The sequence below is a fragment of the Homo sapiens genome, chromosome 14, assembly GCF_000001405.40.
Source record: "Homo sapiens chromosome 14, GRCh38.p14 Primary Assembly".
NCBI lineage: Eukaryota > Metazoa > Chordata > Mammalia > Primates > Hominidae > Homo > Homo sapiens.
In genome coordinates this window covers 30,856,639-31,264,239 of record NC_000014.9, presented here as the reverse complement: position 1 = coordinate 31,264,239, position 407,601 = coordinate 30,856,639, and the positions used below count along the sequence as shown (strand labels likewise).

General features: G+C 40.5%; 4 protein-coding genes, 1 long non-coding RNA gene, 1 other non-coding gene and 4 pseudogenes across 46 annotated transcripts, besides 21 other annotated features; 5 read left to right on the top strand and 5 right to left on the bottom strand.

The window, feature by feature from the left end:
• Nucleotides 11,038-11,537: an enhancer, noted in NCBI's record as "H3K4me1 hESC enhancer chr14:31721909-31722408 (GRCh37/hg19 assembly coordinates)". NCBI's record gives its function as "activates a minimal SCP1, AML or CMV promoter by ChIP-STARR-seq in primed H9 embryonic stem cells {active_cell/tissue: H9 hESC(primed)}" and the evidence as "EXISTENCE:reporter gene assay evidence [ECO:0000049][PMID:30033119]".
• Nucleotides 55,506-56,017: an enhancer, noted in NCBI's record as "H3K27ac hESC enhancer chr14:31677429-31677940 (GRCh37/hg19 assembly coordinates)". NCBI's record gives its function as "activates a minimal SCP1, AML or CMV promoter by ChIP-STARR-seq in naive and primed H9 embryonic stem cells {active_cell/tissue: H9 hESC(naive and primed)}" and the evidence as "EXISTENCE:reporter gene assay evidence [ECO:0000049][PMID:30033119]".
• Nucleotides 55,506-56,040: a biological region, named in NCBI's record as "H3K27ac hESC enhancer GRCh37_chr14:31677429-31677940".
• Nucleotides 55,871-56,040: an enhancer, noted in NCBI's record as "active region_8230". NCBI's record gives its function as "activates an Ori minimal core promoter by ATAC-STARR-seq in GM12878 lymphoblastoid cells {active_cell/tissue: GM12878}" and the evidence as "EXISTENCE:reporter gene assay evidence [ECO:0000049][PMID:35858748]".
• Nucleotides 56,018-56,529: an enhancer, noted in NCBI's record as "H3K27ac hESC enhancer chr14:31676917-31677428 (GRCh37/hg19 assembly coordinates)". NCBI's record gives its function as "activates a minimal SCP1, AML or CMV promoter by ChIP-STARR-seq in primed H9 embryonic stem cells {active_cell/tissue: H9 hESC(primed)}" and the evidence as "EXISTENCE:reporter gene assay evidence [ECO:0000049][PMID:30033119]".
• Nucleotides 56,018-56,560: a biological region, named in NCBI's record as "H3K27ac hESC enhancer GRCh37_chr14:31676917-31677428".
• Nucleotides 56,221-56,560: a silencer, noted in NCBI's record as "silent region_5655". NCBI's record gives its function as "represses an Ori minimal core promoter by ATAC-STARR-seq in GM12878 lymphoblastoid cells {active_cell/tissue: GM12878}" and the evidence as "EXISTENCE:reporter gene assay evidence [ECO:0000049][PMID:35858748]".
• HECTD1 (HECT domain E3 ubiquitin protein ligase 1) lies at nt 56,447-164,123 on the top strand. 22 transcript variants are annotated; one of them, NM_001439060.1, is made up of 43 exons: nt 56,447-56,849; nt 58,283-58,443; nt 85,986-86,220; nt 89,102-89,329; nt 90,434-90,715; nt 90,814-91,084; nt 92,118-92,194; nt 92,281-92,379; nt 94,772-94,886; nt 95,768-95,942; nt 106,937-107,075; nt 107,230-107,400; nt 114,019-114,241; nt 115,080-115,343; nt 115,443-115,519; nt 119,299-119,433; nt 119,983-120,129; nt 122,288-122,382; nt 124,243-124,348; nt 127,575-127,709; nt 128,625-128,764; nt 129,045-129,368; nt 130,565-130,731; nt 130,826-131,002; nt 134,933-135,628; nt 136,234-136,455; nt 141,193-141,320; nt 142,735-142,857; nt 144,374-144,530; nt 147,782-148,004; nt 149,900-149,954; nt 150,181-150,363; nt 150,756-150,963; nt 151,051-151,136; nt 151,697-151,824; nt 154,642-154,843; nt 156,536-156,673; nt 156,987-157,594; nt 158,572-158,650; nt 158,764-158,857; nt 161,174-161,324; nt 162,916-163,060; nt 163,173-164,123. In NM_001439060.1, exons 2-43 carry the CDS (start codon nt 58,304-58,306, stop codon nt 163,308-163,310), a joined length of 7,686 nt encoding a protein of 2,561 aa, NP_001425989.1. In that variant the 5' UTR covers nt 56,447-56,849; nt 58,283-58,303; the 3' UTR covers nt 163,311-164,123. The 22 variants fall into 22 exon arrangements, 21 of the variants coding, with proteins under 21 accessions (NP_001425989.1, NP_001397939.1, XP_011534921.1 ...); NM_001411010.1 differs by having other exon boundaries at nt 141,193-141,326; XM_011536619.3 differs by having other exon boundaries at nt 134,792-135,628.
• Nucleotides 56,861-57,070: a silencer, noted in NCBI's record as "silent region_5654". NCBI's record gives its function as "represses an Ori minimal core promoter by ATAC-STARR-seq in GM12878 lymphoblastoid cells {active_cell/tissue: GM12878}" and the evidence as "EXISTENCE:reporter gene assay evidence [ECO:0000049][PMID:35858748]".
• Nucleotides 57,042-57,555: an enhancer, noted in NCBI's record as "H3K27ac hESC enhancer chr14:31675891-31676404 (GRCh37/hg19 assembly coordinates)". NCBI's record gives its function as "activates a minimal SCP1, AML or CMV promoter by ChIP-STARR-seq in primed H9 embryonic stem cells {active_cell/tissue: H9 hESC(primed)}" and the evidence as "EXISTENCE:reporter gene assay evidence [ECO:0000049][PMID:30033119]".
• Nucleotides 57,191-57,400: a silencer, noted in NCBI's record as "silent region_5653". NCBI's record gives its function as "represses an Ori minimal core promoter by ATAC-STARR-seq in GM12878 lymphoblastoid cells {active_cell/tissue: GM12878}" and the evidence as "EXISTENCE:reporter gene assay evidence [ECO:0000049][PMID:35858748]".
• Nucleotides 98,143-98,437: a silencer, noted in NCBI's record as "tiled region #7641; K562 Repressive non-DNase unmatched - State 16:ElonW". NCBI's record gives its function as "represses a minimal TATA promoter and a strong SV40 promoter by Sharpr-MPRA in K562 cells {active_cell/tissue: K562}" and the evidence as "EXISTENCE:reporter gene assay evidence [ECO:0000049][PMID:27701403]".
• On the bottom strand, nt 121,192-121,301 carry RNU6-541P (RNA, U6 small nuclear 541, pseudogene; annotated as a pseudogene).
• Nucleotides 140,704-141,541: an enhancer, noted in NCBI's record as "OCT4-NANOG-H3K27ac-H3K4me1 hESC enhancer chr14:31591905-31592742 (GRCh37/hg19 assembly coordinates)". NCBI's record gives its function as "activates a minimal SCP1, AML or CMV promoter by ChIP-STARR-seq in primed H9 embryonic stem cells {active_cell/tissue: H9 hESC(primed)}" and the evidence as "EXISTENCE:reporter gene assay evidence [ECO:0000049][PMID:30033119]".
• Nucleotides 151,957-152,687, top strand: RPL21P5 (ribosomal protein L21 pseudogene 5; annotated as a pseudogene).
• AP4S1 (adaptor related protein complex 4 subunit sigma 1) lies at nt 167,790-239,134 on the bottom strand. Of its 9 annotated transcripts, none has more exons than XM_011536371.4 (7): nt 238,453-238,591; nt 231,234-231,269; nt 197,906-198,114; nt 194,311-194,397; nt 191,267-191,335; nt 183,596-183,667; nt 178,438-179,471 (listed from the first exon to the last, which is right to left on the bottom strand). In XM_011536371.4, the coding sequence occupies exons 3-7, from the start codon at nt 198,041-198,043 to the stop codon at nt 179,358-179,360; spliced, it is 480 nt and encodes a 159-aa protein (XP_011534673.1). In that variant the 5' UTR covers nt 198,044-198,114; nt 231,234-231,269; nt 238,453-238,591; the 3' UTR covers nt 178,438-179,357. The 9 variants fall into 9 exon arrangements, with proteins under 9 accessions (NP_001241658.1, NP_001121598.1, NP_001241657.1 ...); NM_001254727.2 differs by lacking the exon at nt 231,234-231,269 and adding an exon at nt 180,593-180,714; XM_005267293.6 differs by lacking the exon at nt 238,453-238,591 and adding an exon at nt 236,923-237,597.
• Nucleotides 181,983-182,062: a silencer, noted in NCBI's record as "silent region_5652". NCBI's record gives its function as "represses an Ori minimal core promoter by ATAC-STARR-seq in GM12878 lymphoblastoid cells {active_cell/tissue: GM12878}" and the evidence as "EXISTENCE:reporter gene assay evidence [ECO:0000049][PMID:35858748]".
• Nucleotides 216,424-216,949: an enhancer, noted in NCBI's record as "H3K27ac-H3K4me1 hESC enhancer chr14:31516497-31517022 (GRCh37/hg19 assembly coordinates)". NCBI's record gives its function as "activates a minimal SCP1, AML or CMV promoter by ChIP-STARR-seq in naive H9 embryonic stem cells {active_cell/tissue: H9 hESC(naive)}" and the evidence as "EXISTENCE:reporter gene assay evidence [ECO:0000049][PMID:30033119]".
• Nucleotides 237,363-237,522: an enhancer, noted in NCBI's record as "active region_8229". NCBI's record gives its function as "activates an Ori minimal core promoter by ATAC-STARR-seq in GM12878 lymphoblastoid cells {active_cell/tissue: GM12878}" and the evidence as "EXISTENCE:reporter gene assay evidence [ECO:0000049][PMID:35858748]".
• Nucleotides 237,653-237,972: a silencer, noted in NCBI's record as "silent region_5651". NCBI's record gives its function as "represses an Ori minimal core promoter by ATAC-STARR-seq in GM12878 lymphoblastoid cells {active_cell/tissue: GM12878}" and the evidence as "EXISTENCE:reporter gene assay evidence [ECO:0000049][PMID:35858748]".
• Nucleotides 237,861-370,436, top strand: STRN3 (striatin 3). 5 transcript variants are annotated; one of them, NM_001083893.2, is made up of 18 exons: nt 237,861-238,336; nt 307,998-308,101; nt 308,547-308,620; nt 313,296-313,377; nt 316,977-317,150; nt 327,616-327,745; nt 328,936-329,077; nt 334,929-335,039; nt 345,134-345,274; nt 350,583-350,716; nt 352,058-352,233; nt 352,416-352,463; nt 353,078-353,199; nt 357,196-357,363; nt 358,682-358,822; nt 361,597-361,704; nt 368,492-368,578; nt 368,660-370,436. In NM_001083893.2, exons 1-18 carry the CDS (start codon nt 238,055-238,057, stop codon nt 368,827-368,829), a joined length of 2,394 nt encoding a protein of 797 aa, NP_001077362.1. In that variant the 5' UTR covers nt 237,861-238,054; the 3' UTR covers nt 368,830-370,436. The 5 variants fall into 5 exon arrangements, with proteins under 5 accessions (NP_001077362.1, XP_005267626.1, XP_005267627.1 ...); XM_047431321.1 differs by lacking the exon at nt 237,861-238,336 and adding an exon at nt 303,343-305,173; XM_005267569.5 differs by lacking the exon at nt 334,929-335,039.
• Nucleotides 238,063-238,322: a silencer, noted in NCBI's record as "silent region_5650". NCBI's record gives its function as "represses an Ori minimal core promoter by ATAC-STARR-seq in GM12878 lymphoblastoid cells {active_cell/tissue: GM12878}" and the evidence as "EXISTENCE:reporter gene assay evidence [ECO:0000049][PMID:35858748]".
• Nucleotides 238,462-238,643: a silencer, noted in NCBI's record as "fragment chr14:31494803-31494984 (GRCh37/hg19 assembly coordinates)". NCBI's record gives its function as "represses an EF-1alpha promoter that drives an FKBP-Casp9 reporter gene in an ReSE screen in phorbol 12-myristate 13-acetate-treated (for megakaryocytic differentiation) K562 erythroleukemia cells {active_cell/tissue: K562(+PMA)}" and the evidence as "EXISTENCE:reporter gene assay evidence [ECO:0000049][PMID:32094911]".
• Nucleotides 238,633-238,742: an enhancer, noted in NCBI's record as "active region_8228". NCBI's record gives its function as "activates an Ori minimal core promoter by ATAC-STARR-seq in GM12878 lymphoblastoid cells {active_cell/tissue: GM12878}" and the evidence as "EXISTENCE:reporter gene assay evidence [ECO:0000049][PMID:35858748]".
• Nucleotides 238,813-238,912: an enhancer, noted in NCBI's record as "active region_8227". NCBI's record gives its function as "activates an Ori minimal core promoter by ATAC-STARR-seq in GM12878 lymphoblastoid cells {active_cell/tissue: GM12878}" and the evidence as "EXISTENCE:reporter gene assay evidence [ECO:0000049][PMID:35858748]".
• Nucleotides 245,403-246,068, bottom strand: LOC100913082 (intraflagellar transport 20 homolog (Chlamydomonas) pseudogene; annotated as a pseudogene).
• Nucleotides 249,498-249,594, top strand: MIR624 (microRNA 624). Its single transcript, NR_030354.1, has one exon. It is a non-coding gene; the product is annotated as a microRNA 624 (primary transcript).
• On the bottom strand, nt 299,596-299,961 carry HIGD1AP17 (HIG1 hypoxia inducible domain family member 1A pseudogene 17; annotated as a pseudogene).
• On the bottom strand, nt 368,625-389,681 carry COCH (cochlin). Of its 8 annotated transcripts, XM_047431062.1 has the most exons (14): nt 389,649-389,681; nt 389,268-389,324; nt 388,942-389,184; nt 386,512-386,668; nt 385,296-385,429; nt 384,755-384,817; nt 383,744-383,788; nt 383,506-383,653; nt 379,584-379,687; nt 379,199-379,255; nt 378,620-378,846; nt 377,928-378,444; nt 374,447-374,624; nt 368,625-369,327 (listed from the first exon to the last, which is right to left on the bottom strand). In XM_047431062.1, exons 2-13 carry the CDS (start codon nt 389,299-389,301, stop codon nt 374,449-374,451), a joined length of 1,905 nt encoding a protein of 634 aa, XP_047287018.1. In that variant the 5' UTR covers nt 389,302-389,324; nt 389,649-389,681; the 3' UTR covers nt 368,625-369,327; nt 374,447-374,448. The 8 variants fall into 8 exon arrangements, with proteins under 8 accessions (XP_047287018.1, XP_047287020.1, XP_047287019.1 ...); XM_047431064.1 differs by lacking the exon at nt 379,199-379,255 and having other exon boundaries at nt 389,137-389,184; XM_024449506.1 differs by lacking the exon at nt 368,625-369,327 and having other exon boundaries at nt 373,622-374,624; nt 389,137-389,184.
• On the top strand, nt 374,432-388,061 carry COCH-AS1 (COCH antisense RNA 1). The gene is made up of 5 exons (NR_038356.1): nt 374,432-374,856; nt 374,985-375,097; nt 377,914-378,827; nt 379,566-379,730; nt 387,688-388,061. It is a non-coding gene; the product is annotated as a COCH antisense RNA 1 (long non-coding RNA).
• Nucleotides 389,600-390,119: a silencer, noted in NCBI's record as "silent region_5649". NCBI's record gives its function as "represses an Ori minimal core promoter by ATAC-STARR-seq in GM12878 lymphoblastoid cells {active_cell/tissue: GM12878}" and the evidence as "EXISTENCE:reporter gene assay evidence [ECO:0000049][PMID:35858748]".

Below are 407,601 nucleotides of genomic sequence, written 5' to 3'. Positions count from 1 at the left end.
GCACCTATTGTGTGCAATGCACTGTGGCAATACAAGAAAATTCCAGCTTCGAAAGAGCACTACACTTTAGCGCCATTAGATCTGGATTCTAATCCTAGACCTGCCACTGACAGATTTTGTTAGCTTGGGCAAGTCGGCCTCCTTGGCCTCAGTTTCTTCTCTGAAGAGTAGTTGGGCACATTGCAACCACCTGCTTCAGCTGGCACAAGATCCACAGTTTTACCAGTGAAAGTTCTGTGCCATGTGAAACTTCTCAGTACCAGGTAAGCCACATGGTCAGACCCCCCACTGGACAGGCTATCTGAGATCCTTTCTGGCTCTGATTCTTTTGGGTCTATGCTTCAGGTTCTACTCAAGGCATGCTGTGTATGCTCTCGGAGAGTGTGGACTGAGTCACAGGGAGGGAGTGGAGTGGCTGTATGCAAAGAAGCTGGAGGCATCCTGCCTCCTGACCTGTGACTCACATGGGATGCTGCAGGACCTCATTCCTAACATCTCACAGGAAGAGATCAGCTGAGAATGGTACATTCAGGCAGGAGACATTCTTGGGTTTTCCAGTGTAAAAGACATTTAAAAACAATTGACTAATGAGAGGAATGTGTAGCAAATGTTGAAGCTGCCAGTATTCTTGCAAGTGAGCCAATGACCTTTTAAGCTACATCTACAACTGACTAGTTTCTTGGCCATCATCCCAATGAAGGCTCCTTTCCCAGTTTAGACTGTATTGAGATCTGGCTTGGCAGTAAGACTTTTAGCATCCTCAGATACAGATTTATTTCAGCATGAAATCACATTAAATCAGCTTTCTAATAAAGGCCTCAAAAAACAAAAAACATTGCTGGGTGTGGTGGCTCATGCCTGTAATCCCGACATTTTGGGAGGCCGAGGCAGGTAGATCACCTGAGGTCAGGAGTTCCAGACCAACCTAAAACCCCACCTCTACTAAAAAAAAAACCCGCAAAAATTAGCCGGGCATGGTGGCACGCACCTGTAATTTCAGCTACTTGGGAGGCTGAGGCAGGAGAATCGCTTGAACCTAGGAGGCAGAAGTTGCAGTGAGCCGAGATCACACCATTGCACTCCAGCCTGGGTGACTGAGCAAGACTCCATCTCAAAAAAAAAAAAAAAAAAAAGACAGAGTGAGTGACTGTCATGGCTGGTGTTGACAATGAATCTGTTGTCCTATTTTTATGACTTTCAAGAAAAGGATCCTAGGATGACTTGGATCAAGTGGGAGACAGCTTGACACAAGGTCTTGAGCAGATCTGCAAGGGAGTGCAGTTGCTGCCAGCTGACCCAGAACTGACTCTGCAAGAGATGCAGTTTGTCACAGATTTCTGTTTAATTTAGAGGCAAACTTCATAATCACCTTGTACATTTTCTGTGTGACTGGTTTCATTTTGGCTTTATGCTTAAGTCAACTCATTTCAATCTCACCTCCTAGAATAATTTTGGCCCAATTGACTTCTCCTCAGTCATTCCTTCTTAAGCAGCTGGATCCAAAACACAGCCCAAATCATTGTTGAGAGGAGATAGAGTGTTCATGGACGGAGTCGAAAGAGCTGGATGAACACAAGCTATTTAAGGAATTAAGGAACAAATCAAGGAACTTCTCCAATTCAGCAAATTAAGAAGACAGCAGTTATTCAAGGGCTACAGCACAAATCAAGTTCAACTGGTTTAAGAAGTATTGTGTCAAATACTAACAATTTCCCCAACCGAATTTACTCCTAACCCTTTTCTGCTAGCTCAACTTTAGTACAACCTGAGAATATTAGCAAAGGAAACTTAGCCAAAAGCTCATGAGTTAATTATCTGGAGACTAATTATGACTCAAATGAAAATTCCTGTTTACATATAACCAAGATCTAGTCACATGAATATCTACAGAAGATATTTTTGGTGCTGCATGGTCACCATGGGAGAGACACCCTAAATAAGAAGGCTCTAGGCACGTGACTTGAAATTCTTTCAGTTGAAGGGTATTACATGTTACCTAATGGACTGTGAAGAAATTTAAAAATGTCGTTTGCTTTGTGCACCCAGGCAGGCAGCCAAGATTCTCATAATAGGCAAGATTGAGCCACCTGCCCTATCCCCTGGCCTTTGAATTTGTTAAGTCCTCATTCATGGGGCAGGGGGGAGACTTTGACTTCTTTAAATCCTTCCTGAGACAGTTTCTGACTAAAGGTCAGATGACACCAAAGAGATCCAATCAAAGCTGTCAATCAGAATCACCAAACTCTTGGTTGGGCTTGCCCTGTGCGAGCCAGCCAGCAGTGCTGCCCACACAAGACCCATTCTCTGGGCACCCACTGTGTGCTGGGGACCATCAGCTCTGACCCTGAACAAACCCCTCCCCACTGTTTTTTCCTGTAAGACAAGATGGAGAGTTTGTAGATGTAGTGAGTTCATGTGAAAGGCTTGCTTTTGTCAGGGATGGTCTTGTGTTTTGTGTTTCATTTTACTCTTCCTCTCATCTCCCCACCACCCCCACTTTTTTGTTGTTAATTAGTGTGGGGGTTTTTTTGTTTTTGTTTTTGTTTTTGAGACAGGGCTTGCTCTGGCGCCTAGGCTGGAGTGCAGTGGCGTGATCATAGCTCACTGCAGCTTGAACTCCTGGGCTCAAGCGATCCTCCTGCCTCAGCTTCCTGAGTAGCTGGTACTACAGGCACAAGCCCCCATGCCTGGCTAATTTCTTGTGTGTTTTGTAGATACAGGATCTCACTATGTTGTTCCAATTGGTCTCAACCTCCTGGGCTCGAGTTGTGTTTTAATGGTAAAGCTAGGTATTTTAAACCGATCCTGGTCCTCAGGGGTTCTGTTTGCTATCTCATTCTAGTTCTCTGAAAGCAGGAATTTTTGTTTCCTTAAGTTATTCATCCTGATATTAATTTGCACCCCCTACTTTGTTCCACTCTAAATCTAATGAAAATCTAAGGCACCATTCTGTAGAGAGAAAAAAAAATAAGATTCAAGGTTATGCCGACTAGGGGCAAGGAAGTCGGGATCTATCCAGACTAGAAAAATGGCATTTGCACAGAGTGTATGGGACCCACACATTCTAGGACATGTCATGTGGAATTTCTGTTGCCACCAAAAACCTTAGAGCGCCAGTTCAAGAAGAGGAAAGATGTCCCCACTTAAGCTTCCATTGTGGGCAGCATAGCATTGCATTTCACCTACATGATAAACAATAAAACGTTTATCCTCTATAGGGAGAAGAAATGGAAATTACACAACCAAAAAAATGACAGGCCATGCATGGTGGCTCATGCCTGTAATCCCAGCACTTTGGGAGGCTGAGGCAGGAACATCACTTGAGGCCAGACTGAACAACATAGTGAGACCTCATCTCTACAAAAAAAAATTTTTTTATTAGCTGGATGTGGTGGTGGTCCTAGCTACTTGGGAGGCTGAGGTGGGAGGATCACTTGAGCTTGGGAGGTAAAGACTGCAGTGAGCCATGACTGTGCCGCTGCACTCCAGCCTGGGGTGACAGAAATAGACCCAATTTCAAAACAAAAACCCAGTTGACACATACACACACACACACACACACACACGCACACACACACACACACATACACACAAAATGGCAAAAGCCCGCAATAATTGTTTCCCTTTGTATGCTTTTTACCACTTTACCAATCATCTTTGAAGACCTTTTTTTTTTTTTTCTGTCACATGGGAAGGAGACAGGGTCTCATTTTGTTGCCCAGGCTGGAGTGCAATGGTGCAATCTCAGCTCACTGCAACTGCCACCTCCTGGGCTCAAGCGATCCTCTCACCTCATCCTCTTGAGTAGCTGGGACTATAGGCATGTGCCACCATGCTCGGTTAATGTTTTAATTTTTCGTAGAGACAAGGTCTCACTGTATTGTCCAGGCTGGTCTTGATCTTCTGGGCTGAAGTGATCCTCTGGCCTCGGCCTCCCAAAGTGCTGGAATTGCAAGCGTGAGCCACTATGCCCAGTTTCAAAGAACTTATATGTCCTAATCTGTGTTGCCATAAAGGAATATCTGAGGCTAGGTACTTATTTTTAAAAAGAGGTTTATTTTGTTCACAGTTCTGTAGGCTGTACAAGAAGCACGGTGCCAGCATCTGCCTCTGGTGAGGGCCTCAGGCAGAAGTCAAGGGGGAGCTTTTGCAATAACTAATAGAGTGAGAACTCAGTCATTACCATGAGGACAGCAGTAAGCCATTCATGAGGGATCCACTCCATGACCCAAACACCTCCCACTAAGCCCCACCCACCACTATCACTGGGATCAAATTGCACATGAGGTACGGAGGGTCAAATATCCAAAATACAGTATTATAGTACATATGGATCTGATAACGATAACATTTTCCTTTATTATAGCACTGTTAAATTATAGTGATATGTTTCCAATCTTTAAAAGAATGTGTCTACAAAGTTGGTATAAAATCTTTAGCAAACTGAAGAACCTCCATCCTACTCTAAGTTTGCTGAGAGTTCTTGCTTTTTTTTTTTTTTTTGAGACGGAGTCTCACTCTGTCACGCAGGCTGGAGTGCAGTGCCACGATCTCAGCTCACTGCAACGTTTGCCTCTCAGGTTCAAGCGATTCTCCTGCCTCAGCCTCCTGAGTAGCTGGGATTACAGGCCCATGCCACCATGTCTGGCTAATTTTTCTATTTTTCTTTAGTAGAGTTGGGGTTTCGGACAGGTGCGGTGGCTTATGCCTGTAATCCCAGCACTTTGGGAGGCTGAGGTAGGCAGACCGTGAGATCAGGAGTTCGAGATCAGCCTGACCAACAAGGTGAAACCCCATCTCTACTAAAAATACAAAAATTAGCCGAGTGTGGTGGTACATTCCTGTAATCCCAGCTACTCAGGAGGCTGAGACAGGAGAATCTCTTGAACCCAGGAGGCAGAGGTTGCAGTGAGCCAAGATTGCGCCACTTTACTCCAGCCTGGGTGACAGAGCAAGACTCTATCTCAAAAAAAAAAAAAAAAGAAAAAATAGAAATGGGGTTTCACCATGTTGGCCAGGCTGGTCTTGAACTCCCAACCTCAGGTAATCCGCCCACCTCGGCCTCCCAAAGTGCTGGGATTACAGGCTTGAGCCACCACACCCAGCCTCTGAATTTCTTTAATACTTAGCTTTAATTCATTAATTTTTTTGAAAACCTGCAACAAAAAGTTGTGATTTTATTTTATTTTATTAATTTATTTATTTTTTCCAGACAAGGTCTGGTTTTATTGTCCAAGCTGGAGTAAAGTGGCATGATCTCAGCTCACTGCAACCTCCACCTCCCAGGCTGAGGCCATCCTCCCACCTCAGTCTCCCGTAGTAGCTGGGACCACAAGCATGTGCCACCACCTCTGGCTAATTTTTGTATTTTTTTGTAGAGACAGGGTTTCGCCATGTTACCCAGGCTGGTCTCTAACTCAAGAGCTCAAGCAGTCCACCCACCTCAGCCTCCCAAAGTGCTAGGATTACAGGTGTGAGCCACCACGCCTGGCCCAAAAGTTGTGATTTCAAGTTTTAAAAACAGCTAATAGGCTGGTCTGAGTGCAGTGGTGTTTACAACTAATTGATCACAACTAGTTACAGATTTCTTTGTTCCTTCTCAACTCCCACTGCTTCACTTGACTAGCCTTTAAAATAAGTTATGGCTTCTCTACAAAAAATTTAAAAATTAGCCAAAAAATAAAATAAATAAGTTAATTAATGAAAAACCAAACACACAGAAAAACAGTTAATACTGTTTTAATACTGTTAAACATTAAAACAGAAAGTCTTAAGGTAAAAATTTGTAGAAAACAATAACCATTGTACAAGAACGAAGTGTCTCTGGATTCATTGAATGCTGTTTCTAAGTGCCAGAAATAAATACTGTTGCACACATAGGGATGAGAGTGTACGCTGCGTTTTGTGCACCCAAGCATCCTGAATGCTGAAGTGGACTGTGTTTACTTGTGCTAAAGCAAACTAAATATGCCCTGGAAAGGACTTCGTACTTCTATATTTGAGTCCTTGTGGATGAACTGTAACCTAGCTTAATAATTAGACAAGATTGAAAACCTAATTTAGGAGTATGCACCTGTAACAATAGCTAAGTCTTGGCCAATCCCAGCGGCGGTACTTCTACCATTCATACACTACTGAGTGTTCAAATTGTGTTCAAATATGGCAAACGCCAAGCTGTAACCAATCCAGCCATTCTGTACCTCACTTCCAATTTCTGGAGTCATTTCCCTTTTTTTGGTCTATAAATCCTCTTCCACCACGTGGCTGCGCCAGAGTCTCTGTGAATCTGCTGTGATTCTGGGGGCTGCCCAATTAGGGAATGTGTTCGTTGCTCAATTAAATTCCTTTAGCCGGGCACAGTGGCTCACGCCTGTAATCCCAGCACTTTGGGAAAAGGAGATGGGCGGATAACTTGAGGTCAAGAGTTTGAGACCAGCCTGGCCAACATGGTGAAACACTGTCTCTACTGAAAATACAAAAATTAACTGGGCATGGTGGTGCGTACCTGTAATCTCAGCTACTTGGGAGGCTGAGGCACAAGAATTGCTTGAACCCATGAGACAGAGGTTGCGGTGAGCTGAGATCACGCCATTGCACTCCAGCCTGGGTGACGGAGTGAAACTGTGTCAAGTATCAATTAACTGGAAAAATGCCTTGCCTTTGGCATTCCAGTTGATGGCTGAGAGAAGTCACTGGAGACCTCATAAGCTAGAAGTTTTTCTGATCAATCTCACAAGTCTGGTATGCCCTGCCAGGATCACATTTTGAGTCTGTTCATGGGGCTCCACCCTCTCTTTGCTTCCCATAAGAGAACTGAAACCTTCTGCCTTTCCTCCACAGCCAAAGGGGATTTTTATCACCTCTCTCCCACTGCTCTTTCCCCTTCTCCCATTGAGTAGTCTCTGCTTCTAAGCTTGCCTTTTATTCATTCAAGGGCAATGTGTAAAGTAGAGTGACCTCCTGCCAAGATCCAAGACTTCGGAGAAGACTGGTCTCCAACGTGAGGAAGGTTGGAGAGCTGAGATGGTGGGTGCACCCTGTAGCACTGCAATAGAGAGAACACATGTTTCTGGCCTCCCAAGTTGGATGTGTCCATGTCTTTTCCCAGAAAATATGCTTACACACAATAATTAGTCTCAAACTATCAGTACAGCTTTATACTTTGGGGATGTTAAGTGCAAGTATTAATATACCAGAAGCTGGAAGCACATGCCTAACACAGTCTATAGTGCAGCATTGCGGTCCAGCTTGTGAACCCACTTAAAACCCAACCACAACTTGGAAGACTGTCTAAGAAAATGCTTTCCAAACCCTAAATCTTAGAAAAGTAAAGCAGAGAATCACAAATAAATGACTCCCTAGTACCTTTACTCTTTTTTTTTCTTTTTTGGAGACAGGGTCTCACTCTGTCTCCCAGGCTGGAGCACAGTGACAAAATGGCTCACTGCAGCCTTGCAAGGAGATCCTCCTGGCTCAGCCTCCCAAGTAGCTGGGACTACAGGCATGCACCACAATGCCCAGCTAAGTTTAATTTTTTGTTGTTGTTGTGACAAGGTCTTGCTATGTCACCCTGGCTGTTCTCAGACTCCTGGCCTCAAGTGATCCGCCAGCCTCGGCCTCCCAAAGTGCTCTGATTACATGCATGAAACACCGCACCCAACCTGGCCCCTACCCTTACTCTTAAACTGACCTGAGAATCTACAGTTTGTTTGCTGAGGTAAATGTGCTCACTTTATGCACTGTCCACTATATATACATTTCTACCTCAAAGGATTAATTTACATAAATTTCAAAATTTATTTAGAAAAGTTTCGATAGGCCGGGTGCGGTGGCTCACGCCTGTAATCCCAGCACTTTGGGAAGCCAAGGCAGGCAGATCACAAGGTCAGGAGTTCGAGACCAGCTTGACCAATATGGTGAAATCTCGTCTCTACTAAAAATACAAAAATTAGCCGGGCATGGTGGCAAGTGCCTGTAATCCCAGCTACTCAGGAGGCTGAGGCAGGAGAATCGTCTGAACCCAGGAGGCAGAGGTTGCAGTGAGCTGAGATCACACCACTGTACTCCAGCCTGGGTGACAGAGTGAGACTCCATTTCAAAAAAAAAAAAAAGAGAAAAAGAAAAAGAAAAGTTTTGATAATCCTCAGCGACAGTGAAGGTGTTCAGAAACTGGCACTCATATATGCCACTGGTAAGAGTGTAAATTGCTACAACATAATGGAAGCCAATTAAGTAATACCAAAAAAAAGGCCTATAAGCAAGCTAAATATACACTGTTATGGCTCTGGTTAAATCAGTAATCCAGGGCCAGGCACAGTGGCTCATGCCTGTAATCCCAGCACTTTGGGAAGCTGGGGCAGGCAGATCGCTTGAGCTTGCAAATTTGAGACCAGCCTGGGCAATGGGGCAAGACCTCATCTCTACCAAAAATACAAAAATCATCTGGGCGTGGTGGTGCCCACCTGTGGTCCCAATTACTTGGGAGGCTAAGGTGGGGGCTAATTGCTTGAGCCCAGGAGGTGGAGGCTGCAGTGAGCCCAGATCATGCTACTACACCCCAGCCTGGGTGACAAAGCAAGACTCTTTTCTCAAAAAAAAAAAAAAAAAAAAAGAGTAATGCAAACATTGGAATAATATGCAATTCCTTTTTAAAAGGTAGCAGATTGATTGTACGGATATGTGAAAATGCCCAACATACACTTAATTGTATTTTTGTTTTATTTTATTTATTTATTTTTGAGATGGAGTCTTGCTCTGTATCCCAGGCTGGAGTGCAGTGGCTCAGTCTCAGCTCACTGCAACCTCTGCCTTCTGAGTTCAAATGATTCTCCTGTCTCAGCTTCCCGAGTAGCTGGGATTATAGGTGCAAGCCACCATGCCTGGCTAATGTTTGTATTTTTAGTAGAGATGGGGCTTTGCCATGCTAGCCAGGCTAGTCTCAAACTCCTGACCTCAAGTGATCCACCCACCACGGCCTCCCAAAGTGCTGGGATTACAGCAGTGAGCCACTGCGCCTGACCCATTTTTTTTATTTTTTGAGACGGATTCTTACTCTGTTGTCCAGGCTGGAGTGCAGTGGCACAATCTCAGCTTACTGCAACCTACTCCCGGCTAATTTTTGTATTTTTAGTAGAGATGGGGTTTCAACATGTTGGCCAGGCTGGTCTCGAACTCCTGACCTCAAGTGATCCACCCGCCTTGGTGGATTACAGGCGAGAGCCACCACGCCTGGTCTTAATTGTATTTTTTAAAGTTGCAGAATAGAATGCATATTATACTCTTATTTATGATTTTTAAAAACAGATTATACATATATATTTATTTGTATGTTGAAGCATATGCTTTTCTAAACATAGGAATTTTCTAGAAGAATATATCTGAAATTATTAATGGTGGTTAAGAACAGGGACCAAGAAATCACCTTATTATTGAATTTCCTTACATAAGCAGAAATGTCATCACTTAATATACCAATTAGGCTGGGCGAGGTGGCTCATGCCTGTAATCCCAGCACTTTGAGAAGCCAAGGCAGGCAGATCACTTGAGCCCAGGAGCTCGAGACCATCCTGGGTGACACAGTAAGACCTCGTCTCTACTAAAAATAAAAATAAAAAAATTAGCTGGGCATGGTGGCATGTGCCTGTGGTCCCAGCTAATTGGGAGGCTGAGGAGGGAGGATGGCTTGAGCCCAAAAGGTCAAGGCTGCAGTGAGCTGTGATCGTGCCACTGCACTCCAGCTTGGGTGATAGAGTGAGACCCTATCTCAGAAAAATAAAATAAAATACTAACAAAAAAAATTTCATGTACTTGAAAGTCTACATTATCCATTAGTTCAGTCTGGAAACATAATCAGGCTTCCTAATATTGAAAATCAAGAATCCCAGAGCTGGATGTATTTAATAAAACTGAGGCCAGGTGTGGTGGTACACGCCTGTAATCCCAGCACGTTGGAAGGCTGAGGCCCGTGGATCACCTGAGGTCAGGAGTTCGCGACCAGCCTGACTAACATGGTGAAACCCCATCTCTACTAAATACAAAACAATCAGCCAGGCATGGTGGTGCATGCCTGTAATCCAAACTACTTGGGAGGCTGAGACAGGAGAATCGCTTGTACCTGGGAGGCAGAGGTTGCAGTGAGCTGAGATCGCACCATTGCACTCCAGCTTGGGCAACAGGAGCAAAACTCCACCTCAAAAAAAAAAAAAAAAAAAAAAAACTCTGCCTTGTGATGGCAACTTTTGAATCCGGATTAGTCTTTCAGGCTACTGAACCCCCAACAAGAAGCATTAGCGCATTAAGCCTTTCTACTAGCTTCTGTATTTGAGTAAATCAGTGTAATCCTCATGTCTGGAAATGAGAATGTGTCTGTGGTGCTGTATAAACCACCATATACATACCCAACACTGTACTTTAGTTTAGATGTTTTCAAGGCCTGGGATAATCAAGTCAGAAGATCCTTCTGGGTCTCTGTTTCTTACAGGAAAGAGGGCAGTTAGGTCCCTAGGTGACTCTAGCATCTTCTTTTCTTTTTTTTTTTCTTTTTTTGAGATGGAGTCTTGCTCTGTCGCCCAGGCTAGATTGCGGTGGCGCAATCTTGGCTCACTGCAACCTCCACCTCCCTGGTTCGAGCAATTCTTCTGCCTCAGCCTCCCAAGTAGCTGGGATTACAGGTGCCTGCCACCGCACCTGGCTAATGTTTGTATTTTTAGTAGAGATGGGGTTTCACCATCTTGGCCAGGCTGGTCTCAAACTCCTGACCTCGTGATCCACCTCCCAAAATGCTGGGATTACAGGTGTGAGCCACCGTGCCCAGCCGGCTCTAGCATTTTCTAATTACCCCATTTGCTTTCAGCTAACCACTGAGAGACTGAATCAGAAGGACTGGGGACTACTGGGGAAGTTTTTCCACTTTGTTGAATCCTTTTAAATATATCTTCTTATTTCTAAGGCATCAATTTCTTCTGTCCTAGAATTATGTTTTCATCATTGGTTATTTATATAATGATAACAGTTATTTGCATTATGTAAGTGTGTTCACTGGGCCCTGGGAACCCTACTGATTTAAGTGCCACCATCAGGGGAAGAGGCTCAAGCTCTGTCCTCCAGCTGCCAGTGAACACAAGCTCAGAGCCAGGCTCATGTTTGCAGAGAGTAGGCACTGGCATCCAGAAAGCCAAGGAGCACAAACTCATAACTCAGAGAAGTTTGGGTGAGGGAGGAAAGCTCAGCACAGACAGCTAAATCTGCCCCTACCTTGGATCCTGGAGGCTACTGGGCAAAGCCACCCAATAGGATGTAACAAAACCACACACCTGTCCATGGAGCCACTGAGCCGTGGTCATGAACCAAGCCCCTCTGCACCAAGCTCAAAGTTGGCACCAGGCCACTGTCCACCCATCAGACTGGCTTTTTTTTTTTTTTTTTTTTTTTTTTTGAGATGGAGTCTCGCTCTGTCGCCCAGGCTGGAGTGTAGTGGCAGGATCTCGGCTCACTGCAACCTCCACCTCCCGGGTTCAAGCCATTCTCCTGCCTCAGCCTCCTGAGTAGCTGGGACCACAGGCACCCACCACCACACCCAGCTAATTTTTGTTTTTTTAGTAGAGATGGGGTTTCACCATGTTGGTCAGGCTGGTCTCGAACCCCTGACCTCATGATCCACCCGCCTCGGCCTCCCAAAGTGCTGGGATTACAGGCGTGAGCCACCATGCCCGGCCTCAGACTGGCTTTTTTAAATCTATCTTTTGAGGATACCAGAGAATCCTAACCTGGATCTTATTTTTGAACAGAGTTGTTATTTTGGGTAACAAGAAAAGTAACTGGGACCCTCATCTGGAGGTCTCACAGTGCTGCCTCTATTATTTAAGTCAGGATATCCTTTTCTTTTAAGCATATGTGAGGGGCTGAGTCTTATGCACACACTCAAAAGTCAGAAGGAGGGAGTGCCCCCAAAGGGTTTCTCTCTCTCTGGCATCCCCACTGGCTTTAGACACAACATCCCCCAAATCTGTTGGATTTTGACTATGAAATTTAGAATTTTTTTTCTTTCCCAAAGAACAACTTTCTCACCACTCTTGTTATACATACTATTCCAAAAATAAGTGTAACAAGAAACAGACAAATACAGGACAGTTCAGGAAACCAGTGAGTTTGAAAAATATATATATATTTTCCCTCTAAAGAATGTGTGTGGCCAGGAGTGGTGGCTCATGCCTGTAATCCCAGCACCTTGGGAGGCCGAGGGGGGAGGATCACCTGAGGCTGGGAGTTCAAGACCAGCCTGAACAACATGGAGAAACCTGGTCTCTACTGGCTATCTCCTGTTGCTGTCATAGTCCTGTCTTCCCATTCTTCATTTCTTCCTCCTATACGCTTCCTTTTCCTCTTTTCCTTCTTCTTCCTGTTGTTATAAATTCTCCTGCATCTCTTCCTTAAGTATCTATTCTTTTGCCATTTCCTGCAGCAGCCACTATCGACATAACAAGGCATGAGCCTCACCCTTACCCAAAGCCACTGCCACACCCTGGGCCTGCTGCCATTTCAACGAGCCCAGCTCAGGCTCCCAGTCAAATCACCTCCTCAGCTGGAGAAGCACTGTCATGGCGGCACATGGCTCAGCAGTCCCAGAAATGACTTACACCGGAGTGTGGGAGACTTACTCTTAAGCTCCTGAGTAATTGCCAGTCTGGGGACACTACAGGGATTGAAGCACTATTATACCTTTATGGCAGTTTGCGTTTGTTTTTCAGTACTTAACTCCATCCTCAAGCCTCAGAACAAAATCACTGGCATTAGGGAAAGGAAGAGAAATATGGTAGGACTGTCAAGGTACAAAGAAGATGCTATATAAATGTTTATCAAGTTAATGAATGGGTTCAGGCACAGTGGCTCACGCCTATAATCCTAACACTTTGGGAGGTGGAGGTGGGAGGCTCACTTGAGCTCAGGAGTTCTAGACAAGCCTGGGCAACATAGCAAGACCTTGTCTCTACTAAAAAGTTTAAAAATTAGCCAGGCATGGTGGCATGTACCTGTAGTCCCAGCTACTCAGGAGGCTGAGGGGGAGGATCACTTGAGCCCCAGAGGTCAAGGCTGCAGTGAGCCTGTCAGGCCTCTGAGCCCAGGCCAGGCCATCGCACCCCCTGTGACTTGCACGTATACATCCAGACGGCCTGAAGTAACTGAAGATCCACAAAAGAAGTAAAAACAGCCTTAACTGATGACATTCCACCATTGTGATTTGTTCCTGCCCCACCCTAACTGATCAATGTACTTTGTAATATCCCCCACCCTTAAGGTACTTTGTAGTCTCCCCCACCCTTAAGAAGGTTCTTTGTAATTCTCCCCACCCTTGAGAATGTACTTTGTGAGATCCACCCCTGCCCACCAGAGAACAACCCCCTTTGACTGTAATTTTCCATTACCTTCCCAAATCCTATAAAATGGCCCCACCCCTATCTCCCTTCGCTGACTGTCTTTTCGGACTCAGCCTGCCTGCACCCAGGTGAAATAAACAGCCATGTTGCTCACACAAAGCCTGTTTGGTGGTCTCTTCACAGGGACACGCATGAAATTTGGTGCCGTGACTCGGATCGGGGGACCTCCCTTGGGAGATCAATCCCCCGTCCTCCTGCTCTTTGCTCCATGAGAAAGATCCACCTACGACCTCAGGTCCTCAGACCGACCAGCCCAAGAAACATCTCACCAATTTCAAATCCGGTAAGCGGCCTCTACTCTTCTCCAACCTCCCTCACTATCCCTCAACCTCTTTCTCCTTTCAATCTTGGAGCCACACTTCAATCTCTCCCTTCTCTTAATTTCAATTCCTTTCATTTTCTGGTAGAGACAAAAGAGACATGTTTTATCCGTGAACCCAAAACTCTGGCGCCGGTCACGGACTGGGAAGGCAGCCTTCCCTTGGTGTTTAATCATTGCAGGGATGCCTCTCTGATTATACACTCACGTTTCAAGGGTGTCAGACCACGCAGGGACGCCTGCCTTGGTCCTTCACCCTTAGCGGCAAGTCCCACTTTCCTGGGGCAGGGGCAAGTACCCCTCAACCCCTTCCCCTTCACCCTCAGCGGCAAGTCCTGCTTTCCTGGGGCAGGGGCAAGTACCCCTCAACCCCTTCCCCTTCACCCTCAGCGGCAAGTCCTGCTTTCCTGGGGCAGGGGCAAGTACCCCTTCCCCTTCACCCTCAGCGGCAAGTCCTGCTTTCCTGGGGCAGGGGCAAGTACCCCTCAACCCCTTCTCCTTCATCCTTAGCAGCAAGTCCCGCTTTCCTAGGGGGCAAGAACCCCCCAATCACTTATTTCCACACCCCAACCTCTTATCTCTGTGCCCCAATCCCTTATTTCCGCACCCTGACCTCTTATTTCCATGCCCCAACCCCTTCTCTGCTTTTCTGGAGGGCAAGAACCCCCCACCCCTTCTCTGTGTTGCTACTCTTTTCTCTGGGCTTGCCTCCTTCACTATGGGTAAGCTTCCACCTTCCATTCCTCCTTCTTCTCCCTTAGCCTGTGTTCTCAAAAACTTAAAACCTCTTCAACTCACACCTGACCTAAAACCTAAATGCCTTACTTTCTTCTGCAATGCCGCTTGACTCCAATACAAGCTCGACAGTAGTTCCAAATAGCCGGAAAACGGCACTTTCAATTTTTCCATCCTACAAGATCTAAATAATTCTTGTCGTAAAATGGGCAAATGGTCTGAGGTACCTGAAGTCCAGGCATTCCTTTACACATCAGTCCCTTCCTAGTCTCTGTGCCCAGTGCAACTCGTCCCAAATCTTTCTTCTTTCCCTCCCGCCTGTCCCCTCAGTCCCAACCCCAAGTGTCGCTGAGTCTTTCTGATCTTCCTTTTCTACAGACCCATCTGACCTCTCCCCTCCTCGCCAGCCCAAGCTAGGTCCCAATTCTTCCTCAGCCTCTGCTCCTGCACCCTGTAATCTTTTTATCGCCTCCCCTCCTCACACCTGGTCGGGCTTACAGTTTCGTTCCGTGACTAGCCCTCCCCCACCTGCCCAGCAATTTACTCTTAAAAAGGTGGCTGGAGCCAAAGGCATAGTCAAGGTTAATGCTCCTTTTTCTTTATCCCAAATCAGATAGCGTTTAGGCTCTTTTTCATCAAATATAACCCTGAGATGCTTCACAGCCCTAGACCCTAAAAGGTCAAAAGGCAATATTATTCTCAATATACATTTTATTACCCAATCTGCTCCCGACATTAAATCTCCAAAAATTAAATTCCGGCCCTCAAACCCCACAACAGAATTTAATTAACTTCACCTTCAAGGTGTACAATAATAGAAAAAGTTGCAATTCCTTGCCTCCACTGTGAGACAAACCCCAGCCACATCTCCAGCACACAAGAACTTCCAAACGCCTGAACCACAGCGGCCAGGCGTTCCTCCAGAACCTCCTTCCCCAGGAGCTTGCTACAAGTGCCAGAAATCTGACCACCAGGCCAAGGAATGCATGCAGCCCAGGATTCCTCCTAAGCCGTGTCCCATCTGTGCGGGACCCCACTGGAAATTGGACTGTTCAACTCACCTGGCAGCCACTCCCAGAGTCCCTGGAACTCTGGCCCAAGGCTCTCTGACTGACTCCTTCTCGGCTTAGCGGCTGAAGACTGATGCTGCCCGATCGCCTCGGAAGCCCCGTAGACCATCACGGACGCCGAGCTTCCGGTAACTCTCACAGTGGAAGGTAAGCCCGTCCCCTTCTTAATCAATACGGAGGCTACCCGCTCCACATTACCTTCTTTTCAAGGGCCTGTTTCCCTTGCCTCCATAACTGTGGGTATTGACAGCCAGGCTTCTAAACCTCTTAAAACTCCCCCACTCTGGTGCCAACTTGGACAACACTCCTTTATGCACTCTTTTTTAGTTATTCCCACCTGCCCAGTTCCCTTATTAGGCCGAGATATTTTAACCAAATTATCTGCTTCCCTGACTATTCCTGGACTACAGCCGCATCTCATTGCCGACCTTCTCCCCAACTCAAAGCCTCCTTCGCGTCTTCCTCTTATATCCCCCCACCTTAACCCACAAGTATGGGACATCTCTACTCCTTCCATCACCCTTACCCCGCTCAACGCCAATATCCCATCCCACAGCATGCTTTAAAAGGATTAAAGCCTGTTATCACTCGCCTGCTACAGCATGGGCTTCTAAAACCTATAAACTCTTACAATTCCCCCATTTTACCTGTCCAAAAACCGGATAAGTCTTACAGATTAGTTCAGGATCTGCGTCTTATCAACCAAATTGTTTTGCCTATCCACCCTGTGGTGCCCAACCCGTACACTCTTTTGTCCTCAATACGTTCCTCCACAACTCACTATTCTGTTCTCCATCTTAAAGATGCTTTTTTCACTATTCCCCTGCACCCCTCGTCCCAGCCTCTCTTTGCTTTCACTTAGACTGACCCTGACACCCCATTAGGCTCAGCAAATTACCTGGGCTGTACTGCTGCAAAGCTTCACAGACAGCCCCCATTACTTCAGTCAAGCCCAGATTTCTTCCTCATCTGTTACCTATCTCGGCGTAATTCTCGTAAAAGCACACGTGCTTTCCCTGCCAATCGTGTCCGACTGATCTCTCAAACCCCAGCACCTTCTACAAAACAACAACTCTTTTCCTTCCTAGGCATGGTTAGCGTGGTCGGAATTCTTACACAAGAGCCAGGACCACACCCTGTAGCCTTTCTGTCCAAACAACTTGACCTTACTGTTTTAGCCTAGCCCTCATGTCTGCGTGCAGCAGCTGCTGCTGCTTTAATACTTTTAGAGGCCCTCAAAATCACAAACTTTATCAGTCCTCCAGGCCCAAGTTGACTCTTTAGCTGCAGTTGTCCTCCAAAACCGCCGAGGCCTTGACTTACTTACTGCTGAAAAAGGAGGACTCTGCATATTCTTAAATGAGGAGTGTTGTTTTTACCTAAATCAGTCTGGCCTGGTGTATGACAACATAAAAAAACTCAAGGATAGAGCCCAAAAACTTGCCAACCAAGCAAGTAATTACGCTGAACCCCCTTGGGCACTCTCTAATTGGATGTCCTGGGTCCTCCCAATTCTTAGTCCTTTAATACCCATTTTTCTCCTCCTTTTATTCAGACCTTGTATCTTCCATTTAGCTTCTCAGTTCATCCAAAACTGTATCCAGGCCATCACCAATCATTCTATATGACAAATGTTTCTTCTAACATCCCCACAATATCATCCCTTACCACAAGACTTCCCTTCAGCTTAATCTCTCCCACTTTATGTTCCCACGCCGCCCCAATCCCACTTGAAGCAGCCCTGAGAAACATCGCCCATTCTCTCTCCATACCACCCCCCAAAAATTTTCGCCGCTCCAACACTTCAACACTATTTTGTTTTATTTGTCTTATTAATATAAGAAGGCAGGAATGTCAGGCCTCTGAGCCCAGGCCAGGCCATCGCATCCCCTGTGACTTGCACGTATACATCCAGATGGCCTGAAGTAACTGAAGATCCATAAAAGAAGTAAAAACAGCCTTAACTGATGACATTCCACCATTGTGATTTGTTCCTGCCCCACCCTAACTGATCAATGTACTTTGTAATATCCCCCACCCTTAAGGTACTTTGTAGTCTCCCCCACCCTTAAGAAGGTTCTTTGTAATTCTCCCCACCCTTGAGAATGTACTTTGTGAGATCCACCCCTGCCCACCAGAGAACAACCCCCTTTGACTGTAATTTTCCATTACCTTCCCAAATCCTATAAAATGGCCCCACCCCTATCTCCCTTCGCTGACTGTCTTTTCGGACTCAGCCTGCCTGCACCCAGGTGAAATAAACAGCCATGTTGCTCACACAAAGCCTGTTTGGTGGTCTCTTCACACGGACGCACATGAAAGAGCCATGATCGTGCCACCTCACTCCAGACTGGGTGACAGAGTGAGACCCTGTCTCCAAAAAAAAAAAAAAATTGCCCTTCATGAAGCAGTAAAAAGTATGTTTTAATAAATCTTTAATTTTGTTTATTTGTTTGTTTATTTTTGAGACAGAGTCTTGCTTTGTTGCCCAGGCTGGAGTGCAGTGGCGCCATCTCAGCTCACGGTAACCTCTGCCTCCCAGGTTCACGCAATTCTCCTGCCTCAGTCTCCCAAGTAGCTGGGATTACAGGCGCCCACCACCACACTTGGCTAATTTTTGTATTTTCTGTAGAGACACGGTTTCACTATGTTGGCCAGGCTGGTCTTGAACTCCTAACCTCAGGTGATCTGCCCGCCTCGGCCTCCCAAAGTGCTGGGATTACAGGTATAAGCCACTGCACCTGGCCTGTTTTAATAAATCGTGATCCCTGTGTACACATCTTTTAAGTACTCTGTGTGGTGAAATGGGAAATGCAGTACAAAGCAGTTGAGCTACTGAATTGTGAGCTGAACTAGCTGCTTTTTTTCAAGGAATACCACTTAAATTTATCTATCTATTTTTAGAGACAAGGTCTTGTTCTATTGCTCAGGCTGGAGGGCAATAGTGCAATCATAGCTCACTGCAGCCTCAACCTCCCAGGATCAAGTGATCCTCCACCTCAGCTTCCTGAGTAGCTGGGGCTACAGGCACACACCACCATACCCAGCTGTTTTTTTTTTTGAGATAGAGTCTCGCTCTGTCGCCCAGGCTGGAGTGCAATGGCACGATCTCACCTCACTGCAAACTCCACCTCCCAGGTTCAAGCGATTCTCCTGCCTCAGCCTCCCGAGTAGCTGGGATTACAGGTGCCTGCCATGAAGCCCAGCTAATTTTTTGTTTGTTTGTTTGTTTGTTTTGAGACGGAGTCTCACTCTGTCACCCAGGCTGGAGTGCAATGGCGCAGTCTCTGCTCACTGCATCCTCTGCCTCCCAGGTTCAAGTGATTCTCCTGCCTCAGCCTCCTGAGTAGCTGGGACTACAGGTGTGTGCCACCACACCTGGTTAATTTTTGTATTTTTAGTAGAGACAGGTATTCACCAGGTTGGCCAGGCTGATCTCGAACTCCTGACCTCAGGTGATCCACCCACCTCAGCCTCCCAAACTGCTGGGATTACAGGCATAAGTCACCACGCCCGGTCCATACCCAGCTCATTTTTAAATTTTTTGTAGAGATGGGGTCTCACCATGTTGCCCAGGCTGGTCTCTAACTCCTGGGCTCAAGTGATCCTCCCACCTCAGCCTCCAAGAGTGTTAGGATTACAGGCGTGAGCCACTGCGCCCAGGAAGACTTATTTTTTCTTCCTATACGAGTCTTTTCTCCTTGTTACCTTTCCCCTATTAAGTTAGGTGTATAAGCCCCAAATTCTAACTATTCTTTTGAGTTACCACTGAGCACTCCCATGTGTATGCATGTAAATAAACTCTTTGTTTTGTTTTCTTTAAAAGGCTAGTCAAGCGAAGCAGTGGGAGTGGAGAAGGAACAAAAATATCTGTAACTGGTTGTTATCCATTGTTGTAAACACCACTGCATTCGAACCAGCCAATAAAATCTTGCCTTTTTCTTGCTAATTTGTCTTTTGTCAGTTTAATTCACAGGTCTCAGATACTGAATTTAAGAGGGTAAAGGAAAAGTTTCTCCATTACTACAATAACAGGACAAGGAAAGGGTTCAATGAACAACCTTTCATGTTTCCTACTGAGAAATAAAAATAAAAATTTGTCCTTGACAGGCGTGGTGGTTCATGCCAGTAATCCCAGCACTATGGGAGGCCGAGGTGGGTAGATCACCTGATGCCAAGAGTTTGAGACAAGCATGGCCAACACGGTGAAACCCCCTCTCCACTAAACATACAAAAATTAGCTGGGCATCGTGGTAGGCACCTGTAATCCCAGCTACTCAGAAGGCTGAGGCAGGAGAATCGCTTGAACCTGGGAGGCAGAGGTTGCAGTGGGCCGGGATCGCGCTGTTAGATATGAGTTCTAAATTTCTTTTCAAAGAATCAATATGTCAGTATGTTCAATTCTTTGCCTTCTGCTTTTAAACCTCACTTCCTCATAAAGCAGCCTTTTTCCATTACCTGCTCCACCCTGACTCATTTCAATCACCTGCTCCAACCTGATTCATTTCAATCACCTCCACCCTGACTCATTCCGATTACCTGCTACCTGCTCCGCCCCGACTCATTCTCCACGCTGAATCACCATTTTTTCCTGCCAAACCACTCACCCCGTCACTCTCTTTAAATTAGCCAATTGCAATTAGTTTAGCCTGTGAGGTCTAACCCTAGCCAACAGGGGAATGACACAGCAGCAAGGGGCCACGTGTGTCAGGGATAAGAACCCCTTCTTCCTTGTCTTGGTGTGCGCTCACCATTGTTCCATCTCTAAGGACGCACCCTTCTATAGAAGTACCTTGCCTTGCTGAGAATTAAAAAGAAAATTTTATATTCGAGTGCTGTTTCTTTTGCAGCACTGAAACTTTGTTTATAACAGTGCTATTGCACTCCAGCCTAGGCAACAAGAGTGAAACTCCCATCTCAAAAAGAAGGAAAAAAAAGTCCAGGCACAGTGACTTACGTGTGTAATCTCAGCACTTTGGGAGGCCGAGGCAGGCAGATCACCTGAAGTCAGGAGTTCGACACTAAGCTGGCCAACATGGTGAAACCCGGTATCTACTAAAGATATAAAAAATTAGTCGGGCGTGGTGGCATGTGCTTGTGATCCCAGCTACTCAGGAAGCTGAGGCAGGAGAATTGCTTGAACCCAGGAGGTAGAGGTTGCAGTCAGCCAAGATCATGCCACTGCACTGCAGCCTGGGTAACAAAGTGAGACCCCGTATATATATATATAAAAAAAAATTATCCTAAGTGGATTAATGCAGGAACAGAAAACCAAATACTGCATGTTCTCACTTATAAGTGGGAGCTAAACATTGGGTACTCAGGGATATAAAAATGGCAACAATAGAAAGTGGGGACTACCAGAGGGGGAAGGTAGAAGGAGGGCAAGGGTTGAAAAACTATTGGATGCTATGCTCAGACATGGGTGGTTCATTTGTACCCCAAACCTCAGCATCACGCTATATGCCCAGGTAACAAGCCTGCACATGTACCCCCTGAATCTAAAATAAAGTTGAGGGCCGGGCACAGTGGCTCATGCTTGTAACCCAACACTTTGGGAGGCCAGGCAGGTGGATCACCTCAGGTTAGGAGTTCAAGACCAGCCTGGCCAACACGGTGAAACCCCATCTCTGCTAAAAATACAAAATAAAATTAGCCGGGTATGGTGCATGCCTGTGATCCCAGCTACTGGGGCGGCTGAGGCAGGAGAATCACTTGAACCTGGGAGGCAGAGTTTGCAGTGAGCCAAGATTGTAACACTGCACTCCAGCCTGGGCAACAAAGCGAGACTGTCTCAAAAATAAATTAATAAATTAAAATAAAGTTGAAAAATAAAATAAAATTTTAAGCCCCCAACTGACTGAACGGACTTCGTCTTGGACAAGGGGACCTCAGAGAAACCTTGGAAGTGGGTTCCGGCCAAAACAGATGGGAGGTAGTGTCAGAGGCCTGTGAACCAGAGCAACTCCATCTTAAATAGGGGCTGGGTAAAATGAGGCTGAAACCTACTGGGCTGCATTCCCAGATGGCTAAGGCATTCTAAGTCACAGGATGAGATATGAGGTCAGCACAAACTACAGATCATAAAGACCTTGCTGATAAAACATGTTGCAGTAAAGGAGCCAGCCCAAACCCACCAAAACCAAAATGACCACGACAGTGACCTCTGGTCGTCCTCACTGCTACACTCCCACCAGCTCCATGACAGTTTACAAATGCCATAGCAACGCCAGGAAGTTACCCTATATGGTCTAAAAAGGGGATGCATAAATAATCCACCCCTTGTTTAGCATATCATCAATAAATAACCATAAAAAAGGGCAACCAGCAGACCTTGGGGCTTCTCTGCCCATATATGGAGTAGACATTCTTTTATTCCTTTACTTTCTTATTAAACTTGCTTTCACTTTGCACAGCAGACTCGCTCTGAATTCTTTCCTGTACGAGATCCAAGAACCCTCTCTTGGGATCTGGATCCGGATCCCTGTCCTATAGCAGTAGGACCTGCCTGGTTATAACTGCGCCCCAGCCCCCCAACTTGCTAATTACCATTAGGCTTTCTCTCCTAAGGGCTAAATAGAAATTAGCCCTTTCAAAAGACTCCACTCCTGATCTCAATCAACCACATGATTGCTGTCCCTCGTTTTTGGGGTTTGACACAACACACATTAGACCAGCATTCTTTCCTGAAAAGAGACCAGACCATGCAGTGGTTCTGACCACTCTACAGAGGATGCACAGAGAGGGTTCTTCCTGTCCTCTGCCTCACCTTTTGAGGTCAGAGGGATGAAAACTCCACCCTCAAGTTATGCTGCCCTTTTTTGTACATGAGGCCCAGTTGCATATGCACATGTTTCTCCTTTCATAAATATTCGTGACTCTTCTTGTAGCTTATTGAACATGTATATTTGGCCACCCTGCTAAGTATAAATTTCTGTTCCCTCTGCCCCTCCCTTGAAGTGCCTGTTTCTGGCCTTTGGCCAGAGGCTACACTTCCCAGCCTGTCAAAATGACCACACTGCAGGCTGAAACCCTTTAGAAGAGATAAAGCTCTGCTTTCCAAATATATGAACCTCATCATTCTTCAGCTGGTAAGTAGAAAGCTAAATCAAGCCTGGAGACAGGAAGACCAGTTTGAAGTTTGCAATTGTTCAAGTTGACTTGAAAGGATCTGAACTAGGAAATGAGAGAACAAATGAATGGGAGAGACACTGGGGAGGTGGAATGGATTAAATAAAGATGGAAAGTGGAAAAGAAGAGGGAGCTGAGTTTCAGGTTTAGAGTCTTGGTTTGAGAAAGGTCTGGAGAAAGAACTAGTTGGAAATATGATAATAAGTTTGAGGAACCAGCAGAACACAAACTTCTACTGCCCAACCATTTATGTGAGGAGGCCCTGAACAGGTCCTAGATATAATCAAAATGAGTCCTGTGCTGCCTTGACTATATGCTAGAAATGCAAATCTGTATCTTAGTTCTTTAATTTGTAGGATAAGAAAGGCAACACTCACCTAGCTCCTAGAAATTTGAATGCCACGTAGAGATAGAGGGACTCTTGAGATCTTGACAAGAAGCCCCAGAGATTTCTAATGGGTCGTGAATCCTTTTTGGATTTTGCCTGTGTGGCAGACAAAGGTTTTGGCCCCTAAAGATTCACTGAAAAATCACTGACACAAGCCAGACTGATTAATAGGAGAAAAGGTATGCAAATGTAATCAATGTGTATACATGGAAGCTTTCAGAATGAAGATGCTACCCCCTTGATGAGGAGCTTATATACCATCTTAAGGTTACAAAAAGAAAGGGGGATTGGGCCGGGTGCAGTGGCCCACATCTGTAATCCCAACACTTTGGGAGGCCATGGCAGGTGGATCACCTGAGGTCAGGAGTTCAAGACCAGCCTGGTCAACATGGTGAAACCCCGTCTCTACTAAAAATAAAAAATTATCTGGGCGTGGTGGCGGGCGCCTGTAGTCCCAGCTACTCAGGAGGCTGAGGCAGGAGAATCACTTGAACCCGGGAGATGGAGGTTTCAGTGAGCTGAGATCGCGCCACTGCACTCCAGCCTGGGCGACAGAGTGAGACTCCGTCTCAAAAAAAAGAAAAAAAAAAAAGAAGAATGGGGCTTGGATCCTGGCCAAACAGGTTATGAGATGGGGAGTGGATTCTACTGAGGGGATTACTAGGGAGAATCAATGGATCTGGGAATAGAGATTTACTTGTAAACAGTTCTCTTGGACAGCAAAAGGGTCTGCTCAGGTATGGTTACAATCTTGGTCTCACAGGGAGAGGAAGTAAAAACAATTGTTCGCTTTGGTGCATCTGGATTTTAGGCAGATAAAGAAATTTCAACTTCCTTGGGAGAGATGGTGGGGAGGGGCGAGGAGGGCAGAGATACCTTGAGGCTTCTTCAGTTCAACATGTCAAAATGCCATGTTTTGGGGTCCTTGGTTTCTGAGCCCCAACACCTGTATAGATTGATGCATTGGTGTTACAGTAGGTAGCTAGTCAGACATGAGCAGGGCAGGAGAGAGGCCCCCCAACCCCCACCAGGTGACCATCAGGTTATGGTCAGGCAGTTGTTAAACTGTCTCTCTAAAACAATAATTGGTTGCAGCCAGCACCAAGGAAAGGCAGTCTCCCAATAGAAAAAACTTAAAACTGGTGATCAGCAGCCTCCTGATAAGATTTCAAGAGCCGGGAGAGTGGGCTCAAGCATGCACACTAAGAGGCAAAATGGCAGAGTTTAAACACTCTACTGGTAAGGGAAAAACGCCTCAAATGAGCATGTGCACAACTTCAGTAACACACTGCGCATGCGGCCCCTCCCAAGTGCGGACAGGCCACTGCACATGTGGACAGCCCACCCCACGGGAAGAATCAGGGAGAAGAGACCAGAAGCAACCAGAGGCATGCCAATGTATAAGACCCTGAGTCAAAAGTCAAACAGGGTACTTAATCTCTCAAGTCACTCACTTGGGCCTCTTTCAAGTATACTTTACTTCCTTTCCTTTCTGCTTAATGCTTTTTCATAAACTTTCACTTCTGATCTGAAACTTGTCTCAGTCTTTTCCTCTGCCTTATGCCCCTCGGTCGAATTCTTCCTTCCAAGTAGGCAAGGACTGAGGTTGCTGCAGTCCCCCTAGGGATCCTCTGCCACTAACATTAGTATTAATTGAATCATCTGGAATTGATGATTTCTTACCATTTTGATGTATTAAGAAGGGCAATTCCTCAATTTGCTTGAACTGTGCTGTGTGATGCAGAATACTTTAAAAGAAGATTTTCTGAAGATGACTACATTATTTTCCAAATCAGTTGAGGTGGTCATTAGTCCCAGAAGGTTATTAACTATTTATTTTTATTTATTTATTTATTTTTTGAGATGGAGTCTCACTCTGTCACTCAGGCTGGAGTGCAGTGGCACGATCTCGGCTCACTGCAACCTCTGCCTCCGGGGTTCAAGCGATTCTTGCTTCAGCCTCTTGAGTAGCTGGGATTATAGGTGTGCACCACCACGCCTGGCTAATTTTTTTGTATTTTTAGTACAGACCGGGTTTCATCATGTTGGTTAGGCTGGTCTCAAACTCCTGACCTCGTGATCCTCCCCCATCAGCCTCCCAAAGTGCTGGGATTACAGGCGTGAGCCAACGCGCCTGGCCAGTTATTACCTAATTTTAACCACGAAGCTCAAAGAGGTAGAGATAGTTTAAGACTTCATTTGCATTTTAATAAGTATAATGATTAGAAACAATGATTTAATATTTTTTGTCTACACTTTTAATAACACATTCATATTGCATTTTACAATTTACAGATAGTTTCTATCTATACTTTCTCATCTTACATTTACAACTACTCTGTGAGATAGATTACGCCAATCTAATTACTCCTGCTTTATAGATAAGGAAATAGGCTCAGATAAATTAATTGATTTGCCAAAGATCATATAGATTTTAAGTAGCAGGGTCAGTACTTGAAGCCAGGGCTAGAAATCTACATAGAAATCTACATAGACAAATAGAAATGATGATAAACATACATGTAAGAATTTTTTATGAGACACTAACTATTTAATACTGATCTGGGGCAGGTGAGGTCGCTCACGCCTGTAATCCCTGCACTTTGGGAGGTCGAAGTGGGCGGATCACGAGGTCAGGAGATCGAGACAAGCCTGGCTAACACGGTGAAACCCCATCTCTACTAAAAATACAAAATTAGCCGGGCGCGGTGGCACATGCCTATAATCCCAGCTACGCGGGAGGCTGAGGCAGGAGAATCGTTTGAACCTGGGAGGCGGAGGTTGCAGTGAGCCGAGATCGTGCCATTACACTCCAGCCTGGGCGACAGAGCAATATTCCGTCTAAAAAAATAAAAAAGAAAAATTGGAAGTGGTAGGAGAAAACAGGGTTGCCAATTTTTAATTTTGACAAATAAGAACTTTAAAAATTATACAAACGCTTATTATCACCATTATTTCATAAGAGACATAGTAATTCCAAAAAAATGACAGTTGTGAAGCTTACTCAGACGTTTTCCCTAGAGACCAGAGAAAACTTGGTTATAGACTGGCATCTATGTATCCAATGAATATATATTATAATATATTTAATCACAGTGAAAATCAAGGCACCAAAATCCCTCCTACATTTCTTCTATTTCTTTATTACTGAATCTGTCAAAAGACAAAATTTCAAAAAATTTAAAATTATCGAACTGGCTTTTATTCATGAATTAGACAACATTTCATCTAAAAATAGAGGAGTGCTATGCTGGGCATGTTAGGATAGTTGGTTTTTATAAAGTACCTTGAACAGTAACAAGGAAACAGTATAATATAAAAAGTGGATTGGTTAACATGAGGTTTACTTCAGGTTACTTTCTTTGTAGGGGTTAAAGCAGAGGGGACTTCCTAACCATGCAGGCTGAAACTGGCCTGTTTGGGGATTTGGCTATTTTCTCTCTCCTTCTTGATTTCTAAGGAAGTCAGATCAACAAGATCATTTGAGTTTGGTGATGTGGAACTTTAGTTCGAGTAACTCCATTTTGGTTTTCTCTGTTGGATCTAGTGCAGGAGCTCAGTCCAAGTCAATGGCCTCCCATAAATTTTATTTAATAAGTCTAACGCATCCTGGTCACATTGTCAGAGGTGTTTGAACCAGAGCAACTCCATATTGAATAGGAGCTGGGTAAAATGAGGCTGCAACCTACTGGACTGCATTCCCAGATGGTTAAGGCATTCTAAGTCACTGGATGAGATAGGATGTCGGCACAAGATACAGGTCATAAAGACCTTGCTGATGAAACAGATTGCAGTAAAGAAGCCAGCTAAAACTCACCATAATCCAGGTGGCCACAAGAGTGATCTCTGGTCATCCTCACTGATACACTCCCACCAGCTCCATGACAGTTTACAAATGCCATGGCAACATCAGGAAGTTACCCTGTATGGAGGTCTAAAAAGGGAAGGCATGAATAATCCACCCCTTGTTTATCATATCATCAAGAAATAACCATAAAAATGGGCAACCAGCAGCCCTTGTGGCTGCTCTGCCTATGGAGTAGCCAGTTTCTTTCTTTCTTTCTTTTTCTTTTTCTTTCTTTCTTTTCCTTTCTTTCTTTTGATTCCTTCCTTCCTTCCTTTTTCTTTCCTCTCTCTCTCTCTCTTTCTTTCTGGCGAAGTCTCACTCTTGTCCCCCAGGCTGGAATGCAATGGAGCGAGCTCGGCTCACTGCAACCTCAGCCTCCTGGGTTCAAGCAATTCTCCTGCTTCAGCCTCCTGAGTAGCTGGGACTACAGGTGTGCACCATCACTCCCAGCTAATTTTTGTATTTTTAGTAGAGACAGGGTTTCACCATGCTGGCCAGGCTGGTCTCGAACTCCTGACCTCAGGTGATCCACCCGCCTCAGCCTCCCAAAGTGCTGGGATTACAGGTGTGAGCCGCCTCGCCTGGCCTAACTTAAAATGTTTTGCTTATGATTTAAAAAGTTATATGTGTTGGCCGGGTGCGGTGGCTCATGCCTGTAATCCCAGCACTTTGGGAGACCACGGTGGGTGGATCATGAGGTCAGGCGTTTGAGACCAGCCTGGCCAACATGGTGAAACCCTGTCTCTACTAAAGATACAAAACTTAGCAGATCGTGGTGGTGGGTGCCTGTAATCCCAGCTACTCAAGAGCCTGAGGCAGGAGAACAGCTTGAACCCGGGAGGTGGGGGTTGCAGTGAGCCGAGATGGCGCCATTGCACTCCAGCCTGGGCGACAGGGTGAGACTCTGTTTCAGAAAAAAGAAAAAAAACAAAAAAGTTATATGTGTTTGTTGTAGGAAATTTAGAAAAACATAAAATAAAAATAACCTATAATTTTACCACCTCAAGAAAACGTTAACATTTTAGTGTATAGTCTTCCAAATTTTTTTCTATGGATATCTAAATACTTTTCAAAATTGAGATTTACTTACTATTTTAATGTGCTTTTCCTACTTTTATTTATATTTATTATTGTTATTTGAGACAGGGTCTCCCTCTGTCGCCAGGCTGGAGTGCAGTGGCATGCTGCAATCTCTGCCTCCCTGGGTTCAAGAAAGCCTTCCACCTCAGCCTTCCAGGTAGCTGGAATTACAGGCATGAGCCACTATGCCCGGCTAATTTTTGTATTTTTTGTAGAGATGGGGTTTTGTAGTGTTGCCTAGGCTGGTCTCAAACTCCTGGCCTCAAGAAATCCTCCCACCTTGGCCTCCCAAAGTGCTGGGATTGCAGGCGTGAGCCAATGCACCGAGATGTGTTCCCACTTTTAACATTTTGTAAGCAAAACATGATTTTTGACAGTTATTCAGTATACTAGCCTATGAATATACATACTATATTTAATCATCGTCTTAATTTTGGTTATTTAAATTTTTCAGTATTGTATGAAAAGCTGTCATGAGCACTCCTGTATACCTTTGTTCATGTCCCCAATTTTTCATTAGAATAAATGTCAGTGGAGAGATGATTAAATCAAAGATATGTATATTAGTCAGTATTTTGTTACAAATTGCTCACCAAAGAGTGCATTCCCATAAATAATATGCAAAAGTTTCCATTTCATTGTAGTAATCCAATGCTGACGTAATTATCTTTTTTCTTTCTTTTTCTTTTCTTTTTTTTTTTTTTTGAGACAGGATCTGTCCTGTTCTGTCGCTTAGGCTGGAGTGCAGTGGCATCATTATGGCTCACTAGCAGCTGTGACCCCCAGGCTCAAACAATCCTCCTGTCTCAGGCTCCCAAGTAGCTGGGACCACAGAAGCGTGCCACCAAACCTGGCTAACTTTTTCTCTTTTTTTTTTGTAAAGACAGGGTTTCCCCATGTTGCCTGGGCTGGTCCTGGTCTTGAACTCCTGGCCTCTAGGGATCCTTCCGCTTTAGCCTCCCAAAGTGCTGGGATTACAGATGTGAGCCACTGTACCCGGCCTAAAAATATATCTTGACTATGCAATTTTGATTTAAAATGTTATTTTCACAGCCTCCATAAAATGCCAAGATACAGATTGTTTATTATACGGTTCTTTCTCCTTATTCATATTGTTACTATTATTCTTTTTTTTTTTTTTTGAGACGGAATTTCACTCTTGTTACCCAGGCTGGAGTGCAGTGGCGCGATCTCGGCTCGCCATAACCTCTGCCTCCCGGGTTCAAGCGATTCTCCTGCCTCAGCCTCCTGAGGAGCTGGGATTACAGGCATGCACCACCACACCCGGCTAATTTTGTATTTTTAGTAGAGACAGTGTTTCTCCATGTTGGTCAGGCTGGTCTCGAACTCCCAACCTCAGGTGATTCGCCCACCTCAGCCTCCCAAAGTGTTGGGATTACAGGCATGAGCCACCATGCCTGGCCCTCACTATTATTCTTATTGCTACATTGAACGATTGAACATTCAATTGTATTTGCAATCCTAGTTCAATTGTATTTGCAACTATTTTGACATTTTGCCAATTAGCTCATCTTCACTTCGTTTTCTCTGGGTTAAATATCATGTTCAAATTGTGAGAGAATATAAACATTAATTATTGAAATGTATAATATTTCTAATTATCACTGCTTGGTTCTTAAACATTGCACATTTCTGATAGCTGGGTAGAAAAAGGAGATGAAAGAAGCCAGAAAAACTCTGTCAAATATCATGTAGCTTCAGCAATACTTTTTTTTTGTTTGTTTTTTGAGAGGGAGTCTTGCCCTATCACTCAGGCTGGAGTGTAGTGGTGCTATCTCGGCTCACTGCAACCTCTGCCTCCCGGGTTCAAGCGATTCCTCTGCCTCAGCCTCCCAAGTAGCTGGGATTACAGGGGCCTGCCATTATGTCCAGCTAATTGTTTGTATTTTTAGTACAGATGGGGTTTCACCATGTTGGTCAGGCTGGTCTCGAACTCCTGACGATGTCAGGTGATCCACCCATCTCGGCCTCCCAAAGGGTTGGAATTTCAGGAGTGAGCCACTGTGCCCTGCCAGCAATACTATTTTAGTAACGATTGTTTTCATTGAGCAATTGATTTCACCTAGAGGGAATTCCTTCACTCTTCCAGACAGCAGGCTAGCATCAATCAGGGTCTCAGGTTCATTTTTCAGAAGGGTGGTTTTGCTTAGCAATCTCCCAAGTGATATTAATCGAGGGTGAATTTGAATAAGGGCAGTATCTCCCAGACTACTTGGGCTATATCTTTCGTGACTCCACTTGGCTTTCTATTTCTACCTTTTTATTGTTTCTCCAATCCTCATCTTTCAGCTTTTCTTTTCAACCAATCATTTCCCCCTACTTTTATTCTTTATGAACAGCTCTAGGCTTGGTGAGATTGCTGCTTCAAAGATAATTATTGTAAAGTCTGTGCTATGCAGGCCAATAGTTGCACGCAAAACAATTTTGAGTATGAAGGTCACAGACAAGGGCACTACTCAAAACTGAGAAGAAAACAGTCTACACTTGGCACAAACCATAACCGAACCCCAGTGTGCTGAAGGCATTTTGCCTTCACCTGCACCCGTTACATATCTAATTTTTGCTTTTAGTCAATAATCAGTGAAAATTTACTGCTAGTTTAATACAGATAATTGAGGTGGTCCCTAGACCCCACTTTAAGTGTGACTTCTTCCTCAAGTATTACCATTTTAAAGTAGTAGTGAAGTAAAGAACTTGGTCTTTCTATTGTCTTCCAGCAATACACATCACAGTGGGTCCCATACACAGGATCAGTAAGTGGATGTCTGCCCCACACTTCAAAGCTACCTAAATATAAACACACTAAAGAATACAGGAATATTTGCTGTATCATTTCTCTTAGGTTGCTGTTCCTGCTTTACCATAATGCTTCCCAAGTTTAGGATACTGAGGAGTTATCTGGGCTTCTTATTAAACTGCAGATTCCTGGACCTCACATCCAGAGGATCTGATTCAGTAGATCTCAAGTGGGGTCCAGGAATCTCTGAGTTTTGGAAACATCAGAACTGATTCTGATGCAGGTGGTCAGAAACCCTAGTGAGGTGGTTTTACTAGTACTTGGAAGCCGACCATCCTTATTGGTTCTCTTATTGGCCAATTATTTTTAAACTGTTTTAGTTTCTCCATTTTCAAAACTAAACAAATAAATCTGGTCAATCTGGTCAGACACCCTAGTGAGGTGGTTTTACTAGTACTTGGAAGCCGACCATCCTTATTGGTTCTATTATTGGCCAATTATTTTTAAACTGTTTTAGTTTCTCCATTTTCAAAACTAAACAAATAAATCTGGTCAATCTGATTCTTTGGGGTTAGGTAAAGATGAAAATGATTATGTTGACATTTGTTCCAGAGACAGACATCAATATGCTCAGTAAAGAGAATTGCCCATTTTTATTTTTATTATATATATATATATATATATATATATTTTTTTTTTTTTTTTTTTGAGACAGAATCTCATTCTGTCGCCCAGGCTGGAGTGCAGTGGCACAATCTCAGCTCACTGCAACCTCCGCCTACCCAGTTCAAGCGATTCTCTTGTCTCTGCCTCCAGAGTAGCTGGTATTACAGATGCATGCCACCAGGCCCGGCTAATTTTTGTATTTTTAGTAGAGATGGGGTTTCATCATATTAGTCAGGCTGGTCTCGAACTCCTGACCTCAGGTGATCCACCCGCCTTGGCCTCCCAAAGTGCTGGGATTATAGGCATGATCCACCACACCCGGCCAATTGCCCATTTTTAAATGAACGAGTGATTAAAACAACAATAACACACAAACAACAAACCAAAAACCAAATAACTGGGGAGAAGGAGGGAGGACTATGAAGTGGGAGGGTAACCCTTACATAGGTAAACCAGAGTCATCCCTCTTCAGGGTAAAGATTCTCTTGCCTAACCCCTAATACCATCATGCTGCAGAAAGCCATCAGAGTATAACTCCTCACTAAGCAAATGTTTCTCTGGTCTGTGGGCCAGCCCTGCCCAGTTGGGTGTGTCAAGCCTGATAATTTCTGGAGTAGAAACATAAGCTGAACATCAGAAACTAGCCTTGATAACACCGCAACTCACCTTAATTATTAAATTTTCCCAGAAAGGGCCAGGTGTAGTGGCCCCTGGCCACTTTGGGAGGCCGAGGTGGGAGGACTGCTTGAGCCCAGGATCTCAAGACCAGCCTGGGCGACATAGCAAGACTCCATTTCTACAAAAAAATAAAAAAATTATCCAGGCATAGTGGTTCATGCCTATAGTCCCAGCTACTTACGAGGCTGAGGTAGGAGGATCGCTTGTACCTGGGAGGCTGCTGTGAGACATGATCGCACCACTGCACTCCAGCCTGGGTGACAAAGTGAGACCTTGTCTCAAAATTAAAATGTTTTTTTTCCTAGGAAGAATCTATCCTTAGAAAAAATTTAAAACATGAAAAAATGCAATAAACAAAATATTTAGGCTAGTGATTATTCCTGTGAGGGAAGAGAGCTGGCTGCAACCAAAGAGAAGCACAGAGGGGACTTCTAAATTACAAGCAATATGTTATATTTCAAGTTGGAAGTGGGTACTCAGCTGTTCATTTTATTTACCTATTTCTTATTTTTTCTTCTTGTTATTATTATTATTTTTTTGAGACAGTCTTGCTCTGTCACCCAAGAGTGCAGTACAGTCACTGCTGGAGTGCAGTGGCATTGATCACAGCTCACTGCAGCCTCAAATTCCCAGGCTCAAGTAATACTCCTACGTCAGCCTCCTGAGTAGCTGGGACTACAGGCGCATGCCACCATGCTCAGCTAATTTTTAAAATTTTTTGTAGAGATGAGGTCTCACTATTTTGCCCAGGCTGGTCTTGGAACTCCTGGGCTCCAGCAATCCTGTCTCAGCCTCCCAAAGTGCTGGGATTACAGGCATTAGCCACTGCACCTGGACCATTTTATTATTTTTCTTTCTTTCTTCTTTCTTTCTTTTTTTTTTTTTTTTTTTTTTTTTTGAGATGGAGACTCACTCCGTTGCCCAGGCTGGAGTGCAGTGGTGCAATCTCAGCTCACTGCAACCTCCGCCTCCCAGGTTCAAGCCATTGTCGTGCTTCAGCCTTCCGAGTAGCTGGGACTACAAGTGTGTGCCACAATGCCTGGCTAATTTTTGTATTTATAGTAGAGATGAGGTTTCACCATTTTATTATTTTTCTTTAAGCTTTTCTTATATGCTTTATGCAAGCTTTATACTTAATATAAATCACCTTAAATTAAAACAATTTTTCGTAAGAAAAGCTGTATTTCAAGTTATGTTTATGTCAGTGTTATTTATAATAAAAACATAAAATGGAAATAGCCTATTTGTTGGAATAAAGTGAATGTTAGTTCAACCATATGGTGAATGGAATATTATTCAGTTATTTAAAATATTGTTAGGTAGCACCCTATAGAAAGAAATAATCTTACAAGTTACCAAAAATGATCACATGACAAAAATAACCATGTGATTACAACCATGAAAAACAGTTCAGATAATAAGAATGTATGCTACTGTGATATAGTTGGGTTTTAGCAAAAGGGATTATGAGTGTTTTTCTCCTTGCTTTGTTTTTCTAATTTCCTATAGTCTGTTTATGTTGTTTTTAATAATTAAAATTTTTGGGCCAGACACGGTTGCTCACGCCTGTATTCCCAGAACTTTGGGAGGTCAAGGTGGGTAGATCACTTGAGGTCAGGAGTTCGAGACCAGCCTGCCAACATGGTGAAACCCCGTCTCTACTAAAAATAAAAAAAATTAGCTGGGCGTGGTGGTGCACACCTGTAATCCCAGCTACTCAGAAGGCTGAGACAGGAGAATCACTTGAACCTGGGAGGTGGAGGTGGCAGTGAGCCGAGATAGTGCCACTGCACTCCAGCCTGGGCGACAGATCGAGGCTCTGTCTTAAAAAAATAATAATTACAACTTTTATTACGAAAAGAAAAAAAAGATTTCCCCAGAAACATGTTTTGATTTCACTATAAATTTAAATGGCCAGAAATCGTACCAGTTTATAAAGTTTTGTATAGGAGGGGAAGTTTTCACAGAGAACGTCCTTTTCTTGGATGTTTCTCAGTAACCTCTCAGCCTCTGCACCTCAGAGAACAAAGGTCTTTTGCTAAGATTCAAATTGTTTGCCAAAAAATTGAGTTTCCCCTCCTTTTGGTTCTTGCCATTGGCCAGCGTGCTTTTCTATCACCAGAGACCTCCAGTATCTCGCTCACACACATCTCACAGCAAGGAGCTGACTAATCCTAAGGCTGGCGGCTTGTTAGGCAACCTTTCACACAGTGCCTATTGCTACCCCATTGCACAATATATTTGACTGGGAATGATAAACCCGTGGTTTACATTTGACTCCAGTCACCTTGTTAGTGCCAGCAGCTTACGTGTGTAAATATCACCCACTGCCTTTAGAAAGACGTTGACAGTTGACATTGTGTTCCTGGCTCCGTAGTGTTGTGTAACACTGGGGAGGAGCAGAGGGGTGGGGAGAAAGAGCCTATAAGGAAGCATCAATCAGAAGCAAATGAGGATATGAACTTATAATCACTTCCAGCTTTATTTATGAAAGAAATGAAAAGCTGGACACTTATGGGTTGTAGCTTCAAATAAACTTAATATTAGAATTAAAGAACTAGAAGAAACAAATTAATCAACATTCAATATATTTCTATTAATCCATTGGTAATATATAAGTAAATCTTTGACAGAGGCACCACACTTTTTTCAGTGACTAAAATAGTTCAAATGGAGAACAGCCATTGCTGTATTATTACAAATTCTGTTGTAATTTCATGAATGTGACAATATAGAATGTATATGATAGAAGAAATCACTATGCAAAGAAGGTTCTGTGCTTAGTTTTTTGAGACTACAAGTCATTTCTTTACACACACACACACACACACACACACACACAAACCCTGTAGCTATGCCCAGGTTAGGGGGAAAGAGGAAGTGGGGAACCCTAAAAGAGAAGAGAATAAAGATTTCAATTATCATTTGTTCTAGGAATGAATACTATCTTACTCAGAGCTTTAAGTCTGTGAGAATATTCAGCCCATATAGTGCAGTACATTTACTGAGGTTAGATTAGTTATTTTTAGTGTCTTCCATGTCCCCTCTGTACACAGTGTGATACTAACAGTAACATAAAAGCCACCTGCAAATTTTGTTTGCTAATAAGATTCCAGACCATTAATGAAAGGACATAGGTTGATTTTGCTAAACAAAACAAAAACTCCAAGAATATCAAAAGCTTGTTTTGAGTGTGAAAGAAGAATAAAACAGATTTCATTTTTATTTGGTTACAAAGAATGTGTTTTTAAAAAGCTGGAAGAGAGTAAGGCAAAGGCTAACCACCCCTTGATAAAGTAGGATATCATAAGGAAAATTATGCAATGGTTAGTGAGATTGCAGAACACTCAATATAGCTAACTTTCCTCAAGATTGAGAAGGACAAAGTAAGTTCCTTAGAATGAGTATCTTTGTATAGTAAGTTTGAATCATACCAGTACATATTAACCAGGTCATTTACTACTTTGACTCACTCTTTTCATTAATATTCAGGAATTACTGTGGTCAAAACTTTATTAACCAACAAAACCTGAGTGTGGAAGGTGTTTCCAACTTGGACAGGAGCAAAAGGCCAAAACTCACCTATAATGAATCACCAACAACTACTTTAGTGTTCTAAGTGTAACTGATAGCCCTGCTAATATTCAATCCTTAAATGTTTATGATGAAGAATTTCACCTTTGGCACCTAGGTATACAGAAATCTTTTTCAACCTCATTTTACCAGGTGGTTGTTTTTTTTTAATGGGACCAGGGAAAATGGGTAAAATAGACTGTATAGATCATTGAGTTACATACTATTTATTGATTGATTGATTGAGAGGGAGTCTCGCTCTGTCACCCAGGCTGGAGTGCAGTGGCACCATCTCGGCTCACTACAACCTCTGCCTCCCAGGTTCAAGTGATTCTCCTGCCTTAGCCTCCCGAGTAGCTGGGACTACAGGCGTGCGCTACCACACCCATCTAATTTTTGTATTTTTAGCAGAGATGGGGATTCACCATGTTGGCCAGGCTGGTCTTGAACTCCTGAACTCAAGTGATCCGCCCACCTTGGCCTCCCAAAGTGCTGGGATTACAGGTGTGAGCCACTGTGCCTGGCTGAGTTACATACTTTAAATGATGGTGGTCCTGTCTCTTAAAAATGTATATCCAGGGCTGGGTGTGGTGGCTTACACCTGTAATCCCAGCACTTTGGGAGGCCGAGGTGGGCAGACTAAATAAATGGGAACACATTCTATGTTTATAAATTAGAAAATCTGATATTATTAAAACCTTAATACTTTTGAAATTGATCTATAAACTGAATGCAAGCCCTATAAAAATCAGCTGTCTTGTTTTATAACTAACATGCTAATCTTAAAATTTATTTTATTTTTATTTTATTTTATTTATTTATTTATTTATTTTGATACCGTGTCTCACTCTGTTGCCCAGGCTGGAGTGCAGTGGCGCCATCTCGGCTCACTGCAAGCTCCGCCTCCCAGGTTCACACCATTCTCCTGCCTCAGCCTCCCCAGTAGCTGGGACTACAGGCACCCGCCACCACGCCTGGCTAATTTTTTTTTTTTTTTTTTGTATTTTTAGAAGAGATGGGGTTTCACCGTGTTTGTCAGGATAGTCTCGATCTCCTGACCTCATGATCCGCCCGCCTCGGCCTCCCAAAGTGCTGGGATTACAGGTGTGAGCCACTGCGCCTGGCCTATTTATTTATTTTTTAAGACAGAGTCTTGCTGTGTCACCCAGGCTGGAATGCACTGGCGCAATCTCAGTTCACTACAACCTCTGCCTCCTGGGTTCAAGCAATTCTCCTGCCTCAGCCTCCCAAAGTGCTGGGATTACAGGCGTGAACCACTGCGCCCGGCCTAATCTTAAAATTTATATAGAAACGTAAGAAACCCAGAATGGCCACAGTAATTTTTATTTTATTTTATTTTTTGAGATGCAGTTTTGCTCTTGTTGCCCAGGTTGGAGTGCAATGGTGTGAACTCGGCTCACTGCAACTTCCATCTCCCGGGTTCAAGTGATTCTCCTGCCTCAGCCTCCCGAGTAGCTGGGATTACAGGTGCCTGCTACCATGCCTGGCTAATTTTTGTATTTTTGGCAGAGTCGGGTTTTCACCATGTCGACCAGGCTGGTCTCAAACTCCTGACCTCAGGTGATCCACACTCCTCAGCCTCTCAAATTGCTGGGATTACAGGCATGAGCCACCACGCCTGGCCATATTTTTTTTTTTTTTGAGATGGAGTCTTGCTCTGTTGCCCAGGTTGGAGTGCAGTGGCTCACTGCAACCTCTGCCTCCCAGGTTCAAGCAATTCTCCTGACTCAGCCTCCTGAATAGCTGGGATTACAGGCACCTGCCACCACACCCGGCTAATTTTTTGTATTTTTAGTCGAGCCGGGGTTTCACCATGTTGGCCAGGGTGGTCTCGAACTCCTGACCTCGTGATCTGCCTGCCTCAGCCTCCCAAAGTGCTGGGATTACAGGCATGAACCACCACGCCCAGCCCATGATAATTTTTAAAAGGAGAAAAAAAGAAAAAATGTTGGAGGATTCACACTGCCTGATTTCAAAACACACTACAAAGCCACAGTAATCAAGTCATGGAGCTACTGGCATATGGATGGAAATACAGATCAATGAAACCAAATTGAGAATCCTGATAAACCTTTACATTTATGGGCACCTGAGTTTCAACAAGAGCGCCATGGAAATTCATGAGGTAAGAAGAGTCATTTCAACAAATGGTGCTGAAATGATCAGGTATCCATTTATTCATTTCTTTAATCCAAAAAAGGATAATAAAGTTGGATTCCTGCCTTACAACATAAACAAAAATTAATTCAAAATGGATCCTAAGCCTAAATGTACAATCTAAAATGATAAAACTCAGAAGAAAACACAGATGTATTTTTTGAGATGGAGTCTCACTCTGTCACCCAGGCTGGAGTGCGGTGGCATGATCTCGGCTCACTGCAACCTCCGGCTCCTGGGTTCAAGCGATTTTTCTGCCTCAGCTTCCCGAGTAGCTGGGATTACAGGCACGTGCCACCATGCCTGGCCAATTTTTCTATTTTTAGTAGAGATGGGGTTTGGCCATGTTGACCAGGCTGGTCGCGAACTCCTGGCCTCAGGTGATCCACCCGCCTCAGACTTCCGAAGTGCTAGGATTACAGGTGTGAGCCACCACACTCGGCAGAAAACACAGATGTAAATTTCCATGCTCTTGGATGAGGCAGTGGTTCCTTACATGCCAAAAGCACATGTGACAAAATAAAAAATAAAACTTCAATAAAACTTCAATTTAATAAAAAATTAAAATTCAAAGTTAAAAACTTTTGTGCTTCAAAGGACACTATGAAGAAATTAAAAGGGCGGCCAGGTGCAGTGGCTCACGCCTGTAATCCCAGCACTTTGGGAGGCTAAGGTGGGTGGATCACCTGAGGTTGGGAGTTCAAGACCAGCCTGAACAACATGGAGAAACCTGGTCTCTACTAAAAATACAAAATTAGCTGGGTGTGGTGGTGCATGCCTGTAATCCCAGCTACCCGGGAGGCTGAGGCAGGAGAATTGCTTGAACCTGGGAGGCTGAGGTTGCAGTGAGCTGAGATCACGCCATTTCACTCCAGCCTGGGCAACAAGAGTGAAACTCCGTCTCAGAAAAAAAAAAAAAAAAGGAGAAAATCCATTTTTTCATTTGCAAATTGTTTATCTCACAAGAGACATGTATCCAGGATACAATATATAAAGAATAGTTACAACTCAACAATGGAAAGACAAATATTAGGGGAGCATAGTGGCGCATGCCTATAGTTCCAGCTACTCAGGAGGCTGAGGTGGGAAGATTGCTTGGCCCAGGAGTTTGAGGCTGCAGTGAGCTATGATTGTATCACTGCACTGCAACCTGGGTGATAGAGTGAGACCCTGTTTAAAAAAAAAAAAAAAAAAGAAACCCAACAAGTTAGTTTAAAAATAAAGGGTTTGAAGTTTGAATAGACATTTCTCTAAAGATGATATATGAATAGCCAAATAAGCACATAAAAGATGCTCAACGATTAGTCCTTAGAGAAATGCAAATCAAAATCACAACAAGATGCTACTTCATACACACTAGGATGGCTATAATTAAAAAGTCAGATAATAACAAGTGTTGGTGAGTATATGGAGAAATTAGAACACTTGTAAACTGTTGGTGGGAATGTAAAATGGTCCAGCCACTTTGGAAAACATTTGATAATTCCTCAAAAAGCTAAATATATTGTTACTATATGGCTCAGCAATTCCCCTCCTATGTATGTATCAAAAATAATTGAAAACATAAATATCTACCCAAAAACTTATACTTGAATGTTTTTACCAGCATTATTCATAATAACAAAAAAATGGAAACACCCAAATGTCCACTAATACACAAAGAAAATGTAGTATATAAATGCAATGGACTATTATTCAGCTATAAAAAGGAATGAAGCTCTGATATAAACTACAATACGGATGAACCTTGAATATACGCTAAATGAAAGAAGCCAGATATGAAAGGTCACATGTTGTATCATCCCATTTATATGAAATATCCTGAGTAGGCAAATCCATAAAGACAGAAAATAAATCAGTGGTTTACAGGAACTGAGGGTTGAGGAGAATGTGGGGTGACTGCTAATGAGCATGAGTTTTTAAAATTTTTTTTTTTTTTTTTGAGACGAAGTTTCCCTCTTGTCGCCCAAGCTGCAATGGTGTGATCTCGGCTTATTGCAACCTTCGCATCCTGGGTTCAAGCAATTCTCCTGCCTCAGTCTCCTGAGTAGCTAGGATTACAGGCACGTGCCACCATGCCCGGCTAATTTTTGTATGTTTAGTAGAGATGGGGTTTCACCATATTGGCCAGGTTTGTCTCGAACTCCTGACCTCAGGTGATCCACCCGCCTCGGTCTCCCAAAGTGCTGGTCTTACAGGTGTGAGCCACTGCGCCCATTCTAGTTTTTAAATTTTTTTTGTAGGGTGATGAAAATGTCCTAGAATTTCATAGTGGTTACTGATGCACAAGTTTGCTAATATACTAAAAACCCCTGGAATGTATACTTTCAAAGTATAAACTTCATGTAATGTGAGTTATATTTCAATAAAGCACTTATTAAAAGTGTATTTATCTATATATCATGTACCTATTAGAAAACTGAATATAAACTTAAAGAAATTTCGGGATAATTTTCAAAGAAAAATTAGTTTAGATAGTTCCTTGAAAGTTTGGTGGCTAATTTCCTTGGTCGTGAAGCACCCTGCCTTAATCTGTAAAATTTTCACCTCAGCACATCCACATGCCCACATTAATAATAGGTATATATAGACTTCAGGTGTTATCAAGACATTGATATTTACCTAGTAAATATAATACTATTCCCCAGGCTCTAATTTATCTCAGGATAAATTAGAATTTTTCTAATTTATCCACCTTGGTTTTATAGACAAGTGTTCAGGTAATGTATGGCAAATGACCTCCAGGGAAGTAAAAGATAATTTGGATTTTGAATGACCTAGATGGATTTTTTTTTTCCTAAGCAGCTTTGCTGGATAACTGCTCACTGCTTTAACTCTGCTTCTGCAGACGGGGGCTCTCGGAGCATAGACGTGTAATCCTCATGGCTGAAATAAAGCAGCTACTTTTCCTGGCTCAGCTAAAAAAGCCCAGCTCTCAGGCTTCTTTAGTTAGCTGATAAAAGGGATAAAACAACTTGTTGAATAACAGATACATTTGGATGGTTATGGATAGATGAATTTTGCACTTTGTTGATATAAAATGTCCAAGAAAAAGGCTTAAGACTTGTTTAACTTCATATTGTTTAACAATATGATCAGTCTGTTAAATATATTTTATATTTTTATATATATGTCTAGAAAAAAGACCATAGAAATGTTATCAAAATGTTAATAATAATAATCTTAAAATGGAAGGTGATTATTGTTTTCTTTCTTTTTTCTTTTGTGAATTTTCCAATTTTTCCACTCTCTGTATGCATTACACTATTTTTTTTTTCTAGAGATAGGGTCTCACTCTGTTGTCCAGGCTTGAGTGCATAGCATGATCATAGCTCACTGTAACCTTGAACTCTTGGGCTGAAGCGATCCTCCTGCCTCAGCCTCTAGAGTAGCTGGAACTACAGTCATGTGCCACCATACCTGGCTCCATTAAATTTGTTTTTATTGCAAAAATGATTGTAAAAGAATTCAAACACTAAAGAGGAATATTTAAAAAAGATCAAAGTCCTCTCCCTTTCTTCCAATCTGCCTTTCAGAGATAATCACTTAATAGTTTGATGCATGTTCTTTTTTTTTTTCTTCTTTATGAGACAAAGTCTCACTCTGTCACCCAGGCTGGAGTGCAGTGACACCATTTTGGCTCACCGCAACCTCCACCTCCCAGGTTCAAGCAATTCTCCTGCCTCAGCCTCCTGAGTAACTGGGATTACAGGCACCTGCCACCATGCTCGGCTAATTTTGTATTTTTGGTAGAGACAACGTTTCACCATGTTGGCCAAGCTGGTCTCAAACTCCTAACCTCAAGTGATCCACCTGCCTTGCCCTCCCAAAGTGCTGGGATTACAGGCTTGAACCACGTGCTTGGCCTAACTTTTTTAAAATGAGATCTTAATGTGTTCATGATTCTGCAACTTTCTATTCCAGTTTAAAATATTTGTCATTTCTCTAAGTCAGTCTTCTTTTTTTTCCCGAGACAGTCTTGCTCTGTGGCCCAGGCTAGAGTGTAGTGGTGCTATCTTGGCTCACTGCAACCTCTGCCTCAGGCTCAAGCAATTCTCCTGCCTCAGCCTCCCAAGTAGCTAGGATAACAGGTGCATGCCACCACACGGACTAATTTTTTTTTTCTTTTTTGAGATGGAGTCTCACTCTGTCACCCAGGCTGGAGTGCAATGGTGAGATCTCGGCTCACTGCAACCTCCGCCTCCTGGGTTCAAGCAATTCTCCTGCCTTAGTCTCCTGAGTAGCTGGGATTATAGGCGCGTACTACCATGCCCGGCTAATGTTTGTATTTTTAGTAGAGACAGGGTTTCACCATGTTCGTCAGGCTGGTCTCGAACTCCTGACCTTGTGATCCGCCTGCCTCGGCCTCCCAAAGTGCTGGGATTACAGGCATGAGCCACCGTGCCTGGCCCACACCAACTAATTTTTGTATTTTTAGTAGAGACAGGGTTTCACCATGTTGGCCAGGCTGGTCTTGAACTAGCTGGTCGCAAACTCCTGACCTCGTGATCCACTGCTCCCCCCGACCCCAGCACCACCCCCAACTCAGCCTCCCAAAGTTCTGGGATTACAGGCGTGAGCCACCGTGCCCAGCCAGTCAGTCTTCTTTTTAACATCTTCACAGATTAGATGAATGTCTCATATTTTATTTGTTCACTCTGCCATTGACAGGACATATAGGCTGTTTTCAATATTTAACAAATACAAAAATTCTACAGTAAACATCCTGGTATATTTCTTTTTCTGCAATCACTATAATTTCTATAGGCTTGATTCCTCAAGGTGTATTACTTCTTGTCATCAGGGAAAAAAAATCATTTAACCTAGAGAGACAGCTAGGAGCTTCTGCACCGACTTTTTAAATTCAAAATCTGCCCTGTCATTTACCAGATGTGTAATCTTACACAAATTAATCTCTGCAGGTCTTGGTTTCCCTATCTGTAAAATGGACATAGTAACATTATCTCCTTTTAAGGATTGTTAGGAGGATTAAATGAGTTAGTACAAGTACTTGAGGCTGGGCACAGTGGCTCATGTCTGTAATCCCAGCACTTTGGGAGGCTGAGGCAGGTGGATCATCTGAGGTTAGGAGATCGAGACCAGCCTAACCAATATGGTGAAACCCTGTCTCTACTAAAAATACAAAAATTAGCCAGGCGTGGTAGCAGGTACCTGTCGTCCCAGCTACTCGGGAGGTTGAGACAGGAGAATTGCTTGAACCCGGGAGGCAGAGGCTGCAGTGAGCCAAGATGGTGCCACTGCACTCCAGCCTGGGCAACACAGCGAGACTCCGTCTCCAAAAAAAAAAAAAAAGTACTTGAAGTGGTGACTGGGTACATAATGAGCCCTGTACAAGTATTTTTTAAGTTAATTTTTAAAATAGTCATTCCTTTTGTTTTTTCCTAGAATAATGGTACCTGTTTAATTTTTTATGTAACAAAGTAAATACAGGAACACATTTACTTAAACTATTTTAAGTTTTATAAAGCTTCAGTAAGCTGGATGCAGTAGCTCATGCCTGTAATCCTAGCACTTTAAGAGGCTGAGGTGGGCTGACTGCTTGAGCCCAGGTGTTTGAGACCAGCCTGGGCAACACAGCAAGACCCTGTCTCTTATTTAAAAGTAATTAAAAATTTTTTAATTATAAAAAAATTAAAAAGCGTAAGCATATAACTATAGCTGTCTCCCTTTCCATAGATACTAATTTGGTTAAATGATACGTTTATTAAGAAATATTTCTCTCAGATTGCCTAGAAATACTGTGTCAGTATTGCTTCCTTTATCCTCCTAGTCCTCCCATATTTAAAAAAAATTACAAAATTTCATTACATACAAAAAGTATAAACACTAGTATAATTATGTACTATAATATACCCATTATTAATATTCAATGGATCTACTCAGTATATGGCCAATTGTGTTCATCTGTACTCTACTCACTGTCCACTCAAATGACCTTGAAGTAATCCTAATTACCATATCATTTTACCTATAAATAATTTTGCATGAATTTCTAAGCAATTAGGACATTTTTGTTGTTGTCGTTGAGATGGAGTCTCGCTCTGTTGCCCAGACTGGAGTGCAGTGGCACAATCTTGGCTCACTGCAACTTCCACCTCCCTGGTTCAAACGATTCTCCTGCCTCAGCCTCCTGAGTAGCTGGGATTACAGGCATAGGCCACCACGCCCGGCTAATTTTGTATTTTTAGTAGAGATGGGGTTTCACCATGTTGGTCAGGCTGGTCTCGAACTCCTGACCTCAGGTAATCCACCCACCTCGGTGGCCTCCCACAGTGCTGGGATTACAGGCATGAGCCACCCCTGGCCCCAGTTTTCAAAATCATACAACAATTATATAACTTTTTCCCCTAATGTGCACATTTTGCAATCTATAATAAGAAAATATAATTATCTACAGAATTTAGGTTCTTGAAAGTTTTCTTTAAAAAAAAAAAACTTTAGATTAAAAATAAAAATTTATTTTTCTTAAAGAGATGGGGTCTCTCTACCTTGCCCAGGCTGGTCGCTAACTCCTGGGCTCAAGTGATCCACCCTCCTGCCTCAGCCTACCAAAGTGCTAGGATTACAGGAGTGAGCCATCTTGCCTGGCCCTGGGTTCTTGAAAGTTTTCTATTGAATACATTTTTACAAATTAGATCCCACTTTTCTTTTAACTGGGCTTATAAAGTAATTATTATGTATCCAAGTATGTTTATGCAGAGTAATATTATGTATACAAGTAAAGTTTATGCAGAGTAATACATATTTTATTTATTGGCAAGAATAATTTTCCTTAAGATAAAAGGGACAGGATGTTTACAAAGAGCATATTATAGAAAGATTTTTTTAGCCATGGAACAACTAACTAGAAACATAAAGCACACGAATTTTACAACTATTATTTTTTTTTTCTTCACTACCAAGGGACATGGTAAGATATAGTGAATCATGTAACAAATTGTCCAAATTCCAGAATTTATTTTTAAATAATCATTTTTGAAATCTTTAGAAAATAAGCAGTGATTCTTAGAAGACAGCATTACTAAGAATTAGTCATCTCAAGCTAAACTTACTTCTTATTTAACTTTTTATTTTGAAATAAGTTTGGGGTTATAAAAGTTGCAAAGGTAATTAAAAATTTTCTTTTTTTTTTTTTAGTTTTTGAGATGGAGTCTCCCTCTGTCGCCAAGGCTGGAGTGCAGTGGGGCGATCTTGGCTCACTGCAACCTCCACCTCCCGGGTTCAAGCGATTGTCCTGCCTCAGCCTCCCGAGTAGCTGGGACTACAGGTGAATGCCACCACGCCCAGCTAATTTTTGTATTTTTAGTAGAGACGGGGTTTCATCATATCGGTCAGGCTGGTCTTGAACTCCTGACCTCGTGATCCACTCGCCTTGGCCTCCCAAAGTGCTGGGATTACAGGCATGAGCCACTGTGCCTGGCCTAAAATTTTCTATATGCCCTTAACCCAGCTTCCCCGAATGTTATTGAGATGATATAATTGATGTAACTGAATTTCGAGACGGCATTGGCAAGATTTTCTTTAAAGTTTTATTAGAGACAAGCTGGGTGCAGTGGCTCACACTCATAATCTCAGCACTTTGGGAGGCAGAGGCAGGCAGATCATTTGAGGCCAATATGTTATTATTATTATATTGACCTAGGTCAGTGGTTCTCAGCCTTGGCTACACATTGGTGACCTAGAGCTCTTTAAGAAGTACTGATGCCGCCGGGCGCAGTGGCTCACACCTGTAATCCCAGCACTTTGGGAGGCCGAGGCAGGCGGTTCACGAGGTCAGGAGATTGAGACTATCCTGGCTAACACTGTGAAACCCCGTCTCTACTAAAAATACAAAAAAATTAGTCGGGCATGGTGGTGGGCACCTGTAGTTCCAGCTACTCGGGAGGCTGAGGCAGGAGAATGGCGTCAAGCCAGGAGGCGGAGCTTGCAGTGAGCCAAGATCGTGCCACTGCACTCCAGCCTAGTTGACAGAGCAAGACTCCGTCTCAAAAAAAAAAAAAAAAAAAAAAAAAAAATATATATATATATATATATATATATATATATATACCGATGTCTTATGTCTACAGACTGACAACAACCAGTAAGCCTGAGACAATGGGCGTGATGTCAAGAGATGAGAATGGAAGAATGGAAAGGCAGCATATTGTGAAGGGCACTGAATGTAATGTTGAGGTGTTTTAATTTCTTTCTTTTTTTTTTTTTTTTTGAGACGGAGTCTTGTTCTGTCACCCAGGCTGGAGTGCAGTGGTGCAATCTTGGCTCACTGCAACCTCCACCTCTCAGGTTCAAGTGATTCTCCTGCCTCAGCCTCCCGAGTAGCTGGGATTACAGGCACCTAACACCACGCCCAGATAATTCTTGTATTTTTAGTAGAGACGGGGTTTCACCATGTTGACCAAGCTGGTCTTGAACTCCTGACCTCAGGTGATCCACCTGCCTCGGCCTCCCAAAGTGCTGGGATTACAGGCATTAGCCAACATGCCCGGCTTTTTCTTTTTTTTTTTTTGAGACGAAGTTTTACTCTTGTCGCCCAGGCTGGAGTGCAATGGCATGATCTCGGCTCACTGCAACCTCTGCCTCCCTGAGTCAAGTGATTCTCCTGCCTCAGCCTCCCGAGTAGCTGGGATTACAGGCACCCACCACAACGCCCAGATAATTTTTGTATTTTTAGTAGAGATGGGGTTTTGCCATGTTGGCCTAGCTGGTCTTGAACTCCTGACCTCAGGTGATCCATCCACCTCAGCCTCCCAAAGTGCTGGGATTACAGGCATGAGCTACTGCACCTGGCCTTGATTTCATTCTTGAAGTGGAAGAGCTATCACAGATATGGGAAGAGATAGTGAAGCAGGGAAACAACATTATTCAATTATTCGAAGTTTTTCAAATATAATTAAAATTATATGAAAGATACATTAAATGTAGAAAGTCTGGCCAGGTACGGTGGCTCATGCCTATAATCCCAGCACTTTGGGAGGTCAAGGCGGGCAGATCACCTGAGGTCCGGAGTTTGAGACCATCCTGACCAACATGGAGAAACCCCGTCTCTACTAAAAATGCAAAATTAGCTGGGTGTGCTGGCGCATGCCCCTAAATCCAGCTACTCGGGAGGCTGAGGCAGAATTACCTGAACCTGAGAGGCAAAGGTTGCAGTGAGCCGAGATCACGCCATTGCACTCCAGTCTGGGCAACAAGAGTGAAACTACATCTCAAAAAAAAAGAAAGTCAAATATTTTTCAATGCTAATACTGATTAAAAGAATATTTAAAGAAAAAAATATGGGCCAGGCACAGTGGCTTGCCTGTAATCCCAACACTTTGGGAGGTCAAGCTGGGCAAATCACTTCAGCTCAAGAGTTTAAGACCAGCGTGGGCAACATAGCAAAATCCCCGTCTCTACAAAACATACAAAAATTAACCAGGTGTGCTGGTGAGTACCTGTAGTCCTAGCTACCCAGGAGGCTGAGGTGAAAGGAGTGCTTGAACCCGGGAGGCGGAGGTTGCAGTGAGCGGAGACCGTGCCACTGCACTCCAGCCTGGGTGACAGAGCAAGACTCTGTCTCAAATAAAAAAGAAAAAAGCCGGGTGTGGTGGCTCATGCCTGTAATCTCAGCACTTTGGGAGGCCAAGGTGGGCAGATCACCTGAGGCCAGGAGCTCAAGAGCAGCCTGGGCAACACGGTGAAAACCCATCTCTACTAAAAACACAAAAATTATCTGGGCATGGTGGCAGGTGCCTGTTATCCCAGCTATACAGGAGGCTGAGGCAGGATAATTGCTTGAACCCGGGAGGTAGAGATTACAGTTTGCTGAGATTGCACCACTGCACTCCACCCTGGGCGAGAGTGAGACTACGCTTAAAAAAAAAAAAAAAAAGAAAAAAGGTTGGGCGCAGTGGCTCACGCCTGTAATCCAACACTTTGGGAGGCCGAGGCAAGCAGATCACGAGGTCAGAAGTTTGAGACCAGTCTTGCCAACATTGCGTAAACCCCCTCTCTAATAAAAATACAAAATTAGCCAGGTGTGGTGGCACACACCTGTAGTCCCAGCTACTCAGAAGGCTGTGGCAGGAGAATTACTTGTACCTGGAAGGTGGAGGTTGCAGTGGGCCAAGACTGTGTCATTGCACTCCAGCCTGGTCAGTGGAGCAAGACTCCATCTCAGAAAAAGAAACAAAACAAAACAAAACAAAAAAACTGATGCCTGGATCCTATTTTCAGAGATCCTGATTGAAGTGGCCTGAGGTATATCTTGGACACTCAGAATTTTAAAAGTTCCCCAGGTGGAGAAAATATTTGCGAAAGACATATTGGATAAAGGACTTTTATCATCAAATAACCTTTTTTTTTTGAGATAGGTTGTTGATCCGTTGCCCAGGCTAGAGTGCAGTGGTGTGATCATGGCTCACTGCTGTCTCAGACCCACTGGACTCAAGACATCCTTCTACCTCAGCCTCCCAAGTAGCTGGAACCACAAGTGTGCACCACTGCACTCAGCTAATTAAAAAAATTTTTTTTTTTGTAGAGATGCGGTCTTAGTATATTACCCAGGCTTACAAAGAACTCTTAAAACTTATAAGAAGAAAATGAATGCCATGATTTTAAAAATGGGCAAAAGACCTGAACAGACATCTCACTAAAGAAGACATATGGATGACAAATAAGCATATGAAAAGATGTTTGAGATCATATATCATTAAGGAATTACAAATTAAAACAACAATAAGATAACACTAAACACCTATTAGAACGGCAAAAATCCAAAACACTGACAATACCAAATGCCGGCAAGAATATGGAGCAAGAACTCTCATTCCTTGATGGTGAGAATGTGAAATGGTAGAGCCACTTTGGGAGACAGTTTGACAGTTTCTTATAAAACTAAAAATACTCCAGGAGGCTGAAGCAGGAGAACTGCTTGAACCTGGGAGGCGGAGGTTGCAGTGAGCTGAGATCATGTCACTGCACTCCAGCTGGGGGGACAGCGCAAGATGCCATCTCAAAAAAAAAAAATATTCCTACTTTACAATCCAGCAGTCATACTGCTTGGTATTTACCCAAAAGAGCAGAAGACTAATGTCCACACAAAAACCTGCATATATATGCTTATAGCTGCTTTATTCATAATTGCCAAAACCTGGAAGCAACAAAAGATGTCCTTTGGCAGGTGAATAGATAAACTGTAGTATATCTATACAGTGGGATATTATTTAGCACTAAAAATATATGAGCAGCAGAGAAAGGTGGCATGTGGTTGTAGTTGCAGCTACTTGGGAGGCTCAAGTGAGAAGATCACTGGAGTCCAGGAGTTTGAGGCCTGGCCTGGAATGTGGGTTGGTTTCGGGCCAGCCTGGTCTCAGTATTGAGACCTTGTCTGAAAAAAAAAAAAAAAAAAAAGGCCAGGCGTGACGGCTCACACCTGTAATCCCAGCACTTTAGGAGGCCAAGGCGGGTGGATTTTGAGGTCAAGAGATCGAGACCATCCTGGCCAACATGGTGAAACCTTGTCTCTACTAAAACTATAAAAATTAGCTGGGTGTGGTGGCATTCGCCTGTAGTCCCAGCTACCCTGGAGGCTGAGGCAGAAGAGTCGCTTGAACCTGGGAGGTGGAGGTTGCAGTGTGCTGAGATTGCGCCACTGCACTCCAGCTTGGTGACAGAGCAAGACTCCGTCTTGAAAAAAAAAAAAGAAAAAAAGGAAGAAGATCTATTTTAAAACCTAGAAGCAATAATATTTCAGGTATTCCAGGTCTCAATATGGAGACCCTGTCTCAAAAAAAAAAAAAAAAAAAGAAGAAGACATGAAAGGAAGAAAAGTCTATTTTTTTAAAAAGTTCCCCAGGTGAATCTAATGTGCAATTAAGGTGGAGAACTATTGACCTTCTTTGAACACATAATCTCCTTCAGTTTTTATAATATCCATCAAATTATGTAGCTATTGTTATCCCATTTGATATATAAGGAAACTAAGGTTTTTTTGTTTTTTGGGTTTTTTTTTTTTTTTTTTTTTTTGAGACGGAGTCTCGCTGTGTCGCCCAGGCTGGAGTGCAGTGGCGGGATCTCGGCTCACTGCAAGCTCCGCCTCCCGGGTTCACGCCATTCTCCTGCCTCAGCCTCCCGAGTAGCTGGGACTACAGGCGCCCGCCACTACGCCCGGCTAATTTTTTGTATTTTTAGTAGAGACGGGGTTTCACCGTTTTAGCCGGGATGGTCTCGATCTCCTGACCTCGTGATCCGCCCGCCTCGGCCTCCCAAAGTGCTGGGATTACAGGCGTGAGCCACCGCGCCCGGCCTGGGTTTTTTTTTTTTTTTTTTTTGAGACAGAGTCTCGCTCTGTTGCCCAAACTGGAGTGCAATGGCACAATCTCTGCTCACCGCAACCTCCACCTCCTAGGTTCAAGCGATTCTTATGCCTCAGCCTTCCCAGTAGCTGGGACTACAGTCATACACCACCATGCCCGGCTAATTTTTGTATTTTTCGTAGAGACGGAGTTTTACCATGTTGCCCAGGCTGGTCTTGAACTCCTGACTTCACATGATCCACCCGCCTTGGTCTCCCAAAGTGCTGGGATTACAGGAGTGAGCCACTGCTCTTGGCCAGGTATTACCTTTATTTTACATAAGAGGAAAAACTCAGAGGTTAGATGACTTCCTCGGAGTCTCACAACTAGTAAGGGACAGGTTTCATTCTCAAATCCATGTCTTCAACTCTATGGCTCTTAGAATCTGAAGGAAGATTAAAGATAATCTACTCTACTTTCTCTCATGCTAAAGTACTGTGCACCTGAGTAGTACTGTGCACCATCCCTGACTAGTGTGTGTATGTGTGTGTGTGTGTGAGAGAGAGAGAGAGAGACAGAGAGACAGAGACAGAGACACAGAAAGAGGGGGAGGGGAGATAGGATCTCACTCTGTCATCCAGGCTGGGATGGAGTCGCATGATCTTGGTTTACTGTAATCTCAGTCTTCTAAGATGAAGTGATCCTCCTACCTCAGCCTCTGGACTAGCTGGGACTGTAGGCTAAGTTTTAAAAACTTTTTATAGTGATGAGGTCTCACTATGTTACCCAGGCTGGTCTTGAACTCCTGGACTCAGGCGAGCCTCCCACCTCAGCCTTCCAAAATGCAAGGATTACAGGTGTATGCCACAGCCCCTGAGCCATTCCTGACTTGTTATCCAGTCTCTTCTGTCATATTTCCAGTGTTGGGAAATTATTACTTCATGAAGCAATGCATTTTACTTTGATCTACTAGCTCCAATGATTACAAAATGGTATGACCAAGTATACATATGAGAGTTGGCAGATGGATGTTTGAAACCCAGTTCCCCATTTTATTAGGTAGGTGAATTTGGGAAAGTTATTTAACATCTCCAAACCACAGTTTCCTGGCTGGGTGCAGTGGTTCATGCCTGTAATCCCTGCACTTTGGGAGGCTGAAGAGGGTGGATCACTTGAGGCCAGGAGTTCGAAACCAGTCTGGCCAACATGGAGAAGCCCTGTCTCTACTAAAAATACAAAAATTAGCCAGGCTTGGTGGTGTGCGCCTGTAGTCCCAGCTATTCGTGAGGCACAAGAATCGCTTGAACCCAGGAGGTGGAGGCTGCAGTGAGCTGAGATCGTGCCACTGCACTCCAGCTGGGTGACAGAGTAAGACTCTGTCTCAAATAAATAAATAAATAAAAACACGGAAAATACCTATTTTAAGTGTTAATCATTTTATATATATAATAAACTAATGTATAAAGACTAAATAATAATATATATTAAAGTATCTTTCTAACTGTAGCCAGGCGCTGGGGCTCATCCCTGTAATCTCAGCACTTTGGGAGGCTGAGGTGGATGGATCCCTTGAGTCCAGGAGGTGGAGATCAACTTGGGCAACATGGTGAAACCCTGTGTCTACTAAAAATACAAAAATTAGTCAGGCATGGTGGCGCAGGCCTGTAATCCCAGCTACTCAGGACGCTGAGGTACGAGAATCGCTTGAACCTGGGAGGCAGAGGTTGCAGTGTGCTGAGATTGTGCCACTGCACTCCATCCTGGATGACAGAGCGAGTCTCTGTCTCAAAAACAAAAAAAAAACCCCAAAAAACAAAAAATAAAATAAAATAACATATCTTGCTAACTGTAAAGCATAATAGAAACAGATTTTAACTTTAAAGTGGTTAATAATCCTAAAACCTACATGCCATCTCAGTACTTTCTTGTTTTAAATATCCAAAGGCTCCCCTTGCCCAAAGAACAAAGTTCAAACTCATTACGGTGTTCAAGACCCTTAAGAAATTGTCTCCAATTAACTTCAATGATCTCTTCCAGCCACTAACACCACTCTAGGTACCAACCAAACTTAGTTTCCCACTCTTTCCAATTGCAGACCACATTCTTTCATACCCAGAACTTCACAGAAGTTGAGGATAGCCAGGGACACTTACATTTGTAGTTCAAACTTGAAGACATGTCCAAACATTTTCTGTAGCATATTTTATAGGTTTTCATCTACCAATTATGCCTCTGATACACAAAAAACATAATGGTTTATTGTTGTGCTATTCATAACTATAAGGTTAACTCTAGAAAATTAATTCATAGGCCGGGCGTGGTGGCTCACACCTGTAATCCCAGCACTTTGGGAGGCTGAGGTGGGTGGATTACCTGAGGTCGGGAGTTTGAGACCAGCTGACCAACATGGAGAAACCCCGTCTCTACTAAAAACACAAAAAAATTAGCCAGGCATGGTGGTGCATGCCTGTAATCTCAGCTACTCGGGAGGCTGAGGCAGGAGAATCACTTGAACCCAGGAGGCGGAGGTTGCGGTGAGCCAAGATCGCACCATTGCACTCCAGCCTGGGCAACAAGAGTGAAACTCCGTCACAAAAAAAAAAAAAAAAAAAAAGGAAAGAAAAGAAAATTAATTCATAGTACATACCAGTTGATGAAATGAGTTTAGATTTGTATGATGAATATCTTCCTTTTTATTAATAGTCCTGTGAGTTGATCCCAGCGACTGTGTACACATCGAAGTTCCTTCGCCAATGTGGAGCCTCAGTCAAAAGGCAGCCTGTTGCTTCATTCTGCCAAGAGGGACCCTCTTCGTACCTCTGTGCCTGTCCATATGCTTTTCCTAATTATCTGGCCAGCTGTGACTCATTATCTGAGATTTAATTCACACTTCATTCCTGAAGCTTTCCAAGATGCCATCTCCTACCTCCTTAATGTTCCCAGCATGTACCTGACAATATCACCTAATAAGCGGTATGATAGAGGAGACTCAGAGGAGTGTGTTTACATCTACCTTTATTGAGGAAGAGGTCTGTGACTACTGAGCCTTACACTGAGCCTGGCACAGAGCAGTTCTCGATGGTCTATGATTCTTGGATTTTGGAAGCAATGGGAAATACCAACATGTAAACAGTTCCTGGTTTCTTGGGATAAGTATTCAAGTCTGGTCAGTTGCCTTTATCCGGATATTTTGTTGTCTTCATGACTTCATTTCTCTCCTTTAATGCTCTTGTTCTGGGATCTCATGCTTGAATTCTTTTTTTCTGTTTGAGTTTAAAATAATAACATGGGCCGGGCATGTGGCTCATTCCTATAATCCCAGCACTTCTGGCGGCCAAGGCTGGAGCATTGCTTGAGCCCAGGAGTTGGAGACCAGCCTGGGCAACATAGTTAGATCCTGTCTCTACAAAAAAATAAAAATAGCTGGGTGTAGTGGCATGGGCCTGTAGTCCCAGCTACTCCGGAGGCTGAGGCAGGAGAATCGCCTTGAGCCCACGAGTTGGAAGCTGCAGTCATTTAGGATCACACTGCTGCACTCCAGCCTGAGCCACAGAGCAAGACCCTGCCTCTAAATAAAAATCAAAATAAATATGATAATAACATCTTTAAAAAGTGCAATAAGTGTCACAGCATTCTTTTGATAAGGTTTCTTTAAAGCACACTAGACATTAATCTTGCGGGCAGGAAGTGGGTGGGTGGTACATGTAGAGATAGTGCAGGATAAAAAAATATATATCTTAAAAACTTGGTAAAGGTGGCCAGGCGCAGTGGCTCATGCCTGTAATCCCAGCACTTTGGGAGGCCAAGGCGGACGGATCACAAGGTCAGGAGATCGAGACCATCCTGGCTAACATGGTGAAACCCCATCTCCACTAAAAAATACAAAAAATTAGCCAGGCGTGGTGGTGGGTGCCAGTACCTGTAGTCCCAGCTACTCGGGAGGCTGAGGCAGCAGAATGGCATGAACCCGGGATGCAGAGCTTGCAGTGAGCCGAGATTATGCCACTGCACTCCAGCCTGGGCAACAGAACGAGACTCCGTCTCAAAAAAAAAAAAAAAAAAACAACAAAAAACTTGGTAAAGGTATAATCCCTTTTTCTAACTTTTCTATTTTTTGTTAATAGCATCACCATTTTCCTAGCTTCCAAGTCCTCTTTCTACGTTAAGGGTTTTTGTTTTTTGTTTTGGCAGGGTCTTGCTCTATTGCCCAGGCTGTAGTGCAGTGGCATGATCATGGCTCACTGCAGCTTCGACCTCGAGGGCTCAGGTGATCCTCCTGCCTTTGACTCCTGAGTAGCTGGGACTACAGGTGTGCACCACCACACCCAGCTAATTTTAAAAATTATTTGTAGAGACAGGGTCTCCCTATGTTGCCTAGGCTGGTCTCCTACTCCTGGGCTCAAGTGATCCCCCTGCCTCTGCCTCCCAAAGTGCTGGGATTACGGGTGTGAGCCATGGAGCCTGGACGGAAATTTTTAAGTTAATCATTTAAATTCTGATATATCTTCTTTCAAAAATTATTTTTAGATTTCTTCCCCATTCATATTGCCAATAACTAGACTTTTCTTTCCTCCATTATTGCAGCATTTCGACAACCTCCAGCTAGTCTCGTCTAGATAGATCCTTTTAGTCGTTCTAGACACTTTCCATAATTAGTCTTCTTAAGACTAGTTTTTCCAGTGTTGTAGTCCAGAACTTGCTACTTAGCTCAGCCTAATTTCTGCATTCCTCATTCAAGGCCTTCCCCACTTTAGCTCCAAATTTCTCTCTCTGTTGCTTACTGTTGGTTCTTTGCTGGGGGCACAGGTGACCTTTCCTATGTCTAGGAACATATCAGGCTTTATGTTCTTCCCTTTCCTTTCAGTGTCTACATTGTACCCATTCTTCAAGGTCCAGAGGGAATGCCACTTCCTTCTTGAAGTTTCCTGGCAGCTCCAATTCACACTCATGACATCTAAATAATTATCCTCATGTGTTGTACTTGGGACAAAATAGTTGAATCCTCTTTTTCCTCTTGTTTCGTTAACAGGATACCTAAACGGACCATTACCTGCGACAACGGGACATGCGCGGATAGCTATCTGAAGTACAAATTTGTCATTTCCAAAATACTGGTTCTTTTTCTAAAGAAGTAGTAAAAAAGAAAGAAAAAAAAGAACCAGTATTTTGGAAATGACAAATTTGCTTAGTCGCCCAGGCTGGAGTGAGGTGGCATTATCAAAGCTCACTGCAGCCTCAATTTCTTGGGCTCGAGGGATCATCCCATCTCAACCGCTCCAGTAGCTGGGACCATAGGTGTGCGTCACCGCATCTGGGTAATTATTTTTTAAATTTTAATTTTTTTGCAGAGACCAGGTCTATGTTGCTCAGGCTGGTCTCGAACTCCGGGCCTCAAGAGAGTAAAATCATAAAGTGCTGGGATTACAGGAAACGCAGCGGACCCAAATTCTGTTCTTTACTCATACCTAGCAGCTCCTCTGGTTGCCTGAGGGACCATGTCTCAAACACTATCATGTCGTATTAATTTTTCTTTTTGTTTAAAAGCTGAAAGTGAGAGTACAGTAGGACGTCTCCGGGCTCCAACTACGTCCTATAAGCATGCATCCTTTATTCTGAATGCGTGTGAAATAAAGTTTGAAAAGAATAACCACAGACATACTTGTGACCACAAGCCACAAGAAACGTAGTCAAAAGTGCACTCTCAGTGCTGCTGCCGACCGGGCACGGCGCTGGGCCTGCATTTGCGCTTTCCTGGAGCCTCAGTGTCTCATCTGTACAACGTTGATAATCGTCGGCAGCACCTCTTTCCCAGGGTTGCTCTGAAGGGTTTTCTTTGGGGTGAACCGCCAGGCGGTCGGCCTCCCAGGAGCGGGGGGAGACGCCTTCCTTACGCGACGCACTTCCGTGCGCGAGGAGGGAAGATCGTGGCTGAGTGCGGGTGGCCTGGGCGGAAGGCTCAGCGGGGACAGGTTGGGCCGCAGCTTTGCTGTGCTGTGCCGTGCGACGCCCTCCGCAGGAGCGCGCAAAGTGTTAGCCACGGCGCCAAGCAAGCTGGACGTGCGTGCATGAGCGCGCTCGGACTGACAGGGAAGCGAAAAGGGGGCCAGGGCGCACCATAGAAAAGCCGCGGCAGAAACGTACGACACAGCCCGAGGCGGCGGGGGCGAGAGCTCCGGGGCAGGGACGGCGACGCGGCGTACCCGGTTTGGCGCCCCTGCGCGGCGGTCGGCCGTCCCGCAGCGCCCCAGGTGGCCGCCGGCGGGGTCGCCGCCGGGGGAGTGGATTTGCTCCGCCTCCGCCGGGCTCGGCTGCCCTCGGCAGCTTCCCCGCCTGGCTCTCCCTCGACCCTCCTCCCCTCCCCCTCCCGGTTCGCGATGGACTGGGCCTCCCCGCCGCGCCGCCGCCGCCGTCGCCCGCAGCACCGCGCGGGCCTCTGAGTTGCAGGGCCTGAGGAGCCGCGTGCTGGGGACTGGACGTCCGCTGGCTGCTGCCGCACGCGAGAACCTCTCGCTTCCCTGTCACCAGGTCCTCGCGGAGGAAGGGGAGGGACGAGGCGCGGCTTTTCCTGTGCCGCCTGCCCGGTTCGACCTGCGCGGCCTGCGGCTTCTTGGGAACTCTAGGGCCGCGGCCGGGCCTGGCTCTGCCGGCGGCCTGTTGGGAGCTGGATCGGAGCGGTTTGGAACGACAAGCCCGAGTAAGAGCCTGCGGGAAGGGGAGGCGGGAGCGCCTCGGACCGTCGGAAGGGCCCTGCGTGGGGGCGCGGATCCCGGACGCCCGGCGAGTGGCGGAAAGCGAGACCCCGGCGCCGAGTGAGGTCGGCCAGGCTGCTGCCGACTTCCCCGCTGGCCCCTTTGTTCCCCTCCCGGGGCCCTGCCGGCGGCGGGGCCCGGTTGCCCGCGCCAGAGCCTCAGGCCGGCTCCTTTTGCCCTTGAGAAGGGTTCGCTGCCAGGCCTTCGAGTTCCGGGCGCAGCTCCCGGGAGAGCCGGCGCCCTGCCTGGCCCGGCGGCCTCCTCTCGGGCACGAAGGCTTGCTGCTGCTTCTCCAGAACTTCCCTTCCTCGTAGACACAGGTAGTTAACTTAGCGGGGTTTGGTGCTGGGGAACCACAGCGCGGGGGCCAGCGCCTCTCAGCGCCCGGCTCGGCCGGGCCCCGGGTGTGGGGTCAACCCCGCTGGTCGCCGCCGTTGGGTGCCCACCGCGCCCCGCCGCCGGCTTCCCACACTTGCGGCTGCGTTACGTGGGACCCAAAGCTGTCCTCCAGTCAGGGCGCTTACGGGGCGCTTTTGTAATGACTTACCTGTTGGGGTTGCTTCTCGGTTTTGTTTTTGTTTTTTTAACCAACTGCCCTATCTTGTGAAGCTGGGGAAAGAGGGCCCTAGGTTGGCCTACATTCGTTCGGATCCGTAACCTGCTGGTCCATTGCATTTACTTTTAGCCTTTCCTTTTTTAATTTTTTTATTTTTTTAACTTTTAAGAATAGTTGCCAAGACTGCCAAAATTCCTAACCAACTCTTTATTCATAGATAAATCTTGTATATAATTGTCGTTTGTATTTGGATATCTTTAAAATAGAAGTAAATTGAGAAGTCAGCAGAATATGTGAAATTGGAGGTAATTTTGAAGGAGAAACAATTTGGAGGGGGATTGGATCAAGGTGTTTAGAGTTTCCTCAAAATACTGAATCTAACCCTTATCTGAAGATCAGTTTTGGGTAGAGAAGGAGGGGGATGAAGTTTGCTGGAAAAAACAGAACCTTTAGTTAGGTGTTCTTTGCCTTTTGGCATAGACTTTAGTGATAGCAGTAGTGGGACCTGAAGCTTGACTGACTGTCTTTGACACAGACAGCTCTGGTTTCTAGTTAAGCAGCAACCTAATCAGCTTATATACTCTTGTGCAAAACTGGTTTTCATTTGGTATGATATCTGTACGTTAAACCTGGCGGATAAGGAAAGTTGAAAAACTGCATTAAGCACTCTTACGTCCAAACGTACTTAGGAGTCTTTTTTAATTGCTAGGAGGACACTATGAAAATTTGGTTCTAGCAGATGTAAAGGAAGAAAAATTTAAGCCCAAGCTGTTCAGTCCCGGAATTTAAAGGACTTTTCTCCCTTTACTTTTCAAATTTAAGCAAAGAGACTTTTAAAAAACCATGGCAGATGTGGACCCAGATACATTGCTGGAATGGCTACAGATGGGACAGGGAGATGAAAGGGACATGCAACTAATAGCCCTTGAACAGCTATGCATGCTGCTTTTGATGTCTGACAACGTGGATCGTTGTTTTGAAACGTAAGTACATTCCTTCATCATGTTCCTTTGGGTTACTGTAGTGACATCTGTTTTCAACCATTTGCTGACTTCAGTTTGTGTAGAAATTTCTCTAGTGAATTTTAACACGTATCTTTAAAAATATTCCTGAAGAGTTTTGTGTTTACACTTTTCCAAGAAATAAAAATTGGTAGGTGAAGAAACTCTAGGACTGATGATTACGATGACACAAATACATATTTGTTGAATGAATGGGAATTAGTAGGAATATTAATTTTAACCCATAGCTTGGTTGGTTCATTTTCAAAATATGTCATGAACTGGGGAAAATACAAATATTTATTTTCTTAAAGGTATCTATTTCTGTACCATGAAATTGATTTATGGAATAAGAGATGATAATAAACATATGTTTTGAACTGCCCATTTCTTCATTGATGTTGTCATATGACAGTACTTTTGTTAAAGCCGATTATTGGTTTGTAAATTTCAGTTTGGGAAGGTATAAATTGGATCTTAACCGTGTAGCAGAAGAGTAGAAAATTTGGAGTAGTAGAAACATTTTGAAGTTTGGGGAGTTTAAACAGTTTTATTGGGAGGTTATAACTTAGTATATATGCAAAAATATAAAAGAGAATTCTTACTAGATAGACCTTACAGCCATTTTTTTCCCTCTTATATAAGTCATAACTTGTCCAGTCAGAATAACCATTCTTCTGAGTGTTGAACATGTGTTTCGTTTTTACTGTTTATTTTACATTTGTATTTACAGTTTTGAACTCCAGTAATAAGTAATTGAAAACTCTGATGTTTCTTTATTCATTTTAATGCTATTTTAAGGTAATTAGTAGAAAATGTTTGAGATGTTGACCTAAAAAATTTGGTATAATTATCCTAATGTGTTTTAGGTGGGAATAAAGTTTATATTACTCAGTTGGCAAAATTTTTAAAGTACCTTCATTTTTGATTATTGAATAACTTTCAGTTGTAACTCTTGTTAAAACAGTACTAAGATAAAAATCCTTACTAATAAAATTTCCAAATTACAATTAGTTAGTGGTCCATTTATTTCCATTAGTTTTTGTCATTGGCAGAATTTTGAGTATGTAAGAATAACTTAGCCCTTAGTTGACACTTGTTTTAGCAGGATTTATAGTAAAGTAGATTTTTTAAAATTTATTTTTATTTTTTATTTTTTTCCTCATCCTGACTCTCAAGTTAAAAATTGCGTTCATAGATTTCATTAGAGGTAACCTGAAAGTTACTTTTGGTATTTTAAAAATCATACTTGTCAGTCAAGTCAATTGTCATTTCGTAGCTTCTGTTTAGTACTAATATGTAGTAGAAGTATTTGTTATGACATTTAAAAAAGTGTTGCCCGATCATTAAAAAGTCAGGAAACAACAGGTGCTGGAGAGGATGTGGAGAAATAGGAACACTTTTACACTGTTGGTGGGACTGACTGTAAACTAGTTCAACCATTGTGGAAAACAGTGTGGCGATTCCTCAAGGATCTAGAACTAGAAATACCGTTTGACCCAGCAATCCCATTACTGGGTATATACCCAAAGGATTATAATAATCATGCTGCTATAAAGACACATGCACACGTATGTTTATTGTGTCACTATTCACAATAGCAAAGACTTGGAACCAACCCAAATGTCGATCGATGATAGACTGGATTAAGCAAACGTGGCACATATACACCATGGAATACTATGCAGCCATAAAAAATGATGAGTTCATGTCCTTTGTAGGGACATGGATGGAGCTGGAAACCATCATTCTCAGCAAGCTATCGCAAGGACAAAACACCAAATGCATGTTCTCACTCATAGGTGGGAATTGAACAATGAGAACACTTGGACACAGGAAGGGGAACATCACACACCGGGGGCTGTTGTGGGGTAGGGGGAGGGGGGAGGGATAGCATTAGGAGATATACCTAATGTAAATGACAAGTTAATGGGTGCAGCACACCAATATGGCACATGTATACATATGTAACAAACCTGCACGTTGAGCACATGTACCCTAAAACTTAAAGTATAATAAAAAAAAAAAGTGTTGCCATGTTAAAACAATTTAAATGAAATTTTTAAAACATAAAATTTATCTCTATGTAAAATCCTTCCATCCTAACATAACAGCTGTTATTTTTTCCATTTTCCTTTCTAGGCTTTATTCATATATAGTATGATGTAATTTTTAAGAGACTGGGGCCTCACTATGTTGCCCAGTCTGGCCTCGAGCTCCTGGGTTCAAGCGATTCTCCTGCCTCGGCCTCTTCAGTAGCTGGGACTATAGGCTGTGCCACCACACCTGGCTTTATAATGTAATTTTAAGGAAATGAACCTAAAGTTAAGTCAGATATGATTTACTATATGAAGATACAAGAGTATTTCAAGTTGAAGGGGTTAGCCGTGTTTGGGGTAGTGTACCAGTAACCTCCAAAAACTAGACATTTGGTTTAATTTTGTGACTGTTTTGTTTTTAAACATTAGTTTGCTTTTCATTCTATAGCCAGATTTTCTTGTTGTTACAAGGGAAAATTGTCCTGGTTCCTTCTTGAAACTAGTGAGGGAGGCATAGTGAGATGGAAAGAATGGGCTGTGGCATCAGAGACTTGGGTTCAGATTCTTGGTCTGTTGTGTTCATTAGCCTCTGAGAGCCTTACTTTCTTCCCCTGTAAAATGGCAGTAGTCTTTTTTTCTTTTCTGTTTTTTCATATGAAGTCTTGCTCTGTTGCCCAGGCTGGAGTGCAGTGGTGCGATCTTGGTTCACTGCAACCTCCGCCTCCCAGGTTCAAGTGATTCTCCTGCTTCAGCCTCCCGAGTAGCTGGGACAACAGGTGCGTGCCACCATACCTGGCTAATTTTTGTATTTTTAGTAGAGATGGGGTTTCACCATGTTGACCAGGATGGTCTCCATCTCTTGATCTCCTGATCCACCTGCCTTAGCCTCCCAAAGTGCTGGGGTTACAGGTGTGAGCCACCATGCCCAGCCAGTAGTCTTTTTTCCAGTGGGCCTTCTTGTGAGGATTAAAGGAGAGAATGTATGTTAAGTGTTTTGAGTAAAGTGGGCTACCCACTGATGCCATCATTAATAAATATCTAATTTTGAATTTTATTTTAGCACTTTATTCCATGAATAAAGTGATTGATTTGGAAAGGTCTTTTAAAATTCTTTTAAACAATCAACTCCCAGCAGGCAAAAAAAGCAAGATGATGTGCATATTTTGAATATTGGTAAAAATCTTTCATACTACCTTGATTTCATAAAGTAGTAGCAAATAGGACTTAGTTCTGTCTAATAAACCAAAACATGCCTGTATGTCCTGATAATATGTTTGCTTAATTAGCTTGTCTTAATAGTTTCACATCTGTTTAGTCAGGAAAGGCAGGTGGTGTGGTAGAAACAGTGGCCTCTGCAATGGGATAGACTTGGGTTCAGATACCTGCCTTTTCCACTGAATAGTTGTGTGATAGCCTTTGAAGTCTGTTTCCTCATCCTTGCAGGATTTTTCTGAAAATAAATGGGATAATAGTCAAGGATTTCTTTTTCCTTTAACTTAGTATTGTACATGGCTCTCCACTTTTTTTTTTTTTTTTTTTTGAGGCAGAGTCTCGCTCTGTCACCCAGGCTGGAGCGCAGTGCTATTTTAGCCATGCCCAGCTAATTTTTGTATTTTTAGTAGAAACGAGGTTTCACTGTGTTAGCCAGGATGGTCTCAATCTCCTGACCTTGTGATCCACCCATCTCAGCCTCCCAAAGTGCCGGAATTACAGGCGTGAGCCACCGCGCCCGGCCGGCTCTCCACTGTTTGTACCCATTTTGACAGTGTCTTTCTGAAGTTCAACGAATATAACTTCTTCTATGATGTGTCAGTGCTTCTTATTAATGCCTGAACTTATCAAGGTAATGCTCCAGAAAGTAAAACACGTTCAAGATTCGTTTTTGCTTTTACCTGATGTATCGAGTTCTAAAATGTAGTAATGTAAACATGGCCGGGTGCGGTGGCTCATGCCTGTAATCCCAGCACTTTGGGAGGCTGAAGTGGGCAGATCACTTGAGGTCAGGAGTTCAAGACCAGCCTGGCAAACATGGTGAAACCCCATCTCAACTAAAAATACAAAATTTAGCTGAGCACTGTGGCATGTGCCTGTAATCCCAGCTACTTGGGAGGCTGAGGCAGGAGAATCTCTTGAACCTGGGAGCCGGAGGTTGCAGTGAACCAAGATTGTGCCATTGCACTCCAGCCTCGGTGACAGAGTGAGACCGTGCCTCCAAAAAAAAAAAAAAAAGTAAGTAATAGTAATATGAGTTATTAGCTAATGAGCATTTTGTATTCACATCAAAATAGGTGATCATCATATGTATTAATGTTATAAATATGTATTATGGGCATTTCTAGATCTTGCTACTAAATCTGAATATAATTTGAAAGTTATGTCCTCTGGAAATTGAGCATCTCAGAAGATGCTTTTAGGTGCTAGTAGGCTTTATTTAAAAAATAATGATGTCACTTAATTTTGAGGGCACAAAAGGATATACAGTAAAAAGTCCGTTGTCTTCCCTTTCCTGTCTCCTGGTTACTTGGTTCCTCTTCCCAGAGGAAACCACTGTTAATCATTTCCTAGTGTATCCTTCAAGAGATATCCAAGGAACATTGTTTTGAGTCTGGATTCCAAAGTTATTGAACACAGTGGTAAAAAAATCTTTTTTGATATGTTTACACTAAAAGGTAAAAAAATACCTGTACAGGAACAAGTTTTTTAACTTTAAATTGTCTACTTTATGTTAGGTCTTGGAAAGATATGGTGATGACCAAAACAAATACAGCACCTTATGTGCCTAATAGTCTAATAGGGAAAACAGATAATTGTGGGGAAAAAATGTGGTTACAAACTGTGTTAAATGTCATGAAGGAAAAGCTCAGGGTACTGTGACAGCATGAAGCAGGGACAAGACCTGGAGAGGTGGGGATGGGCAGAGTGGTCTTTGGGGAAGTGGTTTTTCTTTTTTTTTTTTTCAAGACAAGAGTCTTGCTCTGTCACCCATGCTGGAGTGTAATAGCGTGATCTGAGCTCACTGCAACCTCCACCTCCCAGGTTCAAGTGATTCTCCTGCCTCAGCCGCCCCAGTAACTGGAATTACATGCACACGCCACCATGCCTGGCTACTTTTTGTATTTTTAAGTAGAGATCGGGTTTCACTATGTTGGCCAGGCTGGTCTCGAATTCCTGACCTCAAGTGATCCGCCCGCCTTGGCCTCCCAAAGTGCTGGGATTACAGGTGTGACCTTTTTTTTTTTTTTTTTTTTTTAAATTAGATGGAGACAAGGTCTCACTAGGTTCCCCAGGCTGATCTAGAACTCCTGAGCTTAAGTGATCCTCCCGCCTTGGCCTTCCAGAGTGCTGGGATTACAGGCGTGAGCCACCGTGCCTGGCCAAGAAAGGGGAAGTGGTTTTTCCTAGAGCTAGGAAGGATGAGTAAGGAGAGATAGGAAGTGGGAACAAAACAAACAAATGCTTGTAGACTTGATAGGAGGCTATGATCCAGAGAGATAGAGGGTTTTGTGATAAAAGTAGAAAGTTGAATATATTTGAGAGAGATTTGGAAGGCAAGATAGTCAGGATTTGTCGAATGATTAAATATGAGAGAGGGAGAAGGAAGTGTCGTGGATGACTCAGGTTACAATGGATGATGATGCCACTCACTGAGAGAGAACACTGGAAAGAGGACCATGTTTGAGAGATTGAGATCATGAGTTTGGGTTTGGATATGTTGAGTATGAGGTACTTTTGAGACATCTCAGTGGAGATATTAAGTAAGCAGTTGTATAAATGGAAATTGGAGGTGAAGCCTGGATTAGAGAAAAATTTTAGAGTCAAGCACCTGTGGAGGTTAATTGTGGCCATGGGATGTGATTGAGATCTAGGGCAGTGATGCTTAAACTCTATGGTCTCAGGACTTCCTTAAGCTCTTAAAAATTATTGTGGATCCTGAAGAACTTTTGTTTATGTTAGTATGCTTACTGCTATTTGCCATATTCAGAATGAAACTGGGAAGTTGTTTTTTTTTTTTTTTTTTTTTTTTTGAGATGGAGTCTTGCTCTGTCACCCAGGCTGGAGTGCAGTGGCACAATCTTGGCTCACTGCAACCTCTGCCTCCTGGGTTCAAGTGATTCTCCAGCATCAGCCTCCCTAGTAGCTGGGATTACAGGTGTGCGCCACCGTGTCCAGCTAATTTTTGTAGTTTTAGTAGAGACGGAGTTTCACCATGTTGGCCAGGCTGATCTTGAACTCCTGACCTCAGGTCAGAACCCAGGAGGCGGAGCTTGCAGTGAGCCGAGATCGCCCCACTGCACTCCAGCCTGGGCGACAGAGCAAGACTCTGTCTCAAAAAAAAAAAAAAAAATTATAATAATAAACCCCTTACATGTTAAAATTTTTTTGTGAAAAATAACTTTTTTAAAAGAAAACATTTTGGGAGAATAGAGGCATTAATTTACATTTTTGCAAATCTCCTTAAAGTCTGCCTTAATGGAAGATAGCTGGATTCTCATATCTGCTTCTGCATTCAGTTTGTTGCATTATGTTATTTTGATTGAAATATATGAAAAAATCATCCACAGATGTATTTGGGAAAGGGAAGAAGAATATTATATTTTTTAACGTAATCATGGATATGCTTCTTTGATAACATGTCAAAATTCAACAAGTGATAGTTTCTTAAGGATTAGTTATAATGTGGATTCTGTTTTTTTTTTTTTTTTTTTCTTCGAGGCAGATTCTCGCACCCAGGTTGGAGTGTAGTGGTGCGATCTTGGCTCACTGCAACCTCCACCTCCTAGATTCAAGCAGTTCTCCCGCCTTAGCCTCCTGAGTAGCTGGGACTACAGGCGCAGACAACCACACTGGAATAATTTTTTTTATTTTTAGTATTTTATGTTGGTCAGGCTGGCCTCGAACTCCTTACCTCAAGTGATGCACCTGCCTTGGCCTCCCAAAGTACTGGATTACAGGCATGAGCCACTGCACCCTACCAGGATTAGTTATAATGTGGATTCTGATATCATATCAGTGAACTTATACTCACTCTGTTACATTAAAATCTGATGGTCTGTCTTATACTTTGAGTGACTGTTTTACCCATGTTTACTTTTGCAAAAATTATGCATTGGTCATGTGGAAAATATCAGTCCACTGAGTTACACAGATTTTCCAAATGTGGACATATCTCATTCCACAGTGCCAAAAAGTCTTATTTGTCAATATGACTACCACTCTCATCAGACAAGTTTTTAAATATTCAGAAGCTTTCAAGCTCATGGTGTCAAATACAAGTTTTCCAAAAATGTCATTTTTGCTTGTAAAGTTGAGTGTTATGATTGGCAACAAATACAGTTGATCGTTTTCCTTGAAATGAAAGGCATACGTGATTAAATTTTGAAAAAATGTTTGCCAGATAGCCAAGTCTGAATGATCAGTTTGTCTGATAGTCCTTCAAGTAAAAATGGTGTTGCAAGAAAAAAGTGGCTAGTTCAGTCCTCAAGTATGTACTTTGCCATTATTCTTCCGTATGCAGTGCTTTATAATTAATTCCCATTTCCTTTAAGTAGAATATTGAAAAGATGTATCTTCAGGGGTTGAGATTTAGTAAATTTAATAATTTTGCTTCATCTAGTTTATTCTTTAGTGAAACTGGCTTTTTTCTTAATACCAGTGCTTGGCAGTGAAGAATACAGTTATCTAGTACAGGTTAGGGCTACTGCCTTGATTCATGTTAAAGCACCTGCAGTTTTATCCACTATTGCTTTTGCATCATTAGTGCGCATGTCAACACAGGAAAGAAAGTGATTCAAGAAGAGAAAGGGCAATTGTTTTGAATACTAGTGAGAGGTCAAGTAGGGGTTAGATGAAAAGATGTCCTTTAGATTTAGCAACATTCTCAAGGTCATTGATCTTAATGAGAGCTGAGTGGAGTGGTGGTGAGGGGCAGATCTGAATGGGTTGAGGAGTGAGTGGAACATGAAATGGAGGACATGTGGAAACTTTTTTGAAGAATTGAATTGGAAAAGGAGTGTGGGGTTTTTTCTTTTAAAGGTCAAAGAGATAAGAAAGAGAGTGAATAATCCCTAGGGTAAGGATTCTGAAAAACTGGGAGAGAATTGGCTTTTGTATAGAAGCAGTGCTTCTTAAATTTTAATGTGCATAATGAGAGTCACCTGGGGATCATGTTAAAATGCATATTCTGATTCAGTTGGTCTTATATGAAGCTTGATATTCTGCATTTCTAATATGGTCCTAGATTATGCAGAAACTGTTGGTCAGAAAATCCCACCTTGAGTAGCAAAACCCTGATCCACTGGTGGAGAGATTGGTTTTAGGCAGAAAGAAGTTGTGTACTGCCGTTGTAACAGAGAAGATAGAGACGTTAGATGCACATGTTTTGGGTTTGATGGTAAAAAGTTAAGGGCTGGGACTGGGCGTGGTGGCTCATGCCTATCTGCAGTCCCAGCACTTTGGGAGGCCGAGGTGGGTGGATCAGTTGAGGTCAGGAGTTCGAGACCAGCCACGGTGCCTGGCCCTGAGTTATAGTCTTAAAAATTGATTTGCCTGTGCTACTCCCTTTTACAGAATCTGTTGGGTTCTTCACCTACAGGATCAAATTTAAATGTCTTCAAAGACCCCTCCTGCATATTCTCACATGTATACACTACTTCCACTTTACTATACTTTCAGTTCTCCACTGGACTACGAGCTCGTCTTTGTTTTCCCATTGCTAAGCATAGTGCCTGGCACACAAATAGCTAATATCCAGATACTGAAGGAGTGAATTGAAGAGATTGCTTATATTGGACCTGTTTTCCACCTAATGCCTAAAATGCCCATGGAAGGTATTTGTGGAGTTGAGAAACTTGTTGTTAGTATGCAGGAGGAAGAGTATTGTATTCTTTTTTGTTTTTTTTTTTAGCAGATACAGTATCAATAAGTACTTTCCTTACTTTCTACCATTAATATACCTGCCTTTTCTTTCTTTTTTTTTTTTTTGTTTTGAGACGGAGTCTTGCTCTGTCGTGTAGGCTGGAGTGCAGTGGCGCAATCTCGGCTCACTGTAACCTCTGCCTCCCGGGTTCAAGCAATGCTTCTGCCTTAGCCTTCTGAGTAGCTGGGACTACAGGCGCACACCACCATGCCCAGCCAATTTTTGTATTTTTTAGTAGAGACAGGGTTTCACCATATAGGCCAGGCTGGTCTCGAACTCCTGACCTCGTGATCCTCCCGCCTCGGCCTCCCAAAGTGCTGGGATTACAGGTGTGAGCCACTGCGCCCGACCTGTACCTGCCTTTTCTATATTGACCTGTTTTCTTCTACCCAATGGCAGAGTAATAGGGAAATGAATTACTTTTGTTGATCAGCCCTGACCCTTTACTGGAGAAGGAATGTTCATTGATATATCAAATATGTATAATCCTCAAGAGTTAAATAAATGAGCTGAACACGGTGGCTCATGCTTGTAATCCCGATACTTTGGGAGGCTGAGTCAGGTGGATGACTTAAATTCCGGAGTACAAGTCCAACCTGGCCAACATGGCGAAGAAACCCCCTCCCTACTAAAAATAGAAAAATTAGCAGGGTGTGGTGGCACATTCCTGTAATCCCAGCTTCTCAGGAGGCTGAGGCACGAGAATCGCTTGAACTCGGGAGGTGTAGGTTGCAGTGAGCCCAGATTGCACTACCACACTCCAGCCTGGGAGACAGAGTGAGACTCCGTCTCAAAAAAAAAAAAAAAGTTAAATGAATTCCTGTAAACAGACAGCAACTGTGTATGTGCTTCTTTTCAGTGGACAGCAGAGAGAAGTGCTGGAATGAGAAACACTGTCTGTGAGGGTTTACCTGGGACTCCAGGGGGTCCATAGGTGATTAAATTCAGGGAGCTTTTGTGACGATTACCAGAGTTTCTGTCAGCTAAAAAAATGTAGAGGCCAGGCTCCACTGGTGGCTCATGCCTGTAATCCCAGCACTATGGGAGGCCAGGGCGGGTGGATCACCTGATGTCGCGAGTTTGAGACCAGTCTGGCCAATATGGTGAAACCCCATCTCTACTAAAAATACAAAAATTAGCAGAGGTCTGGTGGCATGCGCCTGTAATCTCAGCTACTTGGGAGTCTGAGGCAGGAGAATTGCTTGACCCTGGGAGGCGGAGGTTGCAGTGAGCCGAAATTGCACCACTGTGCTGCAGCCTGGGCTACAGAGTGAGACCTTGTCTCAAAAAAAAAAAAAGTTAAAAACCACTCTTAATAGTTTCAACAGGAAAAATACAAGGAAAATTTATCAGAGATAGATTTTTATCATTTTTATTTATGGGTATGACATTGTGTTTTATAACGCTTTGTAAGTGTACTTTGCATAGTTCTTGACTGTATCATTAGATTGAATTCTTCAGAGTCAGTGAACTCTTTCTTACTCATCTTTGTGTCCCACCCCCAACACTTAGCATAGCACTTGGTGTAGAAAGGCATTCAATAGATGTGTTGAATGAATTGCAGTCAAATTTGTATGTGTATTTTAATTGGAGAAAAGCAAACTTACATCTTATAATTGGACTTTACCCCCTTTTTCTTTGCAAGGGAAAACCACAATTTTCAGCTGCTGTACCAGGAGTTATTTTTAGCTCAGCAATACCAAGAAAGTCAAGGCTGGGAGCAGAGGCAAAAATGGAATATGAAATGGATCAAAAGATGTTGCGTTATTTATTGTCTTTAAGAAACCAGATGTGTTCAGGTTTTTCAGTTAAAATATTTCATTTTTTTAAAATGAAGTGCCTGATTTACAGACTATTTTATAAAATATCTCTACTACAGATAATGCCCTTTATTTTTTTTAAAAACAGTTATATTCTTTCATGTCTTTGCCAATCTTCTGAAATCTTGGCCCAAGTTCAAGTGAAAAAAGCATATGGTAGTTATAATACAGAAAATATTACAGTTCCCAGGGAAATTCTTTCTCTTTGGAACCTCATGTAACCTTTTTTTATTGCTTCCATCAGGGAAAGATTCTGATGTCTTTACAGGTAGCATTTTGGAAACCAGTGCCTAATTTGGAGTCATCTGAAGATTCTTCATAATCTCACTTGTGTGGTTGACTACTCTGACAGGAGTTCTGTATAGACTGATTGATCCTAAAGTTTCCTAAATAGGCTTCCTAATCTATTGGTATTATATTAATAATATAGTACTCACGTTAAGATAATAAAAAAGAAGAATTTCTACCTGTAATGTAAGAGGTAAATACTTGGCAAGCTTAAAATTTTGAGCAACTGTAATTATATATAAAATTTTGTGCCTAGAAGTATCATTTTAGCATTATTCAGGGAGGGCTGTGATTATTCTATGAATGATAGTTAACTTTTTCTTAAATTTGTTTAAATTACATACGGGGAAGTTAGCTTTTTATTATTGTACATTGCTATGAGTCATGTAACCACCACTATAATTGAAATGCAGAACATTTCCATCACTTTGAAACATCATCTAGTGCTGTCCCTTTGAACTCAAACCCTTTCCCCATCCCAATGCCTGGCACTTGGTGGCCTGTTTTCTGTTGATATAGTTTTGACTTTTCTAGAATGTCATGTAAATGGAATCATATATACAATACGTAGTTTTTTGAGTCTGATTTCTTTCACTTAGCATATCGCATTTGAGATTCATCTGTGTTGCTATTGTGTCAATAGTTCATTCTCTTTAGTTGCTAAGTAATATTCCTTTTCATGGATGTTTTGGTGATTATGACCTAAACTGCTATAAACAGTAGTGTATAGATTTTGTGTGTGTGTGAGAACATAAGCTTTTAAAAAATATTTATTTATTTATTTGTTTTTTGAGACAGAGTTTTGCTCTTGTTGCCCAGGCTGGAGTGCAGTGGCGTGATCTTGGCTCACTGCAACCTCCACCTCCCGGGTTCAACCGATTCTTCTGCCTCAGCCTCCCAAGTTGCTGGGATTACAGGTGCCCGCCACCATGCCCGGCTAATTTTTGTATTTTTAGTAGGAACAGGATTTTACCATGTTGGCCAGGCTGGTCTCGAACTCCTGACCTCAGGTGATCTGCCTGCCTCAGCCTCCCAAAGTGCTGGGATTACAGGCGTGAGCTACCACGTCCAGCCATAAGTTTTTATTCTGAAATTCTTGGAGATAAATTCAACAAGATGTAGAAATTGAAAAACGTATTTCAAAATTTATATGGAAATGCAAAGGACTTATGCTTGCCAAAACAACTTTTATGAAGAACAAAGTTGGGAACTAACACTAGTCTATATTTCAATATTTATTATACAGCTACAGTAATAAAGACAATGTGGTATTGATATAAACATAGACAAATAGTACTGTGGAACAGAATATAGAGTTCAGAAATAGACTTCCACATATATGGAAAACTTATTTTGACAAAGGTACAAAGGCAGTTCAGTAGAAAAAGGATAGTTTTTTTTGTGATGCTGAAACAATTGGATATCCATATGCAGTAAGTTTAACTTTGATACTATCTCACACTATATATATTTTTAAAAACCCAGATGAATCATAGATCTAGTTGTAAAACCTAAAACTATAAAACTTCTAGAAGAAAACATAGGAGAAATTCATTGTGACCTTGCGTTATGCAAATATTTCTTTAGATAAGCACCAAAAGCACAATTCATAAGAGAATAAATTTTTATGTTCGAAGGTTTTTACTTCTAATTTAGTTTATGTGATAGATATAGGATTATCCAGGTTATCTAATGCTGCTTGCGTGAGTTTTGGTAGCATGTCTTACTTTATTTTTTTTTGAGGTGGAGTCTCGCTCTGCCGCCAGGCTGGAGTGCAGTGGTGTGATCTTGGCTCACTGCAACCTCCGCCTCCTGGGTTCAAGTGATTCTCCTGCCTCGGTCTCCTGAGTAGCTGGGATTACAGGCGCCTGTCACCACACCCGGCTAATTTTTTGCGTTTTTAGTAGAAACGGAATTTCACCATGTTAGCCAGGCTGGTCTTGAACTCCTGACCTCAGGTGATCTGCCTGCCTTGGCCTCCCAAAGTGCTGAGATTATAGGCATGAACCACCACGCTCGGCCAGTAGAATGTCTTGTAAGGAATTTGTCTGTTTAATCTGAATTTAAATTTATGGGCATAGAGTTGTTTGTGATATTCCCTTTTATCCTTTTGATATCTGTAGGGTCTTTAGTGATAAACCCCTTTTTCATCCTGATACTGGTTATTTTTATCCTTTTTATTTTGGTTAATCTGACTAGAGATTTAGCCATTGTCCAAGAACCTTTTCCAAGAACCAGCTTTTGGCTTCATTCATTTTCCCTATTTTTCTGTTTAAAGTTTTATTGATTTCTGTTCTTTATTATTGCTTTCTGCTTTGGTTTTGGGTTTAATTTGCTCTTTTTCCCTCTGTTTTCTTTCTTTCTTTTTTTTTTTTTTTTTGAGACAGAGTCTCGCTCTGTCACCCAGGCTGGAGTGCAGTGACAGGGATGTTGGCTCACTGCAAGCTCCAGGTCCTGGGTTCAAGCGATTGTCCTCCTACCTCAGCGGATTACAGGCGCTCAAGACCACACCCGGCTAATTTTTGTATTTTTAGTAGAGATGGGATTTCACCAACTTGTCCAGGCTGATCTTGAACTCCTGACCTGAGGTGATCCACCTACCTCAGGTGATCCACCTGTCTCAGTGTCCCAAAGTGCTGGGATTACACACGTGAGCCACCACACCTGGCCTTTTTCTCTGTTTTTCTTTCTTTCTTTCTTTTTTTTGAGATGGAGTTTTGCTTTTGTTGCCCAGGCTGGAGTGCAATGGTGTGATCTCGGCTCACTGCAACCTCTGCCTCCCGAGTTCAATCGATTCTCCTACCTCAGCTTCCTGAGTAGCTGGGATTACAGGCATGCACCACCACATCTGGCTAATTTTTTTTTTTTTTGTATTTTTAGCAGAGACGGGGTTTTCTCCATGTTGGTCAGGCTGGTCTCTAACTCCCAACCTCAGGTGATCCGCCTGCCTCGACCTCCCAAAGTGCTGGGATTACATGCGTGAGCCACCACGCCAGCCCTTCTCTGTTTTCTTAAGTGAAAGCTGGGGTTTGATTTTTGAAAGCTGGGGTTTGAGGCCTGAAGCATTTAATGCCATAAATTTTTCTTTATATACTACTTTAGTTGTATCCTACAAAGTTTGATGTTATATATGTATTTCAATCAGTTAGTAATTTTTTTTTTTTTTTTTTGAGACAGGGTCTGGTCCATACGGAGAAACCCCATCTCCAGCCCAGGCTGGAGTGCAGTGGTGTCATCTTGGCTCACTGCAGCCTTGACCTCCCAGGCTCAAGCCATTTTTCCCTGCCTCAGCCTCCTGACTAGCTGGGATTACAGGCATGTGCCACCATACCCGGCTTATTTTTGTATTTATTGTAGAGACAGAGTTTTGCTGTGTTGCCCAGGCTGGTCTGGAACTCCTGAGCTAAAGCCATCTGCCTGCCTCGGCCTCCCAAAGTGCTAGGATTACAGGCGTGAGCCACTGCACCTGGCCGGTCATAACATACTAAGGAAATAAGCAAATTATGGGATAGTATTTATAGTATGGTTCTACTTGTGAATTACGAAAACATAAAATGTTTAAGTATATGGAAAAATGAGGCCAGGCGCAGTGACTCAGGTCTGTAACCCCAGTGCTTTGGGAGGCTGAGGCAGGAGGATTGCTTGAGCCCAGGAGTTTGGAGCTCCTGAAACATCCGGGTAGCAGGGAGTTATGATTGCACAACTGTACTCCAGCCTAAGTGACAGAGTGAGACACTGTCTTTTTAAAAAACAAAACCAAAAAAGGTGGGGTGCAGTGGGGCATGTCTGTAATCGCAGCACTTTGGGAGGCTGAAGTGGGAGGATCATTTGAGGCCAGGAGTCGGAGACCAGTCTGGGCAACAGAGAGAGAACTTATCTCTTAAAAAAATCAATGTATAAAAAATAGGGCCTGGCGCAGCGACTCCCCACACTTGGGAGGCCAAGGTGGGAGGATTGCTTGAGCCCAGGAGTTTGAGACCAGCCTGGGCAACATAGTGAGACCCCCATCTCTACAAAAAATAAAAAAAAAGTTAGCCAAGCATATGGTGTTTAAGGCTGCAGTGAGCTGTAATTGTGCCATCCTACTCCAGTCTGGCCTACAGAGTAGGACTGACTCTCTTAGAATTCAAAACAAAACAAGAAAAGGACTAACACTCATCAATCTTTAGATACAGTATTACCTCTTTGGTTGAAATTATGGGGACTTTCACTTTGTACATTATATGTTTCTATGGTATTTTCATTTTATTGCTTTGTACTCAGAAAAAAGCTAAGACACAATCTGGACTCGGTGAGTTCATCCTGATCTTTTGCCCTTTGGCTCTGATTTCCAGCCGCACCACAATACTTGTGGATCATTTATATCAGTTACTTATTGCTGTGTGACAGATCACCCCAAAGTTAGTAGTATTAAACAAGAATTATGCTAACAGATTATCTGGATTTTGGAAACTGGAAAGGGTAGAGTGGAGATGGCTTGTCTCTGTTCTGCGATATCTGGGACCTCAGCTAGGAAATCTCAAAGATGGGAAGTGACTTGACACTTAGGCACTAGAATCACCAGATGATTTGTTCTGTTGCATGTGGTCGAGCCTGGCTTCTAGCTGGGACCTTGCCTAGATTTTTTAGTTGAAACACCTACATGTGGACTCTCAATGTGGCTGCTTAGGCTTCCTCACAGGATGGTGACTGGGTTCTAAGAGCATGAGTCCCAAAAGAATGCAGCAGAAGCTGTATCATCTTGTTCATTGAGTTAGCATTTGAAGTCACACAGTGGTCACTTTCACTATAATCATAAGCCTGCTCGGATTCAAGAGGAAAGAACTCAGGCCCTCTCATAGGGAAGACTATCAAAGTCACATTTTAAAAAAGATTATGTGGGGTGGGAGGTAGATAATGTTGTGGACATCATTGGAAAATACTAGCTGCCTTATCATGTAATTCCTCAAGCATCTTTTCTAAGACAGGGTCTCACTCTCATCCAGGCTGGAATGCAGCTCACTGCAGCCTCTACCTCCTGGGCTCGAGTGATCCTCCTACCTCAGCCCTCTAACCCCCATCCGGTAGCTGGGACTATAGGCATACACCACCATGCCCAGCTAATTATTTAAAATTTTTGTAGAGATGGGATCTCGCTATGTTGCCCAGGCTGGTCTTGAACTCCTGGGCTCAAGCAATCCCACCTTGGCCTCCCAAAGTGCTGGGATTAATGGTGTGAGCCACTGTGCCTGGCTGATGCATTTGGATTTTATCCTCAGGGTACTGAAGGATATGAAATTAACAGATTTGTGTTTTAAAAATATATCTTTGGTAATAGGTAATAGAATGGTGAATGGACTGGAGAATCTAGTGAGAGATTCTGGTTAGGAAGCTGTGGTAGTAATACAAAAAAGAAGTGAGGAGGGTTGGAATTCTAAGGACAGATACTAAACCGAGTTAGGAGGTAGAACCAACAAGATTAAGTCTTAGATTTTGTATTTTAGAAACAAGAGTTCTGGAAAACTTTTATGAATTTTACTTGAGTGACTAGGCATATGGTAGGTTAGAGGATATGCGTAATATGGCTTTTGGTAGAGAAGCGTCTTTTAGTTTTGGGCAAGTTATGTTTGAAGGCTCCTGAAACATATCCAGGTGGCAGTAGATGAGTAGGGGAGGCAGTTGTGTCTGCAGTTCTGTTATTTAGAAGAGCAGTTTGGGCTAGAGGCTAGAGTTGACATTTTGCTTTACTATGGGAAATGAGAGATGGAAGTGGATTCAGTTGTTTGTGTTGTGGGAAAGTTGGGGGCAGGTGGGTAGAGTGAGGTGGGTGACCCTGTGGGAATTGGGCCAGGATGAAGTTGTGTATGGAGGGATGGGGGTATATTTGTGAGGGATTGGGCATGTGTGGTGGAGTTCATTAAGGGAGCTGAAGGAATTCTTTTCATTTGGCTTCTCATTCTGGATGCAGAAAAAAGTTATTCAGCATGTAAAAGGCTAGTGTCACTTCTGTGCAGGAAACTCTGCTGTGTGCTGTATGAAATAAATCCCTAGTCCTGAGGAGCTTTTAGGAGAGAGTTACAATGGATAAGAAGAAATAAAATATAAATTCTAAAGAGAAAAAAACAGGTCTGTTTGGGGTAGTTAGGGAATGTAGTCTAAAAGTCTAGGAGGTGACATTTAGGCTGAGATAGAAAGAATAACAAGGCCGGGCGCGGTTTCTCACGCCTGTAATCCCAGTACCTTGGGAGGCCGTGGCGGGTGTATCACAAGGTCAGGAGATTGAGACCACCCTGGCCAATATGGTGAAACCTCGTCTCTACTAAAAATACAAAAATTAGCCAGGTGTGGTGGCAGGCGCCTGTAATCCTAGCTACTTGGGAGGCTGAGGCAAGAGAATCGCTTGAACGCAGGAGGCAGAGGTTGAAGTGAGCTGAGATTGTGTCACTGCACTCCAGCCTGGGCGACAGAGCAAGACTCTGTCTCAAAAAAAAAAAAAAAAGGAAGAATAACAAAGAGCTAGCTTTGGAAAGAGTTAGGGGAAAAGGATTTTAGACAGATGGAACAGCACACACATTAGCTTTTATCTGTCTGTCTATCTATCTATCTATCTATCTATCTATCTATCTATCTATCTATCTATCTATCTACAGCTGTCTCTATATTTTGAAACCCATGTGTTCAGGCCAGGTGTGGTGACTCACGCCTGTAATACCATCTCTTTGGGAGGCCAAGGTGGGCAGATCACCTGAGGTCTGGAGTTTGAGACCAGCCTAGCCAACATGGTGAAACCCCGTCTCTACTAAAAAATACAAAAATAAAATTAGCCAGGCCCAGTGGCTTGTGCCTGTAGTCCCATCTCCTTGGGAGGCTGAGGCAGGAGAATTGCTTGAACCCAGAAGGCAGTGAGATGAGATTGTGCCACTGCACTCCGGTGATAGAGTGAGACTCCGTTTCAAAAATCAACAACAACAAAGAAAAACAAAAAACCATGAGTTCATACAAGTATCTCTAGTTCTAATCTAACACCACAGGGCTCATGCTAGTTTTCTCTTTCTGTATTTTCAGTTCTCTTTTCCTTCAGTGAGAAACATTATCCTTCCCATTATCCTTCATATATTTATTTGATCAATTCTTCTGTATGTATCAATTGCCCATCACTGGGACATTCCATTGCACAAATGTCCTGTTCACTTTGCTCATGCTGTAATATCCTATACCAGAATGATCTCCTCTTCTTTCCAGATATGCTGCTCCTCAGTGCCAGTGCTGGACATAGCTCTTATGTAGATGTATAAGAGGTTATTTCAGTAGTGCAAACCAGACTTTGAAGTTGGCTTAGATTAGAGGTTATTTTAATTTAATTTACTTTTATTTTATTTTTGAGAAAGTCTCACTCTGTCGTCCAGGCTGAAATGCAGTGGCGTGATCTTGGCTCACTGCCCCTTCCACCTCCAGGGTTCAAGCAATTCTCCTGCCTCAGCCTCCCAGCAGGGAGCTGGGACTACAGGCACAAGCCACTGCCCCTTGCTAATTTGATTTTTTGTGTTTTTTAGTAGAGACGAGGTTTTGCCACATTGGCGAGGCTGGTCTCGAACTCTGTAAGCCAGGTGATCTGCCCACGTTGGCCTCCCAAAGTGCTGGGATTACAGGCGTGAGCCACCACGCCAGGCCTGTTTTTTGGGTGTTTTTTTTTTTTTTTTTTTTTTTTTGGAGACAGAGTCTCTCTCGCTCTTTCGCCTAGGCTGGAGTGCAGTAGTGCGATCTCGGCTCACTGCAACCTCCACCTCCCAGGTTCAAGTGATTCTCCTGCCTCAGCCTCCCGAGTAGCTGGGATTACAGGCATGTGCCACCACGTCCGGCTGATTTTTGTATTTTTAATAGAGACGGGGTTTCGCATGTTGGCCAGGCTGGTCTCGAATTTGCCTCAAGTGATCTGCCCACCTCAGCCTCCCAAAGTGCTAGGATTACAGACATGAGCCACTGTGCCTGGCCCATAGGATATATTTTGGAGGGCTTAATTGGTGGGATTTTTTTTTTTTTTTTTTTTTGAGACCGAGTTTCGTTCTTGTTGCCCAGGCTGGAGTGCAGTGGCGTGATGTCAGCTCACTACAACCTCTGCCTCCTGGGTTCAGGCAGTTCTCATGCCTCAGCCTCCCCAGTAGCTGGGATAACAGACACGTGCCACCACGCCTATCTAATTTTTGTATTTTTAGTAGAGATGGGGTTTCACCATGTTGGTCAGGCTGGTCACGTACTCCTGACCTCAGGTGATCCACCCGGCTCGGCCTCCCAAAGTGCTGGGATTACAAGTGTGAGCCACCATGCCTGGCCTAATTGGTGGGATTTAACTGATGGGTTGGGTGTGAAATGGGGGGAAATCAAGAATGATTCTCAGCTTTTTGGCTTTCTGGATGGTTGACATTTACTATGATGGAGATTTGGGAATAGAGGCACACATCAGGAGTTTTGTTTTGAATATACTCATTTTAAGATGCCTGTGATATTTCTAAATGGAGATAGTGATATTGAGTCAGTCTAGGGTGGAGAAAATACTTAGGGAGTTTTTGTGATATGTGGATGAGATTTATATTTGTGGTGTATGAACTAAGAGAATGGATGAAATCCATTAAAAAGGTAATTAAAGAGATAGGAAAGATGACGAGGGAATCTAGGAAGGAAGCTAGAGTGGAAAACCAGGGGAGTCATAAATCGAGAGAAAATTGAAGAAAATACTCATTCCAGACCGTGAAAGAAATGTAGCAGAATTATTAGGTATTGTGCTCATTTAAGGTTGGTGATCGTAAATTTATAGCAAGGTCAAATTTCCTGATAATGTGAATATTTTTTCTTTGTCAATCCCTGTTGACATAGATTCAGACCTAGGGAATGTGGGGGGTCGTTCATTTAGCCAGAAATGGGGCAAGGGATTTGAGAGTTTTGCTCATAGAAGGTAGTCGAGTGCTTGTCCAATAACCACAAAGGTCAAGTTGAATTATCTTCTTTTTTTTTTTAAACAGGGTCTCACTTTGTTGCCCAGGCTGGAGTACAATGTACAATTATGGCTCACTGCAGCCTGGACCTCCCTGGGCTCATGTGATCTTCCCATCTCAGCCTCCTGAGTAGCTGGGACCTCAGGCACGTGTCCCCACACCTGCTAAATTTTGTGTTTTTTGTAGAGACCAGGTTTTACCATGTTGCCCAGGATGGTCTCGAACTCCTGGGCTCAAGTGACCTGCCCACATCAGCCTCCCAAAGTGCTGGGATTACAGGCATCAGCCACCATGCCTGGCCTCAAGTTGAATTATCTGTCAACACAGGGTTTCTCTGAAAATGATGCTATGAAATTCCCTAACAGTGGAAGCATCAGGTTTTTTTTTTTTCTGTTTTTTGTTTTGAGACTGAGTCTCTCTTTGTCTGTCGCCCAGGCTAGAGTGCAGTGGTGCGATCTCGGCTCACTGCAAGCTTCGCCTCCTAGGTTCACACCATTCTGCCTCAGCCTCCCAAGTAGCTGGAACTACAGGCGCCTGCCACCACACCCAGCTAATTTTTTGTATTTTTAGTGGAGATGGGGTTTCACCGTGTTAGCCAGGATGGTCTCGATCTCCTGACCTCATGATCCGTCCTCCTTGGCCTCCCAAAATGCTGGTATTACAGGCGTGAGCCACCGCGCCCGGCCAGAAGCATCAGTTTTTAAATCTTATCTGTTTAAATTACAATGGCTGTATTAAAGCAGAATATCCAGCCAAGTATCTATTAGGAAATGACACTTGTTATTTTTTTTAGTTTCAATGTGAACTTTCAGGTAATACAATTCTCTCAACTATCTGTATTTTTTAGAATTCAGTAATTAATGTTGGCATTTTCTTCCCAATGTCTTTGCTTGATTTATAGTTAGATTTTTGAGATTTTGTAATTGGCTTTTCAGTTGTGAATAAATACTATTAACCTATATGCATATGTGTGTGTATGTGTATGTCTGTGTATACATATATTTTTTAAGAGAATCTTACTCTGTTGCCCAGGCTAAAGTGCATTGTGCGTGATCATGGCTCACTGCAGCCTTGAACTCCTGGGCTCAAGTGATCCTCTTGCCTCAGCCTCCCAAATAGCTGCGACTGCAGGCATGCGCCACTATGCCAGCTAATTTTTTTTTGAGACAGGGTGTGGCTTACCCAGGCTAGAGTGCAGTGGCGTGATCTTGGCTCACTGCAACCTCTGCCTCTCAGACTCAAGCCATCCTCCCACCTCAGCCTCCCAAGTAGCTGGGACCACAGGTGCACGCCTCCATGCCTGGCTTTTTGTATTTTTTGTAGTGACAGGGTCTCACTTTGTTGTCCAGCCTGGTCTCAAACTCTTAGGAGCTCAAGAGATCCACCTGGCTCGGCCTCCCAAAGTGCTGGGATTACAGGTGTGAGCCACTGCACCCAGCTGGCTAATTTTTTAATCTTTTTTTTAGAGACGGGTCTCCCTATCTTGCCTAGGCTGGTCTAGAAATCCTGGGCTCAAGTGATCATCCTGCCTCAGCCTTCTGAGTAGCTAGGATTACAGCAGTGAGCTACTGTGCATGGCTTAACCTGTATTTTAATTGAGTACTTTTGTTAGGAATCTTCTAATAGTGTTTTAAAGTTGTTTTAAAGAAAAGTTTTTAGAATTATGTGTAAGATAATGATTACATCTATTTTCACTTGAATAATATGTCTTTATAACCACTTAAAATTTTATTATTTTGGGCAAGGTGTGGTGGCTCACACCTGTAATCCCAGCACTTTAGGAGTCCGAGATGGGAAGATTGCTGGAGCCCAGGAGTTCAAGACTAGCCTGGGCAACATAGCAAGAACTTGTCTCTACCAAAAATAAAAAAATTAACTGGGTATGGTGGTGCATGCCTGTGGTCCCAGCTACTTGGGAGGCTGATTTGAGAGGATTGCTTGAGCCTGGGAGGTCAAGGATACAGTGAGCCAAGATCGCGCCACTGCACTTTAGCTTGGGTGACAGAGTGGGACCCTGTCTTAAAAAAAAAAAAAAAGACAAAATTTTACTATTTCAAGAATTCTCATAAGTTTTAAGTTGAGTAGTGATGACACAAAATTATTGGAATAGTTTTTGACTTAAAAGGCCCTCCACTGAGTTCAGCAGAATTTCTCTTCTCTGAAGACTGAATTTAACATTGTTCACTTCAGATAATTTTGACCCATCTTGAGTTTCATACACTATAATTTCATGTGTTGCAAATTTTATTTGCTATGCTAGTCTATTATAAATTAACAGATAAAGGGGAAATAATATACACTTGAATCCCTTAAGAAAAAAACCTGTTATTTTTAAAACCTCACTTATGAGCAACTGAATTTATAACAGAATAAACTTTAGAGCAAATTTACCTGTTCTGTTAGGTAAGTATTGTTAGCATGAGAGGTATCCAAGTATATTAACTTTGAGTTAACTTTCAAAAATTTGTTACTCATGTAAACCTTTTTGCTAATACATTTCACATAAATACAGTATAATTATATTTATGTATATTTTAAATAAAATATAACAAATTCTATATAATTTATTTTTTTTAATGTATATGTTTTCACATACTGATTGCTAGAGGGTTACTGAGTTTTACATCAAATTTCTTGCTTTATTTTTAGGAATCTGGGATTTTTTTTTACCTTTTTTGTGTGTAAAGTAAATTTTAGTTAAGTTTTCGTATTAAAGAGATAATTTTCAAGAATTTGGCTGTATTTGCCGTAAATCAGTGGCTGTATTACAGGAAATACCACGTAAATGAAAGGAGTCTGCCTAATCCAGCTGATTTCCTTTTGCATTGGCAATTAATGTATTCATAATAGTAGCTTATAGTAATGTGAGTTTTTTTTTTTTTAATTATTAATTTCTGAGACAGAGTCTCACTCTATTGCCCAGGCTGGAGTGCAGTGTCTTGATCTTGGCTCACTGCAAGCTCTGCCTCCCGGGTTCATGCCATTCTTCTGCCTCAGCCTCTCAAGTAGCTGGGACTACAGGCGCACACCACCATGCTGGCTAATTTTTATATTCTTAGTAGAGATGAGACTTCACCATGTTGGCCAGGCTGGGCTCGAACTCCTTAGCTCAAGTGATCTGCCCGCCTCGGCCTCCCAAAGTGCTGGGATTACAGGCGTGAGCCATTGCGCCTGGCCAGTAATGTGAGTTTTTATTAGCAAAACTCACAGAAAGAAAAATCTCATTATCATGTAACTAGTTTAATAGGAATATTGGCTGGACACAGTGGCTCATGCCTGTAATCCCAGCACTTTGGGAGGCTGAGGTGGACAGATTGCTTGAGCTCAGGAGTTCGAGACCAGCCTGGGCAACATGGCAAAACTGCATCTCTACAAAAAAATTTTTAAAAACTAGCTCGGCGTGTTGGCATACACCTGTGGTCCCAGCTACTTGGGAGGCTGAGGTGGGAGGAAGGTTGAGCCTAGAAGGTTGAGGCTGCAGTAAGCCATGATTACACCACTGCACTCCAGCCTGGGCGACAGAGCAAGACCCTGTCTGGAAAAAAAAAAAAGAGGCTGGGCGCAGTGGCTCACATCTGTAACCCCAGCACTTTGGGAGGCCTAGATGGGTAGATCATTTGAGGTCAGAAGTTCTAGATCAGCCTGGCCAACATGGTGAAACCCCATTCTCTACTAAAAATACAAAAATTAGCCGGGCATGTGTTAGGTGCCTGTAGTCCCAACTACTCAGGAGGCTGAGGCAGGAGAATTACTTGACCCCAGGAAGCGGAGGTTGCAGTGAGCCGAAATGGTGTCACTGCACTCCAGCCTGGGTGACAGAGCGAGACTGTCAAAAAAAAAAAAAAGAAAAAGACATTCTTTGATTTTCCTTGAAACCTTGATATAAAAAAAAGTGCATTTTACGTATGTAGGAATATGCCCCGGATACCTTGTTACTGTTGAAAAAGTAACTCAACAGCTAAAAAAACAAATTGGTTTTTCTGTCCAATAGCCAAGGCACAACAGATATTTCTTAGGAACACAGTTGATCACAATTAAAATCTGATACCCTATGAGGTTAGAGCTTTCTGGGTTTTGACCTTTTTGAAACTGGCTCTGTTTTTTTGTTGTTGTTTTTTTTTTTTTTTCTTTTGAGACAGGGTCTTGCTCTGTCACCCAGGCTGGAGTGCACAGGTGCGATCATGGCTCACTGTAGCCTTGATTTCCTGGATTCACATGAGCTTCCTGCCTCAGCCTCCCGAGTAGCTGGGACCACAGGTGCACACTACCAGCCTGGCTTGGTTTTTCATTTTTTTGTAGAGATGAAGTCTCCTTGTGATGCCCAGGCTGTTCTTGAAGTCCTGGACTCAAGCACTCAAGATGGGAGCATCTTGGCTTCCCAAAGTGATGGGATTACAGAGTGATCCACTGCACCCAGCCTAAACTGGCTCTTTAACTATACTTGTTCAGGAAATGCATCGCATTTTAGGGAACACAGCAGGAACTATTATTCCCCAAATTAGCAAATACTACATTCCCCCATGAAATGTATTAAGTTTATACTAAGCATTGCTCTTAAATTTTATTTTTTTTTTGATGTACAGTTTTTACCCTGGGTAAGAAAAATGGATGAATAATTGTATTACTATAAAGCATATGGTAAATCTATTCTTGTCATTTGATACTTGGACTATCAACTTCATTTTATTCTTTATTCAAAAAACTACTATTTTCTAAAGAAAACACATTACTCTTTTAGACTGTGTTTTTTCTTTAGTATTAACACTTTAACAGTCTCTTTTCATTTCTTCCATCTACTACATATGCATATATAGAGCATATGTAGTATGCTCTAACAAGGCTTAAGATTCTGATATGCTAGGCAGTTTTGTGACCTTACCTGAGAACTGCTGGACTAGCTCTTACAACCTAGCCTCAAGGCATTTAATTCCTGACTTAGAAATATTACAAATGACTATATGTCATAGGTTGCCAGTGTTGCTGGCTAGTAAAAAACACCTCTGGCTGGGTGGAGTGGCTCATGCCTGTAATCCCAGCACTTTTGGAGGTTGAGGTGGGTAGATCACTTGAGGCCAGGAGTTCAATACCAGCCTGGCCAACATGGTGAAACCCCATCTCTAGTAAAAATACAAAAATTAGCTGTGTGTGGTGGCGTGTGCCTGTAATCCTAGCTACCCTGGAGGTTGAGGCACAAGAATTGCTTGAACATGGGAGACAGAGGCTGCAGTGAGCCAAGATTATGCCACTGCACTGGTCAACAGAACGAGACTATCAAAAAACAAACAAAAACCTGTGTTTAATCAATGATTACTCAGTCATTGCATGAAAGATGTCTTCTAAAATTTTTTTATTTTTATGTATTTTTTTAATAGTGAGTCTTGCCATGTTGCCAAGCTGATCTTGAACTGCCTCAGCCTCCCAAAGTGCTGAGACTGCAAGTGTGAGCCGCCATACGGGCCCTAAAATTTTTTTAACAGTATTCTTTCTTCTGGACCCTTTAAGTTAAGAATCATCTAAGCAGATATTAAACCATAGAATTAGATATACTTTAACATTCATACAGATTTTTTTTTTTTAAGACGGAGTTTTGCTCTTGTTGCCCAGGCAGTGGCATGATCTCAGCTCACTGCAACCTCCACCTCCCAGGTTCAAGCAATTCTCCTGCCTTAGCCTCCTGAGTAGCTGGGATTACAGGTGCTTGCCACTATACCCGGCTAATTATTTTGTATTTTTAGTAGAGACGGGATTTCATCATGTTGGCCAGGCTGGTCTTGAACTCCTGACCTCAGGTGATCCACCTGCCTCAGCCTCCCAAAGTGCAAGGATTACAGGCGTGAGCCACCGGGCCTGGCCTCATACAGATATTTCTTAAAGGCTACTAAAGGTATGGGAAGTACTCATTTGCATACACTAAGAATAGGAAGATAAATTATTCCATTAAAATGTTGAGGGTATTACCCTTTGTGTTGTCTGTAGCTGTAGTTTAGTCTGTCTAGAGAAACTAGAATAATGTATTTGATGTCACATAGCTGAGATTTCTACTAAATGTAAATTATGATCTTTTCATATTTTAAGTGTTGATAAAATATAGGGAGTATTAATGATATCTCAAAAATTCTGTTTTTGATGGAACTATCTTGGACAGGTTTGTGTAATAAGCATTAGACTGTTAAAGGGAGAGGATGGGGGCTAAAGTTTAGTTTAATATGCTAGGCACTGAGCTGTTTTTAATGTGTATGATTTCATTTAATCTTCATAACCATATAAAGTATTATTATTTATTTTATTTTGTTTTATTTTATTTTATTTTATTTTATGTATTTATTTTGAGATGTAGTCTTGCTCTGTCACCCAGGCTGGAGTGCAGTGGCGCAATATCAGCTCACTTCAACCTCCCTGTCCTGGGCTTGAGTGATTTTCCTGCCTCAGCCTCCCAAGTAGCTGGGACTACAGGCATGTGCCACCATGCCCAGCTAATTTTTGTATTTTTAGTAGAGACGGGGTTTTACTGTGTTGGCCAGTCTGTTCTTGAACTCCTGACCTCAAGTGATCTGCCTGCCTCGGCCTCCCAAAGTGCAAGGATTACAGGCATGAGCCACTGTGCCTGACCTAAAGTAGGTGTTATTTAGCTATTACTTATGCTTTATAAGTAAGGAAACAGACGCAGAAAAGTCACACAGTTGCTGTTCTTTTTTTCACCCCAGTCTTTTAGACCCCAAATCAGTGCTTCTTTCTGAAAAATATGAATTGAGCAGTGTTCCTGGCCTTCTGGGATTTTAAGTGAATAAGGAAATAAAGTGATACATTAAACAGTGTATGTGCTGCTTTTATGAGGGTTAAGGAACATGAAAGTACCACTTAAGTATTTGGGAGCTTAAGGAGGGTTTCATAGAGCAGTTCATGTTTGAGGTGAGCGCTGAATTTTTTTTTTTTTTTTTTCTTTGAAACAGAGTTTGTTTTGCTCTCGTTGCCCAGGCTGGAGTACAGTGGCGTAATCTCGGCTCACTGCAACCTCCATCTCCCGGAAGGGATTCTCCTGCCTCAGCCTCCTGAGTAGCTGGGACTACAGGTGCCTGTCACCACGCCCGGCTGATTTTTTGCATTTTTAGTACAGATGAGGTTTCGCCATGTTGGGCAGGCTGGTCTTGAACTCCTGACCTCAGGTGATCTGCCCGCCTCGGCCTCCCAAAGTGCTGGGATTATAGGCATGGGCCACCATGCCTGGCCATTTTTTTTTTTTTTAAACATGCTTTCAAGTTAATGCTGCTGTTTTAAACCATTTACACCTTGGTATTCTCAGCAGCGATGAAATTAGCATGTGAGTATTGTTATGGAAGCAAAAACAATGTGAGAAATATTACCTAATAAACATTCAGACACAGTATTGAGCACAGTGTGTTACATTATAACTTTTTATTTTCTATTATTTTGTTAATATTTTGCTGTTAAGAATTTAATAACCCTAGATGTAATATGATTTCTTTCACTACAGATGTCCTCCTCGCACTTTCTTACCAGCCCTTTGCAAAATTTTTCTTGATGAAAGTGCTCCAGACAATGTATTAGAGGTGACAGCCCGTGCCATAACATACTACCTGGATGTATCTGCGGAATGTACCCGAAGGATTGTTGGGGTAGATGGAGCTATAAAAGCACTTTGTAATCGTTTGGTTGTAGTTGAACTTAACAACAGGACTAGCAGAGACTTAGCCGAACAGTGTGTAAAGGTAAGTATTACTTATTGGCTCATTACTTATTTTTCTCAGACCTCTCAGGGATGAGTATTGGCTCATTTAAACATCACTTAGAGACTGAAAAATGTATTTACTAAAAAAAAAAAATTTCTAAAAAAAAAAATTCTTCCTATCTTCAGTCTTACTTTATTGAGAGTAGTTGAGAACAGTGGAAATCACAACACTTGTGGCACCAAAGGAGGTTCCATGGGACTTGCGAAAAGAAATCTTATCTTAGAAGGAAAACTGTAGGTGATTGCTATGTTATGTGCTGCTTCAGTGCACTTCAGTTCCTGGTAGTCACTTAGAGATAGGTTATCCCTGTTCTTACCCAAATCATTTTGTATTATAATAGTAACAATCACCACCACAACAAACACCACCCACCAGTGCTAGACATTATTCTAAGCACTTTAAGGTATTAACTCATTTAATCTTCACAGCAACCCTATATGGGATAGGTTGGTGCCAGGAATAGTATTATTATTATTATTATTATTATTGTTTTTGAGACAGTTGCTGTGTCTCCCAGGCTGGGGTGTAGTGGCACGATGTTGACTCACTGCAACCTCCACCTCCCAGTTCCAGCGGTTCTCCTGCCTCAGTCTCCCAAGTAGCTGGGACTACAGGTGCCCACCACCACGCCCGGCTAATTTGTTTTGTATTTTTAGTAGAGATGGAGTTTCACTGTGTTGGCCGGGCTGGTCCTGAACTCCTGACCTTGTGATCCCCCTGCCTTGGCCTCCCAAAGTGCTGGGATTGTAGGTGTCAGCCACCACCCCCAGCCGAATATTATCATTTCTCTGTTACAGATGAAAGAAATTCAAGTATGCTGAGGTTAAGGAACATACTTGGGAGTAGTGAGCAGAAGAGTCAAGACTTGAAGTTTAGGAATTTGAAGATTAGGAAGTTTGGTTCTAGGGCCCAGGGATTTAACTATTTTGCTATATTCCCTGTAAAGTAAGCTGTTGTCTTTATGTAACTCTAAAAGCATTAGTGCTAGATCCATACTTTTTTGGAACTATTTGTGGTGAATACATTGAGATTTTACATGATTTTTTTTTTTTTTTTTTTTTTGAGAGATAGTCTTGCTCTGTCTCCCAGGCTGGAGTGCAGTGGTGCAGTCTCAGCTCACTGCAACCTCTGCCTCCTGGGTTCAAGCGGTTCTCCTGCCTTAGCCTCCTGAGTAGGTGGGACTACAGGCGCGTGCCACCATGCGCGGCTAATTTTTTGTATTTTTAGTAGAGATGGGGTTTCACCATGTTGGCCAGGCTGGTCTCGAACTCCTGACCTCAGGTGATCTACCTGCCTCGGCTTCCCAAAGTGCTGCTGGGATTACAGGCTTGAGTCACTGTGACTGGCCCCTGATTCTTTTTTCTTTTCTTGTTTTTTTTTTTTTTTAATGATTTCTGCTTCATTCTTTTTATAATTTTTGCTGCTTTAGGTCAGCAGTTCTCAAATTTTTTGTCTCAGGATCCCCTTACAAGTCTTAAATAATTGAGGATACCCAAAGAGCTTTTGTTCATATAGGTTTTGTCTATTTATTTACCATATTAGATACTGAAACTGATAAATTTAAAGTATTTATTTATCTTAAAATAAATTAATTACATGTTATACATAACAGGTTAATGAAAAATAACCTTTTTAAATAAACAAAGTTAGTGAGAAGACTGGAATTGTTAGGCATTTTTGCAAGTCTCTTAAGAACACTCTGTTTTTACAGTAGACAGCTGGATCCTCCTGTCTGCTTTTGCATTCAGTCTTGTACAGTATCACATCATGCTTAGCTTCTGGAAAATGCTACCCTAGACTCATGAGAATGATAATGAAAAAGACAAATAGTGTTAGAGTATTATTATGAGCTTTTGCTAAATTACTTGTAGTTCTTTACCTTGCCATACAGATGTCACTTTCTAAACCTGCACTGTCCAATATGGTAGCCAAATAAGTCTATTGAACACTTCAAATGTGGCCACTCCAAATAGAGATGCATTATAAGTATAAAGTATACATGCATTTTTAAAGACTATACATAAAAGACTATAATATATATCAGTAATTTTCTATATTGATTTCATGTTGAAATGATGATGCCTGGATATATTGGGTTAAATAAAAAATATTATTATTATTATTTTTTTTTTTTGAGACAGAGTTTCACTCTTGTTGCCCAGGCTGGAGTGCAGTGGCGCGATCTCGGCTCACGACAACCTCCGCCTCCCAGGTTCAAATGATTCTCCTGCCTCAGCCTCCCGAGTAGCTGGGATTAGAGGCATGCGCCACCATGCCCGGCTAATTTGATATTTTTTAGTAGAGACAGGTTTTCTCCATGTTGGTCAGGCTGGTCTTGGACTCCTGACCTCAAGTGATCCACCCGCCTCGGCCTCCCAACGTGTTGGGATTACAGGCGTGAGCCACCATGCCCAGCTGTTACTATTATTTTTTGAGACAGAGTCTCACTCTCTTGCCCAGGATGGGAATGCAATGGGCGATAATGGCTCACTGCAGCCTTGACCTCCTGGGCTCAAGTGATCCTCTCACCTCAACCTCCTGAGTAGCTGGGACTATAGCACATGCCACTACTATGCCTGGCTAATTTTTTGTATGTTTTGTAGACATCAGGTTTTGCCGTGTTGCCCAGGTTAGTCTTGAACTTCTGGGCTCAAGCGAACTGCCAACCTTGGCCTCCCAAAGTGCTGGGATCACAGGTGTGAGCTACCACACCCATCTAAAATGTATTATTAAAATTAATTTCATTTGTTTCACTTTTCTGTTTTTAATGTGTCACTAATAAATTTGGAGAGCGCATTGTTTCTGTGATTCTTGAAAATCAGGCTTGCATTCTTTCGTTACATTTGTTTTACTATTATAGGTATTAGAACTGATATGTACTCGTGAGTCAGGAGCAGTCTTTGAGGCTGGTGGTTTGAATTGTGTGCTTACCTTCATTCGTGACAGTGGACATCTAGTTCATAAAGACACCTTGCACTCTGCTATGGCTGTGGTATCAAGACTCTGTGGCAAAATGGAGCCTCAAGATTCTTCTTTAGAAATTTGTGTAGAATCTCTGTCTAGTTTATTAAAGCATGAAGATCATCAGGTAAATAAGTTGCTGTTACATACTTTCCATTTTCAGAAAGTGATTTTTTTAGTGTTCCCCTGTTTATAATTATGATAGACTGTAATTTGTGCTTTTCACTTGATGAAATCGAGGTAATTCCATCCTCTTTCTCTAATTTTATCTCTGCATGTGGTAATCTCCATTTTGGGAATGAAACTTTTAAGATTATAAGTGTGATATATGTTTATTCTTAAAATTTAAATATCATAAAAATGTTTTTACAGCTGTACTTGTACTGAGTGTAATTTTGCTGACTTGGTGCAATTTTGTTGACCTGATTTTGTTGACTTAAGATAGATCTCATTTAAATAAGACGGTATTTTTTATTTTTATTATTTTTTTTTTGAGATGGAGTCTTGATCTGTCACCCAGGGTGGAGTGCAGTGGCATGATCTTGGCTCACTGGAACCTCTGCCTCCCGGGTTCAAGCGATTGTCCTGCCTCAGCCTCCCAAGTAGCTGGTACGACAGGTGCCCACCACCACGCCTGGTTAATTTTTGTATTTTTAGTAGAGACAGGGTTTCACCATATTGGCCAGGCTGTTCTTGAACTCCTGACCTTGTGATCTGTCCACCTCAGTCTCCCCAAGTGCTGGGATTACAGGCGTGAGCCACTGTGCCAGGCATAAGACAGTATTTATAATCTTATCTGTAAATCCTTATTGAATTAGCATACTTTAGAAAATAAAACTTGGCTTTTAATGACTTTTTATTGTTCAGATGTTATTTTCAGTTGATATCATAGATTATCATGACAAAGGTACACATAATAATAGTTAATATTTTTGAGCTTTTATTATCCATCTAGATTCTTTATATGTGTTACCTCATTTAAGCTAACACAATGAGATATAGGTACCATTAATATCCCCATTTTACAAATGAGGGAACTGAGGCCTTAAGCAGTTTAAGTAACTTCCTCGGATTACACAGTTAGCAGTATATGGAGCCACGATTCAATAGGCAGATCACATGCTTAATCACTTTGCTGCAGTTGCCTTTCTTATAGTGTCAGTATTGAAATGATCATTACTAACCCTTTTTAGGTGGATTTTATCTGTGGGCATTTTCTTCACATTGTTAGGTTTCAGATGGAGCTCTGCGATGCTTTGCATCACTGGCTGACCGATTTACCCGTCGTGGTGTTGACCCAGCTCCATTAGCCAAGCATGGATTAACTGAGGAGCTGTTATCTCGAATGGCTGCTGCTGGTGGTACTGTTTCAGGACCATCATCAGCATGCAAACCAGGTCGCAGCACCACAGGAGCTCCATCCACCACTGCAGATTCCAAATTGAGTAATCAGGTGTCAACAATTGTAAGTCTGCTCTCAACACTTTGCAGAGGCTCTCCGGTAGTAACACATGTAAGAATGTTTTTGAATCTTTGCTTTTTAATCTTCAGAAAAAGTGTTTTTGTATAATGCTAATATATTAAACATCTTTCTTCCCATTCTCTTTCTAGGATCTTCTGAGGTCGGAGCTTCCAGATTCAATTGAAAGTGCATTGCAGGGTGATGAAAGATGTGTGCTTGATACTATGCGTTTGGTTGACCTTCTCTTGGTGCTATTATTTGAAGGACGAAAAGCTTTGCCAAAGTCTAGTGCTGGATCTACAGGCAGAATCCCAGGACTCCGGAGATTAGATAGTTCTGGGGAGCGCTCACATCGGCAGCTTATAGATTGTATTCGAAGTAAAGATACCGATGCACTTATAGATGCAATTGACACAGGAGGTCAGAAAATATTTTTTTAAATATAAAAAGAAAGTTGTGAGATAACCATATAGGCAGTTTCTAGTTTTCGGACAGTACTCTTAGAAATCCAGATAACAAAGTGGCACCCCTTCGATATTCTCCCCTATCCCTGTGCATAATTATGTAATTATCAGCTTGGTTCTTGGTGAAACCTGAATAAATGCTTGTTGAATGGGTAAAACTTCTATAAAGTTTGAAATTTCTGTTTTATTACCTGAAGGAGATCTTATAAATTCTAAGGTTTTCTCAAGATTGATAGGAACTGATGTGAATGAATTATAATAATGCAGATTTTTTTTGACTGCTACATGAGGTGATGAGCAAATATAATTCCTGAAAGATGCTTCTGGGTCATCAGATTTGTTCTTCTGTGTTCTTTGGATTATGGATGTGGATTAGCCTCTTTTAGCAACTACTACCTTATTTAGTTGTGTATTTAGTATTTTCCTTTGTTATTTCATGTTTATTTTTAAGACTTAAAGCCTTGTGAATCTCCAGTGGTTTAAACATTTTCAAATGTTTTTTCTTTTTTTAGTAGGGGGACAGAGTCTCGCTCTGTTGTGCGGGCTGGAGTGCAGTGGTACAATCTTGGCTCACTGCGTCCTCTGCCTCCTGGGTTTGAGCGATTCTCCTGTCTCAGCCTCCCAAGTAGTTGGGATTACAGGCATGTGCCACCACACCCGCCTAATTTTTGTGTTTTTAGTAGGGATGGGGTTTCACCATGTTGGCCATGCTGGTCTCAAACTCCTGACCTCCTCCCACCTCGGCCTCCCAGAGTGCTGGGATTACAGGCGTGAGCCACGGTGCCTGGACTTAAATACTTTTTCTTAGCTGATCTCAAGTTTGCTGATTATGTACTGCTCTATAGTTGACCTAAATATTTAAAACACTCTCTTGGCTCTTTATTTAGATGATGACTAATGACGATCTTAAAATGGTTCAGTCTTTAGAAAAGTTTAGTATTTTATTGGCTTTAAAAATACGTTTCTTTTTTTTTCCTTCAAAATTTCAGCCTTTGAAGTAAATTTTATGGATGATGTAGGTCAGACTCTATTAAACTGGGCCTCTGCTTTTGGAACTCAGGAAATGGTAAGCTAATAAATAAAAGCTGGTATTTAAATTAAGGATAGAAATATTAATAAAAAGCAGCTTTATGATTCGTTATCATTTTACAGGTAGAATTTCTTTGTGAGAGAGGTGCAGATGTTAATAGAGGTCAAAGGTCATCATCATTACATTATGCTGCATGTTTTGGAAGACCTCAAGTAGCAAAGGTAAAGTCTAGGTTTTAAAATTACTAATTTTTAACATTTACATGGTTTAAAAATTAGAATGATATAAAACCTTTTATTTCCATGCCATCTCCATCCACTTCATTCCCCCTTACTCACTGTAAGTGTTTTTAATTAGTTTTTTCTTTTTAGTGTTTCCTAATACAGATTCAATAAAAACAAATATATATATATGTGTTCCCTCCTTTTCTTATACACTCACCTGTACTTTGTTTTTTTACTTAATAATATAAATTAGAGATCTCTCCCTGTTAGCATGTAGAGAACTTTTTTATATCTGTATGCATATCCTGTACTACAAGTTTATTCAACTAGTCACCTAGTGTTGAACGTGTGATTGTTTCCAATTTGTTACTCTTGGCAATGAATAACTTTGCCTATATTTTCTCTTGTTTGTATTCATCAATAAAATATTCCTTTTCTTTTTTTTTTGAGACAGGGTTTTGCTCTGTCACCCAGGCTGGAGGGCAGTGGCACAGTAGCGACTCACTGCAGCCTTGAATTCCTGTGTTCAAACGATCTCGTGCCTCAGCCTCCCAAGTGGCTGGGATTATAGGCGTGTGCCATCATGCTTGGCTAGTTTTTGTACTTATAGTAGAGACAGGGTTTTGCCATGTTGGCCAGGCTGGTCTCAAACTCCTAGCCTCAAGTGATCCACCTGCTTTGTCCTCCCAAAGTGCTGGGATTATAGGTGTGAGCCACTGCACCCAGCCAAATACTCTGTTTGTAGAAGAATCACTAGACTCAGACTAGCAAAGGACTTTGGGGAGTTATTTTTACAGTTAGAGAAATTGAGGTCCAAAGAGGTTAAATGGAAAGGTTTACATCAAATGTATGAACTAGGTGTCTGTAATCTGCCAATCGTGAAGTTATTTGGTATAGTACGAGGTTAGTCCACTCTGAAGTTGTGCATGCCTGGATTCGAGTCTCAGCTTATGCACAAAAAAGGCTATATGATCTTGGACAATTTATTAAGTTTGTCTATAAAATAAGTATATATTCTTAGCAAGATTATTGTGAGAATTAGAAAAATATATTGTATAGATTTACTGTAGTAATCAGCATATTGCAGGTGCTCAAATGGTAGCTGCTATTATTGTCATCTTTACACTACAACAACATTTTCAATAACAGGTTCGTAGCTTTCTAGCCTGTGAAGGATGGTCTCTTCAAGCCTGAATTCTATTTGTTTGAATTGGTTAGTTTTTAGAGAGAATGATGCTTCTAAGGGTGACTAATACTGAGTGAGCAAAGAAGGTTTTAGAGTTTCCCTTTCAAGTACTTTTAAAGTCAGCTGTTAGCAAAAAAGTTTTTATTGAGCCATTGTGATTAATTAGTCTGGGTATGAAATTATGAAAGGTTTAAGGTGTTAGTGGGTATAGAGGTGGATATATTGATGACTTTTTATTTTTGAAATAGGGTATTGCTCTGTCTCACAGGCTGGAGTGCAGTGGTACAATGATAGCTCATGTAACCTTGAATTCCTGGGCTCAAGTGATCCTCCTGCCTCAGCCTCCGGAGTCACTATAGAACTATAGGCGTGTGCCACCATACTGGCTAATTTTTATTTTTATTTTGTTATTTATGTATTATTTGTAGAGACGAGCTCTCACCATGTTGCCTAGGCTGATCTTGAACTCCTGGCCTCCAGTGATCCTCCGGTGTAGCCTCCCAAAGTGCTGGGATTATAGGCGTGAGCTACCACACCTGGTTGACTTTTTGGTCTAAAATTTAATTTGACTTAACTTGGTAATTGGCAGTATATAGGAGGCGATGTCATTGATTGCCAGATCATAAATTAAACAGTACCTCTCTTTAAAGAAATTGGGAGGCAGAGTTTGATGGAGAAGGTGACATGTTAAGATGGAATATACTTAATTTGAGATGATGATAAATAACCAAGTACAATTAATTCATAAGTTTTTCAAGTTACGATAGGCTGCTTTGTATTGTTTTTTGAGATGGAGTTTCACTCTTGTAGACCAGGCTGGAGTGCAATGGTTCAAGCGATCTTGGCTCACTGTAACCTCTGCCTCCTGGGTTCAAGCGATTCTCCTGCCTCAGCCTCCCAAGTAGCTGGGATTACAGGCATGCGCCACCACACCCGGCTAATTTTGTATTTTTAGTAGAGACGGGGTTTCTCCAGGTTGGTCAGGCTGGCCTTGAACTTCCGTCCTCAGGTGACCCACCCACCTCGGCCTCCCAAAGTGCTGAGATTACAGAATAGGCTGCTTTTAAGGTACTAAGTGCAAAGGCAGAGATATGGATTGCCACCTGCTTGATTAAGTAATTCTGGAAAATCTTTAGTTTACATAGTTGGATGTCAAAGAAATAAAGTATTGTTATATTCAAATTAAATGCTTTTCTTCTCTAGACTCTGTTACGGCATGGTGCAAATCCAGATCTGAGAGATGAAGATGGGAAAACTCCATTAGATAAAGCTCGAGAAAGGGGCCATAGTGAAGTGGTAGCTATTCTTCAGTCTCCAGGTGAGAGCTACATTCTTTCTTTTGAAGCCATCTACTGTTATTTTTCAGCTTTCACTTCCATAGCTTTCTGTAGACACATTAACCTTATATAAATGAACTATTCCTATGAAGTCAAATAATTATATATGTATATCCTTATATTTAATAAACCTGTTTAACAGCTTAATTTTCTATGTTCTTTGAGATTGTGACTGCCTGATTCCAGAATAACCAAAATCTAAAGTTCAAGGAATATGGGAATGTCAGATAAAGAATACTTTGGTATTGTTTAGATAGGTAGTTTGACCAAAAAAAATTTTTTTTTTTTTTTGAGGTGGAATCTTGCTCTGTCGCCCAGGCTGGAGTGCAATGGCGCTATCTCGGCTCACTGCAAGCTCCGCCTCCCGGGTTTACGTCATTCTTCTGCCTCAGCCTCCCTAGTAGCTGGGACTACAGGCACCCGCCACCGTGCCCAGCTAATTTTTTTTGTATTTTTAGTAGAGACGGGGTTTCACCGTGTTAGCCAGGATGGTCTCGATCTCCTGACCTCGTGATCCGCCCGTCTCGGCCTCCCAAAGTGCTGGGATTACAGGCGTGAGCCACTGCTCCCGGCTGACCAAAGTTTTAAGTTTTCAGAGGGTTGATGAATCCAGAAGCTCTGTGAAATAATTTTTGGAACGAAGTGGAGTATCCAAAATTATCTTCTTAATTTGTTATTGAGCACATTGAAGTTACTAGTGCTCTTTAGTATTCTTATAAGCATCATTGAAACAATGTTCTAATTTCAGTGTATTTGTTAATTAGAGATAATTATTATTTGAAGTTGGATATATCTTAAGGTTTTTTTCCTTGAAAGCAAAAGTTTCCAAAAAAGTATTTCTTTAAAAAATATTTGTCTGTAGGTGATTGGATGTGTCCAGTTAATAAAGGAGATGATAAGAAAAAGAAAGATACAAACAAAGATGAAGAAGAATGTAATGAGCCCAAAGGAGATCCGGAAATGGCACCCATATACTTGAAAAGGTTATTGCCAGTGTTTGCACAAACATTTCAGCAAACTATGCTGCCTTCAATAAGGTAGTTATTCATACTATTTGATGTGTTAGTCAAATTACACCAATTATATGGTTTTATTTATCTCCCTTTTCCAGAAGTATTTGAGGTTTATTTTAATGTTAAAAAGGTGTGGTAAGAATAAAATTTAGATGAGAAGTGGGAAAGCCCTATCTTTTCTTCTGACGATCTGAACGAAGAGAAGTTTTAGAAAAGATTACTAGATTCTTAACAAATTTTAGGTAGCTCTCTGAATATTAAATCTCTGTTTGATAAGTATTGCAACCACTTATTGAGCTTTTTAGAAGCCTGTTGGTAGGGACGGTATGAGATGGCCACTGGAGGAGTTATACAGATAAATGAGATTTGGCTCTTGCTTACTCTTCCCCTTGCGGGCTAGTAAGGATGTATGTGGGTAAAACATAGAGTGGTAAATGGTAGATTAGGCACATATTCAGGGTTCTCTGGGAATATAGATAATTTAACAACTAATTGGGCTGGGCAGATTGGAGACAGTTTTATGCAGAGGTGAGATTTAAATTGTGGTTTAAAGGATACTTAGGAGTTTTCTAGGCAGACAGATTTGGAAGCATGAGTGAAGAACAGTATGTGCAAATGCATGAAGGTATGAATCCATCCATCAGGAACTCCTTGTGGCTCTCCCTCTACAGTGTATCCATAGCTTGCTATTTCTTTTCATCTTTTGCTAGTCAGTACTCTGATCCAAACTACCAAAGGGTTTGACCACTGCAGTAGCCTCCTTAGTTAATCATTCTGCTTTTTCTCTCTTGCTCCTTTACAATGTTTGTACATATTAGGCTGAATTATATATGTAGATGTGTGCGTGTATATATATTTTTAATTAACTAATTTTTGAGACAGGGTATCGCTGTCACCTGGGCTGGAGTGCAGTGGCTGGATCACTGCAGCCTTGACTTCCTGGGCTCCAGTGATTCTCCCACCTTAGCCTCCCGAATAGCTGAGACTACAAGTATGCCACCATGACCAGATTGTACTTTTAGTGTAGATGGGGATGCACCACGTTGCCCAGGCTGGTCTCAAACTCCTGGGCTCAAGTGATCGCCCACCTCAGCCTCCCAAGTGCTGGGATTACAGACATGGGCCACTACACCTGACCATATTTATTTTTAGAGACAGGTCTTGCTCTGTCACCCAAGTTGGAGTGTAGTGGCACAATCATAGCTCACTGTAACCTTGAACTCCTGGGCTCCAGCGATCCCCCACCTCAGCCTCTCAAGTAGCTAGGACTACAGATGTATACCGCCTTGCCTGGCTAATTCTTAAATTTTTTGTAGAGACATGGTGTTGCTCTGTTGCCCAGGCTGGTCTTGAACTCTTAGCCTCAAGGGATTTTTCTGCTTTGGCCTCCCAAAGTGTTGGGATTGTAAGTGTGAGCTTCTGCATGCACCTGTCCTGAGAATTATATACATTTTTTTAAAAATTTTTTTTAGAGACAAAGTCTTGCTCTCTTGTCCAGGCTGGAGTGCAGTGGCACAATCACAGCTTACTGCATACTTGAACTCCTGGGCTCAAGGAATCCTCCCACCTCAGCCTGCTGAGTATCTAGGACTACAGGCATGCACTACCACACCAGCTAATGTTTTCATTTTTTTGTGGAGATGAGGTCTGGCCATCTTGCCCAGGCTGGTCTTTAACTCCAGGGCTCAAGCAATCCTCTGGCCTCAGCTTCCTGAAGTGCTGGAATTACAGGCATGAGCTACCGCACTTGGCTTGAGAATTATATCTTTAAATCGTAATTATATCACACGACTGCCTAGTTTGAACCCTTCATAGCTTCTAATTGGCTTTAACAAAAACTCAGCTCCTTAACCCTTAGGCTTGCAAGTTCTTACATAATCCCAACCCAGCTCTCCAACAGAGTACTACCTAACATTTGGCCCATTACACTTACGCTAGCCTTCTTTCTGTTGTGGAACCCTCCAAGTACATCCTTGCCTTAGGGCTTTTGTACTTGTTTGTCATCTGCTTGAAACTTTCTGTCCCTAGATCTTCTGAATGGGTGTTTGCTTCATACCATTCACCTCTCAGTTCAAATGTTACATCCATTGAAGTCTGTCTCCCTGATTTAAATTTACCCCGTTACACTTTTTATATCAATAATGTTTTACTGACTTTACAAAGCTTATGCTATCTTGGCTGGGTGCGGTGGCTCACGCCTGTTATCCCAGCACTTTGGGAGGCCGAGGCAGGTGGATCACTTGAGGCCAGGAGTTTGAGACCAGCCTGGCTAACGTGGCGAAACCCTGTCTCTATGAAAAATAAAAAAATTAGCTGGGTATGGTAGCACTTGGCTGTAGTCCCAGCTACTCGGGAGGGTGAGTCAGGAGAATTGCTTGAACCCATGAGGCGGAGGTTGCAGTGAGCCAAGATTGCGCCACTGCATTCCAGCCTAGGCAACAGAGCAAGACTCCATCTAAAAAAAAAAAGGTTTCACTCTCTGAAATACTGGTTTTTGGGGGGTTTTGTTTGTTTTATTGTCTTGTCTCTTTAAAGTAAGCACCACGAGAGCTGGTCTTATGTACTGCTATATTCCTACAAAGGCAAGGAGATACAGAATAGGGCCTGATCCTTAGGTCCTCAGTAGATATTTACTGAATGATTGAATGAGTGTGTTTTGTTAGCAGTTGCAAGTATTTCAATATTAATGGAGTACAGGATACATTTGGAAAGCTCCGAGAATAATGTTAAGAAAGTAGAGAGGAGCTTTTTATAACCTATGATGGCTTTTGTAGGCCATGTGAAAGAGCGTGGACTCTACCTCACATTTAAGAAGGATTATTAAAGACCTGTAAGGAAAATTTGACACATCTGGATTTCTGTTGATCAAGATCACTTTGACACCCTGGCAGAGAGAAGAACTGGAGGAAGGAGAGAATAGAAACAGACAAGTGTTGATTGAGATAGGAACTTCAGGGCAACTGGATTAGTGAGAACAAATTTAAGAGTTTGGCAGATGGGTTGTATAGGGATTGGTGACCAGTTAGATGGTGGATTGAAGGAAGAAAGGGTGAAAGATGACTGCAGGTTTTTGGCTGAGTAGGAATCTGATTTTGGTCGTTTTCAGTTCAGGAGGTCTGTAGAGCAGGCAGTTTTATAAGATTCAAGTACCTCAAATACCAGTATTATGAGCTGACATTAAAATACAAGCAGTCTGCTTTAAATAGGAGAGAACTGGCCGCAAAATAATTCACTGTGAACATTTAATAGCTTGGTTTTTAATTCTTCCCCAAATAGCTACAGAGGTGTAGGTGTTAGTGGGGTCACTTTTTTTTTTTTTTTTAATTACACAAGACTTGAATCATCTTAAATGAGCAAGTTCAGTTTTGAACAAGATAATTTGGTCTGAAAATTTTAGAGGACCATCTGTTATGCCAGTGCAAGAATCATTCTGGAGTATAAGTGCTTCATGATAAGGCCATCAGAAAATTATAAAGTATGCTACCATGTAACAGAGTTCCCTTATTGGATGGTTATTTTCTTTTATCATTTTAAATGTTTGGAGATATTAGTGTTAGAAAATTTGATGCTAAATTTTCCCAGGTAGTTATTAGCAGACACATTTAATTGTAGCTAGGAAAATAATATATGTCTTAGTTTAAGAACTCATACTCTGGAATCAACTCATTGCACTTTCCTATATGTTTGGCCATGGGCAAAGCACATAACCTCTTAATCAATTGGCTCGTCTCCAAGGTGAGGATAGTTATACTTAATCCTCTTTAGGAGTGAGAATAAAAATTAAATATGTGTGTAGCATAGTGTCTACAATGTTAGAGGTATTTGAAAAGTGATAGTTTATTTTTTGGAATTATTTAGCATTATTAAAAACAAGGGGGAGCACACGGTGGCACGTTTCTGGTCCCAGCTACTTGGGAAGCTGAGGTAGTAGGATCGCTTGAGACCAGCTTAGGCAACATAATGTGACCCTGTCTCGAAAAAACAAGGTGGATTGGTTACAACCTGATATTTTACCAGTTTTTTTGAAGTTTTATCAGATAAGTAAACATAACACTGATTCAGACAGTTAAGAGTGTCCATGTATATTGACATTAGCTATTACCTGTGTAGGCCTGTGCACAGTATCTGTTCAGGAAATAAAAGGCAGACAGCAGATCAGTGAAGGCTTCAAAACAGAGATTGGTAGTATCAGTGGTGGAGTAGTTTGTAAAAGCCTGGTTATTTTCTCTGTAAGATAATTAGACTGAGTACTTCTCCACTTTGTTTTAGAAGAAAGCTACATAGAATTTTGAACAGGTCTGATAAGTAAACATCTTAGGAGTTAGTATAAATAACTGGACAAAGATTGAGTCTCCTTTGCAGCAAACTAGATCTTTATGAGGACCTTTTGAAAAAAAAATTTTTTTTTTGAGACAGAGTCTTGCTCTGTCACCCAGGCTGCAGTGAAGTGGCGTGATCTTGGCTTACTGCAGCCTCCGCCTCCTGGGTTCAAGTGATTATCCTGCCTCAGCCTCCCAGGGGTTTACAGGGATTACAGGCACGCACCACCATGCCCGGCTAATTTTTGTAGTTTTAGTAGAGACGGGGTTTTGCCATGTTGGCCAGCCTGGCCTTAAACTCCTGACCTCAAGTGATCCGCCTGCCTCTGCCTCCTAAAGTGCTGGGATTACAGGAGTGAGCCACTGCGCCTGGCCCTTTAAAAATTAAAAAAAAAGGTTTTAGCTACAGGGTCTCACTGTCGCACAGGCTGGAGTATAGTGGAGTGCTCATAGCTTACGGCAACTTCAAACTCCTGGGCTCAAGGGATTTTCCCAACTCAGCCTCCCAACCACTTGCGACCACAGTTGTGCACCACCACGCCCAGCTAATTCTTTGGGGGAGGAAAGGGGCTCACTCTGTCACCTAGGCTAGAGTGCAGTGGCACAATCTTGGCTCACTGCAGGCTCTGCCTCCCAGGCTCAAGTGATCCTCTCACCTTAGTCTCCCAAGTAGCTGAGACTACAGATGCATGCCACCATGCCTGGCTAAACACCTGGCTAATTAAAATAGTTTTTTTTTTTTTGTAGAGATGAAGTCTTGCTGTGTTGCCCAGACTGGTCTCAAACTCCTGGGCTCAAGCGATCTTCCGACGTCAGCCTCCCAAAGTGTTGGGTTTACAGGCGTGAGCCACCGTGTGTGGTCTGGTTTTCTTTTCTTGCTTTCCGTGTGTGTGTGTGCGCATGTGTGCGTGTGTGTGTGTGTGCGTGTGTGTGTGTGTGTGTCAGGATCTTACCCTGCTGCTCAGGCTGGAGTGCAGTGGCGTGATCTCAGCTCACTGCAGCCTCAGCCTCCTGGGCTCAAGCAGTTCTCTAGCCTCCCAAGTTGCTGATACTACAGGCGAGCACCACCACACCTGACTAATTTTTTTATTTTTTTGTGTGTAAACAAGGTCTTACTATGTTGCCCAGACTGGTCTTGAACTCTTAAGCTCTAGTGATCCTCCCAAAGTGCTAGGTTTACAGGTGTGAGCCACTGCGACTGGCCCAATTTTTTTTTTAAAACAATTTGAGAGAAAAAAGTAGACTTGGTGGGATATAGTGGGAAATTGTTCTTGGGTGAAAACATTAAATAATCTAAAGACATAAATTCTTCTAAAATTAATTTGTAGGTTATGCAGTTCTAAAGGAAATAACTACAGAATTTGTTTTAGAACTTGACAGATCCCAAAGTTCATCTGGAAGAATAAATAGGTGAGATTATTAAAGAAAAATCTGAAATGTTAGTGTAACCCTTTAGCAATGAAATTTTTATGATAACTAGCAGAGTAGTGTGTAAATCAATGGAATAAAATAGTCCCCCCAATAGAGCCAGTTATATATAGGTATTGAATGTATTATAATGGATGTTTCTCAGATCATTCAGGGGAGGGGGTACTATTTATTAAGTGGTACTGGAGTATCTGCTTTGTAGTTTGATTTTAAAAATCACCCTAATCTTTTATCTTATATTTTAAATCTAAACAAATTCTAAGACTTAAAAACTAAAATATTAGGAAAACAAAAAGATAAGATACTTTTTTTCCCTATCCTCCAAAACTTTTTTTTTTTTTTTTGAGACAGTCTTGCTCTGTCACTCAGGTTGGAGTGCAGTAGCATGATCTTGGCTCACTGCAAACCTCTGACTCCCAGGTTCAAGCGATTCTCGTGCCTCAGCCTCCCGAGGAGCTGGGATTAAGGACATGCACCACCATGCCCAGCTAATTTTTGTATTTTGTTAGTAGAGACAGGGTTTCACCATATTGGCCAGGCTGGTCTTGAACTCCTGGCCTCATGTGATCCACCCTTCTCAGCCTCCCAAAGTGTTGGAATTACAGGTGTGAGCCCCTCCAGAACCTCTGAGCAAAAGAAAATATACTTGAATGTTTATCAGACCTTGATAGGAAGAATGGCTTTTTCTTTTTCTTTTTTTTTTTGAGACAGAGTCCTGCTCTGTTGCACAGGCTGGAGTGAAGTGGCGCCATCTCAGCTCCTGAGTAGCTGGGATTACAGGCACACACCACCATGCCCGGCTAATTTTTTTGTGTTTTTAGTAAAAATGGGGTTTTGCCATGTTGGCTGGGCTGGTCTCGAACTCCTCATCTCGGGTGATCTGCCTGCCTTGGCCTCCCAAAGTGCTGGGATTACAGGCGTGATCCACCACACCCAGCCTGGCTTTTTGTTTTTCTTTTTCCTTTCTTTCTTTCTTTTTTTTCTTTTTTTTTTTCTTTTTTTTTGAGACGGGGTGTTGCTGTGTCACCCAGACTGGAGTGCATAGTATGATCACAGCTCACTGCAACCTTGAATTCCATGGCACAGTGTATCCTCTTGCCTCAGCCTCTTGAGTAGCTAGAACTGCAGGCACACACCACCAGGTCCAGCTAATTTTTATTTTTAGAGATAGTTTTGCTTTGCTGCCCAAGGCTGGTCTTGAACTCCCGGGCTTAAGCAGTTCCCCTGCCTTGACCTCCCAAACTGCGGGATTACAGGCGTGAGCCACTATGCCTGGCTTACTTTAGAAACCTATTTGCATTAGCCAAATGTGTCCTTTTAAATTTATTTTATGTAAAAAACATAAAACTACTACATAACAGAAACAATATTACCTGCAGCCACAAATGTCTCAGAATAGAAACTTTTAATCTAAAAAAATTTGCCAGCAGGTGGGTATTTGTTAGCAAATATGACAAAGGGATACTGTCTTTATTATATACAAAGGGTATTTACAAATTGATCGTAAAAATTTCAGAGCCATTTGAGTAAATTAGTCAATGAAATTAAGGCACAGTGTTCAAGAGGAAACACGGCAAAAAATTAATATGGAAAAATGTATTTCCTAGCTGGGTGTGTTAGCTCATGCATGTAATCCCAGCACTTTGGGAGGCTGAGGTGGGAGGATTGCTTGAGTCCAGGAGTTTGAGACCAGCCTGGGCAACTAGTGAAACCCTGTCTCTACAAAACACACAAAAATTAGCTGAGTATGGTGGCGCATACCTGTAGTCCTGGCTACTCGAGAGGCTGAGGTGGGAGGATTGTTTGAGCCTGGGCGGTCGAGGCTGCAGTGAGCTGAGATTGTGCTGCTGCACTCCAGTCTAGATGACAAAGTGAGATGCTGTCTCAAAAAAAAAAAGTATTTCCTTACTAGTAAAAAGCAAAACATTTTAGAAATAAGTAAAATTTGGTATCATTTTTACCTATTAGACAGTTAAGAAACTTAAAAAATGAGAATTTTTTTTAAGTAAAAAGGAATATTGTAGATATTCATATTTAGTGATAATTTAAGGTGTTAACAACCTTTTTTGAATCAGTTTGCCAATATGAATGCAGTACTCATACACATTCAATACTTAATGAAAGTGTTTAGGCTGTTAGATCCAAGAATCCCTCTGTACTGAAGGAATATGAAGAAACTGTTTACACAAAAATAAATAGTGCTATTTTTAATAGAAAAGACTGTAAACTAAATGTTCAAAATTTATATAATAGTGTTAAACAGGAAAATTTTATGTTGTGAGTATTATGTATCATCTAATTAAGAGATAGAATTTGAATACAGGCTCTGTAATTTATTAGCTTGGTGATCTTAGTAGACTGACTTAACTATCGCTCAGTATCTTCACTTGTAAATTTGAGATAATAAAACCCACCTCATAGGTTTTGTTGTGTGGGTTAAATGAATTATGTTTTTAAAGTACATAAAAAGGTTACTGCTCATGATGGCTCAGTATACGAGAGAGAGATAGATAAATAACATATAAACATTCTAATACATTGTTAATTGAAATAAGTCATGATATAAAACTAATAGTTAAATTCTGGTATTTACAGTGGAATATAAATAAAAACTGGGGCCAGTAATAAAAACCGGCGCCAGGCACAGTGACTCATGGCTGTAATCCCAGCACTTCGGGAGGCCGAGTAGGGTGGATCTCCTGAGCACAGGATTTCGAGACCAGCCTGGGCAACGTGGTAAAACCCTGTCTCTACAAAAAATAGAAAAATTAGCTGGGCACGGTGGCAGGAGCCTGTAGTCCGAGCTATTTGGGAGGCTGAGGCACGAGAATCACTTGAACCTGGGAGTCGGAGGTTGCAGTGAGTCAAAATCCTGCCACGCACTCCAGCCTGGGGGACAGAGCAAGACCCTGTCTCAAAAAAAAAAAAAAAATTATGGCCAGGTGCGGTGGCTCACGCCTGTAATCCCAGCGCTTTGGAGGCTGAGGCAGGCAGATCACCTGAGGTCAGGAGTTCAAGATCAGCCTGGCCAACATGATGAAACTCCGTCTCTACTAAAACTACAAAAATTAGCTGGGTGTGGTGGTGCACACCTGTAATCACAACTACTCTGGAGACTGAGACAGGAGAATCACTTGAACCCAGGAGGTGGAGGTTGCAGTGAGCCGAGATCACACCACTGCACTCCAGCCTGGGTGACAGAGCGAGTCTCTGTCCCAAAAAAAATAAATAAATTAAATTAAATTAAAAACAACAAAACAAAAACTGGAAAGAACCAATCCTGTTAGAACAGTTTGTCCTCTGTCCACCTATCATTTTCTGTACTGTACTTGAATTTGTAATAAAGCATATTCCTTCATTAAAGAAATATAATGTTATAACTTCAGCTAGAGAGAGTTATAAAATATGTAGAGACCCTATGCTGTAGAAATACAGCTGTGTCACATGCCTCTCTAGGACATCAGTTGAAAATTTTGCCTCTTTATCCTTCTATCATTCACCTCAAGGGTAATGATATCTGCAGCTTAGTGCCTAGAACATTGTTAGATACTTAGAAAATATTTGTTAAATGAATTGATTATTGGCTCTTACATAATAGACAAGCCTTTTTTTTGTTTGTTTGTTTTTGTTTAAGACAGAGTCTGGCTCTGTCGTCCAGGCTGGAGTGCAGTGGCACGATCTTGGCCTGCTGCAACCTCTGCCTCTAGGGTTCAAGCAATTCTTCTGTCTCAGCCTCCTGAGTAGCTGGGACTACAGATGCCCACCACCATGCCCGGCTAATTTTTGTATTTTTAGTAGAGACGGGGTTTCACCATATTGGTCAGGCTGGTCTCGAACTCCTGACCTCAGGTGATCCACCTGCCTCAGCCTCCCAAAGTGCTGGGATTACAGGTGTGAACCACCTCACCCAGCCAAGCCTCATCTTATTAGTAGTTTATTATCATTTAAATGTATGTGAATATGTGTTTTTTATTTTAAAAGATCAGGTTACATGTTATAAAGTTGAGGTTAATTTGGCCGGGCGTGGTGGCTCACGCCTGTAATCCCAGCACTCTGGGAGGCAGAGGCAGGCGGATCACGAGGTCAGGAGATCAAGACCATCTTGGCTAACACAGTGAAACCCCATCTTTACTAAAAATACAAAAAATACAAAAAGCTGAGCGTGGCGGTGTGCGCCTGTAGTCCCAGCTACTCGGGAGGCTGAGGCAGGAGAATGGCGTGAACCCGGGAGGCGGAGGTTGCAGTGAGCCGAGATTGTGCCACTACACTCCAGCCGAGACAACAGAGCGAGACTCTGTCTCCAAAAAAAAAAAAAAAAAAAAAAAATTGAGGTTAATTTATGTGACTTTATTGAGTGTCTGCTACGGTCTAAGCAAAGCAGTAAGTGAATAAAAGGGAAAGGAGGCATACTAATTTGTTAATGATGGGAATATTTTGGGGGCATGGGATTATTAGGATCTCTTATTTTCATTTATATGAGTCCATAGTTGCAGTGAACGTGGATTTTAAATTTGATGAAGGACAAATTAAATCAAAATTTTGTTTTTCATATAAATTACCTAGTATCTTAAGTTCTTAGAGCATTGTATTTTGGATTATAGGAAATTTTAGGTATAATTTGTATCATTTCTTTTCTTTTTTTAATTTTATTTTGTGTTTTGAGATGGAGTCTCCTTCAGTCTCCCAGGATGGAGTACAGTGGCACCATCTCCTAGGTTCAAGTGATTATTCCGCCTCAGGCTCCTGAGTAGCTGAGATTACAGGTGCCTGCCACCACGTCTAGCTAGTTTTTGTATTTTTAGTAGAGACGGGGTTTCTCCATGTTGGCCAAGCTAGTCTTGAACTCCTGACCTCAAGCGATCCGCCTCCCTCAGCCTCCCAAAATGCAGGGATTACACGCGTGAGCCGCTGCACTGGGCCCCATTTATTTTCTTAGTAGTTGTAGTACTTTTTACTTGATTTTCTAAAATTATCATGACATGTTAACATTCATGCTAGTAAAGTGTAGAATATAGAATAGAAAAGTGCATTTAAGAAAATTATAAGTCATTTTTGGTGAGCTCAATATATTTATAATAGAAAATAAATGGAATTATTTCAAAAATGAACATATAGTGCTGAGTCCCAATTTTTTGTATTTTTTTATTAAGTGTATTTTTTTAGCAGAGTGTATAAAATGTAACATTGGATATTTTACTGTTCATTAATGCATGCATTTTGATTTATTTTAACTTCATTTGGCTTCATATAATTCTATTTTTACTTTTCAAGGAAAGCAAGTCTTGCTCTAATTCGAAAAATGATTCATTTTTGCTCTGAAGCACTGTTAAAAGAAGTTTGTGATTCTGATGTTGGTCACAATTTGCCTACAATACTAGTGGAAATCACTGCAACTGTCCTGGATCAAGAGGTCCGTTTCTTTTTCAAAACTCTTTAGCATTAATTTCCTTTAGCTAGTAGTCTGAAATAAAATTTTTGTTTTAATTTCAGTAAATCATGTTGTGCAAATTACTGCATTTCTCTACTCCTGGCAACTAAACTTATTTTTATTTTTTATTTTTCAGGATGATGATGATGGCCACTTGCTGGCTTTGCAGATCATAAGGGATTTAGTAGATAAAGGTGGTGATATATTTTTGGATCAGCTAGCCAGACTTGGTGTAATTAGCAAAGTGTCAACGTTGGCAGGTCCTTCCTCTGATGATGAGAATGAAGAGGAATCAAAACCAGAAAAAGTGAGTGGTCTTAATTATAGAGGTATCAGGAAGAGTTTTTTTTTTTTTTTTGAGGAAAATCTAGTTTCAATTTTTGATGGTTTTTGACAGGATAATGACAATATGAAATAATTCTGTATATTTTTTAAATTGGTCAATTTTCTTTTAAAACATTTTGATCAACAATTTTAAACATATAGAAATGTTGCAAATATAGTTAAAGAATATCAGAATACTCTCTATCCAAATTCACTAGTTATTAACATTTTGCCCCATTTCCTTTAACATTTTTTCAGACACATGTATCTGTTTGTGTGTGTGTGTGTGTGTGTGTGTGTGTGTGTACTTTTTTTTTGAGATGGAGTTTCGCTCTTGTTGTCCAGGCTGGAGTGCAATGTTGTGATCTCAGCTCACTGCAACCTTCACCTCCCTGGCTAATTTTGTATTTTTAGTAGAGACGGGGTTTCTCCATGTTGGTCAGGCTGGTCTCAAACTCCTGACCTCAGGTAATCTGCCTGCCCTGACCTCCCAAAGGCTGAGGTTGCAGTGAGCCGAGATCGCACCACCGCATTCCAGCCTGGGCGACAGAGTGAGACTCCAGCTTTTTTTTTTTTGAGACAGAGTCTCGCTCTGTCACCCAGGCTGGAGTGCAGTGGCGCGATCTCGGCTCACTGCCAGCTCCGCCTCCTGGGTTCACGCCATTCTCCTGCCTCAGCCTCCCCAGTAGCTGGGACTGCAGACGCCTGCCACCATGCCTGGCTAATTTTTTGTACTTTTAATAGAGACAGGGTTTCACCATGCTAGCCAGGATGGTCTCGATCTCCTGACCTCGTGATCCGCCCGCCTCTGCCTCCCAGAGTGCTGGGATTACAGGCGTGAGCCACCGCACCCGGCCTGAGACTCCATCTTAAAAAAAAAAAAATTGATGGTAAGGTGAATACAGAGTTTTACCTTTTAACCTAAATATTTCACCAGAAAAAAGCCAGGACATAGTTGTAGTATAATTATCAAAATCGTACTAATCAGAAAATTTAATATTTATGTAACACTAATATATTCTCTGGAGACATATTTAGATTTTGCCATTGTCTTTAATGTCCTTCATAGTAATTTTTTTTTCTGGTCCACAATGAAATCCAGGAGCACACATTACATTGCTTATCATATTCCTGAGAACCTGCGATAGTTTGTCCTGAGAACCTACAGCAGTCTGTCAGCCTTCCTTTTATTTTCATAGCTTTGGTGTTTATGAAGAGAATAGAACAGTTAATTTGAACAAAGAGCCTAACTTTGTGTCATGTTTCTTTGTGATTAAATTCAGCTTATGTGTTTTAGCAAAAGTCCTATAGAGGTGATACTATGCTCTTCTAGGTGCATAATGTTCCTTCTTGGAGGCACATTTGTGTCTGTTTACCCTGTTGGTTATGATAACTTGGATCACTTGCTTAAGTTTTTCTCTTCCAGGTTTCTCTACTGTAAAGTTGTAAAGTTGCTCTTTTCCTTTTTTTTTTTTTTTGAGACGGTATCTTGCTCTGTTGCTGAGGCTGGAGTGCAATGGCATGATCTCGGCTCACCGCCCCCTCCACCTTCTGGGTTAAAGCGACTCTCATGCCTCAGCCTCCGGCGTAGCTGGGATTACAGGCACGTACCACCACGCCCAGCTAATTTTTGAATTTTTAGTAGAGACAGGGTTTCATCATATTGGCCAGGCCAGTCTCGAACTTCTGACCTAGGTGATCCACCCACCTCGGCCTCCCAAACTGTCGGTATTACAGGCGTGAGTCACTGCTCCTGGCCTCTTTTTCCTTTTGTAATAAGTAATTTGTAGGGACATAATTCCAGACTGTGTAAATATGCTGTTCCTCAGTAAATTTAACCCACCAATTTCTGTATTCATTGGTAACTCTTGCCTTAGACTGCAAATTTAAATATACCTTTTCTGTGTCTAGTGGTTCCCAGCAAGATTTATTTCTAATATTTAGTGAATGCTTACTGTGTGTTAATAACAGGGTAGTAATATTTTTGAAAAAAATGGTGGTATATGAGTTAATAATTGTAGAATCCCGAGGGTGGTGAAAGAGAGAGTGTGTATGTGTTACCCAAATCTGTTTAATCGTCAGAATTACTGGGGGATTTAAGGAAAAACAAAACAAAAATATTATCCGAGTTTATTTTCTGGAACTCTCTCTCTCAAGAAATAGGTTACAGCAATCCCAACCAAGATCCCAGCAGTCTTTTTGTAGAAATTGACAAGGAGATTCTAGGCTGAGTGCAGTGGCTCATGCCTGTAATCCCAGCACTTTGGGAGGCCGAGGCAGGGAGATCACCTGAGATCAGAAGTTCGAAACCAGCCTGGCCAACATTGTGAAACCCCATCTCTACAAAAAATACAAAAATGAGCCAGGCATGGTAGCACTTGGCTGTCGTCCCAGCTACTCCGGAGGCTGAGGCAGGAGAATCACTTGAACCTGGGAGGCGGAGGTTGCAGTGAGCTGAGATCGCGCCACTGTACTCCAGCCTGGGCGACAGAGCAAGACTCCATCTCAAAAAAAGAAAAAAAAAATTAGCTGGGCGTGGTGGCACACACCTGTAATCCCAGCTACTTGGGAGGGTGAGACAGGAGAATTGCTTGAACCTGGGAGGCAGAGGTTGCAGTGAGCCGAGATCGGATCGTGCCATTGCACTCCAGTCTGGTTGACAGAACAGAACTCCATCTCAAAAAAAAAAAAAACAAGGAGAGTCTAACATTTGTATATAAATGTAATAGCCAAAGCAACCTGGAAAAGGAGCAGCGTAGAAGGATATACATCAATTTCAACTCTTTTATAAAACTTTGGTAATCAAGAAAGTGTGACAATAGTGTAAAGATAGATGAATGACCCACTACACATATGGCCAATTGATTTTCAACAAAAGTGCTAAGACCACCAAGAAAGGATGATCTTTTCAAAAAATGAACAAGCCAATAGCATATGCAAAATAATTAAACCTCAACCCTTACCACATATATATATATTTGTATCATTTCTTTTTTTGTTTTGTTTTTTGAGATTGAGTCTCCCTTAGTCTCAACCCTTACTACCCATGTATATATATAGCATTATATATATACATTATATATATACATGGTTAGGGTCCCATATACAAAAATTAACAAAATGAACCATAGACTAAAATGTATACACTAAAATTATGACACTTCTAGAGGAAAAGAGAAAATCTTAGTGACCTTGGACTTGGGAAAGATTTTGTAAATTAAACTTCAAAAGGTTATACTGTAAAAGAACAAATAATTGGTAAGTTGTACTTCATCATTACACACTTACGCTCTTCAAAATACGTTGAAATGGTCGGCTGGGCATGATGCCTCATGCCTGTAATCCCAGCACTTTGGGGAGGCTCAGGTAGGAGAATTACTTGAGCCCAGGAGTTCGAGACCAGTCTGGGCAACATGGTGAGGTGAGACCCAGTCTCTATTTTTTTTTTTTTTTGAGATGGAGTCTCGCTCTGTCGTGATCTCAGCTCACTGCTAGCTCTGCCTCCCGGATTCAAGCCATTCTCCTACCTCAGCCTCCCGAGTAGCTGGGACTACAGGCGCCCGCCACAATGCCCGGCTAATTTTTTGTATTTTTAGCAGAGACAGGGTTTTACCGTGTTAGCCAGGATGGTCTCGATCTCCTGACCTCGTGATCCGCCCGCCTTGGCCTCCCAAAGTGCTGGGATTACAGGCATGAGCCACCACGCCTGGCCGACCCATCTCTATTTTTATTAAAAAAAAAAAAAAAAAGAAAAAAAAGAAAAGGCAAGCCAGATAATTCTCTCAGATTTTATGTATCTGAAAATTATTTGGCCTTCTTTCTAATTTTTTCTTTTTTGAGACAGGGTCTCGCTTTGTCACCCAGGCTAGAGTGCAGTGGCGTGATCTCGGCTCACTGCAACCTCTGCCTCCCGGGTTCAAGCAATTCTCCTGCCTCAGCCTCCCAAGTAGCTGGAATTACAGGTGCACACCACCATGCTCAGCTAAGTTTTGTATTTTTAGTAGAGACAAGGTTTTACCATGTTGGCCAGGGTGGTCTCGAACTCGTGACCTCAAAGTGATCCACCGCACCTGGCCTCTTTATTTTTTTATTGTTTAATTAAAAAAATATTTATTTTATTTTTGTAGAGATGCGGGTCTCACAATGTTGCCAAGGCTAGGTTGGTTTTTGGCCTCAAGTTATCCTCCTGCCTTGGCCTTCCAAAGTGCTGAGATTACAGGTGTGAGCCACTGTGCTTCTTTGTCTAGTAAGTTTTGATTTGCTACTGGATATTGTAAATGTGATGATGTTGGGCTCTGGGCTTTGTGGTCTTTTGTAAAGAATATTGGGTTTTGGCCAGGTACCTTGGCTCATGCCTGTAACTCCAGCACTTTGGGAGGCCGAGGCGGACAGGTCGCTTGAGCCCACGAATTCGAGCCTAGCCTAGGTAACATGGCAAAACTCTGTCTCTACAAAGAGTACAAAATTGTCATTGCATGGTGGCAGAATAGCTTTTACTCTAGGGAACTTCACCCCTATGATCCCAAATTTGTGATTTCTTTGAATTCACTGAATATCCTGGTGATCTATGAGGATTTTCTACTCTGGCTGTTTGGAATGCAAATGTCTGGCTACTTGTATGATCTCTTATAACTTTCCAGTTGTTCTTTGCCCAATCTTATGCAGTATCACCCCGTATATAAGTGTAGTACTCAGTGGAAACTACTTTGCAGATTTCTGGAGAGGCTTTTTCTCTTTAGTTCCGTAATAGTGAACTCAGCCTCCACATATTCCAGTTGCCTCAAACTTTTCAAACTCTGATCTCTATTTTCTTAACTTGTACTGCTAGGATCTGTGTTCCCCTTCCACATGAGCTTAGCCAGAAAATGGTCTCTGGTTCTAAGAGACTCGCTTTGTTTGCTTTCATTTTCTTGGGGATCATAGTCCTGCATTGACTGTTCTTTAGTGTTTGAAAACACATTTTTCGTATATCTTGTCTATATTTTAGTTGTTTATGATGGACGTATTTAGATAATTTAATATCTTTTTTTATGTGAATATTTTCCATTTTTAAATGTGTCCAAAAAAAGTTTTAGGAACACAGGCTGAGCTACAAAATGTTTATACATTTTTTTTAAAAAAAAAAACATGCTGAGTCAGGCGCGGTGGCTCATGCCTGTAATCCCAGCACTTTGAGATGGAGGAGGGCAGATCGTGAGGTCAGAAGATAGAGACCATCCTGGCTAACACAGTGAAACACCATCTCTACTAAAAATACAAAAAATTAGTCCGGCGTAGTGGCGGGCCCCTGTAGTCCCAGCTACTTGGGAGGCTGAGGCAGGAGAATGGCGTGAACCCGGGAGGTGGAGCTTGCAGTAAGTGGAGATTGTGCCACTGCACTCCAGCCTGGGTGACAGAGCGAGACTCTGTCTCAAAAAAAAAAAAAAAAAAAAGCTCTAACTAAAATACTTGTATGATCATGGGAATGAGTATATTTGATTCACTTGGCTAAGGGTGGGGTCTTGGAATGAATGAATGAATTTTATTTACTTATAATAGATAATATATATTATATATAAATTATAAATATATATATTTATAGAGAGACACTGTCTCTATTATCTTTATAGAGGTTGTAGATAATGTCTCTATTATTATAGAGTGAGACCCTGTCTCTATTATCTATATAGAGATTATAGATAGTGTCTTTATTATCTAGATAGATAGATAGATAGATAGATATAGATAATAGAGACAGAGTCCCGATCTGTTACCCAGGCTGGAGTTCTGTGGCACAGTCCTTCACTATAACCTCAAATTCCAGGGCCCAGGCAGTCTTCGTGCTTCAACTTCTCCAGTAGCTAGGACTACAGGTGCGCACTACCACCCTCAGCTAATTTTTAATTTTTTTTTTTGTGGAGACAGACTCGCTACGTTGCCCAGGCTGATCTTGAACTCATGGCCTAAGCACTCCTCCTGCCTTGGCCTCCCAAAGTGTTGGGGTTATAGGCATGAGCCATCACTGTCAGCCAAAATTTATCTTTAAAAAGCTTCTTTGGTGATTCTGTTACACACTTCACTTTGGATACCATTGAGCCTCTCTAAATCATCATTGTTTACAAATAGGCCCAGAGATGTAATGAGTTCACCAAGGTTTTAGGTTATTATGTTGTTGTGTGTAGTGCTCTAATCCATTAGTCTTTACCCCACTACACCTGGACATGATATAATATAGGTCATTATTTACATGAATTTCTTAATATTTTTAACACTTATTTGTAAGATTTAGTTATAGGTAATTAATTAGTCAGAATTGAGAGCCAGGTGCCGTGGCTTGGACCTGTAATCCCAGCTACTTGGGAGGTTGAGGTGGAAGGATTGCCTGAGGCCAGGAGTTAGAGGCTGCAGTAAGCTATGATGACACTATTGCACACCAGCCTGGATGACAGAGTTGAGACCATGTTTCTAAAAGGGGGGAAAAAGATTAAGCTACAGGCAATTGAGTATTATGTTCAGAGTATTTAAATTTGAAATTAAATTAGATTCATGTTTTTAAAATATGTATGAATATTTGAAATTGAAATTATTTTCCATGTTTAATTGAATAATTCTACACATTTAGGAAGATGAACCACAGGAAGATGCTAAAGAATTGCAACAAGGTAAACCATATCATTGGAGAGACTGGTCAATCATTAGGGGAAGGGACTGCTTATATATTTGGAGTGATGCAGCAGCCTTGGAATTATCTAATGGCAGTAATGGATGGTTCAGATTTATCTTGGATGGAAAACTTGCCACCATGTATTCAAGTGGTAGTCCGGAAGGTGGATCTGACAGTTCAGGTAATATTTTGTTTCAATTAAAATATTTTCCTAGTTTCTACAGTTTGGTTTTTTTCTCATATTTTTGCTACCATTGTCAAGGTATTTTATTTTTTTGAGACGGAGTCTCACTCTGTCACCCAGGCTGGAGTGCAGTGGTGCGATCTCGGCTCACTGCAACCTCCACCTCTCAGGTTCAAGCAGTTCTCCTGTCTCACTCTCCTGAGTAGCTGGGACTACAGGCACCTGTCACCATGCCCGGCTTATTTTTCTATTTTTAGTAGAGATGGGGTTTCACCTTGTTGGTCAGGCTAGTCTCGAACTCCTGACCTCAGGTGATCCCCCTACCTCGGCCTCCCAACGTGCTGGAGTTACAGGTGTGAGCCACTGTAGAAACAAAAATATTTGTTTCTTTATTTTTTAATATCAATTTCTTTTGTATCAGTAGAGAAAAATTATTATACCATGAAAATATTTCCTAAATGTCTTTTTACTGCATGGGACAAGGAACAACACTGTATCTACTTTTTAAAAAATATCTTTACAAATATAGCTCCTTTTTTTTTTTTTTTTTTTGTTTTGGAGACAGTGTCTTACTCTGTCTCCCAGGCTAGAGAGCGGTGGTGTGATCATAGCTCATGGCAGCCTCAAACTCGTGAGCTCAAGTGATCATCTCGCCTTAGCTTCCCAAGTAGCTGGGACTACAGATGCGTACCACCATGCCTGGCTAATATTTCCAGTTTCTAATTTAGTTTTATTGTTTAAAATTTATATTTTAATAGGTCTTTTTTTCCTAAGAGAAAATACATGTCATACTTGAAAGAAATAAGATTTTGAAACAAGTATTTTGTCTTTATAGAAAGCCGAAGTGAATTCTTAGAGAAGTTACAAAGAGCTCGAGGCCAAGTAAAGCCATCTACTTCAAGTCAACCTATACTGTCAGCACCAGGACCCACTAAACTTACTGTAGGAAATTGGTCACTGACATGTTTGAAAGAAGGAGAAATTGCTATTCATAATTCAGATGGTCAGCAAGCTACAATATTGAAAGAAGATTTACCTGGTTTTGTATTTGAATCTAATAGAGGAACCAAACATTCATTTACTGCAGAAACTTCCCTGGGTAAGTATGTAGATATGTAAGTTTATTGGGTACAAATAAATGAATATGTTAAATTGTAACAAAGTAAGCTCTGTGAATATTCTTTTTTTTCCCCCCAAGGTTCAGAATTTGTGACTGGCTGGACTGGCAAAAGAGGCAGAAAACTGAAATCTAAGTTAGAAAAAACAAAGCAAAAGGTATATCTGTTGGATGTGCTTTATTCTTGTCTTTTATACTGATTTGTTAAATTTTCAGTGGTAAAGTATAAGCACTGAAAAAAATTGAGCCATAGAACATAAGCAGCCCTAATATAATATATTTTTAGTTTTTCTATTTTCTGTGTTTTCTTAAATATTTATTTACATATAATTTTTATACCTATACTAAATACCAACATTAAAACAGAATCAAAATGGATGTTAATATGAAACAAAATGTAAATTACTTGACTTATTAATTGCACAAAAAAATTCAACTCATTGAGATTATTAATGATACTAGGATATTTTTAGTGTTGTAGTGGGATTGAAAATGACTTGTATTTTACAATCTGGGTTAATACCTTGTGATACAGCAAACTTAACTGCCTGGTTCTAAATTCAGATTATTTTGATACTTAGTTTAATGGCCATCTCAGCTGAAATTATTACTTCAAGAAGATACAGTAGCAGATGCATAATTGACTAATTTTTTTATGCTTCCATCAGGTTTGCATTATTACTTTAAAATATGGCCAGTATATTTCCATGTTTATTGTTCTTGCATTTTTTTTTTCATTTTTAAAAAAAAGTAAGATAATCTCATAGTTAGAGTCAACATTTTCTGGTGACTAGTATGTTTATTTTACCTATAATGGTAATATAAAATAGGATTTTTTTAATTTGCTTTGTTTTGAAACAGTCTCTCTGTATTGTCCAGGCTGGTCTAAAATACCTGAGTGCAAGTAATCCTCCTGCCTCAGCCTCCCAAGTAGCTGGGACTACAGGCGCTATGCCTGGTTCTAAGATAGTTTTTAAATACAGTATGCAAAGAATACTTGTATATGATTAGGATTAGGGGAGAGTTCTTGTGTTTTTATGGCTTTGACCAGAGAAATTGTAATAATGATGTTTCTGTTTTTTTTTTTAAACAAACTTAGTGAAACCCTTGTAATGTTTTTTTTGAGACTCGGTTTCGCTCTTGATGCCCAAACTGTAGAATGGTGCAGTCTCAGCTCACTGTAACCTCTGCCTCCTGGGTTCAGGCTATTCTCCTGCCTCAGCCTCCTGAGTAGCTGGGATTACAGGTGCCTGCCACCATGCCCAGCTAATTTTTTGTATTTTTAGTAGAGACGGGGTTTCACCATGTTGGCCAGGCTGGTCTGAAACTCCTGACCTCAGGTGATCCACCCTCCTTAGCCTTCCAAAGTGCTGGGATTACAGGCATTTGCCACTGTGCCAGTCCTGTGATAGTGGTTTTCATTTGAAGCGGATGTTTTATATAAAGATGTTCACATCTTTATTTCCTGTTTGAATGTGCTAGGTTATCCCAAAGATATTTGCAGGTGGTATACTTTGGAAAGAACATAGCTTTTTTATTTATTTATTTTTATTTTTATTTTTTTTGAGATGGATTCTCACTCTGTCACCCAGACTGGAGTGCAGCGGTGCGATCTCGGCTGACTGCAACCTCTGCCTCCCCAGGTTCAAGTGATTCTCCTGCCTCAGCCTTCCGAGTAGCTGGGACTACAAGCACGTACCACCATGCCCAGTTACTTTTTTGTATTTTTAGTAGAGACAGGGTTTCACTGTGTTAGCCAGGATAGTCTCCATCTCCTGACCTCAAGTGATCCACCTGCCTCGGCCTCCCAAAGTAGTGGGATTACAGGCATGAGCCACCACATCCGGCCAACAGTAGTTACATTTTATAAAGTTATTGTGAATACTGAACCATTGCTTGTGGGAGAAATACTGGGTTAGATTTCTTCTAGGCCTAAGGCCTGTTGTGACAACATTTTTTCACCTTGTTTTTTAGTATGTTTTTGTTTAAAGACACCTTATTTGCTATGTATTGTTTTTTGTTTTTTGAGACAGAGTCTCACTCTGTTTCCTATGTTGGAGGGCAGTGGCACAGTCTCAGCTCCCTGCAACCTCCGCCTTCCAGGTTCAACCGATTCACCTGCCTCAGCCTCCCAAATACCTGGGATTACAGGTGCGCGCCACCATGCCCGGCTCATTTTTGCATTTTTAGTAGAGACGGGGTTTCACCATGTTGGCCAGGCTGGTCTCAAACTCCTACCTCAAGTGATCTGCCCGCCTTGGCCTCCCAAAAGCCACTGCGCCCAGCCTGATATGTATTGTTGATTTATTAATATTGAACTGGCCAACAGCACTGCTATGCTTGAACAAAGCTTATTTTAGCACACACTTTTTTTTTTTTTTTCTTGCAAGGTACGTCACAGTCTCCTTGTGCTTAGAAACACTGGATAGCACTTAAGCACTATGTTTGGGGGCCATTTTAAACAATGAAATCAGGAAGAAAAAGCCCCAAAATTCAAAATATGTGACACTAAGTAGATTGTGAATAGGGCACTTGTTTATAGTATGAGACCTGAAGCAAGAAAGAGTGTCACCTTTTTGAATTCTGCTGGGAACATGCATATTGGGCACCTTAAATTTATTGCTGCACTGTGCATGTCTGTCAATGAATGTGAAAGCTCTGCAATGATTGATTTTGAGGTTACAAATTTTAATGAATACTCATATTTGCAAGCATGGAACCGTTGAATAATCTGACTATAAATCACCTACCTCAAGAGTTTTTTGGAATATCTAATATGTCGTATTAACCAACCAAATCTAGACTACAGGATACTGAAATTTCATAACACAAACTAAAAAAAATCAGTGAGGACATTGTCTCAATCCTGTATTCTCATTAAAAAAAAAAAAATTATGGAGGGTGTGGAGTGAGGGTGGCAAGGGTTCCAGAACTGTTGGGTACTATGCTCACTACCTGGGTGTTGAGATCATTTGTATTGCAAACCTTAACATCACACAGTATACCCATGTAACCTGCACATGTACCCCGAATCTAAAATAAAAGTTGAAATTGTAAGAAAAAAATTTTAAAAATTACTGCTTCACTTTCTTGATTTGAAATCAGTAGCAACTCAGTGAGTAGGTGGCTATCCTTTTGCATATATAAACAAGTATGCATCAAAATATTTTAGGCAAAAATAATTTTAACTAATTTATTTATTTTTTTTTATTTTTTGAGGCAAAGTCTTGCTCTGTCACCCAGGCACTGGCACAATCTTGGCTCACTGCAGCCTCCACCTCCCGGGTTCAAATGATTGTCCCGCCTCAGTCTCCTGAGTAGCTGGGACTATAGGCATGCACAACCATGCCCAGCTAATTTTATTTTTAATTTTTAGTAGAGACGAGGTTTCACCATGTTGGCCAGGCTGGTCTTGAACTCCTGACTGACCTCAAGTGATCTGCCTGCCTTGGCCTCCCAAAGTGCTAGGATTACAAGCATGAGCCACCACACCAGTATTAATTATTAATACTGTTTTATAAAGAGATAGTTTCTTCAAACTTGTCTTATATCCATGATTGCCATCTTTTAATTCTGAAGGGCATACCAAAATAGAATAGAAAGTATTATTAAGTAGTTTAGAGAGATACGTTTTTTTCTGTTGCATTAGAGTTATGCTGGGTTTGTTTGGGATTAAAATGGCATTAGGTGAATCCTAAATTTACATTACTTAAGCATATATTTTTAAATAATATCATGTACTAAATTTCATCAGACCCAGAACATACATAGGTTGTTTCCTCAAATAACTGTAACTTCGAGAGCTCATTTGTGCCCAAATGACAGTACATACGTACCTTTTCGTGGTGAAATATGTAAATACGAGTGTCTATAAAAGTGAAGATTTGGTAAAATTATTAATTGTAAAAATTCACATTTGTTGTGTTTATTTTGGTAGGTACGAACTATGGCTCGAGATTTATACGATGACCATTTTAAAGCTGTTGAAAGCATGCCTCGTGGAGTAGTGGTAACACTCAGAAACATAGCAACTCAGTTAGAGTCATCTTGGGAACTTCATACAAATAGACAAGTATGTCATCCTCTAGATTTTAATGATATGTAGTGAATTTTAGTTTGATGTCTTCCCCTCTATCCTTTATGTCATGGGTATTGAGTAGGGGGTCAGCAAATTATGGCCCAGGAGCCAAATCTGGCCTGCTCCCCATTTTCGTATGGCTTTATGAGGTAAGAATGGTTTTTATACTTTTAAATGATTGAAAACAAACCAGAAGGACAATTTCAAGACACATGAAAATCAGATTTCGGTATCCATATAATTTAATCACACATAGCCATGCTTATTCATTTACATATTGTCTATGACTACTTTGGTGCTACAGGGGCGTGGTTGAATAGCTGTGATGTAGACTATATGGCCTGCAAAGCCTAAACTGTTTGCACTGGGCCCTTTACGAAAACGTTTGCTGACCTCTGGTAGACATAATTTGTGTTAATAATTTGAACTTTTAATTTTGCTTAATATCTAAATTATTGTCATGATAATTGATGTTCTGATAAGTTATTTTAAGAGCTATGTTTATGTTTTTGATTGCCTTCATTAAATTTTTTTTTCTTTTAGTGTATTGAGAGTGAGAACACTTGGAGAGATTTAATGAAGACAGCTTTAGAAAACCTAATTGTACTTTTGAAGGATGAAAACACAATTTCACCATATGAAATGTGTAGCAGTGGCTTGGTACAAGCACTTCTTACTGTGTTAAACAATGTAAGTTTATCAAGTAGTAAAGAACAAAAATACAGTTTTAAAAATTATTTGTAGTTACTCCTTCGGTAGAGTGGTTTTTAGTTTGTTTTGTCAAGAAATATTTAAAAGCTGAATGATGTTAATATTTCTAATTTCTTCAGCCTTTAGGTTTTATGATTAGTTTGAGCCAAATGAATTAAATAATTGTTTATTTTGATTTCTAAGTTCCCAGTTATAATTTGCTAAAGGTTTTGTTGACTAAAAACACTTCAGCTTGATTTGTTATTATTCACTCCTCTGATTTTTACATAAGTTATATAAAATAGAATATGTCTGTAGACCTTAAGTACCCAAGTTATATGCATAATGTGTGAACAATGAAAGTTTAGGAAGTTTATGATGGAAGGAACTCTCCACAGGGCTTGTTTTCCAAAGAAAAGTGTTGTTTGGAGGAGCAAAGTTATAAGCCTACCTAAGCATATCATAAAGCTGTTCAAAAATAACTCAGACTCAGTCTTGTGGATGGAAATGTAGCGCTCGAGTCACATTCTGCTTAAAGTTACAACAAATACAGATGAGTTAAAAGGAAAAAAGTTTAGGAAGTTTATGTGAAAATTTGATAAATATTTGCTAATAACCTTATATATTTTTTCGATTTAAGAATGTCTCTTTATTGTGGTAAAACTTTTTTCCTTTGTTTATATATTTATTTATTTTTGACACAGAGTCTCGCTTTGTCGCCCAGGCTTGAGTGCAGTGGCGCAGTCCTGACTCACTGCAGCCTCTGCCTCCTGGGCTCAAGTGATTCTCCTGCCTTAGCCTCCTGAGTAGTTGGGATTACAGGCACCTGCCACCACGCCCGGCTAATTTTTGTATTTTTAGTAGAGACGAGGTTTTGTCATGTTGGCCAGGCTGGTTTCGCACTCCTGACCTCAAGTGACCCGCCCGCCTTTGCCTCCCAAGTGCTGGGATTACAGGCATGAGCCACTGCACCTGGCTCTTTTTTCCTTTATTTTAATAAAAGAATTATATTCATTTCAGTTCTACTTAGTTTTATTTAATTAATTAATTAATTATATTTTTAAAAATTTGGAATGCTTCACGAATTTGTGTGTCATCCTTGTGCAAGGGCCATACTAATCTTCTCTGTATCATTTCAGTTTTGGTATATGTACTGCTGAAACGTGGACTACTCAGTTCTTTTTAGTGTGTGTGCATGTGTGTATGTGCATCTGTGTGTTCGCCATGATGCCTAGGCTGGGCTCAAGCGATCTGCCTTCCTTGGCCTCCCAAGGTGCTGGGATTACAGGTGTGAGCCACTGTGCCTGGCCAGAGTTGATTTCTTGATCTTAATCATTGTATGTGCTGATGCACTCTTAAGATTTACTTTAGGCTGGGCGCGGTGGCTCGTGCCTGTAATCCTAGCACTCTAGGAGGCTGAGGTGGGCAGAACACTTGAGGTCAGGAATGCAAGACCAGCCTGGCCAACATGGTGAAACCCTATCTCTATTAAAAATACAAAACAAAATTAGCCAGGCGTGTTGGCATGCACCTGTAGTCCCACCTACTCTTCTGTAATTCTGAGGCGGGAGAATTGCTTGAGCCTGGGAGGCGAGGTTGCAGTGAGCCAAGATAGCACCACTGTACTCCAGCCTGGGTGACAGAGCGAGACTCTGTCTCAAAAAAAAAAAAAAAAAATTCACTGGAACTTCAATGAGTCCCATAGTCCCTTCATAAACTTTACTATTTGCATTTATTCTCATTTATTATAGTGATATATCACATTATATCACTTAGTAATCTATGAAATAGTTTTGATGTACCAGTTTTTTCCTAATACTTATTAAAGTAAATAGTACTGTTAAAATGGAAAATGTTCATTCCTATATTAATATAGTCTGAAACCATCTTGTATACTTGGGGAAACACTGATTTTGCAGCATAATTGGTGAGTATATTATAACATTGAAGAAGGAAAAAATTTTGTATGTTAGCCATGGCCTACTAGTCACATACTAAAAATAATTTTAATTGAAACATGAAATGATGAATGATTTTATTCACATTGTAGTGATCATTGTATAACAATATGTTAACATTTGTCTCTTAGTTTTTGATGAATTTCAGTAAGATCCTTAAATTATTTTTTTTTGGACTTTATACTTTTTGTTTTCTTTAGAGCATGGATTTGGATATGAAACAAGATTGTAGTCAACTGGTAGAAAGAATAAATGTTTTTAAAACTGCCTTTAGTGAAAATGAAGATGATGAAAGGTAAAATCTCAAATTTCTTTGAATTTGATGTTTGTAATGTTCACACAGTTGGTATACTTCCTCTAAAATAAGTCTAGTGTAACATTTATGCACACAAAAGAAACTCTTAATAAGAAAGTAACATATTATACATGTATAATAAGAGGAAAATTTTTGAAGTTTTTTTTAATCTAATGGAATAAAAAGAAACATTGAAATTACATGTCTGGTATGAATGCAGCTGATCACTTAGTTTACTTATTCATGATAATTATTATTTTGTAAATTCAGACAAGATTTTGCTCTGTTGCCCAGGCTGGAGTACAGTGATGTCATCTTGGCTCACTGCAGCCTCAACCTCCTGGGCTCAAGCATTTCTCCTGTCTTCGCTGCCCAACGTGTTGGGATTATAGGCATGAACCACCGTTCCTAGCCTGATCACTTAGTTTAAATTACATGCCTGTTTAAGATAGTTGAAAATTTGAACACTGATGAAATGTTTGATAATATTAAGTAATAATTGTTCTTTTTAAAAGTGTAATACTGTTTTTTTTTAAAAAATAATTCTTTTGTTAGATTTATGTACAAAGACTATCTCTGGATGAAATGATAAGCTCTTTAGTATTTTTTCAAAATATATAAGAAGAAGTAGGCCAGGCACGGTGGCTCACGCCTGTAATCCCAGGACTTTGGGAGGCTGAGGTGGGTGGATCACTTCAGGTCAGGAGTTCGAGACCAGCCTGGCCAACATGGCAAAAACCCATCTCTACTAAAAATACAAAAGTTAGTTGGGCCTGGTGGTGGGCGTCTTTAATCCCAGCTACTCGGGAGGCTGAGGCAGGAGAATCCCTTGAACCCTGGAGGCAGAAGTTGCAGTGAGCTGAGATTGAGCCACCGTACTCCAGCCTAGGTGACAGAGTGAGACTCTATAACAAAAAAAAAAAAAGAAAAAAACCTGGATGGAGATTGGCCATTAGTAGCTAATTGCTAAAGCTGGGTTGATAAAGGTTCATTATATTATTCTGTGTACATTTGAATGGGATTGCACTTGTCAAATAACAAGTTATACAATTTATTCAGATAATTGTGTTAATTTCAAATTTCATTTTTAATGAATGCATATTATATCTTTATGGATGTATAATGTTTTGAAGTATTACTGTGTTTTAGCTCTTTGCAAACTATTACTAATACTTAAATATACTAGTCTCAATGGAAGCATCTTTTTACATAAATTCCGTAAGTGGTAATACTGTGTTATAGGTTATAGATGATTTCTTTTTTTTTTAAGAGATGGAGTCTTGCTGTGTTGCTGAGGCTGGAGTCCAGTGGCTATTTACGGGTGCCAGAATTTTGCACTACAGCCTTAAACTCCTGGGCTCAAGCAATTCTCTTTTCTCAGCTTCCCTTGTAGCTGGGACTCCAGCATATACCACCTTGCCCAGCTCTGCAAGACGATTTTTGAAAGTTCTTGATTCAAATTTTCACATTGTTTTCCGGAAGTGTCATTGCAGTTTACACTAATAATGAGAAAGTATATGTTGTGATACCCTAGCCATCAAATATTTTTTCAAAACTTTGTTGCTTTATATTCTTTTTTATTTATCAAATATTATCCAGTAAAATTATTTAAACTTTAAAAATAAATCATACATCTGCTTTAAATATAATTAAGTTTTTATTAGAAAAATGAAATGTTTTATTCTTAAGTAAAGGAAATTGAGTTGTGAGAGTATTTCTACTCAGACATAATCTAATACAAAAATTAAACTGTAGTCATGAAAAAGTAGGGGTATATATTGAAGTTGATTACCATATTTTCTGCATGAACATTTACATGTAGTTATACAAAACCTCTTAATAATAATTATTTCTTCGCAGTCGACCAGCAGTTGCGTTAATTCGAAAGTTAATAGCTGTACTAGAATCTATTGAACGTCTACCTCTCCATTTGTATGATACACCAGGATCCACATATAACCTCCAGGTAACCATAAAAAATGTAGTAGCTAGTATTGCTGAATGCATCTAGGAACAGTGTGACACTTTTCTTTAAAAAAAATTATTTTCTTTCACATCGGATTAAAATAAAAATGATTCTACTTAATCTTTAAAGATTTTAGCTTATATGCCATTTGATTGATCTTAATGACTTGAAGTCTGTTTTGTTTGATCAAATCACTGGAAAATGATGCATTCATTTAATATTTGTTAAAAGCATTATATTTCGTAGATCATAAGTGGCAAAAGGTATCAGTGGAAAAAGCTGAGAAAAGGGTTCCTCTTATTCTACAATTATGAGTCAGTTCTGTCTTAGTCCATTTGGGCTGCTGTAACAAAATTCCTGCGAACTTAATAAACAGAAATTCATTGCTCACAATTCTGGTGGCTGGGAAGTCCAAGATCAAGGTGCTAGCAGATTTGGTGTCTCGTGAGGGCCTATTCCTCTTAGATGGAACCTTCTAACTGTGTTCTCACATTGTAGAAGGGATGAACAAGATCTCTCAGGCCTCTTTTATAAGGACACTAATCCCATTCATGAGGGCAGAGCCCCCCCAGAAGTTCCACCATCCAACACCACTGCACTGGGGATTAAGTTTTAACACATGAATTTTGCGGGGACACAAACATTCAGACCATGGCAAGTCCCTTCCTTATCACTATATTGTAAACATAAGAAAAAAAGTCAAGATATTTTAAGCACAATTTTTTTCGGGTCTTTATGTCAGTGGTTAGAGTCAGATTGCCCAAGTCTTCACTATTCCTATCAATCACATGGTTTCATAGCCTCTTTTCCTTCCCTCCTCCTCCCCATACAGATATATATATATATATATCTGTATATAATATGTAACTTCCTATTTACATTCTCATTCATTCAATTATTCTTTTCTTTAGTAGCTGGGATCTAGATGCAAACAAACAATACATTTTACTAATGTCCTAGCCCAGAACTTTATCACTTTTTTTGTGGGTTTTTTAGTGTTTCCTAGCAAGGCCTTCTGCTTTGAATTTTGCCTTTATCTAAACTGTTCTGCATTCTACTGCATGGAATAGTTTCTTTTGAATAATAGCCTTTAATGAGTGATTGAGGATCTATATATGCCAAAGCAATGCAAAGCTAACAAAACTTGCCATACCTCTGAGAACCCAATACTGTTATCAGTGCCACTAGACTCCCAAACTAGAGTACTTATTTAGGGAGTTTTACAGTGCAGTAGTTGCACCTGATATTCTATATGTAAAAGATGTGGAGGGCTACTTTGTGTTTTGTTTCAGACAGAATAACAGGAGTAATGGGGACTGTTTGGTCCATTGTTTTTAAGCTTTATTCCTGGTAAGTGGATGAGTTGGAGATAAGTCTCAAAGACAGTGCACCGATGCCTTTTATTATGCATTTTTCACTTCAGGAGATTGTGCAAGATCCAAAGAGAGGAAGGCCAGGAATGTGCTCTCTGGTAATTTTGCTGTCTAAAACTACCGAAATGCACATATAAATCTTTAATTGTTTTTATAGGAATTAGTTAAGATTTATACAGAAATGAATCTACCTAAAATTGCTAGTCCTGTGCTTGTTGCTTACTAAAATGTATTGGATTAAAAACTATTTTGCATCTTTTAAAGTTTATTAGCCTTTGATTATACAGGTTGAGTATTCCTTATCCAAAATGCTTGGAACCAGAAGTGTTTTGGATTTTATAATATTTGTTACCGATTCAGCATTCCTAGTCCAAAATCTGAAATGCTCCAGTGAGCATTTGAGCATCATGTCAGTGCTCAGAAAGTTTCAGATTTTGGAGCATTTCAAGATTCCAGATTTGTAGATTAGGGATGCTTATCCTGTAGAATATATTCTAGCGGAGTAAGCTAATTAGCTACTTTTCAAAAACTTACCTGGAAAATTGTGAGTTATAAGTCACTTTGATTAAGAAGTTTTATAAGTTTATTTAAACTGTGTATATTTAGAAGTTAAGAAGTTTTGTAAGTTTATTTAAACTGTGTATATTTAGAAGTTGTTTAGAAATTCTAGGAAGTTAAGTTTGTCTTTTACTTGATAGCCACTGTAACTTACTTAGTGTCCCTTTTATAAAAGAATCTTTCCTGTTGGATTGTTTTCTTTTTTTTCTTTTTTTCTTTTCAAGACTGGGTCTAGCTCTGTTGCACAGGCTGGAGTGCAGTGTCGTGATCTCAGCTCGCTGCACTCTCCGTGTCCCAGGCTCAGCTGATCCTCCCGCCTTAGCCTCTCCAATACCTGGGACTACAGGCATGCATGCCTGGCTAATTTTTTGTTGGTTTGTTTGTTTTAATATGTAGAGATGAGGTCTCACTGTGTTGCCCAGGCCGGTCTTGAACTCCTAGGCACAAGCAATTGATCCTCTTGCCTCAGACTCCTGAAGTGCTAGGATTACAGGTCTGAGTCACTGTGCCTGGCCTAAAGAATGTTTAATAGGCTGGGCGTGGTGTCTCACGCCTGTAATCCCAGCAGTTTGGGAGACCAAGGTAGGCGGGTCACCTGAGGTCAGGAGTTTGAGACCAGCCTGGCCAACATAGTGAAACCCATCTCTACTAAAAATACAAAAAGTAGCCGGGCGTGGTGGCACGCACCTGTAATCCCAACTACTCAGGAGGCTGAGGTAGGAGAATTGCTTGAAGCCGGGAGGCAGAGGTTGCAGTAAACCGAGATCACTCCACTGCACTCTAGCCTGGGCAACAGGAACAAGACTCCCATCTCAAAAAAAAAAAAAAAAAAAAAAAAAGGCCGGGTGTGGTGGCTCACGCCTGTAATCCCAGCACTTTGAGAGGCCAAGAAGGGTGGATCACGAGGTCAGGAGATCAAGACCATCCTGGCTAACAAGGTGAAACCCCGTCTCTACTAAAAAATACAAAAAATTAGCCGGGCGTGGTGGTGGGCGCCTGTAGTCCCAGCTACTCAGGAGGCTGAGGCAGGAGAATGGCATGAACCCGGGAGGTGAAGCTTGCAGTGAACCGAGATCGCGCCACTGCACTCCAGCCTGGGCAACAGAGTGAGACTCCGTCTCAGAAAAAAAGAAAAAAAAAAAGAATCTTTGATAGAAAACAGACATTTGTTCATAGTTCTATTATGTTTATAGTTAATAAATCCAAATCTCAGTTGTTTTAGGGTATATCATTTTTTACAATTCTGAGACAGAAACCAAGACGTTTTCCAGAGTATTTTGATCGTTTTTGTGTAGATACTTACAAGGAGATTACGATTTCGGTTGGAACGTGCACCTGGTGAAACTGCATTGATTGACAGGACTGGCAGAATGTTGAAGATGGAACCTTTGGCTACAGTTGAATCTCTGGAACAGTACCTTTTGAAAATGGTGAGTTTCTGGCAAGGGCACGGTGAAATAAGCATTCTGAGCTGTGGTTTAGCCTTTTAGGACAATAATTTGGGAAGTATATATCCAGAGTTATGGTAATACAGTTTGGCCCAGTAATTCCATTTTAGAACTGATTTCTACATGAAGATGTTTATTATAATTTTGTAATATTGAAATAGTAAACAAAAACCTTAATTCCAATCAATAAATTAATGTTAAATAGATAATTCATATTAAAAATTTAAATTTAATTGACAAATGTGTGTGATAATTATTTCTATTAATTTGAGTATCATATAGCCATAAAAATGTATAAAGACTAATGATAACAGAAAAATGTTTTTGTACAGTATGATCAAGAATTTGTTTTATCCTATCCATTGAAATAATAAACTAAAGAAATACTCTGTGATTATTAATAGTGAGGTGCTTTGGTTGTGGGACTTTTTATTTTTCTTTATATTTTTAAATGAGCATTTGTTTTTTGTTTTTGTTGTTGTTGTTGTTTTGTTTTGAGACAGAGTCTTGCTCTGTTGCCAGGCTGGAGTGCAGTGGCACAATCTCGGCTCACTGCAACCTCCGCCTCCCAGGTTCAAGTGATTCTCCTGCCTCAGCCTCCCAAGTAGCTGGGACTATAGGCACCTGCCACCACGCCTGGCTAATTTTTGTATTTTTAGTAGAAACGGGGTTTCACCATGTTGGCCAGGGTGGTCTCCATCTCTTGACCTCATGATCCACCCACCTCCGCCTCCCAAAGTGCTGGGATTACAGGCGTGAACCACCGCACCCGGCCTAAATGAGCATTTGTTATAATAAAAGAAAACAATTCACATTAAAGAGATAGGAAAAAAGTAGGTAACGTGCTTGAAAACAGCATTATTAAGGTGACTGTCTTTCATATTTTCTTTGGTTTAGGTAGCAAAACAGTGGTATGATTTTGACCGATCTTCATTTGTTTTTGTTCGAAAATTAAGAGAAGGACAAAATTTTATATTTCGGCACCAGCATGATTTTGATGAAAATGGAATCATTTACTGGATTGGAACAAATGCAAAGTAAGTCAGTCATTTTACTTTAAGCTGGAGTGACCATATTCACTTGGTAAAAGAATTCTAGGAAGTAGAATAAAATTGTTAGCACTCTGAATATTCTGTGGTTTAAGGAATTTTGACTTGTAGGTAGAAGTTAAGATTATCCAAATTACTTTTTATGAGGAAAAAATGTCTAAATTGCTAATTCTAGAATTGTACTTAATATAATTCTGTATTTAAAACCTTGTGCAAATGCAATTATCTTAACGTTGTTATTTGCTAATTTTTCTTTATTTTTGTATAGAACTGCTTATGAATGGGTAAATCCAGCTGCCTATGGACTTGTAGTAGTAACGTCATCAGAAGGAAGAAATCTACCTTATGGCCGCTTAGAAGACATACTAAGTCGTGATAATTCAGCTTTAAATTGTCATAGCAATGATGATAAGAATGCCTGGTTTGCCATAGATCTGGGTCTCTGGGTGATACCATCAGCATATACACTTCGTCATGCTCGTGGTTATGGAAGGTCTGCACTGAGAAATTGGGTTTTCCAGGTATCCAAAGATGGACAGAACTGGACTTCTTTGTATACCCATGTTGATGACTGCAGTCTCAATGAACCAGGGTTAGTTGAGGAGTCTTTGCAAATTGGAAAACTCACTAAAGAGCTTTGTTTATTTTTATAATTTTATACTCTAGAGCTCTCTTCCTTGTGAAATATTGAAGCAAAATTTTCTTTCTAAAAACAAATCACTTGATACTTTAGGCATTAAAACTTTGAAACACTGACTTTACTAAAACTTTGTCAAAAGGTTTAGTTTAAATAATAGAAAGCCGAGCTATTTTACACTGTATCTTAGCCAAAAGGCTGAGATGCTGTGAATATTTATTTTAAAAATTGGTATATAGCTGTATATACATACGCGCGCACACACACACACACACACACACACACACACACACACACACACACACACATTTATGCATACACACACAGCCCACTAATGGAAACAAGTGAAATAAACTTTCCATAAACTCTCCATATAATCACATAATACTTAGGAATGTTCAACATATTAGCAGTGGCTATTGCTCGTTATAGAATTAAGGCTGACTTAAAATGTTTTTATTTTTATCCTTAAATTTTATGTATTGAATAAGTTTTTAAAAGACAAGTCAGTAACTTCTAAAAAATTAGTTCTACTAAATTTTATTTATGCATTTTGGCACATATCAGGGGGTAGATTATGTACCCAAATTGCTTTTGGCATTTGATATGGTATGAGAGGAGCTTCTTAACATTAGGATTAATAGGTGATGTTTTCACCCCTTTCATGCTTTAAAGACAAAATATTAATACGTTATTTAAAAGTTTGCAAAAATGTTTTTAAGTCCGTTTTTCCATCATAAGAGAATTTCTCCTACTCTTTGTAAACCATCCTTTTTTTTTTTTTAAGGAGAATGGGGTCTTGTTATGTTGGCTGCTTTCTAACTTCTGGGCTCAAGTGATTCCCCTCACCTCAGCCACCCAAACACCACTGCACCCAGCATTTTGTCTTTTATCTTTGAATTATATTAATCATAAATCATTAATGTTATGAGTCAAATCAATAGCGTACATTTAAATGTTTCGTTTTTAACTTGTTCTCTTGACTACTTTTTTTCCTTTGATTTCTTGATTCTTGTAATGAACTGTTGAGTTAATATGAAAGTTAGTTTATTTTTTCTACAGGTCTCTGTTATATAAAAAATCTTTCCCATCTTGAATTTCTTTTTCATCTTTTAAAATATTACATAATTTTTTCTCTAACATATTAACAGGTCAACTGCAACTTGGCCTCTTGATCCACCAAAGGATGAGAAACAAGGGTGGAGACATGTGAGAATTAAACAGATGGGGAAAAATGCCAGTGGACAAACACACTACCTCTCATTATCTGGATTCGAACTTTATGGCACTGTAAATGGAGTATGTGAAGATCAGCTAGGTAAAGAGATGATACGAGGCTTTTCTAACTTACTAAAACAATTACTTTTGTAAAAAGTGATTTGGTTTTTATTTCTCCAATTTCTACCTGACAGGGAAAGCAGCTAAAGAAGCAGAAGCTAATCTTAGACGGCAGAGACGTCTAGTACGTTCCCAGGTTCTGAAATACATGGTTCCAGGAGCTCGTGTTATCAGAGGCCTGGATTGGAAATGGCGAGATCAGGATGGCAGCCCACAGGGAGAAGGCACTGTCACAGGAGAACTACACAATGGTGAGTAGGTGCTCAGCACTTTTGTGTAGAAAATGGGTAGTTAAATTTTTTCTTTTAAGATAATTTATAAATTGCATAAATGTATGAGCACTGTTTAGAAGAACTGTTGATACCACATTACAAATGGAAAAAAGGTAAAGAAAATAAGGGAAAATTTTAAGTTCTTGGGTTTTGACTAGAAACTTACTGGTAGTATTTTGGAAGTGATCAAGCCTAGTGTAAGTTGAGTATCTTCAAGACACACTTCCGGTTTTTTCCCCTAGTTTATTTTCAAGCTTACTGTGAGTTTTATTTTAATTTCTTATGTTTTTCTTTATCTTGTTAGTCTCACACCATAATTTTTATGGTATCATAAATCATATAGAAGAAAAAGGATTAACATTTTTACTGTTTTTTAATAATGCATGGAACAAGAAACATTGTCTCTTTATCTGTTAGTAGATTATTATTATTTCAAAGTGTTTCTTAGCCTACCTGCTTTTTGGGGAGGAGTTTATCATGTTTTCTAAATATTGCTATGTGAATCAAGTTTCTTTGATGCTGCACAGTTTAGCAAAGTCATCCACTTAATAAATTGCTATTAACTTTAAAGCAATTATAGTGGCTAATTATTTTCTTCAAACTATAAGGCTGACTTATTAGCAGATAATTTGCCTAAATGGCAGTGGGTTTGTTTTCATCAATTTTGTATCAGTTTTTGGCATTAAAAAAAGTAAAAATGTTTATATTCTCAACTTACACCACATATATATATCCACATATATGTGTGTGTATATATATGTATTTTTTTTTTTTTTTTTGAGACAGAGTCTCGCTCTTGTTGCCCAGGCTGGAGTGCAATGGCGCAATATCAGCTCACTGCAACCTCTGCTTCCCAGGTTCAAGCGATTCTACTGTCTCAGCCTCCTGACTAGCTAGGATTATAGGCATGGGCCACCATGCCTGGCTAATTTTGTATTTTTAGTAGAGACGGGGTTTCTCCATGTTGGTCAGGCTGGTCTTGAACTCCCGACCTCAGGTGATCCACCCACCTCGGCCTCCCAAAGAGCTGGGATTACAGGCGTGAGCCACCGCACGCGGCAACTTACACCACATATTTAAAGAGCTAGAATAAATGTGACGGTACTTACGAGAATGACTGACATTTAATTTCATGTTTTATGTGGTAAAGACATTTATTTATTCAAATAAACCCTTTGACTATATTGCTTTTAAGATTCTATTCCTTGAATTATTTTACTGCCAAATGTATTTATGTAGTATCATGCCCTAATTGCAAATCATTGTAATCAAAACAGGTTTACAGCGACCTAAAATTCATAAATACCAGTAATAGTTGAGATATCAACTATTATTGTTATACTGAGTTGAATAGTAGTGCCATTCAACTCAGAAAATTTCAAGTTTTCTTTTTAGGCATCTTGATGATACTTATTAAAAAGTTGTTATTCTATTTCCTGTAATTGTTTTGGCCTTGATGTATGTGACTTGATAAGAAGAGGCTAGTTAGAGATGTGTGAATGCAGTTCTTTTTTCTCAGGATGGAGTCAACTGAAGCAATTGCATAGGGAAATTAGAATCTTTTTTTTTTTCCCAAGATACAATGGCACAACAGTTTTAATACAACCACCAGTCTTCAAAAAATAATTTTAATACTTTGTGCCTGTACTAGCAGCATCTTGCACTGTGACATTCCTATACATACATAAGCATTTTATTGAAGTACAAATGTTAAAAGCAGAGTAACTTAAGCAATTGCCTATACAAAGGTAAATAGACACTGTGGGTTATTTTTCTTCTCGATTCATTTTTGCTGCATAGTAAGTTGCAATTACATGTCAGTATAATAATGTTACTGATCTATAAAATATATTTGAACCGTGAGGTATGGCACCTCCCTATGAGAGAGTGCTAACATGTACATCTGAATATTTTGAGTGTTTTTTGTTTGTTTGTTCGTTTTAGCTGCCACAGATGGGAAAAAAAAAAATCACCTAGCCTAGAAATCTCAGAGTTTAGCGTTCAAGAAAGGCCTATTTTTGCTAATCTGACAAATGTAGAAATTTAGTTTTGCCTAATCAACATGGCCATTCCCATCAAGTTATGCCTTTGAGTCTCTATGTCAGAGAGGGTTCTTAGCTTTCAAATACTTAAACCAACCATTTCTAATGATGGATAGTCATTACTGACTCTATTTTTTTTTTTTTTTGGTTTATCTTTTGGGTGTAGAAGGAGTTGAGAGAGTATGTTTTTTGGGCCAATTAATATAATACAAAAGTTACTTTTATTTGAGATTGGGCTATGTTTTTGAAACTTTTCCTTTTCTCACACATTTCTGTGTAGCAGAAGAGATAGTTAAATGTTGGTTCTTCAGAGATTATTTCAGCATACAGAAAAAAATAGAGGCAATTGAAAAATCTCATCTAAGCTACTTATGTAGATTTGGGGCAGTCACTTTTCCTTTCAAAGAACACATATGCAGATAATCCCCACAGGTAATTCAATATTATTTCCCTCTGAGTGCTATCATAAACATATGAACTTGGTGTAAGTGTGGGTGAGCATCTGGGTGTGTGGATGGGTGTGTATGTGATCTTGGGCCCCTTTTATGTATGGGTAAGAACTTTATAAAGGCTTGTTATACTTCTAAAAAAATGTTTTTTATGTCTTATGTTTTTCCCTGAAATAGTTAGCTTATAACACTAAAATAAGATTGTAAAATTTCTATTAATTTGCTTTTAATAGACAATTTTTTTTTTGCTTTTGGAAGTTAATTACCTTTTTAAAAAAAGAATATCATTTTTCTACTACAAGTAAATATATAGATTGAATATCATTATGCTCGTTAATTCTGTACATGTTATTAGCTTTAGCAGATAGTTCTAATAAAAGAGTTCAGTATGCTCTTTAAATTTTTTTTTAGAATTTTCTGTGTTTATTCAAATTTATTGAACTTAATTATTTAATATAAGAGAACCAAGGAACCACTGAACTTTGAGAACACAACCGAAATGCTAACTTTAGTGTTTTATTTGAACTAGTGACTAAAATTTCTATGGCAATATATGAATATTTTGAGAGGTTAGCCCAAATTGTAAGAAATTAATGGTAAGCTGGCATGTTTTTGTAGAAAAAAAATTTGACTACACATAATTATATTTAGCAGTTTTAAAACTTTTACCTAGATTCTGTTTACTTGCTGAAGTGGCAGTATTTTACCATGTATATCAATCTTTTAAAATTTCTTAAACAGTTCTTCCATTTAAGAAGTAACCAAGCCAGGTGCAGTGGCTCACATCTATAATCCCAGCTACTCCAGAGGCTGAGGTGGGAGGATCGTTTAAGCCCAGGAGTTCAAGATTAGCATGGGCAACGCAAGACCTCATCTCTAAAAATCAAATAATTTTAAAAATGAAATATAACCCAGTAGATTTAAACATGACCCTTACATTGCTTTTAAATGTCATAGACTGAATAGTTCAGAAATAAGGGAAATAAAAGGAAGAATTTTAAACATTTCCTGGAAACCTTGTATAGAGTACATATTTCTTGTCCTTAAAATATTTGTATCATGAGAGTTAAATAATATAGACTTTCAGATAGCTAGTCATATCGTCAAATAATTGAGTCCAAAAATTTACATATATTTTAGTGGGCAGACCTTGATTGACTATAGAAATTCAGAAAAGGACAGCACTGATGAAAAGCTGATCCCATATTGTGGAGCTACTGTCTGACACGCTCCTATCTGCTTTCTGCTGGGTCTCACAAACTCCTGTCCCTTTCCAGGCTGGATTGATGTCACCTGGGATGCTGGTGGCTCAAACTCTTACCGTATGGGCGCAGAAGGAAAATTTGACCTCAAGCTTGCACCAGGGTACGACCCTGATACAGTGGCATCACCCAAACCTGTTTCATCCACTGTTTCAGGCACAACGCAATCATGGAGCAGCTTGGTGAAAAACAACTGTCCAGACAAGACATCTGCTGCTGCAGGCTCCTCAAGTAGAAAAGGAAGCAGCAGTTCTGTGTGTAGCGTGGCCAGTAGCAGCGACATCAGCTTGGGTTCGACCAAAACGGAACGGAGATCAGAAATTGTAATGGAACACAGTATAGTTTCAGGAGCTGATGTCCATGAACCAATTGTTGTTCTTTCATCTGCTGAAAACGTCCCTCAAACAGAAGTAGGGTCATCTTCCAGTGCAAGCACCAGCACCTTAACAGCGGAAACGGGAAGTGAAAATGCTGAAAGGAAGTTAGGCCCTGATAGTTCTGTTCGTACTCCTGGGGAGTCTAGTGCAATATCCATGGGAATTGTCAGTGTTAGTTCTCCTGATGTTAGTTCAGTATCTGAATTAACTAATAAAGAAGCAGCTTCACAACGACCTCTTAGCTCTTCAGCAAGTAACAGACTGTCAGTGAGTTCTTTGTTGGCTGCTGGGGCCCCTATGAGCTCTAGTGCAAGTGTACCTAACCTGTCCTCAAGAGAAACATCTAGCTTGGAGAGTTTTGTAAGGAGAGTGGCAAACATAGCACGGACTAATGCCACGAACAACATGAATCTAAGCCGAAGCAGCAGTGATAACAACACTAATACTTTGGGGAGGAATGTGATGAGCACAGCAAGTAAGTGAGCTTTTCCTTCTGGAATCCGATGCTTTTTCCACTTGGAGGGATGCAAAATAGGGTCTCTTGTTCTGGCTGCAGTTTTTAACTAGATCATTAACCATGTTAGATAAAGCTACATCAAATTTAGCAGTTCAGGAATATGAAGTTCTCTAGAATCATAATATTTGCAGAATTCAGACTAGGTGTGATAAAGAACCTCTTATTTTAGAAGCATAAAACAGTACTTCTGATTTTCACTCCTTTATGATACATCATTAAGCAAAGTTGCATGAGGAAATAGATGACTATTAAATATTATCATAGTGCAGTGAAACCAAAGCATCATATAAGTATAGCTTTTGTTTAGACTCTACATTGATCTTAGCTTCTGAAAGTTAAATTCCAATTTAAGCTGCTAACAGGTCAAAGTAATTATATAATAGTGCTATAAAAAGAATTTTTAGTTGGATTTCAGTTGGGTTCCCAAAGTTGTTGCTTTTCAGGAACCATTTTATTATTAGTGTGTTTTATGACCTCACTCTTTAAAAAATAAAAAACTTGGTTTTTCTGAGGTTTCTACAATCTCACCTATTTGTACTGATTTGCTTCATTTTTGTCTTTAGCTTCTCCTCTTATGGGTGCTCAGAGTTTCCCTAATTTGACCACACCTGGTACTACATCAACAGTGACTATGTCAACATCCAGTGTTACTAGCAGCAGCAATGTAGCTACAGCAACAACAGTTTTATCAGTTGGTCAATCTTTAAGTAACACTTTAACCACCAGCCTCACATCAACTTCCAGTGAGAGTGACACAGGTCAGGAAGCAGAATATTCCTTATATGGTAAGTTGTAATTTAAAATGAAAGTATTTAGATACTTTCATAATGATGCTTTTATTATGTTTTCTCCTGATATTTTAAACTTTTGTTTAAAGAGAATTATTCTCTCTTCTTATAAATATGAAATCTTCGGGCCAGGCACAGTAGCTCACACCTGTAATCCCAGCACTTTGGGAGGCCGAGGCAGGTGGATCAGTTGAGGTCAGGAGTTCGAGACCAGCCTGACCAACATGGTAAAACCCCATTTCTACTAAAAATACAAAAGAAAATTATCCGGGAGTGGTGGCACACGCCTGTAATCCCAGCTACTCAGGAGGCTGAGGCAGAAGAATTGCTTGAGCCCAGGAGGCGGAGGTTACAGTGAGCAGAGATCGCGCCATTGCACTCCAGCCTGGGCAACAAGAGCGAAACTCCTTCTCAAAAAAAAAACAGAAAACAACAAACAAATACAGAATCTTTATATATAATATGAAAAAACTCAGTAATACGAGAGACTATTAAAAAATTATCTGGGGCCAGGTGCGGTGGTTCACACCTATAATCCTAGCACTTTGGGAGGCCAAGGCGGGCGGACCACTTGAGGTCAGGAGTTCGAAACCAGCCTGGCCAACATGGTGAAACCCTGTCCCTACTAAAAATATAAAAAAAATTAGCTGGGCGTGGTGGCGGTTGCCTGTAATCCCAGCTACTGGGAAGGCTGAGGCAGGAGAATCGCTTGAACCCGGGAGGTGGGGGTTGCAGTGAGCTGAGGTCGCACCACTGCACTTCAGCCTGGGCGACAAAGCAAGACTCCGTCTCAAAAAAAAAAAAAAAATCTGGTCAGAAGTGGTGGCTTGCGCCTATAATCCCAGCACTTTGGGACGCCAAGGTGGGAGGATCACCTGAGGCTCAGGAACTCAAGACCAGTCTGGGCAACATAGACCCCCATCTTTACCACCCCTACATCCCCAAAATTAGCCAGGTGTGATGTCATGCTACTGAGAAGGCTGAGGTGAGAGGGTTACTTGAGCCCTGAAGTTCAAGGCCCCAGTGAGCTGTGATCATGCCACTGCACTCCAACCTCAGTGACAGGGCTAGACCCTATCTCTGAAAAAATATTTTTTTTTAAATTGCAATTATCTGATTATACATGAAGTAGATCTAGGAACTTTATATGTCATTTTTTTTTGTATTTTGTCACAAAAGAAGTTTTAATGGAAGAACCATAAAGCTATTTGACACTCTTATCACTAAGAGAAGAAGTGTAATAGATTCATAAGCTTTGTAAAATGATATTCCTTGTATGCTGTTATCACAGTCTTTTGGAAGTAATTCCTTAGTTAGGTAATGCATGATTCTTGCAAATTAAATTTTATTTGGAAAGTTCAGTAACAGCCTTATGGCTTCCATGCTATAATCAAAGGGATGTATTTGATTCAGTTAAGATAGAATCTGTGTTTCTATTTCTTTTATTTCATCTTATTAGAAAAGTAATGCTCTGTATAGAAACTAGAAGAAAATTAAAATCATCTAGTCCCCACCTACCAGACAACCAGCTTTGATGTACATCATTTGATGTATGTTTTTGTTTTTTTAACATAAAAGGATTATATCCTTTTCCGCCAGCTGTTTTCACTCAATACATTGTGAAAATATTTTCACATATGTTGCATGGGTTTCTATAACATTTGAAATGACTGCCAAATATTTCACTGTATGATCATCATTTAATATTATTATCAATTTTGTATATTTAAGTTAGAACTTTTCCATTACCATAAACATCATTATGAATGAGCTTTCTTGAACTGTATTTTAATATACTTCCTTAGGATAAATGCTTAAAGTAATAATTATTGAATTGCTTTCCAAAAACATTGCACTCCATCCCAATTGTTTTGGAATACCCTTTACCATATATCCTTGATCATACTGCCTGTTTTTCTTTAAAAAAAAAAAATTGGGAGTAATTTTAAAGACAAAGTTTATGTGAAGATACATTTTTAAGGTGCTATTTTGTGTATAGCCCATTTTCATGTTTTCTTCCTTTTTGTGAGAATATAGCCTCTCCTAATTCATAGCAAGAATTTGATATGATGTTCCATAGTTTTAAGAGAGTCATTATATTTCTGTTTCTGCTTATTAAACGTGTGTGTAGCAAAATGATGATGATTACACCAAAGTGTTATAAATTCATTGCATAAGGTGTTTTCTGATTTATTATTTCTCATGGTGGCCCTGTGCCCCTCTCTACTGATTTGTTATTATGTTAACTTCAAGCATTAGTTCTTGGTCATGGGAAGTTGAAGATGATTGTGGGTAGGAAAGAGTGAACTGGCCGGGCGCTGTGGCTCACGCCTGTAATCCTAGCTCTTTGAGAGGCTGAAGCGGGCAGATTGCCTGAGGTCAGGAGTGTGAGACCAGCCTGGGCAACATGGTAAAACCCTCTTTACTAAAGTACAAAAAATTAGCCAGGTGTGGTGGCCCACTCCTGCAGTCCTAACTGCATAGGAGGCTAAGGCACCAGAATCTTTTGAACCTGGGAGGCGGAGGTTGCATTGAGCCACGATTGTGCCATTTGCATTCTAGCCTGGGCAACAGGGCAAGACTCTGTCTCAAAAAAAAAAAAAAAAAAGTTAGAACTACTGATTGACTTTTAAATTTTGTTGTTAGGTTTGACTAGCCTTAAAAAAATTTATTGTTGGCCGGGCACAGTGGCTCACGCCTATAATCCCAGCATTTTGGGAGGCCAAGGTGGGCAGATCACAAGGTCAGGAGTTCGAGACTAGCCTGGCCAATATGGCGAAACCTGTCTCTACTAAAAAATACAAAAACTAACCGGGTGTGGTGGCGGATCCCTGTAGTCCCAGCTTCTCAGGAGGCTGAGGCAGGAGAATCTCTTTAACCCGGGAGGTGTAGGTTACAGTGAGCCAAGATTGTGCCATTGCACTCCAGCCTGGGTGACAGAGCGAGACTCCATCTCAAAAAAAAAAAAAAAATTTATTGTTAGATGATGAAAAAAATTAATATAATTTTTATTTTAGATTCAGGGGATATATGTGCAGGTTTGTCACAGGGGTATATTGTGTGATGCTGAGATTTGGACTTCTATTGATCTTATCACTCAAATGGTGAACATAGTACCCAATAGGAAGTTTTCAGCCCTTGCCCACTCTTGCACTCCTTTTGGAGTCGCTAGTGTCTACTGTTCCCATCTTGATGTCCATGTGTACCCAAGGTTTAGCTCCTACTTATAAGTGAGAACATATGATAGAAGATTTTCTTTTTTATATTCTTAAAGCTGGTAGATACTTTAAGACTGCTGGGGTGAAGGATCAGAGTAACATCAGTTTATACCATTTGTGTATGCTGTGCAAGCTTTTACTGTGTTTTGTGGTTTTTCTCTTACCGCAGGCACGAATACTATACCATGTTGTGTTTTGAAGAGACATTTTATTCTATGATGTGGTCAAATCTGTGAAATACAGAGCTTTTTAATGCTGGTAAAAAAGGGAAGATGAGAAAAAAAAAGGGACATCAGTCAGTTGTAACATACCGGAGATAGAATTTCAATATATGAAGTTAGATTATGTTCTTTAAAAGACAAATCAAAGTGGAACTGGTTTATTTTGTGTACCACCACATCATGTTAATCACAACCAGTTCCTAAATTGCAGGTGGCTCCTTACAAGTGTTAAAGGGTAACATATTTTATCAAATTTAAGATGCTGTTGAGTGTTAAGACACACCATTTTTTTTCTGTTACTAAGGTTAAAAATGTTGCAATTTAATTCTGACTTGCCATTGTTTGTAAGATACATTCCGATTTCAAAGCATTACAATGTTTTAAAAATGTAGACCTTTCAACCTGAGAAAGTTGATAACAGCAAAAAAATGTGGACCCTTAGAAACTAATGAAATATAATGGCAGGCCTCTTCTACTGGCCATCCAGTAAAAGGCACTGAATATTTAGTCCTGTGTAATTATTGGACTAAAAACCATTTGGTTCAGTGGTCTGCAGGTGTAAGTTTCTGAGCAATTATAAATTGTCTTCTGGATGTTCTTCAGGAATATAAAGTATTTTGTTTTCTATCCTTTGTGCAATTCTGATATTATATTTTACTATTTTTTCCAGATCCAGTAAAAACTTCTGTTATAATCCCTTTAGTCCTCTTTTTTTCAGTTTTTATGAAGAACAGTTTGTCAGCATCTTCATTTATGCAGGACAATGTAATTTGACCCAGTCTCCATCGAAGGCAAGAGATTATAAGAAGGAAGGAGATAAAAATGATGCAAGTTGTTTTGAACTTCCTTATGTGCTAGATAATATGGATAACATGAAAGATGCCACATACATTATTCCGTAGTAAATAGGCATTATCTTAAGTAGTCATTGTTTTTAAGTAACCTACCAGGTCACATATCTAAGCCCCGTTTTTCACTGATTGACTTAATTCTGTTTTTCCTCGTAAGATCTTTTACATGTTGTAAAGGTTTGTTTTTTTGGTTATTGTTTTTTAAATAGCCCCACATGGTTATCCATTTATATTATGATTTTGTAATTCAGGTTTAGTTTATGGTTGTCCTTTATCACTTGTTTTTGTCATGCTTGTGTCTGTGCTCATCTTGTATGTGGTGGCAGAACGCAACAGTTGTCCCTTTTGAATTTTACTTTTGTTTTGTAAAAACCTAAAATGCAAAGTTCCTTTGTTATGCTTTCTTAATTGTGTTGACATAAGGTTGTGGGTTTTGTTTTCAAGATTTCCTTGATAGCTGCCGTGCCAGTACTCTATTGGCTGAGCTCGATGATGATGAGGACTTACCTGAGCCAGATGAAGAAGATGATGAGAATGAAGATGACAATCAGGAGGACCAAGAATACGAGGAGGTTATGGTAGAGAGAGTACCCCATTCTCTTTACAAAGATAGGATGTTAATAATTGAAATGAAGAAAGGAAAAGCTAAGTCATAATCAAACTTTGAAGCAAGGAAATGTGGCACCAGTATAAAAAATGTAGTTAATTAAGAAAAGCAGTTTTAATCTGAGCATTTATGATTCTCCACTTAAAGAAAATAAGTTGCTTATATTTGAAAAATTTTAGAATGTCACATGATGTTTTAACAGGCTTAAAAGGGTGTGAAATTAGGCTGGGTATAGGGCTCATGCCCTGTAGTCCCACACTTTGACATTTGTAGTCCTGGCTACTTGGGAGGCTGAGGTAAAAAATCACTTGGGTCCAGGAGTTGCAGGCTGCAGTGAGCTATAATTGCATCACTGCACTCCAGCCTGAGCCACAGAATGACACAAACACACACACACGTACACACGTGTATGAACTTAGTGCAGTGGCTCGTGCTGCCATGAGCTATAATTGCATCACTGCACTCCAACCTGAGCCACAGAATGACACACACACACACACACACATGCGCGCACACACACGAACTTAGCCAGTGCAGTGGCTCATGCTGCAGTGAGCTATAATTGTGTCACTGCACTCCAGCCTGAGCCACAGAATCTCACACACACACACACACACACACGTGTGTGTGTATGAACTTAGCCAGTGCAGTGGCTCGTGCTGCAGTTAGCTATAATTGCATCACTGCTTTCCAGCCTGAGCCACAGAATGAGACCCTGACACACACACACCCAAGCACACACACAGTGTATGAACTTACCCAGTGCAGTGGCTTGTGCTTGTAATCCCAGCTACTCAAGAGGCTGAAGTGGCCCTGGAGTTTGTTTTTTAGTACCTATGGTTTTGCAAGCAGGGTCCATCTGTTTTTTCATTAGTTGTCACATGAAGGAATGAAGTAGAGGCATAAAAAAAAAAAATTTGCCCTTATCATCAGAGTTAAGTGGAAGAGTGAGGACCCAAGCATAGGCAATGTGATCCAGAACTCTCAATATTTAACCACTAGGATTGTCTTCTAACTGAAAATTGTGCCTAAAAAATACCCTTTATTGTAACTAACTGTAAATTTAAAATTTCTCTTTATAAAATGTTACTAGATTTCAAAAAAATTGATAAGTTGAGTTTTAATGGAGTAAAGAAATTTAAAAAATGCTTTTAGTATATGGTTGCTAAGAAAACACAATACTTCTTATGAAGGAGGTTAGTATAAAATGCATGATGAATTTAAAACATTGAACTCATAACTTTTCTGAAGTTGGCTAATGAAAAAGTTTTCAGTGACACTTTTGTTAATAGGGGTTAATATATTCAGGTCATGGCTGAAAGGGGGCATATATGGGTCAAATAATTAGACATGTATCTCTTGGGATTGTTTTATTTTAGATTCTGAGACGCCCATCCCTGCAACGTCGAGCTGGCTCCCGCTCTGATGTAACGCATCATGCTGTTACCTCGCAGCTACCACAGGTACCTGCTGGAGCAGGGAGCCGACCTATTGGGGAGCAGGTAATATCTTCATGTTTATCTTCCCTACCATATGTATATTTTTCCCTTTTATAGTAAAGCACCAACCTAAATGCCTACAAAAATGTGCAGTGTGGAAGGGGTGAGAGGAGGGAGCTACCAAACAGTTACACAAAGAAACTTCCCCTACTGGTTGGGTTTCATATTCTATATAGAATCCATGATTGCTGTGACATAATGCATGCAGGAGTTTAATGCTTGAAACCCCTTTACGTTGCTTTGGGTAATAGTAAACATACATTAAAATGGTTAATATATGGTATCTAAGATTTGTAGTTTTAGTAGTAGTAGAAGTGGTAGTAGATGCAGCAGTAGTAGTTTATTAATAGCTAACGCTTAATGATCACTAACTAAGTGCTAGAGTTGTTTTTGTTTTTGAGACAGGATTTCGCTTCATTGCCCAGGCTGTTCTTGAACTCTTGGGCTCAAGCAATCTGCCTGCCTTGGCATGAGCCACTGTGCCTTGCCAGCATAGTTCTTAATACTTTATGTATATTAACTAATTCTTTCCAACAAAACAACCTTTTTAGGGTTATTGTTAGCCCTAATTTTCAGATGAAGTAATTGCTAAAAGTCATACATGTAATAGTAGTTTTGGTTCCAGGATGCAAACCCAAACATTCTGAAACCAGAGCTGTCAAATGTCAGTTTGTTTCAGTTAAGTGTTTAAACCAAACTGTGGATGTGCACGTGTGTACTTACATGCTGTCTGCCTCATAGTAATTTAAAGCAACTCCCCAGCATTTTATTTGGTATATAAGTAATTCAGTACAAAATGTAATTTACGTTTTAAAAACCAACTTATTTTAAAATAATTATAGGTTCATAGGAGGTTGCGAAAATACTCCAGAGAGGTCTTATGTGCCCTTTACCTAATTTTTGCCATTGGCTAGTTTCATATTACCTAATTTTAGTATAGTAACAAAGCCAGGAAATTGAGGATGTTTGTGAATGGTTATCTTTTTATTTTTTTTGAGACAGAGCCTCACTCTGTCTCCCGGGGTGGAGTACAGAGTGTAGTGGCACGATCTCGGCTCACTGCAACCTCCGCCTCCCAGGTTCAAGCGATTCTCCTGCCTCAGCCTCCCGAGTAGCTGGGATTACAGGCGCCTGCCACTATGCCCAGCTAATTTTTTGTATTTTTAGTAGAGATGGGGTTTCACCATGTTGGCCAGGCTGGTCTCGAACTCCTGACCTTGTGATTCGCCTGCCTCAGCCTCCCAAAGTGCTGGGATTACAGGCTTCAGCCACCATGTCTGGCCATGAATGGTTATCATTTGGTGAAATGTGTAGATTTGTATAACCATCACTGATGCAACTTACTTTGGGTAAACTGAAATGATGAAGAAATGTATGTATCTATACATGTTTAGGTTAGCTCATTTTGGGTTTAAGAAATATGGCTAAGGAAATGCAGTAGTTCTAAATAACACATTGCTTTTGCAACAATGAAATTTTGCATCTTATTATGTTTGTGTGTGAAATTTTATTTTGATAGGAAGAAGAAGAGTACGAAACTAAAGGAGGACGCCGGAGAACATGGGATGATGATTATGTGCTAAAGAGACAGTTTTCTGCATTGGTTCCTGCTTTTGATCCTAGACCTGGTCGTACTAATGTCCAGCAGACAACTGATCTAGAAATACCACCCCCAGGTACAGAATGTTTTGGTTTTGTGATTTAATTTTAATACATACTAAATCAGATATGAAAAGTAGGGTGTTGCTTTTGTATGCACGTTATTAAAAATTTTTTTTTAGTTTTGTGTATGCAGGTTATAAAAAATTTTTTTAGTCAGCCACAAATTCTTTAAAAAGTAAAGGTTTTTTTAAAGGAGCAAATTACAAATTATTTCAAATTTTAAAAACCAACATGTGTTTTGTATTTGTGCAATTTTTAAGGCAAAGTCCCATTTAAAGGTGGGAAATTTTTACTGTATTTTCTACTGGATCAAAATTTCTAAGGATTTATTCCTCTCAGTTTTGAAAGGCTATCCAGTGGTTACAGTCATGCCCTCTAGAGTCAGTTGGCCTGGGTGACAACCTTATCCCTTACAAAACTCTATTTTAGATTGTGGTAGGCATACTAATTTCTCCCCAAAATCAGGTTCTAACCTCTGGAACTTATGATATATTATCAAAGCAGACCAAAGAGACTTTGGAGATGTAATTAGGGATCTTGAGAAGGGGAGATAATCCTGGATCATCCAAGTGGACACAGTGTAATCACAAGAGGCAGGAGACAGAGAAGAACATGTGACTAAGGAAACAGGAGTCAGAGTGACGACGAGCAGTGAGCCAAGGAATGTGGGCAGCTCCTAGATGCTAGAAAAGGCAAGGAAACAGATTCTTCTCTAGAGCCTCTAGAAAGAATGAAGCCCTGCAAATCCATTTTAGGCATTCGACCTCTAGAACTATGAGATAATAAATTTGTGGTAGTTTTTTTTTTTTTTTTTTTTTTTTTTTTCCCTTGAGATGGAGTCTTGTTTTGTCACCCAGGCTGGAGTGCAGTGGCACAGCCTCGGCTCACTGCACCCTCCGCCTCCCAGGTTCAAACAATTCTCCTGCCTCCGCCTCCTGAGTAGCTGAGATTACAGGCATGCACCACCATGCCCAGCTCATTTTTGTATTTTTAGTAGAGACGGGGTTTCACCACATTGGCCAGGCTGGTCTCGAACTCCTGACCTCAAGTGATCTACCCACCTTGGCCTCCCAAAGTGCTGGGATTACAGGCGTGAGCCACCGTGCCTGGCAAGTTTGTGTTATTTTAAACCACCCAATTTGTGGTAATATTTTATAGCAGCAGTAGGAAACTGATATATTGGGCAAGTCACCAAAACTATCCAAGCTTGAATTTCTTCATCTCTTACATGAGAGAATAAAGGTCCCTGTTTGACAAGGTAGTTAAAAAGCTTAAATGAAGTAAGGTATGTGAAGTGCTTAGCATGCTGCCTGATGTGTGTCTCAATAAATGTCAGCTATTATAATCAGTAAATTATCCTTAACAAAGATTTAAATTGTTGATTAAGTGAGGAGTGTATTTTTTAGCCTGATAGTATTAGGCTGGGCACGGTGGCTCACGCCTGTAATCCCAGCACTTTGGGAGGCTGAGGCGAGTGGATCACAAGGTCAGGAGTTCAAGACCAGCCTGACCGACATGGTGAAATCCCGTCTCTACTTAAAAATACAAAAATTAGCCAGGCTTGGTGGTGCGCGCCTGTAATCCCAGCTACTCAGGAGGCTGAGGCAGGAGAAATTGCTTGAACCCGGGAGGCAGAGGTTGCAGTGAGCCAAGATCACACCACTGCACTCCAGCCTAGGTGACAGAGTGAGACTCTGTCTCGAACAAAAAAAGACACCTGTATTAAATATGAAAGTAAGTATACTCGGTTGTATAAATGTTCTTTGGGGAGGATAGATAGACTGAATCAAGGTGTTCTAAGGTCCCTTCAAAAAGGAAAATCTTGTTTCTTTGGATCTCAGAGAAAAAAAATGAATTATAAAAAAGGAAAACACATTCTAGAGAGTATAAATAGGCACAAACTTTTTGTAGAGCTCTCTGCCAGTATATTTTGTATCTTCTGACAAAGTGTTGTTGCCATTGGTAATTTTAAATATTAGCTCTGTACCCCGTTTTGTACACATAGGTGACTGTAGAAGTATTTATATTTTCAAAAAATTGGAAATGACCTTAATTATGTCCAGTAACTGGGATATGCCTCTGTTTAGGTACAGTGGGATATTGTGCAGTGAAAGAAATAATATTTTAGAAGACGATCATGATAATGAAGAAAACATTCATGAGCTAATAAAAAATGAGAGCATTCTCCAAATACATTATGAAACTAATTATATGTGTGTGTGTATATGTGTTTACCTCATGATGCAGTTATTCAGTGTGATAAAAGGTTGACACGTCATTGGCCCAGAATATGTGGTTTTCTCTGAGTATGGATACTTTTAGTTTTCTCATTTATAAAAAAAATTTTTTTTTGAGATGGAGTCTCGTTCTGTCACCCAGGCTGGAGTGCAGTGGTGTGATCTCGGCTCACTGCAACCTCCACTCCCAGGTTCAAGTGATTCTCCTGCCTCAACCTCCTGAGTAGCTGGGACTACAGGCGGGCATCATCATGTCCAGCTAATTTTTGCATTTTTGGTAGAGACGGGGTTCACTGTGTTACCCAGGCTGGTCTCAACTCCTGACCTCAAGTGATCTACCCGCCTCGGCCTCCCAAAGTGTTGGGATTACAGACATGAGCCACTGCTCCTGGCCTCATTTATAAAATTAAAATGTTTCCGAAGTATTCATACAGTTAGTATTATTTTCATGTAAAAATGAGAGAGCTCTCTATCATACACATGTATTCTGTTCTAGCACTCTTTCAGTAACGTAGGTGTAATTATTTCCATTACAAAAGAAACAGAAAACAGGCTGGGTGCAGTGGCTCATGCCTGTAGTAATCCCAGCACTTCAGGAGTCTGAGACGGGCAGATCACTTGAGATCAGGAGTTTGAGACCAGCCTAGCCAACATGGTGAAACCTGCCGTCTCTACTAAAAATACAAAAATTATCCAGATGTGGTGTTGGGCACCTATAATCCCAGCTACTCGGGAGGCTGACGAAGGAGAATTGCTTGAACCTGGGAGGCGGAGGTTGCAGTGAGCTGAGATCACGCCACTGCACTCCAGCCTGGGCAACAGAGCAAGACTCCATCTCAAAAAAAGAAAAAAAAAGAAACAGAAAGCAAAAATGTCGACGCCTAGAGAGTCTTAAGTAGCTGACATCCTTTAGCTAATATATGGCAGAGAGGTTTGGATTTCATGTAGCCTTGTTTCCTAGTGTAGTGGCCTTTCTTGGACTGCTTGTTTTAGTATAATTGTTTTTCACCCATCTTCCAAATTTTTAGGGACCCCTCATTCAGAGCTCTTGGAAGAAGTCGAATGTACTCCGTCACCTCGATTAGCTCTCACTTTGAAAGTAACAGGTCTTGGAACGACTCGTGAAGTTGAATTACCACTCACCAATTTCAGATCAACCATCTTTTACTATGTACAAAAATTGCTTCAATTGTCCTGTAATGGCAATGTGAAATCAGATAAACTTAGGCGTATTTGGGAGCCCACATACACGTAAGAAATTTTAACTTAATGTTTTGGTAGATAATGTCCTAGTGTAGAGCCAAGAAGCATTGCATTTATTTTGGATTATAGGAACAGAAAAGATTTTGTTTTTATTCTGTTGGCTTACAGGAACAGATAATAGTGTTTGGGACTCTTGGTGTAGAATGATTAAGTTTTAGAAGTAGAAGGACATTTACAGTCTATACTAGCTTCTTACGTAATTGTTGAAAAGAGCGTCATTTGAATTCTTTGTCTAAGATCGTGTATGAGTACTAACTATCTTCTTTCTGTTCTTGATTTTGGGGGTGTGTGGGTTAACACCTGCCTTTCTTTGTACAAATAATCATCAATGACTTAGGGTAAATTTATTTAACATTTTTGTGCCTCACATTCCTAATCTATAAAATGAGAGTGGTTTTAAGGAATTAATGAATTAACATGTATAAAGTGTTTTCTTTACTTTTCTTTTTTTCTGAGACAAGGTCTCTCTCTGTTGCCCAGGATGGAGTGCAGTGGAGTGCAGTGGTGCGATCATGGCTCACTGCAGCCTCAAACTCCACAGGCTCAGGTGATTTTCCCACCTCAGTCCCCTGAGTAGCTGGGACTACAGGTGTGCACCACGAGGCCTAGCTAATTTTTGTATTTTTTGTAGGGATGGGGTTTTTACCATGTTGCCCATGCTGGTGTCGAACTTCTGAGCTCAAGTGATCCGTCCACCTCAGCCTCCCAAAGTGCTGGGATTACAGGTGTTGAGCCTCTGTGCTTGGCCTGCAAAGTGTTTTCAATACCCCCTAGGATATATTAAGTGCTCAGTAAATGTTATCTATAAAGTAATTGTTATTTAATAATAATAAATTATATCATCATTCTTACTGTAACTTCACTTCTATTAGTATGTTTTCTGATGTTCTCTTAACATCACTGATAATCTTATGTAATGGCCAATAAAAGTAATGTAGGTCCTTTTGAAATAGAACAGAAAATCATAACGGTATTCTCCCGCCCTTCAGTTTTTTTTCCCCAAGTTCCCAAGAGCTAGGAAAACCTCCCTTCAATTTTTATTACAGTTTAAAAATTGATCTCAACTGCCTTATTTGAACATAAGCACTCCTGATCATTGTTATTTCTATCCTTCTTTCCATCTAGACACAGAGAACCTGTTTCTTATCCCATTGTATTTTTACAACAGTTATAGCCATGTGCTATGTAACAACTTTTCAGTCAGTGATGGACCATGTATGACAGGGGTCCCATAAGATTATAAAACCACATTTTTACTGTACCTTTTTTATGTTTAGATACACAAATACCATTGTGTTACAGTTGCCTATTCAGTACAGTGATATGCTGTTAAGGTTCGTGGCCTAGGAAAAATAGGCTATAACACATAGCCTACGTAGATAGTAGGCTATACCATTTTGTTTTGTGTAATGTACTCAGTGATGTTTCACAACCACCAGATCACCTAATGCTGCATAACACTTGATACAGTCATATCTTTAAAAGTTCTAGATTTGATACATGCTTTCTTTGTAATAATGATAAATTTATAAATCATAATTCAGGAATATGGTTTCTGCTACTTTGCCTTATGTTTAACAAATTAACATTTTTTCTTAAAAATACTCCTTGAGGCTGGGTGTCGTGACACACCTTAATCCCAGCACTTTGGGAGGCCAAGGCAGGAGCATCGCTTGAAACCAGGAGTTTGAAACTAGCCTGGACAACATAGCAAAACCTTATCTCTACAAAAAATATAGAAAAAAAGAATCCTCCTTGAGTTCAGTGTTCAGTGCAGGCATATGTCTAGTGAATGACATTCACTTTTTTTTTTAAAGAATTGAAGCCTTATTGGAAATAATCACAAATTATATATGAATTAACTTGAATATCTTCATGTTTAGAATCATGTACAGAGAAATGAAGGATTCTGATAAAGAAAAGGAAAATGGAAAAATGGTAAGTTATTTTAGAACATTGGTTTACTCTTGGCTATTTAGTTAAAAGAAGAAAGATAGTAAAACTAACACAGTATTGCAGTTGAACGTTGAAGGGAATAATGACTAACATGGAATTCTTTAGATTAGACCAAGTGCATGATCTTAAAGCTACCTCATGTAATGCATGTGAAATATCATAGACTTTATAATTGGGAAAGGCCAACATTTGGTTTTTCCTGTTGTAGGGTTGCTGGTCTATAGAGCATGTGGAGCAGTACCTTGGCACTGATGAATTACCAAAGAATGACTTGATAACCTACCTGCAGAAGAATGCAGACGCTGCTTTCCTGCGCCACTGGAAATTAACTGGCACTAATAAAAGTATTAGGAAAAACAGAAATTGTTCTCAGCTCATAGCTGCATATAAGGTATATATTGGCATCAAAACACTATTTTGATTGCAAATGGCTTCGTGCTTTGTTTTGCAGCTTTGGAAGCTTCTTAAGGAACAGCAGTTCATTGAGACATAATTTTAAAAATGAGGTTGAATTAACACTGTTAATGCACAAATTCTAAAATTTCAAATATGGCTGGTAGCATTGGATCTGAATGCAGACTTTGACCATGGCTTAGAGTGGTTATATTTTATTTGGGAATTTTAATGGTTTAGAATGCCTTGATTTATGTCTTGTGTTATGTTTTTATTTAAAAAGAAGGCACTTTAAAAAATTCCAACCCTTTCATAGTGGTATTGATACAATGATACACTGTTTTTCTTGAAAATGTGATTAATGGCCAGTTTTTCTAATTGTTTCTATAGGATTTTTGTGAGCATGGAACAAAGTCTGGGTTAAACCAGGGGGCCATTTCTACTCTTCAAAGTAGTGATATTCTTAATTTAACAAAAGAACAACCTCAGGCCAAAGCAGGCAATGGACAGAACTCTTGTGGAGTAGAAGATGTCCTTCAGCTTCTGCGTATTCTATATATAGTTGCAAGTGACCCTTATTCAAGAATATCCCAGGAAGGTCTGTAAGAAGCCTTGTTTCATTTCTATAGCAGTTTTAAAGCAAGTCAGTTTATATTTTTATTAATTTTATTAATTAATTTTATAGATGGTGATGAACAGCCTCAGTTTACTTTTCCACCAGATGAATTCACTAGCAAAAAAATTACAACAAAAATATTACAGCAGATTGAGGTAATAAAATCAGACAGCTGAACTCTTCATTCTATTACTGTTGGACTTTTCCTAATATTCCCTTTACTTTCTTTTCTACCTCTCACCATCTTTCCCTTCCCTCTGATTGGTAATTTGAGCTATATGGTCCTTTGCATTTATTTCCTAATTACAGGTTTATAATTGACTTGGTAATTTTTAATAATTGCCTTATAGGGTCAGGTGTGGTGGCTCATGCCTGTAATTCCAGCATTTTGGGGGCCAAGGTGGGTGTATCGTTAGAGGCTAGGAGTTCGAGACCAGCCTGGCCAATATGGCGAAACCCAGTCTCTACTAAAAATACAAAAATTAGCTGGGCACGGTGGCACATGCCTATAATCCCAGCTACTTGGGTGGCTAGGGCAGGAGAATCGCTTGAACCCAGGAGGCAGAGGCTGCAGTGAGCCGAGATCGTACCACTGCACACCAGCCTGGGCAACAGAGTGAGACTCTGTCTCAAAAAAAAAAATGAACGAATGAATGAATGCATGCATGCATGAATGCCTTATAGCACTAAGACATTATTATTTGTTAATTCGCAGGAACCATTGGCACTGGCAAGTGGGGCTCTGCCAGACTGGTGTGAACAATTAACCAGCAAATGTCCTTTTCTAATACCATTTGAAACTAGACAGCTTTATTTCACATGTACAGCATTTGGCGCCTCAAGGTAAGAAGCCTTTTTTTTATGTTTTTAGAATAAGTATGCTTTTATGTTATGTAAGTTGAAAATGTACAACTATACTGTCAAGACTGATAGAGGGAATATATTATCTTGTATTCTTATAAAGAATAGTCAGCATTGCCTTTTGGCCTGAACTACCAATCTTCTAGTAATTCGCCAAAATGACTAATCCAAAGGAAAGGAGGAGAGATACCCGATAGATGTTTTCTAGGTCTTTTAGAAAACATGGAGTTGTTCCTTTGGCCACGTATATGCAAATCTAAAAGAGAGGTGATACTGTAGACATTAAGGGAATGGGTACTGTTCAAAAAGGAATGCCCCACAAGTGTTACCGTGGCTAAACTGGAAGAGTCTACAGTGTTACCCAGCAGGCTGTTGGCATTGCTGTTTTTTTGTTTTTGTTTTTGTTTTTGTTTTTTTGAGACAGAGTCTCGCTCTGTCGCCCAGGCAGGAGTGCAGTGGTGTGATCTCGGCTCACTGCAACCTCCGCCTCCCAGGTTCAAGCGATTCTCCTGCCTCAGCCCCACTGAGTGGCTGGGATTACAGGTGCACGCCACCACGCGTGGCTAATGGCATTGTTGTAAACAAACAAGGGCAAGATTCTTACCAAGAGAATTAATGTGCATATTGAGCACATTAAGCACTCTAAGAGCCGAGATAGCTTCCTGAAACACATGAAGGAAAATGATCAGAAAAAGAAGGAAGCCAAAGAGAAAGGTACCTGCATTTAGCTGAAGTGCCAGCCTGTTCCACCCAGAGAAGCGCGCTGTGTGAAAACCAAGGGAAAGAAGTCTGAGCTGCTGGAACCTCTTCTCTGTGAATTCATGCATAATAGTGTTTAAAAAAAATAGCCAGGCGCGGTGGCTCACACCTGTAATCCCAGCACTTTGGGAGGCCGAGGCGGGCAGATCATGAGGTTAGGAGATCGAGACCATCCTGGCTAACGTGGTGAAACCCCATCTCTACTAAAAATACAAAAAGTTAGCTGTGTGTGGTGGTGGGCACCTGTAGTCTCAGCTACTTGGGAGGCTGAGGCAGGAGAATGGCGTGAACCTGGGAAGTGGAGCTTGCAGTGAGTAGAGATTGTGCCACTGCACTCCAGCCTGGGCGACAGAGCGAGACTCCATCTCAAAAAAATAAAAAATAAAGATAAAAATAAAAGACCTCTGGACTGTAAAAATGTTTCTCTTCCTTGAGTAGAAGTGTGGTGTCCTCTCCCCCAAAGAAATACTTCAGGCAAATTTTAATTTTGTCCTAAGCCTAATTGTGTAATGTCTTTACTATTCAAATTTAATGTATTTCTTGCTGAAAGATGTGAGATGGCTTATTGTGCAACAAATTACTCAATTGGTTAGAAAATGGTCAGATATTATTTACGAAATATTTGTACTACTTTGAAGATAGTCCCTCTAATCATGGAAGAAGTAATTTACCAAAAAAAAAAAAGCATTTAAAAAGTTTCTGTTTTCAGGCTGGGCACGGTGGCCCATGCCTATAATTCCAGCACTTTGGGAGGCCAAGGCAGACACATCACTCGAGGCCAGGAGTTCGAGACCAGCCTGGCCAATGTGGCAAAACCCCATCTCTACAAAAAAACACAAAAATTAGCTGGGCGTAATTCCAGCTTTTTAGGAGGCTGAGGCATAAGAATTTGCTTGAACCCGGGAGGCAGAGGTTGCAGTGAGCTGAGATTGCACCACTGCACTCCAGCCTGGGCAACAGAGCAAGACTCATTGTAGGTGCTCAATAAATATTTTGTTGAATGATTGTTTACCTTAAGTACTCTTCCAAAATAGTTGTAAAAAAAAAGTTATAATTTAAACTGTTTGTTTTCTTCCCTGATAGTTACATTTTTGTACCATTTAATGCCATTTACAAAGCATTTATATACATAGAACTATAGGCATGTTGTGATAACTGGCATTGATTATAATTTGTTTTATAAATGAGGAAATTGATTCTGCACGTACTTAGCTGATTTGCCTAAGATCATGAGAAAATAGTAGCACACATGAGAGTAGAACCTTCAGCTTCTTATTCCTAATTGTCGGTTCTTCCTCCCACCATAAATGGATTGTTATTAAAAAAAAGAAAATGTGGCCGGGTGTGGCGGCTCATGCCTGTAATCATAGCACTTTGGGAGGCTGAGGCGGGTGGATCAGTTAAGGCCAGAAATTCAAGACCAGCCTGGGCAACATGGCAGAACCCCCATCTCTACTAAAAATACAAAAATTAGCTGGGCGTGGTGGCACACACCTGTAATCCCAGCTACTGGGGAGGCTGAGGCAGGAGAATCACTTGAACCCGGGATAGGGAGGTTGCAGTGGGCCGAGATAATGCCACTGTACTCCAGCCTGGGTGACAGAACAAGACTCCATCTCAAAAAAAAAAAAGAAAAATTGTTTTAAAATTATAATTACCGTTTTGATGGCGGCTTTCAGTTTGAAAGATAGCTTAATCATTTCTAAATTTCTCTGATAGGAAACATTTTTCCTTTTTTTGAATGATGTTGGGGCTTGGACAACAGATTATTATTTTTATTGAACTGCTAAAATAAGGAGGCAAAATATAGACCCAGTACTTTCTCAGTTTGCTTAAGGCAGATTATAATAAAAGGAGTTTCATATATTTTTACTTGTGACAGGAAGCAGTTTATGTAACAAAAAAAGATTACTGTGTTTTAAAAATCACCTGATAAAATACTATTTTTTAATTTCTTAAATCTTTGAATTCTGTTGCTGGTTTAGTAGTACATTCAGCTGTTAACGTATGCTGCAGCTCATAGATATTTTTCTATTTCAGAGCAATAGTATGGTTACAGAACCGACGTGAAGCCACTGTGGAGCGAACGAGAACCACAAGCAGTGTTAGGCGAGATGACCCTGGAGAGTTTCGAGTTGGTCGTCTCAAGCATGAAAGAGTAAAAGTTCCACGTGGCGAGTCACTGATGGAATGGGCTGAGAATGTCATGCAAATACATGCAGATCGGAAATCAGTTCTTGAGGTAATCTCATATAAAATTAGATTTAGGGAACAGGAATGACACTTAGGGAACCAGCCCAATGTGTATCTTCACTGCATTAAAAACTGTGGTAGGTAAACATGAAGAGGGGTTTTCCTGTTCTGTAGGCAGAAGCCTTCTCCTCTGGCAGAGCATCTTTTTCATAAGAGGATGTCAGTCCACCTCCTTAGGGGTTAGGTCTTGTGCCATTAATGAGCAACAAAGAAGATCTCCACTCTTGAGGTGGCAAAGTGCTTGTTCTGCTTGAGGGCTTCTACCCATTTCATAACAAAGTTGGACTAAAATAGTAGTACTCACAAGGGATTCTTTTTTACTTTTACATTAAACTGTGCTGTTTGATATTTTGGGAGCACCTGGTTTTGTAATATTGTTTCACTTGAATTGTGCTTGGTATTATATCACTGGTCTGTGTTGAGACATGTTATAGCAAATGGTAGTATGACATTTAATATATTTAGTTTAGAAATGTTACTGTGGACATTGTTGGTTTTATTTCATATACACAGTATTCCCTATATGAGGAAGAGTGGAAATACGTCTCCTGTCACAGGGGTGAATCCAACTGGTTTGTTTTTAACTTTTGGATCATAAACTAATTGCAAGAAATATGATACATCTCTAGAAGATGTCCAAGGCTTTACATCTTTCACTTTATATACAGACTTTCATTGTATTCCTCCTACCCTTATGTTCTTCTTCTTCTTTTTTTTTTTTTTTAATAGAGACAAGTTCTCACTATGTTTCCCAGGCTGGTCTCAAACTCCTGGGCTCAAGTGATCCACCCGTTTCGGCCTCCCAAAGTGCTGGGATTACAGGCTTGAGCCACCATGCCCAGTTGTTTACATTCTTCTAATATAGATAATCTTTTTTTTTAACCATATGCTGTAGTTTTTATTATACTTTATGCAATCACTTTAAGGGTTTTTGTCCATACTCTTCCTGTTGCAAAAATGATTTAAAGTGTCTTTAACTCAGAAATAAGCAGAAGAGGCGAGGCGCAGTGGCTCATGCCTGTAATCCCAGCACTTTGGGAGGCTGAGGTGGGTGGATCACCTGAGGTCAAGAGTTTGAGACCAGCCGGACCAACATAGTAAAACCCTGTCTCTACTGAAAATACAGAATTAGCCAGGCATGGTGGTGCATGCCGTAATCCCACCTACTTGGGAGGCCGAGGCAGGAAAATCGCCTGAACCCGGGAGGCAGAGGTTGCAGTGAGCTGAGATCGTGCCACTGCACTCCATCCTGGGCGACAAGAGTGAAACTGTCTCAAAAAATAAAAATTAAAAAGTGGAAGAGTCTAGGCTTTGGTGTCACACAGAGACACACAAAAGTCTGTTCACCATCATTTCTTCAAGCAAATGATTTAACCTCCTTATCTGAGATTTGGTTTCCTTTGGTGTAAAAAGGAAATAATTATTTTGCAGGGTTGTTGTGAGAAGTAAATGTATGAATGATGCTTGGCACAGTGCTTAAGCATGTAATAGTGTACAACAAGTGGACTCTTTAGGAAAATTAAAATAACACTTCTGTGCTGTTTATTATATATATACACTGCTATTTTGAAAAAAGGTACATTACTGGATCAGATATGATAAATTTTGACAAGAATTAGATTATTTTTAAAAACACCCCAAACTTTACGTTTAACCCACAATTTATTTGTTCATATTTTAGGTTGAATTTTTAGGAGAAGAAGGAACTGGCTTGGGACCCACATTAGAGTTTTATGCTCTGGTGGCAGCAGAATTCCAGAGAACTGACTTGGGAGCTTGGCTTTGTGATGATAATTTTCCAGATGATGAATCTCGTCACGTAAGAATATTTCTCATTTTGTGACTTGAGTTGTGACTCTGCTTTCAAAAGTGTTAAAAATAGGTTATGTGTTCAGAGCATAAGCCAGGTTTCTGACTCTACTTTTATTATTGAATAATCTTGATGCAATTAAAATAGTTCTAAAGCGATAAAATTTAGTCACCAAAAGCTATTTAATAAAATTATATACTTTTAGATAGCCAAATTCATGAAGATGTTTAATGTTTATGGATTTTTTTCTTAGATGATGATAGGCTTAGTTTCTATTAACTTTTGTTTAATTTTATTTGCATTTCACCCTCTAAAAAATTAGGTTGATCTTGGAGGTGGATTGAAACCTCCTGGATATTATGTGCAGAGGTCATGTGGACTGTTCACAGCACCATTTCCACAGGATAGTGATGAGCTTGAAAGGATCACGAAACTGTTTCATTTCCTTGGAATTTTCTTGGCCAAATGCATTCAAGACAATAGACTTGTGGACTTACCTATTTCTAAACCTTTTTTTAAACTTATGTGTATGGGTGACATTAAAAGCAATATGAGTAAACTGATTTATGAGTCACGAGGTGATAGAGACTTACACTGTACTGAAAGTCAGTCTGAAGCTTCTACAGAAGAAGGTCATGATTCACTCTCGGTAGGAAGCTTTGAAGAGGATTCAAAATCAGAATTTATTCTTGATCCCCCTAAACCAAAACCCCCAGCTTGGTTTAATGGAATTTTGACTTGGGAAGACTTTGAATTAGTAAACCCACACAGAGCCAGATTTTTAAAAGAAATTAAAGACCTTGCTATCAAGAGGCGCCAAATTTTAAGCAACAAAGGTCTTTCTGAAGATGAGAAGAACACAAAATTACAGGAACTAGTGCTGAAGAATCCATCAGGTTCTGGGCCTCCACTTAGCATAGAGGATTTAGGGTAAGCATTATATGTACATTCTTCAATCCAATGCATGAATAAGTTTTAAAGCTTTTGTTTCTTTGTCGTCACTGATTTGCAATATATGAGTAAATAGTCTGTCAAAAACAGTAATATGCTGTAGGAAATATTGATGATCGACTTGAACCTTTGATTTAATATTATAAAGACAACACTCAGAATACTAGAATATTAGTTTATTAATCATCAAACCTTTAGAAGATTACCTGACTTAGCCAATGTGAATTTATATGCCTGTGTAAAATGTCCAGAGCCAACAATATTTTGACAAATTCATCTGCTAATATATGATTCACTTTGCAAAGCTCAAAAATTGGTTGGTATGTCAGCTTTATCACCAAAGGCTGTAGCAGTTGAGATGCTGCAGAACTTTTGATAAAACTCTGTTACTTTATGTACAGGTAATTATCATATCTTCAGCTGTGATTTTAGGTTAACTGCAAGGCCTTTTTTTTTTAATGTTTGCTGATAATGTTGGTAAACTGTGTTTGATAAATGGTTATATATTCAAGGTTTTTTTTAATATATATTTTTGTACACAGCGTGATTGACTTCAGTAAAGCAACAGTTTCTTCCTAAAAGTCTTACAAACATGTTGCTGTCATAATTCATTGCAAAATTTTTAGTTCATTAATTTTGTGCCATAAGTTAGAAGTAAAATATAGAAAGGTGGTTTCATGCAATCTTTGCAAAGCCAGACAGATTTGATAACAGTTGGCCTAGTAGATTTTGTCCATAGAATATTGCATTTAAAAAGTCCTCAACTTACTTCTAAGCTGGTGTACTGATTTTGTTGGAGGAGGAGAGGGGTGGGATTTATGGTTTTGATAGCCATGTTATTTTATTTAATTTTTTCTCTTGTACCCACTGATGGCAGATGATAGTAATGTTATAAAAATTAAACACCATTAGTAGTAGCTGCATGTCAGTTAATTTAATCTTTTTTGTCCTCCCAGTTTAAATTTCCAGTTTTGCCCTTCCTCAAGAATATATGGTTTTACAGCTGTGGATCTCAAGCCAAGTGGTGAAGATGAGGTAAAAAGTTTGCTTTTAATATAGTTGTAAGTTCTGACATATCCTCTTAGCAAGGCCAGTTGTACTAGACACTCCTGAAATATTCCTAGATACTGACAAATTTTCTTTTGCAGATGATAACAATGGATAATGCAGAAGAATATGTGGATTTGATGTTTGACTTTTGTATGCATACGGGTATTCAGAAACAAATGGAAGCCTTTAGAGGTAATTTTAAAGGATTTTTAGCATAATTGCTCTCCTTTCACTTTGAGACAGTTGAAATTATGGTCAAGAATTGCTGGTGGTCGGCTGGGCACGGTGGCTCACACCTGTAATCCCAGCACTTTGGGAGGCTGAGGCGGGAGGATCACCTGAGGTTGGGAGTTCGAGACCAGCCTGACCAACATAGAGAAACCCTGTCTCTACTAAAAATGCAAAATTAGCTGGGCATGGTGGCGCATACCTGTAATCCCAGCTACTGGGGAGACTGAGGCAGGGGAATTGCTTGAACCCGGGAGGTGAGGTTGCGGTGAGCCGAGATCACACCATTGCACTCCAGCCTGGGCGATGAGCAAAACTCCGCTGCACAAAAAAAAAAAAAAAAAAAAGAATTGATGGTGGTCGGGTGTGCGGGTGTGGTGGTGGCTCACACTTGTAATCTCAGCACTTTGGGAGGCTGAAGCAGGAGGATCGCTTGAGCCCAGGAGTTCCAAGACCAGCCTGGGCAACATGGCAAGACCCCATCTCTACAAAACATTTTTTAAAAAATTAGCTAGATGTGGTGGCACGTGCCTGTGGTCCCAGCTACCTGCAAGGCTGAAGTGGGAGAATAGTTTGAGCCTGGGAGGCTGAGGCTGCAGTGAGCCATGTTTGTGCCACTGCACTCCAGCCTGGGCAACAGAGGGAGACCTTGCCTCAACAAAGAAAGAAAGAAAGTGGACATAGGTTGCATACATTCTAGATTACTTGATCAGGATGAATTAACATGAAAGAATCATGATGGGAACAAAGTATATTACAAGGTAAATTACTTTTGAAAATGAGAACACAGTTTTGCCTGACTTGTATGACAGAAAGAGCTGGTGAACTCCAGACTGAGTAGTAATAAGAATTTGCATACTGACCATAGCAACTGAATGTTCTCTCTCTGTTCACGTTTGTGATGTTAAGCAGGGATTTCTAATTTAAAATACAGTTTTAATTTCAAGCTGTCTTAATTTATGCTTGTTTATTCAAACATTTATGAATGTTGAATATTCATCTTCTGTCCATTTCATCGGTAATGGGTATTTTTTTATTGTTGCATAATATATGTACATGTTTATGGGGCATTTTGATACACAGAATGTGTAATGATAAAATCAGTCTTTAGGACATCCATCATCTTGGACATTTATCATTTCTATGTGTTGGGAACATTCAAATTATTCTCTTCTAGCTTCTTTGAAATATATATTATTGTTAACTATAGTCACCCTACTATGCTAGAAAACATTAGAACTTACTCCTTTTATTTAATTGTAAGTTTGTACCCATTAAACTACCTCTCTTCATCCACCCCCACATGCAACATTCCCAGCCTCTGATACCATTCTTTTCTTTACCTTTATGAGATCAACTTTGTTGTTTTTGTTTTTTTGAGACGGAGTTTTTGCTCTTGTTTCCCAGGCTGGAGTGTGATGGCACGAACTCGGCTCACTGCAACCTCCACCTCCTGGGTTCAGGCGATTTTCCTGCTTCAGCCTCCCGAGTAGCTGGGATTATAGGCATGCACCACCACACCCGGCTAATTTTGTATTTTTAATGGAGATGGGGTTTCCCCATGTTGGTCAGGCTGGTCTCGAACTCCCACCCTCAGGTGATCTGCCCACCTCGGCCTCCCAAAGTGCTGAGATTACAGGTGTGAGCCACCTTGTCCGGCCAAGATCAACTTTTTAAGTTCCCACATATGAGTGGGAACATGTGATACTTGTCTTTCTGTGCTTGGCTTTTTTCACTTAATATAATGACCTCCAGTTCCACCCATGTTCCTACAAATGAAAAGATTTCATTCTTTTTTTTTTTTGAGACGGAGTCTCAGGCTGGAGTCCCAGGCTGGAGTGCAGTGGTGCCATCTCGGCTCACTGCAAGCTCCGCCTCCTGGATTCACGCCATTCTCCTGCCTCAGCCTCCCGAGTAGCTGGGACTACAGGCAGCCGCCACCACGCCCGGCTAATTTTTTGTATATTTAGTAGAGACGGGGTTTCACTGTGTTAGCCAGGATGGTCTCAATCTCCTGACCTCATGATCTGCCTGCCTCGGCCTCCCAAAGTGCTGGGATTACAGGCGTGAGCCACCGTGCCCAGCCCATTCTTTTTTATGGTTGCATAGTATTCCATTGTGTACATATACCACATTTTCTTTACACATTCATCCCTTGATAGATACTTAGATTGATTCTGATAATGGGTATTTTGGTTTGAAATTTGGTATTTTGGAATCGTAACTTGGAAACTGAGTTGTATGTTTGTTTTTTGTGTTTCCGTTACATGTACGATGTAGATGGGTTTAATAAAGTTTTTCCAATGGAGAAATTAAGTTCCTTCAGCCATGAAGAAGTCCAAATGATTCTTTGTGGAAACCAGTCACCATCCTGGGCAGCAGAGGATATTATCAATTACACTGAACCTAAGCTGGGTTATACACGTGACAGGTATGTGATACTATTTTCCAAGATCAACAAAATTATTTATATTCCCCAAATCAAATGACAGATTCTCTAAAGAACTTTAATTCAGTGAGTATCATAAAGTAAGTGAGAAAGCAGTGGTGTCTCACAGTTACCAGAATGCATATCCACTGATAAGGCTGGGAGGATACAAAAAGACAACTGACAGCAGGCCGGGCGCGGTGGCTCACACCTGTAATCCCAGCACTTTGGGAGGCTAAGGCGGGCGGATCACTTGAGGTCAGGAGTTTGAGACCAGCCTGGCCAACACGGTGAAACCTCGTTTCTACTAAAAATACAAAAATTACCTGGGCGTGGTGGCAGACGCCTGTAATCCCAGCTACTTGGGAGGCTGAGACAGGAGAATCACTTGAACCCAAGAGGTGGAGGTTGCAGTGAGCCAAGATCATGCCATTGCACTCCAGCCTGGGCAACAAGAGTGAAACTCTGTCTCAAAAAAAAAAAAAAAAAAAAGACAACTGACATCATGGCTGATGTTGATTCCTTTCCTCATTGTGTTTTAATTGTTCATTTTTAAAATTTGGTAAATTGTAAGCTGTTGGGCTATATACTACGTTTATATTAAACTTTTTATTGAATATAACAGATAAGTACACACATCATATATACAGTTTAGAGGATTTTGTCAAAATGAACACACCTGTATAATTGGTATCCAGAATATGAAACAACTTCAAAAATCCCCCTTCCCACCATATTCTTTTCTATTAATCTAATCACCATATGTTGATCAGTTTTGCTTGCTTTTGAACTTTTAATATATGAAATCATGTAGTCTGTTTTCTTTGTGGTCTGGTTTGAGTAATATTATGATTATGAAATTTATCCATGTTGTGGCATGTCGTTCATTTACTATTTCATTACATAAATTTATCACAAGATAATTATTTTGCTGGAATAAAAATTATTTCAGATCCCCTTTGGTATATTTATCCATATTTGAAATGATTTTGCAAGTGCATCCTGTGTTTTTATGATTTGCTGACTTTGTTGCAGAATAGATGGACCCCATACACTGTCAGTATTTTTTAGTTCTTACAATTTGTAAGTTCAAGACAGTCTTTGAGGGATTTTTATTTTTATTTTTGAGATGGAGTTTCGCTCTTATTGTCCAGGCTGGAATGCAATGGCACAATCTCAGCTCACTGAAACCTCTATCTCCCAGGTTCAAGCGATTCTCCTGCCTTAGCCTCCCAAGTAGCTGGGATTACAGGCGTGCGCCACCACGCCCAGCTAATTTTGTATTTTTAGTAGAGATGGGGTTTCACCATGTTTGTCAGGCTGCTGTTGAACTCTTGACCTCAGATGATCCACCCGCCTCAGCCTCCCAAGGTGCTGGGATTACAGGTATGAGCCACCACACCTGGCCCGGGATATTTTTAAAGTAGCTTATATTAGCCCATTTCATACTTAACCAAGAGTCTCTAGATGTGTTGTTGTTCTGGTGTGAGGATATTGTTTTTTAGGGGGCTTGTTGCTGCCTTAGAAAATAGTGGTAGTGATTTTCATTTAAATCTGCAGTCAACTCAATATAACTATATTTTTGTTCTTTTAGCCCTGGTTTCCTGAGGTTTGTGAGGGTTTTATGTGGCATGTCTTCTGATGAAAGGAAAGCATTCTTGCAGTTTACCACTGGTTGTTCAACTCTACCCCCAGGTGGACTGGCTAACCTGCATCCCAGGCTCACGGTTGTACGCAAGGTACAAGCTCTCTGGCTAATGGGGAATCCAAATGAAATTTAGTTACTTTACTTTTGAAAGAAAGAAGTATTTAAACTCATGGTCTTCTGTTGTGTTTGCTTTCTTGTTGTAGGTTGATGCTACTGATGCAAGCTATCCATCAGTCAATACATGTGTGCATTACCTTAAGTTGCCTGAATATTCTTCCGAGGAGATCATGAGAGAGCGCCTGCTAGCTGCTACAATGGAGAAAGGCTTTCATCTCAATTGAGCTTTGAAGTGCAATGGGAGACATCAGAGACTTTAAAAATACTAGTGAAGCCTCTTGTGTTTGTGTGCAGAGAAGTATATGATCCACCATGCTAATGACACTTGCCTTTTTTTCCACCATTAAGGCTTTAAGAACATGTGGAATAAGTTTTTTAGCTGCTAATGACAAAACAAATCCTGTAACTACCCAGCCAGCAAGTATATAGCACAGAACACTGTGTTACTTTACAAGGGCTTATGTGACTGGAATAAGGTGGTCCCACTTGACTGTTCCAAAGAGCAGCTTCTCAGATCTTCAGTGTTCACTGGTAAATTTCTAACAGTGTATTTGTGTAAAGTTTGTCATTTCATACTCCATACACTACAGTTGCTGTCACTGATCCCTGTTTTGCTGGCTTTTAAGCTACTTGGTCAAAAATCCTGCTTCCTTAAAACATAGAGAATTAATGAGCATCTCAAGCTTTTTCTTTTCCTTTTTAATGATGCCTGCACTATCAAGAGTATTCTAGTGTTCTCTCTTTGTTTGGCATATAATCATGCACCAAACTTTTTATTTCTTTAAGGTGGGAGTATATTTTTATTTCCTAAATGCCATACTATGAAGATCAAAGTCTTAAGTGTGTTTGCAGCTCAAAAATAAAGATGTATTAAGGGGGGAAAACCTGGTCTAAGTGCAAGGCACACTTACAGCGAGTTTTACTTTCGGTTGTATTTTCTTTGTATATTATAAACATTTATTTAACTTGTTGCCGTTTGAAGTAAAAAATTTCCAAAATGTATGCTCAACAATAATCATTAAAATGTTTGCAGCGTACAGAACTGTGTCATGTGACTATTTCAATGCAGTCATCAGACTTAAGAGCTTTAGCAGGTACTTGTCATTTTGAATCATCCAAAGTTTTCTGAAATTACTACATAAAGAAATGTGTTTTTCTATAGTAAATACGGGTATTAAAATTGAAAGGCTAGAAGAAATATATATTCACACACTTGTGATCCAATGGTTGGGTTCAGTTTTAAAGTATGCCTCAGCTAGAACTGACCAGTTACTTGTGTTATTTTTTTAAAAAAACACCAGATCCACAACTTAACTATTGTATCTATAAGGATATATAAGTAAGGATGTAAGTGAGATCCAAGAATGATTTTTAAATGTTGTGTGTCAAAACACGGGGATACCGCTGTTTTCTGGTTTTGAAGAAGGGACTGTATTTCCAAATTCCAAAGTAGATTTTCCAAATTCCAGTTATTACCATATCTGTGCTTATAGGTGAAAGGAAAGACACTAGGCCTGATTTAGCCAAATAGCTTTTTTTTTTTTTTTTTTTTCTCTTAAAGACAGGCTCTTGCTGTGTTACCCAGGCTGGTCTCAAACTCCTAGGTTCAAGCAGTCCTGCCACCACAGCTTCTGGAGTAGCTGGGATTACAGATGTGTATCACCACACCTGGCTCAAATGGTTTTTTAAGGAACCAAAAGCATGTTTGAAATTGCCCAGTATCGACCTGTTTAAAAGGCAAATTCTCTGCCTATGAGAGATATCTTCTGCTATAATTACAAGTCTCTAAGATGTCTATCAGTAGTCAGCTTTTACCAAGACTAGCCTGGCACCAGGGTTAGCGAACTATGGCCTGCTGCCTGTTTTTGAATGGCTCATGGCTAAGCATGGCTTTAAAATTTTTTAATTGTTGGGGAAAAAAAATCAAAAGAATAATATTTTATGTGAAAATTATGAAATTTAAATTTCAGTGTCCACAAATAAACACAGCCACGTACATTCATTTACATGGTTGCTTTTGCACTTCAATGGCAGAATTGAGTAGTTAGCAGAGACCATATGGTCCACAAAGCCTAAAATATTTACTATTTGGCCTTTTACAGAAAAAGCTTGCTGAACCCTGGTCTGGCAGGTAGCTACAGCAGATAAATTGATAACTTTACATAAAATAGGGCAGGGCACGGTGGCTCACATCTGTAATCGCAGCACTCTGGGAGGCCGAGCAGGGTGGATCACCTGAGATCAGGGGTTTGAGACCAGCCTGACCAACATGGTGAAACCCTGTCTCAACTAAAAATATAAAAATTAGCCGGGCATGGTGGCACATGCCTGTAATCCCAGCTACTCTGGAGGCTGAAGCAGGAGAATTGCTTGAACCCAGGAGGCAGTGGTTGCAGTGAGCCGAGATTGTGCCATTGCACTCCAGCCTGGGCAACAAGAGCGAAACTCTGTCTCCGAAAAAATAAAAACAAAAAGTTTATATAAAATCATAGCTGTTTTTGAAATATTAGGAGTCTTCCTCAGAAAAAGTCCAAGAACAAGGTAAGGCTGGCCAAATATAAGTATGAAAAGTCACTTAAAGCATCTTAGTGAAGTTATATGGCGACACAGCCTGTAAGAACACATATGCATGAGTCAAGTGTTCTGAGACATCTACCGGGGTCTCCACCTCAACTGTAAGTTCTTAAATATTGTTTCCTATGATACCTACCAACTATTTTTTTTAACTGTTATTCTCTCAAGGTTCTAAAATCTGTGCCGAGATGTAATTCAACTACTATTTTGGTGTGACCCAAAAATTAATTTTGTTCACTCCCTAGCTACTCTGGTGTACCAGTTTCAGCAGTTACCTGAATGTGCAACTGATGAAGTACCTACCAACTAGGACAGTGTTTCCCAGCTAATGTGTCTGAGAAAGACCCTCCATAGCACTTCGGTCTACGCTGGGCTTTCCCCAGACCTTGGCTACTTGATACAAAGGTGTATCTGTACACACAGACCACTCACTGTTCCCACAGGTCAGAAGCCTTCCTTTTGCCTTCCTGAACGAGTCCAAAAACAACTCAGGTTTGGAGTCCACTATTGACTGACTGCATTTTTATAGACATAAACCTTGATATTGCAAGTGGATTTTGAGAACAGGATAAAAAAAAGCTCCACTGCCTACCCCCCACAATACACAGACAAACCAAACGGAACAGTGCTGAATGATAACTCTGAAACGTGCATTTGGCCAGGCGTGGTGGCTCACGCCTGTAATCCCAGCAGTTTGGGAAGCCAAGGCGGGCGAATCACTTGAGGTCAGGGTTTTGAGACCAGCCTGGCCAACATGATGAAACCCCATCTCTACTAAAAATACAAAAATTAGTCCAGTGTGGTGGCACACGCCTATAATCCCAGCTGCTCGGGAAGCTGAGGCAGGAGAATTGCTTAAACCTGGGAGGCAGAGGTTGCAGTGAGCTGAGATCATGCCACTGTATTCCAGCCTGGACAACCGAGCGAGACTGTCTCAAGAAAAAAAATGCATTTATGTCCTATTTTAGAGGCTGGAGTGTCACAGAAGAATGAACTATTGGATCATTCCATAGGCTGGGACAGTATCTTAATATACCAAAAATAGACTTTGGCCGGGCAGGGTAGCTCATGCCTGTAATTCTTGCACTTTGGGAGGCTGAGGTGAGAGGATTGCTTGAGCCCAGGAGTTTGAGACCAGCCTGGGGAACATAGTGAGACCCCGTCTCTATATTTAAAGGAAAAAGATTTCTACTTTCTTCATTGCACCTGACCTCCCACCCCTACATGCATATATATAGTAGACCTCCCTATTCTTGGGGGATAAGTTCTAAGACCCCCAGTGGATATCTGAAACTGGGGATATCTGAAACTGAGGATAGTACCAAATCCTATATATAGAGAGAGAAAGAGAATGTTTTTTCCTATACATACATACCTATGATAAAGTTTATAAATTAGGCACAGTAAGATTAACAACAATAATAGAACAATTATTACAATATAAGAAAGTTATGTGAAAGCTGGGCATGGTGGTGTGCACCTATAGCTCCAGCTACTTGGAAGGCTGAGCAGGAGGATGGCTTGAGCCCAGGAGTTCAAATCCAGCCTGGGTAACAGAGACCCCATCTCTTACAAAACAAAAGATGGCCAGGTGTGTTAGCTCATACCTGTAATCCCAGCACTCAGAGGCTGAGGTAAGGAGGATCGCTTGAGCCCAGGAATTCAAGACTAGCCTGGGCAACATATGGAGACCTTGTCTCTACAAAAAATAAAAAAAATTAGCTGAGTGGGGTGGCACACACCTGTGGTCCCGGCTACCTGGGAAGCTGAGATGGGAGGATTGCTTGAGCCCAAGGGGTTGAGGCTGCAGTGAGCCGTAATCATGCCACTGCACTGCAGCCTGGGCAACAGAGCAAGACCCTGTCTTTAAAAAAAAACGAAAAATAATTTTATATATATATATGTATATGCATGTAGTCTCTCTCAAGACCTTATTGCACTGTACTCACTCTTCTCATGATCTGTCCATCTGGTAACCAAGACAGTTACCAAATGACTGTCAAGTGGGGAGTGTATACAGCATGCATATGCTGGACAAAGGGACGATTCACCTCCCAGGCAAGACGGAGCGGGACAGAGCAGGACAAAGTGGGATGGTGCAAGATTTCATCACACTACTCAGAATGGCATGCAGTTTAAAACTTATACATTGTTTATTTCTGGAATTTTCTGTTTAATATTTTGGGACCTCAGTTGACCATGAGTAACACAAACCACAGAATGCGAAACAGTGGATAAGAGAGGGACTACTGTACATACTTTCGCCTAAGACAGTTCTGTATATTCTTCTGTTAACGGGGTAGCAAAAGCATATAGAAAGGTTTTGGGGGGATGCAGTGCATTGCTCTTCTGTAATGACAGTAATTTACTTCAAGACATTGCAGGAGAAGGGGTTAAAGGAGTAAAGGGGAGGAAGAGAAGGATTCATTTCATGCCTACCTGTACAGAGACACTTTCTTGCTTTCTACTTTTTTTTTTTTTTTTTTTTTTGAGACGGAATCTCACTCTGTGCCCAGGCTGGAGTGCAGTGGCACAATCTCGATCTCAACTCACTGCAACCTCTGTCTCCTGGGTTCAAGTGATCCTCCTACCACAGCCTCCCAAGTAGTTGGGATTATAGGCGCGTGCCACCATGCCCGGCTAATTTTTCGTAGTTTTAGTAGAGACAGGGTCTCACCATGTTGGCCAAGCTGGTCTTGAACTCCTGACCTCAAATGATCTACCCACCTTGGCGTCCCAAAGTGCTGGGATTATAGGCGTAAGCCACCATGCCTGGCTGCATTCTACTTTTAAACTTTGAACTAAATTTCATTAACAGTAAGCTTATTAATAAGCAAACCTTTTAAAATGTGGCATAAAAAGACTGGGCACAGTGGCTCAGGCCTGTAATCCCAACACTTTGGAAGGCGAAGGCAGATGGATCATGTGACTGCAGGAATTCGAGACCAGTCTGGGCAACATAGTGAAACCCTATCTCTACAACAAAATACAAAAATTAGCTGGGTGGAGGGGGTGCGCACCTGTGGTCCCAGTTACTCAGGAGGCTGAGGTGGGAGGAGCACCTGAGCCCAGGAGGTACAGGCTGTAGTGAGGCATGATCACACCACTGCACTCCAGCCTAGGAGACGGAGATGCTGTCTCCAAAAAACAAACAAAAAACGGGATAAAGGATAGCTGTAGGGGCTCTCTGGGGCTGTCTTAATGTCTGACCATCCATTATTTGAAAGTAATGTTCTCTATAGAGTTAATTACATAATGGCATTGTAATTACTAAGTGCCCTTAAAATGAGTATCAAAGGCTTTTACAAACTGGCAAATAAAATTTAACTCTGCATCTTTGTTAGGTACATGTTATAAAAGTTTTTTTGTTTTGTTTTTGTGTTTTTGAGGCAGGGCCTCACTCCATTACCCAGGTTGGAGTACAGTGTTGTGATCATAGTTCACTGCAGCCTCAAACTCCTAGGCTTGATCAATTCTCCCATCTCAGCCTCTTGAGTAGTTAGGAGTACAGGTGCTCACCACCACAGCTGGCTAACTTTTTAATTAGTTATTTACTTATTTTTAGAGACAGGGTCTCACTCTGTCGCCCAGGCTGGAGTGCAGTGGCATGATCTCGGCTCACTGCAACCTCTGCCTCCCGGGTTCAAGCAATTCTACTGCCTCAGCCTCCTGAGTAGCTGAGATTAGAGGTGCTTGCCACCATGCCTGGCTAACTTTTTGTATTTTTAGTAGAGACAAGGTTTTGCCATGTTGGCCAGGCTGGTTTCAAACTCCTGACCTCAAGTGATCTGCCTGCCTCGGCCTCCCAAAGTACTAGGATTACAGGCATGAGCCATCACACCTATTTATTTTTTGTAGAGATATGGTCTTGCTGTGTTGCCCAGGCTGGTCTTGAACTAATGGGCTCAACCAATCCTCCTGGCTTGGCCCCCCAAAATGTTGGGATTACAGGCCTGAGCCACCGCACTCGGACTTTTTTATTTTTGAGACAGGGTTTCACTCTGTCACCCAGGCTGGAGTGCAGTGACACGATCATAGCTCACTGCAGACTCGAACTCCTGGGCTCAAGAAATCTTCTGCCTCAGACTCCCGAGTAGTTGAGACTACAGGTATGTGCCACCACACCCGGCTGATTTTTGCATTTTTTGTAGAGATGAGGTCTATGTTGCCCAGGCTGGTCTTGAATTTCTGGCCTCAAGCGATCCTCCTTCCTCAGCCTCCCAAAGTGCAGGGGTTACAGGTGTGAGGCACTGCACCAGCCCCACATTACAAAGCTTTTAGAGCCAGGCCAGGAAGGTTCAAGGTTGTAGTACAACATGATCATGCTTGTGAAAAGCCACTGCAGTCCAGCCTGGACAACACAGCAAGACCTGCTTCTCTTAAAAACAAACAAACAAAAAACACCTCTTGGCTGGGCATGGTGGCTCATGCTTGTAATCCCAGCACTTTGGGAGGCTGAAGCAGGTGGATCACTTGAGGTCAGGAGTTCAAGAACAGCCTGGCCAACATGGTGAAACCCTATCTCTACTAAAAATACAAAAATTAGCTGGGCTTTACATAAAACCGGGCAGGGCATGGTGGCTCACATCTGTAATCACAGCTCAGTCTCCTGGGGACTACATGCCTGTAGTCGCAGCTACTCAGGAGGCTGAGGCAGGAGAATTGCTTAAACCCAGAGGTGGAGGTTGCAGTGAGCTGAGATCACACCACTGCACTCCAGCTTGGGTGACAGAGCAAGACTCCGTCTTAAAAAACAAAACAAAAAAACAAACAAAAAAACACCTCTTAAAAAGTTAATTTTACTAAGCCTTTTAAAGGAATAAGACAGCCTTCAGAAGTCAGGCACTGTGGCTCATCTGTAATCCCAGCGTTCTGGGAGGCTGAGGCAGGCAGATCACCTGAGGTCAGGAGTTTGAGACAGCCTGGCCAACATGGTGAAACCCTGTCTCTACTAAAAATACAAAAATTAGCCAGGTGTGGTGGTGCATGCCTGTAGTCCCAGCTCGGAGGCTGAGGCAGGAGAATCGCTTGAACCCCGGAAGTGGAGGTTGCAGTGAGCCGAGAATGTGCCAGGTGACACAGCTAGACTAGACTCCGTCTCAAAAAAAAAAAAATAGCTTTCAGAAAACAGCGTTACTCAAAATGCCTTGTGTTTAAATTTTAAAACTTTATTGGCTGACGGAAAACTGCCATACTTTCTTCCCACTACCATCCTGCTATTCCTGAATTCAATTTGCAAAAGAAGCATAGACCAAGAAGGGTTCCTTAGGTGCTCAACAGAATTTAAAGTGCGACAGATATGTTTACAATTAGAAAATAAAACTTCTCTCTCAGTTTAAAGAAATTTTTTTCTTTGTACATATTTTAAAGTACAGTTGTGTTTTCTTTTTAGGAACTGTGGAAAATGCCTATTTATAATGTCTTTGGAAGGATACCCCATTTTGTAATTGTGGTCTTCCAGATTCTTCTGGGTTAACATGTTGAGATGTATTCCACGGTACTCGCATTTCTGATAAATCCATATTGTCTCGAAGAGACTTCCTTTCAGCTTTCTGACATCTTATCAAGAATTAGTAGAGGGGCAAGAATTCTTGCCCTGTTAGTTTCCACAATGCAGCCATTTAACACCATCTCATCCAAAATGATGTGTACTTTATCCAAATTAAACATTATCTACGGTTATATTAAGGAAATTAGTTTAAAGTTAAAAATTATTAACATTCAGTAAAAATTTATGGCTTAACCTAGAGTGTTCCCAGTGTAAATTAGCCTAAGCATGAGGTTTTTTGTACAAAATTTCTGAAATTAAATTTAAAACTGGCATCCATATTAGAAATTGTTACCTTCATATATACATACCTAGTTTCACCTTGGTTAAGCTAACAGGATAAGTAGGGATAAAAATGAAACAGCTACATTTTTTAACCAAAGGGATAGGGGGTCTACTAAGTGCTAGAGAACACAGCAGTGTCATGTGGCAAGAGAATGACCTTAACTCAAAAATAGTGTTGTCTTCCCAGACAATAATAGTAACAGTAGCAACGATTTGTTGAATACTCCCGTTCCAGACAGTGTGTTGAGTTTCAGCCCTCTACAAATCTCTGATGTATGTTGTTACATATTATCCTCAGTTTACCCAGGATCAAACAGGTTCAAAGCATAGTCCAAGGTCACATGGCTAGTAAATGCCAGGTTTGAATTTAAACCCAAAGCTTGGGCTTGACTGCTCTGCTTATAGGCTCCTCAGGAGGGGCTAGACACCTCCCTCCTCAGCCCCCAAACCTCCACCCCAAAATAAATGCCTTGTACCTTCAGTTTTCTTCTCTGTCAGACAGACTGATGTAAAAATAACTATGAGGAGAAAATGAATGAAGAAGGCAGGGCATAATAAAATTTCTGGATTTCAAGACAGTATCTCTTACAAATGGGTAGTTCTAAGAAGTCATTTGAGAATGATGGAGCCACTTTGGCTTACAGGTGTTCTTACTGGGAAGTTAGTATGGGGCATGGGGAAAGAAGAAAATATTGTTAGACTATGATGTCTAGCAAACCACAAAGAACTAAATACTTCCCTCAAGAATCCCTTCAACTGAATACCTAACTTTTCTTTGGTGAAAGAAGGGGAACTGGAATGAGATGATGACAATGAATGTTTCTCAGTTTTACACCTTAATATCTGAAGTTCTCTGTCTACTTAAAGAGCATGATCCTGGTCTGTTACAAAAACAAAAACAGTTGACAGATTGTTTCAAATAAACTTCATTCAACAAATAGGTAATTAAATGCACTAGCGGAGTTCAAAATTAAATCTTTGTAAAGTGAATTGTTCCCTTTGATTTTTTTCAACCAGACCAGATATTCAAAGTCTACACTGTATTTGCTTAGTGAAGTGCAACTACACAGAATAGGACAAATGGTGAATGACTTTAAAGTTTTTATTAGGCTCTGTGTGAATATCTCATTAAGCTCTGTGCAAATAGTCCTCCAGCAGAATAAACTGTTTTCCAAGGACCCATGGGAACTGTCCTTAAGTGACCCAGAAAAAAAAAAAAAAGCGTTATTCTGATATACCTATTAATACTGTCTTTCAATTATACAGATGATTGCTTTGTCCCACGGCCAAACTGGGACTGGAATGTTAGGCCCTTGACTCTAACCTGTTCACTAGACCCAGAAGCCAGAACTTAGGTGAGACAAAGTGGGAATGGCAGCCAGGTATATATAGAAAGGCAGAGCTAAGAAGCACAGGTGGCTACGTGAAAAATGGCCTGGAGAACCTTCCTGTTATATTCACTAAGGGCAATGAAAGCCTTAGTGCCTTTGAAAATGTCGCCTTCTCCAAGATAACTTTCTTTGAGATACAAGGAAATCTAATTTTAACCCATGAATTAGTTCGGGGATCAAGCTGCTCTGTGGACTGCCCCATCTTTGGCAAGCAGATGATCTGCTGTTCAGATGTCCCCTTGAGCAACTGCCCAATTGTTTTGAAATTCAGATCAGAATTTACTGCTAAATCATATAAACCACTGACATCCCCACATTACAAGGAACAAGGACAAGGTCCTCCAGCAAGTCAATTTCCCAACATCCTGGAAACATGAGTTGCTCAGTGAGGTCACTGTATACTGTGGACATGTGACTGTGCCTGTGTATCTGTGTATCTGACTCAAACTCTAATAATCATGCAGCTTTCTGGCACTATATGGGGAAACTACAGACCAAATCCAATGTGAGGCAAAGGCCTGAAAGCTGATTTCCCCCTGGAATCTTGTGACTCTTTTAAAATAAGAATCCAGCTGTTGTTTACATCTTGATTTGGTTTATGAGCAACTTGTACACCCTGGTGAGGCCAAGAGTAATGGCATTTAGGCCATGTGCCAGGTAAGCAGGGACCAAAAAATACCCTATATGCTAAGCCCATGGAATAAACACACTGCAATGGTGACATTTGAAATAGGAGGAAGTAAGAAGGGCCCAGACTGTTGGTATACTAATGTAGTGAGCTCAGAATGGCTATTGAAAGACAGTCTTACCTTCAGGCTATAATGAACTTGACTGACTCTAAAGATCCTCAGGCAACTTGTTTTCTTTCATGGGCTCCCTAAGGTTGAGCTGACATGAGCTAGAAACAATCTCCCAAAGAGCGGAGTTACTGAAGTCCACTTTCTCCCAACCTACAAACCTAAGAGCCTTTCTGAATTTTCACATCATGTGGATTGGAATTGAACATCGTAGGGCTCCTGGAATATTAGTGCCACTTGAAATCAACTTTTTAATTACAGTGATTGAAATGAGGCCGGGCACGGTGGCTCACACCTGTAATCCCAGCACTTTGGGAGGCTGAGGTGGGCAGATTACGTGAGGTCAGGAGATCGAGACCAGCCTGGCCAATATGGTGAAACCCTGTCTCAGCTAAAAATACAATTAGCTGGGCATGGTGGCACACGCCTGTAATCCCAGCTACTCGGGAGGCTAAGGCAGGAGAATCACTTGAACCTCGGAGGCGGAGGTTGCAGAGAGCCAAAACTGTGCCACTGCACTCCAGTCTGGGCAACAGAGTAAGACTCTGTCTCAGAATAAATAAATAAATAAAAATGAAAATAAAAATAAATACAGTGATTGAAATGTTTATGGTCCCAACATTGGAATTTTATCTTTTTTTAGACGCAGCTTCTCTCTGTTGCTCAGGCTAGAGTGGAGTGGGGTGATCTAGGCTCACTGTAACCTCCATCTCCTAGGTTCAAGGAACTCTTGTGCCTCAGCCTCCTGAGTAGCTGGGAGTACAGGCATGTGCCACCACACCCAGCTAGTTTTTTTGTATCTTTAGTAGAGACGAGGTTTTGCCATGTTGGCCAGGCTGGTCTCTATAACTCCTGACCTCAAGTGATCTGCCTGCCTCAGCCTCCCAAAGTTCTGGGATTACAGGCGTGAGCCACCACGCCTGGCCCCAACATTGGAATTTTGATCTCTGGAAAATAAAACACTTTTCCATCATGAGTATTTTAACACCATAGTGGCAATCAAATTATCCTTTAACAAGTGAGAAACTGAGCAGCACAGACTCAAATGGAACCTCAAAAGGAATTCCACGGCAGAGACCAACCTAGAAACTACAATTTCTAACTCTAGATTTGGGTCTCAGATCCCTTGGTTTCTCATTTTATTTCTTTTTTTAAAAAATATTCTAGCTAAGTGTTCTTTAACAAAATATGTAGGGTGGGAAAACTTGCTTTCTCATTATTCATACTTTAATTTCCCACCAAATTAGGTAAGTGGCCAAGGGCCACTGTGTTCACATTTCCCCCAGAAAATACTACCATATAGAAGGCTATCATCATGAAGATTCTGCATAGTCCTGGAGACATTCTTCTTGTAGTATAGTATAGTCTTCTGTTCACTTTTTTTTTTTTTTTTTTGGTTAAGACAAAGTCTTACTCTGTTGCCCAGGCTGGAGTGCAGTGGCACAATCTTGGCTCACTGCAGCCTCGACCTCCTGTGCTCAAGTGATCCTCCCACCTCAGCCTCCCAATTAACTGTGACCACAGGTGCGCTGCCACGCCCATCTAATTTCTATATTTTTTGGAGGAACGGGGTTTCACTATCTTGCCCAGACTGGTCTTGAACCCCTGGGCTGAAGTGCGGCACTTTGCCTTTCTCGGCCTCACAAAGTGCTGGAATTACAAGCATGAGCCACTGTGCCCGGCCCTGTTCACATTTTGTCTCTTGCTAATGAGGCCACTGAAAAGGACTTTTTTTTTTTTTTTTTTTTTTTGAGATGGAGTCTTACTCTGTTGCCCAGGCTGGAGAGCAGTGGTGCAATCTTGGCTCACTGTAACCTCCGCCTCCCAGGTTCAAGCGATCCTCCCGCCTCAGCCTCCTGAGTAGCTGGGATTACTGGTGCGTGCCACCACGCCCCGCTAATTTTTGTATTTTTAGTAGAAGTGAGGTTTCACCATGTTGGCCAGGCTGGTCTCGAACTCCTGACCTCAGGTGATCCGCCTGCCTCAGCCTCCCAAAGTGCTTGGACTACAGGCGTGAGCCACCGCGCCTGGCTGTTATCTTTTTTTAAAGTAGGTTTTCATTAAAGGCCTACTCATATTCTGAGAACAACAGGATACCCAGCTGTGGTTTTGCTTAAAGTTTATGTAGGCTTATGCAAAATTAAATATGAAAGTCAGAGGTGGGTCAACGAGCCTGTTATTATTCTCATTTTTCCCCTAAATCTCTCTTGCTTCTCATAACTTGCTGTCACTATTCCTGACTAAAACAGAACCCACAAAAATGGAACAAAAGGAATAGGGTTAAAGCAGAGGGACCTGGTGGTGAGGAATGCTGGCGGATGAATATGGCACCTAGCGGGCTCCTGAAAGGAAACAGGAAAGTGGTCAAGGCTAGTGGGAGCCAAAAAAAACCTGGAGGCAGAACTGTCAGATTTGCAACGTTCACATCTTCCGGGCTACTGGCTGAATCCTGGGGACTGTTCCTATCCAAGACTCTCATCACCCACCATGGCCCTGGCTAGAGCTCCCATGCTGGAGAAGGCCCTGGGTCCCTCGTCTCTCAATGCCTGCCCTTCCCATGGAGGAACAGCTGCACACGTTCCCTCGGACCCACAGGCCAGTCCTCACTCTCTGGCAACGAGGCTTTCCATTTAATATTTTCAAAAGGAAAAAAGATGTTTTGAAATCTGAATGTGAACTCCACTTTTGGAGAGCATGTTCTCAACAAGACATTCACAGATACTCTCAAATTTTTTCATCCTTTCTGACTCTTCCAACCAAAGGCATTTCTCTAAAACATCTCCCCTTATTCACAAAAAAGCTTCGACAACACCAAGGCACCATGGTGACAGGCATGTTTTATTAGAGACTAAATTGCCACAGTCTACTCCAGATGATTAATTTTTAAAAAATATGTCAAATTTAGGCCAGGTGCAGTGGCTCACACCTGTAATCCCAACACTTTGGGAGGCCAAGGTGGACAGATCACTTGAGGTCAGGGGATCAAGACCAGCCTGGCCAAAATGGCAAAATCCTGTGTCTATTAAAAATACAAAAATTAGCCAGGCATGGTGGCAGGCTTGTAATTCCAGCTACTCAGGAGGCTAAGGCAGGAGGATAACCTGAACGTGGGAGACAGAGGTTGCAATGAGTTGAGATTGCACCACTGCACTCCAGCACGGACAACAGAGCAAAGCTCCGTCTCAGAGAAGAAAAATAAAAAGAAAAAAAAGTCAAATTTAACCTACCCAATTTATAATCCTAGAGTCAAGGGCCCTAGAAACCCAGAAACTAGTACCAGCTCTTCCCTAAAGTAGCTCTATGGATTGGGACATGTCACAGAACCTCTTTGGACCTCAGCCTTTTTATCTAAAAAGTGAGGTTTTACACCAGCCAACAGTGACTCACCCAGCCCTATGGGAGGCCAAGGTGGGAGGATCGCTTGAGCTCCAGAGTTCAAGACCAGCCTAGGCAACATAGTGAAATGCTGTTTTTATTTTAAAAAATTTTTTTAAATTAGCCAGCTGGGTGTGGTGGTGCATGTCTGTATTCCCAGAACTATTTTTTTTTTCCTTGATATTTTTGTTTTCCTACTCTGGAAGCTGAGGTGGAAGGATTGCTTGAGCCCAGGAGTTTGAGGCTGCAGTGAGCTATGATCACAACACTGCACTCAAGCCTGGGCAACAGAGCAAGACCCTGACTGTAAAAAAATTTTTTTACATTAATTTTTAAAAGTGAGGTTTTTACCTGATGATTGTGTAGGTTTCTCCTAGCTCCAAAGTATCCGGCTCCTACGACTCTAAATATAACCTTCAAGGAAAGTGGAGCTGGTTTACTCTTTTCTGATAATATCAAGCCATTCCTGGCTGGGCGTGGTGGCTCATGCCTATAATCCCAGCACTTTGGGAGGCCAAAGGGGGCGGATCACCTGAAGTCGGAAGTTGGAAACCAGCCTGGCCAACATGGCAAAACCCCGTCTCTACTAAAAATACAAAAAAACTAGCCAGGTGCGGTGGTGCATGCCTGTAATCCCAGCTACTCCGGAGGCTAAGGCAGGAGAATAGCTTGAACCTGGGAGGCGGAGGTTGCAGTGAGCCAAGATCACACCACTGCACTCCAGCCTGGAGTGAGACTGTCTCAAAAAACAAACAAACAAACAAACAAACAAATCAAGCCATTCCTGAAGTCATCACATGCTCCATCATACCTCGGAAGAAATTCTTTTGTAATGATTTTATTAATTAATTAACACTGTAACTTTCTGAGAGAACATGCAGAAAATTTCAGTTCATTTAGAAGCTGCCACTTCAGTGCTGGATGCTTCCCTGAAGAATTTGTTTGTTCTTCTGGCTGGTATTCCTATAGCCTCAGTTTGAACAAGTATTTTTGCAATTTCTCATTAAATCAGGCTGACATTATCTCCCACTTGGAGAAACCCTATTCTGGTTTCCGGATCTCTAAAAGTATTTCAGATTTTAGGAAGCTGATGGAACTAGAGGTAGATGCCCACAGTGGGCCTGATCGAGGCCTGTCTGCAAACCATGGTGGTGCTGATCACTGTTGCCTGCACACCATCATTCTCCAGGAAGCACCATGGCAGATGCTGGCGGAGTCACAGAGAGTGCACACAGCATTGATGCCCTTCCTATGTCCCACCCTCAACTGCAATAGAAGGGACATGAATCAGGGTTTTTTCACACAACCCACCAGAGCTTTAGGGCTCTAGAATCAACTGCTCAGTCTTTGAGATTTTGAGTTTATAAAATACAAACAGGAATGTTGTAAAGATGTTTTTATTTTTATTTTTAAAGACAAGGTCTCGCTCTGTTGCCAGATTGGAGTGCAGTAGCACAATCATGGCTCACTGCAGCCTCAGTCCCCCAGGCTCAAGTGATCCTCCCACCTCAGCCTCCCTAGTAGTTGGGACTATAGGCACACACCACCAATGCCTGGCTTTTTAAATTTTTTTGTAGAGACTGGGTCTCCCTATGTTGCCCAGGCTGGTCTCAAACTCCTGGCCTCAAGCAATCCTCCTGCTTCAGCCCTCCAAAGTGCTGGGATTACTGGCGTGAGCCACTGTGCCCGGTCTAAAGATGTCTTTAAATCAAGAAAACATTCCGGATTCTAGCCTATATTTGTGGGGCCTGGATTCTAGCCTATATTTGTGCCTCACAAGAATACAAAGTAGAGACTCCAGCCTGCTCTTGCTTCTCTCCCCAGGCACGTAGGTGGGACATCCCAGCTACCACCCAGCCTTCTTATCATTCCTGCCCCTAGTCTTGGGGTGAAGGTGGAGGAGAGGCTTGCAGAGGCCATGGTGGCAGGTTCTGGGATATCTAGGGACCTTATAAATTCTAGGGGCCCAGGAAGTCAGAGGATGGTCAAGCAGTAGATAGTGAGGGCTGGTGGGCATCTGCCCCATGATGGGGAAAGGGTGCTGGCGAAGCAGACATAGAATGGGCCTTCTAGAGCACAGGGCCCGAGGAGCCCCTGGCTGTCCAGGCCTGAAGGCAGTACTGCTGCATTCCAGTCTAGCCCAAATAAACTAAGTCCTTAGGCCTCTTTAAAGGCACCAAATACTGAAAAGGCCGTGGAGGTTTTCTGTACCTTCACGCGTAGAGCAGGTACGCACTGATTTGAAGAGTAGTTGGTGTGTCTCCCATACTGTGCTGTTCATTGGTGCCCTCCCCTGGCTATTCAGTAGATGGGGGTGGTGGAGGCAGCTCCTTTGAATGATGAACTGTCTGGAGAAAAGCAAGTCTGCTGGGGCTCCAGGGCTGAGCATATTTTGGGAAGTTCATCAATTGGTTCCTAAAAAAAACACCTTAATTCATAAAATTTGAAGTCTTAAATAAATCTACCAAGGTATGTGATGGGGCAAAGTCTCCCTGTAGAAACAGGCTTCACAAATCTTCAGGCCTCACTTCAGCCGGGCGGGTGGAGTGGAACTGAAGAGTGCACAGGAGTGTATTCATAGCACGTGAATGATTTAGGTCACTGACGTGCTTGGTCCCAAGGGGGCAGCCCGCCCCACCTGACACCACTGCACCAGAGGTTTCCACTAAATGGAAGGCTTTTCAACAAGCCAGAGTTTCTGTCCTGATTTCTTATGCTTAGGTCCTTTCTTTTTAAAATCCAATCTGTCTTGCTCTGTGATGTCAGTCTTACTAGAAGTAAAACAAGTCCATACTAGGGAGAAATGTAAACGGTGTACTGTATTTTTCCAAGTCTAACTGTACAGGTTCTCAGAAACTTCCCTAGCCTTAAAAAATCAGGGGGAAAAGCCTCTGGAGAAAAAGACAGGGGGCTTCCTGGGAATTGATCAGGTTTTGACTTCCTTCTCCTGTACCAAAACCAAGCTTTAACTCACGTCTGTCCCATGTGGGCTGACAAGGAGGGCTTTCTTAAGCCTGAGCAAACACAAACAAGATTATGTATTGTTAGTGGTGGAAGGACCAAATCCAGGTTGCCATTATAGCAGTTTTCCTGTTTTCAACCTTTTAAGGCCTAAGGGAGCTTTCCTGGCAGAGTGGATATAAGCAGTGCTGGCTGCTCCAGTAGGTGCCTGGCTACATGCTACCACACAGTGATGCAGGATGTCTACGCCCCTCCACAGATGGAGCAGGAACTGCAGCTGAGCTTCGACAAGATCCCCTCATCTTTCTGCTGTGTAACTAGTCTGCAGAGGTCCTCCTTGAACATGTGATGGTTTAAAAGGACTATGTATGAAGCAGAGGAGAGTCAGGGGTTTTTAATCCGATATTTTTCAGATGGCTAAGGGTAGTAACCTTTTAAGAATGTCAACACTTTGGGAGGCCAAGGCAGGAGGCTTGCTTGAGCCCAGAAGTTTGAGACCAGCCTGTGCAACAGAGTGAGACCCCATCTCCTCAAAAAATAAATTTAAAAAATTAGCCAGGCATGGTGTTGTGTACCTGTAGTCCCAGCTACTTGGGAGGCTGAGGTAGGAGGATCACTTGAGCCCAGGAGATCCAGGGTGTAGTGAGCCATGATCGCACCTCTGCACTCCAGCCTGGGTGACAGAGCAAGACCTTGTCTCAAAAAAAAAAAAAAAAAAAAAAAAAAGAGTGTCAACAGAAAAGAGGTGCCACATGCCCTTCTCTGCTGCCTGCTCTACTTTTAGACCACTGGAAGTACAAGTGAGATCAAACCTGGAGCAAAGACATAATATTCCAGGTCTAGAAAGACTTAGTTCTCCTCTCTAAATGATGTAAAATTCCTAATTTGCCAGATGGATATGCCTAAGTAATTCCTAAGGACAGTAAATACATATAACTTGGTTAGAAGGGAAGAGAGGGTGAAAATGAAACCAGGTAAAATGAAGGGAAAATTGTGTATCTTGACGTAAAATTTTAATTCAAACAAGAATGCTGGAGCTCATCACACAGACCTATACTACACACCAGAAGGCTACAAAGACAAGTATACCCATCTTTATTTCTACTAAACATCTAGTAAATATACGACACATCAACACAACTCATCCAACTATAATACATATCCCTTCACCTCTGATTCACGTTAACTCTCTCAATATCTAGTCTTGTAAGACTCTCTTCCTGTTTTAGATGTAAGGTAACTCAGCTCAGTTACCTAAAGTCATGGCAACATCAACTATTAAGGCTGATCAGGTGTTAAAGCTCTTCTAGTCTTTTTTTTTTTTTTTGAGACGGAGTCTCGCTCTGTCGCCCAGGCTGGAGTGCAGTGGCGCAATCTCGGCTCACTGCAAGCTCCGCCTCCCGGGTTCACGCCATTCTCCTGCCTCAGCCTCCCAAGTAGCTGGGACTACAGGCGCCCGCCACCGCGCCCGGCTAATTTTTTGTATTTTTAGTAGAGACGGGGTTTCACCTTGTTAGCCAGGATGGTCTCGATCTCCTGACCTCATGATCCACCCGCCTCGGCCTCCCAAAGTGCTGGGATTACAGGCGTGAGCCACCGCGCCCGGCCAAAGCTCTTCTAGTCTTAATTCTCTCATTTTAAGATGAGCGGGTTATGTGTCTTGTCCAATACACACAGCTAGTCAGTGGCAAGACCAAAAGTGGAAATTGAGTTCTCTACTCCCAGTGAAGTGTCTTTTAGCCCTTGCTATCTTCCTGATGACTGTTTAAATCAAAAAGCTTTTTGTCTACTTGTACCTTGTTCAAGTAGGAAGAGATTTATTTTGAATTGCTTTGAATGGCTTAATTCAGATAGAATATTACATGTTGAATAAAAATATACTGTAATATACAGACCATGCTGAGTGAAAATACACCATAATATACAACGTGGTCTGTATATCACGGTATATTTTTATTCAGCATGCTAAAACCTACAAAGGGATCTATAGTCCCTTCTAGGTCACAGGGATCATAGATTTGGGTCACTCACCACTAGAGGGCACTCAGATTTTCCCAGTTACTTTACAGAGGCTTCCAAATTAAGGGCACAAAATGAATTTGTCAACACAGTGACATTTCCTATCAGTAATAACAAGTAAATAGCAATTTCCCCAGAAATACTAAGTGGATGCAAACATACTGGTTCTGGGCATTTATATAAGTGTATATATAAATTTATAAATTAGGCCGGACGTGGTGGCTCACGCCTGTAATCCCAGCACTTTGGGAGGCTGAGGCAGGCGGATCATCTGAGGTGAGGAGTTCAAAACCAACCTGGCTAACATGGCGAAACCCCATCTCTACAAAATGTATATATATATATCATATATATACACATCAGACACTACGCCCAGAACCAGTAGTTTTGCATCCACTTAATATTTCTGGCAAAATGTGGAAAAATGCCTGTGTGTTTGTGCACGTACACACACATACACACACACACATAAATACATGTATGTATATATACACATAAACATTGTTATAATTCATATATAGTTGTTATATTCTTATATAAATATTTATATATAAACATTTGTTATAATTAATTTACTATTTTATATTCAAACTTGATGTGTTCTTAAAGGACTCAAGTGGTAGGTAGATTTTTGAAGTAAAAAATAAACTTAAAAATTAACTTGCCTCCCAAACACTCGCACAAAGCCTGGAGGGCTCCTGCCAAAATCTGTGGGCCTGCAGTATTCTAAGCAAATCGTGCTTGTTTTGAGGGTCCTTGGGTATTGTGATTTAAAAGAGACAGAAGAAAAGGCAAAAAGGAGAACTTTCTCTGCTATCAAGGAATGAATACATTTGATAGCAATGAATACAAGCCAGGCAATTTCTTTAACCTTCCAGTTTATCAACACTGAAGGCCTTATTCTGGTCATGTAGGGGATTTCTAGAGATTTAGACCTGGCACCCTGGAAATCCAGTTTCTGGAGGAGGACTAAACACTTTTTTGGCTGTGTTATTTAAATTTTGAAAATGCCTATTCCATATGCTTAAAGGAAATTAAATTAATAAATAGTAGCTATTAACTACTATGATAGCGCTATCCTGCCTGGAAAAAAAAAATCTTAAGAATCATCTTGCCAGGCGCAGTGGTTCACGCCTGTAATCCCAGCACTTTGGGAGGCCGAGGTGGGTGGATCACCTGAGGCCAGGAGTTCAAGACCAGCCTGGCCAACATGGTGAAACCCCGTGTCTACTAAAAATACAAACATTAGCTGGGCGTGGTGGTGGGCGCCCGTAATGCCTCAGGAGGCTGAGGCAGGAGAATACTTGAACCCAAAAGGCAGAGGTTGCAGTGAGGTGGAAATTGCAGTGAGCAGAGATTACACCATTGCACTCCAGCCTGGGCAAGAAGAGCGAAACTCCATCTTAAAAAGAAAAAAAAAGAATCGCCTTGTTGAAGCAGGGTGACGAAGTTGGGGAGGAGTTCTGCAGAACACACACACCTCTGGCTGTCTTGTCATAGTTGTTGGTGATGAACACTCTGGACTCTGCTGAATAGTTTTCCTGCCTTGTGGTACTTACCTGATAAGGACCAGAGTGCATTTGCCAAGTACTGTGGAAAACAGTATTGAAAAAGGATACATCTAATTCACTCTGGAAGACAGAAAAAGAGTGCAAGGGTTAGAAAAAAGACACTGGGGACCACTGCTCTTAGCAGAGTCAGACTGAAGAGGCTTCTGCGTCCATAGCAGCGGCCTCTCCTACCTGCTTCTGGGCTTGGTGGCCACAGCAGTCTGACTCTGCCAAGGCCCTAAGTTTGGGACTATAATTTTTTTAAATATAGGCTGTAGTTCAAAGGAATTTTACAGGCCAGCACGATTCATCTTTAGAAAGCAGAGGGAAAAAGAAACTAACTCAGCCTTTACAGATGTAGGTAATTTGATATGTGTATCAGAGATCTTAACAATGTGCCACACCCTTTGAATCCACTGACGTTACTTCTAGTAGTTTATCCTAAGGAAAAAATTAGACAATGGCACAATGATATATGACAGGATATTCAGGGTAATGGTGTTTGTAATAGCAAATTATGGATAATAACCTAAATATCTATCAAGGAGGGGAACAAATTAAGTAAACCGTAGCATATCCACAAATGATGATGTAGACATATAAGTACTCACATATTGTTAAAAAAAGTTACAAAATGTATACATAGTATTATCCTATGTATGTATGTATAAAGGTCAAAGTATATGTGGTTATACAGCTACAGACAGACATAGAAAGTCTAAAAGGAAATGTACCTAACAGCAGTTATCAGTAACTGATGGGCTTACTGATGATCTTCTTCTCACTTAAAAAAATCTATTTTATTTATTTATTTCAAGAAAGTATTTATTTATTTGGAGTCAGTCTGTCGCCCAGGCTGGAGTGCAGTGGCATGATCTTGGTTCATTACAACCTCCACTTCCTGGGTTCAAGCGATCCTCCCACCTCTGCCTCCCAAGTAGCTGGGACTAGAGGTGTGAGCCACCACACCTGGCTAATTTTTGTATTTTTTGTAGAGACGGGGGTTTTGCCATGTTGCCCAGACTGGTCTTGAACTCCTGAGCTCAAGCAATCCACCTGCCTCAGCCTCCCTAAGTGCTGGGATTACAGGTGTGAGTCATCATACCTGGCCAAAAAATACATTACTTTTTAAAGAGCAGTTTTAGGTTCACAGCAATATTGAGGGGAAGGTACAGCCTTCCCTCCGAATGTGCAGCCTCCGAATGTGCAGCCGTGTCCCTCCGAATGTGCAGCCTCCTCCCATGATCAGCATTCCCCACCTACATCATTCTCACCCAAATTCCACAGTTTACATTCGGGTTCACTCTACTGTTGTACATTCCATGGGTTTAGACAAATGCATAACTACATGTATTCGCTTTCCTCTTTCTCTTTGCTTATATGTTTTAAAATTTTGTAAATAAAATAGATATTTATGCAGTGAAAAAAGTATGGAGGAAGAAAAAAGCAAAGAGAATTAAGTTCAAATATGAAAGGACTTAAGGGTTGTCAAATGCAGCACTGAAAATCCCCTGATACCACTTCTTCAACAGCAACAACCCTCACCTCTGGCAAAGCTGCCTTCTTTGAAGCTAACTGGGTTGGTTTTTTGTTTTAAAAATGTGATGCTGAGATGCTTCTCTCAGCCCCAGACAGCATGAGACTGATCTCCAAATTTAAGATTTGGAAATTCTTGAAGATTAAAAATAGCCACAGAAAGAATGTTTAAAATTCACAAACCTAAAAATAAATCTTACATGACAAGGCCGTCTCTGTGAGGGGGACAGATCCTATTTTCTTTCCCATAGTGCTCTTTTCCCTCTTCCTCTTCTTCTTTTTGCTATGGTTTGATCCTAAGCCAAGTCATCCCTTAGTACCTACCGTCCAAGTCCTGCATAATCACCTGGCTGAAATTAAATTCTAATCTTTACTTTCGTGGTTTATGTGGTCACTGACTCTCCCTAAAATTATACCTATAATTCAGCAATATGCTATTTATTCTCAGTTACTGAATATAATAATAATAATTTTTAAAACCTTAGCAATGATAGTACTTGTACCCACTTTTTATTCTCCTAGGTTTAGAACATTATTATTTTGGGAAATTATATTCTTCTTGGTGGGTGTCACCTTGAAATGGCTAATCATGGTCAGCTCTGATCATAGACCCTGACTTGCAACTAGTCTGTCTAAACAAGAGAGTGGTCATCACAAGGTAAGCAGAAGCTAGAGCTATACTGTCCAATACAGTAAACACCAACCTCATGTGGAGATTTAAATTAAGTAAAATTAAAACTTTATTTCCTCAGTTATACTAACTGCATTTCAAGTGCTCAAGAGCCACATCTGGCTAATGCCTACTGTATTGGATGGCACAGGTACAGAACATTCCTATCTCTGCAGAAAGTTTTACTGAACAGTGCTGGTCTATGGTGCTCTTGCCAAGCAATCAACACAGAGATAGATTTTAAAGCCAGTCTCCATGTCCTCTGTCCCCAAGGCCAGTCTCTGGAATGACCACCTCTTGGTATCTTTCAGCTTTGGAACGCACCAACCCCTTCCTGGCTAGATGCATTTCCACATCACAGACCACAAGGCACGTTCCCAACACCAACTCTTGAATCAAGAAAAGGCTGATAAAGGCCGGGCACGGTGGCTCACGCCTGTAATCCCAGCACTTTAGGAGGCCAAGGCAGGTGGATCAAGAGGTCAGGAAATCGAGACCATCCTGGCCAATATGGTGAAACCCTAACTCTACTAAAAATACAACAATTAGCTGGGTGTGGTGGCACGTGCCTGTCATCCCAGCTACTCGGGAGGTTGAGGTGGGAGAATTGCTTGAACAAGGGAGTCAGAGGTTGCAGTGAGCCGAGATCGCGCCACTGCACTCCAGCCTGGCGACAGAGCGAGACTCCATCTCAAAAAAAAAAAAAAAGAAAAAAGAAAAAAAACAAAAATGGCTGACAGCAAGCCTCATGCACTAAGGCAATGATTACCAAAATTAAGCATGTACCAGAAACCAGAATCACCTGGAATCACCTGGAAGTCATCTTAAAACAGATTTCTGGGCCTTGACCTACAGCTTCTGATGCAATGGTCTGGGATGGGGCCCAGAATTTGTCTGTCTAACAAGTTCTCAACCTATGCTAATGGTCCAGGAATCAGACTTTGAGAACTGCTGCACTAAGACAATGAAGACAGGCTAGCTGACTGTCCCATGAAGAAGGAGTTTGCCAAACCTCACTTCTGGCATTAGGAGGTGGGCTGAAGACCTAACTTCCTAATTGGACTTTTGCCCTTTCCGGGTTTTAGTGCACACAATATTACTAATTATGGAGCACATTCTGCTCACTGCCTCAGGAAGAAGCTTGGAAAAATTCCTTGTTTTTATTTAAATGCGAAATGAAAAAAAACAACTTTAAAAAATAAGCTTGTGCTGGCTGGGTGTGGTGGCTCACGCCTGTAATCCCAGCACTTTGGGAGGCTGAGGCGGGCGGATCACCTGAGGTTGGGAGTTCGAGACGAGCCTGACCAACATGGAAAAAGTAGAAACCCTGTCTCTACTAATAATACAAAAATTAGCCAGGCGTGGTGGCGCATGCCTGTAATCCCAGCTACTTGGGGGGCTGAGGCATGAGAATCGCTTGAACCCGGGACGGAGGTTGCAGTGAGCCGAGATCACGCCATTGCACTCCAACCTGGGCAACAAGAGCAAAACTCCGTCTCAAAAAAAATAAAAATAAAAAGATAAGCTTGTGCCGCTGCTACTTCTCAAGAATGTCTAACTAAAGCTCAGGAAGGCCTATGGTACCAAAGTAAAACATCTTTACTGATTCTTTTTTAAAAGACTGGTGAGTTTCGAACTTGATACAAAGCTACAGAAATCAAAAGAGTGTGCTACTGATGTAAGGCTAGACACAGAGATCAATGGAACAAAAGTGAGAGGCCAGAAATAAACACTTACATTTATGGCCAATTGATTTACTGATAAGGGGGCCAAGACAATTCATTGGGGGAAAAGAACAGTCTTTTGAACAAATGATGTTGGAACAATTGAACATCTACAAAGGAATGGGAGAAAATATTTTCAAATCATATATCTGATAAGGGACTTGTATTCAGAATATATAAAGAACTCCTGCAACTCAACAATAAGATAACAAATAATGCAATGTAAAAATGGGCAAAGGATTTGAGCAGACATTTCTCCCAAGAAGATAGACAAATGGCTAATAAACATATGAAAAGATGCTCAACATCCTTATCCATTAGTGAAACACAAATGACAACTACAGTTCATTGGCCTCTATACCACTTTACATCTACTGGGATGGCTATCATATAAAAGACAGACAATAACAAGTTTTGGTGAGGATGTGGAGAAATTGAAACCCTCATGCACTCCTGATGGGAATTTGAATCACACCAACACTTTGGAAAACAGTTTGGCAGTTCATCAAAATGTTAAACATGGAGTTACCACATTCTGCTCCTAGGTAGTCCAAGAGAACTGAAAGCATGGTTCTATGCAAAAACGCATCCATGAATGTTCATATGAGCATTATTTACAGTAGCCAAAAACTGGAAATAACTCAAATGTCCATCAACTGATGAATGGATAAAAAAATTTGGTATATCCGGCCAGGCGTGACGGCTCACGCCTGTAATCCCAGCACTTTGGGAGGCCGAGGCAGGCGGATCACCTGAGGTCAGGAGTTTGAGACCAGCCTCAACATGGAGAAACCCCGTCTCTACTAAAAATACAAAATTAGCTGGGCATGGTGGTGCATGCCTGTAATCCCAGCTACTCGAGAGGCTGAGGCAGGAGAATTGCTTGAACCTGGGAGGTGGAGGTTGTGGTGAGCTGAGAGCACGCCATTGCACTCCAGCCTGGGCAACAACAGCGACACTCCGTCTCAAAAAAAAAAAAAAATTGGTATATCCATCCATACAATGGAATATCATCTGGCAAGAAAAAGGAAAGAAGTACTGATATATGCTATAACATGGATGGATCTTGAAAACACTACACTCAATGAAAGAAGCCAGTCACACAAAAATCACATGTTGTACAATTCTATTTATATGAAATATCTAGAACAGACAAATCTATAGACACAGAAAGTAGATTAGGTATATATCCAAAAGAAAGGAAATCAATACATTAAGAGATGTCTGCAGTCCAATGTTTATTGTAGCACTGTCCACAATAGCCAAAATATGGAATCAACCAAAGCACCCACCAATAGATGAATGGATAAAGAAAATACGGTATATATACACAATGGAATACTATTCAGCCATAAAAAAGAATAAAACCCTATCATTTGCAGAAACATGTATGGAACTGAAGGTCATTATGTTCAGTGAAATAAGCCAGGCACCGAAAGACAAATATCACATGTTCTCATTCATGTGGGAAGTAAAAAAGTAGATATCATGAAGATAGACAGTAAATTGGTGGTTACCAAAAGCTGGGAGAGGAAGAGGAAAAGAGGAAATGAAGAGAGGTAGATTAATGGGTGCAAATATGCAATTAGATAGAAGAAATAAGACCTAGTGTTTGATAAATCAGTAGGGTGACTATGGTTAATAATAATCTATTGTATATTTCAAAATAGCTAAGAGAATAATTCAAATGTTCCTAGCATAAAGAAGACATAAATATTTAAGGTGATAGAGATCCTAATTATCCTGATTTGGTTTTTATACATTATATGAATGTATCAAATTATCACAAGTATTCTGAAAATATCTACATCTCTTATGTATCAATATAAAAAATAAAAATAAAAAACTTACCAAGAAAAAAAGATAGATCACTGGTTACCTGGTGTGGGTGGAGGGGATAATGAGGGGGAAATGCTAATGGGTACGTTTCTTTGTCAGGTGATGAAATTTCCTAACATCCTCCCACCTCATCCTCCTGAGTATCTGTCACTAGAGATGCTTGCCTCCACACCCAGCTTGATTATACACTTACTTTATTTATTTATTTATTTGAGACGGAGTCTTGCTCTGTCGCCCAGGCTGGAGTGCAGTGGCGTGATCTCAGCTCACTGCAAGCTCTGCCTCCCAGGTTCACGCCATTCAGCCTCCTGAGTAGCTGGTACTACAGGCGCCCGCCACCATGCCTGGCTAATTTTTTGTATGGTTAGTAGAAACAGGTTTCACCGTGATAGCCAGGATGGAGACAGGGTTTCACCGTGTTAGCCAGGGTGGTCTCGATCTCCTGACCTCATGATCGGCCTGCCTCGGCCTCTCAAAGTGCTGAGATTACAGGCGTCAGCCACCGCGCCCAGCTTACTTTATTTATTTATTTATTTATTTATTTATTTATTTATTTATTTGAGACGGAGTCTCGCCCTGTCACTAAGGCTGGAGTGCAGTGGTGGGATGTTGGCTCACTGCAACCTCTGCCTCCTGGGTTCAAGCTATTCTCTGCCTCAGCCTTCCGAGGAGCTGGGATTACAGGCAGGTGCCACCATGCCCAACTAATTTTTTGTATTTTTAGTAGAGACAGGGTTTCACCATTTTGGCCAGCCTGGTCTTCAACTCCTGACCTCATGATCTACCCACCTCGGCCTCCCAAAGTGCTGGGATTACAGGCGTCAGCCACACCCGGCCAATTACACACTTTAAATGGGTGAACTGTATTATACATAAAATATATTTCAATATAGCTATTAAAATGGCTTTAAAAAGATTTTCGGAAAGGAGCTCACATATTCCCTAAGGAGAATTGACTTTTGACCCTCAAAACAAGGGTTTGGATGGGAATGATTCTTAAAGTGAAAAGCATCCTGGTGTCTTAGGAAATAAGGCAGAGGGGGCCAGGCACGGTGGCTCACGCCTGTAATCCCAGCACTTTGGGAGGCCGAGGCGGGCGGGTGGATCACCTGAGGTGGGGAGTTTGAGACCTGCCTGACCAACATGGAGAAACCCCATCTCTGCTAAAAATACAAAATTAGCTGGGCGTGGTGGCACGGCTTGCAGTGAGCTGAGATCGCGTCACTGCACTCCAGCCTGGGCAACAAGAGCGAAACTCTGTCTCAAAAAATAAAAAAATAAATAAATAATAAAAAATAAAAAAAGAAAGCAGAGGGAAGAAGAAAAGAGGGGGCAAGTCAGATAGCAAAAGCTCATAATTGGGAGAAAACAAATAAGAGGGTTTTTTTTTTTTCTGAGACGGAGTCTCGCTCTGTTGCCCAGGCTGGAGTGCAGTGGCGGGATCTCGGCTCACTGCAAGCTCCGCCTCCCGGGTTCACGCCATTCTCCTGCCTCAGCCTCCGGAGTAGCTGGGACTACAGGCGCCCACCACCACGCCCAGCTAATTTTTTGTATTTTTAGTAGAGACGGGGTTTCACCGTATTAGCCAGGATGGTCTCCATCTCCTGACCTTGTGATCTGCCCACCTTAGCCTCCCAAAGTGCTGGGATTACAGGCGTGAGCCATCGCGCCCTGCTATAAGAGGTTTTTTTTTTTTTTTCCAGTTCTTTATAAAGATCTCAGGCATGTATAGGCTTGTAACACTTTGGATAAACCAGAAGGAAAGATAAAGAAAATTTGGCATCACTTAAGTTTTAACTTTTACTTATTAAAACTCTGTATTAACACATGTTCTTGATATAGATCCAAAGAGACTCAATTTCTGGGAAACTGGGTTGAGGAAGTAAACCATTTTTTAGCCATTAGACTTACCACTCGGCTGAAATACTCATCTAAAACTTCCACAAAGTTATGAATGAATTCATAAATAGCCATCTCGTTCTACAATAAAAGAAGAAAGGTACAATCAATTTTAGTGTCGCTTCCCATGTAAACCAGACATAGAACTTCCCAGTCAGTGTCCAGGTTTTAGAGCATGTGGCTTAGTGAACCGATAATGTGAGGAAAGTAGCCTCCCACTGACAAATATTCAGAACAGTTCTATCACTCACTTGTTTAAAAGATGTTTATCAATGGGGGAAATGTAGATAAACCTTAACTTCTAGGATTTTTTTTGGCCAGATGTGATGGTTCATATCCGTAATCCTAGCACTTTGGGAGGCCAAGGTGAGAGGATGGCTTGGGGCCAGGAGTTCAGGACCAGCCTAGGCAATATAGTGAGACTCTGTCTCCATAAAAAACTTAAAAACTAGCCAGGTGTGGTGGTGCATGCCTGTAGTCTCAGCTACTTGCGAGACTGAGGCAGGAGGATGGCTTGACCCCAGGAGTTCCAGGCTGCAGTGAGCTATGATGGCACCACTGTACTCCCGCCTGGGAAACAGAGCGAGGTCCTATCTTAAAAAACAAAAAGGCCATGCGTGATGGCTCACACCTGTAATCCCCACCACTTTGGGAGGCCGAGGTGGGAGGATCACTTGAGCCCAGGAGTTGAAGACCAGCCTCACCAACATAATGAGACCTCTTCTCTACAAAAAATAAAAAAATAGGCTTGGCGTAATGGCTCATGTCTGTAATCCCAGCACTTTGGGAGGCTGAGATGCGTAGATCACTTGAGGTCAGGAGCTTGAGACCAGCCTGGCCAACATAGTGAAACCTCGTCTCTACTAAAAATACAAAAATTAGCTGGGCATGGTGGCACATGCTTGTAATCCCAGCTACGTGGGAGGCTGAGGCAGGAGAATTGCTTGAACCTAGGAGGATCACTTGAACCTGGGAGGCTGAGATTGAAGTGAGCCAAGATTGTGCCACTGTACTCCAACCTGAGTGACATAGCGAGACTCCATCCCCACCCCCCCAAAAAAAATCAAATAAATAAATAAATAAATAAATAAATAAAAGTAAAAATATCCAGGTATCTTGGTGTGCGCCTGTAGTCTTAGGTACTCGGGATTGTGAGGCTGAGGTGGAAGGATCACTTCAGGCCAGGAGGTCAAGGCTGCAGTGAGACGTGAAGGTGCCACTGCATTCTAGCCTGGGTGATGGAGAGAGACCATGTCTTAAAAAATTTAGGCCGGGTGCGGTGGCTCACGCCTGTAATCCCAGCACTTTGGGAGGCTGAGGGAGGTGGATCATGAGGTCAGGAGATCGAGACCATCCTGGCCAAAAGGTGAAACCCTGTCTCTACTAAGAATACAAAAATTAGCTGGGCGTGATGGTGGGTGCCTGTAGTCCTAGCTACTCAGGAGGCTGAGGCAGGAGAATCGCTTGAACCCAGGAGGCAGGGGTTGCAGTGAGCCGAGATCATGCCATTGCACTCCAGCCTGGTGACAGGGTGAGATTCCATCTCCAAAAGAATCTTTTTTTCTTTTTTTTGAAGTCCATGATGAATCTAGCCAGATTAAAATCTTAGTGTCTAGCACTTAGAGTTCTTAGATCTATTTCCTGACTTTACCACAAATTGGCTTAAGCAATTTTTCAGGCTCTTCATGCCATCATTTTTCTATCTGTGAAGATGGGAAAACCACTTCAAAGTTTGGTTCATGGATAAAAAACAACAAATCAATATTTCAGTTAGATCTAAAACATCCTTTCAGGGATTCCATGGCCATAAGTGCTATTGATTTGGGAGTGGCATTTGTGAAGGGGTGAACTAAATAAATTTGGGGTGATGTAACTGCCATACAATCATCTTTAGAGTTTTCTCTGGCTTTTGATATATCAGCCCTTTTTTTTTTGAGATGGAGTCTCACTCTGTCGCCCAGGCTGGAGTCCAGTGGCGCAATCTCGGCTCACTGCAAGCTCTGCCTCCTGGGTTCACACCATTCTCCTGCCTCAGCCTCCCGAGTAGCTGGGACTACAGGCGCCCGCCACCACGCCCAGCTAATTTTTTGTATTTTTAGTAGAGACGGGGTTTCACTGTATTAGCCAGGATGGTCTCGATCTCCTGACCTCATGATCTGCCCACCTCTGCCTCCCAAAGTGCTGGGATTTCAGGCATGGGCCACCGCGCCCGGCCTCAGCCCATGTTTAATGCCAAAATCAGTCGGCCTCTATACTTATCTGACCTGCTTCATTGTTCAAGAGAACAAGGGCAGGGCACTGGTATTGCTTACAACAGAAAAAGGCATTCTGTGGTTTGGGGCTTCTCTACTTTGCAAGCTCCTGATCTAATCCAAGAAACATCCTAGATATTTCTCTTCCACACAGCTTTCCTCATCCTTGCTAGAAACCAAGATCCTAGCCAGGCACAGTGGCTTGTGCCTGTATTCCCAGCTACTTGGGAGGCTAAGCCAGGAAGATCGCTTGAAGTCAGGAGTTCTAGGCCAACCTGGGCAATACAGTGAGATCCCATCTCTAAAAGAAAATAAAAGCAAAAAAATAAGTTGGGCTTGGGAGTGTGAGCCTGCAGTCCCAGCTAGTCAGGTGGCTGAGATGGGAAGACTGCTTGAACCCAGGAATTCAAGGCTGCAGTGAGCTATGACTGTGCCATTGCACTCTAGCCTGTCTCTTAAAAAAATAAAAATAAAAATAAATTGGGAGTCTGAGGCAGGCGGATCATGAGGTCAGGAGATCGAGACCATCTTGGCCTCGATGGTGAAACCCCATCTCTACTAAATACAAAAAATTAGCCGGGTGTGGTGGCACATGCCTGTAATCCCAGCTACTTGGGAGGCTGAGGCAGGGGAATCGCTTCAACCTGGGAGGTGGAGGTTGCAGTGAGCTGAGATCATGCCACGGCACTCCAGACTGGTGACAGGGCAAAATTCTGTCTAAAAAAAATCAAGAGAGTCATAATTCTTAGGGAGGCAAGTAGAAAGAAATTCTTGCATTTTCCAAGGGCTCTTCTATTATCTTACCTCAGTGTCATTAACTCCAACCACAATGAAGAGAGCTGCATACTGCCGATATATCAGCTTAAAATCCTTATATTCAATGAAAGAGCACTAGACAAAACACAATGAGATATTAATTCCTGTGGCTGAGAGAGAGTTCTTTAAAATGACATGCGTAAGTTCTAGGTTCTGATTTACCCGACAAACATTCCTAGAAATATAGAATATTAAGATGTTACACAACCATTGGTGACCTTCTCACAATATTCAGGGGACCACTTGGAAGCATCTCTAGTGGAAACTGGAGAAGTATTGGAAAAAAGTCTGAGGGTTCACATGGGTTCCCACTTACACTCCTTCTTGTTCCTTTGCTTTGCTCTGCGTGGAAGTCAGCAGGCAAAGGTAATGCATAATCAGCATTTTAAAGTGCCTCTGAAGCGAAAATAAGCAAACACGATAAAGATTTTCTTCTTCTCACCTCCCCAAGATTTTTTTGGAAGCAATTAGATATTCTCAGTTTTGTACTATTTAATAGTCATTGAGGAGCCAAATACATGGTACAAACAAACAAAAATTGGTTGCTTTTTCCTAGACTCATGAAAAGAATCCATGTAGATTATTTTATAAATTATTTAAAGATGCCTTCTTTGTGGCAGATGCTAGACAAAATCTCGCATTGTAAACATTGCTTCATATGAATTAATAACTAGCCTGCCACCACTGACACATGGAAAAACTCCCTTCTCATTCATCCCTTTCCTATCACCTTTGTACAAAGAGTTATGGGAAGGCGCTGAGTGGATGGGAGGTGGAGAGTGGGCAGAAGCACAAGGTTACTCTTCTTCTGGATTTTAGGGTGTGCTGGATGTGTTGCTCTTAGGTGCCCGGATGCACCTGGGAATGAAGCTGCAAATTTTGACCATGGAAATTCCTCTATGGGAAAGCCATCTGGAGGAATTTAGGCTTTTATTTAAAATTAGGATAAAGGTAATGAGTACAGAAGCATTCTGCAGCGTTTGGCTCACTGTAGAGCCAGTGGGATCTCTGCTCAGCTGGATCTTTCAAGGAAACACAACCTTTTTGAAAGAACTGAGGAACATTTTTCAAAGCTTCTCAGGAGTTTCTGACATTAAAAAAAAAAGTATCAAAGCACCTCTATGGATAAAAACTAAGCTGCTATTATGCTACTTTGGTGCCTGATTATGCCAAAAGCCCAGTGGGCTCCTTTTAAAATCTAAAATAATTCAGAATGCATCAAAAGTATCTAACAGTATATTCATTCCAAAGCTTTCATTTCAAAGGGTAACCTATCAGTGAAAATGATGTTTGAAATTGAGTGCCTGCATTCTGCAGAAAGATTCAAACAGGAATGCTTCTAAGAGTATTTACTTTTACTTAAAGTATGTGGCTATTAACACAGCCCTTTAACAGTTTCTGTTTCCGTCTGACAACATGAAACAGTGTGTGCCATGGCAGGCCAAAGTAGTAATTCAAAGAGGAACTCTGTGATGTCCCAACTGAAAAATCAGTTGAGATGCCAAGGGAGACACATTTGTACCATGTTATTTCTGAGCACTGATGTGGTTTAATATTTGATGATTTAGCACTGGTGCTCACAGGCAGCCCATTATGCAGTGAAATGGAGAACTGACAAAATTAATGCACAAGTTAAACAAGTTTTCTGATTTTCCCTCAGTTGTTGAGTAATTTCCAACAGATTTGGCAAGTTTAGGACCGGATTAAGTAATTCTTTAAATAAAATTCTTCATAAAAATTTTGTTCAAGGGGCCGGGCGTGGTGGCTCATGCCTGTAATCCCAGCACTTTAGGAGGCCAAGGCGGGTGGCTCACCTGAGGTCAGGATTTCAAGACCAGCCTGACCAACATGGGGAAACCCTGTCTCTACTAAAAATACAAAATTAGCCGGGTGTTGTGGCACATGCCTGTAATCCCAGCTACCTGGGAGGCTGAGGCAGGAGAATCGCTTGAACCTGGGAGGTGGATGTTGTGGTAAGCCAAGATCGTGCCGTTGCACTCCAGCCTGGGCAAGAGCAAAACTCTGTCTCAAAAAAAAAAAATATTGTGTTCAAGGTATGAGCTAGGGAAAAAATTCTTTGCAAAATGGACTCAGTTTTTGGCCTGGCACGGTGGCTCATGCCTGTAATTCCAGCACTTTAGGAGGCCGAGGCAGGCAGATCACTTGAGGTCAGGAGTTCGAGACCAGCCTGACCAACATGGTGAAACCCCATCTCTACTAAAAATACAAAAATAAGCTGGGTGTGGTGGCACGAGCCTGTAATCCCAGCTACTCAGGAGGCTGAGGCGGGAGAATCGCTTGAACCCGGGAAGTGGAGGTTGGTTACAGTGAGCCAAGATGGCATCACTGCACTCCAGCCTGGGTGACAAAGCAAGACTCCATCTCAAAAAAAAAAAAAAAATTGTTCTCACTCATAGGTGGGAATTGAACAATGAGAACACTTGGACACAGGGTGGGGGACATCACAAACCGGGGCCTGTGGTAGGGTGGGGGGAGGGGGAAGGGATAGCATTAGGAGATATACCTAATGTAAATGACGAGTTAACGGGTACAGCACACCAACATGGCACATGTATACATATGTAACAAACCTGCATGTTGTCCACATGTACCCTAGAACTTAAAAGTATAATAAAAAAAAACTATTAAATTAAAAAAAAAAGGACGCAGTTTTAAAAATTCCTATTTAACCTCCTTTTTTTTTTTTTTGAGACAGAGTTTTGCTCTTGTCGCTCAGGCTGGAGAGCAATGGAGCAATCTTGGCTCACTGCAACCTTCACCTCCCATGTTCAAACAATCCTGCCTCGGCCTCCCCAGTAGCTGGGACTACAGTTGTGCACAATTACGCCCAGCTAATTTTTCACCATGCTGGCCAGGCTGGTCTTGAACTTCTGACCTCTAGTGATCCACCCGCTTCAGCCTCCCAAAGTGCTGGGATTACAGGCGTGCGCCATTGCACCCAGCCTTAACCTCCATTTTGGAAGATGGATAAATTTGTTGTTTCACATGAATTCTTAATTTCCGTTTTCCCCACCTAGATAATCAAATTTGTTTTGTTTTTAAATCACTGGTTTCAGTATTATATTGGTGGTATATTTACAAAAATAATAAGCAGAATAAAACCACCCGATTTGAGAATAATATTATTATCCTCTGGCACAAAATGGGTCTTCAGTATTCACCTCTACACCAATCATCTGATCTTCATTTTTTGGCTTATAGAAAGCTACCTGATACAGGCACTCATGAGAGTTTCAAGGGCTGAATTCATAGGAATGAAAAAAGAAGAGGTGTGTCTATTAGCAGAAGGAAATTTTACTGTCGTTTCCAAGGTGCATTGAGACAAATATGCTGACTTAAATAAGAAGCCAAGATTCTTCCAGGTTTTCCTTGTTTTTGTTTTCTTAAAGGGATGTAAAGAGAGCTATGCTTCTTTCAGTTTTTCATTTCACATCACTTATTTTCTTTAGTAGCTGTTGAAGGAATATAGCTCAAAGAAAATGATGGCCCCTGAGACTCACTAATAACAAATCTGCCAAGGCTGAGTTGAATGCAGAGATAAAAGAGAGAACCAGAGACTTACTTGTTCATTGGATCGAGAGAGACAGCTCTTTATGACTTCTGTTTCCAGAAGTGTACGCTTATTAATATCCACATGTTCATAGTACTTAGAAAGTCGAGTCTGCCCTTGTTTATTCACCATGAGGAAAAATTTTATCATTTTTCTTTCCTGGCCAGTATTTTTCCAAATACAGTTCAAAAGTTATGACAAGGGATGGCTGTAACTGGAACCTTGAAGACAAAAACAAACAAAACCAGAAAGGCAAGATCAAATTTCTCAAATAATTATATTAAATGTTTTTATAGATAAACAGTAAATAAAGTAGTAGTAAATATCATCTGATAATATCAGTCTTTATTCCTATGAACTAATTGAGGTTTTAATAAATAAAAACCAGGCCGGGTGTGGTGGCTCATGCCTGTAATTCCAGCACTTTGGGAGGCCGAGGCAGGTGGATCACAAGGTCAGGAGATCGAGACCATCCTGGATAACATGGTGAAACCCTGTCTCTACTAAAAATACAAAAAATTAGCTGGGCGTGGTGGCGGGGGCCTGTAGTTCCAACTACTTGAAAGGCTGAGGCAGGGGAATGGTGTGAACCCCGGAGGCGGAGCTTGCAGTGAGCCGAGATTGCGCCACTGCACTCCAGCCTGGGCAACAGAGCAAAACCCTGTCTCAAAAAAATACATAAATAAATAAAATAAAATAAAAAAATAAAAACCAATGATAAATTTTCATCAGTTATTCTCCAAAATAATTCTGAGCAACTGCAGTACTTCTGTTTCTATTCATTCAATTTACTCATTCATTTTGCTGGGTAACAACGATGTGTCAAGCACCAGAAGAATGTGAAGATGAAATAGTAAGGACTTCTGATCTTCTGATTTTTACATCTAGCAAAGGTGCTAGGTAGGTAAACAACGGCAGTACAAGGTGATGAGTTATAACTGGGACAGGTCCGCTTCCATAGGTGTACAGAAGGGAGGGACAAGGAACATCACAGGAGAGTGAAGAACTGCTTCCCGGAGAAGGGGCACTGATGTGAGGTCGTGAAGAATGAGCTACAGGGGAAGACTGAGGCAGAGAAAACAGGTATGAAAGCTCTGGAAAGTTCACTGGGGCTGCAGTTCAGGGCATGGGAAGAATAGTTGCAGGAAATTAAGCTACTCACATATGATATAATTGGCTTTAGAAGTCATGCTAAGGAATTTGGGCTTTATTTTATGGGCAATGGAGACAAGATCTATAGTAAAGCTTTTCTTTCCTTAGTGGTGGAAATAATAGTAGTGATATCAATTTATCAAATTCCTCCAGGCCCTATAACAGGCTCTGTAAGGTGCTGTGCTGAGCAATTCTCACAATTGTTTGAGGTAGGTACTTCTGTTATCCTTACTTTATTTTTGAGATAGGGCCTCGCTCTGTCACCCAGGCTGGAGTGCAGTGGTGCAATCTCAGCTTACTGCAGCTTCTGCCTCTGGACTCAAGTGATCTCCCCACCTCAGCCTCCTGAATAGCTAGGATTATAGGCATGCACCATCACGTCCAGCTAATTTTTTAACTTTTTGTAGAGATGAGGTTTCACTATATTGCCAGCCGTTCTTGAACACTTAGGCTCAAGTGATCCTCCTGCTTTGGCCTCCCAAAGTGTTGGGATTACGGGCGTGAGCCACCTTATCAAGTCTGTTATCCTTACTTTAAGGTCAAGCAGGTTAAAGTTTAGAAATAAAGACACTTGGTCAGGCGCGGTGGCTCATGCCTGTAATCCCAGCATTTTGGGAGGCCAACACAGACGGATCATTTGAGGTCAGGAGTTCAAGACCAGCCTGGCCAATATGGTGAATCCTTGGCTCTAGTAAAAATACAAAAATTAACTAGGCATGGTGGTGCACACCTGTAATCCCAGCTACTCAGAAGGCTGAGGCAGGAGAATTGCTTGAATCCGGGAGGCGGAGGTTGCAGTGAGCTGAAATGGTGCCACTGTACTCCAGCTAAGGGAGGAGAATCTCTTGAGCCCGGGAGGTGGAGGTGATAGTGAGCTGAGATTGTGCCACTGCACTCCAGCCTGGGTGACAGAGCAAGACTCTTAAAAAAAAAGAAAAAGAAAAGAAGATACCCAAAGTCACTGCATGACTTTGTGTCAGAGGTGGGCTGCGGTTCAAAGGCCAAGCACATGCATGGATCCATGACACCCCTAACTCATCCTCCTCATTCAGGGGTTCATGCTTGTGCTGTTATGTCTAACTCAGTTGTATTGAATCTCATATTTGTTTCTCTTACACTCAACATAGGTTTTGGAAAAATCAATGCAAGTGAGCATAATATTCATCAATGGCCAGTCCTTCTTTCATCATGACCACCAGAGCTGGCTGGTCTGGCTCAGCTGACAATATTGTATTCACGTTTTGTGATATCTGTGAGAACCAGTGCAAAAAACTAAGATGAGTAATAGTTCTTAAATGAACTTTAACATTTGAAATTTTAGATTTATAGTAAAGTTGCAAAGATGGCCATTGTTAGCATCTCACATTACCATGGTACATTTGCCAAAACTAAGAAACCAATATTAGTACATTATTATTAACTCCAGACTTTATTTAGAGTTCATCGATTCTTCCACTAATGTCCTCTTTTTGTTCCTGAATCCCATCCAGGATACTATAGTGCATTTAATTGTCATGTTGCTTTAGTCTGTTCTGGTCTGGGACAGTTTCTCAGTCTTCCTCGTTTTTCATGACTTTAACAGTCCTGAGGATACTGGCCCAGGCTGGAGTACAGTGGTACAATCATGGCTCACTATAGCCTTGAACTCCTAGGCTCAAGTGATCCTCTAGCCTCAGTTTCTCAAGTAGCTGGGAGTAGCTGGGACTACAGATACATGTCACTATGCCCAGCTAATTTTTACTTTTATTTATTTTTATTTTTGAGACAGAGTCTCACTCTGTCACCCAGGCTGGAGTGCAATGGTGCAGTCGATCTCAGTTCACTGCAACCTCTGCCTCCTGGGTTCAAGCGATTCTCCAGCCTCGACCTCCTGAGTAGCTAAGATTACAGGTGCCTGCCACCATGCCTTGCTGATTTTTGTATTTTTAGCAGAGATGGGTTTCACCATGTTGTCCAGGCTGGTCTCGAACTCCTGACCTCAAGTGATCTGCCCGCCTCAGCCTCTCAAAGTGCTGGGATTACAGGCATGAGTCACTGCGCTCGGCCTTTATTTTTATTTTTGTAGAGATGGGGGTCTCACTATTTTGCTCAGGCTGGTCTTGAACTCCTGGCCTCAAGGGGTCCTCCTGCCTTAGCCTTCCAAGTGCTGGGATTATAGGCATGAGCCACTGCCTCCAGCCAATATTTGCTTATAACATAAATTCCTAGTGATTTTTTTTTTTTTTGGAAACGGAGTCTCGTGCTCTGTCCCCCAGGCTGGAATGCAGTGGCGTAATCTCGGCTCACTGCAAGCTCCGCCTCCCGGGTTCATGCCATTCTCCTACCTCAGCCTCCCGAGTAGCTGGGACTACGGGTGCCCACCACCACACCCAGATAATTTTTTGTATTTTCAGTAGAGACAGGGTTTCACCGTGTTAGCCAGGATGGTCTTGATCTCCTGACCTCGTGATCCGCCTACCTTGGCCTCCCACAGTGCTGGGATTACAGGCATGAGCCACCGCGCCTGGCCAATTCCTAGTGAACTATTACTGTGTGCTATCAGAGAATCCATTTGATTTCATTAACTTTAGCATCGCCATCTGTTAATGCAAGTATATTAAACTAGAACACAGACCCCTCTGAGAATACAAAGAAAGCTAATGAATCTTTTACAGAAAAATGTGCAAGGAGGTATGTACTTAAATGCTGCAAAAGAACCTCAGGACATCCACAGACTTTCCTGACACCTATCCTGGGCTGTAGGTTGAGAACCCTGAGGAGGGTGATTCCTAAGGTCCTTTAAAAATAAATAGACCTGGCCGGGTGCAGTGGCTCATGCCTGTAATCCCAGTGCTTTGGGAGGCCGAGGAGGGCGGACTGCCTGAGGTCAGGAGTTTAAGAACAGCCTGGTCAACATGGTGAAACCCTATCTCTACTAAAAATACAAAAATTAGCTGGACATGGTGGTGGGCGCCTGTAATCCCAGCTACTTGGGAGCCTGAGGCAGGAGAATCACTTGAACCTGGGAGGTGGAGTTTGCAGTGAGCCAAGATTGTGCCATTGTACTCCAGCCTGGGTGACAAGAGCTAAACTCTGTCTCAGTAAATAAATAAATAAATAAACCTCCAGGATTAAAAAAATCTTCCCATTCACTTTATCACTATTTGCTATATACAAAACATTAAATTTGTGTCTAGAATAAATGAGAAATGATGTAGAATAAATGTGGCATATAGATCAATCTGAAATCTTTGTTAAAAATGCGATTTTACAGCCAGGTGTGGTGGCTCATGCCTGTAATCCCAGCACCGAATTTGGGAGGCCGAGGCGGGCGGATCATGAGGTCAGGAGATTGAGACCATCCTAACCAACATGGTGAAACCCTGTCTCTACTAAAAATACAAAATTAGCTGGGTGTGGTGGCATGCACCTGTAGTCCCAGCTACTCAGGAGGCTGAGACAGGAGAATCACTTGAACCCGGGAGGCAGAGATTGCAGTGAGCTGACATCGCACCACTGCACTCCAGCCTGGTGACAGAGCGAGACTCCATCTCAAAAAAAAAAAAAATTGATTTTAATGTATACTTGCAACTGATTCACAAATATTAGGTGTCACTTTTAGCAGGGACCAGTTTCCCAATCTGCTGCTTAGGAGACTGAAAGCGGGGGAGACTATTACAGGGCTAGGTCATCCCAGGTAAGCATTTGCAGCTAGCGATCTTAGCAACAGTTCCTTAGATGTCTGTTAAGAGTCAGTTTGCTAAATGCTCGGCTGTCAGAATACCAGTCAGAGGCTGATTTACAGGGCTTGATCTACTTCACAGCCTCTTTGAGCACAAAACATTAATTATCTGTTTGATGAGGCATCCATGCTTGTTGAAGGGTAGAGTTGACTGCCCAGGCAAGCGGTGGCTCACGCCGGTAATCCCAGCACTTTGGGAGGCTGAGGTGGGCAGATCACCTGAGGTCAGGGGTTTGAGACCAGCCTGGCCAACATGGTAAAACCCCACTCTCTACTAAAAAATACCAAAATTAGGCCAGACACAGTAGCTCATGCCTGTAATCCCAGCACTTTGGGAGGCTGAGGCAAGTGGATCATTTGAGGTCAGGAGTTCCAGACCTCATGGTGAAACTCGGTCTCTACTAAAATACAAAAAAATTATCTGGGTGTGGTGGCATGCACCTGTAGTCCCAGCTACTCAGGAGGCTGAGGCAGGAGGATTGTTTGAACCCGGGAGGCGGAGGTTGAAGTGCACCGAGATCGTGCCACTGCACTGCAGCCTGGGTGACAGAGCAAGACTCTGTCTCAAAAAGAAAAAAAAAAAGTGGAGTCAAGACTCTCCTTTATGATTCTCCATATTTCACTAGATGCCTGAATGTCCTTTATTCATGTGTCATCCCATGCATCTAGCAAAATAAGCAGATTGCATGGAAGAACAGGACCTTTGGTGAATGAGTGGTTCTTGGACTAATCAGAATCCCAGCAAATACAGAGGCTGGGGAACACCACAATAGAGGGTGGGTCCCACTATGCACTGAGCTAAGCAGCTAAGTCAAGCTGAAACCAGCAAGTATTTTTTTCTTTGGGGATTTTGCCTGCTTGAGGAGACAGGAGAAGGCATTGCTTAAAAGCTCAGACTTGAGTAAGACAGACCTGGCTCAAGTCTTGGCTTTGCCACGTACCTGCCATGTGACGCTTAAGTTGCTTGGGTTTTTTGAACCCCAGGGGGATGGCTACCTCTGAGGTGTGAGAGTGAGATAGGTAACACAAACAGCACTTAGCAAAGGCGCTGGTCTACAGTAAATATTCACTTTACAACTGAGCTGTTTTCATTACAGTCAACCCTTGGTATGCAGGGTATTGTTTCCGGGACTGCCCTGAGTATAACCAAATCCGTGCATACTCAAGTCCCACAGTAGGCCCCGTGGAACCTACCTACACAAAAATCAGCCCCATATAACTGGGGTTTTGCATGCCACAAACACTGTATTTTCCATCTGTGTTTGGTGGGAAAAAAAGGTGCATATAAATGGATCCGTGCAGTTCAAGCCTGTGTTGTTCAAGAGTCAACTGTATTATTTCCTTGCTGCAACTAGAAACAACATTATGATATAATACTTGGACTAAGTTTTATATATATAAAAATATATATACATAAATATATAAATATATATACATATATACATAAATATATATACATATATACATAAATACATATAAATATATATACATATATACATAAATACATATATATACATAAATAAATAAATATATATATATATATTTTTTTGTCCTCCCAGCTCATTTCTTGTTTCCTAAGCCCTATCAGACAGGTGGTTATCTTACAGCAATTCTACACACTAAGCTGTAAAGAGCCAGGCCCAGTGTGGCCAAGCCTGGGGTTGTTGCCTTCATTTATCTAGACCAGCTCAGCTGGGGATATAACAGCTGTGCCATGGGGGAGGCCTGTGGCCATTCACTCCCTTTTCCAGGAAGATAAGCTCATGGCTGTGGGTGGGATTGCAACATACTCTGTGGTGTTTAATCATTTGGTATTAACTGCTGCTTTTATTTGCCTCACAAATTATTGTCAGTAAATTACGGCAGGTTACCAGGAAGCTAAGATTACCATCCTTTCTTTTACTCCATTTCAGCAAAGTTATTTAAAAACCATCTTTATGATAGTTAGAAATTATAATTCTATACCTTGGATTTCAACTGCCAGGTAAAAGGAAAAAAATGTCTCAAAGGTACTCATGGCCAAACCTTTGCCTTTAAATGTCCTGCTTGCATTAAGTGGTAAAATGAGATGTAAAAAGATCTCACTGAGGTGTTACAACAAGGGATCAAATTGGTTTCTACCTTACAAGCACAGCATTCCTTCCCACTGACTTCAAGAACAAGGATGACAAATAAGGACATGTTGAATTGATATTCATTAGGATGTTAAGTTTTGAAAAGAGTAAATGAAGGCTTCTAAAGACTTGCATATATCTTTCTTTTCTTGCATGCTCTTAAACATTAGACAATTTTAACTGTAGCATGATGCAGTGGTAAAAAACTAGAGAAACACAACTGTAAACTATTTTTACTATAGAATATACAATGCCAAAATAAACAATGTGGAGACTCAAGAGACAAGTACACATCTGAGAACTGAAGATGAATGCTGTAAGCACCTATCATGGTTATTAATCATCAAGGAGGAGGGAGATGAAATAATTATGAAACTGAGGTAGGACAGTAAGAAGGGAATATGCTTAGACAAGTGTTGGGAGTGGTCAGGGAGCAGGTATGAACTTCCTGTTTTAAACTATTTGCATTTAACGACACACAAGGGGCCAGGTGTGGTGGCTCACACCTATAATTGTAGCACTTTGAGAGGCCATGGTGGGAGGATAGCTTGAGCCCAGAAGTTGGGGACCAGCCTGGGAAATACAGTGAGACGCCATGTCTACTAAAAAAAAAGGAAAAAAAAAAAAAGCCAGGCATCGCGGTGTGTACCTATAGTCCCAGCTACTTAGGAAGCTGAGGTGGGAGGACTGCTTGTGCCCAGGAATTGGAGGCAGTGGTGAGCTATGATCACAACACTGCACTCCTACTCTGGCCTGGGCAACAGAGCAAGATCCTATCTCTAAACACACACACACACACACACACACACACACACACACACACACACACACATACACACACAGAGATGGGGAAGATGTTTTGATGACCAGGAAGGAAGTCAGTAGATGCTACAGGCAAAAGCTTGTGTGAATGTGTGTATATACATCAAGGAAGAAGAAAGAAGGCAACTTCACTGGGGAAAGCATTACACAAATGGTGCTAGGATGCCCTAGCAAGGGAATCTAGAAAACCCCGAGAGGAAAAGAAGGTTAAGGTTACTTAGAGCAGGAATCAAACAAGCATTTTCCTTGGATTAGCATGAACATGCTTTTAAGACTAGTGAGACTGGTAGATTCAGAGTAGAATACGGGGCCAGGCGAGGTGGTTCATGCCTGTAATCCCAGCACTTTGCGAGGCCAAGGTGGGCGGATCACCTGAGGCCAGGAGTTGAAGACCAGCTTAGGCAATATAGGAGACCATGCCTCTACAACAAAAAACAAACAAGCGAAAAAACAAGAGCTGGGTGTGGTGGTTCATGTCTGTAATCCCAGCTACTTGGGAGAGTAAGGCTGAGATCAGGAATTCTAGGCTACAGTGAGCTATGATCACTCCACTGCACTCCAGCCTGGGTGACAGATGGAGACCCTATCTCTAAAAAAAAAAAAAACAACTGGCTGGGTGCAGTTGCTCACGCCTGTAATCCCAGTACTTTGGGAGGCCGAGGCAGGTGGATCACTTGAGGTCAGGAATTCGAGACCAGCCTGGCTAACATTGTGAATCCCCTTCTCTACTAAAAATACAAAAAAATTAGCCAGGCGTGTTGTCGGGTGCCTGTAATCATAGCTACTTGAGAGGCTAAGGCAGGAGAATCACTTGAACCCAGGAGGCGGAGGTTGCAGTAAGCCGAGACTGCACCACTGTACTCTAGCCTGGGTGACAGAGCAAGACTTCGTCTCCAAAAAATAAATAAATAAAATAAAAATAAAATAAACCAAAACAACATAAAAGTAGAATATGCTCAGATCCATGTCCCAGCAACCACATGATGTAAACTTAATGCCCAGAGAAAAGAGAGATTGAAGAGGCTGAACGAAGTACACATTGAATTGAGCAGGTATTATATTTCTGATGGCGTATTTCTGGGAGTTAGACCTAGGAGAGTCTTTACAGATTGTCATATCCAAAGATGGCAAATGGGTTTCAACTTGGGTGTCAACTGTGACTAACTGTTAATAGCTGCTTTGGGAAGGATTCTGGAGCTGCTTCCAGGTTCAAAACAAAAGGATGGCATGTCAGTTGTAGGTTAGGAAGCAGGGAGTGGCAACATATGCACCTTATATTTGTCATCCCTGAGGTGTATTCCCTTCATTTTGTAGATGGGAAAACTGATCAGAGATGTAGAGTGAAGTCCTGAATTCTGCTCCCCTGACTCATACTACAATGCTGTCTTTAATCTATCACATTGCCTCACTCTACATATCAGTGTCATTAAATGTTCACTTAAGCTTTTTTTTGTTCTGTTTTTTGAGACAGGGTCTTACTCTGTCACCGAGGCTGGAGTGTAGTGGCACAATCACAGCTCACTGCAACTTTGACCTCCCAGGCTCAAGCAATCCTCCCACCTCAGCCCCCCAAGTAGCTGGGACTACAGGTGCACACCACCATGCCCAGCTAACTTTTGTATATTTTGTAAAGGCGGGGTTTCCAGTTGCCCAGTCTAGTCTTGAACTCCTGGACTTAAGTGATTCACACGCCTCAGCTTCACTAAGTGCTAGGATTATAGACGTGACATTGTGCCCAGCCAAATGTTCACTTGAGCTTAATGAGCATTAACTTCAGGTAGCTTTGGAAGTGATCCAGTCATTATTCTCTTTTCTAACACCGCTGCACAATTAATCTGGAAAATGCCAAACGAATCACTGCATGAAAAAGTACAGTATAGGCTGGGCACGGTGGCTCACGCCTGTAATCCCAGCACTTTGGAAGGCCAAGGCGGGCGGATAACCTGAGGTCAGGAGTTCGAGACCAGTGTGGCCAACATGGCGAAACCCCATCTCTACTAAAAGTACAAAGATTAGCTGGGTGTGGTGGCGGACACCTGTAATCCTAGCTACTTAGGAGGCTGAGGCAGGAGAATCGCCCGAACCCAGGAGGCGGAGGTTGCAGTGAGCTGAGATCGCGCCACTGCACTCCAGCCTGGGCGACAAGAGTGAGACTCCATCTCAAAAAAAAAAGAAAGAAAAGAAAAAAAACAAGTATGGTATGTAGCCAGGTACATGCATCCATAGTATTAGCTACTTGGAAGATTGGTTGAGCCCAAGAGTTTGAGGCTGCTGTACACTATGATCATGCCTGTGAATAGCCACTGCATTCCAGCCTGGGCAACAGAGCAAGACCTCGTCTCTAAAGAGAAAACAAAAAGTAGAGTATGTAGATTTAGAAATGAAAATGATAAGGCCGGGCACAGTGGCTCATGCCTGTAATCCTAGCACTTTGGGAGGCCGAGGCGGGCAGATCACTTGAGGTCAGGAGTTCAAAACCAGCCTGGCCAACATGGTGAAACTTCATCTCTACTAAAAATAAAAAAAATTAGCCTGGCATGGTGGTGGGCGCCTGTAATCCCAGCTACTTGGGAGGTTGAGGCAGGGGAATCGCTTGAACCCAGGAGGCTGAGGTTGCAGTGAGTCGAGATCATGCCACTGCACTCCAGCCTGGGTAACAGAGTGAGACTCCGTCTCAAAAAAACAAAAAAAGAAAAAAGAAAAAAGAAAAAAAAAAAGAAAATGATAGTTGATGACAATTAACATTCTTTCTAGCTCTAAATGCTTTTTATGTACCCCAGAATCATAACATTGTAATAATACACACACAAACACTAAGGTAATATCAGACAAAAACATTTCTTTTTTGCCTCCTGAAAAGTGATTTAAATAAAATCCCCAAAGTTAAAAAGCAAATTTTCACCCAGAAAACATGTAGTACTAGTACAGTATAGTTTAATAGTCAAGAGCATGAACTGGAGCCTGACTGCTTGGCTCTACTACTTAGTGGCTTTGTGACCCTGGACAAGATACTTAATCTTTTAGAACTCAGTCTTCTGTACAATGGCCACAGTAACAGTACTCACTTCCTAGGTTGTTGTGAGAATTAAAGGAGTTAGGATATGTAACATTCCTAGAACAGGCTAGGCAGTTGGCACACAGCGAGTGCTACATAAGGATTAGCCAGTGTCATCATGATAACATGTTGTCTTTTCCCTGGTGAAGCTTTTCCTGCCTATTCCAATCCTCTCTTCCCAACTACAAAGAGCTGATAATCCTGTCTGTAGTCTATATAATAACCATTTTATTGCATGTTGAGATCTCCTACCAGAAAAGCAATTTAGACTTTTAAAGCTGTGACTGTGAGAGAAAGATTTTACATTGTGGCCCAGTATACAAATATATATAATGTAAATGTGAGATGTAATATATATATATAATGTAATATATATATTTAATTATTTACATGATATACAGAGATATACCTTGACAGTTTTGAAGAGTATTGGTCAGGTATTTTAAGGAATGTCCCCTGATTGGGATTTGTCTGATGTTATTATTAGACAGAGGTTATGTCTTTTTGGGAGAAAGAGCACAGAGGTAAAGTGCCATTTGCATCATATCATGTCAAAGGCACATACTATCAGTATGACCTGTCACTGTTTTTTTTTTTTTTTTTTTTTTTTTTTTTGAGACAGAGTCTTGCTCTATCACCCAGGCTACAGTGTAGTGGTGCAATCATGGCTCACTGCAGCTTTGAGCTCCCAGCCTCCGGTGATCCTCCCACATCAGCCTCCAGAGTAGCTGGGACTAGAGGCACGTACCTCCATGCCCTGCTAATTTTATTTTATTTAATTAATTTATTTTTTTGAGACAGAGTCTTGCTCTGTCACCCAGGCCAGAGTGCAGTGGCGCAATCTTGGCTTACTGCAACCTCCGCCTAAACCCTCCAGGGTTCAAGCAATTCTCCTGCCTCAGCCTCCCAAGTAGCTGGGACTACAGGTGCCTGCCACCACGCCTGGCTAATTTTTGTATTTTTAGTAGAGACAGGGTTTCACCATATAGGCCAGGCTGGCCCCAAACTCCTGATCTTGTGATCCGCCCACCTCGGCCTCCCAAAATGCTGGGATTACAGGCGTGAGTCACTGGGCCCAGCCCATGCCCTGCTAATTAAAAAAAAATTTTTTGTAGACACGGGGTCTTGCTATGTTGCCCAGGTCATTTGTTTATTTACTCAATTATTATTTATGTAAGTATGGCCTCACAGATATTTTATTTTATACTATGGGTTATAATATAATATGACCAACTGATTTTTAATTTCAGAACTTGCTAACAGACTGAGTCAAAGTTTGAAAAACACTATACCAGAACGTGAACTTCTTCTAGTGGGTAGAATCTATACCTTACTTCAGATCCTCACACAGTGCCTAGTATACAGTGAGCATCCAATAAATGTTAACTGAATAAATGAAAGAATGAATGAAAGCTTTTTCTAGCAATAACTTTTCCTTTAAAAAAGTCACATAAGTATTCCAACAAAGCAGACATATAAAATACCCTCATATCCTGTTCCTGCCCTGAATCCCATTCATTTTCCCAAAGATATATCCAATGTTTTTAAGTTTAGTGCCTATCCTTTTAGACCTCCTCTGTACATCATGTAAATATGTATGCAGATGTAGCAACTTTATTATTTTTTTAAACATAAATGTGATAAATTGATGAACTCTAAAATGTCTTAGCAACTATTCTCTTCTGGTATCTTTAAATGAACCCATTCCACTCACAAGCCCTGGCTGGATCCTATAAAAGGTTACTAAAGGCCAGACATGGTAGCTCATGTCTTCAATCCCAGCACTTGAGAGGTTGAGGCAGGATGATCACTTGAGGCCAGAAGTTTAAGACCAGCCTGGGCAACATAATGACACTGTCTCTACAAAAAAAAAAAAAAAAAAAAAAAAAAAAAGAAAAAAGTCACTAAAAAGATGTGTTTTAGAATTTAGAATTCATCCAAAGGACCTCCCATTTCCCAACCCAGCTCAGGCTTTCGGTTCCCTTCATTTGATCCAGTGCCTTGGCCCCCATTCCTTCTCTGGCCTCTGTTCTTCGTGACTTGCTTTGGATTTCTTCTTCCAGCTCTGGCTTGGGCAATATTCCAGGACTTGACCTTTGGTATCTGCCCTCTGGCCATCATCCCGGGGGCCTATGGCACCCAGCCCTTGCACTGTCAACTGGGAGTAATAGCTACCTTACTGACTGATGGAGAAAATTAAATGAGGCAAATGACATAATTGTTGTAAAAACATTTAGCACAAGGCCGGACGCGGTGGCTCATGCCTGTAATCCCAACACTTTGGGAGGCTGAAGTGGGTGGATCACCTGGGATCTGGTGTTCAAGACCAGCCTGGCCAACATAGTGAAAACTCGTCTCTAATAAAAGTACAAAAATTAGCTGGGCATGGTGGTGGGTGCCTATAATCCCAGCTACTTGGGAGGCTAAGGCATGAGAATCACTTGAACCCAGGAGGCAGAGGTTGCAGTGAGCTGAGACCGTGCCATTGCACTCCAGCCTGGGCAACAAAAGCGAAACTCCATCTCAAAAAAAAAAAAAAAAAAAAAAATTTAGCACACTGACTTCTTTCCTTTCCTCCTTTCTTGTATTAAATTAGGGAAAAAGTACTGATAAGTCTACAGGGAAATAGATATGTATATTTACACATTTTTACTGGTCTTTTAGATTGCTATACACTTTCTGCCATGTAACCTGCTAGAATGCAACAACAAATCATGAAAATGATTGATTCTACCTTTTTTTTTTTTTTTTTTTGAGAGGGAGTCTTGCTCTTGTCACCCAGGCTGGAGTGCAATGGCACAATTTTGGCTCAGTGTAACCTCCATTTCCCAGGTTCAAGTGATTCTCCTGCCTCAGCCTCCCAAGTAGCTGGGATTACAGGTACTCACCACCATGCCTGCCTAATTTTTTTTGTATTTTTAGTAGAAAAGGGGTTTCACCATGTTGGCCAGGCTGGTCTCGAACTCCTGACCTCAGGTGATCTGCCCGCCTTGGCCTTCCAAAGTGCTGGGATTACAAGTGTGAGACACCATGCTTGGCCAATGATTTTACCTTTTAACTCAAGCATCCCAGTCTTAGGAATTTATCCTAAGGTATAATTAAAATCTATATGCATAAAAATGTTTATAACATTATAAATAGTGAAACATGGAGCAAGCGCAGATACTACAAACTGAGAATTGTTAATACCAACTTCATGTCTTTTTTTTCCCCGAGAGGGTCTCACTCTATCACCAAAGCTGGAGTGCAGTGGCGCAATCATGGCTCACTGCAGCCTCGATGTCCCCTGGTTCAGGTGATACTCCCACTTCAGCCTCCCTAGTGGTTGTGACTCTAGGCACACGTCATCACACCTAACTAATTTTTGTATTTTTTGTAAAGATGAGGTTTTGCCATCTTGCCCAGGCTGGTCTTGAACTCCTGGGCTCAAGTAATCCTCCTGCGTTGGCCTCCCAAAGTGCTGGCATTATAGGAGTGAGTCATCTCACCCGGCCATGTCTTTTAATTATTAAAATGAATATGGACCGGGCATCGTGGCTCATGCCTGTAATCCCAGCACTTTGGGAAGCTGAGGTAGGTGGATCACTTGAGCTCAGGAGTTTGAAACCAGCTTGGCCAACATGGCTAAACCCCGGCTCTACTAAAAATACAAAAATTAGCCAGGTGTGGTAGTGCATGCCTGTGATCCCAGCTACTCTGGAGGCTGAGGCAGGGGAATTGCCTGAACCCGGGAGGGGGAAGTTACAGTGTGCTGAGATCACACCACTGCACTCCAGCCTGTGTGACACAGCAAGACTCTGTCTCATAAATAAATAAATAAATTGAATACGCAAACTCTGTAAAAGAATGGGGAAATGTATATAAATAATGTTAAGTCGCAAAATCAAAATGCCAAATTCTACATTCACATGGATTACAACTATGCAAAGTGAACATCTAAATAGATAAAGATTTTTGTATTTTTTTGTATTTTTAGTAGAGACAGTGTTTCTCCATGTTGGTCAGGCTGGTCTCGAACTCTCGACCTCAGGTGATCTGCCCGCCTCGGTCTCCCAAAGTGCTGGGATTACAGGCGTGAGCCACAGTGCCTGCAACAATTCTTAAGTTTTAAACTGCACGCTGTTCTGAGTAGCATGATGAAGTTTTGTGCCATCCTGCTCTGCTGTGCCTGGGATGTGAATATCCCCTTTGTCCAGCATATCTACACCGTATTTTTTTTTTTTTTTTGAGACACGGTTTTGCTCTGTCACCTAGGCTGGAGTGCAGTGGTGCAAACATGGCTCACTGCAGCCTTGACTCCCTGGGCTCAAGGGATCTTCCTGTCGCAGCCTCCTGTGTAGCTGAGACCACAGGCATGCACCACCACACCCAGCTAACTTTTTTATTTTCTTGTGGAGATGGGGTCTTGCTTTGTTGCCTAGGCTGGTTTTGAACTCCTGGGCTCAAGCGATCCTCCCGCTCCAGCCTCCTGAAGTGCTGGAATACAGTCATGGGCCACCGAGCCCAGCCAATCATGAGAAAATACATTAGACAAACCCAATTTGAGAGACATTCTCACCAGTATTCTCCAAAACTGCCACAGTCATGAAAAACAAGAAAAGACTAAAAAACCATCACAGTCCAGAGAAGATTAAGGAAATAAGATGACTAAATGCAACATGGTATCGTGGAGGGGAGCCCGGAATAGAAAACGGACTAATGAAAAAACTGGTGAAATGTGAACAAAATCTGAGTTTAGTTATAATAATGCTATCCATGTTAATTTGTTATATTTGATACATGTATCATGGTAATGTGAGAGGATAACATTAGGGGAGATGGGCAAGTGTATACGAAAATTCTCTGTATTATCTTCACAACCTTTGTAAATCTAAAATTATTCCAAATACTCAAACCTGTAATCCCAGATACTTGGGAGGCTGAGGTGGGAGAATTGCTTGAGGCCAGGAGTTTGAGACCAGCCTCATAGCAAGACCCTGTCTCTAAACAATAAAATAAATAAAATAATTCCAAATAAAAAGTTAGTTTTTTTTAAAGCAGAGATCAGAGAGATATAAGTATTCATATTAAAGTGAAGATGGGGTAACACTGAAGAACACTCCAAGTAAAAAAATAAACAAATAGGCCGGGCACGGTGGCTCACGCCTATAATCCCAGCATTTTGGGAGGCTGAGGTGGGCAGATCACCTGAGGTCAGGAGTTCGTTCGAGACCAGCCTGGCTAACATGGTGAAACCGTTTCTACTAAAAATACAAAAATTAGGACAGGCGTGGTGGCTCACGCCTGTAATCCCAGCACTTTGGGAGGCCAAGGCAGGTGGATCACCTGAGGTCAGGAGTTCGAGACCAGCCTGACCAACATGGTGAAACCTTGTCTCTACTAAAAGTACAAAAATTAGCAGGGTGTGGTGGCGCATGCCTGTAATCCCAGCTACTCAGGAGGCTGAGACAGGAGAACTGCTTGAACCTGGGAAGTGGAGGTTGCAGTGAGCCGAGATCATGCCACTGCACTCCAGTCTAGGCGACAGAGGGAGACTCCTCCAAAACCAAACAAAAAATAATAAATAAATAAAGTTAAGAGGGCACCGGGAATGGCGTCCATGCCTGTAATCCCAGTACTTTGGGAGACCAAGGGTGGCAGATCGCTTGAGCCCAGGAGTTCGAGATCAGACTGGGCAACATGATGAAACCCTGACTCTACAAAACATGCAAAAAAATTAGCCGTGTATGGTGGCCCACGCAGAGGTTGCAGTGAGCCGAGATTGTGCCACTGTACTCCAGCCTGGGTGACAGAGAAAGACCGTGTTTCAAAATAAACAAACAAATAAATAAAAATTTTAAAAAATAAAGTGAAGAGGGCTTGTTTGTGTGTGTGTCTGAGTATATAAGTCTACATGCACCTTTATGGTTATACTGTTTAAATATTTAAATTTTTACCAGTATAATGCAGATGTTTAGGCTTGAGGGTAATTTATGTGTGTGTGTGTGTGTGTGTGTGTGTGTGTGTGTACATATATATACATATATATATATATATATATATATATATATATATTTTTTTTTTTTTTTTGAGACCGAGTCTTGCTCTGTCACCCAGGCTGGAGTGCAGTGGTGCGATCTCGGCTCACTGCCAGCTCTGCCTCCCGGGTTCACACCATTCTCCTGCCTCAGCCTCCCGAGTAGCTGGGGCTACAGGCACCCGCCACCACGCCTGGCTAATTTTTTGTATTTTTTAGTAGAGACAGGGTTTCACCGTGTTAGCCAGGATGGTCTCGATCTCCTGACCTCATGATCCACCCGCCTCGACCTCCCAAAGTGTTGGGATTACAGGCGTGAGCCACCACGCCCGGCATGCCTGGCTAATTTTTGTAGAAATGGGTTTTTGGTTGTTTTTTTTTGTAGAGATGGGGTTTCACCATGTTGGCCAGGCTGGTCTTGAACTCCTGACCTAGGGTGATCTGCCCTGCCTCCCAAAGTGCTGGGATTACAGGCGTGAGCCACTGTGCCTGGACATTAGTCAGGGTTCTCTAGAGGGACATAACTAATAGGATAGTCCTACACAAACATATAGGTATTATGAATAATTTCTTTCATTTGGTCATGGATCTGGCTGGTTGGGTGGTAGCCTCCTCCCTCAAAACCACAGGGTGTCTCTCCCAAAGTTGAAAATGTTCTCAGCAGATACGGAAGAACCATTATTTTGTCAAGCACTTACCAGCACGTGGCTAGATTTGTTTTTTTGTTTTGGAGACAGAGTCTCACTGTCACCCAGGCTGGAGTGCAATGACGCAATCTTGGCTCACTGTAAACTCTGCTTCTTGAGGTCATGTGATTCTCCTCCCTCAGCCTCCCAAGTAGCTGGGATTACGGGAATGTGCCACCACGCCCAGCTAATTTTTGTATTTTTGGCAGAGATTTTTGGCAAAACGGGGTTTTGCCATGTTGTCCAGGCAGGTCTCTAACTTCTGACCTCGTGATCCACCCACTTCAGCCTCCCAAAGTGCTGGGATTACAGGTGTGAGTCACTGTGCGTGGTCCTGGCTAGAATTTTTATTTAAGAAATTACAAAAATAGGCCAGGCATGGTGGCTCATGCCTGTAATCCCTGTAATCCCAGCATTTTGGGAGGCTGAGGTGGGTGGATCACCTGACGTCAGGATTTCAAGACCAGCCTGGCCAACAGGGTGGGACCCCGTTTCTACTAAAAATACAAAATACAAAAAGTTAGCCAGGTGTGGTGGTGGGCGCCTGTAATCCCAGCTACTTGGGAGGCCGAGGCAAGAGAATCACTTGAACCTGGGAGACGGGGGTTGCAGTGAGCTGAGATCATGCCACTGCAGTCCAGCCTGGGCAACAAGAGCAAAACTCCATCTCAAAAAAAAAAAAAAAAATTAAAGAAATATATTTATACTTTTATGTCACACCACATACAAAAATAACTCAAAACAGATCATAGACCTAAATGCAAGCACTAAACCTGTATAAACTTTCAGAAAAAACAAATTTAAGGCTGGGCGTGGTAGCTAACACCAGTAATCGCAGCATTTTGGGAGGCCGAGGTGAGCGAATCACTTGAGGCCAGGAGTTCAAGAACAGTCTGGCCAACATGGCAAAACCCTCATCTCTACTAAAATTAACCGGGTGTGGCAGTCACATCTGTAATCCCAACTACTCGGGAGGCTTGTCATTGAGGCATGACAATGGCTTGAGCCTGGGAGGAGGAGGTTGCAGTGAGCCAAGACTGCACTACTGCAATCCAGCCTGGTGACACAGCAAGATTGTGTCTCAAAGGCTGGGCACGGTGGCTCACGCCTGTAGTCCCAGCGCTTTGGGAGGCTGAGGCGGGCGAATCACAAGGTCAGGAGATCGAGACCATCCTGGCTAACACAGTGAAACCCAGTCTCTACTAAAAAAAACCATAAAAAATTAGCCAGGCATTGTGGCGGGCGCCTGTATGTAGTCCCAGCTACTCTGGAGGCTGAGGCAGGAGAACGGCGTGAACCCAGGAAGCAGAGCTTGCAGTGAGTCAAGATCGCGCCACTGCACTCCAGCCTGGGCAACAGAGCAAGACTCCGTCTCAAAAAAAAAAAAAAAAAAAAGATTGTGTCTCAAAAAATAAAAACCAACCAACAAACAACTTCCCCCTGCCCACACACCACAAGAAAACCCACGTAAGACACTATTAAGAAAATGAAGTGTCACAGACTGGAAAAAATGATTTGCAAACCATGAATCTGATGAAGGACTTGGATTTAGAATATATAAAGAATTCTTAACAGGAAGACAAGCAACATAATTAAAAAACAGACAATGAATTAGGAAATAAATTTGAAGAGGATATATGAATGACAAATAAGCATGTGAAAAAATGTTCAACACCCTTAATCATTGGGAAAATACAAACGTGGTTTTAAACCCCAGTAAGATACAATTTCACACCTACTTTAATGGTTATAATAAAAAAGGCAGACAGTAACAAATGCTAAGATGTGGAGACCCTGGAATGTTCATACATTGCTGGTGGGAATGTAAATGCTACAGCCACTTTAGAAAACAAATCGGCAGTTTCCAAAAAAGTTAAACACAAATTTACCATATTATCCAGCAATTCTACTTCTTCTTTTTTTTTTTTTTTTTTTGAGACGGAGTCTCGCTCTGTTGCCCAGGCTGGAGTGCAGTGGTACGATCTCGGCTCACTGCAAGCTCCACCTCCTGGGTTCACACCATTCTCCTGCCTCAGCCTCCTGAGTAGCTGGGACTACAGGTGCCCACCACCATGCCCGGCTAACTTTTTGTATTTTTTAGTAGCGACGGGGTTTCACCGTGTTATCCTGGATGGTCTTGATCTCCTGACCCTGTGATCCGCCTGCCTTGGCCTCCCAAAGTGCTGGGATAACAGGCGTGAGCTACCGTGCCCGGCCGCAATTCTACTTCTAAGTATATACCCAAGAGAAATGAAAACATTTCTATCAGCTAATGAATAGATGAACAAAACATGGTATATCCATACAGTAGAAAACTATTCATCAATTAAGGGGAACAAAATGCATGAACCTTAAAAATAATAAGTGAAAGAAGCCAGATGCAGAAATACTACCTATTATATGATTCTACTAATAAGAAATGTCCAGAAAAAGCATATCTACAGTGATAGAAAGTAGATTAGTGGCTACCAGGATCAGGAGAAGAAAGGTTGGGGCTTTGTTTTGGGGATTTAAAAAATCTTCTGGCTGGGTGTGGAGGCTCATGTCTGTAATCCCAGCACTTTGGGAGGCTGAGGCTGGTGGATCACCTGAGGGCAGGAATTCCAGACCAGCCTGACCAACATGGAGAAACCCCATCTCTACTAAAAATACAAAATTAGTTGGGCGTGGTATGTAATCCCAGCTACTCGGGAGACTGAGGCAGGAGAATTGCTTGAACCTGGGAGGCGGAGGTTGCAGTGAGCCGAGATCATGCCATTGCACTCCAGCCTGGGCAACAAGAGTGAAACTCCGTCTCAAAAAAAAAAAAAAAAAAATCTAGCTCCTTCTTTCCCTTTCCTGGAGGCTGGAGGGTGGGGATGAAATTTCCAACTCTCTGATCCTCTCATCACTTGGTCTTTCCTAGACTGGCCCCACCCTGAGGCTATCTACGGACTCACTCTAGGTCACTTTATTAGTATAAACTCAGGGGTTATGAAAGGGGCTCAGTGTGAATAACAAAAGACACACCTACTACTTAGGAAATTTCAAGAGTATTAGGGGCTTTGTCACAGGAATCAGGAACAAAGGCCAAATATATTTCATATTATACCACAGAACTATATATTTTGAATGGTGTATTAGTCTGCTTTCACACTGCTATAAAGAACTGCCCGAGACTAGGTAATTTATAATAGAAAGTAGTTTAATTGATTCACAGTTCAGCATGGCTGGGGAGGCCTCGCAAACTTACAATCATGGCATAAGGCGACGGGGAAGCAAGTAACCTTCTTCACAAGGCAGCAGGACGGACAAGTGCCAAGTGAAGGGGGAAAGGGTCACAGCAGATGTCATCTCACTCACTATCACACTCGCTCACTATCACAAGAATAGCATGGAGGAAACTGCCCCCATGATTCAATTACTTCAACCTTGTCTCTCCCTTGACGTATGGGGATTATGGGGATTACCATTCAAGATGAGATTTGAGTGGGGACACAAAGCCTAACCATATCAAACGGTATGTGGTAAAACGGTTCATAAAAATTTTTATGGTATATACATTATACCTAAAGTTGTTTTAAAAAATTATAGACAACAGGCTGGGCGTGGTGGCTCACGCCTGCAATCCCAGCGCTTTGGGAGGCCGAAGCGGGCGGATCACTTGAGGCCAGGAGTTTGAGACCAACCTGGCCAACATAGTGAAACCCCGTCTCTACTAAAAATACAAAAATTAGCCGGGTGTAGTGGCGGACTCCTGTAATCCCAGCTACTTGGGGGGCTGAGGCACGAGAACTGCTTGAACCCGGGAGGTGGAGGTTGCAGTGAGCTGAGATTGCACCACTGCACTCCAGCCTGGCAACAGAGCGAGACTCTATCTCAAAAAAAAAAAAAATTATAGAAAACGTATCTTTTAAAATAAAGAATATACTGTCATGTCTGCCCCCAAACCTGACACTCTTCACAAGGTTCATCTTAGGAAATGTGAACGATTACCCTTGGAATGCATTAGGCAACAGGACCATGGAATTAAATGCATAGTGCCTGGTTCATTAAAAATAAACATATACACTTGAGGCCAGGAGTTCAAGACCAGCCTGAAAAACATAGCAAGACCCCATTTCTACAAATTTTTTTTTTTTAGAAACTAGCAGGTCCAGGTTCGTGGTTCTAGGCCTGTAATCCCAGCACTTTGGGAAGCTGAGGTGGGTGGATTGCTTGAGCTGGGGAGTTTGAAACCAGACTAGGCAACATAGCAAGACCCTGTCTCTATTAAAAAAAAGAAAAAAAAAATTAGCCTGGCATGGTGGCATGTGCCTGTAGTTCCAGCTACTTGGGAGGCTGAGGCAGGAGGATGGCTTCAGCCCAGGAGACTGAGGCTGCAGTAATCTACGATTATGCCACAATACTCTAGTTTGGGCAGCAGAGTGAGACTCTGTCTTTAAAAAAAAAATTACCAGACATATAATGTGTTTCTCCTACTCCTTGGAACAGTTGTGAGCTACTATGTAGAAACCCTGTCTCTGGAAAGTCCAGCACTACTATGACATAATAAGTAGAAAAGGAAGGGTTATAGTAAAGTGCATTTTGCTTAACTCCGGATAGTAGGATTAGGGGCAATATTTATTCTATATTGTTACTTGGTTTTAAATTTCCCAGATTTTAAGAGATATGTTACTTTTTGTGTCACATACATACATACTTACAGTTTGTTTTAAAAACATTGAGTTAAATTATATAATTTTACAAAGTTATCTAGCTGTAAAATAAATGTTTACCCTAAACAATTAAGCTACTGTTTCATTTATTGTGACATTTCTAAATGCCATATGTCTTTAAAATATGTGCTGTTTTTCAAAATGGATGTGCTAAGAGCATCTAATCAGCATGTCTTAAACTCAGGAAATATGGAAATGGCAACTGCGAGATTCTTTTGCCATGCCATATTGATTCATTCCATCAGCTTCCAAGTATTAATAATTTAGCTGTTTCTGAATTTCTCCATAAATGGGAGGAAATAATACTGGTCAGTAGCAGATTTTTATCTAATTTGGATCACCTCCCTCAGAGTTTGTTATATTATGTTTGTACATAACAAAAACATTGTTTCTTTGCCTCAAAATTTACTTGAATTCTACGATGATTCAGTTTTCTCACCTGTCAACTATGAATAACGTTAACTCTGTTGCCGAGTTATTGTGAGGGCTAAATGAGATAAGGAAAATGTGAAACACTCCAGAACCTCCTTTCTCTCCTCATCCTACTCTCCAGTGTAGGTAAGATTCTCTTCCCAACAGATTCTCCCTACTACAGTCCTAAGATTACTGAAATTTGACTTCAAGAAACCTGTTCTTCCTGTACCTGTTCCATTCTACCTTTTTTCCCATCCACTACCCCCTCTCAGTCTCTCTCTCAAAATCCCTCCTTTATGATTCAAAGTATATTTGAAGTAGCTTTGGATGAAACTTTTTCTTTTTTCTGTTAAAGTCTTGAGTCACTCAACAAATATTTCAGCCATATTTGATTAATTTGGCATTAAACATACAGGTATGTGTGTTGCTTTCTTTTTTTTTTTTCTTTTTTGAAAGAGTCTCGCTCTGTCACCCAGGCTAGAGTGCAGTGGCATGATCTCGGCTCACTGCAACTTCCGCCTCCCGAGTTCAAGCGATTCTCCCGCCTCAGTTTCCCGAGTAGCTGGGACTACAGGCGTGCACCACCATGCCCAGCTAATTTTTGCATTTTTAGTAGAGACAGGGTTTCACCATGTCGGCCAGGCTGATCTTGAGCTTCTGGCCTCAGGTGATCCACCCGCCTGGGCTTCCCAAAGTGCTGGGATTACAGGTTACAGGCATGAGCCACTGTGCCCAGCTACATCTGAAAAATTTCTAAAGCTTCATATGGCTCTCAGATCTTGATCTAAAGCCATTTTGGTAAACTGACCAAAGAGTCTCATCAAATTCTGGTCCAAGATACAATTTAAGTCCAAATAAGTGTAGTTCTTTGCAACTTTAAAGTATACATTAATAAAGCAGAGGGAAGCCAAATGTTTTACTGAAAAGGATACTGTATTTTCAAAGAAGTTCAAGTCAGACTTTCTATCCTAAATTAGGGAGTTGAACTAAAGAATTTTAAAGATTTTTACAGGAATATGATCCAGGCTGGCGAGAAAAACTGAGGATGAGGAATCTATATACTATATATAGACCATTACATTGATTGATTGAAAGTACTTGTTTTATTTTTACTCCTTAATCATCTCTGTGTCTGTGGAGTGGGGGATGGAGACATTGAGAGTAGACTGTCAATCAAGCATTTGCCAGAGAGAAACTGACTAGCAGAATTCCCTGATGGTAGAGGAGGTAAGAACAGTTTAAAAAGATATAAAGTGGTAATGGCCAGAGTGTGTATGTACCCATGTGTGCATGTTTGTGTGTGCTGTTGTTGCTATCTATTCCCTACATTTAAAGTTAAAAGTAACTTGGATCATCATATTCTACCTTCTACTCTTTGGACAGAAAAGCTAGTCGCAAGCAGACCCAAGCTTCCCATTACTGTACATAATGAAGACAACAATATCTTTCAAAATCAAAATAAAATTTCTTCTAAAATTATCTTTCTTTTATTTGGTTTTAGTGCCAAGGGTAATTTATTTAGACATTTTAAGTAATGTTGGCCGGGTGCGGTGGCTCATGCCTGTAATCCCAGCACTTTGGGAAGCTGAGGCATGTGGATCACCTGAGGTCAGAAGTTCGAGACCAGCCTGGCCAACATGGCAAAACCCTGTGTCTACTAAAAATACAAAAAAATTAGCCGGGTGTGATGGTATGCATCTGTAATCCCAGCTACTACGGAGGCTGAAGCAGGGGAATTGCTTGAACCTGGGAGGCGGAGGCTGCAGTGAGCAGAGATGCAGCCTGGGCAACAGAGTGAGACCCCCATATCAAAAAATAAAATAAAATAATGTTAAAATAGGGAATTAAATACTTACTTTGACAAACTGTGGGTATAGGTTAGAAATGGCAAAGAAAAAGCCCTGCAAGGGGAATCTTATTCTCAATTGTTCTAAATTAGCCACACAAGTGAAATATTTGTGCTTAGTGGTGAAAACTCTTTGTCAAATTTTTGGATTCATAAGAATATCCAATATCTTAATTTTAGAGAAAGGCAGTGGGGACCAGAGATTGTTGTGCCTGGGATGCTCCCAGGAGGTGCTATAGTGATGCTGCAATGAGCCATGATGCATGTGATGTTACAAAGGAGAAACTGCAGAGAACTAGGATTACTACAGATTACTTCCCATTTCTAATAAATGGTGAATCAAGTTTTCCCCTCAAATTAAAAATATTTCAAACCTGTTGGGCATGGTGGCTCATGCCTATAATCCCAGCACTTTGGGAGGCCGAGGCAGGCGGATACCTGAGGTCAGGAGTTTGAGACCAGCCTGGCTAACAAGGTGAAACCCCCTCACTACTAAAAATACAAAAATTAGCTGGGTGTGGTGGCAGGTGCCTGTAATCCCAGCTACTAGGGAGGCTGTGGCAGGAGAACTGCTTGAACTCAGGAGGTGGAGGTTGCAGTGAGCAGAGATTACGCCACTGCACTCCAGCCTGGGTGACACAGTGAGACTCCGTCTCAAAAACAAAAAAATAAACAAACAAACAAAATATTTCAAACCAGATATTCTGGATTCTGATACATTTAATTTGCGTACTTTTTTTTTTTTTTTGAGATGGAGTCTCACTCTGTCACCCAGGCTGGAGCTCAGTGGTGCGATCTCAGCTCACTGTTAGCTCCACCTCCCTGGGTTCACACCATTCTCCTGCCTCAGCCTCCCGAGTAGCTGGGACTTACAGGCACCCGCCACCATGCCTGGCTAATTTTTTGTATTTTTAGTAGAGACGGGGTTTCACCATGTTATGTACATCTTATCTAATTTTTTAAATTCTTATTAGATATCCTGATTCCCAAAGAAAACTGGCCTATCATTTTTCTAGTAGTATATCTGAAAAATTTATAAAGCTTCATGTGGCTCGCAGATCTTGACCTAAAGCCATTTTGGTAAACTGACCAAAAAGTCTCATCAAATTCTGGTCCAAGACACAATTTAAATCCAAATTGTTTTATGATAGTCTCGAAAATTAATAAATACAATAACAAAAGGAAAAAAGACTGTGAAAGACATACAAAGCAAATAGATTTTTCTCATATAGTACATTTTTCTTTTCATTTAATGGGCAGTGATCACCTAACAGCACTGCATTAGGATTCAAATGACAAGTCTGTGAGTGTTCTTAAGGTCGAGTGCAATGTTACAGATTTTAAGTTCAAATCAAACCAAAGGAATTTAGAATTAAAATTTAATTTACCTATGTTTCCTATAGCTTTGTGTTAAGGAAGAAACAAATAAATGAAAGCTTACTAAGATGTGGAGGACTAGCCTGAGCAATATGGCGAAACCCCATCTCAACAAAAAATACAAAAATTAGCCAGGCATGGTGACATCTGCCTACAGTCCCAGCTACTTGGGAGGCTGAGAGGGGAGGATCACCTGAGCCTTGGGAGGTTGAGGTTGCAGCCTGCTGTGACTAGGCCACTGCACTCCAGCCTTGGGGAGGGAACGAGACCCTGTCTCAGGAAAAAAAAAAAAAAAAAAGATGCAGAGTAATTTGACTTTACACAAACTATATCTCTGACAAGTTGACTGGTAGACTATAAGTGAATTTAAGTGCAGTACTGGGATTATGGAGACTGTTTCTGTAAAACAATTGCTCCATAATTTATAAGCAATTAATTTGTTTCAACATTACAAAGTCTTTTACTCTAATGTTCATATTACCTGGGGAAAAATTAATTACCATGTGAATTTTCCCCTAAAAATATACAAGAAAATAATACTGTAAAACTACACCTATTGGCCGGGCGCGGTGGCTCACGCCTGTAATCCCAGCACTTTGGGAGGCCGAGACGGGCGGATCACGAGGTCAGGAGATCGAGACCATCCTGGCTAACACGGTGAAACCCCGTCTCTACTAAAAATACAAAAATTAGCCGGGCATGGTGGCGCGCGCCTGTAGTCCCAGCTACACGGGAGGCTGAGGCAGGAGAATGGCGTGAACCCGGAGAATGGCGTGAACCCGGGAGGCGGAGCTTGCAGTGAGTCGAGATCGCGCCACTGCACTCCAGCCTGGGCGACAGAGCGAAACTCCGTCTCAAAAAAAAAAAAAAAAAACAAAACTACACCTATTGTATTTAAGACCTTCCTAATTAAATACAGTGTTTCTTGAGTTAAAATTAAGTGTTTTTAAAAGCTACATTAGGGCCAGACACAGTGGCTCACGCCTGTGATCTCAGCTCTTTGGGAGGCCGAGGCGGGCAGATCACCTGAGACCAGGAGTTTGAGACCAGCCTGGCCAACATGGCAGAACCTGTCTTTACTAAAAATGCAAAAATTAGCTGGGCATGGTGGCTCACACCTGTAATCCCAGCTATTTGGGAGGCTGAGGCAGGAGAATTGCATGAACCTGGGAGGTGGAGGTTGCAGTGAGCCGAGAGCACGCTACTGCACTCCAGCCTAGGCGACAGAGCGAGACTCCATCTCAAAAAAAAAGTAAAGAAAAAGTAAAAGCTACATTAAGGCTAGGCTCCATGGCTCTTATCTGTAATCCCAGTGCTTTGGGAGGCTGCGGTGGGAGGATCACATGAGCCCAGGAGGTCAAGGCTGCAGTGAGCTGAGATCATGCCACAGATCAAGGCAACAGAGCAAGACCGTCTCAAAAAACCAAACAAGCAAACAATAAAAAAAAAAAAAACCTCTACATTTAAAAAAACAAAAACAAATGAGTCATTAATGCTCCCAATGTTTGATGGTGGTCGTGAAAGACTTCCATTGCTATAACTTGAAAGGCAGTATTACTCACTCTTGGTAATACAATGTGCTAATACCACCCAACTCACCAACTCAGGAACAGAGCATAATAACAATAGGAAGTGCTTACAGTGCTCATTAGGTGCCAGGCATTGTTTTGAATGCTTTAACTATATCTATTTAATCCCCCTCATAGCTCTGTGAGTCAGAGACTTTTTATCTCCACTTTACAGATGTGAAAATTTAATTACTTGCCAAAGGTCACTCAGTGAAATGGTTGAGGAAGACCCAGTTTCATTTAGTATGTGGCTTTCAAGTCTGTGCTCTCACCCAAAGCTCATTACCTCTGGGTTTGCCTCAAGACTAGTTAATTCAGTGATGGCTGTAACAGGACCATGGATGTACAATTTCACTCCCCATTCGCTCGTTTAAATCCAACCTTTTGTACCCTCTATATAAAAGCTTTTCATGGCTAATATGCATGTTTTGCTAGCTTAGATCTTGACCCTGGAGCACACCACAAAAGGTACAATTCTAACAGATTATTTACTTGTAATTGATCTCAACAGGGAGCCTAAAATGTCAAAGAAGTGGCTCAATCAGATAATGTGAAAATTTAGGACAATAAAGTTTAAATTACTATATTCACTATAGTGTGTTTAATATTTGTGATTAGGGCTAATAATACTTCCAAAATTCTTAAGTCTGATTTTCTCTTTTAGAAAGTTGAGCTAATCACTCTTTCCACTTGCAATAAATAAAACATACCAGGCAAATGTTATCCAAGCCAAGTTTACAGAAGTGTATCTGAACTTGGTACCATCCTCATTCAGATCAGTCGTCAGAGTAGAACACAGAGACTTTTCAGGTGGCCTGCTTGGTTGTCCTTAGCCCAGAAGCACTTTATGTTATTTTGAATTTCACAATAAAGTGTAGCAACATGTTACAGCTCTTGCTAAATATGAATTTTGCTTTGTTTTGTTTTGAGACAGGGTCTCCCTCTGTCACCCAGGCCAGAGTATAGTGGTGTGATCATAGCTCACTACACCCTGGAACTCTTGGACTCAAGATCCTCTCATGTCAGTCTTCTGAGTAGCTAAGACTACAGGCAAATGCCAGCCCACCTGGCTAATTTTTTTCTTATTTTTTTGTAGAGACAGGAGTCTCACTGTGTTGCCCAGGCTGGTCTGAGCTCCTGGGCTCAAACAATCCTCCCACCTTGGCCTCCTAAAGTGCTGGGATTACAGGCATGAGCCACTGCATCCAGCTAAAAATGTAAATAAATTTAAATTGTCAGACAAGAGCCTGCCCAACTGTTGCCCAGAGAATATATATACTTAAATTTACACTTCTGTATCTCACAATCTTTGGACTAGTAAAAAATGTCATAATGACTTTAATAGTGGTCGGATGAAAATATTTCAAAAGCAGGGCTACAATATATCACTTTAGGAGAAAGAGCAGGCAATTTAAAATTTAAAAATGCAAGAGTGAAGAGAAGCAAAGAAAGTAGTGGTGATGGCAGCAGCAGATTCTGGGATCTTCCCGAACCTCCTCACAATAACAGTGAAAACAACTAGGATAGCAAAAGAAAACATCTACAGACAACATCTCTACCAAAAACTATGTGAAAAAACATCCCCTGGAACGTTTTTTAGGATGCTAATTAATTGGTGGGGCCAAACTAAGGTAGCAACAAGAACAGGAGGAAGATACAGGGTGGGAGGGAGAGGTTGGGGTGGGAAGGGTGTGTGTGCGTGTGTGTGTGCATGTGTGTAAGGCAAGGCATGTCCTGGCAGAAGTGGAGGTTAGAAAAAGAGGACTTGGCCGGGCGTGGTGGCTGACACCTGTAATCCCAGCACTTTCGGAGGCCGAGGCAGGCAGATCAGAAGGTCAAGAGATCGAGACCATCCTGGCCAAGATGGTGAAACCCTGTCTCTACTAAAAATACAAAAAATTAGCCGGGCATAGTGGCATGCGCCTCTAGTTCCGGCTACTTGGGAGGCTGAGGCAGGAGAATCACTTGAACCTGGGAGGTGGAGGTTACAGGAGCCGAGATTGCACCACTGCACTCCAGCCTGGCGACAGAGCGAGACTCCATCTAAAAGAAAAAAAAGAAAAAGAGGACTTGAGAGCATCACAAGAACCAAGAAACCCAGAAATCACTAAGTCATCACCTAAAAAAGGAGCCCCACTAGAAGTGAGTGTGAAACTAAGAATCACAGTGGGAACTGGAAGGAGGCCTGGTAGGGTCCCTGTTGCCAAGGACTGCAAGGGAATGAGCCTAAAGCTCCCAGAAACACCTGGTGGAATTTCCTTTGCAGGACAGGCCCTTCACTGAGCAAGGTAGAATACAGTATGTATGTTAATAGCTAGCTAGCTAAAGCTGACAATAATAGCTAGGTCAGGCTAATCAAATTTAGTAACATTACTAAAATTCAGATAGCTAGACATTATGTGCCAGCTGGTGTGATGCCACAGGAAGTATGCTGTATCCCCAAATAAGCATTTTTTTGCCAAGAAAATAAAAAATAAACACTTAATAAAAAATATGGGCCAGGTACGGTGGCTCACACCTGTAATCCCAGCACTTTGGGAGGCCAAGGTGGAAAGATTGCTTGAGCCCAGGAATTTGAGGCCAGCCTGGGTGAGATCCCATCTGTATCAAAAATTTTAGATTATTAGTTTTTTCTTTTTATTTATTTTTTGGTTATCTATTGCTATTGAACAAATTATTAAATTATTATTTTTTTCTTTTTTGTTACTAATTCGTGATGCAACAATATATTAGATTATTTTTTTAAAATAAAAATAGAAAATATGGAGGAGGAAATAATATATTAAATGATAACATAATTGTAATTATCCAAATGTGGGAAATTCTCCAGGATAAATAACCTGGTCTCTGGCCAGGCACGGTGGCTCACGCCTGTAATCCCAGCACTTTGGGAGGCCAAGGCGGGCGGATCACCAGGTCAGGATATCGAGACCATCCTGGCTAACATGGTGAAACCCCGTCTCTACCAAAAATACAAAAAATTAGCCGGGCCTTGTGGCGGGCACCTGTAGTCCCAGCTACTCGGGAAGGCTGAGGCAGGAGAATGGAGTGAACCCAGGAGGCGGAAGTTGCAGTGAGTCGAGATCGCACCACTGCACTCCAGCCTGGGTGACAGATCGAGACTCTGTCTCAAAAAAAATAAAAAAATAAAAAATAAAAAAAATAACCTGGTCTCTTCAATAAATAAATGGCATGACCATGAGGGGGGTCATAGAAACGCACATCAAAAAAAAAAAAAAAGACCTAAAAACGTAACAACCAAATGAAATGTATGGATTTTGTTTGGATCCTGATTTGGAATTACCATCTTTTTTTTAAAAAATTGTTTTTTGAGATATTGGGGGAAATCAAATATGGACTGAGGATTAGATTGTATAAAGGAATTACTGGCTGGGCGTGGTTGCTTACACCTGTAATCCTAGCACTTTGGGAGGCTGAGGTGGGCAGATCACAAGGTCAGGAGATCAAGACCATCCTGGCCAATGGTGAAACCCCATCTCTACTAAAAATACAAAAATTAGCTGGGTGTGGCGGCGTGTGCTTGTAATCCCAGCTACTCGGGAGGCTGAGGCAGGAGAATTGCTTGAACCCGGGAGGCGGAGGTTGCGGTGAGAAGAGATCGCACCACTGCACTCCAGCCTGGCGATAGAGCTAGACTCCATCTCAAAAAAAAAAAAAAAAAAAAGGAATTACCATTAATTTTGTAGGTGTGATAATGGTATGGTGTTTTGCTAAAAAAAAGAAGCAAAAACTCCTAATCTGTTAAAGATACTTAGAGAACTATGTACTAATGAAATAATATAATGTCTGGTATTTACGTTAAACATTTCTTCACACAGAAAAAAAGTAGAGTAGATGAAATAAGAATGGCAAAATCTTGTAATTGGAGTTCATCAGATTTTTGTTGTTGTTTTTCCATAACTGAAGTTCTTCAAAATAAAAAGTTAAGTGGGGCTGGCCACGGTGGCTCATGCCTGTAATCCCAGCACTTTGGGAGGCCAAGGCAGGTGGATCACCTGAGGTCGGGAGTTTGAGACCAGCCTGGCCAATATGGTGGAACCCTGTCTCTACTAAAAATACAAAAAAAAAAAAATTTAGCTGGTCGTGGTGGCGGGTGCCTGTAATCCCAGCTACTTGGTAGACTGAGGTGGGAGAATAGCTTGAACCCGGGAGGCGGAGGTTGCAGTGAGCCGAGACCACACCACTGCACTCCAGGCTGGGCATGACAGAGCAAGACTCTGTCTAAAAAAAAAAAAAAAAAAAAAAAAATTAAGTACAAAACTTCTAGGCACAGGTGTAGTGGCTTACGCCTGTAATCCCAGCACTTTGGGAGGCTGAGGCAAGAGGATCCCTTGAGGCCAGGAGTTCGAGACCAGCCTGGGCAATGCAGTGAGAGTTTGTTTCCCCCCCAAAAAAAGTCTATGCACAACACTGTATAACACAATTTTAAATATCCAATTGTTACGAAACTATAAAAACTATAAAACAAAAGAAGCAAAGAGAAGTAGGAGTTATTTTAAATGCCTATAAATAATTCTTCAGTCTTTTTTTTGTTAAGATAATTGTCATGTACTTTCTACTAACAGAAAGCCAAAACTAAAGGTTACCATCATTTAAAAATATGCTGTTATAAAAAATATGTTTTTGTGACTTTTTGCCAATTTAACATATTCTCCAAAGGAACACTGTCTTTAGCATAGATTTACTGGGCCAGGTGTCCATGTTTGGTGTCATTCTTTGGAATACTCACCCTGCTGCTTCAATGACAAACCAAGCCTGTTAAATTATTACCTAGCAAACTTTTGGCAATTTACCAATTAGTCACATCTTCCAGTCATTTTGCTCTTATGTTTACAGACCTGGTTGTTCATTCTTAGCCAATGTCCAGGAGGGACTTGGCTCCAGGCAATCCTTTCTTTTTCTTTTCAATTTTGACATCTCTATGAGTTAGCTATTAAACAATATTATCACAGCCTATTTTTTTTCTTACTCATACCCAGGAGACAATTACAGAATAAACTTGGACTACAATTTTATACAGCATGCTGAGTTTCCTAAAGGTTTGGTATCTATTTTCTGTAATCTGTGAAGATCCTTTTCCTTTTCCTCACAGAATATTATCCAAAGGGTTCAAGTGCCCTGCCTGTGTTTCTACAATTTTCTTAGCCAAAGTCAATCACTATAATGAGAAGTAGATCTTATTTGGCAGGTTGAAGCATGGTGCAGGTCAGAGCTGCCTCCTTTCTGTTACACATGCATTAAACATTTTGCTCCTTTGGTTTCTGAACACATGTCAGCTCTTCTTAAAGATCTTCCTCTGGAGTCTAATACTTTGCTTGCTCTCTCTGTTTATAAATGTAAACACTGTGGCGGGCGGAGTGGCTCACGCCTGTAATCCCAGCACTTTGGGAGGCTGAGGCGGGTGGATCACAAGGTCAGGAGTTCAAGGCCAGCCTGGCCAGAATGGTAAAACCCTGTCTCTACTAAATATACAAAAATTAGCTGGGCATGGTGGCGCATGACTGTAGTCCCAACTACTCAGGAAGTTGAGGCAGGAGAATTGTTTGAACACGGGAGGCAGAGGTTGCAGTGAGCCGAGATCACGCCACTGCACTCCAGCCTGGGTGACAGAGCGAGACTCCATCTCAAAAAAAAAAATTAAACACTATGTCATTTCCCTGAGTGACTGGATCACCCCAAAACTATCTAAAAATAATTTCAAACATGTAAATGATTTGAGAACCAGAGACAGTAATAATGAACCCATTGATAGGATGACAGCAGGCAGAACTGTGCGGGGAGACTTTCTAGTTTCCAAATACACATATACACTCACTGATGTAAAGAGTGAGAACTTCTACTAAGTACTTACTGAAGTGACCAAGAGCTCTTCAGCTTTCTTTCTTCACTGTGGAGATAAGAATATTTGTTATAGCCTTTGCAGATGATGCAAAAAAGATGACTAGATTAGTGTTTGTGAATTGATTTGAACTCTTTGGTAGAAGGATGCCAGGTACCTAGTCAGCAAGATATAAAACTGTACGAGGCTGGGCGTGGTGGCTCATGCCTGTAATCCCAGCACTTTGGGAGGCCGAGGCGGGCGGATCATGAGGTCAGGAGTTCAAGACCAGCCTGGCCAACATAGTGAAATCCTGTCTCTACTAAAAATAGAAAAATTAGCCGGTCATGGTGGCACATGCCTGTAGTCCCAGCTACTTGGGAGGCTGCTTGGGAGGCTGAGGCAGGAGAATCGCTTGAACCCAGGAGGTGGAGGTTGCAGTGAGCCGAGATCGCACCACTGCACCTCAGCTTGGGCAACAACAGAGTGAGACTTCATCTCAAAAAAAAAAAAAAATGTACATTCTGGGTGAGTAATTACAGGGAGCTATACAGTCCTCAGAGGCCCGGTCAACACTCTTTGAACATCAGGTATTGTAATAACTGATAAGAAGACATTTGAGTTTTATCTACTTCTGATTTATTTAAAAGCCTGGAATTCCTTAACCTATCTTTGTTGACATCATACATGCACATGAAATACGAAAAGTTCCTCTCTGGTCCAAAATAGAATAAGCATACGGTGTCCAAGATTAGACACCCTATTTAGGAAGTTTCAAAGGTGACGCCTGCACCATGCCTGGCTAATTTTTTGTGTTTTTAGTAGAGATGAGGTTCCACCATGTTGGCCAGGCTGGTCTCGAACTCCTGACCTCAGGTGATCTGCCCGCTTTGGCCTCCCAAAGTGCTGGGATTATAGGCATGAGCCACCGCGCCCAGCTCTTTTTTCTTTTTTTTTTTTTTTTTTTTGGGACAAGGTCTCACTCTATCATCCAGGCTGGGCACCCAGTGGTGTGATCATAGCTCACTGCAGACTCAACCTCCCGCGCTCAAATAGCTGGGACTACAGGCACCTGCCACCACGCCCAGTTAATTGTTTTATTTTTTGTAGAGACAGGGTCTCCCCATGTTGCATAGGCTGGCAAATAGGCATTGTTGAAGATTATCAGCAACAGATTGAAACTGGGAGAATCTATGGGCATGGAGGAGGCATGAACAGGACTGATGAAAGGACAGAACAAATAGGAAGTTTCGAACGTGAGCTTTAAGAGAGGAAATGACTCAGCCACAGTTTAGGGAGATAGTTCCAGTTAGGTGAGTTGTAGGTGATAATGTGGCTTGGGTGAGCTCATTATCTACAGAGGACAAGATTCTAGAAGCTCTCTCCAGAGTGTCATCAGGAATCATGAACCAAAGCACAACATCAAGAGTTTACAAAATATTTTTCCAATAGAGGAGGAAATATTGGTGTTCTTTACTTTCAAAACTCAGGGCAGTTCTGGTTATTGAACTTTAAGAGACAACTGGTATAATGACAGTAACAACTAACAAAAATGATTGACGTGACGAAAAAATATTCATATTAGTCTAGTCTAAATTTGAGTTATTCATCAAACATTTGAAGATCCACCCTTTCCCAGACTCTTGGGGTACAGTTTTGAACAAGAGGGGTAGAGGTCCTTCCCTTCTACAAGGCTGCAATCCTTCAGATAAATGACTTTATGGTCTAAGAAGGATGAAGTCAAAGACTGCTGTATTAGTCCGTTTTCATACTGCTACAAAGAACTTTCCTGAGACTGGGTAATTTATAAAGGAAAGAGGTTTAATGGACTCACAGTTCTGCATGGCTGGGGAGGCCTCAGGAAAATTACAATCATGGCAGAAGGGGAAGCAAGTACATCTTACATGAAGGGCAGGAGAGACAGGAGAAATTGAAGGGAGAAGAGCCCTTTATAAAACCATCAGATCTCCTGAGAACTCACTATCACGAGAACAGCATGGGGGAAACCGTCCCCATGATCCAATAACCTCCCTCCCTTGACACGTGGGGATTACAATTGGAGATGAGATTTGGGTCGGAACACAGAGCCAAACCATATCAATTGCATTACTGATATTTATAAAACCATGATTAAAATGAACGTAGTCACATTCCGTTGGAATTCTTTAAATAGGCAGCACACTTGAAGTTTCAAGAAAGGTAGTTTCAAGACGGATCAGGACAAAATATTGAGGAAGCCAGAGTGGTTGGTGCTAAGTATTTGCCTAAAATTAGACTAGAAACTCTGTGAAGGCAGAGATTACGTGTCTGGGTCACAGTGGATCAGCAGGGAGCAGTAGAGCACCTGAAAAATCGTAGCCAATCAGTACTTCTTAAAAAATAAAAAAAACGGGCTGGGCTCAGTGGCTTATGCCTGTAATCTTACCACTTTGGGACGCCAAGGAAGGAGGACTGCTTGAGGCCAGGAGTTAGAGATCAACCCTGGCAATACAGTGAGACTCCCATCTCTACAAAAAATTAAAAACAAAAAATAGCCTGGAGTGATGTTGTGTACAGGTAGTCTTAGCTACTCAGGAGGTTGAGCTGGGAGGATAGATTGAGCCCAGGAGTTTAAGATCAGCCTGGGCAACATAGTGAGATTCCCTCTGTACAAAAAATAGAAAGGAATAAAGCAAAAATTGAGTACTCACTATGTGTAAGTATTGCTTTTGGAGTGTTTAGTATCAGTGTTACTGATCAGTACACAGATGGTGTAAATATAGTGTAAAAACTATTAGATAAGGCCCTGTGCAGTGGCTCACACCTGTAACCCCAGCACTTTGCTAGGAGTTCAAGACCAGCCTGTGCAACATGGCGAAAACCCATCTCTACAAAAAATACAAAAATATTTGCTGGGCATGGTGGCACATGCCTGTGGTCCCATCCCAGCTACTTAGGAGGCTGAGGTGGGAGGATCGCTTGAGCTGGGGAGGCTGAAGCTGGAGTGAGCCAAGATTGTGCCACTGCACTCCAGCCTGGGTGACAGAGTGAGATCCAGTCTCAAAAAAGAAAAAAAAAAAGATTAAAGAAAAAAAGAGATAAGCATGGGAGGGAGGCTACTACAATAGAATAGTGAGTCAAAAGAATTCAGGGATATGGAGGCTTCTTGGACAAAATAATGCTTGAGCTGAGTATTTTCTTTTTTTTTTTTGTGGGGGAAGGGTTTTGTTTGTCTTAAGACAGGGTTTTGCTCTGTTGCCCAGACTGGAGTGCAGTGGCATAATGATGCAATTATGGCTCACTGCAGCCTGGACCTCCTGGGCTCAGGTGATCCTCCCATCTCAGCCTCCAGAGTAGCTGGGACTACAGACTCACGTGGCCACTCTGGCTAATTTTTGTATTTTTGGTAGGGACAGGGTTTTGCCATGTTGCCCAGGTTGGTCTCGAATTCCTAGGCTTAAGCCATCCTCTCACCTCTGTCTCCGAAAGTGTTGGGATTACAGGCATGAGCCACTGTGCCTGATCTGAGCTGAGTTTTGAAGATAGGCAATGGGGCACAGCATGTGTTAAATTACTGTGGAATGAAATAGCATTATACATTTGAGGAACCAAAAACAGTGGCAGTTTGGCTGAAGAGAAGAATGAGGTGGCATGATAGTGTTATGGTAGATTAGACTGTAGGATGGATCTAGATCAATTTATATGCTTATGTTAAAATTTGGGCTTTATACTAAATTTAGAAATCACTAAACTATGTTAAACAGAGGAATGACAGAATCATACCTTTGTTTTAGGAAGATCAATCAGGCAGCAGTGATAGTGCAAAGTGGGGGTAGAATGGAGGTGGGAAGGTTTAAACTAAAGTATAAAGAGAGACAATAGAATCCACAGGAAAGATATTACTGAGAATGAAATTGGTTTGTGGGGGCTGACTGAAAGGTAGTAGAATGACTGCTAGGCTTCAAGTTTGGATGTAGTGTCACTTAATAAGGTAGATAATAGAAGTAGAGATTTTGTTTTTGTTTTGAGGGTAGGTGAGGAGACAAAAAGGATAAGAAATCCAGTCTTTCCTTAAGCTCAAGTTACCAGTTATAAGTGTGCATGTTAGTCTTCTTTTGATGCTATCATCAGGTCAACCATTCTCACAAATGGTTTTTGTTGTTGTTGTTGTTTTTGGGATGGAATCTCACTCTCTCTTTCACCCAGGCTACAGTGTAGTGGCATGATGTCGGCTCACTGCCCCCTCTGCCTCCAGAGAAGCTGGGATTACAGGCAAGCGCCACCACGCCCAGCTAATTTTTGTACTTTTTGGTAGAGACGGGGTTTTGCCATGTTGGCCAGGCTGGTCTCCAACTCCTGAGCTCAAGTGATCTGCCCGCTTCGGCCTCCCAAAGTGCTGGGATTATAGGTGTGAGCCACCGCACCTGGCCACAAATGTCTCTGTGTGTGTGTGTGTGTGTGTGTATGTGTGTGTATGTCTTTGAGGCAGCATAATTTTTCTGAGCTTTTTATGTGCTATGACGCCCCCTAAAAAGGAATTGGATGAATAAACAGGTTGTATGTTGGTAACTCTAAGATAAATAGTACTTTAATAATTTGAAGAAATATGTAATCTTAACACTTTGTGAAGCCAAGGTGGGTGGACCACTTGAGCCAGGAGTTGGAGACTAGCCTGGGCATCATGACAAAACCCCGTCTCTACAAAAAATACAAAAATTAGCTGGGCTTGGTGGATGCACACCTGGAGTCCCAGCTATCAGGAGGCTAAAGTGGGAGGACCACCTCAGCCAGGGAGCTCCAGGTTGCAACAAGCAGAGCTCACACCACTGCATTCCAGCCCAGGCAACAGAGTGAGACCCTGTCTCAAAAAAAAAAAATAAATAAAATAATAATTTGAAGAAATGGTCCTTAACATTATAGTACTGCAATCTAAGATCTCATTTCATATAGAAATAAAACATGGCAGCATGAGTAACAGGTCCAATCTGCTTTCCATTAAACTGTAATAACAGTAAAGCAGATGTGATAAAATAAGATGCATTACTTAATCTCTTTTGAAATTACTTCCTGATTGGTTGGTAGTGCATACTCCATAGTACAAGTTTTATTGGCTTTTGCAGTAAAGAAAAAAAATTTTAAAAAGTAACAAATTTTCAATGCAATTTTCCTGCATCGCTATTAATATAATTACTGAACCTAATTTCCTTATGTTGTTAATTATTTTTGTCTTATTTTTCAAACAAATGCTTCTTAGCTATATTAATTTTTAGAAACACACTAGTGCATTAGGATATTTTCTAGGAAACTAAGCACATAAAAGTACCCACTATTGTACTTAAAATATTAGCCTTGTCTCTTATGTATATGTTACATTCCTCAAACTTTTTAAATTTTTTGCCGACACGGAGTCTCGCTTTGTCGCCCAGGCTGGAGTGCAGTGGTGCGATCTCGGCTCTCTGCAACCTCAGCCTCCTGGGCTCAAGCAATTCTCGTGCCTCAGCCTCCCCAGGAGCTGGGACTACAGGTGTGCGCCACCATGCCCGGCTAATTTTTGTATTTTTAGTAGAAATGGGGTTTCACAATGTTGGCCAAGCTGGTCTCGAACTCCTGGCCTCAAGTGATCGCCCACCTCGGCTTCCCAAAGTGCTGGGATTACAGGCTTGAGCAGCCGCGCCCGGCCATATTCACTTAAACATTTAATGACCCAGGAGAACATTCATCTAGGATTTTAAGTTGTACTCACAGTGCTTTTATTTTCTGTTTCGATCAAAATAGTCTATTGATGACAATATTTGTGAGCCCATTCATTTCTACCGTATCAAATTGTTAGTCTAGCCAGTCTCCTTCAAACTTCTCTCCCTCTACCCATCATCGTCAAGATCTAAAGGAATTCACTACCTCTTCTTCTCCCAAGAAAAAAAAAATCGCTCCTCCCCCTCTCCCAACCCCCCCACAACCCATTCCAGAAAAGGAAAGAAGAGGGGACGCAAAGTGGAATAAGTTACGACGGGCGACCGAGCGCATAGAAATGGGACCAAAGCCCAGGCTCAAGACAGAGACGAGGAATCAGTAACCACAGCCGGAGGATCTTGGCTATTTGCCAGCAGAGAACTGACTGGTTCTAAGAAACCAGAGGCAGAGCGAGTGACAGGAAGGGAAAGAGGGCCCACCCTTGGGACTGCCTGAAACACTCAAAGAATGAAAAAGAAACGTCAGGAATCCGAGACGGGATGCGGTCGGCCAGAGCGACCAGCCAGGTTAACAACCAGCTCAGAAAGCCGGGACACGGGTGAGAGACCCCTGGGAAGGAAACAGCGCCCGGGGACGGCCTGCTAAAAGGAAACTGATAACCAGGAAGCCTAAGGCCGCCTCGCTTCCAAAAGTCAGAGTCGGAGCCCAGGTGTCCGGTAGCTGCGGCCAGACACCGGATCGGGTCTGAGGGCGGGCCTAGGGGCGGAGCCCGAGCTCTTTCCCCGCCCTCTAACGGCGACCCGGGCTGCGTTCTCAGTGCGCCGGCGTAGGGTGAGGCCGGACTCTATTTGGCGATTAAGCGTGAGGCTGCGTTCGCTACCCAGCATGCTGTGCGCTAGTGACGGCCCTCCGCCTATCCCCTTCCCAACTCTCCCCCCACCCCTCCCGCCGAGGCCCCCCCTTCCCCTAAAGTGAGTGAGTGAGACGGGCAGATGGAGGAGGGATTGTAATGGCGGCAGCCGGCAGCTCCCTGCTCTGACCCACGGCAGGCACACAGCAACGACCCCTTCCCCGCCCCTCTCCCGGCCGGCCTCCGCCCCGCAGCCAGCGCGGGGCCACCCTCTCCGGCCCTTCCCCCAGCTGTCGGCGTCTCGCCCTGCGCCCCGGCCGGGGCCCCACACACAATGGACGAGCTTGCCGGAGGCGGTGGTGGCGGCCCGGGGATGGCGGCCCCTCCCCGGCAGCAGCAGGGACCTGGGGGGAACCTGGGCCTTTCGCCCGGGGGGAACGGAGCGGCGGGCGGCGGGGGTCCTCCGGCCTCCGAGGGAGCGGGTCCCGCGGCAGGCCCCGAGCTGTCCCGGCCGCAGCAGTACACTATCCCGGGGATACTGCACTACATCCAGCACGAGTGGGCTCGGTTCGAGATGGAGCGGGCGCACTGGGAGGTGGAACGGGCCGAACTGCAGGTACCTCGTTGGGGTCGGTGTGCGGGAGCTGCGGCGGCTGGGTTCCCGGCCGGGGGGTGGGGCTGGGGACTCCACTCAGCCGGAGCCGGCGCCTTGGGAGGCCGAGCGGAACCTACCTGTGCTGCTCAGGTTGTGATGGTCCTCTCAACGGCTTTTCCTGGAGTCCCCCTCCCTCTTTCCCGCATAAGCTTGCTCCCCAACCTTCACTGGCTACGCGGTGCGGGCCTCCTCGGGGCAGCCATTTTGGCTTTTAGTATGGCGTCTGCGGGGGCTCCTCCGGAGGCGGCCTTCCCGGGCCTCCGGGGCTTGGGACCGAGCACCTCTCTGTGGGAGAGTCCGGTTTGGGGCCTCTCAACACTGAGTTTGCTCTTGTTTGTTCCTCTTGAGATGAAGAGCCCGAAGAGAGGGACTAGGATAGGCATCTTACCCCCCTTTTCCGGACCACCCCCCTTTCCGATTTGGCGTATCTGGCCCCCTCCCTCAGACTTGGTACGCGCTTGCCCCTTGACAGCCACGCTTCTTTCCTGGGCTGCTAGGGTGCACAGTGACTTGGGACTGACCTGTGAAGTTTTATTTCCCATCGTCAACTTTAAGTACTTTCTCACCTGAGATGCTGCCTTACTCACTTGGATTCTCTGTAGTTATTCCTTACTTAGTGACTCATCAACGCTTTCAGCACTGAATTTTTCTTTTTACAGTACTCTCCACTAGATCTCCTTTCCCCCATCCGTTTCTTTATCTATAAAAAAACCAAACCAGACGATCGATGCTGTATTTATGAAACGACTGAAGAGATTTAATATTCCCTTGAAGTGAAACGTAGTTATATCATGTTACTTACTCTTGCAGGAGAAGCAAAGTGAGATGTTCTCGGAACCCTTCATAGTTGAGCTTGACTCGATCCTCATAATGTGAACCTTTGATAGGCTGCACATTTGGAAGCTGTTGGTAGTTAACAGCTCATGTCCTGGATCTCAAAATTGCTGCATCTTTTTGAAAGGGTTATTTAACTTTCTTGGGTATTTGTGTTTATTTTTAAATACCTTTCCAGGGCAAATTTAGGCTTAGAAGGAAAAAGCGTGTGTCTAAATAGTATTGCACCTGTTCTTCAGACTGTTGTGTATTTAGGGGGTAAGCAGTATTTGCTGTCATATATGTCATATGCCTATGGTGAATCGTTAGGCAAATGTAGTGCTGAAAGGAGGAGGATTGGATTAACTAGAAAGGGTGTCCTCAAATATGCATCTCTTTAGTTTGGTTCTGAACTAGTAAACTTTTATATGACTCCACAAAGTGGGTGAAGTTAAACTTTTCAAAAGTAAAAAATACTTGGGTATTTTGACACTGTATGAAGTCTTAAAAAAAAGTAACACTTGTTAGTCATTTCAGTGCTTTACAATTGTGTTTTGATATAATATTGGGCTTTAAAATTACATAACTTTAAAAAAGCTGAAGTCAAAACTGGTTTAAGTTGTGTACAGTCTGCTTTAACATACTTAAAATTTATAGAATTCTGTTGGTATACAGCTTTCTACTACATACTGCAAACTTAATTTTCTGTGTGAGTAAAGTAAGTAAGGCATTTGTTTTTAAAATTTGGATTGACAAATGCAGTAAGGCCTAAGCTCACTAAATAATACTTCACCAGTCCCTGCTATGGTTTCTTAGACCTTTGTACTGTTGTATGCAAGTTTGGATTTCAACACTCTTCAAGTTAGCAATTGCATTTTTCACCCATAAACTTCACTAATGTAAGCAGCTGAGAAGAAAGATATCTTGTGCCCAAATTAGTAAAACCTATACTATATATTAAAGAAGCCTTTATTGCCTGCTCTAGCATTTGCTTTCCCTTCTAGGTCTCCTTAACAGCAGCAGCAGTGTTTTAAGGTAGATTCCTTTTGCTTGCTTGCTTGCTTTCAATTCTATTGGTACAGTACTGTTATTAGCCATCCTAAGTTTTTGTTTGTTTCCTTGTTTTGAAGAAGTCCTACAGTGTTTCTAGACTCTTTTTTATTTCATACTGATTCTTTTGGAATAAAATGTTCATGATGGCGTTGGTTTTTTTTTTTTTGAGTTATATATTTAAAATGTTTTATTGGGTTAACTTAATAAGGTTTCTAGTTTGCTTTAGGTGCCTTCAGTCTACTGAGATTGCTTGTGAGATGCGTATTTTAAAATGTATGTGTTGAATACATATTTGTGGGAGGGTGTAGTGAAGCATCAGTGGATTTTTACTGTAAACTTAAACCTATTTTTAAGAAAGACAATCTAGAAATAAGACAACTTACATATTATTATGTACAGTCTCCAGTGCACTGTCATGTACACAGATTTTTAAAGTGTTAATTATTGAATAGTTTCAATAGAGAACGTGAAGAGCTTAAGGAATACCCCATATTGATGTAAAATTTTAATGGGGAATAATATTTTCCCTGGCTTTGGGAAAGATATTAAAAGGAACTTTACAGTATGATTCTGTTCTCTGTAAAAAGAATTTAGAGTAAAGGTCTGTCTTAGAAACTTGGAACCAAACTAAAGGATCACATCTTAAAGCTCTTCTGTCTCTGATTCTTCCTTACCTTAGACTCAGGTAAAGCATTGTTAGTAAGGTCATAGGACAGTGGTTTCTTAACTTTTATATAACATGAATTACCAAAATTCCACAGACAGTCCATTTTCTTCAAGCCCTAGATCAATCCAGATCTCCAGAGGATAAGAGGCCTGCATATTTTTTAGAGTTCTACAAGTGATTCTTTCTTCACAGTAGTGCCTGTTAAAGAGAAAAATTACTACACTACACTTTTCTTTTTTGTAATTTCATAGTAGATTCATTAAAATCTTGTCATGGAAAAGACACTAGGATTTGCAAATTACTATTCCAGACCAGCTTTTGAAAACCCTGAAAATGGAAAATTCAGGAGATTCCCCCCTTAAAAATGAAGAAATCAAGTAAGTCTAAGCAAAATATCTCCTACTAACTTAAGGATCTTTAAGCAGCAACATCTATCATGTTACGACTTCTAAAAGTTAGAAACTGCCATTTAATCAGCACTATAACCTCATGAGGTGAGTATTCCTGTTTTACAGGTGAGGAGACAAATTTAGGTAGGTTAAATCATTTTGCCAAGGTCACCTAGCCATAAAGTATTGCAGCTGAGATTTGAACCCAAGTCTGTCTGATTCCAAAGCCTGTAGTCATGTTACCACTCTTGTAACCATTATGTTATACTGTCTTAGCTCTTTTTTATAGAGTGGAATCTGACTTGTAATTCTTCATCTAGTATTGCGTGGCCCACACCACTTGAGTACATTTCAATAAAGTTTTATTGAGCGCCTGTGATGCTGCTGCAAGGCATAGTTTATATATATTGCTAATGTGTCCTTATATTTTTCTTTATAGTTTGTATGTAGTAAGTGGATTTTGGGTATATACAAAATGCTTGTTTGCCAAGTGTAAAAATATGACATAGCTAATACAAGAAAATGTAGTCAAAGAGTTTATGTTCTTTTTTTTTTTTTTTGAGATGGAGTCTCGCTCTACTGTCGCCCAGGCTGGAGTGCAGTGGCACCATCTTGGCTCACTGCAAGCTCTGCCTCCCAGGTTCACGGCATTCTCCTGCCTCAGCCTCCCCAGTAGCTGGGACTACAGGTGCCTGCCACCACGCCCAGCTAATTTTTTTGTATTTTTAGTAGAAATGGGGTTTCACCGTGTTAGCCAGGATGGTCTTGATCTCCTGACCTCGTGATCTGCACACCTTGGCCTCCCAAAGTGCTGGGATTACAGGCGTGAACCACCGCGCCCGGCCGACAGTGATTTTTCATAAAGGTGTTCCCTTTGTTCTGGGATTTTTAGCCTTCATACATTTTTACTGTTAGGCATTTCCTTTTTCAGATGATGGTGATAATAGTTAAAAAAATTTTATTGATAGTATTAAGGGAGTCCACTACCTTGTGTCAGATTCCCTGTTTCTTTTTGAAGCCCTTGAAATGAAGTTTAGGGACCACTGATCTAGAATTCTCTTTATGCTCCTCCACTACCCATTAACCCCACTCTGTAGTCTGCCTTTTCGCTTTCTTCTCTCCTCCCTTCTAAACACTTCGTAGAACACTATGTTTTCTGTTCATGATTGACCTTCAAATTGCCAAATCCTTTGGCCTTATAAACCGTATGTACTTAACCAACACTCTGTTGTTAACAAATCCTTCAAAACTGTTTTCTTTTGCTTCCGCTCTGTTTTTCCTGTCATCCACTTATCACTTTTCTTCATATGTTTTCTTTCTTTTGTTCCCAGTTGTTATTATGTGGGGTTCTGGTTCTATTTTATGTTCTCACTGTATATTCAGAATCAGATTTTTAGCTACCATGTACCATCTTAATAATACCTAGCATTTATTTACTCTTTCCTAATTGTTATTTCAGTGCTTCAGTATTTCAGTATTCATTTAATTCATTCAGTATTCATTTAATTCTCAAAACAACTCAGTGAGGTTGATACAGGTATAATTGGTGTCTTTTTTTTATTTTTTCTGACACTGGCATATCGAGGCCCAAAGGTTAAGTAATCTATGCAACTAGGAGGCAGTAGAACTGGGATTTAAACTTAGACTGCCTGTAGAGGCCATGTTCTTAACCACTACTAGATTTTTGGCGTCCAGATGTCCCTTGTATTTCTAACTTCCGTTTAGTTTTTCTACCTCAAATTCAATACATCCATTCAGTTAATCTCAAGTGCCTGCCTCTTTCCCTTGACAAAACACACTTGCTCATTCTTTATTCCTTGCCACATTAAAGTTAACACTATCCTCCCCATCGCTAGTACTATAGAGGTCATTGAACCTTCCCCCTGCGTATGGCCTGTGAGTTTTATTGATTCCAGCATGATTATTTGGTGATATTTGAGTGCGATTTTGTGCTAGATCCTGGGTGTATAATGATGTATGAGACACAGACTTTGTCCTCAGGGAGCTTATACTCTAGAAATAATTTTTTTTTTTTTCAAGAGAGCGTCCTACTCTGTTGCCGAGGCTGGAGTGCAGTGGTGCCAACATGGCTTACTGTAGCCTCAGGCTCCCGAGCTCAACTGATCCTCCTGCTGCAGCCTCCCGAGTAGGTGGGACTACAGACATGGACTATCACACCAAGCTGTTTTTATTTTTAGTTCAGGTGGGTTCTCAGTTTGTTGCCCAGGCTGGTCTTGAACTCCTGGGCTCAAATGATTCTCCCACCTCATCCTCCCAAAGTCCAAGTATTGGGATTACAGGCATGAGCCATCATGCCTGGCCAATAAAATGTTACAACAAATTAGCAGAATGCTGAGAGAATAAATGGTGATAGGAAACCTGTATATGTAATGGAGTTTCAGATAATACCTAATATTTATTGAGCACTTTCTTTTTTTTTTTTTAGAGACAGTTTTCGCTCTGTCACTCAGGCTGGAGTACAGTGGTGCTATCTCAACTCACTGCAACCTCCACTTCCTGGGTTCAGGCAGTTCTCATGCCTCAGTCTTCTGAGTAGCTGGAATTACAAGCACCCACCAACACGCCCAGCTAATTTTTGTATTTTTTGTAGAGATGGAGTTTCACCATGTTGGCCAGGCTGGTCTTGAACTCCTGACCTCAAGTAATCCGCCTGCCTTGGCCTCCCAAAGTGCTAGGATTACAGGCATGAGCCACTGCGCCTGACCTATTGAACACTTTCTATATGGTTGACATTATTTTTGGTTCTTCAGTACATTTAATTCTCATAAAGTTCCTAAATGTATACTTCTAGATCTGAAGTATCGGGAATACCTAATTGTACAAAGAACATGCCAGTTGGAAGCTACAGCATTTAGCAGAAGTTCTAAAGTAGGAAAGAGCTTCATTTAAACTGTGAACTGGCCAGGTGTGGTGTCTCACGCTTGTAATCCCAGCGCTTTGGGAGGTTGAAATGGGAGGATCACTTGAGCCCAGGAGTTGGAGACCAGCCTGGGCAACAGTGAGACCCTGTATCTAAAAAAGAAAAAAAAAAAAAAGAAAATGAGTGAACTGGACTATAATGATTCAAAAGGCTAAGTAATATAGGTAACATCAGTATCCTAAAGTATATTCTAATTCACTGATGCTTGATTTTTTGGGGGATTGTATAGTCCCCTTTGCATATATTATGAATGCTGTGGAGCCTCTTCTAGTTTTTTTTCAAAAAAGGTAAGAAAATTTTGCTTAGAATGCCCATGAAGCCTGACTGCTGATCTAAGGAAGTAACTGATTCAATCTGTGCTTTTTGTTTCTGTACTAATACTGCCTTAGTTCAGAGTACTCCTCCTGCCAGAATTCTTTGAGATAATCTCCTGACAGGTTTGTTTCATCCATTGCCCCTCTTAACAGTTTATCCTTTTTATCATAAAGACAATTGTATTATATATAACCCTCCTTTAATTTTTTTATGAAAAGTTTCAAACATGTAAGAAAATAATATAGTATTGTGACCTCCCACAAACGTGTCACTCATCTTAAACAGCAACGACTCATGATCAGTCTTGTTTTACCTGTACTTCTATCCATTCATTGTCCATTCCAAATTATTATTTTCTATTATTTTATTTATTTTTAAGAGACAGGGTCTCACTATGTTGCACAGGCTGGAATGCAGTGGTGCGATCGTAGCTCACTGCAGCCTCAAAACTCTTGGGTTCAAATAGTCCTCCCACTTCAGCCTCCCAAATAGCTTGGACTATAGGCACGTGCTACCACGCCTGGCTAATTTTTTTTTTAGTAGAGACAGGGTCTTTCTATGTTGTCTAGGCTGGTCTTGAGATCATGGCCTCAAGTAGTCCTCCTACCTTGGCATCTCAGGAGTGCTGGGATTAAAGGCATGAGCCACTATGCCTGGCATGCCTCAGCCTCCAGAGTAGCTGGGATTATAGGTGTGCCACCATGCCCGACTAATTTTTTGAATTTTAGTAGGGATGGGGTTTCACCATATTGGCCAGTCTGGTCTCAAACTCCCGACCTCAGGTGATCTGCCCACCCTGGCCTCCCAAAATGCTGGGATTACAGGTGTGAGCCACTATGCCCTGCCTAAATTTTCTTTTATTCTATTAGTGCTTGAAGTTACTGAGTTCTGAAGTTGTTGAGCTTCTCTCTGCTTTGCTATTGATTTGAGCAAGTTCGGAGCACCATGGCCCTCATCTTCGCATTTTACGCTTTTTTTGCAAGTTTATCAACAAGCTCAATTAAACCACCAACTGTTTTCTGAAACTGGCCAGTTTTGTCCGCAAAGTTCTTGCACTCTTCTTTGAGCTCTGTGGTCTGCTGGGTAACCTCTGAGTCCAACACCCACAGCTTGTTCAACTCATCAAAGTGCAGTCCCTCTTCAGCCAGGATGTCCTTTACCATAGTTGTTTCGCATCCAAGTTCCCTAGAGAAGCTCTGCTCTGAAGGAGTGACGGTGACAGTCAGGAGGAGGTGTGTCATAGGAACAAGGGTCGAGAAAGAATAAAGTTCGCTTGCTTGTCACAGGTATTGTTCATTCAACACACATTTCTTTGAGTGCCCACTACATGCCAACACTGCTAGATGCTGGGGGTACAGAGATGAATGCAACATGGTGCCCACCCTGCTGGCCCCGTGGCAGCAGCTTACTATGGCCCAGGCTGATGTAGACTGGCAGCTTCTCCCCATCACTGGTAGCTGGTATGCAGGCAGCCTGCCTCGGCTGTTGCCATGACTACAGAGACTCTTTACCCATGACCTGAAATATATTTTTATTAAGGTTTTTTTTTTTTAACAAAATGGTTTTAAATTTATTTAAATTAATTTCCTTTTTTTTTTTTTTTAAATTGAGGCAGGGTTTCATTTTGTTGCCCAGGCTGGAGTGCAGTGGGCGCAATCCCGGCTCACTGTAACCTCCGCCTCCCAGGTTCAAGCAATTCTCCTGCCTCAGCCCCTTGAGTAGCTGGGATTACAGGCATGCACCACCATGCCCAGCTAATTATTTTGTATTTTTAGTAGATACGGGGTTTCACCATGTTGGCCAGGCTGGTCTTGAACTCCTGACCTCAAGTGATCACCCGCCTTGGCCTCCCAAAGTGCTGGGATTTCAGGTGTGAGCCACCGTGCGCAGCCTAAATAACTGTGTATGCTCGCTTTTGTGTGTATACACTCACTGCCCCTCATAAGACAATTTAGGTTCACAGCAAAATTTAGCAGAAAGTACAAGTAGTCTCCTACCCCAAAGTTTTGCCTTTTCCAGAATACATTCATATACCTTCCCATGGTATCCTTGGGGGAAATTTGTTCCAGGGGTTCTCCTCCAGGATACAAAATCCTCAGATGCTCAAGTCCCTCAATACAATGAGTTTGTAACTTATGCACATCTTCCTGTATATTTTAAATCTCTAGATTACTTTTTTTTTTTTTTTGAGACGGAGTCTCGCTGCGTCGCCCAGGGTGGAGTGCAGTGGCGCGATCTCGGCTCACTGCAAGCTCTGCCTCCTGGGTTCACGCCATTCTCCTGCCTCAGCCTCCCTAGTAGGTGGGACTACAGGCACCCGCCACCACGCCCGGCTAATTTTTTGTATTTTTAGTAGAGACGGGGTTTCACCTTGTTAGCCAGGATGGTCTCGATCTCCTGACCTTGTGATTTGCCTGCCTTGGCCTCCCAAAGTGCTGGGATTACAGGCGTGAGCCACTGCGCCCGGCCTAGATTACTTATATAATCTAAATGCTATGTAAATAGTTGTTACACTTTTTAAAACTTTTTATTTGAGACAGGGTCTCAGTCTGTCACCCAGGCTGGAGTGCAGTAAAACAATCACTGCTCACTGCAGCCTTGATCTCTGGGTTCAGGTGATCCTCCCACCTCAGCCTCCTGAGTAGCTAGGACTACAGGCACCCGCCACCACACCTGGCTAATTTTTGTATTTTTTCTAGAGACAGAGTTTTGCTAAGTTGCTGAGGCTGGTTTTGAGCTTCTGGGCTCAAGCTATCTGCCATCCTTGGCCTCCCAAAGTGCTAGGATTACAGGTGTCAGCTACTGCACCTGGCTAGTTGCTATAATTTTTAAAAATTATTTTTTGGCTGGGCGCAGTGGCTCATGACTGTAATCCCAGCACTTTGGGAGGCCAAAGCGGGTGGATCACAAGGTCAGGAGTTTGAGACCAGCCTGGCCAATATGGTGAAACGCCGTTTCTACTAAAAATATAAAAGTTAGCCAGGTGTGCTGGCACGTGCCTGTAATCCCAGCTACTTGGGAAGCTGAGGGCAGGAGAATCGCTTTAACCCGGGAGGCGGAGGTTGTAGTGAGTCGAGATCGCGCCACTGCACTCTAGCCTGGGCGACAGAGCGAGACTCTGTCTCAAAATATATATATATATATTTTTATTATTTTTCTGGAATATTTTTGCCTTGCCATTGTTTGAATCTGTGAATGGGGAACCCTTGGATACAGAGGGTTGCCTTAGTTTGAATCGTATAATATGTAGCCTTTTCACTTAGTAGCAGTGTATTTAAGGCTTCTCCTTGTCTTTTCTATGGGTTGATTATTTCTTTTTAGTGCTGAACAATATTCCATTTATGGATGTGCTACAGTTTGTTCACCTTTTGGAGGGTATCTTGGTTACTTTCAAGTTTTGACAATTATGAGTAAAGGCTGTAAACATCCATGTGCAGGTTTTTGTGTGGACGTATAAGTTTTCATGTAATTTGAGTAAATACCAGGGAGTGTGATTGTTGGATCATATGGTAAGATTATATTTAATTATGTAAGAAACTGCCACATGATCTTCCAAAGTGGCTGTACCATTTTGCATTCCCACCAGTAATGAGTGAGAATTATTATTGCTCCCCTTTCAGCTTTTGGAGTTGTAGTGATTTGGATTTTAACCATTTTGGTAGTTATGCAGTGGTATCTCACTGTTTTTAATTTACATTCCCCTAATGAAAAACAGTATTGAAGCCAGGCATGGTAGCATGTGCCTGAAGTCCCAGCTACCTGGTGGAGGAGTGAGATGGAGGATTGCTTGAGCCCCAGAGGTTGTGGCTACGGTGATCCATGATCACCCCACTGCACTCCGGCCTGGGTGACAGAGTGAGTCCCTGTCTCACAAGGTTCTGTAGAGGCCTGCTGGGAACAGAACTGAACTTCTAAAAGTAAATGTCTTGGCAGCTGCTTTCCAAGGCCTGGCTATAAGTAAGGTCTGCAGAGCCAAAAGGAGCATACAGCTCTTCTTAAAATTGAAGGTGTTGGCTGGGGGCACGGTGGCTCATGCCTGTAATCCCAGCACTTTGGGAGGCCAAGGCGGGTGGATCACCTGAGGTCAGGAGTTCGAGACCAGCCTGGCCAGCATGGTGAAACCCTGTCTCTACTAAAAATACAAAAAATTAGCTCGGTGTGATGGTGCATGCCTGTAGTTCAGCTACTCAGGAGGCTGAGACAGGAGAATTGCTTGTACCTGGGAGGCAGAGGTTGCAGTGAGCCTAGATCGTGCCATTGTACTCCAGCCTAGGTGATGAATGAAACTCCGTCTCAAAAAAAAAAAAAAATTGAAAGTGTTTAAGCCCAAGATGAAACTGAATTCTATTTAAGAGTTGTGCTTATGTGTATAAAGCAAAGAATAACATAGGCAAACGGAACAAAACTATAGTAATTGGGGAAACGCAACTCATACCTGTGGAAACCAGTGGCATGGTTTGTGTCAAATTCTGAAGCAGCCTTCCTGGTAAGGCTACTGGACACAGAATACCCTTCAAGGAAACTAATGAAAAGTAAATAAATAAAAGTGGGTGTGAGGCTGGACGCGGTGGCGCTCACGCTTGTAGTCCCAGCACTTTGGGAGGCCAAGGCGGGCGGATCACTTGAGGTCAGGAGTTTGAGACCAGTCTGGCCAACATGGTGAAATCCTGTCTCTAGAAAAAAATACAAAAATTAGCCGGGCATGGTGGCGCATGCCTGTAATCCCACCTACTTGGGAGGCTGAGGCAGGAGAATCGCTTGAACCTGGGAGGTGTAGGTTGTAGTGAGCAAAGATTGCACCATTGTACTTTAGCCTGGGTGACAGACTGCAGCCTGGGCAACAGAGTGAGACCCTGTTTTTTTTTTTTTTTTTAAAGTGGTTTTGTGTTCTTGTAATGAAAAAGAAAAAAAGGTTAAAAAAGGATGTGCTTTTGACCAATATATAATGCTGTTTCAAGGTAGTACCAGTACCTTGTGTTCAGTGGAACCAAGGTAAACACAAGGTATTGGTATTACCTTGAGATAGCATTACACCTAAGTGGTTTCAGTGAACAAGATTTAAAAGACTAGAATTAAAGCAATTATAAATGTAAAGTAAAATTTTGGACTACTTTTAGATAGACTTTATAAACAGACGTAAAAATTCCTATTAAAAATTTTGCACTTTGGCCGGGCGCAGTGGCTCACGCCTGTAATCCCAGCACTTTTGGAGGCTGAGGCAGGTGGATCACAAGATTAGGAGTTCGAGAACAGCCTGACCCACATGGTGAAACCCCGTCTTTACTAAAAATACAAAAATTAGCAGGGTGTGGTGTCAACGCGCCTGTAGTTCCAGCTACTCGGGAGGCTGAGGCAGGAGAATCACTTGAACCCGGGAGGCGGAGGTTGCAGTGGGCCGAGATCACGTCACTGCACTCCAGCTTGGGCAACAGAGCAAGACTCTGTCTCAGAACAGCAACAACAACAACAATTTTTGCACTTTCAGGACACTTACAGGCTCCTTCCTATAATCCCAGCACTTTGGGAGACCAAGGCAGGAGGATAACTTGAAGTCAGAAATTCAAGACCAATCTGGGCAACAAAGTGATACCCTGTCTCTACAAGAAATTTAAAAAATTAGCTGGACACAATGGTGTTGTACCTGTAGTCCTAGCTACTCGGGAAACCGGGACGGGAGGATCGCTTGAGCCCAAGGGGTCAAGGCTGCTGTGAGCCATGATCTCACCACTGCACTCTAGTCTGGTCAATAGACTGACACTCTGTCTCAAATAATAATAATAATAATAATAATAATAATAATAATAATAATAATAATAATAATAAAATTGCTTTGAGAAGCCAAGGCAGGAAGATTGGTTGAGGCCAGGAGTTCGAGACCAGCCTGGGCAACATAGTGAGACCCCCCCCGTTTCTACAGAAAAGAAAAAATTTAGCCAGACATAGTGACATGCACCTGTATTCCTAGCTTTGGAGGCTCAGGGGAGAGGATTGCTTGAGCCCAGGAGTTTGAAGTTGTAATGAGCTATCATCACACCACTGCTCTTCAGCCTGGTAAAAGACTCTGTCTCTTTAAAAAAAATTATATTTTGAATAAGTAATATGTGGTTCAAAATTAAGTCTTATACTCACCATGATCCTGTCTACCACCCCCCACTGCCAAGTTAGTAATCGACTACTTTTTTTTTAGTCTGTGTGTGTCCCTCTCTAGTGTTTTTTATGTAGGTAGATGAAAGCAAATGTTTTCATCCTTTTCTGGTACAATGTGGCAAACTATATAACCTATTTTTCACTATAATTTTTTTGTTTTTTTTTTGAGATGGGGGTCTCACTCTTTTGCCCAGGCTGGAGTGTGGTGATGCGATCTTGGCTGGCTGCGACCTCTATCTCCTGGGCTCAATTGATCCTCCCACCTCAGCCTCGCAAGTTTGGAACTACAGGAACCTGCTTCCACACCTGACTAATTTTGTTGTTGTTATTGTTTTGTAGAGATGGGGGTCTCCCTGTGTTATCCTCCCACCTCAGCCTCCAAAGTTTGGGACTACAGGAACATGCCTCCACACCTGACTAATTTTGTTGTTGTTAACTGTTTTGTAGAGATGGGGGTCTCCCTGTGTTATCCAGGCTGGTCTTGAACTCCTGAGCTCAAGCATTCTGCCCACCTCAGCCTCTCAAAGTGCTGGGATTATAGGCATGAACCACTATGCCCTCCCTACTTTACTTTTTCATTTCACATGTTGAGAGATCATTCCAAACCTGCTAATAGAGAGCATCCTTACTTTTTTTTTTTTTTTTGAGACGGAGTTTTGCTCTTATTGCCCAGGGTAGAGTGCAGTGGCACAATCTCAGCTCACTGCAACCTCTGCCTTCAGGTTTCAAGTGATTCTTCTGCCTCAGCCTCCCAAGTCACTGGGATTACAGGCGCCCACCACCACACCCATCTCATTTTTTTGTATTTTTAGTAGAGACGGGGTTTCACCATGTTGCTCAGGCTGGTCTCTAACTGCTGACCTCGTGATCCACCCGCCTCGGTCTCCCAAATTGCTGGGATAACAGGCGTGAGCCACCGCGCCTGACCCTACATCCTCACTTCTTTTTAACAGCTGCATAGTATTTTGTGTAGATAGGCCAAAGTTGATCCACCTAATCCACTATTGCTGGACAGTTGTGTTAAATTTTCATAAAACGTTTGTAGCTGTGTTCTTTCTTAAATGTGTGAGCAGTCAGTCTTGCTGCCTCAAACTCTGTTGTGTTTCCTTTTTGTTGCTGTTGTTAAGAGTTGTTAGCAGTTGTGGAAAGTTTAAAATTTTGTGTGACACTTTATTTCATGGCTTGCATTTAAATCTGAACTTAGGATGTTTTTGCTTTGAAAGCTGTTAACTGGGGCTTGCTTTTATTTAAGTTATCTTTCACTGAAATCCTGGAGAATAGAGAATGAGAAAGAAAACAAAGATAATAGGATGAAGTGGGTTGAAAGAGAAATAATATGAGAGAGTAACAATGGATAAGGGTAACAATATGACACTGATAGATATCTCAGATAACAAAAACATTTCACAGTGGCCTGGAATAGTATTTGTTGTGTTGCTTTTTTGTTTTCTTTTTTTTGAGACAGAGTCTCGCTCCGTCGCCCATGCTGGAGCGCAGTTGCGCGATCTCGGCTCACTGCAACCTCCGGCTCCTGGATTCAAGCGATTCTTCTGCTTCAGCCTCCCAAGTAGCTGGGATTACAGGCGCCTGCCACCATGCCCAACTAATTTTTTTTTATTTTTGGTAGAGACAGGGTTTCACCATGTTGGTCAGGCTGGTCTCCGACTCCTGACCTCAGGTGGTCCTCCCACCTTGGCCTCCCAAAGTGCTGGGATTACATCCGTTAGCCACTGCCTCAAAAAAATAAAAAATAAATAAATAAAAATAAATAAAAAGGGTTGGGGATTGAGATTCTAGCCTCTGTTTTTATGAATCTTTCTATTTTACATATGTAACTGCTCCCTGGTCATTTCCTTGTTAGCACTTAACATGTTTTGCAATTTTATTTTATTTTTTTGAGACACAGTCTCGCTCTGTCGCCCAGGCTGGAGTGCATTGGCATGATCTCAGCTCACAGCAACCTTCACATTCCAGGTTAAAGCAATTCTTGTGCCTCAGCCTCCTGAGTAGCTGTAATTTCAGGCGTGTGCCACCACGCCCTGTTAATTTTTTGTATTTTTAGTTGAGACGAGGTTTTGCCATATTAGCTAAGCTGGTCTCGAACTCCTGTCCTTCAGTGATCCACCCGCCTCGGCCTCCCAAACTGCTGGAATTACAGGTATGTATACCCAGTTTGAGAGTAAAGGGTCTGGCACATAATAGATGTCTGCCAAATATTTGCTAAATAAGTGAAATTGCTGAGGACATCTCATTAAAATGTTAGAGATGAGAGCTTGACTTACAATTTCTGTGGTGTGTATATACTAGGAGAAAAAGTCCACCGGATGCAGAAAAAGTCCACAGGATAGAGTAAATTAATACTCTTTGTCAAGCCCTCGTTTGATCCTGGAATGAAAACAAACTTTCTGGGTTTTATTAGATTATAATTTTGTCTCCCCTCCCTGTCATGGGAAATGGAGTATCAGAGAAATCACTTCAATTAAAATGTTTGTTTTGTTTTTGAGACAGAGTGTTGCTCTGTCACCCAGGCTGGAGTGCAGTGGCGCAATTTTGGCTCACTGCAACCTCTGCTGCCTGGGTTCAAGTGATTCTCCCACCTCACCCTCCTGAGTAGCTAGGATTGCAGACATCTGCCACCATGCCTGGCTAATTTTTGTATTTTTAGGAAAGACAAGGTTTCGCCATGTCGGCTAGGCTGGTCTCGAACTCCTGACCTCAGGTGATCTACCCGCCTTGGCCTCCCAAAGTGCTGGAATTACAGGCATAAGCCAGCACATCTGGTACTTCAGTTAAAATGAATCATTGCCTGAGATTAATGCACTGTGGGGCGGGGGCTACTTTATCCCTTTGAAATGAATAAATTTTATGAAGAATGTTTAATGACTATGCAATGCTTATGGTAAACTAAAAATAAGTTTTGTGTGCCATAAATCAGCTATATGAAAAAAGTACGTTGAAAAAGTTCAGATATTTTTAAATACTTTGTGATTTTTTGGTGATGGGATTATTGGAAACATTTTTCCTTATTTTAAAAAAATGACCCACCAAACATTATAAAGTAGATTATTTTCTTTTATTAAAATTGATAAGTTTCAGGAGTGAATTCTTTATGCCAATACATAGTCATTGTTGAAAAAATAGTTATATGGGGTGGGGGGAGGGGGGAGGGATAGCATTAGGAGATATACCTAATGCTAAATGACGAGTTAATGGGTGCAGCACACCAGCATGGCACATGTATACATATGTAACTAACCTGCACATTGTGCACATGTACCTTAAAACTTAAAGTATAATAATAATAAAAAGAAAAAATAGTTATAAAACAAAGCAAATATGTTAGTTTTAATGAATTTATAGACTAGTTTGTCTTTTTCCTATTTCCTTTTTTACTGATTTCTTCTTTTGTTTTTTATTTTACTTTTGTTTTTTAGAGACAGGGTCTCATACCGTCACCCAGGCTTGAGTTCAGTGATGCTATCAATCATGGCTCACTGTAGCTTTGTCCTTCTGGGCTCAAGCAATCCTCCTGCCTCAGCCTCCTCAGAAGCAGGGACTAGAGGCATACGCCATCATGCCCAGCTACTTAAAAAATTTTTTTTTCATGGAGATGGTGTCTCAGTATGTTGCCCAGGCTGGTCTTGAATACCTGGTCTCAAGCAATCCTACCACCCCAGCCTCCCAGAATGCTGGAATAACAGGCATGATATCAGCACCTGGCTTCTTTTTTACTGATTGTTTAGAAACTGTCAAATATGCTTTATTACTTACTAAGATTTTATTTTATGATGTATTTAAATTTTTTTGTGTTTATGTTTAGCCACTTCTATTTATTTTGAGAGTTTTTATATTAGTTTTTAATATTTTTTATTTGTAGTTAAAGTAATACATTTATATGAAAATTAAGTTACAGAAATGTAAAAAAAAAAAAAAAATTGGCAATGGTTTTTTGTAATCCTGATTTTCCAGGAACAACCACTGCTATATTTTTGGGTGCATGTCTTTTCAGAATTTTTTCCGTACAAATGCAAAAGTGGTTTTCAACTGGGGCGCGGGGGCGGGGGGGTAGTTTTGCTCCCATGGGGCATTTATTTGGCAAGGTCTGGAGACATTTTTGGTTATCACATTTGGAGGCAGGTGGTCCTGGCATTTAGTGGAGAGTGGACAGGGATGCTACTAAACACGCACGGGACAGCCCTCCATGTCCCAAATAAAATATTAGCCCAAAATGTTAATAATTGCCGAGGTTGGGAAACCCTGATATACAACTATATATATGTATTGGTGTGTGTGTATAGCTATGTCATCTCATATCCTTTCATGTCTAGTACCGGTAGTAATATAATTGTTGCAGTCAATAATTGTTGGGATGTATATATCGATACAAAAGAAACTCATACTAAGTTAATTTATTTTAAATATTTTATTTCAGTATACATAGATCTACATTTTTTTGTGTGTTTATAAAATACTGTTTTTCTTAATTTTTTTTCTTTTTTTTGAGAGAGGGTCTCTTTCTGTTTCCCAGGCTGGAGTGCAGTGGTACAATCACGGCTCATTGCAACCTAAACCTCCTGGGCTCAAGTGGTCCTTCCTCCTCAGCCTCCTGAGTAGCTGAGACTATAGGTGTGTGTCACTATGCCCAGCTAGTTTTTGTATTTTTTGTAGAGACAAGGTTTCACCATGTTGCCCAGGCTGGTCTCAAATTCCTGACCTTGAGTGATCCACTTGCCTTGGCCTGCTAAAGTGCTGGGATTACAGGTGTAAACCACTGCACCCAGCTGTTTCTAAAATTCTGCTGAAAGAATATGTACGCAAATACTACAATGCTTACAGCCAAAATGGTTGTTCCCTACTCAGTCCACCTCTCTAGGCCAGCTTTCCAGAAGCAACCACTTTCAACTCTTGTGATATTTACTTATATTTAAATAATAGACTTACCACTATTTCTTGTCTCTGGCATTTTTTTAAAAATGATGCTGCTAAATATCCTATCTGGCAATATATAATTTTTAGATTCATTTATTTTTTTGAGACAAGGTCTTGCTCTGTCATTCAGGCTAGAGTGCAGTGGTGTAATCATGGCTCACTGCAGTCTCGACCTCCTGGGCTCACTCGATCCTCCCACCTCAGCCTCCCGAGCAGCTGGGACTACAGGCGTGTACTCCCACGCCCAGCTAGTTTTTGTATTTTTATAGAGACTGGGTTTTGCCATGATGTATAGGCTGGTCTTGAACTCCTGACTCAAGCGATCCACCTGCCTCAGCCTCCCAGAGTGCTAGGATTACAGGCATAAGCCACTGCACCCAGCCAATTTTTTCTGTTTTCTTTTCTTTTTCTTTTTTTTTTGAGACGGAGTCTCACTCTGTTGCCTAGGCTAGAGTGCAACGGCGTGATCTTGGCTCACTGCAACCCCCACCTCCTGGGTTCAAGTGATTCTCCTGCCTCAGCCTCCCGAGTAGCTGGGATTATAGGCACCCGCCATCATGCCTGGCTAATTTTATTTTGTAGAGACTCGGTTTAACCATGTTGTTGGCCAGGCTGGTCTTGAACTCCTGACCTCAGGTGATCCGCCTGCCTCAGCCTCCCAAAGTGCTTGGATTACAGGTGTGAGCCACCACGCCAGGCCCAATTTTTTATTTACTTCGGAGACAGGGTCTTACCCTGCTGCCTAGGCTGGAGTGCTGTGGTGGGATCATAGCTTACTGTAACTTTGAACTCCTAGGCTCAAGCAATCCTCCCCATAGCTGAGACTATAGGTGAATGACATCACACCTGGCTGTTTTTTTTTTTTTATTTTTGTAGAGATGGAGTCTTGTTATTTGCCTAGGATGGTCTTGAACTCCTGGCCTCAAGCAATTCTCCTGCCTTGGCCTCCTAAGTTGTTGGAATTATGGATGTGAACCACTGCACCTGACCATCTGACAATATTGAACATTACCTTTTGGCTTCTTACTATGTTAGTAGGATTTATTACACATCTTATATCTCCTTTCATCATATTCCAATATAGATAATATTCCAGTATAGGTAACTCTTAAGATGTATATTGTGGTTACTTTTCTGCATATTTTGTTTTATTTGGAGTTATTTGCCTCCTTTTTTAATTTGCCTAGTTTTCTAGGTATGTATTGCTATATTTCCAAAAGATTCTACAACTGTTAGGGTTTTTAAATTAAAGACTCCCAAGCACATCACATTGTCTACCAGTTCTGCCTTTTGTGTATGTGCTTGGAGGGGGAGGAGAAGACTTGCTTTCTAGAGATATCCATTCTCTTGCTCTGATGTAGACTTGTTCTCAAGATTTGGTATCAAGTTACTATTCTGAAACTAATGTCTGCTGCGGTCCTTCCGGAAATCTCTTTTTATTGGACCCTTTCTTGGCTTACTCTTTCATTTTACTGAAATGTTATTTAATTGTTTCTTGAGAAAAGTTGGATAGGAGGTAAATGTTAGGGACTTAACCTCTTTTAAAAAATGTCTGTATTTTATTTTCACACTTGATTGGTAGTTTGGAAATATACTTTTATTTAACTTTATTTATTTATTTTAGAGACAGGGTCTCACTCTGTTGCCCAGGCTGGAGTGCAGTCGCCATTCAGAAGTGCAGTTATAGCCCACTACAGCCTGGACTTCCTGGGTTCAAGCATGTCTTTCCACTTCTACCTCCAGAGTGGCTGGGATTGCAGGCCTGCCCTGTTGCACCAGGCTACATTAACATTTTGAAGATGTTTCTCCTGTCTTTGAACTTTCATGTCTCTTTCAAAAGGTTTGATGCTGTTCTGATTCTAGATCCTTTTTTTTTGTATGTGTGATTTGAATTTCTTTTTCTTTTTTTGTTTTTGAGATGGAGTTTCACTCTTGTTGCCCAGGCTGGAGTGCAGTGGCGCGATCTCAGCTCACTGCAACCTCTGCCTCCCAGGTTCAAGTGATTCTCCTGTCTTAGCCTCCCAAGTAGCTGGATTACAGGTGCCCACCACCATGCCCAGCCTTTTTTTATATTTTTAGTAGTGTTGGGGTTTCACCATATTGGTCAGGCTGGTCTCGAACTCCTAACCTCAGGTAATCCACCTGCCCCGGCCTCCCAAAGTGCTGGGATTACAGGCGTGAGCCACCACACCTGGGCTACTTTTTAAATTTTAGTAAACACGAGGTCTCACTGTGTTGCCCAGGCCAGTCTCAAGAGCTACCCTGGGCTCAAGAGCTGCCCTCCTGCCTCAGCCTTTCAGAGTTCTAGGATTACAGGCATGAGCCACCATACCCAGCCTAGATTTCTTTTAAAGGGTGGTATTACCTTTATATAATGGAATTTTTTGAGCATAGTAGAGTTTTTGTTGTTGAATTTTTCTTTCCATGATTTATTGGTTTCCTCAGAGTGCCTTTTTTTGTTGTTTGTTTGTTTCTTTTTTTTTTTTTTTTTTGAGACAGAGTCTCGCTCTGTCACCTAGGCCTGAGTGCAGTGGCGCGATCTCGGCTTACTGCAGCCTCTGCCTCCCAGGTTCAAGAGATTGTCCTGCCTCCCTCCTGAGTAGCTGAGATTACAAGTGTGCATGTGCCACCACACCTGGCTAATTTTTGTATTTTTAGTAGAGATGGCTTTCACCATGTTGGCCAGGCTGCTCTTGAACTCCTGAGCTCAAGTGATCCACCCGCTTTGGCCTCCCAAAGTACTGGGATTACGGGCGTGAGCCACTGTGCCCAGCTATGTTTTCTGAGCTGTACTTATAATTGGTTATCCAACTCTCCAGATAACTTTCTGTCTGATGTTCACCCTTGTGATTTAAAAAATTTTAGCTATGTAAAAATAGAGTTTATCATTCTTGTATTTTGAGTAGAGCCTGCCTGCAGGATATTCTATACCTGCTGAATTCTTTGGTGTCAGATTTCTTCAAGTCATCTGTTAGTGAATCTTTTCACAATTCTCTCTTACATCTCCATTAGTATTGTGAGAAGAAACTAAAAACTCGAGACCCCAATTCACTATGCCAAAGGAAAAATATTAAGCTAAAAGCTGTGTCATGCAAGAAATTGCGGTTCCTTTTGTTTATAAGTAGATAGCTACAGATAAAAAGGTTAAGTATTTCCACAGGTAGCTACTCTATGTTTACCTTATGTAAGGTGCCATTTACTGATTGTGAGATGAATACATAATTGACTATTCTCCTACTTGCTCCTTCCCTCCCCTCCCCTCCCTTGCCATCCCCTCTACGAGAGGAGTCTCGTTCTGTCGCCCAGGCTGGAGTGCAGTGGCGTGATCTCGGCTCACTACAACTTCCGACTCCTGGGTTCAAGTGACTCTTCTGCTTCAGCCTCCTGAGTAGCTGGGACTTCTGGCGTGTGCCACCATGCCCGGCTAATTTTTGTATTTTTAGTAGAGATGGGGTTTCACCATATTGGCCAGGCTGGTCTCGAACTCCTGACCTCATGATCTGCCCACCTCGGCCTTCCAAAGTGCTAGGATTATAGGGGTGAGCCACTGTGCCCAGTGCTGCTCCTTTTTTCTTGCAACATGCGGATTACCATACCTTTCCTCTTTTCACCTTTAGCCCACTTTTTCCCTTTAAATACTGAAGCCCTCAGCATCATCTCTGGAGAAAAGGCACAGACCAGACTGTTTCTGGGATTCCCTATTTAGTTCTTCCAGGCATGTCCTTAACCTTGGCAAAATTAACTTCTAAATTGTTTTAGACCTGTGTCAGATAATTTTTGGTGTACAGTATGTGGTCACTTTCCCCCAAGATTTAAAAAAAAAAAATTTTTTTTTTCAATACGGAGTTTCACTCTTGTTGCCCAGGCTGCAGTGCAATGGCGCGATCTTGGCTCACCACAAACTCCGCCTCACGGGTTCAAACAATTCTCCTGCCTCAGCCTCCCAAGTAGCTGGGATTACAGGGATGTGCCACCATACCCAGCTGATTTTGTATTTTTGGTAGAGACAGGATTTCACCATGTTGGCCAGGCTGGCCTTGAACTCCTGACCTCAGGTGATCCACCCGCCTCGGCCTCCCAAAGTGCTGGGATTATAGGTGTGAGCCATCAGGCCCAGCCTCTTTTTTTAAATTCTTATGTATTTTAACTTATTTTAGAAACACAACTAGTACTTTTCTTTTTCAGACAGGGTCTTGCTCTGTCACCCTGGCTGGAATGCAATGGCTTAAGTGATTCCTACTTTAGCTCCCCACCAAGTAGCTGGGACTACAGGTGTGTGCCACCATACTCCGCTAATTTTTTTTTTTTAACTTTTTTTTTAGGCAGGGTTGCACCCTGTTGCCTAGGCTGGACTGGAGTGTGGCAGTGTGATCATGGTTCACTGCATCCTCAACCTCCTGAGCTCAGGTGATCTTCCCACCTCTCAGCCTCCCGAGTAGCTGGGACTACAGGCGCATGCCATCACACCCGGCTAATTTTTTGTATTTTTTGTAGAGATGGGGTTTCACCATGCTGCCTAAGCTGGTCTCGAATGCTTGGGCTCAAGTAATATGCCTGCCTTGGCCTCCCAAAGTGCTGAGATTACAAGTGTGAGCCACTGCGCCCACCCAGAAACTTCTTTGTTGAGATGAGGTCTCACTCTGTTGTCCAGGCTGGTCTTAAACTCCTGGGCTTAAGTGCCTGGGAGGCCTCTGTCGGCCTCCCAAAGTGTTGGGATTATAGGCATGAACCACCATTCCTAGCCAACTAGTGCTTTTTGTATCCTGTACAAGAAATCTCGCTTTGCTACCAAGTTTTTTTTTTTTTTTTTTTTTAAGAAAGATGTGTTTTGCATTAAGGTCTTAGTTTATTTTGTGTTGCTATAAGGAACACTTCAGGCTGGGTGACTTACAAAGAAAAAAGGTTTTATTTGACTCAATTCTGTTGGTTGGCAAGTTCAAGATCGAGCATCTGTATCTGGTGAGGGCTTCAGTCTGCTTCCACTCATGGCTGAAGGCAAAAGAAAGCAGTGCGTACAGAGATTGCATGGCGAGAGAGCAACAGTCAGCTTTTGCTGGAACTAATGGAGTGAGAACTCACTTGCTAGCCACCTCCATAGAAGGCATTAATCTATTCATGAGGGATCCACCCTCCATGACCCAAATATCATTAGGCTCCACCTCCAGCATTGGAAATCAAATTTCAAATGAGGTTTGGAGGGGACAGACTCCAAACCATAGCAAGGTCTATGATCCAGCTTGAGTTGTTTGTTTTTTTTTTTTCCAATTTTTAAATTGTAAAATACATATGACATAAAATTTACCATCTTAACCACTTTCTCTTTCTTTTTCTTTTCTTTTTTTTTTTTTTGGAGACAGAGTCTTGCTGTGTCACCAGGCTGGAGTGCAGTGGCGTGGTCTTGGCTCACTGCAACCTCCGCCTCCTGGGTTCAAGCCATTCTCCTGCCTCAGCCTCCCGAGTAGCTGGGATTACAGGCACCCACCACCACGGCCAGCTGATTTTTGTATTTTTGATAGAGACGGGGTTTCACCATGTTGGCCAGGATGGTCTCAATCTCCTGACCTCATGATCCGTCCACCTCGGCCTCCCAAAGTGCTGGGATTACAGGCATGAGCCACCGTGCCCGGCCTCATCTTAACCATTTTCAAAGGTTTATTGCAGTGGTAGGCAGTACATTTATGTTGTGCAACCTTTACTACCATCATCTCCAGAACTCTTTTCTTCTTGCAAAACTGAAGCTATACCCATTAAACAATAACTCATTTCCCTCCACCTCCTAGCTCCTGGAAACCACCATTCTACTACTTTCTGTCTCTATTATTTTGACTACTCTAGGTACCTTACATAAGTGGACTCATACATACAAATGCCTTTTTGTGACTGCCTTATTTCCCTTAGCATTGTGTCCTTAAGGTTCATCCATATTTTAGCTACTATGTTTCAGAATTTCCTTTTTTTTTTTTCTTTTTTGAGAAGCAGTCTTGCCCTGTTGTCCAGACTGAAGTGCAGTGGCGTGATCTTGGCTCACTGTAACCTCAGCTTCCTGGGTTCAAGTGATTGTCACCTCAGCCTCCTGAGTAGCTGGGATTACAGGCGCCCGCCACTGTGACCAGCTAATTTTTTTTTTTTTTTTTTTTTTTGAGACAGAGTCTTCCTCTGTCGACCAGGCTGGAGTGCAGTGGCGCGATCTTGACTCACTGCAACCTCCACCTCCCGGCTCAAGCAATTCTCCTGCCTTAGCCTCCTGAGTAGATGGGATTACAGGCGTGTGCCATCACACCCAGCTAATTTTTGTATTTTTAGTAGAAATAGGTTTTTACCATGTTAGGCAGGATGGTCTCGATATCCTGACCTTGTGATCCGCCTGCCTCAGCCTCCCAAATTGCTGGGATTACAGGTGTGAGCCACCACGCCTGGCCTTGTTTTTTTTTTTTTTTTTTTTTTGAGATGGAATTTCACTCTTGTTGCCCAGGCTGGAGTGCAATGTCATGATCTCGGCTCACTGCAACCTCCGCCCACCGGGTTCAAGCGATTCTCCTGCCTCAGCCTCCCGAGTAGCTAGGATTACAGCCATGCACCACCATGCCCGGCTGATTTTTTGTATTTTTAGTAGAGATGGGGTTTCTCCATGTTGGTCAGGCTGGTCTCAAACTCCCGACCTCAGGTGATCACCTGCCTTGGCCTCCCAAAGTGCTGGGATTACAGGCATGAGCCACCACGCCTGGCCTGATTTTTGTGTTTTTAGCAGAGACGGGGTTTTGCCATATTGGTTGGCCAGGCTGGTCTGGAACTCCTGACCTCAGGTGATCCGCCTGCCTTGGCCTCCCAAGGGCCATTCATAACAGATAACAGATCCATTCGTCTGTTAATGGAGACTTGAGTTGCTTCCAGTTTTAGCAATTGTGAATAGTGTTGCTGTGAACATAACGTGTACAAATGTCTCTGAGGTCCCGCTTCCAATTCTTTTGGTACGACCGAGTTTTACTTGACTATGATAAATTTAGTGCTTTCTATCTGATGTGGTGCTTTTCTCAAAATGTGAATTCAGGGCATTCAGTTTTTTTTTTTTTAGGTGGGGTCTCACTCTGTTGCCCAGGCTGGAGTGCAGTAGCAGTGGCAGGATCATAGCTCATTACAACCTTGATCTTCTGGGCTCAAGTGATTCTTCCGCTTTAACCTCCCGAGTAGCTGTAACTGCAGGCGCACATCACCATGCCCGGCAAAATTTTTAAATTTTTTTGTAGAGATGGTCTTGCTGTGTTGCCCATGCTGATTTTGAACTCCTGGCTTCAAGCAGTCCTCCCACTTTGGCCTCCCAAAGTGCTGGCATTACAGGAGTGAGCCACTGCATTTGGCTGCTGCTTTTTATTCTTCTAAAATTCAAACACTGATTTTTGTTTAAGTTGTTAAGAATATATGAATTTTTGGTGGACAGTTTCATATGATATCACCTGCTCATTTAAGGCTGCAGTGGCCAAACATACCAGATTTTTAATCTGACTTAGATACCAATTTCAACAGAAGCATCCAACACAGCTAGGTACTCTCTGTAAACCTTCAGCCCTACCCCCTCTGCCTCACTCAGTATATGTCTTTACAACTCCTACTTAACGGAGACAATAGAACCCTATCTGGTGGGGAGTTCTTTATTGTTACCAAGTCTACAGATTGTATATGTGCACACACATCCCCTTTTCTTAGGTTGCTGTTAATATGAGAAACATTTCTGTCCTTGTAAGGCTTATCTCTACCTATTGTTTTTTTTTTTCTTCATCGGCTGTTTATTTAGCCCCTGCTGTGTGCCAGCCACTATAAATAAAATAAAGCCATTGCCCTGTTGAAGCTTAAATTCTAGTGGATAGAAAGTAAAGTTTGTTGGGTGGTGTTAAGTGCTATATAGAGGAAAGTAAAGCAGAGAAGATTGATAAGGAATGGGTTGACGTGTAACATTATTATTTAAACAGGGTCCCTGGGGAAGATAACCTCACTACCGAAGATCAGATACCTTTTTGTTTTTCTCATTCATCATTACTAGCCTTTTATGCTAATATATTTTCCTGGGTACCATTTAAAATCTTGCTTTTTTTTTTTTTTAAAGATTCTTGCAGTGACTTGGAATTGTATCTTTTTGAGTTATTTTCCTATTGGTTGCCCTAGTTAGGATTAATACCCATTTTAATTATAATAGTATATAAAAGAACTTTGTTCCTATAAAGCTTTATTTCCTTTCCTCTCTTTGTGCAGTTGTTGTGCTACAAGTTATGTCCCTCTATTGTATACCCATCAACACAGATGTCTAATTATTGCTTAATGTGATTGCCTTTTAAATTGGGAAGAAAAAAAGACTCCCCCCCGCCCCCCAGAAATACGTTTATACTATCTTTTGTAGTTACGTATGGAGTTAACTTTACTAGCACTCTTTATTTTTTAGGTGGATTTGAATTACTCTCTGGTGTGTTTATATTTTAGCCTGAAAGACTCCCTTTAGTATTTCTTTAGGGTAAGTCTGTTAGCAAGAAGTTCTTTTCTGTTTTAATATGGGAATAATTTAATTTCTCCTTCATTTTTAAAGGATAGTTTTGTTGGATATAGACAATCTCTTTTCTTTCAGCACTTTGAATATATCCCACTGCTGCCATGTTTTCTGATGAAAAGTCAGCTGCTTTGGGAGGATCCTTAGTATGTGATGAATTGCTTCTCTTTGATGTTTTCAAGATTTTCTTATTTTTATTGGCTTTTAATCATTTGATTTGATGTATCTTGATGTGAATCTCTTTTAGTTTATCTTGTAATTCGTTGAGCCTCTTGGATGTGTAATGTTTTCTATCACATGGGAAATTTTGGGCTGTTATTTCTCCAATTATTTTTTCTGTCCTTCTCTTTCCTTCCTTGATTCTCATCATGCATATGTTGGTATACTTAATGGTGTCCCACAGGTTTCTGAGGCTCTGTTCATTTTTCCTTATTATTTGTTCTTTCTGGTTCTCAGACTGGCTAATCTCAGTTGACCTATCTTCAAGTTGGTTGATTGTTCTGCCTGCTCATAGCTGCTGTTGAGCCCTTCTATTGAGTTTTTCATTTCAGTTTCTGTACTTCCCAATTCCAGAATTTCTGTTTGATTCTTTCTTAAAATTTTTGTGTGTTTATTAACATTCTTTATTTGGTAAAATATCATTCTCATATGTTTTCCTTTAGTTCTTTAGACATTATTTTCTTTAGTTCTTTCAACATATTTATAATAGATGATTTGAAGTCTTAGTCTAGGGCTAGGTGCGGTGGCTCATGCCTGTAATCCCAGCACTTCGGGAGGCCGAGGTGGGAGGATCGCTTGACCTGGGAGTTTGAGACTAACCTGAGCAACATAGTGAGACCCCCCATCTCCACAAAAAATAAAAAAATTAGCCGGGCATGGTGGCACATGCACCTGTAGTCCCAGCACCTCAGGAGGCTGATGTGGGAGAATTGGTTGAGCCTAGGAGGGCGAGGCTACAGTGTGGCACCCAGCCTGGGCAACAGAGTGAGACCCTGTCTCTAAATTAAAAAATTCTAAAAAGTTCAGTGTCTGGGCTTTCTTAGGAGTAGTTTATATTGACTGCTTTTCCTCTGTGTATAGGTCCTACTTGTTTTTCTGCATGCCTAGTTATTTTTTTGTTGAAAACTTTTATTTTTTAGGTACTGGGTCTTGCTGTGTTGCCCAGGCTGGATTTGAACTACTGGGCTTGAGATCCTCTTGCCTCAGCCTCCTGAGTAGCCAAGACTACAGGCATGTGCCACTGTGTCTGACTAAAAAACTATAGACATTTAATATAATGTGGAAACTCTGGAAATCAGATTCACCCACCCCCCAGGGTTATTTGTTGTTTGTTTTGTGAAGTCTATATTTTTTGTTGTCTGTGGTTACTGAAGTCTCTGCACAGTTAGCTTAGTGGTTGAGTGAATGGGCAGAGAAGCTATTGAATGAGCAGAGATTTCCTTGGATGCCTAAAACATGTAAGTCCTCTGGTCTTTGCCAGGGGGCTCTATGTGTGTGTTGGGGCATGCCTTCAACATTCAGCCAGGAATTTACAACTCTGCTTGAGCTCTTCCTGCCTGTGCAAAGCCTTAATGTTAGTCAGAGGTGAGAGTTTAGGTCCTCCTCTGGTCTTTTCTGAGCATGTGCACAGTGCTACATGAGTATGGCCTTCTAGGTTCTCAGGAATATGTCAGAGTTTTTCAAAGTCCCCTGCATACATCTCATTTCCCAGCTTTTCTTTTTAAGCTTTTTAGTTAGCTTCTTGTTTGCCTCAAATATTATCTTATACCTCAGGCAGCCACAATATTAGACAGTTGTTTCTGATTGTTTTTGACCAAAAGTGCCCATGGAGACACCTGTTTATGCTGGATGAGCTTGATTACAGGTCAAATAAAGATGGCTTTGCTAGTAGTCTTCCACAGAACCACCAGATATATCAGATGACAGTTGTTTAGGGATGGGACTTTGAAGGGGCTCCAACGCTGTTCTGCCCCCTCCAGTGGCTGCTGATTTTTACAGTGACTGTGGGCTATTGGATTTCATGGATACTGTGGAAATGGGAAGGAGTGAAATGGGAGTAGCAAGTTAAAATGCCATAAAATTTGTAGCTCCTACCAAGATTCAGCCATATTTGTTTAATGGACACTCCCCGGATTGCCACAATCCTTTGGTTTATTTCTACAGTTTTGAAAAAGTTGATTTTTACAACTTTGCCATGTTTTTGTTGCTTTTATGAAGGAGAGATTTTCAGAGGTCTCCACTCTGCCTTTTTTGCTGACATTACCTTCTCTGTGTCATTGGAAGTCAAGGAGGCTCGTAATAGCAACCCTTAATAAGGATGCACGGGTTCCTACTCTGAGCTTAGAGGGTTCAAGGGATCTTGGGTGTTTGTATTCTAGTCAGGTGAGACCATAAGAGGAGACATCGAAGAAGTTCAAGAAAACAAAGTTTGTTATACACACAGGTTTTATAGACAGGAGGCACAACATGCCATGCAGGGCCCTCCAGGGTGGTCAGGAGGCTGAAGACAGGAAGGAGGGGAAGGTTTAAGCCAGAGCCTTTATTAGGGTTTCCATGGGAAAAACAACAGATGCTTTGCAGTTTAGGGTTGGCTAGTTTGAATAACTTTGGCGGGCTCTAATCTATAGAGTTGGTTCCTAGTTGTGTGCTACCTGGCCTAGGATGATTAAGGCAGAGGAATATTGCCTACTGGGGTGTAGGGGCCAGACAGAGGAGGTGTGGCTCTGGATTAATTCATTTGTATATTAAAGGCAGGTTCCTTGCTGAGGCCTTGCTGTCTCTAAGAATTGGCTGTCCCTGGGAGGGGCAGCCTACATACAATACACTGGGGATTGAAGATTTTTAAGTTAATCTGCTCATGTCCCCCTCCCATTTTTCAGCGTCCCTGTTATTTCCTTTTTCCATGCAGGCCTTAATTTAATTTAACTTTCTTTTGAGCCCTGCTGCTGTTACGATTAGGTCCTGATCCTGTTCCTTAGCCTTTTGTGGCATCCTGCTGTTTGAAATGAGTGTCTTTTTATGCTACCAAAGAACCTTCTGGCTTTCACATTTAGGTTTTTTTTTTATTGTCTATTACTTTCGCCTCTTGTTAATAGTTTTCCAAAGGGTCAGTTGCCTTTTAACAACAACAACAATCCAATTTCATGGTCCTTGTAATTGTTCTTTTCCTCATATTTCTCAAATACCTGATACATTACAATTTTTTTTTTTTTGAGATGGAGTCTCGCTCTGTCACCCAGCCCTGAGTGCAGTGGCACGATCTCGGCTCACTGCATTCTCCATCTCCTGGGTTCAAGCGATTCTCCTGCCTCAGCCTCCCAAGTAGCTGGGACTACAGGTGCACACCACCACACCCAGCTAATTTTTGTATTTTTAGTAGAGATGGGGTTTCACCATGTTGGCCAGGATGGTCTTGATCTCCTGACCTCGTGATCCACCCGCCTTGGCCTCCCAAAGTGCTAGGATTACAGGCATGAGCCAGTGCACCTAGCCTACATTGCACCTTCTAATGCAGAGGTTGTCAAAGTATGGCTTACAGGCCAAACCCAGTTCTTGACCTGCCTTTTTTTGTGGTGGCCCATTATTAAAGAGTCGTAAAACAGTAACAACAAAAAAGACTATGAAATGATGCAAAGCCCAAGTAATTATATTTACTGTGTGACCCTTTATCGAAAAGGTTTGCCAGCTACTACATTCCCTTCTACTGGAAAACTACCCAATTTACCACCAGTGGAAGTTTTAACATTTGCAGTGCCACTTTGTGCTAGTGGCTCCTTTCTAGTCATCACCAGTGATGGGGTTCTCATTGTCAGCTGGGTGACTAGGTGGTCGGTGACCCAACTCCAGTGCTTTATTTTAGAGCCTGTTTTCTTACATTATTCCTGTCACCAGTGGCTTAAAATTGAGTTCCCTGGGGGAGCTGAGGCAGCAGTTAGCATGCGTGAAGTTTGTTATGGGAGATATTTCAGAATCAGTGTCTGTGAAAGGAATGGAAAATAAACTGAGGGATAAACAGGCTACAACAAAAAGCTCACTTGAACCCAATGTGGAACTCTGCAGCTGGGATAGCCCTCAGAATTGTCCTAAGTTGGGCGTAAGGGCTAGAGGTTTGATCAGTCATTGGATGGAGGCCACTTTGGAGGACAACTGAATTTAGTGGAGGTAATTTCTAAAGAGGATTGACAGCCGAGGGCTGTTTTCCAGCATTCTCAGCAGCTGGACAATAAATCCTTCATTCCTGAAAGGGGATATGGGGCAGCACATCAGTGTCTGCTACATGTAGCCTCGTGTGAGTTTTTCTAATTAAAATTTACTTTTATTTTTAAAAATTGTCATACTTTTCTTTTTTAATGAATTAGTTTTTCTCATGAGAAAGCTGTAAAATACAGTATTCTCAAGTAGTGGTATGTTTTTACTGATAATAAGATGGGCAACTCTTCCTAAGGTGTTTTGGAAAAACTGAGCTGTTTTGGTTTTAATTTGTGTAAATTATGAGTTAACCATTTTAGTACTAGAAATATCATCATAGAGTCCTGAAATCCTAATCAGAAGGATTGAAATTTATAGCTAGCAGATATTCAAAAGGCAGCTAATTCATTCCTCTCATTTGACAAATGAGGAAGCTAAGAACAAGAGAGAGGGTTATGAAGCTATTAGTGACAAGGAAGGATTAGAATGTAAGTCTCTAAACTCCCAGGCTAGTGTCCTTTATAATAATTTATAAGAAGGGAGTTCTTTTGTTTTTTTTTTCTTTTGTGGCCTTTATAGCCATCTTGCTGCTCCCAGGAACTTTGTTAAACAATATGCAGATGCTTCAGTAACAACAAGAATTGTAAAGTTAACTTTTGGAGTTATGTCATTTTGGACAGATGAATCTGATTTATTTTTAACTTTCGTGGAAGATGATTCACAGCTTTGGAAACGTTTTCCTGATGACTGTGGGTTATCAGGTAATGGAAACTTCATTATTTATTTGCTGGCAGGATCATACAATGAACACGGTATTTTCAAGTGAGATCTGAAAGTGCTCTGGCACTTAAACATTTAGTATTTTATCTTAAACATATTCTAGATCATTTGACTCATAACTGTCACTTGACCCTGGGGTCAAAATTTGCATTTGTGTTTATGTTTTTAGTGATGCCAAGTAAATACTGTTTTGGTTGTTGGGGACTAATATTAAGGAAAAGAATAGAGATGTTCTTAATAAGATGGTTTTGAGTTAAATGACCAAATTATTTTGTAATATGTGGCATTAATGTCGCATAATTGAAACTAAGAAAAAGTGCATGTCTTATTATGAGGCACTCAGTAGTCCAGTCATTCCAAACTTAAAAGATATCTTGTGGTGCAGTTGGTACATTTTCATGTTGTGAGCAGAGATTTAAATTCAGCAAAACCACATCACCTGTTTTTTTAAAGTGTAACTTGTTAAATTTAAATTTGTTTGGAAGTTTTATATTTAGTTTTTAGTTTATTTGGTTTTGTGTTTATATTGTTTTATATTTAGTTTTTAGTTTATTTGGTTTTATGTTTTTAGTTTATTTGGTTTTGTGTTTATATAAGATCCCTATGCATACAGTTTATTTCTAGGTTTATGTTTGGATAGATTTAAATAACCTTAAAGGAGAAATAATTTATGTAATATTAGAAACTACAGGAACATTTCACCTTTTTAAAAAGTCTGTGTATAACTCAAGTTGATAGTCTCTATCTCCAGAGTTCTAAACGATTTTAAAGAAATTGATGTTAGACCACCTGAAGATATCTAAAGTATATGAAAATTGGGCTGGGTGGCCGTGGCTCATGCCTGTAATCCTAGAACTTTGGGAGGCTGAGGCAGGCAAATCACCTGAAGTCAGGAGTTCAAGACCATCCTGGCCAACATATTGAAACCCCGTCTCGCCAGGCCTGGTGGCTCATACCTGTAATCCCAGCACTTTGGGAGGCCGAGGCGGGCGGATCACCTGAGGTCAGGAGTTCAAGACCAGTCTGACCAACATGGGAAACCCCATCTCTACTAAAAATACAAAATTAGCTGGGTGTGGTGGCACATGCCCGTATTCCCAGCTACTTGGGAGGCTGAGGCAGGAGAATCGCTTGATCCCGAGAGGTGGAGCTTGCCGTGAGCCGAGATTGTGTGCCATTGTACTCCAGCCTGGGCAACAAGAGTGAAATTCCATCTTAAAAAAAAAAAAGAAAGAAACCCCATCTCTACTAAAAACACAAAAATTAGCTGGGTGTGGTGGCGGGTGCCTGTAATCCAAGCTACTCAGGAGGCTAAGGCAGGAGAATTGCTTGAACCTGCGAGGCCGAGGTTGCAGTGAGCCGAGATCGCACTATTGCACTCCAGCCTGGGCGACAAGAGTGAGACTGTGTCTCAAAAAATAGAAGTATATGAAAGTTACAATGAATGTGTTAGTCATATTTTACATGTATATAGGCAGCAAAGGAGTATGTAAAAGAATATTTTAAATTATAATAATAATAAATTTCTTTTGAATAAAGCATCTGATGCCATAGGCTACTACAAGGAAGTTCTGACAATTTCAGTCTTCAAAGATTCACTCCATTTCTCATGTTATATTTAAGTCATTTGAATGTGTTTAACTGCAAATAGTCAATAGTGAATCTTAGGAAGAAAATTCCTAATCTATTTGTTTTGTATGTTCACATTTTTGCCAATTACTCTTCAGTGTGATATAGGTATTCATGATGAAATAGTCATGTTCTCCCTACTAAGAGCTGCTTGGTAAATCCAGTACTTACTGAAGTCAGGCACTACCTGTAGTTTACTCAGTTTGTGGGTTTTTTTTTTTTTTTTGAGACAGTGTCTCACTTTGTCACCCAGGCTGTAAGGGAGTGGTGGGATCATAGCTCACTGCAACCTCAACCTCCCAGGCTCCTGCATCAACCTGCCAAGTATAATAGCTGGGACTATAGGCACATGCCAGCCTACCTGGCTAGTTTATTTTTTGTAGAGTTGGGGTCCCACTATGTTGCCCAGGCTGGTCTTGAAGTAGAAGAATGATTATGTTGACAAATGATGTCTTATTAAGATTATAAATTATGATTAGTGAAATATCTAGCTGGGAACAATGGCACACCCACCTATGTCCTAGCTACTCAGAAGGCTGAAGTTGGGAGGATCACTTGAGCCCAGTAGTTTGAGACCAGCCTAGGCAACATAGTAAGACCCTGTCCTCCCCACTATTTTGTTTGTTTGTTTTTAGAAATAAGGGTCTGGCTGTTGCCCAGGCTGCTCTCGAACTTTTGGGCTCAAACAATCTTACCGCCTTGGCCTCCCAAAGTGCTGGGATTACAGGTGTGAGCCACTGTACCTGGCCAGTTTACTCACTCTTTAATGGGGGAATATAGACGCATATAAAAATACGATGAATTGAGCTGAGCACCAGTAGCAGTTTTATTTAGTCTTTATACTCTTGAAAAGGTATTTCACATTTCGTTAGCTTCCCCCGACCCCATCTTTTTTTTTTTTTTTTTTTTTTTTTTAAAGAGACAGGGGCCGGGCACTGTGGCGCTCACTCTTGTAATCCCAGAACTTTTGGAGGCTGAGGCTGGTGGATCAGTTGATCCTAGAAGTTTGAGACCAGCCTGGGCAACAGCAAGACACTTACTTCTTTTTCTTTTCTTTCCTTTTCTTTTTTTTTTTTGAGACAGAGTCTTGCTCTGTCTCCAGGCTGGAGTGCAGTTGGCACAATCTTGGTTCACTGCAACCTCTGCCTCCTGGATTCAAGCGATTCTCAGGTCTCCCGAGTAGCTGGGATTATAGGCGCCCGCCACCATGCCCAGCTAATTTTTGTATTTTTAGTAGAGATGGGGTTTTGCCATGTTGGCCAGGCTGTTCTTGAACTCCTGAGCCTCAGGTGATCCGCCCGCCTCAGCCTCCGAAAGTGCTGGGATTACAGGCATGAGCCACTGCACCCGGCCCCTTTGCCTTTTTAAAATTGCTTTTTTTGTGTTGTTGTTGTTGTTGTTGAGTTTTCCATATACTATTATCTCTACTGTTGTGTTTGAGAATGTCCAAAAAGAATTGTCAAAAACATTTTTAATAGTCGTATGGACTGATATATTCAAATAAAACTTTTTAATGATGTTTTATTTATTTGTTTTTACTTTTTTTTTTTTTTAAAGAATAGAGAAGGGGTCTTGCTATGTTGACTAGGCTGGTCTTGGACTCCTGGCCACAAGCATGCCTCCCCAAGTACTGGGATTACAGGTGAACCACTGCTCCCAACCTTTAATGACATTTTCTGATAAGGTCTTTTATAATATGGCTTCTTCTAACCTTTCGGTTTTATGTTCCGTCTCTTCCTCCTCCTCTCCTCTACCCTCTTCCTCTCACCCTCACCCCCAAACACACACTCAAAATAAAGTTCCAGCCATTCTTTATTTCCCTAAACTCTGGTAAAGTTAGTGTATCTTCTCCAGCCCTTCACACATACTGTTTCCTCTGCTTAGAACACTTCCTCTCCCATTTGATCTGAGTTCTCTTCAGGTCAAAGCTTAGCTATCATTTCCTCTGGGAAAACATTTTTGAGCCTGCAAGTGTAAATGAGGTATTCCTCCTATGTGATGAACTTCCATTATTATAATATTTATTAACCTGCATTACAGATGCCTGTCCTATTTACTTTATCTTTAACAGTAGGCTGTAATCTCTGTGAGGGTAGGGATTGTATTGCCCTATGTATGATTGTACCCCAGAATGAAAGAATGAATACTAGTACTCATATTATTTCAACAAATTTGTGTTTCTCATAGGTTGAAGGAACTCTGTGTGATACAGAGTTGAACATAAGTTCTTTTATTCAGGTAACTTCAAATCTAATGGAGGAGAAATAGGTTACCTCATACCTTGCCCTACTCCACATGACCTCTTAATAGTAGGAACTTCAAACCAAATGGTATGATCATACCTGGTCAAAACCAAGCTGAAAATAAAACCTAGAAATACTGCTGGCCTGTTTCTGAAGCAGCTAATGATTAGACTGTATCTTCTCTTTCTCATATTAGTCAAGAGTAAGCTGTGATGATGTTAATGCTATGTCTTAATTCCTTCCTTTTCTGGTACAGCTGCCCCTCTGTATCTGTGGGTTCCACATCCTTGAGTTCAACCAGCTGTGAATCATAAATATTCAAGGAAAAGAAAGGACTGTTGCATCTGTACTGCACATGTACAGACTTTTTTCTTTGTCATTATTCCCTAAACAGTATAATATAACAACTATTTACATGCACCTACATTGTATTAGGTATTTAAAGTAATCAAGAGATAATTTAAAGTATATGGGAGGATATGCATAGGTTATATGCAAATACTACACCATTTTATATAAAGGGCTTGAGCATCTCTGCGTTTTGGTATCCTAGGAGGGTCCTGAAACCGCTCCCTCACAGATAGTGAGGGCCAACTGTATTTTAACAGATGAAATCTGTGCTGTGTCAGCTTTAGGGAGACAAGTCATGGTCACATTTTTTGGCACTCATATACACCCTAAATTCTGTGGTCTTCATTATAAGTTAAGGAACCTGTCTCCCCTTTTGCATATCAAGTACATGCCATCTCTTAAAAGTCATAGTGCCCTTTGGCCGGGCGCGGTGGCTCAGGCCTGTAATCCCAGCACTTTGGGAGTCTGAGGCGGGCGGATCATGAGATCAGGAGATCGAGACCATCCTGGCTAATACGGTGAAACCCCGTCTCTACTAAAAATGCAAAAAAAAATTAGCCGGGTGTGCTGGTGGCGGGCACCTATAGTCCCAGCTACTTGGGAGGCTGAGGCAGGAGAATGGCATGAACCCGAGAGGCAGAGCTTGCAGTGAGCCGAGATTGCGCCACTGTACTCCAGCCTGGGTAACAGAGTGATACTCCATCTCAAAAAAAAAAAAAAGTCATAGTGCCCTCAGAAGACTGCTAGAACACTCTTGCCACTCTGGTTTACTGTTACTTCTCTTTAACTCCTTGAGTCATTAGGCCCAGGGATTTTTTCAGGAAATGTGTATAGGAGTCCCTCTTTCCTGAGTTTATAGCCTCTTGTTCTGTCCCATTCCACATTTCTGAATTGAAATGACACACATGCTCTTAAAGTATCTGAGCCTTCCATTTTTTTGATTTAGTCTTCATTGTCACCATTGTGAGTCTTTCAATAACTGATGACAGACAATTCATATTAATCATCCCATTTCATAGATATGGAAACTGAGGTAATTAATTTGCCCAGGGTCACATGAGTTAGTATGTGTTAGGGTTGGAATTATGCATTGGAATCTCCTACCGTCTGGCTATAAATCCTGTGTTTTGTCCGGGCGCGGTGGCTCACGCCTGTAATCCCAGCACTTTGGGAGGCTGAGGCGGATGGATCACGAGGTCAGGAGATAGAGACCATCCTGGCTAACACAGTGAAACCCCATCTCTAAAAATACAAAAAAATTAGCCAGGCGAGGTGGCGGGCACCTGTAGTCCCAGCTACTCGGGAGGCTGAGGCAGGAGAATGGCGTGAATCTGGGAGGTGGAGCTTGCAGTGAGTTGAGATTGCGCCACTGCACTCCAGCCTGGGCGACAGAGCCAGACTCCATCTCAAAATAAATAAATAAATAAAAATCCTGTGTTTAAATGACTGTTTTGTTGCTGCTGTCTCGCTACCTCCCAATCTACTACCTTTGGAGAAATAGTCACTATATCATTGGGCTGCCATGAAGAGGAAGGCTTTTGAAGTCAGGCCTAGGTATATAACAGCAAGCCATCTCTTCCAGGTATGGGTGCCATTGCTGTGAAGATAGAGGAAGTTCACGGTGAAGAAGGTAGTCAGAATCTGTTTGTGGCAGGGTCCAGGCTGGGCAGGTTACTAGAACAGGGGTCTTTAAGTGATTGCTTAGTGGGCCAAAGAATAAGGTAACTGACCCCTCTCTTTATCTTGAACTTGACCAGACTACTTTCTGTGGATGATTCAAATTCCTTTTCATATGAGTCTTTTTATTTTTGAAGGTTAAGAATCTACCTGGGGTAGTGAAGGCATTGGACCCTGGGAAGCCAGTAGACTTGAGATCTACTGTCCTGATTCTTCTATCTTACTAGCCAAGACAGTGTCCGTGAGCAAGACACTTTACTTCCAGAGGGGGTGGCTTAGTTGCCTAATTTGTAAAATAATTATAATTCATTATTGGAAGTGGAGATTATAGAGCTGGAATATTCACTTCCTGTGGTATAAATAGTGTGAACAAAAGTTGGATGGCTGTAAAGTGCAAGGTCTTTTTTGAGGAATGTTGCATGTTTCACTTGTGGTAGAGTACAGAGGAATGATGAAAAATAAGCTTGAAAATGTAGGATAATGGTAGAATGGAGAGAACCTTGAAAATAGCCTGTTAGGACAGTAGATGAGTCATTCAAAACTTTGTCAGAGAAAAGTGAGAGGACCTGCTTTATAATTGTACCATGACTTCATTTTCTTTATTAATTATTCTCTTTCTCTTTTTAAATGTTCAGATTTTAAGGAATAAATTTGCATTCCAACCAAGTTTTGCTGTTTCATCTCCATTCATTGATATGCTTTAATTTTGTTGTAGTTGGGCTCAGCAGATTTCTACTTTGTATTGTATATGTTCGTTGAGTAAATATATTTGGTAAAATTAAGAAAGGTAAATAACAAATAAAAATAGGTTGTGGTGCTAGCAGAAAGGGGCATAAAGAGATAAGCTTAGAAAAGTTAATACCTGGAACAGCTTTTTGTTTATTAATTTTAGTTTGAGTATAAGGGTCAGAGTTTGGTTGATAATACCTTTTAGGATTTGCTTATGAGGCCAAAGTGCTGCTCGTGTCACAGGACCTAGCTGAGCATCTTGGACATTGTTTTTTAATATGTCAAATCAGTGTTAGTCTTGTTCAGTATAATAAACATTTATTGAATGTTTGGAATAATGGAAGACTTGGCTTCTGTTCAGGGCTCACAGTCCAGTGAAGGAATGTAAAACTTGCTTTAATATACAAGACATTTGGAAGAAAGCACTGCAAGAAGTGAGAAAAACAGCTGGACGCGGTGGCTTACGCCTGTAGTCCCAGCACGTTGGGAGGCCTAGGCGGGCGATTCACAAGGTCAGGAGTTCAAGACCAGCCTGACCAACATGGTGAAACCCCGTCTCTACTAAAAATACAAAAATTAGCTGGGCATGGTGGCACACACCTGTAATCCCAGCTACTTGGGAGGCTGAGGCAGGAGAATTGCTTGAACCCGGGAGGCAGAGGTTGCAGTACCAAGACCGCGCGCCACTGCACTCCAGCCTGGGCAACAGAACGAGAGTCTGTCTCAAAAAAAAAAAAAATTATATTCAACTGATTGAATGTAAGAAAATATTGTGGGCAGAATCACAGCGAGTAGTCAGAATAATCTTTCTGGAATGCAAATATTGATTATTTTATTGTTTTACTTTTTAAGCTACCATGGCTCCTCCAAATTTCTAATATGAACCTCAAGGTCCTACATGGCCTGGTTGTGACGTATTTCTCTAGCCTCAGCTTAAATTTTATTTTATGTTTTTTTTTATTTTTTATTTTTTTGAGATGGAGTCTCGCTCTGTCACCCAGGCTGAAGTGCAGTGGCGCGATCTCAGCTCACTGCAAGCTCTGCCTCCTGGGTTCACGCCATTCTCCTGCCTCAGCCTCCTGAGTAGCTGGGACTACAGGCGCCTGCCACCACGCCCAGCTAATTTTTTGTATTTTTAGTAGAGATGGGGTTTCACCATGTTAGCCAGGATAGTCTCGATCTCCTGACCCTGTGATCCGCCTGCCTCGGCCTCCCAAAGTGCTGGGATTACAGGCGTGAGCCACTGCGCCTGGCCCTTAAATTGTATTTTATATTTTCTTTTTCCGGCTGCCATGCCTCTACGTTACTCTTGCCCTTTCTTTGGAGTTTTACTGTTCTTTATATCCTCAGAGTCTATCACAGTGTACAGCCTGTACTAGTAAGTGTGTTTAAAGGACTGTATGCCTTCTTGTACCATAAAGAGGGTAAGTTTATGCAAACACTGAAATTAAGAAACAAAATTTTGTTGGTAATTAGAGCTTGAGTATTTTTTTTGATTATCCTTCCATACAGTGAAATAAATGGAGATACCAAAATATAAAAAAATGAACTTTTTGCTTTGTGGATTTGAGAAAGACTATAAAGAGTAAATTAAATATGTAGTATGTGTGAGAGATGAAATTCACCATTGATTTTTCTTTCCTTCCTTTAACAGTTTCATTACTGAAAAAAATAGTTGATATCTTCTGTTTAAGAGTGGCACTACATTACACTAAAGTAGGTGTGAGCCAAAATGAATTGTACTTTTTTCTATTTATTTCCAAGACTTGGGGAAACATTAACTTATTCAATAAGTATTAGCTGGCACCTGCATTATGCAGGATGGAAAATGTAATTTGCATGATGCTAGGGTAGCACTATAGTAGGATAAAATGATGTGGCCTGTGTTTTCAAGGAACTTGTTTTCTGCATAGTATGGAAAGTAAAAGAAATATAGGAATAGTGTTAGTAGCTAAAAGGTTTATTACCTTTTAGGTTAGGTACTTGTCTTATTTGCAAATATGTCCTTTCTGGCTACTATCTAGCTACTACTGTAATAATCACATTCTTGAGAAATGCTTGAGTTCTTGAAGGCATTTCAGCCAAGCACACATTTCTAAGTAAAACATGGACTGTCCCTTTCTATGTTTTCTAAACGGTTGACCGAGCTAGATAATGTAAATAAAAATACGTATTTCTCTTAATTTTCTTTTAATCTTAGAACACTTCAGGAGGCCAGTGTTTTTTTCTTTTTCGCTTTGGATCTGCTTTGGTTGTTCTCAGCATTTTAGAAGCATACCTGTCCCTCACACGCATCCATGCAGTGAAGCCTTATACATGTTTTCCAAATGGAAGGTAAATGAAGAGGGAACTTTTATACCTTCACTCCTTTCATAGAAAGATCATTCTCATTCTTTTTTTAATAGATCATTTCTCTTTAATAGAAAGATCATTCTCTCCTTCCCTAGGTTTCCCATCTTGTGGTTAAGGCTGAAAATTCCTGAGAGAGAGAGAGAGAAAGCGCATGCACACAAGTGCTTATGATTGAGAATGAAAAGAGAGCTGAGGGGGGTGTGTGGGAGACTTAATAAAAATAGATGTTGAGCTAGGTCTTGTTCTGAACAGGTAGTTTTTGGACAGAAAAAAATGGAAAAGGATATTAATGTGAGCCTAAGATATTAGCAAAAGATACGTGTGCAAACATTAGCAAAAGATGTAAGTGTAAACGTTAGCAAAAGATATATTTCTTATGATAAAACTATAAACATAAGTCAAACATGGATCATCATTTATACATATTTATGTGAAGATCTTAAAGTTTCTTCTTAATGGTATATTTTCCCATATAAGAGATGTTTATGAAACTGTTTAGACTACCAAAGATCAATTTTTTTTTTTGAGATGGAGTTTCGCTCTCGTTGCCCAGGCTGGAGTACAATGCGTGATCTTGGCTCACTGCAACCTCTGCCCACCAGATTGAAGTGGTTCTCCTGCCTCAGCCTCCCAAGTAGCTGGAACTACAGGCATGCGCCACCATGCCTGGCTACTTTTTGTATTTTTAGTAGAGACGGGGTTTCATGATGTTGGCCAGGTTGGTCTCGAACTCCCGACCTCAGGTCATCCACCTGCCTCGGCCCCCAAAAGTGCTGGGATTACAGGTGTGAGCCACCGCGCCTGGCCTATTTTTTTTTTTTTGGCGGAGTTTTACTCTTGTTGCCCAGGCTGGAGTGCAATGGTGCCATCGTGGCTCACTGCAACCTCTGCCTCCTAGGTTCAAGCGATTCTCCTACCTCAGCCTCCCGAGTAGTTGGGATTACAGGCACCCGGCTGTAATTTTTTGTATTTTTAGTAGAAATGGGGTTTCGTCATATTGGCCAGGCTGGTCTTGAACTCCTGACCTCAGGTGATCCACCTACCTCGGCCTCCCAAAGTGCTGGGATTACAGGTGTGAACCACCGCGTCCGGCCAAGATAAAATATTTTTGTTATTAAAAAAAAGTATTCCGCAATTACATCTAACTTTTTTAAAGCTTAGGATACTTCATAAAAAGAAAGATCCTAGGAATTTCTAAATGCCTAATCCTCATCTATTCAAATCATTAAGTATGTATTACTTCTAAAGGGGTATAACAAATTAAGCTGTTAGAGTTCTGAATGTCAAAATTGTGGGAGCAGTGTACTCTATAGTTGCCATACTTTTTATTTTTTATTTAAATTTTCTGAGACGGAGTCTTGCTTTGTCGCCAGGCTGGAGTGGAGTGCAGTGGTGCAATCTTGGCTCACTGCAACCTCCGCCTCCCCATTTCAAGTGATTCTCCTGCCTCAGCCTCCTGAGTAGCTGGGACTACAGGTGCCTGCCACCACGCCCAGCTAATTTTTGTATTTTTGGTGGATACGAGGTTTCATCCTGTTGGCCAGGATGTTCTCGATCTCTTGACCTCGTGATCTGCGCACCTCAGCCTCCCAAAGTGCTATAGTTGCTATCCTTATGAGTGGTTTTAATGAGCTAGTACTAAGTAATGTGAATAATTTTTTCCCTAGATATTTAAAAGCCATCCTTCTCAAAATTAGGTGGCTTAACTAACAGCAAAGTTTTTTTGAGATGGAGTCTCGCTCTGTTGCCCAGGCTGGAGTGCAGTGGCATGATCTCAGCTCACTGCAGTCTCTGCCTCTTGGGTTCATGCAACAGCGTAGTTTTAATTCTTTTCTGTTTTTTTTTTTTTTTTTTTTTTTTTTAGAATTCCTCATCCTTTTCTTTCTTTGCCTGCTTCATTTTTCCTTCATAGTACATTTTAATTATCAAGACTTTTTCATGAAAAGAAATACATTTAAACCTTTTTATAGGCCTTTGTGTGTGGGGGGGGGTTGGGGGGGGCGGGGAAGATGCCATGGAATTTCACAGAGCTATCCAAGATATCTTGCAATATCAGTGTCTGTGGGCCAAATCAGACATCCTTTTTGTTGTTGTTGCTGCCACCATCCCCACTCTCCTTCCCTTCCTAGACGCAACCTAGTACCTGCCTCTCAGACACTGTATTTTGCAGAAACTTAATTGATAAGTAATGTCTACATGAGCTGTTAAAGGGAATTTTCAAAGAATATTATTATTTTCTTCATTTACTTTTTAAAGGTTAGTTAGATATGTATTATAGAGACTGTGTTTAGGTTTTTTCTCTTGGAAATTTTACATTCTAGGTTTAATAACTACATTTATTGAATTTAGTACTATAGTAATAAATATGAGTATAAATACCTGACTTCTAAATTTAGGATTCTTTCAGCTTATTCATCTTTACTTTCTTAACTCTCTTAAATATTTCTTTCATTTTGATCATTAATATACTGAATTAGTGTAGAGTAGATTAATAAAATCTGAGGAATCACATTTATTTGATCAAAGTGAATTCTCCCTTTACACATGAAAAAACATCTTTGCCTTATTTTATTTATTTATTTTTGAGACGGAGTCTCGCTCTGTCGCCTAGGCTAGAGTGCAGTGGCACGATCTCGGCTCACTGCAACCTCCACCTCCCTGGTTCAAGCGATTCCCCCGTCTCAGCCTCCGGAGTAGCTGGGATTACAGGCATACGCCACCACACGCGGCTAATTTTTTTGTATTTTTAGTAGAGACGGGGTTTCTCCATTTTGGCCAGACTGGTCTTGAACTCCTGACCTCAGGCGATCCTCCCACCTCAGCCTCCCAAAGTGCTGGGATAACAGGCATGAGCCACTGCACCCGGCCTGCCTTATGTTAAGGTAATTTCATTTTTTGTAGATGAAGTAAGTTCTTCCAAGCTTGAGGTATTATAAGAGATTGCACACATATGGTCATTTCCATATTTTACAGTTGAGAAAACCAAGAACTTTATGACTTCATTTATTCAGCAACAAAAATTTGCCAAATATTTATTGAGTCTTTACATATGCCAGACAGTGTTCTGGATAGTAAGAATATATCAGTGAACAAAAGACAAAAAATTTCTAATTTTATGGAGCATTTTGGTAGCATTTTTCTAATTTATTTTTAGTTTTTAAGTTTTAACTTTTATTATAGATTAAAGGGTACATGTGTAGGTTTATTATTACATGGGTAAATTGTGTGATGCTGAGGCTTGGGGTCCCAATGATCTCATCACCCAGGCAATAAGCACAGTACCCAACAGGTACTATGATCGGCACCACTGCACTCCATCTGGGCAACATAACGAGACTGTATCTAAAATTAAAAAAAGTAAAAAAATAAAGTACCATTAAAATAGCTCATAGTTTCCTACCTCAAGGGGGTAAACTTCCTCTTTTTATGGAAAAGGGGCTTATCTGTGGCTTAATGCTTGCAAATACCACGTGAATGTGAAATTATTGGAATACAGTTACCAGTTAAAAATTATCTATTGGCCAGACACAGTGGCTGACGCCTGTAATCCCACCACTTCGGGATGCCGAGACGGGCAGATCACTTGAGGCCAAGAGTTCGGCACCAGCCTTGCCAACATCATGAAACCCTGTTTCTACTAAAAATACAAAAAAATTAGCCGGGAGTGGTGGTGTGTGCCTGTAGTCCCAGCTACTTGGGAGGCTGAGGCAGGAGAATTGCTTGAACCCGGGATGCGGAGGTTGCAGTAAGCTGAGATTGCGCCACTGTGCTCCAGCTTAGGCAACAGAGTGAGACTCTGTCTAAAAATAAATAAAAATTGAGTATCTCTATTATGCTTTAAACCACCTGTTGCCATGTAAAATGTCATTGAGATCTTTGAGGATGGTGGTGGTATTTTTTATAATTCATTAAACCTTATTTTAGGATCTATTATAAGTAGAAGAGATAAGTTTTATTTGCTTTTGGACATCCTAATTACTGTTTAGTCTTTTTTTTTCCCCTTGGAATTCTTTTTTTTTTTTTTTTTTTTGTGAGACAGAGTCTTGCTCCTCACCCAGGCTGGAGTGCAGTGGCACAATCTTGGCTCACTGCAACCTCCCTGCCTCCCGGGTTCAAGCAGTTCCCCTGCCTCAGCCTCCCAAGTAGCTGGGATTACAGGCACACGCCATCATGCCTGGGCTAATTTTTGTATTTTTAGTAGAGATGGGGTTTCACCATGTTGGCCAGGCTGGTCTCGAACTCCTGACTGCAAGTGATCCATCTACCTTGGCCTCCGAAAGTGCTAGGATTTCAGGCGTGAGCCACCGCACCCAGCCTGGAATTCTTTTATCAATAAAATTGGAAAACGTTATTTTCATGAAAAATTTTATAAGCTCTTGCAAGCAAGTTTTTTGTTTATCCATCCTCTTTGAAAAGACAGAAATTGAGCAGGTACTGGGTAGGTCGGGGACTGGACTGTTTCTGTTATTAGATGATCATACAAAGGTTTTTGTGCCCTGCTTTAGCACACTGAATTATGGGGTGTGTGTGTGTGTGTGTGTGTGTGTGTGTGAATTCTAAGCTACCTTGTGATTCTCATAATTAGCTAGGTTTTGAAACTCTTGTGTGATATGGTTTTTATTTTGTATTTTTTGCTTTATGTAAAATGTCAATGGTTTGCTGACTCTTTAATCTTAAAATTATTTTACATTTGAACCTTGCCTCTAGCCCCAAATATTTAAGTACTTTGAATACACATGAATAATTTTAGTTGACCATTAACAGGTGTGGGTGCCAACATTTCTTAACCTACTGTGTTATTTTAATTTATTTTGAGAGATGGGGTCTTGTTCTGTTGCCCAGGCTGGAGTGCAGTGGTGCAGTCATAGTTCCCTCGGTCTCCAACTCCTGGGCTCCAGTGGTCCTCCCACCTCAGCCTCTCAAGTAGCTGGGATTACAGGTGCACACCGTCATGCCTGGTTAATTTTTAAACTTTTTTTTGTAGAGACAAGATCTTGCTTTGTTGTCCAGGCTGGTCTTGAACGCCTGGCTGGCTTCAGGTGATCCTCCTGCCTGGGCCTCTCAGAGTGTTGGGATTACAGGCATGAGGCACCATGCCTGGACAGAAAACCTACTGTTTTTGAGTAGTGGTGTTATGGATTTATTATTAGTTGCTCTAACCTGAATTCGCCTGTATGTTGCTTCCAAAGCTAAAATATTTAAGTTTTTTTTTTAATTCCTTGGATGTTTGCTTCTGAGTGGTGTTGCAGTTTCTTTAGTAAGTGCTAAAGAATGTCTTAAAATCATTAAATACAACAAAACTCACCTATATCTAGTGTTTGCTTTTAGTTAAAAAAATTTTTTTAAAGAAAACTCTTGCAATAGAACAAATTTTGTGAAGTTATTTGTCAAAGCAAGATACTGTTTTTTAAGAAACATCGCAAAATAGGGCCGGGTGCGGTGGGTCACGCCTGTTATCCCAGCACTTTGGGAGGCCGAGGTGGGCAGATCACAAGGTCAGGAGTTTGAGCCCAGCCAATATGGTGAAACCCCGTCTCTACTAAAAATACAAAGATTAGCTGGGCGTGGTGGCGGGTGCCTGTAATCCCAGCAACTCGGGAGGCTGAGGCAGGAAAACAGCTTGAACCCGGGAGGCAGAGGTTGCAGTGAGCTGAGATTGTGCCACTGCACTCCAGCCTGGGTGACAGAGCAACACTCCATCTCAAAACAAAAAAAAGAAAAAAAAAGAAACAAAGAAACATTGCAGAATAGTAGTTGAACTTTTTAGTTCACTACCAGCAGAATCAAAGTTGAAAGTTTTACGCTGGTGACCTCTAGTGGTCTTGCAGTTAAAAAATTATCTGCTGTCAAGTATCAACAAATATCAAATAATTCTCCCCGCCCCCATACAGAGTCTTGCTCTGTCATCCCAGCTGTAGTGCAATGGTACAATCTCAGCTGACTGCAGCCTCCGCCTCTTGGGCTCAAGCAGTTCTCCTGCCTCAGCCTCCCGAGTAGCTGGGATTATAGGCACACACTATGTCTGGCTAATTTTTGTATTTTTAGTAGAGATGTGATTTCACCATGTTGGCCAGGATGGTCTAGAACCCCTGACCTCGTGATCCGCCCACCTTGGCCTCCCAAGGTGGTTGGGATTACAGGCGTGAGCCACCGCACCTGGCCTGAAATAATTCTTATGTGCATTCACATGCTGATTGTTGAATAAATTCAGATGATATATAAAATGTCCCGCCAGGCATGGTGGCTCACTTCTGTAATCCCAGCACTTTGGGAAGCCAAGGCGGGCAGATTACCTGAGGTCAGGAGTTCAAGACCATCCTGGCCAACATGGTGAAACGCCATCTATACTAAAAATACAAAAATTAGCCGGGTGTGGTGGTGTGCACCTGTAGTCCCAGCTACTCAGGAGGCTGAGGCAGGAGAATTGCTTGAACCCAGGAGGCGGAGGTTTCAGTGAGCCGAGATGGTGCCACTGCACTCCAGCCTGGGCGACAGAGCGAGACTCTATCTCAAAAATAAATAAATAAATAAAAATAAAATGTCGCAAATCAACGAACACCTTTTCCTGTATTCAAAGGAAGAAAAGCTATCCTGAAAATCAGTAGTAATATTTGTTACCCTAAATTATCAACTGAAATTGTATATGGAAACAAGTTTATAAAAATTAATTTTTGCCTGAAGTACACTTCAGATCAAGTAATTAAAAACAAAATTTGTTGAGTTGGGCACATAAAAACAAAATTTTTGGTACCTATTTTATTGAAGCAACTACACAGTCCGTTGCAAAACCTTTTTCTTTGGGCCTAGGTCTTTGACCTTATCTTCACAATAAAAATATACTTTTTAAATGTTTCCTTTTATTTAGATTTTCTTTGATATCTCTCATCAGAGTTTTTTGTAGTTTTCTTCCTGTGCATGTTTTGTTAGCTTTATGCTTAAGGTTTTTGGTGCTAAGGTAAATGGTACTATGTTTTGACTTTCAAAATCTAAATGTTTATTACTATTGCATAGGAAAGTAACAGACTTTTGTTTATTAATCTTGTTTGCTGCAACCTTGCTGTAATTGCCTTTTTTTTTTTTTTTTTTTTTTTTTTTGAGATGGAGTCTCACACTGTTGCCCAGGCTGGAGTGCAGTGGCATGATCTCGGCCCACTTCAACCTCTGCATCATGGGTTCAAACGATTCTCCTGCCTCAGCCTCCTGAGTAGCTGGGACTACAGGCGTGTGCCACCATGCCCAGCTAACTTTTGTATTTTTTAGTAGAGACAGGGTTTCACCATGTTGGCCAGGCTGGTCTCAAACTCCTGAGCTCAAGTGATCTGCCTGCCCTGGCCTCTCAAAGTTCTGGGCTTACAAGCGTTAGCCACCGCACCTAGCTTTATAATTGCTTCTTTGATCCAGGGTTCTTTTTATTGATGTTTTAGGATTTTTAACATAGGCAGTCAGGTCATCCGCAAACAGTTCTATTCCTACCTTCTCAATCTGTATACCTCTTCTTTTCTCATCTCTTGCATTAGCTAGGACTTTGAGTATGATGTTGAATAGGAGTGATGAAAGAGGAGATCCTTGCCTTCTTCCCAGTCTTAGGGGGAAAAGCATCTACTTTTTCATAATTAAATATGATATTTAGCTGTACGTTTTTCATAGATATCCTTTATTAAGTTGAGGGTGTTCCCCTTATTCCTGTTTATTGAGAGTTTTTGTCATGAATGGGTATAAGATTTTGTTCTTTTCTGTATCTATTGATATTTCTTCTTCAGCTTGTTTAACCAATTAATGATGCGTTATATTAACACAGTTTTGAATGTTGAATCAGTCTAGTATGCCTGGAATAAATCCTACTTTGTTGGATTCAGTTTGCTAATATTTTGTTAAGGAGTTTTGCATCTATGCTCATGAGAGATATGTTTGTCGTTTTCCTTTCTTCTAGTACATTTTTCTGGTTTTGGTATTAGGATAATGCTGGCTTCATCACGTGAATTAGTAAGTGTTCCTTTTGCTTCTGTTTTCTGGAAGAGATTGTAGAGAATTGGTATTTCATTCTCAAATGTTTAGTAGAATTCACCCTAGAGCCCATCTGTGCATGATGCTTTTTATTTTTGAAGATTATTAACTTTTGGTTCCATTTCTTTAGTATATATGGATCCATTCACGTCATTTATTGCTCCTTATGTAAGTTTTTGTAGATTGTGTCTTTCAAGGAATTGGTCCACTTCATCTTAGTTATCAAATTTGTGGGCATTAAGCTATTTATAATTTTTATTTTCCTTTTAATGTCCATGGGTTCAATAATGAGGACCCTTCTTTCATGTTTTTTTTTTTTTTTTTTTTTTTCGAGATAGAGTCTTGTTTTGTTTGCCTGGCTGGAGAGCAATGGTGTGAATCTCTGCTCACTGCAACCTCTGCCTTCTGGGTTCAAGCGATTCTCCTGCCTCAGCCTCTCGAGTAGCTGGGATTACAGGCGCCCACCACCACACCTGGCTAATTTTTTTTTTTTTTGTATTTTTAGTAGAGATGGGGTTTCACCATGTTGTCCAGGCTGGTCTTGAATTCCTGACCTCAGGTCATCTGCCCACCTCGGCTTCCCAAAGTGCTGGGATTACAGGCATTGAGCCACCATGCCCGGCCTCATTTCTGATATTAGTAGTTTGTGTCTTTCTTCCTCTTTCTTCCCCTTTCTCCATCTTTCCCCCTTTTTTGCTAGCCTGGCTAGAGTTTAATCCATTTTAATGATCTTTTCAATGAGCTGATTTTATTGATTTTTCTATGGTAATTTTTTTGATTTCTGTGTTCTATTTTTTATTATTTCTTTTGTTTATAATGCTGTTCTTTGATTTCCTAAGATGGAAGCTAAATTGTTGGTTTCAAATCTTTCTCTTTTTTTCATATATGTATTTATTTTGAAACAGAGTTTCGCTCTTGTTGCCCAGGCTGGAGTGCACTGGCACGATATCTGCTCACTGCAGCCTCTGCCTCCTGGGTTCAAGCGACTCTCCTGCCTCGGCCTCCCAAGTAGATGGGATTACAGCCACCCACCACCATACCCAGCGAATTTTTTGTATTTTTAGTAGAGACAGGGTTTCACCATGTTGGCCAGGCTGGTCTCAAACTCCTGATCTCATGTGATCCGCCTGCCTCGGCCTCCCAAAGTGCTGGGATTACAGGCTTGTGCCACCATGTCCGGTCAATTTTTGTATTTTTAGTAGAGATGGGGTTTCACCATGTTGGCCAGGCTGGTCTCAAACTCCTGAGCTCAGGTAATCTCCCCACCTTGGCCTCCCAAAGTGCTAGTATTACAGGTGTGAGCCACAGTGCCTGGCTAAAATATTTTAAAACTTATCCTGATACTTCTTTGACCAGTGTTTCACTTACAAGTATGTTTAATTTCCTATATGCTGGGATTTTCTAATTGTCTTTCTGTTACTGATTTTTAGATTTAATTCTATTGTGGTCTGATAGTACACTGTATGAATTCTAATCTTTTAAAGTTGTTAAGATGGGTTTTATGGTCCAAAATGTTTTTCTTGATGAACATTCCATGTGAGTTTGAAAATAATGTTGTTCTGCTGTTCTTGGATAAAATACTGTGTAGATCAATTAGATCCAGCTGATTGATGATGCTGTTCAGTTGAACTATATCTTTACTGGTTTTCTGCCTTGCTGGATCTCTCAGTTACTGGTAGAGGAGTGTTGTAGTTTCCAGCTATAATAGTGGATTCATGTATTTCTCAATTTTTGCTTCTCCTATTTTGACACACTAAGGGTTGTGTTCTTGGAGAATTGACCTCTTTCATTATGTAATATCCCTCTTTATCCTGGATAATTATCCTGGTTCTGAAGTCTGCTTTATCTGAACTTAATGTAACTATTCCCACTTTTAAAAAGTTAATGTTTGCATGGTATAACTCTCCCCATTCATTTACTTTTTGTTATTTTCTGTGTGTATACTTAAATAAAATTTATTGTAGGCAACCTGTCTGGCATTTTATTTTTTTAATTCACTACAACAGTCTCTTTTGATTGGCTTATTTAAATAATTCACATTTAAAGTGATTATTGATGTAGTTGGGTTAGTACCATGTTGGTAACTCTTTTCTGTTTTTGCACTTGTTCTTTGTTTATAATCCTCTTTTTCTGCCTTCTCTGGTTTGAGAATTTTATATGACTGCATTTTCTCTGCTGTCTTAGCATATGAACTGTAGTTTAAAAATGTTTCTTTTAGTAGTTATCCTAGGACTTATAAAACATTTACAACTAATTCAAGTCCACTTTTTTTTTTTTTTTTTTTTTTTAAAGAGCCAGGGTCTGTCTCTGTCACCCAGGCTGGAGTGCAGTGGCACCATCATAGCTCACTTGTAGCCTTGATCTCCTGGGTTCAAGTGGTCCTCTCACATCAGCTTCCCAGATAGCTGGGACTATTGGCATGTGCCACCACACCTGGCTAATTTTTTAAATAAAAGTTTTGTAGACATGCAGTCTGGCTATATTGCCCAGGCTTCAAGTCTACTTCCTCTTTCTTTTCTTTTTTCTTTTCTTTTCTTTCTTTCTTTCGTTCTCTTTCTTTCTTCTTCTTTTTTTTTTTTTTTCAGTAGGGGGGAATAGGTAGCATTTGGTTGCATGGAAAAGTTCTTTTGGTGATTTCTGAGATTTTGACGCACCTGTCATCTGAGCAGTGTACAGTGTAACCATTGTGTAGTCTTTTGTCCCTCACTGCCCTCCCATTTTTTCTCTCAAGTCCCCAAAGTTCATTATATCATTCTTATGTCTTTGCATCTCCATAGCTTGGCTCCCAGTTATGAGAACATACAATGCTTGGTTTTCCATTCCTGAGTTGCTTCATTTAGAATAATGGTCTCTCCAGCTCCATCCAGATTGCTGCAAATGCCATTATTTCATTCCTTCTTATGGCTGAGTAGTATTCCATGGTATATCACATTTTCTTTATCCACTCGTTGGTTGATAGGCATTTAGGCTGGTTCCATATTTTTGCAGTTATGAATTGTGCTGCTATAAGCATGCGTGTATGTGTCTTTTTCTTATAATAATTTCTTTTCCTCTGGGTAGATAACCAGTAGTGGGACTGCTGAATGAAGTTACCTTTCACATAATATTATATTGCTTCACAGGCAGCGCAGGCACCTCATAGTGTAGGCATACTTCACATTAGTGCATTTGCAGATACTGAGTTTTTTACAATTTGAAGGTTTGTGGCAACTCTGTGTCAAGCAAGTCTGTGTCATTTTTTCCAACAGCATGTGCTCACTCTGTTAGCATTTTTTGGCAATGAAATGTTTCCTTCTGTTTGTTTGTTTATTTATTTGTTTTAAGACAGTCTTACTCCGTCACCCAGGCTGGAGTGTAGTGGCGCAATGTCAGCTCACTTTAGCCTCTACTCCCCCCAGGCTCAAGTGATCCTCCTGTCTCAGCCCCCTGAGTAGCTGAGACTACAGGCGTGTGCCATAGCACCTGACAAATATTTGTTTTATTTATTCATCATTTTCAAGGTTTTTTTTTTTTTTTTGTAGTTATGCTATTTGGGGTTCCTTGAGATTCCATATGAATTTTATGATGGATTTTTCTGTTTTCTGCAGAAATAAAGTTGGGATTTTGATAAGGATTGCATTGAATCTGTGGATTGCTTTGGGTATTGACATTTTAATAGTATTAAGTCTTATAATCCATTAACATGAGATATGTTTCATTTATTTATGTCTTAATTTCTTTCAGCATTGTTTTATAGTTTTCATTATATAAGTCTTTCACATCCTTGGTTAATTCCTAGATATTCTTTTTGATGCTATTGTGAATGGAATTGTTTTCTTAATTACCTTTTCAGATTGTTCATTGTTAGTGTATAAAAATGAAACTGATTTTTCTGTGTTGATTTTGTATTCTGTTACTTTGCTGGATTCATTTATTCTCATAGGTTATTATGGAATCTTTTGAGTTTCTACATCATATCTGTGAACATAGTTTTATTTCTTCCTTTCCAGTTTGGTTGCCTTTTATTTCTGTTTCCTAATTGATAGGAATTCTAGTACTATATTGAATAGAAGTGTGAAAGTGGATTTCCTTGCTTTGTTCCTGATCTTAGAGAAAAAGCTTTCAGTCTTTCATCATTGACTATGTTAGCTGTAGGCTTTTCATATATGGCTTTTATTATGATGAAGTAGTTTTCTTCTGTTTCTTGTGTGTGGAGTGTTATCATGAAAGGGTGTTGAATTCTGTCCAGTGCTTTTTCTACACTGAGATAATCATGAATTTTTCCTTCATTCTGTTAATGTACTTTCTTACATTGCTTGATTTTCATATGTTGAATTATACTTTCATTACAGGAATAAATCCCTCTTGGTCACGATGTGTAATTCTTTTAATATGCTGCTGAATTCAGTTTGCTAGTATTTTGTTGAGAATTTTAGTATCAGTGTTCACAGGGGATGTTGATTGGTCTATAGTTTCTTTAGTGTCTTTGTCTGCCTTTGGTTATCAGGAGCAGTGCTGGCCTCATAGAATGAGTTGGGTAGTATTCCCTTCTCTTCAGATTTTTGGAAAAGTTTGAGAAAGATTGGTGTTAGTTATTTAAATGCTGGTGGAATTCACCAGTGAAGCTATCAGATTCAGGGCTTTTCTTTGTTGGGAGATTTATTTGTGTAGAATTGGTGGTTACTAATTTAACTTTAATATCTGATTTTAGTAATTTGAGTCTCTCCTCTTCCTCCCTCCCTTCTCTCTTTCTCTCTCTCTGTCTCTTTGTCCCCCTCTCCCTCTCTGTCCCCTTCTCTCCCCCTCCCCCCCACCTAAAGGGTTGTCAGTTTTTTTGATCTTTTCAAAGATTTGACTTTTGCTTTCAATAATTTTTTTTTTCTATTCTGTTTCATTGATCTCTGCTCCAATCTTTATTTGCCTCTACTGGCTTTTTTGAGACAGAGTCTCACTTTGTCACCCAGGCTGGAGTGCAGTGGTGCAATCTCAGCTCACTGTAACCTCCGCCTCCAGGGTACAAGTGATTCTCCTGCCTCACCCTCTTGAGTGACTGGGATTACGGGCGGGTGCCACCACACCTGGCTGATTTTTGTATTTTTTGTAGAGATAGGATTTCACCATGTTGGCGAGGCTGATCTTGCACTCCTGACCTCAGGTGATCCACTCACCTTGTCTTCCCAAAGTGTTAGGATTACAGGCGTGAGCCCGCACCCGGCCTAATCTTTACAATTGTGATTCTGAAATAAATATTATATAGCTCTGTTGTTTGCTGTAAGTTCATTTTAGACACACTTTTCGTTGTGGGAGGCATTACAAGTTATACTCCATTACAAGTTAAATAGAGATAGGGTCTTGTTCTTTTGCCCAGCTGGAGTGCAGTGGCGCAATCATAGCTCATTGTAACGTCAACCTCTTGGGCTCAAGCTTTCCTCCCCACAGCCTCCCAAGTAGCTGGGACTACAGGTGTGCACCACCATACCCAGCTAATTTTTTTTTTTTTAATTTTTTGTAGAGATGGAGTCTTGCCATGTTGCCTAGGCTGGTCTTGAACTCCTGGCCTCAGGTGATCCTCCTGTCTCAGTGTTATAAAGTTTCCGTGCCGCAAAAGAAATAACACTCGAATATAAAATTTTCTTTTTAATTCTCAGCAAGGCAAGTTACTTCTGTATAGAAGGGTGCGCCCTTACAGATGGAACAATGGTGAACGTACACTTGGACAAGGGAGGGGAAGGGGTTCTTTATCCCTGATGCATGTGGCCCCTTGCTGCTGTGTCATTCCCCTGTTGACTAGGGTTAGACGCACAGGCTAAACTAATTCCGATTGGCTAATTTAAAGAGAATGACAGGGTGAGTGCTTTGGCGGGGGTCAGGGCAGAGCAGGTAGCAGGTAATTGGAATGAGTTAGGGTGGAGCAAGTGATTGGAACGTAGATTGGAGCAGGTGAGTCAGGGTGGAGTAGGTAATTGGAATGAATCAGGGTGGAGTAGATAATCGAAAAAGATTGCTTTACGAGGAAGTTTAAGTTTAAAAGTAGAAGGCAAAGAATTGAACATACTGACATATTCTTTGAAAAGAAATTTAGAACTCATATCTAACAATCCCTCCCCTTGTGTTTCCTTACAGCTTTCTTTTCAAACTTTTTTTTAACATGTCTTGGCTTAGTTGTTTTGCTTGACTTTCTGAAAGAAGAAGCTTCTCTGGATAAGGTGGAGGATAGTTAAGGGAGGTTTTAGTAAATGCCATTTTTATGAGCCTCTGCATCTACTTACGGATGCATGGTATGACACAGCACCCGACAAGAATAAGTACACCTATTATGGCTGCAAGGGAAGAATTGAGGCTATTATTCCTTTCCATTTACCGAACTACTTTTTTTTTAGCCATCCTGTAAAGGGGTCATTTACCCCTGAGTTGCTGTCTGACTCATTGGATAGAGCAGTGAGACCTTGCAGTGCTTTTGTTATACTTTTATTAGGGGCGGTGCTGTTTGGGATGAAGGTATAACATTGAGTTTTAATCATGATGCAAAATCCTCTTTCTGCTAATATCGTGTCTAAGGCTATCCTATTTTCCTAAGCCATCTAGCTGATTGCCCCTAATTGTTCAGCTATTCCTTTAACAGCATCTCTAGTGTAGTTAATAAATCGCTGTTGGTTGTAATAGATATAGTTTATCCAATCTACATTTTTGTCACTCACCAAAATATTGACTCAAATCCTGCAGCTATTTGATTTTGGGCTTTAAATTGATCTGGTATTCCTCATGGGACTTTAATTGTGTCTAAATAGACGTGAGAGTTGAAAGACCTATAAGGGGCTTCTCTCACTTTACGATGTCTTATTTTTCCTTTCTCTGGTTGATGAAATGGCAGGGTGAAAGGGATAGCCAATTGGACTAAAGCACAAGTGCCACTTCAGTTGTTTGGCAGGGTGTCCACTAAAGGTCCACCACAATACCACCACACATCTGCTCGGGGATGAACAAGGGCTGACTGATTGATAAGCTCTTAAATTCTTAAGCTCACTTCATCCCTTCAGGTCTCCAAGGAACGCTAAGTTTCCTCCATGTTGTGAGAGACACAAAGTGAACTTAGTGTTGGGAGATGGAGGCTGGATGGCCCTCGGGGGCTGACCCGCAGGGTGCCGGATTTTGGGATATAGCAGAGAGAGAGCTTGGCAAGACTTATTACTCCAGGCTGTAGAATCCTGGCAAAGAGCTACCATGCAGCCCTTGCCTGGTTGACTGGAGGACCACCTTAGTGGAAAGGGGACAACCTGGGCCTCCCTGCCGTGCGCACAAACATAACAGTTGCTTTTGTTTAATGTGCGGGTGGAATATTTGATCCATTCCAACCAGGCATTTACATCTTGGTATCTTGTCTCAATTGCCAAAGTTTGTTTTAAGTCTTTAACTTTTACCATCGCTATCTTGGCCTTGTCCTTAGATGGAGGAGGAACAATGGTTCCCTTGTGAGAGGTTTTGGAAAAAGGCTTAGAAGCTGGTGCAGGCAGTGGGGGATCAAAGACATGCATTTTAAGGAGTCCAATAGGGTCTGTCCTTGAAACCTCAGCCCCCATACCATAAAACTGGCATAAAGAAGGGAACTGGCTTAGAAAAGGGAAGAACTTTGGGGGCTTGAAATAATAGCCTGTATAGGATTGCATTGGTTTAGCTGACAGCTGGGGGAGGGGAGCTGTCCCTTTAGTAAAATGAATGTATGGTTTTAGGAAATTACAAAAACTGTTTGGGGCAGTCTATCCTTGCTCTTTAGTGGTCCACAGAACGTTGGACCAACTACGGCATAAAAGCTCTACATCGGGGGGCCAGACTCCTGGTTGACACTCGGGTCTTTATCGAAATCTCCCTGGATTAAAAGGTCCCAATTTACTAATGCCCATTCTGAGGAGAGTCAGGAGGGACAAGGTACTTTTCTGAAATAGAGAGCTGTCTTTGACTTGGCAAGTCCCCACAGGGTATAACAGGGCAAGCATTAAATGCAGTAGTTTGAGGTGAAATTGACTTGGTGTTAATAACTAGATGCTTAGCAATAGAGTGAGAAAAGAAGAGTAATAGAATAGATGAAAAAGTTAAATTTTTCTTAGCTTTGGTTTGGTAGGGTTTTCCCCTGGGACTGTGGTCCATGACTGGAGGGGGTGGCGCTTTGACTTAGGTGTGGGTGAGTCCATCCCTTTTTCGCTGTACGAACAGCAGTCTTGGTGGTTAGCAGCACAAGGTAGGGTCCTTCCCATGCTGGCTCGAGTTTTTTTCTTTCCACTCTTTGATGAGAAGGTGATCTTCAGGCTGGTGCTGGTTTACTGGAAATTCTAGGGGTTGTACCTGTGCTAAAAGACTTTTAGTTTTGAGGGAAAGGAAAGTGGAAGATAAAACCAAGTATATAATTTCTAAGAAATTGACCTTTTGTTTTAAATGTGGGGACATCAACAGTGGACTTTATATATAGTTTTTGGTGCCTTCTTACTGAGAAATTTCCTTTAGCACCTACTTTTATTAGTTTTTAGACCAAAGAAAGCCAAACAACCATTTTATATTTAACAATGCTTCCTGTATGATTTTTATACCAAATAATCTGAATTTCACCTTTATATTAGTGTGTTATTAATGTTAATTTTAATAAAACCTTGTAGACATATTTATCCAATTTTTAATGTCTGAGCATAAGGTAAGATTTTTATAGACTTTTTTTTTTTGGAGACAGAGTCTCGCTCTGTGGCCCAGACTGGAGTGCAGTGGCGCGATCTCAGCTCATTGCAAGCTCCGCCTCCCGGGTTCACGCCATTCTCCTGCCTTAGCCTCCCGAGTAGCTGGCACTAAAGGCACCTGCCACCATGCCCGGCTAATTTTGTTTATATTTTTAGTAGAGATGGTGTTTCACCATGTTAGCCAGGATGGTCTCGATCTCCTGACCTCATGATTTGCCCTCCTCGGCCTCCCAAAGTGCTGGGATTACAGGCGTGAGCCACTGCGCCCAGCTTATAGACTCTTTTTAACCTTTTTTATAATTTTTGTTAAACAGCAGGTTAGTGCTTTAAGAAAAACCTGTTATGCTTTTGTTTTAATATCCAGTTCACAGAAAAACTGGATGATACCTCTTTGGCTAATATGTTTACACACAGAATTTCCTTTACAATTAATGTTTTAAAACTTGCTTAAACCTTTGAAACAAAATATATATTTTTTTTAACCTTTTAATGTAGGTAAAAATTCAGATTCTTATGCCTCCTTATAGTCTTTTTACCAGAAGTATATTTTACTTTCCTTACACGCTTTGCACATAAACTGTTTCTTCTATAGTTTTACATTTAGGAGGCTTAATTACTTTTAAATTATACAACATTTCTTGCATAAATTTCCTTTTATAACCTTTTTTTTCTCCACAACTTTCACAGATAATTCTTAGACATGCCTCAACTTTCTGACTTGCCGCAAACACCTTTTTTTTTTTTTTTGAGATGGAGTCTCCCTCTGTCGCCCAGGCTGGAGTGCGGTGGTGCCTTCTTGGCTCGCTGCAACTCTGCCTCCCGGGTTCACGCCATTCTCCTTCCTCAGCCTCCTGAGTAGGTGGGGCTACAGGCACCCGCCACCATGCCCGGCTAATTTTTGTATTTTCAGTGGAGACGGGGTTTCACTGTGTTAGCCAGGGTGGTCTCGATCTCCTGACCTCGTGATCCGCCCGCCTCGGCCTCCCAAAGTGTTGGGATTACAGGCATGAGCCACCACGCCTGTTTTTTTTTTTTTTTTTTAAACCAGTTAATCTTATTTTAGGACAAGAATTTACCATATAACGTTCTTTTTACATAAATTCTGTCCCCCCAATTTCTTTTTTCTTTTTTTTTTTTTTGAAGATGATAATCATTCTTTTCTGAAGTGAACTTCATGTTGGTGGACTAGACTGTCTAAGGCCATAAGATTAGAAGTTAGGATAATACATGTTACACTGTTAACTTTTAGCAAACTTTGCTTTTGTTGAAAACCTTTTAAGTTTGGTATTTCAATTATTCTTTGCTATTAATAAGACCCTGTTTAGTCCAAATTAACTTAGAATTGGTATAGATGGTTCCTTCCTAGTTTTGTAAGTACTTTAAGGCTTGGCTGAGTGCAAATAGCTCACACGTTTGAGGAGACCAGTTATTAGGCAGTTTTCCTGACTGCCTCTACAGGAGTTTCCCTATCAATTACTGAATACCTGTTGTTCCCCCACCACCCCAGTCACCCGGGAGGAAGTCGTGTCCTGAAGGGGCTTCCTCCTAGGTCTGGTCGGATCTTTGTATGGTAATTAAGATTTCAATCTCCTGTTAGGAAACCTTCTGGGTTAAGGGAATTTTCAGTGGTTAATGATAAATCATCTTTTTCTAACAGAATAGCCTTATAATTTTAAGATTTTTGAGTTAGTAAGCTACCTTTTTGCTTTTTGACTTAGGATAGTTCTGAACTGGTGAGGTGTGCTCACAATGGGGTTTCCTCTAAAAGTTATTTTTCTACTTTCTTCTGTTAGCAAAGCAGTTGCCGCTACAGATAGAATGCATTTGGGCCATCCGCGGGTTACTGGGTTAAGGATTTTTGATAGGAAGGCTACGGGTTGTCAGTGTCCTCAGTGCTTTTGGGCTACGCCCTTGTTTACATTGACAGCGAGATGGTATTGGAGTGTTATAGGGTCACGGAGAAGACCTTCAATTATTAACTATAGGTTTTAAATTTACCCTGGCTCTTAAAGGAATAGGGTACACTGTTTTTCTCTTTACTACTACTATTTTTCTCTTTCTCTGTTTGACTTTGTCTCTTTCTCTCTCTCTGACTCTCTGTCTCTCTGCCTCTTTCCCCACCACCGCCTCTCTTTCCCCCCTCTCTGCCTCTCTTCCCCCCTCTCTCTGCCTCTCTTCCCCCCCACCCTGCCCCACCCTCTCTTTCCCCTCTGTGTCTCTCTGCCTCTAGGGTAGGGACCTGTGGGAGTGGAGCTACTCTAATACCCAAGAAGAAAGGAAAAGGTGGGGTGGGGGGTTGTGTCAGGTTCAACCCTTGAAATTAGCGGAAGGCTCAACCCCTTAACACCAGGGATGTCTCACCTTGTGTGTCCCGGAAGCCTCAACCCCTCAAACCAGGGGTGTCTCACCTTGCCTGTCCCGGAAGGCTCAATCCCTCAAACCAGGGGGTGTCTTGTCCTGCTTGTCCTGGGAGGTTGACCTGCTTCCCCCCTTTCCCCTTCTGAAGGTCCTTTGCACACTTCCCACTTGTGCTGTCATCTCTGGCTGCTCCCCTAAGGGAGAATTAGGCCCCTCTTAGTGTTGGCGTGCTGGTATAAATCCCATGGCAGGATTTGCTCTAAGCCATATGAGGTAGCTATGGAACCTTGGAGAGGACCCACTCACTCCGTCCAGCAGTAGGACTTGTCACCATCCACACAACACCGCAAGCAGGGTTGTTGATGATCATTCACGCACGCACACATTTAGCCCTCCAGAATTTGACCACAAAGGAAGTACTTTACCAGCTCCTGCGGCTTCTCCTTCCTTGGCCTGTGCACAGTCATCGCAGCAGTATGTGAGGATCCTTTAAGCTAGGTTGCTGGCCAGTCCCCCACTCTGCGTTGCTGAGAGCTCGGGTTATTCCTCGCACTGGGTAGGTCTTGATTTCTCATCCCTGAGGCTGCCACAATAGGGCAGGGTGCACCTCCTCACGAGAGAGAAACAGAGACTGTCCCTGGTGGGGAATGTAATCCTGGATGAGCCCCCACATTGTTATATGTAAAGTTTCGGTGCCACAAAAGAAATAGCACTCAGATATAAAATTTTCTTTTTAATTCTCAGCAAGGCAAGTTACTTCTGTATAGAAGGGTGCACCCTTACAGATGGAACAATGGTGAGCGCACACTTGGACAAGGGAGGGGAAGGGGTTCTTATCCCTGATGCACGTGACCCTTTGCTGCCGTGTTGTTCCCCTGTCGGCTAGGGTTAGACGCACAGGCTAAACTAATTCCGATTGGATGCACAGGCTAAACTAATTCCGATTGGCTAATTAAAAGAGAATGACAGGGTGAGTGCTTTGGCGGGGGTCAGGGCAGAGCAGGTAGCAGGTAATTGGAATGAGTTAGGGTGGAGCAGGTGATTGGAATGTAGAGTGGAGCAGGTGAGTCAGGGTGGAGTAGGTAATTGGAATGAGTCAGGGTGGAGTGGGTAATCGAAAAAGATTGCTTTATGAGGAAGTTAAGTTTAAAAGTAGAAGGCAAAGAGTGGAACATACTGACATATTATTTGAAAAGAAATTTAGAACTCATATCTAACATTCAGCATCCCAAAGCACTGGGATTACAGATGTCTGGCCCCATGCACTTTTGTTTGTTGTTTTTTTTTTTTTTTTTTTTTGAGATGGAGTTTCACTTTTGTCACCCAGGCTGGTACAAGCGATTCTCGTTCCTCAGATTCCTGAGTAGTTGAGATTACAGGCACCTGCCACTATGCCTGGCTAATTTTTTTAGTAGAGATGGGGTTTCATGATGTTGGCCAGGCTGGTCTTGAACTCCTGACCTCAGGTGATCCATCTGCCTCAGCCTCCCAAAGTGCTGGGATTACAGGCGTGAGCCATCGCTCCTGGCCTCTTTTTGTTTTTTTTTAGAGATGGGTCTTGCTGTGTTGCCCAGGCTGGTATTGAACTCCTGGCCTCAAGTGACGTTTCTGCCTTAGTCTCCTAAAGTGCTGGGATTACAGACATAAACCACTGCACCCCCATGCACTTAAGGAGCCAACCAGTCTACTAGGCAGGCAGAAGAAAGTAAATTAACTGGGGTAAATAGGACTCCTATATAACATCCAAAGCATGTGGGATTCTGCAGCAAACTGGGAGTACTTCTGGATTGGCCTGCTGTCTTCTTTAGAACTAATTTCATTATAACAGTTTAAGAAGGTGGATATTTTTACATAGTCAATTGTATTAGGTGACATATTTCTTTTCTGTTAATGTGACTCCTCTGAATGACCTAGTTCACTAGTGAACTAGTGACTAGTAATTTGGTCACCAAGCAAATCAAGCCTGCAAGAAAGGAAGTCAATACTCAAAATAGTGTGTTATCGTCTGAATTCCATCAAATAACATGTTTTCTGTGTGAACACTTAACCTCAATAATGACATGTCTAACTAGAGCAAGCTCCTGCAACAAGACAAAGACCAAGACAGCACCAAGACCAAGACTCTCTTTTTTTTTCTTTTTTTTTTTGAGAAGGGGCCTTGCCCTGTTGTGCACTGGCTGGAGTGCAGTGGTGCTATCTCGGCTCACTGCAACCTTCACCTCCGAGTTCAAGTGATTCTCCTGCCTCAGTCTCTGGAGTACTTGGGATTACAGGTGCGCGCCACCACAGCTGGCTAATTTTTGTATTTTTAGTAGAGATGGGGTTTCACCCTATTAGCCAAGCTGATCTCAAACTGCTGACCTCAGGTGATCCGCCCACCTCAGCCTCCCAAAGTGCTGGGATTACAGGTGTGAGCCACTGTGCCAAGCCTGCATCTCTTCTTCTAAGGCTTAGGTTTTGCCCATAATTCTCAGTGCATGGAATAGTTGACATCAACAGTCATTGTTCCCATCACAAAGCCTTGGGCTGCCACATGCATGTGGATCAGGTGAAGGGACATTTTAATATTTCTCCTGTTCTTCAATTTGTATATCCACTGCAACAATTGCTGCAAAACCTGCTATTCCAATGGGGGACAAATGGTGCCTCTTTAGCTTTTTGGATATGTTTGGATCCCTGATCATCATATGAAGAAAGAGAAACATCTGTGTTGGTTGGTATGGAAATTGCTAGAAGAATCTCTCAAGAGCAACAAAACCCTCATGATCCAACTGGCTTCAAATCCCAGCTCCCATGCCCTATCTTCTCTTGTGTGTAGTTTTTTGTTTTTTGTTTTTCTTTTTTAGACGGAGACTCACTCTATTGCCAGCTTACTGCAACCTCCACCTCCCAGGTTCAAGTGATTCTCATGCTTCACCCTCTCGTATAGCTGAGACTACAGATGCGCACCACCACACCTGCCTAATTTTTGTATTTTTACGAGAGATGGGGTTTCGCCATGTTGGCCAGGTTGATCTCGAACTCCTGACCTCAAGTGATCCGCCTGCCTCAGCCTCTCAAAGTGTTGGCATTACAGGCATGAGCCATCGCACCTGGCTCTTTTCTTGTTTTTTAATGTAAGCATTTATATCTATAAATTCCCCCCTGCGCATTGCTTACATTGCATCCTCTAAGTTTTGGTATGTCCTGTGTTTGTTTTCATTTGTTTCTGTTACCTAATTTTTCTTCTTTGAGTGTGTTGTTTAATTTCCATAAATTTGTGAATTTCCAGTTTTCTTTTGTTATTGATTTCTAACTTGATTTTTTTGTGGTCAGAGAAGAAACTTTGATATCTGTCTTTTTAAAGTTATTAAGACTTGTCTGAGCATGGTGGCTCATGCCTGTAATCCCAGCACTTTGGGAGGCCAAGGTGGGCAGATCACTTGAGGTCAGGAGTTTGAGACCAGCCTGGCCAACATGGTGAAACCCTGTCTCTACCAAAAAATACAAAAATTAGCTGGGTTTGGTGGCGTGTGCCTGTAGTCCCAGCTACTCGGGAGGCTGAGGCAGGAGAATCACTTGAACCCAGGAGCTGGAGGTTGCAGTGAGTCGAGACTGCACCACTGCACTCCAGCCTGGGTGATAGAATGAGACCCTGTTTCAAAAAAATTAAAAAGTTATTTAGACTTAACTTGTGACTCAATTTACATGGTCTGTTCTGGAGACTGTCCCATGTGCACTTAAGATGTGTATTTTTTTGTTGGGTAAAGTGTTCTGCATATGTGTGTTAGAGCTAGGTGATTTGTTGTGTTCAGATCCTCTATTTTCTTCCTTACCATTTGTCTGGTGGTTCTATCCATTATTTAGAGTGGGGTATTGAATCTCCAACTACTGTTGTCTGTTCTCCGTTCTGTTCTGTCAGTTTTGCTTCATACGTTTTGATAATCTGTTACTAGGTGTGTGTGTGTTTATAGTTGTAATATCTTCTTGTCATTATTAGCGTAGTCATGTGTCACGTAACAGCAAGAATATGTTTTGAGAAATGTATCGTTAGATGATTTCATCTTGTGAACATCACAGAGTATGCTTACACAAACTAGATAATATAGCCTGCACTTGGGCTATGTGGTATAGCCTATTCTGAGACCACAAACCTGTATAGCATGTTACTGTACTGAATACTATAGGCAGTTGTAACACAATGGTAAGTATTTGTGTATCTAAACATAGAAAAGGTATAGTAAAAAAAAAAATGGGGCCAGGTGCTGTCACTCACACCTGTAATCCTAGCACTCTGGGAGGCTGAGGAGGGAGGATTGCTTGAGGCCAGGAGTTTGAGCCCAGTCTGGGCAACATGGTGAAATCCCATCTTAAAAAAATAGAAAACTTAGCCAGTCATAGTAGTAGGTGCTTGTAGTTCCAGCTGCTCGGGAGGCTGAGAGGGGAGAATCACCTGAACCTAGGGAGGTTGAGGCTGCAGTGAACTGTGATCGTGCCACTGCACTGTGGCCTGGGTGACAGAGTGAGACCCTGTCTCAGAAAAAAGAAAGATAACAAATGGTATAACTGTGTAGGGCACTGACCATGAATGAAGCTTTTAGGATTGGAAATTGCTCTGGTTGAGTCAGTGAGTGGTGATTGAATTTGTAGGCCTGTGGCATTGTCTCTCTTGTAGATTGTATAAACACTGTATACTTAGACTTTACTAAATTTATGTGAATTTTTTTCTTCAATAATAGCTTACCATAATCATTTTACTTTATAAATTTTAATTTTTTCAGCGTTTTAACTCTTTTGTAATAACACTTAGTTTAAAACAAGCACATTGTACAGCTATATAAAAATATTTTCTTTTTATCTTTATTCTATTAGCTTTCTTCTAGTTTTTAAAATTTTGATTTATTTTTACTTTTTAAACTTTTTTTGTTAGAAATGAAGACACAAACACACATATTAACCTATGCCTACGTAAGGCCTAGGAAGGCCTAGGTTAATATCATTGTCTTCTACCTCCACATCTTATCCCACTGGAAGGTCTTCAAGGGCAGTAACACACATGGAACTGTCATCTTCCATGACAACAATATCTTCTTCTGGAATACTTCCTGAAGGACCTGCCTGAGGCACTTTTGCAGTTAACTTTTCTTTTTATAGGTAGGAATACACTCTAAAATAACGATAGAACCAGGCACGATGGTTCACACCTGTAATCTTAGCAACTCAGAAGGCTAAGGCAAGAGGACCACTTGAGGCCAGGAGTTCAAGGCCAGCCTGGGCAACAAAGCAATACCCTTCTCTACAAAAATAATTTTTAAAAAATTAGCCTGGCTGGTGGCCCGAGCCTTAAGCTGAAGCAGGAGGATCACCTGAGCCCAGGACTTAGAGGGTACAGTGATCTGTGACTGCACACTACAACCCAGTCTGGGTGTCTCAAAACAAAAATGTATAGTAAATCAACTGTAGAATAGTCATTATTGTCATTATAAGTATTGAGCACTGTACATAATTATATGTATTGTACTTCTGTATGACTGACAACACAGTAGATTTGTTTATAACCATCAGGACAAACGTGAATAATGCGTCTAATGCGTCCCACTACAATGTTACAATAGCTACGACTTCTAGACTTCTACAACTTCACTAGGCGATAGGAATTTTTCAGCTCCATTATAATCATATGGGACCCCTGTTGTATATGCAGTCTGTCATTGACTGAAATGTCATGTGGCACATGACTGTATATAATGTTCTTTGTCTCTTGTCTTTTTTAAAATTTTAAGCCTATTTTGTCTGATATTAGTATGGGAGATTGACAGACTTTTAAAGTAAGTATGTTAGGTTTTGTGGGCTACAAAGGCTTTGTGTTGCCTATTCTTTGTTTCTTGTTTTATGGTACTTTAAAAAACATTTTTAGTTTTAGGGCTATGCAAAAACAAGCCTGGGATAGGTTGCCAATTCCTCTTTTATCTTGAATAAAAGTTTTTAAATTGTAATGAATTTTTAATCCTTTTCTTTATGGCTAGTGTTTTTGTCTTTTTTAAGAAATCTCCCCTTAATCTGAAGTTGTGATGATACTTGTTATATCCTAAAAGCATTACTGTCCTGCGTTCATATTTAGATCTGTAATCCTCCTGGAACTGTATGAGGCAGAAAGTATCAGGCAGATGTTCATTTTCTTTTTTTCTTTTCTTTCTATTTTTTTTTTTTTTTTTTTTTTGAGATGGAGTCTCACTCTGTGGCCCAGGCTGAAGTGCAGTGGCACCATCTCAGCTCACTGCAAGCTCCGCCTCTCGGGTTCACGCCATTCTCCTGACTCAGCCTCCTGAGTAGCTGGGATTACAGGCGCCCGCCACCACGCCCGGCTAATTTTTTGTATTTTTAGTAGAGGCGGGGTTTCACCGTGTTAGCCAGGATGGTCTCGATCTCCTGACCTCGTGATCTGCCCGCCTCAGCCTCCCAAAGTGCTGGGATTACAGGCATGAGCCACCGCGCCCAGCCTCATTTTCATTTTTAGCCCACATTTGGATTCTCTATTACTAAGCACCATTTTTGAAGCAACCATTTTTTTCTCAATGTTCTGCACTGCCATCTTTCATAAATCATGTGATCTTCTATGCTTTAGTTTGTTTCTGGACTTTCTGTTCTGTTTCTTTGGTTCATTTTCCTATCCCTGAGTCATCAGTGTCTTAATTGCTGCAGTGTTATATCTTATTGTTTAGTAGAGCAAATTCTATCACCTCATTCTTTTTGTTTTTCTTGAAACTCTGTTGCCCGGGTTGGAGTGCAGTGGCCTGATAGCTCACTGAAACATCTGCCTCCTGGGCTCAAGCAGTACTCCCACATAGATGGGACTACAGGTGTATGCCACCACACCTGTCTAATTTTTGTATTTTGTAGAGATAGAGTTTTGCCATGTTGCCCAGGCTGGTCTTGAACGCCTGGTCTCAAGCAATCCACCCTCCTCAGCCTCCCAGAGTGCTAGGATTATAGGCATGAGCCCCCTGTACTCGGCCCATCTCATTCTTTATAATTGTCTTGGCTGTTCTAGGTAATTTGAATTTTTTTTTGGTAAATTTTAGTATCAGCTTGTCAGGTTCTACACATGCAAATTCAGAATTTGATTGAAATTAAATCTGTCAGTCAATTTGGGTAAAAATTGATATTTTTACAGTAGTCAGCTAGTCCGTTTAGGTTGTCTTTAATGCCTTTGTTAAATTTTTATATTTTCTGTGTAAAGCTCTTGCCCATCTTTGGTGGTTTTTTCCTAGTTACTTTTATCTGTTATAGTTTTGGAGATGGAGTCTTACTGTGTTGCCCAGGCTGGTCTCGAAGTCCCTGGCTCAAGCAATTCTCCCCCACCCCCCAGCTTCCCAAGTAGCTGGCATTATAGTCATGTGCCACCTTGCCTTTTTTAGGTACTTTTATTTTTTGATGCCATGGGGAATGTGTTTTTTGAGGTTACTTTTAAAAGTGTTTATTTGCAGAGATGATGCTATAACATTGCTGAAAAGTAGATTGTTAATGATCCTGTACTGAGTGCTAAATTTATTATTTAATTGGTCATTATTATGTTATTATCACTATCAGGTATAACCTTTACCTTTTCAATCAGTTTACCCTCTAGATACGTGATGATATGAGGTCATAAGGTCAGTTCCAGTCATTATGACTTCTCTCTCATTTACTTGGTCCTCTTCCATGTATTTTTGGTTAATCCATATGTTGGTGGTGGTGGTGTTTGTTTTGTTTTGTTTTTTTCTTTTCATTCAGGGTCTTGCTCTGTCGCTCAGGCTGGAGTGCAGTGGCAATCATGGCTCACTGCAGCCTCGACCCCTCCGCTCAAATGATCCTCCTGCTTCAGCCCCTCAAGTAGCTGGGATAACAGGCGTGCACCGCCACACTCAGTTAATTATTAAATTTTTAGTGAAGACGAGGTGTTGCTGTGTTGGCCAGGCTGGTCTCAAACTCCTGGTCTTAAGTGATCTCCTGCCTTGGACTCTGGAAGTGCTGGGATTACAGGTGTGAGCCACCATGCCCACCCTAGTCCACATTTTTTAAAAAGGTTTTGTTTTTAATTCTTGAGCGTTTTCCTTGTCCTAAATTCTCGCAAATTATTTCCTTTCAGCCGTCTGTTCAGTACCGCTTTGGAATTTTTGCTTTTTGGTGTGTGGTTTGTGCTTGTCTATTTTACTAGATTGTCTAAGTGTGGATAGTTGGTAATACAAAAATTCAAAAAAAGGAAATGAAAACCAATTCTCACAACAGTATAAGATTCTAATAGGAAATACTGCTGCTGGGTTGTCTTTTTTAAAAAGAACCCTCTTAGAGGACATTATGACTTTCACTTACTTTCAATGCCTTTCTCAATCAGAAACCCACCAATTTTTACTTCTTCAGAAGCAGAATAATAAAACAGGTTTCCTTCAGCTTTTTGTAATGGTAATTTTAGAACACTTATTAGATCTGAAAATTGAGAGATACATAATGGTTCTATAGTATGGGCTTAGTGGTTTTTAAAAACAACAACAACAACAAACAGCCAACACAGGAGAAAACACTAGTCAGAATCTTACTTAAAAGTGTATGACGAATTTGACATCTTTTCCCTTTGCTCCACAGCTTGATAGAGAGTAAGTGCTGCTCTTTTCTTCTGGATCATAGACTATTAGGTTCTGAACTTTTATTATTCCTCCTAGTGCTTTTTAAAAATTTTTAAAATATGTATTTATAAGTGTCATGTAGCTGCTTATTTGTTTATTTTTATTTTTATTTTTTAGAGGTAGGGTCTTGCTTGTCGCCCAGGCTGGAGGGCAGTGATGTGATCGTAGCTCACTCTAGCCTCACTCCTGGGCTCAAGCAGTTCTCCTGCTTCAGCCTGCCAAGTAGCTAAGTCTACAGGAACATGCTACCACGCCTGGCTAATTATTGATTTTTTGGTACAAACAGGGTCTCGCTGTCTTGCCAAGGCTGGTCATGAACTCTGTAGCTGTTTATAGCTTCTCAGGTGTTAAGAAGTTGTAGATAATTTCATACAAACTTTTTTTAGGGTAACAGTTTTTTTGACGACAGCAGTTATTTATTACTTAGGTGTTTTTATTAGTTGACTTGATTTAGCTGGTCTCCTTGGCTAATATATTTCTCTTGTAGAAATGAACACATCATAACTAAAGTTTTAACAACAATTTAGCTTACTGAATAGCTTTCTTTCTCATACTGAACAAATGCACCTGTGTCATCTCTGCAAGAACATTCTACCTCTTGTGAAAATTAGTTTTATTGTCAATGTGTAGATAATGGCAAATGTCCCCAGACAGATGCCAGTCTCTTTCAACATTATTCTTTAGTGTGAGGTGGTTAAAGCAGGCTGACATATAGGGAAGGGCTAGAAAAAGGCAGAGAATTGCTTTTTTCAGGAAATAAGGATAAAAGGCACTTAAGGAAAAAAATTCTCTCACAGTGGAAAAATGACAATAGAAAGCAATGAGGTAATGGAATATATGGTGGCTTACTTAAACTATTTGTAATAGTATGGCATTTACTGTTTCAAGAATTAAAATGGAATTTGGAGTGGGGTGGTACAATGGAAAGATTATACATTTTCTTTTTTCTCTCTCTCTTTTTTTTTTTTTTTTTGAAATGGAGTCTCACTCTGTCGCCTAGGCTGGAGTGCAGTGGCACCATCTCGGCTCACTGCAAGCTCCACTTCCTGGGTTCACGCCATTCTTCTGCCTCACCCTCCCGAGCAGCTGGGACTACAGGCACCCACCACTACGCCTGGCAATTTTTTGTATTTTTTAGTAGAGACGGGTTTCACCGTGTTAGCCAGGATGGTCTCGATCTCCTGACCTCGTGATCCACCCGCCTCGGCCTCCCAAAGTGCTGGGATTACAGGCGTGAGCCGCCGCGCTCGGCCCCTCTTTTTTCTTTTGAGACAGAGTGTCGCTCTGTTGCCCAGGCTGGAATGCAGTGGCACCATCTCGGCTCACTGCAGCTTCCGCCTCCCAGGTTCAAGCGATTCTCCTGCCTCAGGCTTTCGGGTAGCTGGGATTACAGGCACCTGCCATCATGCACAACTAATTTTTGTATTTTTGTAGAGAGGGGGTTTCACCATGTTGGCCAGGCCGGTCTTGAACTCCTGACCTCAGGTGATCTGCCTGCCTCGGCCTCCCAAAGTGCTGGGATTACTGGCATGAGCCACGTGCCTAGCTCAGATTATAAATTTTCTAGTATTTCAAGAAAAGCTTTTGAAGTAATCTGTTTTTTGAAATAATATGTCATTTTCTGACGTATTTATCTACTTGTGGACATGTTTTTCAGTTCTTTGTGAATTGTATGTTAGGAATTAGGTGGCATTTTTATGTATATTTTTCTTTCAAGGTTATGTGAAGGTGAAATATTAATATTAGGGATCTTAAGGATTATAAACTAGCTAATTTATAGTTATCTTTATTTTAAAAGGGATGTGTTAGATCTAACAAAGTTTGGACATTTTATGAGTTTTTTTTGTTTGTTTGTTTGAGACAGAGTCTCCTCAGCCTCGAGTAGCTAGGACTATGGGCACACACCACTAAACCTGGCCAATTTAAAAAATTTTTTGTAGAGATGAGGTCTCACTATGTTTCATAGGCTGGTCTAAAACTCCTTGTCTCAAGCAGTCCTACTGCCTTGGCCTACCAAAGTGCTGAGATTACAGGTGTGAGCCATTGCCTGGCCCGTTTTTATGAATTTAAAATCTTGATATCATGAGTCAAGTGCAACAGTTTGTGTTTATCGTTTTCCATTTTTCAGTTTCCTATGTATGGTTAAGGGAAAATGTAAATAAATGCATCTTTTATATTTTTAGGCCCGGATTGCATTTCTACAAGGCGAAAGAAAAGGTCAAGAGAACCTGAAGAAGGACTTAGTAAGAAGAATAAAGATGTTAGAGTATGCATTAAAACAAGAAAGGTATGTGTGCCTCATTTTGTTACATGAATAAAGTAGAACAATAGTATACTCATGTATACCATTGTACTCTGTATTTGGCAGCTTTTTTTGAAAGGTACAAATCCTTGCCCGAATACATGATGCTGTCTTGATTTGATTCATACTTGGGAAAGAAAGGCAAAAGAGATTAAAATAATTCAATTGAAATGTGTTTTGTTACAGAATCTAAATTTTGGAACTTAAAAAAAAAGACAAAGGATAATTGATCTTTTTTTAACTTTTGGGTATGTGTTACTTGGGAAACTTACCTTTTTTTTCTTTTACAGCAATATAGTCTTCAATGTTCTTTGCAAACAAAGTTTAAAGAAGCAGACATTCATATTATGTTTTGTTATTGGAGTAATATAAAGCAAGAGTGACAAAAAGAAGAAGTTGTGATTTTACTAATTTGTGATTAAATTTTCAGGGCAAAATATCACAAATTAAAATATGGCACGGAACTGAACCAAGGTGACTTGAAAATGCCAACCTTTGAGTCAGGTAAACTTGCTTCTTCTGTTACTTTTTTTTTTTTTAATTCATTTTTTATGTAACAGACATGTTCTCTTTACCCGCATTTTGGTTTGATAATATTAGAGAATGACTATTGTAAACTGTCTAGAATTTGGGAAAAAATATTAAATGAATAAAAGTAAATAGTTTCATATACATCTTAATCCTGAGGCAACTTGTCTTATTATCCTTGAGTTGAAATCTGTGTAAAAGTGTGGTTGCATTTATGGTAGTAATTTGAGCTGAAAGGTAACAAAGTTAGGTATTATAGTAAATTTTAAAATTTTAGTTAATTGTTTTTGAGTTCAATATTAAGTATGTAGAACTTGGAGAAACACACACCATACATAAAATTTGCAGTTGATTTATTTTTTAGTCTTTAACACTTTCAGTCTTAGCAGCAGAACTTTAGAGCTTCCATTTGTTGTCATACATATAAAATTAAGAGACCAAGATGGGAGTGGCATAGGTTTTCTTTGACCTGGCTTTTCAGTGGTTATGAAGGCTTATTCTGATGCCAAGAAACTGTATTAGAATCTCCTCCTTGGAAAAAGCAAAAATCAGGAACAGAAACATGGAAGGTCTACTTTTTCCGAGCCATGATTATTATAGTCTTCTCTTTGCAGTTAAAGGGAGTAGAGTGACTTCACCAGAAAAATACCTGGTGAATTCAGAGCTTTTTTTTTTTTTTCTTGACTCATTTTATTTCCAGTATGGCTAGAATATTCAGAAAATAAGCAGGCACTTCTAGAACTGTAGGGCTTGGTCTGTGTGTAAAGAAAGGAGGCTAGTTAAAGCCACACTGAGCCTGCAGTAGAGGCTAAGGAGAGTCAGAATTGGCTAGGTGGTCCCAGTATAACAGTTTGTATAAAGCAAGATAAGTCTTTTTTGCTCACAACTGAAATTGTGGCAAGACAATCTGTTTTTATCTGTATAAACCTAAATATTAAAAGTTCCTCAAGTTGAGGAATAAAATAATATCCAACCAAGTATTTTCTTTACAGGACACACAATAACAGCGAAGTAAAATGTTTTCAGTTATGTAGAAAAATTCTTCAGGATGTTTAGTGGAAAACCAAACAAAGGGATGGGCAGAAGTATATCGTGTGAACAAAATATTGTAAAATTATTTATGTCAGAGTATATATGGAGATAATATTAAATGAAACAATGTCGCCTTTTATATACCCCCAAAGAAATCAATATAAGAAAGAAAATGTACAAAATATTGATTTGATCATAGTAGAAGATATATAAGTATTTATACCCCTTTCTCAGTAAAATAAATAGATACAGCCTAAACCTAACCTTATAAACGGGTTATATTAAAATATAAAAGAGTTCCCTTTCTTCTACATTTGGAAAACAGATAATCAGATAGAATAATGGGCAAAAGACTTAAAAAGACACACCATAGAAGAGGATATATAAATGGCCAATAAATATATGAAATGTTGCTTGATTTTTATTAGTTATTAAGAAAATACAACTTAAAACCACAATGGAATACAATTAGACACTGACCAGAATGGCTAAAATGCAGAAGAGGCAATATCAAGTGTTGAGGATGTGGAGTAACTAGAATTCGTCGACATTGGTGTTAGGATTATATATTGATAATGCTGCTCTGAAAGTGACTTGACACTATGACTATTATTAAAGAGGATATAACATACCTAGGCCAGGTGCTGTGGCTCATTCCTGTAATCCCAGCATTTTGGGAAGCCGAGGCGTTGGATCACTTGATCCCAGGAGTTCAAGACCAGCCTGGACAACATGGCAAAACCTCATCTCTACAAAAAATACAGAAATTACCCAGGCTTGGTGTTGCATGCCTGTAGTCCCAGCTATTTAGGGGGCTGAAGTAGGAGGATTGCGTGAGCCCGGGAGGTCAAGGCTACAGTGAATTTTGTTCACACCACTCTACTCCCTCTTGGATGACAAAGTGAGACCCTGTCTCAAAAAATATTTATATACATACCCTATGATCCAGTAACTCCACTCCTCAAAAAGCATATATATGTTCATCATGAAGCTTGTGTAAGAATTTTCATAGCATCATTATTTACAGTGAAAATCTGGAAACAACTAGAACAGTCTTCAGAATTAGAATAAATGGATAAGTACATTGTGATATGTTAGCATAATAGAATGCTGTTTAGCAACAAAAGTGAGCAAACTAAAACTGAATGTGACAACATGGTTTAATCACATAAAACTGAAAATTGAAGAAATTATTATATTCAAAAATCTAGATAATTTTAGAAATCAAGATAGCATTCATACCCTTTTTGGAGTGGCTAGTGACTGGAGGGCACAAGAAAGGCTTTTGGGGATGCTGATAATGTTTTGTTTCTTCATCTAGGTACTGGTTACATGGGCGTGTTCAAAAATTCCTTGAGCTATACACTTGATGTACTTCAAGAATATCCTTAGCAACATTATTTATAATAGAAAATGGAAACTAATTTCAACATTAGGGGATTGGTTAAATAGGTATATATTTTCTATAGAATATTATGCAGTCATTTTTTATGTTAATCTGTATTGCCATACAGAGAATGTTCAAGGTACATTTAGTGTCAGAAGCAGATGATAGTGCAGTATATACATTGGCACATTTTTAAAAAGGGTGGGGTTGTATTATGTATATTTTCAGGTAGAAAATAAGAAATGATAAACACTAAAGTACTACCAGTTGTTAATTCTTGGTAACAGGGTTTGGGCAGTCGTATATCTTGTTTTTTTAGTATTTTTTTCCTCCAGTGATTATGTGTTATATGTAATTTTAAAATGTTATAAATAGAAAAATCAGTAGAGGGACTATTAGAATGAAATAATTATTTCTGGAAATAAAAGAAATGCTTACGTTTGGGATAGAATAAGTGTTGTTTTTTTGGTTTTTTTTGAGACAGAGTCTTGCTCTATTGCCCAGGCTGGAGTGCAATGGTACGATCTTGGCTCAATGCAATCTCTGTCTCCCAGGCTCATGCAATCCTCCCACCTCAGCCTCCCAAGTAGCTGGGACTACAGGCACGTGCCACCATGCCTGGCTAATTTTTGCATTTTTTGTAGAGATGAGGTTTTGACATGTTTCCCAGGCTGGTCTTGAACCCGTGGGCTCAAGCGACCCACCTGCCTTGGCCTCCCAAAGTGCTGGGATTGCAGACCCTTAGCCACTGTTCCCAGCCAGAGATATTAATAATTGGACTGTTAGGATTAGAGAAATAATGTCTGAAGAGGACATTTGAATCACTACTAAGTGATTTTGAGGAGTCTAGGAGCCTCACAGAGTCTTCAACATTCAGTATGAGGGTTGATCTTCTAAGTCCCTCTCTTCTTCACTGTGTCTTTATGTTAATAATGGGAACTTACGGGGAAGTATTTCTGTGATATAAATGTCAATAGTTTTAAATTTTGTTATAGAGATGCTAGTTGAGAGATTAATCTGAAATCATACTGTTTATTAAACTCTTTTTTTTTGTTGTTTAAGACAGGGTCTCGCTCTGTCGCCCAGGCTGTAGTGCAGTGGTGCAATCTTGGCTCACTGCAACCTTCACCTCCTGGGTTCAAGCGATCCTTTTGCCTCAGCCTCCCAAGTAGCTGGGATTACAGGCATGTGCCGCCATACCTGGCTAACTTTTGTATTTTTGCTAGAGACGGCGTTTCACCGTGTTGCTCAGGCTGGTGTTGAATTCCCGTGCTCAAGTGATCTGCCCACCTCAGCCTCCCAAAGTCCTGGGATTACAGGCGTGAGCCATTGCATCTGGCCTAATCTCTTTTTATTATTTTTTTTAATGTGTACACTTTGTTATCTGAAAATAAAATAATGACTCTACCTATAGTAAAAACTATTTTCTGGTTTAATTTTAGTTCCAAAAAAGGAACTTAGCTAGATGAAGTCCTGTGATGTAGACTTAAGGTCCACTGATATAGACCCCATATTAAGGTATTCAATATTTTTATGTATGCCTAATATCTTAACAGTGTTGATTTTGAATAGCTCATATAATACAGCTTTTTAATTTCAAAGGCAATCGACTTAGCGGAATTCTAGTAGTTAAAAAAAATTAAATTGCCAGGCATGGTGGTTCACACCTGTAATCTCAGCACTTTAAGAAGCTGAGGTGGGTGGATCGCTTGAGCCTAGGAGTTTGAGACCAGATTGGGCAATATGGCAAAACCTCATCTCTTCAAAATACAAAAATTAGCTGGGTGTGGTGGTACATGCCTGTGGTCCCAGCTACTCGAGAGGCTGAGGTGGGATCTCTGGAGCCCAGAGAAGTCGAGACTGCAGTGAATCGAGATGGTGCCACTGTACTCCAGGCTGGGTGACAGAATGAGACCCTGTCTCAAAAAAAAAGAGAAAAAATCAGTTTTAATAATATTTTATCTCCTGGGCATTTGATTCCTTGATACTAATAAAGTACACTTGGGTTTTCCCTGTTTTAAAATGGGGGACATAGTACTTAAGTCATTGGGTTATTAGGACAAACACATTTAAAATGAGTGACCCACAGTTAATACTTAGATGAAAGTTAATTTTTTCCTGTCCTTTATAAAATAGGTATGTTTTTATGGGAATTTATCCCTAAGAAAACTTTGGCAATATTTTCAGGAGTCGAAATAAAGTATGTAAAACTTTTTTTTTCTTAATTTTTAGAAGAAACCAAAGACACAGAGGCTCCCACAGCACCTCAGAATAGCCAGTTAACGTGGAAGCAAGGCAGACAGCTTTTAAGACAGTGAGTAATTACTTATTTTCAACCTTCTTTAAGGATCTAGGTATGAAAGTGCTTATACTGAATCACTTTACAAGTAAAAAATCATATTGGGACAATGTGTATGTTTTTTGTATTGCTGCTTTTTTTGCTGTGTAGATGCTTGGATCTTTTTAAAAGTTTGTTTCCTCTGAGTTTCAGGGTGATGTTGTCTTCTTACTTGCAGGGTAGAATGTCCAAAAGACTGGATGACTTGAGCAGAACAAAAACAATATAAAATTCATACTTGATAGAGCCCTCCATTCCTTTCAGTGCAGAATTCACACATTTCTTTTCAGTGTGGGTGTGACCGGTCTAGAGAATGAATTTAGTTGAATTCATCTGAAACTTTTCAGAAGTGGATTGCCAAATCTTCCTTTCAGTTGAATTTTTAAGGAGCTTTTTTGAATTTTGAATTACTTGCTGTATTGGAAATATTTCTCTGGCAAATCTTTTTTGTCTTTCATGTATTATTTTCCTTATATTTTGAAAATTTTGGGATTTGTAGCCTACTGATATCCTGGGTGATTTTCAGTTATTCAGCCTTTTCTGCTGTAGGTATCTTTACCTTCACTCTTGATCTTGTAGAACTATCTTTAGAATATTTCATAGTCTGGACAGTCATCATGCATTCCACCTCCGACCACTGTGTTATTTGCCCTCTGACTTTACCATGATTTTTAAATCCTTAACTATATAATTTTTCTCTTTAGCTCTTCTACCTATGGTTGCTTTTATTTTATTTCTGTTTCCCTAGCTCTAGCTTAGACTCCATAATTGATCACCCTTATCTAGTATTTTCTTGCTGCCCACTGTTTACCACTTCCTCACCAGTCATTTTACTAAATGTACCTGAAAAACTCTAGCCCTTGTTCACTATGTCTGTCTCTTTCTAGTTAACTCTTGGATAAAAACTACAGAATCATGTGAATACTATTATGTATTCATAGTTTCCTGTCCAAACATTGCAGAGAGCCTTTTTTCATAACCCTTGGCCACCCCCTGCTTCCATTGTCCTCAGTGGATATTCTAAACTTTTACCACATAGCCCATTCTCCCTTATTTCATTAAAGCACTTCAGGCTCTGCTTCATGGAAAATGTGAAGGCTGTCAGGTGGCAATTCCCTTAACACTTTCCTTTCTGTAAATGTATTTTTTTTTTTGGAAACGGAGTCTATGTCTATCACCCAGGCCGGAGTGCAGTGGCACAATCTCTGCTCACTATCACCTCCGCCTCCCGGACTCAAGAGATTCTCCTCCCTTAGCTGGAGTACAGTGGCGCCATCTCAGCTCACTGCAACCTCCGCCTCCCGGGTTCAAGCAATTCTTCTGCCTCTGCCTCCCGAGTAGCTGGGACTACAGGTGCATGCCACCATGCCCGGCTAGTTTTTGTATTTTTAGTAGAAATAGGGTTTCACCATGTTGGCCAAGATGGTCTTGATCTCCTGACGTCGTGATCTGCCCGCCTTGGCCTCCCAGAGTGCTGGGATTACAGGTGTGAGCCACCGCACCTGGCCTCTGTAAATGTATTTAAACCTCTTATATTTTACTTTAGTTTCTTACCATTCAAAAAGGTATTTATCAGTCCAGGCTCTCCTTATAAGTGACTAAAATTTGAAGGAAAGAATAGATTATTGATTGGAAGGATGCTGGATAACTAGCAGAATTGAAGGAAATAATGAACAACCAAGTGTCAGGAAGTGAAGAGCTAGGATAGCTTGGAGGCCCTCTCAGACTGGAAACTCTAAAGACATTCTTATTTGATTTTCTGCTCCTCTCTATCTTAGGTTTATTCTTTTCTTCTGAAAACCACTTTTTTTCTGTATGTCAGAGAACACTCTGTAAGTGTTGTCCTGACTGATCAAATAATTGCCCATGAGTCAGTCATTTTTACCTGGGTTGTATGAGATCTTGGCAGTTCATTCAGACCAAGTGGTTAGAGTATGATGGGAGCTGTTCTCCCCAAGAGAGGACTGCATTTTTTAGAAGAAAAGTGAGGACAGCTTTTCTGGACAGTAGAGAAATCACTTGGACAGTATTCCTCTCATAAATGCCTAATCCCATTGCCTGATTTACAATTTAGTCTCTTGCCACCTTTATCTTTCCCTGTAACTTTATAGCTAAACTTGTTAAAGGTAGTTTATCTCCATAGTCTTCCTTCTTGTTCATTTGTCAGCTGTCTGTTTTCCATTTTGACATTCCTCTGAAGCAACTATCACAAACGTATTCAAGAGACCTTTTTTGTTATAATTGGTGTCTTGGAAAAATTTGACATTAACTATTCCTTCTTGAAACTTTTATTTTTGCTTCCATGACAGCACTCTCTGCTATCATTTTTTTCCTCTAATTTCTCAAATATTTTCATTTTCCTTTGAGTTTTTATTATGATTCTAGTCCTTTGGTTGTTTGTATACCCAGACTTTCTCTCCTTATTTATGCTTATTCTCTGAGTGACTTCATTTAAATCCATGGCTTCAAATATTACCAAAGATTAATGACCCACATCTGTATACCCAGGCCAGTCTCTTCTGAGCTTTTGATTTGTATCATCTATGTGCCTAATAAACATTGTCACTTGTATTTTTTTATAGACACTATATGGTTGTCTGATAGGTACTGTATAAACTTGATTCTGACTCTGTATAATTTTTTTGAATGTACCCATCATGTAACCATCCAAGCTAGAAACCTGAAAATTGTGTAGAGTTCTTACTTGTTTATTCATTCTACTTCCACATACATTTGTGCATCATGTCAAAGAGATTGTATCTTGCTTATTTTTTTTCACATTTATTCTCCTCCATTTTTACTTCTTGCTAGTGTCCTGATCTAGTCTTTTTCTCTTTAGCATTCACCTAAAAATCTTTTGTTCTTCTGCCAGCAGTATTTAAGGCATCTTTTAAGCATCCTTCATTAGCCTCTTAAATACTTTAATTTGTCACAGAACCATTCACAACTCATTATCTTTGTATCATAATCTAGTCCCTTTCTTCTTTTCCAGTCTCATCTTAGATCCTAGGTTAAGTTCCTTAGTTTAGATATGGTGAAAGATTGAAAATCACAGGACTGGAGGAGTGCTATGAGATCTTAGATCCTAGAAGGAGAATTAGTGTGTTCATCAATCTCTAGTTAACAACCCCAGGTTTAAACTTAGTATGTCTGTGTGCTAAGATGCAGTTCTACTCATTCTTTACTGCTCCTTGGAAATTAAAAAATGTGTGTGTGTTGTGTTTGTGTGTGTGTGTGTAAATTAAAAACAATGTGTGGTTGTGTGTATGGAAATTTAAAAATGTGTGTGTGTGTGTATATAATCCTAAAAGCATTTTAAGACACTAGGGCTTCTTGGGTTTTGAGATAATTGGCTCTTAATCAGTGTTAACCATACTATATGCTTTTTAATTTAAATTTTGGTTTGTATTTGGTATTGTTCTCTTAGAACTGGAACTAGTCTGTAGAGAAGAAAGATACTGAGACAAAGGGAGAGCATATTTTATAGGATTATGGGTTTTTCTAAAATTTGATGTGATTTTGAGTCTGGCACATGTTAACAGTATGTGGATTTTAATATTTATTTTCTCTTACAGGTATCTTCAGGAAGTAGGTTATACAGATACAATATTAGATGTACGGTCTCAGCGGGTAAGGTCATTACTTGGACTATCTAATTCAGAACCAAATGGATCAGTAGAAACAAAGAATTTAGAACAGATCCTGAATGGAGGTGAATCTCCTAAGCAAAAGGGACAAGAAATAAAAAGGTATGATTTATACTTAACATAGTTTATATAATGGATATTATGGATATTGTTATTGTTAATCTCTTTAGCTCCTTGTTACTGCCATTAAGAACTTTTTTTTTTTTTTTTTTGACACGGAGTCTTGCTCTTGTCGCCCAAGCTGGAGTGCAATGGTACGATCTCGGCTCACTGCAACCTCCGCCTCCCAGGCTCAAGCAATTCTCCTGCCTCAGCCTCCCAAGTAGCTGGGATTACAGGCACCCACCACCACTCCTGGCTAATTTTTTGTATTTTTAGTAGACACGGGGTTTCACCACGTTGGCCAGGCTGGTTGCGAACTCCTGACCTCAGGTGATCCACCTGCCTTGGCCTCCCAAAGTGCTGGGATTACAGGCGTGAGCCAGCGTGCCCAACTGCTATTAACAATTTTTAAAGCAGATCGAGTTCAGAGTTAAAGACCTAGCCACCTCCCACCCCACTCCATGGTACCATGAGCAAATAAATTTTCTAAATTTTCTGTTTAATGGCTTTCAAAATTTATCTATGTTAAGTTGGTGTTTGTTTTTTGAGTCAGGGTCTGGCTTCATTGCCCAGGCTGGAGTGCACTGGTGTGCTGTCGGCTCATGGCAGCCTCTGACTTCCATGCTCAAGTGATCCTCCCACCTCAGCCTCCTGAGTTGCTCAGATTCCAGGCATGCGCCACTATGCCCAGCTAATTTTTTTTATTTTTTGTGGAGATGGGTTCTTGCTCTGTTGCCCAGGCTGGTCTCAAACTCCTGGCCTTAAACAGCCTGCCCGCCTCAGCCTCCAAAAGTGCTGGGATTACAGGCATGAGCCACCGTACCCAACCTGTTAAGTTTTGATAACAACAGAATGACTAGTTCGAAATAGGTGCAGAATCAGATTTGAGACTGATTTCATGTAGTTCAGAGCTATTTTAACATCCTTATTTTAAAATTTTTTGCTAGAGTATTTTCAACAAATTATAATGCTACTCTCACTAGAATGAGCAATGGTTATTTAGACCCTAGCGTGAAAGAAACAAAGCTTTGCATTGTGTTTGGATTCAGAAAGCTACCAGATAAAAATGTTTATTGAAATAGAATTTACATATCATAAAATTTACCCATTAAAAAAATACGATTTAATAGTTTTTAGAATACTTAAAGAATTGTTCAGCTATCACCGCAATCTAAGTTTAGAACATTTTCATCACCCCTAAAAGAAACCCCATACCCATTAGGTGGCCGCTCTCCATTTCTCCCTATCTCCCAACCCTGGGCTACCACTAATCTACTCTCTGTCTCTGTAGATTTGTATATTCTGGATATTTCATATAAGCAGTCTTCTGTAAGTGGCTTCTTTCACTTAGCATATTTTCAAGGTTTATCCGTGTTATAGCATGCATCAGCACTTCATTCCTTTTTATTTCTGAATAATACTCCATTGTGGATATACTACGTTTGGTTTATGTGTTTCTTTTTTATTTTATTATTATTATTTTTGAGACAGGGTCTTACTCCATTTCCCAGGCTGGAGTACAGTGGCATGATCACGGCTCACTGAAGCCTTGACCTCCCTAGGCTCAGGTTATCCTCCCACCTCAGCCTCCCGAGTAGCTGGGACCACAGGTTCACAACACCATGCCTGACTAATTTTTGTAGAGACAGGATTTTGCTATGTTGCCCAGGTCTTGAACTCCTGGGCTCAAGCAGTCCGCCCTCATTGGCCTTCCAAAGTGCTGGGATTACAGGCATCAGCCATCACACCCGGCCTTCATTGTGTGTTTCTTATATAGGTGATGGGTATGTGGGTTGGTTCCAAGTTTTGGACTAATGAAGAAGATTGAGGACCTGCCAAACTCTTTTCCAAGGTAGCTGCACTGTTTTACCTCCCCACCAGCAGTACTAAAAGGATTCTGATTTCTCCACATCCTCATCAACACTTGTTATTGTCTAACAGATATACTTTTGATGAATACGGAATTGATAAATACAAGGAGTTAAGCATTTTTACCATGAGACGTTACCCTGAGTAACATAGGTTAGAAAGACAAAGAAAATGGGGAAAAAACCAGATGAGTTCATTGAGGTCATTTAGAGCTTAATAAATAAATAATGTATATAGTTTATAAACATTATTTTATACCCTAGATGTATTTTATGATATTGTGCAGTTATCTAAAATATATTCTGGTCGACTGGGCACAGTAGCTCATGTCTGTAATCCCAGCACTTTGGAAAGCTGAGGCGAGTGAATCACTTGAGATCAGGAATTCAAGACCAGCCTGTTGACCAACATGGTGAAACCCCATCTCTACTAAAAATATAAAAATTAGCTGGGTGCACGCTTGTAATCCCAGCTACTTGGGAGGCTGAGGTGGGAGGATCGCTTGAACCAGGAGGCAAAGGTTGCAGTGAGCTGAGATCATGCCATTGCATTCCGGCCTGGGTGACACAGCGAGACTCCATCTCAAAAAAAAAAAAAAATGTGTATATATATGTGTATATATATATGTATGTGCGTGTGTCTGTGTGTGTATATATATATATATATACGTGTATATATACATGTATATATATGTGTATATATTATGTATATATACATGTATATATATGTGTATATATTATGTATATATACACATATACATATGTGTGTATGTGTATTTTTTTCTGTAAGGTTTAAAGTTAACATAAGCCTTTGATTTCGAGTTTTCATTTCTGAGAAATGACTATTAAAGTCAGTTTGACATCAGATAGAGCCCTTATTTTCTATACTGTGATTTCAGGAAGCATAGAGTGTTTTGTAGCATAAGAGAAAAAGCGGAAATATTATCAAATATTTTTAGCCAAACTGGTCACCCACGTAGTTCATAGAATTTGTAAATATTTTACAGCAATACAGGTTTGCCATACCACGTCTGACTCTGAATCTGAATCAAAGATCCTTTCGTTTTTTTCCCCCTCACTCTTAGTATCATCTTACAAAGATCCTCGATAAGCTGTATCTTCTCCTTGTAAAGCTTCTTGCCTTTGCAAAATTAAGATTTTGATAGTTTTTTGGAGTGTGTGTGCATGCGTGTATGTTAAATACAACATGGGATCTGCCCTCTCAACAAACTTTAAAGTGTGCAGTATTGTTAACAGAAGCACAAAGTTCCAACTCTCTGGAACTTTTTCATCTGGTATGACTGGAAACAATAACTTTCGAACAGCAGCTCCCCATTTCCTCCTCCCTCCGGCCCCTGGCAACCACTATTCTACTTTGTGTTTCTGGGTTTGACTACTTTAAGTACCTCATGATTGGACTCATGCAATATTTGTCCTTCTGTGGTTAGCTTATTTTACTTAGCGTAATGTCTTCATGGTTCATTCTTGTTGTCATTTATGACAGGATTTCCTTCTTTTCATAACCAACGATATTCCAATGTATGCATATACTGCATTTTCTTTATTTCTTTACCTGTTGATGGACATGTAGGTAATAGTTGTTTATTTGTTTAGTGTTGTTTTGAATGGTGTCTTGCCCTGTTGCCCAGGCTGGAGTGCAGTGGCACAATCACAGCTCACTGTAGCCATAACTTCCCAGGCTCAAGCAATCCTCCCACTTCAGCCTCCAGAGTAGCTGGGACTACAGCCACATGCCACCACACCTGGCTGATTCTTTAAGTTTTTGTAGAGACAGGACCTCATTATGTTCCCCAGGCTGATCTTGAACTCCTGGACTCAAGTAACCCTCCTGCCCCAAGCAACTTCCTGCCTCAGCCTCCTAAAGTGCTAAGATTATAGGCATGAGCCACTGCGCCTGGCCGGAAATAGTTGTTTTAATCGAGGCTTTCTTCTTAATGCATACAATAACATTTTCTGATTCTGCCCTAATGTAGGCATGTTATGGTTGAGCCATTATTAGGGCCATTTGAAAACCCCTAGGAATAAGAAAATGATATAACATGTGGATCAAGATTTCAGCAAAATGATGTTTATTACATTCTTATTTATAATAGGAAAAAATTAGAAGCAGTCTTAATGTCCAAAAGTAGAGGATGGTAAATTTCAGATTCATATTTTAGAGGCAGTATGCCTAATGGTTAAGAATATGAATTCTGAAGACAGACTGGATTTGAATCCTAACTTAACCACTAGTTACTAGCCATCACTTTGGACAAGGAACATTACTTTCCTTATTTGTAAAATGAGGATCATAGGATTGATGTGAGGAAGGAATGAATTAATGTAAAGCATTTAGAACAATGCCTGACACACAGTAAGTGTTATATAATTGTTAGCTATTAGGAAATATTGTGTATCTAGTTGAAATGTGACCCCCACCAAGACTAGTGTTTATTAGATGCTATCGAGTGAGTGGCACTATTGTATTTCTTGATTTATGGTAGGGTATGGTTGTGGTTGTATAGTGCATCATATCACAAAGCATCTACTTTATAAGGACTCATTGGGAAAGTTCTCTTAGATCTTATAACTGGGAAAAGTTGTGCTGTTTCTTAATAATTGGTCTTATTTACCTTTGAACCTCCAGTTGTTGCTCCCCGCCCACCTCTTTTTTTAACCGTGTTTGGAATCTCAGGGCCAAATTTGTGGGCCTCCTCTAGAAAATGCATTGACACATTTAGTCTTTTACTTAGCAGCCTTACCTTTGGCTTCATTTTGTTTTCCCTTTCATCTGGATTTATTCATTTTTAAGATTCTGTTGTCTCTTTAGAATGAGAGAGGGTAGTAAATAAATAGTTGGCAAAGAGAAAAATTATCCACAGATGGAGACTTCCATTTTAAATATGGTAGGTTAAAGTCACATATTACTTGTGTGCCTTTCAGAAATTTTGCTAAAGGACAGTGAAGGGCTTAAGATGCATTAACACAAAAGAACAACAACAAAAAAAACAATGACATACAGAAAGAATGAGAGAGTATACTGTCTGTGAGATAGGGAGAATTTAACGATTTGGAATCCAGAAAGAAAATGGAGGAATGGCAACTGACTGAGTGACCCTGGGAAAGCTTATTAAACATAAGTGCATTTGAGAGTGATAGGATGAAGAAAAGGAATAAGCCAATTCAAGTCACAGAATTCCAGTAAAGCCACAAAGGCTAAGGAATTATAGGTATTCAGTGAGGTTTAAATAGGGGTATGAATAGAGAATTGGTTTAAAGTTTATTTAAGAAGCACAGGCTGGGCATGGTGGCTCACGCCTGTAATCCCAGCACTTTGGGAGGCTGAGGTGGGCAGAACACTTGAGATCAGGAGTTTGAGACCAGACCAGCCAACGTGGTGAAACTCCATCTCTACTAAAAGTACAAAAATTAGCTGGGCATGGTGGCAGGCGCCTGTAATCCCAGCTACTAGGGAGGCTGAGGCATGAGAATCGCTTGAACCTGGTAGGCAGAGGTTGCAGTGAGCCGAGATCATGCCACTGTACTCCAGCCTGGGTGACAAAGGGAAACTCCATCTTGGGGGGAAAAAAAAAGTTTAAGAAGCACAATGTTGAATCCTCTCTTTCATCTTGTGAAGCTGGTTTAACACCACCCCTCCCCTACTCCAAAGAATGGTAGTGTATTTTCCACCAGTGATTTTTGTTTTCTCAAGAAATAAAACAACTGAAAGATGGGGTTATTGTATAAAATGAAAACAGCAGGGTTGTATGAAAGTCTCCAGCTGAGCATTGAGGTCTCCTGTTTTCTCCTACTGTGTGACTTCCAGTATGTTGGCAGCTTTTATCCCTTACAAGCAAGATATTGAAGTTGAATCACATTAATAGGAAAGGCCTAATGGTACTGAAAATTGGGATATGTCAGTGAAATGGCTGGGCCTGTGTCCTATCATGCAGAAGTTAAGTCAGCAGCTTGACAAGAGATAGCCATATTCTTAGTCCTTCTGGGCTGCTGTAACAAAATACCGTAGACTGAGTAGCTTATAAACAATAGAAATTTATTTCTCACAGCTCAGGAGGTTGGGAAGTCTAAGATCAATGTGTCAGCATGGTTGGGTTCTGGTGAAGACCCTTTTCTGGGTTGCGGACTGCCGACTTCCCACTGGGTTTTCGCATGGTGGAAAAGGCAGGCTCCTTTGGGCCTCTTTTATAAGGGTACTAATCCTATTCATGAGGACTCTGTCCCCATGACCTAGCCACTTACCAAAGGCCCACCTCTTAATACCATCATATTGGGGATTAGGTTTCAAAATAGGAATTTTGCTGAGGGACATAAACATTCAGACCATGGCACCCATGTAGACAGTACACCAGTTAGGACCAAAAAGATAGGAAAATTCAAAGATCAAGTTGAGAGGGTCAATGTCGGACTAGGAGTTTCAAAAAGAGAAAACAAATCAAGTGTTGAAAACTTGATTAAAACAGTAATACAAGAAAACTCTCTGGAATATATTTTCAGAATGTATTTCCAGGGATGTTTGTTTCCAGATTGAAAGGATTCTTTCCAGTTACTCCATAAAATCAATGAAAAAAGATCCATACAGCGGCCATAATCATGAACACTAAAAATTAAGAGGAAATTCTAAAATCTTCCAGATAGAAAAATTAGACTACATTGAAAAGACTAGGAATCAGGCATTATTAAATTAACATTCAAAGCTGGAATATAGGAGAGCAGTGCCTTAAAGATTCTGAGGGAAAGTGAGTTCCATTTAGATTTGTATACTGAGCCAAGTACTGTATTGTTTGTGAAAGTATTAATAGCAAAAAGAGACATTTAGATATGAAAGCCTCAAATTTACCCTTCATTTTTTCTCAGGAAGCTATTGGAGATGTTTCTCAGAATTCTGAGAGACTAAGTCAAGAAGGAAGAAAGTGTAGGATCCAAGAAAAAAGATATCTAATAAAGAGAGGCAAAGGAAATTTCAGGAAACAGTTGTGCAGTGGGCCTGGACATTAGCCAGAGTAGAATGGAAGGAGGACAGAACACTGGAAGGAACGTTTCTTAGAAAATATGAAATTAATACATTGCTTTATGTGTTTGAGGATTTTGAAAGGAGATGTACAGTTCTGCTGGAAAATTTCAGAGGAGAATAGTGGTAACATCCTTGGAAAACCAGGCAATTAAAAAAAAAACACACTAGGCAGTTATTTCAGGAAAACTATATATAAAAGAAAGGAAGTAGAGTCATTGTAATGTGATTTACATGGACATACTAATATGTACTTACAGTGTAACCATGGAATATTAATAAAGCCAAAAGTAAACTGATGTAACTATATTACTGTTATGGGAGGAAGTGTGGATGTGGGATGGAGACTGTAAGGGAACTACATTTTTATCAAGAAATAGCAATCTGAGCATGTTATTTAGAAAAAATAGGGTAAATAACAAAGGGAAGCTTCTTTAAAAATAAGTTTAAAAATGGTTGTTCCTAGTGTGTAGGAATCAAAGATAGAGAAGGATGGGGCAGGGGACTCTCTTGTTACTCATTGTATGCCTTGTCAATTTATTTAGAACTATTTGGCTTTTTTTCTCCTAAGTATTTCCTAGCAAGCAGAACTTCATTTTAGCAACTGCAGCAACAGCAGCAACAGCAAAAGATTGACGATACTCATGATCCCCAAATTATTCTTAGCTAACTTCAGTAGAGCTCTAAAAGTTGCCTGACAAACCTTTTCTTTTTCTTCACTGGCTGATTCCTTATTTCATTCTTCAGCTCAGCAACTCTTCTAATCTTTTTCTACTCTTCATCAACTCCACTCCAGACTGCGTTCCTTAATTTTAGTCATTCTTATAAGTTTGTGACCCTACCTCATTTTTGTTTTGTTTTTTAGAGACAATTCTCCACTGATCTGTTTCTAAACATCCTGTGAGCAGAGACACATATTGCCCTTTTATTCTGGACTATCTATTTAAGGATATTTATATAACAAACAACCTTGTAAGATAGAGACAGTCTTCTGGGAAGTCATGCTTACTGTTCAGTATAAATGATTCAAGTTCCCTAAGCTCAGAGTTCCTCCGCTATAATTCAAATGAAATGTAAGTGTAACATCTACCTGATTACCTCCTTGCCACCCTTGTGGGACTTGGGCAAAGGAAATTCAGCAAACATGATCCTATTACTTTCTGTGCTCCTGAGGAGAATTCTTGTCTCTGACTCAATTTTATGACTTATTTCAGGATCCATGAAACAGTAATAGGCTAGGTTGTTAGCATGAAGGCAGGGAAAAACCTGAGACCTTTCATAGTCTATGATCCTTTAATTTTTATTTCCCTAAAGACTAATGATGTTGAGCATCTGTTCATATGCTTATTTGCATTCCACCTATCGTTATGATGCAATGTCTATTTGAAATATTTCCCCATTTTTTATTGTTTTGTTACTGTTAAGGTTTAAGTGTTCTTTATATACCCCTTGACACAAGTTTTTCATGAAATATAACTTGCAAATATTTTTTCACAATTTATAGGCTTTTCTTTACATTCTCTTGGTGTCTTTCAAAGAGCGAATGTTAATTTTGGTGAAATCTGATTGACCAATTCTTTCTTTTATGCATTGTGTTCCATTTGACTTTTAAAGCCATGCACATGTATTGCTGTGATTAAATACAGTTTTAAAACCTGGAAACAGGAGGTACTCTTACTTTAGAGACAGAAATTTCTATCCAAGGAGCAGCAGTACTTAATTTTTCAAAGTTCAAAACAAATATATCTTTAAAAAAAATTCTTTTAAATTATTGTATCATTGATATGCTACTTTTGTCAAATGCATTCATTGCCTTTCACTTACTCTCCAAATATTAAGTTATATTGTAAATTTTGAGCTGAAAGTATATTTTGTTGTGGTAGATTTGTGGTTGTTTTTACTAATTTGCATTTGAAGAAACCATCTCCTACATTCAGTCATTATACAGTTCCTTTAAACAGTGTGCTGGATTGGGTGGGATATAGTACAACCTATTAAAACTCTTTGTTAATGCTATTTAAAAAATATAGTCAACCCTTTCTATCTGTAGGTTCTACATCTATGGATTGAAAATACCACATTGAAAAAAAAAACGACAATTAAAAAATAAAATAATACAAATTTAAAAATACAGTGTGACACCTATTTACGTAGTATTTACAGTGTATTAGGTATTATAAATAATCTAGAGATGATTTAAAGTATACTACAGGGAGAATGTGCGTAGGGACTTCAGCATGATAGGGAGGTATGTATGCTAGAACCACTGCCTCATGGAAACCAAGGGACGACTATAATCTGAATTGTATTACATGCTTAATTTGGACTAATGGAGGGAACCAGTCAGAGAGGGGGGCAAAAACCCTCCCTGAGTTTTATATTATTTTTCTTTTTGTTACCATGTACTCTTAGTAAAGACATTTAAAAACATTTGAGATAATCTAATTCAGCCCCCACAATTTACAGGTAAAGAAATTGAGGCCAAAAGATTTAAATGGTTTGGCCAAATTCAAGCAGCTGCTTAGTGGCAGAGCAGAGAATTTTCATGGTGAAAGTCTTTGTTCAGCTGAATTTTCTACTGTTTTGTTGCTGCCTTTATTGTTAGACACTTAAACAACTGTATGAAAACCTTTTTTTGTGTGTGCATAGAGAAACTCAAATTAGTTAAAAGATTTAGTTAAGTGGATAAAATATATATATTGTCCCTATTACCTGTTAAATAAGTGATTCTGCAAGACTTAAAAGTATTTATTTAATAGATTTTGAGTTATTTTTTCTAGCTAAGACAGTCTGTGAAATGGATTGGGTTGTTTTATATCTGATTTACTATAAATCTGGGCTGCTTGATAAATTATTTTTAAGTTTTTTTGTTTTCATTTTGAGACTGGGTCTTGCTCTGTCACCCAGGCTGGAATGCAGTATATAGTCATAGCTCACTGCAGCCTCAACCTCCTGGGTTCAAATAATCCTCCTATCTCAGCCTCCTGAGTAGCTGAGACTATAGGCACACACCACCATACCCAGGTAATTTTTTTTTTTGAAGATGGGTTTCACTGTGTTGCCCAGGATGGTGTTGAACTCTAGGCTCAAGCGATCTTCCCCTCTTCACCTCCCAAAGTGCTGGGATTACAGGCATGAAGCACTGTCCCTGGCCCCGCCTGATAAACTTTGGTATTTACTGTTTTAGTCCTCAAACATTTAGACCAAACTGTAAGAGGTTGTAGTTATAAGAAAGGCCAAGTTTCAGTTGCTTGTTTATGATGGTTTTATTTTGAGAACTAATAATATGTGTTTGAGTGTCTAATACTATAGGATTTTATTTTGTTGCAGTAATTACCTAAAATATTTTGGACAATGAACTTTGGAGAAAGTCAGCAGAGAATAATTACTTTTATTTCAGTTGTAGAACATAAATCTTTCAAACTTCTTTTCTTGAATAAAGCCCTCAGACAGTAGGTAGTCATTCGAATCTCTCTAGTTTTAAGAATTGATTTAAAATGGGAACCAGAAAGAAATATTAGAACCAACCATTGGAATAGTTGGATTTATCTTTTTTTCCTTCGCACAGGTCCTCTGGTGATGTTCTTGAGACGTTCAATTTCTTAGAAAATGCCGATGACAGTGATGAAGATGAGGAAAATGACATGATCGAAGGCATCCCAGAAGGAAAAGACAAACATCGGATGAATAAACATAAAGTAGGAATTACATTTTATATTCTTATTAGCTATATATTCATGTAGTTGGAATGGGAATTTTTAAGATATCTTAAGTTACATTGGGAGTGATTGATCATCTTTACTTTACATATTGGTTAAAAGTTTTATGTGGTCAGCTCTTTTTGCATTACACACATAGAGTAGGAATTGTTTGCTATATTATTCACTAAATGGGCAAGAAAAGGTCTGTATTTATAGGACTAGTCCATTGATTTTGAAACCTTTTTAAAGCAATGCCCTTTCCACTTCTGCTACAGTTGAGAATCACTGCTGAAGTCTGTCTCTTCATGTACAGCACACCAGTGATAAATTAACTGAAGTTGCAATGGGAATACTTCCACCCTGGGTGAGGGAGTAATCTGTGAATTATAAATAAGTCTCAACATTCTTGTATTTTAGTAAAGAATAATAAAAATTTACTTTTGCTCATAACCTAAGAAACAGGTTTATCTATTTGAGTGGTTTGAGGGGCTTGCTGTAGAAGCCAAAGTAGAGTTGATCGTCCATTCGTGGATTACCAAAGTAGTGTACAGCATTTCAACCATAGAAAAAAGTGGGTAGGTTTAGTTGTTGGTATTTGAGATTTTACGGTAACATAAGAAAAAAATGACAGTGTTCCACAAAAGTCTCTGGTCTACAAAATCAGTTTTCAGTCTTTTTTGACACATTCTATATGTATAACGTAGTCTATTTGGGTGAATAGAGATTTTGATCCTTTTAATTTTTTTGTTCTGGAAGGTAAAGCACTATTATAATTATCACAGCTATGAATTTAAATTAGTTACTATGCCATATCTCTATGAGTGAAGGACGAATCATGCAGTTCCCATTTATGAGGTCAATTCAAGATAACATCAGAATGCAAATAAGTGACTGGTTCTTTAATGGAGGACTAACTGTGAATGTACTGTAATTTAAGAAGTTAACTGTTCTTGATGATTAGCATTTAAACCATTTTTAGTGCCACATTACTTAGATCAATCTTGGCACAGCACTGTTGAACCATTTATCTGAAGTATAATTTGGGATTTGTGAATTACATAGGAGATCTAAAATTTTTGATCCAAGTAATTTTAAAATGGGTGTGTAAATGTAGTTATGTGACAATATTAAAGCATCCCTTTTCCATTTAGGATAAAAGTAATTCTTGGTTTATATTCTATTTACAGATAGGTAATGAAGGTTTAGCTGCTGACCTAACTGACGATCCTGATACTGAGGAAGCACTGAAAGAATTTGATTTTTTAGTGACTGCTGAAGATGGTGAAGGAGCTGGAGAAGCACGGAGTTCGGGGGATGGCACAGAATGGGGTAAGGTGATAAAGAAATACCGGGTGGGAGGAAATCTAGCCCTTAATGATGGGTTATTATTAAATATTATATGTGGAATGTGTGTATAAATATATGGTGGCAGTTAAACGGAGAGCAAGGGGAAGTGGTTTTGAATAATATCAAGGTATTTTGTACCAATTTACTTAAATTTGGTGACTAAACTATTTAATATATATGGCTTTTGGTGGATTTTGATTTTTGGAATTTGTCTGGATTTAAAGTTGAAACATTTAATTGATTTGGAAATCCAATTTCTTTCCCTTTAGTCAATTTTTAAAAATTTATGTATTCAGTTTTAAACATTCCCGTTGTTTAATTTGGTATTCTAGATTTAGGAAGATTTAACTCTCTGTATGTCCATATAGTGTTATCTGACTAATTACTAGAATTAGTAATTAGTCAGTAATTAGAAATTAGTAATTAGAAAGTAATTAGAAAGAATAAAGCTACTCATCCTGAATTATAGCTCTATATTGAGCACAATTTAATGAAGATACTAAACTTTATTGCCTATAATATTCAGTGTGCAAAATGTTAGGGCCTAAACTTTGGAAGTGGTACATTGTGCTAATAATAATTCAGCCATAACTAAGAGAAAACCATTCTCTATCTGTACATGGTTAAAAACCCCATTAGGAAGTAAAATAAGTGTAAAAATATTTTAAGGTAATAGCTGACGTCATTTATGTTTTTCCTAGTAAATACATTCATGCAATCCTCATTTAATATCAGCATGTTGTGTGGTAGGTAGAACAAAGTGTGTTTACTGAGCTATATTGGAGAAGGTTGTTATTATTATTGTTATTATTATTATTTTTTGAGACAGAGTCTCGCTCTGTCGCCAGGCTGCAATGCAGTGGTGCAATCTTGGCTCACTGCAACCTCCGTCTCCCACGTTCAAGTGATTCTCCTACCTTGGCCACCCAAGTAGCTGGGATTACAGGCGTGCACCACCACACCCAGCTACTCTTTGTATTTTTAGTAGAGGCGGGGTTTTACCTTGTTGGCCAGGATGGTCTCGATCTCTTGACATCGCGATCCGCCCGCCTTGGCCTCCCAAAGTACTGGGATTACAGGCATGAACCACCGCGCCTGGCCTGGAGAAGGTTATTTTAATACATCAAAGTTTTGCTTAATTACAAGCTAGAGGAATAATCACTAGATTTTTTTTAAAAAACAACTTTGATAGCAAACACTTGGATTTTAAAAGATGCCTCATTTATGTGTTTAAACTAAGTATTGCTAATAGCAAGAGAGAAAAAACCTAATATGTAATACATTTATTGACTATCTTGATATAAAAAATGAATCAAGTACTTAAAAGATTTGAATTTTGCCACCAATTTTCTTATTATAATTCTCAAGCATTATTTTCAGACCTTCACTTCTTTCTTCTTCTAAGTGGAAATAGAAGAGACACATTAATTCAAACATGAGAAAACTCCACAATTACTTTCTAGACTACATTTTTGTACTTACTATTTGAAAATGATTGTGGTTTAGAAGGGTACCTTTCTTCAAAATCAGCATTGCTCAGGAGAAACAGCAAAAATATTTAACTTTTCTTTTAGCTTCTCTGTGCAGACATTCAATGTTGGAAATACCTTATCTTTTTCCAGTAACTTCAAAAGTATTGTTTTTTCCTGATTGTTTTATAATTATATAATTATTTTGTAATACAAATATGTTTTAAAAAACTTAGAACCTACAAATACATGTGAAGATGAATATTTTATAAGTATATGTATATATATTTACTTATTTAGTTAACAGGATTTTGCTAAATGTTGATTTGTAATGCACACTTTTCACTTAATACATGGTTCTTCTGCATCGTTTTTTTTTTTTTTTTTTTTTTTTTATGAAACAGGGTCTCGCTTTATTGCCCAGGCTGGGGTGCCGTGGTGCAATCTTGGCTGTCTGTGACCTTCACCTCCCAGGCTCAAGGGGTCTTCCCACCTCAGTCTCCTGAATAACTGAGACCACAGGCGTGTGACCACACCTGGCTAATTTTTGCATTTTTTTTTTTTGTAGAGACGGAGTTTGGCCATGTTGCTCAGGCTAGTCTTGAACTCGTGGACTCAAGCAGTCTGCCTGCCTTGGCCTCCCAAAGTGCTGGGATTACAGGCATGAGCCACCATGCCCAGTCAGCATCATTTTTAATAGCTGGATAACATTCTGTCAATAATGTGCCATAATTTTATTTAACCAGAGCTCTATGATGCACATTTAGCTTATTTTCATTAAAAAGAAAATGATCGAAATAACTTATCAAATATCTTTTTAGCTAAATCTTGACACATATTCATTCCTGTTTCCTTAGCCTAAAGTTGCTAGAAATTTAATCATAAGGATAAAGAAAAAACTCAGGAATTTAATTTATATGGAATGGCATTATTTCTTTGATAATAGTTTCTATATTATGTACAACCGATTGGTCTTTCTGTCTGAAGACTTTTGATGGTAGAGCAGAGTTTTAAGACAACTCTCAATATTTAGCTTTTTACTATCAATATTTGACAGTACCTGTGTCTCCTGTGTAAGTGGAAGTAATCGAAAAGGTCCCTTACTTCCAGACGAGACGGAAATATTATCTTTAAAACATTTTAAGTTCTTAGTGAAGGAAAATAACTCATTTAAGTACAAGATCGTTCAAATAGTTTATTTTTGTAAGAAATGAAAACTGTCAAGTGATTTATGCAGTATTTCCAAAGTTCATCATTTCTACTCAACAAGATGTTATAGTCATTTTTTCCAAAGCAAAGAGGATGAATATGCAAACACTCTTTATATTTATGGAATTCATTTGCCAGAAATTTGAATATATTTATAAATAGGAAAGTGGTAGCTTTCAGATTTTTTTTTTCTTTTTTTTGAGACGGAGTCTCACTCTGTTACCCAGGCTGGAGTGCAATGGAACCATCTCAGCTCACTGCAACCTCCACCTCCCGGATTCAAGCGATTCTCCTGCCTCAGACTCCAGAGTAGCTGGGATTACAGGCGCATGCCACCACGCCCGGCCAGTTTTTGTATTTTTAATAGAGACAGGTTTTCACCATGTTGGCCAGGCTGGTCTTGAACTGCTGACCTCAGGTGATCCACCCGCCACGGCCTCCCAAAGTGCTGGGATTACAGGTGTGAGCCATGATGCCCAGCCCAGATTTAAATTATTGAGTAAAAGAGCACTGATTTTTTTAAAAAGTAAGTCTTGTCTTAATGAAACATACTCTAGTCCTTACTCACATTAGAGAATCTGGTTTTTATTTTGTCTATTAGCAATCAACAATTAACTTTGTATCTCTGACTTTAAATTTTTTTATCTTATGAAACCACTGCCTTTTGGCAAGCTTTCTAACGCTGTTTTCACTGTCATCTGTGTTAGATAGTCTGAGTTTAATATTAGTTATTTTTAGTTCTTCTCATTGTCAAAAGCAATAGTTGGCATTTCTATTTTGCTTTTTCTTTCATGGAGACTAGGCATTTTAAGAATGTTCATTTATTGTCTCCTATCTTTGATCTGTAGAGATTTATAGAACTACAAAATACAATTAGCACCTGAATGTTTGTACTTAAGTATAATTGATAAAGTATGAGTATTTGCATAAAGTTAGTTACAAATTTATGCTACAGTTAATAGATTTGTATAATTCATCTGCTTTGGTAATCAGAATTGCCGTAATAGAATTTCGTGTTTTTGTGGGTTTGAGCTGTCAGGAGTCAACTTTCTTACGCATATTTGTGTTTTCTTTTAGACAAAAAAGTTACTGTAAATGATTCAACGTCATTTCTTGGTATTTTTTCCCCCTAGATTTTTTAAAAAAAGGATTAATATGTAGAAGATTTTGCTGTCTCTTCCCTTTTGCTCTTACCTATTTCTTATAAGCAATATCAAACAGCTGTTACTTACCAGGCAAGTTTCAGGATGTTGTTTGTGCACATATGCATTCACCAACCTGTTCTTTGCACTGCCTAAATTTACTTTTATTTTCTAGATTTGAGATTATCTTGCAAGTAATATTTTTTTCCTTAAGCTTATCCTTTTTTTATTCCCTATGCATTTTCACTCCACTTTCTTTGTCAACTATAGTTAGAGCTATTCACAGTTTTATTCTCTCTACACAGGTCTTTTAGAAAACTATTTGGCTCTTATTAAATTTTTCTGTTCTATCTAATTTCCTATATAAACTTCATACAACTTAAGGGTTTTTTTGGTCTCTGTGAGGTTTAAAAATATTTGCTCATAATGTATCAATTTGTCTTGCTTTAAGTAGTTGAAATTAAGAATTATTAACTTCATTAAGATGAGTGCAAATGATTAATTGTTGAGATCCCGTTTTTCTTGGTATATTCAATAAGTTTACAGAAAGATTCCTGATGCAGCATAATTTTCAGGAAACTTCATGATTTGAATACATGCGAATTGAGTAAAGTGAATTTTCTCTTTACAACTGTATTACAAACAGCATTATAATTTGTGGATTTGACAGATAGATAATCTTAGGTGTAAGTTTTAGTCATGAGTAACCTAGTTTCAAGTGATTCAAGTTAGCAGATTAATTTCAAACTTAGGATTTAGCTTTTCACATACTGACCGACCACCTGTGATCATACCATCAGGGAAAAAGTTATGACAATTGTAGCAGGAAAAACTCAAGGCGCAGTAAATATTTGCATTTCCGTGTGCCATTCAAATATGAGAATTTCTTAAGTTTGGTGCATATAGCAATCTATAAAGGAAGAGAAAGGCTTTTTATGTCTACTTTATAGATTAAGTCAGTGAGGCCTAGGGTGTCTCTTATAAAACTTGTTAGCCAGAATATACTGAGTTATCAAAAACTTAACAAGTCAGAGTGTTAAACTTCCTTATGAGCTGTTTTAAAACCACACAAAGGAAGGAAAAATCCTCAATATTTAAAATAATTCTCAAAGACTTAATTATTTTTATGCTGCCTCTTTTTAGTGCTGTTTTTCCTCTAGTTGACTATGAGTAAATTTTTCTCAGTCACAAGTATTTAGTTAAATACAGATTTATTATTCAGCTAAAATAGCTGATGTAGCTTTAGCAGTTGTACAGCAATGTATGTTTTCACTTCTCCATGCTGATCACTAGTTTTATCCTGAAAAAAAATCAATTCTAAAAAAATTCTTCAGTGGAATTTGAGTTTTTTTTTTTTTTTTTTTTTTTTTGCTAATCTTAGTTGTAGACCAATGGAAGAAGGTAATGAGATGTTGAACTATTTGGGTGGGTGGGGCAGAGGTGGGACTCTGAATGCTTTGTATGGATTATTCAAGACATTGTATTTTTGAACTATATGTATTATATTGGACTAGAATGCCTCTCCATTAGTACAGTTAATCCTGTGCATGCAGAATCAGTATGACAGAAGGTGCATGAATATTTTCATCAATGAAACAGCACTTACCTTTCTAGCTTGCACTTTTCCGAGTAGTTCGCATGTATTTCATTCATTTGCTTTTATGATGCTGGCTGAATAATTTTTTATTAACATTTTTATAAAGATGCAGTGATCTATTTTTATAACATTAGATTTCTAATGTCAGTCTATTGAATGAATGATAACCTTCAAATTTGTGGTTCATGAAAATGAAGCACCATTTAACTGTTGATATTAAATGTTTAGAAACTTATGACATGGGCATTTAGAGTTTGAGTTGTGAATACCAGAACTGAGACTGCACCTTTAAAGTATTTTGAGTATATGCTATTAGTACATTTTATTATGATTATGTAAAGCTATAACAGTTTACTGCCAACAGCTTGCATTGCCAACTGCTGATTTTTTTTCTTTTAATAATATGCTGCATGTAGATAAAGATGACCTCTCCCCAACTGCTGAGGTTTGGGATGTAGACCAGGGACTAATAAGTAAACTGAAGGAACAGTACAAGAAGGAACGAAAGGGGAAGAAAGGGGTGAAGAGTAAGTGCAGATTCTGACTATTATAATTTTTGTATACCAATAATTGAGAAAAAAGTTCTTCAATTCTGTTTCTTTGTGTAACTTAATTTTTTGTTTCATAAAGGGGGCAACTAACTTTAAACTTTGTCTGTTGTATAATTGAAATTTGTTTGTATATAATTTAGGATGTGTTATTGATCAAGTAGAAAATCATTTAAAATATATGAGAAGGGTAAAGGAAAGATTTTGAGGATTGTTTTTAAGCTTTAAAAACTTTACCAAATTGTTTGGAATATTGGCATTGGAATAAAAAATAAAGATTTTTCAAAAGGGAGAAAAGTATAAATTTCTCCATTTTTGATACATAGAGTATAGCTATAAACAACTCATATCCAGGTTACATTTCTTAGTTTGGGAATCCTTACCTACAGTGAATAGGAAAGCCCTTTCTGTAGTTTCTGCTTTCTGGTCTTAATCCAACTACTAACAACAACAATAGCAAAAAGAATCTCTTGGGTAGTATTTTTTGGCTACTGTGGTGAAGGAAACCAGAAGTGGGAGGTTAGTGGTGGCAGTAGGGTTTGTTTAGTCATTGCTGGGTGTCTTGGTGCCTGGATGTATTTTTCACTATGTTGTATATTAATCAATTTACTTATTAAAATGTAAATCTGCTATAGTACCTCTCTCAAAGTAGCAATTCATTTCCATTTGGTGAAGCAAACTTAAAAGTTGCCACATAAAAATATCTTCAGATCTATGACTATTAACTGGAGAGACTTGAAACTTATTTTTGGGACTCATTTGAACTAGCCAGTGACCCCTGCTTGTCTAACATTTTGACTATATAAAGGAGAAAATAGTGTGAGAAAAAGGCAAAAGCAATATAGACATTCTTTTGTGTTTCTTTGGTGACAAATACATTCATATATTAAATGGTAGGTGTAATGGAAACGTGTGCGAGTTTCTTTCAGTAAAACCTTTTTGAGTGATTTCATTTACTGTGGAGGCTAATAAGTGAAGTTTTGGGGGTTTCACCTGTTACACAATTTTCTTTTCTAACTTTATGATAGCTTTTGTTATTGCATGTGAATTAAAAGACTATAGAGTGAACTGCTTATTGTATTTAAAAACATTTGATACTGGGCTGGGGTTGTGTTTAGTTCTAACATCATTTACCTATAATGCAAGCATGCTGAGTATAAAAGTACATTTGCATGATTGACTATGTTAGAATAGACAAAATGACATTAGAATTTTAGGGTTTAATTTTTTTTTTTTTTTTTTTTTTTTTGACGGAGTCTCGCTCTGTCGCCCTGGCTGGAGTGCAGCGGTGCAATCTCGGCTCACTGCAACCTCTGCCTCCCGGGTTCAAGCAATTCTTCGGCCTCAGTCTCCTGAGTAGCTGGGACTATAGTATAGGCACGTGCCACCATGCCTGGCTAATTTTTTATATTTTTAGTAGAGACGGAGATTTACTGCGTTAGCCAGGATGGTCTCAATCTCCTGACATTGTCGTAATCTGCCTGCCTTGGCCTCCCAAAGTGCTGGGATTACAGGCGTGAGCCACTATGCCTGGCCTAGGGTTTAATTTTTTTTTTTTTAAAGAAATAAAGTAGCTTATTTTACTAGTGGATTGCTTATTTTATATATAGTATCATAAACTGACTTAATCTGCTGAAGATTTCTTTTGAAATGTTAGATAATGTTGCTTCTAATTTAAAATAGAAGTATTCCATTTTCCCCCTCTGATAGACTGTGACTAGACCTATATCTTTTTGAGGTCTACAAATAAGATGTAAGTCAAGGTCTTTTTTAGTTCTTGCTTTTAAACTTTTCTTAAAATTTTTTTTTTAATTAAAAAAAGTATGTTTAAGAAATATTAGAAACAGATAAACTAAAAAATTAAACAAAATTTATTTTTTTTAGAACCCAGGTTGGAGTGCAGTAGTGTAAATCATAGCTCACTGTAGCCTCAAACTCTCCTGTCCTCAAGATATCCTCCCACCTCAGCCTCCTGAGTAGCTGGGACTATAGGCACGTGCCACCACACCTGGCTAATATTTTATTTTTAAAAATTTTTTGTAGAGATGGGGTTTCTCTGTATTGCCCAAGCTGGTCTCGAACTCTTGGCCTCAGGCCATTCTTCCACCTCAGCTTTTCAGAGTGTTAAGATTATAGGCACGAGCCACCGTGCTTGACCTTATGTTTTTTTTTTAATTGGACCTTAGTACACACAATATTATAATTTGCCTACTACCATCATAGAAAACATCATTTTATGTCAACAAATAATTCCTTTATATATGTTTGTATTTTTTCTTCTTTCTAAACAACAGAGAGGAACTCAGTATATGAAATGGATGAAAGTGGACTTCTTTGACTGAATCAGTACTGGAGACCCCAAATTCATAACTTAAGGCTTTCATGTCTCAATAACATCTTACTCTCTAGATAGGTATTCTGTTATTCAGCCCATTCCACTTTAATTTTGATTTCATATCTGTTTTTTCAAAAAAATGAATTTTGCTTATATAATCATAAAAATAACACATGCTTGTTATTCAGATAATATAAGAAGTATTATAAGAAGTACTTATAAGAAGTAATATAAGATTCAGATAATATAAGAAGTATTATAAGAAGTACTTATAAGAAGTAATTATAAGAAGTATTATAAGAAGTAATATAAGAAGTAGGAATATAAAGAAAAACTATAAAAATCACCTGCAATCCTACCACTCAGAGACTATTTATTTGGCACATATTCATCCATCTTTTCTTAAAAGTCTTTATACGTAAAACCTCCTTTTTAATATTTTAACTAGAATATTATTGTTGTAATTTAACTCATTATTTCTTAATGTTTCATAGTCATTTAAAATATAATTTTTGTGTATTTAACTTAGCTTCCATTAGTTAAACCTATAGATTTGTTTCTAATTTTTAAACATTTTTGTAAATATTACTGTCTTTGAGGCTACTAATGTAAGTAGATCCAGGGATAAGGTCTTTAGCAAAGTGTCTCAGGAAAGAGAATTCAGAAATAAATTATGTTTCTTTTTTATACTTCCTTTATGAAGGTTTATAAATTGAAAACTTTTCACTCTTTAATACAGAATTCAGTGTGAAAATGTTGGCTCTGAATCCTTGCCGTGAAATTAGAGTTTAAGAAAATAAAAACTTTCTTTTTTTTTCTGTTTATGGATCACAAACTTCTAATGATCTTAATTCAAATAGCTCATCATGTTAATACTAAGATATAATTTTACATGAAAAGGTAATTCATGAATTTCTTAGCATTTTTATCTAGTCCATGTTATTATTCTGATGTTCTCCTTACGTAGCTTTGTACAAGTTAGAATAATTCATTATCTGTAGCCTTTTGATTTCTTTAAAAAAATTTTTGCTTATAAATGACACATAATTATAAATATTTATGGGACACAGTGTGACATTTTAATACATTTAAACATTGAATAATAAAAATCAGAGTAGTTAGCATATTCATCATTTCTTTGTGGTTACAGCACTCATATCCTTTTTTTCTAGCTATCTTGAAATATAGAATACGTTATCATTAGCTGTAGTCACCCTACTGTGTAATTGAACCAGAACTTATTCTACCTATGTAAATGTAAATTTGTATACATTTACCAACCTTGATTTTTTTTCTTTATTCCAGAATTTGTTAATAAGTCACACCTACTGAATTAGCATAAGCTTCTACAGATTTTTCACTGCAGCTTCTTAGAGGGAAGAAAACTATTTGCTAACTTTACCATATGGAATCAGCAGATGTAATCCAGTCTTTTTTCTTTTTTTTTGGAAGGGAAAGAGAAAAATGGCAAGAATACTGACTTCTTAACTTTGTAAAGACCCATTCAAGATTTGACTTTTAAATGCTAAGTTAAAAGTGCTAAGTTAAAGTTTCTGTGTCTCCCAACTCGTTCACTCCATCTCACCCTTCTTTTTTTTACCCCCCTGCCCGCCCCCTCCCCCCAGCAAGAGGAAAAGGGGTTAAAAGTGACAGCCTTGTCTTGGAACGTAGACCCACTTCAGTATTTCTTTCTTACTAAGTGAGATATACAATATAATTGAGATGCACTTTATCTTATTAGTACTCTAAGAGTCAGTACCTTGAAACTAAGAAACTAAAGAGGCTTGATGCAGTTATTTTGGTCTCAGGCTTCAAAGGGTTAAGCTTTCTTTTCCTTTTAACTTTTTATTTTGACATAATTTCTGACTTAAGAAAATTTTGTGAGAATAGTACAGAGAATTCCATATACTTTTCACCCAGGTTACCCACCAAATGTTAACACTTTACCACACTTGCTTTTCCCTTTCCTTTCTGTAAATATATTCTTTTTTATTTTGAGACAGGCTGTCACTCTGCTGCCTCGGATGGAGTACAGTAGCACATTGTAGCTCACTGCAACCTCAAACTCCTGAGCTCAAGCAATCTTTCCACTCCCGCCTTGCTGGGACCACAGGTGTGCACCACTATGCCTGGCTAATTTTTACATTTTTTAATAGACAGGATCTCTGTATGTTGCCCAGGCGGATCTCAAACTCCTGGCCTCAACTGATCATCTCACCTCAACCTCCAAAAGCATTAAGATTTCAAGCATGAGGCTGGGTGCAGTGGTTCATGCATGTAATCCCAGCACTTTGGGAGGCTGAGGCGGGCAGATCACCTGAGGTCAAGAGTTTGAGATCAGCCTGGCCAACATGGTGAGACCTTGTCTCTACTAAAAATACAAAAAAAATTAGCTGGGCGTGGTGGCTCATGCCTGTAGTCCCAGCTACTTGGGGAGGCTGAGGCAGGAGAATCGCTTGAACCCAGGAGACGGAGGTTGCAGTGAGTCAGGATCGCGCCACTGCACTCCAGCCTGGGCGACAGAGGGAGACCATCTCAAAAAAAAAAAAAAAAAAAAGATTTAAGGCATGAGCCATTGTACCTGGCCATGTTTTTTTTTTGTTGTTTTTTGTTTTTTTGTTTTTTTTTTTTTGAGTAGTTCAGAAAACTAAGTTGTAGACATGTTGCTCTTTAAATATATTAGTATATATTTAAACAAAGATACTCTCATGTATGACCACAGTACAGTCATGAAAATCAAGAAGTAAGTGTTGATGCAATACTAATATCTAAGCTAAAACTCAGTTTTCTTTCACTTTTTAATAATTTCTATGTTTTCTGTAATTTGGGAGGAGCTTGAATTAATCTTTTGTAAAAATTTTGGGCTGGTAGCATTTTTCTAACTTTTTAAGGTCTCCATTTGTGCTGTATTTTATATCTTAGTAAAAACATATAAATCAATGATTAAAAATCACAGTATGAACGAAGCATCTGAAATATGGAGGCTTTAGTTAGAATATGAGAGAGCAGCTAAAAATCTTTTAAGACTTTCTTTGATATTTGTTACTCTTTTTCAACATGGACAATTTAAACTGTGGATTATAATAATGTATTTTCCTTTGATAGGAGCTGTTATTCTTATAGCCTGTTGTTACTCTTAAGCTATATTATACCTATAAAATTTAAACTTACCAAGAAAAGATTATTTCATTTCCTTTCTTGAAAAGATGTATAGGCTTTCCCCATTTTAAAAATTCATATTTGGGGAATATGTATGTTTGCATTCCTGGTTCTTAGTGAGTGGACTTATCTTAATTTTCCTAATTATTCTCGTTTATCTTAACTTTTCTGTCTTTTCTATATATGGAATATGACTTTTTTGCCATTTCCCTTCTCTCCGTTACTGGTGTTGCAGAATTGCTATGCACCTTCTGGCCTGATTATCAATACATTTGAAAAGGGGGAAGTCTTGTAACTTTTTCAACATTTCTTTTAATATAAATCATAAGTGAGCTCCCCCAAGTCATTTTCTAATTTTTATTTTTAAAGTTTTGTATTAATATTTGTCATTTACTATTCCAGATCCAAGAAAACATGTTGTCACCAGGAAATACAGTTGTTTAAAGTGTGACTTGAAGCCAAATATCCAAAATTAGGTATTTGAATACATTTAAGAAGAACTTACTCTTAAGTAGGCTTTTAAAAACACCTTTGCTCACACTACAAATTATCTGTTATGATTAAGCTACTTCCGTTTAGCACATAGTACTAATTCGAAGAGCCCACAAAATAGTTATATTCTCTCTCCTCCCTCAAAGACAAAAACAAAATTGTTTCATAGCAAAGAGATGTTATTTTCAACTAGGCATGTGGTTTTATGTTACTGGCTTTAATTTCATTCTTTAAAAACAAACATTCATGTCCTTTAACTCGGGATTTTTTTCTTTCAAGAAAATAACTTAGGTATTTTGCCTAGGATCAGAATGTATCAGATTGATACTCTAATCAGTGCACTTTTTAAAACCGAAGAGTCACTTTGCAGCTGAAGTTATTTTTTCTTATTATTGTGATCTCATATTTATTTAAGACAACAATTGTCTTAAATAAATTAAATAAAGCTGTGAAAGCTTTAATTATGATAGAAAATAGAACAGATCTAGCAAACATGACTTAACTAAATTTTTGTGCTAAAATAAGCGTATCTTTTCCAGATTGTTTGCCTGCTAACAGTTAAGCTTCAGAATATAAAAGTTGATCAACAAAGGGAGGGCTCATTTGAGAAAGGGGAAATGTTAGATTTGTTCAAAAGTACTATTTTACTTACAGTTATATAGGGCGTAGGAAGATAAATTTCATGGCATGAGTATGTGTGTTTGAGCGGAATTTGAAAATGTAACAGTAGTCTATAGTTTGGCTTACACGTGGCATAATTAGTATGTTTTTCATTGTGTCAGTCTAGAGGATTATGCATTTATATAGGACTTTGTATTTGTTAAGAGGTAGGTGGGTTGTATTCATAGTAGTAGAAAAGTTTTTCTAGCTGGGCATGGTGGCTCATGCCTGCAATCCTAGCACTTTGGGATGCTTAGGAGAGAGGATTGCTTGACCCCAGGAGCTCAATACCAGGCTAGGCAGCATGGTGAGACCATCTCTACAAAAATAAAAAATACAAAAATTAGCTGAGTGTGGTAGTGCATGCCTGTGGTCCCAGCTACTCTGGAGACTGAGGTAGGTGGATTGCCTGAGCCTAAGAGTTCAAGACCAGCCTGGACAACATGGTGAGACCCTGTCTCTACAAAATTTTTTTTTAAATTAGCCAAGCTTGATGGTACGTGCCTGTGGTCCCAGCTACTGGGCAGGCTGAGGCGGAAGGATCACTTGAATCCAGGAGGTCAAGAGCCAAGGAGATCAAGGCTGTAGAGAGCCATGTTTGTGTCACTGCATTCTAGCCTGGGTGACAGGGCAAGACCTTGTCTCACAAATAATAATAAAAATTAAAAAATAAATAAAAGTTTTTCTTGCCATAAGAATTAGAAAAGGTATTTGTACTTCTATAAATTTCAGTTTTTATTTAATTAGTGCTTAATGGGCCTTCAATATGCCTTTACATATTGGTATTAATATTGTCTAGTATCCTGTTATACTACTACAGTTTTCTTATTGCTGATAAGACTTCAGGTTTTTTATTTGAAATTGTTTCATTGCATTTATTATATTTAGAATATTGGATAGGTTTAGAAAGAAAACAAAGACATTAAATTTGCAGTTGAAAGATGCTCTGCACAATAGAGTAAAGACTACTACTAAATGAAATCTGCTTTCATCTTTTGGCACCTTTTGAGAAACTAGGATTAGAGCAGGGAAGTTGCATCATTTCCTCAACTTGGCACTGTGTCACACTGAAGCTATCAGGCTATAGTATGTAAATAATATTATATAATTTGGGATCGTCAGTTTGAACAGTAGGTTCCATAATATCTCCTAATTTCTTTCCCTTCTATATCTCCCAGTTCATGTGTACAGAAGATTTTAACTTTACATTATCTGTAACAAAACTTTGTCAAGCCTTTATTATGTTTCACATTAACTATCATATAATTAAATTATTTACAAGGTAGTATTTAATAAAGTCATTTTATGTTACACACAAATAAGAGAACATTGAAAGATCAACAAAAGCTTTACAGAAGAGATGGAACTGGTGTGGAGGAATGGGTAGAATTTGGATAGGCTGAGGTGCATGTTAGAAGATAAGGAAGTGTGTGTGTGTGTGTGTGTGTGTGTGTGTGTGTGTATATGTATGTGTAGAAAGCCTTCTCACCTTTCTGAGAATGGGTGAGGATAAATATGACAAAATACTGCAGAAGTAACCTCAGTGAACACTGAAACTATGTGGAAATTGCTTTGACTGGAAAATGAAGGGAGTTTGTATTGTGGATCATTAAAAGATAAGATGGGGTAGAAAAAATAGGATCAGATCATGAAGCACATGAAAGGTTAAGTACATGATTTTAGTTAACTTTGATCCAAAGAGTGTGGAAGTGCTGCTACTTGTGGTTTCTGAGTGAAGGGAGATATAATAAATGTGATAATTTTGGAAAATTAATTTAGTTGTAGTATATAAATGTGATTGAAGGTAAATGGAGCTTGGAGATAGAAAAACCAATTAGGAGTCTGTTGTAGTAATTCATAAGATTGAAAGCCTTGATTAAAGTCAATAGAGAGATAAACTTGGAGAATACTTTAAAGGGAGATTCTTTTTTAAAACCAGCCCCCACCGTTTTATAATTTTACAAGTTGAAGAAGAATTAAGATGTGGTTGCAAAATTTTAGGAAGCGAAATTAAATAAATGGTGGTGGTAGTCATTTAAGTGGCAAGGTTACAAAAGGGAGCTATTTTGTGAGAAAGAATAATGTTTATGTTCTTTTACGTTGAATGTAACTGGTGGTTGGACATCCAGTAGACAGTTTTTTGTTTATTGGAGAATTTGTTTACAGTCATTTCTCTGTGGGGGGGAAATCCTCAGGTAACACTGAGTTTCTTCATTATTATTAGTTAGGAAATTCAGACTACGTAACATATTACCTAATCCAGAAGTAAAATTGTTTAAGCATTTCTAAGAAATTAGAAATTACTGTAAAATAGGACCAATAAATGTATAAAAGTCCACCTATTTCCACTAAGTTTTACCATCTTAACTGCCAGGCATTTTGTTAAGGATACATAGATGCGTAATAGTTCTTAGAGTTACTTACACTCAAATAGCCACAGTGAACTTAATATATAGCAGTCGGATTCTTCCATTAATGTTGATGTTAGTAAATATAACGTCATAATGTTTGACCTTGGACTTACCTATTTTATTTTTTTAAACTTATGTAGATTATAAAGCATTGTCTTTTCAAAGTTTTTTTCTGACATTCTTAAAACTTATTTTCTTTCAAAATATATGGTTCAAAATAAATAATTCTGCTATTTCTAAAGTTCAGAGTTAAAGAATATTCCACAATGGTACAGAAGCTTTTGAGTTTTATATATTTTGGCCTGAATTATCCAGGCAACAGCCAAAATTCTTCCCTTATATTTATGGCTTATGACAGTGCTGACTTTTCATATCATTATGAGAAACTCAGAGATCTATCTCATGGATAAATCAGGTTTTTCAAATTTGGGAAAAATGAAAAAATTTTTGAAAGAAATTGGGGTTGATTTGTTAATGACAAATTTGTACTAACATGGCAGGAAAATATCCATGGAAACACCAGGTAAAGTTAATTGTTTGTTGCACCCTCATAAAAATTACTCGTACTTATTCCTTTGTTAAGTTTTTAAAACAGTGAATTATGTTGAAAAGCCCTTGTTTTATTCTTTACACTGGTAAATGTTAACCTTAAACACCAAAATTTTCCTTTGTTTTAATGATACCTTCTGTGTCTGTGAGCTTACAGAACTTTAAAGAACTCTCTAAAGTATTCTGTGGAGATATATATATATATATATATCTCTTTAGAGAGAGACATATATGTAATATAGATATGTATCTTTATATATATCTCTCTCTCCACAGAAATAGTAAATATTTAAACTCAATGTGTTTTGGGGGATGGTATGGAAAATGGAAGACATCTTTAATTTTCTGATATTTTAATAACTGGGACTTCTTAATAGTCTGTTTTGTTAATAAATTGGTTTTAAAGGCTGCCGGAAAGTCAAGCGGTAGCCATTAAATGAACCTCTACTGCTGACATTAATTTACAGGGGCCAACAGGACAAAACTCTACGACATGATAGCTGATCTGGGAGATGATGAGCTGCCCCACATCCCTTCAGGAATCATTAATCAGTCTAGGTCAGCCTCTACTAGAATGACTGATCATGAAGGTGCAAGAGCAGAGGAAGGTACAAAATTTAGCTACCATGTTTATTTACATTTCAGAAGACCTTAAATCCAAATCACATCTTAATGCAACTAGGCTACTGTTATAAAATGCTGATGATCATTTTATATGATCTTTAGAGAAGGTGTTGGGCAAGCTCTTGATGTAACTAATTTAGGGATTTTGACATTTCTGGTTTCTATTTCTTTATATTTTGTTTTTGTTTTTAATGTGAGGAGTTGTTGTTTCCATCATAGGTGAATTCAGAGTCTTTTCTTAAATCTAATTTTAGCTACAGATCCAGTAATGGGAAAATAGTAATTTATAAAAACAAACTTAAAATAATACATATGGAAAAAACTACTCATTTTGTCTTATTGCTTAAATTTAGGAACTAATAGTAATTACCACTTACTAGAAGACAACTATGGTGCCAGGCATTGTGCTTGGAACCTTTTTTTTTTTCTTTTTTTTTCCTTGAGACAGAGTCTCACTCTGTCTCCCAGGCTGGAGTGCAGTGGCATGATCTCGGCTCACTGCAACCTCCGCCTCCTGGGGTCAAGCGAGTCTCCTGCCTCAGCCTCCCAAGTAGCTGGGACTATAGGCGCACACCACCATTCCCCGGCCAATTTTTTGTATTTTTAGTAGAGACAGAATATTACCATGTTGGCCAGGCTGGTCTCGAACTCCTGACCTCAAGTGATCTGCCTACCTTGGCTCCCAAGGCGCTGGGATTACAGGTGTGAGCCACAGTGCCCAATCTGTTACATTAAATATATATTACTTCAAAAAATATATGTAACTGTTACCTAAATTAATCATTTGAGAATAAGGCAGCATCATTATTCTTTAACTTGGTAGCAAGTATACGCTACCTAGTAATGAATTTTATAAAATTTGCCTAAACCAGAAATGTGTAGGAAATGAAAGTACTACTTAAACATTTTTTCCAAAATTGATTTTAGCCGAAGATATATGGGTATACTTGAATCATGTATAACTCTAAGTCTAGATATTTATAAGTATTAAATCTGAATTTTTAACCAAAGATTATTGTGACATATGAGATACAGTAATTTGGCATATGTATTAAGTTTAATTGATGTTATTGCCTTTGCTCTGTAAAGGGGATTTGTTTGATGTCCCAGTCAAAAAATTTTAAATACATCTTGTTCCCTTTTAAGATTTCCCTAGTGGCACAGTTTCCTTACAGTTAAATAATTTTGCATTTTTTCCCTCTCATAATTTACCATTTACTTCACTCACCTTAAAAAAAATCACTAAAGTAACAAAATCATTCAAAACAAAATGAATGAAAAATAAAATAGTGTCTGTTAATTTTTTCAGATCTCATTTCCACTATTGAGATATATTCCTGTTTTACTTTAGAAGTATTTTCTAAAATACACATAGCAACTCCTTTTTTTTTTTTTAATTTTATGCATTTAGTGGTGATTTTGCTTCGTTTTTGGTCTGTTTTGCCAAATATGCATAGTACAACTTGCTAAAATTTTTGTAATTAATGTACATTTAAAGTGCAGGTTTTGCAATTTAAGGCAAAGCCACGTTAGCAATGTGGACCCTTTTAAATGTTTCAAACCAATGACTTAACGGAAAAAGCCAGTCAAGGCACACTCTACACAAAAACCAACTTAGAACTCTCTATGTGTGTTTGTTTATGTGTTATGTGTGTGTTTTAAAGAAAGAATATAGGTCAGTGATCTGTTTCTTGATGCTGGTAGGAGGGCGAGGGGAGAGATTTGATAAGTGTGAACTTCATTACAGTTTTTGAAGTATCGATCTTCCTGGAATTTGTTATTTAAAGAGGTGTGAGTTTGACTTCAAGCTAAGAAGGCAGCTTTGGAGTATACAGTCTCCTTATTTTCAGTGGCAGTCCCCAACTTCCTTCTTTACTTTTGAAGTCCATGTCCTACCTCATTTTATAAAGAACAAATGTCTGTTTTCTAGGAGTGGAACTTCAACATTACAATCTTCTAGACTATTGCTGCTAAAGACTTGAGACCTACCATGTTGCCACTGGTATAAATGGAATCTGTTACCTGGACTAAGTTCTTGGGAAAAAGAGTTCAATATGCGAGCTACAGGTTTCCTTCATCATAAGTGTCCATCAAAAGGAAGATTAGTTACAAAAGTCTGAAAAAGACCTTGTATTTTATAGACCCGTTATACTAGTATTGTTATCTTACTTGATGAAATCTCTTAGGCCTCCTAAATTTCCATCATTAAATTAAAAACTAGGGCAGGCATAGTAGCTCATGCCTGTAATTCCAGCACTTTGGGAGCCCAAGGCAGGAGGATCACTTGAGCCCAGGAATTCAAGACCAGCCTGGGCAACATAGCAAACTCTGTCTCTATTAGAAAAAAAAAGAAGATATTAAAACTACTTTTTTTAGGCCGGGCGCGGTGGCTCACACCTGTAATCCCAGCACTTTGGGAGGCCGAGACTGGTGGATCACGAGGTCAGGAGATCGAGACCATCCTGGCTAACACGGTGAAACCCTGTCTCTACTAAAAATACAAAAAAATTAGCTGGGCGTGGTGGCGGGCGCCTGTAGTCCCAGCTATTCAGGAGGTTGAGGCAGGAGAATGGCGTGAACCTGGGAGGCAGAGCTTGCAGTGAGCCGAGATCGCGCCACTGCACTCCAGCCAGGGCGACAGAGCAAGACTTCAAAAAAAAAAAAAACCAAAAAAACTACTTGTTTAAATAATTACATTTTTCTTTGAATTACTAATGACATTTTTATATTATGGGTAATTATATTACCATTAATAAAATGAATAGGATAGAAATTAATTCCCTCTGCAGGGAAATAAGGGCAAACAGATGAGTAGCTGCTGTGATTACCATATGCCACAGTGATGGGTAATATGGAAAGCAGAGGTAGTAGTGTAAAAGAATTTTTGCACATATATGTGTAAATAGTGATTAAGCAGAATAGCTTGCAATAGGTACATAAATATGTCATAAAATATATGTGTGTATATAGAGAAAAAGGACAGAAATGTGGTCATATGATTAATTAGAAATGAGTATAATACTAATTTTTTGTTAAGTACAATTAAGCCAAAACTCGAGTAAAACTAATGTCCAGACACTTCCCTTCACATGCTCCTAAATTGGTCTGGCTGATCAGAGATAGTCTTGCAAAATCATTTGTTACGTTAAAGTTATTTTATTGGGCTTTTGAGATTTGTGTCAGTGAATGTTTGTATAATTGTGAGTGGGAGGAACTGTGGCATTTTGTTCTGACTTCTCTTAGAAACAAATTCCCTGAGCTTAAAGTAAAAATATTTCTTTGTCTAGAGAAAAATGCTTTGAGTAAATATTATATAATGACTTTTATATAATTATCCTTAAACATAAGTTTAAATTATTGATTTTATAGTTTTTAGCTGCTTCTGGTATTGCCAATAACTGCATACTAATAATTGGTAGGAAAAGATCAAAAGATCAATGCTACAGATTATTCAGATTCAATAAGTGTCATCATTGAAAGATTAAATACTACTTAATATCTCTATATATTTTCTGTCAGGTGCTTTCAGATTCATTTTAGATCAAGTAACTGAATCAGAGCTGCATTTTAGAGCCCTATTTGAGTCAGATTATATAGCTTATTTTGATAGGATAAAATAATAAAATAACAAGATATTCTAAGTACAGTTGAATTTTATTTTGCCATAGTATATATATGAATTGTGTCTTCTCAGAATTATTTCCAGTAGTTTAGTGATGACTGTCAAGTTTCATTACACCTGTTGTGTTTCCTGTAGCATATTTATATCATTTTTCATGGGAATTTTTTTAAAATTGATAATCAGCTTGATTTTTTGTATAATGTGTCCCTTTTAAATTTGCTCATGAATTTTAAGTGTGTTTTGATATATTGAGTTTTATATTATGATTTGAGTATTTCTCCCTTGTTATCTTAATGTTAAAATTTTGCTTTCAAAGCATATTTGAAATGATATTGAAGGTTGTTGCTTAAACTATGACTGTTACAACAAAATATTTAGATAATAGTCATTCAATTATGGCAGAGTTTAATTGGTCAGTAGTATGTATAGAAAGGAAAACGCATTTTAAATAATTGGAACTGTTAATATTAACATGAAAAGCTGTAATAATGCACATGATATAGTTGAGAAAACTAAGTGAAGCTCAACCTGAGTTTAGTTTGAAATTGAAATGGCAAATCTGATCAGAAATTAAAGCTCTGTGGTCAAGATTACTTGCTTCATTTTAGAGTGTCATGGTAACTAGAATGGGACATTAAAATAAAAGTCATAGTCAAAGCTTTAAAGCTGGAAGACAGGCTGGGCGCGGTGGCTCACGCCTGTAATCCCAGCACTTTGGGAGGCCGAGGCAGGTGGATCACTTGAGGTCAGGAGTCAAGACCAGCCTGGCCAACATGGTGAAAGCCCATCTCTACTAAAAACAGAAAAATTAGCCGGGCGTGGTGGCGGGCGCCTGTAATCCCAGCTACTTGGGAGACCGAGACAGGAGAATTGCTTGAACCTAGGAGGTGGAGGTTGCAGTGAACCGAGATCGCACCACTGCACTCCAGCCTGGGCGACAGAGCAAGACTGTGTCTCTAAATAAATAAATAAATAAAGCTGGAAGACATTCTGAAGACCACGTGGATTAACCTTTTATAGAAAGGAAACTGACATTGTTGGTGGAAGAATTTTTTCCTAGACCATTGCTGTTACTAAAGGAATCTGAACAATTAAAGCTTCATTCTAGTGAACTGATATAGTATATAGCTGACTGTAAACCATTTACATTTCAATGTTTGTACTAGTTTTTATCAGGGACTAGGATGCCTAGTACTTCTTTAGAAAGCAAAAGGACTTGGTGACAACCTATTAACATTTAAAAAATACTATATGACTACTTTGAGGTCCTTGAGGTCCATGGTAGAGGTTTCCCCTCATGAATGCAAAAATCTGATATTTAACTCCATTATTTAATCAAAATTTGTCCTATTTCTTATTTAACATGTAAACTATAGTTATAATTGTACTGAAGTGATAAGAGATTTAGACAGACAAAGCTTTTGTGCCCTAGCTTCCACCCCAGAATAATATATCTAGTGCACATTTTATTTGTGGACAGTTAATACACCACAGTTCCAACACATTTGTTTAACACTGCTTAGTAACAGGATTTTTTGAGTAGAAGTGGGAAAATAAAAATTAATTATATTACTGAATATTGTAACTGTTAAGTGCTTAAATTTTCCCCACAATATTGTCTTGTACTGTATGATTTTTCAGCATTTAAGAAGCGGTTTTGTTCTTTATAGCTGAACCAATAACGTTTCCATCTGGAGGAGGCAAGTCATTTATTATGGGTTCTGATGATGTTTTGTTAAGTGTACTGGGCCTTGGAGACCTTGCAGACTTGACGGTAACAAATGATGCAGACTATAGTTATGATGTAAGTGCAGTTTTATTTTTAATTTTTTAATGATTTAATAGAAGGCTCCTTATTTTTTGGAATCACTTATAAAACAGAATTAATATCAAGGTGCATGGAAAAGATAAGTTTGTGTCAATGTGTTGATTTGAAGTGACATGTTTTTCTTTTATAACTACTCTCTTTGTGGTATTTAAATTTTTTTTTTAGGTATTTTGGTGGATTAACTAGAAGTTTGAGATGATTAATATATTGGTCAGTAAATACATCTTGAGTAGTCAACTCTCAATTATCTCAAATTAAGCCATATTTTGGTGTTAACAAGAAAAAAAATAACCTGAATCATATATTTGCCTTCAGAGTACTTCTTAAAAAGCATGTTTTATTTTTGAACTTTTATTTTCTTAAGGAAATATTTTAAAGTTTCTGAACATTTTAAAGTTAGCTTGCATCATTTCCTGAATACTTAACTCCTTCATTAGAGGATTGGGGAGTGGATGGAAGGGTTGGGGAGTGGGGAGTCCAGTGTTAGAGGTGAAACTTGTCTTGGATTTAATTTTTTCTAGTCATTAATATTTCAATTGAGAGTTAACTATACTTGTTAGATCTTTATGTTAATTGCAGTTTTTCAGCAATTTTTTTTTCTTTTTATAATGAGTTTCTTTTTTCCACGTTTTATACTTAACATTAGCATGCTTAGAGACAGCCTTTGGTGGGCTGGATTATTCTCATTAATATATTTTTTTAAGTATATAAGTGACTAAATTCCAGTAAACTTTTGACTGCTTTAGAAGTGGTTTCACAGCCTATCTTTACAGATGGAGAAATGTGAAGGTAAAAAGATAAACCTCTGTCAATATCAAGAATTATGAAAATGGGATAAAAATATTCTTAAAGGGTCTTTAGTTCAGACTTTCAGAAAGTACCTTAACTTGCTGCCTTTAATAATTTCACATGCTAATACGTTTTCTAAATGACAACTTTACTGTTAATACTGTACCGTTGGATATTTGTAATAACTTATGTAATTATTTTTCATGTAAAGTATTGCAGCAATGGTAGTTATTTTGTTCTCATCTGACATTTAATGGGAGCTTTGGGTTTAGCTTAATAGGTAAAAACAGATTAAGGAACTCTTCATTTGACCTAGGCTATTTGTAAGGCGAATGAAATTATTCTGAGTTATTATTAAATGATAAAGTTTTTTTAGAAAGTTTTAAAGGTACATTAAATTTCCACTGGACATTTTAGCCAACAGTTTTAAATATATGTGTTAAACACACCAAAAAGAAACGAACAAACACTCCACATGCCTTCCAGTTTACTACTTTTACCACTAAATATTGTGCTCTTTCCTTTTAGTTGCCTGCTAATAAAGATGCCTTTCGAAAGACATGGAATCCCAAGTATACACTACGTAGCCATTTTGATGGAGTACGGGCATTAGCTTTTCATCCTGTAGAACCTGTGCTGGTTACTGCTTCTGAGGACCATACCCTGAAACTTTGGAACCTGCAAAAAACAGTTCCTGCCAAAAAGCAAGTATTTTAGTGTTAGCCTGGTGTATTTCTTCCAATTTTGCTAATATAAGTAATTATTCCTCATTATTGTTGCATGTCTTTAATGCACACATTTGATCTAATGACTATTTAATATCAACCAGTGATTCATAGTTATTTAATTGCCTTCTCTTCCCCTACCCTTTTTCCCCCTCTTTTAGGAGTGCCTCTTTAGATGTAGAGCCTATCTACACATTTAGGGCCCACATGTAAGTTTTACTGAATTGGTATTTAATTAACATCATCATTATTGTTAAATATTATTTATCGGTCCTCAAACCTTGTAATTTTCTCAATGTTTTGTATTAGAAAAGATGTATTACTTGAATAATAGCTATTTAATAATTGTATTGGTGAGACTATGAATATAATAGTACCATTCAGGCCAGATGCAGTAGTTCATGCCTGTAATCTGAGGATTTTCGGAGGCTGAGGCGGGCAGATCACTTGAGGTCAGGAGTTCGAGACCAGCCTGGCCAACATGGTGAAACTCCGTCTCTACCACAAAATACAAAAATTAGCTGGGCATGTTGGCGTGCGCTTGTAGTCTCAGCAACTCAGTAGGCTGAGGCAGGAGAATCGCTCGAACCTGGGAGGTGGAGGTTTTACTGAGCAGAGATCACCACTGCATTCCAGTCTGGGCTGGTGACAGAGTGAGACCCTGTCTCCAAAAAAAAAAAAAAAAAAAAAGTACCAGTCAGGTGTACATGTTCTCTTAAAACAGTTTTTAGATATTACATAAATTCAGAGGTTGGGGGAATGGAGATTTGAGTTTCTTCTTAGAATTTATCAGTAATTTGTTTTTCCTCTCTTCCTACAATAGCGGCCCTGTTCTGTCATTAGCTATTAGTTCTAATGGAGAACAGTGTTTTAGTGGTGGTATTGATGCAACCATCCAGTGGTGGAATATGCCGAGTCCCAGTGTAGATCCATATGATACATATGGTAAGTAAAATGATCAAAATGTATTTTTTTTAAGTGAATGGAGCTGACAAAAGTAAATACCTCAAATATGATTACAAGGTTATTTAAACCTATATTAGTCACCTCATTTAGTTCTTCCATTTGCTAATAAATTGCTTTATTAAAGAGAAAAATTAGGAAATGTCATGCCATGGGTATTTAAGCCTATGAATTGATACTTTCTCTGTTGTTTAAAAAACTATATTAATTAAAATGTTAATTTAGGTAGTAGTTACAAAAAGAAGGAGGAAACAAAATGTAATCTAAGTAACAAAATTTTGAACTTAAGAAATAGTTTATATATTTTAAAAATATTAAGCAAAAGACAATGGAACCAACATCAGGGGTATAAATCATTAAAACTTTTTGGAGCCAAAAATTTTTTTTGTTATTCTTAGCTCATATCTACAAAAACATTCTTAATTTCAAAATGGAAGAAAAAAAAAAAGAAAGGAAACCTCCTTTGACTTGCAAATGTAGCTTTTAGAAATCTGTTCTACAGAAACACCTACCTGTACCTGTGTTCAAATATATTTGTAAGGGCACTGTTAATAATTATAAAACGTTAAAACAAAATGTTTATGAACTCTTTGTTCTTTTTATTTAACACACACATTGTGCCTACATTAGCTAGGCATTGTGGTAAGCACTATGTCAAGAAATAAGATTTAGACTAATGGAAAGTAGAGACATAAAACAGATAAGCGAAGGGATGGGATCTATGGTTACAAATTGTGATAAATGATAAGAAGATAGAGTACTGTTGAGAGGGCGTAACAGGCAGAACCTTCTCTAGAAGAGTTAGTCAAGAAAGGTCTTTCTAAAATAGTGACATTCAAGCCAAAATCTGAAGGATAAGAGGAAACTTTCAGTAAAGAGTTTTAAGCCAGAAAGTTATCTGATAAATGTAAGGTTTTAAAAAGGTGACTGTGTCTGTTGTGAGAAGAATAAATTGGGGGCGAGAAGAGTGGAAAGAGAAATACCAGTTAGGAGGCTGCTGTCATAAAGTAGTCCAGTAAACTAGGTGACAAACGACATTGCCAAGATTAGAGTGGTGGTAGCACAGCATTTAGAAGTGGTTTTAAGATACGCTGAGGGAGTGTGGTAGAATAGACAGGATTTATTGATAAATTATGTTGAGTAGATAAAGTGATGGGTGAGTGACTCTTAATTTGTATGTGTTTAACTGCTTTACTGAGATAATTTACATATCACAAAATTCACCCTTTTAAAGTATACAGTTCAGGCTGGACACAATGGTCCATGCCTGTAATCCCACCACTTTGGGAGGCCGAAGTGGGTGGATCACTTGAGGCCAGGAGTTCAAGACCAGCCTGGGCAACACAGTGAGACCTCATGTCTGCCAAAAATTTAAAGATTTGCCAGATGGGGTGTCACATGCCTATAGTCCCAGACACTCGGGAGGCTGAGCTGGGAGGATCACTTGAGTGTGAGAAGTAAAGGCTGTAGTGAGCTATGATGGTGCCAGTGTACTCCAGCCTGGGAAGAGAGTGAGACCCAATCTCTCTCTCTCTCTCTCTTTCTTTTTTGGAAACAGTCTTGCTCTGTCTCCTAGGCTGGAGGGCAGTGGCGTGATCTTGGCTTACTGCAACCTCCGCCTCCCAGGCTGAGGAGCTGGGACCACAGGTGTGAGCCACCACACCGCACTAATTTTTGTATTTTTTGTAGAAATGGTGGCCATGTTGCCCGGGGTGGTCTTAAACTCCTGGGCTCAAGTGATCTGCCTGCCTCAGCCTCCCAAAGTATTGGGATCACAGGCATGAGCCACTATGTGCAGCCACAAGACCCCATCTCTAAAAAAAAATTAAAGTCTACAGTTCAGTAGTTTTTACTATGTTCACAAAGTTGTACAGCCATCATCACTAATTTCAGAACATTCACAAAGTTTTACAGCCATCATCACTAATTTCAGAACATTTCAAACATTCAGAACATTCAGTCCTGTTTGATGTGAGTAACTGAGCATGTGATGGGAGCATTTATTGAAACGAGGACAGAACAGGTGTGAGGAGATTTAAGATGGTGAGTTCAGATTTTAGGCATGTTAAAGGATGACAAATATCAAGTAGGTAATATACAAATAAGGAGCCCAAAGAGATCTCGATTGAAGTTAAAAACATGGACAGTCTTCTCTATACAAATAATACATTAAACTATAAGAATGGGCAATACTGGGGGAGTGTATTGTTTGGTGTAAGAAGAGAAGACAACCTGGGACTAAAGTCCTCAGTAACTCTGACACTGGAAGAGTGGCTAGAGCAAGAGAGCCAAGAAAGGAAACTGAGGAGGTGTGACCCAAGAGACAGAAGGAAGTGCAGGAGAGGGTGCGAAATCATGGAAGCGCACACTAAAGAAGAAACAATTTTGAGAAGAAAGAAGCAGTCTGCACTTTCGAATGTTGCTGAGAGGTCCAATAATATGATATAAAGTTTCCTTTTTATAAGTGACTAGCAGGTCACCCAGGTCTTGGCCAGACAGAGTTTGGACGCTGCAGCTAAGACTGAAGAATGAAGGGACCTCTGGATAATCTTTCATGTCAGACTATATGGATGAAAAGCAATATAATGGGAACAACAACAAAATGTTTTGTATCATCAAAGAAAAGTATTAAATTTGATAGTGTAGGGATCATCATTAGCAAGGATTGTTTTGGTGTGGTAGTGGTATCAGAAACCAAATTGGAGTGATTTGAAGAGTAAACAGGAAGTGAAAAGCATATTTCTATTGCTGGGTGGAAGGGGTGGTAGGATAGGATTAATGAAGATTTTTTGTTGAAGAGATTCTGGAACAAGTTTTTTTTCACTATGGTAATGATTCCAAGGAGGAGAATTTGTGTAGTAGAGAAGCAGTAAACATTACAGCAAGTTAGTGACATCTGGTATTAGCCTTTGATAGGATGGAGGACAGATTCCTTGCTTGTATCTGGAAGCTAGGAGAAGATACCTTTAGACACTAATCATTTATATATTACGCAGCAAGAAGATGGGGGATAAGAAACATGCAGCATTATTTGAATGCTATATTTTCTCAGTGAAATATGAGGCATAGTCATTCATGAGGAAGAGAGGTTGGGAGCTGTGAGAATTGTGGAGATGATAAGAACCATTCATGGAAAGTGGGAGGAGTTTACTAGAAAAACAGGATTGTCAGACAAATTATGCTCAATGTTATCAGCTGTCAAATGTCTGTCAGTTAAGGAACAGATAAATAAAATATGGTATATCCATACAGCAGAATATTATTTGGCACTAAAAATAAATGGAGTACTGATACATGCTCCAACATGGATAAACCTTGAAAACATGTTCAGTGACCAGGAGTTCAAGGCTGCAGTGGACTGTGACCATGCCACTGTACTCCAGCCTGGGTGATAGAGCAAGACCCTATTTCAAAAAGAAAAAAAGAAAACATACTCAGTGAAAGAACCCAGTCACAAAAGACCACATATTGTATGATTCCATTTATAGAAAATGTTCAGAAAGACACATCTATAGAGACAGAGCATTAGTTGTTGCCTAGACTTGTGGAAAGGTGGGGAGGAGGAATTGGGGGAAGTGACTAATGAGTGATGAAAGTACCCTAAAATTGATTGTCATGATGGTTGTATAACTCTGTGAACAACATACCAAAAATCATTGAAGTATACACTTTAAATGAGAGAGTTGTATGGTATGTAAATTATATCTGTATCTCAAGAAAGCTGTTTTAAAAAAAAAAAAAAGCATATGTTTCTTTATAGAAAATTGTGAAAATACAGAAAAATGTTGATGGGAGGAGGGTATAAAAGTAGGCCATAACTCTACTCTTAGATATAGCCACTATGTACACTTTAGTTTATCTTCTTGTGGCCTTTATGTGTGTTCTTTATGCTCAGTTATATGGTAAGTTTTCTTTATGTATCAAAGTTTCTTTTAAACTTCTTTTACCTAATTTTTTGTTTGTTTGTTTTTTCCCCAGAGCCAAATGTTCTAGCTGGCACTTTAGTTGGTCATACAGATGCAGTTTGGGGTCTTGCTTATAGTGGCATAAAAAATCAATTACTGTCTTGTTCAGCAGATGGCACTGTTAGGTTATGGAATCCACAAGAAAAATTGCCATGTATTTGCACTTACAATGGAGATAAAAGTAAGTAAATTTTGCATCTGTGAGAAAAGTTAGTTTTTTTAAAAAATTGGAATATATAAAGGACAAAGTAATTGATGTATTTCTTTACTGTTCCAAAGAGATATATTGAATGAATTTTGTAAAAGTTAGGATAAACTTTTTACTCATTTTTTTGAAGTGCTTTGCAACTATGTCCTGTAGTGCAATGCTTTTTTACCTTTTTTGTATTCCATTTTTTAAAAATGTAAAACTATTGTATATAACAGTGGAATAGACAAATGAGGATACTCATAGGGACAACAGGAGGCACACCACCTGTTCCAGACGACTACCCCACAAAGACCGAAGGGATCACAGTCTCAAGCATACCTATAAACCCTGTGTTCCATTACCTCGAGCACACTAGTTGAGTAGTCCAGCCATAGTCACTGAACCCCTAACTGGAACAGTACAAATTGGGTTATTTTCATGATTTTAAATATTTTCCTATTTAAAAAGGCTTTAACCAGTTTACCTTTTGAAGACATTTACTGGTCTTATTTTCCAAGTCATTTTAAATTTTTTTAATTAGACCTTTTATTTGTACATAAAAATACATATTGTTTTAAAACATTTTAGGTGAATAGTAAATATATAATTTTGTGTCTCTTAGACACCGTAGTGATTGTACTAATTTTCAGTTATCCAAGCTTTAGAGGTAAGAATTCATTTAGGTATTTGTTTCTGGCTTCATCTAGATAGTTAATAGCTTGGCTCCATATTCCATCTAATTGTGCATTGATCTGGCTAGTTTAATTTAGTATGTTAAAGAGAGAAATTGCTGCTCAGGCCATTTTAGGGTAAAGTACTGCATCAGCTGATTCCAGAGTCCAAGCCATTTTCATGAGTCCAAAAATCTGACTTGTATTAGCTGCTTGATAAGGCCTACAGATCTCTGATAGGTGAACCAGTCTCCCAAAGTTATGTGAGAATGCTAATTTATCATTTTACAGTAAGAAGTATAATTGGCAAATTGGCCAAAAGACTAGGATTTTATTTAATCCCTTAGAAGAAAACGTGTAATAGAACAAATAACTTTTGCATGTATTTACTCTTTATGAGCTCTGTAGTTATATTTTTCTTACAATATTAAATAGAATGCTATAAAGTTTTTAAATAATTGAGGAAAAGATATTTCTTATCTCACCATCCTGACACAGTTGTGTTCCTTTTCATTATTAACAGTATTTCAAGACTATTTGAATTCCTTTTTCTGATTAGAAAAACAGAGATTTCAAAAAGTAGAGATTTCATAGTAATTTTACTTTGTTTACATTGTCTGTCTTTGGGCTCATTTCAGAGCATGGAATACCTACATCAGTTGACTTTATAGGCTGTGATCCAGCTCATATGGTAACCTCTTTCAACACTGGTAGTGCAGTAATTTATGATTTAGAAACATCACAGTCATTGGTGATACTTTCATCACAGGTAGATTCTGGTAAGTTTTCATGGAGTTTCTTTGAAACCTTAAAAAGGGTTATTACACAATAGAGGGTGATCTTTTAGCTAATTTTCATATTTTCACTATTTGAATTTAGGATGGCAAAATAATTAGTTTCATAATGTTACAGTTATACTTATTTATATTATGTCTGCTTTTTCTTCAAATTTTGCTTAAAAGCTTGGGTGGACATATGGGAAAAGAGGAATGTCTAGAGCAATATGAAGGTGAAAGTAGAGAAAATAACATAATGAACTTAATGTACTCAGCATTCAGTTTTAATACCTATCTATAAATGCCCAGTATTACACATGCATTATGTGGTGTTTTACAGTTTATTTAGATAGGGATCACATAAGATTTATGTATTGCAGTTGTTTGATAGGTCTCTCAGGTCTCTCTTCATCCATAGATTCCCCTTCATCTCTTTTATGTTCTTTTTTTTTTTTTTTTAATTGACGAAATTGGCTACTTTGTCTTGTCAAGTTTCCGACAGTCTGGATTTTGCTAGTTGCATTCCTGTGTTATTTAATGTGCTTCTCTATTTCTATTCACAGTTCTCCTGTGAATTGATTATAGATCTAAAGACTTATTCAAATTCAGGTTCACTGTTTTTTTCTTTTAAAAATTTTTAAATGTTCTTGGCAACTTTACTTCATAAGTAATTTGTAAGCTTTTATCAGAGGTGAGTATTTTCTGGTTGTTCATGTTTTTGTGATGTTTTCAGTCTGGATTATTTCCTGGGTTCATTCATTTTCTATTGAAAGATTTTCTAATTTTATCATTCCCTCTCCATTTATTAGCTAGATTATTCCTATAAAAAAGAACATCTCTTTATCAACAATTTGGTTACCTTGGAGTTAGTGTGTATTAAGGAAAAAGGCAAGATAAATGATTGGGTTTTGGTTTTCCCCTTTATTTACCAGTTTTTAAAATAATGAGTTGGTTTGCTAGCACCCTCTAAAGGTGACCAGTTTGTCTTGGGTGGTGTTTTTGGTATCATCATACTCTCTCATGGATATAAATGTATTTGATGTGTTTTGATCCATTGCAGGTATTATCTTTATTTATTGCTGTTCAGATCCTTTGATTTTGGCCAGTGGGGCTTACTCAGTGGGGCTCATGTTGGCTCCTGAGTCCTTTTGCCATGACTTTGGTTGTTGTTGATAGCTTCCTGATATGACATATGACAAGATCTTCTAGGTTCATGTTGTTCATTTTGTGCCCTAGATCTGAAATCAGCTATTTATCTAAGGAGTTGTGGTTTCTTTTAGTGGGAAATGGTATTTAGAGACTACAGTTGGGGTACTAGGCTGTTGAGTTGATCCTCATGGTCTTCATGGCTCCTGGGTTGTTCATTGTGTTAGGCTTTTTCAATGGACAGAGCTAAGAAATAAACATTTTTTAAAAAGTAAAATACTTCAACTTCAGATTTATCTTGGTTCTCAACAAAATTGTTTCTCATTTTATTTACCCCACAGTGTACACAGAATCGTCTCAGTAATAATACCATTACCACCAAAAGATCAAATATTGATAATAAAACTTTGTAATTAGGGTATATTCCACTAGTGATATACAATCTAATTTCTATGCTTTAAAGTCACTTGGAATAGTTCCTTCCTTTGTAGTTACACCACCAGTTGGATATACTTAAGTTCATTTGTTTAATTTTACTTTTGATTTTCATTAATTTCTTTTAGAAAAACAACTGTTGGCTGGGCGCATTGGCTCATGCCTGTAATCTCACCACTTTGGGAGGCCAATGTGGGAAGATAGCTTGAGGCTAGGAGTAGAGACCAGTCTGGGCAACATAGTGAGACCCCATCTCTACCAAAAACTTAAAAAATTAGGTGGGCATGGTGATGTGTGCCTGTAGTCCTAGCTTTGGAGACTGAAGCAGGAGAAGCCCTTGAGCTCAGGAGTTCAAGGTTACAGTGAGCTATGATTGCACCATTGCACTCCAGCCTAGGTGACAGAGTGAGTCCTTGTCTCTTAAACAAAAAAAATTGTTTTATAATTATGTAAAATATTTACATGGTGCCATGGTCAGATCTTAAACCAAAATTATCTTCTAAGTCTCTTTCCCAGTATCTCCTCAAACCTATTTTTTTAATTACTCTACATAGGTAACTATATATATATATGTATTTTTTATATGTTTAGGTGTAATATATGAGTTGCGATACATAAGCAGAATGAATGATCTAAAGTCTATTAATATTGAGGAGTTTCCCCCCATTTATTTGTTTTGATATTTCTCTGTTCTCTCTCATCTTTAATAAAAAGTTAGTAAGAGCTTACTGGTAAAGAAAAAAATCTCATCTTTAAAGATCATTAATTCCAGTTCTTTGTTTTTTTGTTTTTGTCAGTGTAGGTAGATGGGGGTTGTTCCTTACAAACATCTGACTAGCAATTGTGAATGTTTTCCTTCTTTAAATGCTTATAACTCTTATATGGACTGTGTATTAGAAGTAATAATTGTGGATCTTTTAAAAATTCTAAACTACCTATAATAAAGGGTGGCATTAAAACACTTCTCAGTTTTTCTAAATTTGAGCCTAGTACAGTCTATATTATAGGACATAATAATGTAAATGTTTATTTTTTAAAAATCTCTCTAGAGTCCTTGTTTGGTTCTCAGATTTTTTGTTTTATGCAAAAGGTTTAGTTTTTAATGATTTTTATATTTTAGCACGATTAAAAAGGCCATTATCCAACTTCTTATTAAAGGTTTGAATTTTAACTTATTGTCTTCCTTTATTTTTCAGGTTTACAATCTAATAATCATATCAACAGAGTAGTAAGTCATCCCACACTTCCTGTTACAATAACTGCTCATGAAGATAGACACATCAAATTTTTTGACAATAAAACGGGTAAGCAAATTGTCTTCTTTTCATATTAGTAATACTGTAAATTTGAGATGATCAAAAATGCTGTTTTATGTAAGATATATTGACTTTTCAGATACGAAATTGCCAAATGAAACCATTTTAACTCAGATTTTTGCTTTTCTTAATGTTGCACGCTTATGATTTGTTATTTTATCCTTAACTAGACATAATACCTTGCCTAGCTATTACGATTTCTTCAAGTCATGTTAGTTAAATGTAGATCCTTCCATTTGAAATTTTTCCCTCATATTCTGTTATGAATAAGTATGATGGAAGAGGTAGATCTCTTTCTGGTGTTTGGCATTTCCATTTTTTTTTTTTTTTTTTTTTTTTTTTTTTTTTTTTTGAGGCGGAGTTTTGCTCTTGTTGCCCAGGCTGGTGTGCAATGGTGCAATCTCAGCTCACTGCAATCTCGGCCTCTTGAGTTCAAGCGATTATCCTGCCTCAGCCTCCCGAGTCGCTGGGATTACAGGCATGCACCACCATACCTGGCTAATTTTTTTTGTATTTTTAGTAGAGACGGGGTTTCTCCATGTTGGTCAGGCTGGTCTCGAACTCCTGACCTCAGATGATCCACCTGCCTTGGCCTCCCAAAGTGCTGGGATTACAGGCATGAGCCACCGCGCCCGGTCGTCCAATATGTTCTTACAACTATGTCTCAGTGGATCAAATGACATTATAGTGCATAGTGTTTATTATCATCTTCCCTGTATTTCTTGTTGTAGGGAAATATACCAGTTGTATTGAAGTCGAATCAGATTTTAACTTAGCCATAGATGTGTGGTTGTTTTTTGTTTGTTTGTTTGTTTGTTTTGGGCCTCTTTTTTATCTAGTCATTACCTAGAATAATAGATAATAGATAGCTTGCTCTCTTTCAGGAAAGGTCTGACAGCTAGGAAGGCTACTTTGAGGAGAGGCTAAAACAGTCAGGGTACTGAAGGACTTCTAAATAAGAAATGTAAATGTTAATTGCAACATTGTTACAGGGTAACAAATTATCAAGTAAGACAGTGACCCAGAATTATAGGTTTCTCTTTGAAGATTATATAGAAAATGGCAATATGTTTTAGTCTGTAGTCTTAACAATGAGACCCTTTTGTTCAAACATTACTTTCATGGACAGATTCTTTTTAACAAATTGCAGACAAAGTGAATATTTACAGGTCTACATTGTGCACAGGACATAAGATTCAAGTGGATGTTCTTTTTAAAAAAAATATTTAAATTTTTTTTTTTTTTTATAGAGACAGGGTCTCACTGTGTTGCCCAGGCTGGTCTTAAACTCCTGGGCTCAAGTAGTCCTCCCATGTCAGCCTCCCAAAATGCTGGGATTACAGGCATGAGCCACTGCTCCTGGCCAGTGTTCCCAATTTAACACTTCATCAAATCAATCCTTTGAACTATTTTTATGAAACCGATAATGTTTTTCTCTGCTGCAAGAGCAAAGAGGTTAATTTCCTTTGTGTTTCTAAAAAGATTCCTGTTTATTAATTATTGAAGATTTACAGTTATATGGGAAAGTTCAGGAATTTTAGTAGTTATATTAAAAGCAAAAGGTGAGCATCTGAAAAGCTATTTTATTAGCAGAAATCAAGAAAGTGGTCAGTAAAAGCTTACTCAATATCAAATAAGCAGCATATAGTCTTTCAAATTGTTTCCAAATTTCACCTATTTATTATTTCTGTTAACTAGTACCTTACCTGTAGTATGAAGATAATTGAAGCAGTAGGCTCCAAATAATAGAAAAAAAAATCCTTTTTTTTTTTTTTTGAGCCAGTCTTGCTCTGTTGCCCAGAGCTATAGTGCAGTGGCACCATCTCAGCTCACTGTAACCTCCGCCTCTTGGGTTCAATTGATTCTGGTGCCTCAGCCTCCCACATAGCTGGGTGGGACTACAGGGTGGGACTACAGGTGTGTGCCACCATGTCCAGCTAATTTTTGTATTTTCACCAAGTTGGCCAGGCTGGTCTTGAACTCCTGGGCTCAAGTGATCTACCCGCCTCAGTCTCCCAAAGTTCTGGGATTACAGGCGTAAGCCACTGTGCCTGAACACACACACACACCGCCCCCCCCCGCCCCACACCCCCCGTTGAGTTACATGAAACTATGAGTTGTCTTCAGATGTATGTTTTTTTGGTGTGGTTTTTTTTTTTTTTTTGAGATGGAGTTTCATTCTTATTGCCCAGGTTGGAGTGCAGTGGCACGATCACGGCTCACTGCAACCTCTGCCTCCTGGGTTCAAGTGATTCTCCCGGCTCACCCTCCTGAGTAGCTGGGATTATAGGCGTCTGCTACCACGCCTGTCTAATTTTTTATATTTTTAGTAGAGACAGGCTTTCAGCATGTTGGCCAGGCTGGTCTTGAACTCCTGACCTCAGGTGATCCGCCCACCTTGGCCTCCCAAAGTGCTGGGATTATAGGTGTGAGCCACTGCGCCCGGCCTGGATATGGTGTTTTCAGAGAAGTTCTTTAAAAACTCATTTAATTGTGGTAAAATAGATTGTCCCCGTAACTGCTGTTTCCGGTTAGCTAAGTTGTTTTTAATAGAGTATTACTTTATAAAATGAGTATTAAATTTATTGAGCTTTTATATCTGAAACATGATAGAACTTTATGCTATGAATAGGTTCAATAATTATTTAAATGAGTAAACCATTTTAATAAAAATGTATTCAGCATTTTGTACTATACTGCACTGGATACTATCATGTATAAGATATGGTTCCTGATTTCTGTGGGCTTGTTGTCTAGAGGAAATAAGAGGGGGTGGGGGGGGTATGTGCAAGATGAAGCTTTGCCTTAGGAATGGAAAGGTGTTTGGGGTTGGTTGGTTTTTAAGTGAAGGAAGTGGTAGTAGGAAGTTACAGGTATGGGGATATTTTGAGCAGAGGTGCAGTGGTGGAAACTTTCTCAGGAACAGAAGTTTCTTATAGACAAAGCCAAAGACAAAGTTTGGGGAAGGAAAATAGAATCTATTGAGGAGGACTTTTAGAACCAGGTTAAGAATATTGAATTTTTATCTATGCTGTATGTGTAGGAACCACTAAAAATATTTGAACAACAGGGCTTGCAAAATTGGTTTAGAAAAACTAATCAAGTCACATTTTGCACTATATGATAGATTCTTGACTTTAAAGGATTTAAAGTTTTCAATTTCTACTATTTATTTCAGAGAGATCTTCAGGACCCATGGTTTCTAAAATTTTGGTAGAGTTACAAATTTGAGTTTCCTATACTGTGTCTGAAAGACTTAGGTAGTGAGTGATTCTGGAAGAACCTTATAGTATGAATGAGGGATGTGGAGGAGTGGGAGGAAGATCTTGTATCAGCTGTGGACTCATTCATTCAGCAAAATGTCTAGACTATCTGCCATATTCTTGGCACAGTTCTTGAAGCTTGGTGAACAGAATAAAATGTCCTGTCCTCTTGGAGCTACAGACTAGTGGTATATTGTCTATTCTGTGTGAGACATTGTTCTAACTCATTTGCTTTTCTAATAACTCTGTAAGGTAGATATAGTACTATTATTATCCCCATTTTACACATGAGGTTGAAGGGCTTAAAGAAGTTAAGTGACTTGTGCAGTATTTAAACTCACACAGTTTGTTTCCGTAGTTTACATTTGACATCTTTATTTTCTCTCCATTTAATAGAGGCCCACAGTGTTAGCCAGTAAAAGGGCTTAAGGTGCCAGGGAGGGGAGAATGGGCATGTGCAGTGGCATCTGTCCAGCCTTTATTTCCTTAGTCATAAGAGGAAAAAATTAGGATTAGTTTTGGTAGAGTATTAGCAGAAGCACGAGGCCAAAATGAAATTGGTTAGATGTGAGAAGCTGCAGGTATATGTTAGTGAAGGAGAGGTCCTCGTTACTGGAAGGGGTCAGAAGCTTTGTGATTTATGTGGTCACCAGTGAAAGCCCAACATACAACTTGGTCCAGCATTGTGTTCTCTATTCATGGTCCATCTGAAGGGATTACTCACATTTTGAAGTGATTTTTGTGACTCTGTGGAGAAGAAGGGTTAACTCTCAATTGACTTAAGATAATCAGGGTGAGGGTTAGTTTAGTGCACAGGCTGGAGAGCTGGAGTTAAACTTGGAAAATTATAGCATCCTTAAAGAAATGTGTAGCTCTTGTATTGGAAAAAAGTCTTTTGGTTTAGAGATGTTAAACTTAGGAGATAGAGGATCATTCTCAAGAGAGAAGTTTGAACTAGATCTGTGAATTGAAACTTACCATCAAGGCTAGGTGTGATGGGTCATGCCTGTAAACCCAGCACTTTGAGAGACTGAGGCAGGAGAATCGCTTGACACCAGGAGTTTGAGACCAGCCTAGGCAACAATACGGGATTCTGTCTCTACAAAAAATTTAAAAATTAGCCAGGCATGGTGTCGTGTGCCTCTAGTACCAGTTAAGTGAGAGGGTTGCTTGAGCCCAGGAATAAGGTTGCAGTGAGCCATGATGGTGCCACTGTACTCTGGCCTGAGTGACAGAGCAAGGCCCTGTCTCAAAAATACAAATAAAATAAATTTTAAAAATAAAACTTACCATCACAGATTTAACATAAGGAAAGCTAATGATACCTGGTATTTAACCCCTAATATTTTGAAAGTATTGTCATGGAGGCCAACCATTTTATACACTGTGGTCTTTTATAGGAATTTTGAGAGGAGTGGATTCTAGAACTGGAAGATAAATTATGTTGAACTAAACAATTGAAGATAGTTTGTTGAAGACTTTTCTGTTCTTTGGGCTAGCAGAGTAGAATTTCTAAGACTATTTTGTTTATTACTCTTAGTATTAATGAGAGTTGTGGTTTGAAATGAGAGACTTTAATTTTGTCTTAAATTTTTGACTTTAATTTTTTTAAATTTTGTCTTCAACTGATAAGTGTTTAATAGTGCTGGAAAGTGATAGGACTTTTCTTCTTTTTTGAGACGGAGTCTCACTCTGTCACCCAGGCTGAAGTGCAGTGGCACGATCTCAGCTCACTGCAGCCTCCACCTCCCGGGTTCAAGCGATTCTCCTGTCTCAGCCTCCCTAGTAGCTGGGATTACAGGTGCTAACCACCACACCCAGCTAATTTTTGTATTTTTAGTAGAGGCAAGGTTTCCCCATGTTGGCCAGGCTGGTCTTGAACTCCTGCCCTCAGGTGATCTGCCCGCTTCAGCCTCCCAAAGTGCTGGGATTACAGGCATGATCCCCCACAGCTGGCCTACTATATTACTTTTTATAGGTTTTTTGGAGTGTATTTTTACACATTTTATTATGTTGTGGTTTTGTATTCAGGTCAACAGCTATAGCCCCATCACAAATAACAAAACTAGACCTCTTTCATATCCTAGTGTAGAGTATCATCATGGGACCAGAGGCATGGCTAATGATTATAACTAGAATTTTGGAAAAAGCCTCTATCTTTCATTAGGGACATCCCAGGCATTTGAGTAATAAAGACTCATTGCTGAGTGAAAGGAGAGTAACTTATAAAAGTATCAGTATTTATATTTTATTGCCTGCCTAGTGAATCAGTTTATAATGCTTTCTATCCATCCAAAGCATATATTACCATTGCAGGATGCCCTTGCCCCAAAGTATTTGTGCAATACAACTTTGTGTTCACAACTTGTCTTTTAAATTCTACTTGCTGTTGAATTCCATTTGCTTGCCAAATCTTCACTGAAGATACTCATTAAGTCACATTTTCCAGAGCAGTGTTTTTGTTAATATCTGGGGAAATCTAGAGTAATTTGTTTACTCCTTTCTTTTTTAGAGTATGTAAAATGATTATATTTCAAAGGATAAGTGAACTGAACTTGATAATGGAATGTTTAGGTAGAAACATATTTTCTGGTGATTTATTTATTGTTAGCCCAGTATATAAAATAGTCTTAAGGTCTTTCACTGACACTTTTCCTTCCTTCTTCCCTCCCCTCCCCTCCCCTCCCCTTCCCTTTCTTTTCTTTCTTCTCTTTTCTCTTTCCTTCCCATTTTCCTTGCCTTTCCTTTCTTGACAGCATTTCACTATGTTGCCCAGGCTAGCTAGAGTACAGTGGCCACTCACAGGCACAGTCATAGTGCACTGCAGCCTTGAACTCCTGGGTTCAAGTGATTCCACAACCTCAGCCTCCTGAGTAGCTTGGAACTACAGGCACACCTCACCACACTTGGCTTATTTAATTCCAGTTTACACGATCTTGAGCCTTTGATGCAATCCTATTGTCATTGCTTTACAGTGTCTATCAGATATTGTCAGATACATGTTACACAGATGTCTTTTTTAGGAGTAATTATTAGAGAAAGTTATGCATTTGAATTAAAATTCTCTTGAAAACATTACCGTAGTGGTGGATGTACCCTTAAAACATTATATTAAGTGAAAGAAGCCAGACACAAAAAGCCACGTATTGTATGAGTTCACTTATACGAAGTATCCAGAATAGGCCAGTCTATAGAAAGAGTCGATTAGTGGTCAGGGGTTGGAGGGGCAAATAGGAGTGACTGCTTAATTGGGTATGGGGTTTCCTTTTCCAGTGATGAAAATGTTCGGAACTCTAGAGAATGGTGATGGTTGTGTAACATTGTGAATGTTCTAAAAGACACAGGATTGTGTACTCAGATGTTTACAGTGGTAAATTTTATGTTGTGTATATTTTACCACAATAAAAAAGTTGCTATAATGATTGTTTTATGTTGATGCTATATTGTAGTTTCTGTTGTCTCGAGTTAGTATTTGTGAAAACTTAATCAGTTCTCTGTTATGTTTTGTTTAGGTAAAATGATCCATTCTATGGTAGCTCACTTGGATGCTGTTACAAGTCTAGCAGTAGATCCTAATGGAATCTATTTGATGTCTGGAAGTAAGTCTTAAAGTCCTGTACTGCCCACAAACTTTATAAAAGATTGTTACTCAGTAACAAATTTTATTTGTTCTTTTACAGGCCATGACTGTTCCATCAGATTATGGAATTTAGACAGCAAGACATGTGTGCAAGAAATAACAGCTCACAGAAAGAAATTGGATGAATCAATTTATGATGTTGCTTTCCACTCGTCAAAAGCATATATAGCTAGTGCAGGAGCTGATGCTCTTGCCAAAGTATTTGTATGAATCAACAAAAACTTGCATCGTAACAAGATTTGCTTGGACAGAAAGAGGGTCTGCATCACTGCCATCAGAAAGGTTACTGATATGACACTACATGTGATCTGCCTGGTGAAGGCTATCTGGGGCAGGCACAAATTGGTGGAAATCACATCTTAATGTCAAGCTCATTAAGTTAACTGTAATTACTGTATTTTGTGGGACAAAGAAAAAAGGACTCCAGTATTTGTGGCCTGTACTGGATGTGAACTGAGCGTATATCTGTTTTTAGGTGTCTTTAAGCCAATGTGGAGTCTGATCTTTCAAAAAAGTTTTTTTTTTTCTCTTCTTCTTCTTCTTTTTTTTTTTTTTTTTTTTTTTTTTGGACTCTGTGTGCTGCCTTAGGGGTTAGGAATGTGGTGCTCTTGTTGGGGGAAGTGAGCTCCAAGAGTAGCTTTTTTTCATCTCTTAGTGATCTTCTGTTTATCGGTTGAATGCCACAGATTCCCTTTTAAACTTATTTTGCTTTAAAAAAAAAAAAAAAGAAAAAGAAAATTTAACTTAAAATATTTTAGCATTAGTTGCACAAAATGTTTGGATAAAATTCTAGTTTTTATAAGTCTTTTTATATATTTAGCCTGTCACAACAGTGCTCAAGATTGTATTGAAGTTTTTCTGCATTATACAACCCTAAAACACAGAGATCTCACTGACCCGTTGCCCTGTAACCACTTTCTTTCCTTCTTTTGCCTAATACAGCTCAGCTAAGTCCTTCCATAAAGATGCTAAATAACTTTCATCATCACATAAATGTCTTCATAAACCAAGGACTATTAAGTGTATTAAAATGAAACAGTGGGGTTTAGTACTCCAAATGAACTCTTAAAGAAAAAAACTAATCTTGGCATCCTATCACTATGTGATATTTTGTACATCTTACTGTATTTACAAGTTTATTTATCAAGGATTATCCATCTTGCTAATGGCCTATTATTTATTTCACTTTTTGTTGGTCTTTATATCCTTTTATTAATGTGCTAAAGGAACCTGTATATCTATTTTGGAACTCTTTGAATAGTCTAAAATAGACTAAAAATGGAGTATTTTATAGTTTAAATTACAAACCAAGGTGGTTCCCCCTAAGATATATATCTTGGTTTACCATGATTCCAAACAAAACTAACTTGTTTAAAAATATTTGGAGTAAAGTTTTATTTGCATTACAAATAGGATACAAAAATAGTTGAATCAGGATACAGAAATCTGCTGTGTTTTGACTAGTTATCCCTGTTTTATTTTTTTAGATGTGCTTAATTTTATGGTGTAACTAAAGATTTTGTTTGTGTAATGCATGATTAAGACAATAAAGTATTTTTTCTAGTCTTCCGAGAAACTTTTCTGATCAGTTTGCGAGTTTTGATGAGTTTTGTAAGGTTTTTGTTTTACAAACTATGAATCAGCAAATTTTTAAGATTGTACCACATAGCAAACATACAGCTGTTGAAAAATAATGTATATAAAATGCATATAATAAATATTAAATTGTGTACCTGTATGTTACTGTTGGCTACATCATTTTGTGTTGAATAATAAAGTGCAATACTTTATTCTCCATAATTAAACTAGGAAATGGAGATTTCTTAGTGAGTCCTTCATTTTTATGCTGTTCTTTCAAACTTTGTCCTACTTATTGATATTCTAATAAGAGTAGATCACTAACACTATTAATAATGTCTAAGTATTTCACCCCACTTGAAGATTAAGAAAAAGTCTTGCATTAAATTATGCAATTCAAAATAACCCCCAGAAATGCACAGGTGCAGTTTTAAGTAATTTGCTTAGACATCCTGTTACATTATTAAATCTGAATTTCAATTAATGGCAGTGTTGTTCTATTTGCCATACCTGTTCCCACAAAAAAATTCAGCAAGGAATAAACTACATTGAATATTTAGGTTAGTTGGTGCAAAAGTAATTGCGGTTTTTGGCCGGGCGCGGTGGCTCAGGCCTATAATCCCAGCACTTTGGGAGGCCGAGGTGGGTGGATCATGAGGTCAGGAGATCAAGACCATCCTGGCTAACACGATGAAACCCCGTCTCTACTAAAAACACACACACACAAAATTAGCCGGGCGTGGTGGCGGGTGCCTATGGTCCCAGCTACTCGGGAGGCTGAGGCTGAGGTGTGAGTCCGGGAGGCGGAGCTTGCAGTGAGCTGAGATCACGCCACTGCACTCCAGCCTGGGTGACAGAGACTCCGTCTCAAAAAAAAAAAAAAAAAAAAAAAATTGTGGTTTTTGCCGTTTGTAATTGTGGTTTTTGCCATTTCAATGGCAATTACTTTTGCACCAACATGTTAGTTAAAAGTTGTCTTATAATGTTAAACAATATTTTGAAACTTTTCTTCAATAAGGTAATATCCTTTGAAGGGAATTGCAGATGAAATTAGAAGGGAACACTAGAAAACTTACGTGTGAAATTCAATTTGAATGCTTGCTGCTGTTGCTGGGGGAAGAAATTACATTGTACACTGAGAAATTTTGTCATCTACCATAAAAATCTAAGTGGCAATTTTAGTCATTGACGAAAATCTAAAACTTTTCAAGTTTTTTGTTTTTTTTTTTTGAGATGGAGCGGAGTTTCACTCTTGTTGCCCAGGCTGGAGTGCAATGGTGCGATCTCGGCACGCTGCAACCTCCGTCTCCCAGGTTCAAGTGATTCTTGTGCCTCAGCCTCCCAAGTAGCTGGGATTACAGGCATGCGCCACCATACCTGGTTAATTTTGTATTTTTAGTAGAGACAGGGCTTTACCATGTTGGTCAGGCAGGTCTCAAACTCCTGAGTCACCTCAGGTGATCCACCCGCCTCGGCCTCCCAAAGTGCTGGCTGGGATTACAGGCGTGAGCCACCGTGCCCAGCAAGTTTTTTTTAAATACCATTTTTTTTGTTTTTCTGAACTGAACATTCAACTAAAGGACAAATTAAAGGGGGTACTTTTCTCCTCTTCTGTTTCTTCTTTTTTGAAATAAAGAATAAGCTTTTCCAAAGCTAGAATTGTTTCTAGCACCTATTCCAACCCAGTACATTATCATTGATCTGAAATGTGATGATTATTGGAATGCATAAACATTGACGTATTTTGGAATGTATTAAAACTGAAATGGATAAAAATTAGTATATATGTTTATTTTGTTCTATCTCCTTTGGTTGTATTTTTCTCTGCAGTATTAAACATTTGGAAGAGACTAAAGGTATGCAAAAATAATGTCTTATTTTCATTATGTGTGCTTCCATTTGACACATGGGAAATTAGATTAATTTCACTATTAAATAGTACTTTATACAAATCTTAATATGTTGATTTCTTCAATAGTTAATCATATTCTGCCTCTCATTTCATGTTGTTTTTCTCATTATTTCAAACTAGGTAACTTACCTGTTGAAGACTAACATTGCATTTAATGCATTAAGTTATAAATGGGCCAGCATATTTGAAATCTAAGCATGTTTGCTTAAGTTGGATTGTAATACGTATTTCCTTTTTACTCTGTCTCCTGTAAATAACCTTTATCCTGATTATGTTTACTTACATAATTATTGATAGTAACCTACAGTTCTGATTTCTGCTGTCTTGCTGCTATTCCCTGGTTACTTCAGGTGACTCAAAACTTGGTCCTTTATAAAATTAAAGAAAAAACCACTTTCTTAAAAGGGCTAATGAGTGGTAGCTGGGTTTTCATTAGAGCTTAATTTTCCAAGGGGTTGTACTCCTAGCTGAGAGTTTTTGGTCTACTTACTGGGGAAAAATCATACTATGCTAAACCCAGTTTTTATGATGTTTAATTAAAATTATCCCTGTTACATGATTCAGTCATGTTTGAAGCATTTTATAAAAGGGGAGGTTGTCTTCTCAAACTCTATTTTCAAATTCAAATTTTTATGTAGTGAAAAAGTCAATTCCAGTTTGTTTCTCCCTGCATGTAGTCCTTTTATTCCTCTTATGCAGGGTATAAAATTGTAAGACTCAGAAGATTTACTGGAGTATATTATTCTAACCAGTTAACACATTTCAGGGGGCTTAGGTGGATGAGAGGAGGAGATAGGACCTATCTTTAGAAAAGACAGACAAGGTGGGATGATAGAGCACCTCTGTCTTTTGGGAGAGGCCTTGGTAAGCGAATCATCTAAGTCACATTAAGGGAGTCCTGATGTTCTCCTTTCATAGGAACCAACTTCACAAGCATTTTTAAGTAAAAAATGATGTCAATTACAAAACATTTCTGGTGAAGCAAGTACTCAAAAATATCTTATACTGTTTAATCAGGTAGTGGCTGTGTATAATGCCTAGGACAGTAGGTATTCGATAAACTTGTGTCTTTTTATTTTTTTTTTTATTTTGGAGATAGGGTCTTGCTCTGTCACCCAAGCTGGAGTGCAGTGGTGTGATCATGGCTCACTGTAGCCTTGACCTCCTCGGCTCAAGCAGTCCTCCCACCTCAGCCTCCCAAGTAGCTCAGACTACAGACATGCACCATCCCACCCGGCTAATTTTTTTTTCTTTTTTGTAGAGGGGGTTCTCACTATGTTGCCCAGGCTGGTCTTGAATTCTTGGCCTCAAGCAGTCCTCCTGCTTCAGCCTCCCAAAGTGCTGGGATTACAGGCATGAGCCACTGTGCTTGGCCTCAATAAATAATTGAATCAAAGAAAAAATATTCTTGGTATTATTACATGATTTAAAAAACAATTCAGATTGGTCTTTCCACATGAATTTTTACCATATCCTCAGGGGAGACACTAGCAGTAATAAAAGTAAGCCAGCTTACAATAACTCACTAGCAGTTTTATTGCTTAAATATTCAAACTACAATATTTTTTCTGCAGTTATTTGAAATGTCTTTGTCTTTAAATGTTTATAAGCAGTCAGTAAATACTTTACCAACTTAACTTTTAAGTACTTAGGTGACTTAGAATATAAGCCAAATATATCTATATACATATAAAATTAAGGAGAGAAATAGAAAAATACCTGGCAATCCTGCTCTCTTATTCAGTGTGATATTTTTAGTCATAAGTTGTTATGAAAACACACTACAAAAGCAGTTTGATACAGGTCTCCTTTCTATATCCAGATTTTATAGTCTGCAGTAATAGCTAGCTATTATTGATTGGTTTTAAGAAAATATCCACTTGGGTCAAAATATGTGTACCTGAACCATGTTAAAGAGCTGTGTTCATTTAAGTTTCTCTTTTCATTTTGCTTATATAATCAATACAGAATGGTTAGAGAACGAATGTTGCTTTTGGTCTAAGTATCAGATTCTTTTATTGAGCTATGGAATTTGCATATCTGTACATTTAGTAGGCATGGTTAGAACTCTTAAGGTTTTAATCCACATTATCTCCTCTTTCCTGAGTTTCTAAGAGCCATGATTATGAAGCCTCAGCAGTGTTTTTAACAAAGTACACTGTAAATTGTAACCAGAAGGCAGCGGCTTTAAAGGAGTGCTTATTTGCCTAAATGGCTGTTGACATACTTAATAGTTTTGTATCTGATTCTAGTATGCTAAAGCATTTCAGTATTATGAGAATACAATTTACACACTGGATCCCCTTGTACTTTTTCTTTCAGTTGTCAAAATGTTACCATTATTGCTGGGATTCTAAGAAATCTCTACAAATGCCTCTGATGACATCAGAAACAATTGGTTCTAATCCTGTGAACTCTCTTGTGAAGAAAGCATGAGACTCCTTCGGTTTAGAAGCCATATCTTTCAGGTCATCCAGAGGTGCCCAAGCCACACCAACAGAGAAGATAGTGATTCCTACAATGAAAACATTTTAAAGTGAATTGAAAATCAGGTCTAGCTAATATATGGAATTATGTCTATATGTTTTCCATACACTGTTACATAGTTGCAGCGAAAACTGCTTACTAATTTCTGGACAATTAAATCCCCTGAACAAATTAAGTTTTCACAGTCATTGTGACGAGAGTGGCAAAAGAGTGGTCCAAACCAGAAACTCTGCTATATCTGTAATTCGCCACATTAACAGGTAAGTCATCACTGATAAGAAATAATTTGATAAAGTTCAATATCCATTAATGACAGAACACACCTATAAACTAGGAATAGAAGAAGACTTTTAACCTGATCCACAGTATCTTTTTTAAAATCCTACAGTAAATGCGGATGGTGAAAATTTTCCGTATGAGGTTGGCCTGCATCAAACAGTATACTGGAGTCAGAGTCACAATCCATTAAAGCAAGGAAGAATGGCACAAGAGATGGGATAAGTAAATAGCAAAAGTGTTCAAAGGTTGCATTGTTTGAGGAATGGTGACTAGTCCTCTGATAATGAAAAATCCTCTTCCATTTCAATCTTTATATTGGCAAACTGTCTAATAATCAGAAAATGTCAGCCTATAATCCCAAAGCAAAACTAGTGACTAAAAAGTACTGCCCAAGAGGGATCTTATGAAACTGGAGTAATTTCTTCCAGTTTCATTGAGGTATTCTATTTCCATTCACTTTAGTTACTAGAAGGCTTTTAGTACAACTGTACATTTAGGGTAATAATACATTAGTTGGATTCACCCCAATCCCAATTGTAGAAGTTTTCATTTAATCTTTTTTTTTTTTTTTTCTCAGACAGGGTCTGGCTCTTTTGCCCATGCTGGAGTGCAGTGGTACAATCAAGGCTCACTGCAGCCTCAACTTCCTGGGCTCAAACTATCCTCCTCAGCACCCCCATCCTCAAATAGCTGGGACTACAAGCGCATGCCACTAAGCCCAGCTAATTTTTAAATTTCTTTGTAGAGATGGGGTTTCACCATGTTGTTCAGGCTGGTCTCATCTCGAACTCCAGGGCTCAAGCGATCCATCTGCCTCGGCCTCCCAAAGTGCTGGGATTACAGGCATAAGCCACCACACCTGGCCTCATTTAGCAGATTCTTAGTGTAGAGTACCATCTATCTAATGCTGGGTGCAATTTTCTATAACTTTTGGAGTTTCTGTAATAGTTTTCCTCTACAGATCTAAGGTTTCATTCCCCTTCTAGTGGTATACAGTGCTCAGAGTGGTAAATACCTAAGATATGCAGCAGGTTTAGATGATGTAAAAGCTACTTGGAACAATGTCCAATTGTTCCAGTCTCCTTTTCCTGACTCTCACTCCCTGGTTAAAAAAAAAAAAAGTCAAAATATTTTTTTCCTCCCCCTCAGTTTTCCTCACTTCTTTTCAGTTCTACATTCTAGTTCAGATTGTTTAGCTCAAGCCCAGCATATAATTACAGTTAAAAAAAAAAATAATCACACCACTGTACTCCAGCCTGGGTGACAGAGCAAGACCCTGAAAATAAATAAAAACTGTTGTGATCTACCCCTAAAATCCTACCCTATTTTCTGGCTTTTGCAACTTTCAATATCACTAAGGGATAATTTTCACGAATCAATATTGGTGTAGTCCAGCCTCCTGAACTTTAATCAACCTAATCACTTTATAGCCTGAATACAATCCTGTTAACTATAAGTTCAGTAAGCTAAGTATTAAGGAATATGATAGTAAACAGGTCTTTACTTCACAGGCTAGTTGCTGATGTATAAAAAATACTTTTTACAAGCTAGATGTGGAACTTAAATTGCATGTGTTCTCTGTTTTAAGAATAATCTTTCATCAGTATCTGTAAAAATATGTGAGTACATTGGCAGAGGTACTAATGTGTAGAAAGGAAAAAGGTTATGTCATTAGGAATTAAGTAGGGAAAATGAGGTACAGAAGAGTGTTAAAAAAAACAAGTCCATTGATTCTTCCCTCCTGTCACTCAGTTATATCCTCAGAAAGGGAATCTTAGCTTTTTGTTGGCCTATTTGATCTCTAACACATTACGTTAATGTCTTCAGGAACGAGGCCTGTGCCAAAAGTAATATTAAGGCTGGGGTGAGGAAGAAAGAAACCCTTCTTATACCCTTTTATAACACCAGAGTGTGTTTTTATTATCTTAAGCGGGGGGGAAAAAGTTTTTTTTTTTTTTTTTTTTTCTTTTTGAGACAGAGTCTCACTCTGTCGCCCAGGCTGGAGTACAATGGCACGATCTCAGTTCATTGCAACCTCTGCCTCCTGGGTTCAAGTGATTCTCGTGCCTCAGCCTCCTGAGTAGCTGGGATTACAGGTGTATGTTACCACACCCAGCTAATTTTTGTATTTTTAATAGAGACTGGGTTTTACCATGTTGGCCCGGCTGGTCTTGAACTCCTGACCTCAGGTGATCCCGCCCACCTCAGCCTCCCAAAGTGCTGAATTACAGATGTGAGCCACTGCACCTGGCCAAGGAAATTTTGATGGGATAGGTAAAGTCTATGGGAGACCTTATCTTAGGAAACTCATGCCAGACAAAACTTGACTAAAATAAAAGTTAGGGTTGGGTGTGGTGGCTTATGCCTGTAATCCCAGCACTTTGGGAGGCCAAGGTGTGAGGATTGCTTGAGCCCAGGAGTTTGAGATCAGCCTGGGCAACAAAGTGAGACCCCCGTCTCTCCCCAAAAAAATTTAAAAATTAGCCAGGGGCAGTGGCATGTGCCTGTCGTCCTAGCTATTTGGAAGGCTGACACAGGAGGATTGCTTGAGCCCAATAGTTGGAGGTTGTAGCTCACTACATGCCACTGCACTCCAGCCTGGTGACAGAGCAATTACCTGTTTCATACACAAGAAAGTTAGGATAAATTACTGAATGGCAGATTCATGGTAGGTTATAAGCTGGCTATTTGGAGATATAGTCCAAGTTTGAGCTAAATATGAGCACCTTAATTGTATATGTATAAGCATATTTCCTTAATGTGACATGGTTCTCATGGCAATTCTCCCAACAATACAGTGGTTAGGAATGTGCACTCTGGAGCCAGAATGCCTGGGTTTGGATCTTGGCCTTGCCACTTACTAGAAATGTCATTTCCAGGAAGTTTGCTTCCTTATCTGTAGAATGAGATGAGTAGGGCTGCTTTAACAGTTAATATTGGGTAAAGCCACAGGTGTTTGTTTAATGAAATAAATGCTTAAATTTTTATTTACTCCTAAATTCACTGAACCGTTTTTTCTGTTCCCTTCTCCTATAAAGAACAAGGACCTTACCTGCATCATGTGCAGCAGCTGCAGGGCCTTGGACATCATCATAGGACTGCCCATCTGTGACAATTACTAGGAAGTTCTTGTTGGGGCTCTCCCTTATAGGGCCAAACACATTTCTAACAGTGAAGGAAATGGCATCACCAGTAGCTGTTCCACCACTCATATAGCGGATGTTTCTGATGACAGCTAGGACATTCTCTTTGGTGCTATAGTCAGTGAAACTGAACTCCGTGCGCTGATCATAAGTAAACTGTACAGCAGCTATCTTGGCACCAATGTCCGAGATTTCAAAAGTCTTGGCTATGTTGGAAACAAATTCAAGCATGAGGCGGAAATTGCTATCTCCAACACTGCTGGAGCCATCAATTAGAAAGGCAATGTTCACTGAGTTATAACAGGTCTTGCTGCACATCATTTGTTCATGAGTGCACAGCTTCTGTACCAGAGGCTTTACGTATTTTGTGGTGCCAAACCAGTTGGGCATGTGGTAAGAGAAGAAGCCATTATTCCGACAGACAGCCTAATGGGGGAGACACATAAAAGATATCCAAAAGGATCAAAAGTTGTTTCTTCTTAAAAACTGGAAAATCCTGAATGTTTCAAGTTAATCTAGATAAGAGGCAGTCAGCACTGCACTTAGAGGTCCAAAATGGAATACCCATCACTGTAACAGAAGATAACCCTCACCACTTTACCTTGTCAACAAATGTGACATCCTGAACCATCCCCAGTTCTTCAGGGATAGGCTTGGCCACAGAAACTATAAATACATTGACACCAAACTCTCTGGCCACAATGCCTGCTTCCTCGATGTCATCAGAAGGCCAACCATCAATAAATACCACCACCACTTTGGGGATCCCTTTTCTTACTCCAGCATCTACCGTGAAGAATTTCTGAGCAGTATGCTTCAAGGCTTTTCCTAAATTTGAAAAAGAAGCAAACAAATAGCCTTTACCACTGCTCAAACCACATTTCTGTTTCCCTGTAGCATTTGATGCTGCAAAGTTTAAGAATTATATATAGAACTGGCAGTGGGGCGGGGCACACAAAAAAGAATTATATAGAACCCAGTTCTGTAACAGATGCATCAGCTGGGAAAGTTTAATTATCTACCAGGCCTATTTATCTTCACAAGCCATATTAGTTCCCCCTCCACCTCCTAGAAGCCTCACATTTGTTTACCCCACATCAATCGCCAGTTAGAAACACAAAACTGATTCCCACTTCCATGCATGTGCTCTCTATGTAGCCCTTTGGTGACTGATTAGTACCTCTAAGAAGTCTCTCTTCAGAGTCAACGGTAGTGCTACTCATTCTTTCTGCCACATCTGCATTCATTAGATAAGTCTGTTGATTTTCACTTCTTTTTAGCATTACAAAGAGATACTTCTCCAATGTTATATCTAGTCAATCCAATGTATGAGAATTCTAAATCACCATGCTTTATATTTTTTAAAATAAGAAATATCAACACTTTGGTATACTTCCATTATAAATTGAAAATTTATCTCAGATGATCAAATGCAGACCTAGCCAAGATTTCAGTTCCAGGAGGATTTCACATCTGCTCATATAAAATAGCATAATACTGTTTTACATGTCTGATCACTGATAACCCTCTCCTATGTTACATCCCAGGTATCAAAGTCTACTTACCTGTATTGGAATTACCCCCTCTGAAACCTACTTCCTTTATGGCAAACAAAACATCTTTGGCTGATGTAAAGTTTTTCAAGTAAAATTCTATTTTGGGATGTTCACTGAGTGGAAGAAAGAAAATGTTATTCAGGGAGAATTAAAAAGGTAAAATAAGCAACATTACATGCCTTAAAAAACAGTTTTAAAACCAGACAACACACAAGTTTCTTTCTTAATTCCATAGTACATAGTCAACTGAGGCATTGCATCCTTACTTGAATTATTGGAGATATTTCAGAGGTGTAACAAATAATTGCCATATTGAGGATTTATTATATTCTGGGTAATAAGCCAAAAGCATAACACATGTAAAACCTCATTTCATCATAGCTCTATAAGGTTGGAATTATCCCAATTATGTAAATGAAGAAACTGAGTCTCAGAGCATTTAGGGAGTTTGCCTGATGAAACACAGCTGCATTTTAAGTTCAAGTTGTCTGGCTGCAAAGTCCATGCCTAAACTATACGGAGAACTTGAAATCGGGCTTGGCTCAGAGCCTCGGGTTTAACAGAAGTCCGCAGAGTTGGGCACCAGGTAGCTAAACTAAATGAGGAAGTGGCTGGGTATGAGACTAGGGTCTGTTCCAGTGTGGGACCCCAGAGGCTCTAAGTAGTGTGGATCTATTAACTCAGAGCTCTCTGTTCAGGAGAAACAATTTCATTGATGTGACCGTCAACATTTTTTTAAAGGGACAAAGGTGAAATGAATTATAAAGTTACAATATTGAGTTTTTCTTATAATGACAATGACATTTGTGCACCTTAAAATTATGTGTATTGTAAGAGTTTTGAGATCTCATTTCCTATATTTAATATTAAAGGAATTTCAGCTCACTTTTATATAACTACTCTGTGTTCAGCAGAGACCGTTTTGAGTATAAACAACCACAGCACAATCTGTTGTGTTTAGTTTCTAGATGAGTCAGTATTTCCTAGTGCAAAATTTAAGATCTTAGCATTATCAGTAGCCATTTTATTCAAGATTTTTTGAGGGAGAAGTAGAACACTGACTGTATTTCTGCATACATACCTGATGGAATATTGGGTCATAAAATCAGATTTCATGGGTTGAAAACCTTTTCACTTGTGGTCACTTTTCAACTATCCAGATTATGACTTATGAAATTAGTCTCATTTTTGTATCCTTGATATATTCTGTTCTTTGACTTACATACATATAAACTTGACATGGTTTACCTATTCTAATGGTCTTTCTAAAACAGAAAAACTACAAAACTTTGTATGAGTCTACAAGGTAATGAAGAATTCATCTTCAAAAAGAATTGGGTCAAAGTAGTCAGAAAAAAGTACAAGACAAAAAGTACTGCAGGGGAATTTGCCTCATGGGATGTTAAAATGTGCAATAAAACTGTGATAATCAAAGCAGCGTAGAAAAAAATATGTAAGGATTAGCATATGAATCAAAGAAATAGACTTGCTCAAACTCAGGTATAAATGTGATACCATAAGTCAATGAAACAAGGAACACATTTTTTTTAAGGGTGAGAGACAAATGGTTAAATTATGTTAAAACAGTTAAATTTTCTTCTCATGCCAAAAAAATTCTATCTAATCTAAGAGCAGAGCCACTTGTAAAAAATAACAGAAATGAAATGGAAATTAATATTTGTAATAGCACTGTTTATACAACCTTACACACTGCTGATAGTAGTTTAAACTACTTCACCTTTCTAGGAAGCAATTTCGCTATTTATTTGTTTTTTTAGAGATGGGGTCTTTCTCTGTTGTCCAGGCTGGAGTAGAGTGGTGCCATCATAGCTCACTGCAGCTTTGAACTCCTGGGCTTGAGAGATCCTCACACCTCAGCCTCCTGAGCAGCTGGCACTACAGGCATGAGCCACTGTGCATGGCTCAATTTCACTATTTATATCAGAGGCTTTAAGTCAGAACCTCACTTTTAGAAATCTAACCTGATGAAATAATCAGAGATGGGCACAAAGATGATATAAGGATGTTCATCACAGTGTAGTGTGTAATGTAGTGAAGAAATAATAAGAATGACTAATCATGCAGCGGAATATTATGAAATATTTTTGATGAATATTTGTGATATGAGAAAATGCTAAAAATACTAAAGGATGAAAAAAACAGGATGCAGGGCATTTTTAATAGTCTGAGTTTTTAAAAAATAATACAGTCAAATATTTCCTTAAAATACTGAAGGGGCCAGGCGTGGTAGCTCACACCTGTAATCCTAGCACTTTGGGAGTCCGAGGCAGGTGGATCACCTGAGGTCAGGAGCTCGAGACCAGGCTGGCCAACATGGTGAAACCTTGTCTCTACTAAAAATACAAAAATTAGCCAGGCGTAGTAGTGCACACCTGTGATCCCAGCTACTCAGGAGGCTGAGGCAGGAGAATCACTTAAATCCAGGAGGCAGAGGTTGTAGTGAACAAAGATCGTGCCATTGCATTCCAGCCTCGGTGACAGAGCAAAACTCCGTCTCAAAAAAAAAAAAAAAAAAAAAAAAAAACCATTTTATAGTGATTATCTCTAGGGCATATGATTTAGAGCATTTCTTTTTTTGTGCTCTATGTATTTTCAAGCTTTCTATAATGAGCATATTCTATTTCTAAAAGCAATTAATAAATAAATATTTATTTATTTATTTATTTTTATTTTTATTTTTTGAAACAGAGTCTTGCTCTGTTGCCCAGGCTGGAGTGCAGTGGCACGATCTTGGCTCACTGCAAGCTCCACCTCCTGGGTTCACGCCATTCTCCTGCCTCAGCCTCCCGAGTAGCTGGGACTACAGGCGCCTGCCACCACGCCCGGCTAATTTTTTTTTTTTGTATTTTTAGTAGAGACGGGGTTTCCCCGTGTTAGCCAGGATGGTCTCAATCTCCTGACCCCGTGATCCATCCGCCTCGGCCTCCCAAAGTGCTGGGATTACAGGCGTGAGCCACCGCACCTGGCCAGCAATTAATAAATATTTTTAAATGAATAAAATAGAAAGGTCGTGCTTCAGATCACCAACCAAGAGAATATGGAAAGAGCTAAAAAGAATAACAGAATAGGGAGGTGGAATAGACATATCACTGCTTCTTCCTTCAGAAGAGAGAAATTAGGAATTGAGCAGAGTAGATAAGCAGAGGTGACTTGTGTAAGCAACAGGACTCTCCAGTCTACCTTCTGGTTCTTATATAGATAGCACACAGTTTTCTAAATTCTTTTATTCCAAAAAGGAGGCACTCAGATCTACTCAGTCTGCCCAGGCAGTCTTAGATCCTGAACTTACAGTTTGGGAACCCAGTGTGTCCATAACTCAAATGTTTATACTGAACTGACATGTACCCACTAAAAGAACTGATCATTTGTCATCATTCAAGACTCATTCAAATCTCCTCTCATTTGATTTTTTTCTTTTTTTTTTTTTTTTTTGAGACATAGTCTCACTGTTGCCCAGGCTGGAGTGCAGTGGTGCAATCTCGGCTCATTGTAACCTCTGCCTCCCGAGTCCAAGTGATTCTCCTGCCTCAGCCTCCCAAGTAGCTAGGATTACAGGTGCATGCCACCACATCTGGCTAATTTTTGTATTTTTAGTAGAGACGGTGTTTCACATGTTGGCCAGACTGGTTTTGAACTCCTGACCTCAGGTGATCCACACACCCACTTGGCCTCCAAAGTGCTGGAATTACAGGCGTGAGCCACTGCACCCGGCCTCATTTGATTTTGAATGTATCCAACACAAAGAAATGATCAATGTTTGAGGTGATGGATATGCTAATTACTCTGATTTGACCACTATACATTGTATGTATGAAAACATCACTATGTACCCCATAAGTATATATAATTATTATGTGTCAATTACAAAATAATTTTTTTTTTAAATCTCCCATTTTAACAAGGTTGGTACCTGGCTTGAACAAGGCCCACATGTGGTCCTTCTGTTCCAATTCCCAACATTAGAGCCACTTTTCCAACAAAATTCTTCTGTAAATTAAATCGGCGCTGCCCAATATTAAAGCTTCCATCAATCAGAAATGCAATGTCTGCTTTACAATCTGCGAACAACCAAACCAGTCCCCTCATTAGCAGTCTCAAGAGGAGGGAGGGAAAATGCTACCTTCCCAAATGGAGATCTTGATTCTTACCTTTATTGCCAGTTTTCTTCTCGGGTGTTTTCTTTAGTCGTTTACCTGAAATAAAAGATGCACTTGGCATTAACAAAAGGAAGACAGTTACATAGCAAGAAACCCACATGGGGAGAAGCTCATAACAACAGAGTGCCATTCTTGAAAGGACTTTTTTAAAAAAATTAATTTCCTCAGGATTTTCTGGACTAGGGAAAGCAATGACCCAACAAATAAACAAATCAGTATGTAGGCCTACATATTTGATATGCCCTAATCCAGGACTTTAATACCCCAAACCCACAGGTGAGGCAGGAACTCAACATTAAATCCTAATGTTCTTAATATCTTTGACTTTAAAACTGCCATCGTCATACAAAAGGGGATCCCTGGCTATTTCTTACAATAGACACACATTCCTTTTAGTCACATGACAGTGCAGTAATTAAAGGAATTTAATGAAGCAAATGGAACTAGAAGTTCATGGTACTTTGACCAGTTCTTAGGCGTGGTTTATCAAATCTGGGAGAAAATAGGACTTTTAGAGAATTATTAGGCTGGGTGCAGTGGCTCATGCCTGTAATCCCTGAACTTTGGGAGGCTGAAGTGGGAGGACTGCCTGAGGTCAGGAGTTCAAAACCAGCCTGGGCATCATAGCTAGACCTGTCTAAAAAAATAAAAATAAAAAAAATTAAAAATCAAAAAAATTGGCTGGGTGTGGTGGCATGTGCCTGTAGTACCACCTACTCAGGAGGCCAAGGTGAGAAGATTGCTTGAGCCTAGGAGGTTAAGGCTGCAGTGAGCTATGATTGCACCACTGTACTCCAGCCTGAGCAACAGAGTGAGACCCTGTCTTTAAAATATACACATAATGAATGTTTCCATATGTAATATACCAGTAAACTTAAGGTATTTGCTTTGTTTCTCTTTAATATCAAATTTCTTTAAGAAAAGCTTCTACCAACAACACGTTTATTCATAACTTCCAAATGCTGTGCCGGGCAACTAGGAGATAGGTTTCATAGTTCATACCTGTTGGTGGATGTGCTGTGGACACTGCTTGTCCTGTGGCCTCCTGTGTACTACTTTTGCCTTCTGTTAAAATAAAAATAAGCTTATTTTTTTCCTTTTCCTTCTTTACCAAAGTATTATGAATCTAATTTAGAGCTCTCTACAATGACAAATGTAATAGGGTAATGGTGATTGTAGTTACAAACATCCTGCTGCATGCTAGTTTCAGAGAACCAAAATGCTTATCCATTATATCTTCAAAGGATCATCAAAAATGTATTTAGTAGTTTTTCAGTTCCTTGGTAAGTGTCCGGGCATTCTGACTGCAAATAATTCAAGTTTCTATTGCCATCATCTGTCAGTAAGATTGTCTTCTATTCACCCAAATTTGGCTTCAGTGGGTACTTGACCCCTCAGTCTAACCTACAGTTTACCTCTATAGGTCAGCTTTAGTCTTGATCACAGGTTTTTCCATCAAGGTTAAAGAGGCTGAGCTAAAAAAAGCAGAAAACGTTTGGGGGGTGGGAGAATATTACAGAATGAGAACAATAATTATACCTACTAGTTACTGTGAAAGAAGCAGACCATCTAGAAAGCATTTGAGACTGGATGCCATTGGCATCTACTGAGGAATAGTTTTCTCGACCAGGTAGGCTATAGACTCGTACAGGTCCCCCTGAGTTGCTGATTACTCCCCTGTAACACAAGAATAGCAGCTGAGATGCTATCCACACTTTTTCAGGGCATCCCACTGACTTATAGTGCCATGTTGTATCTATTGCTTTGATTAATCAAGAAAATAGCTCATCAGGGAAGTCATCTAAAGATTCTGCTTTATTTATTTATTTATTTGATGGCGTCTCGCTCTGTAGCCCAGGATGGAGTGCAGTGGCGCGATCTCGGCTCACTGCAACCTCCACCTCCAGGATTCAAGTGATTCTCCTGCCTCAGCCTCCCAAGTAGCTGGGATTACAGGCATGCACCACCATACCTGGCTAATTTTTGTATTTTTAGTAGAGACAGGGTTTCACCATGTTGGCTAGGTCTCGAACTCCTGACCTCAAGTGGTCCATCCGCCTCAGCCTCCCAAAGTGGTGGGATTACAGGTGTGAGCCACCACTCCCAGCTGCTGCTAGCCTTTTAAAAACTTGCTTACACAAGAACAAAATTTGCCTGGAAAAAAATGGTTTTGTGCTGTTGAACTTCTTAAGTGTTGATAAGAACACATTTGTAATATCCCATTACCCACAACTTAGAAATTCAGAGCACCAAACAATTTTCCTAAGATACTCACTTTAGCTACATGCCTTTGGACTGAATTTTTTTAGAAGTATTATACTGGCTATTCTACTACAGGATAGCATGGCACTTGCTAACAATAGTCACCTTGGGCAAGATACTTGACAACTCTCTGAGTTCAGTTTCTTCATCTGTAACTGGAGTAAAATTCTACCTACCTTGTAGAGTTGTGGTGGAAGTTAAAACAATAGGTGGCACATAGTAATAACTCAGTAATATATCACATGATTAGGAATGTTTTGGAATCATAGCAATCTAGCCATCAAGAGGTAATGCTATTTGCCTTTTGTCAGAAAGCTTTCCATGTGTATTTGGTGTTTCAAGTATATCCAGGAGAACCGTGAAAATATATCCATTTTCTGTGGCCACAATGGCAACAAAAGAAAGAATGCAGGGAGGAAAGGGATCCAGATGGGTAAAGCAGGAAAGGAAATAATCACGTCTGCATTTCTCTCCCACCCTGGTGTGTTTGGGCTTACCTGTGGACAGCAGCCCCACATATGCTCGATACAGAAGCATATACTATGTTCCCATACACAGAGAATTCCTCAAGAGGGCAGCCCCCTGGGCAGAGGACATCTGCTTTCTCTTTCCTGATGTCCAAGCCTCTGGTAAAACATGTGATAGCAATGGGAGCTGAAGAAAAAGGAGATAATATTGTAAGCATTCTTAGGACTTCTTGGGGCATAGTGGTGGGGAGACTACAGTGTGAGATTTAAGTTTTACTTCCCTAATTTCTACACTTCTAGTTATGACTATTGACTTATATACCCTTCCATACCATTCCAGATTTTGGCAAGCCACAAGGTTGTTTTCCAATTTAATATAGTCCCCAGCCACTATAAAACTCTAATGTGAAAGTTCTGGGTTTTTATTTCGTTTTTGTTTTTGAAATGGGGACTCGCCAAGTTGCCCAAGCTAGGCTCAAATTCCCGAGCTCAAGTGATCCACCTCCAACTCCCTAGTAGCTGGGATTACAGGTGTGCCACTGTGCCTGGCTTCTCAGTTCTTAACCAGGTTGGAAATACATAATTGGAACTATATCTGAACTAGAAAATAAAAGTCATTTAATATTAATTATAGAAATATAAAAAATCTTGGCTGGGCGTGGTGACTCATGCCTATAATCCCAGCACTTTAGCAGGCCAAGACAAGAGGATTTGCTTGAGTCCAGGAGGTCAAGACCAGTCTGGACAACATAGCAAGACCTCATCTCTTCTAAAAAAAAAAAATTTTTTTTAAATGGCCACACGTGGTGGTGCATGCCTGTACTCTCCGCCACTGGAGAGGCTGAGGTGGGAGGATTGCTTGAGCCCGGGAGTTCAAGCTTGCAATGAGCTATGATTGCATCACTGCACTCCATCCTGGGTTACAGAATAAGATCTTGTCTCCAGAAGAAAAAAAAAAATTTTTAAATCTCAACTTTGATGACGCTATGTACACAGTTGCTTGAGGTAAAGATAGTAAATCTGGATTGAGCCTTTGTGGAACATTTTCATAGACATGTGCACAAATCAAAGCCATCCTTTCCTTCATAGGACCATTTATCCTAGTTAGCCTACAAATGCAGATCCTTAAACTCACACATTAAGGAAGCCAACAAAAAGATGCTTAGATTCACAGAAAGTTATCTAACTTGATTGTTCATTTTATAGATGAGAAAATTAAAGCCGTGGGGTTAATTTGCCCAAACAACATTCTACAACTCCCGAAGGACAGAAAACAGAAAAGTGAATCCCTTCAGAATACAGCATTTTTATCTTAATTGAACCTGATTATTTCTGCTCCAGATCTGTCCAGTGAGATTTATCAAGCAGCGGATGCATTTTTAGAAAGCACTGTTAATATTCTCAAGTTTTACACTGTCAACCTAACAAAGAATCAGTTTTTACTATAAATGATGCTAGGAAGAGACAAGCTCTTGGCAACAAGTAACAAGATAACATAATACAACATGTTAATTTGTGAATTTACTGTCGATACTAAATTGAGATTAATGTTATTAAATGCTATTTTTCAAACATGGGAAGTTGTAGTTATCCAAACCTTTTTAAAACATATATTAATTTTAAAAACCTTTTTTTTCCAAGGCAGAGGAATACTTTCTGGCCATACTGTCCAACTGAGTACCTTGCCTGTGACAAGCACCCTCCTCTGTGCCCTTTGTGGTGACAGGTACCTTACATTCCATGGAAGAGAAGGAAGGATGCAGGCGCAATGCCCATTTCTTAGCTCTGAAGCAGTCTAGAGAGCTGAGAGGTTAAAATCCTTACCCCTAAACAGCCTCATACCTATCATCAAACAGCCTTAATCCTTCCTCCCATTTTCCGCTGAGATGGGGGCGGCATCGGAATCCGGTGCCAAGACCGACCGCCTTTAGTTGCGAACACTGACTTTTGTTAAGTAGAGCGGGAGAAATACAGCCATGAGGGATACTTAACCCTCATTCCTACTTTCAAGGAAAACAAACGGTAGCTCTTAGGAAAGCGTTGCCTTTTACACTGGAAAATACACCAAACCACACACCCATACCCGGACCTCTACACGTGGTACAAACTTTTTAAACTCTCTAGCGTGTAGAGTGAGACCGCGAGTGCTTCTGATTATAGGGGTTACACCTAGAAACATAGCTAGCGAGTCAAACAAGGTGGGACAGCGACGTTCGCCTCCCTCTCTCTCGGCTACGGCAACCTGAAGTCGGGTCTGGGCGGCTTCTCCTCCACCCCCAAACGCAGCAGAGCCCAGGACTGGTGCGCTCCTCGGTGAGGCTCAAGGAGTCCTCCTTCCTCGACCTCCTGCTGCCGGCGCTCAGCGGGCCCGGGGTCTGGGGCTGTGGGTGGGCCTGGAGGAGGCCTTCTTCCTAGTGCTCTTGGAGAACGTCCCCCCACTGGACCCCAGGGGCCCCCTACCATGGGAGAAACAGGTGAGCAGGAGCAGATCGGCTGCAGGGGTTAACGCGGGCGCGCCACGCGGCGGCTCAACCTTCGCGCCTTCCTCCTCAGGCGGTAGGGCTGAAGCCCAAGGGGCTGGATCTGAGTCCCGCTTGTACCCGCTGGTGCTCAGCCCCTGCGACCGCCTGGACGCACCCCAGCTCCCCCACTCACCGGCTCCCTCGCTGCCCGCGGGCCCCGGCAGCAGCAGCAGACACACACCTGCGAAGAGAGAAGCGTGAGGGCTGGCTCCAGCCTCCACCCAGCGGAGCAAGGGGCCGGGGTCGTGAGGGGCGCGCACCCACCGAGGCCGAGAGCCGGGATCCAGGCTGCGGACATGGTGACTGATAGGCTGCTCACACCTGGGAGAGAGGGAGAATGCGGGCAAGGCCAGGGTGCGGGAGGCCCCGCGCGTCACCTCCTCAGAGCCCCGCACCCTTCGGATCCCCGGGCGCGGCGCAGAGGAGAGAGGACACAGACGACCCGCTGCTCCAGGCCAGCGCCCCTCTAGGTCTGGGAGGCGCCTCGGCGGCAAATCGAGCGAAGCCCAGGATCGGTGTGCAACCCCGCACCGCGGGGAGGCGGGGGCGCCAAAACGACGACAGACAGGCTGGGAGCGACAAAGAAACAGGGACAGAGGCGTCAGGGATCCCTCGCACCCGCGCCCGCCGCCCGGGGCTCCGCACCTGCTCGAGATCCACCCGGCTGCGCCCGAGTGCGGAAGGCAAGGCCCCCGCGGCCGCTATAAAGGCTGGGCCGTGCGCATGAGCACTGTGCGGGGGGCGCGGGAGGAAGCGCGGGAGCCGGTCCCCCGGGGCCCGGCGGCGACTTCCAGCTCCGCCTTCGCCCCCTGCCGGCCCCGGGGTGAGGCCGGCGCGGAGGCGCCTCCTCCAGCAGCGCAGGCTCGGCCACCTGGACGCGGCGCCAGTCCCTAGAGGGGCACGAAGGTCCCCGTGCCGGCGTCTCAACGAGTGTGGAGGGCCGGCGGCCCCGACGGCGGCAGCAGCGGCCTCGCCAGCCCTGCTCTGCCGGGACCAGGGCTGCTGAGGCAGCGGCGGCCGCTACCCGCCCCACCCAGCGAGGCCTGGAGCTTCTGAGAGCTGTCAGGTCCACGCGGCCTGAGAACCGAACTTCTCAACTTGGTGCTCTCGTGGAAAGAGTTCCTACTTCTGAAATAAAACCACCCTAGGTTTGGTAAACGCATGCCGCGTTTTTGTTAGAAACCCTGTCAACTGACTGCTAGCTCGTTGGACCTTAGGGATTCGGCCTTGCGCCTTCGTTTCTGCTGGAGTCCTACTTTCCCCAGTGGTTCAATTTGTGCTCCTGCCTAGAGCCACGCGTGTGAGACAGCCCTGACCCCAGCAGCCGGTACCTTTGCTTCTTTCTCACCTCAGGAAGAATTTATGCCTGATTGCCTTTCGAAATTCCCAGACTTGGTGTCTTGTGACTGCACAGAATCTCAGATTTGATAATGTGTTCTCCTTCTCCCCGCACCATCCTGCTAACGTTTTACAAATGGAAATGGAGAAGGAGCAGAATTCTTGAGGAGTGTTAGTGACAGGCGACCTGCATGGCAGCGGAAGAACCAGACCCAGGCCCAGACGCTAACCTTTCTGGTACAATATAAACTTTTTCAAATAGCCTTATTTAGTTACAATTTACATGCCATAAAATCCATCCGTTTTGAGTGTACAGTTCAATGATGTTTAGTAAATTTTCAGAGCTGTACAACCATCACCACAAGCCAATTTCAGAACAGGTTCATCCTCCCCAAAATGATCTCCTCGCCATTGTCAGTCAGTCTCTTCTCCCACTCCTAGTCCTAGGCAATCACTAACCTATTTCCTGTCTCTATAGATTTTTCTTAGTGGTCGTTTCTTATAGATGGGATTATACATTGTGCGGCTTCCTTCACTGCACAGAATGTTTTTGAGGTTCATCCATGAGGCATTATAGAACAGTACTTCCTTTCTTTTTATTGTTGAAAAGTATTCCCATGCCATTTTATACTGAGAAACAAATACACCACCATCACCTGGAAGTCAACTAGTGTAGTAGTCTTAATTACAACTATCTTCCTGATTGGAATGACTTAGTATTTGTATCAGGCAACTAAGGAGTGTTGATTTCATTCCCTTTACTACCTGAATGTCTTCTGGAGGGAAAGAGACCAAATAACATTTGAGGGCTGGGAGGTTTTTGATGTTTATTTTCATGGCTGCTTTCAAGATTTACTCCCTTCCCTGGTATAGAGAATTACCCTTTTCTTAGAAATCCAGTAATCTAGCCACTGCCCCTGATATTTTCCATGGGAGAAATTTCAAGCCTCAGGACAATTAAAGCTGTCTTTTCCATTATTGTTTATTGAGTGTCCTCAATCAGGGTTGGATAACCTCCCCTAATTAGGCTGGACAAATTGTCATGATGCTATATAATTAGGAAGAGTCTGTACGCTGGAAAAAACCTGCCACTTCACAGCTCAGCAGGCAGGTCCCAAATGGCCAAAGGGGTAGATGCTATTCAGAGCCCCCACAGGGCACTGGCAGCCCTCCTGTGATGTAATTTCAGTGAGTGATTTGGCAGAGTCAAAACTATGCAGCTATTTCCATGACAGACCCTGAGTCTGTAACCATTAAAAAATAAAGGAAATACCTCACTGAATTTCATGGTTGTTTACTGAGATTCATCTTAATTATTTTGTTTTGAAACATTTAAGAGAAGTTACTCTGTCTTTACTATTTTTTTCTTTTTGGTAAGGCCAACCAAGGAGAGTGGAAGAGTGGGGTTTAGACTCTCATTCTTAGCTAGTTTGTAGTTCATGCTCACCATAAGTATATTAAAGAAAAATATCTGAATTTAAGAGGTAATTGCCTCTGCTTTGGAAATATCTGAAGAGAGTCAAATCTAGGTATATTTGACTTAAAAAGACAAATTGTTAAAATGACAGAGTTTTGTATTCAGTTGGGTGATATTTTAGGGTAATCGTACTCCTAGGATGCCTGGTTAATCCTGCTTTATTATTTTTTTAAATATTTTATTTTATTTTATTTTATTTGAGATGGAGTTTTGCTCTTGTCTCCCAGGCTGGGGTGCAATGGCGCTATCTCGGCTCACTCCTACCTCTGCCTCCCAGGTTCAAGCAATTCTCGTGCCTCAGCCTCCTCCTGAGTAGCTGGGATTACAGGCACGTGCCACCACAACTGGCTAATTTTGTATTTTTAGTAGAGATGGGGTTTCACTATGTTGGCAAGGCTGGTCTCCAACTCCTGACCTCAGGTGATCCACCTGCCTTGGCCTCCCAAAGTGCTGGGATTACAGGCGTGAGGCCCGGCCTCATTATTTGTTAATTTTTAATTTAATTTAATCTTATTATATTGTTATTAATTACTATTATTAGAGACTTATTCTCACTCTGTCATCCAGGCTGGAGTGTAGTGGCACAATCAAAGCTCACTGCGGCCTCAAACTCCTATGTTCAAGAGATCCTCCCACCTCACCCTCCTGAGTAGCTGGGTCTACAGGTACACACCACTATGACTGGCTCATTTTTTACTTTTTGTAGAGAGGTAGTCTCATTATTTGCCCAGGCTGATTTCAAACTCCTCACCTCACGTGATCCTCCCGCCTGGGCCTCCCCAAATGTGGGGATTATAGGCATGAGCCACTGCGCCTGATTTTATCCTACTTTAGTGGGAAGTATTTGATATTCAAAATTTAGATGAACTCCGTGTAGAGCAGTGGATTCCTGTCTGGGCTGCACGTTGGAACTACCTGGAGAGCTTTAAAAATACTCATGCCTGGGTCCCACCCCAGAGATTTTAATATAATTGGTCTGGGCTGGGGCCAGGGCATTAGAATTTTTAAAAGCTCTCCAGGTGATTCTAATGTGCAGTCCAGGTGCTCAGTGTTAGAGGTTAAGCTAATTCTGCTAATCTTTCATTCTTCTTTCATTATCTTTTCGTTAAAATCCAACTTTAATATGCCTACTGCATTCCCCTGATAAAAAATGGAAGCATTTTCTGGCCTGATGGTTGTTTAAAAACAATCCCTAACAAAAAGATTGAAAACTCAATTTCAAAAGTAATTTTCCCTGGGAATGCTGCACAGTCACATTTCTGACTTTGTGCAGAATGCGCTGGCATTGTTAGGGAAATAAGCTGCCTCTAACACTGATACCTGGGTGGCATTGTCAGGCTTCAGGATGCTGCTGATGGCCCTAAAAGAGTTTCTCAAGGATGGCATAGTTACCTGATGGGATTTGGCTTGTGCTTACACAGATAAAACTCTTAGTTTATATAGGCTCTGTCTCTGTTCCGTTGTTACCTAGGTATGAATCTGCCCCTGAAGTTTTCATATTTTTGTTGTTGGTCTTTTTTTACTTTATTTTACCTTTTAAAGGAGTATCCAGTCCTGTTCTATCCTCTATACCATTTAAGCTCCCCGGTAAACTTTTACTTAGCCAATGTAATGCATAGCAACACGGTTTTATTTCGATTATGGTGGCCTCAAAGCAGCTGTCCCCAACCTTTTTGGCACCAGGAACTGGTTCCATGGATGATAATTTTTCCACGGGGTTGGTTGGTGGGGGGCGGATGGTTTTGAGATGAAACTGTTCCACTTCAGATTATCAGGCATTAGATTCTCATAAAGAATGTGCAACCTAGATCCCTCGCATGTGCAGTTTACAACAGGGCTCGAGCTCCTGTGAGAATCTAATGCCACTGCTGATCTGACAGGAGGCAGTAATGCTCACTCGCCCATTCACTGCTCACCTCCTGCTGTGCTGCCCAGTTGCCAACAGGCCACAGACTGGTACCCACCTGCGGTTGGGGAGTTGGGAACCCCTGCCTTAAAGTGAGTTTGTTCAGTTTTAGGAAGTGTATGTTTATCCTGCAGTATCCTTTAAGTTTCTATGATAGATTATAGAGCAGAAGCAGCTTGGGAACTCTTATCACCTATATTATTAAACCCACATTGATGTTTATTCTATATCTAGTTTTTCTGATTCTTTTCTGTTGTTCACATCTTATGCTAAGCAAGTATATTTATCTAGCCTTTCCATTTTTGATGATGTCTAGCAGGAGAATAAATGTCTACAGCCTCAGAGGAGTGAAAATTAAAAAGTTGATTCAGAGATATCCCTGTGACTATGAGATCTCAGTTTCCTCTCCTATAAAGTGAAGGGGATTAGACCAGCGATTGGAAGAGACTTTCCTCTGGTCACATTCTGTGACTGGCAAGTGCTCCCTGGGTATATATAGGCTCTGGGGGCTGTGCTGTCTTCCAGGGTTTGGGAGGCATTAGGAAACACTGGCTGTGCCAGCTGGCTCCCAGCTGTCCCAGGACTTATCCTTTCTTACTCAAAGTCTCTTTTTATTCACCTCTCACTGCTAAACTATGGCCTGGCTCATGTTTGTCCCTTATTTAACAAGAAGTAATGAGGTCACATTTTCACTGGAGTGCCACTAGGACTTCCTTCCTAAGAGAGGAAGCTGTGATGGGAAACATAAATCAGTTCTGCAAGGCTTGGCATTTATCTCATGTAAACTCATCAGAGGCAAGGATCTTTCTACCTTTTGTTCATTGCTGCACGCCTACTCCCAACAAAACTGTCTAGCACACTATATGTACTCAAGAAATACTTGTTAGATGAATGAATCAATCTCATTCTGTCTTGACATTTGCTACCTTATATTGATTTTTTAAAGATTTTTATTTTAGAAGTTTTATGTTTACAGAAAAATTAATAAGATAGTACAGTTTCCAAACCTAGTTCCCCATTATTAACATCTTATACTAGTATTGTACAGTTGTCACAATTAACAAACCAATACTGATACATTATCATTAAGTGAAGTCCATATTTTATTCAGATTTCCTTTTTTTTTTCTTTTTTTTTTTTTGAGATGGAGTCTTGCTCTGTCACCCAGGCTGGAGTGCAGTGGTGCGATCTTGGCTCAATGCAACCTCCACCTCTCAGGTTCAAGCAATTCTCCTGCCTCAGCCTCCTGAATAGCTGGGATTACAGGCATGCACCACCACACCCAACTATTTTTTTTTTTTTTTTTGTATTTTTAGTAAAGACAGGGTTTCACCATGTTGGCCACGCTGGTCTCGCACTCCTGACCTCAGGTAATCCGCCTACCTCGGCCTCCTAAAATGCTGGGATTATAGGCGTGAGGCACTGTGCCTGCCCGATTTCCTTATTTTTCACCTAATATCTTTTCTCTGTTCCAGAATCTCATCCAGGATACCATATTATATTCAGTCATCGTGTCTCATTAGGCTCCTCTTAGCTGTGACACTTTCTCAGATTTTCCTTGTTTTTGATGACCTTCACAGTTTTGTGGAGTACTGGTCTGCTGTTTCGTAGAATGTTCTTCAATTGGGATTTGCCTGATGTTTTTCTCATTATTAGACCAGGGTTATTGTTTTTAGGAGAAAGACCACAGAGGTAAAATGACATTCTTGTCACACCATGTCAAGGGTATATACTATTGACATGACTTATTACTGTTTTTTGTTTGTTTGTTGAGATAGAGTCTCATCTGTCGCCCAGGTGGAGAACAGTGGTACAATCTCAGCTCAATGCAGCCTCGACCTTCTGGGCTCGAGCAGTCCTCCAACCTCAGCCCCACAAGTAGCTAGGACTCAGGCGCATGCCACTACCCCCAGCTAATTTTTCTGTATTTATTTTATAGAGACAGGGTTTTTGCCATGCTGCTCAAGCTGGTCTCAAACTCCTGGGCTCAAGCAATCCTCCTGCCTTGGCCTCCCAAAGTGCTAGGATTACAGGTGTAACCCATCACACCTGGCCAAGTTAAGGGCTTAAGAAGCTTACCCTTAAGGAGTGGAGAATTATGTTCAACTCCTTTGAGAACAGAATATCCATAAACTATTGAGAATTCTGGCCAGGTGTGGTGGCTCACACCTGTAATCCCAGCACTTTGAGAGGCCTAGATGAGAGGATCGCTTGGGCTCAGGAGACTGAGACCAGCCTCGGCAACAAAATGAGACTGTGTCTCACATTTTTACAATTTTTTTTGGTCAAAAAATTTAAAAAATTAGCAAGGCATGGTGGTGTGTGCCTTTGGTCCCTGCTACATGGGGGGCTGAGGGAGGAGGATTGCTTGAGCCCAGGAGGTCAAGGCTGCAGTGAGCCATAATCGCACCACTGCACTCCAGTCTGGGGGACAGGAAGACCCTGTCTCAAAAAAAAAAAAAAAAAATTATAGAGAATTCTTCTGCATGGGAGATTTGTCCCTTCTCCCTTGTTTATTTACCATTGGTTTTTTATTTGTGGCTAAAAATAAAAGGCTATAAGCTCTTTGAAGGTAGAAACTATTCCATATGTTCCTCTATACTCCCAATAACTTGCACAATGCTTTAGGGTACAGAGTAGCTAGATGCTCAGTTACTGAAATAGAGGACAGTCTACCACCTTCCAGTCCTGGGGTTTTCTGCTGATGGCTTATTTTTTCTCACAGTGAGATTTGGGCCACCATGTTGTCCATGTGGCTCTTGGCAGAGGTGTAATCAAAGTGCTAATAATAATAATGATCCGGACACTGTGCCATGTTCTTTATACATGTTCTAATTGAATGTTTGCAACATACCTACAAGATGGATATCATCGTGATTTCATAAATGAAGATACTGATGTCCAGATTGATTAAGGGATTGTCCTAAGTCACACAGCTAAAAGTAGAGCCACAATTCAAATTTCGGTCTCTAAAGCCCTTGTTCTTAACCACCAGGTCATACTGTGCTTTCCCTCTTTATAGTCAAATAAAGCCACAAGGAAAAGTTTGAATAAATGCAAGAAGGTGATAGAAATGACAAGTGCTATAAGAATTGGAAAAATTCAAAAAATCCCGGAGTGAAGAATGGTTGGTGAGATCTTCTAAGCATGTGTGGCCCTTGAGTTCTTCCATGAAACTGTAGTAATTGTTGAAGATATTTTAATATTATGTCAAATCCAAGCTACAATAAAATATGACACATCATTGTTAATGTAATTTTAAGTAAGAAAAAATGCTTTGGAAAAACTACGCTGATTACAAGACATATTTAATATGTGCATCTTAGAATCAATGACACATATTATTCCTAATTCTAAAAGAATACATCTTTACACTAAATAATTCATATAAAAATCTAAAAAAATAACTAAATTACATAAAAAGGAAGGAGAAACATTAAAAAACAGAGTAATAATTAAATTCAACTTTGAATTCCTAGAAGACTAGGTAAATAAAGAAAATTTATTATACTATTTATTGCATGATTAAAAGGATTTATCCCTCTCAGGAAAGACCAACTTTTTTTTTTCTGGAACTGAGTTATAAAAAGAAATACTTATTTGGAACATATATAAAGCGCTCAAGGCAATGTGTGGACATTGTCCTAACAATGGTTTTATAGAAGATAAACATTTTTATTGGGCCATTTCTTCACCCTTGAAAGCAGAAAGCATGAGTGAAAATTTGAACAATGTCTTTAGAAATTTTAAAATGAAATTAAATTTATCTAAATTGCTTGGCCAACATTTCACATGAAAGAACAAATTGAATAGTAATGTTGTGCCAAGTATGACATTTGTAGCAATGAGATGCGCTGAACTTTATATTACCCTAAAAGCCACAATTATTTGAAACTTAATTGGTACTAAAAATCATTTTCATGGATGGCAGAAGAAAAGCACAAGTTTCAGCTGTCTTTAGATTGAGCTATTTAAGATCAATAGTTTTAAAAATTGTTATAAAGCTGTTAGGACCAAAGCTAATTCAAATTATGCACTAGGCCCAATTTCTTCCTTTTTAAAAAACAAAAACAAATATTTTGTTGTGGAAATTTTCAGACATATGCAAAAAGCGGATAAAATAGTATAGTGTACTCCTTTTTATATATCACTCAACTTGAAACAATGATCGTTTATGGCATTTTTGTTTCTTTTGTGCCCTTACCCCGATTGTTTTCAAGGAACTCCAGACAATACAATCATTAATCACTAAAGATTTTTGTCCAAGGCAAGGATTCTCTTTAAATATAACCATATTACGATTATCATACCTAAAATTTACTAATTCCTTAGTATCATAGCTACTCAGGGTTTATATTACTTCAATTGTCTTATAAATTTTGTTATTAAATTGGTATTTTGCTGAATCAAGATCAAATAATGTCTGCATTATAATTGATGTTTCTCTTAAGTCTCTTGATATGTATAGGATTTCTCTTCATCTCTTTTAAAAATTTTCTTTCTTTGGTTTTTATTGAAAAATCTAGGTCATTTTCTGTAACTTTCTTCATGGTCTGTATTTTGCTGATTATATCTCCATAGTGTCAATGAACATGTTTCTCTGTCCCCTGAATTTCTTATAAATTTGGAGTTAGCTACAGAGGTTTGATCAGATTCAGGTCATTTTTTAAAAATTGTGGTAAAAAACATATAATATTGAATTTACCATCTTACCCAACTTTGAATAAACAGTTCAATAGTGTTAAGATTTAAATAATTTTGTTTCACATGTGTGTAGACGGCTCTATAGGTGGCAGTTTATACTTTTGAAACATCAGAGGGTATTGAAAAATCTTTCCTTTTGTGATGCTTTCAACCATTACTAAATTATTGCCTTGATCTATTATTTTATTGGGGGTTGGTTGTAAAATGGTTATATATATATATGTTTTTGTTTTTGTTTTTGGAGAGACTGGGTCTTGCTATGTTGACCAGGCTGATCTTGAACCCCTGGCCTTAAGTGATCTTCCCATCTCCACATCGCAAAGCTCTGGGATTACAGGCATGAGCCACTGTACCCAGCCTGAATCAATAATTTAATTTCCATCATGAAAGCAGTTTCAGAGTAACAATACTTAAAATAAATAATTTACTTTTTTTGATTGGTATAATCATTGCTTCAGGTATTATTATGGAAGTCAGCCAGTTTCGGACAAGTTACAAAAAAATCCAGCAAAAACTAAATGACAAAGATACACATTCGTGTATAATTTTAAGTTTAAGGAAATTCAATAAGACTATTTGATAAATCTATAGAGGCAGACACCGACTCCATTTATGTCAGCATGCCATATTTTGTGGTTTATAAGAACCACGAACTACTGAGAAGAGGTGAATTGTAAGTGCTGAGTACTGAATTTGTTAAGTCGGCCTTCCTGAACTGGGCTTCCAGAAAAGTATTTAAGTGGCTACTTTCTCAGTTCTCTCAAGGATGGTACATGACAAGTACCACTCTAGATGCAAAAGAGAGAAATTAGTTCATTACCAACAATAGATGCCTTAAGGCATTAGAGCTTGGGGAATGAGTTAGGAAGGACTGCTTTAGATTATTCTATTGATTTTGAATCCTTTAGGCAGAAGAAGTTTAAGATTAAAAAAAATTTGCTAGGTGAATTTATTCCTACAAAAGCTAAAGAAAGTTTTGATGTTTCTGTTTGTTCTTTGGAGCAATATGGTTCCCTTCCATCTAAAAAATTTGTTTTGGATTGAGGCATAATTGAGATGATCATTTCTATACTCAGTGACATCTGTTTGCTTGGACCTGCTAGTAATTGAGTTTAATTCAACCATGGTGTGTTCCTCACACATTACTGTATTTGACAGACTGTAATTTTGCTGTTTAGTGTGTTTATTTGTTTTTTCATCGACTTCTTTAAGTCATTTTGATAGTGAAGTTAACTTCTTATTTTTTACTTTTTAAATGCATTTTGGTGTTGCTATTTTTCTTTTTTACTTATTTCTTTATTTTATTTTTTGTAGAGATGGGGGTCTCCCTATATTGCCCAGGCTGGTGGTGTTGCCATTTTTGCCTCATTGTAATGGGGATAAAGAAGATGGAGTTAAGTCCCCCAAAGACAAAAACATTTCACCTTAGACAATGAATAAGACTTAGTTAGACTTTAAATGGACGCAGAAGTCGCTAAAAATATGGAAGTTACAAATGTAAGAGATACTGCTTTTGCTTTTATCTTCCCTCTGAGCAATAACTTTTTTTCTAATTACAGTACCTCTTAAAGATCCTGGTGCCCCATTTGGGACCTTGGAGTGATGGAATTGAGAGCACCTTGTTAATTGTCCCATTTTGCGATGAGAAACAAATCAGGAGATTCTGAGTGTGGTGCCTAAGACTGTATAGCCAGTTACTGGCAAGATCAGAACTAGTCCGTTTCTGGGCACTTATTAGTATACAACACAGCCTGAATGCTCAATCACTTTCCTGAACATAGCAGCAAGGACTGCTGTTTATTGACAAATTTGGACCTGAGTTTTGTGAACAGATCATGAGACATAAAGCAAGTGCAGGAGGTTTTTGGTTGATGATGGGCTTTTTGCATTCAGCTACTCTAAAAAGATAATAATGTAGAGGGACATTTGCTATTTGGGGATCACCTCTAGATCCAGAAAAACAAGGACATTCTCATGCTTGGTATGTTTTGTATGAAAAGAGAGAAGGGTAAATGAAATGTTCCCCTTTTCTTGCATGGTACCAAGGAACTGGCTTCTTGATGGGAGAAGGAACAAGAATGACTGCCCTGTAGTGCTTCCTTCTCAGTCTTTGAACATTTGTGTCCTCAACAATATTAACTGAGTGGCTACAGGGGCAGGTGCCATGCTGGACGGTGTAGAAACAAGGATGAATACAACAAAATCCTGCTGTCAATGAATACATCATCTGCTGCATAGGAAGGAGTAACTGAATACTTTTGTTAGTAGAGGATGCTTAGCAGCCCTCATTCCCAGAAAATTTTCTCTTATACGTAAGCCAAATTCCTCATTTGCAGCCTGTTTTCACTCTTTTTGTCCTTTGTGAACAGGGAATACATATAATTGCAGACTATTGTTAACTTACCTATTTTTGTCTTCTTGAGGGTGAGGTTTCCTTCCTGTTTTTACTTTGTCTTTGCTGGTTTTTTTGTTTTGTTTTGTTTCTATTTTTCTGCCTTTCTTTAATCTTTGTAGCTCTCCTCTCCAGTGCCTGCTTTGTGTATGCTATATCACCATGTAATTTGTGATACATCTACTGCAAATGGTAGACATAAGATCTGTATTTACCTAGGAGAATTAATCCAAAATGGCAGTTTTGACCATTTATGACCGCTTATGTTACATGGTAGACAAAGGATCTATATCCACCTAGGAGAATTAATCCAAAATGGATGTTTTTACTGATGATCCTTGAACTCACAAGTATTTCCACAGAAAGAGTGGATTTGAGTTAGAATTCAGAAGAGGTGCTTTATTGTGTGCAGAGTATAAATAACATCATTGTAATATTTAAAAATACTATCACATCTATTATCTCTTTATCCTTTCTGTAATCCTATGCGTTACAATGACAAGTATAAATATCTTTGACAGATTAAAAAATGCAACCCTAAGAAATTGTGATGTACAAAGGATACATAAAAAGGGTTTTTGTTTTTTTTTTTTGGTTTTGTTTTTTGAAACAGAGTCTTGCTCGGTCCCTAGGCTGGAGTTCAGTGTCCTGATCTTGGCTCACTGCGACCTCTGCCTACCGGGTTCAAGCAATTCTCCTGCCTCAGCCACCTGAGTAGCTGGGATTACAGGCTCCCGCCACCATGCCCAGCTAATTTTTGTATTTTTAGTAGAGACGGGATTTCACCATGTTGGCCAGGCTGATCTCAAACTCCTGACCTTATGATCCGCCCACCTCAGACTCCCAAAGTGCTGGGATTACAGGCGTGAGCCACCACGCCTGGCCAAAAAGTTTGAATAAGGTCAAGCTGAGAGACTGGTTGTCCAGACCAAGGCCATGTTCCTCTACTGGTTTCTGTGTCTGTGATGTTTTTATGAAGTTATGTAATACTGACTGCACTTGATAGGTGAGGGAAAAACTGACAAGTCTACCACAGGCACACTGGTCATTTTGACCTTCCTGCACACTCCTCCTCTCAGAGACTGCTGAACAACCCTCCCGAGAGTGCAGCAGACCAACCTAATGATTGCGCCCGGCCCTAGCTGACTGGCTGAGGAATGGACATCTGGCCCTAGAGGCAGGCTTTTCCAGGAATTTGAAATCGGCATATAGGAACTACTCAGCATTTGTTTGGCTCTTGAACAAACAAATTAAGCCAGGAAAGCTAGCCTTGACAGAGGGAAGACTAAAGCCGCTGGGCATTCACTTCGTGGACAAGTGAATCCGGTCCCTCCTGAGGCTGGCTATACTTCTGCTGGTGAGATACTTAGTATTCATCCAATAATTTCCCTTTTCTTGCTGAAGAACCTTGTGTAGATTTCAATTCTTTACACTTAAAGGAGCCCCAACATCCAACCCAGTGCTTTATTAAGGAAATAATCTGAAGATGTTTTGCTTTGGGGCTTTTTACTTTCTAAGTAAAGACCCATGTGTGTCAGTGTTTCTTTTGGTTTTTCAGTGGTACCGACGGAGTGTTTGTAGATTTTCTTGGAAAAGTAGGGAGAGGAATTTTTCACCATTTAAAATTTGCCCAGCAGTGGCAGATTGTTCTTCTGCTTCTCCATTTGATTCCAGAGCTGTCGGAATTGGAGGGAAGAACTACGTCTTGATTCTCACATCTGGAGTACCCAGGGTGTGCTCAAACTCCAAGGTGCCCCCAGGGGACAGTGGAGATCCCTCTTGGGCAGACTTACACTTTGGGATTTCTGTTGAGTATTCAGAGGGTCTCTGCTAGCCCCTTCACCACAGTTGTGCCCTGCCATCTGGGCTTATTAGGATCCTAGAAACCTCAGAATTCAATATGTCTTCATAGATATTTTATTTTCTTGAAACAACAACTTTGGAATGCACTGTCATTCACTAAGCATATATTGTGCCACCATGGTGGACATTGTGGTTGTCTTTGCAACATTCATTTCCCCCTTTCCTGTTATGAAACATCTCTCCATTCAGTCTCTCCAGTTCTACACTCTATCACATAGTTCAATGGTCTCCAAAGCTGAGAACTCTTGTTCACTGTGAGAAGTCACATTTTCTCTTCCCTGGATTTAAAGGAGAAATTGCATAGCCCTGGTAGCTGCTGGCAGCCATCTTGCAGCAATGAGGATGCCAGCGTGAGGGTAAGCCAACATATGGAGCAGGACAGAGTGAAGAGAATTGCAGAGAAGTGAGCCAGAGCCGTCAGTGAACAATGCCTGACACTTACCTTACCGAGACTTTTCAGTTACAAAAACCGGTGAATTCTCACTATTATTTAAGCCGGTTTGAATTCAATTTTCTGTTATTTTCATCATAAAATGTTCTGATGAATATAGAGTTTTAAGTTAATTTTCTAGCCTTGGCAACACAGGGAGACTCTGTCTCTACAAAAAACTAAAAATTAGCTGGGTATGGTGGGGAAGCACCTGTTGTCCCAGCTACTTGGGAGGCTGAGGGAGGAGGATTGCTTGACCCCAGGAAGTTGAAGCCGCAGTGAGCCATGTTTACGCCACTGCACTCCAGCCTGGGTGACACAGCAAGACCCTGTCTCAAAAAAATCGGCTTCCTAAGCAGTTGGTGATGATAATTCATATCTGTGGAATACTTTTTATTTCTTCAAAGCACATTTGCTATGCTACCATCATACTGTTAAGTGTCAACAGTGAGTTCTGACCAGTATAGAGGCCAGACACAGATACTACCTGGGAAATAAGTGGATATGTATTTATCTAAAGCACACAAATGAAAGGGCACTATCAGCATATACAGTAGAGAGATCAGCAATGTCTCCAATAACAGACACAATGTATAAACATCTGGGTGCCCCAAAAGGGCTTCAACATCATTGTGTATAATTAAGTCTGATTGAGTGAGGATCACATTGGAACTTCTGGAAAGTTTCACTGATCAGTGGGCAAAATGTCCCCACTGCCTCCAAAGCCCACCTGCATCTTTATGATCAGATCTATGCCAGGCAGCACCTCGTCAATCTTGATGTTACACAATATGACCATGGAGAGTGGATAATACCATGCACCCAGGCATCAGCAAACCATCTTTTAACACCTTCATTCTCCCCAGGCTAGCACAGTCTGGTCCACATCCTTTTCTGATCTTAGGGCTGCAGAATTAGCACAAGGGTCAGTCACCTGGATGTCTTTGAGGATGTCTGAGGATCAAGCCCTCAGACCAGCTGTAGGTCTGTCAAAGTGGTTATCACAATTTTACAAATGGGAAAGTAAAAACAGTTAAATTAGAGGAGTTAAAATTATTTGCCCTCCAAGTGCACATAACTGGGTGGTAGCAGAACTGAATGAGAACTGAAGTATTTTAACCTGCAGTTCAATCTTTGCTTAACTAGAATGCATTAACGTTTCACCCCCGGGGAAGTTATCTAAGCAAATTTTGTTGTAAGTTAAAGCCCACAATTAAAGTCAGGAACAACATTAAATAACAGACCTGAAAAGATTAACCAGGATTACTTTGTAGTCATTAATATCCAAGAGTTGATAATGAGACTGGCACATAGTTTCACCAGACTTTTGATAACACAGAACAGACACACTGTGATGACTGTGACAGTAATGCTCACCAAGACAATGCTGGTTTCCTAGCAGGGTGAGGGGCTTCAGGACCCTAAGGTTTTCCATGACCTTCTCATGTGTATCTTGATTAGCGGCTTTAAGAGAAAGTGAGTAATAGTCTCCTTTCTCGTTGCCAATATCTCATTTTGACATACCAATAAGGCCTGAAGAGACAGTCCTCTGCCACCTTGGCTAACTTAACCTTATTAGATAAACTAGAATTGGGGGCATCTTAGGTAATGGATATTTTTAGACAATTTCCATATCTCACTTTTCTCAATTATTCAAAAATATTTATTGAATGCAGTCTACCTGTTGGGCACTATGCTAGTCCCAGATATCAAATAAAGAACAAACAAATGTGATCACCATACTCCTGAAGCTTGTAGTTTAGTTGGGGAGGAAACACAATTAAATATATAATTATGAAACATGACGGAACGAAAAGGAAAATAACTCAGTGCTGTGAAGACATACACCGGGGGGCGTGTTTTGGACTGGGGCATGATATAGTTGGATATTCATCCCTGCCTAAGTCTCATCTGGAATTATAATCCCCAGTATTGGAGGTGCGGTCTGGTGGGAAGTGATTGGATTATGAGGGTAGATTTCTTATGAATGGTTTAGCACCATACTCTTGCTGCTGTCCTCGAGAGAGTGAGTTCTCATGAGATGTGGTTGTTTTAAAAGTGTGTGGCACCTCCCCTGTCTTGCTCTTGCTTTCACCACGTAAAGTGTCTGCTCCCGCTTCACCTTCTACCACGATTGTAAGCTTCCTAAGGCCTCCCCAGAAACGAAGCAGATGTTGGCACTATACTCCCTGTACAGCCTGTAGAATCGTGAGCCAATTAAACCTCTATTCTTTTTTTTTTTTTTTTTTTGAGACGGATTCTCGCTCTGTCACCCAGGCTGGAGTGCAGTGGCGCAATCTCGGCTCACTGCAAGCTCCGCCCCCCGGGGTTCACGCCATTCTCCTGCCTCAGCCTCCCAAGTAGCTGGGACTATAGGCGCCCGCCACCACGCCCAGATAATTTTTTGTATTTTTAGTAGAGACGGGGTTTCACCGTGTTAGCCAGGATGGTCTCGATCTCCTGACCTCCTGATCCACCCATCTTGGCCTCCCAAAGTGCTGGGATTACAGGCGTGAGCCACCGCGCCCAGCCCTCTATTCTTATAAATCACCCGATCTCAAGTATTCCGTTATAGCAATGCACCAACAGCCTAATGCAAGGCACCACTTTCTGAAGGAATGATGTTTATGCTGAAAACTGAAAGATGAGAAAAAGCCAGCTAGGTAGAGTGGGAATAAGAGTTTTCTCAGCAAAAGAAAACGAGGTTACTTATCCTGAAGGAAAGAACTTATTCTGCTATAGTAACTGAAGCTGGAGTATGTGAGTGAGGAGGAGGAAAATAAACTGGGAGAAGTAGGTAGGTGCAAGCTTATGCACTCTGGTCATTCGAACTTTGGAAATTTGAGATATCTGGATTCAAATCTTGGCTTCCTCTCTTATTTATGATCTTGGACATGTCACTTAATTTTGCAGTGAATCAGTTTCCATTTCACTAAAACAAGAGTAAAATAATCTATCTTGCAAACTAATGCAGATTAAGTGGATTTAAATGTCTGGTCCATAGCAATGTCAGCACCTTTCCTCCACTATCTGCTTCCTTTACTCTTCCTGCATTTTTACCCAGAGCTGTTGATGCGATCTACTTGAATGATTAAATAACTTTGGTTTTCTTTGCTGTCTTCCATGGTCTTGGGTGGAAGTTGCTTACAGCCCAAATAATCAAAAGCTGAATAATCTAGAGTTAACTATTATTCAAGAAATTCTAGTTATATCATTGATATTACTTTTATTAATTATAACAAATGGATTTAGAATCAATCATCAAAGCTTGGTCCCAGGTCTGATGTTCTGAGATATTCAAGTTCATGCTTGCTTAATGTTTTGTTTACAAAATAGCTGCAATTTAAAAAAAAACTTGGAAGAGGCTTTCTGTTTTGATGCATAATATGAAAGCTGACTGTGACTTAGCAAACCAAAAATATTTATTCAGAAAATACTTCATTTCAACTATCTGTCGTGGTGAAAGGCAGTTTTTGTTTCAGTGTGATCAATGCAACACACTGTGTTTTCATTATCAGCTCTGTTGGTTGAGAGTGGTTCTAGGAAAACACTTGAGCACTGATTCCCAAATCTAACAAGTGCCCAGATTCTCAGAAGCTAGGAAGATGTCACAGGATATACCCATTCTTCCTAGTGAATGGACTAGATAAGAGTTAGGTTTCTTTCCTTACCCAACCTTATTATAAGGAAGTATATTGTGAATGAACTTTCTGAAGTGGGAACCAGCAGTAATAACTTTCAAAAATTCTTTTACAGGGAGTTTATGCTTCACACCATCTCAGAGGTGACCTAGGACTGTGACACAGGACAACCCCTTGGCTTCTGTGAGCCTTAGTGTGAAACAGAATACTATGATGTCTCCTACCAACCTCACAGAGTTGTCATGGAGGTTAGACTAGATGCCAGTTATAACCTAGTTGAGTGTGGGGAGCATTCATTCAACAAATTCTGCTGAATGGAAAGAACTAGAGGAGCTCTTTTCCAACCTGGTCCAGGTATATTATCTTATTTGAGACTTGTAACAACCCTACAAAGTAGTCAGGACAGACAACTATAAAGTGCTAGACAAACAGCCATACAAAATTGATTTTTAAAATCCACTTTTTCTGGGCTGGGCGTGGTGGCTCACGCCTGTAATTCCAGCTCTTTGGGAGGCCGAGGCGGGCGGATCACGAGGTCAGGAGATCGAGACCGTCCTGGCTAATATGGTGAAACCCCGTCTCTACTAAAAATACAAAAAAATTAGCCAGACATGGTGGTGGGCACCCATAGTCCCAGCTACTTGGGAGGCTGAGGCAGGAGAATGGTGTGAACCCGGGAGGCGGAGCTTGCAGTGAGCTGAGATTGTGACACTGCACTCCAGCCTGGGTGACAGAGCGAGATGCCGTCTCCAAACAAACAAACAAACAAACAAAAATCCACTTTTTCTGGCTGGGCGCGGTGGCTCACACCTGTAATCCTAACGCTTTGGGAGGCCGAGGCGGGTGG

Bases quoted from the DNA above. Each gene is read 5' to 3' on its own strand.
- HECTD1 (NM_001437347.1), top strand. From the start codon at position 58,304: ATGGCAGATGTGGACCCAGATACATTGCTGGAATGGCTACAGATGGGA. The intron at 120,130-122,287 runs GTAAGTTTATCA...TGTTTTCTTTAG, and splicing joins TTCTTACTGTGTTAAACAAT to AGCATGGATTTGGATATGAA. The intron at 148,005-149,899 runs GTAAGAAATTTT...CTTCATGTTTAG, and splicing joins ATTTGGGAGCCCACATACAC to AATCATGTACAGAGAAATGA.
- AP4S1 (XM_011536371.4), bottom strand. From the start codon at position 198,043: ATGATAAAATTTTTCCTCATGGTGAATAAACAAGGGCAGACTCGACTT. The intron at 194,398-197,905 runs GTAAGTCTCTGG...TGTTTTGTCTAG, and splicing joins TCTCTCGATCCAATGAACAA to TGCTCTTTCATTGAATATAA. The intron at 183,668-191,266 runs GTAAGTCTAATG...TCTGTCTTCCAG, and splicing joins ATGAGTATTTCAGCCGAGTG to AGTGAATTAGATGTATCCTT.
- STRN3 (XM_047431321.1), top strand. From the start codon at position 304,820: ATGACTTCTCTCTCATTTACTTGGTCCTCTTCCATGTATTTTTGGTTA. The intron at 327,746-328,935 runs GTAGGAATTACA...TTCTATTTACAG, and splicing joins ATCGGATGAATAAACATAAA to ATAGGTAATGAAGGTTTAGC. The intron at 329,078-334,928 runs GTAAGGTGATAA...TGCTGCATGTAG, and splicing joins GGGGGATGGCACAGAATGGG to ATAAAGATGACCTCTCCCCA.
- COCH (XM_047431062.1), bottom strand. From the start codon at position 389,301: ATGTCCGCAGCCTGGATCCCGGCTCTCGGCCTCG. The intron at 385,430-386,511 runs GTAAGCCCAAAC...CTTGTGTTACAG, and splicing joins TGTGGGGCTGCTGTCCACAG to GGGAGTAATCAGCAACTCAG. The intron at 374,625-377,927 runs GTAAGGTCCTTG...TTTTCATTGTAG, and splicing joins AGCTGCTGCACATGATGCAG to GAATCACTATCTTCTCTGTT.